The 576,716-nt window shown below is 39.6% G+C and overlaps 2 protein-coding genes across 4 annotated transcripts; one reads left to right on the top strand and one right to left on the bottom strand.

Moving 5' to 3' along the window:
- The first annotated feature begins 14,294 nt into the window (after positions 1-14,294).
- Positions 14,295-66,176, top strand: PCP4 (Purkinje cell protein 4). The gene is made up of 3 exons (XM_005229518.3): positions 14,295-14,425; positions 33,918-33,969; positions 65,376-66,176. The coding sequence occupies exons 1-3, from the start codon at positions 14,417-14,419 to the stop codon at positions 65,501-65,503; spliced, it is 189 nt and encodes a 62-aa protein (XP_005229575.2). The 5' UTR covers positions 14,295-14,416; the 3' UTR covers positions 65,504-66,176.
- A 35,750-nt stretch (positions 66,177-101,926) lies between these two features.
- DSCAM (DS cell adhesion molecule) lies at positions 101,927-572,665 on the bottom strand. Of its 3 annotated transcripts, XM_055802403.1 has the most exons (33): positions 571,959-572,650; positions 499,153-499,470; positions 494,449-494,595; positions 287,269-287,415; positions 280,686-280,964; positions 278,189-278,464; positions 275,437-275,733; positions 274,356-274,631; positions 262,051-262,329; positions 252,232-252,351; positions 248,366-248,539; positions 214,938-215,134; positions 211,776-211,872; positions 210,235-210,363; positions 204,977-205,144; positions 200,940-201,010; positions 193,755-193,995; positions 191,977-192,123; positions 190,057-190,212; positions 181,313-181,446; positions 164,296-164,449; positions 157,981-158,098; positions 156,981-157,144; positions 153,646-153,744; positions 152,898-153,086; positions 150,289-150,579; positions 144,754-144,930; positions 138,425-138,455; positions 132,655-132,770; positions 129,648-129,797; positions 125,671-125,868; positions 121,930-122,232; positions 101,927-102,874 (listed from the first exon to the last, which is right to left on the bottom strand). In XM_055802403.1, exons 1-33 carry the CDS (start codon positions 571,999-572,001, stop codon positions 102,534-102,536), a joined length of 6,027 nt encoding a protein of 2,008 aa, XP_055658378.1. In that variant the 5' UTR covers positions 572,002-572,650; the 3' UTR covers positions 101,927-102,533. The 3 variants fall into 3 exon arrangements, with proteins under 3 accessions (XP_055658378.1, XP_055658379.1, XP_055658380.1); XM_055802404.1 differs by lacking the exons at positions 101,927-102,874; positions 121,930-122,232; positions 125,671-125,868; ... (5 more) ...; positions 152,898-153,086; positions 153,646-153,744 and having other exon boundaries at positions 157,021-157,148; positions 571,959-572,658; XM_055802405.1 differs by lacking the exons at positions 101,927-102,874; positions 121,930-122,232; positions 125,671-125,868; ... (20 more) ...; positions 252,232-252,351; positions 262,051-262,329 and having other exon boundaries at positions 274,471-274,631; positions 275,444-275,733; positions 571,959-572,665.
- Positions 572,666-576,716: the final 4,051 nt, after the last annotated feature.

Genomic DNA, 576,716 nt, shown 5'->3' with positions numbered 1-576,716 from the left:
CTTCCAAGGCTGCCATATTTTACATTTTTTTTTCCAGATTAGCTGTGTGTATTAAATGTGTTTATAAGATGCATATACTAAAGAGGATGGAACATTGGGAGGTGCAAGGGCTGGAAAGTACAAGGTAAAGGAGGAGGAAGATGCTGTGGCAGCACACACATATTTCCACTGCTCTGAGCTGATACCTAATAGCTGAGGTCTTGGGAGATCTAATGAAATGGCTTAGCTTCCATATGCAATTTTGATAGCATTCTTAAGAAGCTTGTCAGCGCCCTGAGTATGCCAACAGCCTCCATAGCCATCTCTGTAATCCTCCTCTGCAGCCTCTTCCACCCCACGCATCTAAGGGTTGAGCTGCCTGTGTTTGAGGTCTGCTCAAATATGGTGATGCTGGGTAACCTTCCATCACGCTTCTGTGAAAACAGCTAAACTGTGGGAAAGAGCAGTAAGAAGCCTCATCGGGGGCCTCTGCTCGTGTACCCTGTGCCCTCTGGCTTGGGAACTCAGTTACCCACCCTGCAAGCAGGCACACTGCCCAGACCTTGCACCTCACTGGCCCTGCCCTGGCTTCACTTGGTGGCTGGAGCTTGAATCTGCCTGCTGCTACGGCCCTGTGTGGTCACCAGGACTTTTGGCTGACCTAGTGATGGTCCCTGGAGCTGCTCTGCTCTTTTCCCTGTGTCCCATGGAGATGGGTTCTCAAGGCAAGGGTCACTGTCTGCTGGAGCAGCCCCACACTGCTGCTGCCAGTGCGGTGCACTGCTGCTGGGCCCTTTCTGAGCTGCATAGAAGTTCTCAGTCTCCTGGTAAACAGCTGTAGGGATTCCTCAGGTTGTAAAAAAGATTATTTTGAGAGCAGATTTAGGAAGTTGTTTTTACAGACATCACAAACTAAGCAGCTAGTACACCTTCTGCAGTTTCCCACTGGTTGCACGTTATGCCGAGGAGCCCCTGTTCACACATTCAGGAACAGAGTTACTTCCAGATAGAAGTGCAGTCCTGCCATGAGGCAGTGAGGCACAGCGTGGCCCTTGGTCGGTCCTGCTGCTGAGGCTCTTTCTGCAATGACCACAGCACTGCCGATGCCCTGCGCCATTCCCAGGGCACAGGTCCTTTACTCAAACGGAGGAGCCAGGCAGCTGCTCACTTTGCCACATAACACGGGCACACAAAGAGTCCATCGGGTGGTCATACAGGGAAGAAGGAGACAAGCCATTTGTCCTCATTAACCTGGGCCCACTGAGCAACCTGTGTGTATTGGTACAGGAAGGCCAGAGCCACTCAGTCCTGTCGCACTGTGGTACTGCCCCTAATCTTTAGATGCCTAAAGAAAATTGCTTCTGTGTCCAGAAACCTTTCCAGTGCAACTGCTTTCCTGCTGAGTAGCTGCGGCAAAGTCACCTCTGAACTACGCATACCCAAGCTGCGCCACTGCAGCATGCTTTATTTCCCTCCAGAAAAGTTTTCATTTCCCCCTTTTTTTTGCAGATGCTTCTTTTCTCCCCCTCTGCCCTCAGTTTGTTGTCACCTCATAGCTTTACTTGTTTAATGAGGAACCCAAATGCCTCAGAGCAATTACCTTGACTCCTCAGCTGGCTGTGAAGCTCCGTGAGCAGCTGCATGGCACTGCAGAAATAATAAGGAATTCTATATCCCTTGGACCTCAGTGGCCAGACTGCTGACAAATTTTGCCCTGCATTGCAGATGTGATTCAGTTATTGCAATGAACCCAATCAGAAATAATTAATGCAGACTTTCTAATGCATATTGTTAAGATTATCCACCAAACCAGCGAGGTTTTCTTTTCTCTCTTGCTATATTGCTACCCTCAGCAGCTTCATAGCTAATAAGTTACAAAGCCTTGGTTTCCTTAATTTCAACTGCTAATCCCTTTTGATAGGGCAGAGGTAGATACAATTAATGTCAGATGATTATGAAGTCATTAATGGTGCTCTGAAATGGAAACTGTAAGAAGAGCCATGAGCTATGGTTACCAGTGTTACATTACTTAAGTCACTCCTTTGCTTGTATTTGTTAATTTTGCCACTGGGTAAGATTTGCCCAGACACCTATGTCCTTTGTGCTCTTTGCAGCTGCTTCATGATAAAAGTTCACAGTGGGCAAGTGAATGACAGTGTGTGTCATCTCTCATTTTCTGCGTGTTTATCTTCCAGGGAAGCACTGCCTTCAGACACACTCGTGGGTCATTGACCAAGTTAATTCAAAACGTCAACTGAACCGCCTGTAATTGCAACGATTTACATGTAAGTGCTAGGCTGTAGCTATACTGGTTTTCCTACCGCAGGTGCACAGTGCAGAGTATTCAGCTCACGCTGCCTGAGTTGATGTTATGCTGGAGACCTCATAGGTAAGAGTTCACTGAACTCAGTTTGCTCCATTTGCTGTGTTTTCTGCTTCGCAAACACAGTTGTCGAAGGAATGTAACTGCTTGCACAGGGTTGTTGGTTTTTCACTGTCAAGGAGCAAGAGGACTTTATGAAGGTTTAAAGATCTAACTAAAAGGTCAATTGGTATAATCAACAATTCTAGTAATAAATCTACTATCATGCTTTCATTTCATTACCAAATTAATGATTCCTTCCCCTGGGTTAGAGTTGGCATTTCAGTGTGCAGGGCATGGCGATTCTCAATAGCCAGGTACATTTTTTAATGCACTTTATGGCCAAGATCATTTATAACACAAAAACTCCAAAGGACATAATGGTTACTTTGTTCTGAAGGCATCAGTCATGACCTCCTTTTAGAAATGTGTACAATGGAACAAGGGGAATAAACATCTAATATGGAAATAGGCTTGAGTTGGGATGTTTATGTGCTTGCACATCTTTTTGCATATTAACTGAAACTAGCAGGAAATACATTCTGTCAATGCTTTTGGTCACAGTCCAAAATAGTTGTCCCTCTTTTGCAGCAGTGAGGGAGGAGGGAGAACAGGGACAGGGAGGGAAAGACACACTTCAGCAGCAGAAAGCAGAAAGAAGCTGATTCTTATGTCTTTTCTGCTGTTGTAAACCAAACCTCATTCATTTGAAATTATTTTGTTTAAAGACGCTACATTAAAGATTCTATGGAATGACTGAGACAAGATACTGGCCTGTTGTGCTAACAGCTCTCCCAAGGCTCAAGTCATACACTACTTGTTTTCCAGTTTTGTGCTAATCGTAATTGCCTTTTCCCACTGAACCCCAGGTATTGCTGATATATGGTGCATAGGTTAGGGACAGTATTTTGCCACTGCTTTTTAATACTGAATGTAAATGTAGTCTAAGCAGATAAGTAGCAAACTGTTTACAGATGCAGTACCAAGAGGGTAATTAACCATCCTGCTTAATGAGGTATTAGTGAGTATTACTCAAGAGCTTGAGGATATGCATACAATAGGCTTTCACCTACTTCTCACTCCTTGCCCTGATCAGTGCCTCATCAAACAGAGCTCTCAAGAACAAACCAACAGAAAGTCCCATTAGGAAGATAAGCATCAGAATTCATTAAAGATTCCCCAGACATCCATACAGACTAGTGCAGGACTGGCAGGGTTTTCCTCCTGCATCAGGGTAAGGAGGTCCAACATGAGGCAGCCCTTGCCCTCAGGCCTTGTATTTGGAGGTTTTCTGCCTCCCAGGAGGGCTGGGCATACCTCAAAGCCCAAGCAGTGCTGTGGCCCCTGGAGAAGCACCACCAAGAGACATGTGCAGGGGCAGATTGGCACAGCCATGTTCTGATATAACTCTACAGCCAAGTAACTACATAGGCTGGCTCTGTACCCAAGGAACAACAGCAGGAACCCTCACAGTGTGTATTAGGACTGCTGAAATATTACTGCAAATACAGAAAAAGTGGTAGAGATCGGAACTACAGCGAGTTTGTTGTACACATTGAAGCCCTCTTTACTCATCTGAAATTTGTACGAAAATAGTTTCACATATCTAATTCCTTGCTACCTGGCAACATAATAATGTATTATTGACAAAGCTAATACACACAAAACAAACAAAAAAATTCCAGACTCTTCAGAATCCCTTACACATGGTGTCCAGAAGTTTGTATCAAATGGTTACACTACATTTCCTTATGTGGGCTGTATTTCATTGCTGTTGCTGGGGCAACATAAGGATCTCACTGATCCTGGCCCTGCACTGAGCTGGGGAACCTGACAACCTCCAGAGGTCCCTCCTGACCTAAATTATTCTTTGACTCTATGAATCTGTTTGAAATATGAAGCAAGGTAGATGAATGCTCAACAAAATGGCAACATCTTCTGTAAAAGGAGCTAGAAAGTTTTTGGCCTTTCCTGGGTAAGAGCTATGTTATTTAATACCCTTCCCTTCCTCAATATCAGGTGAACTCATCTGTTTACAGTTGCATAACATCATTAAAGTTTCAGCTTCTGAAACTTTAAATACAAAGAAATGATAAACTAAATATTTAAGAGAACCTGGGTTTAGATTACACTGACCTTCAAAAAGTCCTTAGAGTATTTTATGTGAATGAACATACTTATTATTCATAAAAACAAAATGCCTGAAAAAAAGTTAATCCATGACTACTACTGAATTTTGCAGCTGAGATCAGAGCTAGTTAGTCCATTAGAGCCATAGCCAGTGCTCCATCATGCTGCCAAGGCCACTGTAGTGCCTGAACTGCTTCTAATTGGCTCCAAACCATTTTCTTTCTGATCATTTGAGGGAGTAACTTGCATTTTAAAGAGGGAAGATAAGTTGTAGAAGCACATAGTGCCAGACACTCAGCCTGTGAATTTGGAATTGGGGGATCACAAAACTTGACCTTGTTACACCACCACAACCACCACCACCACCCCACCTTGCCATCCATAGAAGACTATAATCTTTTAGGGGAAGGGTTTCTGTGCCAGCCTTTAAGGATATATCTGCAATGGCTAAAAAATAGCATCGGGTGCTTTCCCTAATCTAACAAGAAAGCTAAAGAAGAGGGAGGAGGGGAGAGAGAGAGATGCTCTGCTAGGACACAAATCAGGGTGGTCAGTTATGTCCTGAAATTCCCTCAGGGGAAACTTGTCCTTTCATGGTCCACAGAGAGAACCCTAAGAGCCCAGCCCTTCCAAGCTCACCTTCTGATGGTGGTTTGGAAATATGGCCACGGAAAACTCTGTGCTGAATAAAACAGCACTGCAGTGAGTCAGGACAGAGAACCAAGTCTCTTTTGTGTTCATGAATCTATTTTAGAGTTTTGTTGACCTTTACAAGAACCTTTACTTAATAACACCTCAATTAAAGATAATGGGTCAAAGAGGGAGCACTTTCTAGCAAGGATATAGGGTGGGCAGGGACCTCAGAAAAGTCATCAACTATTAAGCTGAAATGTCACTGTTAAACCATAGGAAATAGCTAAATGAGGTGTTATTATTTGTAACACAGACATTGTAGACGAAAGATGAAGGAAACAGAACTAAGCATTTTTTTCTGTTAAAACTGAGGTGCTTTTAATGAGGGGTCATCCATTCCCATCAGTCAGCTGAGAGCTGCTTTTATTTCCATCTCCATTTTATCATTTCTTAACAAAAAATATGCAAATAATTTCATTTTAAAAGATTCTGCCAAATTAGCCATACCTATTCATCAGCTTAGGCTCTTATATGCTGAACACAATTAGCTGGTTTTTTTCCTTGCATACTTTATGTGTCCTTTCTTTTCCATGCCTCATACTCCTCTTGGCAAACTAACCATTGCTAAAAGGAGAGATTTAACTCAGTGTCACAGAATGGGCTGTGCTAAAGTGGCTGGTTTGGGGTCTCAGCACGCCCATTACTAAGTGGGTATTTCTAGAAGCCAGCACAATCTGTCTCAGTCTGTTGTTGCGCTTCATGGCTCAGAAATTAAAAAGTGCTGATCTCATGTTTTCCTTAACAAAAGAGACCAGCTTAATTGAATTGACAAGTTCAGTTTCTGAATGTTAAGTAAATACCTTTACCTTGATAAGTAGAAGAGATCCCAGTTTGTGAATAAACTAAATGTAGGAAATAGGCCTAGAAGGGCCCTCTGGAAGTATTAGTATATATTGTGCTTCCTACGTCCAGCCAACATTGTATGTAATGCTAATTCTAACCAGCTTCATTTAAAAACCAGGTAGGTAAGAGTCAAAAGTCCCCAGAACCTGAGGCTGAGAACTCCAAAGCTTCACGGATCAATCCATAAATATATGTTAAACAAGAAATTTAGCAATAGAGACAAATCCTCCTTTTTATTGACCTTTCTGTGTGTTAGTCCTAACATTGATAAGCTTTTCCCTCTCCAGCTAACTGCTTGGTCTTGATCCATGCCCTAACTTAGTCCACCCTGCACAGCAGAGGCAGGCTTCTGCCCTCTGGGAAACTGGAGAGCCCCAACATGCATTTTCATGAGGGAAGAGCAGAGATGAAGTTTGTTCACACTGGTGTCCTCATTTTGGCAGCTGCTAATTACAGATCGCTTGACCTGGTGACTTTAACTTCCTTTTACTGGAATATGTTATGTGTAATTGCTATCAAGACAGCACTAAAAAGGTTGCTGGGGTAAATGGAAAAAAAGGGTCTGAATGTCTTAACTTTTTATTTTTTCCTGTAAAATGTCTGGCAAAATTTGGAGCGCTGTGACACAAAGATCAGAGGTTGTTTTGAAGCCTCTGCTCTGACTAAAGATGAAAAGCAAACAGGACAGAAACTCTTCTGAACTTCAGCCTTGTGCTGTTACAGAGACCAAGAAAAAAAAAATCCAGCAGCTCCAGCAGTCCCAGCAGCACTGCCAGGTGGTGCACAGTGGAAGGGCTCTTATAGCACTACCCTTTGTTTTTGGTCAAACCAGCTTTCTGCAGGTGGAGTAGGAGAGAAAACTGTGATCCCTGAGTTGCGTGCAGAGGTTAATACTGGCAGTGATGTTATCTTTGCAGTACACTTCAAGCCTTTTGAAGCCGGCAGCCTTCTAGACCTAGTCTCTGAGCTGAATAAGGGATTTAGGGAGTACACAAAGGGGAAAATGCTCCCTGACCCCTGTGCAATGGTCAAGAGCTAATGAGACTCCTAGAAGTCTTATTTCACCCTGACATATGCTACACACATACATTCATACATACATATATATATATATATGCAACACCTAATGCTCTCAGCTTGTACTGGAAAGAAATAATTTCTGTAAGATGCCACTGAGAATTTTGGGGCAAAGAGTTTGACTTTTCCTTTCTCTCATCCAAAGTACACAGAAAGAGAGGCTAGGTACAGAGAATTTAGCCTTAACCTTATTTTCCCCAAAGTCACTGCAGTAAGGGAAAGAGTATACCTTAAACTTCCTTATCTCTCCATTCTGCAAGTTATAATTGTTGTGGATCCTTTTAATCACATAAATTCCTTTGTCTATACAGAGATTGAAAATTGTTAACTGATAATTATTATGTCTCTTTACCTTTTTAGTAAAAAGTTAACTGCCATGGGTAAGTGTCAAGTAACATCTGAATACATTTTCACATCCTCTGGCTTCTGCAAAACAGAGCCAGACAAAGAGTCAAAACCCACAACATTCTTCAGGGTTTGAAAGGTTTAGGGAATTAAGCTTAAACTGAAAATGGCTCTCTACACCAAAGTTAAGGACACATCTCTGGATTACATCCTTCAAAATTCTTTGGCCAGACTGAAGAATCGACACTTATATTTGGGTGATTATTTTTTTTTAAGATAGAAGATGACTCACACTTTACAGTAAGTCATGTCATGCAACTCTCTTGAGAAAAGACTCAATTTTTCCAAATTATATTTGGTATTTTTGTGACACCAACCACAATAAGATTTTGTTGGAACCATTGACTTATTCCTCTTGCATGGGAGCAAAGGTTATTGTAAAAAAGGCCCCAAGGCCCAGATCTTCAAATGTATTTTATTGTTTAACTACCCAAAGCCATTAGCTTCTTAATTAAAAGGTAAAAGGGCATACTAATGTGAGGTAAACCTGTGGAAACTGTCTTTTTTTTACATTTTAAATTTTTTACTTGGGCAAATTAGCTGATATGCATGATATGACCAGTCATACATCATAGAGTGTCTAGGGCTATGCTGGTTAAATCAAGAAGCAAACCAAAGCCTATAATTACAGCATATTCTCTGTAATTAAGGTCATGTTGCAGATCCCCTTCTATTTTCCAGTACTCAAAGGCACACAGCCTTTCTGAAATGAAAGCTTTCTGTTTGAAATCAATGTCCTTGATTTCAGCCACAACACGGACTTTTTTTTTTCCCTGAAAGTTTCTGTGAAATTGTTCCTTCTCTTTAAAAATTCATAGAGCATAAAACTAGCAAGAGGTATAGGTTTCACTTCAGCGTACCAATCTCAAGTGCTGGGAAACTTCAGTTTTCGAAGTCACAGTCAAAATCCAAATATATTCAACCAGAGTGGCTCTGCTCTGATGTAATATGGAACCCCTTCGAAGGCACAGCCATATTTTGATTTTGTTCTTTTTGGGTTTGATATGATCTGAATCAAATTTTAACTGAAAAATATAGCAACCTAAGTATCTTCTGCACTCTGTGTTACTGTCTTTTCTGGATCGATTCTGCAGATAACCATACTTCTAATAAAACCATTTCGCTTAGTAGGCACCTTCAACTAAAGCAAGACTGTGCAGGTGTGTGCCATTGCCAATTACAATTAGCAAATTTGTTCCATATATGCAACACATGGTTCTTCAGTTATGGATCCGTCAGTCTTCAGAGAAGAGCCATCGTTAGTCCCCTTACACAGGTGAAACTCCTCGCAAGCCTGTGAGCCTTTCTGTTTTGAGATCCAGCTCAGATGCTCTCTGCTGAGTCTTTCAGGTAAGTGGGAGTAAAATTGCAGTCATATGCTAGCAGACAAGATTGAACACATAGCGCGGTGCAGACATAATGAACAAGAAGGTGGTATTTTAATAGTCAATTTTCAGAATATAATGGCACTTGAAAACAGATTACCTTAGAACATTTTCTCTATTTAGAAGTGTCACTACTTATCTGTGCACTTAAGTAAAAGCTGATCTTTGGGGCACCTTTAAATTACAGGGTTGCCATAGGTTAGAAAAGCTGCCAGCGAAAGGATACCTCAAAACTAAAACCTGGTGCCATCAGACAGCGTAAATGACAGACTATAAATAAAACAAATATTACAGTTATTTTTATTCTAAGATCCTTCTGAAAAGTTCAAGTTGCTGCTGCATTTCCAGAACTCAAGATATGTCAAACTAAGCTGGCTCACAGATGAAAATATCAGAGCTCAAGCTGCATCCAAGATTAGGGGGTATCTGTGCGCCTGTACGTTCAAGAGTTTCTAAGTGCAGCAGGTCCACACTGAGAAGTAGGAAATGCACATAGCATTTCATCCCACAGTTTATGTTTAGATTTCTTTGGCTGGCAATGGAAGTTTTCTCCACTGCACACTATGCAAACCTGGGAGGCAGGGAACAAGATTTGTTCAGAGGGAGAGAGAACAGGTGCATCTCTGTGGTCATGGGCTTTCACTGGGGAGAGGGGAGTCTTGTGCTCATTCAGGAACCTGTCTGAGGGCAGCTTCTGCATCTTATGCTGTGACTACGTGCTACAAAATATGCAGGTTGTCCTCAGAGCAGAGAGTCATTGCGTGAAGGGCAGTGCTATTGCCATCAGCTTCATTGCTCTAGAAGAAGAGACCATGCCCAATGCTGTATTTGAAAAGAGCGGCACCTGGCTGTGAACGCAAATCTAATACAGGGCCCCAAGAAGGGAGGGTTTTCCACCCACTTCTACTTCTTCCACTAGCTAATCCAGGCAGCTCATTCCTCAAAATGCCGGCTCACATCAATCCTGCCCACAGGTACTGAGCTGGGACCACAGGGATGTCCTGCAGTGGGTGGAGCTGAGTACCATGGGACCTCTGGGCTTCCCCAGACACAGCTTGGTGTGCTCTCCAGTGTGCCTCTCTTGGAAGCTGTGAACTCCACAAAGCAGGTCAGAAAACAAAAACGTCGCATATTCCCCTGCTGAATCTAGTGCAAAGAGCCTTCTCTGCTAACATGTTTCTCTGTGCACAGCAGAGTGCACAGCCTGAATTATCACCATGAGATTTTCTACTTGAATTTCACATGTTTAATTTGCTGATGAAGAAGAGAGACCAATATGACTCCTATCAGTGTCAATGGGAACTGAAAAGATTTTCTCTCAGCGGTCTGTATCACTTACCATTGACTGTGAGCCCTTTGTTCAGAAATACTCCTTTAATAGTTTGTGTTAGCATTGTGCCTTGTACCCATTAACTGAAAGACCAGTGCCACTCCTGTCAGAATACAAATAACACAACGTACGCACAATTACTTTTCACTGGAAAATGTTGTCACATAGTACATAGCTTGTTCAGGGGTAAACTTCATTGTATTTACTTTAGGTCCTTATACCATATTTACAGTCCTGAAGCTACTCATGTCATCAACTCTCACCATGCTTATTGCCTGCTTGGTCCACTCACAACAAAAGCTAGAACAATTACCAATTTTTGAAAAATGCCAAATGCCCATGGAGGTCCTGGGAATAATAGTACAATGAAAAAGGACCAAAGATGATGTCTTCCCCCTCATATATTATCACTAGTTACCTGAAGAAGCCTAAAAAAAAAAAAAAGAAAAAAAAAGAGGGGAACCCTTGTTTAGGATTCAAATTCATAAAGAGTCCCTGCAGTGTTGAGGTCCCCAATGGTGAATGGCAGGTTTCATACTTAAGCTATATCTATTATTCATACAGCCATACAATCAATGCATTTGGTGATTCTTCTTCAACCAGCTCATGCTGTGAACTCTTTTTTTAAAGAAACTATTCACATCTGCAAACATGGCACTGGCTCAGGTTAAAGAAGATCAAAGACTAGTCGGATAATGTCATAAACTGCAAATATGCCAATGTGTTTAATAGGGCAAAAGAAAGTCCTGCTACTGCTGGATCAGCCTGCCTGGGCTCACATAATGCTGCCATATCCCTACTTCCCTGGAAGACCTCAGATATCCTCACTCCAAATCAAGACTGTGAAAGTTCCGGTGGCTGGCTTAGGCTAGTAATCACATCAGTGTCTGAGAAGTGGCTATTACCTTGTCAGGAGCCAGCAGGTTTCTCCAAACAAGGGATAAATCACAATTTAGCATTTTATTCCTGCCCAGAAGTCAGGGCAGCAAGTTTCTGAGCTGATACAGTAACATGTTTATCAGTCCAAGTAAATGTATATTAACAGATTTACAAAGATAGGTAGGTTGGGTCTTTCCAACCCAGAAGCCCAAGCGAAATAAAAGGCAGTGCTCTTCTTTCTTCTTCAAAGACAAGTCATCTCCTGCAACTGAGGTCCCCAGTGCCTGTTTTCAACTCGTGCCCTCAGCTTCCTCTGCTTCCCTAGCACCCTGAAGGAAGCAGGAGGCAAACCATGCACCTTCTACCCTCCCTTTATCAACCCTTGCCCCAGCCTGTGCCCCTACATATTTTTCCTCCTTCTGCCTCATACCCCACATCCACAGCCCTGCGCAGGCCCTGGTAAAGTCTCTCTGCATCTTATAAGCCTCTTTCAATATGTTGAAAAGCTGCAATAAGGTCTCCCCTGAGCCTTCTCTTGGCTGAAAAGCCCCAACTTTTTCGGACTTTCTTTACAGGAAAGGTGTTCCATACCTCTGATCATATTCATGGACCTCCTCTAACAGGTTCATGTCTCTCTTGTACTGGGGACCTTAAAGCTCGATGCAGTACTCCAGGTGGGGTCTCATCAGAGTGGAGTAGAGGGGCGGAATTACCTCCCTGAGCCTGCTGACCACATTCTTTTGATGCAGCCCAGAATATGGCTGGCTTTCTGGGCTGCAAGCACATGTTGCCAGCTCACGTCCAATTTTTTATGTGCCAGTATCCCCAAGTCCTTCTCCACAGGGCTGCTCTCAATCTCTTCAAGTGTATTGATACTGGGGACTGCCCTGACACAGGTGCAGGACCTTGCACTTGGCTTTGTTGAACCTGATGAGGTTCATATAAGCCCACTCCTCAAGCCTGTCAAGGTCCCTCTGGATGGCACCCCTTCCCTCTGCTGAATCAACGGCACCACTCAGCTTGATGTCATCTGCAAACTTGCTGAATGCACATTCAATCCCCCTGTCTGTGTCGTTAATGAAGATTTTAAATAGTATTGGTCCCAGTACAGACCCCTGAGGGTCATTACTCCTTGCTGGTTTCCACCCGCACGTTGAGCTGTTGACTGTTACTCTTCAGACATGGCCATCCATCCCTTATCTAACAGTCCATCCATCAAACCCACGTTTCTCTGATTTAGCAGCAAGAATATTGACCATATCAAAGGCCTTACCTAAGTCCAGGTAGATGACATCCATAGCTCTTCCCTTGTCCACTGATGCAGCCACTCCACTGCAGAAGGACACTAGATCAGCCAGGCATGATTTGCCCTTGGTGAAGCCATGTTGACTGTCTCTAATCACCTCCATGCCTTTATATTTCAACATGTCTTCCAGGAGGACCTGTTCCATAATCTTACCAGGTACAAAGGTGAGAGTGACCGGTCAGTAGTTCCCAGGATCCTCCTTTTTACCCTTTTGAAAAATGGGTGTGATGTTTCTCTTCCTCCAGTTACCAGGGACTTTGCCTGACTGCCATGCCTTTTCAAATATGATGGAGAGTGTCTTGGCAACTACATCAGCCAGTTCCCTCAGGACCCTGGGGTGCATCTTGTCAGGTCCCATGGACTTGTGTATGTTCAGGTTCTTCAGGTGGTCTTCAACCTGGTCTTTACTTTCAGTGGGAGGGACTTCATTCCTGCAGTCCCTGCCTTGAGGTTCAGGGGCTTGACAGATGTGGAAAGAGAGATTAACACTGAAAACTGAGGCAAAAAAATGTGTTGAGTACCTCAGCCTTTTCTCCATGTCAGTTGTCACCAGCTTTCCCATTTTATTTACCAGGAGGGTAAACTTTATTTTCCTTTCCTGGCCAACAAACCTATATAAGCACTTATTATTCTTTGCATCCCTTGCCAAATTCAGCTCCAGCTATGCCTTAGCTTTCCTGATCCCATCCCTAACATCAGGGCAGCATCCCTACATTCTTCCCATGATCCACATCCCCAGTTCCACTGCCTGTGGAGTCTTTTCATCTCGCCTGCTGGGGAGGAGTGCTGGTAAGAGCACAGGGCCAGGCAGGGGCCGGGCGGGCGTTCAGGCAGGAGCAGACTGAAAGCTGTGGTGGTGGTCACTGCAGCTGGGGTGCTCCCTGTGCCCCCCCATCACTGCGCGTCTGCTGACGGGTGGCACAGCAAAGGGACACTGGTGCCTGTGCCTCTGCAGCTCAGAGGGGAAAGGTCGTTTCCAGAAAGGTCTTGCAAAATTTATTAAGACTGGCCCCGAACATAGGTTTTGATGAAGAGAAGAGGCTGCTGCAAGGTAGTCTTTGGAAGTGGAGAGGTTTGGCAGGCTTCTTGGGCTCTCCAAAATAATGTGTTAACTTTTATATTGATTTGAGAAAAATTTGAGGGAGTTAAATGCATTCCCAGAGCAAATTGAACCTATATTTCTTCACAGATACATGAGTCAGAGCATCTGAAATGCGTATTGCCAAATACAGTAATTGCGCTCCATCAGAAGATGGATGCTGGAGACAGCAGCACCCTTTCCAAAGTGTTATTTTAAGTATTCCTCCAGAGAAATTATCAGAAGGGCTGTTTTGCCTACACCCGCGAAAGCAGCTCGGTGAGGAAATGCTGTGTATTTTGTCAGAAATGGCCGTGAGGCTCTAGTCTTGCTGCCCGCCAGTGCCGAGGAGCGGGGCCGGGTGCCGAAGGCGGCGGTGGAACTTCGTTTCCCCGACCCGCCCGCACCAGCCCGCAGCCCCAGGCGGCCCGGCCCGCACTGCGGAAGGGCAAGGGCAGCTCCCCGCCCGAGCCGGCGGCCGGGCCTGTCCCCAGCTCCCCCGCCGCCTGCCCCGGTGACGGCCCCTTCCCTCAGCCGGGCGCCCCGGGGCCACCCCAACGGGAGCGTGTCTTGTGCCGGGTGTTTGGGGACAGCAGCGGTCCCGGTGCCTGTGACCGCTCTTTCCCGAGGACGAGCGTGCGGCGCGGCTCCAGCCTCAGCACCTCCGCGCTGCCCGCTCGGCCGAGGCGGCGGGGGCCGCCGGTTGTGCGGGACGGCACCCCGGGGCCCGGGCACCGGCTGCCAGGCGGGAGCCACCGCCGCCGCCAGGGGGCGCCGCGCCCTCTCGGATGGGGGCGCGGGGGGTCGGCGCGGGCGCGGCGCTCATTGGCTGGCTGGGGCCGGGCCGGGCGCGGGGCGCCGCTTCTTAACGGGCGGCGCGGGGCGGCGGGGAGCGCTGTGCCGGGGGGTGCCGCGAGCTGCGCTGCCGCGAGCCGGGCTGCCGCGCGCCATGAGCGAGGTGAGCGGGGGCGGGGGGGGAGCGCCGCAGCCCCCGAAAGTGCCCCGGGAGGCCGGAGCGTGGGGAGCGCTTGGCGGGGGTGTCACCGTCCCTTTGGGGAGGGCAGGGTGCTTCTCGGGCCGGGAACCGGTGGGGCCGGCTGTCTGCCCGGCGGAGCTGGCGCTCCTGGGGGGCGTCTGCTGGGTGCGGAGTCTGAAATGCGTGCAGCTTCTCTAGACCCTGCCTTCTGGCAGAGAGAGCCTCCCAGGGCCGTGTGCGCCTTCAGAGCCTGAACTGGGGCAGTGCTTTGCCCTTGGAAGGACTGTGCACCAGTGGAGCATCATTTGTTAAAAAAACCCCAACTAATAACTTAAAGATGTATTTAATGCTTTTCTATGCAGAAGGGAGGGTTTGGTAAGTTGTTTGAAAGTTACTTGCTGGAGCTCATGGAAAAAAAAAATGCCCTGTTTGTCGTTGGATGCTGATGTAAACTTTATAAATAGTGTCCTGGGAAAGATTATAATTAAGGAGAAATGTAAATAGTGCCAAGCATGTAAGGGTCACTTGCATCCTTTAGCTATAAGCCAAACATTTTCACTTGTGTCTTTTTTGCAGTGGAAAAGTTCTCAGGGGCAAAGCAGTATTCTTGTTAGAAGTGTCGTCAGGCATGTTGACAGTGTAGTCAGTCAAAACCCTGGCAGATCCCATGTTCTCCAGTGCAACTCTTTCTCTGGGAATCAGCAGAGATACCTGTACGATGCCTTACCCAGCATCTCTTTTTGGAGGCTGTTTCCTGTTACGAAAGACCTGCTGCTTCACTAGCAAACGGGTGTTTCTTTCTTAGAGGCAAGAGTAAAATTAAGAGTGACCACAAGTAAGTCTAGGCTAGTTGTGCAGGTGTGACACTCGGCTGTGGTTTTAGATGGGTTGTAAATCTGAGACAAAAAGCGGTGTAGTAGCATGGTCTCAGGTGCAGGGGTTTATGAGGAGAAGCTTACATCTTTGCTCGGAAATGGGGAAAGCAGAGGAAATCCTCTTGTGCTTTGCTGCTGCTTGAAGGGATCGTCCAGGTGTAATGCACCAGGCTCTGTCACCTCTCCTAGGCTGCTGCCTGTGTTTGTATCGACTGAGTAGAGTTCATAGTGTGGGGTTTTTTTGCAGTCACTGTCCCTTTGCCCCCAAGGCTAGCTGAAGTGTTCTTGATGCAACACTGCTATTCCACTCATTAAAGACAGCAATTTTTTTTGGGGAAAAAAGTCTTCTAGTGAGGAGTAATGATTGGGTGATACTGTACAAGGCGCTTTCTTGTTATAGCCCTGTGCTAGGTTGTATTTGTTCAGTAATTACCCCTTCACAGTTTGAACTGCTTGCCTTCGGGATTTTAAAAGTCCAGATGAATGTCAAGATCATCTCTAATGCCAGCACAGGGGTTCTCTATTCATATACATTTCCTTGTGTCTCATAGAACAGTATTCCTAGCAAATCCTCAGAGCTGAAAGATGTCTCTTTCTCGGGTGCCAGCACTTAGCCTTGTACATATGAGACTTAGTGCCATGCTCAGTGTCTTCCGTCATACTGTCATTCAACTGACAATATTGGGGAGCATCACTAACAGCTCCAATGAAGAAAAGCTTCCTTGCTGTTAGTTGCCTGTCAGCCATTAATCAAAAGTTGATACCTTTTCCAAAAGGCAGATGAAAGCCAATGGACTACCTAAAACCACATCACTGCAAAAGACTGTTTTGAGGCGAAAAACCCCACCACCAGCCAGAAAGCAAGCTCCTTAGACATGTTTGCTATATTTGGATGGGGGTTTGATGGATTTCACTTGTAATGCTGTAACTGAAAAATATTTTTATTTTCTTTGTTTTAATCTGCTAGAAAATCTGAGGACAGGGTGATTAAAAAGAGGCTCAGCTAGAGCCATCAAAAGATTATCCCAAACAGAATGGTGTTGGGAGGGTGGTAAGGTTTTTTGCTTTATGTTAACAATTGTCAGGACATGCATGGAGCTTGAAATACGCTTGCAGAAATCTCTGAAGAGCGCTTTCATATCCCTCAAGTTATTTGCTGATACTTTCATGGATTCTTATTTTGCTGCTTCAAGCAAAATTAACTTCTTTGCTGTTCATGGGCAGTGATTACGAGTTGCCTGGTGGAGAAAGCTGAACAGGAAGCAGCCATTCATCTGACTATACTACTTTTCTGTTTTCTAGCTTATTTTTTTTTCAGGAAGGATAAAGAACTTTTCTACAGAAAACCCCTGCACTTATTTCTCTGCAATACTTGGCTGAAAATATGTTTAAGATGCTCAGTCTGCTGGGCAGGAGTCAGGTCCTGTGACTAGTTACAGGGAATTTGAGGTTTAAGAGTTTACCTAGTAGCATTACTAAACATGGTTAGTGCTGCCTGCTGCTTGGTTTTGGTGGCAGATAAATCACTTAGCTGTATGGGGAACTTCTCAGGCATGTTACTCTATATGAAAATGCATTTTTAGGTGTTGAAGCAGCTTTTGAAAATCTGTCCTCAAATAACTGAGTAGCCTTTTCTTTAGGTCTGTAGAAGTTGTCTGTTATTTTTAATAAGCCTAGAGAGAAGAGCCATCCTGGAAAATATCAGCTGCTGTCAGTGAGCACCCATGAGATGCAGCCCTTCTTCCATTACAGATCTCTGGTCACACAGGACGAACTGGGGGAGGTAATCTTGGGTAATGGGCTTATAGACCAATGCCAAATTGCTGTTCAGCCAGTAGTTTTACCAGTGAGCCTCTAGACTCACAACTGGCATGAACTTGATTAACCACGGGGAATCCTGTGATCTTACCAGTCGCTTAGCTATCTGACACGCTGCAGATTATGTTGGGTCACGGTGATATTATTCCCCTGGCCAGAAGGTTCACAAGAAACATTTAATCACACAAACGTTTCTGACAGTCACTGCCACTTTTCCTCCTATGTTGAATGATTTAGGTTGTCATCAGGAAGTGGGTCTGGACTTGTAAACTTAAACAATATGGTGTTACAGCCCTGGATGCTGGTTCTAGTGGTTCAGGGACGAAGCACAGGTGTAAGGAGCTGGAGCTTAAAATAGCATTAGTGGAGATTGCCTTTTTAGAGGCATTTATTTCTTCTTGGTATTTAAGGTCAGAGTGGTATTGCTGGTGTAAGGGAGGAATTTGACTTTATTATGTGTTACTCAAGTGTCTGACTTTGGGAGAGCCGTTCAGGAAACATACCTAATCAGCCCAGGCCTGAAGAACTTTCATTGGAAAAGCCCTCGCTGAGAGTCAAGTGCTGTGCTGACTGCCAGGGTGCTCATGTGCACTACCCAAGGCAGTGTCTGAGCCAGCAGCTTTATGGATTTGAGGAGCAGCCTAGCTACCAGACCGGAGGAGGAATTTCTAGCTTTCCTTTTAAAGCAGGCAACAAGCAACCTGGCACATGAAACTCGTACAACAGGAGGGAGCTGTTAGAGGCTTGATTCCAGAGTGCTTAGGTCTCTTAGTTGGGGAGGCTAAGAGCTGGAGACTTGATCTCTGCATAAAAATAGGGGTTTGTGTTAGGTTTTGAATACAAAGAACACCAGGTCCTGTTTCTTTGAGCTATGGCAAGCTCTTTCTCTTTGCTTATGATGCCTCTAGGCCCTTGAATCCTGCAGCAACTGCTGTGGGGTGTCCACCTTCAAAAGGATCATGAAGGGTGCTTGTGTGCCCCGTAACAGGGGTGTGCAGGGCATTCACGGGGGTTGAACTGTCACGTGGGGTATGCTCATCCAGATAGCTCTCCTCTGCAACCTGGAGTACTGAACCTTTGTTCTGGAGCTCAGGTCATCTTCAGTGGGAGGTACCCAGGCTGCCAACTCTGCAAAGATGGAGGCTTCATTGGAAAGTTGACATAGTCTAGTACTGGGGTCAAAGGTATTTTTATGCAAATTGAGCTTGATCAGTCCTCAAGGTGTAAGACTCTAATCACCAAGGCAGTTCCTGCTGTGGCTGTTTTAAAAACTAGTAGTACCACATGATTTGGTGGTTTGGGCATGTCCCTAAGCTGGCCAAGTAACAGAGGGTGTCCTCTTACGTCCAGGTTAAGGGAGAACCTGGAACGTGTCTCTATCACTTTGGACAGGTGTATTCACCAGGAGGCTGTTGGAGAGGGAAAGGGATATGTCCAAGTGTGAAACACTAGGCATACCTGGAGGCTTGTTGGAAACTGTAGCTGCTTCAGGTAGTTAAATGGGAAAACTGGAGTTCTTTCATGGGTTGGTCTCCTGAATTCAGTTGAAACCATTCCACTGAAATTGTATTTAGGGTCTTAGAACCAGATGTATTTAAACACTGAAGTGAGGATTGTACACCAATAATCCTGATGGGACTAAATCAAAGAACTGGTATTTGTAGGGGGAAAACATACCATGTTTGTTTAGAGGAGCTCCTGTTTTCTTGCATGCTGCTTGAAGTCCTGGGGGTGTCTGGGCCAGCCAGTTGTCTTAGGGGGGCCCTTCTGGATGCATTTTTTGGGTACTGCTGTGACCCTCAACTGTTAATTATTGGCCTCATTGTGGTTATAACCACAGTAGGTACAAAACTGTATGGATCTAAAAAGTGCAGCAAGAACATGGCAGAGTGGAGGAGGAAATTCTGCAGCTGTTGCAGGATGGGGGTGGAACAGATAAGGTACGTGAACATCAGTTTTTTAATTTTAACTCACATCTATTTATTAGCTGAGTGGTAAATTGCAGCTCAAAAGAGGAGGAAGGAGGGAGAACAATATGTTTTAGATCTGTCACTTTGCCTACTCCTTCCATCAGTGTGGTTTCAGTGGGATCAAGCATCTTCTAAAATAGCACTTACAAGTGGTGTTGGAAATTGATATTAATTTGGTGAAACTGGCAGACATGCTTTTTAGAAAGAAGCACACTGTTATTTTTTGCAATATATAGAAGGCCAAAAGATTCAAACAACGCACCACTTTATTAAAGAACAGTTAGCTTTAACAATATGCTTCAGATAACGTGGTTCCCTGTAAAAGAGTAACTTGAAGAAAAAACCTCCTGCATTCATAAACCAGGAAGACTCCAACCTTCATACTGCAGTACTTGATAATAGAATATCATTGCAGGTTGCAAAGGCTAATGTTGGTTTCCAGTCCAATATCACTAAATTTATAAAGCATTGGCAAGTTTGTAGGAGTCGCTATCCAACAGTTTCCACATCAACTAGATCATGTGCAATGATGAAGTGTAGCATACAGTAGCAGTTAACTTCAACAGGAACAGTGGTGGCCTTTTCATCAAGGGTTTCTGGGTGTTTGTTTATTAATTTGAATAAAATTTTGGATTTTTAGGCCACTATTTGCTATTGTTGACTTGGAAAATGTCTCTGTGTTTACACGTTTTGCCTCTTCTCTGTAACTTTGCTACAGAAGAACTTGTAGTAGAATGGCTAGGCCTAGACACTGGTGTGTAAATCATGAGACGTGCTTCTTGGCTGAAGAGGGTTGGGAGAAGGCTGCATGCATCTGAGGAAAGCTATGTCTGTCTTCAGCCTGTCAGTTGCAACAGAGCCTTCAATTCACTGAGCTGTGTAATGCTTTCTTCTCTGCAAGGCGTAGGATATTCTAATGAAGACGAATAAAATATTTTCCCCCTTTCTAAGAAAAGGTGTTCTGTTTCTTCAGTTGTTTGGACATTGGTTTTCTAAATAAAGATATTGTAGGTAAGTGGAAACTAGGTCAAATCATAACTAACAAATCCTTTTCCCCCTTCTTCCTCTACTTTTAATTAAGAAAATTAGTCTTTCTTTCTCTTACAGAAAGATGGAAGAGACAGACCATACAGGCTACCTTTCTCTTAAGAGGAAGATAAATAGCAACCCTGATGGAATAAACTTAGAGCAGTTGCAATTGTAAAACTTACTATTGACAGAATTTGAGGTCACAATTTATCCTCACTCTCCGTGTCTGCTCCCTCTGATACCAGACTAGTCTACTTACAGGTAAATTGGGCAAGTGTCACATAGGCCAGGTCTTTGGCTGGTGCTCTCATCTGATCGATTCATAGCAAGTAGGATATAGCCTTAATTATGTACCATCATGGAATTTGGAGGAAGAAGCAAAAGTTTAGCCAGAGAAGAAATAGCAATTGCCTGCCTACATGCCTTGAATATTAATTAGGGCTGAACTGTTTTTCCTCTTAAAAAGTATTTTACAGACACTGAATGTTCTTCCATTATTGCTTTAGTATATAGTGCGTGAAACATGACCTTAACCAGTGATGCAGCTGATACTGTGAGTACTGTGACAGTAGACAGAACAATGTTAGAGATCTCCTTTTGTTAAAGCTGAAAGTAAGAAACAAAAGAGAAAAAAAAACCCGCCAAACCTGTGAAAGGTAGTGTCCTTCTGTCTGACTCTGGAGACTTCAGAGACTCCTGGACTGAGACAGCAAGCTGGTGAGAAGGGTGGCACCAGATACGAGGGTTTCAGCTTCTAGTGTGTGGAGACACAACTCTAACTATGGCAAAACATATGCGATTGTATTTTTAGTTTCTTTAACACAGTCTTAGTGTCCAAATGCCTGACAGAAAGGTCTGAACTGTTCTGTCACCAGCCTTACTTGCTGTTCTTTGGCTGGCAAGTTTAATTCTAGCAGTACTGTGGAGCCAGTTGTACTGGTAATGCCAGAAGGACTAGAAAGCTGCAATAGTAGAACCAGAGAAACCTGAACCAAATGTTCAGGTTATAATGGCTTCAACTTGGAAGGGGTATGCACTACTGTTGAAGGTCATGTTGGATCACAGCACAAGTCTCCTAAAAGTGAAGAAGAGGGGATAACTGTAGGAATCTTGGCTGGCTGTACACACTGGTGTAGATGTATTTGTAGGGATTTTGTGTACCTCTTCTGGGAATGATGGAGCACAGGTCAAAAATGCCCAAGCTAGAACTGACTAGGGCTATCCCTGGAAACAGGACAACTCCATGTTATGCTAAAGCTTGACAAGCGTTAGCAGGCTTTTCTGGAGTGAATCGGTGAGACAGCTGGAAAAGTCCTGTCAAGTCTGCATCTCCCCTAGGAACTGGTAGAATTGCACATGAGAAGCAGTTTTTCACAGAAAGTGCCTTAGTTTTTGGTTTTTGTTTTGTTGTTTTTTGGTGTTGTTTTTTTTTTGGGGGGGGGGGGGGGAGAGGAGGAGAACTTTAAGAAAACTAGGGATTTTCACAGCTTCAAAATCACTGGGCAGAGAGCTGGAAAGCAGACTGTACCCGTTATGAATGCCTGGGGCTGATTTCCATCTCTGTGTCTTCTGTGCCCTACAAAATAAACCTTGCTACCCACCAGGTACCACTAGTCCAGGTGCCTGGCTGTCAATCTGTCTTGGTGATGCTTTGTTTGCTATGAATATAACACTAGAGGGATAGCCAGGTATTGAAATGGTTGTTGGCAGCATTCTGACTACAGAAGATAGATTTCAAAGAAAAGGCTATCAAGAGCATAACTCCTGAATTGGTGCAAGTGTGCAAATAAGCAGATGAGGCAAAAATTAATAGATCTGAGGAATCTTTGATTTCTTGAGGATTTTGGTGATATTAAACCTTTTCCTAGTGACAGTCAGGATGTCAAGGAAGACCAGTGAGAATGTTTTTTTAGACGTAACACATTCCCGCAGGAAGTTTGACTTCAGTGAATTGCTGTTTCTGATCCAGACTTACTCAACCGATCCATCCCTGATGGTTGCTACTACCCACATACTACTGTACCTTTGCATCTATACTAAGAAGCTGTGTGTGTTTTAGCAAAGCCCTCAACAGGCAGTAGGGTGGGGTCGGCTTGATCAGGTGAGTGCCCTAGTCCACTAGAGAATGGGGGAGTTAGGCTTGGATGCCCAAGGTGGGCTTTTCTTTTAAAGGGACCAAACAAGGTGAATTCAGACTTCAGCAGACAGATGCAACATAATCTGGTGAAGAGGAGAAGCCTGCCCAAGATGAACCAGAGCATAATGCGTAGGCTGGTGAGAAAACAAATTTGAACATGCTGAAGTCCCAGGTTGTGTGGGGCAGTAGGTAAGAGGTACAGAAGCAGAAAAATAGTTCTCATAAAAATCACAAGCATGTCTTTAATTTGAATTGTAGGGCTTTTCATTCTGTAGCTTGAATGTTTCAAATAATGGGATTCTTGCTGTCTCTCTCGCTTTTTCTTACAGAAAACATGCTTTACTTTCAAATCCTCACGTTTAAATTGCGTTTTAAAATACTGAATAGTCTGAATGTTGACTCTTAAGCACATAATTTTAACACTAATTGGAATAGTCTGAAAAACTACTTTAATTTGAACTTTAGAGATATTATGTGGTGTTCAGGAAGACCTGAACATTCAGAAGAAACCTGAATGACATTGAAATCTGGTTCCTTGAATACCAAGCACTTATTAGTAAAATGTGAGGTAAAGGGAGACAGAAGATAAACTGCTACAGATTAGAAGGATTAACTCAATGGGGAAGGAGGAGGATGAGTGTACCTGGCAAGAAGGGGATAGCTATGCAGGCAGCTTTCTGCAGATGACATAAAAATAAGACATGTGGCTTCATAGCTGTTTCATATGTATCACTACTCCACTCAGATCTGACAGATACACACTCTCTGCTTGAAAGGGAGCAAACAGTGCTGGCTTGGCATACTTCAAAATGCATGTGCCAGCACACATGTGCTGCAGTTTAAGCAGGGCAGCCAAATGCCTAAGGCAGGCCAGCTTCATGCTAATTTTCATTTGTCAGTGAGACTTGGCTAGCTATCACTTCTTCAGCATATTTTGCAAGCTACTGGGCAGCACTAACATCCAAGCCAAGCTGAATGAGCCTCTCGAGTTAGATTACAGGAGATCCTGTTTTTGTTTTACAGGGCTTTTATTCTGAGTGCTTCTTTGTATTCTTTGCTTGGACTAATAAAAGCTTGGTGTCTTTCCATGCTGGAACTGGACTTACAGGATGCATCTGCAGATGCAGAAACATCAGTAGCAAAGGATCTAGCATTAATATTGTGAAGTGCAAAAATCAAAGTTGCAGATTATCTGAATTCTAGCAATATCTTTTGCGGTCATGCTATGTAAACCTTTAATAGATGTTTTTGTCTGACTGCAGTGTGTGGGGCAGCACACAGCTGGATCTAAATGAATGTTACCTGCTTTCTGCATGAAACTTAAGGAACCTAAACCTATTTTCTGTCTAGTCATGGGATGGGTATGTTAAAATATTAACAAAATGAATACATTACTGTTATGGAGGAGCATGTTAGGGTGCTTTTGTAATGCCTTTGCATGATAGTTTGCTGTGTTCGTGTGTGAAAATCTAGTTGGGTTCTTTTACTTGAAATGCAAGGCTTAAAATGCAGAATAGAGCCTGATGTATAAAAGGAATGATTGATGACTACTTGCAGCGGAGAAACTTCCAAGTTTTCGTTGAACTTGAATTGGAAAACCCACACTTCTGTGGAGGGAGAGTGTTTTGAACAATGTGGGGGAAGTGTGCCTGACCACACTTCCCCTGGACTTACTCCACGGCTAGGGTGCTACAGGAACCATAAAGCATTTAGTCTCAGGGCAGGTAACCTGGTGGGTCTGTCCTGGGGCCACAAACCCTGGAAACTCACTACAGCTGCTCAGTGAAAATTACTTTCTTATATTTTCTGCTACTGTTAATGAAAGTGACAGCAGCATTAATTTCACTGAGCAGCTGCAGGGTCCTGAGAGCTTTTGATTAGTGGAAATCCCTGGGTTTTTTTGGCCAGCTCTTGGACAGAGCTTGTGACCTGGCTTTTCTGCTTGCTGGCAGTTGAGTGTATTTGATTGCTGTCACTGATTTCTGGCAATCAAGGTGACCTTGTGCATCAACCTGTCCATTTTCCTTTTTAGTATGGCATGGTTGTTTCTGATAGCTTGGCTGTGGGTTAGACTCAGTACCAAGACAGCTTTGCTCAGAACTGCATCACACTTTGAACAAAGCAGCTCCCCCAGAGTCTTGGTAGGTAATTTCTGACACAAACTTCATCAATGCGGGACAAATCCTCTGTCAAAGGATGTCAATTCCGAGGCAGCTTCAGCAGCCAGTTCAGGGTTCCCCTTGCATCAATCTCCTGGTGGAACAGAGCCAGAGATAACAGGTTTGCGTCATCTCTCTGTGCAGCCCCTGGGCAGGGTATGTTGCCAAGGCTGCAGCACGCTCTCAGTCCAGTGATTCCCCTGCTACTGGAGTAGCCCTAAAGAAGTTACTGTCATAACTGCGGATGGCTGAGGGGCTGCTGGTAGTTGCTGTCTGTGACCACACTGGTTGCCTGGAGGTTTGACGAGTAGAGTAAGTGACGTGTAAACATCCTTGCTGCTTAGTCTTGCTCTTGTCTTGAAAATCTGAAGGTTTTGCCCTAGGGTGAAGGCAGAAAGTTCCTTTGCATGGCAATTTGAAACTGCCATAATTAATACCTTTTAAAAACCTGGCTGCCCAGTTACTAGTGCAGTCTAACACTTTATTAACATCTGTTCACCTTTGAAATATGTAGGGAAATAAGCAAGTGAGAAAAATTTTTTAATTGTACAACTGGAAATAAAACAAAAAACACTAAGTTTTGCAGCCTGGAAAGAAGCAGCTTGTTTTAATAATCATAGCAAATATCAAGTATGAAGCAATTTGTCAATGCAGACTTTTGCCATTAATAACCCAAGCTGTCCTTTGAATGCAGACTCTAACTCAATTACAACTGGGTTTATAGCTCAGCAAATTTCCCTAAACTTCAGAAGGGTTTGGAAGAATGAAATATTAAAAATTTTGTTACAAAACCACCGTCCATAATCGGTTATTTTATGCCTAGGCAAGGACGCTGATGCCTTAGTTGGCTTAGGGCACTCTTCCTATCTGGGGATGCTAATATTAAAACATACCCAAGATACCATCTGAATCCAGATGCTTTTCCCAGATCCCCAAGGTTCTGTTTGGCTCCTAATCAGATGCCAGTCAGTTGCCATTAACTGTCTGTATTGCCTGCACAGGTGGCCAAGCTTGTAATTTAGACTGCATGGACGGGCCCGTGTTGCTCTAAATCTTGCTTGGTTGCAGAGTGAAGAATGCTAGGAGGTAATGCAACATCACAGGGGAACGCAGTTTGCTGTGTGTTGTGGTATGAAGTCCTGACTTGCTCTGGTTTTCAGTTCCCAAAACAAAATTGCAATGCCTCATTCCTCCCTGTGGTACTGTCTGTTGCCTGTTCTGTTGCCCTGGTACAACTGTTTGTGGATTAGAGACATTGACTACATTACTGAAATGATCAACGGAAACAATTAAGCGATGTTTTTGGGTTTTTTTTTAGCTGGATCATTTTAAGTTGTTTTCAGCATAGCTCTGCTGAAGGGTTATTTTTAACTTGAACAATTGTAGTGCTCCTATTTTTCTGTATGGCCTTGCAAACAATTGTATCCAAAGAAACAAGGCCTTGGGGATGGGAAGGTGTGGCTGGATTGGGCTGGACTGGGAAGTAGGAGTTCTTAAGGCAGGTTTCCTGCCCAACCATGCCCTTTCTGGAACTCTAGTGCCGGCTCTGATGCAACCATTAGATAAGAAATAATAGGAGAAAACTAGAAGAGACCACCTTGAGAACCTTGGTCACTTTTTCATTTATGCCACCTAGCTTAACTGATTTTTATGTAATTGAAATATTTTTCTTGGGTCACTTTGTTTCCTCTTCATCAGTTTTCCAGTGTAACTGGGATTCGGGCGGTATCACCCATGTCCAAATGAGAGCTGAGGTAATTTTTTTGGCAAGTGGTGTAAGAAGTCTTATTCTGTAGTTAACTCTACCCTCTTTGCCCTTTGCTAAACAAAACCTAACATGCAGTTTAGAGAAGTTCCACTGTACCACGCTGGGGTTCCAACTCTGTTCCTGTGAGTAATTCTGCTGAATTGAAGACAACTACTTGTCCACATATGAGCTACCCCTGTAAATAAGCCTTGCAGGATCAAATCCTCCATTTCCTGCAGAAAAGAGGGATCGCTTCTCATGGCTGGCATGGTAATTAACAGGATTTGGGAAATACTTTTTAAAGCAGCTGCAAGAATGTAACTTCAAAGATTCCATTAATCTTTGCCTCAGAAAAAAAGTGATTACAATGTCTTTGGAGAAATATCTGCTTAATAATGTTTTAATGCAAAATATGCTAATAACATAAATATTAAGCAAGCTATGGTTTGTGCTAATTATGCTGATCACATTTGGTGGTGGTGTACATATTCTGTTTAGGACACTGTATTGAACCCGAATACAAAATCTGCAGGTTCTCACTGTGCAGATTTATAAATTACAGCCCAGCCGTGGCAAAAGTGGGCATAGTGAAAGTTCTTCTCTGAGATATTAGAATACATAAAACCAGCACTGTAAGTGGGTTCTGATATCTCAGACAGTGATTCTGCCCATTTACCTCAGGTGCCTCCTTATTTAACCTGAAACTGTGCTGCATGCTGGAGCTGTATTGTTTATATACACTCAGAGGTGCCTGTTCTGAGGACTTGCCTCAAGCCAAGAGCTCTATGTAGACAGAAGTGAACAAATCACGCCTCGTAAATTGAGGCAAATGTTATAACTATGTGAGCAACCCTGTGATTAAGGCACTCTGACTATTGAGTGGAGTATGCATTTTGCATAGATGTGTAAATAAAATGTTTGACATGGACAATGACCCCATCGCAAATAAAATAACCCAGAAGCAGGGACTGCAACTCTCCTTCAGCTACCTGAGAAGCTCCACCATCAAGGTTGTCTCTTCAGTTCCTATTGCTTTTTCTGTACCTGACTGTCCAGTGGACCAAGAGGAGGGCCAGGGCCTTCCACCAGCACGTCTCCCTGTATTCTCTCATGGGAGTTGTGGGTTCATCCTGAGTAAACTACCTAAACCTGCATGTACTCCTTTCTGAGGAAATGCAACAACCAGTATGTGAGCAGTCAATGTGGTAAATTGCCTGCTTTTCACACAGGCTCTAGCTTTATGGACAGCTATACCTTGAATATAGTGCTTTCCTTTTGTGTTTGAGGTGTAATTTGCACCAGTGTAAGTAACCATCAAAGATGCAAGGATATGAATGCTGAGGTCCAGGTTGTGTCCTTTCTATAAAAATGAAAGGAAATTGCGAAGATTGTATCTTGACTAATATTGCAATAGCAAGAGCCAGGCAGTGGTCCATGTCTGGAAGGAAAATCGTAAGTAGTTATCCACAGCCTTGTTAATTTCTGACAAATGTTACTGTGGTTTCTAGAGTGACCATGTCCATGTGTGTGCATGCGCATGTACCTTCAATGACTACAAAAGCCGTAGAAAACCCATGCTGGTTACTGCCAACTTTTAGCCACTGCAGTTTGAATCCCATCAGTTCATCTCAGCTTACCTGTGGAGTTTTAATTTATTGAAATAGTAATAGGAGAGCCTTAATGAAGTTAAGGACAATCAAAAGCTAGTCAAGTAGAACACTTCTTGATCCATGAAGATGATGACAGAAATTGTCAGAGTGCCAGGGATTGTTCAGTTTTGACAGCCAGTATTGAGAGATGGTTTCTGACACTTGTGCTCTGGCAGTATTAGATTGCCCTGGCAATGCAAGACAGGCAGAAAACTGGCTGTAGAAAACCTCCCTTTGTGTAAAAGTGCTTGCAGAGATGGTGCTACGTAGGTGAGAGTAGAGGCCATATCCTATAGTGAGAGCAGCCAAAGGGAAGTGGTAGTCTCCAGAAAGCTCCTTCTACCAGAAATGTAAGCTTGGCCATAACCAGGAGTGGAGTCCTTTGTACTCAAGTGTGAGTTGATAAATTTTTCCTTTCTGTCAGGTGCCTAGAAATGTGGCCTGTGATTTCTTACAATGATGTGTAAGACAGAAGTAACTGATGTTACCAGATTTACCCATCATTCAGATAAAATACTGGCTAGATGTTCTGTAGCTGATGCAGTCACCTTAATGTGGGTTTTTAAGGACAGTTTCACATCACAAATACAGTACCATGTTTATAAAAATTTCGGAGACAAGTGGAGGAACTTGTAAAGGAGGCACAAATAGACCAGTGAGGAAAGTTTGTATAGCTTCTAATGCAATTTTCATTAATCTATTCAAACTTCTGTCTGGGATTCTTCAGATCATTCTGCAGATGGTCTTTAGGTGACTAGCTGTTACTGATGCGAATGAACCTGAATGTCACAGAAGTTGGTTTAGGATTTGCCATCTGGCTGTATTGCAGACCAGTTTTGAGAAGATTTACAATAGGAGAGAACTTGTGCATGGCTCTCCAGCAGGACACTTCATTTCTCCCAGCTGTTTATCTTCATGCTTTTTGGTATATAATTCCAAAAAATACAGGGGTACTAAAATTCTATTCCCATTACTTAGAGGCCAGATATTCCTTGCAGCTTCAGTAAACAGATCTTTCTGTCACAGCAGCATTTTTCCTGCTCTTAACTTTTTATCTTAACCACAGTAATATCTTTTGTCCTTGTTACAAAATGATTTTGTTGTGGTTAAGAGTAATGTTTTTCCACACTTTAATGTGTGAAATGCTGAGTGCTATAGTTTCAAGTCAATACATAACAGTAGAAAGAGATTGTCAAACATAGTGAAACAGAAATCTCCAGTAAAGAGTTTAACCTAATTAATCACATTGAACCCCCAAATTCTAGAGTATATCCACTCATCCCAGGTCATAGCTGCTTGGTTCTTGTTCCTGCTTACATTTTGGGTTCATTTAGTTTCTGATATTTAGTTTCTAGCTTGTGTTCTTTGCTAGAGTGTGAAAGAAAGACAATTGCAAAATTGATTTCAGTCTGCTCAGGATATCACCTCATCACAAAATTATTTTGAAGTGGCATGTGTGCATAATGTGTTGATTTACCAGAAATAGCTGATGTTTCCCTTGATCCCCACTGCTTGTTTTTAAAGTGAATACGTTAGCTTTCTGGTTTTGTTTTTTTAATAGCAAGCTTATACCTGGTGTTAAAAAGCATGGAAAACTCTAGTTTTTTAACACCAGGAGAGCTGCATATAATATGCCTGGAAAGGAGGTACATCGAAAAGAAGACTGTTGCTGTATGTAGAGCCCACATTTGATAGTCTTCTGCTCTGTGTTTTTAATCCAGATTTCTCTAACTCATTCTTTAGTTTGTTGGAAGCGTGCATGCTAATGCAACATCGTCAAAATTCCACCTAGGGGAAACTAAAAAAATGTGCTATGAACTTGCAGGCAGTAATGGTTACATAGCAAGGATGCTTTGGGATCTAACCTGTGCCTATAGTCTAATAACCTCAGGTGGGGCTTACTTCACTAGTCAGACTCTCCAGTATCTTCAAAGATCAGCCAGCACTAAGTAAAGATCAGCCTGTAAGAACTTTCTTACATTGTTCCTGGATAAAGTCAAGGCTAATTGGCCTAATTTGAGGACCTGTACAGGAAGTATTTAGTCCTGAAAAACAGCAGGTAGAAGTTGCTGTATCTCCTGATTGTTCTGCTGTTGACTAGGAAGCTTACCTTTCTTGGAAAACATGGAAAGTCCTTAAGCAGACATTTTTCTGCAAATAAAAATGTCACTAAGTTATAAACTTCATAAAATTGTAAAATGTATTTTACAGTTCTTTATGGCTAAAGCAGCTGAAGTCTTTAATTAAAGCAGAAGGCTGTGGGAAAAAGAGGTGCTTATGAAATAGTTTAGTTTGATTCAATTTATCTCTTGCAGAGAAAATATGGAGAACAGATGGTAGTGTTGAATAAGGGCTTGCTTGGCAAACAGCTGGCTGACCTGCAGCCGTTTTTGTGCTGCGTAGGACCAACATGTACTTCTGTCACACATGTAATGCCTTTTGTTAGGGGGGGACCTGGTAGCGAAACAAGACTTAAGCTTACATATACACAGACTTCCCTGCTGTTCCTCTTGTCAATGAATACAGAGCATCCTAATAACACTTAGTGTGTATTAATGAAATTATTTTTTTGTCCTGAGTCAAGTCTACACTGACTCTACTATTCACTTAACAAATAATTTCCACCATTGCTATTCTCTTAATTCTACCTTTGGATGCCCTTTTATTTGATGTAGAAAAAAAAATACTTCTAAAAAATCTGCAGCCACTGCTTTACTGGGATACAGCCCACTGTACCTTGTTGGCCCTGCATGGAGTTGAAGCAGAAGAATATTATTACTGTAAGGGCCTATTTGTCAAAAACTTTCTGGCAGTTTCGTGTCCCTGATCTTGGGCTTTCTGTGGCTCATCAAAAAACAAACCACCCTTCTGCCCCCAAAAATTTTGTAATCAACACCTGGCTACAATCCCTAACACTGAGGTGCTAATTGGAAGCATAACTGAAAAGGTCAGGCTGTTTCAAGACCAGAACAGAATATAAGATTAAAGGCAAAAATTAAGCTTGGGGGTGCAGGAGGGGCTAGAAGAGTAAGTAGAAAAGCTGTTGCAGTAATTTAACAAGATTCAAAGTCCTCTGGGCTGAAAATTCACTTTTGACCTTAGTTTGTACACCTAGAGGACTAATTTAGTACAGTTTTTCGTACCACATTTCGTACCATATACACTAGCTGCTGTGTATAGCACTGAGAATTTAACAGGAAAGTAAACCTGTTCTTTTCTTACTGGGACTTTTGGCATACAGCAGTAGTGCTTTTTCCTTCCTCTTCTGACAAATTGGGAGTGACTTAGATTTTTGGAGACATTTTTAATGACGCACCTTTGATGTTCTGTAAAACCACCAAGTTAAAAATTAATATAGCCCCAAGCAGTCATAAACTGTGTTTCCTCCTACACAACATAGCAACAAAACTGTTTATCCTGTTTTACTGTAGAATAATTAGTTTTGTGCTTATGTTCATTTTGGCTCTGTTTCTTTAATGCCTAGTGGAAACTTCTTCTGTCCTGGTGCTTGCCTTAAATGCTAGGGAATTTTAGAAGCAGCCTTTGAGTGAAGGAAGCTGGCCACAAGTTATAGGAAACAAAGGATTAGACTGCTTTTATGTTTTAAAATATGGCCAACCACTTGGGGATTTTTTTGTTTAAAAACAAACCCCAGACATTAATTTTTCTGGTATTTCTTTTTTTATTATTTTGATTTCATTTGATTTATTGCATCTGAAGACAATATCTGTTTTATCAGCTTTTGGAGAGCTTTCATGTATTGCTGCTTGAAAATACATCTAGTAACTCTTCCTCGTATTTAGTCCTCTTATGCTCTAAAGGACGTTAAAAAGCTAGGCTTTGTTTTGCAGCCTGTGGTAGCACCATGAAAGGTGATGAAAGAAGCAAGAAGCTCCAGCTGCTAATAATACCAGCATCTTGAAAATGTTAAAAGCCCACTGAATGTATTGAAACAAAAGGCTAAAGGCTTTGCAGATGAATGATCACATGGTATATAGATTTTTTTATAAGTTTCAATGCCATGTTAATAAGAAATTTATTTTCACTTTCAAATCCATTGCACTCATTTGAAGACAGCACAGTGCTTATAGATCAAAATATGTATGTAACTGAAGGAAAGGCTATCAGAAGCTTGTTTGACAAACTTTCAGGCTTCATTCTGTATGTGTCCAGTGGTCACCAACCAAATGAATGGCTGGAGAATACTTAGACTGATTTCAGATAATCTTGTCCTCATGAATAGAAAAACCTTAATCGACCAAAGCCAAGGTTTTTATTTGCTTTCTCTGACAACTTTCCCATTTCCTTGAGAGGAAATCCTGAGATACAAAATGTGTGGATCTGTATTCTGGTATAGCCTAGGGAGGAAAGAGAAGCTTTCATAAAGGCTAAATAGCACAGCCTGAAACACTCATGAAATAAGACTGCTTCAAGAAGCATTTGAAAATAAACAGGGAAGGGAAAATCAACATAGCTACCATTTTATAGATAGGAAAAATCTAGTATTTTGGTTTTTTTGGCAGGTCCCAGTAAATTAACACTAAAATCTAGTTTCAAATGTGAATTGAAATTGAAATATGGAATATCAACCAAACTCTAAAGGCATAAAGGTTAGTATCTTTAGCAGAATTGGTTGTTGCATATTGATTTCTGGCTGTTGGTAGGTAACTTATGCTTTTGTAAAAAATGTTTATCCCTTTAGAATCCCGTTCTTTGATGTTATCAGCCATGTCTTCTCCCCTGTCTTAGATCTGAGGCTCCAGGGAGAAAGAAATGTATTTTCATTGTATGGGGAGACTGTAGCTGTGGTTACAGACTCAGTTGTTTTCTCTGGGATTGCTCTGTCTCGCTGCGTGGGGTGAGAGGTGAGGCAGAGCCAGTAAAGCAGAGATAAATGCACTGAAGTCTGCCACAAAGGTGAGAAACCCCCCCACTGGCAGGTGGATGCACGATAGACCATATGTCGCCCTTTCGTATTCTCCTAAAGGGTTTGAAGAGCTTTCTTCCCCCCTCTGACTTCTATAGTAAGTGCTGAGTACACGTGAAGGTTTTGTTCATGATTAGCTCCATATACACAGAATACCCTGAGCACCCCACTGCTGTAGGAGATGGACAGAAACTAGAGCATAGAGAAGGCTTTAACCAGATATTCTGGAGTAAATACCTTCAGATAAGTATGCCCATATTTTTTGTAAGAGAATTGATATGACTGTCCTTATTTTGGTGCAAGCCAAATGGTTTGCAATGCTGCTATAGCTGTTAACATTCCTGATGCATGAGGATGTGCTGCCTCTGACTGAATGGAGTTGGATTTACTCACGGAACTTAATAGTCCTCATTTTTTATGTGTACAACCCTAGAGAATGAATTTGTCTGTTTCAGTAATACACACAAGTATGAATAACTCCAAGTCAGAAATGCAAGCTTTGCTATGCTAGCTGAAGTACCTTAATTCTACCTGTGAGAAGCTTTCCCTGGGGGATGCAGTGTAATTTTCATAGTGACCATTCCTAAACTAGAAAGTTGCCTGATAGTGTAACCATATTGATGTAACCCTGCCACTGTGAATATTTATTTGGACTGCATTGGTGTTTGCCACGTGTTACGTAGTAGAGTGACTTAAATTGGTTTGTTTCATGGAAGGTCACGAGGCTGCTCTTTGGACAGAGTGAACTGAAGTGGAAAGTTCCATCTCTGCTTGTGGCCAAAGTGGAAAGATAAGTCTTCTGGTAAAAGTCAGGTCGGAAGAATCATGGAAATGGAGGTATAGCAGGGACCTGAACAGGTGTCAGACTGTGGCTTATACCCTTGCACTGCTGGAAACTTGATTACCCATATCCCATCACTAGCGTATCATAACTATATAAAGTTGCACACATAGTTACACAGCTCTACCTAAATGGTACTAAGCATTCATGTTCTGAAATGGTAGTGTTTCAAAACAACACTGCATGACTGTGTGTGACTATCCAAGGTATTGGAGAAATCAGGCTGTAATTGCTAGTAATTTTAAGGGGGAAATGTGCATTCGAATTTGTTCTGACCGCTTGTTCTGTTCCCCGCCCCACCCCCCCCACCCCTCCCCAACAGAGACAAGGAACCGGATCTGCAAATGGCAAAGACAAGACATCTGGCGAGAATGGTAAGGGTTGACTATTTCTTGATGGAGAATATTGCGTCAAATTGAGCCAAAATATTTTTTTTTACTGTAATGATAGATGTCAAGTAGCAATGGCCTTGGTTTCATGTATTATCTTTTCAATGTGTTTTAAGAACTGGAAGGGCTTCAATGGGATGGTTTTCTTTATATTTGTATGTTGAAATCTACTTTATGTACCATGGTAAGCCAAAGGACTCTGTGGGAGTCAGTACAGATACAAATGAGGCTAGAACAAGACAATGTTAAGTATGTGTGAAAAGGACACAAAGAGACTAGGTTAAGCATTATGGGCCGCTACTATATGAATGGGGAAGGTGAGCAATAGTAAGCTAATTGCGAAGGACTTGCTCATACACATATTTTCTGTGGTCTGATTAATCCCACCTAATTTTAGGCTCATAACTAAGATACCAAAGCTAAAAATCACATGCATAAAGCCCATCTGAGTGTTGCTGGAGATAGGCTATGGATGGAGCAGCTCATGTGGAAGGATTATATGGCAAATAGGTTCCGAACTTTGGCACTCTACATGAGTGGATGTGCACTCATCCTCCACTGCTTTAAGGGGAAAGTTATGTTTTTTTCAGACTTTAACAAAGGAGATGGCAGAAACCAATTACTTCCCTTTAAGTGGCACAAACAATTGTAATTATCCCCCACCCCTGAAGAAAATAAAACTGCATTTTCAGTGAAAATGGCAATTGCGTTATAGCTGAAATCTCTGTTTTGTTGCCTACAGGAGGCAGAAATGCTTTACACACAAATGATCACCTGATTGGAAAGTATTTCTGATGGTAACTGGATTTTAAAGGAAAATATTTTAAGCAGCTTTATTATATACCCAGCTGAATATGAGGCAACATCAGCTTGTAGACTTTCATGAACAGCATGATGATTGAACTATATAAATATGCTGTCTGCTGCTTTTTGATCATCCAGTTTTAATTAAAAGAATATGTTCTGGTAGTCCATCCCAGCTACTGAAAAGCAGGAAGAATGTAAGTCTCCTCTGAAGAGCCAAGGGTTTTCTGAGATGGAATTTTCTGAGCAGTTATTTTGGATATGCATTTTCGCCTTTACGTGTTGGTCTGAACAGAAATTTTGGGCCCTTTGAGGGAACATGTCTTAAAACATTAAGAGGCTTCTTTATGCTTAGTTTTCCTATTACAGAGAGGTGACTTTCCCATAAGGGCTGTTTGCATAATGTTACAGTAAATGAAATCTGTAGATGATGTTCCCAGTATGATAGAACACAAATTAGAGTGGAAAAGAAAGAAATAAATACTTTGGCTTGTTATAGTGTCTTGAATTAGTGGGAACAAATGTACCCTGACAGCAAAGCCATTTGCATTCTCAAGTTAGCAGGAAAGGAAAGCAAGCAAAATTATGTCAGCCATTCGGGCAGCATAGGAAACATGTTTTTCTCTTTGCTGTTGGAGCACGTTATGAACTGAGCTCATTTGCCTTAAATTTCTTCCCAAATAAAGTTGTCCTGTTGTCAAATTTAGGCTTAGATTTACTGATCCTGCAGCCTTCTTAATAGCAAGTCCTTTTTTTCCTCAAAGGGAATTTTGAGTGAGAAAAGACTGTGTCATTAATTCACAAATACATGATTCTAGGTTGTAGCATAGTTTTAGGTATGTAAACAGGCAGATGCACAGTTAATCTTGGATTAATAGATACCAATTATTTTTTGTAGTGAAATTGTAACAAAAGACTGTCACCTATGTAAAATAGAGGAGCTGCAGTGAAGATGAAATATTCCTCTGATCTCCCCAATCCACATGCTTGCATGAAAATAAAGCAGAATCAGAACTTTGAACCTGAGACCGATTTCTAAATCAAAGAAGCAGAAATGTATAGCTCTTTGTCCTTATTAGCTCTGTGTAGTTAAAACTCAAGCAGAAGTCATTTATTCCTCTGAAAATTGGGATGTGCTGTAAACCTACATACACAATATAATCCCTGTTACATGTTTTTTGGCCAGAAGTCTGCTACATGTCCATGTCTTAAATTTTCATTGTGGCTGTTTTTACCAGCCTCTCTAGATGTTTGCTTCCCTGTCAAAAATAAACTTTCCCTCTTGTTGAAAAAGGGGAAAAACAAAATACCCTTTCATCTTCATGTTAAACATTTTCATAGCATGACTTTTTTTATAAAGGCAAACTAGCCTTGCTCTTGATTACAAGGTAAGTGTTTCCAGCAGCTTTTCCTTATGACAAAGATGCTTAGCTTTTTTTCAGCGTTTTTGGTGCACACAATGGAGACACTGCTCAGAGTCAAATTTTGTTTGTGCATTGCTTATAGAAAATTAATTTTGGGCCCATCTCTAGGCTGGCTTAAAACTGGACAAAATAAAATTGATGACCATGGCAATCACCATTCTCCCTCTTTGAAGCATTATATGGGGTTGCTGTCACTGTAAAGCATTCAAGCAAATTCAGTCTCTGAAGATTCCTTTTATAGTAGTGGTAGTTTTGGTAGACGCAAATTCATGTTCTCATTTGACCTTCGTTAGACAGCGACATTGTATCTGTAGTTGTACTTAGTGCCTACCGCCGCAGCAGTGATCTCTTATCTAGCCTTCCTGCCAGTGGGGGATTGTATCACACACAAAATGCAGGCTCAGCCCCAATGCATTGAACTGGCAACGGCTCATTCTAGCAGCCTTGTTTTTTGGCTCAGGACGTTGGGAAGACTGAGCTTCAGAAAAGCCAGTGATGTAGAGCAGTGGTACTCAACAGTACAAGTTTGACAATGGGAGAATAAAATCCCATACACAAACTTTACCAGTTGTTAGACTGATGAAGGGACTGTTGTACCTACATGAGACCTTCATTCATCAGCAGTTATCTTCTCTCAGCTGCCTTCTTGAATAGTCTTCCAGACTGCTAGGTGGTAAGTTATGGGGGACGAAGCTCCCTCTTTCCTCTTTCAGAACCCTGGTCATTAGCAGACAGGATTCCCTTCCACTGTATTTGGTACGATGTATACTACCATATCTTCTTGGGTTTTATGTTGCCACAAGCCTGGTGATTCTTGAAGCTCTATCAGAATGATAAATACTGGATAATCACTTGTTTTGAAGTAACTTTTTCTCACAGTGAGAGTATTGCAGTTAACATTCAATGACCTTACTGGTTGCTGGTCAAGCCCCAGGTGACATTTGTCTATCTTGAACTTTTAAGCAAGTTATAGTTCATGCTTTTACAGGTTATGATTAAAATCAGATGGTAATTCATGTCTTCCTAAGGGAGAGTGACTACTGCATTACAATCTGCTGTCATGGTATATCAGTTGCTAGTGAGGTTAATGGAAAAGCTCCTGATAGCTTCAGTGTGTGCTGTATAATGCTGAGTGCCTTTCCATCCAAAACATACTATACTGCTGTCAGAAGTCTGTGTAATTTCATTCTCTTGTCAGAGTTGGAAGAACAAAAATATTGTTGGGAGTAAATTACATAAACTAGTTTTTCTGGGTGTGAACTGCTCAAAGGACCAGTCTAGAGTGGTGTTCCTTTAGACCACCTAGTTTAATAATTAGCAGTAATACTATGCATACAGGAGCGCTTGTATAAAAACAGCTTGTTGTACATAGGAGCCATGTAACTGTAGCTGTCTTAATCTCATTGGGTCTTGAAGGATTTCAGCCTACCTGAAAGAAAAGGCGTACTTAATTGTGTATGGCATTACAGACTTGTAAACTGTTACATAATGCTGTTCTCTAGGTTAGAAAATCCAAAGGGAAGACAGCAGTACTATTCTCATGCACCTCCTCCTATATGAATCTGACTTGTTCTAATAGAGTCAGTGTGGGGTAAGAAACTATAACTTCCTTTTTGCTCACCTAGTTTGATTAATCAGGCCTATCGTGTTTACAGATGCATCCTAAATGAAAACAGGATGTTCCTACCTTATTATTTTTACTATCTCGTCAATGTCACAAAGTTCTTTTTTAGGTTAACGCTTGTCAATTCTCATTCTGTTTCCTGTTGCCCTTTTTTTTTTTAATTTGTAAGCTGGTATCATACAACTTGCTCTTTAAGCCTAGCACAACTGGCAGGGAAAGAATTGCATCAGAACCAATTACTTCTATGTTCAAATTTATTAATAGGAAAAAGTGATTCTAGATCTCACTCTTAGTTCTGAAAGTACATAAGGCATGTGACTATTAATTGTTACTTGTTAATTATTTTCTTGAAACATCAGCTTTATCATTCAGCAATATGAATATTTATAGCAAAATATGTACTTTCACGTGATGAATGCTATAACTTCCTGGTTCTTAGTGAAATGAACATGATTAAGTTTTGCATGAACTTACATGTTGTGGTGGATTAGCCTACACAATCATGGCAAGATGGTCAGTTGTACTGAAATTGGAAGCCCTTTTCAGTTTCTACTCATTCTCAAGCACTTGTCTTGTCAGTGTATGATCTCTGCTTTGGGGTGGTCAGAAAATTGTAAATGAATAAATGCTCTGCATTTCCTCCTTTTCATACAGTACACCATAGGAAGCCTCTACATAAAGAAACAGTAGAATTAATAAAGTAAATTTTTATCTTTTACATTTAAACTCACTTAAATTTGATGGCTTCTAGAAAACATTAACAGGAATGGCAGTCAGGAATAAAGGATCTGTCTAGGTTCAAAAGAGTGAACAGTCATCTTCATAGTTATTTACACAGTGTTTAGCTTAATAGAGCTTTAATTCCTGGCCAGAGGCCAGGATCATTATTATAGTATGGTCTAATATAAATAACTTTTTAAGAACTTGAAATTTTCCACTAATATTCTCCAATTGCTATGTAAAAACATGCTGTTCCCTTAAACAGTCCTGCAAATAAACTTAATTGTGGAAAAAAGATTTTGAAGAGGGAGGGGACACATGAGGTTACCTTGTATAAATATTCAAAGAATCTCATGGAGCATGGTTTGCTGTATCTGCCCAGGTCTAGAGGTCACATTCTTTAGTCGCAGCAAAGGACAGTGACTGAGCTGTAGCATTGCAATGCCTTGTGCATTTTCTTTCCCATAAACCGTTGCTTGTGTGGCAAAAGATGAAACAGTTCTTGCAAGGAACTGCTGTATCGATGTAAAAAAGCAAATCCCAACAACAAAACAAACACAACTCTTTCAGATTGTGATATTTCACCCCCACAGCACTAATCGGAAGTTAGAATGGGGAATATTGTATGAACTAATTAATATTGAGTTCTCCTGGGTATTAGGTTGAGTGTTGGGAGGAAAATTATCATGCACACCTGTCTTTCACTATGGTGTTCTGCTAAAATTCTCTTGTCCCTTGAAAGTGGTGCTTCACAGAATATTATCTCCCAGTCAGTAACTCAGTCTCTCTCTTCTCCTTCTTTCGGTCTGTGTCCAGAGCCAATTTCTGTCCTATCTTATACAGCCTAGCTGGTACTAGCAGGGATTTAGGAAGCGAGATGAGAAATATTTGCTATATCTCATCCCCCATCTTTTAAAATAGGAAGTCTGTGTCTCAGCAACATCTCTAAACATGTATGTAACCCTCAAACGTAACACATTGACAAAGCCGAAATACAAAGGGTGTTTGAACCCTCAGCATAGCTATGTAAGTGGTATTTGGCCATGTATAGATGGCTTGGGCTCAGAGGAAGATGTAAAAATCCTGTGTGAACTCAACACCATGATCTGGAGCTGAGAGTTTCAGATGTGAGTTAGGAGAAAAATTCAAAGTGAACTGTTCAAAAGGAATCCCATCGCAAGGCATAGCTATGCATGGCAAAAACACTGCAGGCAACCTTATCTGCTGAGTTTCATTTCAGGAACTTTCTTGGGGACAGCTGTGCATAAAGTTTACCCAGAACCAAACCAAATATGTCTCGGGTCCTCTCCTGGCCTGTATCTCTTCCCATGCCTAGACTGGTCTGTTTATCAAGAGTCCATTCATCTCTTCAGGCAGCCAACATGTCTCAGCTAAAGACAGATTGAGCCTTTAATAACAAGGCGCTCAGATTGTTCACAGATCTCCCTAGAGAGGATGCTAAAAGGAAGAGAAGGGAATTATACATGAACTTCATTTCCTCTCCTTGGTGGATTTCTGTTTCTTGAGGCCAAGGATAAGTATAAATCCTCTCCAGAGGAAGACTGTGTACTTGTTTATTTGGGGCAATGATGACAATGGAGGATCGTTCACAAATTTTGTATCAACAACTTTTGATGTTTATCTAGTAACAAAAATTTTAAAAGCAATTATTTTTATATATGTTTGAGATAAGGTAGATGCCTTCTGTACTGAAATGTCACCTGCCCTCACACGTGTCCATGCACATGATGCACATGCAGTGGTCATCTGATTTTTGGGGAGAGGATCCTCTGGAGGTTAAAATAACGACCATACCCAATCTAAACTTAAGTAATGCTTGTAAGAGCAGATACTGTTCTTACTCTTCTGTTATCTGACAAGTTGGGTTTGATACTGTTTGTTACTACTGCGCTTTATCTGCTAATAAGAAGCTTTTGGTTTTAAATGTTTAAGGAGAAGCATCTTTACAAACAATATTTGTTTGTCTTTTTTAAAGTTTCATCCATTAGCAGAGCCAGCAGTGCTCATAGAGTCTGGCTAATGTCCTGTCTCTGGAATTCCCTGTAATTTTGTGTATCATGTATAATGACTGTCATGACTACCAAGTAAGTCTATTTACTGACACAGCGGATATAGCATTATGCACGTGAAAGGTGTCTGTGTGTATGTTGATGTATCATCTTAATTATGCAGCTTTTTCTTGCACGTTGTTTTGGGGCGTTTCTCTTCCCTGGGACTGTACTGCAGAGGAAAAGAATGCTTTCCTATCTGATGAAAGAGTACCAGGAGAGCAAATTGAATGCAGAAGTCCCATAGGAAAAACCCCAGAACAACAGAGCAGAAACAGTACAACCATAGAAGAGTTATTCTAGCTTTTTAAACTCACTTTTTAAGGACTTATATTTCAAAATTTCATTTTTTTCCTCCCCTTAGAGAAGGTCCCAGCTAGCTAGCACATATGAGATAGAAAACCCTTACACTTAACGCTCCTGCTACAAATGAATCTTTCTAGGTACTTATATGGTCCTCACCACCATAGTAACTGAGTATCTTCCAAGTATTTAAAAATAGAGATAACAATAACAATTTTTGCCCCAGTCTATCTTTCTTTCCAGCTTGCTACAAGAATAACTTGATTAATTTATGGGATCTTTGTTTTGCACACAGTGCTTGTATGCAACCTGGAAAACTTGTGTGCCTGCTTAATGTGATGCTCTCAAGCTGAGTGTATCCAAAAATTCAGCTGCATTTCTAAAAACATGATAAATGAACACTTGTATATAAGTATATATACTTACTTATGGTCACTCATACGATCTGCTCCTTTGCACATTTGAAGGAGGTTGAAATGAGCAGAACTGCAGCATTCCTGCAGTGTTGACATTAGAAGCAGCCCAAGGAAATAATTTTGAATTATGCTCACTTGTAACTTAGTTTCAGTAGAGGATCGCAGCCTTGTTGTGTTAGATGGTGTGCACACCCCTACAAAAGCTTACTGTGTTTTCAGGACCGCCAGTTTTAGTGAGAAAATGGAGAAGCAGTGAAATTGCCTGAAAGAATGGAGTCGGTAAAACTAAAGATAGAAAGAGCACTGTTCAAGTCTGAAACCCAGGCCTCTTCAGGGTACCAAGGAGGATCTTGACATGCTTCTTTGTCCTTGTGCTTTTTTTTTAATTTGCGTTGACACTGGCCTGTTGCACTCTTGGTTTGGCCTTCGAGTCCTAGTTTCTGACCTTAGCTGACAGCCACTAATTCCCCATTTGGTAACATTTTTGTCTCTGTTTCTTTGTCCTTTAAACAAGGACAATGTTACTTGGATCCAGCTTCCTGCAGAACTGGGATCCTGGCACTTAGGAGGCATCTAATTCAGTAGGCATTTGAGCACCTGAAAGGTGGTAGGAGCTCCAATCCCTTTTGAGAAGCTGGTCTGTAAGGATCAGGCTTACTCACTAAGAAAAAGTCAGTTGTAAATTAAGGAAAAAACCTAATAGTAAAGATTTCATGATGCTGGTGAGTTTTGCCTTTTAGATGACTTGTAAATATGCTGGAGCTTCTGTCAAGTGTTTAATGAGGAAAAGCAGAACTGAAATTATGCCTTTGACAAGTGCCATATTTCTTTTGGAAATCAGTCTGTAATTATCACTGTGCTGCCTGACTATGCACCAGGGAGAATGAGACTTATTTCCATGACTGGCACGTAGCTGACATGCACTGGCTTACTTCCAGAAATGTGCGCTCACTTGGAATTGTGCTGTCATCAATACTCTGAGAAACATTTAGTTCTGCTTTGCTGCTGGTGGGAACCTAAATGAACTACACGGGTCAAGCCAGTCCACGGCTAACACTAGTAAACCCAATTATGTTACCTCTGAAATGAATCTGTCCTTACATCATCAGGGATGGTTTGGGGCTGTATCAGGGCTAGAATCAATGGCATATGTACATAAGCTGGCATATTTACACTGGAAATCCATGGAGCTGGACTGACTTGAGCAAGTTACATATCTATCTCTACATGTTACCCAGACACTAACAACGGATTAATAAAATGTGGATTTAACGCAGCAGTGTGGTTTTTAATTTAGTGGAAGTGAAAAAATGAAACAGGAACACAATCAATGCACAACAGTGGTTACCAGCATTTACTGTTGTGGAAATATCACTCTTTTTGACTGTACACAGTATCTGTCTTACTTCAGTAGGCTTTTGTTTTCTTCTGTTATTTTCTTTTTTTCCAGAAGACTGTTTTCTAAATGAAATGAAAATGCTTTTCCACTTAGGAGTTCCTTGTCTGTTAGTAATTTATTAAATGGTTAATATTTTTTTTCTGAAGGTTTTTGAGATTTTAATTTACAGCACACAGCTGTCTTAATGCACTTAGCTCGATGCTCCAAAATTAGCTTGTAATTTCATGTTATCAAGCTCCCTTGTGTAAGGAGGCACTGTAACAGTGGGAGTGTTAAAGACTTGATTAAAACTTGGTCCTTAGCTGAACTACTGACCAGAACAAAGAGCAGTTAAGGCTGCAAAAAGAACTTAGATGCTACATGAACCAGTGCAACATTTCACCTTTAGTCCCTGTGCTCAAGAGCAGATTTCAGGACCTTATGAAAAGTTGCCCATACAACATAAGAGAAGGGTGTCTCGCAGCAGGACTTCAGCCCACATCTGTCTTGGGTTTCTATACCAAGCAGGAGCTGTTAGGATTAATAATAATAAACTGTCACCCTTTCTAGATTAGGGGTTAAATTCCTCTTGCCTCTCTGTATTGGCGTACATATGTGTGAGAGACCTGAAGCTCCAGAGAAATGTATTCCTTCGTGACATGATGATTATCAGAATGAGCCTCTCTGTAGAGCTTGGTGTTTATAGGTCCTAATCTGATTTAGGTATAAAACTGCTTCTGATTTGCTCAGCTCTATCAAGGCTGAGGAATTTGTGGGCAATACTAAAATAAGTGTAGGGCTTGTGTACCTCTGGAGTTAAGTGGATGCTCAACAGGGATTTTTCAGAATGTCAGGTTTGGACCTGGGCATTTAATTTCTTCTTAATCCCATTTCAAGCAATTCCATCCTTATTTAGGTCTGGCTGATCTTGGCCACCTCATGTCAGCTCTTCCAGACATTTTCTCTATGGAAATCCATATGTAAAAAACATCCAAATGTTTCCTGGCTTGAGGTCTTTGTTAGCTAAGCTACTGGATCTGACGAAGGATTTCTTTGGTCAAGCACACTTGCTATTGGTTCATTTTTTCCCTAGACCAGAGTGGGTTATGAATAGGAAGCGCTGCAAAAAAAAAAAAAAAAAAAAAGATTTTCCATGGAGGCATTAACAAGAGAAGAAACTTGGATAACACCAGAGATGGAAAAGGCATTTCAAGACTCACAGTGGAAAATAGGGCAGGATGCTCTGGGTAGCTCCTGGGAGATACTGTGGGCACTCCAGAGACCGGAACTGAGCTCTCAGCATTTCTCTAGGGTCTCATAATAATAGTATTTCATCACAATTGATGAATGAGTACTCTAACTGTATTTTTAATATCTCATCTTCCATTCTAATTTATACCTAAACCCTTCTGAGACTGCTGGTCGACTGTAGGTGGGGAAAGCATTATTGTTAGGTTTTAGTGAAACACTGGCATTCCACAGTGACCAATTCACTAGCTCCTCTAAAAGCTGCCAATAAAAAATGGATGTGTACAAATTTATTCATTAGCACAAACTAATTAAAATCCAGGCTAATTGCCAGGAAAACAATACGTTATTGTAGGATTTCGGAATTCATTATGCCTCTCTACTAACCCAATAGTAACTATTCTGGCTCCACAGTTTCTAATCTAAGTTACAGATCTCATAGTGATAGCCAGGTAGTTAACATTTAGATTTTTGGATTGCTAATGGCTTTTTTTACTCAGTCATTTCTAATTGTATAGGTTCTCCAGAAGTGCTCCTTCCTGAGCATGTGTTGCAACAACTCTCCCTCAAAGACAATGTGTAGGACAGAGTCCTTCACGTGAACATCCTTAGTTTTATTACACAGTGGTGCAATTAATTTCCAATACATTGAGACTTTGATATTCTGTAGTTTGAAGCTTCGACTAGCCTTGATGGCTCCTTTCCTTTATTTTTGTAGGTTTAAGGCTTGTTTTGTTCATTCTACTTGCTTTATGTAGGCACTGTTTACTCCAGCTAAATAGTGCTGCACTATTGTATGTAAATTATTTTTGCTAATAATTTTCTATTTTGGTGTTCATAAAATAACTTAATTCTCATTAAAATTGGTAGCACCTTAAGAGTTTTGGGCTGCGGTGCCTCTAGACACTGCAGAGTTTCTGACAGGAAGCAAGAGTTGGAGAAAATTCCGGGCAGGATTCTGTCATTTGTGGCAGATGTAGTATAGCTAAACAGAAGGGTAGGAGGGCAGAGATTAAAAAAAAAAAGCTTGAAGATTTGTTTGCTTTTCTGGCCTTAGACTGATTTCACCAAGTCAAATGTAGGTTATCAGGTGTGGAACCTTTGAGAAGATGTGGATGCACACGTAATACCAGACCTCCAGTTATGTTTGGGCCCCATCTTGGGGTGTGGTATGCACCCATCCTGGCTTATACACATACAGCACATATACACATATGTTCATACAGCACAGATGAGAATCAGTTCCCCCCGCCTCTTCATCTCAAATAACCAGGGGCAGAACTCATGTAGGGAAGAATGTCTAGACAGAGCTGAGGCAGCTGGATTCAAGGCTATTTGGCATCCTGAATCAGCTACCTCTTGGTGTAGCAGCCAGCAGACTAATTACTAGCAGACAGTGCAAGGCACAGGTGTATTATGATCTCATCTAATGATTTTTTTCATAAAGCAGACAGCTGTATTTTTCACTAGCAAAAATTCTTGGTGACCTTTACAACAAATCTATTCATAACTAAACTGTATCTCTTATGAGGGCTGCCTCTGGGAGACAAAGACATGTTGTGCTGCCTAGGGGAAGCTGGAAAAAAGCATTCCTGGCTTCTTTTAGCCAAGAAGGTAAGACAACAAATGGAAGACCTGTGGGTTTAGACTTTTTTTATCAATGGGTGATAGTATCTGTCAGCAGAGGGCACAGATACAGGCTTTGCCAGTCAGTCATGAGTCATCATCTTGTCCATCAGTGCCACTTTGTCTCATTTCAGACAAGCTTAAGCCTTTGGCTTAAGTTCCTTTCTCTGTAAATTCAAGAGAAAGAAATACCTCTGTTAGACTCCAGTATAAAGAAATCTGGATATTAAGATCCATAACGATACTGTATATGCTTAGCATACCAGCAGACAGGCCCATGTTATGTGCCCAGTGGGACCAAGTGCAAGCCTTGGAGCTGTTCTGCCTGTGTTTAGGAGGCTTGATTGACCTAGTCTGGTGTGACTGTGGGACCTCTTTGAAACTGTGGCCTTATGCCAGAGAAAAACATCACAATGGTTGTTTAAGTATTTATGGGTTGTAAATGAGGGTCCACATAAATAAAAAGCAAGAGACCGAGTCATGAGACGGCATCCTCTGGAGGTCTCTCAGCTAGGAACCATTCCGTTATGGAAGAACATCAAGCAGAAACTAACTTTTGGCTATTCCCTCCACTCCTCCCATGCCACAGGCAGACCTTGTGATCAATGCAATCTAGGGGCTGTTCTCAGATGCAGCAGTATTAATGTAGGGGTTTGGTCTTTATTCATCTTAGTAAGAAGATTACCGCTGCTAACTTTAGTGTTTTCTTTATTACATGGTGGACTGGCTGAGGTCCAGAATGAGTTGGAATTAGAATACTTATTTTTTCTTTTTATTAGTTCTTTTTCTTCTTGCAGTAGAAGATGCTGCATATAAAGAAATCTGTGAAGAAAGCTGGGTCAAGGGGTACTAGTGTGTCTTTGTAGTTGTGTCCCCCCCTCCCTGCCCCCATTTTGTTTGTGTGAGCTTGTAACTCCCACTCTATTTGGTTCTAAGTTTCAGGTTTTAATGAACCTAAATGTAAGCACATCCACAGCTGCCATTGTTTCTGGAGTGGGTAGTATGCAAGATAACCAAGAAGCTGCTGGTTTCCTCTCTGAAGTATAAATAGATACAAATTTACTTGAAACCTGGCACGGGAAGGTGTTGTAACTACAATAAATCTGACCGTAGTTTCAAGCTTCACAAACTCTTAGGACATCACAGTAATTTTCTATGCTTGTAAGTAATTTTCTCCAGGATTATGTAGTACTGCAAACGTATTTAGGGCCGGATCTGATCTCTTGATTGAATTTGCAGAGTAGAAACTAGCATCTAATTAACCTGAGCTGAGATGGAGAGAAGCTGCTTCTATTCTTCTGTGTCTTTGTAAGGTTTCTGGCCTAGCAGCAAAAGGCTGAGTACAGCTTCCTATTTCATTCATTACAACTTAACAATTCAGTATAATTGCTTGACATAGTGAGTGATCCAGCCTAAAGCAGCCAGCCTCCTCTTCCAGTGTTACGGATACCTTTTGTTGTTGTAAAAGGTGCTGTCTAGATGTGACAAAACAGTTGATAAGCTTGACCAAGTTTATCAGAAAACAAAACAAAAAGCAGTGTAGACTTTCTGTTTGGGCAGTTAAAAAAAAAAAAAAAAAAAAAAAAAAAAAAAAAAAAAAAAAGATGTTCTGTCTTCCCAGTGGCTTGTTTCAGGAGAAAGTCTGATCGATTCAGTTACAAAAAATAAAAAAGACTTGTTCTGGTTCTTGCTAGTCAGAAAAGGTTGCACAAATTGAGGGAAGCAGCAGCAAACAGACTCAGATCCTCAGCTGGTGCAAATTGCCGTAGCTATTCTAACTGATTTCTGCTGGGTTGTGCAAGTCCCAAGAGTCATTCACAATACTGAAGCTTTTAACCAGTCGTTGTCTTGCGTAAGCAGATAGGTTTCTACATTCTCACAGGCAACAAGTGAATGTGCCCATGAGGGAGGGACGAAGCATGTGATGCAGTGGGATCCTGTGGGGTGATTCCAAGCTACTGGTCCTTTCTGGCAGGCAGGCCAGGCTGCTACGATGGGTCAAGTTAGTTATTCCTTTCTTCCCATCTTCATCCTGAAGTTTTCCTTTCATCTTTTCCACAAGCAGTTTCTTTTCTGTCTTCCTTTCTTACTGTTTCCCTCATACTGTGTTTCTGTCTTACTCGTTCTTTCTCCTCCCCCAGAGAATTTCATGTCTCTTCAGCACAGCTAGCTCAAGTACTACTTTTCCTTCTAACTGCCTAATTTCCCCTCCTCTTATTTTCCTAGGCAAAGTTCTGGTCTGGGACTTTGGGTGAATGTATATACTTTACTAAAGAAGGTCACTGACTATTGCTCTAATATTAGAGTGATGGCCGACTGACCCTCACCCAAAGTTTCTCATTTCTCTCCAGTCTCAAAAAACATTTCATTTTCCAGATTAGATTTAAGCAAGGGCCTGGTGAGTAGACAGCAAAGAAACATCTGGAAGAAGAGCACCATGTTTAAGAAAGAGATAAAGCAGTCTGTAAAAATAGCGGGATTGGAAACAAGAAGGTTTTTAATTGTTCTGTCTGCCTTATAGCTTGGGAAGGAAGAAGTAAATTTTAGGTTTCCTGAGCAAAAGAGAAGAAAAAAATATTTAATTTACACCTGTTTACATTCAGGTCTAAAGTTGGAGGAGTGAAGAAAATTAGTTGGGTTTTAGTGCAACAGTGTCTAGTTCTGGGGTGTGCTGTATACTGTGCTTTCTGCATATGCATGGAGTCAGTTAAGGATTAAAGTTAGGACTTAAATTGCACTAACCCAGCTGTGTTTTCTGAAACAGGAAATTCATGAAATGTCTAGTCCTTCTAGATGCTAACCTTCTGAGTTCATGGAACTTGTAATCCTTGAAAATAGGGGAAGGAAAAATGCATCTATATAGATCAGAACACATGGGCTGGAGAAATAATCTGAGATTGGTCATCCAAGTGTGTCAACTAAGGTACTGTTTCTGATCAGCATTATTGACAATCTGACATGTATCTAAATCCCAACAGAACATTAAAAGTGCGTGTTAAAACTTAAATTCACGCAGGGGGTAACTGTTTTGTGGAGAAGTTTTAAATGAGTAACAGAGTGCTAGATCTTCAAACATAGAATGTGTAAGGGAGAACTTTGATTAATTTTTTACTTCCATGTAAGTTTTCAGTGACTCAACTATTTCCCTTTTTTTGTCCCCCCCTTAAGTTGACATTTCAAGAAATCATAGGCAACTCTCAAAAGTTACCAGCACAGCAACATGCACAATCTGATTTTGACCCCTTTTAAAGATTTCCCAGCTATCCATAACTTTTATTTTTCTTTCACTTAGTTTACATTCTTTTCCTCATATTATATACACTTAGTTTGTTTATTACAATCTGGACTGGTGGCAAGGCCAGAGCTGCTAAACTCTGCTGGTTAAAAGCTCCCTTTTCAGTTGTACACAGCCTTGCCAAAATCCAATTACTTAGGCTGAAATTTGTCATGTTGATTGCTTGCCTTAGGCAGAATTATTTTGGAAGGGTTCAGCAAAGTCATTCCAGTTGTTTCAAAAAATGAGGCCTGAACAAAATGCTAGCATGCCTAGCAATTAAAAACAATTTCTGGTGGCCTCTTTGACTGTTTTGAGCCTTTGTAATTTTGAACAGAAATGTAAGATTTGCCATCTGGGATGTGACTTTTCTATCTTCAAAATTGGCCAAGTTATAAATGTTTATAAAGACAAGTCTTAAGTCTGCATGTGTTCAGTGAAACAGTTATTTTTTAAAAAATGAAAATGCTGCATCACTGAGCCAGATAGTAAGCACTAAAACATCTAAACCAACACTGTCTTTGCAAGTATTAAGGAAATTATAGGTTTCCTTGATTGCTGCTACATGTTTCTGTACACTATGCTTTGGCTGGGAACTGAAACAGAGAGCATAGCGGTGACCCTTCTGTGTTCCCAAGACACCACAGTTGCTTAAGAGGAACTGTAATGCCTTCCTTGGAACCAAATAGTCACAGAAGCTGGAGCAGGGAGGTCAAAGGATGGAATGACAAAGGGGTCCAGTAAATCTCATCGGGAAACTAGAACCCCAGAGTATTTGGGAGTGTCTGATACTTCTGAATGGAAACTGGGACTGGGAGGAAGGAATTTGAATTGGGATGTGAAAACTGGAGAGGGCAGAGAGCCAGCTAGTGTGGGAAGGGACTGGGTTGGAATACTGAGGTTGGGGGATGCCCTGGTACAGTTTGGGGGACTAGGACTAGCCAAATAAATTAACAGCTTGTTGAGGTCTACTGGGAACCATGATGAGGATCTAGGCTGGGTAAGAGATGAGTCTAGCCTTGAGTTTATACAGATGAGGTGGAACAGAAATAGCCACCACTCTGAAGGCATCAATAAGCAATGAATTTCTTGAGCCTGAAGCCCATACCTTCCATGGTCTCACTGTTCCTTTTCTGTCAGCAGTATGAAAACCACTGACAAAATATGCAACTCATGGAATTTACTGCTGATTCAAGTAGAGGAAAACAGCCTACTATCAGTTATTTCATTAAAACAAGATATATGTGGTGGATCTAACAGTTCCAAGCAGCCATGCTGAGGAACCATGTGGGTGCCCATATGTTGTAGCAGAATACAATTTTTTTTTTGTTTCCATCTAGGAAACACAGCGAGTACGCTGTGTACAACTTTCATGTACAACTATGAAAGTTTCAGTCTCAAGAATTTGAAACAGGATTTTCTGGAATTAAAGTTGTCTATGCAAAATTAACAATTAATTGCATGATGGTATCAGTGTAATTTGTCATTTACTCTTGCATGTCCAATTTTGCAACCTTAATATTCTGTTAAGATAGCTTTATGTGTGCAATAAACATACAACTGAAACAGGAGGGAAACCTTTATTCCCTGGTCTCAGTTAGATTTTCATGCCAATTAGACTATCTGGGACTGGGTTTAATAACTCTTTAATTGCAACTGCAGCACTTGGCTAAATCAGTGCCCACCCTTCCTGATAAAACTGTTTTTAAATAGCTGTTGTTAAAAGGCACTAGGTGAAAACTTAGTGAGGTGAAAGCAAAGATAGAATGAGTAAAACCCCTTCTTTTCTTCCAGACAATCTCACTTCAGTAAAGCTTGTTTTTTGTTTGGTTTAAAATTTGTTTTGCATTTCTTATATTTAAAACATTTTATATTTAAACTAAACCATTTCCAACACTTCTGGGTTTCAGGGAGACATTTTCCAGAAGTTTACAGCAAATAATTTCTTTTTGAATGTTGCTGAGGTTTAATGTGCTAGCACTTCACTAGCACATTGAATTACAATAGTAGTTCAATGCCTGGAAGTTTTGTGGTGGTTTGTTGTGTTGGGTTTTTTTTGGTTTGGGTTTGGGTTTTTTTTGTGTGTAGTGGAGATGAAGGATCAACACCTACTCCTAATTATTTTAAATAAAAAAAATCACTAAAACAACAAAAAACAAATGAATGAACATCTGTAGTAACCACCTGTACCGCTTAATGCCATTTCTGTCGGTTTCACTGTCTCTGTAAGTCTTTTCAGGACCAGGCAGAGATCTACAGGGGGACAGTCTCAGATATGCAGGGGAATGTTGCGTACAGTTCACTTGCTCTCTCACTCCTCCATTCTGAGGCCATGTATGTTGTAAAGGTGAATGGGGCTGCACTAAGTGTGAACCCTGTTAGGTGGGATTGCCAAGCAAAAGGAGGTGCTGCTGGACCAGGATGGAAGGGAGAAAAGGGAGAACAGTCTCTTCCAGAGGAGTCGGAGGCAGGGAATGCTCTGGGTGACAAAAGTAATTCGTTACAGCGCTGGGGGCTGGAAGACAGCTTGGGTGGTGGTCCAGTGTGGTACTTCACAGCTGCTTTCACAGGTAGCTCAGAAATGCACTGCGCTTCAAGGATGTACAAACTTTGTGCCTTCAGTACTGTGTGGGTTTAATGGCATCATCTGTCAGGATAATGAGACCATTTTCCCTTCCCTGCTCCATAACCTCATGATGTAGATAAAGAACTAGGAATATCGGCCTACCTTCTTTCACTGGAACTTTGTTGGAAAAGCATGCTTGCTTTTACCAACATTATTTTTTTTAAAAAAAAAAAAAGGTATGTAGGTGTGACTAATCAATACTTAAGCTATAAAAAGGTGGATGCTGTTTCTCCTTGCTACACACCTGAGAATAAGTCCACTGCAACCCAGCCTTAATGATCTGTACTTTAGTCAGATGTTTGTCAGAACCTATAACTGAATTCTTATGGGAGAAAACCCTTCCATCCTTTACCTGAAATAGCATCAGGTTCAAAACGGGATGTTGCTGAGTCAGTGCCTGGGACCTAGAAGGTTTGGAATTTTATTTTTTTATGAGATGGGGAAAAGGCGGGGTGGGGGGGGCGGGCGGGAAGTAGAAGGAGGATTTGAAGTACTGTCCAGTGCCTTTGGTGCTTGACCTTGCTCATTAATCTCTGCTACTTTGAAAAGGCTTGGAAAATTACATTACCTTATACCATCAGTCTGCACTCAATAAATACAGACACTAAAGTCAGGGATGAGAAATTCCACAGAGCTTTGGTATTGACTTGTTAGAATTCCAGGCTTTAGCCTCACAATACAGTAATGGTCTATAAGTAATGAACAAGCTGCTGAGAAGGACAACTTGCCCTTCTGGATTCATTCCCCACTCTTTTAGAGAATGGCCATTTTTTTTACTCCCTTATGCTAAACAGTAAATTGTCCTATGTGCCAATAAGGTTTTTTTCTGTTACTGGAACAGCAGAGCTATGCTCACGTTCTGTCTCGGGGCCAATAGTCATATAAATCTGAGCATCACTTTCTACAGTAGGGGAAGGGAAAGAAAAAAGGCAGAGGAAGAAGACTACAAGGATGTATAGGGGTTTGCATTTCTTCTGTTACGGAATGATGAAGCAGTAACTTGTGTGGTTTGGCATTTAAAGAATGTGTGTGTTTATTAGTCTCATAAAATCAGAATTCTCTATTGAGTGTACATCAGCTAAGATTTCAGTGAAGAAGCCACACTGCCTCCTTACCCACAGGTGCTGTACAGGAATCAGGAAGGAAGGAGAGGGTACTCTTGTTGGGGAACTGTCCTAGGTGGTGGTCACTATGGTTTTCTGTGTACTTCATGCAAGCTATGATTTCATGTCAGTGGAGGCCTTCCTTGGCTTGGATCAGCAATGAGAAGCATGGCCAGCAATACCTTTTAAAAGGTACTTGTAGTCTTCAACATATTCAGTACATCTGACTCGCCTATTTTATTTCTTCTCTATGTTGTCTCAGTCCTGCCGTCAAATTATGGCTGCCTTTGACACATGCTAGGTGCAGCAAAGTTCCTTTGAGCATCTCTACTCTGCAGCAGAATGGCAGCAGCCATCACCTGGCTCATTATTAGTTAAATAGCAGAGCAGAGGTATGGTATTTGCAGTAGCTTGCAAATTCAATTGTAGTTCTCACAGCAACTGTCATTTGGCTGCTTGTTCATATGAGGTATTTGATATTGCTTGTGGTGTTAACTGTAATCCCCTATTAGGGTAATATAAGAAATCTTACTGGTGTATACTTTAGAAAAACAAAGGCTTTTGAGCATGAAGTAGTATCCTCTTAGCATGCAGGCACAGATGCATGCGGAAAAATTCACTATCCTTGAAATAAATTGAAAGGATAGCAAGAGGTCCTGATATTTTTTTTGTCTGTTCAGCTATATATCTCTGTAAAAAGATAAAGGTATGTGGACTGTTCAGTCAGCTCCTGAGGGAACATGAGAGGATCCAGATCAGCTGCACAACTGGCAGCTTCACTGGCAATCTCAGCAGAGTGAACAAATGTTCATTTTTACCCTCTATTGAAGGTGAGCTGTTCTCTGCTTGCTAACATTGGGATGGAAGCACACAGATGGAGTAGTGTGAGAAGGTATGCCTCCTCTTAGCTGCTACAGTTTCGGTGTAGTACCTTTCATAATGGCTAAATAATTTATTTGATGAGAAAGAACGTCACATGAAATTGCAGATAAATGTGTTCATATGAAATTCTACAACGTGTGTAGTTCGGGCACCACTCAGGCTCAGCGAGCATTATTATCTATATCTACATCTGCACTAGTCACCCTGAGTTCCCTTTATAGCTAATAGAGAACTAGCCAATATACGAAGGGGATTCAAGGGTGAGTATTCATGCTATCCTAAAACGTCTGCCTGAAGTAGATCAGATGAATTGTTCCTCTGGAGTGCCTACTTTTCTCCATTGGTTTCTTTGTAAGGTGAACTGCCGATGAGCTCCAATGGAAACACCTGCATGTTTAGGGGTTTTTTTCACAGTTGGACTTGATGGTCTTAAAGATCTTTTCTAACCTAAATGATTATGTGATTCTATGATTCCAAGTCAGATGAGGTGTTTGTTTTTGGTTTTGGGTTTTTTTTTTTTCCTCAGGAATTGGACAGAGCTTTTTATTTAGAATCCAGTTTTTAAATGGTTGGCCTAATGAGCTTCTGTACAACATGTAACATGGCTTTCCAAATGGCTGTTGGGCAAAACAACCTGGAATACACTGACAACACCATTCAGCATATAATTCCTTCTCATCCTCTTTCAGAGCCATAATGCCCCAGGATCATCATTTTTCTCCCATTACTGCTATTTCAGTGCTATCATGCATTCTCCTGAGGTGCCCCTCTCTTCCTAGGAAGTTAAGCAAATCAGCCTTCAGGGGAAATAAAAGTATAATGTGGCTTTTTGTGTTCAATGGAGATGTGGTAAATTCAAACTAATGATTCTGATAGAATAAGCCCAACCAAAAGAAAACAGTGGAAGTTTTAGACACACACACACACACCCCGCAACAGAATTTCTCTGCTTTCTGGTGGAAAACTACAGCTGCGTAACTGCTTTCAGGAGTCAGAGACATTAAAATTCTGTACCTTTTGTGAGAGAATTTTGTTATACAGAACAGCTCAGTAAGACTACTGGCCAGACTACCTCAATCCAGTTCTGCATCTGGATGTGCTTGTGGGTGCTGGAGCAGAAGTTGCAAAGCCAATTGATGCAGGAGCATGTAAGATCTACTGGCAGGCCAAGTGTCATGGTAAATCGATGTCTTATCAGAATATGCTGGTCTTTGCTCAGACTGTGACTGGACTACCTTAGAGCTGTTCCAGAAGCCTAGGTTTTATATCCATCCATTGCATGTCTGGCGCTCTACTCATGGGATGCGTTTGGTTTTATGGAGGGGTGACAAACTTTGTTTTGCCAAATACACTCACAAAAGAATCCCTTAGAGCATAATTGTTCAGCTCAGCCTGTGGGCTGTATCAGGTACCCTGTGACAATTCTGTTCTGCCTACAAAGGGCACCAGATGCTTCCTTGGGCATTTCTAACCTTACAAGCTCCACTTCTCTCTGCAAGACTTTGAAAATGGCCCAACTGCCTCCACAAGCACCCCCAAGCTGGCATATGCAGTGCAAGATGTAAAAAACCCATGGTACATACCTGTATTAAAGTAGTGGCTTTTTCATGGTGGGATCGTGCTGAAGTAATTGTTCTATTACTAGCACAGAACAGTGCCCATGTTCATGCAAATAAAAGTTGCAATGTTTGGACACAATTTAAGTTGTTTCTTGCATTTAATCTATGCAGTAAAGTCAATGTGTCTCACAGATAATCTTACTTACAAGGCATTTTTTGATACCATGTGATAAGGCAAGGAATATACTGAAATAACTCCTTTGCTTAAGAGTGTAATGTTGAATGGCAAAGCTTCAGTTCCTATATTTTATGCTGTCCACTGCTGAGTGTGTGGTTAAATACTTTGTAATTAAAACCTGGTGATAGGTTATACAAGAGGAGAATATCTTCTGGCTGTGACTTTCCAGGCTCTCGTGTAACAGTTTTTATTAAAGTTACTGTGAAAACTTAAAATAGCACTCTCATTAGTTGCTAACAGAGATCTGCTGGTATACAATGAAGCCTAGAAGCCGCCTGTATTTTCCACTTTGAAGATGAGCAGGGCAAAATCTCACTCTTTTTCTTTGTGTGAAGAGAAACACCTTCTGACTCTGTGCTACGGTTCTTTTGATTGACTCCTTTCCTTTTTCTGTTTGACAGGTTTTCCTCTGTAACCCATGCTATCTTCCCCAGCTCATCTCACTTCAGCAGTGCATGAATTTGAGCCCCTTTTTCTGCTGCTTCTGAATGGCACATTGTGATCACGGCCATTTCTCTGAGCATATTCCCTAGCTACACTATTAAACTGCAAAGATGGGGGGTGGGGGGGGGGTGGGGGGTGGGGAAGCACTCTGGGAGATCGAGGCCGTTATGTGACACCAGGGAGGCAGTACCACGCCAGAAGATGAACACTTCTCTTTTGCCTTTTCATTGCGAGGGCTTTCAGGTACTGTTGGTCATCACACAATTGATAGCAGGTGCCAACTCATTTTGTGTCAGTTCCTTGGCAATCTAGAGCTACAAAGTGTTTTAAAGTGCTGGAGGCTACATCTTTATTAGAAAATAAAATGGGCTAGAGCCTTTTCTCCGACTTTGATGCAAATTGGCTCAGCATTGCTTGAATCGATAGGGCTAAACTCTTTTTCCCTCAAAAACCCAGGGTGTTCTCATCCGCCCTGCCTGCAAGGTAGGGGCCCTGGCCATGCTGTGTGACCACAGCAGCCAGGCAATGCCTGGCACAGGGCTAGCTGGAACACTCTTAGCCATGCCGGTGTCTTCACTGACTATTCCATGCTCTAGAGAAGCTGTGGAGTACCTGAGCCGTACTGTGACCATGGGTAGCGTGCTGGGGTAGCCATAGCTTAGGAGGTAGCCTTGAGGAAGTTCTCCTGTTGTTACTTTAAACTTTATTGCTGAAGATGCTTTTGCAAAGGTCATAGTACTGAGGGGTGGCGGACGGGGGAGAATTTATTGTTCTGCGTTTGTAACCACATTAGGGTTCCCAGCTATGAGTTGGAGCGCCTGAATGCTACCATAATAGGAAAGTAACTGATCATATATGAATCAAGCAGTTGACTAGTGAGTCAAGAGGGCGGCTTGCTTCACGCACTGCTGAAATGCAGCTCTTTCCACAGTCAAACAGCAAGGTTGTTTAAAGGCACATTGTTTACCGAGGAAGTGAGAACTGGAAATTGCACAGGAAATTAAAAACACATCCTAATGATTCTCATTTAAAACTTGGCTGGGACATTGGGGATCACATGCATGCAGCTGCAGAAAGAGACTCCCATAACTTTGGACTGAATTTGTGAGGAGGATCATGGCATTCTCTTGGAGGAGAGGACTTAGGGCTAAGTGTATTATCCCTGCTGGTGGGGTATCATTCTGCAGTGACAGAGGTACCTGACTGTGCCAGGACTTGATCCCCAGCACCATTTCCTTTTAGCTGCCAGAGGCTTCCATTGAATTTACCGGTCAGCCTAGCACTCCTCAGAGGCAGCTTTAGCTAGTAAGAGATGATTTTATACAGCTAAGATGGCCATTTCAATTTGCTGTGTGCCTAGTTTAACTTCCGCAAAGTTTGGTCTTCATTTGGGGATGTGAATTATTGTTTCTAGTTTCATGCTCAGAATACCTTGTAGATCCCCATTAACACTTAGGTACCTATCTATGCATCAGTTATGCATTTGTAAGCCATTTAAAAAGTCTGTGCGTGACACATTAATTATGTTGAAGATGAGAAATGATTGGTTAAATAACATTAGCATTAAAAGAAAAACAGTATTTGTCTCTGCATTAATTGTTGAGCAAAATCAATTCATCTGTAGTTGGTTATGAATTAGTTGAAAACACAATTTTTGTAAACTGAATTTCATTACTAGTCCTTTCTGTTTCATTATGTTATCCCAGTATACATAATTTTGTGCTACTTCATTTATCTTATGTCAGAAATAGTATTGCTGCTCTCAAATATTATTACAACCAGGAAAAAAAGATTAATCAGACACTTCAAAAGCCTCATGCTGAAATAACATTTTTAAAATCATAAAGGAATAACCACTATTTTCTACAGCAAAATTAATTTTTCAAATTTTAGATAACAACACTGAATTATGAAAGTAAAGGTTAATTTTGAAGAAGAAAGGATTCTGGTTGCCTAATGAAGTGGTCTTTATAACAAATTGTAATTTACAGTTGAATCAAAAGATGTTCTTTTCTGGCTTGCTTTGAGTGATGTTAAGGGGCCAGTTGGTGTGTTTCAGATAAAAATAGCTGTTATCTGTAATCTGATCACTAATGATAACCTTTATTTCCCTTCATACTGTTCTTTTGAAGTCACAGGAGACTGCTGAGCACTAGGGTTTGCTCTTCTGTTTGGGAGATGGTTGCTGTGTGGACATTATACTTCCCCAGTGCCTACCACCTTCAAATAACTGACCGTGGAAAATGAATACCCTTGTATAAACCCATAATCTCCCCCCCCCCCCTCAAGTGCCTACCTACTGACACTAGAACAGAACAGGCAGCCTTTGACTTTAGAAGGTGGCCCTTGAATGTCTGAGTTCATTATGGAGTGAAGAAACAAGAACAAATGTGGTCATGTAGTCCTTGTCACAAAATGAGTGTCTCACCCCAGAGCATTTTTAATGAGTAGGAAGAAAAATTATCGTGTTATTCCTAAAATAATTAGAGACAATTTTTGTCCTTAAAAATGAAGTAGCTGAACGTTTGAGTTAGATTATCTGTATAACAGTTAGATGGTGATACTCCATTGTGCAGATATGGATAGGAAAGGGAAGAAGACAGAATTTCTGACTTGCATAATCCCATGGTCACTGCTCAGAGGGCTGAAGGGATGGTGCCTCCGGTGTCTGAGGAAGTGATGGGACCACAGAACTGTCACACTGAAGTAATTCCACAAAGGCCTAGTACTGCATTACCATTATGCTAGCATGTTGATAAAGCAATTACAAGGCTCCCAGAGATTCAGGTCATTTGCAGATGGCCACCAAACTGGAGATTAGCCAAGAACCAATGGCTTTACATTACTCTATCAATCTGGGAAAGTTAGAAAAATTTATTAGTTTTGTGCTGTTACATCAGGAACATGCATGAGAAAAAAGTAATCTCCCAGAGGTTTGTGCCTAGACAGGAGGCAGACAGAGCTATGGAGGTCAGTCCCTCAACATGCATAGGTACAATGCTAATGAGCTTTCATCAGTCCACTGCACTATAATAGGCTCCTCATACAAATAATTCTCTTTGGATCATCCCATCATGGGAGAGGTGCTAAGGCAAAGTCCTCCCAGCAGACTGTCTCCCCAGACCACAGCTGCAAGCTGTATGCACTAAGCTAGTGAGGTTGCAAAGCAAGTGCAATGCTCAAAGCTCTGGGAGATGTTTCTTCCAGGTATCACAGAAAGCAACAAACTGTAGTTGTGAGCTGGCCATCTCAGAGAGGCCTCTACTTGGCATTTTATTCAGCAAAAAGAAGTCTAAGAAATAAAAGGAGGCAAGGTCAGATTAAGGCTCTCTTCTATGTGCCAATGTGACCTTTTTTCTTCTCTTGGGTTTGGGCAATGTCCACTCCCCCAGCATTGCCGTCTTTTCAGCTGACTTGCAAAGTGAGTATGCAGGGCAGCAGCAGGGTGACCAAAACAAAGGCTCAGAGCCAGCCTGCTGGGTAATGTGACCCTGGCACCAACTGGAGAGTTTTTGTTGAGAAGTAAACTGTCGCCTTGCTTCAGCCATAAGGTCAGTTTTAGTGTTATTTTTGTCATCTTCCACAGAAGCAAAAGGCTAGATTGACTCCCCTAGAAGATGAGACCTGTCTTTTACTTCCTCACCCCTTAACTAAATGTAGAGGGGGAAGAATGGCCACATCAACTCGGTTTTCAAAACTGGTACTTGTAAGGACTTAAATCTGGCCTCCATACATCTAAGGGCCCATATGTTTTCTCTAGCTGGCTGGTTGCTTTGCGGACTGTAGTCAGATAAAATTTCTATTCCCATCGCATAAAGATAAAGATAATGCACCACATGAATGTCAACATCCGTGAGATTCCTGCCCATTTTGGTCCTCTTTAATTAGGGACTGTTCTGCCTCATTGGACAGACTGGTGTAATAGCTTGGGATCAGAGAAGCATAAAGATTGTCACAGCTTGAATAATCTTTTGAGCAGTGGGAGGTAATGATCCTGCCTGAGGCAAAATACCGCTTCTGGCATGTTATGGGGCACTGTGATTCTGTCCCACACTTCATTTAGTCTTTTTCCAAATGCTGCAGTTTAGCACCTGAAAAATGCAGTATTTTAATGAGTATGTTGTATCTTGGGTACACTCCTATAGTTCCTGTTGGATGTGGGCTGGGTGAGCACGGGTGGAAGACAGCACTGAAGATGTGAAATGCCAGTTAGAGGCTCCAGCCTATGCAGTTTTTCATGCTGAATGTTTTTCCAGAAGGTGACAGGCCATCTCTGTTTCATCTGGAGGATGGAGGAATTCTGAGAATAGCAAGTCCATCCCACTAGCTTTTGCCCTTCCATGAACACTTTTAGGAAAGACTGGTCTGTTTAGCATGTGTTTAGACTGCTTTAGGCTTTTGGCCCAAATGGAATAAGCAGGGTTTTCTTTTTCCAGTGTTGTCACAATTTCCTCTACTTTATAGTTGAAAAGTAAATGAAAGAAATAGCTGAAGGCATATTTATGAATAATTACACTTGCACACGTTTCTTGAGAGTTTGCTGGGTAGATTTGTGTGTAAGTTTTGATTGTTTTCCGTGTTACAGGCAGCTTCGTTATCCATCCAGTGTTTGCAATGGATTATAAGGCACTGTAGCAGATTACAGAGACAGCATTCTAATGTTTCATCTGGAAATGGAATAAATAGATCTTTTACAATTGCAACGATGTGAAATGACTTTTCAGGATGTTGGATTTGGAAAGCAGCTAATTAGGTGCTGTTTCAGGCTGTCCTGCTGGGATGGCTATTGCATATACTGAAGTAAAATCTGCACCCTGCAAGTTGTCTCAGTCTTTAGTCCTGCAAAAGTCTGTAGTACCAGACTGGTGCTGGGGCATGGGGTGCTCCTTAATGATGGGACTCATCAAGCAGTCGATGTTGTGCTGCTCCAAGAAGTTTGTTCCACCACAACTCAGATATGCCTGAATTGACACATGGCCAGAGTTGGTCCACATTAAACACATGATTTTGAAAAACTCAGCAAATACTAGGATTAGATACCATGACTGCTGGTGTGGGCTTGTTTTGTTCATCTCCCCTCTTGGTGGTGATCAGAACCCAGAAGGGACATGTACTGACTGCCCCAGATTGTCATGGCATGTTCAGAAGAAGTGTAGGAGTCACTATCTAGGAGAGGGAATTTGGACTGAGTATGAAGAAATCTTTCAGGGAAAGCCTTGAAATAGCTGAGTGTAGTGAGAAGGGTTAGGGTTTGGTTTTTTTTATGGCGCTAATGAAGCCGAATCCCCTCCGAAAGCAGAAAGTGCAGACTGGTGCTTATCAACCCTTTTGGATTTCTGAATCCTTCAAAATCACAAGTACTTCTGGATTAAAGTCTACTGACAACAGTCTTGTTCCTCCTAGTTTCCTCATGTGGGCCTGTGGTAGTCCAGGGAGCCTCAGATATTCATGTGGAAGAAATCTGCACATAGTCTTGAAAGTGTAGATATCAACAGATGTTTGTGTGTGTGACCGAGGATGTGAAGGGAATCCAGATCTACCTTTATTGCTACATAAAGGTAGCTTGGAAAAAAGTGGCTTGTGATCAGACAGAATCATTGGCCCCCATCAGCAGGAATGAAAAAAGCAAGTCCAAAAATAAAGCTATGCTCAGGCCTGCTGGGAGTAAAAATTTCCTGGGTTTTCAGACTACTTCCAAGCTAGTGGAATGAATGAATAAAAGAGGGACATTTGTATGGACTTGCTTTCCATTCTCTGCATAAATTTAATGATTTGAGCATTCAAACTTCATGGCCTGCATGTTTGAGATATTATGAACAACTACTGACAGGTAAAAACCAGTGTGGCATAGGTGCGTGCATATATAGTAGGAAGGATGCAACACAGGCTTTCAGTCGCTCATGTTGGTGCAGTGAGGTCATCTCTAGTCTGTGCAGGTCCCAAGCACAGGCTGGGTTTTCGCTGCAATTAAGTGGGTCAGTTCTTTATTCATAGAATCATGGGATGGTGTGGGTTGGAAAGGACCTTGAAGATCACCCTGTTCCAAACCTCCTGCCATGAGGAGTTGAAACTCATGCTTTTAACTCTTAACTAACCAGTAAAGCAAAACCAGTGTAATGAGTAGGGTGTGATATATTTTAAATTGTTGGGCTACTTTTAGTAAAGCAACTCAAGGTAAGAGCTAAAATATGTATCCCGTAGCATAGACAAAGACACTGTCACTGTGTTGGAACAGTCAATGTAAAATGTTTTGGGGAGAACTCCAAAAAAATCCATTCCCAAAATTTAGGAAATACCCCATCCAGCTCTTTCCAGTTTAACACAGGACGTACAACTCTTTAAGCAAATATGTCTGTGTATTTCTATATATATTCATATGTATTGTTTATATATTCAAATGCAGAGATACCATACATGTAGATAGAAAAAGAAAGATGGGCATAGGGAGAAAGAAAAACACAGGTATGTCATATACATTATATATAGATGTTATACATGTTGTTTTATAATACACATTATGCACATATATATGTAATCATTATATATGTATATATTTCTATACCATCTGTAAGCTAGCAGTGAATTTCTTCATTACCCATATAAATGTCTTGGCACTTTTGAACACTTCTAATTTCTTAATTAAGTCATGGCTGAAAAGTACTCATCCTACCATTTCCCCTTAGTGATGGGAAAAAGAGAAATACAAGTAGTGTTCATAAGGAATTTTGGTTTTGCTTTCAACAAGAATGGGTCAAAAAATAAAAGTAAGTCAGATTCTAAGATACTGTAAATTATTGTAGGTCTTCAGATGTGGTAAATTATTGTAGTACAAGTGATTTTAAGGCAGTGATGATGGTTCACATCAAGCAAAGATTAACTGGCCTGGAAATTCTAGAGAAAAATTACACTAAATACTTTTTTTTCTTAAGTCTGTATAATCTTAACATAAGACTGCTGAATCACTACTGCAAGTTAACATGTTGCTAAGACTTGGCTGCAACAGGAAATGAGTTGTGCAAGCCAGATTTCATCAAGAGGTATGAAACCAATTGTGTCTGCTCATCCATCCATCTGGCTTTCCCTATTGACAGTTCCAAGGGACAGTAATTTATATACTGAAAAGCTAAAATTGATGCATAAACTCCACTTCTGTTTTCTACTGTGAAGACTGACAGCTGTGTCTAGTAAGTGGCTAGGGAGGAACCTAAAATTCAGAACATTACAACAAAAATGAAAATCATCAAGCAATGAGAAGACATTAGTCTCATCAGTTTCAAAACTGATTAAATGCTTATTACATTACAAGTATAAACATTTTGATAAAATATTTCTGCATAAAAAATAAGAGTATTTCTCCATAGGTTATCCTCTTCTATTGAGAATGTTAGTAGGACCCTGTTAATTGAGTTTCTGACATATGGACAAGTAAACCAGTTTTTATTGTCTTATTACTGATATCACAAAGTGGTTGCTGTTAGAGCTAGCTGATCAGGCTGTTGATTTTTTATTCACTCAAAAATTTCAAATGAAAAGTCTATATTTACATGTTCTGACTGAAAAGTCAGGTTTCTACAGACAGATTTAAAGTCCTTTTTTGGTTTGTTTCCATATAAAATATTGTGATTGCTTGTCTTAGTACCCTTTAACCCATAAACACCAAATCTAAACCAAGCCCCCAAAATACCAAGAAAATGATACTATGTCATTGTGAAAATGATAATTCCTTTTGAAATTTGATTTTTTTTTTAAATCTTTGTTTCTCTGCTGTGTACACAGTAATGTGGAGAAGATGGTATCTGGCAATAGGAAAATTTTCACCAAGTAGTATAGTGTTATAGTTGTTAGTTTAGGATTTTCTATTTCTTTAACAAGTTTCTGTATATAACATGGCTTTAATGGGAGAGCTCAGTTATCTCACTAACTGTGTTAAGAATTTATGAGCATAAGGAAGTCAATTCAGACCTTCACCTCCCTTTCCCCATGAAAAATAAGGGAATAATTGTATTTTTGTGCTTAAGGTGGTTGTGTTGCTTGAACAGTTACACTAAACTGGTCAGATTCTTGGATTTAATGGCTATGGAAGTGTGACATAATGTTAATATGATTAATTTTCTTCCATAAAATCTTTATTTTGATAACCTAACTTTTCATTATACTGTATAATCAAAGTTTTGGTAATCTCTCAAGCTATTCTTCCCCTCCAGACTTTCTTCTTACATTTTCATCTTTCTTCTTAAATGTTCTAAGTAAAACAAAATATTAAGTGAACATTTCTTTTATGTTAACAAAGCTGCATTTATTTTGTTATTGTCGTTAAAATCAGTATGGAATATGCCAAAATCTTCCCTTTAAATACCTATGAATATTATATGAATATTATATATATGAATATGCCCAGTTTAGAGTGGATTCTGGTCATGGAACATGAGTTCCGAATAAGAACAAGAAGTAAAGGCAAGAAATACTGCAAGACTGATGCTAAAATAATGAAATGGTATCCCTCTTTTCTAGTGGGAAGTAGAGAGAGAGATATTGGGAAATAATTTGCTTTCCATTTTAATAATACATTGGAAATGTTTCCCTTGATTTGCATTAACAGTACTTGGGGGTGAACATCCCAGAGGTATTAATCTCAAGAATAAAAAGCAAAGTGGTTCCAAATGGGTGAATTCCCAGAGCTGTTTTAAGTAGAGCTGTCTGCAGACTCCAGGCATGACGTTCACTGCAGGACTGGGATACAACAGTTATGTAACTGAGTTTAACAAACAAGTTTATAGATGTGAAGAGAAACTCAGTGGTATGATGAGGTTAGTGGAGTGAATGTGTGTTCTCACTTTGTTAGTCCAGGCAGATTAGGGTTATCTTTGCAATGAGGGCGGGATTTTTCCCAGGGCTGCACTTTTATCACGTAGGTGTATGAAGCAAAATTCAGCAAAGTCAGCTGGGTTGCCCACGTGGAGGCCCAAAATGCAGCTGAACAAAAAGCTGAGGCCTGGGAATAAAGTGGGGCAAAGAGCCAAGGATTGAGGATGAAAGGCAGCAACGGAGCCCAGAGAGAAGTGAGGGAAGCAGTACAGTGGCAGAGCATTTGAACATAAATGATTCAAAGAGGAAGAGTGGTATGTGTTGAAAAAGATGAGGTGGCAGGAAACAAGTGAAAAGGATGGAAATTTGCCTTAGGAAGTATTTCTCTTCCTCTAATGTAGGAGGTGTGATAGGAATAGGGTCTTAATCCCTACTTTAAAATATTTTAAGGTGCCTTTGTTTTAGAGTAAGCATAGGGATATGAGTAATTTCTGCCTGCAGGGTGGCACAGGAGGGTCCGTCTGCCCCTCACTGTTAAATCCCCAGGCAGGAGAGGACTTGTGCAGACATCGGGGTGATGCTCAGTGACTGCTGAGCACCATTTGGATGTCACTTCTCAATGCCTAGCTACCAATGGGCCGTCACAGACTCTTCCATTGGGAGGGAGAGGGGGATTTGATCAGCTGTGTTTGCCGAAACAGGTCCCAGGTTTTTTTTCCTGAATATGCTCCCCATCATCACGGCGGTGTCTATGAAGGAGAGAGGGGCAGGGCTTTTCATCTGTGCTGTCCAGTCATTATCACCATTTGAAAAAACTGTTGACATTTTGTTTTGTTTTCTTTGAGCAGATGGGCAGAAGAAGGTTCAAGAGGAATTTGACATAGACATGGATGCGCCAGAAACAGAGCGGGCGGCTGTGGCGATACAGTCCCAGTTCAGAAAGTTCCAGAAGAAAAAAGCGGGGTCCCAGTCTTAGTAGCTACCTCACAGCTTACAACAAAGTAATCCTGAAATGATTTATCAAGATCAGAAATAACACAAAGATGCATGTACAGAAATTATCAGTATTTAAAACCCCATTGGCAGATAACAAACCATGAGCTTGTGTGTGACTTCATCCCAGATGTTTCACGCCCATTATCCTCTGTAACTCACCATTCTACGCGATGTTGTAATAAAAAGTTAGGGTGAAGTAATTAAAGTGTCTGCCTTCATCTGTCTTTTCATATTAATCCAGCAACCACAGCGTTACAAATGTACCCAGCCCAGATGCCTGTTTTCCTCTTCACGTAAAGCTTGCAGACATAACAGCACCGTATGTTACAAAGTTTTTGCTGAGGGATCAGAGCATGCATCTCAGCACTGCTTACCTCATTTGGAGAATTCCAACTGCCAGCCAAATGTAACAATAAAATTACTTTCTCATAATGAGCTGGAAGTAAAAAGTTGCAGACAGAAGCTGGCATGAGGGGGAGAGGTGTAGGAAACAGTGAGCAGTTTATTTTTGTCCTGCAATTATGCCAGTGAAGTGGCTTAACTGAGGAAATTGTCCCTGTCCTTCCTCTTTGCATGATAATGCTCAGAATTACCAGATTGGACCACATTGACTTTTTGTTACATGGAAAAAATAAGAAATCAGACGCAAAATACAAAACCCAATTCCAGAAACCTTTGGAAAGTTGGTTTTTCTCCCCACTTGTGAAAATAGAAACTGACCCTTTAAACACTCTTTTTGAGGCAGCTTTTCATTCTTTTCATAATTAGTAACTATTTCTATTCCATGTTTCTCTTTTCATGTTATTTTCAGTATTTGATGAGTAAATCGTAACAGACTCCCTGTCTCCATTTGCACTGTTCTGTATGCAACTTCATATGAGCCCCTACTTTTATCAATGTACATAGCTTTTATCACAGCTTTTGATTAACAAAAAGCAGCCACAACAACGTCTCTCTTAAATTGGGAAGTATTTCTATTTTCTGCCTGTTTTAAAACAATAACAGACCAGTTTCAGGCTGGATCTAAGTAAGGATTTTGCCTGGCTTCAGACCTGATCAGGAACTGGCAGTCCATGTGGTGCACAGGGAAGGTTCAGAAAAGGTTTAAAGTACCTTGTACTCAGAAAAAGCAGCTATTTTAGGTGGAGCAAGTGGGACATGCACTACACAGAGACATGTAAAAAACCCCTCATCTTCTTCTTGGCTTTGTGAGCAGGTTTAGAGGTTAGATTCCGTTAGGCATCTTTGTCTCTTGGGAAATCAGAGGCAGAAGCGTTTTCTGAAGGACTTGTGTTTGCAGTGGTTCTCCAAGAAGGCAGCGTGAGCCTCACCTCCAGGCTGACAGAGGCAAGTGTGCTGAGAGGTGACAATAACTGAACAACCTGGAGTTGGGACTCCTTCAGGTGTGAGACATCCAGGTATAATTCCCAGCTCTGCCTGTATGGGTTCATTTCTTCCTTGCCTGCCTTCCACAGGAGTATTCTGATCGCCAGGCCAAAGGGCGCATACATCATTAGTCCCCTCACATCAACAGAAAGCTACAACCAAGGGGTAGGAATAGAAGGAAAGGAAGGATTTCATGCTGGTGGGCAGTCACTTCCCGTGAGAGCCCAGCACAGCAGCAATACTGAAGGGGTGCAACACTGTGCCTGAAAGGTGGGCTGTGGGACTGCAAAGGTAAGACCCTCAGCCTTATGCAGAGCAAGTTAAGGCACTTGTGCTGCTGGGCAACAATTTAGTGAGGAGCCCAAACCTGATGGTGAGTGATAGGAGCTCTGGGACTGTGCTGTTTAGGAGGACCCCTCAGAGATTCTGAGTAGAAGAAGCCTTATGGATCCTGTGGGCAATGCAAAAGGCACATGCAGAGATGACATATGCGGTGCTTAATAAGCACAGCAAGACTGGGTGGGAATGGACGATTTTTTAGATCTTAGTTTGGGCACAAACGTCTACATGCTGCCCAAATCCTGCCTTAGGCACCTCTGTCTGGGTCAAGTCCAGGCTTTACACATGACTTACCCATACATCATCTGCAAAGTCAGTTCTCCAAGCTGCAGCTCAGTGCTTTCACGCTAGGATCATATTTTAGCAGCACTGTTTCTTTGCATTTAGGAATTTCACAAATAAACCTCAAATAACACTGCTGCTGTGCTCAAAGTGAGGTTTGTGGAGGCCATGGATTTCTCACTTGTCTGTCAGAGAAACTGCTCACCATATAATAATGACCTTAGCATAATTAAAAAAATTGTAATGGGTTTGGATTGTGTTGGTGCCATTTTGTTTAGATGAACATATATCTGTAATAAAGGACTGCATTTGTGTTGTGCATTATGTCATTTGGAATAGCATGAGCTCTGTAGTGGCTACTCAATTGAATAAAAACTATGGGTAAGCACTAGGTTTTTGTATTTGATCTGACATTCCTTGGACTTAAATTTCCTATGCAACAGGAATAATCATATGGTTGGGACACAGAAAAAATTATTACATTATTGAAGCACAGCAACAAGGGCTATTAGTAAATGAATTATGGCTCTTTCAGCAGCAGGGCTATTTGATGTGAAGTTCTGAGTGCATCTCACAAATACAGTCTTAATATACAGTGAAACATAATGAGGAAATAGTGAACTGGCATGAAATTTTGATTAATTGTGGCTGCTCTGTCAGACAGTTTCCTTTTTATGAAAAGGAAAGGCCTATCTGGATATTGCTGAGGTGAGGAAAAGAGTGTGATTCAACCAGGAACTTCACTAAGATGGGTGGAAGAGGACACTTAAACATTCCAACTATTACATGGGTCTTCCAACTTCAAGACACTCACTGAGCTTTGTAGTTAACTGGCACTACCTATCTGGGACTAACCAAGTCATGGAAAGAAAAATTTCAATTAGGTGGATATGTGTGCTGATAAACCAAGAAGTTCCCATAGGTAATATGAAAGATTATTCAGAGCAGTAGATTTTGTAGGAAACAGGGTTATCACTCCCACCACATACACCCACACCCTCCCCAGACAGACACATCCATGCTGGTTCTGCTTGGAATTACTGCCAGATTATCCCAAAAGAAATTAACCTACAATGGAATGATCAGAACAATTGCCTGAACCTTAGAAATGCTTTGTTCACATTGTTGCCTGGACCATAAAATAACCTGTAGAAGTAAACAGCAAGGGAGATGATTAAAAGTAAAGAAACACCATCAGGAAGCACAAGAGTGCCCAAATGAGGAAAGCGGTAAAGGATGGGAATTCTATCAAGTTAAAACACAAAAAGGCAAGCCAAAGCCAACCTGTGTCTTGCTGATGAAACTTTTTTCAAACATTTCTCAGATGGGCAGCCTACTGGAGAGCTGTGGGGATGTAGGGAAGTAGAAGTCTTGCAGAAAAGTAGAAATTAATCATGCGTTAACACTCAGAGCAGAGGCTCCCACAGCAGGGGTCTTGTTTGCAATACATCAGCCTGAGGAATTCATCATCAAACTGAAATGTCAGTAGAAGAGAGTTTGGAGTAACCTGGCAGAATTAGTAACAACAGATTGCCAGGACTGGATGAGGTTCACCCACGTCTTGCAGAGGAGCTCAGATATGTAGGGGTCACCTTATTCAGCCCATTGCTCATGCTGGCCTCAATTCCAGGGGAATAGGTGGTGACAAATCAGTAACAGATTTTAGAAAGGGCTCTAGGAGTATTCAGTTTTACAAAGATTGTTTTCATTAGGTAGCTCAAGAGAAACTATATGATGTAATACAACCATAATACATCAATGCCAGCCTGACAACAGCTGTTGTGATTCACAGATCTGCTAGCAGTCACTGATGGAGTAACCCAGGTGCACCTGCATTTTCAAGAAGTTTTGACAGAACTCTTCTGAATGTCTTTTAGAGAGGTTAAGTGGTCTGGAAACAAATGGCCAGATCCTTTCGCAGAAAAACAAGTGGCTAAAAGACAGGAGCTGAAAGGGTGGGATGGCATGTCCGGTTCTCATGGGAGCAGGCTGCTGCCAGTGGGACTCCACCAGCATATGTGTTGTGCAGCATTCTTAAAAATCATCTGAAAAGAGGGAGGATGAAAAGTGAAGTGACAAATTGTTATACCGGTGCTTTCTACATGAAGAATCCTGTTCTTTGCTCCTTAATTTTAAAGTAGGCTCCTTGAGACCTACAAGGAGAGGAAGGTCATGAGGGGCCCCACAGCCCTGCCTGTCCCTGCCCACCCCTCCCCTACTCTGCCCAGGGCCGAGGCCCCACGTCACCTTCCCAGGGCCTTCAGCCCTTGCCACAGCGATGCCACAGCAAGGCCAATCTCCAGCTCCCTCCACAGCCTTGCCCTGTCCAGCCACGCCACACCAAGCCAGGCCCATGTCCCGGTCCTGGCCCATCCAGGGGAGGTGTTGGATGCTTGGGGCTGGAGCTGCCCTGGTCCCCCTGGCTGCCCTGCTGCTGGTTGTAGTTCCCACAGCCTTGGCTCCTGGGAGCTGCCAGCCCCACTGTGCCCTGCAGTCTCCCTGTCAGTATTAGGGGTCTGTCCCTCCACATATCCCAGTGACCCCCCAAGGAGAAGAGAGGGAGGTAGCTTTTAATCATAGGCATGAAGGTCACAGGCCCCATGGAAACAAGTGACATTTCCCTCCCCTGGCTTATTTGCCCTCAGCCACCCAAGCTGCAGCACAAGGCAGCTCAAGGCTGTGCTTTGAGCACAAGAAATCAGCCAGACCCCCCAGGCAGGACCAGGGTGGGTGCAGCAGGGTCCCTGCAGGGGTTCCCGGATGCTCACCAAAATGGGTGTCAGCAGCAGCTCTGTCATCTCCTCCAGCCCTGCCGCAACACCTCAGCTTGCAGCCTGCTGGAAATATTTGCTTCAAAGTACATCAGCCAAGCACAGCAGCCTAAATATGTCAGTGAAGGCATCTGCAGGAGTACACAAGGGAGGCAGACAGGTGGAAGGGAATCCTCTGCGTAAAAGAGGAGCACAGCTGGGAAGGGAAAGCACTGCCGAAATTTACTGAGCCACCCAAAGATGACTTCTCTTCAGCTTGGGTAACCGACTCCTCATGTGTGGCCTGTTTCAGGGTTCACACCTCAAAGGGGCACAGGCTCTCCAGCATGAAGCTGGCCACTGCCAGGAGGCCTTTGTGCCTTTGTGCAGCCCAGAAAATCCTCCCTGCCACCCAGCTCTTCCCAGGCGCCAGCCAGAAACCCACTGGATCCCAAGGGCGTGGGGCGGGGGGGGGGGCTCCCACACAAGACAGCGAGCGTTGCTGATGGCCACGGTTCCTGCTCTTGTACCTCAGAAAACCAGCTGGAGCATGTCACTGTCTTTCCTTCATGAAAACCAAGGCTTGAGCACAGTGTGGGAGAGAGAGGATGTGACATGCACCCAAGGGGCTATAACAGCCCGCATTTGGGACATGGCTGTGGTGCACATCTAGCCCTCTGTGGTGGTGCTCACGTGTAGGCATAACCAGAGGCCTCTGCATCTGAGAGATGTCTTAGGTGCCCTCTGCCATCCTCAGTCATTACCTGCCAGCTCCTGTTTTAGACCTGGCAGCTGACTGTGGAAACTTCCAAAATAAAGTCCCAGTGGTTCAGCTGAATCACCATTGAAGGCCGTTTTGGCCAGGTTGCTTAACGTTTCCTTGAGACCCACAAGTTAGCAGATGCCTTGCAGCAAGCAGAAGCTTCCTAAACTGCCTCCTGACAGTCAGATGTTCTCTGTGAGGCTGCAAGAGATGCTTGAACTCTGGTGCCATCTCAGTGCCATAACTGTATGGCAATGCAAAGACACCTTTATATCCATTACTGACCATTTACCACTCATCTAATTTTTGACTTGATCTGAAATATTTTGAATGTGGTTATCAAAAGCCCCAGGTCACTGGACAGGCCTGGGCTAGACTGTTATTTACTTGCAATAGTAAGGGATATGACAAACCTCTGGATTTTAATTATGGTTTAACCTAAATTATTATTATTTTTTTTAATACCAGCTCTATACACTTGTTGAAATCCTGATGGGAAAAAAGGAGAGTGTGTTATTGATAAACATATTTAGACATGTCTCCTGTAAATATTTAAATGCAGATATCTTTCCCAATCTGAAATCAGCAGGATTTACTTGTGTTTATGTAATCAAGAACATCTTCACAGTGAAAAATTCTAGGAACTTCCCGAAGAAGAGAAGCCATGCCACTTCTACTTCATGAAAGTCGAGTCACGAATGGGTTATTTAACTCAACCCAAATTGTGGCAGTGCTTTTTTTTTTTTCTCTCTCTCCTTTTTTTTTTTTTTTAAATCCTTAAACTCTCCCTGACAGATGGTCTCCTGCCTTTCAGTATCTCTAGTGATGGTGAGGCTAAAACCTTCCTTGGCTGCTTGTTCCATCACTGAACTTTTCTTAAAGCTATAAAGGTTGGTTTGTACTTAACCTAAATCCTCCCTCCTGCCATTTAGATTAATTTGCTCCAGAACCAGCTATACCCAGTTTCCCTAATCTTATCTTATAGAGCTCTTTTTCCAACTCTTTTCATCATTTTTGTTATTCTCCTTTGAACTCTGCCAATTTATCTGTGTGCCTGAACAGAAATGCAGCCAGCCAAATGAAACGTAACCAGTGCCAAGCACAGCAGCATAATTATCTTGACTATTTTACAAGTGACGATCCCCTTACCACAAATCTACGTGGCTTTTGGTATTTTTTGTGACAGCATTATTTTGCTGGCTTACAGTCAGAACATAATTTCCTGTGAATATGGAGCCTCTGTGGTCTTTCTGTCTAGTCAGGATTTTCTCCTTTTTTTCTACAAGAGACTATATTGGCTGTAAAACACCTATCTTAATTTTATAGTCCCACTGCACCTCGGCAATACCAGGATGATAGAGAAATACAGGTAAATGTCTTTATCTGCAGTTCCTTGGCATCCAAACTGGGCAGGAAGCGTAATTGGTTCAGACTTCTTTTGTGCTTTCCCCTTTCCTATTACTAAAATTACTACAGTCAAGTGCAGAGGCTTCAGTGATCTCTAAATCAACAATTTTTTTACAGCTCAGAAAAGTTTTCAATGATTTGCTATTTTATTCTCAAAACTTGTCTCGCCTTTGGTTGTGATGACTAATTATTTGATAAGAAAACTCTGAATATCCATATCTAAAACCAGGTCTTGAAATAGGCCTGAGGACTCTTGCACCATCTCAGTGCAGTGTGATTTAATGGTCTTTCACAAAGGCCAAAACACTTTTATTACTCACATTAAGTAGTAGTTTCTACCATAAATAGTCCCACTGAAGTCTTCAGGACTAATGTGACAGAGGGAGGGTGCGTGAGGGGATGATCTGTTGGCCTTATCAAGTACACAAAGTATAGTGACTTTCTGTACTTAGTTTGCAGCTTTTGGCAAAATGATATCACTGTTTTTCTTTAACCATTGTCATTTCTTCTTGGGAGCCAAGTCCACATTTAATATAGTGAATGATATAAAAAAATAACCACAAGATGATGGCAATGATTAAAAACAATAAAAAAAACAATGACTACAACAAGGGGAAAACTGACACATCCGCAGAAGAATGGCATCTCTCCAAAGCACATTTGATTTGATTCAGATCACACACACAAGCCACAGTGACACATTCCTTTGTGTGGCATGGGTTTACCTATAATCCTCCTCCTGGTGTGGCCAAACACTACTACTATTGTGGTAGCAGCAAATTGGCTTCTCCAAGCAGCAGGGACCTTGCTGGTCACGTGTGTCCCTGCTTTGCTGTGTCCCTGCCCAGGGCTGGTGCCATCCCACTTTCCCCACTTCGGCACAGGTGATGCAGTGCTGCCCACAAGTCAGACGTGGGAAATGTGCCTGGTTCCTACTTTAGTATCACATGGAGGTACGTGGGTCCTCTTTGTAGGACTATGTGTTGTTAGTTGTAAATCTCTGATTATCAGATATATAGACAAAACTCAGTCTGGTCCTGTACAGCCTTGAGGTGGGGCTTACTTGCAGGGTAATTCGTTAGCTGATGGGAACACACATCTGCCTGCCTGGATGGGCAGCTGGCTGACCTGAACAGGTAAGCCTCATTGCCAAAACAGCAGGCAGGCCAAAAATAAGCATCTGCATTAGACCTTTTAGCTGGTCAGACCTTTTGGCTGTGCAGTCCGCACACTCCCCTAAAGCCCAGAGGGATCCCAACACCAGACACCGCTTGTTGGGCCCCGGCAACTGGTAAAGAGGGCAAAGTGGACACACTGGTGGGAGATGGCAGCAAAGCATGGAATCAGGGGTGAGTGAAGGTGATTGCTGTAGTGGAAAGGGAAGAGTTATTGGAAAGGTGAAGCGGACATATGTAATGGCAGTGCATTAAGGAGGAGGCATAGGGTGTGGGTAGAGAATCACAGCAGGAATGGTGGGTAGAAGGGGAACAGTGGCAGGGAAGGGAGGTGAATGCCTAATGTTGAAGAGCTGGAGCATTTCATTTCTCACTCATTCATTTGCTGATATAATGAATTACTTAGGTATTTCCCATTCAGTTATGTAAAACTGAACAGTATAGTGTTGTCTTTTGGGGACACCTGGGCAACATTGCAAGTGCTGAGGCATTACAATGTGTTCAAGTTATGCAAAGCAATTGGCAGGCATTTAGGGATCACAGCTGTGCTGTGTAAATTCTGTCTTAGAGTTAAAAATATAAATCTCAGTATTTGATCTGTCATTCTGTAGTTTGCCCTCTAGACTTTCCTCTGACATATGGTACTTACAGTCTCTGGAGAATGCCCAAAACATCTCTTGCATCTAGGGCTTACAAAGTATACTGGGAGACAACGTAGCTGGAGAAAATAAAATCATTGTTCAGAGGGAAAGCAATTTTTTTCCACTAGGATTCTTCTGCCATCGATATTCCCCTGATCATAGAAGCTTTTTCTTTACAAAGGATGTTAAGGCAATCAATTGTTTTTATCTGGTAAATGAAAATGGATGAAATACAATTTAGAAGTAGGCAAACACAGAAGTAATTTTCCATTCAGCATTAGTTCACATCTCAAAAGACATTAGACCTGTGTTTATTGAAAGACAGGTTATTGCCTGGGACATTGGGATTTTAACAGAATGGAACACAAACTCCAGTTTATTGACATTTGCTGCATGGCAAAAAGATTGATGATTAGCTCCTCTATTTCTGCTCTTTTTCAGTATTGCTATGTGCATGCACGCAAGGGAAAAGCATGCATTATGCATCACATTCTATATACTTTCATACAAAAGAAGTAAATGGTTGTTTCATAGTTAAAGAAGCACTTTCCATTAATTTAAGTTTTTCTTGGCATTAGAGAGCTGCCTGCATTTGCTCTGTTCTTACATATGTGCACGTTAGTGCCCATCATCAAAATTAAAAGTCCATTATCTTGATTCTGCGCTGCACATGGAAATTTTAATCCTGCAAGCTTTGTAGGTAATAAGAATAATTTAAATAAGGAAGTTTCAATAGTGTTTAAATAGTGCCAAAGTTTCAAGGTTAGGACTAGCAACAAAGAAAAAAGTAAGAAAGTAAAAAAAGTAAAGGAAATCCTGAAAGTACCCAGTGAGAAGAGGAATTCTCTTGACATTTTTTGCCTGCATAGAAGCAGATGATTCTCCTTTGAGGAAACAAACGCAAAATGATAAACATGCCTTTTTCATCTGCCCAGCGTTCCTTCAGTGCCAATGCACAGAGTTCTGGCTCAAATGTGCACCAGTGATGCGCAGCTGCTACACAGGAAAGCAGGCACTAAAGAACAGCCCTGGGTACACCAGCACGACTTGCACTTTGTTTCTGTCCTTGAATTTTATTTGCATCGTGTGTCACCTCACTGCACAATCAGCCCAGCAGCATGGAGCAGGGGGCTGGGCTGCAGGACTGCAGCACAAGTGAGGATGTGCTGTGTAAAGGTGAGAGAAAACTCTTGGACCTGCTTTGCCACTGCAAGTACTGAAAGTTATCACTCCATGTCTGTCTGAGAATGTTCTAAAACTTGGCTTCCCCACAGCCTGCTCTTACTGGTGTATGCAGCATGCTGGCAGACACGGGTGGGCAGCCCTGGGTGGCTTTGGTGAAGTGCATTGTATTCCCACACAGCAAGATCTAAGCGACAACAAAACAGGTCACAAACTGTGTGTGGAGGGGGAAGGGACTGCTTCATTCAAAAGGATATTAATCAGAAAACCCTGAAGATGTCACCCAGTGCCCTTTGCAACTCACAAACCTGCAGAGCAGCAGCCTGCTTGCCGGTTCTGGAATGTCTTTCAAACTCTGCCTTGGAAATAGCTGACAATATGTAGGTGATGTATCGAAGACTTACAAAATGCCACTGAAAAATGTTTTGCGTCTCAGGAATACAAAGCCACATGGCCAAGGAAAACACATTTACACAGAAAGTTGATTTCTCAGCTGCTGCCAGTCTTCCAGGGAGTGCCTTAGCTATTGCAGCATGAACAGGCACACACTTGCATTGCTTTTTCTTTGTCCTAGCAACCAAATTTCACTCTCTTGATTTTCCTGCTGCTTCTTGCTAAAACATTCCCAGATTAATAGCTTTTCTGTTGCTACACTACAGACAAGGCTTGACTGTGTTGCTGGAGTCAACATTATTTTTAGACAATAGGCCGAGGCCTCTGATACAAATCAACTTTAAAAGGTTACTTTTGTTTGTGTGCTTTAGGCTATGTTATTCCCTCTAGTGAATCCATTTTCATGTGCTCTGTCAGCAGCAGTATTCTTTAGGTGAGATAATTAGTCAAGGCCAGTTAATTCCTTTTGTTTGTCCTTCTCTGACATAAACTAACCTGTTGATTTCCACTGAAAAACTTGTTATGTGTTGGCATTTAATAACACTTGTATTAGTAAGCCTAGCAGTTAAGTATTATTATAAAGACCACTTTCCAGCCTGATCATTTCTGAAAAAGACCAGTATTTTTTATTTCCTCCTTACAGGATCAGTCAAATTAAAACAAAAACAAGACTTGCCAAGCTTATGTAAAGCTGGATGGCACTTCAGATTGTATTTTTGTGCATTATTAAGTTTGCTGAAATCTCAGGGGATGAAATTTACAAAAGCAAGTACCATTTAAAGTCATTGGCACTTATGCACTTTAATCTCCTGGGTGCTTTTGCAAATCTTTCACAGACTGTGTAAATGTGCTGTGATGGATGAGGTTTCTGCCAAGCAGGAGGTTTAGCACTGCCTCTGTTCGTAGTGCATTTCAATGTTATTAGCAAGCTCTCACCTAAGCAAAATAAATCTTACTTAATTTGCACCAGCTTCCAGTTATGAGCCATCCATTTATAAACATAGCTGCAGTGACATCTGATTATTTTTTTTTACATGTCTATTGCATCAAAAATAAAAATAAATTCCGTCTTGTAGTATATCTGCATCTATTAGCAGTTGTGCAAGGTTTGCCTGCAAAGACAGTTTTGAGAAAGAGCCAATATTATGGAATGGATATTTTCCTCACTGCTTTTTGAATTAGGCTGAAACCAGTTCCGTGTCTTGAAAGCTCAGAGCAGTGGTGCCTGTAATTCCTGGCAGGTACAATAGTTAAGTTACAGCTACTACAGACAGCTTTCTGGGACTGCGAAGTGCAAGATGAATGTGAAGTGTCTGCATTCATCAGGGTAAGAGTACAGCAGCCTGGTATTCTTCATGCCTTTGAACGTGCTCCCGTGAGCTCCTTGCTGCTATCTCTGCTGTATTAGAAATGGCTGAGCTCAACAAGGGAATGCATCCTTCTCAGCTTCTGCGGTTGCGCTGGGCACATCTGCTCAGTAGAGACCAGCTTTAAAGCTGTACTCTAGAGGAATGGGACCTTTCCCTGCACTGAAATTCCCTTTTCTGGAGGGCTAACCAAACTGCCCTGTTCCCCATTTAGGTCCTGCCACAGGCTTCAGTGGCTGCAGCAAGCTGCCTTCCAACACAGCCTTGAAAATATCCAGCCTCTTTCTCTAGCAAGGAACTCACCTTGGTTTGGTTCTATGGAAAGAGCTCCTGCCCGAGATAGAGGAGTTTATCCCATTTCCAGATGGAGTTGATCCAATCCATTACTCCTTCATTATTTATATAGCATCTACATTCACTACAGCAGTGCTTATGTTAGAAATGCTTACGTGATAACAGATGTAAATAGTTAATAGACTGGAAAGTCAGTTAAGGGAGACTTGGAAACACATCTAATAAATCCCTCAATAACAGAGGCCAGGCGCTGGAGGTGGACTACTTGCAAATTTTTCACCAAACTTGGAAAAAATGAGAAATTAGTATATGATACTGAAGGCATCACTTTTAATGAGGATATGAGTCTGTTGTTATATAACCCAGGATATTTATGACTTCATGGCAATTTAGGGATTTTCATTCTAGTCAAAAATCAGTTGGAACTCATCAGTGAGAAATTGGTAATTTTTACAGAACCTTTCTTCCTCTAACCTGAAAAGAAAGAAGGAAAAAGAGCTCATTACTACAGCCTGACACTGTGCTTTTCTGATTAACCAGGACCAAATACTTGAGAGAAATCTGTTTCTTGCCTACATAAAATCAACCAAATTAGTTGATCTAAGAGAGATTTCTTTCCAAATAGCCTGTTCAGCAGAATAAACATATTATTTTCCCACTTAGTGCAACATGAGAGGCTCTGTGTTCAGCTGAAGTTTTAGAAAAGCATACTGCATCTCTGCTACCTACTTTGGTAACAGCTGCATTGCTAAAATAAGAAGCAAGTCTCTGGGGTTAAAAGTCCTTTTTTCTTTTTTTCTTCCTGTCTTTTTTAGTGAATTTTCCAGAGTCATACAGAAAGCCTGTTTCTCTTGGAAAAAAAATGAGGAACCACCTTTTAAAACTTTGTTGACATTTTGATGGATGATTGTCTTTGTACTACAGTAATGGAACAATTCAAGTAGTTGGGATTTTTTCTGGGCACCGAGCTATAACCCTTTTCTTTCACCTTGGAGCTGTTACATTTAGTGAAGTCAGAGCAAGGAGAAAAACAGGGGTAATACCTTTTCTTAGCTATGGTATTTAACTTCAGACCTTACAGGATTATCTGGTTAAGTTAATTAACTAAACTGTCAGTTCAAAGAACAGGTTATTTTCAGCTGTCTTCTGTGGACAATCAATCAGTTTTAAAAGATGTTAGATGTGAGATGTTTAGATATGAGGTGGGTTTCTGGCCACTGCATCCAACCATTGTGTTTAGCTACACACATGGCCCATGCAGGTACAAACATGTACATTTTAAAAATTCTGGAAGACAAATGCATTTAGATTTGATACTTTGATGTATACAAAATCTGCATTTCATGCAAAAGCTCTAATAATTCCTCATGCACAGGTGTTCAGTTCTTTTGAAAGTCCTTGCATGAGCTTTAAAATAAAATTATTCTCTAACGAACCCTCCTGAGCGGGTGTTTTTCTGCTTTACAAATGAAGCTTAGTTCAAGGTCCGGGGGAAGCTAATGGGAAGTACATTCACCAAGCAGTTGTTTAATTGAATTCCTGGAGAGGGATAGCTAGAGGAACTGGTGGCTGCTCTGTTTGCCTTGGCATCTGGCTAAGGTGAAATGAATGACAGAGATTTTTTGTAAGATCCGTTCTGCCTTTCTTTGCTGAAAACAAGGGACAACATCCCCAACAATAAGGGGATCCTTTGGAGAAGTATGCTTCCCTTAGCATGCCAGGATTTATTTTTTTCCTGAATTTTCCTACGGCTCTGAAAAAAAATTCGGTTGTTATAAATTTTACTTCGTCTAAAATATTATGTAAGTTCAGTGTAACTAACGCATATTTGTATTTCATAATCATTTCTTGAAATTTCTCTGCATGTGTGAGTGAAGCCTAAGCCTTAAGGGATTTAATATTTAGCATATTTCTGCAATCTGGCAAGGTTGTCTTTCTGCTGATATATTTGAGTTAGGAATTTACACAGCAAATGCCATAATTAAGTGTGAGAGAAAGCTAGAATTCTGAAAACTTAATATGTTTGAAAATAGAACCTGACCTTCTCTAATACAGAATTCCTGATGCCCTTCCCAACATATATACACCCTTTACTTAATATTTCAGTTCCCATGATACATAGCACAAACAAACATGCTTCAATCAGTTTACCCCTTTTGCAAATGTCTCCAGTTTTCAAAGTCACATTTTTCCTTCCTTCAGAAAATGTCATTTAAACAGTGAATAAAAATTTTCCTCTCAGAAATTGAAATGTGAATTCAGCTATTTGAGAACAAATGTGCAGCAGTGAATTAAATAGTTTTGGATATTTTTTTTAGAGAAGAATTAGTCTTATGAACAAGTAATCTGTCATCTGTTCTCTGTTGTAATTTAACCTTGGGCTAATGCGTTATGTCAAATTTCAGCACATACAGGATGAGATCGTTCTATTAAGATTGTCATAGTCGTATTAAAAAAGCAGCATTCACCCATCTGCATCTTTACTATCTTTAAGAGGCTTAAGAATTACAACTTAGCTAATATAAACTAATATTAAAAAGTCATTTGTTATATCTGCGAACATTTTCAGTTTCTTTGTGCTTTCCTGTACAGAGCTGAGTACTCTGCACAGGAAGTTTTGAGCTGTGCCTCAAAAATTCCCAGTTGTCAAGGCTGACATGAACAATGCGCTAGCAGAGAGGGAAATGTGATGAAAACATACTGTCCTATAGGCTTTTGAGTTAAACTGATGTCTTAGAGAGAGCATACAGCATACTTGCTGTTTCTGCGGTGTATGAGCTAAACAAGCATTCAGTAATTCCCTTTTCCATTACTCTGAAAGCAGTGATCTCTTCAGAAGTTAACTTCAGTGTTACCAGCTGCACATCGTATGTTGTCCAACTAGTTTTATAGTAATATACTGTTTATATTTACAAACACTGCCAATGATTCACTTAAATCTTGAAAATATTTATGCAGACCTGTTCCCCTTCCAACTAATTGTATACCAAGAGATGAACTTCAGAAACATTTTGATACTGCTTTAGCTTGAGTCATCAGTGGCCACAGAAAAACAAGCTTCACTCTTTTGACCAAGTCTTTGCTTACTTCATTAGCTGAAAAAGGAGCTGATATATTGCTGATAATGCATGAAAAGCACTTGCTGTTAAGGTCTATCTTTTTAATGTGTGAGAAGTCTTGAAACACAACCTTTTGTCATTGCCTAATTACTGGTGACAGCAAACATGGTCTACACCATGCTGTATTTTTATACTATGGCAGTCACATTACCTTCCGTATTCCCACATTTCTACGCAACAAAAATGGTTTTCAAATTGCTCTCACAAGCTATGCTAGTTCTATATTGATGAACTGCTCCGCAGGCTGCCTTGCAATTAGCCCCTATGGTTCAGTACCATGCCAAGGAACTGGAAATGGCTTCAGCTGAAGCTCTACTAAATCTCATGGCCATTTCTCTCCTCTGCCATACAAAATCATCCATGTACTCATTGCAGGAAATGCAATGCCTTTTCTTCTTTTCGGAGGTGCAATTTGCCTTATTGACGGACCATTACCACTGCAGTTAATTTTATAGTCACAGAGCATGAAAGGATGTAGTTTGACCAGCTGACTCAAATAAATCCTAGCTTCAAAATTAGACCATGGTTGTGCTGACTATGCTGCCTCCCTTGTGTGTTGGACTAACAAATGGCTCCAGATGCTTTGCCACATACAGCTAGTATTTATTGTCTGGAAAAAAATTAATGGAATAAACTGATCATCAAACACTAAGCTACAGTAAAATACCAGAGCAGTCTTAGCCTAGTGTGCCAGGATAAAGCTAGCAGGTGTTTAAGTAAACTGCAGTCTTATGGAACAGAATTAAGATTTTTGCTCCTTGGAGTTGCAGTTTTTGTGGTGGCTGAGGGCACATTTATATAAACGACATGAAAAACTAAAGACCCTTGGTGGTAAAGAGTAAGCTTTTTGTGATAACATCTTAGGATTTGCTCTCAAGCAATGACATCATTTGAGGGAAACAAAGCAGCATGTAGCAGTCAGCTCAGCCACTCAGAAAGTGGTGGCAGGCAGGGAAAGTTCTCACCATCATTCTCTGGATAGTCCCAGGCCTCTGCCCTTCTCTGGCTGGTCTTCCAGTCCTCATCAGTTACAGCCTCAGCAGTAGAGTATGGCAGAGGCCCCAGCAGCTTGGCCTCTGCTCTTCAAGGTAGTGGAGCCTGGATGGCAGTCTGTGAAGCTCTGGACTGGAGCTTTGCTGAGGACCACACCAGAAGAATGACACTGTGGGTGAAAACCTAGGGTTTGGCACATAGCATAGGTGAAACTCTTGCAGCAGGGAGTTCATGGTTGATTTGGCTCCTTGCCCCTTGCTCAGATTGCATATGAGTAAAAGGTGGTCCTTTAAAGCAAGGTGGGTGTAGTCACTCCATTCAGTGCTTGTGGAAAGGATTCAGATGTTAATTACCCTCCTCCCCCCCCCCCCCCCCCCCCCATGTGCCACCCACAGGCAACAGAGAGCCATAGACACCATGACCCCTGTCACCTGCTCCCTTCTGGTAGAGAATTTCTTGTCAGAGGCAAACTTACTCCCTGTTCAGCTGAAATCAAATCCAGGGCAGGAAATCTGCTTCAATCAGGGCAGAAGGAAGCTCCCTTGCTTCATTGCCCCAGTCGGGCACTCCAACACATGAATGCTGAGGGAGTGTATAGTTCATCTGTTTAAATAACTCCATTTTGAGCTTTTATCCTGCTACAATACTTCTTTAGTCCCAATACTTGAAGCAACCCATGTTCCTCGAAGAGGGGAAAAAAAAAAAGATAATTAATAGAAAATGGTAGCAATTCAACACAGTTTGGACTTCCAGAAAGCTGAGAATTTTCTTTTTCCCACTCTTCTATCCCTCATCAGACCTCAGCTCAGCTTTTGGTACCATTTTGTCCTACCAGAGCAGCCCCTCTGTCACTTCTGTGCCTGATGCCAGCTCCGCAACATCCCTTTCCTTCCTGTGTCACTCAATGAAGTTATGGCATCAATCACTGGGTGAAATCATGTTTCCCTCCATGATGAATCATTTCTAGAAGAACCAGTTTCAATCAGTACCAAATAGTCTTCCATGGGGAGGGCTCTGGGTGCTCAGCACTTCTGAAAGTGTAACCACTTGCATCCCTGCCTGTCTGCGGCTCTAGGAAAACAGCCAGAGGCAGTGGTTAAAATCATGCTTCAGCTGTATTTTTTATATGCAGCCCCAGGTACTTAAAAACATTTTTCCTTCCAGCAGTAGTGCAAATAGTAGGACGACATGGGAAAACATAGGTACCTCTTCTAAATTTCACCAGAAATCCTAACAGAGATTGTCTTGTTCCCTACAGCCTGTGTTTCACATGAGCTGTTTGTTGAAGGACAACCAGAAGGAAAAACCTTTAATCACAATCTACACAGGCTGGTTTTCAGTCAGCAACCCTCCGTCACTCCAGTTGGTAACCTAGGAGGGAGAGCTACTACATCCCAAGCTATCCAGCTATTCCTTCCATCAGCTTATTCAAAGCAAGTTTTCTTTGAAGTTCATAACCTATTTTACCTTCCTTTGTTCTACTTCCCACCTTTAGTCCTCTCTTGGAAAGCAAGATACTTTATGACTGTGGCTAAGGTTCTTAAAACCCTGTCAGAAAAGGCAAATGATGGTGTCTGATGCGAGGAAGCGGCAATCAGCCTTCAGCCATCAGATGCCCTTCTGTCCACATAAGCAGGAAACTTTTCACAATTCAAGTTTGTTTATTGCTTGAGCTAGCTAAAGGCCATGAAATGCTAATGTTAATGCTACGAGCACATTACTGCCTCTTTAATTTATTTCAGCTAACTTCTGGTGATGGCATTTGGGTAAGCTAAACTGCCAGTTGAACTGAATTTGTTGTGCAGCTCGACGTTAAAACCATGCTGGAAATAGATCTGTATTCAGAAGCATCTAATTAGGAGAACATCATGATAGTCAACGCAAATGTTTTCCAAGGCACTACATCTGTGCACCATGCATCAATTGCATACTGAGATTGCAATATCCATTTTCCAAGCCATAAAAGCCGTCTAATGAGAAAGCATGCACTTTCAGTCTGCCTATGCGAAAGAAAGAGCAAATCTTAGGTTTTGGCACTTAAGCCTCTGTGTGTACATTTCCTCAGTGAAATAAAATAAGAAAGAAAATTTGCAACAGAAATCTATGCAATATTAATTTGCTGAGAGCCATGGTTTAGAAATACCTGCTTCTATAACATTAGGCTGCATTCAAACACTGTTTGATATCAAGGTATCAACCCCAAAAAAATTTTTTTTGCAGGCCCTAATACTATGAACTATTCTAAGTATGCTAACCTATGCTCCCCTCTTTCTTCTCTTGTTTTAACAAGTGTTTATGTATTGTAGTACATATGCACATGTGTATATATACACATGTATATGTACATACATATATATACCTACACCAGAAAAGTTCTCCTTGAGCAGTATGCAGGAATCAAAAGCTTGGGTTTCATTTTTTAGACAGAGCAAAACTAAGACCAAAAACGGATAAGGCTCTCCATCAGTTACACTAACACAGTCTTTCCCACAAACCCATGGTGCACCCATATTATTTTTTTTCCTTCTTTGACTTCACTATGGAGAAAAATGAAGGCATTTGCTTCACTGGGCATGTTTCCAGATGTGAGATCAGCTTCTTCGTGATCTGATCTCTTAGACCTGGTGTGAGTTCATGTGGATTAGGCTGAACATGTTAGTACTATGAGGGAGAGTCTCTCCTATATATAAAATTACTTAGTCTGTTCTACATCTTGCTACTGAAGGGAATAAAATTTCTACAAAAGATGCAAAAAATTATTAGGAACGTCATTAGCCGTTAAAAGCCTTATTGGAAAATAAACTAAATTTTTTTTTTCAAAATTACTCTTTTTTTCCTTCTATATGCCAAAATTGATAGCTACTGACATAAAAGAAAAAATGGCTAGACTAATTTGTAGTGTATTGCAGTGAAGCACCAGATTTTGGTTAAAATAGAAAAAAAAAATCAGTAACAGGGCTAAAATACAAGTGTTAATATTTTTCCATGTATAACATTGTTTCTTGGTGAGATTTTGTGGAATTTTTTGTTAAAACATTTAAAATACTTTGAAAACACAAGAGATGCAGTAAAGTGTTTTTCCTATGCTTCTAAAGCGTTATAAAAATCCTCAAGGAGCTGCGCAAACTCTCTCTAAAAAAAAAAAACCACACTCAAACGCTTCTAGTGACTAAACCTGACTAAAAATAACTAGTCCATCAAACTCAAAAGAACAAGCAATTTTATTCAAGTTCATTTGAGGATTTGATTATTCTTTTGAAAATGGTAAAGAACGGCAATCCTGAAAACCCAGGCAGAAAAACAGATTGATCTCTTAGGTCTGTTTAGTTGTTGTTCATCAAGACAACAGATACCTCCTGTTTTCTTAGAGTAAGCATATAATTTCTGGCCTCTCACATCTGTAGAAAACTGCTTTTCAGGAAGAACTTATTCAAAAAGTCACTACAGTTCTATTTGTAGAACAAATAGGCCTTTAATGATTCACAGTCTTATTTCAATATTCATGCTAATATGCATTTTTTTCCATTTAGGAAATAATCATGTGGCAATCCAGCACTCTAACTGTAAAATGCATTTCTTTTAGGAAACTAGTTTAAACTGATTCTTGATTAGATTGAGGAAACTACCATGTTTGTTAGGGAAATTAAAAACACTGTATGTTTGCATTTACCTGTCCTAGCTCTAGTATATACAGCATATCGTTTACAGCTGTAGTGCTTTCCAAAGAGCTTCCTGCTTATAAATGTTAAAAATCCTTACTGGCCATCGTTCTTTAGAAATGAACATACAAGCAAAGTAGTCACTGCAGGTCCCGTTACTTAATGCTATACAAAATACTGTTAAGGTGTAAGAAAAACTGAGGAAGAAATGAAAATGGAGAATTTAAGCAGGTATTCTCATCTCACTCAACTGGTATGAAGTGTCACGATTCACACAAATGCAGCACCTTTTTCATGAGTACATTTACTGAAGTCGAGAGTTCACATTACAGAAGGATGTTCTCACTGATATCCTTTGTTACAGACACATGGACACAGGCCCGACAAGCACCTTGTTTTGCGGCCTCCTGAAGCTCTTTTAAAACAAATTGACCAGTAATCTCATGTGCCCAAATTCTGCAATTAAAGAGGTCACCCTAGTGCTCCACAGACTTTTTTGGACTGTCCTACTCTAATTAAAAAAAAGTTTAACAAATGTTTGTGGTAATAGTTTTTGACAAAGTCCTTTAAATCTTTAATCAGGTATGAACTGATTATGGTTCTTTGCATATTGTACTTATTTCCTAAAAGTACCAGTAATGCAAAACATATTGGAACTGTCTTCAGGGTCTCCATTTTTAAATTTTGTCTTGAACTGTTTAGTTTTGAAGTATATTTACAGATTTCTTTTCTCCAATTAATTGTTTTAAAGACAGCTATCACTTGCTGTCATATGTTAAAGAAGGAAAAGAATGAAAAAAGGAACCTCAAAGCATTTGTACATCATTATCCTTTTAATAAAGCACTTAGAAGTGTGTGCTACTCATACATTTTTATGTGAGATCCATTACAAGAAGTACAGGCCATACTGAATTAACAGGAGCTTTGCCTTGGAGACTGAACTTCACAGCCTGGGCTTTAGGCATGCTCTCATTTTGCTTGATGATCTGGGGCTTGCTGTTGCAAAAAACCTAGAAGTTAAAAGCCTTGCTGACATAGCTAATAAGGCTGTGAGAAATTGAATTACACTGCATTGCACAGAGGAACAATTGGAGAAAATAAAAATTCTGTTAGAAGAACTGAGAAAAATTGGTGCAACATTTGCAGGACTGGTATGTTACCTTCTTCTGCCTTTCTTTGCTGCCTCCTCATATTTTCATCTATTGCCTTTTTAGCTTACTACACAAAGAAAACAACTGTATGTTTCCCTTAGTCTTTAATGAAACAATTACTTAATGATCAAAATCACTAAGTTATTGAACTTTTTTATCCTGAAACCTGTGAACAATGTGCTTGATTGTTTCCAGCAGCTGTATACTAGCCCAAGCAAGAGGTGCAGCTGACATGCCTGAGGGAAGGAATGCCATCCAGAGGGACCTGGATAAGCTTGAGAAGTGGGTCCATATGAACTTCATGAGGTTCAACAAAGCCAAGTGCGAGGTCCTGCACCTGGGTTGGGGCAACCCCTGGTATCAATACAGGCTGGGGATGAAAGGATTGAGAGCAGGCCTGTGGAGAACAACTTGGTGGCATTGGAAAAAAACTGGACATGAGCCAGCAATGTGCATTTGCAGCCCATGGGCTGCATCTAAAGAAGCATGGCCAGCAGTCTGAGGGAGGTGATTTTCCCCCTCTGTTCTGGTCTGGTGAAACCAAACCTGAAGTACTACATTCAGCTCTTGAGTCCCCAACACAGGAAAGACACAGACCCGTTGGAGCAGGTCCAGAAGTCCACAAACATGATGGGAGGTGTGGAACACCTCTTCTATGAGGACAGGCTGAGGGAGTTGGGGTTGTTCAGTCTGGAGAAGAGAATGCTTCAAGGACACCTTATTGGGGCCTTCCAGTACTTAAAAGGGACTTAAGAAAGATAGGGACAGACTTTCTAGCAGGGCTGTTGTAATTGAGTTACATTGGTCAAGAAATAACACAACACAAACACTAGTCCCCAACTGCTCACCTCTCCCAGTGTCTGTTATGTGATCCAGATTGCAGGCTCTCCCCACCTGCCTCAGCTACATTGGGCACTGCCATCATCACTCATTACCCACAGTCTCATATAAAAAAAAAAAATAATGTCCAAATCATTTTGCCTCACACAGGGCACCAATTGTTGTGATCCAGTTACAGCAGTCAGGAAATAATGCAACACAAACAAAAGAGCAAGCAGCAAAAAGCTTTACCCTTGGTCAAACTCTATTGTCCATGCTGTTTCCTCTATCCTCCAGAGACCAGAACACACTCCTTGTCTCTACTTCGTCCAAATTTTTTCCCCCCCACTCCTCAGAGCTATTTAACCACTTTGCTGTAGGATCACAGCTGCACATAGTCAAAGCAAGGCCACAGCTGCATATTATCAGTGTCAATCAACCTACTGTCTTCATTCCCCTGCACAGGGCCTGCTGCAATAAGATAAGTGGTAATGGTTTTAAACTAAAAGAGCATTGATTTAGACTAGATATAAGGAATACATTTTTTACAATGTAGGTGGTGAAACACTGGAACAGGTTGCCCAGTGAGGTAGTAGATGCCCCATCCCTGCAAACATTCAAGGTCAGGTTGGAGGGGACTCTAAGCAACCTGATCTAGTTGACAATGTCCTTGCTAATTCAGGGAGGTTGGACTAGATGACCTTTAAAGGTCCCTTCTAACCCAAACTATTCTGTGATCCTATGAACTCTACCATGCATGTTATTGCACAGTCAACTCTTAAGACAGATGGTGAAATATCACTCATTAAAATACTGACCAGGATGGAAGAGGGGCAAAGGAGAAGGGTGAGTCACCTCTCCTGACTCTGCAGTGCAGACATGACCTATGACAGTTGGGTATACACACATACCTATATTGTCACGTACGTACATTTTTATCTTACATGTCAAACATATTCATGATCCCAGATGCAGACCCTTATGTCTCACAGATATCGGTATATTACAGGACTGTTCAGAACACATTTTTCTTTATTGAGCCACTTAAAACTGTAGCATTGCAATTTTTTTTTTGCACCAGGAGCTCCCATTTAATTGTGTTCCATCTCCAAAGCTCATTTTACTCTGTGTTAGGTTTCCTCAAGCAGATATTTCTGCTGACAAACTCACATTTTTGTCCTCTAATAGGACACTTAGGGAAGTCAATAAGATTTGGGAAACTACTTTGCCCTGTCTGTACTGAAGCCAAATCACAAAGATGTCAAATGAACTCCTTTTAATAATTCATTGCAGCAGAATCTGGTTTACTTTTAGATAGCTCTTACAGAAGAAAGAAAGGCGTTTGGCTTCTAAGCTTCATCTTGCAGAACTGATGAATTGCTCCCAGGCTGCAGTCCAGATGGTCCTCCAGACTGGGCTGCCAGAGAAAATCCCCCACATCTCTCCCCTTTTCCTCCCAACACCCAGAGTACAGTACCTCCATACCTTGTGCCAGCAGCACTGACAGAGGAGGTGATAAATTGAAAAGGCAATAATTACCTGTGTATCTTCCTATTATAAAAAAAAAAAGGGAACCCTTTCACCTACTGATGGACAGATGTAATTAAGCCTTCCCACCTCAGTCACCACAGACAGTAGCAGATCTCAAGCTCCCATGTACTCACTGAACAGAGGAGCTGTGTTATGCATTGCAGCATTTGGGATCATGGCAGAACAAACAACTCAAACACAACTCAGAAAAATAACAGTGGTTTTCCACAGAAAGGAAACGGGGACTGTTTCAGGCTTGGGCAGCACATGTCCATGAGAAAGCTTTGAGAAAGCAGCGGTGTTTGTTCAGCTAACAGCCCTGTCGTAGCTGTGATGGGCTAAGGTTACTTAGGTGAAGCAAGCAGGGAAGGATACAGTTATTTGTTAGCACAGCTGGTATAAAAAAGGGAAGAAAGACAAGTCTGATGTACATGAGCCCTGAAAATGACATGAAAAAGAGCTCATCTGCCTGAAAGTTTGTCTGTTTTTCCAGCCTTTGGTCTAACAAAAGTTATTCCCCATACACTTTATCTCAATTATGTTTATGTCTAAAGTAATATATTACCTAATACCTGTATTTGAATTGATGACATGCTGGTTATATTACAAGCATACCTTAATTTAAATGTGTGTGCACACGTAAGTGCCTGTAACTTAAACAGTATGTGTTATACTAGTGATGCAAAACTACACAGACAGCTTCTCCCCTAAAAAAAAAAAAAGAAAAAAAAAAAAGAAAAAAAGAGGAAACCAGTTTTATTAGTAGTGTAATTGAATATAGTGTCATCAGCTGCAAAAGGAGTGGTATTCGATTTCACTAGCTTACGATGTGGCCTGTATCATGAGTTCCCATTATTTCCATTATATGGGATGCAGGGAAGGGAAGCAGGGCTCTCTCTCACAGGAGCTGTTCGGTGAAATCCTTCTTGCAGAAGCTGTAGCTTCTTTGGAGGTCACCTTTAGGACAGAAAAGCTTTGAATAGCTCCCCCAGAGTATAATGACAATTAAAAAAGGTTTCATAAAACACGTAAATTAGTGTCAGTTGCGATTCATCTCATGGCATATTCTTTCATGATATATGATCAAATGGCTTTAAAAGCTGTACCTAACACCCTTACTTTTACAGTCCTACTGGTCTTCTGTTTTTCAGTCAGGAGCTGACAGATGCTGTCTGGGTTGAATGGGGTCGAATTAAAGGTGTTTACCATCTTTGTTGGTGACATGGACAGTAGGATCGAATGTACTCTCATCAAGTTTGCTGACGACACCAAGCTATGTAGTGTAGTCAACACGCTGGAGGGAAGGGATGCCTTAAAGTGTTCAAGTGGATGGGCCTTTGAGCAACTTAGTCTGGTGGAAGGTGCCCCTGCCCATGGCAGTGAGGTTGGAACTAGATAATCTTTAATGTCCCTTCCAACCTAAACCATTCCATGATTCTATGAAATTCAGCTTTCAGAAGTGCTTATGAGCAGCTGCATTGAACGCTACCCAGGTCTCAGAAGTAGTCAAGAAAAGAAAACAGAGGACTTCAGTAAACAGTTATTTGGATTACACTTTGGCTTCAATTTGTCAGCTGCACCACCGCCAGTAGGAAGAGAAATGGAAATGTCACAAAAGATTGTAACCTTTAATATATGTGCATTAAAAAACCCACAAACACCCAAAGCTCCACATAAAAGCATGTGCATGTACCAGCCTGCAGCAGTGTTTTCAGCCCTCAATGACTTCATCATCACAGCCCACAGTCCTGCTGCTCTGTGGTGGTACCTGACCTTGGGAGCCTCTGCATGCATGCTGACATCCATCACTGCTCCTGGAACGTCCCCAGAAGGGATCAGTGGATGCCATCAGGAGCAGGTTTGCCCTTGCTACCATCTCTGAAGCACTGTACACAGGAAAACATATCACAGCCCAACCCAAACCTGCCAGCTAACGGCGTGGCCACACCGTAATTCTTAACAATAGAAATGCACTGTAAATACAGTTTTGCCTTTGTAACTGGAAGGCATTTTGGCTGTATGTGTCAAAGAAATTTCTGTGTTTGTCCTTTGAATCCTTTTTTAGGGGAATTGTTCAGCTGTTTGAAGAATTAAGGTTAGTCCTGACATCTTCCAAATGGCAAATACTCTCCGTGAAAATCCTGGGATGTTTTCTGCATATGTGAAAGTGTTATTTTGAGAATGAAGAGTGTTGGAACACTCTAAAGGTATCTTGGAGTAAAAACCTACCAACATACTGGAAATATTCAGACAACATAAGCATAAAAGAAAGCTTTTGCTAAAAGTATAGGAGATACTTGATTTTTTTAGAAATCGGTCAACTTTGCAAGTTTTTCTCCAGAGTAACATACTTTGTTGTAAGTATTGTCTTTTTAATTTTCTTTTTTTTTTTTTTTTTTTTTTAAAGAATTTATATATATCTATTGATTCAGGACATATTTTCAAGCAGTCTGGGGAATGCTGAGATGTAATTGACATCCTCCATTGTTTTTTAAAATTGACACTTCTTCAGACAGAACATATTTACATTTGGACCCAAGAGTACCCTGCTGGTTGAAAAAATGAGCTATAAAAGTTATCTGAAAGTCATTAAAACACCACAGATGCTCTTTTCAAATAAGGTCATTGGTTAGCAAAACATCAGAAAGTTTCTGCACACAATGAATCACATCAAAAATAACTAGGTTGCAAACCAAACCATCTGAAGTTGAGAAATGCCAGAATTAGATACCCCTGCAGTATTAATGGTACTTGCTCTTCTGTGATGAAATGTGTTATGACATAGCTTTTGATTCATAAGCTTATATCCCCTTCCCTTCCCCAGCCCACTCCTATTTCTATGAATGGGAAATTACTCCTTATTTTCTTTTATACCACCTCTATTTTATTTAGAATTCACTGTTTAGAGGCTGAACTGAACATAACATTATTCTTTGGCTCCCTGGAGATTTTGTGATTCTAATTTCATTTTATGAATGGTGTTGCCAATGTCCAAGTGGCACTGGACATTTCTGAGTTGCCTTACAAGAGGGTATGGTTAGATGAAGCAGCAGTTGCCTGCACCCTTTAGCACAAAGAAGTAAGGTATAGGGGGATGAAGGACAAACTTTCCCCTGATTTTTGGGACCCCACGTTATGATTGTATTTGGAAAATATTTATAGCATTATATATATCCAAAGCTGAGGTGAAACTTGGTAGGTGGCTGGATAGTAGCATGTTAAACCTAAAGCCAGAAGTTTCTCCATGACCCCCAGAAAGGTGTGCAACTGAAGAACCAGGGAAAAAGGATATTTTTTTTTTGAAACATAGAAGCATTTATCTCCTTCCCAAAGGTCAGGAGAGAAGAAACTTCAGTGTTTTGCTATCAACAACAAGAACAAAAGCAGGTCCTTACAACTGAGGCACTCCAAGTGCAATTCTGCTGTTGGGAAATTCAGTTTTGAAATCACAGAATAATCTAGTCCAGAGGAGACATCAGGGATCATCCCTCCCCTGGCCAGCATAGCTCAGATGACTCAGGGCTTGTCCACTTGAATCTGGAGTACCTTCAAGGATGGAAACCCCACAACTTTGGGCAACCTGCCACGGAGGTTGGTTGAGCAGAATCCATCCCTGTGTGAAAACCAAAAGGCTGAAGTCTTGTGTCTACAGAATGACCTCGAAGAAAGGTCCTGATCCCAGCAGCCTTCCCTTCCTCATAGGTATGATGGGGTGTGTATAAAGCATTCAGGCTTCTGAGTTATTTGGTTACACTCCTGACATGTGCTGTAGAGTTGCCTATGAAAGACTACAACAGCAGCTTTCCCCCTACGAGATATACAGCTCCCGAGTATTTAGTAATAGAAATGTTGCTGTATCCTATTCAGAGGGGGGAGTCCTAACTTCTCAGCGTGAATAAGATTAAATGAAGAACTCAGATATGTCTGACCTTAATATTCTGACATCTTTGAGGCAACATCATGTCACTGTCACAGCCACAATAGTATTTGGCACTGCTACTATTACTAAATGCTGAAGTTTTCAGTTTTGATTAAAACTGCAAAAGGTAGAAACTGTACTGTCAGGCATTATCTTGATAAAGAGATCAGCTGTGCATAACTTTGTCTACGTGGCAAGACCTGGTGCATTTAAAGTTGTGGCAAATTTTACCAAGGTCTTAGCATTTGGTCTCTGTCATTTTTTCTTATGCAAGCAGACCACTTACTTTTCTTATTGCACACTTACCTGCCTGCTTCTTTTATCCTAAATCCCTACTAGAGTCTTTGAGACTTGAGTGACTGTAAAAGTAGGAAAGTTTTTGTTCTGTCAGACCTAGTCAGACCTAGGTGTGTATTTTACTGGGACTATGGAGACTTTGGAGATGAGTTTCTGTTATCAAACCCTATAAGAAACAAGTCAAAATATTGCTAGGTAAATGGGAAAGACTTGCTATTTTCTCATGTGGTCCAGACTAATGTTCATCACTGAGATCTAAAGATTGCTCCAGAGCTTACGTGTCAAAAACTGTTTCATTCGCATACAGGTAACATGCTATTTTCTTTCAGGAGCTGTGTTTTTTGTTAGTGTGTTTGGAAGTTGCCCTGGGGGCTGGGATATACCCTGATTTCTACAGATCTTGAGCTTTCTGGTAAGTTCAAACAGGTCAGCACCAGCCCATTGCTTTGCTGGTTCAGCTGCCTGGTCAGTTGAGCAATCGCTAACTTGCATGACAAAATTTCAGGCCTCTGGGAACCCTCACAGAAGCACTAGGCAAGTTGCTCTTACCCTGGGCTCGGTATTGGCTAAATTCAGCAAGCCTGCTGAGATCCAGTCCTTGTCCAGCCTTGTTCTGGCTGCTGCATTTTTCAGACAATGCAGCATGGAGAAAACATGTCAATGTGATAATCATTGGATGTGGCTAAACCCACTCTCTGCTCTTCAGATATTGTGTGTGTTGCAAATGCTTTTGTTTGTCTCCCAGGGCAGAGAAGGGTAATGTCTGTCTTATCAGGAGAATAGAAGTTCTGAAGGTTGCCTTTCTTTTTGTAAGTTTAAAAAATTTAAATCCAAATGTTTTCTTTCTGTTTCCAGCATGTTGTGGCTGTAGATGGTGGCTGGGACTGCTTCCAGGCAATTGAGGGAAGCTGCCAAGGTCAGCCAAAGGGTGGGGATCTGCCCTGGTGTTGGGAAGTGACCCTCGAAGCTCCCACCTAGGAGCTGAATCCTCACAAACCTCTGCTGGACCCTGAATCCAGGAGAAAGAAGCTACCAGCAGGCAGATGCTGTGGGGTGCCTAGGCCTGATTTAGTGGATGGTTTGTGGGCTCAGAGCCTCAGACTCAGGTTACTCTCATTTATCTAGGGCCAACTGATTGAACTGGCAGGAGACCAGGCTGTTTTTATGCTGGATGTTACTGAAAATGAGAGACTGTCATGAAAATTTTGGGTCCCCGAGTGGTCTTTTCCAGTGACAACCCTAATCATCAGGCTATGCTGAAACAAGTCTATTGAGAATAATCGTAATTAATAGCAGCAGGATTTTGAACAAACATATTTTTCATGGCATTTTCAGCTTTGGCATAAAGCTTTCAGCATGTTCCTGAGGAAGCAAACACTGACCGTCTCCATATCTGCTCTGGGTGCCACCTATAGAAATGCACGTGGTTTTGCTGCGCTATGTTAGGAGGGGATGGGACTGCACTCGGTACAGATCCCAGGGACCTCCTGTGTACATGAATGCCTGAAAAGTAGTTCACAGCTGTAAAGAGGGAGTCACGGCTTTGCTGTACTTTCAAGGTCGATGCAGAGCACATTTTAGCACTCAGACTTTATCCAATTCTTTTTCTTTTCTTCTAGTCCTTAGTGTAAATGACAACTTTCACCTTGACTTGAGCATTTGCCTTGAGTCTCTGGCTTGTATTCCTGTCCTGAATGGGTTAAGACGCTCAACTTCTTTACTGTGAGAAGTAAAGAATAAAATATGAGGTTATAAAAATAACCAGGACTCGTTTCCTGGATAGAACAATGTTTGGTAAAGGATGGGCCATATAGAGTTAAGATCTGCCTATGCACCCGTGCACAGCTAAGACAAACACTTGAGAGTGACGTGTGACTGGAACTGGCTGATTGCCGTGGTTTCGTGGCGCTGTAGCATCTTTCCCTGCTCCCTTCCACCAAGTGCAATGCAGTGGTAGTGAAAGGGTTGTGATGGTAGCTTTCATGTTGATCTTGGCATTCCCTGTGCAGGTGACAAAGAGTGTGTGTGCACGTATGGGTACACGCATGCACCCATATTATGCAGACATTATGGTCTGCACACCATAATCACAGAAAAGCTACTCATGGTGCAGGTGACAGCTGGCCCTGTAATGTCAGATTGACCAGAAATAACCTGCAATCCCACCCGTTCCCAGTGCATCAAGTCCCTCTGGTCTGGGCAAACCATGTTCAGCTATGCTGTACTCCTGCCCTGGGACAGCAAAGAGCAGTGTAAATCTCAAAACCCCCTGCATGCTGCAAGCCACCCATGGGAGAAAATGTGCAATTGGATGGTCACATCTACTGGTTTTTAGCTGCTAAATCCCAAGTCATCCTCAAATGAAGTCTGCCCTGAAACTAGCTTCACCCTCTCTCGATCGTTTTGTCTTGGCTCTCTTTGAATTGATGGGAAAGCTGCAGTTATTTTTAACAGCACCTCATCAATTCTGTGTCGCCTATTGCTTTGGTTCACAGCTCTTCCACCTGAGGTGATTCTGCTTATAAATACTGTAAAGGGTTCACCTTCAAGGACGACGATTTAATTAGAACTGCAAAGAGCTATGGCCCAACATGTCAGAGACTAATGAATGAGCTTTTGTGGTTGGTGGATAGCAGCCTGCCAAGGTATCCATTCATTTCTGTACATGTAAGATGAAATGCAGCTGAAGCTGTGGCCATTTTAAAACAAATCTCTTATTAGAGTCCAGGCAATGAGAGCAGAATAAAATAAATGGGGTTTTGGTACTTTATCTGTTTGTATGTAGGTTCAGGTGTGATTATGTAGTCTGCTATCAACTTTAATTAAGCTTTCCCTTTGCTCCTGACCTTGGAGCTTAAATATAATTTGTTCTGTAGGAAAGACAGGTGGTACAAGCTCAGTGTTTTAAAGTTCAAATTGATTTAGGTTACATTTAATTTAAATTTCCTTATGGAAGCATATAATTTTACTATTACTAATGTTGGAGCAATTACACAGAGGTGAAGAAACTGGTACAGAGCAAAGCCTTACAGTCCTCTAATGATTTTCTTCATGAACAAAAGTATATCTGCCTCGTGCTTTTGGTGTAATGTTATTTAAATACAACAGAGCTCCCACTTCCCTGCCAGACTGGCTGCCCAGACAGACAGGAGGTGACAGTCAGACATCAGCCACCATCACACAGGTGTGCAAAGGGACAGACAGGCTCCAGCAGACTTGCTCCCACCTGGGAACAGAGGTGAGGTCCTTAATGCTACCAGACTATTTGTCCTCTCCAGCATAACAGGAGCTCTTTTCTTGGCACGGGAGTGATGTAAACCCCCAGGGAGGGCTGGGAGCTGCAGCCCTTGGTAAGGCAGGCATGCTGGGCACCACAGGCAGGACAGACATTTGATTTCAAGGCTCTGGACTGAGCTTTATCCATTGGAGCTGAGCTCTCCATCCTTGAGGCTCTGAGATGTTTGAGAATGGTGCGCACTGGGACTTGCGTTGGACGCAAGGGTGCCCCTGGTCTGACTTTTCTGGTTTTACAGAAGCAGGGTGGTGGCCACCCTGGGAAGGGGCACATGCCACAGGGGTGCAACAGCTGAGCGTGGGGCAGCAGTGGTGGCCGGAGCAGCATGAGAGCTGGGGCATGAGCAGCATGAGAGCTGTGGCATGAGAGACTAGGAGATGCTGGGGATGCTGCCGACAGAGATGGAAGGAAGATGTTCCCTAGGATCCAGAGGCAGCCACACTGAGTTCCTGCAACCTTGAAAATTGAGGGCAGGACAGGATGGGAAGAAAGGATGAAGCCTCCAAGGGGATGGGAGGAGAGAAGTTTTTCAAGCCTTTTGTGAACCTGGTGTGCTCTCTTTAAGGAAAAGCTGCAGGATCAATCATAGCCAGATTCTAGCTGGTGGAAGATCTATCACAATACATGTTTCAGTGCATGCTTGGTATTTCTGAGCCCCTGGCTACAATGCTCCCTTCCCTCCCCATGTCACCCAAGGCCTCCATTGCACTACAAATAGCACTGGAACCATTGATTTCTCTATCAAACTGTTGAATCAGGTTAGTTTTGTTATCCCACCAGGACTGGAATGTTAAAGAAAGCATTCTGGAAAAACTTCAGGTGCAGAGCTTAACGAAACTTGGGCGATATTCCAAAATCATATTACTGCATGTTACAGGTCTGATGACGTTTCCTTAATGATGACATTTCTCCAGGTTTTCCACCTTGTTTTCCAGTTGTGTTGTGGATTTCTCTATTACCTCACCATTATGTGATGTCCTTTTATGAAACACCTATCTTACTAGCTTTCAATTAAAGAGACAAAAGGTTTGAACTGTGGGTTTGGGGTTTTTTTATTCTTTCTGACAGACTTGGAGAATGAAAACTTTGCAGTTTCAATGTAAAACCAGTAACTTCCACAGTTTATCTCAAAGCAAATTGTTTTGTTTCAGTACTCTGAGAAATTGGTTTTGGCATTACTCCTCCATGGTCAAGGGTAGGGATCCAGTTTCTTTCACACTCAGTCCCAGAGATTTTGACATTTTTATGTGTGTATATATCTCCCATTAAAAAAAAAAAATAAAGTCACTGGCTAGAAATTCTGTGTGTATGTTTTCAGTCCAGCAGCATCAGAACAAATACCTGCAGCAGCCTTCCTCCTGACAACACATTGCAGAGACACAGGTCATCATTTTAGGTTCAAACAACTGCTCCGACAGGCAGGAAAGCTGCTGCCTCTTGCTGTGGCTTTGTCCAGCCAGCTCCATGCTCAGGGTCATCCCTGACGCTTGTCCCCTCACCTACCGTCAGGCCTGAAAAGCACCAACCACCTTCAGTGGGTGCCCGTGAAGGGGAAAGCCATTCACCTCAGAGGGCAGAGGCACTTAAAGCAGAGCCAGGAGGAGGTTGGGGCAGGGTGGGGAGCTGTTGTACCAAATGCTCCCAATACTGAAGATCTGCTGGGAAGCATACAGGGCTCTTGTCAGCCCTGAAAATAGTTACAGATCTTTTCTGTGTCAATTCTAACACCTTTCTGCCCTGAAATCCTGAATCAAAGGAGCATAACATTCATTGTGAAAAAAAGGAAGAATAGTTCAGAAAGTACAAATAAAAACCCAGGGAAGTGCACTGCATGACCCCCGGCAGCGTTCGCAGTGTGCGCTGGGCTGGTGCACTTCCCGCAGAGGCATTTTCTTTCTGGGAAGGTGGTCAGGTTTCCCCTTGGGAGGCTCAGGCAAGTTTAGAGAAAATTAATGGTGAAAAGCACTCTCTTTTCCCTGCTGGAATGTCTCATAGTCAGCCATGAGAGCCCATTAAGCAACTGCTGTGACCTAAAATAACCTGACTAACACTAAAACTATGAACGGGCTGTCCAAACTGTACGCTTTTATTTCTTCCTTTTACCGTTCCTTTCTTTTAAAAGTGAGCTCCCTTCTCTGAGAGAGTTTTTCAGCCCACTCAGGAAAATAAAGTGCTGGCGGAGTTTGCCTTCCCAGCTGCCCCCTTTATCCCACCTCTTCACTGTTCATGTCTTCAGAAAAAAAACCAAACCAACACCTCCCCCCCCAAAAAAATCCCCAGGCCCAACCAAGCAAAAAAACCCTCTTCATACATGCCTAGCTGTGCAGGTAAAGGATGTTGGGCATCAAAGTCTGAAGACATTTACTCCAAATTACTTTATGCACAGAATTAGGTAAAGACCTATTGCTATTCACCCACCTGCAAGCCAGGGATGGGTATCATCCCCCCAGCTGCCTGGGCAAGTGGGAAACCTGGCTGCACAAAAGCTCCTCTGGACTCTCCATTTGTCCCAAACAGTAGCCCAGAGTTGCTTTAATTTGTTTTTCAACTATGTTATTTGGTGTAATAATACCTTCCTTATAACTCCAAACTCTTAGCTACGGTAACATTGCTATGGAGATCACCTGGTTAAAAAAATGATCGACAAATAGACAAACTTTTAAACAGTCAAAATGTCTTTGGTTCTGAATAGGAAAAGCAAGCTCCAACCTAAAAACAAGGGGAGGGAAAAACTGTACTGAGTTTAACGTAATTGTGTTAATTATACAATTTAAGCGACACAGTAATGGAATAAAGAAGGATAAAAAGGTTCTTAGAAAAGGCAGGAGTGAGGGAGTTGCTAACTCATTTGAGACAAAAAGAGAGTTAATTACTATCTGTGAATCATTAAAGGGTTAGCTGAGGTTGAGGCATGGGGAAAAGTATAATGTGAAAAAGAATGAGTCTCTCTAAGGAGGTGTGATTTTTAGCAGACAAGACAGGGAAGAATTTTAGCTCTTAAATTCATTGTTTGAAGTGTCTCATCACCCTCAAGACTAAGATGGAGTTGCCATTTTGTGCAAGATGTGCCTGCACTGATACCTTGATGTTATGGTACTTTAGGGCTTGTCTTTTGAGACCTCATGCTGATGCCAACTATTTTCACTTTCACAAATATTTTCCAAGGTGGCATTTGGTGCAATGGGGGAACTATAACACATGCCAAGATGCAGATATATAGGATCCTTGGATTTTGATGGTTCTTTTACAGGGAAGTTTTTAAAATGGTGCTGGTAGAGACACATCAGCACATTTTCTCTCATCTTGGTCCTGTGAACCAGTGTATCCTGGGGGGACTTGACTGCTCCCAGCTGTATTGATCTGAGAACCTTGACTAGAGGAGAGTAGGACAGGCGCTTGTTTAAAGCTTTTGTTACATGTTTAACTAGCTCTACCGCTCCAGTGCTCTTTGGAGATTCAAAAGCCGATAAAACGCTCAAGCTGGGGGGACCATACACATTTATAGTTATGCGTACTGAAGAGCTGGCTGGATCCAGGGCACAAAGCCAGACACCCTGCAGGTCTGAGCCTCCACGTCTTAAAAAACAGCCCAGTTCCACTCTGATTTTAATCAGCAGGAGACTTGCCATGAAATTCTTTGAATATGGGGGCCCCAAAGGCATCTTCACATGATAAGGAGGATAAATATTACCAGGCATATTGAATACAAATGAAGAGTCTTGGTAAGTCACGACAGTTGGCACCTTCCAGATTGTCAGCTGAACACAGATTTAGGGAGATATTGGAATATTTCCAGTCACCACATTAAAATGTATGTATGTCCTCCCTCCATTGCACACTCATTCTTGCCTGTCACTGAAAGTAAGTTTTGGTGGGGATCGCAGCCACAGGACCCACCGTCCCTATGCTTGAGGGCAGCCAAGAGCCACAGGAACAAATGGATCAAACCTCAATTTTTCCCAAAAGCTTTTCACCTTTTTTCAGACAATGAGAAAGAAGCTTGAATGGAAGATGAAAGTGGCCTGAGACTCAAAATTCCTGAATGTTAGTCAGAAAATAAATTTTTATGTGCAAATGCAGTACTAATGCCTCATCTAGCTCAAGCTGAGCACAGCAGAAAGACTCTTGTGGGAACCAAAAAGAACTTAATTGCCCCAAAATGAAATCTTCAACAAAAGTTTAGTTTTCTGTAGAGTTTTTCAATGGGAAATAGTAATTTCTTTCTGTATGTTTAAATTAGGTTCTTATTAGCAAAATATTTCTCTATTGAGAAAAACCAACACAACAAACCAAAGCAAATGAGTAAATTGTTTTTCAACATATAGTTTTTACATTCTATTTGAAAATACTTCATGGGTAATTTTTTAATTTTTTTTTTTTTTTAATGGTGGTAAAAGGTTGGGTGTTGGTTCTTTTGTTCAGGGTTTTTTTTGGTGGTGTCTTTTTTTTAATGTGCTTTATCACCATATTGGTCAAACAGGCAGACTAGGTAAGAAATGGCTCCTTGTCCGAGTGACGTATCAGCACTCCTCTGCAGGTCTTTAAGAAGCTCATACCTCCAGGATGTCTTCATTTGGCTGCTTCTGTAGGACTTTGCAGAACTTTAGCACTTAGGCTTGACAGAGCTAAGGATGCAAGTACAACTTGATTCATTTCAAGACACTTAAGTACTTTGCTAACTTAGTGCCCTTATGAAAGCATAATTACATTAATAATAGTTATGAAACAATTATACATAACTGCATTTTTTCTATTTTAAAACAACTTGAATTGAGCACGGCACAGAAATACTTGAATTAGCAGTGCCCACACTGTCACCAGCCAGCGAAATTGCAGGAGGTTCTCAGCCTGCTCAAGTGTACTGAATTTTATTGCTTTCAGTTAATATTTCCAGCCAGTGCTGAACAGGGTGTTCATGTTAGCGCTAATCTGGGATGCTCTGCACCATATTCTCTTGGTCAGGGCACATGAAGGTAGCCAGAACACACACAAGGAGGCACTTAGCAAGGCAGCTCAAACGTTGTTACATTAAACCCACCAACTGTAGTATTCAATCATTTATGCTTTGTATAAACCAAGCAATATTGCTTCTCATGTAATCAAAAGATGCAACAAAGTAATATGAGCTGACAGCTCCGCTGTAAAAAGGTATTTTTTCTCTAAAGAAATCCACATTGATCTTAGACCAGGGATAACTTTTTCCTCCCCTTTCTCCCATTATGGGAAAAGCTGTTTTTCCCCCCCAATCCTTACGTAGGTGACTAACTTTTGTGAATACTGCTCCCAAACGGACTAAAGGTCCATTCCTAAGGAATAAGTAAAGTAACATCAACACATTTCTTCTGATCCAAAAAATACTGAAGCTGATCAAAAGCCTCCTGGTTGCAGATAAAGTGAATGCAGAGAGTCCCAGGTGAGTTTGATCCAGAGCACTCGGGACTTGTGTCGTTCTGGGTCTTTGCCCCATGGTAGTAAAAAAAGGTGTAGGTAAGTGAACCCCAGTTTTTTTCTAAAGGTATGACCCTCCTTTCCTTTTCTGCCCAAGGTACAAGAAGACATTGTTCAGAGTGCTGTTTTGACATGGCTATTACACTTACGGAAAACCAAGTACAGCAGAAGGCAATGGAAGCAGACGTCACAAATAAAGGCAGAAGACCCTTTTATTTCGCATAGACAAAATGCAAAGAGTGTCTCATTAAATTAATATTAAAAAAAAAACCCAAACAAATCAACCCCCTCACTCCATTGACATCACTCATCCTAACTGACAACAAAAAACGATTAAGGACCCATTTTCTAATTTTAAAAAAAAAGTGCAAACATGACAAGACTTTTTGTTTTTTCCAAATCAATGCTCCTGCTGAACTCACAAATAGGGTGATTTTTTTTTTGTGATTTTTTCCCTTTTGATTCTTGTCTGATGGAACATCCAGTTAAAATGTTTTAGTTAAGTCTCCATGCACTTCGTAGAAAATCAGTAAAAACAAACGCTTGTGAAGATCAGAAAACTGGACTCTTTTACCCAAAAATTCAGATGTCCAGTCAGATGAAGCTCACACTCAGACAGAAAAAAAGCAAGAGAGTCTTTGCACTGTCTGTTGTTCATATTATTATTTTTTTTTGTCAAATATTTTGGCAATCTTCTTCTTTAATTATAAATATTGGAATTCAATAAAAAAAAGGTAGCTTTCATTGGATTTTTTTTTCAGTGTAAATATTTACAGCCACTGTCCAGCCATGCTCTTTTTGTTATACCAGGGTGTAAGATTTTGCGTAGGGATTGTTTCCTTTCAAGTGGCCCCGGGAGTCCAGCAGGGATTCTTGGGAGCTGCTCATTTTTGCTGCCTGTCCTAGCTCAGCTCCTTCTCGCTGAGGTAACGTTGCCACAGCACCAGGTTGCCATGACTGTACTTCTCTTGTGGAGGATGTCTCCATGGGTATCGGCTCCAGGACAGTGGGACGCTTCAAGGTTCGGCTTTTCTGCGGCTCCAAGCAGGCTTGCCCCAAACCCAGGTCTCTGCTCGTGCCCTGCACACCACGGTTCAATAAAAAATCCATCCTAAGGTAGGGTGGCAAATGCATGAGATCACCTGCAGAGGCAAAAGTGAAAAATAAGTCCTTACTTACGGTCATGTGCTGTGTTATGTTCACCTACTGGCTGGGGGAGTCAAGGTGCTGGATTTGGCCACCAAAGAGGAGTATCTGTAATCAATCCAGCTGCAGCACTTGTAGTTGATATATTGTTGGTCAGCCATTTACTATGCCATGATCTTACAGAGTCAAGAGTCAACAACCTCCTTCTGGGCAGACCCATAAGAATTCACTATTGATATTTGTTTTTATAATAGAATGACTATAATAAGAAGTGCTATGTCTTTTACAAGCACTCACAGCATGAAGAAGACAAAATGAAAAGACTAGGACGTTTTTCACAAAATCTTAACAGAAAAGGTCTCAGTTTTCATTTGTAAAAATGTGGAAAATGTGGAGGTGGTAGATTTCCTTTTCTTCTTTTCCATTTTAAATGAAACCCTTCACAATTGCAATTGATGACCCCCAGTCTAGAGTAGAATAACCAAATCATTTAAAATGGATGCATCAGTGGTTAGGCTATAGTTTTGAAGAGATTTCTGAATAAAACACAAGAAGATTCTTGTCCTAATATAGTGGCATTTACCTGCCATTGTGTTTAAATTAGTAATGATTTGTTTCCACTATGGCCATCAATATGCCACTGTTTTGAGCTAGAAAATGCATGGGGGCTGGCACCCTAGCTCTTGCATCAACCCTCCGTTCTGTTCTGTATTGTCAAGGAAACCCCTTACTCATTATTTCCCCTGATTCCTGGGCATTTCTATGTGAGCCTGATGATGGCAGCCTACTCAGTCCAGAGGATTTGCCTTTGCAAAGCTACTGAATTCAAACAGGTGTCTTGGACCTTCTGCCTGGAAATAGGCAGGGGTGAATGTTACCTTTCATTTATCTTCACATGTATTAGACCTGCTACAGAAATTAGATTGGCTTATTTATTCTAGGCCTGCCTGTTAGGCATTCATAAAGGTACTTCAAGGAAATGAGAGGCAATCAGGGACATAATGACATTCCCTGCTGAAAGTATTTGATGGTGTAACCTCACATATATATGAAAAAAAAAAAGCACTGTTATGAGTGCACTGAAGAACAGTATTCCCCCCCCCTTTACAGGCCTCTGCAGGTATATAGCTTCCTTTTCATGGCTCATATCAAAACCATAGTCTCTTCTATAGACAGTCATCTACACATGGGATGCATCCTGAATGTTTAAAATAGAAGACTCTTGCCACTACTACACCTCTGTCTACGTGAGCTATTTACAGCAGCAGAAATTAAGGCTGACCTGTGCCAGTGGCATAAACAATAGAACAGGAAAGCATTTCTTCATAATAAAACAATGTATAGCAATTTTGTTTTTCCTAACCAAGCTAAAAGCTGTCCAATGCTCTAAAATAAAACAGGTCCTTTGATTTCTCATGTAAATCAAGCCACTGCAAATCTTACCTAAAAGACTAACAGCATCTGCTCTATCCATAATTTCAGGTCACAGGGAGAGAATTGCCGAGAAGCTCCATTTGGACAGAATGACTGCTTTTTCCTACAGAAATCCCCCAGACACTGTCTGACACCATATGTTTTATTCTAGCTACATCTCCAACAGAGATGCATGGTACATAGTATTTAACCCCCACAGAATAAGATGTACGTATCTCAAGATGACATGCAATGCGGCAACATTTATGTAAGGTTGGAGAGAGAGGGGAGGTTTGTGCTTATAATCATACTGATTGCCACTTGAAAAATTAATTGTGGTAACGACAATTTGTTTTACTCATTTACCTTATTTTTCTACAGTACCTTTCATGCCAAACGCATTCTGTGTATGAGACCTATTTCAGCTGAGACAGCAGCGTACCTGCTGCTGGAGTAAAGTACATCAGGATACGGACACATGAACTGGCAGGCACAGGCAGGCACCCACTCGCTCCACTTAACTACAGGCATTGAACTGAGATGCCCATGGGTACGTCTATGCTGCCCAACAGCTTTGCTGACCCCTTGGTGCCCAGATTCCAATGCCCTGGACGCCCACACTGCATCCCATTACTTTGCTGCTGGGTTCCCTTTTGGACCAAGTCCTTCCAAAATGCAGTTGTGGGGGCAGTTTTCTTCAAAGACCATTCCCTGCACGCTGCAGGGAGGATACAGCCTGGATGGGAAACGCTTGTATCACTTGCTCCCTGTGGCTGTATCTTTTGCAGCATTGCAGTATCCTAAATAAGGAGCTTTATCGCTACCCACTCCTCCCCATGGGGCAGAGACAAGAGTGTAGGAGCAAATGATGCTGCCCCCACATACCTGTCTCTGCCCGCTAACGAAGGTGGTGAGGGCCTTCGTTTGGCTGCCTCAGGTGTAGGTTATTACTGTCAGGGCCCCAGCGAAGGCGGGCAGTGAAGCACACTTCTGAGATTGCAAGAGTAGGCGTGAAAACTTTATGACTAACTATAATACCTAAGTATTATATTTCCCTCTTGTCAGAGGTGGGGAGAGATTGCTGGGGACAGAAGGCAGTTCCTCTCATGCTCCCACAGTTGCCCCCCATGTGAAATAGGGGTCCCTCAGCCCCAGCAGAAGAGGACCAGTTTTCTGCACTGCACCCCCATTCCTACTTCCCGCAAGAACAGGCCTTCTCCTGAAGATGTCTGTCACCCTTAACACCGGCAATGACAGCCTGCTGCCAGGTGGCACAATGCCCACTGCTTTATTAAGACCAGCCAGGTCATTTCACATGCCTTCTCTCTTACTACTGCATTTTCTGGTCGACTTTCCAGGAAGGAGCCGGTGTGGAGCAGAAGCTGGAGCATGGCTCATTGGCAGTCCCCCATGGTTGCCTCAGAGAGCCACTTCTGTATCTCAACACATTGCTACTTCTTGAGAGTGATGGACATGCATGAACTATAAAAAATACGAGTGTTGAACCTTATAGAGATGAAGCTGCTGTCTAGACATTTCTCATGTGTATTTAAGACCTTCAGTCTATGTAAAAAAATGCCTTTTTTTCCTCCCTAAATCTACATAAGAAAGCATAGTCAATAATCTGTGTAAACAATATGCAGTCATTTTACTGCAATTTTCTAAATGTCTGGGGGCGAAGTTCCAACAGGATTGCGGTAATGAGAAACCAGAGAGTGTAACTTGTTCTCCAAAGCTGGATACACAATGCACAATCTCTGACATGGCTTACACAGAGCACTCTATTTGATATGATGTACACATTTTCCTATCATAGAAAGTGCCACTGCTCCTTCTTATCTGCAAGAAGCATCTTTCCCTGCAACTGTTTATAAAACAAAGCAGATTATTAAAATAACTGGAAAAGAAAAATGTTGAGAATGGAACTTTTTCTTCTTTACTAGGATTGAAACAGTCTCATAGGATGAAAAAAGTCTTTCATTTATAAGCACTAATGTGTTTCTGACTTGAAAACACAGGCTTTGAAATGTAACCACAGGGGTTCACTTTGGCCTTTCCTACATCAGTTCTGAAGGTATTTATGAGAAGATTAAAAGCCTCTTGCCATAAATATAGAGCTACCTGGAAAGACTTTTGTTCTCATCCTTCTGGATACAACTGTGCAGACATTTTTTTTTGTTTCTTCCTATTCAGCTGAATGATGATCTTTTTCAGGCAAAGCATTATGAAGTTTCAGGATGGTTCATTGCCTTTGATGCTCTAATTACCTCTTTTCAGCTGTGTATGTGCCTTATAAGTAATGAAAGCAAACCTTTCAAGTGCATGAACATGGCAAATGAGCATGTTAAATAATTCATGCATTCATGCAAAACTATAGTTTTCTGATGCATTTTTTAAAAAGAGAAATTTGCTGTATTTAGGAACATTGAGTTTGTACACAAACAATAAACATCCAGTCAAATCTGAATGCAGCAATTTAAGCCAGAGCTACCTCAGTCTTTTTTTTCTGAGTGGCCAACCCTCTAATGAATTATTTAGTACAGTAAATTTAAGAAAATATTAGCGTCAATAAATATTTGTAAACAAGTGCTAAAAGTAACTTACTCTGATATTTACCATAAGCAACACATTCTACCAAAAAGGGAGCATTTATTTTTATTTATTATGATAGCCGTATACATTTTCTCATGAATCATAACTTCCACTAAAGCAAAAGCAATTTGCCTTCACAACACTCCAACACAGATACCCTCAATGATGATGATTTTCAAGTTTCAGTTCCCACGTGAAGGAAGCTCCATGCTATTTGAGACCTCATGTTAGAAAAGGTTATAAAGTAGGATTGGTGACTATGACAGGACATTTTATTTAACAAAGGTAGGATAAGACTGGGTGAACAAGGCATTTGCACAGCTTACTTCAACAGGCGAGTGGGTAAAAAAGTGCTTAAGGATGCACTTGGGATCAGAGATCATGCCAGAATTGAATTGTACCACTTTGTTAGCACAGGTAAGGTGCCTAGCTGATGTAGTTATGTTGATTTGGGACCTTAGTATAAAACTCTTCATGACATTGTGCAGTGCTGGAGGGTGTTCAAGGGCCGGCAAAGACCACTATGCTGGGCATCTCTTGTCTTGTCCTGAATTTGGAAGGGGAAGCATTGATGGGATGTTGTGCTTTCCTTTGAAAGGAACCAAGGGTGACAGAGCTGCTGACAGATTTAAGTTCAGGTTTATGCTGATCAAAAAGTTTAGTGGGGTTTTCCAGCTCACTAGCGCAGTAAATACATCAGTGAAGCCTTTGCCTATACAGGCTTCTTTTTAGGAAACAGACTTCCTTTATGAAAAGCTTATGTTAGAAAAAAAGAAAGGGTAGAGGATTTGCAAGGCTAAGGTGAGAGGTCTGATGAAAAAAAGAGCACAAGTGATGTTCAGAGGTCTTTGTCACTTCCAAAACTGACACACCATTAAAAGCTAGCAGGCAAAGCTTTCTTAGCAGCAGCTTGATCTATAGCCAGACTGATAGCAGCAATAACATTTCTTACAATTTCTGCTGTCAGTGTTTGAAACCCTCTGGTGCTCCCTCACTGTCCATGTGTCCTGCACAGAACCTGCAGAGCAGTCTGCACTGTGCTGCAATCATTCCCACCCCAGCAGGCTAAGAGTCAGACCTTCAAGGCTTGCAGCACACTGTAACATCAGTTATACATACACTTAATGAGCAATAACACCAACTCTTTGGTTACCTTGATCCTGTGTCCTGCTCAGCCAAGCAGGGAGGTAAAGAGGATCAGTCCTGCACCTCCTTGCTTGGCTGATACAGGTCTCAGCGTTGTGGTGCCTCAGTGAAGAGCTCAGAACCGGCTCTGCCCTCCTGCCTGGTTAGCCAGGAAAAGTGACTGGCTGCAAATGGGAGCAAGGGGATCCTTTCCAGATGCAGAGTCATTCCTGCCCCAAAGTGGGGAGAGGAGCAGCTGGTGCCTCCCTTGACTCAGCACCCAGTTGAAGGGTTAGGTGGATACTTCTTGGAAACTTGGAGGATCATGGAATGAAGAGAATGAAAGCAGTAGGCGGGCTTTAGTTTATGCCTGTGTTTGTTACGATTTCCACTCCCCCAGGATATGTTCAGTGTGGAACTGCCTTTCCAATCTTCTTTGTTTTATAATTATTATTTTCTTGTAAATGTTGCATTAAAATGCCACAACTGAACAATAAAAAAATTCTGAAGGATGGTTTGAATAACAGGGCTCCAGTCTCCACAGCCAGCATTGATGGGTAATGGAAATGGAGGTGAAATTTCCCCACACAGATTACTGACTGCTGAAATGAATGGGAGCCGCACCTCACTCAGTCAACAGGAGCACACCATTAGCAAGTTCAGGAGCTCACAGGTTACTTCTAAGCCCACTTTTCCCACACAAAAACTAGATTTAATAATTCTGTAAGGTGATCCAGAATAAAAGGCAAAAGTTCCACGCACTCCCTTAGATTATGGTCTTGGTGAGCAGCCGAGCGGCAGAAGGGCAAAGGAAGGCGGGAGCATGCAGGGCACAGCTTTCTCCTTAACGAAGAAGCTGCTGGGAGAGCAGGCTCATGCTCTCACAGAGTAGCTTCAACCTCTACTTGGCTGCTCAAGAAAAATGATCGACGTGCTCAGCATTTGGGGGACACTTTTAAACCTGCTGAACGCAAAATGTAAACAAGGCCAAGGACGAGCCTGGATGCATTTCAGCTCCTAACCTGCCCTTCGTGGCTTTGTTTCATGCCATTACATCTTTTAGGCTTCTCACGGTGTTTCAGCAGATGACATAAAAGCATGTCTTTGCAGTTTATGTTTGTGATCACATAGATGGGAAACAGCTGAAACACTTTGGAAAAATATGCCAAGCTTCCCATTTCTACACAGAGAAATCAAAATTCCCTATCATCCCTGCAGGGCTGTGCTTTGTAACTGGTAAGTTTCAGTTTTCTTTCTCCATGAAAACTGCACCCTCATAGATAATTTGAGGACCTATAACACCTAGTTAAATGTTGCATGTTGTGGTCTGTTAAAACTGGCATTTTCATAAAAGCATTAAAAATACCAGATATGTTTCATGCAACAAAACAAAAGCAACAGCTGCTGTTGCCTACAATCATTGGAATTCTCTCTTAAGAAACACCAGAGTATCAGCAAAACTGTAGTTCAGGAGCCAAAATTGCTACTGGTATAAATCAGGGTAGCTATATTGACTTCAGGAAGACTATAAATTGATTTATACTTCCTGGAGATTAAGTTTAAGTGACTGAAAATGAGGATTCCAACTAATGTGGATCATTTTTCTGAACAGTGATTAATTTTTTTATTTAGATTTAAGCCTTCTAATTCCAAGAAAAAGTCCTTAATCAATGTGTCTTAATGCAAAAGCATGACTGCTATAGTTTAACCGAGATCATACATCTGTACTACATCAACATAACACACTGCGCATCTGTCTAACTGAATGCCAGGAGACTTGATTATCGCATTATTACCTCCTCCTGAAAGGTCTAACAAAAGAGGAACTGAAGCATCTTTTTGATTTGTATTTCTCTAAGCAAAATTTTGGTCTCTCATATACTGCTGCACTATTAAAAGACCTGTCAGATGCTTTGTATCTTTCAGAAGTAACTTTAAGGAGAACTGACATATTTTTAAGGGCCTCTGTGCTGCTGAGCTGGTGGTATAAGGAAGGAAAAACTGATTAATGCCAGGGGCCGAATAGATTTAGACCCTGTGGAGATGACAAGTGGATGTTAGCCTCAAGGGCCAGTGCACCTGCAGAACCGAGGCCTTTCTGTTAGGATTTAATGCAACTTCTAAGTTATAAAATCTTGTAAGAGGCCTCACCGTGTAAATCAATATGCACTCCAAAACTAAAGTCAGAAAAATTGTTAATAAATAATGAAATGATGATAGAAAAGTAAAGTGCGGGAGCTCTGCCTTTCCGTCACTTTGTCACGCAAGCTGCTTCATACATTTTTAAGGATGCCCTGAGACAGCCCTCTCCTGCCCACTGGCTGAGCTAGGAGAGCCGCACAGCAGCTCTCGCTCAGGTGCCTCCAGTCAGCAATGCTGGCGTTTTAAGACTTGTTTGCCAATCCTGGGTGCAGTGAACAGAAACTGTTCAATTATACATCACTTCAGTTGAGGGGTAACTCCGTTGTGACTCCATGGAAATTGGCATCCTTCACAGGTTTATTCCTGGGACATCTTGGGAGCCTAGCTTCAGCACAGAGGCGGGAGAGGTGAGGAGTTCAAACCATACTTGTGGTTCAGTGAAATCAGTGGAGGCCACTCTGTCAACCTCAACAGGCTCTGCACCATACCCGTGAACTCACAGCTAAATCTGACTGTGTCAAAGTGATGGGTGAGCGTGACACTAACAGTTACCGGGAGGCCAGGCTTCAACAAGGAAACCAATGTAAGTGCAGCTGCTGCGCTGCTACTCTGCTGAAGTTCTATTCATGGATGAGTTACTGTAACTCGGTCTCCACATGTCCATCAGTTTGAATCACCTGAGTGATGCTGATGAGGTGCACTGTTGCATTTTTGTTAATTAATCCACTAGGACCAGAAGTTCAGCTCTCACATTTAAATAAGGCATGCTGGCACGAAAAGTTGAACAATACTGAAATACTTCCGCGTGTACGTACAGCTGTGCTTTAAAGGCCAGCATATAAAGAAGCCTTTACATGGATGGCAAAGACTATCACTATGGTCAGATTAAGAATGTACTGTTAAAACAAAAGTTTGTTTCTCTAGTGATACCCATTTCTACTTTGCTTTCAAAAGATAGCACAAGTGTGGCCTTTCTTGCAAGTAAGGTTTGGTTTACATTTTCCGATGCCATAGTCTCTCTGTTCTCCTACAGATCTCCGATTACATTCAGGTCCTCTTGGCACAGAGGAAGCCAGCAGAGCCTGCTGTATGAGAAGTCCGTTAAAGCACTAACAGCTGTAGATGACCTCAAGGACCTTAAAGCAAGGCTAGATCAGTTCTTGCCTATATGGAAACAACTGCTTCTGGTTACCCTGGGCAGACATGCAAAAATCACATAAACTGTTTCTCAACACTATTAAGGTGAAATGCTTCGACATTTTCAAAATTAAAATGGCATGAGCACGCAAAACCTAATTTTTGTAGAAGTGAGGTTTAAGATAGGGATTCTTAACTGCTCTACAAATCTATTATTTTAATTGAAGTGGACACAGCATCTTTGGTTTGATTTGGAACATTTGCTGGTAGTTTTAGAAATTTAATATTGCATTTATGACTGTAAGCGCATAAAAGCAGCTGAAAATTTACTGATAAATGTAATCCTTGCTTTAGGCATAAAACTCTCCACTAACTACAGTTGAATACATTGCCTCCAAACCTACAGAAAACATGGGTAGTCTATTTTAATAGTTGCATCTTATGAAAAAAAAATAACAACAAAAAACCACAAAGCAAATAATCAGCTTTAGAAAAACAAAATTAAATTCAATTTTTTCAAAAATATCACTTTTAGTAAGAAAGACTTTGTAATAAGAAGATAGGAAATACGCATTCTTGAAAGGGTGTTTCCCTTAACATGCAATTTTTAATCTAGAAGAAAGGAAAAAAGCACCAATAGTATTTATCACAAACCAGCACAGTTTTAGACACTGTACTTTTCCAAAGCCAATGTTAATTTTCAAATAAAAAAAGCAAATAAATTAGCAACGGGAAAAGATAATTATGCTGCCATACACTCCTTACAGAGTTCTTAAGGAACTGGTGCCAGTTATTTCTTCTAATTAAAAACAAAACAAAACAAAACCAAAAACAACCAAAAACAAAACAAAAAACAAAACCCCAAAAATCTTCCTAACACCACTGATCCATAGATGATAGTTGTAAAAAAAATTAAATTACTTTTATCATCAATTAATCTTCCAGACATCTTATACACTACCTAAGATGGAATCTTCACATTAAATTTGCACAGAAACTTTGTATTTGTGATCAAACAGCTGCCCAGCTTAACGTCATGATTCACACAAATGATAGTTTTCCTTTCTGATCTCAGAGTATTTTAGCTTCTGACATGAGCCTGTTTCTAGGTTCATTTTTGTTGTACTGGCAAGTTAAAAAACTTGCAATATGAACCTTCCTCTCTGTAAATCCACCAGAAAAATAATGCAAGCCAGTGATTTCAAGTATGTGGTCACGTCAAATTACATGCGGAATTAAATGTATTTCATCCCTGTAGAACATTCAGCTTTTCACAGCAGCAGAAGAAAAAGCTCCTGATTCTCCACAGAAATAAACCCTGAGACAGGATAAAGGCAATTTACTTTCATCACCAATGTGCCTTTTCTATGATAAGAAGCCAATGGCACAGTCTGTCTCTTTGTGATCTGTTCCTAGTTTTCCGACAGAGCAATAGAAAATAAAAAGAAGGTGTTCCAGGCACAGGAGTATTTAATATGGAAATAGTAAAGACGCTCATCTAGGGGAGCAATTTCAGAATATGTCACATATGTTTAAGTAAGTATACATACAAGTAAGTTAACATACATTTTAAGAGTATTTACTACAGTTAAGAACATGGAAAAGAAGGGTTTTTTCCCACTTACGACTGTTCTGCCTGTCTTGCTGTTTTCCCACCAGCCTGTTATTTGTGCCTGGTCTCCAGCTATGGAGTCAGGATGGCAACTTCTTTGTTCTACATACACTCTACATATGCAGTATGTATACACATATATATTTATATATGTTTATTCTATTGTATTTGAAACCAGATAGTGCAAGTGTAGAACTAAAAAAAGAAAATGATCCCTATGTTAGCCTTTTCGTAATTTGCTGTGGCATTTCTGAACAAAACAAGGTCAAGCATAGATTCCCCCGTATATTCAAGAAATTCAGTTTTGGTTCTGGAAACTGTGGAACTGTACAATTCCATTTTCAGTCAATGCAGATTAATACAATTGGCATGGGAAAAGGAGGCAAAAGGTGAACTTGACGCTCTAAGTCAAGAGTCCCAGCCATTACTGAATCCCCAGTGGCCAAATTTCTATTGGATTCAGTTACTGCTACAGCTTACAGAGCGCTGTCAGCAACTTTTCAATACAAATAGACTATCTAAATAGACTCCATCACTATGTTGCACTTGTCTGCATCGAGTAAAGGAGGGAAATAACTCCTACAACCTTCAACTCATAGATCAGTAGAAAAGAGTTCACAACTCCTCATCTCGGGTTACAGGGCTGACATTGCAAATACACTGTGCTTTCTATTAGTGCATGGTTAGTATTTTTCTTACCACGCTAAGCAGCTTATTTTTAGCTGTGGTGACTGAATACTGGAAAAGAAGAGTTGTTTCTTGACATGGGTATTTAAAATAATGTTTATGCACTGCAGATAATATCCAGACTTATTTTAAGGGACCTTTGTAAATAGTTAGTTGATAAAGTACTTGCATTCTGTAGATTAAGTCTTGTCTACAAGCTAAGACTTTGCCGTTCAAGTCAGCAGGATTAGTCAAAGCAGCAAGAAATTTGTAAATTGGGTCAAGAATGCTAATTAAAGCATCCTGAATACTGAAAGAACTTGCTCATTCAGCAAAGCTGGAGAGGTTAGACCAGTGTTCTTTTCTAGTAAATATGCGGTAGGCTTGGTGCTAGACTCAGGCTGCTTGACTCAGGTGCCTGACACAGACCAAAGAAGTACCCATACTTGCTTACTGAGAGCTTGACTGACAGTAGGCCTGTCCTGTCCTCAGGATGCTTCCAGAAGGCGGTGGTGGCTGGCCACATCTCCTCCTTTGGGACACAGAGGTCAAGCAGGAAGGCTGGCAGACAGAGGATGGAGCTCTGCCCTTGCACATCAACCAAAAGCCCAAGGGCAGCAGGAGGAAAATGCTTCCAGTGGAGCGAGGGCTTAGAAAACTGGTGCTCCTGTTTTGTGCCAGCATAAGGACCAAGGAAAGCACTCAGATTCCCTGTGGAGGAATGGGATGTTCTTGCCATCTTTGTGGCTGTGAAGTCAGTATCTGGAAGATCTTTTTCTCAGAGTCTGCCTGGCTGCGACTGCCTTTTCTCCCCACCCACATGCAGGTTTCTTTCCAAGCTGTTTTTTTTTTTTCATCAGCTGGGAGTTTGTAGAGGAGGTTCTGAGACACAAAATCTTGTGATGTTTTAAATGCATTTCAAAACCTCCTAGTCTGATATACCCAGTGAATGATATCTCTTCTCTGGAAGTGTACCTAAGATGCACTGAGTCCTTCTGGGTTTATATATTAATGTGATCTCCAAACAAGCTAGGAAGCGGGACTGTCAAAATGAGCCTGCACTGTTTTATGACATCAGGCAGACAAGTTTCTACCTGGTCCGGGTCAAGATAACCCTTAAGGATAATGTCATATATTTGAAGAAGTTCTTTTTAGGGCTAATTATCATCAGAGAAAAATATAATATGGGGTCTGAGTTTGGCAGTTCCCCTACGAAAAGGAGGTTTCTGCAAATAGCAAGAGACCTGATGAAAACTTTCTAGGTATCCCTGTTCAAGCACTGGTCAGATATTACTTCTTCCAAGAATAAATTACATTGCCAGAGGACACAAGTAAGTGGTATGTCCACAAAAAAGACATAATAGCACTTGGAAAGCACAGAAATATCAAAATATTTCCCAGTTAATAGCTGTTCTTTTCTCAAGCATAATAATTTAGGAGTAAAGAGAGGAAAAAAAAACCAAGAGGCTTCTTGGCTGAGGTTATTAGCAAGATTTAAAATTATAATAACAGGAATATATTTTTAAACTGCTACTGCAATGTTTATTGCAGTTAAGAATAATTGTTATGATAACCTAATTTGTGGTTAACATTTTTCAAACAGAGAAGATAAAGATTATTATAAAACTTTCCCAACCTCTACAATTGTCTTCCACTTTTTTACGTTACAGTCTCTTTGATGGCACAGTGGGAGGTAGAAAGAGAGTATATTTCTTCCCAGTTTCTGTCCCACCCAGTTTCTGAATGCAAGATTTGAATGACAACTTTGGAGGATGAAGGACTGAGTCATTTGTCAACCTCTCAGGAAAACTTTGGGAAATTTCTGAATATTAATATGAAAAAGTGCCTCAGTTTTGATCTGGAAGAACCTAGTATACTGTTGAGATGATTGCCCAGTATGCCTATTCCTTGAGGCCCTGATCTCACTAACCAAACTTGCAGTTAGTGACAGATGCGGGGAGGAGAACAGCAATCATAATCCCAAACTTCTGGGAGTTTTGCTGTTGGGGAAGATGCAATGCTAACGATGTACTGACATCACTTTTATACCATGAAGAATATTAACACTGCACAGCGATTAGGAAATGAAGGCCCACTTTTCTAAAGGATGTGACTTACCCCACATGTTTAAATTACTGCTGTGATATGTCTATTGGTTCCATTTTCTCTTGCCTCCTGGGACACATTACTATTCTGATGGCTTACTGAGAAATGTCACCATCTGCAGTGGGGCAGCTTGAAAGCCAGGGAGGGTTAGGTTTGCCAGCTCTGTGAAGTCCACCAAAACCCATGTGGACTCTGCATCCAGTCTTTCATTTGTTTGGAACCTGTGCAGAAGCTGTTGTTAAGCAGCAATTTTAGTTTGTTTTGTGGTTTAGAATATGTTATTGTAAAAGGAAATATAATGATGTTACTGTTGATGCTGAAGTAAAATCTACAAATAATCTCATCTTCTTCCAAAAATCTGTCTATGGATTTGTAAAGATCAGAATGCAAGGATGCATAAGACAGGCTTTGAAAACACTGAATGTAGGAATTAACTAAAAAAAATAATCTTACTTTCCTGTTCCATTTCCTGTAGCTATGTCTTTTTAGAAGTTTAAGAAAAATGTGATTCCTTAAATCATTTTTATTGAAGACTCTTTAATAACACTTTCTCTATATATTTGGAAGTTTTGGCCTGGTATCAGGACAACGATGCAGAAAACATTTACAGATGCTTGTACAGACAACTAGAAGTAGCTTCATGTCTAAGAAAAATGACTGATATTCAAGGATCATCTCCAAGCTCAATGAGTAGAAATTCAGGCTAAAATGCCAGGAGGCCTGTGTGGATGAACGAGTTGCTCCTGTCAAAACTCAGACGCAAAGAGGAAGTACACAGAGGGTGGAAGCAGGCACAGGTAACCTGGAGGGAATACAGAGACACTGTCCCAGCGTGCAGAAATGTGGTTAGGAAAGTCATAGCCCAACTAGAATTGAATCTGTCCAGGGATGTCAAAGACAATGAGAAAGGCTTCTGTAAGTATCCAGGTGACAGAAGAAAGGCCAGGAAAATGTGGCCCCACCGGTGAATGAAGCAGGGAACCTAGTGACACAGGACATGGAATAGGCTGAGGTACTGAATGCCTTATTTATCTCAGTCTTTACCAGCAAGACCAGCCTTCAGGAATCCCAGGTACAAGAAATCAGTGGAAGAGTATGCAGCAAGGAAGACTTACCCTTGGTGGACAAGGATCAGGCCAGGGAATACTTAAGCAAACTGGACATAATGGAAGTCCATAGGCTTTGATGGAATCCTGTAAGTGTTTGGGAACTGGCAGATGTCATTGTGAGGCCACTCTCAAAAATCTCTGATTTATCATGGTGATTGGGAGAAAAGCCTGAAGACTGGAATAAATCAGATGTCACTCCTATCTTCAAGAAAGTAAAGAACGAGGACCCAGGAAGCTATAAGCCATTCAACCTCATCTCCATCCCTGGAAAAAGGTGATGGAGCAGCTAATCCTGGAAACCATTTCCAGGCACAGGAAGAACAAAAAGGTGACCAGGAGCAGTCAGCATGGATTCACCAAGGGGAAGTCATGCTTGACCAACCTGATAACCTTCTGTGATGAAATTACTGGCTTGGTAGATGAGTGGAAGTCAGTGGATATTGTCTACCTTGACTTCAATAAGGCTTTTGACATCGTCTCCTGTAAGATCCTCATGGAAAAGCTGATGAATTACAGGCTGGAAAAGCAGACAGTGAGGGGGATTGAAAACCAGCTAACAGCCAGGTCTAGGAGATAGTGATTAGGGAAACAAAGTTTAGGTGAAGGTCAGTAACTAGTGGTTTACCCCAGGGGTCAATACTAGGTCCGATCCTGTTTAAGACCTTCAGTATTGATCTGGATGATGAGACAGAGTGCATCTTCAGCAAGTTTGCTGATAACATAGAGCTGGGAGATGTGGATGATACACCAGTGTCATGCTGCCATCCAGAGGAGCCTTCCTAGGCTGGAGAAACGGGACAACACAAGCCTCGTGCAGATCAACAAGAGGAAACGCAAAGTCCTGCACCTGTGGATGAACAACCCAACAGCAGTACATGCTGGGGATCCCCCACCTTGAAAACAGATTTTCAGAAAAGGCCCTGGGCGTCTGGTGGACATCAAGTTGAACATGAAGCAGCGATGTGCCATTATGACAAATAAGGCCAGCTGTTAACCTGGCTTGCCATAGGAGTGTTGACAGCAGGTCAAGGGAGGTGATGCTTCCCTCAGCACTGGTGAGGCCCCACATGGAGTCCTGTGTCCAGATCTGGGCTCACCAGTACAACAGAGATGTGGAGCTACTGGAAAGAGCCCAGCTAAGGGCCACTAAGATGATTAAGGGACTGGAGCATCTCTCCTATGAGAAAGGCTGAGAGATCTGGAACTGTTCAGCCTGGAGAAGTGAAGGCTCAGGCGGGATCTCATCAATGTATGTTAATACCTGAAGAGAGAGTGCAAAGACAGAGGTAAGACTTTTCAGTGGTGCTCAGTGACAGAACCAGAGGCAATGGGCACAAACTGAGGCTCACAGGAGGCTCTGTCTGAACATTAGGAGACATTTATTTACTGTGAGGGTGACTGAGCTCTGGCACCCAGCATGGTTGTGGAGTTTGGATCCTTGGAGACACTCAAACCCCTACTGGACATGGTCCTGGACAACCTTCTATAGGTGGCCCTGCTTGAGTAGGTGGGGTTAGACCAAATGACCAAGGGACCTTCCAACCTCAAACATTCTGTGATTCTGTGATGGAATAACTTCAGCTGAAATGTACAGATGTCTACAACAGTGTAATACATTTGGCAGTATGAATGGTGAAAGAATAACCATGCCAAATATCCAGATCATTCTGAAGTCCTGGTGCATGCCTCAGATGCAGTATGCCAAAATCACTTTATTTCCTTATTTACTATTTTCTGTGACGTTATGTAAGATTATGATTGCTCTATTTTTGTTTAAAAAAAAAATCATTATTCTTTCATGGCCAAATCCTTGCATTTTTAGCTCCCATGTCTGAGCTGACTTCATGAAACTGTTTCTTGTTTCTGTAAACTAAATGCCAGGAAAAAGTTGTAGAAATCCAGTAGACAGAGGCAGTTCTGACTGCTGACCTGAGTGTTTATCTGCAGCACCAGCTGACTGGAAGGGAAAAGGTCTATCAGAAGACTTAGAAGGCTAGAAAATAAGGCAATCAACTATCATGCATTACTAATTGCAGAGTTAAGAGTTGTATGTAATGTGTAGAAGTTCTGAAAAGACAGTTCTAATTCATAGTTATAGTGCTAGAAATGACCAATTACTAAGCTTGCCTAGACATCTGATGAGCCATCTAAATATAATTCAAGTTGATGAAGTGATCAAATGTTTTGGTTCAATTTCTGAATGGAAAGGGTGTAGAAGTTGGGAATGTCACAGCAGGTTGATGTCAGCCCCCAGGGTACAAGTCACTGAATCCTGATTACCCTTTTTCCTCCTCCACCAAAAAAGAATTCAGGTTCCCTACTCCTAATCATTAACTATCTCAATTCGGAGCAACCTGAGGTCTCAAATGCTGCGTGCTGGACAAAGCAGGTGGCTGGATCAGCAGGCTTGACTATACAGGTACAAAAGAATCCTATGAGATGCTCAGGAAAAGCAAGGGAACAGTGGCATGAGTTGGGATGCCCTCAGAAACTCACAGGAAGGTCTTCTGAAGCAAAGCCTCATGTGGTCTAACATTTTGCTTGCTCATACCAAACACTTATGGTAGCATGAAGCTAAGAAATAAGTGTGGTAATAGCTCAGTCAGTTATGACTGACAAAGTCTTCACCAGTAAATTCCATCATTACTTTTCTTGAATAAAGTTGCAGCTTTGCCATGGGGTAGATTAGTTTCAGAATATCCCATTTATAAAAATAACTTGTTCTTACAGTCTTTCTGAGACTGTCTTGTAATTGCTGGGGATTATTTTGAAAAACAAATACTACATATTACAGACTCTAAACCTTTTATTGCATACAGGCAGCTTGAAAAGTGAGATCAGAAATTAGGAAGGAGAGGGCATAAGTTCTGGAAAGTGACATTGCACAAGAAAGAGACTGTGTTAGGGAAGAAGAAAAGCAAAGCACATGAAACCAGGTAAAAGTTACCTTGAATGGAAAGACCGACTTCAAGGAAGAATAAAGATGTGCTAAAGAAGCACAGCCAGTGTTTCATCTCAGATGTTCTCATCTACTTAATCTAAACACCTTAACTTTTTAATTCTTTCTCCATTTCCCAAATGCAGAATTACTTTGATTAATTGTATTTGAGTTATTAATTACTTCTGCAGAGCTTCTGAAGTGGTGGGTGAAAGAAGGGTGATGGCCAGTAAGTCCTTCCTCACTGATGTGAGCACTAAAAATATTAGTCCGTCTGTTCTACCCATATGTTTTGTTTAAAGCCCTTCATAAAGTAACCTTTAATAACACATCATTCAATATTTATGGGCCAACATTCAAGTTGCTCTACTGAAACACTCATCTATTTTCAAGGTGCTGAAACTAATTATTAATTTCATAATATATTTAATTTCCTTACTGCAAAGGAAAGCTAAAGCTAATCAAGAAAAGCAGGTAAAAATTCAAGCCATTTAAACAGAGCTAAAGATGGCTAGAAGTCTGTAATTTACTAGAGGGGCTCTGATGATGTTCCAGCCTCAAAAGCTTTTAACTCAAGTAGAAGGACCAAATTTTGGTGCTGTATGCCCTCAAGAAAATCGTCTTTGTATGGAATATATTAGAATATTTCCAAATACTAAATATGCATAAATAATGTATTTGGAACATGAAAGGAAGAGAGAAAGCTATTTGTTAAAGAAATGATAAAAAATGTTTGTTGACTGACTGGAAGGAGAGGGCTCCAATTTTGACTTAGTTGTGAATCCAGATGCTTCCCTTTAGCAGAGCAAGGACAAATATTTATCTTGCTTTTTTGGTTTAGAAATTAAAAGTATTCCTATTTTTATCTATTTCTACAGCTCCTGGGTTTATGGTTCTACTCTGTGACTACGCAGAAATTAGTAATTTCTTTCATTATTTTGTTTCCTACTTCGTTTCCCTCTTATCTGTCTGTATGACACACTAATTTCCTGCCTTGTGTGTTATAACTTTCTACCTTCTGCTTGGTCTTTTTCTTCCCATGTTATTCTTTTAGCTTTCTCTAGCATAATCTATGCTTTCTTTTCAGTGCCAGCTCCTGCTTTTGAGTGACCTTCCTGATACCACTGTCTATCTCCCATTCCTTTGTCCTCACAACAACTGTTTTTCCATTTATGGTGTATATTGAGCAAAAGACCACAGTTTATTCATTATTCATTTTACATATATGAGACTATTGACTGTTCTCTGTATATATAAAGTGGCCCCACCCACACTGGCAGATGTATATACTACATAAAAATAAAATAAAATAAATCATGTTATTAGAAAGCACACAAATATGTCTTTTTCCCATTCCAATCCTCCTCCACGATGTCACATCATGTATTCTGTAACGAAGACAGACAAATCTTCCGAGAAGATTTTATAACGTGTTTGATCTCAGAGTACCACAAATAAACTACCTATGCAATTGTGTACTAGAGTAGCACTAGGAACAGCTTTTTTTCTGAACTGGAAATTTGGTTGAGTCCCATAGATTGACGTCCCTCAGGCACCTTCACTCCATAAGAAGTTGGAGTGGGTTTAACTTTGTCTGAAGGTAGAAGGCTCCATATCCCTTAAGCTATTGCACTGTCTTCATTTTTTCCATTTTTTATTCTCCCCTCTTTAGATAATCCTAGTTTGATTTTAGGAGATGTCATAGAGAGAGTATAACAGCTCCAGAACACTACCAAAGGGTTATTACACCTTTGACAAGCTTCAAGGCAGAAGGGATAGCACGTCTTCTACAATCTATCTTTATGAACTGTTCTGATAGCAAACCTTTGCTCTCAAGCACAAAGTATTGCTGGAAGACACGTTTTGTTAGTGGGTGGTTTGAGTTGGAGATAGGCATACGCATCCCCATATGGTTTTATTTATCCCAGAAGGGTCTATTGCCTGATGGCTGCAGCTGTAGAAGAGTGGACTTGATGGTCTAGACAGTCCCTTTCTGTTCCTAAATTTTGAAGTTCCTAATTTTTCTGTATAATGGAAAACATATTCAAATGTTGTATTAGCTGGGACAAAAAACAATTCTATCTGTAAGTAGTTACAGGATATATTGTGCATTTTCTTTCTTCCTTGTGATATACCCTTTTCTGTTAAGCAGCCCAGGCATGGGGTGAAATGCTCACCCAAAAGACCAAAATGTTACCTGTAATGTCTCACCTGGCCGATGTGCCTTTGGAACTGCCATGTTCATCACTCGCCCTCCATCCTGAGGTTTGGGGGGGGATGCGGTAAACCTGCAAATCCCCGACTCTGATGGCGTGCTTGAGGTCAGGCTGTCTGTGTAGTCATTAGTCCCTGCCGTGAGCTGCTCCGATGATGTGTCTGATATGAAGCATTCTGTAATTGTGAACTTGGCATGTCTCAGTTGCTCTTCCATTTTTGCATGCTCATATGCTCTTGCTAGCTCTTCATATGTTGAGGAGGCACTTTCTGTGGAAACCATGCTGCTTCTCGCTCGATCTAAACATCAGAAATAGAAATAATGGTAGAAGGGAAAACATCTGCATAATCCTTGGGAAAAATGCTATGAATGCGATAATATTTCCTAATAAAATGCCTCTAGAGCCCTTGAAATTATCAAGGTGATTTAAAAGAGTCTCCTTCACTACAGATGTCTGCACAATTTTTAGTTTTGTGAGTTACTTGATAATTACAGATAATCTAAGGTGAAGTCTTATTCTGCTAGCAGAATTACATGGCTTAGCATTAAATTTGTGGTTTGGAAGAAGTAACCTTTAATAAATGCAAAAAGTTACTTTTTTTTTTTTACAGAAAACATTTTCTCTAAATGTTAAATGCCTTATAAATGTTAGAAACCCACAAAATCGATTTAGCAAAATGAGAAACAGCTTCTTTGTATTATCGTTTTAATGTACCTCAGAAATATTTCTGTGAGGTGATGTCTAGGTGAGAAAGTATAGTCTTGCCGTAACTGTTTCAATCTTTTATCTTTTTTTGAGAAAGCCCTGAGGACAAAGGTCAAATATAAAGGCAGTGCCCCTCAGACATTGTCTCTCTAGACATCAGGTAAAATACTAACTCTTCATATGAAACAAAGGTCTTAAGAAAGCAATTATTCTTTGATAGCTACCAGCCTGCAGTCATTCAGGTGTTTTTTTTTAAATGACGCTGAAGCTTCATGGGGGCTTCATATTGACACACAGGCTAATATGACCTACAAGCTATTCTCTCCTGCTGATGAGTTTCTAAGAATATAAATATTTCTTAAACAGCACTACTATTGAAGATGTAATGGCTACTGATACATTGAAAGGCATTCTGGAAATGCAGTGCTCATTTCTATGGGGACAAATCCCTAGTCTGTTGTACCCATTGCACTTCTACTTTAGTGGGCTGGAAGATCAGAGGATGCCCAAAAGTTCCTTGGGCAGAAGTCATGTTTCATCACAAGATTTGTACAATTTCAGACATTGCTGGTGATGTTCAATAAACAGGCACAATGTAATAGCTAATTCGTAAAAATGGGTCTCCTATAGCAGCCAGAGGCAATTGTGTTGTTATTGCAAATCTTTATCTTTTTTATTGTGTGCTAAGATACTTGCATCAGTTTTCATTGTGCACAAAAAACAACACTCCTGCCACTTGTAAATAGGATCATACATTATTTAAAATGACAATTACTTCAACAATATGCTGTAACTTGGTTAAGATTTTGAGCTGGCCAGAACTTAAACAAAGCTTCTTTTTATTTATTCATTTCCCCTACACACACACACACAGAGGAAACATCATTATGTTTTTCACATTTGATTTGTAAATCAGACCAAAATAATGTCTTTTCAAATTTCCGATCAACTGGAATGTCCTGGAAGGCTGCAGTTGCCCAGTGCCATAGAGCAGTGTCTGTAAATATGGTGGTCATGCAAAGGTCCCAGTTTGGTCCATGAAACTCAGGGCCTGCAGCTTCCCATATCCCATGCCCTGGGGACACTATTCCAGGAAGAATCTGCTTTGCCTAAAGAACACCTACTTTAGATTTGATGAAAGTTCATCCAAGCCCAGGGTGAACTTCATGAAACCTAAGTCATCAGAAAATTTCTAATGGCCTCTAGTTAGAGCATTTAAACTTCGTTACGGCTATGAACTGCTGCAATACATTTTTCCTAGTCTTAAAAGCTACTGCTTTGTAAACCTGGAATTGTTTTGATAAGAAGTGCTAAATTCTGCCAGCTATCAACTGCATCAACTAGATTCAGAAATCTGAACTCCATATTGGAAAAGTGATCAAATGGGCACATTTGTTCAATTGCTTCTTGAACACATAATTTGGCTACATCTATTATATTGTTTATTTGGAAATTTTAACTTCTGAGGTACTTTAAACTGGCTCTGTTCTTTTCCTAGAAACCAACTGTCGTAAGAGAACTACATTTTGTCACAAGAAAACCTTTCTTGAGCATGATCTAAAGCTTGCTATCACATAAATCACTGTGTGTTCAAGTGTAGGCACAGAGCAGGAAAGTAACCATGTTAAAACATAGATTATGAAGTCTGTTTACAAAATTGCAGGTAGTTTGTCTATTAAACCACACAGCAAATTGAATTACCTGCCCTTTGCCATGCGCCTTGGAAAATATCCCTGGGTGACAAAATGTTGGAGCACATGCAAGTGCACCTGCAATCTGGAATATCTACAAAAAGGATTTCTGAGATAGCATTTGCTGTTTGTATTTGAATCTCAAATAGCTATTGGAAGTAATCCTTAAAGCCTTATGGCAATTCTACCTGAAGAAATCAGGATGAAGTTTATCAGCTGGCCAGAGGTATCTGTTGAGTGCCATTACCCTACACAGACAAGATAAGGGTCTGCAACTTTAAGAGGATGAATTGTGGAAAGACGGATGTAAGGGAAGTCAAGTGCTTGTTCTTACAGAAAGAATAAAACCAGCCATACTGGTTTTCATAGTGAAAGGCCACTCACACCAACTGCATTGTAGCTCTAACACATAGCTTTCTCACGTAACAAACTTTCCCTTAGAATTAGGATAGAAAGTAGGCAATTCTTCCAAGGACACCACAGTAAGCCTGACTTCACTTCTGTCAGGCATATGTTTGAATAGTATTGTACCTTTCTTCATATTTAATCTTTATTCGATTTTCTTTATGATTATTCTTCTGTTTAATCATTTGTCCATTTATTTGCCTTTATTTTTTTCCCCAATTTTTCATTGTAGGGCAGAGAAGAAAGCCTTTATTTTCAGTTACAATTGCATTTACAATGTGAAGACATCAAGAAGAGATGAAGACTGCAGGCAGAATATGTATTCAGTGTCTCCCCACTTATTATCTAGAGAAATAAAACCTATGTTATTTCTGAGGAAAATCAGAGCTAGCTGCTTCAGTATTTAGTGATACAAATGGATTTTGACTTGGACTTCAATTCCATATTTTTTCCCTCTCATTTTTTCCACTTAGAATAAACCCTATGGACATATTACATGAATAGGAAAAGGAAAACACTAACCTCAGCGTAGCTCAAGTCTGATAACCATCCCACCTATGACTCAGGCATATTCTCAGTTGCTAACACTGCCCTTTCCTGGTCAATGACCTTTCATGCAGCAAATTCTCCTACTTTTTCCTTCAGATACAGGAAGTACAGTGCTCCAGCTACAGGAAAAATTACCACCCTGTCTTTCAAAGGACTCCGGTATGCGTGCATGGCATGAAGAAACATGGGCACAATATTTGTTATCATTAGCACCATATGCATTTGTGGCACCATTTAGGAATAGCCTACAGAAAAAACACCCTAGCAAGGAAAAAAAAAAAAAAAAAAGAGATACCAAAGCACAAAATGAAATACAAGGACCAAGAAGGTTACTGCAGCTACTGCTGTCCCATCTTCACAGCGCAGCCTGATGGAGAGCCCTGTACCTGTGTCCTGCGAGGGGCTGACGCTGTAGCTGTCACTTTCCTTGTCCACTGATCCTGCTGGCCTGGGGGTGGGCAGCCTCCAGTCTGTGGTGAGGGTATGAGCTGATATGGTGGGGTGAGGTCTGTTGAGGGTCCACTGACTAGCGTAGCGGTTGCGAGCTGTGGGTCCGGTTTTGGCACTCCTCCTTGTGGTAGGATCTGTGACGGGACAGAGAGGGTCTTTGCCACTAGGCTCTTGATAAGGAAGCAAGTCCTGTCAGAAGGGGATGGCCACTGAATTCATGTTGGTTAAAAAAACTCACAAAACATTCTTTGTGGGGAAAAAACCAACAGTGAAAGGGCTGTTTATTACCAAACCACTAAAGCTTTTTTTGAAATACCCTCTTTCTAATGAAACCATACAGTTGAAAAAGGGTGCAACTGAAGAGCTCAGAGCCCCACCAGTCTCCCATTGACACATTCATTATCCCTTTACTCCAATGTAAGTAGTTGTCCAGTACCAAAACTACTTTGACATGTGAAAGAGCACAAGGCAAGTAGATCTGGGCGAGGATTTCACAACACATTTCAAGCAAACTCTAAGGTAAATTATCAGCATAGATGTGCCCTCAGAAACACCCTACACCAGGTACCTGCTCCTAGTTTGTAAAACCTTGTGCTCAGAAATGTGGTGATATAATTTCCTGCTCTGGACATCTTACTAATACTTTTACTATATTATGGAATTTATCAACTAAAGATTCCCTATTTTTTTTAACAAGTAGCCAAGATATAAAACATATAGTTTTGATATGTTTGATAGTAATAGCACTATCAGACTTTTCAGTAGGAACAGGTTTATAAAGATTTGACTGTTTAAAAAAGTTAGTAAATTTCTTAAACTTTAAAAATCACCTGTTATTTTTTTAAGATCAGCAATGTTTTATTTTTTATTATCCTAGAGATAATAGGGTGATCAAGAGAGAAAACATGAACTATCTGCCAAAACTGACCTGCTTAATTTTGTTAATCAATAGTTGTTCTGTAAAAGCGAGTCCTGTACTCCCTAACAAAGCAAGTGGAACAGAAAAATCATTATGTGGCAAACAGAAAGTGACTAAATCAGCACTGAAGTATTTCTCTTCAAAGCTTCTGAAAGGATATTGCTAACAATAGAGAAAGGGAATTAGAAATGAAAAATTCAAATCTATTCAAATGTTCTTTGACATTCAAATGGTGAAGTTGTCAGTGTTTGAGGTAAGAGACTTTAGCAAAAGCAATTTAAGGAAAGAACCAATACTCAGATAATAACTCTGAGCATTGCTTCTGCCTAAGCATTCCCAGTAAGAATTTGCATTCTGCTGCTTCAAAGAAACACGGTATTTATCTACAAATACCTGCTATGATCTGATCCTTCTCCTATTTCACATATTCCCCCTACATCAGTGGAAAAATATGGATGTTGTCTCATTGATAATGGATGCTCCTGGTGGTGCAGCTACCTAACTGCCTCACATGGATAATACCCAAAAACGCACTTGGCATGACATGATCAGCCTGTCAGTATAAACCACCACTTGTGCCAGCTGTGCGAAGTTGGCACATGGCTGTTGAGTAGCCAGAAGTGAGCCTCATGCCTGCTTCAAGGGAAGACATGAAGGACAGAAGGTGAGAGCTGGTGGGAGAGCTCTCAGCACAGTACTCAGGCTGCCTGATCTGGAGGAGTATCAGGCATATCAGTATCAGGCATATCTCATCAACACATATGAATACCTGAAGGGAAAGCGCAGAGGGGACAGAGCCAGGCTCTTTTTGGTGGTGCCCAGTGACAGGACTGGAGACAATGGCCACAAGGTGAAACATGGGAGCTTCCCTCTGAGCATCAGGAAACACTTCACTGTGAGGGTGGCTGAGCACTGACACAGGTTGCCCAGAGAGGTGCTGGAGTCTCCATCCTTGAAGATATTTAAAAGTCATCTGGGTATGGACCTGGGCAACCGGCTCTAGCTGATCTTGCTTAAACAGCGGGGCTGGACTAGCCAGTGCCCAGAGGTCCCTTCCAACCTCAACTGTTCTCTGATCCCATGACCCAGTAGGCTTTTGTTGGCAAATTGAAGGAGGCAGGAGAGCCTGTTGCCAGCACGCAGGAGGTCAGTGCTCGTCCTGCTGAGCATGTGCCGAGCAGGAGCTCTGCACCAGCTGTGCTGCACCTGCATAAGGGGCTCTGTGGCACAGACACAGCCTCCAGAGCTGCCTGTGTGATGGAGAACAGCCCGCATCTGGTGCCCCGGTTGCTAAGCCAGCTCTGCTGTCATGTGCTGAAGCATAACTGTAGAGAGCTGAAGTGAGCAAAGCAAAGGTTCACGGAGCATACCTCTTTTATAAATAAATACAAAAGAACTAGAGAAGAATTTTAAAAGTGCTGTGAGGGAATATTTACCAATGAGCAAGTGTGTGTGTGTGTGCTCAGATGAGAGGATCCATAACCTCTGAGCTATCCATCTGGGCACTGCCCCCCTCTTCACAGAGATGGCTGTGGATCTAGACAAAATCTCATAGCCCAGCCTCTATAAAAGTTGTATCAGAGTCTTAAATCCAGAAAATGCTACCTGAAAGTTTTTGACCCAGCCTTGTGCACGGTTACAATCAGATTTTTACTGCATGATAAAAATGATAGTGGATTGCTATTTCCAAAGCTGGGTGGCCCACAGATCATACTTTTACAAATTAATTAAAACCAAGTTTAATTTGAAGGAAGTATCTCCCTGACTCCAGTGGAATGAAGCACATAACTGCACACAAAAAAAAGCATTAGGTATGGAAGGTGCTGGTGCTATAAAATGCTCTGGTATGATACACGCATAAAAATGTGGGGGTGGTGCCTCTTTCCTTATTAAAAAAGGCATAGTCAGAAAACAATGGAGACTCCATTGTTTACTCAGACAGTCTTGATCTTCCAACATGATAAAAATTACATGATGATATTTTTGCTCTTAGTGAGCAGGATAGACAGCATGTACATGAACTAAAGGAGCGAGACAAGAGTGGTACCAGAAAGAAAGTAAATACTGTATCTTGACTCTCCATAAATGAAAAATGGTGGTACTAATCTAGTCCTCAAGAAATAAATAACCATATCTTAAAAGTTAAGAGTTGTTAAAGTTAGAAAAGCAGCAAGGTCAGGACTAGAACAGCTGTTATTTATAAGGACTGAGGTTAAAATTGAGATGAAGGTTTTACAAATAATCTGCATTCTAGCAACTGAGCTTTCAGCATTTATGTTCACCAAACTCACCAAGTAAACAAATTCTGGAAAGGTCAGGGAATAGAAATAATCCAAGATATTTCAGAAATTGCACACTGCTAGTGAACTACACTTTGGTAATATTCCTAACTCATAAGTATTCCTTTGATCTAGTGATTTACATAGATATGGAACACATTCATGAGAGAAATAAGAATGGATTGCAGCAGTATATTAATTCATGATAGTATTTTAATCACTATAAGAATAAATCAGTATAAATATAAATGGGAAAAGTAATTTACCAAAATAATTAGAACTGGAAATACAACCTTTTAGGAAAAGCAATAATGAGAAATGTATTTCCTGCGTGATAGAGAGGTAAGGAAGGAAAATGTATTTTGAAATACAATAAAGATTGATCACCAAGAAAAAAAAAATATTAGTCGCTAAAAGCCATTATCCTAATTTACCCAATAAATTCTAGAAATTAAAATCTAACATGCATTTGGTTTAATGAAAGCCAGGTATGAATTATTCCAAATTACACCTACATTTTGATGCATGTGCCATTTTTACCATATCAAATCACTAAATGCAATTGTATAAGAAAAGTTCTCTGCCAACCTAAATAGATTTCTCTCCATTTTCAGATTGAAGAAAAAAACACCATGAGGATGGAAATGCAAGAGCACAGTATTCCTTTTCTCATAACTTCCTCCTCTCCAGATAACATATTCTCTTATATGCTTACTTGTTCCTGGCCGGGCATCAGAAACATCCACCAATGGTCCTGTAGCTTGTGACACTGACTGGTAATGTACCGTGTGGGTGACAGTGAGTGACTTCTGCTTAGACGTCTCTCCAAAGTCAGCATCAGTGAGCAGAACAGTCGATCTGTCATCTATAAGTAAAAAAACCCGTCAGATAATGAGTATGTGAATTTTGGGTTTGCCGTCAGAAGAGCTTTACAGAAAGTCCCCAGACTTATTTTCAGCTGGGTGCCACCACTGACAGAAGCAGCTCCCGCTTCCCTGCAGGACTGAAAGTGACTTTAGAAATTGCACACTGCTAGTGAACTACACTTTGGTAATATTCCTAACTCATAAATATTCCTTTGATCTAGTGATTTACATAGATATGGAACACATTCATGAGAGAAATAAGAAGAATGGAGTACCAAGTGCATACCACAGCTTGGAAGCCTCTGGGTTTATACTCAAAGTTCATACAAAACTAAAGAATAAGTGTAATTTTCACGTCTACCTGATTTCACCTTAGAGATGTGCAACTGAGACAGGACGTTAAGCATCCTTCCAAAAAGCAGATTTATGTGTCATTATTTTTGCCCCCAATTCCTTCTTTCCCATCTTTTGAACACTGTCTTCTTCCCCTTCATTTTCAGAGAGCTCAGCTGCACTTTTTGATAACATATTGAATTAATTTCTTTTTATTAACATAATTAGTAATTCAGTGAAATCACCTATGCCTTTCCAAAAAAAGGTAGTTGGGTAACATTGCTAACTAACCCTCTAAAAAAGTCAGCTTTTTCTCCAGAGACAGAACACTACAGAAGGGATGCCCATGACCCAAGACTGTTCTTAGGGAGCTGCTTATTTTTAAACACGAGTACCGCAGTGGAGACAATGGAAATACACTTGCAGGGCAGCTCAGCATCCTTAAGTCCAGTATTTTGCTGTTCTGGAAGCAAAGGGCTAAGTCCTACCAGCTCTCTCTGCACCAAACCTCACTGCTGTAGGTTTGAAAAAGCAGCTTTGGGGAGCTTTATACAAATCATGCGGGTTTCTCTCAACACAGTCAGTCCAGCTGACTCTGGGCTTACCTGCAGCTGCAAAGAAAGGTGAGAGGTGATGCTTGACCTTGGGAAGCACTGGAAGAAAAAGGTGTGCCCTGACCTTTGCTGTATGGTTCTGCTGTCTATTGCTTCCCTATGGGGTAGGATATATTCATCAGATTTCTACACAGACCTTGGTCCCTGCAGAAAGCGAGTGCTACACAGCACTTACTTTTTTTTTTTTTTTTAATTGTGATCTCTGTATTGTATTTCTTTTGCTCTAAAGAGGCATCTGGTCCACCTAATCATGGAAAGTTTAAAGCAATAAATCTTCCACTGACTTTGTTCTTGCAGAACCACACCTTGCATGCTTTCAGACCTTCTTTTGCATTCTCTACTATCTTTTTATCCATTCATAATAGTAATAAAAGCCACAAGTTCCTGCTATGCTATGCTACATACCTTTGTAATGTATTTTTAAGAGGACTGGCGGCAGTGGGGCTTCCATGCATTTACTAGTCAGCAGAGGTTGATCTGACTCTTCTAAGCATTCCCAGTTTTTAGGTTTTTAAACTTGACAAGACACCATTAAGGTGAACGGTTCTGCACAATAACACAACTAGCATTTTTTACCCAAAGAAGGCCATAAATAGAACGAGCATTATGAAATCAAATTACTCTGTCTCTGGCAAAAGATGAGCTCTTATTCAGGTTGGGAATAAAGCCTCTTGGCAGTAAACTATGTCAAAGACTGCCAAAGTGCCTGCTTATTCTGAGTGCTGTGTGGAGAGCTGGCTATTACCAAGGCATTGATGACCCTGCTACAGTTAAAGCACTAACAGTATTTCCACTATAACCCCTATTGCTCAGCAACTGTAACTCAAAAGTAAAAACTGTCTTTAGGATGAAGCCTGGCACAGAAGACTGCCTCACAGAGCAAATTTTGGGAAGGCCAAATCAGGATTTTAAAAAGTCTGTATTTCAGGTGAAGCACAGGTCTCCTCTTCAAATCTGCAGCACAGACTGTGAAATATCCCTTGAGCTCACCCCCATGCCAGACTAACAGCAAGTGTGCAGGGTGTGGAGCTAAAGCAGCTTGTTCCTCCCCAGTGTGGGCATGGACAGGAGATGCAGAGATGCTGCTCCCAGCTTGTGGAACTTTCTTCTCTGGCCACACCACCCCTGGGATCCTGTTATGTTCTCAGCCATTGCAGGCTTCTTTTACACAGATTTTGATCCAAAAAAGTTAGAAGTCTAGTAAGATTCATCATTCTGGAAGGTATTTGCACACTGTATACCCATACCATCATGAGATCAAGTTGTATTTTTATTCTGTTGAGATTTCAGGCATCTTGTGTTTAAATTATTTGGAAAAATCCCCAACACCAAACAATTCTGTTTTTCATGACAGTTAGCTATGTGCCAGCCACATGAGAAATCTTGTTTTGTGTGGCGTGAAACAGCTTAATTTGAATTTTGCATAGATACACAAAAGCTGAAAACTGATCAAAATGTTGAAATATCATTTGCTATGGGCAGGTGGATACAATGTGTAAAGTTTAAGTTTCAGAAGTTGGCTTTTGTAAGTCTTCAAATACTAATATTGTAGATTCAGAATTTCATTTTCCTTGTAAGTAATGCCAGTGATCAAACTGCCTAGTGAGAGCCAAAAGAGAAGTCAAAATGAAAATCATTAAAACTGCCAGTCTTCATTTACATTTTCTTCAAGTAAGCTTCATTTTCCTAATGTCCTGCATTATTTTAAATACTGTACTGAGACTACTTAAAAGTAGAAAATGATTCAAAGGGGAGAAAAAAAAAATCAGTTCAGTTTTCAAATGTGGCAGATTACTTTGTCGCTGTTTTTTCTTGATGTGTGCAGTGGGGAAAAGGCACAGGGTAAAGGAAGTCTACCTAAAAGTGCCTGCTACATTAACCAGTGAAAACAAACCCAACAGGAGTTTACCAATAGTCTCCATCGTGTCCCTCTCCTCAATCAGAAGCTGTGCTCTGGGAATGTCTATGTGCATCCTCAGTGTTTGCTGCTGCTTATTAAGTGTATCTGATGTCCTGGTGTTCTTGCTAAAAATAAGAAGAGAACACATTAACATTCAGCCTAAATGAAAAGGTATTTGCAAATTTCCTCATTTTAAATATGTCCTGCTAAACAAAAAAGTATATAACCATAATCAGCAAAAACACTCATACATATTATTTTCCCCCTCTTCAGAACAAGTGCATGGTATTACTGACAAGCCGTTAGATGAATGCACAGTGTTGAAGGATTTGGTCTATTCTTTATTAGTAGAAATCTCCTGAAAATATTATCGTTTTCTTCAAGTGTTGTCATATAATGAAATTAGAAAAAATACTTTGCAAGATGGAACTTTTCTTTCATTCCTCATGAATATGAATAAACACATAGCTAATCAAACAGGTCGGTAGGAGAATGATGTCTTGAGTAATTTCTAATTATTTTTTTTTTACTTTTCCATATTTTTCATTAGATAAAGTCCATATATCACTAGATTTGATAAATAAAAACAAATCAATAACTAGGGAATCCATTAATAAATTGCATTAAATGAATAAAGGTATTAGTCCCATTGATGTTCCAAGACTAAAACTGAAAATCTTGTTTACATTTATGGATTATTTCTAATTGATTGATGCAATATTCTAAAAGAGAGCATAAACCAATTATTCTATCGTTGTGCAAATTGAAACAATTTCATTTCAAAGTCTGTGTACCAGAAAATGACTTCTTAAATGAGCTGTCTACTGAAAGTAAATGAAAAAGGATAGCAGAACTGAGTGCTACAATAATTTCTAGTACAGAGCTTGCATCAAGAAACCTTTAGACTGCATTAAAAACCCAGGAACTTTTCAGCCTTTCAGATGTAATTACTCTTTGCAGGACAGGAGATATTTGCAAATACTTCTTTACGCAGGGAGGCTGAGGAAAGTTAAGACAAATCAGCCAGTAGTGTGATCCAAGTGCTTGCACTTCAAAGAGCTTTAAAATCCAAGTGGAGGCTCATTTCCTAGTGTAAAATAGCTGTAGATCACTTGGTTTAATTCTCCTTTGGCAATGAATTATTGTTGCTAATGGAATCAGCAGAGGACTATTAAGCTGCTTGATGATAAGCTCACTTCTTTCCTGAGTGTGAGCTTCTATACAGGAGATTAACGCATGTGTGATGAGCCCACATCTCCAGACAACTTGCCTTAACTTCCTGCTGTGTCTCCATGTCACCAAGACCTAACTACTGCAGGTTTGGAGGTTCTCCTACAGTCCTTTTTAAGAGGAATTTCCTCATCATGTGGTCCATAATCCTGCTCCAAATCCAAGCGTGAGGTCTGCAAGGCACACAGGTACACCTGTCTGGCTGATTGTCACCTTTTGGCTTTCCCTGCTCTTGTGGCCCCCAGCATTAACACCATCTATGCATCTCAAATTTTAATGTCTCTGTCTTTACCTGGGTGGTTAGGTGGTACTGTTGCCATCATATACAGTTGGATAGTTGAAATGAATTCAAACAGCCTACAACTGGTGCCTTATTTAATCATGGTGGAAGCAAAATATCAAGAGAGCTACCCAAGGGTGGCCAGACTTTTCTGTCTATAATCAGGGAAGCACAGTAGTTACAGTATCTTATTAAGCACATAAATTTTCAAAGACATTTAGAATCCTAAAATGCAGATAAATTCCACACTGACATTCTTGAAGTCTCTGCAAAGTCTCTGCATTGATTAAATGCCACTCTCCTATTGGTTTCCACTCAAGTTGCTGAAATGTTAAGAGAATCAGAGACTTACATATTATCTGCAATGCCAAATGTGCTTGAATACATGCCCTTGAAAAGTCACACTAATTTGGTCTTGTCCAAGATCATAGAGGAAACCTGTGATCTGTTAGAAAACTGAATTTCTGAGGTCCAATTTCAATTAATAATCAATAATCGAACAGTTACAGGACACACACAATCAGATACATGCAGAATCTGTGCAATACATTACTGAGTCTAATAAATGCATCATTGCACCCTTCCTTTGCTCACCAGGGATGCAGGAGACACAGGGATCAAATCAAACATCTTCCTCAGAGAACGCAGACCCCAGAACCACAGTGAGACCTAGAAGCTCTTCTGCAGTACGAATGCTCTATATCCCTACTATTGCAAAGTACTCAACTGCACAAAAAGTATTGTTTGGACCACAAGGAGCAGGAGGACGGTTCCCCAGGTTTGCAGTTACATTGCTCACCTGCCACAAAATAATTCTGAATCCCATTCTTGGCTCCAGGGATAGCTTTATGCAAAATACATGGAAGGTCCTTCAAGCCAGAACTGGATTCCAGGCATCTCTATATTCAGGAAAATTCCCTACTATGCTCAAGGTTGTGCATTGTTTTGTGTGATCTCTCTCCTCCTCCTTACTGGTCTAATTAATTCTCTTGTATACAGTGGTACAGTGACATGAAGTGTCCAAACACAGAACAGGCAATTGGCAGTAGCAAGAGGGTTGCTGCCAATTAGCATGCTATCTCTTTCTGGCTCGGGGAATTCTGAATTACTTTCTGCAGATTATAAAAACTTAAGGTGCCAACAGCAATTAATTGCCTCTAGGGATTGGCAGCGAGGCAGATTTTTAGGACTGCAGTTCTGAAGTTTGGTGCCCAAGTATTTCCTAACCTAGGAAAATTCAGGCATCAAAGTATTGTAACAGTCTGGTGCGTGAGGAGTCCAATGATTAATTCTTTAAAGGGAGGAAACATATCTACCTAGATTTTCCTTAAGGTACAGATACACAATTCCCAAACTTAAACATGAGCTATGGTTATTCCTTACCTGTCAGACCTTGTAAGGATCTGTGTATAATACAATTAATTCCCTCTGTTTCAATGAATCCCTGAGCTCCAAATTGTTAAGAGACTGGGAGCCTGTCTGGAGAACAAGTCCATACGCATTTACTGTAGTCTTTTACTCTACCAAGGTGTCTGTTTTTGGCCACTAAGACAGACAGATACTTGGGTACATAGGCCTTTGGGTCTGATTGAACACAGCTTTTATGTACAGTCTGTGGATAAACGGGCCTCCTTCCAGAGGTAGTAAAATGTATAAGGTATTTTGAAAGAGTGTGCATAGTTAGAAGAACACCCCTTTTTACACAGTCTTTCTGGACATTTAACAAAAAAATACTTACTTGACTGACTGAAAATACCTGTATGCACAGGAGAGGGTTAAACCCATCAGGCTAGTTATGTAAAGGGATTAAATATGGTGATCTGTAAAGCCAATGTTATTCTCGGTCTTTGGCAGAGATTCAAGCCACCTCACAGTTTCCTGATGTCTAAGCTGGTTGTTGTAAAAACACACAGAAAACTAAATCTTGTAAGTAATTGGCCTGGAAGAGGAATATTTGAGAAAAGATTCCTCAGCTTGTCTTCAATATTAGAAAGCTCAATTAATTGCTATCCTGATTCACAGTGAAGTGTTACAAAGAAGTTGGCTGAACCACTGCTTTCACCCAAAAAAGACATAAAATACCTGTGATTGTACAGCAGCAGGGATTTTTATTTGTGAGTTTAAGGTATCAGCAACAAGTTGTGCTGCTCGTGTCTAAACTGCTAACTTCTGGGGCTTATCCTGCTCCCAAAACATCTGACTTACACAGCCAAAGCCAACAAATTTCAAAGCAAAGACTAAAGCTCCTTTCTTAATCTGCTTTACATATGCTCATAAGAATCTCCTCAAATGGAAAGAGACACAAAGCTCTCTCCATGCCTCACACCTTCCTACCAAGCCGGCATTCACCTTTTCTGTTCTCCGTCCAATACTTAAACAGCAAAGCACAACCCACGGCATATCCTCTTTCTTGATATTGGTATCATAGATTTTGGTGAAATCTAAAAGACATAAAATATCAGGAGCTTTATGATGTGTGCCTATTGCTTTGGAGAGGGCCTATTATCCTTTGATTATTAACATGCTAAATCTTCAGGAACATCTAGTGATGGTGGGTAGCTCCGGTTTTGGTTGGAGGTATTTCACAGATTTATCACAAGTGACAGAGAACTTAGCCTGTAGAAAGCAGGCTCCCCAAAACAGCATCGCTTTGGGAGCTCCAGGTTATGACACATCTGCAAATGTAGGCTTATAGCCCCTGCTTTCTTTAAAGTCCTGTTTTAATAATGATTTGCCTTTGTTCACACTTTCAGAAGAGAAATACAAAACATGACTATTTATTAAAACCAAGCTTGTTTTTTAATGAAATGGGAGAAACTGACTTGATGACCATATTTCAATGCTAGTGAAAAGAAAAGCAAAAAGGAAAGGGTAGCAGATGAGTTACCCAGAAAACCAGCTCTGAACTAAAGGCTGGGAAGGGACCTGACTGCTCTCTGAGTACATCAGGCAGGGAGGGCAAAAGGACTTCTTTAATTTGAAGGTCAACACCAGCAGAAGAAATACTGGGTCAAAACTTATTTTGGCAGTTTGATAAAGTTTTCTAAGTATCAGAGGAGTGAGGCTCTGACATGCCCTTGCAGAAGTGGTGACAAGACTAGTGAAGCTCACCAGGGTTAAGGCAGAGGTTTACCAGTTTTGCAGAGGTGTTATGTGTAGCTGTCACTGGGACTGAATATCTTCATCCAGGAGTTTCAGCCAGTTTGTATTGTGTTTCTTTAGGGAACAGACTTGTTGCATATGCTAATCTCTGCTGTTTTCTGTGACACCAGAAAATATCTGAGTGTATCTTCTTGAAGTTGCTTAACCCTGCAATCCACTGCTAGCAGAGGTTTCTAACTGGCAGATAGGAGGGGTATGACCTGATCTGCATGATGAGTCTTGTTAACATCAGTGGGACTATTCAGATGTATTCACAGACTGATGGCGTAGAGCTGAGTTTACACTAAAATCATCCATGATGTATATTCTTACAGTAGCAGGGTGAAGATTACCATGGGTGAGGAAGCTTAGAGTACGGTAAGTTTTGTAAAATATCTGTGACATTCTCAAATTTGTTGCTTAAAAACAAAAAGACTAAATCTCATTTGAACTTAAAAATAATCTTTTGGTGATCCCATTTTCAACTATATGCAGCAGTTTTAAAGTTCAGTATGTTCCCCAGACAAAACAATAAACATTGAATAAATGAAATTTCCATCTTTGAAAGAACTGTGGCGCCAGAGTAGTCATTCTGTTGCAATTTAGCTACTGAATGAGATTTCTGGTTGTTGAGCTGTTGGAACAGAACTGAAAAATAATAAATGGATTTACCTGTGCTTCTATACCTTTGGGTATAAGCTGCTAGCAATAGTGAATTACGTAAGTATAACTGTAAAGTTTAGAGATACTTGCATCCAGGCACTTACTGCCTTCAGTCAGATGACCTCTGAAGAGTAATTACTTTGGCACATATTATGAAAATGTTTTTCTGAATAGGAAAAATGTCCAAATGGACCTACATAGCTTCCATAATTTAATCTACTAACACAAGAGTGTTCAGTTTTTTACCAATGTATTCCCTCACAGATACTGTCCACAATTTGACTTTTTTCTCCCATTTGCTACCAACAATGTGTCCTAGTTCTTAATACACAGTCAAACAGTGAATTTCAAAAAGGATTTAGGAATAGAAGGTTTACTTCTCTGTTTGTCCCCATAATAATTTTTAAACATGATGCCATAATTGACAGACATTTTTCAATTTAAAAACATTAAAACTATTCTTACCTCATAAGCATTTCAGCCAAACTCTTTGCATCTAGAAGAAAATAGAAGAAATGTCATCACAAATTAAAATGTATTTGATAGATTGATTATTAGGAAGTAAGCAGTTTGAATCAGCCATGTGTAAGATCATCAGATCAGTAATAAAATAACCTCTAAAAGTCCCTACTTTTGCTGAAACTGCATTTCTGCTGCAGACAGCCCCATTTAGTTCCTCAGTAGCACCAAAGATGCTTAGAGGTGTACAAGATAGGTGTACAGGAGGTGGCTTATACCTGCATGGATCAGTCCTGCAAAATGAGGTGCTGCTGAAGGAGAAATATTCCTCCTGTTGTTGCAATTGCTGATATTATTAGCATAAAATTCTTTGGAGATACAATTATTCTGATACTGATCAGATCAAATCACACAGATTAAGGTTGGTTCACCCAGTGTTCTTCAGGTAGCTTTCTGTAAAACTTTATCAACATAATATAATGATTTCTGTAGTATTATTCAGCAAAAGTAGACAGCAATGCTTTGTTTTGCTACAGTCTGCCACTAAACAAACTCACTTAAAAATGCTGACTTGAGAGTCCTTAAGTATATCACACAGCAACAAAGCAGCCTTTTGTGCAACCAAGTGAAGCAAATCTGAGAAGAAAACAATTCCAAGTTCTAAGTCTTCAAACAACTCTCCTATTATGTAAAACTTTAAATTTCTTCTTTAATCTGCTGCTCGTAAGTCTACCAGCACCTGCCAAGACATTTACTAAATTTGTCTTTGTTTTCTCCATCTCACCTTTTTTATTCCTTAATCACCTTCTAGCTCTCCTACACCTACTACAACTTCCTTGCTTGTGATCCTATTAAATATCCTGCTTTTAACATTCAAAGGATGCAAGCAGAAACAAACCACCATCTTAATGCATTGATCTGGCTACGTTTGTATTCGTTATCAAAAGGAATGGACAAAAGGCTTTTTTTATTCATAAAAAAAACTCAGCCAAACCCCATCCATCCACTTTGCACATTCTGTTCCTCTGACACTGTGCCAGTTTGCCTGTCTTTAGATTTATTCTTCACCTATTACTGGAGAAGCTGAAATTCTCTGCTTCCTCTAGGCCTGTTTGCTCCACTCCTTTATTTTTAACATTCCTCTACACCTTTTCAGCACAAATCATGGCAAATTCCTGATGGAGGGAAGGACTCTTCATCTGAGATGTCCCATCTAATCCAAATGGTGCTCCATTTAGGCACTCGGACTTTCTATTTTTCACTTTATTTGGGATTGCCTTTTGCTGTTAACACTCTTACAAAAGTGGCACTACACAGTAGGTGGCAATGTCTCTATCAACCAGAATCTGTATCTATAAACCAAAATACCACTGCTGCTGCTCCCGAATGATAGCAGAAATAGTTTTTCTACTGACTTTTAAGGACCAGGAAGGGACACAGTTTTTCGAAGAATACAAGGGGAAAAAAAAAAAAAAAAAAAAAAAAAAAAAGCTCTGGTTCAAAATCATGGTTCTTTTCAGAAAACTTTATGAGGCTTCTTGTCATTCTAACAGCAAAAGGATCACGAAGAGACTATGCATACATTCTCCCCCTGGCACACATAAGAAGAGTGATTTAATATGCAAAAATATTTTTATTCAGGTAGCAGCTTTTGTGAAGCAATTGCTGCCTCCTTAAGTGAAGACTATGGATACTTGTGCAAGAATTCACAACTCAAGAAAAGCTGAAGGGACAAAGTTGAAGGTCGCTTGTTGCAATGCCATTCAGTTTGCTTTTTAGATTTGTTTGCCAGGATTACATGACAAACAACTTCCCTTAGATGTTCTCAGGTGCTGCACAGCATATAGCTGTATTCCATGATACCTCTGGAAAAAAAATTGCGTTTTCACCATTAAATGTATGTGGCATATATTCAGATGCTCATCAACATATATGCATTCTTGGTCAAAGAGATACAAAGAAGATTGTGCATCTTCAATCAAAAATAACATGAGGCATCATTCAAGATCCTGTTACATGTCAAAAGCTAAATGAAGAAGCACTGTGGACACACAGACACCCCCCCACCCCCCCCTCCATCAGTGGGCTTTAAATGTATTAGTTATTCCAGCAGATTGTTACAACGGTCAGTAGCATTGCTGCAATTAATGATGGCTGCACTGGGCATACAAGCTAATGTAGGACTGGAACAAAACAAATGTCCCAAGGAGATAAAGGATCTTATGTATCTGTTCAAAGCAAAACCCAGAAGCTTAAAAGCAACTGAATATGAACAGTGTGTCCATAACATCAGCTACAGGAGAAATGCCAGTTTCACAAATCAATGAATATAGACTATAGATTGTAATGTGTATTTCCTACATTACACTGTTGATCAGCAAATTGAGAATACTTCATAAAGTGAGTCAGTATCCCTGCCAGTGTCATATCTCCCAGCTTTCAGGTGTGGAAAAGAGGGCTTGGGGAGACCATGAATGACAGAGCAAAGGGAGTAATCGCCTGTGCCAGTCAAGCATCACCCCACACCTTAGTGAAAAAGACAAACCGCTCCTTACTGTGGGTTTGACACATGACTGTGCTGACAGGAACTAACCTGGCGACAGCCCTCACTTCTATCTGCTGGGGAAGCTGCCTTTAAAATTCTTAACACATCTGCCTTGGCCCCTGGGAAATCAGGGACTGTGATACAGTTTTAAATTGCATGCTGCCACTTCTGAACTATCATGCCACATTGATACTTTCTGCTTGGATTAAGGTGAATTGGATTTAAAAAGAAAGGGAAAGCTATTACAGTAGTAGTGGAGCTAGGTTAAGGTTAATAGTAAGGAGAAAGAATGGTAAGTTATCAGTTTTCTCGGTTATAATATGGGCTGACCTACTGAATGGCTGCATGAACTCCAGCAGACAGTGGACCTATTTGTGACCTGACCTGTGGAACATAGGGAAAATCAGGGGTTTGCTGAAAACTACTCTTTCTTTCTAAACAGAGTGCTCCTGAGGAAATAGATAATGCTGGGTGTGACACAGGCAGAATATAGAGGTTTATCTGTCCCTATATGCTAAAACAAGGAGTAAAAGGATTAAGAATGGAGAGATTGCTGGTTTTAGGCTACATTTACCCCACAGAAACTGGAACCACAAGCCCATTTTCTATAAGCACAGATACAAATGTTTGCATGCAGAGTGTACTGCAAATAAATCTGCAATTTCCACTCCTCTCTGTCAAGCAGGTTCAAAGAAAACACATCTCCTGGAGCCACAAAGGCAAGAATTACATCTGTAACTTGTATAAATTCTTTTAAAAGGTTCCACTGTGGAAACTATTATTTCTGATGTAGACTGGAGGAAACTTGATGGAATCATGATTTAGGAAAAATGAGTCCTGTGCCTCAGAGAAATTCCACCAGGTGATACAGATCAAGTGATAATGACAGGATTTGAATTTCAAAACTAATTCAGATAACAGCTGAACACAACAACTACTAGAGCAAAACATTTTTATTTTTTTTGGTTAGGAGATCAGAAAAACTTGCACACAGTACTTTTTAAAAGAACATACTAAGGAGTCCTGTAAAACAGCAATACTGATTGTCAGTAAGACTTAGAAGATGAAGTAATCTCCAGAAGAGCAGAAAATGGCTAACATGGGATCAGTCTTGAAAAAGAATGAATATAAAAAATCTGAGCTGCTGAAGTCCTATCAATCTGATCTTGGCAATGAGTAAGATGACTAAAAAAATGGAATAAAGCTTGATGAAATGAATTAAAGGAGATGGAATAATTGAGGCTCATCAATAAAGACTTGTGGTCCATCAGCCATATCCAAGAAAGTTTATTTTTCAAAAACGAGATAAAAATTCGCTGAGAATTGATGACACTGAAAATACTCCCGCTGAGTTATGATTAAATAACATTGAAGTATTATATTTTTCCAGAGCAAAGTTTTGGTACCTCAAAAAGTTTTAATAACAAAGTAGCATGATGCAAAAAACCTAACACAGCAGCCATTTTACATGGGTTTCAACATATTCAAAATACAATCTTAAGCAGAGAATCATTGTTTAGTATTTATTGTCATCATGCGCCATGGGACATCATGCCGTTGGTACTTTTATCACCTGCCAGGAGTTAATGAAATAATATCTGAAAAAAGTTTTAAAATTATAGAAGAATTAGGTATCTAAAATATAAGAAGATGCCAGGTCACTAAACTGTAACAATCTGGATCATCAGGTAGGTTGTATCTATATTAGTATAAGGTCATATATCAAGAATACAAGCCATAGCTACACAATGTTATTCTGTTGCACTGTAATCAGAGAATTGTCAGATGATCTCAATGCATAAGATGTTAAACACAAACCCTTAAAAGAATGCTATACCAAAAAAAGTGATCCTTGGAGATGTAGACGGAAGACCATAAAGGGAAAGAAGAAAGGCTGTTAGCTTTCTATCTGATACTGGTAATGTCTGTTGCTGGAATACTGTGTTAATTTCTAGCTTACACAGATGAGGAAAGCTACATAAAGATTGCAAAGGGACCAGATAAAAGCCTCGAAATTAATAAATGATGGGAAAACTACAGAGAGAAATTAAAGAATATTTATCTGTTTCATTTATCAATGAAAACATGAAGAAATTACTTGGTCACCACCATGTAAAAGGAATATCCTCAGAGGCTGAAAATATGACACAAAAACATTCAGCCTGTGTACGGCACAGAGAAGTATAAGAGGACAAGATGGCTGGGATGTCAAGCTGTAGCTTGATAAATTCAGATAAGAAATGAGACACAACTTGTACAGAAATGGTAGTTAAGTGCTGATGACATCCAAAGTACTGATGAATTCTTTGTCACTGCCTATGTTTAAGTGAAGTTCAGATATTTTTCTAAATTTCTATATTCTGAGAGGAAATAAATCAGACAAGTTTTACGTTATGCAAAAGCCAAACTGGCCATGATCATCAGCCTTCCTTAAGGGACTGTAACTCAAGAATCTATGAATATTTGTAAATTAACCATGGAAAACTAAATATGCACAGCCATCATTTCCTGGAGCCATGGAGCTCAAAATATCCTGCTCATTACTGGATGGGATTCCACAGTATTTCTGAGAAGATAACACTTCCTTTACCCTTAATCCACCACTCTTTTTGATGAAAAAAACTGCACAGAGGTAAATGACTTAAAAGGTTTTGAATGAGAAACTTATTATACAAGCTAAAGCATCCAGATGCCCTGATTTCCAGAGCTGTGTATGAACCATAAGGCTAGTTATCCTCTTTGATGTATGACTTTGCCCGTGGCCAAGAGCCCTGTATCTCTGTCTTTTTTTGCAAAAACGTCCAAGATATTGTTACAAAGACAAAATGAGACCTAAAAGAGAGAGGAGTAGATGCTAAGGTGAGGTGGAACACGCAGGGTTGGTCCTGGTTTTAGTACATGTCATGATCATATTTTGGTTAAAATACAAATAACTAAACAATTTGGTTGCTCTTAGAAATCATTAAACTTACCTGTACAGAAAATAAATCACTTTACTATTTATTCAGTGTGTGATTTGTAAGGCTTTTTCCCAAATACCTTTAGTGTAAAGTCTGCTGTTGTGCACTAGTGGAAAACCTAGTGCAGAAGTGGCAGACTGCAAGGGTCAAAAACCTGGCTGTGTCTCAGCCAGGGGTATTTACTAAAGCGCTGATAAAGCTGGCTTAATTCACAGATCTAAAAATGATTCACACAGCAAACACCTGAACTGAATAAGCGTTAGAGAAATGTGCAGGTCAGTGACAACAAAAGGTCAGTGAACAATGAAGTGCTGTTGTAATAGTGCTGTTATAACACATCATAGGGAAAAAGACGTGGTAACAAAGCTGAGAATATCTGATGGTGTTTTCTAGCCTACTAACATCTGGCTACTTTCACTTTATAATTTGGGATTCATGGTTTGCATCTGCTGGAATAATGAAATCCCCTCATCTTTAGAACATCTAAATTCACCCTTGGAAAAAAATACAGTTTTAGGTTAATAAGACCATTCACAAGGGAAACAACAACAGAAAAAGGAAAATAAGCAAACACCAACATATGAGGATTATTTTCCTTTCCCCCACGCAAAATAACAATGGATACATGACCTATTTTTTAGAAACTTACTACCAAATGAAAAAGAAGGAATTTCTGTAGAAAACCCACATGCTTTGTTGCCCATGTCTGTTATGTATTGCAGGAAAATGATACCAACGGGGGACTGAACATTTTGGTCATGTGCAGCCCCGCTTGTACTCCCATGTTCAGGCAGCATGCATATGTAGAAGTGCCACAGCTCTCATCTTACCTCGCAGCCTCTTCAGTCTCTGCTCCCTCCTCCTCCTCCGCACGATCAGCAGCATCACAAAGAGCAGCAAGACCCCAACCAAGATACAGGAAATGGTCACCAGCATCTTTAGCCCTTCGTTGGTTGCCAGCCCTTCCTCACTTTGCACAACTGACTTAATGAGTGGAGGGATTGTACCTGGAAACAGTTTCATGATATTAGATGCCTATTAATGAAGACAAAAGATTGAGTTCTCAGGGAATATGGCACGTTATATGCTTCAGCTGCATGCAGAACATTAAGAAGGATTTGTCATGTTCAGAGTGGATGCTGTTTGCATGTGTAATGGCCACACACATGTAACCAGTCACACTAGTAACAAGGTACTGACTGCAGAGACTCAGAGATTACCAGAAATCAAGAAGTGCATTCATTGATGAAAGAAACCATGTACATTATACAGTCAAGTGCTATGATTAATTTTAAGTCATATCTAATCAGTACAAAGCCATAAGAGATCTCAGAATTACTGTCTACATCTACTACACCTTACTGTGGGAAAATAGCACTCAACATACTCATACTTCCTGCTGGACTCCTCTTTGTTAGGAACATATTTGACAAAGTTCATTTTGTGCTACACACATCAGGTGAATCCTTTGCAAAGAAACATTCTTCTATCACGTCTTAGGGATGCAGCAGTGATATTGATCTGAAATTCAGATAGCCAACCTGATGGTAATTTGCTAAAGAGTGTCTGACATTATACTCATCAGTAAAACAGGAGAGTAACGCTGGATAGAAACAATCAGATCTGGAGAGTGAAATGAGGGAAATGAATCTATAAACTACTGGCATCGGCAGGCAGCTCACTTTTTCATTTTGGGACATATTTGCATTTTGAATATACCTGGCTTCCTGGTATAATACTTGAACATTTCAATTCTTTTTTCTTTACTTCTAAAGGATGTGAGAAGAATGCAGCACTTTCTTCGGAAGGCTGTTTAGTCATGGAAGACTTCCCACTCACTTCCTGATTACTATTAAACTGCTGAATGCAACCAGAAATGAGGCTATAAAATGCAGATTTGTTTGAAATGAGTAGAAACACACAAGTATTGTGAACTGTGATGACTTTCGATAGAAGCTATTTAAATTTAACCGGTCACTGAAACATAAAAGCAGCTACTTGCTAAAAGGATAGGAGGGCGAGATAGCAAAACAGGTATATCCTTTTTTACATTTTAATTGTTGCATTGAGTGATATAGTTATATCTCATTATGTACCATACAGTATCAGGGGAAAAAAAATAGTGATATGATGCAGTACAATGTGAGTGCCATAACCACAGTCAAAATGTAGAATTCTAAGTCATGTTTTTTTCAGAAGAGCTATCTGAGTTACATATAATGAGAAAGGTAGTTCCCTAAAGGAATGAAGATAAACAGAAAAGCTACAACCATCCAAACCTGTATCAGGTACTTCAGTGAATTTATTTTCTTACAAATTCGTTTGGAATATTTTTCTACTGGTACATTGCAGCTCTTCCCCATAACTTCCCTTCTTTTTCTAATTTTCCATTTCTTGGAATAAACACACAGCAGGATTTTTTCATCTTGTCTTAACTGACATGCAGTTTTTGCACTACTCTAAAGGCAAACAAAATGATTAGATGAAGAAATGGAAAGAATTTCAAGCCCCTGAAGGTAATACTAATAACTGTCTCTAAATCCTTCTAAGCCCTCCTGAAGATTAAAGGGCCAAATTTTGCTCTGAATTAAAGTCACATGGACCATTGGCTAAAGACAGTTGGGTTCAGGACTACCTAAAATTCTGTCTTGCTCTCCTTAATACTTTGATGAAAATCAAATTATGAATGGCCTTAATTCCAATTAAATCTTAAGTGTTTAGGTAAGTGATTATAATTTTCCATGCCTCTTCCAAGTAAAGTGTAAACCTCATAACTCTATATACAGGCATTACAAGCTTACTTAAAAAAACATACTGCAAGCTTAAAAATCCTTCCCATTACCCATCTGTGGATATTCAGCAGTTGTATGAGAAGTTACCAAAAAATAAACCTGCTATCCATTGAGAAAACACCATTTCAACATTTGTTGTCATTCTAGGCGTTGCCTAGGAGTAGAACAGTCAAAGCTTTTCTCAGAACGAAGTCCCAGACAAATTGGGAGGTTGCTTTTTCTTTTTTCTGGGTTTTTTTGGGGTTTTGGTTTTGGTTTTTTTTTTTCCAGGTCAATACACCATCACCCTTTCTCAGCCTGCTTTACTGGGGCTTCATAGAAGTTGTAACTTGAATGTTTCTAACCTCATTTTCCCTATGCTGCAGCCCTTCCTCCATCTCCCTTTGTACCTTGTGACTTTAGGACTACCAAGTGTTTTCCTGTGTCCTAACTGTTCTTCATGGTAGGAAGTCCCTTGGTGGGCTAGAATCAATTAGCATAGTTTAGAGCACCTACCAAGCTGACCTGATTTAATGCAGGACTACTGAGTAGCTGATCTCTGAGGCGGGAAGCTTCTTTGCAGTGCTACACACTACAGCTGCACATTGCTAAAAATATCTCCTTAAGTATTGACTGCAAATGTTCTGAAAAACAAGGGGCAGGAAGGTCATAAAATCTATAAGCTGAAAATGGTTAGCTGCAATATCTATGAACAGAAAGCAGAAAGTTGCACGTAGATGTGTTATTAACCTTTTGACCTAAATCATGATGAAGAGATTTAAGGTAAAGGATACTTTGCCACGGTATTTCTCAGGAGCACTATCACAGATAACAAGCAGCTACTGCAGTCCAAACAAAATGACTGAAAGACCATGTAACTTAAGGATTTCTACAAAGTTTACAAAGGCTTTACCTTAAGACTGCTAAAGTTCCTAAGCTTGTTCTTAACATTTGGTATCCTAGAACTTTCATACATGTATTATCTAATCTTCAAAGTACTATCCCTGTACCCATTTTATCCTAAGGGCAGCTGCAACCCCTAGAAGCTGAAAGGGACTAATCTCACATCACAAGATGGATCGGTGGTAGAGGTAGGGTTAGCACTCAGAAGTGGAGCTGGCCAGGCAGTTTCCACTGGCACGCTTTCTGTAAATGAAAAATTCACTCTGTGTGAGAGCAAAAACTTCTGCATGAGTACTGATAGAAAATGGTGATTTCTAATAAGACACTATTTTCCAGCTCTGAAGAACCTTAAAGCCTACACAGCTGACCAAGGAACAGATGAATGGGGACCTAGGACCCTGTAGGGACAATAGGGACAATTTTTGCTTTAGAAGCACTGAAATATTTCTTCTATGAAATCTCTTATGTGGGAATAGACTATCTTAATTTTCAATAGATAATAATAATAATTTTACCATTTTAGTTCTGCATCAAATGTAACAAATTCAGAAAATTTGAAAAATGAGATTTGCTTTCCTCTCTTAACATTGCAGTCAGTATTTGAGATCGTGCTGGCTCTCTAAGGCAAAATATAATCCTGGCAAAGCATGCTTGACAAACAAAACCATCAATGCCATAAATGAGAAATTTTCTAGCTGACCAGAAGCAGTGGCCCAGGAAATTTAGCACTACAAATATTTTTATTGTTTCATTTTCTCACTTTTAAAGTTGTCATACAGCAACACACAAAATCAAACGGCATGCAGGTCACAGTATGTGAAACCAAGGTAAGTATCATCACCTAACCTAGAAGTAGAGTCTGACAACATTTCAAATCAGTTCACTCTAAGAATACATCTGATTTCAGTGCTATCAGTGGGAATTTAGGGCTCTGGACCTGAATTTCCATATACTCTGATTTTAAGGAGTGGCTTAAAACTGTTTGCCCTAGACATATGTATGTAACAATAACTGCAGATGAAAAAAAATGATCACTGAAAGTTGGATGCTCCCTCTAGAAAGACACTAGAAAGAAAAGAGGATAAGCTAAGTAAAGTGGCAAGAAATTAACACATAATACTTGAAATGGCTATTGTCGACAACATCTATACTGCTCAGTAAAACAGGTCCTAAGTCTACCTGGCAAGACCTGGCAGCATTTGTATAATAACTGCTCAGATCTTGGTTTTCTGTAGGCCTCTAAAGTGCTGAGATAAAACATTTATCTGATTTTTTTTGACTGTCGGAAATGACATAAAGACCGTGTGGCTGCCTACCAAAATGATATTTTCTCAGAAAAACATGAGGGGATGTGCTGTTTGCAAAAGGCTGAGCCATGAGGGCATGTATCATTAATTATCTGCAAGAACTGATGAGCACCTGGTGCAAAGACTGGGATAGTATTAGAGGATGTGTAAGATGCTGAGGCTTAAAACTCTGCTGGATGGATATCACACACTTCTGACCGGGAATGGTCCCTGTTGCTTGCTCTTCCCTGAGCCATACATGGGTACTGACCTGGAGAGTGCTGGCGTGTGTGGGGCAAAACTGTGCCAGGAAGATGTGTTACAAACTCAGAGTTATGAATGATTAGCAATTTTGTGCTGTCGCTGGACAGTTACCAGTTCTTGTTTGAACTTTCCTACTAGTCCTGTTTAATTTAATTGTACAGACATCGCCAAGTGGTTGCACAACACAGTGCAATATCCCTGGCAACACAACAACATTTTACACTGGATGTCTCCAGAAAAGCTTTGGCAATTCACAATAGAGCAATACAAGAGATTGCCATCTGGAGCCATCTGTACTGCCTTTTTGCCAGAAATACATCCATTTCCCACTACAGAGCCAGCAGAAGCACACATGCACAGCCATCACTTCCAATAAACACACCAGGATGGGAGCTGGAGTGACTGACAAATTGGCATGTTTGCCCTTGCCCTCTTGCTCTGGCTTTTGCAGGGTGGGCAGTAACCCCTGGCAGAAGAGCAGGATGCAACAATTCCTTCATCCCCTCTGTCCTGCTGCTGGGCATGACAGAGCCATCTGTCACGGTCATTAGTTTCACTCTCCCGTGTCTGTAAATAGGGATAAGAGCATTGCCATTGCTTTGCCCTTGGAGGATGTTGTCTGGAGGCTTTCCTGGAAGACAAGCTAGTTAGCTGCTCCGTTGTGTCACATAATGGGTTTTGAGCTGTGTCACAAGGACATTGCATGGAATAGCAATGAAGCCAGTCACCGCTGTGAATGGCTGCAGGAACCAACTGTATGGGAGACAAAAATTTCATGGAAGAGATGCATGAAATACCAGCAAGTGCTTCTGTGACCACTGGAACTAGTGACACCTAGTGTCCCACGGTTACACGTCTCATGGTTGATTGACTGGTGCTGGAACTTTTCCTCAGTGAGGACAAAAGAACAATTCCTCTTTTCTGCTTGGCAGCCTATTGTCATGAAATCCGTAGGCATTTTATGTCTTTGAGACTGTTACCCCTCTGTCAGCATGGCCAGCAGATCCAAAAAGGGGGAACTAAAATATGTGGGACTCAAAAATGGCGGGGGGAGGGGGAGGGGAGACAGGCCAAAAAAATCACGTAAGAAACTAGAGTAAAAAACAGTATTTCAAACATGTAAATTAAAATATATACTTACTGCCATCATAATTGAGTGTTGCAAATTTGGCTTGTTTCTCCGCACAGCCAGCACTGTTGCACACTCTCATTTGCAGTTCATACCAGGTTGCCTCCTGGAGGTCATACAGAATGTAGGACTTTGACAGGGATGTCCGCTGAGCGGTTGTCCAGACTGTTGTCCCAAACGGCCGGTACTCGAGGGTGAAGGAGGTGATGGGGCAGCCACCATCATTCCAACCTATTAGGTTCAGCCTCACTCTGGTGGTGTTGATACTAGCAAAGAGCTCCTGTTCCTTTGAAAACTGTGGCTCTAGAAGCAATGATATATTTCAAGGGAAATGCCTAAGTATTACAGATATGGGACTTTCAAAAATATAAAATTAAGAGAAAAATTTCCAGGACAACCTTAACTTCATCTTATTATCTATATATTCAGCACCTCCTTTCCCCCTTCTTAAATGTTTTTTCACGCTTTGTGACAGACTCAAAAACCTAGATTTTCAAATCTGTATGTGAAAAAAATATCCATACATCTCTGCAAGGATCTGACTTGCTGGTTCACACAGACTGGTATGACTCAACTTGCAAATCTAATGTAGAAACGTCGTATCAGTAAATGCCCCCTCTTGCTATGCAAAAAAGAAAGGGTTCAGGACACCACACAGAAATACTATTGATGGCAAATACACTTGAAGCTTATCCACTGGTGCTCCAGTCGTCTTTTGAAGTGGAATTCAACACATTTTTTTTGAGAGTACAGTGGCTGTCATCTATGGAAAATGACAATTTTGAAGAACTTGCAAGCAAAAATAAATTTTCTAAAAATATTGGTATGTTGAAATTGCACGTTATGTTTGAAAATAATATATACTTTAGCTTTTGTATTTCTGACTTAGAATGTTTCCATTCAGACAGGGGTTGACATTTCCATTTACTTGTCCTGCTTTGGGATCAAATGTTGGTTTTGTTGATACATACACCGAAATTTTTTTGACAGTTCTACATAATATAGGAGTAATGGCAGTAAAAGTGGCACCTTAGAATTGAAATAATGACAGTAGGTGGATCAAACAGGTCATCAACAAATGTTAATTTAGATTAAATACTACTGTATTGTACTTAACAGTATTATTGCTAACTGCTTAGCAGCAACAGTACTTTTACTATCGAAAGTTACACCTAATGTGATGAAAATTATCTATAATATGCTATTTTAATCTATATAATGAAGCATAACTTATTCAATGGGGGTCTTTTTGCCATTCCTGTGCTTTGATGAGATGTACTGAAATGTACTCTTTTCTAAATTCTGCAGGAATCTAAACAAAACTGTGATTCCTGCCATGTGTTATGAACTATTTCAATTGACTCTGTTAACTGCTTTGGATAGAGATGCTTCTGGATCTCTGACATCAGTGAGAATAATCTCAGCATTCTAAATCACACAGTACCTGGTTCAGTCTGTAAATGGAACACAGGTAGTTTCCAGGCATATATATCAAGTCCCAGAGAAACTCAGAAGTTTGGGAGATCTGCTTTCTCATGAACCATTTAGATATTATTTGAAGCACGTATAAACCTTGCATTTCATGCAATGAAAATAAGAACACTCCGCTTCTACTTTTCTAAATGTCCCTTTCTTTAAGGACAGTAGACCATTCTCCCTGACCACCAATAACCTCAGCGTGTACGCAGCTGACCTGCAGTCTCCCCTGAGCTTCAGCATGTCATACCATTCACATCTACTGTACACCCGGTCTTCCCTGTGTCAAATGAAATGTCTACCCTGCTGTGATGCTTGGGAGATCTGCAACAGCACAGGTGTGATGAAAAGCATAGAGGCAGGCATACCTATCAAAAGTAAACTATCATTATTATGAAACTGCTCCCAAATTAAGAGTATTTCTTACAACTGGTAAAGAGATGCAAGATTAGGTAATCTTTACAGCATTATGCAAAAACTACTGCACTCTGTTGACTTCGGGATAAGTCTCTTTAAGTGGGTCTGGTGCAATATTTGCTCATAATTCTGACAGATATTTACAATGTGGAACTGTCCTCAGCACCAGGATCAATGGACCCATTGCTGAGTTAACTAAGAATTCAACAATTTTTCATTCTTTGGCTTTGCAGAGTTTTCTGCAAACTTTTACTTTGCTTTTGACACTTGCCCTGTTCAAAGGGTGCTACTTGCATGGCTCCTGCAATACCAGTCTGGAGCAGAAATAAGACGTTGGCACCATTTCCTCTACACGTAAACATACTCCCCATCTTCCTTCAACATCCAGACAAATAAATGCCTGAATCTTTACAAAAGAAGAAACTATTTCCTCATGTAAATAGCAGTACTTGGAATTTCTATAGCCTACAACAGTGGAGGCATCCCCTTCCAAAATATGTACCAACCCATCTCAGAAAAAAAATATTAAAGAAAATAAGGATATAATATCAGCTGGTAAGTGCTTCAAGTCCCACAGTGACAGGCGCTTCTGTCACACCAAGGACACGATTGGAAAAGTTTCCAAAGCCAATAATTGTAAAATATCCAAGCCTGTCTTCCTATCAAACCAAGATCTACAGCAAAGTGCAAGAGCTTTAGGTAAGCAATGGGGACGGAAATCGACATACCTTTTCCAAGTGTTTTGGCCTCAATGATCTCGCTGATGCGTCCTGGCCCCACTCCATTCTGAGCAGTTAAAGTAAACTTGTACCAAGTACCACACTTCAATGTCTCTAAACGGTAGGATCTCTCACTAGGGCTAATGGGAAAACTACCCCACTGCTCACTGTTATCTTCTGAGTACTGCAAAATATAACCTGGAGGAAAAGCACAGATGGCAACAATAAGCCAGACAAACCACAAATTCTGCAGGTAATATGACAAGCAATTTTAAAGATCTAATAGAACTAGAAAAATCCCATGCACAGAAAGACATACAGCTCTCCCCTGACTAAAAGATACTAGGCAATACATTTTGCCTACCCTTACAACAGCTTAAATACCATTTTTATGATCAAAGAGAAAAGAAATGGATAGACATTTCTAAATACCCTTCAATCAGCAACAAAGACCAGAAGATGAACCTGGACCGTCAAAAATGAATGGTTAGAGATTACATGTCTGGAAAACCACAGAGAGTAACTGTCATAACAGCTGAGGGTACGCTGGAAGAAAGTGATTAAATCTGTGATTAAACCACCTCAAAGAGAAACTGCAATTTACTGAAAGCTGTTATCATGATGATAGTGCACATTAAGCACTGACAGTAATACAGATTGCTTTGTTTTTCTTTTTGTAGCCATTCATAATTATATACTAATACTATCAACATATGATAATTTAGTAAGAAGTTGCAATTAACCTGAATTATATTACCTCTGATAGAACTTCCACCATTGTCTCCAGGTATCCAGGAAAGAGTGATAGAGGAAGATGTAGTTTTGGATACAGTGAGTCTTGGCTGGTCTGGTGGAACTAGATGGGAAATAGTTAAAAATAGAAAATAGATTCAAATTATTAGATGTGATCTTAATCCTTTTTAACAGTCATTTATCATATAACTGTTTTGAGTTATAAAAAATGCAAATTATTTCTGTCAAAGTGTCTGTTTAGCTGACAACCTTGGTGAAGACAAGAGCAGACAAGCTCCCATTTTTATACTTAATTTTCTACATAATTTTGTCTTTCAGTTCTTAACCCTTGCTTTTCTCTGATTTTTTTGTAGCTGTCCTGTCAAACCTTAATGGCATATGAGCTACTCAGCCCTTATTTTTCATTATTTTACATGTCTGTTTTAGGGAGAAGCTGATATTTTAGTGGCAGGAAAAAGATATCTAGTTGAAAATGATGCCCCACTCATGCATGTGTTTGCAGGCCATTATGGCAAAATTTTTTACAAAGTGCATAAAAAGAGTTTCTGCCAGCGTAACTGTGAGTGCTAACTAGGTAGCACAGGTAGATCTGTGGTTGGAGGCAGATCCATATCTCCTCCAGATCACACCATTTATTCACTGAGGCTATTGGTATAAAGAAGACACAAGACTATCAGCAAAGGCTGAACAAACCTGGAAACACTTCAGTTCTGCTGCTCCCCATAAACATTATGGCTGTGTCTAAATGGTGGGACATAAGAACCGCATGGTTCCCAGAACCATCTCCTGGCAGGAGTGCAGGAGTAAGACCGAGGTCTCATCTCCCATCCTCTGCCCAATGTCCAGTTTCCTTCAGAGGAAAATCCAGTGTGAAAAGGCAGAGAAGGAGTCATGCTACATCCCAACAAGTTACCCAGGGTAGGGAGAACTGGGCCTGGGAATTGGGACTGGAGAAGGGACCGGGAACTGGGACAGTTTAAGTTGGGGCTAAGTAACCCCAAATTGCACCAGTGTATAGTGCCTGCGTTCCCAGAGCTCAGCGCTCATGGGCAGAAAGTGGCAGAGCATCCAGCTTTCTTTTCACCCTGACAAATCTAACATGAGCCAATATGACCGTATGCCAGTGATAGTCTGGCAAGGTCATGTTTGACCTCTGCCTGAATCATTCCGCTAGTCCCGTTGTACAAGTGAGGTAACCAGCACCACAGCACAAAAGCAGTCAGGCCGTGGAGGGTAGTGTTTGCTGAAATAGAGAAGAATGGCAGGTGAAACTTCAAAGAGCTACTCAAATATTTATTAGAGCCCTGAAGGGTAAATATTTACTAACGCTTCACCCAAGTGTTTTTCATCTGCAATTGTAAGTTCAGAAGTTGAAGGAGGGAGAAAGAGAAGTTCCTATTTCACATCCTTTGCCCTGCTCTGGTCATACACAGCAGCATGGGGTCTGGCTCATTCTATGGTTTGTTTTTTAAACAAGTGTTACTAGAGGTCTCCAAGCTCCTCAGAAACATAGAAAAAATTGAGCTTTGCTGCCTCAAGAACAAGGAGGCATGGACAGTGTTCATCATGGGAAGGGGTCTGGGAAGTAGTGGCAAAGCTGGGATGGAAAGCCACGGAGGAGAGACAACAGGGCAGTCACACCTTTCTGGTCACTGCCACTGCAACTGTGGGAAGGCGGTGGTGGGGGTGGCGATTGCCGCTGGCAGGAGCTGCCTTTTCACTGCCGTAGTTACTGCTCAACAGATGCCAACCCATAAGCAAGGCAGGACAGAAGTCACAAATGCTCTGTCATCTCCAGCAGTCTGCTGCCAGAGGACATCGCCTGCTTTGCCTATGTTTAAGGGGTAGCTCTGCCTGCAGAGTGAAACTCCAGGAAAAGGTCCCCACTGCAGTTCACCTTCAAGTCATCACATTGCAAAATAATGAGTCCTGATATTAAGTGGAAGCTGCTGGTTTACAGCTATGGACTAGTTCAAAGAAAAAATGATTTTACTGGTCTCACAGGGCTAAACAGTGCTGAAGAAAACAAAAAAAAAAAAGGCAGTTTATACTCTAAAGGAAAATTCCCTGTGAAATGGATTTGTTCCATTATTCTGACTGACTTGGCTGATTCCATGGAAGGAGACTCCACACACTACACTGTGAAAGGTTTATTGTAAAACCTTTCATCACATCTTCACTCTATCTAAAAAAGATGGTGGTCCCACATATTTGATTCCAGTCTTTCTCTGTCCCTCAGGGAAGTAATATTGATTTGCTTTTAATTACTGCAGTTCAATAACAGCAAGGATATGCCATTACGGAAGTACTTAGTGAAATATAAGGTTTCCATTTGGTAGTGTTTAGTCTCCCTACTTCCTGTTGTGGTCATGCTTCAAACATTGCAGAAAAGCACCTTAGGCTCTGTTGGATTGTAGGTACACAATAGCACTTTTTTCAGGACTTAGTGGAATAGTTTACTCAGAGAAAGTTGGACTGCAGTTGAAACAATCTCTTTCTGTGTTCTCATATGTCTGCAGAAGAAGTTGAGATTGCATATCAAGGGACAGGAGAGTGACTGACCACAGCATGGCCTATATTCCCAACTCAGTTATTTGCTTCTCTCTGGTACAACAATTTGCAGCCAACTGAAGCACTCTTAGGATCTAATTTAGTGTATGTGAGCTAGGAAATCTGCATGATAAATTCTTGGTATGTGAATACACGGTCAATGTGTATTCCTGTATTGTTATTGCTTTTATACATATCAACACAATGATGCATTATGTACATTTCAACTAGCATACAAAAAGTAGCTGGTAATATGTGCTGGTTGAAGGTGTACTGATGCTTCATTTTAAATGCTTCCTCATATTCACCATCAATAAAATTCTGCTCTTGCATAATGAAGTTTTTGTCCAAGGTCTCAGTACAGAGGTAAATTTCTGTGGATAGCTTTTCAGAAGCTAAAGTAAAGGCCTTCAGCTCTTTCTGAATTTTGAAGTATTTAAATGACACATGTAATATTTGTAAGGAGAATGCATAAGCTGTTATTTTCTGTGTGAAGAACTAGAAGATAACTGAATGCAAACCGTTGTCAGTCCTACGAAAGCTTACACAGAGACTTACTGTAATCATTCCACCAAAAGCAAAACCTCTGCTATATCATAAAATGTTGATGTCTGAGTCATAGTGACATGCATAATATTATATTTATAAATTTGCAAAAAATACATTTGTATTTATACATTTTATTACTATTTTTTTGCATCCACTTGCAAACAGACATACCTATGCATTACCAGCACATGGCAGTTCATAAATGTGATAACAATTATGAGATAAATCTCATAGTCTTACCTTGTACCTGCAAATTCAGAATTATTTCATCTGATCCCCAGTTGTTACTGGCCACGCAACTGTAGTATCCAGAGTCTTCTGCTTTCACAGTACGGATGACAAAGCTGCCATTGCTAAAGATGCTTCTTCGCCCATCAATCATCACTAGACTGGGTGTCCCGTTACTACCTCACAGGAAACAAAGTGCATACATTAAAGAAGTTACAATCAAAATTACTCAGAATTGGGTTTTTTTTTAAGCAACGAACTATTGAAAGAAAGAAAAAGAAGAGGGAGGGTGGTGTCCTTTTTGATAAAGACAGCAAAGTAATATTTTCTGTTGAGAAACACCTGCCATATGCTGAAAGAACACACATATCCTGGCCCCAATTTGATTGAAAATGGAAATTCACTCCTTCCTTAATTATTGTATATTTCATAAAAGTGCCAAAATCAGAATAAAAGGCAACTCCTGGCTACAAAGTTCATCTTTATAAAATAATAGCTATTTGCAGCAACGCACAAGATGGTTTCATAGCATTGCAGTATCGCTGCTTACACAGCGCTCAGAGGAAAATTATCGTCCATGTGTATTTCCAAGTGACTCTGTCAAACTGTGAAACTAAAGATCAAAATGGAGTAACAGAAAACAAGATACGTGCAAGACATGTACACTGCACTCCACAGCACAATTCAACACATCAGACATATCACTTTCTCAGACTGAAACTATTCAGTGTGCCTGAAGTTAAAACAGAAGAGACTCCTAGGTTTTATGTTTTGAATGTTTACCTTTACCCCTTCTTTGTAACTTTTCCTCCCTTTTGATACCTTCCAATCACCACAGCCAATCAGTTTTAGTTCAAGGAATTTCTGAACTCCTTTTCTACCGTAACTGTGTGCAGTCCCTGCAAACGGTCCTTCTCCTCCTCACACAGTCATCCAGGATCATCTGCATTGCAACCCTCAGGATTTTAAACAAATGGGATTTATTTGAGCTATACATTTAGTTGCTGGTTACCTATCCTTCATCCATTTGACTGTTGGAGCTGGGTCTCCCACAGCTTTGCAAGGGAGGACAATGTCCTTCATCCAAGGAGTTGTCACCGTGCCGCTGAATGTCAAAATCCTGGCAGGAGCTGAGCGAGACAGCAAAAAAGACTGAAATTAGTTGGTCATTCATACAGCCCTTGGAAGGGAAATAGACACATCAAGAATTAAGTGTGGAAAACCAAACCAATCTGCTTCAAGTTGTACTTTTAGGAAACTAATTCCTTTTAACTCATAATTTCAGCTATTTATTCAAGCACAAATGCTATAATTTTAGTATCTGGAAGAAAAGCAATTATGAGAGAGATGAGGCAGAGGACTGGAAGAGCCCTTGTGGGGAAAAAACAGAAAAAAACTAGTTATTGATCATCCTTACTAATTTTTATTTACTTCATAGTAGAAATTATGGACAAAAATTATGTCCAAGGGATGCTTCTCTCTAAACCTCCAGGAAGAAGTGTCCACAGTAGACAGCATTGTACACAAGCTCTGTTATTTGCACATCACCATTACAACAGCTATGGTATTAAGCAAAATAAACTTTCATGGATGTACATGTTAGTACATTGCAGAGTCTATCTGAAGTCCACAAATATGAACAAACTCTTAAGTCAGTTTAATTTGTGTCAGCTCTCATATTACCTAAATATATCAACACAAATATCATACCTGTAGTTTCAGTTTACAATATACAGGAACACTAGGTTTGTGTTAGAGCTTCTTCATACTTTATTACTCAAGAATAACCCTTGATAGAAATAAATTTCTTGTTGGCCTCTAAATACACATTTCAAAGGCATATACTGAATGCAGGTACACAAAATACTGTATTTTTAATCCTTATCTACTTCAGCCATGTGCACTGATCAGAATTTATACTTAATCATCCATTTTGCACCAATTAGAAAAACATGAAAATGAGCATTAGCATTAAATATAACCAGGATAGTTCATCTCAAAAAAAAAAAAAAATCATGCATAAAAGAACAAGCCTTGAAGAATTCAGGGAAATAATTTAGATTTAGTAGGCTGCAGTGGGACTTGAAAGATTAATAAAAATAAAAGATTTCATAGATTACATTATCAGTTTGGACTGTGTTGCCTATGTTATCTTCAAGCATTGTTGAACACAAAGCTTGTGGAGAGACTTCTCTCTGGTCAAAATTCTAACTGAAAACACAAGAAGGAGCTGTTTACAGCTTTAGGGTACCAGGCAATGGGAAGGTTAGGTAATGGGAAAACATTACGTTCCTGACAGCCAAGCACCAAGACGTCCTGTCCAGGCCAAACAGCATCTGCAGACCACTGGCTCCCTGCTGGCAGCTCTGATGCTTAGCCCGGGCAGGAGGGTGCTGCAGCGGGTGCTGCCCTGAGGAGGTCGTACACCAGAATGATACAGAGACACTGGTCAGTCAGTAAGTCTCATGGCACAGCCTTCTTTTCCACTGTGGCACTCCTAAGGCCCTGTCTTCTACAAGATTTACACAGGCCGATACTGGCACAAGCCATGGATTAATTAACCAAGCTAACTGCAACAGAAAAATGCTTTCTACCCAGACACATGGCATGAAATGCTGACTCCACTGAAATTACTGTTAGAATGCTTGTTTGTCTTCAGTGATGCCAGGTTTTTGTTGGAGGGGATGCCTGATGGTACCCATACCATCTTTCAAAAGCAGCAGGAGGTGCTGCCAGCTGTGACTATCTGCAAAATACATCTGTAAGCGTCTGGACTGCTCCTAGTAGCTGCAGTGCACTCTGAGCAACAGTGGTTAGAAACTTGAATTCCTGTTCCATGCACAATTCCCTCTGTAAAATGAAGCCTGAAAACTCATTTAAAATGAACTATTAATCCTTTTCTCCCTGGCTTTTCCACTTCTCCAGTGTTTCTCAAAATATCCAGCTATTTCCAGCTGCTGCCAGTTACTTTATGACAAAGCATACGTAGTGCAGGAATCCTGCTGAAGGCTTCAGCATGACTTGGCACCACTTAGCAACCTTTCTGTGATATCCCTTTATTTTTGATAGTTATTTCTTTATGAATTCTTCCTTAAATCATAGGTTATCAGGATTTCAGAGTTTTAAAGCACTAAATTTATGTTGTAGGTCCTGGTTTTCAATATCCTGTGTGTCCCACTTTACTGTGATGTGTGGAAGTAACGCGAAGCTCACAGAAGCCTAATCCAGCAGTAAGATCACACACCGTAACTCGGAAGTGTACATTACAAAAGCATGCTGTGCTATTTCTGTGAAAGTACCCCCAGCTTTCTATAGATTACTTTATTCCTTTCATGTGCTGAGTGCTTATAAAAGAGATGGTAAAACAGCATGAAAACTCTTAAGTCCAATTTTCTTTATAGCTTAAACTTCTAATAACGTTCTGAAACTGCTAACAGGTACACAAACAAAAGAAAACTAGAAACAAAATAAAAGTCTAGTGAAATTCATCTGAAAGCAATAGGTTTGAAATGCTAACGGGCATTCATGAGGTTAAAATACCTTGGATCTCACAGACCTCTCCCTTTGGAGCCAAGGGAGCTCTATGCAGCATGCGGGCAACTCAGCTGCAGGGCTCATCTCTTTGTTGTCGAAGCTACCCACACGCCTGCCACTACCCACTAGCCTTCTGTTAGATGACACGGCACTGGATTAGAACTGTGTCTGTTCCTACTTTTTGCAGATTACCCCATCATTAATTGAAGATAAAGAGATGCCTTCACAGAATAGTGCACTCCCATGTTCATGTGGTTTTCTGCATGTTTGTTTGAATTTTTAATCCAATGACCTACACTTACTGTCACAAAATAAGAAATGGGCAGAAATTCTTTGCAAGAGGCCATAACACACTTCTGTTATTTTTTCAATTAAAAAAATTGAATTTTAAAGGCAAACTGTATAGGGAAACTGAACAAGAATTTTGACAGTTCACTTAAGCTCAGCTTAATCCAGATAGAAGAGCCATCAGCGGACACCCTGGGTCAGGAGTTCCTTTCTCACAGAAGAATAGCCTGTGTATTCCAGCGTGATGAGCCATTAAAGAGAGACCAGTGGGGTGTGTGTACTATCATATGAGTCCCATATGTTCTTAAAAAACTTAAAACACAAAAAGCAACAGAGACTAGGAGGCAAACCTGTTCAACATTAACGCTCAGGTAGTCTACAAGAGCAGGTGAGACTCAACATTAAAGTCAGAGAGCTCTTCCCAGAGGATCACATTGCCATGGGTCTAGATCTGTTATCGTCGTGTTGCTGGCAAATGCCATTCTCCATGACCATGACAAGGTACATGCAAGATTTTCTGTCTTTTAGATTGTCCTGGTTTCAGCTGGGATGGAGTTAATTTTCTTCTTAGTAGCTGGTGCAGTGCTGTGTTTGGGATCTGGTGTGAGAACAGTGTTGATAGCACACTGATGTTTTTAGTTGTTGCAAGGCAATGTTTATGCTGTATCAAGGACTTTTTAGTTTCTCGGGCCTTGCCAGCCAGAGGGCTGGAGAGGCACAAGAAATTGGGAGGGGATGCAGCCAAGACAGTTGACTTGAACTAGCCAGAGGGGTATTCTATACAATGGGGTGTTATGCTCGGTGTGTAAACTGGGGGTGGGTGTTGGCTGGGGCCTGCAGATCACTGCTGGGGGACCGGCTGGGCATCGGTCAGTGGGTGGTGAGCAGTTGTGTTGTGCATCACTTGCTGTTTTTTCTCCCTTGTCTTTGGATTTCATTCCTCTCCCCCTCTCCCTGCTTTTCACTATAACCATTACTGTCACTGTTATTATTGCTGTTTCATTTTCATTTTATTTCAGTTATTAAATTGTTCTTAACTCTTGAGTCTTACATTCCTTTCCGATTCTCCTTCCCATCCCTCTGGGTGAGGGGGGAGTGAGCAAGCAGCTGTGTGGTGCTTCATTACTGGCTGGGGTTAAACCATGGCATAGATATATTTGACAGGCTAAACCCACAACTTTCAAGTCAGTAATGAAGCAGTTTGATGGGCAGGGGCATAGCCTGCTTACATAGAGACTGAACTTCCATTGCAATGCTTATTTTCTGTTTGTTGGGGGTTTTTGCTTATTTTTGTCAGTTAATTACAGAGAGTAACAATCTGTTCTGAGAAACGGAGATGCTAAAGAATGTTAACTTGAATTAAGCTTTCATTTAAATTGGACTATCCATTTCACATCAAACCCCTATCTAGACATTCTCATTGTTCTCAGAGGAGTTCTTAAAGGGGTTATAATTAAGTTGACATAATTCAATTCAAAGTTAACTCGCATTAGCTGTCATGATGGTATCATTACTTGGACAGTTACTGTGAAATAAGTGGAGAAAAAAAGGAAGCAAACAACTTCACAATAATGGCCCATAGGATGTTCTTTCACTGGAGACTTGTGGCAAAATCTGGCTATAACTGCTTCTAACCCTGTGATGTGTTACTTGACTCAGATGTACTGGGGGGCAAGAAAGGTCTTCAAGGCTATTAGCTTTGCTCGTTCTTTTTTATTGTGCATCCAACTGCCCTTACCACTGATCACCAATTTCTCCCAGCTCTCTAAAAGGCCCAGTGATGCATAGTGATGCATTTGTACAGGAAATCTGGTACATGATACAGTAATTTCTAACCTGACTAACATCCAAAGTTCATAAAATTGCTGTCTATCAGTACTCCTAATGTCCATCACAACCTGCAGCAATGGGTTATTCATCACATTTTCAGTCCTAAGTGCATGTGAGAGGGTTGTCCTGAGCATCGTGTAGTGTAGACTTTATACTGGAGAATAATGTTGACTAATGTTGACTGGATGCTTTATACTGTCCTTCTAAAGAAAGAAGCAGAGAGTGAAGGTGGCTCTTCTCAGCTGACAGAAAAACCCCTGTAAGCAATGGTATGGGGAGCACGTATTTCCCTGCTTGTTCCAACTGAGGCCTCTTCACCTTGCTAGACTCTCCCTGTTTTTACACTGATAAATCTTCCATGGTGACCTACAGTAGTAACATAGTAGTTACTAGAGGCTTCTCACAGTAATGTTGAAAAATATCCATCTCATATGATGAAAACTTTAGTCTAGAGAAGGGGCAAAGAAAAGGCATGAAAGCTCCCATCACAAACCTGAGAAACCCTATGTGCAACTTCTAAGCTATGTCATGTGTTGAAATAGTACTCTCCAAACACCATCACTGCCATCCATGACAATAGCTCTGATTGTTAATCTACCATCATCAAACTGGTTATCAACCACCTAGATAGGCAGGAATAGCAAGCTTTCCTACAGTGATGGTATATGCTCTTCCATGCAGAAAGTAATGTCATGTTGGTGGCATTTGGCTGAGGTTCTGCAAAGCTTTTTTTAGAAAATATCTGTCACCATGAAGCACTGGACACTTTATTTTACATTACTACATCATTAGCCACATGACTGAATAATTAGCAGGTTTCTAAAACTTTAAAGTCAATTAAATGCATCTAACTTTGCAACTTTAGGGACATGTTCAATACTCTGTTCATACTGGCACATACTGTGATGTTACCAATTTTGAGTGGGGAAAAAAACCAACATCAGTCTGAAGACCCCATGCAAAGACTGAATACTGATGGGGCTCTTCTCACTTTGCTGTCTGAAATGTTAGGTCTCTATTTCCAAGCTAAAGTGCTACAGTGTTGTAAACATCACATCTCACAGTACAGGTAAAGCAGAATTAATGGGCCCAAGCAAAATCTTTTAATAGAACAACTAATACAGCTAGAAAAAAATATGCAAGATTTGAGGCACATTATCCCTTCTTCATATCTGAAATAGAAGCAGCAAACTTCAAAGCTAATGCAAGTTGAGAACAATTGTTCAGAGTTATTAGATATGTTAATCAGACCATTTTATACAGAAGACAGCATTTGTGGAGTAAACAAGAAATATTAGTAAGGAGAGGAATGATAAATAAGTTATCTTGTATGGCAAGAAAAGAAAGGAAGACGCATTCAAAGGGGAAGGGGATCATTTGCAAACCCTCTGTACCCAACAAAAGAAGATAAAAATTGCTACAAAAAGCAATTTATTTCCTTCTAAGGTAGGTGGGATGAATTACCCCCTAGAGAAGCACATCATTCTCTGCTGACTACAGCAAAAGCTTAGGTGATTAGCTGAGAGTTGTCACCCAACTTTTGGAGAGAATTAAAGTTATTCCTGACAACCCCCACTCTCAATAAGTAATGAGGCATAAAGAAGCCACGTGCCAATTATAACAGTAATTAGCATTGTAAAGTTCTGGATTGCTTTTAAAAGTGCTGTCACTGTACCTTTAGCTAGCGGTTCCACAGTGATAATCTCACTGCTGTTGCCTCTTCCTGCAGCAGTCACTGCTACCACCCAGACGCTGTACTGGCGATTCCGGCTCAGGTTGGGGATTCTGTAGGAAAATGAGTCGGGAGAGGCTTCAAACTCGCTGATTACCTGTGTTGGGAGACACAAATATTTCCAGATTGAAATAAACAGCATTTGGAGAAAGTCTACTAAGCTGAGTGCTACAAAGCCAGTTACTTCAGGGTACTTCGAGTGGCTCCAAACAGATGGCAGATGGCAATAAACAGAGCAGACACAGTAACTTGTTTGAATCAATTTATATTCAGTGAATTTGGGCCTAGATCTTGTTTACAAATTGGTTTTGTTCAGATTATGAATTTTATCTGTCTGTTTGTTTTTGCAGGGTTGGATAAACAATTTAAGTGAACATATTTGACAAATTTTTACCATCAATAGTTCTGACAAACCAATTTTGGTTTAACACAAAACCTTTCCAACATAGGGTGCAGTCCTGCATCTGCTGTGAAATCTGGAGTTTACTCCTCAAGGTATGCCTTTGGTCACCTAGAACTGTTGCGCTGGTGTTCCTTATCCTTGGGTTTGGTGGCTTATTCCTTCAGTAATGGAGAGAATCAAGAAATAAAACTGTGTTCTGTAATAGGCTGTTCAAACTTCCCCCAAGTCTAGCTTTGTTTAATCACAAAATTACTTGCATTCAAATTTTCCCAGCAGAAGGTCATCTCAGCTATTTAGCTGCATTAGCAGCGAAGGACAAATGCTGGAAGAAATGCCAGTTCCGTCTGTTCTTGCACTGTCACTCAAGTGCCTTGGCCGTGGGCTGCAGTGAAGCCGACCAGCTGCTATGCAGCACTGGCTTATCAGTGCTACATTCTGCTGTTTGCTCGAAGCAACCTGTGCAAGGAATGGTTCAGAGGATTATATAGATTCCTCCAGGGGATGTGGGCTTTGTGCACCTCAGCACATCCTCCACAGGCAGCTCCACTTCTTGGTGGGGAAAAGAAACTCATCAGCCCTTAACACTATTACAATATTCAATATAGGCAGTTTTATTTCTAACATGGGCTTTGTGATTCTTGTATGTAAAAATAGAGGGGTAATGAACCACTAGAATGAATACTACTCACTTCCCTGTGCAATATTGAGCATGGTAATGGCTAACTAACACTAGGCTAAAAATAATGAAATGTTAATGACGTAGAAAAGAAGATTTTACTAGGAATCAGCATTAAAAATAATGAATCAGTGTCATCTAAACTTGATTGAGACTGACAGAAAATGTGCAAGGAATGTCTTTGATATACAAATATCTGCTGGTGATAAAGGCCAATTTCATCTGATTAGCATTTCAAAAGGCAGGTTGACCTGAAAGCATTGGAATATGTAGTCCTTCAAAGTGAATTCCAAGTAAATAAGGGATGTTTCTGAGATACCATTAAACACCTCTCCAGTGTGAACTGGTAGCTAGTTTCAGCTGCCGAATGGGTCACTGCATTTCTCTACTTTTGAGCTGGCATATCCTATAGCCAGGGGAAGAGGAGAGTTCATCTCATCTCATTTTTGAATTCTAGAGTGAAAACACCTGTACTTAAGCCAGTCACCTTGACTCCCTTCAGAGATGACACAAAGAAAAGGTAACTTCTAAGGCAAGGTTCTTCTGCCCTCTTTGACACACATACATTGCAGTGGGCCCATAGGACATACCTATGTTTCCCCACCAGCTACAGAAGTGTCCATATGACTAGCCCAGTTATAGTTGTCTGTGCTGAAGGCATCGGAAGTTAATGTGCTTCTTACTAAAATACTTAACTCCTTGGCATTATACAAATGCATGCCTCTACTTGCTTCTACAAGAATATATTCTGTTTCCTCCATGGAGACTAACTTTTCTGGGGCGACTGGTTGGCTTTAGCTAGCAGTTATCTAGGCTCAACATAAGGGATCTTTCTGTACTTTCTAGCCAATCTCATTGCTCCTGTGAAAATGCCAAGTCAGTTTGTCCCATTTAGCAAGCATTTGCCTGGGTTTCCACTTCTGATATGAAGAGGTCAGTGCAGGCAGACACCTCTATTACTATGTGAAATATTAAAGCAGGTTTTGAGAACCATCTATCTTGACATTTACACAAGAATATTGGACAAATGCCCATAACTTGACAGGCTGGATCTTTGTGAGGTCGTACATAAAAAATAATGTATTGGTCATGGCACAGGAGGCTGAATTTTAATATTCATGAGGCAGCATTTCCTAGGGTTAATTTGAAAGTCAAACAGACTAGGCTGTCTCTGGCACTTAGGCTCCACTCATTAATGCAGCTATCTAGCACAAGTTACTTCTAAACCACCTATTAACATGGAATGTTGATACAGCATTTAGGAACAGCTAAACATTACAGACTTCCTTATTGCTAAACTTTCACAGCAGTTCAGTTAAATTTACACCGTTTTTTTCAGTGACTGCCATGGTTTATGAAAGGGACATATGGCTGCGTTTGGAAGACACTCCTAATACTGCAGATCTCCTGCTTGAAATGCCACTGCTCTGTTCCCCTCTGCAATGGCAGAGACTGGGACAGTCAGACAGACGTGCACCCATATAAGAATGCTAAACACAGCTCAGAGAAATCTGGTTTGAGATTTTATGTTTGGGATAAGGTGAGCAGCTAAGCAGAAAAGGAAAACCTCAGCCTTGAAGCTAGAGCACTGGCACTGAGCACCCCTGCTCTGAAGATCAAAGTCAAAAACAAAACTGAAAAAAACAATCAACCCTCCAAAATCTCCCTGGTTGCAATGCAGTCAGCTAGAAGAGCAGGCAAAATTGTCTCAAAACAGAGAAACTCTCTCTCAAACTCCAAAGATGGAATAATCACATAATTAGCTTCTCTAATGCCTTTTAAAATGCCTTGTCTTCAATTTCTTTTATTCACTCACAGAGAACCAGCATCATTCACACATCTACAACTGTAGCTATTCTGAATATAAATTCAATTATTCATGGAATGAATCTATTAATTGAATCCGATAAATGAAACTTCACTAAATTAATCCTTCCTGTTTTCTTAAAACAAACAACAATAGCAAAAGATTTTGGTTTCTAACTGGTTAACATACACCTGTTTCCTCAACTCACATTCCATTTTAAACACTTGGGGATGCTCCGGTGAAAATGAATTGATTTTACTTGTTACTTTTGCCTGTCATTTCAAATAGACTAACATGCCAGAGACTTTCATTACACAAGAAGAAAAAGGGAGCTTTGTCAGCAGAGAGAAGATTAAACAATTGAAATAAGAAATATTTTAAAGGAATGTCACCCTGTCACATATTGGCCTTTGCATCTGCCAGTATGAAATATATACAGCTGTTTTATCCCAAAAGCAGTAACATGCTTGCTCAAAGGATTTCTTTTTTCTAACTGCTTTTTAAACTCAGATTATAGATGATGTGTTAATTTTTCTTCTGTCTTCAGCTCACTAAGAAGCACAGACAGGGTCAACTCTCTAAAAAGCCAGGAAGGGCTGTGAAGAATAAAATGAAATCTAAGTCCCTTATCAGGGTGCAGTTAATCTACTTCCCAACCAAGTAACAGACAGAGATGCTGAGGAACAGCCAGCCACTGCAGAGAGCATCATTTTCCTCTGATGCAACTTCAGCTCTATCGGTGTATACTGCTTTGCATGCTTTGAAGCAGTGTGCCATCTCCTGGAATTTCTGATTCCTTTAGAAAGCAGTTAGATAGGTAATAATCAAAAACTCCGCACCTTCTGGCTGCTTTTTTATTTGCTTGTTGTGTTTTTTAACTGTGCCTGGGAAAACTTCAAAAGGGTGCTTTAGAAGGAAAATACATTTGTAACAGTTTTCCAAGTGATCAGCGAGTTCCCCAGGCAGGGAGTTAAGGTAACGAGTAGCATTTACTGTGGATTGGAAGATTATTCAGTCCAAGCAAGCCTGCACCTTGCCTACAACCGCATCTACACAACTTCTGATGTAAGACGGATGCACAGAAGATCTCTATCTCCTTGTTCTCTGCAAGTTGCAGGAAACTTGGAGGTGAACTGAGAAAGCCATATGAAGAGACTAAGGACAAGAGAGAAAAGCAAGAAACATCACAGGTTTGTGGTGTGTGTTGTGAAGTAAGAATGTGTCTAAGTTGGCTACCTGTATATTGACTGCCTCATCTTGAAAATTATATATATATATATATTTATATATATACACACTACCTAGAGTGGCATTTGTTATTTTGCTGTGAATTTAGGTATGAAATATGTCCATAACATTATCTAAAAACAGGGCTGGAAGTACCCTGAGAGTTCACTCAAGTCTATCCTTCTTCTTTAAACCATGCTCAATTATATCTGCACCATTTCAGACAGATGTTTTTCCAACCTGATTTTGAAGACTTAAATAAATGGAGATTTTGCAACTCCCTAGGTTACAAGACCTATAGCATTGCTTAACTAATCTTACTACTACAAAGCTTTCTTGAAATCTAGCTTGAGCTTCCTGCTGCAGTTTAAGCCCATAGCTTCTTTTCCAGTCTATTAGGAACATGGAGAATAGATTATTACCTTCATATTTGTACCACTCCTTAATCTACATGAAGTTTTATCATTCCTTTCCCCACCAGTACCCTTATCTTTTTACAACTTAATAACCCCGATGCTTTCAACATTGTCCAGAAGTCACATTTTCTCTAAGTTTCTCTAATAATATCTGCTGTTATCTTTTGGACTGTCTAACGATGGTCCATAGCCTTCTCAAATACAGTTTCCAAACCTGTATTCAACAATCTTAGGGTATGGCATTTGGCTTTTCACAACAGGATTATAAAGATAGCTAATGTTCATCTTGGGATGCACAATAACATCAAAATCCTCTTCTGAAGAATCTAGCCAATTGCTCTCTACCCAGCAGTTTCATAGTACCCATTTTCTTGCACTTACCCATACTAAATTTTATCTAACTTTTTTCCAGACCAATTTCCCAGTTCATCAAGATCTGTCTAAATTCCAGTTCTGTCTCCAGTGTACTTGCAATTCCTCCCAGCCTTATATCTCCTGCAAATTTAATAGGCACTCTCGCTATTTCATTATCCAAGTCACTAATGGAACCACTGAACAAAAGTGGACTCGGGAGAGATACTTATACTGCTCCCTCCTGCCCACAACAACCAACCACTGGTTTCATAGCCTCCCACAGAAAAGAAATCAGTTTTCTATCTAGCCTGAGCTGTCTCAATGGAACCGTGTTTGCCTAGCTAGGTTTCTCTCAATAAACATGCATCCTCTGAGACTAACTCCACTGCTAAATGGGAGACAGCCAGGGAGTGTGTTGAGTTCTCCACCCTGATGATGCCCACTGATTTTTAACTTGATCTCTAGCTCAGTTTTGTACTATTCTAAACAGCTTTCTTCAAAACAGATCTGGTTTAGAGGGGGTGCTGCTAAGCAGTGTAGACACACGTCAGTGTCATATACCCTTGGAGCCAGGTGCTGCTCCTTGGCCCTTGTTTAATCAGCAGTACAGATGAGGCCTACAATGAGCACTGGGTCTCATGAGTAATTAAAGTAAAATTTTAGTTCTACGTGGTTAAAACACAAAGATGTCCATCTCTCTGCACAACACAGAGTTGTCTACCCCGCTCTACCTCAGGCCTTCATTGCTCCTGGAAATGAGGATTTAGAGTCTCTTGGACTGACAAGTTACCTAGGGGTACTTGGGCTATGACATGTTGTTTCTACCTGGAAGCAAACTGCATTAATATGAAATCAATACATTACTGTATTTATAGAGAATGAACTTTGAGTTAAATGCATCCCTGGAACAGAGCAGGCGTGCCCTCTGAGTGAACACCCTAAAGGTGTGAAACTCTGCCTGAGGTCATGGACTGGCACTGCTCTCCAGGATGGCTGGCTTTTGCCTTGCTACCTTTCACAGATGGACAGGCTGTCAGAGCTGCAAATAACCACCAGACCTGGACGACAGTTTTCAGTAATGGATACCACTTTGGTCGTATAATGGCTTCTGTTCAAGTCTTGCTATTTTGGCTCATATTTTGAAACATGGCATCTGTTTTTCATTCAGCATTATTGAATATAACTATTACAAACAGAATCTGTGCACAAAACAGAATGCAGCTTCCACATTTTTTTTTTCTTAAATATGGAACTGAAATGTTAGAAAGTGCAAGAATATTTTGGAAACAGCAGAGGCAGCTCCCTGCCTTCCCACTTGATAGAAAATCTCGTAAACCAATTTCCAGGAATTATGCCTGGAAGACAGCCTGCTGCCTGAACTTCCAGGTAGCTCATGCAGTCAAGGAGTCTGTTGCTTGGAGCCACCACAGTACACCACCTGCTTGCTCCTTTGCAGCAACTCACAGAGAGTCCATCAGCCTCTTGGGGCTCATGATCAGGGAAGCAGCATGTTGTGTCACAGGAAGGTCAGGAGACCACCTTCTGCACCGCCAGGAGTTCTGCTGCCTCCTTTGGTAGCACCAAGAAAACAACAGGTTTATTCAGAGCATTTCAGTCAACTCACAATTTGTATGACACCATCTAGTCCCAAGTGCTCTGTCCCCTATATGACACAGAAGGGAATGGGAGGAATTCAAACCTGCTGAAATCCACTCCAACCAACAGCAAGGACCTACTGTTAGACTATATTGATATACCTGTATGTGAGACTAGGTAGTGAGACAAGACCAGAGTTTCATGAAAAAATCAATATCAAATTTGTTTTAGCGGAGCTTTGCAAGGAGACCTTTTAAAATCATCTAAAACAGCACATCATCAGAATTTATTTATATTCTGTCACATCTCTCCTGAGATGCACTTTATGACAAAAATAAGATCAGCAAAAAATGTAAAATTGACAAAGCAATTAAAAGAATGAATGTACTATGTTTGGGAGCTGGTACCAAAGCTGTGAAATAACTATGAAAAAGCTGTAAACAGTACATGTGGTATATTAAAAAAAGACATATTTTAAATACCATTCAAAATAATTTCTAAAAAAACCCCAAATTATACACGAGTTCTATGCTATATAAAGAACAGGAATTAATAAACATAAATAAGAACAGGAATTAATAAACATAAATATCTTCATGTTGTAAAAAGTACTGTATAGACACAGTGATAAATACTGCTTGTAGTACACAAATCAGTGAATGCATCTTTTAAACTCAACCTTACAGATTCTAAATGAGCTTCTGTTCAACAGTAACTTTGTCAGCCAGATTCTGCCAGCTACATCTCCCCTCTGTTAAAGAGACTTTCAGCCTCTACAGTGTTCAACAACAAATCACTTCTGGATTATAATTGCTTTAGTTCTGTTTTCCATGCCTTTTATTCAAGGCATGCAAGGAACTGAGGGCCAGGAAGTATGATGCAAAGCTGCCTCACATTGAGTTAGGATTTGGACAGATCCTATACACAATCAGCACAAGATTTGTGTCTGTCTGAAAGAATTGTGTGGAAGATACCTGGGTGCTGGGAATTTATATAAACGAATTCTGGTTCTTTAAAGGTATAGTTTAAGAAAATTGTATATACTTTCATATCATGTAGTTTAAGATGCACATCATCTGGTTTAAGATAACCACGTGTACTTTCTCTAGAGTAAATAAAGAGAAGGGAAGCTTTTGGAAGAAGATTCATTCAGCTTCTCCCAGACATCTAGCTTCTTTTCTTTAATGAAAGTCTTGATGACCCCAGAATCAGCATAGATATCTCTCGTCAACGTGTCTGAAGTCAGGTGAACTGAATCCCACCCCGAGCCTACAAATTACAGAGACAGAGCATAAGTAACTCACAGAGCAACCCCCAGAGTCTCCTGTGTATGCTTTTGATAGGATATCAGTAATACATTGCAAAGAATATTCTCCAGCTGTTTTCTGGAAGATTCTGCATGTGTTTGTGTTGGGGAATATATCTCAAACATATAGGACTTCCTAAGAAACCAAGATATTTGGCGTAAGTATTTTCCATTAGAAACTTTTAAAAACTATGTGACCAGAGTTGGGAGGCTGCAATCTATGCATTTGTGGAAAAGGAAGAAAACCTGGAGAAAGAATCTGATTCATGCTGCTTTTTCTACTGAACAGAAAAAACCCCACTGTAATACACCATAACTCGGAAATCTGACTACAGTTTTTCCTTCTGCTCTACAGATTGACAGAAAAAGGTGCATAGAGATGTGACAAACAGATAATAGTCTAGTCACTACTGCTGCTACTGCTGGTGGTGGTGGTGGTTATCCTATCACAGGACTGAGCAGACAGAATGTACATGGAAACAGTGTCTTGCACAGACATCATATGCCTGTAGTTTAATTTGACAGCAGGTTAAAGCATGTAAATTTTTTCTTTCCTTTTAGTGGGTTTAAACCAAATGCAAATAAATGAAACAAATACAGAAGTCTAACAGGCTTAAAAGTATGTTTCTTACAGGAAAACAAGTATACCGAAAAGATCAGTAACCTTCTGCCCCAAACAGTCCCAGATGTTGGTCAGTTTCCAATATCAATTACATTTTCAAGTCAATTGACTTGGGTTTTGGCCAAATATAAGATCGTTTCCTTCTCCATCATTGCTTCACATCTGTTTATCTCTCCAGTCTTCCAAGCCCAAATGTTTCACAGAAATATTTTCAGGCCAGGATGATTCTTTGCTAGGCTTTCAGCTTTTGTGTCTTTTTAAATCCTTTGGAGAAGTCCAGTATTGAAGATTACAGTTTTCAAAGATTCTTTCAGACATAGGTCACTGCCAGGTACCAGGGGCTGACTGTAGGGTTTGCACTAGAGAGAACCCCTATTTCAGCATTGGGGTCTGCTGTGTGTTCTCTTAGCCTGACAGCATCACCCGGGATCTTTGTAGGAACAATCTCACTCCATTCATCTGGTTCAACAGCATCTTGCTCTGCAATTTCTTGTCCTTCCAGTCCTCAGGCTTCTGGTCATTTGGGGACCTCAGTCAAGGTGGGTTTAAGGCAGAAATCATATCTCTTAGCAGAATCCTGCAACTAGCAACAGTTTGATCAAATAGCATTTCAAAACTATTGCCAGGATTCAAGCCAGAGAATAACCCGGTTCTTCTTTTCAGAAAAGTAGGTTTTAAAATTTGTACCTGGATGCTTTGCAAGCTTCTTGTCATATTTGACAGTCTTTGGATACTTGTCCTAGAAAGTGAAACGCAATCTGAAGTCTTCCTCAAATAGAGTTTTGGAGTTGATCACAGTTTGATTCAGGTGCTTTGGGGAGCAGCTTCACAGAGGTACCACTGCTTCATGGAAATTCACGTCATACTGTCCAGTAAGAGATTTGGTGTCAAACAGTAAGAGCTTTAAAAGTCTGGTAGAGATATGATTACCGAGCACTCAGAAAACTAAGATGGATATGAAGCATTTAATCAAAGGCAAGGGAATTCACATTTAAGAATCACAATCCCTCCTGTGATGTGCTGAACAGTTATTGGTTTGGTATTAACAACATGTTTATCGAACATCATGCCCAAGAGAATCCAGTAATAACTTTGTGCACCACAGACAGCTTTTCAGAAGAAAGCAGTAATGATTAAAGTTTGGGTAATGCAGCTTTTCTGATGGAAAAGCCATACACTGCACACATACATAGAGCTAAACAGATATACACACCTTTGCAAAATGTAGAACACTGTCAGCTGTGGAGAAGCCAGTTCACTCGGCTTAGACAGGAACACACTGCATCAGTGAAAGTGTCCCCCAGGGCAGTGGATGCCTGTGTCACCCTTCCCTTTGCTGTGGGGGTGGTGTGGAGGATGTAGCAACAACAGGGCTCACAAGCTAACTGATGAGTGCTTGGATGGGGAAAGCTTCAGTGGTCTCATAGTTTTGCAAGAAGGGACCCATTCAGGGGAAGGCAGAGCGCCGCTGACTGGTTGCCACACCAGTTATCACAGCAGCTATGCAGGGGGCCCCAGCAACTCTACTCAAAACTGCATGTGGTGATGAGAACCCAAATCACACAACTCAAAAGAAGGAAGGACAGCAGGAGAACATGTCCAGGCAGGTAAGGGAAGGTGGCAGTCAGGATATTAGAAGGTTGGAAGTTTGATTTCTGACTACAGGAAAGACTCCTGCTCCACTTGCAGACCTGCAAATTCAGAATATGTATAAAGCCCTGGGGACTGGTGAGGATGAACAAGATCTATGAGAGGATTCATCAGAGCCATCTGAGCCTTAACCTTGCGTCTGCACAAAAGGAAAAACTCATGTGATAGTTATTGGAGACTTCATCCTGCAGGGAATGGAGGCACTGATCTGCCAACCTGACCTAGTATCATGGGAACTTTTTGCTTGGCAGGCTTCAAGATTAGAGATGTGTGGAGATACTGCCAAGGCTCATCCAGCCCTTCGACTCTTTTCCTTTGCTGCTTTTCCATGTGGGCACCAACACTGGCAGGGGCAATGTGAACCATGTCAAGAGTCACAACAGATATTGGAAGATGAAAGTGAAGAGCAGGGGTGCCCAGGTGGTGTCTCCTCAAACCTTCTGATGAGGGAGAAGGCTCGAGCAGGAGTTGATTGATGTTGCAGGGTTGATCTAGCAGTCAGGCTTTATCTTCTATGACTGCAGGACCTTAAGGAATGAAAGCTACAGAGCAGGGATGGGGTATATCTGGCAAAGTGCAGCATGAACATCTTTGCAAAGAAGCTTGCTAAGCTAGTGGTGAGGGCTTTAAACTAGGTGTGGTTGAGGAGAGCTACCATAATAGAGAAGCAAGGACACAAAGGGGCAAAACAGATGGGTCTAGGAGGCAACATTACAGAAGAGGATCTCACTTTTCCCTTGTAACAGCAGCACAGTTTAGGATCCATCTCAAATGCCTACACACCAATACACCAATTACAGAACAGTAATTGGAAGTCTGTGTGTAGCTGCAGAGCTACAGCCTCATTGGGATTATGGTAACATGATAGGATAGCACTCAGGAGTGGTGTTCTGCATGGAGGGATGCAGCCTCTTCAAGAAAGATATGTAGGAAGGTATGAAAGTGTGCTTTCATTTTGTGTAGAGTTTCTTGAATGCATGAAGTGCTGCCTTGGGGCAGGTGACAAACCAGGAGAAAGTCTGCGCATAAGGACCGGAGGACTGACCAGTAATCATAGTGTTGTAGTAGTTGTCTGGTACATGTCTGATCTTCTGATCAAAAGGAGGAGCCAGATGAATCTGGTATTAAGCAGCTGAAGAAAGCCTCACAGGTGTACATCGTAGCACTCATGGGTGACTTTTACCACACTGACAACTGCTAGAAGGGCAATAAGACTGGAAGCAAGCAATCTAGGAGATTTCTGGAAGTACTGACAACCATTTCTTGATGACGGTGATCAATAGACTGACTAGTGGAAATGATCTATCGAACCTGTTGCTCACAAACAAGGAAAAACTGGTTGAAGATGTGAAGGTCTGTGATGACTTTGGCTGTTGTGACTGTGACAATAAGACTAGACTTCAAGATCCTGAGAGAAGCGATACCATGGGAAACTGTTCTGAAGGGCAAAAGAACTCAGAACAGCTGGCTAATCTTCAAGGACAACCTCCTCAGAGCACAAGAATGGTCTTTTGCAATGTACGGAATGTTGAGCAAGCATGACAGAAGGCCACCATGAATGAACATATAGATCCTGACTGAACTAAACCACAAATTTTTATGGTGTAGGACAAAAGCAAGAAGGGTTTCTTTAAGTACACAAGCTACAAAAGGAAGGCTAAAGAGAGTCTGGGCACATTGCTCAGTGATGCAGAGTACTTAGTGAAATGGAATTTGGAAAGAGCTAAGGTACTCAATGCTTTTTTTGCCCCACTTTTCACTGGTAAGCTTTGCTGTCAGGTCTCCAGGTCTCTGAAGCTTCTTGAAGAGTATTTTGGAGTGAAGCTGTATTCACAGTAGATGGAGATTGAATTAGAGGGCACTTAAGAATCAATTAGTCATACAGAAACCCATGGTACCAAAAGGTAAATAATGCTTGACCAACCTGATCGGTTTCTATGACAAGGTGACTGGCACTGTGGACAAGGGGAGGGGAGGGCAGTGGATGTTGCTCACCTTAGCTTTAGCAAAGCCTTTGACCCACTCTTCCACAGTCTTGTTATCACCAGATTTGTGAAATACTGGCTAAATAAGTGAACAATAAAATGGATGGAAAAAAAGCCTGCACTGCTGCGCCCAAACTTGTGATCAGCAGTGCAAGATTCAGTGGCAAGCCAATAATTAGTGGTATCCCTCAGGGATCATCTTGTGGGACCAATACTGTTTAATGTCTTCATTAATGGTCTGAGAGACAGAACAAGAGTGCAATGTCAGCAGGTTTGTGAATAGCCTGAAACTGAGGTAACAGTTTGTATGCTGGAGAGCAGGGTTGTTGTTCAGGGGGACCTCAACATGGTTGTTGAAGAAATGGGGTGAACAGAATGTCACGAAGTCCAAAAAGAAAAAACAAAAACATGAAGTCCTGCATCTGGGATAGAGTAACTCCATGCACTAGTACAGCCGGAGGGCCAACTGCCCAAGGGGCAGCTCTGCAGCAAGGCAGGTCTGGTATTATCAACTCTGGATTTGTAACAGCGTAGCCAGGAGGTCCGGGGCGGGGGGAAGGAGGGAGGCGATCCTTCCCCTCTGCTCTACATTTGTGAGGTTGCATCTACGTACTCTGCCCAGTCTCGGACTCTTCAGTACAAAACACCCATGGACATACTGGAGCAGGTACAGGACATCTTAATAGGAGCAGAACAAAGAAAAGAACCAACTGACAATGTCCTGAAAAGAAAAATCACCAAAAAGGAAAGCAAGGTCCATTTATTATCTTTTTATAGTGCAGTTGTACTTACATTACTCCTTTCCATTAATCTCCAGGTATCCTATGGAGAAAGCATGAGACTGATGCACAATTTAATAACCTGCTTTGCTGGAAACAGCAGGATAAGCCTGTTTAATACGTTTGCTCCTGTTGGTGAATGGCTGACCAACAGATCACTCCCAACAAAACCCCAACTGCAACAACAACAGTAATGACTGCATTTTCTAATCAACAAAGCAAAATAAGATTTTAATGTGTATTTCTGATTGAGTGATGTCATACTGTTCGTTGACACCCAAATGATATAGTTGGTCTTCATTTTCTCAGCTCAACCTCTCTCTGCTTTCCCTGTCAGTTCTAACACTTTCTCAGCCCTTGCCATATGAGAAAATCCTGCTTCTTAACATTCCTGCTCTTGCTTTCAGCACACACCATGCTTCTGTGTTGCTTTTTACCTGTTCTGAGATTACAGTTTCTGAGGTTAGCCAGCCACTGCATGCTTTATGTTTACAATGACATTTTCAGGACACTTTCTGCCACCTAAATTTTATTTAATCTACACCCATTGACTCCTCCTTATGTAGTGTACTGACCTGAATGCAATAGGAGGTTGTTGTTGGTTTGTTTTCGGTTTTTTGGTGTTTTTTTTTTTTTTCCAGAAATCACTTAAATCTCATTTTCTGTTGCCCTTTTAAAAGCCCAGGCAATACACATCTATAAAGCAAGGCACCAGGTGCTGGAGTAGCCACCAGAGGCAGCTGCCCCGCAGGGCCAGGTAGGAGCTGAACCACCCTAGCTTCTTTGCTAGGATTCAAACCATGTGCAATGTCTATGGCACCACTAGGAATACCTGCACTGACAGGATGGGATGGCAGCCTGCGCTGCAGATGAAGCCCTGCTTGTTGCTTCCCTGAGGCCTGGAAAGAATGAGTGTCATGAGTGTCCTGCCAGTACACCAGGGATAAACACATCTAGAAGGAAGATGGCCAACATGGGACCATTATAGGTGGTCTTGAGAAGCCAGCTCGTACAAGGAGTTGGACATGGATGTGGAGTCAAGAACTGTAGGAGTGTGATATGAGTTATCATAGAGGATGATTATTTTAACTTAAATTCTGGCATGCTCTGTTTCTTATATTTGAAGAATGAAGGACCCAGTAAGTCACATTTCTGTATTTTTCCCTATATTTGCAGAATAAAAAAAGAGAAAGTTCTGCCTAATAATGCCTATCCAGTAATATGGGCACAACAATTAAAAATCGTGACATTGGATCCTTGCTTGACCTTTTTCTTGGCTAGAGAACAGACTGCAATGGAGAATCATTTTTATGTTTCACACATGAATCGTATTTGTGGTTTGAAACATCCCAGGCAAATGCTGTCCTTAGGACCCAAAATATTTAAAAAGGAAATGTTTGCATCCTTCTGCACAGGGCAGCTGAAGTTTTACCAGCTTCTGCCCTTGCAAAGCAAACTGAACTGTGCAAGAGGTAGCAAAACTTTATCTTATGATATGTTAGGGTCATATGAGGGTTATGTTTTGTAATAAAAATGTGCACAATATGACTGAGCTCATTAGCTCTTCTGTTGGTAACTTAAACACCAAAGCAGTGTAGTTGTGTAAAGGACCGTCTTGTCAGCCTAAGTGTCTGTATTGACTTGTTCTCAGCAAACACATACTGCTTGTAAAATACAATCTGCAAAGAATATATAGCCTTCCCATAAGTTTACCACTGTACTTTTTCTTCTCACCGATGCTCAAAAACTTAGTTTGCCTTTCTGCTTAAATAGCAGAATTTTAGCAAAGTTATTTTGCAGCCAGGGCTTTGACTGAAGGAAGAAGTCTGTTCAGGAAGTTTTTATGGCTCTATACCTCCAGTTACAGCACTGGCTACTTATGATGGCAGCAGAAATTATAAAGACACAGGTCTTCTACTTATTCCCTTCCTCATCCTAATTGAAGACCTCTTCCTCTGACAACTACTTGTCCTTCCCAACAGTGAATCATACAAAAACTCCTTTGGGATATAAAGACCATATCTGCATGGGAGTGTTAGCATTCAAGCACCTCTGCAGCAGGCTTGTTTCACTGCAAAGCTAGCTCTGAATAAAACAACTTTTATTTCAGAATCCCTTTAAGAATAACAGTTAAAAAAAAAGTTAGAAATAAGGCTGGGGAAGCGTGTTCTATATTAAATGCATCCTGAGGTCTTGCACTTATGTAAAAATATCCAGAAACTGACCAGTGAGTGTGATTGCTGCCTCACCACACAGGACTGATACAGAAGACCTGCTGTGTAAGACACTACTCATGCTAATCTGCAAAACGCTAGTGAGAAGTGGTACAGGGACTTGCCTCACACATACATATTGTACATATATATGCATATGTGTATGTACATATATATTTTTATATGTACATACACCCCCCACCTCCCACCCTTCATGCACTCAGCTAACAGGATAAATATACACGTACACGTTAACAATTTACAGAAAACACAAACATCTTCAAGTGCCTCTACCCTGAAGTACGGTGTACAGTGACACCCCCACATCATGCCATAATGAACACCACAAAATATACCAGTAAAATTCAGTATAGGCCAAGACCAGCAAAAAGAGTAACTATTCTTGTCATTGTACATCACTGAGGTACGCCAAAAGGTAACCACACAATAAAAAAATATTTTTCTGTATGACAGAACTGCATGTTAGAGAAAAAACATTTAGCTGAAGATGTTTATTTTCCTGGTGATGTAAACATACAAAAAATTGGCTGGCAAAGCCTCAGGAAGGAACACTGCAGCTTTGTGCATGGTAAGTAACTAGCAAGAGCCAGCAGCACCACCTGCTGTTGTCTGCAACCCCCAGAGAAGTGCAGGGGCTCTGCTCAGACCACAGCCCCAGCAGCAAGGTTCAGTTCTGTCAACTCCGACCTCTTTAAACCACCGTGTGCCATCGAAATATGAACCACGACAAAAAACTCTCTTGCTAGTTTACATTTCAACAGTATGCTCATGATTTGCATGGCTACAATTATTTAATTAATGGGGTTAGGAGTCAGTAGTTCCAAAACATAAATGAAGCAAACTTCTCCAACCCTTAGATTTGGATATGACTAATAAATCCTGCTTATAGTAGGATGTATCTGTTTAAGCATAGCCATCAACGGACATGTATGTTTTGCCCCCGCTCCCCTTGAATACCTGCAGAAGTAGTTCACTTGCTGGAAGAGTGGGTTGCATGAGGCTGTGTCTGCCTGCAGGGTCCCATTCAGACATACCCTTGGGCCTTCCTCTCTCTCAGCCAGCTTTGAAAATAAGCCTGAAGCACTTTTGGAAATCTCCCTGTCAAACTCCTCCTACTTCTGCAACAATATTTTCCTTTTCTGATAAACTAAGATTGCATTTTTCGTCTTGCAATGCTAACTTTGATGGGAAGTCCTGCTTACATACTAAATCAAAACCTTGAATAAAAACTAAATAAGTAGCTTTTTCAATGTACAATAAAATAAATATGCATGGGTATTTATAACAAGCAATTGGCCTTTGTGTTTAAAGATAGGTGGGTTCCTTTGTGACTCAGAGATATTCAACTCAATTTTTCTCTTGTCACTTTCTCAGTAAGTAATAGCATGTAGACCGAGTGGGCAAATACTCCAGGCATACATAAGCTTATTCACATGCAAATATGTCTGTTCATAAGTCATTATGTTCCTTCACACATGAACACTCAAGCCAAAAAGGCAGGAACTTAAATGAAAACACATCTAAGTATGGGTGTATAAATACATGCCTCCAGCTACAACAGTGCTCTTGCAGCTGGTCCTGTAAAAGGTAACTGAACACATTCTAAAAAAAACCCAGAAAACAAGCACCTTAAAAGATACTCAACTTCAATTGTGAGTTTTGAAATTATTTGTAAATCAGCGCTCTGCAATGAGTTTTAAACAGTGCAGAAGTCTGATAGGTGAGAAAAATTAAAACCAACTCTCAGTCACCCCTGCAGCCACAGGATCGCCCTTCACCCTCGCTTAGGGTGAACAAACGGCAAGGATGTGGCAAGGAGAACACCAAGCACTGAGTATGTGCAAACACACTGTTTCAGCCCCATGAATCAGTGCTGCCCATCTGCAGTCGCTCTGTGGGACTTACGGTGGGGTAGGGGTGTGAGCAGAAGACAGTGTATTTCCGAATGATGCCGTTCAGCTTCAGGGGAGGGAGCCAGGAGACGAAGACAGTAGAGGCTGAAGCTGCAGCTGCTTTAACACCAGCTGGAGGACCTGGAACTGGAAAATCAAGATGTGTTATAGTGGCCCATGGCAGGTACTTGGTCACCCTAGTGTAACAGAGGAGTAAAAACGAAGAGAGGAGTGTGTTGGTTTGGTAACCGTGCGCCTGTGGACCGAGATGGACACTGTGTGTTAGGAAGCAGCCTCCACACTGCCCGCTCCAGGGTAGAGGGTTTGGAGGGCGGTGTCACCATCCATAAGAGGTGAGAGGCTCCCTCAGAGGCCCCCAAAGCAGAAGTTGCCACTGATGGATAAACTTCTGTGAAGTACCACCCCAAGCCTGCATGCATGAAAATATGTTGGCTGTGGCCACTAACATTGCCAAACAACCTATTATAAACTGTTTATTATGAACAGTTTAATGGATATACACCATAGACCTGTGAATTTATTGAAGTGGAGAGTAGATGAGCTGTAATCCCATGCAGTCAGCACTGCCTGACGTGACCCTGGTCTAGCTAGTGGCATGGTATGTGAGCAGACATGTGGCCACACAGTATCCTCATCCTCAGCCTTGCCCTCAACAGCTCAAACCTCTACCTGGCACTGCAGCATGTCAACACCTATCTATTTCTCTAATTACAGCAGCTATCCATATAAGCCATCAAAATCTGTTGCAGAGAAAGAGAAAAAAAACACCTCCTCTCTAAAACCACATGGAAAAAACTTCAGCCAGAAAACACTAAAATCTTGGTACATAATCTTAACTATATCTCTTCTCATGCTTGCCTTTTGAGAAAGGCTTTAATTTCATGAGCATTTGTTATTTTTCAAACACACGTTACACTGTACAATGTTCTCCAACTTTGGAAGCACTCTTATGCTAATGTGAAAAAATTCCTCATGCTAGAATATCACATTGCACACAAGCTTGTACTTAAAACAAAATAGCAAGGGCTACATTTAACATCAGAATGCATTACTTTAAAGTTTCCTGAAAAAAAACACCTTTTGTCAACAAGAAAATATTTAGAAATATTTTTAAAACCATCAAAATAAAGAATTTGAAACATTTTAATACTGTGTGTGGTGAATATTCATGTTAAACTACTGAAATAGACACACTGTGTTGGAAATTACTACATATGGTATTAAAGAAAAAATACTCTGATTGACTCTGTTCTCTACAGAACTTTTAGTTTATGAGGAATCTAATATTTTTGTCTAATTTCAAGCAAAACAACCAAATTGTTAGAATTTGCGGTAAAATTACCATTGCAGTGCTTGATCAGCTTTCTTTCCTTTCACAGGAAAGAGTTATTGTTCAATACAGATAAAAACCCCCTTGTCCAGCAATCTGATCATTGTAGATGGATCCTTAATCTTTTTTCTACTTCATTTAAGGAAGTGGGTGTTATGGTGGTACAAAATTTTGCCTATTAAGAGAAGCCAGAGAACCTGGGGTCTAAATTTGCTTAGCTTTGTGGCTAGCTACTTCAGGTTGTAAAAAACATAGGAGGTTCAATATTATATCTGCACAGGTACTACTGGCAAATGTGAGAAAATTGGTAGATAGGCACCACTCAGCGCAACATTTCTGAATTTGCATTTTCCATTTATAGTGTGTTGAGAAAGCTAATAAAACATCAACTGAGAATGTCATGATCGTAACTGCATGCAAACCCAGCCCCTCGCTGCAAAGGGGCTAATTCAGTTAGCAGTTCTATCCAACACAGAGTAAATATTGATGCTTGAGAGCATTCAACTTGTTATTTATGCCCAGTTCATTAGAAGTGCCATTTGCTCCCACTGCTGAGGAGTGAAAGCTAGCTCTCCAGGGTAATTACTTAACCCACAGGAGGATTCCTTTACGGTTAGTTATGCTTTCTGGAAATCACTGCAGATAGATGTATGAGGTTAAAGTAATTTATTGTTAAATTAGGGTGTGATCTATAGGGACAGGTTCTGACGGTAATTGGTCATGGCTGTCAACTGTTGAGAGACTAACTTGGAATTCATCTAGCATTTTCCTATCAATGGACATACGTGGAAAACACTACTTGTCATTGCACTGCTGTATTACTGTCTGGTATACAGAGCAGCAGAAAGAGGGGCTGGAGAGTCGGGAAGCCATATAGTCAAATTGCTAATCCAAGGATCCCTCCACCTTGTTGCAGAGAGGCTGGAATCAGGCAACAAGTTTTGCAGTGGTGCCAAAATTATTCTGAATGTTCATTTGTTACGCCTCTTTTTGCTACCTTGTTTGCTGGGTTGTGCATGCGGACAGGACTGTGTGTGGGGAAGTGTTTACATTTGGTTAGCAAGAACTCTGCAGACTGTCATCTGATGCCTCACAGACCACCTCTGTCCTGTGCCCAGAGGGTAAAGTCCTCGTTCAAACTCATTCCCTGGGAACCAGCTCAGCCTTAACTGAAACACTTGTTACTAAACATGGGTTGCTTGAGCATCTTGAAGGAAGTTATCTTGGAAAGACCCCAGCCTTGCTATGCTAACTTCAGATATTTCCTCCCACTGCCATTGCACCCTGTAGCCTTACTAGCTTCACTCATTATGGGACAGCAGTATCAGGAGGCCTGGGTTCTCTTACTGAGCTTTCCATGGATCTTTATTTAGCACACTGATTCCCACAGATCCCAGCAAAGCTAAGCTAAACTTGCACAACACCATTGGGTTTTTTTGCCATGGTCACCAGGGGTAAAATAACAGTTAAGAAGCTGGAGGACAACCAGGGCTGAGCACAGAGAAGCCAAGGACTGCTTCTAGCCAACATCGCAACCTTCCGGGGAGCAGATTTGGCAAATTTAAGATCAAAGATGGCCTCATTCTCCAGCTAGCAAGGCTTTGAAAGACACGGAAATAGCATGCTGCTTTCATGTGAAGGAGAACACTTTGTATTCTTGACAGTGCAAGTGAAATGCTAACACAGAGAAGGCAATTATACTGATACGACTAGCCTGGGAAACAGCATTAGATGTGCCAGATAATGGGGAGGAGCTCCAGGAACTTTCTCATTCCCTTTTTCATAAGCAGGGAGATTATCACCATTTTTCTTCACAGTACTGAACAGCAGGGAGGCAAATGCACAGAGCACAGTGCATTTAAGAGCCATGTCACCAATTTATCGGAAAACTGAACCCTGCTTTGTAACAGGTTTTTAATCCTACACTACAGAGGACTATCCTATTGACAGTTACATTCATGAGAAACAAACCAAAATAAACTCCTGACTGCTGCCAGTTGTGCCTTTATCCATGTAGATATCCCAATTACAGTTTAGACCTATGCTAGCCAAATGCATTCACATGTGCTGTGCACCCCTCGTTCACTCTGAACTGGCCTTGTTAATTACACCATTTCTATCAAGTCCTGCCAATTTCACATTTATTATTCTGAACCTTTTTTGTTAGTCAATTTATTATTCTGTACCTTTTTTGTTAGTCAGAAAGGCAAAATTGGAGATCTCTGACAATAGGAAAAGAAATGCATTAAGGGATCATTAAGGGCAATTTTCCATCACAACACCCAGGTGATGAACTGCACAGCCATCCTCATCAGCTGAACGAGCCCAAGCAGAGCTCCGAAAAGTACTGAACATGAACTTGATTGGATTGATGCTTATTAATTTTAGAGTAAGTATAAAGCTGCATCAGATGGTATCTTGGTATCTGATGAATATTCAGCTTGAAGAAGAGAAGACTCCAGGGAGACCTTACAGCAGCCTTTCAGTACTGCAGTGGAGGTTATAGGAAAGATGGGGGCAGACTTTTTAGCAGGGCCTGTAGCTAAATGCAATAATGCTTTTAAAATGAAAAAGGGCAGATTTAGATTAGTTATTAGGAATAAACTCTTTACTATGAGGGTGGTGAGACACTGGAACAGGTTGGCCAGGGCAGCTGTGGGTGCCCCATCCCTGGCAGTGTTCAAGGCCAAGCTGGATGGGGCTTGGAGCAACTTGGTGTAGTGGGAGGTGTCCTGCCCATGGCAGGGGAGGTGGAACTAGGTGATCTTTAAGGTCCCTTCCAACCCAAACCATTCTGTGGTTCTATGATCTGTACATCCATCTCTCTCATGTCAGTTGCCAGGAAGATTAGTGTCCAGAAAGAGAAATCTCTCTGGATTCAGGCAAAGTCTTACAACGAGGCTGGCAAAGGGGTTTAATGTTACTCCTCCTTCCTTCCTGCAGCTGGTCCCTGTCGCTTCTTTGCTGCAGATTTCCCTTTGCTCTGAACACTGACCTCTCTGGCAGAGGAGAGCTGGATGGACAGCACTGCTACACCAAGCAGCGTCTTCTATGAGATACAAACAGCTTTGTGTGCATTAGAATGCATTTTCTCCAAAGAAACTGATACAAGAGAGAAACAAAGATCCTCCTGCATCACAGAAACCCCAGAAGCAACCTCTGCCAGACACTCAGTAAAAAGCAGCCACACTAGGCCCAGCTGTCAACTGCAGAAAGCTTTAGGGACGTGGTTTAGTGGTGGATTTGGCAGCACTAGGTTGATGGCTGGACTCGATCTCAAAGGTCTTTTCCAACCTACACGATGCTATAAGCCTATGATCCCCCAGGAGGGGCCCTGCGGGCTGCATCCCTGCTGGCTGCATCCCTGCTGGCCAGTTCTGCCCAAGGTCAGAGGCGCTGCCGCTGCCAAGATGTTGCATAATATGTCGGGCTTGTATGGGGGGCAAATTCATTGCCTCAGCTGTAGCTTTCTCATACCACATTAGCAGTGCAGAAACAGAGAGGGAATCTGTCACCCTCTCCATTGCTAAAACATGGGTTAGCTTTTGAAAGTGTACTTTGAATACAGGGGGGAAGATAATTTGAAGAACTATTTTAAATCTTCATGATTTACTAAAGTCCTCTGGTGAAGAGGAGAAGCAGCTCATTAGAAACTGTTAAGTGGAAAGGGTAGGGGATGAAACCACAATGAATTCTTAAAAATTGAACTTTTGTACTTGGCTTATTTTTCTGACAAGAGGAACTTGTAGAAAAGCACCTTCTTTTTCTGAAGGATAACAAGGGCGAAAAAGCTAGACAAACACCATAAATATGATCACACTGAAAGGAAAGTTTATTTTCTGTTGTTAGAACTGTTCCCACTTACTAAGTTGATCAGCAGCACTGTCTGACCTCTGGTGTCTAAAATCAGTATCAAACATTACAAGAAACCAAAGTGTCAACTCATTTCATCCAGGCTGACTGCTTCACTCCCTAGGTTACTCTTATTTTGCCACATTGGAGATTTCAAACCTGCTAAAGATATTTTGGCCTGATGTTTCTAGTTGAACACCAACGAAGAAGTCACTGGAGGCCACAATCTGCCTTTCCACAACAACAGTGAAAGATGCTGCACCACTGGTCTTTACAAAGAAAAGTTTCCCCTCATGTAAAAGAAATGAAAAAAGAAAAAGGTGTTAATGGTGTGATACAGCCTCATAGTAATCACAATGTGGAGGGCTTGGCAGCCACTTAAAAATATCTCAGATTTGCAGATTTTATTGGAGGAGGGTGGAATATCTGATATCATAATTTTAGCCAGACAAGGTCTCGGATCAGAGATCTAAGGTTTCCAGATCTAAGCTCTCTTAAGGTTGCAATTATTTTCATTTCACATGCCGAGAGTGTTTAACTTTAGGGCAGGATCTTTTAGGTGCACTGAGATTGTTCTACTGAATAATTCTCTACAGAAGACTTTTCCTTAGAAAATTATAGAAGAAATGTCTGTTCTTCTGAGGAAGAGGCACCTGTTTAATGCTTATAGTTTGGCAATGTGAATTCTCTTTTCCCATTTAATTTCCACAGCCTTAGGGATGTTTAGACCCAGGACTTTGGTTTTGGCTTACATTTAACTGCAAGCCTTTATATATTCCACTCCAAACCTTTTACTGCCCTTAATAAAAAGTTGTGTAGCTGAAGCAAAACATGAAATCATTGTATCTTCTGGAACACCTCTCAGTTTACTTTTCTGGAGAAAAGATTTAATGGAACCACTGCAAAGCATCAGAAAAACATCTGAAAAGATTAGTCATGCTGCCTTGGGGTGAATTATTGCTGAGTTGCCAGGAGGATTAAAGATCAGAGATGTGCCTTTGCACAGCAGCCAAACAAGGTCTGTGTGCTACCCCCATTTTGGGGCCTGTCTGATCTCAGAAAGGGAGAGCAAAAAAACCACCAAGAATTAGGGAAGAGCAAACTAGGAAGAGGTGGGTTAAGGAAAAAAAATAATATTGGGGGCTTCCAACGTTTCAGAACTGCTGCAAGCTGCAGGCAGGTCACAGGCCATGCACAGATGTGTGTGTCAGGGGAGGGAGCAACAGGCACAGTAACCCTTCAGATAGGAAATACTGTTATAAAGCAGCAAGTTCTCCATCAGTCTCCCTGGCCAGCAGGATGGAGGGAAGTACTCAGCCTACTCTGCAGCAAAAGAAATTGCATTATGGTGGATCCTTAACTGGTACAGAACACTTATGGAAGCTATGAAGTCCTCATCACTTCAAATTTTGGAGAAAAGGTTAGTAAACATCAGCAATGGCTGAGGTGCATCCAATCCTCTTTAAAGATGGAGAACAGTCTTGGCGAGGTGTCAGAAAAATTTCAGGAGCAGTACACTATGTTTTTATTGTCCCCAATGAGAGACAGTGGTACTGCTGGAAGCACTGCTGCCATCTGATCAAATCCAAAAGCTGAAGGAACCTCACACAGACAAGATATTCTCTGCACCCAGGGAAGTTTTGGTAGCTTGGAGCTTTTAACTCAACAGAAACCAGTGTGTGGCATTCCCAATCAGCTGTCACGACTTCTCCAGCCTATGCGCCACAAAGTGCAGACCCAGGAGCCAGGGGCTGTCTACAGGCTGGCTTTTCAGGGATTTCTGGAAGAATGCTTCTTATTGTCCCCCACAACTGGACTGGCTGTCCAATTTGACACAAGGCAGCAGGCTTGACAAAAAGTAACTTCAAAATGCAGCAGGTGGTCTTAGAGTTCTCTTATTTTTCAGACTTATCTTTGAAATAAAACCACCTACCTCCAAGCACTGGATGTCTCAAAAGCATCTGACTTGGGACTTAGGTGTTCCACAGCAGTTGTTAAAGGACTTTAGGGTGGGATCAGAACAACCTAACATTAAGTGTTTAAGACACACAAGTCTATAGCTGAGAAAATTGTCCTTGACAATTTCAGAGTAGGTGTGGTACCTTGAGACAGTTTTAAACAGAGCCTCTGCTGCAAGCTAATGCAGGATCTCAGTGATAACTACAAACAAGACCACGAAGTAGACCTACATAAACCAACATTGTTATATGCCTGAATTTCCTCATATTTTTCAGCTGTAAGACAGTAACTTACTTGTTTTGCTATTATTTCAACTTTGATCAAAGTAATGAAAAGTATTAAGCACATGAAAATAGAACAAGGAACAAATAACTTGTTTGATAATGTAAAAAAAATGTTAAAAGTCCAATTTTAATTTATACTGCATCCCCTGGATACAGCTACAGTTGGGGCCAGGTGACCTTGCATTGTATGTAAATTTTAGAAAGACTCTCTCACTATTTTATTGGAAAAAAATAATAAAATTTATCAAGTAATATTTTATTGGCAAAAAAATGCCAAACGTTCATCAAGCCAGTTAATTTACTGAACCTACTCTCTTGGCACTTTTGTAAATCTCATTACAAATAAAAAAATTGACAAATACATTCATATATGCATGAATGACCAGTGAACTGGATAAGTAATAACGAAAAAATCCATTGACTAATTTCCTTGAAAACACATTGCATAACTCAGGAGAATTCACCAATCAAACATTATTCAGGTAACTTCATTGCTAAGCTTCTGTGCATTTTTATTTCTGCCAAAAAATAGATTTTCAAAAGTATTTAGGGGTCTAGAGACATATTTGTGCATCTCATGGGGTTTTCAAGGCATTAAAAAGGTTAGGGAAAAAACTATCCCTGAATTTGAAATTCTAGACCTTGAGAAATAGATCAGTATGTGGCATCCTACTGATACCACCTGAAGTGATTTCCATAAAGTTACAAGAAAGTGATTATGAAATCTCATGTGTGCATGTGTGTGTGTCTGTGTGTGATTAAAAGTTTCTTAAACTTTCATCATTAAGACTTAAATTTTCCATGCTGTGGTCTACGAACAAAGGCAAGAAATTTTTGTTCTTCATTTTGCTTTGAAGGAAGAGGTGCTTGGAGGAATTTTTTTATATATATACTGAAAAAAAACCTTCTTAGAAGCATCTAAGTTATATAAGATTGTCGCAGAATAGTCTCACATCCTTTCCCCATTTTCAATCACTTTGACAGAATTAACTCAAACCTTCTCAAAATTTTCAAATAAGATCCTGAAGTATTTCAGAGAAAAAAATATAAAAAATAATTAAAAAAAAAGAAGACAAACTTGCTCAGACCATTAATGTTGCCTACAAACTTCTGGCTCACCTGAACTATAGTCTTGCAGTGAGATGTTTTTCAAAGCTGTGTGCATATATTCCTCTCCTTGTGCTCCTAACTCAAGAACACCAGATAGAAATCTCACTCTGCATGTTTGTGTGCAATATTTGCACTATTTTGAATGTCTGAGACATACCAACATTTTGTGGAAGTGGGAATGGAAAATGTTTTACTGCTTACCATCTTCTTTAGTGCGGGTGAAAATTTGTTCACTTCTCACTCCATCTCCAGCTCGTGTAAAAGCCAACACCTGAATGCTGTAGTTGGTGTATTTTTCCAGGCCATCAAGCTCCAGTGATGGCTGTGTAGTAGTGACATTCTTTATCTCTCCCAGCTCTACAGAATAAAAAGGAAATTGAGTTATTGCCAAGTTCAGTCTTCTCCCAGCTACTGATACTGTGGAAATCCTGAGGATTAAAGAGTGTACCAGAAAAGTATTGCTTCATTATTATAAAACAGCAATGAATTATAATAAATTAAAATAAATTCATTTGTGTCCTGAATTCCTACTATTCAAAGCAGACCTAGTTTTCATTTTCAAACTATTTTTTGCATTTTTTTAAATACAGGGAAGAAAACTGAAGATATCTACAAGTAGTAAGATTTTTCATAAAGAATAGATAACAAGAAGAGATTATTGCAAAACATTCCCTAAAGCAAAAATGAAAAAGTCAATTATCTTCATAAAGATTTACTGGCTTTGAGAAAGACCATTTCCCATAAGGAAAACCAAGAAAAAGTCCCCTTTTTCTTAAAATATGTAGCAAGTACTGCTGCAAAGCACTTGATGGCAGTAATACTAGCTAACAATAGATTTAAACACAGTAAAATCAGATTTATTTGCTGAAAGATGACGCACTTCATATGAATCTTGTTTGCAGCAAGCTAAGAAGTACAACCCATATGGCAAAAAAGCTTTAAACATATTTAGGGCAGAAAATAAAGCTGAATAAATGAAGAAAATCCAGTTTTAAGCACTGTATGAACATCATCTTTTTTCATCATCTTTCAGGACATCACATAGAAGCTTAGACGTGCACTGGTAATATTCACATAGGATCTGATCCAAAGAAGGCATCACTGAAAACATTAAATTTTATATCTGTCATGTCTACATTTTATGTATGCTTCTCATACATTTTTATTTTTTATTTTTAAATGTACAAAAGAATTGGTGGTTTATTTCCAAATATTTTTGACTCTTAACATTACCAGCAGTAACAGTGGGCCTCTGGATTACATTCCACTCCAAGTTCCCCTTGCTACACTAATAGAGGTCAGAATTTGCAAGACAGTTGCATAATAGAGTGAACTATGAGCCTGATGGATGAAAGCAAAGACGGGAGATAGTTCATAGCCCAAGAGCTGTGAAAATTCAGCAGGGCAAATAAGAATAAAGGCATGCACAACTCAAACTTACTAGTATTTAATCTACAAGAAAGGACTATACGTAGAATTACCATCATGTGACAAATTGAAGATCAGTAAAGTATCCCATTTCTCCTTTGATCATTTCCCTTATTGTCTACTCAGGAGTCTATTTCCCTAGGAATTAGGCTAAGAGTACAAAACATAAGCACAACAGAAGAGTCTGGCAAGAAAACATGCCTTTTCTGAAAATATTTCCTTCTTTTACCCTCAGCTATGGAGACGAAATGCATCCTGTCAAAAAAAAAAAAAAAAAAAAAAAAGCAATAACCACTCAGGTAGGCAACTAGCTAAGCAAACAGATAACCAATCGAGCTAAAATCAGATGCAGGTTTGGGCAGGTATGTTCTAGGTTCATGTCATCATTCTTTAGAAAAGAAACCTGCTGGCCTTTGCAACTGAGATGAAACTTGCTTGGGCCATTTTGGGTACTATGGCAGGTCTAAGGAGCACTGCAAACCCATGGTGGAAGCTTTCCCCGAGGGCATCTGCAGGCAGCTTTGCAATGCCTGCTACCTTCTTACAGCTCTGTGGAGAACGGCTTCCTTCAAAGGTAGATGAGGCTTTCTCTAAACCAAAGAGAAAAGGCAGCACAATGCCTTCACAGCAGAGGGCAAACCATACAATGGCCACATATGGCTTGCTACTCAGTAATAGCTTGATTTCTCTCACCTCCGTCCAAGAGGTTGGCCCAGTAGATAACCCTGAATCCTTGCAGAATCCCATTCAGGGTTTCTTTTGCCAATGTTGACCAAGAAATAGAGATGGTTTCTGGTGATGTGGCAGTGGCTTGCACGTTCCCAGGAGGGCAACTGGGGACTGGAATAAGAGATTCACCATTTTTAACTCGAAGAATACAACTCAGTATTTCTCCTTCAGCTACCCTTTCAATTTTCTCTGCCATCCCACCACCCATTATTTAATTAGCAGTTACACGCTGTCAACAATGCAAAACTTCACTACAATCCACATGTTTCTGCTCTGATTTCCCTGGAAATACTTTTGATATACTGCTTCCCCACTTGCTAACTAGTATTTTAATAGGGTTTTTTGTCACTTCTTTTGAAAGAGAAATGTGTCCTAGTGCTGAAATATGCAGAATATTCTGTAAGCACTTTATATATATGTATATATACATATTAAAGTTCGCAGCCAAATTGCCATCTCTCTGGACAAATCTAATGTCCCTTTAAAATTGGTAGTGGGGCAAAGCAGGTGCATCTTTAAAAAATATTGGAAAAAAAAAAGTCCATAAAATTTTTCACTGACATTTAGACAAATTGGAAAAAGTCAGCCAAATCTGAGGCATTTTCTGTTGGCTGTTTATTGTCAAAGCAATACAGCTGTATTAGTATCTGGCATTGCTTTTAAAGCTCATGACATCTTTAATTCTGAGAGGGACCCAAATTCTGAGTATCACAAAAAAAAAAGTCGCCAGGAAAAGTAAGCATGGTGGATTCCGAAGAAAAAAAGTACCATTATTATAATACAAAGTATATCCATGAGTGATTATACTGCCTTCCGAGGTCTTGCAGTGATCTGTCCAGGCCTAGAAGCATTTAGAGTAAATGAAAACCACCAGCCTTCCATGAAGCATATGCTTCATAATCTGTAGTTCTTGAGAATTTTAGACATATGTAACTCCATCTCCTTCATGTAAAAAGTCAGATTCCCAGCTGGCACTGACTTTAGTAGACCAATGCCAAATTATAGTAGCTGAAAATCAGACTTACACTATCCTTTAGGACTGTTCTTCAATTTTTACTCTAAAATATTGTGCCTCTTTTTGGATTTGGAATAATTCTCTTTTTCCACTAGAGGACTCCCTCTCATTGTTTGAGAAGTCTGCGCAATTTGAAAAAAAAAAAATCCAAATTGTTAGACAGGTTGAATTTTGTCTGAAATAACAATGATTTTTCTTTCATTAGTTTGGATATCCTTGAAAAACTCACACGTCTCTCCTTAGGCTGACAAGTGATTGTGCAGTACAAGAGCTCTAGGTTTCACAGCAGACATTTGAAAACAAAAGAAAGCCAACAAAATTAAAAGTATTGCTTCACCTTTCAGAGTTATACTTCTTAGCATCTCAAAACTACGATGAGATCACTACGAAGCTACGACGAGATCACAAAATTTGCAAATATCTAAACACTAGAGCAATAGGCTTCTTAATGAAAGCTATAGCTTTAGTCAATCTTGCTCACAGCAGGATATATCACATTAGTAGAGTTATATTTATTTACCTCTATAATTCTGTATCACTTGCAATGAGAATTGTACCTCGTTGTTGGCCAGTCTCTTCTGCCTGTCTGCTTACTGTATCTAACAACTGAAAGTCTGATCTTATATTATCCACATAACAATCACTAAGCAAGCAATAAATGTAGGAAGGCAAAAATAAATAAAGAAATAATACTATGTCCCATGATAGCTGTTTGTCAAGGACTTACCATCCTCAAGAGTAGTGGTAATGATTTCCTGAGAAGAAGGTCCTATTCCAGCCCGGTTACAAGCCTGGACTACCATGCCATACTGGGTGAATTTTTTCAGGTTATTCAGTGTATAAACTTCACTGTCTCCAGTGGTATCGATACTGATGATGTTGAACTGGAAATTTCCCCCTGCACTGTACTCCCGATAACCTATCTGGTATCCACGAATAATTCCATTTTGCAAGTGCTTCTTTGGAGCCTAAAGAGAAAATGAAAGATTACACATTAAGTACATGTCTCCAAAGTCAAAGTGTTCTCCAGAAAGTTTTTGAAATATTCACAAAGTTGACATTTTTTTCCTACCAAATGCAAGTCTGTTTCTAGGTACCAATTCAAAACACTCTCTGCACATGAAGTAGTAACTTTTTACCATGATATATAAATTTCAGATGCAGTTTGTTCTAATTTGTGCATTCCTCTGCTAAAAGAAAGACCTTTAAGTGGGTCATACATAGAAAAATCTGATAAGGAGATATTCTTGAGTTATAATTCAAAAGTATAATGATTTGCTCTCTTATCAGGTGAATCAACCAAAGTTGAGTTGATGAGGTATATTTGCATTACAGGCCTACCATTCACCAGTAATTGTGTTCTGGCCAGAAGCCCCTACCATTCACTTGCTAAATCTTTTGTAAGGCACTTATTGATCTGTTGAAGGCAGTCACATAAGTTTGTTCAGCTAAACGCATTAGGAAAATTTTATGCTGTGCTTTGAAATATGCTTCTGTTCATTCAGTGTGTAGTGTGGAAAGATGATTAGATAATGAGTGCTGAAGGTAAAAATGAATTGGGAAGCAGGGATTTGCATACTGAATAGCTACTAAAACAAGGTGTACAATATCTGGCATTCAAGAATATGAATAGTACCAAATGGTTGGCCATAATTATGTACTGTATTTCTCAGTCACAGTGCAAGATTCCCTATACCTGACTAGTGGAAATAATTTCTGTACTCTGCAATATAAAATGTAGTTTAGAGTAAAATAAAGATTGGCAGTGCAGGGAAAAAGCCCATTATTGACAGAAATAAATATTAAAATTCCATTTAAATAGTATTGGGCTAATTTCAATACGTGATAATTTTCCTGTCTGATTTTCTACATGTATGAGGTATAATTAGTATAAACATTTTAAGGCACAGTTTATAATCCACAGACAAAAAGCTCTTTCAAATCCTCCAAACCTCTTTCAAATTCCCACCTGATGCCCACAAGCTCATCTGTTCCACTGACTCATAAAAAAGGTCTTTGTGACACAGTTTATCAGCAAGGAGTTAAACCAGCGCAGTCAGCAACTTATGTTGTTTCTATATCCCATTAAATCTACTGAGGAACATTCTCAAGATTACTCTTTTCTGCCACATGAGCTGTCTGTTTCAGTGAGCTTATAGTCCACTGGAGTAAAGTCTCACTGGAGCTAATAAAACCAGTGTGGGACTTGCCTTTCATCAACTACCAATAAATCATTGCTCTGCAAAAGCCAGCACCCTCTCTGTATTTAAAATGTGTCACGGGATGGATCTGACTGAATTTTCTCCTTTGATGCTTTATTTTTTTCTCCCTCCTGCCTTCAGAAACAGAAACAAAACTTGAAGCAAAGTATATAGTTTCCACTGTGCTGCTTCAGTTCCTCTGGCAAGCTCTCTGCAAGCGTGGTGCCGTCCGCCCCACTGCAGGTGACTGGACTGGGAGATTCAGGTCTTGAGCACCTGGTGAGGCAGGCTGCGGGGATCAGAACTGTGGGTTTGGAATCTAAGCGTATAATCATTTCCTGTTGGAAAGTTTCTGTGCTTTGCTGTCAAAAAACCCCCACCCAACTTCTTTAGAAACATATAGGACTTTTATTGTCAAAACACTTTTTTTTTTGCAAGTGTGTTACCTATTCTGACCAACTCCATGGCTTCATGATCTTTAAATGACTGCAAAAGGTTTTTTTTTTAAGCTGGACTGTGGGATGGAAACTAAGGTCAGATTGTTTTTTGTCTTACATTCAGATATCATCATGAAATAAAGTTGTTTCATTCCCTCTGAGAAGAAAATAACTTTACCACATTTAAATAATTAAATATTTCAGGGTGAACTGTTACGTTAGTTGAAGGATTTCAAATTCTGCAAATTTCAAATGGCATTTTGCATAGCTTATACATTTTTATAGGCGTTGTCAGTGTTGATGAGAAGGGGCAAAAAGACTAAACTAACACAATTTAAACATTTCAAATTGACTAAAGGACAAACAGTTTGGACAAAGCAGCAGAGAACCCAAGTGTTACTACAGGGAGGACTGCTTTCAGACAACGTTGCAGGTCACTGTCTCTTTTGTAAATATGTATCAGTGCGGAGGTACCAGTGTAAGCAATGCCAGGACACCAGTTCTCGCCATCAATGTTGGATTCCATCACAGCTTGGCAAATCTTTCACAGTGTGAGTGGAGAAGATTCCTTGTCTCAAACATTAACATGCTCACTGTTGCACATCTCAAGACCTAAAGTCTCTCCTACTTAAAGGCTGTGGCTGGAACATTCCCATGAGTTACCATGGGTGGCTTTTCAACAGAAGTTGTCGCCACAAACACACAATGCACACTAAATCACAAGCAACCTGTATAAAACACATACACCATATAATATAGTGCATTTATTGTTTTGTGAGTGGTCTGCACTGCCTACTGCCACATACAGCACAAATTAAGATGCTGTATGTACATACACTATATATCGTAAGGTACACACTGTATACCAAGAAAAAGTGAGCATAGGCCTTGTAGATAATAGATTACAGAAGCATATAGCACATATATTGGAACATATATATAATACTGTAAAACAGGTAATGATAAAACTGAATCATACATTTGCTATGCATTGAAGTGTTCTCAGAGCAGGACTGTAGCCAGAATAGACTCTTCTCTGGGAATTCTGCAATTATATACTTTCTCATTTTGAATTAGAATAAAAAGGCAAACTTTGCATTTTTCATGAAACATCACTGTAATTGTTTTAGCTCAAGGGATTTTTTCTTTAAATAAAATATTAAAGTTTTGCTTTTTTTTTCCACTTTGAAACATTACACAATATAAACCAAGCTCAAAGTCACTTTAGAAAAATGCATTGAAATGTTCTGCTCCACAGAATTTCAAAGGTTCCTTGTTAGTACTATCTAAATGCCTAATTTTGGATTTACTTTTTGCACAAATAATATACTTGATATATACACTTTCTCACGTATAGACACATTTTTGGTAGAAAATTCACTGAAGCAATGTTTTTCCATGACTAAGTGTTTGTGGGGAAAAATACTGTTAACCTTGTCAGTAGTCATGAAACATGACAAAAAAGTAAGTTTTACTCCATGATCTTACTGCTTATTTCATAAAATCTGATATTTGTAAAATAGGATATCAATGACCTTTGTAAAGTATGACATTTATAGTTGTGTGCCTGTGTATATGCATAAAGAGGAGAGAAATATTTCCCATGCCTAAATGTAATGGGTTCATTTACCCTGTAAAGTACTACAAGAAAAAAATAATTAATATATTCATGCTCTTCTCTAAATGAGAATTCCTGTTGAATTCCCATTCTCTCTGCACCATTTTAAACTACCCAAAAGTGCTGATTATTATTTAAAAATTCAATCTGAAACCAAATGTTCTGTGTGGACACATAGAAATAGGATTAAATAGATCACAGACCTATAATACTTTGCTTAACTAGAATTTTTTAGAAGTCAGCTAAAAGAAACTTTAAAGGAAGATAAACAACTGTAGCAAGCTGCAGAAATAGAACTTAATAGAAAGATGAAAATTGATGTGTTCTTCTCTGCTCCTTTCACCGCTACTGACACTGTCTGTATTTAAAAGAGGTTTTCTAACTTTAAATATAACTATGGTTCTCAACACACTCCCTTTTGTATAATGTGATTGTAGGTTTCACATGCCTCCAAAATAAAAATGACCAGGTTATTACTGACTCTATTTTCTTCCTTTTTTGTCTCCATGACAATACAGGATTGATCTCATGGGGTATTTCTTTATTCTTAAGCAATCTGTATTGCACAATGCAATGAGTGCCTTCTGCACAGCAGTGATTTGTAGGGACCTACCCAAAAGTCAGGATTCATCATGGGACCAAACTATGTTGAATCTGTGGGACCATCTTAAAGTACTTTTTGAGTAAAGGGCTAAAACTGCTCTGGCCAGGAGAGAAATGCAGTAATTCAAGGGAAGTAAACGGTTCACTCCTGCTTAGGGACTTCTTAATTAGGGGAACTTCTTAATCAGCTGTTACAAATTGTCATTCAGGAAATAATTTTTCTAGTAATGGTAGGGCTATGCAAGCACAAACCTTTCAGGAGGGCAGCTAAGTCACTTCACCTTTGTCTGCAAAGGAGCTTCAAGGTCAAGGAAAACAATTAGGTTTCAGCTGTGTCTAGCACCACAGAGAAACTTAGCACCCACCGGAGGAGCTAACCTACCAGCAGATAAAGCAACGACTGCAAATCAAGGCAAAGAGTTTCCAAGCTCAGCACACAGGAGCTTGACAGCATGAAGATCACAATGAGCAGAATTTCAGTCAAGTGCCAGTGGTGCCTTTTTCTGCCCATCTTTTCATACGCAGACCTCCAGAGTTTCTGCTGCTTGCAAAACAGCACCTCACTGGGTCTTGTGGCTAAAGCCAGCAACACTTCCCTAGAACTTTGCTAGAGGGCATTGCTACAGTGCCTCTCATGCTGCTTGACCACATCAGATACTGCTGGTCAATAAATTAAAGGAATTAACAGATTTAACAGAGTCTGAGTCTATAGGAATGATATCTCAAAGGTTCATAGGAGACTGGCTATTCACTGGAGACTGGGCGTGCAGTCTTGCAGCACAATCCACAGCAAACTCCAAATGTCTAGCCAGCATCTGCATGGTGCATGGCACCAGGTTCACATGGTGGTGCACAGTTCTGGGAGCATGGACCCACCTTTCCTGATCTGGATATATGCAGCATGGTTACAAGCAGGCATTTCCAAGGTCACAGGAAGCTCACACCTTAAGCTCACTCAAGTTGTGAAAATCCATCTTTACGCTCAGCTCATGAAACTTGCCAGGGCAATGGAGTATATATTCAATTCATAGCTCATCTCTGTGATTATTTTGTTATATTAGATACTGATCACTACTTGAGAGGTATTCACAAATCAAATTCCAAACACGATCTTGAGAATAAAACTCCAGCTGCTCCAGCTTCTACTCCCCAGACAATACCTGGAGATCAAGACACTAATTTGCACTTATGTCCTGGATGTACAAGCTGAACCATATTTTAGACAATGTTACTGAAATGTAGGTGTGGGAATTTTGTGTGTCCTATAGCTGCCTGCACACATTTGCATCTATAAAATTTAATGGCAAATCTTCAGAATCACAAATGGCATCTATAAACTCCAGCAGTGAGCCAATGGTGCCTATCTTTGCTTGTTGCTTTAGAAAATATCCCCCAAAGTGAACTTTAAAAAAGCAAGCAAAGCCTTTCAATCTGCCTACCCATACACCCATAAAAACAAGTTCATGCACAGAAGCTTGAAGGTTATAGTTCACTAGATCTGATGGCTGTCACACTTCTTGAGTGCTTTAAAAAGAAACAACCCATTAAGCATTTATTTCAGTTGTTGAGAATCACTGTACACTCCACTTTGCTTCAATAGCTGCTTCCTTTGCTCTGCTGACTGTGTGTTGCATTTAATTCCATGCTTCATGTATGCCTTTTATAAGTACATTGCTGTGTTTCACTTCAACCACCAGGTAAGCCTGTGGCTAGTGACCATATGCATTTCATTTTTGGAAACCATTTGATGAAAACCAACACTTGATATAAATTTAATATGTGGATGAGATCCAAGAATCACCGCTGTATTTGTGACCTGTGCAAGGGGTCTGACAAAGACTACTGCTTTTGAAGCTTGACACTGAAATGCTGCATCAGAACAGAATTTTTAATGCACCCTTTTCAAAACACCATTGAACTACTCAAAAAAGCTGGAGACCTGAGGTCCCTGTGTACTAGCTGGACATCTCAGTAGTTACATGTCCACCTGCACTGTACAGCAATTGTGCACTGTAGTAACCTGTGTTTTCAGGAACCAACTCAAAACTAACACAGGGTCGTGCTGGTTATTTACTGGATTAATGATGATGATGATAATGATAATAATAATAATAATAATAAAGCCCACTGTTATTTGTATGGTTAATAAGCAGCAGCTCACTGTTACTACCCTGACTTTCTGGATGGTCCATATCTTGGGGCAAAATATACATTACCCACATTTGCAGGAGTAATTAACATCACTATAGAAATTAATGACTATTATGCCACCATCCCACTCTAGCACGTAATACCGCATATTTCAGAATCTTAAATATACGGAATTATCAATACAACTTTGAAACTGCCATTCATATTGAGATTACACTTTGTAATTAGATAGCTTTATTCTGTCTGCTACAATGTGCAAGCAGTATATAGCACAAAATCATTTAAAACATGGCTTAAGTACCTCTGATATCATACTGAAAGCATTTAAAACATTCTGTGCTTGTCAAAACATTGGGCAAAATCTAGAAAAAACTGAGTCACAAGACATGCTAGATGTTTAAATCATATCAGGTGCTGATATTTTAAAATCAATTGCTCTGATTCATCAGTTCTCATGGACTATACCGAGACATTATATTGCTGTCTCTGTGCAGACATGCCTTCAGCAAGGCTCTGTCCCAAAGTCCATTGCAATGGGAAAAACTCCCATTGGCTCCAATGGTTTGGGGAATTTTTCCCACAAACCACACTGAAATTCTGTGTGTGCTCATTTTTCAAGCATATAGCCTTATCTCTGAAATCAGAAGGCAGTAGGAAATGTTATTGTCAGCAGTACAAGCAAGCAGCTACTGTTGTTACTCTCTGATGAAAGGATCCTTCTTTACATAGTGCACCAGTCTTAATGGCCAATGTAAGATCTGTCAACAAAGGTATCTGCAAGGTCTCTCCTTACATAACTCCTTAAAGTAACTGAGCCACAGTTGTAACACTCCCATCAATGGGGCATCTTTGAATGCACCAAAATACTGCCAGAGTCTATATTCTTGGCTGTGTGTACTTACCTTCCAGGTGACCCTAATGCTTTGTGAAGATATAGGCTCAAGTTGGACATCTTGAGGTGGACCATCAGGAGCTGCCAACGGAAAAGAGAGGTAGATCAAAACTGGCCTTCACAACACACAGAATTCAGCACTTCATATTGTTTGTCACCAACTTCACACACCAGCATCACAAAGATTTGGACTGAGTCCATGTCATATGAAGTCAATCAACTGAAGATACCACCTCATCACACAAAACCAGAACCTAGCATCTTCCTTATTCAGGTGCCATCTCTGGCCAACAGTGAAATACAACACATGCCAACACATACCAGCCTGGCAAATAAAGGAAGAGCGAATAATAGTGACTTTTCTCATTGAGTGATATGTACACAATGCTCTTTCTGTTTTGTAAACAGGCAAGACATACTTTCAGCAGTCAGAATATTAGAAAGGCAGCAGAACTCATTTGAAAGCAGGTGAGACAGGAACTCCTCAGCCAGCCTTCATCATGTCACACACTTTCCAGTGCAATCCCCTTTGTTCACTAGAGACTGAGCACATTTAGTCAAATATAAAATATTTTATACACAAAAACCTGCACATTTTACTTTCTCCCCCTCCGCAGTGTAAGTATCCAGCTTGGAAATCAGATTAAAAATAACTGCCAGATGAAAAAAAGCATGCTGCAGCTCCTGTCTGTATCAGGAGGAGTTTCGTTTATTATCAATATGCTGCCAAGCACGTGCATGATGCTTTAAACACAAATGAAAAAAGAAGGCCCTGAGTATAGGGGAACCAACTTGTCAGCTGAGCAGCTACAGAGCAGATCAAGAATTGACTGGGACTGAACAGAGAGATGTGAAGTAAATTGCTTGCTCAGCGAGGTAAATCATTATAAAAGAAAGATCTGAAGAAAGGAATGGAGTAATCTCAAGCTGCTGTAGAGGGTTCCCTTGATGCAGAATATGGCCTCAGTAAAAGGTATTAAATTAAGTTTAATAGCATGACAAAGGAAGTAAAGCAATAAAAAGGGTGAGATGGGGCTGTTAGAGGTGGAGCAGCAGTAAATGACAGCTGTAGTGAAGGGAAGCAGAACATTTTGCTTTAACTGATGAAAGCAGAGAGACCCAGAATACAGCCTATAATATGTTTAAGTTATTAAAGATGCCCTATTCTGTGCCATTCTTGACTGTCCTTCATATGGGAAATTTCCAAAGGTTGAAAGAACTTTATTTCCATTCCCCTTGCATTAATGCATAGGAAAGAGAAGAGGAAAAAGCCCACTGGCAAAAAATGAGATCTCTCTGAATTTTTTGAAACCTGTCCTTGATTCTGCCCCCCTGCTGACAAACACAAATGCCATTTCTCTGAGTACATTATAATGTAGTGGAATTTCAGTAAAGCATTTGATCCTAAAAGTGGTTTTAAAAGGTGCCTCTTAAAGTCTTGACTTTTTCTTGAATACCTCAAAAGATTTTACAGACTGGAGTAGTAAACTGTTCCCAGCATACCATGTTGAAATGTTAAATAAGAAGTCATTTATTTTTCATACTTATATCATGCAGAATTTGTGACAGAGACATAAAGCAACCCTAGATATGCCAGCTTCCTCTATTGATTTCACTGTTAAATAACAGCCGTAATGCTTTTGGTTTTTCTGACAAGTGTTACTGCAAGTGTGTACTTGCCATCTGTTTTCCAACACAGGAGTTAACTGTGGTTGTATGGAGGGAAAGGGTGGCCTGCAGGGTTTGAAATCATGCCATGCTTCACTATCCTTTTGCCACAGAGAGCCTTTACAGTTTTATTTCTAATAGCTAGTGCTGGGTGACTCAGGTCACCGTCACATGTGATACACAATTTGTATGCCCTTGCTAATAACATGGTTTGAGTTGTTCAGTTTTTATATTGTCTTTCTTGGACCTTTATTTTGCTCCATTCTTATTACCTTCTCTCTCATTCCCTGCACCCATGCTGTTCTCCCTTTCCTATTGTAAAAGCAGAGAACAGAAATAAACAGTGATCAAAAAATGTTGCTCTTGCACATCGCACACCACCTGAAATCAAAACCCAGGAGACAAACATCACATACTCTGCCTAAGCCTGACCTTCTCTTTTCCAATTGTCCCCTAGGTACATCAGTGACTTTTGAATACAGTTCCACACTGCTGGTCTTTTTTCTCCAAACAGACAGCTTCTTAAAAGACAGCAACAAAAGGATCAATTGCTCTGAAACCTGGTTACAAAGAACTGAATAAAACGTGATGTTAAGGTTCCACCCTGTTCACGGGGAAGCTGGGTTTTTTTATTTCAAGGCCAGCTGCTGATCCTGACAACTTAATTATCAGCCAGGAAAAACTTGGCAAGTAAGAAATATTCCAACCATGGTTGAATAAGAGAGAATGAGCAAGTGGATCCAAGACCCACCCCTCTACTTTGATGTATATGCAACGAGGAAGGATGGGCATTTTGGGGATACAGATGATGATGGCTGGAAGAATGAATATCTGTTTTATCTAGTGATTTCACATTTTCATGGAAAAAAGGAAGAGAAAAACCCTGATCAAATGAGAAATACTTTGCAAACAAACCATTCACCGTTAATAAAGCTGTTCATGGAAGGCTTTCCTTCCACTAGGATGAAAAAAGATACCCGGTGAAAAAAGAAATGCAGCTTATATTGTCTCCCATTTATTCTGCGTTGCACTGTGAGCCCTCCTTGTGTCCTGTTCTTATTCAGAAAGTCCCTTGGAGCCTAAACCACGTTTTCCTGACAAGGGGTATATTTTCACCCTGTGAAATATAGTAAATATAGAATATAGTAAAATTCACCCACAGAGAAAATGAGTGGGAATTACACAATTGTATTCATATGAGCTGAACTAGAGATTGGTCACCAAGTGTTCAAAGCCTAGACCAACATGAACCTTGAAAAAGAAGCACGGTTTTCACTGCCAGGACACTGCCACCCAGATACTTGCATTACGGTTTTCTCTCAAAACCCCCAAAGAAGGAAGCACAGCTGACTTGTCGTAAGGTAACAGGAAAAATAAAATTAGCAAGATAAAAATGTGTTTTCAAATACAAAGGAGCAAGCTCCTTTCTGGTCAAGGCTTTCCAGAGTAACACCATCCAGTTTCAGTGGACTAAGGGTGTTGAAGTTGCTTGGGGTACTCCTGACACCTTTATATATATTGTATCATTGTATATCATTGCAATATATGCCTGGCAGAGTTACTTTAGGGCCATTGAGCATTTTCGCTCCTAATTCCTGAAACAGAGAGCTGTAGCCCTCCACTTTTCACCTGTTAAGTCTTTTTCAGTGTCACATTTAACATGTAGGACTGGGGATGTGGTAGCATGCACAAGGCTATGCTGTCCTTATCCATCTGCCACTTCTGCTAGCCCTGAGAAACAAAAATAAGATGGCACTGGATGGCAGCAATTCAAGCATACACAAGAGTGACTCTGGCCACCAAGGTGAAAATGCCTGCATAGCCCTCCTGGTACAGAAACCTGCAGCGATGTAGCAGAATACAAGGGAACAAAGAACAGTGGGATGATATTAACTAATGACAGCCAACAGCCTTACACAGTGATCAGAGAACTAAATGGTGAGTGGGTTGGGGGATGGAATAGTCAAAAAAGATTTGATTCATATAGAACAATGTTCTCAAATGGGGGTAGCTTAAATCAGTTACCCATACTAATATGTGAGCATCTAAGGAAAGCCACAAACCCACAGGGGAGGAACCACCGCTAAAAATAGGATGTTGTAGAGTGAGTTGCCTAACTAGATATAGGCGTGCCGTTTCCAGTACCCCAAGGCTGAAAATTTCGAGCACAATGTCTTCTTTGACCACTAGATGCCACTGAATGGCTTTAATTATAGGCCTGCATGATGAAGTTGCAAAAGTCACAATGTTTTATGGGAACAATTCAGTATTTCTTTCAATGCAGCTGCAGCAACATAAGCAGCATTTCACGCTAAGATTACTCATGTCAAAGAGCAATAATTCCCAGCACAACTGAGACGCTACAAACCCAAAGCATACCTGCTTCATCGGTAGTGATGGTGAGCTCATTGCTGGCCTCACTCTTGCCGATGCGATTCTTGGCATACATGCGAATGTTGTAAGTTGAGGAAGGGTGGAGGTCAATGATAGTGGCTTGGTTTAGCTGAGGGGAAACATCTTTGGTTCTCTGAACAGAATCCCAAGAGTCTATTCAATAAGAGGTTAAAATAAAACAGACAAAAGATGATGTTAACGTCGCTAATACAAGCATGCAGCTAAACTGTCTTGCAGAGCGGGATACTGCCATTGCTGAACTAACCCAGAAAATACCTGCTGCTACAAGTAAATTGAGTGACTATCTTCCCTGACAGCACTCCCAACTGCTCTGAGTCTGGTGCGGTGAGCAATGGGATCTTGACCCTGGGTCATCAGCAAATCTGAGGAAATAGCTACTCCTTTGTCTTTTTTTGAGGATGTGGTAAGAGCAGCAAAGATTCCCCAGTTTTGTGTGTGCATTTGCATACTGGTTTTTTTACCGTTGCTACATTGGAACAACTGTGAAAAAGATGGGAGCTGCTGCCCCAAAGGGATCTTCACTCAGCAAGAAGGTTGGTTGTGCTCCAAAATGGGAGGAAAGGGACTTAAACAGCAATGGAGGGCTCTTAGACTAGCAGAGGTCAGGCAGAAAGTTTGATCTCAAATTCCAGGAGCTCAGACCACAGGCGAACAGTGAGCACAAGCTTGGAATACTTAGACATGGGCCCAGCACCCTCCAGGACTGATGCTCTTTCCCTTACTTGTGTAAAGATGCAGAAACAGTTTACTACAAGGGGAATGTAGAACCCTCTTAGCTGTTCGTATGTATCTGTAAAAGGAGGAGCACGTTGTTATTATTTATGCTTACTCTTCATCTGCCTGTTATGTTTTTCATAAATTCTCCAGACTTATAATAGGAAAAAGAATGGAAATTGGCTAAACGCAGTAACACCTCCTATTCATCCAAGTATTCAATTGCTGCAAACAAAATAATAGAATTTATCCATTAAAGCATCTTGATGTCTTTTATGAGTTGCCATCCTCCATTTCTTTCTTACTGCAGGCAATGTTCCTCCTTCAACCTCTGCAGCGTCCTATGGGGGATGTCACTGGAGGCTCTACAGGAACGGTTTACAGTATGGGTCACTGTGGGCGGATCGCTGGAAGCTCATCAGATAAGGAAGACTAGTTTAAAAATAGAAAGCTCACTCAGATACAAAATATTTGCACATACTGTGTAAATTCTTTTATATAAACTTGCTAAAAGATGCACAAGCTGTCACAATGACATCTGCAGTTTGGCTGACTACAGGGCCTGTTTGCTTGCCCATGTGACTTCATTTACCCAGAAAATATTCAGGAATCAGACATTTAAGTGCTAACCAAATTCACGTGAATGTATTTTTCCTTGGTAACTGAGTTTGTCACAGCTTCTTCTGTAGGATACTTTCAGAAGCTCTAAAGGGCTTACCTGCAGGCAGAGCTGCTACAACTTCCTTTCAGTTTGCTACAACTTCTCAGAATTTCTTAAACTTTACAGAATTTTAACCAGCAGTTACACTCCATTGTGTTAAATGTTATACAAGCACAGAAGGAGACTCTGTCTGTTCCAGTATGCTATGCCAACAGAAAAGGAATTTAAAAAAAAGACCTCCTCAGTATGGAGAACGTGTTAAATTTCTGTTGAGGATGATGAGAATTTCTTTTAATACAGTCTGTATATTATCAAATCACCTGAGTTATTTGAAATACTGACCCCTGAGTGGCAGCCATCTGCAGTACATATATAGCTGCTGAAATCACATAAACGAATTTGAAAAATTCTGGTGATTCTTAGTTGGTTAAGTAATGACACACCATGGAGAAAGAGAGAGATGAAAACTCACATCTTCTGTACTTCTAAACGTAAGTTTCCAGAGTTTATTTACAACTAATGCATTGAATTCAGGAGTGTATTTTGATACATGTATTCCCTTCTTGAAGGAAAAATAAACCAACAAAAGCAATCATTCCAAACTGAGCCAGTCCTGAAAAAAATTAATAATTTTTGTTCTAAAACTGTTTGCAGTTTTGAGAAAAATGTTACTAAGAAAAAAAATAAATCATTTATTTCTTCTGGAAAACTGTAAAAATATTTGTTCGTGTCCATGTGGTAAGTAATTGAATGAGGTATTAAGATTGACTATTGGCTCTTCTGGTTTTTATTGTTTGTTTCGGAGAGCTCTAAAATCTATTTACCTAGAGACATAGAAAAAGCACAGAAAACAAGCAGCAATGGGCTAGCAAACAAACAAACAAACAAACAACTTATAAAAAAAACAAAAAAGAATGAGTGGAATTTTCAATGTAATCTTTATTCCACTCATAAAATGTGACACCCAGGCATTTCTCAGTATTCTACAAAATGCACGCTGACACTATGATCTATGAAAAAATGGGATTTCATGAAATCTAGCAGCTTCCCCCCCGTTCCTGAAGTCTGATGCTTTGGGATGACTGTGCGGAAGACAACGAGGGCCCGTTTGCGGCGCTGCGGGACGCGACTGCGGGACGCGGCTGCCGCTCCCGGGCCCGGCCGGCGCTGCCATCTGGCGGCCGCTACCGGTACTGCACCCGCCCAGCCGCCCCGCCGCTGCCTCAGCAGGGATGGGGGGAGCTCCCCAGCTCTGCGAAGGCATCTGAATACTGAAGGATGCTCAGGATTCACACGTGTGCACACGAAAGCACAATGCACAGTCCTTTCCCTTCCGATCAGGACTTAAGCTGGACTGATACTCGGTTTGCCCCTCAGTTTTGCCTAATGACATAAAAAAGGATGAGGAGAGAGGCACAAGAAGAAACCCACATACCTGTTCCTATCTTCAAACGTTTTTGGACACCTCTGATGGAAAAGTCTGATGGCTACACAACAGTGGTTTCAACGAAGGACCAGGCCTGAGTGCCACAGGTACATTTCTGTGCAGACAGTCATCATATCTAAGTACTGAAACAGCCTGAAAAGCTGAGCTCCCACTATTCATATTGATCCTACATGGCAACTGGACCCTACAGATGCCCCCTACCAATGTAACAGGCAACTCCATGCTCCTTCTGGAGGGTAACTAATGTGTCTTTTTTGTCTGATGGCATGGCAGAGACAGATAGGATACCTGAGGGCAGCACCATGCAGTGAAGTCCATATGTGGTCACCTGCACGTTCTCTGAAACTGAAAAATTCTGCAGTTTTCCTTCCTGAGGAGCCTAGAAGATGTACCCTGCTGTAAACCCATGTCTGAGTCCTTATGGTAAGCAACATAGGTGGAAAATTCTCACTAAACACAACTGTGCAGTTTACAGCTTTACTCTGACCTTGGCAGGATATTCCCTGACCTTGCCATCTGGACTGTGAATGTTTTCCCTAAGTTTTCTTCTGTCCCTTTGATATCTGGAAACCATAAGAAGTTTTCTTAATTCCCTCTTCTTTGTTCTAACTTCCCTCCACTACCATGTGCGAGTTCTTCAGTAATCATCTCTGCCATTTCACCTTCTTGATGATTTAATTAATGACAAAAATGTGCAAGAATTAAACCCCCTGATCCTAGTTTCTCCAAAAATTCAGCCTCAGTTTCTAAAAAATGATGTTTCTGTTGTTTGCAGTGAAATGAAGATAACCTGCTCTTTTTACGTCATGGCCTCCTCATATACAAAGAAATATTTTCTCCAACACTCATTCTGCCACCCACTATTTTTAATTTCTTTCAGTGTTTTAACTCTTACCACTATGTTGTGTCTTGATGTTTTCATCCAAAATGATAGCGCTTCATTTGCTGTCTTGCTATTGATTCATCATGCCATATTATAGACATAATTTTGCAATGCAAGTTCAAGCAATTACCATTTAATCTTTGCCTGCATTCTGCATTATCACCTGAAAACATTCAACTAAATCTAACAAAGTTATTCTAGAGCTCTGAAGTCCCTTCCCAGCGCTGCTTCAATCAAGGGAAAGTAGCTCCATCTTCCTAGATTGTGTTATGCTGAGTTACATCATTTAGAAATACAAGTGATTTTTTAGGGTGTATCAGGCAAGAATTCCAAAAGCTGTCCTGGAGCAGGTGGGTGGTTGGAAAGAAATGAAAAGAATCAAAAAGAAAACAAAGCCCAAAAACTTTTATGTATGCATGTCCCTTGAATGCATCCTTGCCTAGTCTACATCTCCAAAGCTGTAATCCCTGGCCACATCCTCAGTGGGTAATCTTTCAGGTACCATGCTCACCTGTACAATATCAATTATATTTACAAAGCCAATGTAAAAATGGTGACTGATGATTTAACATTTCAGAAAATAGTAAAGAAAGCATCATGACATTTTTGCCTAAGTAAAGCACAAAGGAAATACACAATGTAGACAAATGAAGAATAGTAAAGATGGGTATTAGAATAATTAAAAAAAATTGGCAGACTTAAAAATTTTATGTACATTTTTATATCTCAGAGGAGATGTAAAACTGAAGGGAGAAGACTATAAATGTACTATAGCTGCTTTGATAAACAGCAGCTATGTTTGATAAGAACACCCAGAACATTTCTGTTAGTGGACTGAGTCTCAGAGTATTTCCAGCATGCTACTGAAAACTCTGCATGGTGCTTCAGCAGACTACTACATAGCTAAATTCTCATAACTACCCTTTTTCACTGCTGACTTTCCAGGGAAGATGCCATGTACTCATATCTACATATCTATATTCATATATATCTCTATTTCAGTTGGACTTCATGATCTCAAAGGTCTTTCCAACCTAAATGATTCTATGACTCTATAATCTATAGAAAATAACTTCTAAAAATCAGTACTACAGGAAAAGATAATTTGTAAAGGCAGGTATTTTCTCTTTAGGGAAAACCAGAAAACTAAAAGAAAAAAAATCCAAATGGAGAAAAGATAAGAACAGAGACCAAGAATCAGCTGGCAAAATCATCATACCAGCTATCACTTAGAATGGCTAGTTTTAAAATTTGTTCCCTCTACGTGTAGATTTCTCTGGTAAAAGGGAAAAGCAGCAATCGCTAAACTTAATGTCCGTACCTCAAAAAAAAAGAAGAAAAAAAAAAAAAAAAAGAAAAAGACAACAAATGAAGATAAATCTTACCGTGGAATATTAAATAAACCATGTTAAAAATTTCCATCAGGCAGTTTCAATTTATGAGTTATCTTTTATGATACAAATTCAGTGATGAATGACTAGCAATGAAGATTACTTCAGAGGAAGATGATTTCTTACCTGATTTGTTCTTGCACTCGATGTCGTAGCCGGTGATTGGGCTGTTTCCATCAAACCCCATGGTCCATCTGAGGGCAATACTGCGTGCCCTCACCTCTCGGATTTCTATTTCAGGAGGGTCAGGGGGCTCTGAGTAAACACACACAGTTTTAGTCAGAAGAAAACCTGTACTCTTAACAAGATAATATTAATGACCGTGGCACTGGTATAGCTTACTGCTGGTTAGCTGTCACAGCACTTTCTCTGGTCACTCAGTACCCTGAGCCAGTTAGTCACCTGCTGAAGAATACTTGACAGAGGGAGAAAGAATCACTTTTCAGCTAGGAGTCACTGATTGCTGACTTCTGTTGAACCTTCTTATATGCAACATAGATTTGCATTTCCTTAAAAGCACTCCAGATTGGACTACTCATGCTAGAAAAGATTTTTGCCTTGAACACTATGTTACACTGATACAGTTTTTACACAGAAGGTGATGGTAGAAATATGCAGACCAAATTAAAAGTGCCAGATTTGGTGGGAGGAGGGAGTGAAATTTCTATCTCTTTGAGTATGTTTAAAAGTCTGTCTTTAATTACAGAATAATTTGATAACAATATAACATTACGCTGAAACCTCTTTCTGCCTTTGAAGTTAAGGTTGTAAATAAACAGCATTTATACCCATTCTAATGGCCTTTTAAGTTGTCATGGCAGTTTAAATGAGCAGTGGTGTAACTGAGAACCTGTCCCCAAACTCCACCTGAATTTTTCAACAGGGCTGCCTTAGGCGTTCACTGAAATCTGCTGTTACTTGAAATTAAGAGTGGGGAGAAAGAAATTTGCAAGTTCTAGAAATTTGTTGTGTGTGTGCTCAAAGGCATACAAACACAGGAACAAGCATTGCACAGAAATAAGCAGTGGCCAGTGGCTGTCCTGCCTGTGCTCTGCATCTCAGATACTGTCAACCCAGCCACCCCAGGACTTGCTGCTGCCTGAGTGAAACCTTGCGGGAGGGGAACCCCAGCCCCAGGCAACATCGGTTCCTGGAGTGTGTATTGTGCAAACTGATTACAATTCACTTTGACTGATTAAACTTGAAATATTTTGTTTAAAGATCCACAGTAGGTTTAACATTTCTCTAGAGATAAAGTCAGATCACTTTTGCTTTATTTCAGACTTGGGTTTTAAGCACATTTGTTCCTTAAAAACAAATGCAACTCTCTCCCCTCAAAAAGCAAGCCCCTCATACCCACTGCCCCTGCTGAAGATGATAGTTTTAAGTATCTTTAGTAGATTGTCAGCTAGTGTATTTAAGAAAAATTCTCCTTATTAATGTGTACAAATCTAGGAAGACTTGAGCTTATTCTTTATTTTGATTTAATCTGTGATGCTGGAAAATGAAAGACTGAGCATCTTAATGTGGCTCCTCATTTCTTTGACAATGAGGAATACATTTAATTAGGAATCAGAGCCTCCCTCCCCCAACAGATTTCTGAGGATGGCATCCAGTTACTGTACTACAATAGCTGTGGTTTTTTCCTTGTGTTGTCCTCTTCCTACCTTGCACAGTAAGCTGAATTATTCCACGATCCTCCCCGTAAGAATTGATGGCATGGCAGGAAAAGAAGCCAGAATCTTCACGCACAGTTGGCAAAATCTATAGGTGGTTTGAAAAGAAGTGATTGATTGAACAGCACGCAGAGAAAATAAACCGACAGATTTTCTGTATGGTGCAAGAAAAACTGTACAGACTGTTTTACTTGACAGTAATAGATAGTGCATGTTATACACATACATACATATGCACACTAAAACATTCAAAATACTGGGACTTATCAAAACTAGCAACACCTGGGCTGAGGAAACAGGCTACCAGCTCTGTGTGTAACCAGGAGTTGGAGCACCACCTATTCCTGTAGCTTCTCGTTAGGAGTCTTGTTTCCAGTTACTCCTAAGTTTGCCAAGTGTTTAACAGTTGGCTGAAATTTTCCATACAACATGGTGCCTCCTGCTGCCTCCATTTTTTTCTACTTATTTCTGAAAATAACTCAAGTGGCTGAAGTCTGTGTGGAGGAAATAAAGGTTCAAACACTGGTGGTGAACCCTGCAGTATTCAGCATGGTGCCTCATAGTAAAATTTTGGGTGGTCTTTCTTTTCAATTTGTTATTTAATAACATGGGAAGTTATACATAATCTGTATGTACATGATCATAATGATATTTTTCTACAGGACCACTGCTTCATTCAATGTACAATAGGGAGAGGATCTTTTTAAAATGAGCAGATATTCTAAATGCCGTTTTCTTCTCATTGCTCAGTGTGCTGCTCCACACTTTATTTACTGCACACAGTTCAAACTGTGCCCTGAAGACAGATTTATTCATTTTCTCATAGCTTTTTCTGTGGATTCACCTATGCAATACCCATTTCAGAAACATGAGTGAATTTATTTTCATAAACCCTGACATCACGAAGAGTGTTCCCAGCATTTTGTATGGGGAATTAAGGAACCAGACATATGATAATGTTTGTGGCTTCTTGACAAGTTGCCACATATTAGCTGAGCCGTGGTAACTCCACGTGCTCTTTATTCCTCAGCAAAGCCAAGGTAATATGAGCACAACTCTCATTCACTGTTTGTTAAGATGAATGGATTAATTTCCCACTCACTACGAGGATATTGGGGAGTTATCATCTGAGATGTGGTAACTTGTCAAGCTGTGTTAAGTTGCACATTTGGCTGAGCTTTAAGACAGGAAAGCAAAATTTTTCAGAGCCCGATTTGATACATCTAGGGCCTTCTTTTCCCCCCTCAGAGTCCTTAGCAATAAATAGTGTTTAATGTGTTCGTAACAGTTTCCATTGAGTTAAGCTGCAGCTATGAGGGCTTAGTAGTTCTGCAAATCAGACCCCAAGGGCTCAAGGCAAGTACCTAGAAAACAAAGAACACACAATTATTGGCCACCTGTGAAAAGTTTTGTTTCAATGATCAGCCTTGCATCACACAGTGTCTTTCATTACTCAACCCTAATTCAACTCCAGAGAAAATCCAAGTCATGCCTGACTGAGGCAGGGGTCCTGCAGAAAAAATAAAAGCTGAGTATACAACTGAAGATCACATCATCATGCACACATGCAAAAGCAGAGTTAAAAGCTTCAGAGACAACCTTAATCCTGGTATTTTCTGGTTTTGGGGCATTTTATCTCTCAGAAGTCAAAGGTTTTGTATGTAACATACATATGTGGATGTAGAACACCACTACTGTACGCAACTGCTTCAGAAGTGAACTCTCCAGGCAGGTCTCCAGCCTTCCAAAAACCAACATTGCTGTGCATCCAGGCATTATCTTATTAAAGTCAATAAGATAAATGAGGGAAGAGAGGTCTAGGGGTCTATCCTATAATTAAATATTATTTATAGCAGAAATACACTAATATGAACAAAGTTACACATAGAACTTAATCTTCCTCATAGAAATCAATGACAAAGCTCCCTCACAGAAAGCAAAACCAGATTTTTACTGGATCTCATACAACACAACTTTTGGATAGTAAGGAAAGAGATATACCTTCAGAGTTACATTAGAATACAGGCAATCACTAGAGAGCTAGGGAATTATTTCCTTGAGCCCAGTAAAAATGTTTTTAAGAATGTGACTGAAAAATGGAAAATCAAGATTTTTCACTGAAAATCTATATGACTTCTTTTAAAAAAAATTTAGATTTCAAAAAGGCATATGCAAAAATATGAACGATTGGGCTGTTCACATTAGTAAATCTCAAATTTGAGTGGAAAAAGCTGTATCCTGGTGTTCTGAGAGCAACATCATAGCCCCACTCATTGTAGGTGACACCAGAACCGCAGCACAGTCCTGTGCTTCTATGGCCTCTTTGGGAAACATAAGTCTCCAAAACAGCAGTGCCACTCAGGTAACCCCTTCAATCTAACGCAGGTCGGCCACTTAGGAGTTCATGGAGTCCCACATGCTGGTTTGTCAGGCAAGTTTAGCTGCATGGCTCCCACCCACCAGACAGCTGCCTGTCACAGAAGCAGAAGTGAAGATGCAGACTGTGACTGTTTGCTAGTCAGTTGTTGACTTCTTGGTGACTTCTGCTGTGTACAGTAAGTGCCAAATACTACTGGAAGCAATAAATACACTACCTATATATTTACATGTGCCTTTTCCTTCCACCTCACTTTGAATCTGATGACTAACCTGGCTTTGTAAAATGGTCTCACAAGCCCCGCAAAGTGAAAGGGAGGGAGAAAAATAGTTGAAAAAGACAGAATTTTTATCTCAAAACAGCTTAATAATTTTGGTGGAGGTAAGCCTGACGCACATCAGAGTTAGGGTTCAGATATTCACTCAGCGCTTATCAGCAGTGTACTCAAAAGTGAGCTGTGCCACCCCAGGAAGGGCCAGCTAAGGTATGAGCCATGTTGCTGCTGAGACAGAAAGGATGGGGGGGGCTGCAAGCCAGACTCACTTTGTTGATGCCTCTAGAGCATGGGAAGATGGAGACTAATTTTTCTCGGGGGTGGGATGCAGAGGCTTCCTCTACCTCCTCTTGCTACCAGCTTTCAAGGGTTGCACCATAGGTAGAGTGAGTGGTGGGGCTTTCACCTTGCAGGGCAGAGGTAGCTGTGCATCCCCATCAGAACCAGATCAATCAACACTCTCACACATGTAGACAAGTCACGGGTCACTTTGTTTTCTTACCTGTAGAGTAGAGATCACTTCATCTCCAACTTCCTTGGTGGAAACAAGGTAACGGGACATTTCAGGGTTAATGATTCGGTCTTCTTTTTCCCAGCGGACTATGATGGGTTTCTCTCCATGCGCTGTGCAACTCATCTCCTTCTTTTGACCTTGCGTTGCCAAGGTGGTATTTGGGTAGGAAGTTATCATAGCTGGAACTAAAAACAGACAAAACAAAACAAAAAAAATTGCTCTTCAGCAAAATGACTACTCTGATGACACAGGGTTGGCCCTTCAATCTGGGTCTCATTCAGCTTGTCCATATTCGACCAGATGGCCAAAAATGTGAGAAATTATTTTACTTTAATTCCTGTGTAAGATAATTTTCTTAAGATTGAAGATAAGCCTTAGAGGGAACTTAGCAGAAAGGAGCTGGGACTGGACAGTGGGGCTGCAGAGAAGATGCAAATCCAGAGGAAGTCTGGCTCCATTTGTTTTGCTTCTCATAGGACAACTTGTAACATAATTAAAATATTCACAGTACATACAGGTACTGTAAGTAGTAAGCATCCAGGTACAGGGCCAATAAAGAACTGATACAGATTTCTTATTCCTTTTAAGCTACTATTTTATTTGCTGACAGATATATGCTCTACCATTTTGTACGACAGTAATGACCTATCAAAATGAGGGCTCAATTAAACCAGGAGCTGTACAAAATTAAAATAAAAGCTCTGCACCAAAAAGCTTACAGTCCATGTTATGTGCCGAGTGCATAGTTAAACTGTACTGAACTGAAAGTATAATTAAACTGACAATAAACCTAGCTAGATTTGAGCTTTTATTGTATTCAGAAGGTATTTGCAGAACAGTTTAGACATAATTGTCAACTTCTTTAATCATTCAGGACTTTAAAAAATATTAATATTGAAAAATGTACTCTCCTACTAGCAAGAAAAGGCTTAAATCTCAAGTATTTTCACATTTTGGAATAAAAATTTTCTAGAAAAAGGAAGAAAAAATCCTCAGAGTTTTTTTCTGCAAACCTCTAAAAACATGACAATTTTGAAACTAGATGATCTCTTTGAAGACCTTAGTAGCCTGTTCTTTCCTTCCCATATGATTTGTCCACCAATGAATAGCATCTGGGCATTTGTGAGTAGGAAGAATTAAAGCTCATGAATCTGTCTTTCAGTTCTGGCCCTTTTCCTGCCTGGCAGAAGCTGGAAAGCCCTGGACAGCACACAGAACTGCTCTCTTCTGAATGAATCTGTCCCACTCCTTTCAAAGCGTATGAGGTGGCAGCAAGTCCCTTCTCTACACTCTTGAACTCCAGGGCTGACTCCTGCAATAGCCCCCCTCTCCTTGTTTTTATGCATGGACACTTGCCTCTTCTTATCAGAACAACTCACTTTTTCCATCTGAACTTCTCTGGGCCTGTATTTTAACAAGATTACATTGGCACAGGACCTGATTTGAGGCCTTCCTGGTCTAAAAAAAAAAATAAATCCTTATTTAAATAAATTATTATAACTGCTATTCTGTAATGTTAATGCTTGGTGGCATGACCTTTTCCCGTGCCAGAGCTGTCGATGCTTGGATATGACAATATGTCAGGATGCAGCTTTCTCTGTTCAAAGGCTTCCTGAACCAAAACACACCAATTTGAAAATTAACAGGGCTGTGGAGCTGTGGGTTAAGGGATCTAATTACAGGAAGAACTCTTAGAAAGGTCTTATGTGAGACATAAGACTCTTCCAAAATGCATTAGTGATGAAGTAAGCCTTGTTTCACTGTTTGGATACTAGGTACCAATTAGTTTTGTCAAAGAGGATCATTCAAAGAGAAGAAATGATGAATAATCAGAAGAGAAAACTAGGACAAGTCTGATTCTGTCTTCCAGAGAATGAAAATAGCTTCAGTTTTATGTGGCATCTGTCCAAGTACTAGTACCCACAAGGAGGTTGCTTTCAGAAAGTCACATTTTTGTGGCCATGGGCTTGTTGCTTCCAAACACAGAAGCTAGTCTACCAGGTCTAGGCAGCTGCAGGCCTGTGGGTCCTCTATGTGCAGGTATGTGCACTTGAACATATCTGCCCTCACCTGCAACACCTGAAATAGACCAATATAGCCTTCTATGCCTTTTGTTCATCAATAAGAGACCCAAGTCAAATGAGTGGCAGGCTGTTAAGGAGTCCACATTACCATCATTAGCTTGTGCCATCACTTTTCTTCCTTCCATAATCTCCCAAGCCTCCCACATGTCCCTTACTTCTTCATTAGGCATACCTTTCCACATCTCCCTCTTTTCCCTCAATGCAACACTATCCAGTCCCCTTCACCTCTCCCTCTCCTCTTCCTGCTGCAGCCTCCTCCGGCTCTCACATGTTCCCAAACCCCTACAACAACGTTTTCCTCCTCCAACCTCATTTCCCATCCTTAATTAAACCACGCCAGCCTCCCAAGTTGCCTAAGTGATTTCCTCTACAGCTGCAGTCCTCCTTCCCAGCAGTATCTCCTGCTTTGAGTTTCTCTGGTGATGAAGGGCACATGCACCTTGACCGCTCAGGAGCTTTCCCATAAGGTACCTGAGCTCCTGGGGTACCCATGTCCCAGGCAGGAGGGTTCAGCTTCACAGGCAGGAGCACAAAATGTGCTTCACCCACAGAAACCAGGACATTTGCATCTGGATTTAAATCCCATGGACCTCGAGGAGCCTGTATCAGGAACTCCTTCTCCACTTTCAGGTCTCCTAAACAGTTATCTACAAAGAGTCCCTTTGGCAGTGCAAACCAAACACTGTGACTATCTTGCTTGCTTTTTAAAAAAACAGAGGCTAACTTATGAAGCTCATTTTTTCCCCCAACAAACTTTCTTAATAAGAGCAGCATAAAAACATGTAAAGAAAGATGACTTTATTCCTCAGATACAGCTTTATCCCTGCTTATCCTTCCCTTCCTCTCACATAATCTTCCACACACATTCCTTATTGCCATAGCAATGCCTCACAGCTAAATATTTCCCCTTCCTCCAAAGCTGATTTTTTACTCTTCACAATTTATCTCCAATGATCCTAAACCATAAGCTCTTCTTTTTATCTTCCTCTATGTCAAAAGATTTCTGGTAACAAAGCCGTGTTCCCAAGGATATTTTAGGCAACATATTTCTTCATCCTCCAATTATCTTTAATCAAATTACCGATGCAAATAACTAAGATAAATATGCTGGCTCTTTACTGACAAAATAATCCAGAAAACTGTAAATAAGCAAACTAAATCTGTACTACATATGCATGAGATATTCTCTCAGGGTGTCTTAAAAAAAAAAAGTGAAGGCATTTAGAAATATATCAAGATGATTCAGGTGCCATATTAAGATTGTGTATCACTTGTATCTCTTGAAATATACATTATATACACTCACATATAAAGATATGTATTTTTATGAGAGTTTTGGAAGGGATGGGCATGTTGCTGTGCATGTTCAAGAAATGCATTAAGTCATGTTCTAGGATTTCGGTGTAAGCTTCCCTATGTGACAAATCAATCCAATTCTCTCTCATCTGAGGTTCTCACATCTTCCTCTGAAGCACACCATGTGGTGCTGGGCATTGTTAAAGGTCTATGGGTCAAAATTGGACAAAACAGAAGCTACACTTTATAGATTATAGCAATTTCCATTTTCAAGATACACATATCACTGCCAGCAGCATTAATATAGTAGGTTTCTCTGTTTAAAGTTGAGCTTCCATTTGGAAATCTGGTTAGTTTTTTCCTTTTCCCAAGTCAGCCCAGTGTTTTCCCCTTTCTTCATGGCAATCCAAGAAGAAGTAATTCCATTATTAAAAACTGAAGTGCAAAATTCAGTAGTTGAAGTTACTCATAAGAATCATGGAACTGGTTCAGACAAAGCAAGAACCTTTTGTGCCACTCTTTGAGAAAACTGAACCTGGACCTTTCCTGAGAATCAGTAAAAATTACTTGATTTGATTCTCTTTCCTCTGCTACTGCTGAGTGCTTCATCAGGAACTGAATACAAATAAAAATGAAAAGATTTAGTTACCTTGACAAAAACTAGTCTCATTATTTAGAGTAAGGAGGCTATAGTAAGTTAGGTGAAGCTTAAGCAAGGTAACAGGAACTTTTGAATCCTTTTAGAACAAACCTTGATGAATTACTAGAAACCCAAAATTCACATTAATTTTAAAAATTATGTAGGGAGCATGTGTGTGTGTGTGGCAATATCAATTTTCTCTCTTTTTCAGTTCATAGATGGAAATAGCCATGTGGGAAGAAAGCAAATTAAAAGGCTCCCTATCTTTTAATTTGTGATTATACACTAAATATCCTTGTAGTACCCATAAATGATTCTAAGACTGAGTGAAGTTCTGAGTATGTTTAAGAAGTACCACTATCTGTAGTATCCAAACAGTATTTTTCTAGCAACCTGGCTCTGGTGAGAAGAGAGGAATACAACTCCGCCAACACCACAATCAATGGAGCAATGCCCTGTGACACTGTGCAATGTGTTTTGAGATTTATTGAAAGTTAGATTGCTGATCATAGCCAAACATTAATGCAGATTCAAATTGTGCTTGAGAAAGAGGATGGAAAAGATGCAGCAGATAAACAGATCCAGTGATCTGGAGATAACTGAACACAGTGAGAATTTGAGAGTGTGCCTGGTAACAGGCATGTCCTGGACTCTGTCAGCAATGTGACTCCCAGCACATCAACACGTCTCACCGTGTCTCCACTTTTCTTGGTCTGAAGATCTCTGCCCTGGCAGAGTACCCACACACACAACTTGGCCCCTTCTCTGCAGTATGCTCGAACTGGCCACTTGGGGAAAATGTCTGTCACCATAGTGAGATTCATCATGCAAGCATCTATGCCAAGCTAGGCATTGTAGGCTTCCTCAACAGAAAGAAATGTACTTAAGAGTGCTATTCATCCAACCTGATGAACTGTGCCCTTATAAGCCTCTTCTTAACACTGATCATTCAGGAACCTGCAATGCCTTGCTCAGCTGCAGAGATATGCACACTAGTGCTGTAACAAGGGAAGATGAATGCCATCTGTTTTTCTTGTACAGCTTCTAGAAAAGAGGACTATGGACCTCTGATGCTATTTAAAACAATCTTGGGTGAAAATAACATTGTGCATGAGGATAGAAGTTGTGATAAGAGAAAACGGCATGAAAGTTGAAATGAATATATATTGAAAAACGAATTAAAATTCCAGTTTAACATTTAAGCCAAATTCAACATGTTCTCTCACACTGGTCAGCCACAGTGAGAATACTCCTCTGTCCATGACAAATGAGATTTTTCTACCTCAAAAACAAATTCCCTCTTTCTCAATCCACTTCTGCTCAGGCAAAAAAAGCCCATGCAAATACATTACTTACATTTAATGGAGACTAGCTCTCACACTATAATTAGTTGATCACCATTTGTTAACCGATGTTCAAATCTAGTACACTTCCAGGAGTCGGTGAGTGTGTTGCTAAAATTCCTCTTTTAACTTTGGTTTTCCCTTTCTGATAAGTGACATTTTTGCTTGCATAAGTAGCATCTCTCCAGAATTCAAATGGTGTCCTGAATCTAGCAGAGAATTTTAAATCAACAGGACTGCTGAAATACTTCAACTTAAACACACAGTTCCTTGGTAAAATTGTGATCTCGCCAGCAGATGAAACTAATGCTCTTAGTCCTCATCCTCAAGAGATGTCCAAGATTAGAAAACAAACTGAATGTCTCAAAGGTTGAAAAAAATGTGCAGAAAAATAAGCATTCAGTTTTTATGAATACAAGTTATTTTGCAAAAATTATGGATATATAATTAATGACAAGTATTTTCTAACAATATTCACTGATTTTGAAAATTAACTCCATGTTTGTGACGTACTCATGTTCATCTGTTGTGAACTTTCTCAAAGACATGTTATTTTACAATAAATATTTTTAAAATTCAATATAAAATGGTTAAATATTTCAGTAAATAAATTTTGAATGCAATATTTTACTATATTGCTTGGAATTAATAAATAATTTGTTCTGTAAGCAATGTAACTCTCAAATAAAAACAATACTGAGTGAATTACATATCTAAACACATTGGCGTGAAATTCAAATTCAAAAAGCAAATATTTTGAAATGACCACAGACGTTCCAGACTAGGAAAAACAATTTCAAACATGTCAACCTGAGAAATTTGAGGAGAGAAGTAAAATTTGATGAATTAATATGACAGACTGAATTACTTACCCAGCTTTAGTTTCAGGAGCCTACAGTATACAAAATAAATTCAGAAAATCTGTTGATAAAAATATTCCTGAAAATATTTTTAAAACAAATTAAATTAACTTCTACCCCCAACCTGACCTAAAGGAAGGCTAGTAGCATTTTGTACACTTCCATTCATAATTTTTAGATGAATGGATTTCTGGTTGATAGGTAAGAGCTTCATTAGCTGTTCTATTAACAAAATAATGTTATGATAGAACAGTACAAAAAATGGTACTGCCATGGAAAAAGAGACCATGCCCAGCAGAAACTGCATCTTTATGTTTCTATTTAGAGAAGAATGATGTCCATGGGAATTATAATATAAAGATAATAGAGAGAAATTAAACACAGACATGACCAGTCCACATCCCAGCTAAGTCTGCATTATAAATCCCATATCAAAACAAGAGACTCAGTAGTATGTAAAAACTGCATTATTAGGATATTAGGACATCTATACAAGGTAATCTTTGAAAAAAATTCTAAAAAGAAAATCACTGAGTGGGAATGAATAAGGATTCTGTACACCCTAAAGTACCACTTCAGCTAGCTATTCCACTGATATAAATGAAGTTACTTGGATTGTAAGTATTATTCAAACATGTGTTTCCAAGCTAGAATAGGCCTTGTTTGATGCTAAGCTTTAATAAGAATGACAATGATGTCTTGAGTACTTGGCAGCTTCACCAGCGCCTCATGATCTGATTGAATATGTCAGGGCAAAGGCTGTGAACATTTAGGGCTCATATCTTATTCACTCAGAAGTGGTTTCAGGTCACATTATAGGAAAAGAAGTTGATTTATTTTGCATGACAACTATGAATTTTAACCAAAAGACACATTAACGAAATAAAAAAGGTCTTTTCTCTCAAATCACAAAGGCAATTCTTTCCTCTTCCTGAGGTCTTCACTTGCATTAGTTTTATGTTTGTACAGTGCGAACTGCTGTCTTCAGATGATACACGTGAGACCAGCAGCTGCTTATATTTCTCTGTCTTTCCTTTGACTTTGACATGGTTCTGAAATGAATGTGGCTTTCTTTTGCTTTGCCACGCAGCTTCAATTCCCATTTTGTCTAACTGCAATTCCTAATAACCAACAGAAAGAAAATGGGAAATGATAAGCTGACAGCTTTGTTCCCTGCAGTCAGTTATAGTAAAAGCCTGTGGAAATTTTTGAAAAACCACGGTAGCCCACATGAGGCACTGAAAAATCGGTTTCATCAGAGCTTGGCTAACAGTCAAAATAAGTGATCAAAGATCTATTAAAAAAAAATAAGCAATTATATAATTGTGATTTAGACACAGACCATCTTCCTACACAATAAATTAATGGACAATGTTAGTGTTACCATCATTGCCATTGTTGAAAAGTATGGATGCCTAAAAATTAGTATGAGAACTATGTCTCCATTAAGTATAAATTTCTTGGGCCACCTTCTATTCCAAGTCAGTTATGATCTTTTCATCACCCTGTATAAAAGGCTGGAAAGAGCAGGAATATTAAATAGTTAAAACTAGCAATATATAATTTTAGATAACTTCTCCATTGCTTTGATCTTAAATTGAATTTGGTCTGCCATCAAGATGGCATCAAGTTTAGTGTTAAATGAGAGGGTTACTGCTATCATAATTGTCAAGTACAGTGCTCTAATTTTTTGTGACTTACTGAATGCAAATCAGTAAAATACAGACTGTAGAATCCCATGGGAGAGTGCTCATTTTCTTACAAGTTGTTATGCTTTAAACTTTTAATTTGTGCCCTTTCATTAAAAATACCCAAACAGTTTTCAAGTTTAAAAGAAAAAAAAAAAAAAAAGGCAGAAAGTCACTGGAAACACAAGCTTTAATCAGGATATATTTTATGACCCAGCAGTTCCCATGAGTCTTTTAGATTTTGGAAGCTATGAAGTGACATGTGTAAATGTCCCTCCCAGGGGAAGAGAAGTAAGCACTAATTGAGGTATTGACAGGTTTAAATGAAGCAGAAACACACTAAGAAATTCTGGCTACAACAAAAATGAGTATTGGTGAGCAGTGCATGCTGGGACATTAATGGTTTTCATTCACTGCTCATTCATGCAAGTAAGTATACTTTTAAGCACGGTGACTTGGGTCCATAACAGCTCAGTTCTGAGCTAAAAAGCCATGAAATACTATCTGCTGATGTATAAGAAAGAGAGTTCTGGTAGAACTACTCTCATCTAGATTTTCAGAGCGAGTTATATTTTTATTGTCTAGATAGATGCGGATAGACCAATAGCATCTGATACTCTGGTGATAGGAACAGAGCTCAAATATATTAAAATCAGCAAGGTACAAGTGTCTACATTTATATAAGCATTCTGTATGTACATACATTAACAGAATTATTAAATAGTTAAAACTAGCAATATATAATTTTAGATAACTTCCCCATTGCTTTGATCTTAAATTGAATTTGGTCTGCCATCAAGATGGCATCAAGTTTTAATGTTAAATGGGAGGGTTACTGCTATCATAATTGTCAAGTACAGTGCTCTAATTCTTTGTGACTTACTGAATGCAAATCAGTAAAATACAGACTATATTATTAATAATTCTGCATATTAATATTATCAGAAGGGTGTTGTTTCATTGTACGTACACACAAAAGCATTCACCTGACATGGAGGTAGAGTGCATTCATAGAACCGAGCAGGGACATTCATGTTAACCTAACTTTAGATGGCTTAAAAGTAGTCATCCAAGCCTTTGGCTAATCAGATGAGGACTTCTGTAACAGTCCTTGGAGGGAACGAAGACCTTCCAGAGGGCCATTCATCTTGCCTTAAAGATGATGAATGGCTTCTTATGGATGATAAAAGGACCTCAGGGTGAGCTGCTTAGGCTTTTGCAACCAGCCTGTAGAAGTCCAGCTTAAAGTTGGGGAAATCCAGTGCTAAAAGTCTAATCTTAAAGTCTACATTCTTTTAACTAAGGAGATTTAGGATGTCAATAAATGTTACTGTCTCAGGAAAGACAGGAAAGGAGATTCAACTGGGGAGAATAAGATCCTAATAAAAAGCTCTGAAGATATTTATTTTAATGGACATCTGTCTGTTTCTCCAGTTGAAATTCTAATTGTGCCCCTTGTCACAGGGACCATCTGGGGATGGTTTTGGAATGGCCTGACCATCTATGGGGTATCAACTCTTTTTGTTGCTAATAAAAACCAGACTTGATTCCTAATCTATGATATAATTTATTTTACACTATGAGGTCTATTTTCTACTTCGGTTGCTCAGCATACCAGCAGCTTCTAGAGGGAAGACAGATCTCTTGGTCAGTAAAAGGAGAAAATTTCCAGAGTGTGGAACCATCTTAAAGGCTGCGCAGTCTAAGAAAAGCTGATAGGTAACAATTTTTTTAATATATGTCTTATGGAAAGAGGGAAATACTAGTGAAGAAAAACAAACAAGGCTTAGACTAACACAATATTTCTAAAGAAAATATATTCAGTATAATACTTTTGTAAGTTACATTTAGTCATAAATAAGCAGCAGCTCTTACAGCAGAAAATCAGAAAGGAAAATTCTCACTTTGACTAAATCCAAAATTAGGACCTTCCTTGGGGATTTTTTTGTGCCTTTTACATTGATTGTCATCATGCCTTTGGTGTGTTTTATCAAATCTAAACCTAGGCCTTTCTACGGAGTATTCTGAGACTATTACACTTGAACAATTAATAAAGCTTCCAGACAAAAGCAATGGCTGACAATACAGCTCCAGTACCCAAATGCCTAAGGCCAGAGGAAGTGGGCTCTAATTTACACTAGGGTTATATTTATTTTGGCTTATTCAAAGCAGCCAATATGCTCATCCAGCTGTGAGCCAGAGAACAGCTGAAAAGGAATTCTGAAGTCAAATTCTACACTGCTGTTCCAGATGTTGGCAGTGTCCTGCTATATAACTGGGGTCCTCCTGTATAACTGAGGTCAAGGGGTGTACATCTGTGAGCTTGCATGAGTGCATATGCACAAGCGTGTGAGTGAGTGAGAGGGGAAAAAATAGTAAATGTTTTCCATGGAGTCAAATAAGGAGAACAGAAAATAAGACAAAGCAACCTTCATTGCCTTCCTCCCTTGACCTTCATTTGTCCTGTGTATTTCTGTTTTCAATATGCTTTAAAAAAAAAAAATGTTTCTATTTCTCTGGAGACCATTTTTACCCCTTAGCCAAGGAAAGGCATCATAAATACTAGTGTTTCAGGCAGGAGTAAATTATAGCCATCCATCTCATGAACAAAGCGCATGGTACAGGGCTGCAGGTCATTTTCCTCCACAGTACCTTCCCACAGCATGAATGTTATAAGGGGTTCAAAGGACTTTGTTTGCTTTTTTCCTTTAAATTGTGTTTCAAAGGAATAGGAACTCCCATTCCCTCTTCCACATACAGAAAGAACACACAAATGCAGATGCCAAAATCGCAGTGGTGATAATGTAACCACCAGCAAATAAGAGGAAAGTCATGCTTCTAAGCATGGTTTGACATACTATATATGATGGATGTTGAATATGATAAATGAAGCAGCTAGTTACAGGGGCAATATGAAAATAATCCTTTGATTTTTGTAACCAGATTGTCAAATGTTTTATTTTTAATCGCATCCTTGAAACACACACACACAGAGTCTGAACTTAGATCTAAACTTGCTACCTAATATATTAAATTGTCTTCATACAAAGAATTTGGCCTTAGGAAATCCAGGAGGTTTAAGTATTGATTTGGTGATTCCAGGTTTTGTTTTTATTTTTTAAAATTATATTCCATTATAAAAGGAAAATCATCCCCAACGGAATAGTGTGGATTTATGCACTACATAACTACCTTATTAGTCACATACACAGGGAGGTCTTATGTTCAGGTTTTATTGGCGTGGTCTTGCCCTTTCTATGATGCATTTGAGAGTTTCTTGTTAGTGGTAAGAAGCTTTTCAGAACCATTCCTGTTGGGACTTTGGACTGTCATCTTTTTGTCAGAGAACAAAAATTGATTTCTTCAACCCAAAACTTTTTATGAGAATGTAGTTTCTGACAAAAAGAATTGTTGAAAAGGGTTATCAGCTCAACATTCAATTACTCATCAAAAGATGGGAAAAAGAGACTATAAACACCCAAGAGTAAGTGATATAATCAATGATCACAGCCGATGTGAGGACACGACCTTGAACCTAAATGCCTCAGCCTCTCCTTCCCCATTTTCTGTTTTTCTATCATGACAGACATTTCACTGTATATACAGGCTTGGGTAAGGTCAACAACACAAAGCAAAATATGACAGACTAGAAGTATTAGTGCGTTATCTTCCATTATTTCAATAAATATTTGATTTTATTTGCAAAATGAAGTATTTCCTATTGCAGAGACTGAGAACTTACCCACTATAGCCTATAATTTGACTGCAAGGACATCAAGATACAAGAATGGCCAAGCAAGGCTTTGAAATTAATTTCTCTGCATCACATCTAACCACTATTTCTTGAGATACCCTCTTGCTTTTTATGACTACACAGAAATAAAGGGTTTGTTGGACCCTGGTTATAGCACAGTGCTGCCCAGTAGGCAGGGTGGGTGGCTCAGGCTTGGAGAGGAGGGATCAGGGCTTTCATTTCCCAGCTGTGAAAGTAGGATGCCCTACATTCCTTCGGCTCCAAACCAGGTAATCTGAAAATGGTGAAAATTCTGACGGAAATGAGGGTCTCTGGATTTCCCAGCCCTCTGTGATGAAGCTGAGGACCCTGAGTGTGCCTGTGGTTTGACACCATGGGCAGGATCAAGCTCTGAGCGCCACGGCTCCTGGTTCAGCTTTTACTACCATCTTCCTGAAATGTCTGGGAGCATTTGTAGTCAGTTATGGCTGGTCTGGTCCCTCAGAGCTTGGTTCCTGGGCAATAATTTATGTGTGAAATGTACTGGTAGGGAGCTGATGGATGGAACTTTCAGAATATTTCTAAGCATTTCTTTTCAACTCTTGTTTGTGCAAATACCTAACATTTTATTTTTCTGTCCACAAAAAGCATTGGAAATTATACAGAGAAATGAAACCATAATTTTCAGCAAGCCATCATTCATAATTACCATTTCCCTTTAATATGGAACTCTTCTGTTTATTCTATTCATAAACAAATGCAAGAGCCATCAGCTGCTGTGCAAGCTTCTCTTCTTGTTAATCTGTCTCTGTTACGAAACTGGATTCAGAGCACCAAACACTTTTTAGACAGTAATGCTACTTCATTCACCATAAATCCGGGCAGATTTCAAATACTAAGAGGCAAAAGACACTGCTTCCATTATCAGTTTCACAGGCTCTTCAATTCCTTGCGTGACCTGACTAATTAAGACACATGGCCAATGGCTTAACCAATTAGATCTTTTTTTTTAATTGTAGAAACCCTTTATTAAGCAACAGCTAGAGCTACTTATAAAGACTAGGACATAAGCACAGAAATGGTAACAGTTTCTTTTAAAACTTGCTACTGCTGTTTCAACCACTCTAGGAACCTTCATCAAATGAGACATCCTAGCCTGAGGTGATATAAAACACTGAAAGCAGAAGACAAAAAAATGTAGATTATAGTTCCACACTTGTTCAAAAATCAGACCAACACACTTACCAAAATCTTCAAAATGCAAATTCTGACAGAAAAGGAAAAAAAAAAATGAAAATTTATGAAAATTCTCAAAACTGAATCTTTTTTTCACCAAACAATACTAGTAAAATTCTCAAATTCATGAAGCTAAAATCATTCTAACGGACATGGATTTCCTGGAGGTCATCTGAGAATACATTCCTGACTTTAAGTCTATGAAGAACTGAAAGAACAGTTTTGCAAAATAAAATACAATGCACAAGTTTATGGTATTATTGAATCAGAGATAAAGTATCTCTTATTTACCATGAAGTAAAGTTATCATTAATTTCTAGTCAGCTTCTGGTCAGCTGCTTCTTTAATAAATTTCCCCATGGATGAATGCTTCTAGGTTTCTTGCTAAAAAAAAGGCTGCAAGACTGATGCGCAGGACACAATCTAGTGTTGTACACCCATGGTACTTCTCTGCAAATAACTACTCAGATCCAGCTTTTGGGTTTTTTTTTCTTGGTAGCTGCTTGTAATGAAAGATTTATCATATTATCCAGGATCTGGTAAAAATATTGTGAGATTTTACCTTGAGAAGCTCTTGCACTTTTGCTCTCTGTTATCTGATGGAAAATCTGACTGTTCTTTCAAATTTGGCATAAAAATTCCCTTGTTAAAGAAGTGCTACACCTTTGTCCCATAGTATTTCACTGAGAATTCACACTTGAACGATTCCAAAAAATGACATGACTTTTTAACTTTCCTTACTAGTAAGATAAATTAAATTAATAACAATATCAGGAGGATGCCAAAGTAATAACTGAATATGAATGCTCTAAAAAGGTAGGTACTGCCACCAGCAAAACAGCTGCAACTGCAACTCTAAACTGGGGAAAAAACCCACCAGATTCCCACATCATCTCAACTACTTATGCAAGGAAGAGGGTAATAAAAGCAGATTGCTTCTCCACCCTGATTTATTTTCTTTTTTTTCCCTCTAGTAAGTGGGTCACTGATCATATTGGACACCTTCAGGATATCCTGCGGACAACAGTTTTTTCCCTCAATTCCTAGGAAAGAAAACTGGGGACTATTCAACCAGGCTGTTTTTTCCAAGTCTCCATATCTGGCCATTGGCTCAAAGAGTTTGTTTCATCTTCCTTTACTACTGAATCCTGCAACTTGAATGACAGATGTCTATTTTGAAGACTAAGCATTCAGACTCTACTGGTGGCAGACTTAAAAAATATGTAAGTAATAAAGGTATATGTAGAAGATATCCTTTCTGGATTAATGTTATATGGATTAAGAAAGAAACATATTTTAAATGGTACATTCAAGCGCCCAAAATTTCAATAAACAAGATAACTGCAACTTTCAAATAGTGTCCTATTTTGTTTGATGGTACAGCAAACTTAATTACACAAACATTGCTTTCCCACATGATAAGGTTCCCTTTAGTACAGGGGGTATACAGTGCTCAGAGTTATGCAGTTAGCGAACGATGCTACTTCTCCTATTTCTGCCTTGGTTTTGATCATGCACTTGGTTAGATAACATGAAATTAAGCAAGGAAGAAGACTGGTCTTTTGGCTAGGCTTGCTGAATGCCACATAGGATACTTTTTTTACTCTATTTTCTGTGGCAAAATTAAGGTTTCCTAGAATGTTACTTCCCCCCTTCTTTGACAGATGTTGTAATGTTCCTTCCTTTATTTCTAGGCATTCAAGTTGCTTTTCAAAATTGCTGAACATCTCTGAATGCAACTGAAGTCCCCCTAGAAATACGCCCTGATTATCTAGACAGTGAATTATTTCTACAGATAATATGTGGCATATGTTTGCTGTCTTTTGAGGTAGGTACACACCTAGAAAAAAAAGATCCAAAGTCATATTTCATAAAGGTTTTCCAAGGATAACTTGGAAACTTCTTAAAGTTGTGTGGTTCCTGAAATGTTCCTGTATTTATGCTGTATACTTGAGTCAGCTGTTCTGTATGAGCTGCATCAACCAATAGACAGAATGCCAAGAACTACACTTACAAGGAACAGCTCATTAAGAAGCTGAACCCTAGTTAACTGTGAAAGAAAATATAAATGCAATCATATCTGCAGCACCAAAGAAAGGAAAAGCTTTCTCAGCCCTGTGTCAGTTAAATAAATTTTTAACACTGCTTCCAACAAATAATCTTTTGATTTTCTTTCCAAAACTTGCAAAGTTGCTGGCAGCTCCAGTAACTCTTCCAGTTTCCACTGTCAGCTCTGACAGTCTCTCATAAATCCCACTAGTCTCTTGCACTCTCCAGATCTCATGTTCCTTGCCTCAGATTTTGCCAGAATAAATCCCTGTAATGTCACACAGGTTTTTTCCCCACCTAAGTCTATCCTCCTGTCTGAGCAGGCCCCTATTGTGTTTTTTAATTAGATGGTGTCCTTTGCAGAGAATAGGACTTTGAGGCAAAGAGGTGAAAAAAGGGTCGCTGGTAATTTATTGCACGTATTGGGGCTGAGCTAGCTGGTAACTGCAAGACTGTAAACCCGAAGAATTTGTTTTGTAGGGAACACTGGAAGATTTGGTAGTTCAGTTTAGGTGAAAACAGGAATCTGAAGCATTATCTTAGTCTTACTGAAACCTCTCAGGAAGTATAAACACAGGTCGTCTGTCAGTAATTTCCATGTCATTAGTACTGGTAAGGAAAGACAGGATTCAAGAGCAGCCTCTAGGATGGTTTTCCCTTTCTGTTTTGGGATCACCTAGAACCACAAAGTACAAAACCATAAACTAAGATGCTGCTTTAGAGACTAGTCTTTCAACTTTAAATTTTCTAAAATGTTGGCATGTTGGCGATCTTGGGCTTGCTTTAGGGAGGCTGGCTGGCTTGTATGTATTTTTCATAGGAAGTAGCATCAGCATCAGGAGCACACACTTTTTGAAATTCAGTGGTTTGGGAAAGACAATGGAGGAACAAAGTCTGGGCAACACCCTTTGCATTATTACTGATGGTTATTGCATGACAAAAGCAGTATTATTGTTATCATCAGAGCATCTAAAGATACAATCTTGTGGATTAAAAAAAGCACAGGTCTGGAAGTTGATGATATTGACAGCTTTCTAGGAAGGCATTTGTAAGCAGGTCCCACATAAGCCTACAGAGGAGGCAGCATTAGAAGAGGAAACTTCCTGTAACAAACAGCTTTTGCAGCCCCGGGAAAAACTGTTCAACCTTTCTGTGCCTGGTGAACCCATGGCTCTTGGCAATTCTGCACAGCTTTCTTCCAGAAGGAGAACAATCATGTTTCTCAGTTCAGTTAAAAAACAAAACAAAACAAAACAGGAAAACTAAAAAATATATAGCTCAATAAATTGTCACTTTCATAGTTCAGAAAGAAAACTTCAGAATATGGTAACGCTGCCAAAACCCACAGGTAACAAGAAGGAATTCAATCATTCTTATTGAACTGGGCTGTACCGAGACAAAGCCAGGAAGGGTTTAGTGGTGAAGTGCTGTGGGACCCACTGGCCCTGCTGCCTCAGGCCATGGGAGCAGCTCTGTTCCTGTGACTGTCAACAGCAAAACCCATGCGCCGATCACGGGCTTAAAATTGTTGCTGTATCATGGCAAGGGTGTGAGATTGCTCACACTTCTAGGGCTCAATAGGCCGTATGGGTGAAATTTTGATCCTGTAGAAGTCCAGAGGACCTCAGACACTGACTTTTGCTTGACCAGGATTTTATTTGCTAAAATAAGAGCTGCACTGGCAACTGTCCTACAATCTTACTATCCAGTCTCATACAAGTTGAAAGGAGGTGCTAAAAGAGAACTGTAGAATATTAAAAAAAAAAATTACTTCCTGTTTATGTTTAATAAAACCAAGAAAACAATCTCCCAAGGTTCTTAATATTGCCTATTACTAATCATATCCTCAATTCATGACTAATGCATTTTAATTCAGTCACAGAGTATGCTTTAAAAAATTCAGTGCTGCATTATGTGCTGTACTTGAGATATTCAAGATCTTAATTGTTTGTTCTCTTCAGTATCCCTCACCCAAGAAACTAATGAAAAATTCAGTCGTGATGATACTGTTTATGACATACATAGCTGTGACACATGATAATTTCACAATCATTTTAAGACACCATGTGGTTTCTTTTGACATTTTGTGACAGACTGTGTTATCAAGCACAATTGTTTGCATGGGAAACAACTGTAACACGTGGTCCTTGCAACATTATGTTATCTCCTGATAACGATGTCATTAACATGTGTATACTATAATTAATGACTACAAAAGCAATTCATTTGAGTAAGGCTTATGAATCCATTTCATCTAAAAAGGGAAAGAAAACCTATAATCATTTGGGCTCAGATCCTGAAAGCTACTTACAACCTGCTGCAGCTACACTGGGTGACCCATTAATTGAGGCATATTAACCAAGAAACTTTCCTTTCTCAGTTATATTACAGAAGCTTGGGTTAGAATCATTATCATAATGATTGTTCTCATAGAGATCAATGAGAGAAACAGAAACCTAGCAGTGCTCCAAACCCCTTTGTCACCCTCTCCTACCAATGGTAGCCAGGAAACAATTACAGTTCATCAGTCTGCATAGCTAACATAACGAAGCTGAAGACATGCAGACAGCAAATGCACTGCAGTTAATGCCATCCCCTCATTCTCCTGTAAGACAGGAAAACACTTCCTACATCCCTCTGGCATGCCGCTTACAAAGTTAGCTGTCTAAAGGCAGTTTGGTGAAGCTTTCTTATATAAGCTTAAAAGTTTCTATCCCTCACTATTATAATGAGCATCCTCTTGACCAGGTAAAATATAATCTATTTTTCCCATCGTGTTTTTGCCAATATATTTGACAGTTCAATGTCCTGATGTCAGTGTTACCATTGTTTTAGTATAGTCTGTTGTGGGTTCACTAGAAACCCCATTCTGCTTTTCACTGCTTATAGCTGCCTAAAAAAAATGGATATATTTAGACTCCCAGAGTTTTTCAAGCCTGATAATCCACTCTTCTCCCTTAAGGCTAGCAAAATCCCACAAAGACATTTTTTATTTGGATTTTCAGAAGGCTGTGTTTGGGCACACAAAATATTTTCATGGAGATATTTGCATACAGAAACAACCACACAAAAATAGCTGGGAGAGAACAAAAGTTCCAACCTGCCACAGATACAGTCCTCAGGAAAATTGCCTACAATGTGTCTAAAGAGATTAGAATGAGACTGGATCTCTGTGAAGAAGTTTGAAAACAGACTGCTCACAGAAGCTACAACTGATGAAGGCTGGATCATGCTGAATCCTCCAGACAGATTAAAACAGGACAGGAGAGAAACAGAAAACTGTGAGCTGACTTGCTCCTCCTAGCAGCCCCCAAAGCACAAATTTTGAAGGGGGTTCAAAGACGCACGAAGCACTTAGCTAGGCCTTTCCAAAACATGGGTGGTGGGATATGTTCCTGCAAAATAAAATCAACAAATTGTGTTTTTTAGAGATACCACAGCCTCCTGTTGGTTCCTTCTCTCTTCTCATGGCACTGGAGGAGAGCAATTTGGGAGACTCAGGCATGCCTCTCCTGTCTGGCTGCTTCAAAACTATACAAGGTCAATCTCTTTGACATTTCTGTTGCCTCTTTTATATTGTTCCTATAGAGTAAGCATGTGGATTATATGAGTATATTGCATAAGCAACGATTTATATGCATTGTTAACTTTGCTCTGAGGCTTGAAATATTAAATATGTACATATGTAGTAGCTCTTCTTACTCTGTAACTCTGGAATAATTATCACTGAAATTGAAACAGGGTAGATTTACATTAAGTATTAGGAATAAACTCTTTACTATGAAGGTGGTGAGAGCCTGGAACAGGTTGCCCAGAGCAGCTGTGGGTGCCCCATCCCTGGAGGTGTCCAAGGCCAGGCTGGATGGGGCTTGGAGCAGCCTGGTCTGGTGGCAGGTGTCCCTGCCCATGGCAGGGGGATTGGGACTAGACGATCTTTAAGGTCCCTTCCACAATAATTCTATGACCACTGTATCTACTTCAGTGTGCACTATACTTTTTGAAGTTAGAGTGAATAAAACAACATGTATTTTCATGATGCAAGCTACAAAATATTTTAAAAGTCAAGAAAGGCAAAATCAGAATTTCTGGAACAGTAAATTAGAGCACTATTAACACCAGTTGACATGGGAGACATAATAAAGGAGTTAACATTCAGAAATCATTCTCCTCATCTCATAAAGTTGTTATATCTGTATTTGTACATGGATGTTCCATGCCTGTACTGTTGTCTTTCAAAAATTTTGTTGTGATTACATTAAAAATAAGCCAAGTTTGATTGTTCCTTCTAAACAAATCTCCTGATTCAGAAGCAAATGTGCTTTTTCTTCCATGCAAATTGTAAGAATTGCAGAGTTCTCATTCTTGGTCTACAGGAATCTTTTATGAATCAAAGTCTACAATTCACATCTTATTAATTTATTTTTTTAATTGTAGTAATTTTTACAATCATTGATTATAATATCCTTTACGACAACATATTAGAAGAAAATGCTTACAAAAGGAGAAATAAAATCTATATACCCATACAAAATCTGTGGAGCTGTAGAAGCAATCAAGGAATTCTATTGCAAGTAGATGACAGGATTAATGCCAGAAAAGTGAAAGCAAATGAAAACTTTTCACATAGTCAAAACAGGGGTGTCAGAGTTTACTGTAAATTTAGGACCCTGGTTTGACTCAACACTTTGAGACAAACACGCTGATAAAAGATTATTCCCAGCACGTAAGATCTAGACTTTTAAAATGCTATGCAGATTGGTTTAGCATTTAATACTGCACAACATTTAGCTGGAAAATGTATTTTTACTGAAAATACTCAATGAAAATAATTTTTCAAGTGGTACTATGAAGTTACTTTTGTATTCATTATTCATATTTGTGTATATGCATGCTTATGCACTAAGAGAATGCATGTATGCATATGACTACAAGAGATAGCCACATTTTAAAACGTGTGCATCCTCATACTTTGAGTAATCATGTTGGCATTTTCCAATCAAAGTCCTCTGTGGATTTACAAATGTGGATGTTTTCTCCCTTGGCTTCCTCAGGGACATAAAAGTGGGTTTCCAGTGTATTAAGAAATAAAACAAAATAAAATAGAATAATAAAAGGCCTTTAATGGAATCATATGAATAAATCAGATTTTAAGCAAACAGGCAATTTTTTCTGGAAAAACATCACACAGTATGCACCGAGCATGACAGACTTAAAAGCCGTTACATGACTTGCACAAAGGCTCTGAAACGTTCTCACTCTGTCTTGCTGAAACATACAATGATGCAAATTAGATAGATACAGAGTCCATATCTTAAACTTCTTTGGAGTACAAAAATTAAAGCAGCAACTCCTTCCAGATCATTACCTCAGCAATGATAAATGTGTCTGCCTAGTTATCCAACGGTACTTGGGGAACTACACCCCTCCTCTCCCCCACCCCCAGCTTTATGGGGAGAGACAAAAAAGAGCACAGACCTGCCCTGACTTAAACCAGTTAGAGGGTTTATATATACTTCATATAGTATGACTCTCTCTTTTCCCTTTTCTGGGCATGAAAGCAAGTTGCTCTGGTGTAAGAGTATCTTACACCTTGAGATCTCTGACATTTCAGCATATATGTAATGTTCGCTGGGTTAGCTTACATCACAGTGCACGAGAAACAGGAAATTCAACCTCTGTAATTGTTGAGTAATTACTTTGCCTACTCCCAGTGCTAGGCAGATACATGGACACCTACCAGAGCTCAGCAGACGCCAAGTCACTGGCCCATCCATACTCACTGGATTGCACATTTGAGCTTCCTCTTCCAGAGGGGAGGCTGATTTGTTCTGCTACTATACCTTAACTTGTGAAATAACTAGACAGCAATGGCTAAAAGCACACAACCAAGGAAGAAGCCCTAGTCATCCTAGCCAAGCTAAATAGTGGGTAGTACCAGCCTTACTCCTTGTGGCCAGGTTCCTTCCCCCTTCACTCAGATTTTGAATACCTCTTAAAGTGTTTTGGGAGGTCTACCAGTTTCATGCTGAAAAGGCTTAAGACCAAAAGGGAGATATAATAACTCTGTACAATGAGTTATGCTGCTGGTAATGCCAAGACAAAGTAGATGCAGAAAAACAAGGGTTGCTATAAGCATCCAAAACTCAGAAGTCCTTGTTCACATCTGTCTCTTCATTGCTGAGTTCCCAAAAATACGTCTGGGAACAGACATGTGCTACAGGGAGTCAGCAAAATTCCTGAGGACACCCAGTACTGCTATGCACCCCTGTAATGGTCTTACTCACCATTTAGGTGCATGCTTACTTTCCATAAAAGCTAGGCACTTCATTTAACTATTATTTAAATCTTAGACATGGGCATTTAGCGAACAGTAATTGCATTTTCAACAACAATATGCAACCACTTATGAAAAGTCTGTTCTCCCCTATTTTAGCTTGGCAAGTCATCATTTAAAAATCTGATAGCAGGAGATTTTCCTTGCTGAAAAGTATGGGTTTAGGGCTCTAAGTGCATGGCACAGAGCCAACTTGTACCAGTTGTAAATGCAACAGTTATGCTGCACTGCAAAGTAAGACAAAAATAGAAGAGTACTGCTTACAGAGCACTTACAGTAATAGGAGCTCATTAAAAAAGCCAGTTTTGAGGTAAGACCACAGAAGTGAAATCCTGCTGCACTATTGTGTATGTACATATGTGCAATTACCAAAATCAATGACTAGTAATTAAGTCAGGAAAAAATAACCCTCTAACTGATGCTCCTTCTACTGCTCTGAAGATTTGCAACGACATGTACTCATGTAATAGCTCTATCGAGGTATTCTTTTTTTCTGTCTCTCTCTCATTTATGGTCACAAGTTTGTATTATCTAACTTTCAGAAAAGGCATTTGATCCTTTGAAAACTTTCGCACTTTGTGAGGAAAGAGATGGAAGTAAGAGAACATGATTGGTTTTCAGGTATTTATCTCTCAATATGACACGTCGATTAGTAGAAAAACGTTCTTGTTAGGTCACTGACAATATGATTTAGGAGTTTATTTTAACTAATACAGGAAAAGTTCAGAATGGGGACATGGAACTGCGAGAACTTGCAGTGCTGAATGAGAGCCAGACTACTACAGCAGTTGCTGCTTTACTATTCATTTCCCAAGTCTTTGAACATTTGCTGGAGCTTGATTACATACACTTAGAGAGCACGGCATACAATACATATGCACAGACTTTTTCTTTGAATTTTAAGCCAAGCTTTAAAACAACCACAACAAAACCCCAAGCCCAAACCAACTCCTAGCAACATATGCTTACATTCCTAAATAGCAATATGCTTTACTGAGCATCCTTCAGCATGTCACTGATTACATGAAAGACAATTGTATACACACTACTTTTATCAGTTAGGATTCTGCTTTAGGAATGAAGAAATGGCTTTAGAAATATAATATTTAGGATGTGTTTTTTTGGAGAATGTTTCTTTAGAGATTAATTTAATGCAAAAAAATCAACATGAAGGTCACAGACAAAAATAATTGTTTAATGAAGGCAGGATCCCCATCATAGCTCTTTTTTTTTTTTTTTCCCTGCTAAAAAACCTAGATGTGTAATTGTTTCTTGCTGCAAAGATTTGAAGTCAGTCATCTCCACCTGATCAGTCAAAGATCAATCATTTCACATGTGTCTCTGAAAGCTGCATTACAGCTAAGTAAACAGCAAAAGAAACACATTCAGGAAATCTTTATACTATCTGACCATATCTGGATGGGTTTTGTTCCTTCTTGAAATCTTTTAGGTGAACATCAAACAACAAGTTTATGTGAGTGTCCGTGTGTTCATGCACACGGGCACACAGAGATACTGGTAACTGAGGCCATTAACTTACATAGATCAAACAGAAAGAGATCTCAATGGACTTTTATAAATTAATGACATCACATGGCATTGTGCAAAATGAGGTACAGAAACTTTCAGCAGAAGTTTCAGTATAAAAGCAGGGAATTTAAAAAACATCTTTGCCAATACCTGCCCACACTGGGCTGCTTCCTTTATCACCTGACAACATACCAGCTTGCATTGTGGAATATGCCAGGGTGCAGACTCACAGCTACCACAGCTAAAACAATTTCACAATAGCAAACATATACATTACTTGTACCTGCACAGACAGCTCTGTTCCAATGTTTTCATAAATGCATACAGTGGCCAACTTTCATCGACATCTACATTCTTAATGGATACTGTTGCTTGCTCTTCTCCAAAGTCAGCAGGAGGGTTTGCACATTTCTAAACCAGGCAACATTTTTAATGGAAAATACTGATTCACAAGTCAAGAACTGTAGTTGGAACTATAGCATTTATTCCCTTCCTTGAAGAATCTTTTCTCTTTTCTGAATTTGGTCATGTGTTCACCTACATTCATACAGCTGCACAACACTGCTTTCCCACGAACTACCAGGAATTTTCCAGGTGGAAGCTAAGCACTAAATAAATTATGGTAGCGCAGGTAAAATTAATGTCATAAAGATGTGCATGCTGCCTGAACAACACAATTCCTACATGATCAAATATGCTAACGCAGTATGGAAAAGAAAACAAAAAGTGAATGTAAGACTAATTATTCTGTGGCCTGATGGAGACAGTTAAAAAAAAAAAAAAAAGATTAGGTTAGATTAATCGTAAGTAATTAGGCCAACAGTAAGAGCTCATTCTTTCATTATCTCCTGGTTTGACAGACCAAATCGATTCATTCCTTAACCCTGCAGGATCCTAATAAGATTTATCTAAAAACAGAGCCATGCTTCTTTAGTCATCTATACCATGAAGACACTCAGAAATCAATTGTTGTGGCCATAAGGGGACACTTTCTTTTTTTTCCAAGAAACATAAAAGTGACAGATTAAGATATGTTTAAGCATCACATACCAAACAAGTATCTGAACAAACAGTGTGGATGGGAGCTTACATGCTGATGCAGAAGTTGAATCTTAATGGTCAGGAACATAACCTAGGGTGAAGGAAACCTGTTTCCCACCAAATTCAACTAGATTGCTGAAAGAAAATCTGCATTTGCAAATCCTTTCTTCTGCTTATACCTGACATGCACAGCAGTAAGGGATGTAAGAAGTAATTCTTAAAATTCTCCTGTATACAGTGTCTTTAGCTTGTAGGCAGCTCTTCTTCCTACCTTGCATTTTCTGCTCCTTTTGTATACCTCCCAGATGTAAATTTAATTTTTATTTTTATGTTGATTATCACAGAAGCTATACACAGTATTTATACTGCGTGCCACTGTAGGATTTTCACAGAGGGATATGAACAAAGCTACCATGCAATTCTTGAAAACTATTTTGAAGAGAAAACGGAAGTACTATTAAAAAAACGACACTTTCTTTACTTTTGAAGACAAAATTGCTTGCTCTACAAAAAGCTTAGAATTGCACTAATATAAGCTGTTGTAAAAGATTGTCTTTGGCTAATAGCAACAATTGATGTTGTATTTAAAAAGAAATAAACCCTTATCCAAAGCATAACATATTTGCATATAAAGTACCTTTTACATTTTTCTTTTACTGCAAGAGAATTATACAGAAAAATGTATTTAAATGTTTTGGAGTCTGTGTCACTTGCTACTCAAATGTAGTTTATATCCTACATATTTTGTAAGATAATGCAAAATATAATTCTTGTAATTATAACTCATTGTCTCTTTCCTTTTTTATGCAGACTTTAGTTTTTAACATCAAATTGAAGATAGCAATAAACATTCAGCCTTAAAAAATAAGCAAAAAAATTAAAAATTATAAAGAATCATCATGCAGGTCCTATGACAGCATTCAATAATAAAAACCAGTGAATAACCTTATGAAGCATAGGTCTTGTGCTGAAAAATATTATAACTAGGTCATTCAAAGTGCAGAAGAATCCCTGGTAAGTAAGAAGAAATATTGTAGTTTAAGATACTGTCTACTATTTTTGCTTTTCAGACAGCATTCTGCAAATCCTAAACTCATATGAGAATAATAATGGAGAGCTCTGAAATGGATAGATAAAAGAATGGACGTGGGATGGAAAAGGATTTCTAAAAAAGCAGGAACTGATGGCAGAGATGTGACGTTTGCAGAACGGTGACAGCAAGAAAGAGGAAGAAGCACCAGTGGGTGTGAAGGGAAAATTATGTTAGTCACGAAAATACCATCCTTTTTGAGCCTGAGGCTTTGTCCTGCTGGAAAACGGTCACTTTGTAAATGAGATGTACCTTTAAGCTGGCATGATTAGACACAGAGAAAAGAGATGGGTGGAAAGGAAGAGAGAAAGGAAATAGGAAAGGGAAAAAGATGGCATAACAGCTAGCTTTTCTGAAGTGGAAATAGAGATGTACTGCACATACTCACTAAATTAATTTACATCCCACTATTGCTTTACAATACTCTCTTGATTTAAGTTTATTGTAGCAAGATGTGGGCCCAGTTCTTGATGACATTGCAAATATAAAAATAAGCAACAATAGATCATGTATGCACTTCCTACACTAGAAGCCCACATTAAATGTAGCAAACACACTGCATAGAGCCCCCACCCCACAAATGAAACTAATATATTCACAGCAGCATCTATATTTTTAAATGTTCCTGAGGAAAATTATTTGGCTTAATGAAACAGAAGCACGAAAATCCAGAGAATTGTATACACTGTAAGCATTAAATGCCCCTTAAGGTAAACATTCAAGAAAAAAAGAGACTGTGTACCTATATACATGCTGCATTTGAAATCAGTTTAACTCTAGACAAGCCAGTAAACGTCACTACTGAATTATGGGTATCCTTAGCGTTTAGTCATTACTCCTCTACCATATGGACTAAAGGAAACCAAACTGAACACTGTCCTAATACTATTTGATTCAGTCTTTTTTTTTGTGTAGTTGACTTTAAAATATTTTTTTCTGATGTTTTCTTAAAATTATGAAGTGGTTCTAAATTTCAAAGAATATTGTTTAAAAGTGGTGTGTTCTGATGAGAATTTCTGAGATAAGTGTTCAAATTTAATTACTGTGTCTACTCATTTCTCTCTCTGTCTTCCAGTTGATATGGTATCACATGACAGATGTCACCACAGCCTCTAAATACCATCACAACGAACTCCAACCACTTAGCACTCCACTGCTGGTCTTCTGAATACGATGCTCTGAGCATGCCCTGCAAAGCTGTTCCACCCAAAGGATCTGGCTGAGCTGCTATGGGTTGAGCAGCAGTTTGCACCCTCAGATGGTCTCTGCCCACTCTCCTGAATGAGGCTGAGAGGTGGTGTGGAGCCCAGGTGGGCCACGGTGACAGAGCTAGGAGCAGGGCACTCAACCTTTTTGCACATGGAAGTGGAAAGAAAGACAACAAACATCAGAGATTAGAGGATGTTCCACCTGTCCTACCAAACTAGGAGGAGGCATGATGTTCACTAAACTAAACCTGGTAGATGAGTTATGAGTAACTCCAAGAGGAGCAAGCCTGAAATTCTGGCTGTCAATGGTCCTATGCTTACTGGCGTATATTTTTCTTAAATGGTTGTTGAGACATACTGTGTTCCAGAAAGTTATTAATTCACATTTCACGTGAAGGCAAGCCTAAATCTGAATAGCTATATTATAAATTCTCTTCCAAGAAAACAACCTTCCAAATTATCAGTAAGAAAAATTTCCAGAATACTTCCTCCCAGGTAAGAGCCTTTCAGGATTACTATTTATTTTATTCTGGCACAGCAGGGTTTGCAGTATTGTGCCATTCACAATACACTGAAATTTGTAAGCTTACTTTCTTAATGGACGTTATTATGAATGGATTATCTACCTAGCTTGTATCAATCACTGTGACAGCACCATCTCAACTGGAGGAGGACAACAGAGCAGACATTATTTTCAAGTCTTGTTTCAGCAGTGTTCAGAGACATAGGGGCTATAATCCTTGAATGATCCTGAAATGATCTCCACTGCTCAGAGTCTACTGACCACAGCTGGCCAAACCTGGACACAAAGTTCATTGTAATCTGAGAGCCATGTAAAACCTTCTCTGAATAAACCAGTAATTTAACAGGACACAAGACATATTAAGATTGAGAAAGGAAGACATGCGGTTAAAATATCTGTGGTTTGGCTGTGTTTAAGTATTACTAATGTGTTCAGTAAAGGGAGAAAATAAAACAGCAGCTAGACTACATATCTTGTGAATCCTATTCCTTACGAGGTGTTCTAAGAAAAGTAAAGATGTGAAGGTATTCAAAAGATGAAATCATCACAACTTTGTTAAACTGGTTGTTTTGCAGGGAAGTCTCAATAATCTGTATCCACTATGAAAATTTCAATAGAAAGAAAACTGAAAACAAACCTCACCCATGCTTCCTTTTGAATGTTGCTACTTGGGCAATATAAAGCTGAGAGAGACAACTGTACTGAAAAAAACGATAAATATGATGCTGTTGATACAAATGGAAAAGATACAGGAGAGCCTAGGTGCATTTTCTAGCTAGCTAGCTGAAGAGAAATCTTTCACCTTCCTGCTAAGAAGCATTGTTGTGCAACCAGCCTTGAAGAAAATAAAAAGGGCTGCTATAATCTTTTTCTCCTTGCACCCAATTAGAAAAATATTTTTTTAGAAGAAGAGAAATCCTTACCTTCCCTCTTTTTCTTAAATGAGAGTATTGCAAAGATTTGCATACAAAAGCACTTAAGTATTTGTACTGCAGTACATCTGGCAATTATCTTACAAGAGAAAGCACTCATTTTAGCCAACTGCCACAGGCTCAGCATTACTAAAAGTAGAAAGCATTTGAATGTACAGAAAAGGGATATTCCAGCTTTCTACCAGCTACCTTGAACATACTTCACGTTTAATTTCACCCTGTTGCTACAGGCACTGTGCTGTTATGACAGCTGATCTGCCATTGAATAGCTGTAAAGGAAAATCAACAAAGGATCGCTTCAGTGATTTTCAGTGCAATTTATTGGAGCTTGTATCTTGCGGCTGCTGCCGCCTGTCGGGGTAATGACACATGATGGGTGATTAAAGCGCAAGTCCCTAAATCAAAGCTGTGCCAATGGTCTGAAGAGTCAGAAAACAGCATTCAGACCCTGTTCATTTCTCATAATGGGAGGACCTCATTAGGAAAAAATGGGCTGTTTTACTAACAAAAGAAAGTACTTTTGACTAGGGAGAATTTCATGTTTCCAAGATTTATCGTAGCTTTCTTACAACATCTTTTAGATTGTGCATTTAATGAAAATAAATAATTAAAACAGATAGAGAGTTTTACAATCCATCACTGCTGACTTGGAATTTAAACTGAGCTGTACTGTAGTTCGTCCAAATCCTCATATTTAACACAGTTTTTGCCTTTGCCAAGAAATAGGTGGTAAAAGAGAAAGCTGCCTGTCATGAGGGTAGGGGCAAAGGTAGGCAAGGGCAGCTCGCCAGCTCTTGAGAAAGGACATGTTGGGATAGAAGAGTAGTTTCAGTTCACTGAAATTACTTTTCATTTTCTTTCCCTTTACCTTAGTCTTTCCTTCTGAGGGCATATGCAAATAATCCAGCTAGAGATTTTTACCAATTTTGACCGAATTTGTCTGTTGGACAAAAATGTACTCTACTCAAGAAAATTGCAAAATAACTATGAAGAAGCAAATAAATGAAAATGTTCTTTGTTTAAAGATGGCAGAAATGGCAGAAGAAGAACACAGACAGAGTACACAATCAGACCAGAGGAGTTTGAGGTTTTTTTTTGCCACAGAAAACACTATTTACAGACCATGGGACTATGAAAAAATGGAGCACAGACAGATTAAGGAATAGGAAAGTAACTGGGACTCAGGTGAATTTGACACAGTATGATCGTGGTTCTTCCTATAAGCATTTTTCTAAATGTGTCAAGAGATGGTGATTTTTCTCTTCCTTTACAACATATTATGGATAATATATCTTGGCAAATGCAGAACAGGCAATGCCACCCTTACTGACATCTTGTGGGATATATGTATTTTTAATGAAAAATTGGACATAAACAAAAGGCTAGCATCCATGATAAATGCTTCTTTTCATACACAAGGAAAAGCAGCAATTGGACAGATCTCTACATTCCTATATTCTCAACAATGAATTATTTTCCCAAAGACAAAAATGAGCATTTATAAGGCACCCTGGCGAGCAGAGCACAGCCAATTCTCCATCACAGCTTGCTGGCTTTACTGCAGGTGTTGCAGCAAAGCAAACTCATTTCACTGGCCACATGGGAAATCCTGCTTAGATAAAGTTTCACAGAAGAAAGGCATAGAGTTCTATCCATTTTAATAAACAAATGCTGCAGTGCTTTAGCCATACGGTGCAACAACTGTTTGCTAGCAGTGGAGGTAACAGCTTCTCTAGATTCATAATCTCCCTTCATAAGCATCTTTTGCATTTATTTGTGTTTATAACTACTATTAAATATTTTTATTTCTTTTGCAGAAGTAGCTAATTATGTGATCAGAGCCTCTATTCCATGTGTTGTCTGAAGATGGAAAGAAACAGATCTTGCCTGGAAGAGGTTGTGGACAACATGGACAAGAAATAATATGACAGAGGTAGAGGAAGCAGAGGCATAGGGTAGTGAATTATCATAGCCAAGATGCAGGGTAACTGCAGGAACAGGGCAATCAAATCACTTTTACACTGTGAACAGGCTCCCTTTCCCATACAGCCTTTTCTTCTGTTATTCTACCAGCTCTTGTCATATATAACAATTTTAAATTATAAAAAAGAAAAAATGTTTAAGTGGTGAAACTTAGCATTGGAAGTATTAGCTGGGATTAGTAAGTTCCTGCTGGAAGGAGGTATGGGTCTGACTGACAGCTTTAGGTTTATGTATTAAACACATATAATGCAAATAGTTAAGAAGCATATTTGAGAGGAAATTGAACAAAGCAATTCTGTTTTCTTGGTAGACAGGATTTGTTGGAAATGTTTTTGTGATGAGATTAAAACTGCTCAGGCTCCCCACTGACATGAGAATAAGTGATAAATTTAAGAAGGGGCAGGGCTAATATGACTACCTCCAACAGATGATTTACATAGTAACATACATACCTTAATGAAAGCTTGCTTTTCAGGAGGGACTTTTTTCACAATATCATTCTATCATGTCATAGATAGCCCCTAAAGTGGAATTAGGAAGTGTGACATTTATTCAGATGAAGGCAGGCAGGTAGTCCATTTTAAGCAGACATCTCTTCCCTTGTGACTCCCAGGCAACCTTTAAATAATTTTAGTTCCTCCTTCATGTTAAAGGCTCATTACCCTTTATAGAAATTCTTTAGAAGTCTTCTCATCCCAAGCACCAGGAGTCATTTCTCCAGACAGCACTAGATTCCTTATTCCAGATCTTTCTCATAATTTTCTAATATTGTATGTCTTAGTGAATAAGGAATTTGAGAACTACTTATCCTTGGTTCAGAAGAAGAGAAAGAATCACTGATCATGATTTTTATGGGTGTTTCTTGAAAAGAAAGGGAGGAAGATAATACCTTCAAAGTGAAGATTCTCTGCCTTCACAGCTGCCGTTCTAGCCCTGTGGTTCCTGATCCAGCACTGACTCCAGGCAGCTCTTTCTTTCCGCATTTCTGTTAGTATTCCTGAAGTCTCTTTATCTTCCTCTCATTTTTTTTTTTGCACACCCTCCTCATAGAATTTCCCTTCAACCAGGAAGTTGGACCACCTTCTCTGACATGAGGGTGTCACACAACAAACGCTGAGGCACTAAATAGATGTGTATCTGGAATTACTACCTTTTCCTTCCTAGCATTTAGAGTCTTGTTAAGTTGGTTTATAGCTTGAGCTGTCTTTTCACTAAGAAAAAGACAGTCAGTTTTAGAGGCAGCAAGTCATGAAAGCACATTGCATCAATGTTTATTCTGTCCTCTCCTGAACTACTAAATCAAAAATTTGCCTACCATCTTTGACATCAAAGGTCAATAATTTTTCTGTTTAGATACAGGTGACACTGGAAATTCTGGAAGAGTAAAACATCCAGTTTCATTTAAGAGATTTGTCACAGGATCTATGAAAGGCAAAAATTTATCCAGCAATGTTACTAACAGTAGGTAGAAACTTTTGTCAAACATGGAGGAGAAGAATCATCTGTGCATAAGAGTTTCGTGTTTAAGTTCACAGTGATGCTATCAATGGTTAGCATCTGCATACATGAGATGCCTGTGGTACAAGTGACAGCTAAGAATTGAAGGAGGAGGCTGTGAAGGGACGGCTGCCACGTCTGTCTTTCTGACAGGCAGCCTAGTTTCATGATCAGTAACTAAATCCATCTAAGCCACTCTACTGTTTTATCAGGTGATTTGAGCTACTGTTCATGGACAACACACATACAGACTGAAGGAAGGCGGGAAGCCAATTTGTCACAAGGAAGCCACAACAAAATGTGTTGATGCTAATCTCTGTTTATGTTTTGGAAGGCTGTTTCTTACCAACTTTGTCAGCCAGAAATGACTGCCTGGGCCAGGTCTCGCCTTCTGCCTCTGAGTAAAGAAGGCATTTGTGGAGCAGGATCAACTAATGAAAAACATTGTGAGTTTCAGGAAGGAAGCCCAAGGCTATTACCTAGTATTAAGGCTATACACCTGAGGACTAGGGTCCAGAAACAGGCTTGTGGGGGAGAGAGAAAAGGAGCTAGAATAACCACAGAGAAAAAGAAAACCATGAATTACAAAACACAGTACAAGGCAGGTCCAGGCCTTCACTTTGGAGTTGCTCCACCTGACCAGGTCCAAGTACTATGTGCCATAACCATGCCACCAGAACAGGGGATCCACCTATGCCTGAACCCCACCACGGCACACTTCCCCAGAGCAGCTTGTCCTTAATGTGTGCTTGATTAAAACTAAAGCTGTGCCTCTTCTACGCACACACCACCACGCTAACGACATTTTCTCTAACCAGCCGTGCTGGGAGCAGTACGTGTGTTAGTGTGGATGTGTGAGGGTGTACAGACGTGCTTGCCTGCTATCTCAGAGCTGGAGGGGTTTTCATTAGATTCAAACAGCAACTGACCCTCCAGGGAAGCTCCTGCTCTTATTTGATAAGGGATGCTCTTTTATCACACATGAAACTGCATGCAATGATCAGACAGGCAGTGTGCATAGCTGCCAACCAGAAGAAAGCTGTTTTTCTGTAGCATATTACAGCAGTGCATTGCTACTGCAGTTGAAGATTGGCCCCAAAATGGCCAGTTATGGAAATCACAGAAGCTGGAACTTCTACTGATCCACAGAAAAAGCATGCAATTAATATACTTGCTTGAGGGTTGGAATATCATGTTATTTTTCAGAAGATGAAGCTACTGTGGTAAATCTGACTGGAGAGGACATCTGAGGTACTGGGACTTGCAAATCTAACAAAGTCAACACTTCCTTTCAAAGAACTTAGTTATTCATTCTATGACGTTACAACAAATACTCCTAAACCTAAACATTAATGGTCTAAAGTAGAGCTCTCCAATGGAGAATGCTGGATTTTCCTTCCTTTTGGGGAGGGAGAGGGAAGTCTCTTTACTTTCAAGAGCAAACCTTTTTCAAGCTAACTGACATCTCAGGACTTCAAAGAGCTCGGCCAGTCTTCAAAAATCCTACAAACATGAAAGTGCTTGGCTTGGTGACCTCCTTCAATACTGGTCTAATAGGTCATTCAGGAACACACGGCATGCTGAAGTGTCAATAGTATCTTTCTTCTTTAGGGAGAAATTATATTATCTCTACAGTTTTGGGTGGTTGTTTCCCTTCCACCCCCCTGCGCCCCTTAACATTTCCTCTGTATTCTCAGCTATGTAAATGTTTGAAGGAGTTACAGCTAACATGCACCTAACAACTGGATTGTCTCTTATGCCTACAAAGTACAGATAGTTTGTGTAAGCACTTCAGATCCAATAGAATTAGATGCATTCTCTGGAAGTTACCTGCCAGTGGCTAAGTCAAAACAACTGCTGTGGTTGTATCTATAATATCTTATAGTAAGTTGTAGCATCTTGCGATATCTACTGTAACTGCACTGATAGTATCTATGCTATCTTGCAAATCTTTTAATCCATATTTTCTTCAACTTCTGATATTTTTAACGTCACTGTGGGTACTTCTTCTTTGTTATTGGTTTTTTACCCTTGACCAAATAATTTTCTTACTTCCCATTTATTACTCCGATGTAGCTCATAGACATGATAAAAAATTTTGAAATGAGATGTTAATCCTTTTTATCTTCAAGTCCCCTTTCTCCTGATACTAAATAATGTTTTTTATTAACCATACTAACTTCCAGATGCTCCCACATGCAGCTGAATACCAACATTAAATTAAAACAAACAAACCCAGCCTCTCACCTCCCTCCCCACTTCCCCTCCCTGCAAACTAAGGATGCAGTAGACAAGCCTTTTTCACTCAATGGTAATATCTGAATCACAAAGAATTGGTTTGGTTCTTACTTTTAACAGTGAGGTACATGGACTTGCTGACGTCTGCTCCCACATCATTGCTGACCTTGCAGAGGTAGTATCCACTGTCTTCTTCCAGCACATGTTTAATCAGCAAGGAGCCATTTGTGAGAAGCTGGATACGACCATTCAATGCGATTGGCTGGAACTGAGGAACCCCGGCACCTAAAGCAAGACCCCCACAGAAATAGGTTAGTTAGGAAGGAAAGCTTCTCAGTTTTTTAGAATATGGCAGAAACTATAGCTCCCTGCTCTTAAACGCTCAATTCAATCAAAACACAAATGGCTTCTGACATCATCAGAACAAACAGAATGGTTTGCCAAAACTGAATTTATTAAATGGAGAAAAAAAAAGAAAACAAAAAGGAAAAAAAAAAAAGAAAAAAAAGGAAAAAAAAAAGAAAGGCTTTTGTAGCTTTTTTAATGCAATAGTGGCAATAATTTGCCCGTGTTAAAGGTAAAGGGGTAAAAGGAGCATGAAGCAGGAGTGGAAGAACCAGAAAGGGGGAGAGAGAAAATGAAGATTTTCAGACCGCTCATGGGTAAAAAGGCACATTTGTTGTACATTTAGAGGCTGATAAATTATTGATAATTACAGCTGAACAGTCATGCAAGTATGTATCCCTAATGCATACACCAAATGAATTTCTTATGACTAAGAGGGATGTCTGTTGTAGTAAACATGGCATACTCAAGGGATCTCTAGGACCTTGTTTATGAAACTGCGTAATGTGGAAAACCACATCGTTGACTGTGTTCCTTGTTTCCTCCTACAGCCAACTGACTGATGACATATAAAAATCTCTATTCTGCCATGTTTGTAGCCAGTATTTATTTGGAACGTTAACAAAAAAATACAAAGAAAGAAACAAAAAGCTCAGATCACTAATCAGGCATGAGGTGCTATGTTTGGTGGTAATTTAAAAGTGGAAGGTCCATAAAAAGACAGGAAGACAAAGATTTCTGTATCAACTTTTGTTTTAAGAAGGAATCTACTTTTCCCTGGAAGTGAGATACGGGGTAATTTAGGGAATAGGGAACAGGAGACTGCCATACTGTTAGCATGCCATACTGTCCAGAGGCCCACCACAAGTTCGGGCTCCTCCAGTACTAGGAACTCTCTCTGTATATATTAAGATACAGTTCTTTTAGCCTTACAGCCTGCTTTGGCAGCAGGAGACAAGATTTTTCAGGGAAATCGTAAGGCAGTCTTCTTCAATAGAATTCTCTGACAACACTTTCTTGTACACAAAGTTGTTACCTGTCAGCTTTAATTACTACATGCAGTTGCCTGAGTCAGCCCAGGAGGAAATATGATGAATAAATATTATGGGCAATGGTTTAGCATAAAATACGAGCTATAACAATCTATGAATACAACATCTAGAATACCAAAAAAGTCCAGACATATTCTAAAAATCCTTCTAGTCCTAGAAGAGTCTGCTTTGGGGACTTACAATTACACTGAAGGTCTGGTGGCTGATACCATGAACTTAAAAATGTTAAAGGGATAACGTTTTCACAAAAATCAGTTGCCATTGTTGATTTTTCAACTATTTTAGTCACATGCATATCCCACTTCCTCACCCTTTGTCTATTTTTTTCTTTAATAAGCCATTTTTCCTGTCATTTAGTTGAAAGGCACATTTATGCTTCACTAACTTTACCTGTCTGCAATTGATTGCCCAAGTAGATAGATGCAAGCACTCACTTCTTGTACTTCTTCACATGAAAAATTCTGGGGACAATTTGGAGTTCACAGAAGTGAAAGAGCTGATACTCCTAAGGACAGCTACAACTGGGCAAAATTTTGCATAACAGTTTGCAAAGGTTTCTTACTCTTCACAGACACACTATTACAGCCAAAGACCTTCCTGAGCAGTGACAGCAGCTTATCACACACAGCTGTATGGATGAATCTGCAAGAGGACTACATGCTCATGAATCACAGAATCACAGACTGGTTGAGGTTGGAAGGGACCTCAGGAGGTCATTTGGTCCAACCCTTTTGCTCAAGCAGGGCCACCTATAGCTGGTTGCCCAGGACCATGTCCAGATGGGTGTCGAATATTTCCAGAGATGAGACTCCATAGACTCTCTGGGTAACCTGTGCCAGTGCTCAGTCACCCTCACAGTGAAAAACTGTTTTCTTCTACTCAAATGGAACACTCCTTTGTTTCAGTGTGTGCCTGTTGCCTCTTTAAGCCTGAAGGACTTAACAGATTCTTCCTCATTATGGGGTGTTTGTATTGATCACTGTCATTACTCTTTAGAGACAGGAAGTTCATTTCTATTACCTGTCTATCCTGATGTACAAAAAAAATAGCCCTCTTTGTCCATTTTACACTGACAGAAAAAGCCAATGACAGTAACTTACCTGCAGATGCCCTTTCTACTCTTATGGAACCAACAGATGAGCTATGATCTGATTGTTTTACTCCTGCTGGCCTCACCTCACCAATTACTTCAGAATTTGGCATTAACCTTGCTCATGAACCAATTATACAATGTTATATTTTCTAAAACAAGGTATAGCATCTATCCTATAGAGCTGTACAGCACCCTAGTCAGATTAGATTTTGAAATTGTAGTCATCCATTAGCAAAATACAGGCTTTTGGAAAAATACTTATCTTTTCACCTAGAATTATTATGGCAAAAAAAAATGAAACTGCAGTTTGATGGCTTTGCCTATGTCACATATCTACTAAAATCTTCTTTGAATTCAAAACTTCAGAGCTGTTAATGGAAAACCTTAAAAACACTTGATGGTAGAGTGTCACTAAGGTCAAACCAGTACCCCTTTCTCTTTTATTAAGATGGGCTGCTTATCTCTTCACAGTCAATTACAACTCAACTAGCTTGGCTTGGCCTCCTTCTTCAGCATGCAAACACAACAAAACAGAATTACTTCTTTGTGACCTATATTCTTAATTAAAATCCCATATACCATTGACATTATTGGCATTTGGAGCTCTGTCCCCTTCCTGCCACAACCCAAAATTTATCAATAAAAGCAAAAATAGTCTTTAACATGAACATTTTTCTTCTCTCACCTTTTTTCTTCAAATATAATTTGGACTTAGATCCTAAGGAAATCAAAAATGACATGAAGCATTACACAAGGATTTCTCCCCAAGAGCACCTACTCTTACTTTTTAAAGAGTTAACACATTTAGATGAGATAGAGCTTGGAGAGTTTGTTTTCTTGCTAAAACCTGCCAGATGACAACTGCCCATAAGACAACTGGCCAAGACGCAATCTAGCAGGCAGCACATTTTAATTAAAAATCAGTCAATTTCCTACGGTTACTGAAGGTCAAGTGGGGCCAGTTTTAATGCTCTGTTACATGAGAAGAAAATGTTAAAGCATTATGTAAAGCGCATACTGAATTACTGCTTATGCTAATGCTACCTGACCTTTATTCTTTGCTGAAAAGATATGATTGGCCATCTTATCATGAATTTTGAAGGGGGGGGGGGGGGGGGGGAATCAGCCAAATGCTGCTGGTGAACCTTGTTCTCAGGTTGTTTCAATTAAAGCAGTATCTCTTTTCTCTGAGCTGTCCATTTCATCACTTGCCCGCTGAGGCCATAGCTAACACAGGCACACATTCACAGCTCCAGGATGTCTCTAAGGCAGATCAAAAGTCCATATAGCTCAGCCTTGTGTCTATGATAATGGCCAGCAAGACATGCTTAGGGAAATTCTATAAAAAACGTATAAAGATGACTGATACTTCCCTTCTTGCACCCTGCCAGCCTCTGACAACATGATGAAACCAGTAACTTACAGGTGACTAACCCATTACTAAACCAGCATTAATCTGTCCCCAGTGATCCCCAGAGGAATCCTACCTTTTGAGTATTTCCAGACAATGGTAGGAACAGGATAACCCTCTGCAGAGCAGTTGAGAATTACGGCTTTTCCATAGATCCCATCCTGGTCGCTGGGCTGAACCACAAACCTCGGGGGCACTGCGGGAGGAAGCAAGTGCAACTTAACAGGCTGCTCAAAGTGGCAGACCGGTCAAATAAGGAGACATAACATTTCATAGCAGAAAGCAAAAATTTAAACCAGCTTTTTGATGATCCAGTGACACAGTAAATTTGTGTCTGCACGCAATCTCAATGTATTTCTTGCAAGGCACAATAAATGCACCAGTCTGCATAGGATACAAAAGTAAGTTAATGAAAATCTTTCCATAGGAGAGGTTATAAAATGGAGTAACAGGTAAATCATATTGTTGTGGTTAGAAAAGAAAGGTTTTCTAACATATGTTTGGCAGATGTCTAAGAACAAATGAAATTTCCTGTATAGTTTCTTTTCGTAACAGTGAAATAGTAGTAAGCTTTAGAAAAATAGTTATGTAGCATAATACCATTTTTAATAGCAATCAAATCACTTAATGTTAAAATGACAGCATTTAAAACACAATTCCTGATAGGACTTTTCTTTCCAAACAGGTCTAGAAAGGTTCAACACAATTTGCTTGCATTAAGTTGAAGAGATGTCTTACTGGTATAGATGTAAGTGCATCAATGCATATGTATTATCTAAAGCAGCATAAAACCACTGCAGTGAGTCTTCCAGACATAAGCAAGTAAGTATAACAGCTGCTTATCTCAAGGAAAAGCTTTACATGTTCCAAATACAGATACACAGTGAAGAAAACAACTTGTGACAATGTTAGACCTACAGTTTACCATGAAAGCCTAATACCAAATGTCAAAGTCTCAATAAAACCTGCAGATTAGACAAAATTTTGAAAGAAAAGCTGAAAACTGTAAAGAATGCTGAAAACCCCACAAACTTTTAGTGAATATTAAAAATGCTTAATGGTTGTATTAAAGTCAGTTTAAATCACAGATTTTGGCTGACCTCCTGTTTTCTCGTTCAGAACACAAAGGAAATACCTGAGGAAAAAAAGTAAATTATTTGTGTCCTTATCCAGTGTTACTCTTTTTGTCATTTTTTACAGTGCTACAGACAAAGCCTGTAACAGGTGTTTTTTCCTCTCAAATCAAGTACAGCAACACACTCATATCTGATGCATTAACGGAGAAATCCTAACAGTTCCTTGCTTTCCTCTCCCCACTGCAGCATATGCACATGGGGGCACATACACAGCGGATTCACGGATTCACAGCTTCACAGGTCCAGCCAGTGCTGACTTTGTCTGAAAGTTGGGGGAGACAGAAGAAAGGGCCCAACCATCCCTCCTTGTTCTGACCCAAAACCCCATCAGACCCCACCACCTGCCTCAACAGAAGTGCCAGAAATTAAGAAAGGAAGTATGGGAGAAGGCTGTAGCATTAGGATAGGTAAAGCAGCACAGAAGAGGATCATCAGTACAGTGACTATTTGCCCTGGGACCTGAAACGGCTCTTAATGGCCATAAATACAGTACTAGTTATCCATCAGAAACCCTGTGTGGCAGAAGCACAGTAGAAGCTGCAATGCTATAATATTTGACTTTAAAGTTTTTTCAGTGTAAACACTCTCATATTTAACGTAGATAGCACCTCCTATTATACCAGAGTCCCAGGATTTCCTTAAGGAGAAACTTCAGCTGCCAGTGTTGGTATGGACAGGACTGCTAAAAGTTGGAGGTATCTAGACATACTCTTTCCAGGATCAGAGAACCCTCCTCACAACAGCTCGAGTCTTCCTCCCTGTGCCTCCATCTTCCAGACTTCCCTCTATCTTTCTCTTTCCACCTTCATAGATACAATTGTTTTTTAAAAAGAGAAGAACAATCTTCTGGAGAGCTAACAATCCCTTTAACTGGGGATAAAGGGATAACAAACCCTTTCACTATCCTGTAGCTATAATGCTAAGATGTTTATTGCCTAACTACAGACAAAGAAGATCCACTGCTGTTTGGAATGTTGCTAGAAGAAATGGAAGGAACTAACAGTGATAGAGACAAGAGACATCTTTGTACTAGATGATACATTTACTGCTGTCACACATTTCAGCTTTCCAAATGGCTACCACACTGACAAACATATCTCATACGTTAATTCATGACAGGTAAGCATCAAACATGAAATCCCAGCAACAGCAGCTCTGGGCAATCACCCACCCTGTTCTAATTATCTACTCAGAAAAGACATTTGCTTCAGTAAATCTTTTCTCACTGCTCTGTGTTCATTTTATTACCAAACACAAAAGGATTCCTAAGCACTTATTTTCCAAAGCAGGTGAAAAGTACAAATAGTTGCACAAATAGATTTGATATTGTATAAGTCAGCGTGGTGGCATCAGCTTGTTTCACCTGGATAACTGTTAGTTAATTTGTATTCACGAACTGATTCTGAAAAATCAATTACAAGCTGATTATCCATAAAGAAGCTAGACCAGAAAATCCCCACCACAAAACACAAAAACACTTCAGCTGTATTAGTCTTACAGTTGAATGATTACAAATGATGTGATAGAGTGACTGATAATTATTGGCCTCCTCTACCACTGAAAAGTGTGAAGAGTGTAATATCTTTTGAAATCTCTCTAATAATATGAAAATTCTTTGGTTTATTTCCCTTCTCTTTGAAAAACATTTTCTTTATATTCTTCATTTGCTATGGAAGACACTGGCCAGAAGTGCTAATTTTTCAGGAAATAATTTATGTTATTAAACAGGTAGGCATATGCAGGAAGTTCTGGAAATGTTAAGCAAGCTTGCCTAGTATGGAATAAAGGCAATTGGCCTTTAAAATACTATTTGCATTAAAGTTATCTGTTAAAATATTTTTTTTCTCTAATCCTTTTGGGCGTATAAAGAGAAAAATGGATGGATGACGAATGTAAGTGTTAAGAGCATTTCTATGGAAATGCATCCTTCCACATCTTTAATGAACTCACGTAGATGTTCTTTATGTGTTGTGCCTTTAACACTGACAAGCTCTGAACTGGGCTTTTTATCATATTGATTTTACTGTATTTTGTGTGTACATAAAACATAAGTTTTTGCTCAGATTTTCTTGGTGTCCTCATTTTTTTTTAATCATTACTTTCAATACAGAATGACACCAGAATGGCAACTGTGGAAATTAAATTTTGCCATATAAGCTCCAGAACCAGGTGTATGATTAGCAATCATACGGTTTCCTTGTACTGCTCTGTAAACAAAGCATGTTTCAAGCTTGCTTGGCAAAAACTGCCCACACCCAGTAATAGAAACAATTTCTATATTCAGTAAAGCTTTGGCCTTCTTTAGGACTACTTATAAAAATGCCAACTGCTGCTCTGATTCTGAAGACGTGAACCCTTGACACTTAGTCTTAAGATTGCCAATAGAAATCAGAAGAGATGCTACAGGAAAACAAAATTACTCATTCAATGACCTTTCAATTGTTTCTGTATTACTGTCTAGGTAAAACCACAGGATTTTTCTTATAAAATGATTAAAAAGTAAACAGAGGAAACCTTTACATTTGCCTTCCTCATTGATAGTTTGCTTCTCAATTTTATTTCAAATTACTAACTTGTTCAGTGCTATGTGCTACCATATTTTGGAAGACAATGCAGTTAACTGCTTGATCTAGATTTTGATACTTAGCTTTAGATTATAAAACTACATTCAACTTTTCATTGTCTTTCAGGATTTCATTATAAATTTAATTCAAGAAAATTTGCTTACTAAGAAGTTAGTGAAGTTAATTTGTCTGATATGCTTAAGTAGAATTAATGGGGAAAAGAAAACAAGTAATTCTCCTCCTCTCTCTTTAGTTGTAAAGGTGTAGGCCTCCTCTACCCCTTTAGAAGTTAAACACTTTGAAATAGCTCACGAATATGACTGAACAGTTGTACTTTTATTATCACCTTTATTTCAGCAGCACAGTCCCTTGAGCCTGTAAAGGAGGGCATTTAAAATTGTTTTAACAATGAGTTTCTGTTAGGCTCTCTCATTTAATGCAGCCCATGGACCTGTGATGAGAATGAGCTGTTGAGTTGTTTAGTGTAAGAACAATAAGTTGACAGATGTGAACTATTTAATGGCTGAACTCAAAGGACTTAAAAAAGGTGTTTTCAGTCAATATTATGACTAGCAGTCTCAGGCTTTCACAAAGGGAAAATAAAGGATGAGTGTAACCAGAATAAGACGGTGAATGTCATAGCACTGTTTTAAGAGAAGGAAAATTCTTTTATTATCTCCTTGTGTGAAATAATCCTGATAAAACAATACATGCGTTGGTACCCTAAGATACTGCTTACCAGTGTCTTTTGACGCTGAACTGCTCTCAATGATGGACTTTACAAGCTGCTAACAATCAATTTATAAGCGCATACTAACATTCCCTGATTTAATTTTGTGTTAACTGAAGAATCCTTCCTAATTGTGCTTTATGCCAGAGATCAGATGACAAATACAACTACTTCCTGGACTTCAAATCTATGCAAGCGCTTCTGGCTCCCAAGTACAGCGATTAGTACATCACACTGGAGAGAAACTCTGAAGGCTCCTAACACAAGCTCCTCTGGTGGGCTACTGGAGTGAGTTAAGAAATAATCTATGACATCGGCCCAGAATATGATGTTTCATTTTTATATGTAATATTTGTACTTTACATTTAGATCATACTGTCAAAATGATGGAAGAAATTTAATCAGCCAAAGCAACCATTGATGTATTAATGAATGAGATCATTAAACACTGTACTTTAGCAAAGATGAACAGTTATTAAATTTGGTCATTGGACCTAAGGGGTCGATTTAGCTGGTTTAGTGAAACCATTTGCTGTGCAGTTCAAGAAAAAAGATGTACTTTTGTAAAATGAGACAGTGCCTAGTCATCGTGTTGATCAGGTTTGTCTAATGAGAACATTAAATAGGAAGTGAATCTTTCAAGAGTAATCTTCAAAGCCACAGCGTAAACACCAGCAAAGAAAGTAAATGAGTTTCAACACCAGCTGCAACCATGAATCTCTTCCCCCTGCTTTTCTACCACAAACTGCATTTGCTGCATCACACCATCAGCACCACCAAACATCAGAAAAAAGACAGATACTCACTTCCTACCTGGAAGATTCAAGGCTCAGGGCCTCCTCATTGGGTGCCTAACTATCTAATGATATTTGACATTCCTGGCAAGCACAAAATGAAAAAACATTTACACTTAATGCACTAAATGCATTAAGGGGGGTTATTAGGTATTTAAAGACCTTATCTCAAGTTTAACTTATAATGTGTTCACTAACAGGAATTGTAAAATCATTATTTATGCACCCACTGCTGTCTTTGAATTCTCTCTTCTGGCAGTATCTGAAAAATTTTGAACTCATAATACATTTATGAGCTTTTTCTTTTTTCTTACCAATTAAAATCTTTTTCACTGCTTTTTATTTCATAATTACTTCATTCTCATTTTAGGAAACCCGTCAAAAATGAGTAACACATGATAAAGTGTATATAGATTTTTAATCACTCTTCAGAAGACAGCCTTAATGAGTAAAGCCTTAATTAATTCCACATGATGATATAAGTAGTTAACAGAGAAGATATTTTCCTAATTTCTATGGACGACTTTCATGATAGGATCCTACTCTTTCCTTTTTCTTAATAGCATGCCTTGCAAACCAAGAGTGCGGCAAGAAATAAAAGAATTAAAATAATAATGATTTATGAGTATTTGAGAAACCCTTCTATCTTGCAGATTTGTGATGCATTTCCAGAGGGTCTGCAGGCCAGGATCTGGTGGAGCACGAGATTTTGAGAAGGAAAGCCCTATTTTCACTCACCTGGACTGCCAACCTGCAGTCCCTATACGCAGTGAAGGATGGTAGGCTCCTTCCAGTGGCTAATTAATGAGCTTTAAAAAGATACTCCATAAATATTAGAGGAAATCAAGCCTGCTTTTCTGTGGATTTGTATCTCGTCTTTGAGTACAGACTCCAGTTGGAACATTCCTTGTGTTTCCAGAAAAGGGTCACCTGAGTAGATTCTCTGGTGTCTAGTTTACACTCAGTAGAGGTATTTCTAATCAATCAACTCTTTTCATTAAGTGTTTAGGCTTTCAGCTCCACCGGGTGCATTTTCCCCTCTTCCAATCTGTCTGAAACTGGCCAATAAATTGTGGAGAGAAACACCAACAGATCCGTGTCCACAGTGTGCGACTGTCTCATTTCCAGGTCCTCACCAAGAAACCCGTGGCAGAGAGAACTGAGATTGCCCTAAGATCTTCCTTACCCAGGGCTGCACAGCTGCCCCGAGGCTTTCTCCTCTCACTTTCTTTCTCTCAGCAGGCACTTTCCATCTCTTATGTGATGTAAGGAAGCTCTGTGGAAGCTGGTCATAGTCCTCTGGTATTTAAGGCAGGGAAAATACAGCCTCGCTGGCCAGGGGTTTTTAAGGCTCCTTATGGCCACTTGGTTGTTTTTATAGAGCACAAAATAATGGCAACAGCAGTGAAGACTTACCTTTAGGTGTCTACAGATTTTGAGAGACCAGTACTTGTATTTGTTTTGACATTTAATACTCCTGGCAAAATAGTAGAGCAGCTTAGATATGAAAAAAAATAATTTGTGGGAAGAATATAGGAAATCTATTTAACAGACTTACAACTTATCAGAAAAATCTGAATGCTAAAACCAGCAGATATGCACGATCTGACATTAAAAATATGGAGAAAAAAAATCTCAAGTTGTAAAGCTGAAGAAATTTTGTGGCTGTATGAATTCTGCAGAAGTTTGTGTACTCACTAGTAGTTCAAATGAGCCACTTTCTTTGTTCATTTTAAGAATGGACAGGATTTAGATTCCACTAAGTCTACCCATAAACTGTAGAACTGTATGGACTCCCACTTATTTTTGAAACATGACAGCCTTCATTGGTTTTAAGTCTACTTTTAAAGCAAATACAAGGAGAGAAAGAGAATAGAATAGATAAAGAAAAAGGAACTTTGTGGGGAACAGTCATATTTCCCTTTACTTTCCTCTGCCATTCACTGTCTACTCATATCAAAAAGCACAAAATTCACATAAATAAGATATTCCCAGAACACTTCTGTCATTTAGAAAAGCCAACATTTAAGTTTAAAGCACACTGCTGAGAAATGGTCACACAACACAGATTAGAAACAAGAGGAGTTAAAGCACCATTTTTTCTCCATTTATTTGGAGAAATTCCACTTTGTTTAGAAAAAATATTATGTTTCCGTTATATAGATCCTATGAACAAAAATATGAGGAGGGATCAGAAAGCTTGGAGAAGAAACAGTCAGCAGGAAAGCAAGTCTTAAATGTGTATAGATCAGGTTGGATGCAGACGTGTAGTGACCGACAGTGACGACTTCTGACCCATGTGGAATGAGACACTGCTGAAGCAGTTCAGTATGAGGGAAAGTCAGTCCAGGGTTTTGGCAGAAAATTCAGGTCAAACACCATATATTTTTCCCTTTCCCTATGAGTGAGAACTATTATCCCAGGCGCATATGTAAAACTGATTAAGACATTACCATTTAAATTGGCAGAGAGAGGGGAGGGGAGGGAGGCTTAAAGGAGGCTACTGCAGAGCACTAGCTGGGCAGAAAGATAAGCAAGAGTGGAAAAATGAAGTAGCCCTCATAAATGCCTAAAATGTTGCAGGACTAGACTCCAGAAGACTTCTCCTTTCACCCCAAAACAGAGTGAAAAGTCACCCTCTACCATGTCCGTGGGTTTATAAGGACACCCTTCAGGCACACCTTTGCCAAGTTACCTAGGGATTATGCCTTGTGATATATTTTCAAACTTGCTGTGCAAACCATTGACAAAAACAAATTGCTTCCTTTTCTTTCTGGATGTTTTTCAAAGAGTTTTAAATTTTCACTGTTAAAAAATAGGAGTGTTACACTTTTCCCACTTTGCCATCTTCTACCAAGCCATTAGAATCCTCAGAGAAAGAGGGCACATACCATAATCCTGGAAGTAACCCTATTTATTTCTGCCTGTTGCAGATCCCTACATTTTATATTATCTTCTGTAAGTTTACCAAGATAATTCTTAAAGCCACTTAGGGCCTTTTGTCCTCTTTTTTCAGGCTTTCTTTTCCCCCTCAAAAACTCATTTGAAGCAAAGTCTTCTGAACAGATCTTCCTTTTTGAGTCAAATCTTCCCACTGTCCTAGGACTATCCTTAATGGACTGTTCCCTAGTTTTCCCCTTAAATAATGTGTGTGCTTATGGTTTTTATGCTAGTATTCCCAAAACTCAGTAGTGAGTAGGTCCATTGCTTTTCCACTAGTTTTGATATAAATATTACTGTCATGATTTTTTTTTGTAATTTCACTGCTTTTAAGCTTGTTTCAATATTCTTTAGTACAGATGTCTATTACTTTCCCTATCTATCTTGCAGTTCTAAAATAGTCTAATTAACTAAACACATTTAGTTATTCTTTTCCTAAGCTGTTTTTTTAGCTTTTAACTCTATTCATCATTCTAGTAAGAGATTTTCCCCACCTTCTCTTTTGCTGGGAAGTTGACAACCTCCCATCACAACAAACAGTCCACTGGCTGTGTCTGCTTGACACAGACGTGCTACATCTAATAACACCTGAGACAGTACCTGATTTGCAGTTATACTCAGTGCTTTAATTGACAGGAATGAATTGCTGTAGCAACTCTGTATGGTTTCCTATAGGCATTTCATCACAGCAGGGATGGTAGAATGATCTAGGTTGTACAACTGAAAACTCTCTCTGCAAATGCTGTCTATCCTTTTTTCAGCATCAAGACCCATGAGGCTGTAACAGCTCAAGTGAGCCCATGTGCAGGGTTTTCTGCTCTGTGCCCCACTTACCAGGGCAAGCCCTGCCTTTTCCCTAACTTCTCCCTGCCTTGCTTCAGCTGCAGTTTCCCTGCCTCCTGCTCTCAGCAGGCAATTCCTCTTCTGGCAAGCCTTGTGCTGGCCTGACCTCTGTTCCCTGGACACATCCGCTTCTTCCTGTCCTTTCTGGCATTAATTAGTTTTCCATCCTTCTGCAGGGAAGGAGGTCTGGGGAGTCTGCTCTTGCACCTCTCTCCCACCACTGACACAAACACCTCCATTTTCCCCTTGTATGCTGCTGCTGTAATTGCACTTCTGCCCCAGTGGTGGGATGGCAGCTGTTGAAGGCGAGGTATCTCTCTGAAAGGTCTTTTCCACATACAGTGTTTCCTTACTGAAACTATATTCGCATCTACTTCAAGGCAAAATGTTGTGAAGTCAGTATAAGCAAATTAATCATGCTCATTGCTTACTAAACACAAATAAGGAGAAGAACAACACGGAAACAGGAGAGAGCCTTTTCCTGATGAAGTCAACATCAATGCTTTGCTTCTTTACTGACATAATGTTATACGAGAGACTGATCTAAATAAAAAATGGGGATCATCAGACTAAAACAATAACAGAGAGGAATTTGATACAATTTCAAAGGCTTGATCCCAATGAACTGGTTTGTGCCTCACAAAATTTTCCAGGAAGTCAGTCTTGGGGCTCCCCCATCCACCCTGTGCGGGCCAGGGGTTTTGATTAGTTTCAAGACTTTTAGATAGAAACGTTGTATTAGTTTCTGTGCTTCATTGCTCTCTGTTATAAAGAGAGGAATTACCATATTTTCCTCTTTTTTTATACTTCCCATCAAACAGATGTCATTGCAAAATACTGATGAATTCCGCTTAATTGGTGCCCTTCAAACTAATTACATCTACTTACCTCTCACGATTAATTGGCTTTGGTGCTCCACAGCTGCTGCATCATTTCTAGCTATACAGGTATAATTCCCATTGTGCATCAGCGAAAGATTAGAAATCCTTAAGGAGCTGGTGAAGTCGATGTTGTCAATCGTCACCCCAAGGCTGGCTGGGATCGGCCTGCCGTCCTTCTGCCAGGTGATTGTGATGGGCAAATCCCCAGAGACCACCACGCAGGGAATGAAGACCCGCTGCCCGATGGAGAACCGTGGGAACTCAAAAGGCTGAATAAAAGGCGGAACTGAAACAAAAGGGGAAAGAGGAGCTATTGCAGTTACAATCTCATTTCTGAAAAGAACATAATGGAACAGATGTGCAGTGCTGAATATATAAAATCAACACCTTCAATAGCCATAGAGCATTGTATAGCTAAAAAAATCAAATCTTTGGCAAATACCTTTTTTTTCCTTGACTACCCAATGCATAAGCAGAGATCACAACAGTGAAATCCCTGGTTTCTAGAGACACCAGACACCACTGGCAGATTGCAGCAAGATTACTGAGCACCTCCACAAGAAATCACACTGCTAATTTGTGACCGGCCAGGTCTTTCAGCAGCAACACTGCCTGGACAGTCCACGAAGAACTCAGCAGCTTTCAAGATCTAGTGTGAGAGGCATAAACATTCAAGCTGGTGTTTAATCTCTTCTAAGCATATTTTGCTTGGCAAACACTTTTTTTTCTTTCTTTCTTTTTTTAATTATTATTCTGCAGCTGAACTGGAAAACATGAAAGACATGCTCTTGTTTTCTATCATAAGAAAGTATTCGATTTCTTAAAAAAACAAACAAACCAGTTTGGTTTTAGGTACTTTTAATAAAAGCAAAAGAAACAGTGGATTCAATTCAATGAAGAAAGCAAGAATTAATGCAGATGCTTCACTTTCTCCAAGTTGTTGTTGGAACATTTACTAACAATTTGGTAAATTGAGACTCAAATACCAGCCCAAATGAAGGAACCGAAATCTTCTATCCTTCTCAAGGGAGGAATCTAACAGCCAGGGCACTGATCTAAGATAGGTTTCTATCAATCACTCCTGAAAAGACTGTAAAACCAACTTTGCAGGAAGTACTCAAATACTCATTTATTAAAAGAGAAGGTTCCTAGAGGTTATGTACCTTAGATATAGGAGTGCGTTCTCCTATTTTTGCCTGAAAGATTACTTATACATACTCTGTAGTACATTTTAACATCTTTAACAGAACAGATTGAAGGAAACTTACAGCAGAATATTTCTACTGCTGTATATTAGCTAGCCTCAGAAGAAAATGGAGTTGGTGGCTTTATCCAACTGTATTTCTTTTCTCCTTTCTCCCTTTAGCAAATCTAAGGCTGTGTTTTTGCCATACCTGAAACAGAAAAGAATCAGGAAAACTGTTCAAAGTGGCTGCAATGTATGCTAGCCCACTGACTTCCCCAGCAGTATTCTTACTCCTCTGCCAGTGTCCTATTTCTAGGATGCAGGGGTGGCTATTTGTAACCATTATTATGTTAGCTCAATGCATTTCTTCTGTTCGTTGCATATGCCCGCTGCTCCTCCACTAGGAGTAAGAAAGTTTATCACTAAGGAAGTGACACCAAATCCCCTGAAGGGCTAAGGCGCTGTTCAAAGTCATGTTCAAACGCTTGTGTACATGCACATTGTGGTGCAAGAGGTTGGTGCAAATCATATATTAACTCCACCGTTTCTGGCATAGCAGTGATGCCATTTGATGAGAAGTTATGATCATGCATAGGTGCCACAGAGAGGTAACATCAGGTGCAGGGTACCACAGCTCATCCTTTCAGGCTTTGCCTGACGTCTTCCAAGAGCAGCTCACTGTCTCCAGTTGTAAGAAGTGCCACTGCAATCTATTTTTCTCTCACACTGTAATGCCTTTTCCCGACTGCCATCTCTCAAATTGCTAAAACCTGTTGTGTTTTGAAAAACTGGTCAATCAAGCATACAGAAAAAAGAAACTTAGTATAAATGACTGTGTTTATTGGAATTTAGAGTGCTGAAAATTAACTGCTTTTTCACTTGTGGATCTAGTGTCACAAAGCAAGGCAAAATGTCTGCCTGCGTCTTCTAATTGCCTTAGCGCAGCTAATGCATTCACATGAGAGATTTCAGATTCTTTGTACTTTGGCAGAAAAAGGCCAAATTTCTCTTAGCATTTATTGACAAGCAGTTTACAATATAAGTGGGGATAAGAAACTTTTAGAATGAGACTGTCAAAAGGTTCTGACATATCCTTTCACCTTGATGAATGCAAATATCTGCTAAATGCCAAGTGCTCCCCTTACTGTGGTAGCTAGCACATTTCTGCCCAAACCCTTCTCATAGTCTCAGGCATCATTACGGAAAGATAGGCTAAAATTCATAACAGGGTGGCAAATTGCTTCTGTATTTTCTGGTGAGTGTGTAACAAATCTGAACCAATCTTTCATGGACAAAATGATATCAAAAGGCAGACAACATACTGCTCAAGGATTATGTGCATCTTCACTCTCCATCTCCATGATGAAGAAAACAGGGAGCAAGATCATTAGGTCACACTGAAGTATTTTTCAGAAAATAATGATTTGCAGGGCTGCATTTACCAATTCTAAAATTTAAAGTAGCAGCCTGCAGAGAATTTCAGAAATGGGCTAAAATATTTATAGACAGTGCATTTTCCCTCTACCCAGGTTTTTAAGATACAGAGGAAACCAACATTTATTTCTGCTTCATGAAATATAATATATATTCAGCATGCAGCAGCTTGCAATCCTGACAAGGAGCTTATTTTTAAAAACAGTGTGTAATTTAAAATCTGTACTTAAAAAAAGCAAATAGTCTAGTGATAACTTTGAAGTACTGAATAATGCTTTTCAGCTACAGTATTTATCAGTTTGGGCTGATAAAGGCAGTTCCTGATGACCTAACATAGCAGATAAATTTTTTCCTGCTAGTTCAAAGACAGAAACAATCACAAAAAATCACTTACTAAAAACACAGAATAAAATATGTCTGAAGTCAGGCAAATAATTTCTGAAATACAAAAGTTGCCATACATGTGTCTGTATATATATATGTCTGCATAGATCTATATCTCTCTCTGTATATATATATCTTTGCAGGAATAAGTTGACATATATCCTTGACAGAAGAAAATATCAAGCTTGATTAATCAGCATGTGCGCCGATTTTTTTGTAAACTAAAGCTGCGTCATTGCCGAACAGCACTAAAAATGTGAGAGGGATGTATACTACTTTAGCTCTGAGAGAGAAAAGTTACAGTAGGACAGATGTATCTAAAATGTGTTTAACATACTTCAAGGCATGTTGAAGTATTTTCCTTCCCTATAAGTAGCTTTAACCATACTTCAGAGTATTTGATTTTCTTGTTAAATTATGATATTTTATATATAAGATATTACATGTTAACTATACAGAGCACTGTATGTGTATGTGTGCTTGTGTACATAGAGGGGATGTTTCCTCCTCTACCTACAACAGGCAAAAGAGTGAAAAACTCTGCTTCATGCAATGAAGTGCAATGTCTTGGGAATGCTTTATTGATGAGCGCTTGAATTAAGTGTCTGTTTAAGAAGAGGAGCATGGGCCAGCCTCATTAGTGCTAATGCAGGAAGATTTAAATTATATTTTTGTGCCCTAGCAATGTCTTCTGTACCTCTGGGAGCTTACTGTAAAGGAGGACAAAGGGCTTCCACACTGCTTTCCATTAGCAGAGGAACATGCTTAATTTCTTGCCCTCTGTTCCATGGGAGTTACTCTGGAATAAACTGTTGAGATGATTCACTAAAACAGAGTATCCTGAGTGTCCTGCAGATAGCCTGTCTCCTGCAGCAGCCTTCTGAACATGGTGTTCCTCTCCTGTGGCTCTGTAGAGTAAAATGAAAGTTGTCCTCTGCTTTATTGTTATAAACAGTTTCCTAATGGATTTTTTCACACCACCACTGTTGCAGGAGCTGTACCCATAATATAAAATACTTTCAGCAATGAATATTCACAATACAGGTCTATTGGCTGATGCAAAGTAATAGACACCAAACTATGTAGCCTCTTAAGGCAGCCATGACACTCTAGATTTCATGCACTGGGAATGGAAAAGCCAAAACTGTTTTCTCTTTGCACAAACCATGGCCACAGTCTAGTCATTTGTAAGTTTTCTCAGCCATTGATTGTTTCTTCTAAACAACCTCATCCCATCTGGGTGATGGACTGAGCAATTGCACACAGTCCTGAAGCACTGGATTTTTCTGCTCCTTTCTTGTATGTACTGAGCCTTATCAGCAGGGCATGTCATTCGCTGAACTATGCTAATGGCATTTCTTGAGCTAAGCCTGATGCCCTGCTCCCTCATTGTGTGCTAATGTGTCCTGTCTTGAAAAGAAGGAAAGCCGTTATATTCTTCAGGCCTTTCTAAGTGTATGCATTGGGGGAAAAAAAGAAAAGAAAAAAGGAAAAAAACAAGAACCAAACTAATCCCTGTAATGCCTCTGCTGTTGCATAGCATTTCCCTCTATTTGTAGGTTTATTAGTTACCAAAATCAACTCTCCATCCAAACATCTTCAAAATCTTATCACAACAAGCTGTGATATTTTATGAAAAATTGTCACTGAGCGTGGCAGAGCAAATGCTGTGGTGTGTGTTTCCCAGGGGAACTTACAAGAGACTTCACCCTTCATCTTAGTCCCCTTCCCTGCAATGCAACACCGGTAGCTCACAGGCTCCCTGGTGCTGTTTTGGGAGCTCCTCCAAAATAAAAGGATGTAAAATGCTGTGTAGAAACCAAGAGTGCTTTTATGTCAAGTCTCATCCATCTATCGAACCACCTCCTTTCAGCCTTCATTGTGAGGGGAAAAGTGCATGCCCTTATCATAGGAAGCACCCTGCAAACCTAGGATGGTGGGAAGCTCAGTTCCCTGCCCAAGGTGGTGCATTTCCTATTTATTTTTTAAAAGAGAAAACCTACGTGATTTGAAGATAAGGTAGCAGCTCCAAGAGTATATTAATACAACAAGCAGTTACCTTCATTGTTAAAGTGCTACCCGATAAAAAGCCTCACTTGTGGCTATGTGTCCAGAAGCACTTAACAGTCATTTTTACTATGCTTTTGGAACCTGGTCCAGAGCTTTTGCCCTTGTTTAGCACCTGCATGATCTAAAGTGATCTTTGTCCTCAGGTCACACTATAAAAAGTTGAAACCAACTAAATTACTACAGCCAAAAGTTCTAGATTTAGATGAGGGAGGACTTTAACAGAATGATCTCTTTCTCTGAAAATCATTCCCATGACTTGAATGGCAAAACATTTACACCAACCTGTCAAGTTTCAGGTACTGAATACAAGACTGGTTTAGTCTTTTATTCAGGTAGTTCTACAGGTTAGATGTTTGGGTTGTCACATGGGAGATACCATTATCAAAATGCATGTTCCCTCAAATCATACTGCTGCCACTGCTTGCTCCCCACAACGGGTCCCTATGCCCATTATGTGACCTGAGAATGATGGTTACGTGGATTTTTGCAGGATCTTCTGCATGACCTTTTGCACAACTGGACATTCTCATCCATTCTCATCACAGGGCCATTGTGTGATTCCTGCATAGGACAACTTCAGTCACCTTAAGAGATCAGAATATTTCTTTCTGAAGAAGTTGCAACAAGTTTGGAGGGATCCAAAAAGATGTGGCATGTGAGAGTGAAAGAAAGGCAGAAAGTGATATAATGAAAGAAGTATCTGAAGGACATCAAGGCCAGAAGTTTTTTCTGACTCAAATTATTGTCATGGTTCAGTCAGTAGGACAGATAAAAGTCATGCTTTAGATATGTGCATGAAACTGAATTCACAGTTGCCATGATCTATGCTGCAGAAAGATAAACAGATTAGCTGATCGTTTGATGACAGCGTGCACCATGGTCCCAAGAACCCTTGAAAGATTTCCACTGATGTTTTTTCCCTTTCGTGCCTACATATTTTTCGCTATCTAAACCAGCCCTCCCTGAACTGATCTGCAATGCAAATCTAACAATAACATTTTATATATTAGAAGAAGGTAGATACTTTTCAGGAAAGATGAGGAGAATCTATTCAAATAGTTGCAACATGAACTTATTTAGAAGTAGCCCCTGTTTGGTTTGCTTGTATTCTGAAAAGAAACAGGCTAATACAATTCTTTTACGCAGTTCACAACCGATGAAGTGCTATCACTTTGGCATAAGGCTGTGAGAAGCCTTCTAAATCAATGAGATATATAAGCTCTTCAAGATCAGAAACAGTCCTTTTGAACACCACAGTTTTTATTTTAATGATGCTGCACCCTTTCCACTTAGGGGCTTCTTTTTCAATTAATTTCTGTTGGAGAAGTGTGAATAGCAGCTGGCTCTTTGCATGAGAAGTGTGTCCCATGAGACTGATGAAAAGAAAATCATCACTTACTACTGATGGCTTTTACTGTAGCTGAGAAAACTATTACTACAAATTACATAATAAAAAAATGGAGGTAATGACTCACTCCTGTTTTTAAAATGCTTTGAGATATACTAAAATGCTGGGGAAGAGATGCTGCTATTATTATTTTACCATCTTGCCACTTGAAGGGTTGTTTTTCAATGGAAATCTGAAATGTACAGATGGGGTGGGTAATATAACCTCTTTCTCTATTTGCCAACACTTCTCATTATAAGACTGTTTTTGTTTGCTTGTAGTTTGACTTTTTGTTTGATAGGCTTTTTCCAGGCCAGGTGCCTACCTCAGGCTGAGTTATTTCAGCTGGAAAGTTTCAGCTACAACTATTCAGCCATTTCCAAGAGTAAGGTGGAAGTGTGGAAAAATAGGGATGCAGTATATATTGATCCTACCATAAAAAAACAAAACCAAAAACCAACAACAAAAAAAAAAGGCATTGTGAGAATCTGAGAAGTCCCATGGTTAGCAGCATGGATTTCAAGTTTGGCAGGCAATGGCCCTAGCATCAGATATTCTTGCTGTCCCTGTGAAAAGTCATCATGAGGGTGCTGAAATTTTGCAGCCTGAGCAAAACCCAGTCAATATATAGACAAAACCCACACAGTTATCACTTCCTGAGAAAACATTTTCCAGTGACTAACAGCTATGAGCCCCCAGGGTTCGAGCAGCACTGAACACACCCTAGTACTGCCTTCAGTGGCTGAATCAGTTCTAGCCATGTGGGGTAGGTGCAGTCTGGTGGCACGTCAGAAATCAAAGCAGACAGATCTGTTTTCCTAGTGCTTGTACAGCTGCCTGTGCTGGGCCCAGGATGCATGAAAAAAAAAAACATTACTTCAATCCAGAGAGAAAGGAAGAGAATGTGGGGGCCAAGGGGTGAGAGTGGCAAACCAGCCTGTATTGCAGCAAGATAGCAGCAGCAAGCAGTGGAGCAGAAGCTCAAAGCAGCATCCAGGACAACAAAGGGGAATTACAGAACTGTATTTAGGGGCAGTGGGGGAAAGTCAGAAGCTGGGAGCAGGCTTCTGGTGGGATTTCAGAGGTGATGTGAGTTGGTAAAATGGAGTTGGGAAACTGGATGGGGATACGAAACTGGGACAAGGAAGCAATGAGGTGAGGTACAGCACTGACAGTGAATAAAGACCCACGTGAAGGACAGACCGAGTGAAACTCAGTGGAGACGGAGGAAGTGAAGACTGGCAGAAAAAGAGGACTGTAGCCAGAGGCTGGGAGGAAGCGTGGGAGCTCTGAAGGGGAAGACTAGTTTTGAGTCATGAGAACAAGGTGCTGAGGATATGAGGACTGAGATGGGAAAGATGTGGAGGACAGACTGGTTTTGGAACCCAGAGCAGAACAGCCAGGACTTGGGCAAGGATGCACTGGAGAAGACTGAGGAGGACAGGTCATACTTGGGAGGAATGAACACAAACCCCTGCATCTACAGAACAGTCTTCTCCTTAGGATGTCTGACTTCAATAGTCCTCTGCCATCTGCAGATGTATATGAGCCCCACTGGCAAACCAGTAGAACTGGAGCAAATGCAGAGTAAGAAACTAGTGCAGCTAAGAATAATTCCGAGCATGGCAAGGACCTATGCAGTATCCTTAGCAAGGCTAACCTCAGTGATTCCTTTTCACAATGTCAGTAACTGCTGTTTCCATTTTGGAGGAGGGGGAGGAAACGGGCTTCAGTTTACTTCACAAAAAAGCTAAAAAGAAAATTGCATTCAACACAGGCCAAAGCAAAACATATTGAAAGGGTATTATTACAGTTGTAAAGGCAAGTAGTCAATAGGTATAAAACACCATAAATTAAGTACGTAAGTAGAGTTGGAGTCTCTCCCCCGATACGTATACATTAAAGGGTGGGTAGTTTTCATGGCTTTTTGTCAGAACTCAGAACTGGCCAATTTGTTTGTCTAAATGAAAAACAATAATGCCAAGATGGCTTGATTTCCAAAAAGCTCTGTTAAGACTCGGCCAGTTCCAAGACAGCTATGTCTGCCAAGCAGAGATGTGAGTATTTTCCTCTGAGCTTATCCACTCAGCTCCTAGCAGCCAGCTTATGGGACTGCTAGCTTCCGAGAACCAGATTTTGGGACAGAGACAAGGGACGGGCAAGGGATGGTGGGGGCTGGCATGCCACGTCTCTGTGGGACAGAGTTATTTGTAGCCTGCAGACCTCTGGCATAGGTGGCTATGCAGACAAGGGCACCAGTTATTCCTAAAAAAATGGGACATCTGATTTCATGTGGTGTCTAATTGATTCTTCTGATCAGCAATGCAAAGAAGTAGCCGGCCCAAGGTCTAATAGCACATAAGTGTTCAGTTCCCAAGCTTCTGGCTTCCTGACAGCCTGTCAGGTGGGAAGCTACACAGCAAGGCTCTATAAGCCCCACTCTTGAGATCTCTGGCAGCCAGGATTTAATTGTGAAGTTATTGTCAAGAAACTTTCTGTTCTCCTATCTGAGATCTTACAGTTATTTCTGAAGAACATTCTCAAGATTTTGCTTTTATTGGGATGTTTGTAAATCTCAAAATACTCTGCAGAATGGGCAGCCCTCTTGTGTTTGATTACATGCTCATGATTTTGAGTATCTTTATTTAGATGCTGCTTTTAGCAAGTCCTTATTCAAGATATCAAGAATGAGGATGCTTCATGTATGGGGAGTTTGGAAAGTGGGCAGTAAACGTGGCAAAGGAATGCAGACAAGAAAGGCCATTGGTATTCATAATGAAGATAAATGTTGCCCTGTAGAGCCAAACTCTGAATTCACCTTTGCCACAGATCTCTTAGATAATGCTAATTAAGTTACTTAAATCTGTCTTTCCCAGGGGGCTCCTAAGCTAGATGATGTGACTGATCTGAAGAAGGAAAAAGAACTTGCAAAAGCAACTTCATTTCAATGGGAGCAGAGCTTTGAACATATAAATATCATATAACAGCAGGTAAACTGGAAAAATCAAGCTGTAGGCTTCTGAAATTGAACAGACAAAAATTTGTGGATACTTCTAAGTTCAGTCTGTGCCTCAGTTGCCATCTGCCAAAGCACTCCTGATCACCCAGGTGGGTTTTGAAAATGAATGCTTTGTTTCGGAAGCAGTTCGATACCACAGAGATTATAATCTCAGAAAAACTCATGAGGAAATTCATAATTATGTCTTCAGAACAGAACATAGAGGAAACAAAATACCAAGTAACAGCTCATTAAGTGTCATCTATTCTAAATTACCCTTCAGATGACTGGTTTGAGGTCACGCAGGATGCTTGTAGCAGAAATGAGAATAAACCAAAGGACCCATGATGCTGAAGATGGGCAGTAATTCTCCCTCTGTTTCTCTGGAGAAGAAATAAGTATACTGGTGGTATGAGAAGCTGAACTACAAATAAGGATATTTGGGTACTGATATTAACTCCCTTTATAATGCCATATTTCAGAGTACATTTAAGCTCCGATATGCAAGCTGGGCCATATTTCGTATTTCTTGGAATCAAAAGTAAGTGCCTGAAATCTCATTGTATCAACTTTGGAATCTATAAAATGAAAAGGCAACACAAACATTAATAGTATTTTAAACAACAGGCCACTTTCGACTCTCCACTAACATGTTAGATGAAATCACTACGTAGTTATGGAAGAAAACAATACACAGCCATCTAAAAAACCCTCTGTGGCAATGCTGACCTCCAGGTACAACAGCAGAACCTTGAGAATTGTTCAGGTCTGACATACAAAGCTCACCTTTGACATTTTGGGCTTAGCATATAAGGACAGGTTATTAACCCTTCTCTAAATAACAGTGCCCTGTCAATGCATGATAAAATAGATAGGGCACTTTGTAGCCAACTTTGACAATTCCAGATCAATAGTTATGAACCATGCTGACACGTTTGCTTTGCGTGTGCCATGAGTTTTTTTTCACGCTGCAACTTGCACTGCTCTGACATGTCTGCCTTAAGGAGCATATGCAGGATGTGGTTGTATCACAGGTGCAGCAGTAGCTCAGCCCACCAGCACTCTTCAAATGTGCCACATGTTTATGCAAGTTATTCAGAGGATATTCAGTCACTGTTTGAGGTTTCTGACCAGCCAACAGCCCTGGCAGCTGAATATCCAGAAGTAGAGGAGAAGACTTTCAAGGAAGTCAAATCATTGACAAAACCTACAGTTCAATCAAAATTGGCAGAATTGGCAATCTACTTTCTGGGAGAGGAATTTTCAAGTTTGAAATTGCAAACTAATAGAAGGAAAAATAGCACTGCACCTGAGGTACCAAGCAGCATTCTCAGTGATTAGTAATGTTTTGATATAAATACTGGAGCTGTAAATTCTCTGGGATTTTTTTTTTTGGGGGGGTTGGTCCGGCTACAAAAAAACTGCTGGGTTTTGTTTGTTTTGGTTTTGATTTTTGTTGTGGTTTTTTTGTTTGTGGTTTTTTGTTGGTTTGGGGTTTTGTGGGTTTTGTTTGGTTTTGGGTTTTTTTGTCTGTCTACATTGATTTTGATAGTCATTTGAAGAATGGTATTCTTTAACTGGAAACATTCCTTATCAGATTTACCATGGTGAATGGTCAGTGCAGCAGCACCACAGCTACTAATTTGGCATTCAGTTCCTAAACTGTATCAACAGATCTGTGATATTGTAATGTCAAGCAAGGTACCATATAAATCAAAAGTAATGGTGACATTAGCTTTTTATGCCACAGCATGTAACCAGTGCCCCTGACAGTCTCAGGTGTGTGAGATGACATGCCTTTCAGAGTTCAAATTGCTACTGGCTTAAAGATAATCCCCTAACTTCCTGAAATAATTAGCAATTACATCACTCCAGACTGAAAAAAATGAAGGACTAAACAAACAGAACAGAAAGAAGTTACAAGATCAGATGTCTGTAACAAAGTCATTTTACTGTACCGTTCTCTGCATCTTATCTGAAAACAGATATAGGAATCAACCTTCCTGCCTCTTCCCTCCCCTGAAAAAGTGCCGAGGAAAGGTTTTTTAAGAACTTCAGGAACAGTAAAATTATACCTCAATTCTTCCTACAAGTTCATATGAAGTGCACTGTTTAGTGGCCCCATCACTCAGACCTAGATGCTACTGCAATCAGGTTTTCTGTCTTTTGTGTCCTTGTGAATAGGTCTGAACATTGCCAATATCAGAACAGTCAGAACACAATACTAAAAAATTCCTATTCTCTTCTATTGCTAAAGTCTCTCAGGGCCATCCTAACATCCTTGTTCAGGACTATTAGAATAGATTTTAGGCATTCTATTAGAATTTCAAGTCACATTTATTTACAATGCTACCTTTCTAGGCATGAGGACACTCAGAAAAGCACACTTAATAAGAGGAAAGCAAGGTTAAAGCTTTTAGCTCCTGTCTCTGCTTATTGGCAGAAAAACACATACATTAAAATTCTTATCGTATTCTTTAAAAACTGGAAAGTCACTGGCTAATGAAAATGTGAACTTTGTCATCCAGCACAGAAACATTCACCAGTGAAACTTAGGTGACAAACAATCTACTGAATTAGTTGTAGTGAAAACTGCTCACAGAAAGCTTGCTTCTGCAAGGCTTCCACTTAGAAAGCAGTACTTTGCTAGTTGAATGAAGGAGGGTAAAAAAGAGAGAACAAGACACAGTGACTGATTAGCATCTATGTCATCATTAAAAATAAACACAAATCTGGATTAACCTTCTTAAGTGCTCATTATCTAACTGTCAGGACAATCCCATGTGTGCAATTCTGCCTTTCTATAAACAGCACAGCCATTAGCTTGGCTCTAGTTTTCCGAGTTAACCTCACCTTTTACTGTCACGTGCACACTCTGGCTGGTGGACAGCTGGGGCTGAACAAGGACATTGCACGTGTATTCACCCTCATCTACTTCCTTCTGCACATCTGAAAGCTTCAGTGTCCCGTTGTTCTCAAACGCCACTTGGCGATGGTTAAATGGTAGCAGGTTAGAATTCTTGTACCACTTGATCGAGTAATACGGGTAGCCGATCACACGGCAGTGGATGTAGGTGTCCCGCCCAGCTATTGCTGTGATGTTCTTCATCGGTCGAATGCTTGCTGGCCCTAGAAAGGTAAAAAGAAACTCTTGAAAACAATTTAAAGGCACATGTGCTTGAGGAAACATGCATATAATTTTTCTGAATATACAAACGTTAACAACATTTACAGATGTGGCTTGCAGAACACTTCTTAGCATTTGACAGTTTTTCCTTTCAAGAGCTACTTAAGCAGTTTCCCTAATCTTTATATGCTCTACTTTTTCCTCACCCTGCAGCATACATACTAATTATGTGGGGGTATATGTCTGCATTATCCAGCACTTCCTTGATATAATCTTTGCTGCATTACAAATTAAAAGGCTGAGGATGATTTAATTAATGTGAAATACTAAAACTGATACAAAGCTGGAATCCTGTTACACATGAGAACACTGACAAAGTTAGCTTTTCTTTTGACGTATATGAAGTATAATACCATGAGGATGGGTATTATGCCATGTAGGGCTAGAAATGCAAGCTAAAGTACTGTATACACAAGTAAATACAATGAATGTTGGACAAGTAAAAGAAAAGAAGAAAAAAAAAATCCATGCATAGCACGACAAAAGTAAAGAAACGGAACAAACAGAGATGAGTATAGGAAAAAGATTATAGAACACAAGCCATAGGGTTCTGCCAACATTTAACCATACCATACACTTTCTAGATGGGGCTGGAGAGGCAGGGTGGGAAAAGAGAGCGGGGAAGAAAAGGAGAGGAAAAACAGTAAGTTGGTTTTGGCATTCCAAGACTCATTTAATCACATGCAACAATCTTCTCCACTACAATGAGTTATGTGTGTTTTTTTGAGGAGCTGATTTGACAAGCACCTCTTACGTTTATTCGAGCCTGGTACAGGACGACTCCAGCAGAGTTGTTGGCAGTACAGCGATAAACTCCACCATCTCGGACCTGAGTGTTAGAGATATTCAGGTAACTGACCACATTGCCTTCGGAGGTGATAATCTGGCTGATACGATGACTGCCATCCTTCACAATGGGATCTTCATCCAGTGTCCAAGTGATAGTAGGCAGAGGAGTCCCCTTCACGTTGCACATAAGGGATACTGGCTCTCCCGGACTGACCACTTTCTCACTGAAGGCAGAAATGATTTTGGGAGTTCCATCTGCCAGGGGAAAAAAGAACAGGAGAATAGTACTTACAGGGTGTAAAGCTTATTCCCTCTATTGTGGGGCCTATCACATGAACCAAGATCTTATTTAGAAGCACTGTAAACAATTATGTTTCAGGATGTAACTTGTAACTATGGAGAGAAGGAAACAAATTTTGGTAGCAGAGTACTTAAATGATCCTTTGCTTACTACAGGTTGATTTTTTTTGTACTGGCTGTGCTGAAGGAAAAGCACTCGAATAGATGGACCGGGGCTCTGCACAGCTATATGAAGTGCCAGGTACTTGCAGAAAAGCGTTAAAGCCATGCACAGTCCGTCACAAAAGACATACAGCAAGACTGCAACACATTTGGAATTTTTCTTCTCCTGGTAGACTTCAGCTCCTTGGAAAGCTAAGGATGAATCCTGTTGGCAAGAGCCAGGCACAACCTGCACTGGCTAATTTCACACAGCTGTGCCAATGCAGTTTAGTCCTGACCCACAATACCCCATTCAGAAAAGTATTAAATTAAGCTTCTCTGAATACAGATTGCCAGTAACAGCAGTGATGCCAATTCCGTTCTGTGGTCATTTTGTGCTACAGATAAATATTCCTCTGAAATGGGAGCATTCAAATGCTTTCTTTTGTGATCTGTGTCACCATTTACTCAGCCTCTACCAAGCAAGTGAACAAAGAGAGTGGATGGAGACAGAAACTTTGAGATTGTAAGTAGTGGGCAGGATTAAATAACCACCTATCCAGAGAGTTCAGCCGGGTAACATTTATGAGTGTCAACATTCGGCTATTAGGAAGTCCTTTCTGGGATCCTGCAATGCATGTTTGTTCTCCTTTGAAAATCATACTTTCAAAGCTGTATCTAAGAAGGCATTTCTGTGTAATTGGGAGCAAAAGGCCACACACCAGGAGCAGTATGCAGAGCACAGGAAGCCATCCAGTCCAAAGTTTAGACAACAGTGTTGCAGGCTACTGTCTGGTTTTAAATAGCCAAGCAGCAAGTCAGCTAACTTCAGTGTTCCTACAGTATTAGTGCCTCCAAGAAATAGAAGGAAAAGGTGCCTTATTACCTAGAGAGGGGCCAAAGACACTTGAAAACTCATCTTGTACATGAAGAGTTTCAAGAACAACTCCTTTCAGTTTTGCACAGGACAGAGGATGCCAGGACAGGACTGAGAAGTCTCATGATCTGTGATACACCATTTGACTGGCACATTATGTACTGTCCCTTCATGTACACTCTCTTACATATTACTTCTATGTTTGGGAGGCTTGAACCGTGATTACCCTAGAAATCACAATTCTTGCATTGCAATTTCAGTGCAACATCACGCAGGAAACTGAGGGAAACTGGCACAATGTGTACAAGACTCCCCACAAAACAGAATTAAAAACAGGGCTGCAAAATTCCCTTGCTTGCCACATAGTAAAAAACATAAGGCACTGTCACTCTCAGGCTGCTGAAAGACATCAACATCCCCAGCGGAGCATTTGATTTTATTTGATTTCATAATTTTCTCCTCTTCCCCCCTCTCTCTTTCATTTCTGTCCCATTGGCTATGTGACAGAGTTCTAATTTATTTATTTATTTTCATCTGACTCTTTTCCTTTCCTTTACTGTGTATTAGATACTGTCACCCCCCAGAAAACAAAATAGCAGCAGAAAAATAAAGCTTTTTATCCTGAAAGCTGACACAGGACCAATAAATCTGTGAGTGTGCACACTATGTACCTCTGCCAATCCTCCTCCTCTTCTTTTTTTTATTTTTTTTTATTTGTTAATTCAAGTGACAGGCTTTTTTTGGAGATGAAAGCAGACATTATTTTCCCAGTAAAACCCGAGTGTCTTTGAAATCCTTCCTGCTGTTGCTCTCTGATAACCTGCACTCTCTCAACATCATGATAGATTATCAATATGCTCTTTAGGCTTTCTTAGTCACGGGAGATGGTTGCCGAGGTAACTCAGTCCAGGCCGGTAATCTCTTCTTTCTCTAGATAGACTCTAAAAATAGTGCCCATGACACAACTGCACTACAGCCTCATTAGTGAACCAACTCTGTAAAAACTGATAACTTTCGTCACTTGATTATCATGCAGAACATTGTGTCAGTTAATTAAGATTATTTCCATGCCCTCAGCCAATACACCCAACCAGGAAAGCCATGCCCAGAAGATGTTTGGAGTTGAACAGAGACCTCTTCTCTCATGTCTTGCTGAAAAGCTGATATAAAATCCACCCCACCAAAAGAAAAACAGTAAAATTGACTATAAGGACTGCCCAGGAGGGATTTTTGTTTTCAAATTAATTTTTTCATTGTGTTAGTTTTTGCTCAGTGGGGCACAATAAACCCTTTTGTTTTTCAGAGTCCACTATCTCTCATTATACAGTGATAGCACCAAAGACCATATATATTATTATGAAGACCAGAACTGCTAAACAGCTAGTGACTGACCTTCCAGTACCACCTGAACATAGTCTTGAGCAGACATCTTGTCCTTGCGCACAAAGCACTGGTAAGCTCCGCCATCACTCTTGGCCATGCCATCCATAATAAGGTTCTCCCGATTGACGCCCGTGATCCGGACATTGTTACCAGGGTTGATGATTTCACCATTACGATACCAGGAGAGCTCCTGGTCCTCAGTTCCCGTCACACTGCAGGACAAGGACACTTGACTACCAACACTGCTTTTTACCTTCCGTGGACTGATAGTGGCTTTTAGTGGTTCTGAAGATTTAAATCAAAATAAAGGATAGGGAAAGGGAAATAGAAAACAGTAAGTATACATGTGAATTATGTGCAAGTAACAAATTAACTCTCAGTTAAGGACAACAACAAAAATCACAGCCATACCCTTCCGAAAAAAATCCCTAAACAACAGATAAATGTGTTTGTTCTAAAACTGTATTTTTTCCATCTACAACCATGACACAAAACATAGATCTATTGGGATAACCTATTCAACACATGATATAAGCCCATGCCTAAATGAACACTAGCAGCAGATCTACTGAGTAACGCCATTGGTGCTGAGGGCCTAACAAGGGCCCTACACATGTTTTGGGAGGGCAGGACCTTACTTCACATTAGTTCAGCATGGACGTTTGAACTGGTACATTAAATGCATTCCTGAAATGCATCTTCTGGTTTAATTTCCTGCAAAAGGAAACCAGTTCATGTGTTCCAAACCTACTCCCTGATGCGAACAAGTGCTGTAAATGCCAATGTCCAGGAGATTTGCTTTTAAGGGTGGAAGATTCATGCTAAAATGTTAACATAGATACATCCATAGGTATCCATCAGATCAGTCCTCACAGAAGTGTTTTTGCATGTGGGCCCACAAGATTTTCTGTTTCAATACGGGAGGACTACAGTATTTTCAAGTCAGCCTTAAGAAACAGTAGGACATAGGTACTGAAGTTTTATATCTTAAAAAAAGAAGATTAACCATGCTGAAGAAAAGTCATAAATGTAAACGCAAGGGAAAAAATCTTTATCCTGACACCTAACAGTTATCAGCATTACTGATTGTAGACCTCATCTCATGCTTTGCATATACTGGTTTGACTACTATCACCACTGGTATCATCTTTGATACTAAATACATACCGTTCTATTTATTTTTTTACCAGTTTTTATACATGCATACAAACACATGTATACACACACTTATGATAATTTCCTCAGCTACCTCATTCACTTTACTGAACATTTTATAACACACAGGCTGGAATAAATCTTTAGTGGCCCAATGGAAACAGACGGCTGGAAAAAACCCACACAGTTCAGTGGCCTTAGTCATTTTGGATCACAGACACATCTGTAACAGACCTTTCCTCTACAGTGGCCCAGAGCAACAGTTAATCTGTGCTCATATGCATGTTACAAGTCACTGAGTATCTGTTTCCTATGCAAAAGACCACAAAGGCTCAAAACTGTCAATGACATATGAAACAAAACAGACATGCTCAAGTGCACCACTAACATCCCAGAGCCATGATGATGCAAGAAAGTAAACCACATCCTCCATTGCAGAGCAAGGTGAAATGCCTTTGCCCAACTATTGCTTCCCGGCCAACCTGATCCAGAAGATATCTACTGGCTGTTTGACCACTGAGTAAGTAAAACTATCATCGGGCACTGGGGATACTCTTGGTATCACTAGCAACACGATTACATCATGTCTCTGGAAGTTTTGACTTTGTAACATACAAGGCAAACTGAATTAAACTAATTTTAAGAATACATTTAGATGTAAAGCTCCTCTGTTAACAATTCATGAATTACTGATCTTTCATCTCCGTTTTACTTTGACCAAATACATTATGTATGATTATTTGGGAAGACATTTTTACGGCCTATACTGCTTGCAAACTTCTCCCTTTTCAGTTTGCTAGTCATGCTGTATAGGTGGGGAATGTTAGTTCACAAAGCATTACTTCTATTCCAGGAAAGATATTTATTTATTTATTTTAACAATAGAAGAATAACACTTTTCCAGTGCAATGCTTCTGAGCAATAATTATCTCTCTAGAATCTGTGAAACATTCAGAATATTCACACATGAATACTCAGCTGAGGAGAGGTATGAGTATTCAATATTACTGAACAGCATGAGTCATGGCAATGAGAGTTTGGCAGCTTTATTCATGAGAACATTTGCAATTTCTTTTTAAGCATCCAATTCAAGCTTCTAAATTACGTATCCTCCATGTGATAAATTATGTAGCTGCATTAGAAATTGCATCTATTTGCACTTCTGATTGCTCAGTTGTCCAACTAACTCATCTCCACAGAGCCTACCTTCTGTTGTTCCCCAACTTTGAGAAGTTTAAGCATTGCTAAGATAAAGTAACAAAACAGAAGGTACAGCAAGACAAGGCATCATCTTCCCCGATGCAAACACCCAGACAAGTGGCCTGAGATCTTCACTCACTCCAGGACTTACGTTTTACATACAGTCGTCCTATCATCTCAGCAGTCCCATAGTTGTTCCACACCTCGCAGACATAGTTGCCTGAGTCCGAGGGACGCGTGTTCTCAATCAGCAGACCTGTAACCGTCTGACGAAACCTGTTATCAGGCTCCCAGGGAATGTTGTCCTTCAGCCAACGATACTTTGGTGCGGGGTGCCCTGATGCTTTGCAAGGCAGCTCCACTCGCTGTCCTGCCATGGCTTTACGGTGGTCAAAACCATCTAGAATAGATGGAGCTGAATTCGCTGGATCTGAAAGAACAAACAGCAATTTTCAATGGGAGCATTAAAATTATTTCATTCAATAAGAAATATGCTAATATTTTCCCTTCTGCATTTCTTGACTCACTAGCCCAGTGTTTTATGTACTACTGTTTGCTGCTTTGACCCAGCCATCAGTCTGTAATATCTCCGTAGTGGTGGCTGGGATCCAGCAGCATGTACTACTGAAGCATCTCATGACTACTTGGAAATCCTCTCAATGGATTTTTTCCAGGTGGCAACCATTTCTCTGCTCATCTTTCATGTTCCTTATCAAAGGATTGGTGAGCCAGGAATGTGTTGCCTTAACAATTATTAGTTATTCCTGCACTACTCGACTAGAATGAAGCCAACACATTCTCCGTGTTTCTCAGTGGTTTTAAGATTTTGAATTAAAGGAGTGATTTATTCCCTTGTCAGGAGAGAAATGTGCAAAGATACAGGGATTTCTATCTCCAGTCTAACTGACAGACAAGCCTTTTCTTCTTCCCTGGAAAAAGGACTTAATGTGACAAGTCCACCTTACAGCTCAATACTGCAACTTTCTGTGCCCAACTTACTTAGAAAAACAGCTCTCAGACCAACACACTTGTGTAGCACCTCACATATATTTATGTATCTCACAGAACTCTGACAGAATACCTTCATCAGAGGTGCATGTACCCCACCAGAAAGAGTAATCTGTTTGTGACTTCTACTTTTTAGGTTCGAAAACTTTTGGAGGAGGGGGTTGATTTGATGTACAGTTTTGTGCAGCACGATGGAAGCCTACCCTGGAGCTATTGCAACACAAATACTGAACAATAAATCAACAAATACTCATTTAAGTATTTTCTCATCAGATGCATCCACTTTGCCAAGACTTGTCTCACAAAGAAACTCCACACGCTGATCAACAACTTCTATCTGACACACTGGTCTCTTTTAGGGTATATCTACATCATTGTTGCTTGGGTGTAGGTGTAATTGCAGCCATTTTGACATTTTCAAGTGTCAAAACTTGACTTAGCTAGCTCAGGTACTGCTCACAGGGCAGCTGCAGCAGGTTGCTGTTAGAAGCTGGAAAGATTAAAGGAGCAGTTCATGCTGAATTCAAACTACTCAAGCAATAGTGAAATCAGCACCTGAGCTAGTTAGTTCAAAACTAGCTTAGATATATCTTCATGAACTGCAGTCACACCTGGGAGGGCACACTTGAGAGCAAATAGCTAGAGGCACTATGTAAGTTATACTATAAATCTAGAAACTAGAACTATGATGGTAAATAAACAGGCTGAGTAAATTTTATCTAAATATCTAGGTAAAACTCTAAATGTCAAGTTCAATGAAAGATGACTACAGAGGTTTTGCTGCTCTCTATGTGCCAGCAAAAAGTTGAGCCACTGAAGGCAAAAATACATTCAGTTTACAGCAACTTACTGTCTGTCTCATTAGAAATGTGTCAGCCAGTAGTAAACAATTTTTTTATGCATGCATTTGTAGCCTCAAGGTCCATATTTGGTATCAAAATAGGTTATATTTTTGAGCTTGCCGTGCTGTTTATGTCTGGCTTAGTGAAAGTACAATTTTCCAGGATGTTATTGGGAAGACCAATGTTCATTTGAATAATTGATTATCCAGCTCCTTTCTAACCTTTTGGATCATCAGGCATCTATGCTTTCAGTGCATAGATTCTTTTGTTCAGCCTGAGGAATTAACTCAGTAAAAATGTAAGTGTGCAAGAAATTACAGCTTTGCCTCTTAGGAAGGTTACAGGTACAAGAAATCAATTTCTTCAACTGAAAGTAATAATTAAATAATAAAAGAACTGACTTTTAAAGGCATTGTCTGTGCATTCCTACTCAAAACTCACAGTAGTTTCATATCTTCTCCATACACTTTTAACTTCACAAGACTTTATGAAGGGTATACGTGGCCCCATTTGCAAACCTTCAAGTATAAAAGTACAAAGTACTGCATGGACTTAGAAACAGGATGCGGGCCAGCAGGGGAGGAATGAAAGTAATGGTAAGGAAAAGAGATTAATAAATATCACACTCCAACATCCTCCTAGTTTGCTGCAGAGAACTACATATGCTTCAATGCTGGGCCCAGGCAAAGTGCAAAGCCACCTCAGACAACAAGCTGGTAGTGACAGCAAAGCAGCTGCTGCCCTCCTGCTCCCATGCCTATGCAGAAGCTTGGGTAGCCCAGGAGCTGGCAACTACAGCAGCAGATGCCAGGGGAGGCACAGTCCCCTTTTGCAGCTACCATTTCTCGCTCTTCAAGAGCAGCACGCCACTGCCTGTGTCCTCTAACCCAGGTTCATTTCACAGAATCACATAATGGTCAGGGTTGGAAGGGACCTCTGGAGATCATCTAATACAACCCCCTGTTAAAGCAGGTTCACCTACAGCAGGCTGCACAGGATCATGTCCAAGTGGGTTTAGGATGTCTCCAGAGGAGACTCCGCAGCCTCTCTGGGCAGCCTGTGCCAGTGCTCCATCACCCTCAGAGTAAAGAAGTTTTTCCTCATATCCAGATGCAACCTCCTGTGTTTCAGTTTGTGCCCATTTACAGTCCCTCGTCCTGTTGCTGGGCACCACTGAAAAGAGCCTGGCCCCATCCCTTGACACTTGCCCTTAAGATATTTGTAGACATTGATAAGATCCCCTCTTAGTCTTCTCCAGGCTGAACAGGCCCAGCTCCCTCAGCCTTTCCTCATAAGGGAGATGCTCCAGTCCCCTCATCATTGTCATAGCCCTCCCCTGGACCCTCTCCAGCAGTTCCCTGTCGCTCTTGAACTGGGGAGCCCAACGCTGGACACAGCACTCCAGATGGGGCCTCACCAGGGCAGAGCAGAGGGGCAGGATCACCTCCCTCAACCGGCTGGCCATGCTCCTCCTGATGCACCCCAGGATCCCACTGGCCTTCTTGGCCCCAAGGGCCCACCGCTGGCTCAGGGGCAACCCACTGTCCACCAGAACTCCCAGGTCCTTCTTTGCCGAGCTGCCTTCCAGCAGGTCAACCCCCAGCCTGTACTGGTGTGTGGGGTTATTCCTTCCTGGTGCAGCACCTCACACTTGCATTTGCTGAACTTGAGCAGAAGTTCCTCTCTGCTCGACTTTGCTTAACTTTTTCCCGTCTCAAACTGACCCTTGGCAGGGGCAGCCCGGCGTGGAGTCCCATCCACAGAACAGCTAACCTGGGATTCACATTGAGAAGCCTTGAGCTGGTTCTTAAAAGGGAGGTATTTAAAATATATTCAGGGATGTGCAAAATATTATTCCAGTGACCTGCTTTCTTGCACTCTGTACTTAAAATGGATGGTAAAAACATCTCTTTAGGATGTCCCTGGAATGGACTCCTACTTAAAGCTCCTACATTGTGTATATTCCAGCATAAAAAAAAAAAAAAAAAAAGACAAAAGAAATCCCAGGCTTCATTTACAATCACCTGCAATGAGGCAAATAGCAAAGTAACATAACCGAATTCCAATATGTGGTATGGACTCTTTTGAATAATTATTTTACTGTGCTTTATCAATCAGCTGCAAATGACTTCTAGCAAGGACAATGCTGGAAAAATTGAGGCAAAGTACTGTTCTAAAATATTCTGCTTTGGATCTTTGAATGACAGATCAAGAAACTCATTATGCTTTCAAAATCACAAGTATTTTTTTAGAGGGTGGGAATTAAAAAACAGTAAAGATTTTGGTATCTGGGATTCATGGCTGGCCAAAATTATTTTTGGAAAAGTATAATGGGTATTAAAGGCATATTCTATAGCACGTTAATGGTCTTGGGTTTAGTTTTACCTAGAAAGGCCACATGTTTTCAAGGAAATGTTCTTACTCCAAATGATGTTTGAAACTTAGCTTTGGTCATAGGCATACTAATTATTCACGTGTCTATTTGCTATTATATATACATTACTTTTCTCACTCTTTCAAACAATAATGAAACTTAACTTCTATTAAAAATGTGGTTGAGAAGCTACGATCGATATCCACCACAATTGCATTCTCAAATAAGCAAGGAATATTTATGCATGTAAAGAAAGGCAGGCAAAATTGTATGTCTCAATCAAGCAGACCTTTCATAACTATGTTCAGGGATTCTCTGGTCTTAGTTCTTGAAGGACTCGCTATTTGAAAATACAAATTCCAGTAAAGAAGAAAGAAAACATTACAGACAAATATAAAGAGACAAACTCTGACCATGATTGCTGCACTTGTTCATTGGACTAACAGGACTGGAAATCAGAGCCCACTATAGTTGTGATAAAGAATTACCCCCATGGAATTTAAAAAAGCCAGCTATTACCTACTGCACACAGGTTAAACTTCCTATTTTGATTTGGTCAGTGGAGGAGAATAGAGAAGGGAACTCCAGACAGAGCACATCTTTTAGGGCGCTTGTCCTGAATTACAAAAAAGACAGAGCTTTCATTTTCCCCCTTTTGTTCAGTGAAATAACTAGAAATTTCCCTGTGGTAACCAAGATACAAGTCTGATTTTATTTATGTTACCACTGGCTCAGCCTTAGCATGATTTCATACGGAAGCAGACCATATTATGGAGCCAGCTAGAAGGACAGAACCCTGCCTATCCTTGTAAAACCAAAGCAGGAAGATTATTGTGCAGGAAAACTACTTCTTTATCTGGCTGGGAAAAGCAGAAGCAAGAGTTTTACTCACAGGGGACACATACCAAAGGAAGAAACTCCTGGATCTGACCGGTAAGTGATTCTAACCTGAACAATCACACAATTTTTCTATCATCAGTATATTTAAGTACTGGCTTGTGTGTTCAGAGGGCTCCAGAATCCTTCAGCAATTACTGTTTTGAGGGAGGGCAAGAAGTATATTACCAATGCAAAACTTTATGCCCACCTCTGTCTCTCTTAAGGCTCTCAAACAGAAGGTGGAAAGCTGAGACCTAATCAGTAGATTTATTTTTTTTCTCTGACAAAAAGAGCAAAATACAAGATGACAAGGTCAAAATGAGAATGACTCCACCAACTGTTAGATTGTGAAGGTTACCATACCTTGACTGATCTTTAGGGTTAGGAACTTTAGGACAACTCAGTAACAGTGAAAAGGAGAAAAAGCTCTGTGGGGCTTTCAGTGGGATGGTGGGCATGTCTTCTGTAAGGCAAGGATAGAAGCAGAAAGAAGAGTCTCAGACACAGTCTTGGTGAACTCTATGGATGTGGGAATACAACTGCAGATTTGCTCACATGCAAACACAAGGTGCGGTTACAGGCACCCAGCAAATGAAGGAGAGGCAGGGGAGAAGGAGAAGAGCTAATCCTATACAGAGAGATATTTGAGAGCAAGTCCCAAACCCAGGCCTGGGGTCTGCTCCTCCTCATCTCACCCACAACTGGCACCTCCTCTCACTGAGACAAAGTGGGGAGAAGGTGGGATTGGAACAGCACTATACTGACAGTCCTAAGTGTTTGGAGTGTGTGTGTGTGTGTGAGAACCCAACAGTCCATCACACACACACACACACCAGTCAGGAGATAATTTTCAATTACAAGGAAAAGTTAAAATACCCCATCCACCTTCTCATTTCCCTACCTGCTGCACAAGGCCATTTTGCCTGGGGACTCTTAGCCCATGGACAAGGCACCAGCTAACCGTCCTATCTGCTTGCAGCACCCTGTGTGGACTGGAACAGGTCACATACCCTTCTGGCTGGAGATCACTCCTGGAAGCAGGGGAATACACTGTTTTCCCCAGGGAAGGAATGTGATGAATGAAAAGGAAGGCTGAAACTCACTTCAGCTAACCAGCGACTCCTGCAGTGGAAATACCTACAGCTGAGCTAAATGTGCTGAGCTCCTGATCTGGTTAACAGAGAGAAACAGGCACCATGGGGCAACTAATCTCACTCCAAAGTGGGCAGCTGAAATAGGTCAGATACACTAATACTAGAAGAGTTCCTCTCCTTTGGTTACAAAAGGAAGCTGACTAGATAATTTCACTGCTCAAGTCTACTTTTAATGGGATGAATCCCATCCACAGTCCTTTTATAAAGTATTCTAAACCTACTAAAAATTGCTGTATGAAATGCCAGTGCACCCTACAGACTCTCTGGGAGTATCTAATGGGAAAAACAGGAGGAAAAAAAAAAGGGGGGGGATTTTAGAATGGGATATTTTATTTTGCAGCAGCAGCTAACCAATTCTATCTTCCATTTGATAGATGACTTGGTGGTTAGTGCATGTGTGCACAGGAACCTGCCTTGCCAGCTTAGCACACTAAAGAGAGGCATATACAATACTTAACATGATACATAAAGGAGCACCTGATACAAAAAGTCTTGCGCTGTTGCTTTGTCGTGTTTCTCCAGTGTATCTGTGCCTTGTGATACATCGGTAGTTGTACAGTCCATCTTCATTCTGTACGTCTAAAATATACAAGGCTCCCGTGGATGTGATGAGAAATCTAGGTCCTGAAAGACACAAGAATTTGCAGTGTTTAAAATATCTGCAGGTTGGTACTGTGCTCTGCTTGCTCACACTGAGGGATGGATGACACAGGCTGGAGGGTCCTGAAGGATTTTTTGCCAGAGTGTAGAAGCTGCCAGTTGTAAGTTTACTAAGTACTCACTGCAAATGCATATAAAGATATTAATGCATGTGCACTTCTTGTAAAAAAAAAGGTAGGAATCTGTAAGGAAAATGTGAGGAAAGAAGGAAAGAAACTTGCCACTGTCTGTATCACAATCAACAAACATCCAAGAGACATCTGAAATAAAACACAGTAAAGAACCAAAGTGGAATTTAATCCAGTTTATTTCAATATTAATATGATGGCAATTCACCAGCAGAGCTGTATGTGTTAGAAAGACAATCTGGGATGGCATGCATAATTAAACAATATTAGCCAAAATGGCAGTTGTTGTCCAGGTACACCAGAAAATTGAGGGGAAAAAAGATCATAAAAAGTAAACCTAAAGGGTTCAGTGAAAGCAAGAGAAACTCACAAAAGGAGAAACTTTTTACTCCAAGAATATGGAATGTATTTGCTAAAGGATGCCAGCCATAAAAGCCACATACTGCACAGCCCTGCTCCACAGCCTGCTTCAGGTGTGATGGGAAAAAAAGGACAGCAAAACCAGCTTTGCTGATGTCGCCTACCCTGCTGACCCCAGTGAAGCTGTACACACCCACGCTAGCTGCAAGCTGGACAGCACGAGTGTCAGCAACAGTCTCACCCTACCCTGTCCACGTTCCCAGTGGCTTAATGCACTCCAGGCCTCATCAGGACAGGCTGAGCTCTCTGCAGCTCAATGCTTCCACAGCCAAGCCACTAGCAGAAGATGAGTTAATACATTACCCGATCTGCTGTGGAGGTTTAGGGTTTTTTTCAAATCATATTGCAGTCTGTGATTAGGGAAGTACAATGGAAGCAGGTAGACAGACTGTGTCTAAAAGAAGCATTTAAATAAACAGCACAGAATGTGATATTTAAAATCCAAAGGTTATTTTCTTTTATTTTTAATTCTACACAGACAAGTTGATTTCTGGAAGAAAATGAAGTCCATTGAAGTGACTGCCCCCTAAAACTGAACAAGACTGACAGGCTCATGGTCAGCATTTCTCCTAGTGTTCATTTACATTGAAAATAATATAGTTGAAATTCTCTTCAAACATGTATTTTTTGTTACTAACTCAAGAATATCTGGAAAATGTAATGGTACATATGTACACAGGTGCAGTTTTGATCATTTGACACCTGCACAAATGCCTCTGTTGTGTTGTAAATGCATGTTCTAAAAGCAAGGACATGAGCTAACATCTACATGGTACATGTTTACTCTAAAGCTTTTCCCATATTACGATAAATGGAAGCAATGTGGTTAGAATGCATTGCAGACTTGGGCCTCACCTGACCACTCTTTCCATTTTAAAAATACTGCAGTCTAAGCTATGCATGCTCTTCTAAAACTTTTACACTGGAGAAAATTTCTTTTTTATATCTGCTATTTTTTCTGTAGTAACTGGTAGGTCTTACGATGTCCATGCCTGTACCTATGTATTATAAAATATACGTGGCTTCAAAATTAGGGAAGAGAATAAACAAAGATGAAACCCATTATGAAATAATACTAAGTAATATGCAGTAAAGAATATTTCTTTTTCTTCAGAGGTCTATTTGAGCAATGACTTTTTAATAATTAAGTGTAGTCAGGGTGCTTGCTCATAAATGTATTGGTGGGAAACCAGTCCAGCAGAGAAAAGACAGAAAGGAAACCATAACATTACAGAGGGCAATCTCCTTTAAACCATGATCTAAACCAAATGGAAAAAAAAACAAAACCCTTAACAACCATTTAATGTCACAGGACAGGACCAACTGTTAGAACAGAGACTATTGAATAAAACAACATAAGCCCACCTCTCTCATCCTTGTATACGTACTTAATTATAAAATAACCACACTGGTGACTTATCTTGGCTGATACTGTTCTCCTGAAAGTCAATGCACAAGCATGAAAGCAGTTAGACCTTTGGAAAAGCATAAACCACACTGCACATATCCTTCTCAAGTGCCTTGTTTGTTCAAATACCATGTGCCATTACGAAGAACTAAATTAACAAAATAAATCTCCAGAACCGAGGCACAGAAGATGTTGAGCCACTTGCCTGCTACTGAAGGAGAAGAGCTAGGCAAGGGAAGGTGTGAAGGAGGAGGGAGGACTGGATGGCAAGAGCACTCTCCTCAGCAGTGAGCAACACTATATTCCAGACTGGGGGGAGGGGGTTACAGGAGAGGGAGGTTCATTCTTACACAGAGGCCATACTGACTTCATATGCCTCTGAAAAATTAATTGCTTGCATACAGGAAGCTTGTGTTTCAACACAAGTTAGTTCTAAACAAACTTACTGATGAGTGCAGTAGGAAAAGCACCTGAAAAGGTAATATTTCAGTGTCACAGCTAGGTGTCCAAAATATGGTATTGAAAAGGTTGCACGAAAAAAGAAAAGCTATATCGCATCTTATACTTTTAACAGGTTAGTTGTAATGTTTGGAGGAAATTATATAGACAGTTAATAAGAAGAAGTTAAACCAACAGAATGTGTTTTACCTAGCTTCTCCATTACTAAGTTATTTATTTACTAGTCACAAAATACCTTGGCTTCACCAAACATGCTAATGAGGTTTTCTACAAATACCAGTCAGCTAACAGCTACCTAATAGCAACCAGAAAGCATAGCCTGCAAGTGCGCCAGCAGTCACTTAGTGAACCCCAGGAACAATCACAAGATTGTTCTTTACCTGCTGTCAGTCTTATAGCCTAGCTCCAAAGCCACAGCAAGAGGAATCCCACCACCTCTTAGGGAGGCAGGCTCATAATGATTCACACAAGAGCACTGCTTCCTGTTGGTCACAGAACACTTTTTGTTGTTGATGATTCTCACACTGTGACTTCTAGATATAATGTAACATCCTATGCTGAGTATTTCTTCATTTCCCTTTCACAGTCCCCAAATACTCAGACATAAACACTTGTCCCATTCCTCTGTGTCCTCATCACACATAGCTACTCCACATCTGTACCCTTTAACAACATTTACCTTTACCCCTAACTCTAGGTGAGAAGGGTGTTTAGAATTGTGGTGTGAAAACCATGGGCTGTTTGACATCTGTGTCACATGCAGATTCTGCACTACTGCAACATTCATAAAGCAAATCTATCTTTGCCAAGAAATATGTTATAAGGACTATAGGTAATTAAAGCACCGTTGTTTCTCTTAGTCTGTAGACAGTGTAAAATGACAGCTTCAGGAGATGGGAATCACATTTAAGGACTTTACTTGGGGTTAATGATGGTAAGCAGCAAAGGCAATCTCTTCTTGCTTCTGTTTCCAGCTGCGTGAGCATTAACCAGCTCTGTACTTCAGACAGCACAGCCAGTTCAGACGTGTGCTTGCCCACAGCAATGCTACTCAGCTGGCAGGGATGCCTGGCTGCTGAACCAGTGCTGCGCATACCATGCAGACATGTCCTCTGCAGCCTGATCAAGACTTAGATCATATTTTTCAAGCTGGGATGTAATTCTGTTACCAAACTGTGCTGGGGTAGATGTCAGTGAAGAGGCTGCTCAGCTGCCATCACATCACAGGATCATGAACACATAAAATGGTGCTCCAGTAAATCCACACATGCTCCGCATTTGTGTCAAGCAAGTGGAACCTAAACACCTAAGAGGCAGAAATGTGCTCCTTGTACAATGGCTTCACATAGCTTTCTTTTTCTGGGATCCAATTTCACCTCTGCTAAATAGATAATCCCATTTTTACAGAGTCTCACCTATGGAGACTACCAGTATGCAGAAGTTTAAGATCACACAAACACATCCGAAGTTTAACAATTAATTCTTTCCTCTATGCTTCTCTAAAGCTCTCACTGTTTTCAGATTCTCTGCACAATTTTGAGACACGGTCTATACAGGCCATTGTTAATAATTAAATGTGCCTCTTTTATTAGGGTAAGCATGAATCAACTTTCACAGAAATTAAGTTAGATCAAATTCAGAGCTTTCCTTAAAACTGCTGAAAGCTCACTTCCTCAGGATTTCTACCTTGTACATGTTACTGCTGCTAAAGCTTCCTGTGGAATCGGAACTGGGAAAACATGGGGAACAGCTACTGCCAGGTTAAATAAGATGTGTACGTTTGTGGGCTCTTCCCAGACCCCATAGTACTGACTTGTATTTGCAAGTGAAGCCTTCCCTTCTCAGTCCTGGAAGCAAGTTTCCTCAGGTGCAATTATACATCTGGGTCAATGATAGCGGGTACAGTTATTAAAAGCCTGCCACATAATAAAGGGGTTTGTGAAAGCTGTGCAGAGCCAATAAATTGTTCAGTGTTATCTTGCTATATTTTCTAGAGAAGTTATGAACATATTTGAGCTATCTAAGACTGCTTAGATCATCTTCCTGTTGGAAATTACTCAGGCAATTATATAATAAAACCTTCACTTAAAGGATCATCTAGAGATTTTTGCCTCACCCACTTTAAAGATAAGTAAAAGCAAATAGTTATTGCCACACATCAGACGTTACCCACAGTATACATTTCTCACCAACACACATTGTGTATAATTGCAGGGCTAAATCTTTTCCTTTTCCTCTCTTCTTAATAAATTTTGCATACTTATGTAATGCTTTAATAACCAATCCTCCCTTCTACTGAAAAAATGCAAGACAGAAAAGATGACAAAAAAATAAAATGGGAAATGCATGTAATTTCTGTCATCTTCTAAACAGAAAGCATTTTCATTAAAACTGACAGGCTGTCAGCTGTGACAAAGCCGAAGTGTTGAGTGTTCTGCCTTCTGTACTTCAAAAAGTGTTTAGAAATGCACCAGGATGGAGATCAACAAGCTCTTATTGCCCTGTTGATCTAGAGGAGTGCTTTCTTCTTGAGGCACATTTAATTTAATTGCTCTCGCTTTGCTGTAACAAAGTCTACATTTTTTGACTCACCTACTTAATATGCCAAATAAAGATTTTTTTAAATGGAACATCCTTTGAGACAAACTGAAGGTTTTTGTTTGTTTGGCTGTTACCAGGCTTCAAGGAAGGCAGGCAGAGAAGCCTCCTTCACAACTCTAATAAGAACACTGTCAAAATATAGCTCATAATTCCAATTTATTATTCCTCCTCAGTAGTGTTTGTATTAATCCCTTGAAAACTTGATTATAATAATTTCAGCATCTGATTTTCAGAGAGGTTGAAAGCTTACATCTTTTTTGGCTTTCAGTGTTTGGTACCTTTGAAAACCTGGTCCAACGTCTGTAGTATGCATTTCATTCAGAGTTCAAAGGATGTGAGGAAACCTTACTACCTATTGCCTTGGTAAGGTGGGCAACCGTAGTAACATATTACTATTTAAAATTTAAATGTTTTACAGAGAAGATTACTGAGATACATGGATCGATGTACACAAGTCAGTGGAAAAGGAATGGAACCCATAATCCTTTCTCCCACATCCCATCTGTCATTAATACATAACTTTGCCTCACTGTGGGACTGAAAAAAAAATTTATAGATCCAAGGACTAGAAACACCATTAAAGTCATTTATTCTCACCTTTCGTGTTTCACCCATTAACTTCTGCACCAAGTCCATACCTGGAAGTTAAGCTATAGCTTTTTTAAAAAGACATTAGTCATGATTAAAGATTTCTTGTAAGCAGAGAGCATGTGATACCCCGGGGCAAATTATTCCAATGGTTAATTATTCTCACTTTTGAAAGTTAGCCTATTGTTTGTGGTCTATCTGGCTTTGACCCCAGCTATTGGATCTTACTGTGCCTTCATTAAAGATTTCCTCTGCAGTCAGAAATCTTCTGCCCATTTAAGTACTTTACAGAATATGAGGAAATTACCTCTTAAACCATCTTTCACCTTAATTAATTATACAGATTGAACTTCCTAAATCATTTACTGGGAATTATTCATATCTTGAAATATTCCGGTAGGTTATGCCTAACACCTTAACAACTTTTTGCAGTTCTTTTTCACATTTGGATCATGCACCTAAGTTCAGTAATGGTTCTGGCAATAGTGAGTATCACCACTCTCCTCTATACAAATCTTCCTTCCATTTATGCGTTCAGGAATTACACTAGTCTTCTTCTCAATGGTAACTTGCTTCAGTTATTCATTGAAAACTGTGATGCCTTTTCAGAGTCATGGATTTAGAGAACAGATTTCCCCTGCTCTGCAGATGCAACCTATTGTCTGTCTTGACACTAAAATTGGCTGTAGGAAAAACTACGTGTTCAAACCAGACCTCTTTATCACACAAGCCCTATGCAACACACCAAGCCATGTCATCATTTGCCATTACACCGTTTGCACAGTTTGCATACTTCATCAACATGTCTTTCCTTAACTAAGTTTCATTCATTACTTGAAACTTTAAATTTATGTCTTCATCTGAAATATTACAAAACCACTTGATGTGGAGATACCTATTTCAAAGTAGTTAGACATTGAAGAGAACAAAGAGGGAGGAGAGGGAGGAAACTGCAATGTAGCTAGGCTTGACCAACCTGAATTAAGGGCCCCAAATCCCATGGCATTTTAGAAAAACACCCCTCATTTTACTACCTGCTGACTAGTGCCCTAAATAACCTAATGACTTCTTTAAAGTTAGGCTGCATTAGCAAATCATGCCTTCATTTCTCTAAGTGATGAGGTCACATTAACAATTATGAAATTGCTCTTATGTAAGGTTTTAATGCTTTCAATTAGACTGTATAACATCAGAGATTAAAATAAAATTTTACAGGTCTGAGCAATAAGTTAAAATAATTCTGTTTAGGTTTCCTATGTGAAATTGTTCTCATGTATAATTCATAAGAAAATGTGAACACCTTCCCGTCAAATTAGCACATAATATTCTTGTATGAAAATGAGCATATTTAAAAACTGTAACATTAATTATTCTTTTCTCATGTCCTTTTCCCCCAGCATGCTGGTAGTCTTTAAATAGGGGTAATATTATCCTCAAGATGGCTTAAAAAAATCATATTTGGTTTTCACTTGGTTGGAAACATCTAATGGCATTATGTTATTGCAGTCTAAACTGGGTTGATAGAAATTAAGAGAACAGATGGCTGTTCTAATCATGTGCCAAATGATAATATAGAACAAATAAACTTTTATCAGCTGTACTTGTCACCTCTGCTGGATAGAACTGCTTCTGCTAAGCAAGTTTCTAGCCTGACCTGTGCACACAAGGGGAGAAACCTCCCCACAAAGCCAAAGCAGAGAGTAACCTATAACTCAGTTTTATAGCACTGCTACAACATTATTCTCAAAGCAAAACAATCTGCTGCTCTGGGCACAGAAAACGGGCTAGAAGCAGCCATGCTTAAACTGTGCCCTGAAGTCACAGTCCTGTAAATGCTTTTGATACACAAACCAAAGATTAGATGAGGAAGGAGCGGCACATAGGGAAAGAAGGAGGTAAGGATCTCACTTTTCTAAGGACTACTCACATAATGTGCACAACCTACACGAGACACCTGGGGTGTTGCTCACAGTAGGTGATGCAGATGGTCAGAACATGACTACCCTCCTGTGAGCAGCACAACCTCCCCCTCGGGGATGTAGCCAAGCTTGCAGGTCCTGCTAGCAGACCTTACAGAAGATAAAGCTAATTTTTTTTAGCTCCTCATATATTCATCAGCTCTGGGGTTTAAAACAGTACCTTTGGAGTGTGTTGCCCCTCTCCCTGTCTGGGACACAACCTGCAGCTGACTTCCAGGAAAACTGGAGCAGGAGGAAAGCCACAGGCTGCCCTCCAGCCCAAGGGCAATGAACTTCCTTACTCAATTAGAATTAAATTAGCCCCCCTCCGTGTTACCACCTCCAGCCTTCAGGCACACCTGCTGAAGAACCAAATGCCTATTTGCATTACAGGGCCTGGTCTTTGTCTCTCACAGACCTGAGTTTTGATAACTAGAGAGGCCACCATGAGTGTGACTCAGTTTCTGGGATAAAAATTCAGTGTCAAAGCTTCTCAAGTGTTACCATAGTACAACATGGAATTAAGATATTCCATCTTCCCGTCCTGACACAAAGAAAGAAATAAGCATAAAAACCATAGGACATGGTTGTCTGAGGCAAAGTGGGTTGCTGCCATATTTGATTATTTTTCCAGGCTCCTCAAAGCTCACAGAAATGCAACTCTATCATAAGACTGAGCATGCAGCTCTGAAGTTCTCTTCAGTTCCAAAGCAGCTTGTTTTCCCTTCTGTTTGGTTCCATATGTGTCGTCACACACACACACCCCCACTCCCACCCCCCACCCCCCTCACAGACAGACACAGACACACAGCCCTTTTTTTTTTAACTTTTTTTTCCCAGGAATTAAATTTGAGAATTTATAAAACTAGTCAGCAGCCTCACATGAGTGTGAGTTAAGGACACATAAACATTTCCAGTCCTATGGCCTGACATGGTTCCAATTGTAACATAGGTCGAGTCTTAACATTGCAAAATTTATGTAGCACCGATAGCTCAAAACTAAGACAGATTTTTTTCTTACACCATCGTTCTTTACCCTCCTCTCCCTTAGTCAAGTCCCGCCTCAAGGAACATCTATTTTGGTGGCATTTCAGTCTGAATAAGGGTGTACAAGTAAGTCTGTTACTGATTAGTCACCCTGCCCCTCAGCCAATGGAGGTCAGAGCTGCTCAGTGTGTCCAATTCAACCATCATCAGCATGTCTCTAAAACGTCAGGGGAAGAATGGAGCAAGGTCATGCAGTATTTTCCACTTGACAGTTGAAAGTAGAAGACCTCAAAGAGGAAAACAGTTAATATAGAATTGCTATTATTTTGGTACCTATATCTCTAAAGGAGTATTAGGGACGAACCATGTCTTTGTGCATCTCTCCAAAGAAAATGGATTTAGAAAAATCTAGATGCTGTGATGTTTACTTTTCCATTCCAAAATGGCTTACTGTCCCTTGTAACTTGAGATTTTGTCATAGCTATAGTTTCCAGATTTCCCTTAATGTTTTGCATGCCAAATTACTAGCTAAGACAAAAAAACCTGCCTATTTCTTGCATTTAGAACCATAAGGTGAGTAAAATGGAGACAGAAAGGCAGAAAGAAACAAAGAGAAAGCAAAAAGAACATTAAAAAAAAAAAAAAAAAAAAGCAAAAAAACCCCCAACCAAACCAAGACAGAAAGAAGATGGTGGGAGGGAAGGAAATGAAACTCCATTTTGGGGTTTATAAATGGAGCTGAGAGATTATCTGCTGAGTCAGTTACAGCTCTATGATAGGAACAAGAGTTGTGGTACTGTGTTGGGTTCACATTCAGACAGCATGAAGCCTGAACTCAATGCTTAGAAATGAAGCAGGTCCTGAATACTGGTGATAATTTTCATGTTTTTAACTGCTTTAAAATCAACTGTAAAATGAGTTTATTTCTGTTTCTGTAATCACAGAATAAGGAAAGACATACAAGCATTAGTGCTATTATATGTGTAGTGCTATCATCTTCTGAGTAAGTTTGGATACTGGGATAATGGCAATTCTGCAAGACTGATTGTTAAGACAAATTATTCAAATCAGAACACATTTTATTGCCCCCTCCATGTTTCTGAGACAGCAAAAATATATTTCATGCCAATTGTCCATACCAATTCCACTTATATTACATATGCAGTATTCAAGTTATATAAAGGAAGAATAAACATGCTCTTTTTTTTAAAAAAAAAAGCATAAATAGATGCAGGAGTTGTATTTTTGTGTACACAGGCTATATTATGTTAATTGTTACTACTTTACGATTGGATCATATAAATGTGACCAATCACATAATGTTTACATTTAATTGTTCACCCTCTTAATCTTCTATAAATATATTAGGCATGAGCAGCTACAGTTCTCTACCCACTGTTGTCTGTTGTTAACTGTCAGTCCTCCAGGATATTAATAAAACTGCCATAATCTTTAATACTGCAGTTTTAGATTATTTGAGTCCTTGCACACGTTGCTGTAGAAGCTGCTTTCCCTGTTTCAGCTAGAAAGCCAGCAGATAATTTTAAATCACTAGCTAGTTTTAGGGACTCTGATTAAAGAGGATTCAGTTTTGCCCATGATATATAGAGCTGTCTGGAGGATTAAAATATCTTCCCTCAGGCTTTTGATGGTGCATCCCAAATAAATAAATAGCCTGGAGCTGACCAGTGGCTTAGCACAAATAAACTTATGCTTTACTCTTTCCACATCAAGAAACATAACTCATCTCTCCTTCTATCTGCATGCAAATTTAAACACAAGCTTGTTAAGTAAAGGGAGAACCTCCACCTGCTCTGGCCTGAAAGCAGTTGGTTTATGTCACCACCATCAAATGTGTACCTTAATAGTTTATAGCTTTGAATTTATTGTATATGCAGAATATGTACTGTTACAGGCAATGCGATCAGGATAAATCACACCAGCAGCACAATTATTTTGACTAACTGCAAATAATCAATATTGTGCTACATTAATTAGAGCAGCTGCAGTTCTGGAGCCCACATGTTTAACCACATTTATTCTGCAGGTAACTGTGAAAGTAATAAAGCATCTCACCCTGACGGAACAATTTTATGAGAAATTTAGAACAGTACTCAGTTCCCTTTATGAAAAAATCTATTCAACAATTCACAGGACATCTGAGTGTTCAGAATTTTTATTTAAGGTATACGCAGTACCTAACAAAGACTCATATGGTACATTCTAGCATAGCATTTTCACCTAATGACTTATTTGAGAGTGTAAAATCAGGGAAACCTAAACAGGTTAATTTGGTTTTAGGGTAATGACTTGGAAAGGGGTTATTATCTTCCTCACTCAATTTGAAAAAGTAAACCTATGTTGTTTGGATAAAAAAAACCCTCAAAATATTCACTGCAGGAAGAAGTAGCTTCACTTGGAATTAGAGCTAAAATAAATAATTTCCCCTGGAGACTCTTGGCCGGTCCCCTGGGGAAAGAGTCCAGTGATCAGTGAAAAAAAAATTAAAGGAAGAAAAAAGCAAATAATCATGTACATTTCTATCTTTTTGAACAAGACAACAGTGTTAAAGTCTGTGGAGTCACCTTTCAACAGCTCTTTAAAAATCAAATTATTTTAAAAAATTTCCCTTGCAATTAGCTTTACACTACTTTTCCTCTAGAAACTTGCCCTCTCTCATGCACACTGATTTCCACTCTGAACATACCCAGCCATGGGAACCTATGGGAACCTACTTCTGTCACTGGTTTACCCTTCCACACAACGCAAGTGAGGCACAGAGCTCCATTTCACACCTTTTGTGTTTTTAACTTCTTTCAGCTCTGACTACCACTCATTCACTTACCATTTTTTTAAAATAGCCACCTGATAAGCTAATCCCATCCTTTAGGAATCCATATACATTTTTTTCAGTATAGAAACATACAGAACCTTCATTGGGTTCCTATACAGCACAGCATCAGAACAATTGATGGAGCAGTGTTTTGAACAGAAGAGACAGAACATCAGGATGACAGTAGTAAGAGCAGAAGTATGTAAAGACTGTTCTGTGCTGTATAATGAAACAAAAGAACTCCTGCGGACCCTGATCCAATGAAACTACCCCATAAAGGAATATTACAAAAATAGCAACTAAGTATTATACAAGATGTCACATGTATAATCAGCTTTGCTGGAAGAAAAAAAAACCACAAACCCACAACCCAACCCACACTTATTTTAAATTGAAATAACTGTAAGCAATTCCTGAGAATTTGACTGCAGACAGTATTGCATCAGCATATGGGGATTTAGCACAGCATGCATGCAGACCTCACTTTTTTTGTAAGTTACAAAGTTTTACAATTCTTACAACATTGCAATAATCAGAAACACTTTGAATGTGAATTTTATTGTAATATTGTAAGTAGAATGGTTATCATGCTATTAATTTCCTGTGCTTTGTCAATTAGGTTCTTTGCTGACATCTTTGGCAAACTAACTTTTTAACAATAGCAGTGGTTCAGTAAATACAACTTTTCAGCATGGATTAAATTCACAGCATGATTTATACTAAGCATGAAGATTATGGGATATTTCAACCCAAGTTAATTTCAAAGATATATGTTAGATAAAACTATGAAGGATGTCTAGTTCCAGACCTTCTTGTAAAGATTACTTTGATTCTATACTATTACTTTCCTGGCGCACAAAGGAAAATATCATTATAAGCACACCAAGTATCATTCCTTCAGAATAAGTGTAAGTATTTTAGGATTTTTTTATTGTCTTCTCTGAACTGCTTAGAGAATCATGACTTGGAAGCCTGTCTAGATATAAGGAACATTATGCAAATATGTCCAAATACATTTCTCAGGTAATTTTCATCATTTGCCTATTTTTATTTTATTAGGAAATTAAGGCACAGTAAAGCTAATTGATTTGCCTAACCTTATCTTGCATGTTTGTAGCAGATTTGGGAATCCTGTATTGCAGTCCTGGGCTTTTTGCATAAAAGCATCTTTTCTTACTCCTCATTTTACATGCTGTGCCTGAAGACCTGCCCGATACTATTCAACCCTTTATGTAGGTACACAAGGACACAGTTTGAATACGTAAAGCTCTGTGTATGAGCTAAATGTTACTAATATTCTACTCTTTCAATTGTCAGTGTTCGCACGCAGCTGTACCTGTTTTGTTTGCACTGTTGCTCGTTTTGTATGAAGGCCTTGGAATAAATTATTTTGAAAGTACAGCCTTTGGCCAAACTAATGTTTCAGACAAGCCTGTGTTAAACATTCTTCTGCTTTTCCTGAGCCTTTCCTCCACTTAAAGATACAATTAGTTTCTGTTTTGTTAACCCTTCCAGGTCTGTTTTAGGGTTGCATGGCACTATTTGTTAAGATAAGGGAGCCACTGTAATGTGTTTTCTTGTATCTTTTAAATGATGAATGTTAAGAAAACAGAGGTGTTTTAGAATGAACCACTTGCCAACTAATATTCTAAATATTAGACTTCAGGCTGAAATTCATGCAAAACATTTTTTTTTTCACTTCTAAAACTTATTTTTGAAGAAGCATAGCATCAGATTAAAAAACAAAACCCAACAAAATAAAAATGTCAAAGCAGGTGTACACTGGACCCTAGGCAGTCTTCCTGTGCAGTCATTCTCTCTTTCTTTATCTCCGCAAGCCATTAAAGAACATGCTGGGTCACAGAGTGACCTCGCTTGTCAGCATCATATGACATTAGTTCAGATGGCCTTGACCATACTAATAACACTTACACATGATGATCTATATAATTGACATTTCTTGCATTCCCAGAAAATGCAAGCAGCGTAAATTTGTCTAAACAGGATTGACCTGTCAGACATGCCTTCACATACACAACACATTCAGCTCATCCAAGACGTGCCGAATCTAAAGTGCATATTTTGCATTGGTGACCAGTGCAGTACAACTGTTATGGAGTGCACAGTATATATCAGACACATCCATGACCTCCTGAACGACTGTAGTGCAGAACAACAATGGCCAACTGCATGCATCGAATTTGTCTTTAAAGGATTAGCATATGGGAATAAAACACACTTTTAAGTAGAGGAGCATTATGAAACCTGTAAACCATATATGTGTGTCTCATTTAAGCCATCAGAACATGGCTTAAATTGGATTTAAAATCATGTACTAGTGCTCTATTCTTCTTGTGTGTGCACAACAGTTGCCAGACAAGAGGTATAACTCTCTGTACACAGTGCTTTAAATGCATGTCTAAAAGCACTCTTTTTTGGACATGTTCATCTAAAGTATGGATATTTACCCGATTTGTTTCAATGTACAGAAAACACAGTGCAGTTTTGGGGACTTGACATTTTACGTGAGCATTCAAAAAATCCTAGCATCACTTAGATAAGAACATTTTAAAATAATTATTCTTGTTTTTCAAAACCAGGCAGCTAAAAAGTAATGAAGAAAAAGCTCTGAACTAAAACTATTTTAATTCTCTTTTCTTGATATTCAACTTTAATCTGGGTATACTCTTTTATACAGCTAATGGCTTAGGGATGTGAACAGCTATAAATGAATCTTATAAAAAGAAAATTAATGTAGCAAAATCTGACAGCTGTATGGCATTTATTCTAAGCAAATTCTGCACTGGTTCAATCTCTTGAGCAACTGTTATTTAGGTCAACATTATTGCTTTCATAGTTCACAGTCTTTATCTCCCAGAAGAAAGCCAATTTTTTTTTACTCCAATCCTCTTAGGTAGAGCCCCATGAGTTTGTATCACTGACCCTAGCATTTGCATTCTACACCATGTCCACAGTCGAGCCACAGTGTCTCCCTCCCTAGAGCATTTTCATTAAAAAGGTGGAACATATATGCGATCCCTATAAATTAAGCCTTGTTGACTTTACGTTCTTGCTGGAGCAGAGGGAGAATTTTACAAAGCACAGCACATTGCAGAGCGAAGAACACAGAAGATAGGATAAAAATTAAATAAATAATATCTAAAAGATCCAAAAGTCAATATACCGTGTTTCATTTCTTTTTATTTCTGACAGAAGCACTGGCCTCAGAGTCTAGTAAGGAGCAGTTCAATAATAACGATCTAAGGCTGGTATTCAATAGAGACTCAACAGCTGACAGCTCTTCTGTTCAAATTGACAAGAGCACAAAGAAAGGTTTGAATAATTAATTGTAAATGGGTGGATTTGATCTGAGTGTGTGACCAACCTGTTACATTGACTTGTGTCCTGGTTTCAGCTGGGATAGAGTTAATTTTCTTCCTAGTAGCTGGTACAGTGCTGTGCTTTGGATATAGTACCAGGATAATGTAGATAACACACTGATGGTTTAGCTGTTGGTAAGTTGAGCTTACCATTAAGTCAAGGACTGTTCAGTCTCTCCTGCTCTGCCAGAGGGTAGGTGCACAACAAGCTGGGAGGGAGCAGAGCCTCCTGTCCTGCTGTCAGAGCAGCTGTCCTGGCTGATCTGAACTAGCCAAAGGGATATTCCATACCATAGAACATCATGCTCATTATATAAACTGGGAGGAGCTGGCCAGGAGGGGTCAGTTGCTGCTGGGGGACTGGCTGGGCATCCATCAGTGGGTGGTGAGCAATTGTATTGTGCATCACTTGTTTTTTCTTGGGGTTTTGTCCTCTCTTTTTGTTATCTCCCTTTTTGTTACTACTAGTAGTATTATATTTTACTTTATTTCCATTGTTAGACTGTTCTTACATAAACCCATGGGTTTCGCCTTTTTCCAATTCTCCTCCTCATCCCACTGCTGGGGAGGTGGGGTGGGTGGGGGTGGGTGGGCAGTGAGTGAGAAGTGAGTGAGAAGCTGTGTGGTACTTGGTTGCTGGCTGGGGTTAAAACGCGGCAATTTGCTTTGACCTAATCTTTCAAAATGAGATATTAAAGATGAAACTCTTCTACACTTTTTTCCTATTACCTGGATAGCTCTTCTTCTGTGGCATAGTCTGTAGAGTTGATGATAGGTGCCAAAGGAGAGACATGATTTCACTTGGGTGGCTAGGATTCTGTACTGCAAGCCTGTCTGGTCTCTATAAAAAGTACTTTTAAATTCTACTATATAGATACATTCATTAAAAAACCAAACCAAAACAAAAACCAAACAAAAAAAACCCAAACCACAAAACACAAACCAACAAAAACAACAGGGATGTGGAAAGAAAGTGGCATTACCAAAAGTAACAGCTATTCACTAATTAGTTTCTTTCTACCTTAAAAAAAAAACTTATATGAAAAGCTACCCTTTCTCACTTAATTTCTGATATACTTTTAAACTAACTTTTCCTAGAATGATTTCCCATTTAAATAGAAGATGCAAACACCTGAACATTCAGAAGCAAGCCATGTGATTAACACCATTTCAAACATGATCTGCATGATTTATTTTTTTTTTTTAGGCACATAGTATGTTAAAATGCATGACTTCAGCTTAGCTCAGATGCTGCTTTTTCTGCCTCAGCAAGCCTCAAGTACTGGTGGCACAACAAACCTTTGTTTAACCACATTCACCATATTTGCATGACAGAAATAGCAGATAGCCTATAATCTCTAGTTGCTAAAGTTCATATAGATCTTTTAATATGAGAAGGAAAGATTGCTTTTTTAGGCTGCTCAGGGTCTGTGAATTTGTAGTTAAATGCTGATTCATTGTTTTGAAGGAGGATTTGCTACCGTTAACTGGTAAATACTTGCTACATTGTACCTTAGGAAACTGAGATTTTTCCAGTGATGTATAACAAGTATTTTCTGTGAGACCCAGGCTTCTCTCTCCCCTCATTCAGACAAAATTCTCAGCGTTTTACTGCGTATGGGAATGCTGACTGACTAAGGATGCATGTTTTAAAGTTTGTTTGATAGCTTGTCTTCTGAACAATAGCGCCACTTACACGAAATATATGATTGTTCAGGACTCTGCCTCACTGTGTTCTGGTCCTAGGTTAACGGTGCACCACAGCACATACTGTATAGAATTGATATAGTCTCCGTTGTTAAATTATAAAAATAAAATCCTGTCTTTTTTAAAAATATGACTTATGTTTAAGGCCAATACTAGCTCTTAAAAGACAGTAAGTTTTGAAGAAGAAATTGGAATACACAGAAGTAGAACATACCTTTAGTAAGATAATAAGATGTTAAATTATCTCAATTCTTCCTCAGATTTAAAATAATATTCTGTGGAGAGGCATCACCTGTCTCTTACCACACTGCACCCTGTGTTACATATTAGTGTTGCTGAAAAAAATATTTTCCAAAAATTTTAGCAGCAATATTTGCTTAGACTCAGTTAAATATTTATACATTAATCTTTAGTTTTATGTAAGAATGTATCCTATATATGCATGTGTGCACATGCATGTCCTCATGCAGGTGATAAATAATAGAAGATCCCTCTTTAGGATAAATTATAGATGAGATGTATAATGTATGAACTAAAGTTAACAACGGGAAAAATCATTCACACACGAGAAGATGGGGGGCAGAATTCAGTGAAGTCCCACTACCTGCTGGAGAGAGGTGGTGAACAATTAAAACCTTAGTTCAGAAAAAATAGATCTGAAGATTTTGTAACTGTGCAGCTTTCTCTGCTCTGTTTATGGTAGCATTTTTTGTCAAAGCAACTGGAAAAAAAGAAATATCAAAAAAAAAAATCTCACTTCACTGAATAATGTTGAAAATTTGGCAGGATTCAGGGAAGAGCTGCAAGAGTGATTCAAGAGCTGGAAGCCCAGTTTTACAGTGGTAGCCTTAAGAGCCATAGACCTTAGGTTATGAGAAAGGAGCTTATAAAGAGTCATGAAAACAGCCTGAGGGATGAGAGGGAAGACTTTTAAATTAGCAGGTCAAGACATAACAGCATACCCTATCAGAAGGTGAAAACTAAATTGACTGAGAATAGACGGAAGATGGAAAATTTAAGCAATAGGGCATTCACAAAAAATATCTCTGTTCATGCAGAAATTATAAAGTGGGTATAGGAACTCTATGGTAAATTCAAGGCAGAAACATGAAAGGTCAAAACAATTTAAAAGATTGATTAGAAAAAAAACAGAACATTTGTCTTTCCTATGAGAATTTGCAGATGTGTAGGAATTAAGACACTTTGCTGTAACAGAATTACAGTGAACTACTACTGGAACTGTGTCCCCATCATCTCCCTCTGCGCAGCCTGGGGAGCACAGCATTACAGGGGGCTTCCTTCAGAGGCACCCAATGCTGCATATGAAGCCAGCCAATAATTTGAAGATGCTTGCCTTAGGTTTCTAATGTGAATTAATCAAAATTTTATAATGGAATTACCTCTCTGCACATTGCTGGACACATCTGTCCCCTTCTGTGCTGAAAAACCTCCAAGTAAAGAAATTCCTAGAATGCATGGGCAACTGTTTCTCTAATTTTACTGTTACTTCTGGGTTCCTGACCAGATCAAATGTATTGCATTCACACAGGAGTATCAGAACAACCTATGCTAAAATAAAGAAGTAGGAGCTTGAAAGCAGCAACACCTTTCAAGCAATGAAGGGCAAATACAAAAAATACACACAGTGGCAAAGTTGCTTGCACAGAACAAAAATTGGTCTGAACAGTTGCTGATAGCCTGATCCAAGCATAATGTGAACCAGCCATCAGCCAAGTTTCTTCTGAGACTTGGAGCGGTGAGGGTGAAAAATATATGTTAATTTTAGATCCAGATGTTCTTCATAGTCTTCCTTCTAATTTCTGTAATTCCTGGTTTCAGTCTGTATTAAGACCTAATGTATGTTAGAAAATTAATAGAGGTACTTATAACTTCCTACTACTCATTCTTTCAGAATTATGAAAGCATAGATTTTCTTCTCTTTTTCAACTTAGATGTAATTTTCATGTTAACATAGAAGCTATAGTTCTCTCATTTTTTCACATTGGTCCACATATTTATGGAGTAGTCACAGATCACTTTAAGAATCTGTGCAAAAACACAGTAAAAAAATACTTTGTGCTTCATTTCTTTTCTCAAAAAAACATCCTTGATGTTTGCTGTGAATATTAATTCCTAGCATTGGCCCTGGATCTGGGAAGGCTTTATTTTGAAACTGTTTCATTCTTGTTATTGTATAATAAACCTGAGAATGAAAACATTTTGGAATACAGTGTCCAGCCCAGGATTTTTCTATGCTCCCAAAGATTATAACTACACTGAAATTAAGAACTGAACATGTGGGCATTCAGATGCACTCTTTGAGCTTGAAGTAATTTCTGTTAAATCTAGGGAAGCCAGGAATGGGATCAGTTCTCATTAATAATGCCAGGTATGCACACTGCAATGTTGTGCCCATAGTATCTGCTTAATAAAAATCTCATAATCTCACATGGGAGGCATAAATGGGCTACTATCTTTCTCAAATTTACTTACAAAGGCTGGTAAGAGAATACACTACCTGAACCCACCCTCCTCCACCTTGTATGTGTTCCTTCCCCTTGGTTTTAAGAGCTGTTCTGTTCAATTTGAGGAGAAAAAGAACATTATTGAGGAAAACAAAGAGAAAGCTGAAAGTGGAGCAGGTAAATAACTCTACAATGACCATTATTTTGAAATAGGATGGAGTTCCATCAATTTAAAGGGATCGAGAAAGAGGAACATGGAGGTATTGATGGATAGGATAACTGTGAGTTACCAGTGAGACACAGCCATGAAAGAACATAATAGGATTCTAAGATTAAACAGGTAAGGAGTTTTGGCAGACACAGGGAAGCCATAGTACCATTGGATAAGATGCAGGCAAGAGCTCATTTAGGGTATCATCTGTAATCCAAGTTGATTTTGTTCACAACGGACATCTCAAATAAGAATAAAAGACAACCATGTAAGTGCTTAGGGAAAAAGAGAACCTACTTTTTTAGAAGGGACTTTTAAAAGTTGGTTTATTTATGCTACTAAAATAAAGGTAGTAATAAATGTGTCAATAACAATATTACAGTAATTAAAAAAAAATATGTTTGGGTATACCCAGGAAAGAGGGAGAAGAATTATTCAATTTAAAGAGCATTATTGGAATGAGATTTAATGGTTTTGAATTATCCATTAATAAAACTTAGTCTAGACATTTGAAGAAGATTAGAAGAAGATTGGGGAAGATGGAGATCCTCCCAAACAGAGCAGTAGGAAAATCTACTTGTTTCAAGATGAAGCCTGAGACAGAGATGGAAGTGACTGTGTAACATGATAAGGGAGTTTGGAAAGCTTGTGAAGTAAAGCTTTGGGCATTACATTAAAGCAAAAACCCTGATATTTGTTAATGTTTCTCAGCACATAGCGTTTCATATTTGGTTGATTCTGTGACTCGGATCTGATCATTAATTGTAGGAGTCAGGAAGATTTCTTCCCCCAGACTCTTTGATGTATCTATTGTCTTCTCAACACACACCTTCACAGCAAGGTGATGGGCAGAAAACAACATTCTAAAGGGAATGACTTAGAAAACCTAGAGTACCTAGTTGGCATCTGTTGTTTGCATGCTCAGGATTAAAGACAGTCTCCTAATCTGGGAAAAATAAAGAATTATGATATCAACAGGACTGGCAGGGTCCTCTGGGCTCTTTACTTTTCCCTGCCACTGGAGGGTTGCAGGATATCACTTTTTCATCCCTCCTCTTGACTGTGTCATAATGTTTTGGGTTGGATTTTTGTTTATTTGTTTTGTTTAGTAAATTTAGATTCTGTACACCAGAAGCTATATGATCATTTCAGGGAGCGCTTTTTGGTTTGTGTTTTTTTGTGGGAGGTTAAGAACAGATGTTCTGTGAACTATTCAATACTATGTATTTATGTTCATGGAGCTCAACTTGATGACCCAGATCATTCTTTTCCTAAATTCTAATGGAAGCCACAATTAGTTTTTGCTTTTATGTCCCCATTTCAGCTGAGTTTCTAACCATGGAAGGTTTCACAGCTGATAATAAAGCAAAAGATCAATTTTCTTGTTAGATTTTTTTCCATCTTTCCAGTTCTGTGCAAGGAATTACAAGGAGAAAACCCTTTAAGAACTTGGTTGAGGAGATTCACTTTCTAACAGAAAAACTGAATGTCTAATTTGACGTAGTTCTTGCATTTATTTGCAGTAGGTTAACATTGATGCACCCTTAAAACAGAAAATTAAACCATCTGATACTTCTTGCAATTAAGTATACGACCTTCACATGAAGTTGATACTATGAGGTGTATGCACAAGGAGGATTACAATGAATATCTCTCTCCATGCGTTATGTCACACTTTCCAAAACTACAGGGTTTGTCAAGCCACCAAAAGAGCCTGTACACAGTGAAAACCTTTGTTTTCTTTTACAATTTACAGCTTGGATGCTGTGGCTATTTTTGTCACAGTGTCACTGAAAAAAAAAATAGCTACCGGAATATTCCCACTGGACAGATATTAGGCTCACTGTACTTAGCACAGTTGTCTTGATTTCCTGATGCCTTTAAGGAGCAGTTCAAATAAAGCATACTAAACACAAGTTATGCATATGTAAAGGAGACTAAGATGCAGGACTGCCCTTTAAGAAATATAATCAACAGACAAGTAAAACCATTTGCTCTACAAACTTTTCCCAAAATAGAAATTTCAATGGTAATTTTATACCTACCAGTAACAACATCAGCAAAACCACCAATAAGCTAATGTAAATTTCCCAATTTTGAAGACCAAAGTCACATAAAATGAATATGGTGGGCTTACTGTTGTAAGGGACAATGAAGAAATGCAGAAAACCAAGAATGTACTAAATTTTTTTGTATCACAGAGTAGGAGGGAAATTCTGGGCAAGTAGGGAGCAGCTAAATTCCCAGGAGGCAGTAATAACATAGTGTAATATAGTGTAGATCTTAGGCATATGATGGTGTAAGAACAACTTAAATGAGCTGAAGATCTGCCTTTAGGGTAACAGGGAATAATTTAGTGAATGGTTATTTGTACAAGCTTGGTCAACAAGAAAACTCTAATGGTTCTTCCTTCTCTGATTTTCATTAAAGTTCTCCCTGTATAAAACACCTCAACGGAAAACAGAAAACACTGGCACAATGTCCACAATAATCTGCTCATGACCATAAGACCCTATGCTTCAGGCTATTAAAAAATAAAAATAACAGAAAAGAAAACCAGTATTGATTTTTAAAAATCACCTTTAACACCAGAGAATGTTAAAACCTATTTTCAGTCTATTCACAACCCTTCTATTAACACCTGTTACTTAGTAATAACTAATACCACTGCATCTACTGGAAATGCAAGTGAACATGAGATGAAGCAGAAATCAATGCATCTCATCAGCAACATGTAAATGCGAACCTTAGGAAATACAAATACAACAAAGCAGAGGCTTGTTCAAGTTTTCTTGGAGCTGCAGAGACATCAGGTATGTGTAAAGACTGTAAAATAGCATATTTATCGAGCCAAACCAGTAACACAAAGTATTGGCATGGGTGATTCTGAAGTTTCCTAAGGGATTCTTGGACAACATTCATTGGTTTTTTTTCTCACACTCCAAAAAAAATTCACATTCAATTTCCTGAAAACTGAATTCTACAGTGAACCTTCCCTATTTAGATTTTGAGGAAAAAAGCAATCTACTTGGGGCCTTTCCTTTGGATGAAGACACTCTGCCACTCTCCGAATCATCAGAATAAAGCTGTAAACTATGCAAAATGGATGACCATAAAAAGGTTTAAATACTATGAGGTGCTACTCAAAATTAGTATGTAATGTCCCAGCAATCCATCACCTAAATATGTTGGGGACAATAACAACTCACAAAGCTAGGTATCTCCTGCTGATTTTTAAAGGAAGAAAATGGGCTTAATAGTTCACAGGTGAGTAAACTACCTCATTCAATGGCAAAACTCCAGTTTGTTTATAACTACTACTTGGAAAATTCTTTACCTTCTATACATCAGAAATGAAAATGTTATTACATGTTGCATGTAATACCATAGCTCATTTGTGCTGAAAGCCTTACAGTACTGATTCCCCAAACCACTCCCTAAAGGTGCCTACAAGTCTCTCTAATCTTGCTCTTGGCAACAGGGAACTTAGAAAGTTCCAACTAAGACTGTGAAAGCAAAGCATGCCATGAAATAGTCATAATGCATACAATTAAGCTGATCTCCAGTTGAGCATTATAACTTCTGAAAATCTTGTTTTGAGTGTTACAAGTTGTCTTGAAGTGGAGGCATTCAGAAATCATTAATATTTTAAATATTCTTGACCTTGGATCTTCTGGAGAAGTCACTGACCTAGTTTGGTTTGGTTTTTCAGCTACTCCAGTAAGTTTTGCTCAGAATGTAACTGAATGGAAAAAGAGAAAAAGCTCTTCCTAGATTTCATGAGAGAGAATAGAGAGGCTATGGATCACACTGTTAAGGGGTTATGGCCATCCGCGAGCTCTACCACTTGCCCCTAGAGGAGAAGGACATGAAAAATCTTACAAACTTTTCATCCACAGACAGGAAACAGAAACTGGCATCTATTTCACAACACCCTTCTGCTGTGTAATACTGTCTTGATTGCATCTTCCTTAATATTGGTCATGAATGAGGATTTAGCAGGTTTTAAGGCTTACCTCAATGGAACTAAAAAAAGAACTGGATCCAAGAAGAATCCATAAGTAGCATCCAAATCTCAAGTGAAAACTACAATTATTCCTTTTCTGTATCAAGCTTATTCCTTAAATCTGACTTTTTGTTTGTTTTTCTTCTGGACATTATGGTTGTCTTGACTAAGCATGCAATTCCGTGATTTCATTTGATTATTATTACTTTTTTTAATGCTTTGAACTTACTGGGAGGGGAAAAGAATATTGGCATCTACAAAGTGATTGACTGTGCAGCCTGATCATTTGCTAAGCATTATTAAAAGCTCCCTGAAATCACCCCAGTGCATTGCCCTTTACAAGCCATCAGCCATCAATTCTGACCGTCAAATGTGATTACCAGTGCTCTTCCTGAAGCTACTTCCAAGCCATTAGTCTGATCGAAAAGCTGTGTCTTTTTTTTCCCAAGAGCATGTAAATCTACCATACCAGTGCTTCTGTGTTTATGTGGTAATTCATTACACTTCTGAATAGCATTTATGGTGTTAAATCTCCAAGACAAGTCAGAATTTGTTAAATTTACAGAAATCAACCTTATTTAAGGAAACTTTTTCAAAAGTAAGCTCACATGTACATCTCTCTTCTATGTGCACCTATCCATTATGTATTTCTAACGTACTTGTTCTGCTAGTATGTGCAAAAGAGATTTAGTGGCAGTTGCTTGGAAAAGCAGAATTAGAGTGGAATCAAACTGTGCTACCGGTATCTACCAAATGTCCTTCTTTTATGGAATATATTGTGACTACTTTTGCACTTCTGTCTGACCAGGAGTGGATGACTCCCAAGCAACATTTATCCAGGGTTATACAAATTTTTTTGTAGAGAAGGGTAAACACATTATATTTGCCACACATTGATTCTGGGAAATCAAACTCGGCACGTGTATGATTTTCTGCACAGAATTATAATTGAACATAGACACTGACTCTACTTCCAGCCCAGCCTTCACTCCAAGAACACACAAAATTGCAAACATGAACAAGTCACACAGGAATATCAACAAGTATTGAGCTGAGGTGTTTAAGACTGGGCACCAAACATAAAACGTGTCTTCTGGTTTCTTCCTTACCAAGTGAGTTACTCACTGGAACAGTCTCACTAGGGACATGGTAGAATCCCTGTCACTGGGGATTTTCAAGATGCAATTGGACAGGGTCCTATGTAATCTCAACTAGGCTCCCTTTCCTGCAAAATGTTAGACCAGATCATTTTTTGACGTCCTTTAAAACTTGAACTATTCTATGAAGCAACCCCAACACGCTGAGATTTCTCATCACAAACCATTTTGAGTGTGCTAGGAGAAAAAAAAAATAGAGAAGGACAGGTTGTCTTTATGTGGTCCTCCCTCTTTAAGAGTGGTAATGAAACACCACATCTATGCTTCTCCCTCTCACAGTTCTTTGGAATCAAAATGGCCATTGTCAGCACGCTTCAGGGCAAATCAGAACACTCTATTCTTCAAAAAGCATATTTCATTTAATCACATCATTTACAGTCATATTTACGAGCTTGTTAGAAGCTTGTGTTTCTTCATCATCTTGTATCAAACATGACCAATGAGCAATGTACCCACAATCAATGCTCAGAAAGGTGATCCTTGGCATCATCACCTTGACCTGTGTGCTGCTATCTAGATGCTGACATATGAATACAAGACTTTGAAGAGTGGAGTATTACAATTACCATGGAAACTGTTTCAGCCCATTGCTTCTAAAGTCATAGAAGTATGGATTTAGGTGCCTGACTTGGCTACCCAGGCTTGTAAATGCCACTTGTGAACTTGTAAATGTTCACAAAACGGGCAGGAGGTAGAAATCTGAACAATCCCCACTTGCTTAGTTTCCTTTTGACTGAAAACATAGGAAACAACTTTTCACGAATATACTTATAGAAATCCTGCTCTCAGCCATGTTATCATCTCCTCCTATTGTACAACTGAGCGAATGACCAACTTTTCATTTATTTGTGTGGTCAATGTCTTTCATGAGGTTTTCCACTTTATAATTGGAACATATTATGCCAAGATAATTTATCTTCACCTGATTGAGAAACCAGAGCAAATCCTTACAAATGAAGAGGTCCTGTAGCAACAACAGCTGAAGAAATCATTATAAATGCAAGACAGCAAGACAGACAGGTAACTAGAAGATGCACCATTCCCTCCAAATAATTTATAACAAATGATTTATTTATCCAATTTCACTGTTTTTTTCTGCTCACAATGCATTAGCAAGTTCCCACAGTCCTAGAACTGACTCTTTACTTGAAATTATTCATGATTTTTCCCCTTTAAAGATAAAAAGGTTTCCCTTCTCCTTTATTTTTCAAAAAGTTTTTTACCAGGTTTGAAAATTATGTAGAATTTGATTTAAACTAGGCAACTTCATCTGAGCTTTAGAATGCTGAAAACTTACCCATATCACAATTTTAATTTTTAATTACTCTTAACTTATTTTTTAAGGATACTTTTCCAAGCTACATGCTTCAGTAATCCTATGTAAGTATTTAAGATATATTCCACTCTGATATTAAACAAATCGGCTAAGTAGCACATATCTCTAACTCATGGTAAAAGTATTCAGCAGTGGGTATCTTCTGTATTTGTCTCTCAATTTAAAGTTCTTCTTTTATTCTTCTCCTCTCTACTCAGAAGTTTACACTTTACCACAGAGCAGACGCTATGCACCTGCGGGCACAGTGGGTCACTTACAGAGCAATCTCTGCCTTCGCTTCCAGGCATGGCTTCCCCTGGGCTGGCTGAGCCCTAGCTCTGGGTTACCAGCAGAATCTTCTTCCAGCTTGGTCAAAGGTGTCTGTTAGCGCACCCTCAGCTTTTAACAACACTCAAATAAATAATCTCACTCAAACATGATGCTGAATGTCAGAGGCATTTTCCGTGTTACTGAGGCCTTTTGCATCTGTTTTGACCAGAAGCTCCTCTTCTTTACAGAATTCTCTTTCCACTGAGAATAATCATTGCTTCTGCATGTGAACTTTTCCTTGCACAAAGGAATGCCTCTGAGACACCCAACAAGCGGGGTGTCTTATGTTCTGTTCTACAGCACAGACCTTTCCCTAAAATGCAGTATTTCAAATAATCATGAATTGCTTTGGGGATCTTTTGGAAGGACTTATGGACATCAGCTGTAGGGAGTGCCGTTCTATGCCGCTATTCTGACATTGTGACATTGTGTCATATTTGGGCAGTATATCACAGATGTCTAAGTCAGGCAGGAGACCTATTCCTCTTCAGCTGACTGTGCAGAGAGCCACATCTCACCAGCAATGTGTTGGTAACTTTTTCCAGCTGCTCAGTGTCAGTATTAACTTACATGCTAGTAGTAACAACACCTGAATTAGGCGGGGGCATAAGGCAGTATGAATATGGAATCCTAAAATTCAGTATTTAAGAACTCACTTATATAAACACAGCCCTTTCTGTAAGCAGTTATCACAGCTGGACAGTGTCATGGAGCACAAAACAGGCAATGCAGAGCCTGAAACAAAAGGATCCTATGCTCCAAAGATTATCTTGAGGGTTACACAGCAAAAAATGACAAGGGCTGAGAACCTTCAGCAAACGCTTAATCAGTAATTTCTTCTGTGAAGTAGTGTTAAAAGTTGTTGCAATATTAATATTTCTAGTTCCCCAACAATAGAATATCTTTAGTCATACCTGTGGCACAAAATACTACTTTTAACATTTTGATTTTCTATCACTATTAGAATACATATTAAATGACTTAAAATTCATTACATATTGCAATATATATAAAGGGCACAAACCCATACATATCAGCCATCTTGTCCATTCAGATAACAGCATATTCAGAATGTTTTCTTACATGGTTTTTCATTTTTTCAATCTACCCTCAATATTTCCCTTTTTCTACTTACATATACTAAGCTACCTAAATTTTACAAAATACGTATTTGCCAGATATGTCTTCTCCTCAGAAATACTGTTCATAAAACGAATATGCATGAGGCACATATTAAATTGACATATGCTACCAAAGGGAAAAAGAACAGGAAAACCAGCAGGTCTTCTGTATTTTTAGTCCTCCGTAATTTTTTCAGTTACTAGGTAGCAAGATGATACAGGTTTATAAATAAACTAGCCATGGCTATGACAATTAAAATACACAAGGACCATATTTTTTTAGAACTGGGACCCAAAAATCACTTACTTTTGTGTCATCAAAGGACTGACAACTGTTTTAAAGACTGCATCCCAAAAAGCAGCACCAAAGAAATGGAACATGACTTGCTTTTATGTCCTTCTGCCAAAAATACTATCCTATTCCAAGTAAACTAACTTGCAGCCAGAGACAAAAAATCTCAGAAAAAAAATGACAGTCTCAGCACTGCAAATAGTTAAGCAGGAATATCTACGAAAAGTGATACTGTGGGAATTTTGGAAGTTTAGTATTTTAATTAGAGAACACTGAATTTTTGGCACAAATATTTCTAAAGCCACTGCATTAGTAGGAAGACTGAAGTATTAACTAGGCACAACTAGACAACCAATTTTGCTATTGAGACTAAATATAAATGAGTTAATTGATTATATTTTGCAAAAGGATCAAGCCAATATTTATAATGTTTTAATACTACATCTCCATAGCAATGTCATATTTCCATCCGTGTAAGAATTTATGGGAAAATGGAAGAATTTGCCATTTCAGTGCTTAACAGCTGGAGTGATCTTCCTGTGGTTTTAAAACCACATATATATATATTTAGCCTACAGTATTTCAAAACTTTACATCTTTTCTACCATTTTGATAAATGTTAGCTGATACTTTCTTCCATAGTGAGTCTTCAAACTACTAGTATAGTTCTGAAATGTTATTAAAACAAAATTTTCTTTTATACAGAAGGTTTTATACCACAGGACACCTCAAGCTATGCTGAGAAGATGTGGTAGGGGCATGCTATTTTACACTTCAAGGCCCTAATCAAGCTTCTTTTCCAAGGAAAGACCCCTGGGGGCAAGTGGAAGGTGACAATTACAGGCACTTGGGTATCACCTTCATTTGGAGTTAGTGCTACCAGGGCATGCACCTGGGCACAGGAGCTCAGAAAAACTCACGTCATTACACAGTTAGACATAACCTGAGAGTGTTTTCAAAAGCCCACACAATACAGATAACTGAATTTCACTGTAATAAACTAGTCCCTGTGTGAGCCACAGACTGGAAGAGCTATCTTCTTTGTGCCTGCACACGGCTGTGAGTCTTGGTGCAATGCAGATGAGATGTCTGTTCAAAGACGCTACTGAAGCATTTCATTTCTACATAAACCTAATCAGTCATTTACCTTTCAAAACTTTGGCCATCTTAAGAAAAGTCTTTCTTTCTAAGCCCAACTTTGGCATTGTAAGGAAATGTCAGAAAAATTTGAGATGTGTGAGATGCATAAAACATAAATCCACAGAACAGTCCTATAGCAGAGCCCACCAATACATGGAGACAGTACCGTTCAGCCCAGAGCTGCCTAAAAAGTGAGGTGATGGGGAAAAAAGTTTCACAGGAGCTCAGATGCAGTAATGGGAAGGCATCATGCTGTGTATGTGTCTTCTAAGGGAAAACACAGAGACTCTAAGGATTCTATAAGGGCAAGAGCAGCATTCGTCCACAGCTGTACGGTGGTGTGAAAGTGGCTCTGGTTGTTATGTTTTGGTAAAGGGTTCAAATGCCTGAACCAAGCGTAAGATCTCAGACTCTAACTGAAGATCCTGAGAGTCAGGAGAAATATGGGAACCAGACTCACTGCTGTGAAATGGAAGGTAACTCTAGACATGTACACAATGAAATTTAGATATTTAGAGAACTTTATGGGTGAAAATTTAGGGATCTTGAACAGGTAATGTAACTACAAAATCAGTCAAAGAAATTTTGTTCTACTTTCTTTTTAGTCATCAAAATGTCTAAAACAAAATTGGGATGGCAAGCGTTTGGGGGTGGGACATTTTTTAAATTTTGTCTAATGCCTTGACAAAACCACAACTTTCTGGCTTGAAATACAGATGTATAAGTTGCAGGCTTCACATGTAAGTGACACCAGAGGTATGTTTCAGAGCTGGGTCTGAAACAGCAGCCAGCTAAACAATTTCAGAAGTAACATTCTCGCAGTCCATCTGCCTAGTGCATTGCACATAAAAGTATTATGTATATGCTAAGATATCTGGACTTCCTTTGAACTAGTAGCTGCATAATTTTGCTGAGCCTGGAGATGAAATGATGCTGAATGGTTAAGCATTTTAAATTAGACTCAGCATATATGAAGACAGTAGGTGGTTAGCTTGTATACAAGAGCTCAATAGCATGCTGCCCAAAGCACAGGAAAAGCAAACTCTGGACTACAGGCATGCCAGTTTAGGCAAACATATGTACATGTGTGTGTGTGCACATGCATGCCTTTTCTCCGGTGTCAGTTCTACCAGAGAGAGGGCTTTGGGATTCACTTGTTTGAAATTAAGTCATTCATTGTGTTGCAAGATACCCTAAAGAGGGTTGCTTTATTAGGCTATTTATACTGTCTGAGTGTGTAAAGCTGCATAGCTTTCTTTCTTGCATAACACATTTTTTACAAACTTTTAAATTCATACCACATTTCTATGATAAAAACAAGTCCCCTAAGCATGTACAAGGCTACATAAGACTGTGTCTACTTAAACGTTACACTGTACATGGCATTCCCTGTAATCTCATTCATAATTCTATCTGACATAACCAGTGTTCCTAGGTTGATGTATTTCTGATTAATGAGGCATTAGTTCTATATCAGGTAGCAATTTCAGAATAGTCTATTTCCAATGAGTTATGAATATGACTTGATTATTACCGTTTGACCTACTCTTGATGTTGAGATGATTGGTGGCTGCATTTTCCCAGAGGACTGACCAAATGTCATTGCCTTGAAATACCACTGTTATGTTCCAGTAATTAAATGAAGATTTTAAAAAATTGCATGGTAGACATGGATTCTGTGCATGGTATTCAGCAATCTGAAATATTTGTACACTTACTTACAAGAGAATTTCCTTAACAGGAATGAAAATGAGCTACATAAAAATTCTGCAAGTGTTGACCTAATACCAAATACAGCTGCTTCTATCTTCAAGACATTTGAAAACATCATGTACTGTCCCTTACTCCATTTACACCAGCCTCACGGCATTTAAAGAATGATGCAGTCATCAGGCATAGTCAACATCACCAAGGGAAAGTCCTGTTTAACTAATTTGATATCTTTCTATGTATGATAAGATCACCCACCTACTGGATGTAGTTTTTCTGGATTTTAGTAAGGCTTTTGATAGTGTCCCTCACAACATCCTTCTGAACAAGTTGTCCAATCGTGGGATAAGCAGGGTCACACTGTGCTGCGTGAAGAACAGACTGAAGGACAGAGCTTAAAGTGCTGCAGTGAATGGGGCTACAACTGGCTGGCAACCGGTCACCACTGGTATTCCTCAGGGTTCAGTTCTAGGGCCAGTTCTGTTCAAAGTATTTATCAGTGACCTGGATGCAGGAGTTGAATGCACCATTAACAAGTTTGCTGATGATAGCAAACTGGGTGGTGCTGTTGACTCTGCTGAAGGACAAGAAGCTTTGCAGAGGGATCTGGATAAATTGGAACATCGGGCTGTGGTTAGGGGATGAAATTTAACAAGGCCAAATGCCAGATTCTGCACCTAAGACAGTAACGCTGGGCACAAATACAAGGTGGGAGGGAGGGGCTGGGGGCAGCCCCGCAGGGAGGGATCTGGGGGTGCTGGTCAGCAGCAGGCGCAGGGTGAGCCAGCAGCGTGCCCCGGCACCAGGAGGGCAAACGGCACCCCGGGGTGCCCTAAACACGGCATAACCAGCCGGTCAGGGAGGCGATTATCCCTGTGTTCAGCATTGATGCGGCCTCACTTTGAATACTGTGTACAGCTCTGGACCCCACAATTTAAGAATGATGTGAAGGTCTTTGAATGCTTCCAGAGGACAGTAACAAAGCTGATGAAAGGGGTGGAAGGCATGTCCTATGGGAATGGCTAAGGGCTTTGGGCTTGCCTAGCTTGGTGAAAAGGAGCCTGAGGGGCAACCCCATTGCTCTCTACAGCTTCCTGAGGGGGGGAAGCAGAGAAGAAGATCCTGATCTCTTCTCCCTGGTATCCAGTGACAGGATGCATGAGAATGGTTCAAAGCTGCACCAAGGGAGGTTTAGACTGTACATTAGGAAGCATTGCTTTACCGAGAGGATGGTCAAACACTGGAACAGGCTTCTTAGAGAGGTGGTTGATGCCCCAAACCTGTCAGTTTTTAAGAGATACTCGGACAATGCCCTTAACAACATGCTTTAACTGTTGGTCAGCCCTGAACTGGTCAGGCAGTTGGACTAGATGATCTTTGTAGGTCTCTTCCAACTGAAACAGTCGATCCTATTCTAAGTCTATGAAATGACCAAACCATAACACAAATTTAAAAAAAAAACCAACATAACCTTTTAACCTTTAAACGGCGATCAGACACAGATAATTTATCATTCAGAGGCCAATTAAACACTTTCCAATTGTCCCAAACTATAATTTTGCTAAAAGGTCTCTGATAAAGGTTGAAATGAGCAAAGATGCTCTTATCTACACCCTGGGAAGGAGTTCTTTTGACAATTATCACTTCGTGCTAGCTGTGACATAACCTAGTTGCCATGATTTTGGATTTATGTTCATCCTTTTTATTCATCCTTCTTATTATTCTCTATTATTTCTGATGATAAGGTGAATGGATTTGTTATTATTTATTTATTATATAACAACAAAATGAACAATATTAATCCTTAAGCAGATATTCAGAATTATATAGGCTCGAAAGCACAGAAATAGAAGTCTTGCATGATTGGGTGAATTAATGAGATGACCAAGCAATAATACTAATAGCAATCTTGATTTTTTTGTATAATGTCAAGGTGATAACATTGTGAAAAATAGTACTTGCACATATATTTTCATATGACATCTGTAAAAGAGAAGTAATTCTCCTTGTAAAAACAACGACAGAAATGGACATCCTTATTTAAAATTCTCTTTGCCCTGTCACTTGCAGTGTAACTCCTCACACTTTATTCAGACTCATCTTTTTCAAAACAGTGTCAGAATCTGACTGCTAACTTGGATGCTACTTAACTACCCTTTGCCCCCAGTTTATTTACCCCACAACAAAAGGCCATCCTTTTCTAAAGGCTTCTTCTATTCAGCACTTTGTTTGCTGAAGCAGAAGGGGATGAAACTAAAAACTTCTATCCCAACTTTGGGAAAAATCAAAAAGTAAAACCTGTGAGCGAGAAAGAAACAATTGTATCAAATACCACTAGACAGAGCAGGAAAACCATAATGTCAATTTAAATTCAAAAGTCTGCAGGGGCAGAGCACTTCTTTTCAAATTTGTGTGTGATCTGTGAGTAGAGGTTCTTGACGCCCTGCAAATCACTGCCTTCACTGCTTAGGACTTGCCAGTCCTTAGCAGACTGAGGAGAGCTCTGTGCAGTTAGAAGCTGATGGTGGAAAATCATACAGATGATGCTGTCCTGCAGGTCAACAGCAGGGAGTAGCTTGCATCCTCTGGATTTCCAGCCTAAATTTTTCTTCCTTATGTGATTTTCTGTAGTTATGTGGCTGCACTTGTATAAAGTCTTTTGTTAAGCCTGGAACTTCAAGTAATGTGACAAGAAGATAACTGCTGCATGTACTCTCCAATAAATGCAGCTAACTTTCAGTTAGGCTACTTTCCACAAACGTAAACAAGTACTTTTTGTAGCAAGGACTGTACAGTTTCACATGCATTTAACAGTTTTGCTTCATGTGCTCTGAATGTCTGGCTCTAATTTTTTTCATATATAGTAAAATACAGTAACCAAATGCAGCTTGCTACATATCACCTGCACTGTCTTTGACCTAAGCTAAATGTCAGCTTTGGGATGGGGAGCGTGCCCTGAGGGCAGCCAAGCACACCACCAAAACTAGGGAAATGGGGAAAGTGATAAGCTTCAGCATGAGACAAGGCAATGAGTAAGGAGCGCTGTCATTTAATAAGGTCTGTTCTCAGTAATTACAGCGACACAATTTGATCAGCAAGGACTAAGTATCTTCATCTGAAAGGGATCGGATGAAATTAGTGCTGATGTAATAAGTACCATTTGTCACCATTAGGGAAAGAGGTGTTGACAGGTCCCTGCCGTTGCTGTGGTAACACAGCAGCACTGTTTCTCCTGCCATGGGCTTCAACTCCAGCAAGTTACACAAGTCTGGGAGGCACAGGATGCTCCACCACGGTAACCCAGTTACCCTCTTCCCCAACTTGGGTCATGCAGGATTGCCTGACACTACCAGCACTGGGATTCCTGGGGTTCAGTTTGGGATGGTGGTCTGCACAGTGATGGTCAGCTGAGGGGTGCCATTCCCCAGCCTCAAGCCTGTTATCACTGAACTTGAACCTGCATCCTTGGGGATGCTCTCTCTGGATCACACTGGCTCTGGTACCTTGCCACCAGTCCTTTTGCAGCTGGCTTCCACACAGGCCTTGTGGCAGGGGGGAACTGCCTGTGTTTTATGGCTATTTTGACAGCATCCCTACACGCTTGCTGGGTTGGCCACCTTCTGCCACACAACCTTATTGCAAGATTTAGAAGCACTGAAGGCTTTCTGTTAGCCGAACTAGACTGAAAGGTGTCCTTTCCAGGTGACTGCTTTCCACCAGGCAGCCCCATAAAGGAAATTTTCATTTGAAGCAGAAGCACAGCTCTCTGACAGTAAAACTCCAGTCACATGCAGTGAGGATATTCATAGGTAGATTACATATTGTTACAATATTTTCCACTGATGCATTCCATGATGTTAAATAACAAGGCAAGGTTTTCTGCCAGCATACTAAAATACTAAGTGTGAAATGCCACATGAAAGAAAAAGAGAAATTCTCTTGATCAGATACTCATAATCAATGCACATAGCCAAAACACCATCTTAATTACTGCCAGTGGGTGGAAGTTTCCTGAATGTTAAATTACCTGCAGCAATTACAAACTACTGAGTAACCTGTTTACAGCTTCCTGAAATTATCATCACATAATTTGGCAATCTGCCATATTTTATTTCATTAAAAACTTAATGTACCATAACATAATAGCCATAATAAAGCTGTCAAGGGCCACTCATTGCTATTTACTTAGGTATCGTCTGTTTATTATCTCTCAAAAACAACAACCAAACAGAAAAGAAACCTGAGACTAACAGGTCACATGAGAAACAGGGAATATAAAGAGCTCCCTCTTTCTGCTGTACAGCCCCAGAATTCATATCTATCCCACTTGTCTCACAGTCAAAACCATGCACAGGAAATACATAATAACCTGTTTTGAAGACCATCACTGCTTGCTAAGTATGATGCATTTAGATGGGACAAAACATAACTTGCCAGAACCCGGTAATAATTACTAATAGTTTACACTATCTATAACATTAACAATGCCAATGGATTCTATCATGATTTTCAAGCTATCACCTGGAAGAAGTGTTTCTTCTGCCAGGATACCTTTTAAATTAAACATTGAAGCATTTGAAGAAGTTGCAGTACCTGGAATTGATGCAAAATAAAAAAAAATTAGTTGACAATCACAAAACACAAAGCTATTAGATGATTAGTGAATCTTTTCAATTACAGCCCCACAACACCAGACAAAATGGGGTGAGCTTGTAGCTGTGCTTTTAGCTGGCGCTGCTCTCTCTGAGGTTTCATCATTCAGATAGAGTGTAAGTTTAAAAATACAAGAATGTAAGAGTAATCTATAAACCCAACTGCTCTACTTAGAGCAGAAGTGTGCATTTTCTTCAACAGCTACCTGCTCAAGCACTGACATGCACCACGCCTGCCTAAGTTTTGAAGCAGATGAAGTGGTAAGATGCAGGCTTTTGGAGGAAACAAGTGGGTATTGCTACAGCAGGTGTAGGTGGAACAACAGTACCAATAGCAGTACTAGTTGTGAGTAGTAAGACAACAGCACTAACAAAGCTGAGATACTAGCAAAAAACCCACACTCTAGTGCTTAGTGAATTTAATGCACTAATCCCTGTGTTACTGATGAATGCTGAAGTAGTTTAACATACGTATATAAAAATATACTGAGTAGCACATTAGTTAGTATATTTTGTCCACTTGGGGTTTTTTTTTGGCTTATATATCAAGAAAATAGATAAAATTATGTTATGTTTTTGTGCATTGCTAAGTTATTGAAATCACAATGACAGAGCATCTTATTTGGAAAACATTCAATGACAATTTCACAAATGGGGCAAATAAACCAAGACACAACGCATTAAGTTTTCAAGTAGTGAGGGATAAATTAACACTGTTTCAGTGCTCATAGACAGCTAAAAGAAGCATTAGTTGATATTGTTTAGGTAATTCACAGTTTTAATCTTCAAGCTTTCAAGTAAGAGAAGAACTGTTGGATATACTCTATTTAAAAGCAGTATTTCTCTGAGTTTTAGATTAATGCATCAAATAGAAGACAATCAACACATATATAAGTACTGAAGAAATCTGAAGGGAACCTGTAGTAAAATAAAACCCTTGCAGGAAAAAAAAAAAAGCACTTTTCATTAAAACAATTTTTCTGACATCATTTTACTCCCGGGTTGGACATCAACCATAAGTGTGATTTACAATAAGCATTTCTTCTGCTTACAAGTGCTGCATAGCTACACTAGCACACATTTCCATGGGTAAGCAGGCAAACTAGTACATTTTCCTCAGTTTCGAGCTAGGAACAACAGCTTATGCCATATTTAACAAGGAATATTAGCTAAAAATGAAAAGCAAATACTAATTTGACTTTCAAATTCATATCCAGATATATCCTCTCAGACAAAAACTGTTAGAACAGTTATACTAAAACCTTCATGCTATTTCATATACACTATCAGATCCACACCAGTCATTATTTGGAACATGTGTGCAGGTTTTCCCACTTTGCCTCCAAGTGCAACTGGAAAGTGCAAAAGAAGGGGAAAGAGCAGAGGCTCTTCTTCTCTATCTCAAGCACCCCACAGAGAGACTACACGACTAGCAGCAGCAAAAAGCAAGACTTCTAAGCCCTACACCTGAACTAGGGAACAAAATCTGAAAAGTAAAGTTCATATTTTATGCTACTCTAAGACATAGGATAAAATAAGGGTACAGGGGACCTTAGATCCCAGTTCTCAACCGGAGTCACTGACTTTATTGGAATAACCCCAGTCCAGTCAAATGGGTTGGAAGTAAGAAAAATTGTCTAGTTACACTAGTGGGAATTAGGCAATGATGATGCTTTATCACAACTGAATCTACTTACTAGGTTACAGGTTTGACCTAAAACGCATGATGTCAAACCTGAAACTTAACTGACTCATATTAGAGGTTTGCATTCTCTCAATACTTTTATCTTACTCACTCTTCTGCCTAAATGGACCCACTGTGGTCAATCTGTTACTGCATCTATAAAACATACCTTTACCTGGTCTCTACATCTGGTGAAAAAGATTTTCTGTTTTCTGAGTGTGTCTGCACAGCTCAGTATTCTGCCATGTACCTGAAGTCATCTGGATGTTAGAAAGAGTACTGAGCAAAAGAAGGATGGTAAATTAGTGCCGGCCAAGTGACAAGCTCAGCAGGCTGTAACACTTCCAGTATCTGGAGAAGCTCACCATCCCCATACCACTGAACTGTGCAATTGTAGTCTCCCTCTTACAAGCTGTTATATTAGCAGGTTTACCAGTGGCAGATTATCCAGAGAGCTGGTACCACACTCCATGTGTTCTTCCTGTGTCATCCACTACATCCATCAAAGGTCTTCGTGAAAGACGATTTAGTAGCTGTGTGGGAAGGCATGCAAGCCTGCAAATGCCCAGGTGCCATTAGATATGCCTGGTAATTGCTGCTCCAACCTTAATTTCTCTGCTTTTTATTTGTTACGGTGCTGATGCCATGAATAACTGTACTCCTTGATAGGCTTTTCACAACAATTTTTCAGGATTTGTTTTATTATTTTCAGCTAACATTGTTTTTTAACACATGATTTGTAACCAACTGATTAAAATGCATCCTCAGGGACAGTTCAGGAATGATTACATCATTCTGTCCTTCATGCTGCTATCATTAGAAGGGATGTGCTATCATTACTGCCTGAAATTTCTGAAAGGGCTTTAGGAAAAAAAACACCACAAAAGCACATCAACACTTATGAACATGCTTTGGCAATAATTTCAGCTTTTACAAAGGCTTAATTTAATCTGAAACTTGTACTTAAAGGGAAAAGGCTCAAAATAGTAGCTGCTCACAGCAGAGCAGATGGTCCAGACAATAAAAATGGCAGAACTATTTGAGGAACATGAGTTGTTCACTGGTAGATATACAACCAGTTAGCAAGTGCAGTGAAATTGTATTTTCACTGGAATAAACTAATTTGTAAAACAAATTTTGAAAACTTGATATGGATTAATCTTTACCTGTTTTTCCTCCTTTAAAAAGATGTTCTGAACTTGTCCAAATGGCCCATTTTTAAACACAAAGTTGTGTTTCAAAATGCTATTTCATTTAAAAATCTAAGATAATTGTAGTAATTTATTTAAATATGGGGTGGGAGGGGATGGGAGGACACACACCCAAACCAACCCAGTGTAGATTGAGATGTGTATCCTAGAGGTATCTTATTACACGATGAGAGAAGAAACTTTAAAGTGTAGTTTTTCTAGGACATAACAATTATTTCCTATTTAAAATTAATGTTTCTTGTAGCTCAGGAAAGGGGGAAAATAATCATGACAAACAGCAAAATAACTAATTGGAAAATCATAGTCAAATATTGGAGTTAACCGATTAATTTTTGGGGGAGAGTTTAACATAATCCATGTCAGTAAGTCCTTTAGAAAGCCACCTCAAAATGGAAACATTTAAAGTCAGATATTAAATTTGCAATAGCTGTAGAGTTTACTTATTAAATAATGATATAATCTACACATATCAAGTTTCCAACTCCATTACTTTAACTAGTAATTTCTCTCTTGAACATTTATCATGTTCTCTCTTGCAGTTAAAAAGAAGAAAATGTGTTATTTAACCTGAAATACCTTTGGTCATCTTACAGTACACTTTCATTCAGTTCACACAATAACTTTTTAAAGATTATTTAGTAGGCAAACAAAACATATAATCTTTTTTATAGACCAAAGAAGCACCATACAGATCCCTTTCACATCTATACTGTTTTCTCTTGGAAGGCAGTTTCTGAACTTTGGTTCTGCTGATGCCTCGAAGCCTTCTTCCAGTTTTCAGGCTAAAGGGGTTTGGGATCAATTTATGTTAGCTTATACAGCTTTGCACCCTCCCTGATGTTTTCACATTACCCTTCTTAGAGAAGGAAATTGTATTTCCCCCTTCCCTGGCATATTTATTCTAGTTAATTAAACCAGCCACACTTTTTTTAGCAGTTTTCTAAGAGATTTTCTTCATTCCTAAATCCTGTCACTAGGCGTTCTTTATACTTATTCCAATGTGAATTTATCTCTGTTGATGACCAGAAAACTACTCCTAATGAAATTGTACATTGCTTTGCATAACAATACTAATGCTTCCATTTCTCTTTTGGAAATACAACCTCTGCTTCTCTATGCTTTGGATGATACTCTACTGACTTTCTGGATGTCTAGCAACCTACGCTATCTGATGTCTGGAAGTCACGGTATTTCTGGAGTTAAAAAAAATAAATCAATTTTTACTGGAACATTATCCCTTATGGAGTTGAATGGCCTTGTCCCATCAGAAGCCTAGAAATTGTCTTCGCTTCTCCTCTCTAATGACTACCTGTTAGTCACTGAAAAGCACTTTTACTCCTTCTATAGGTCCAAGCCCTGTGACACAGAAATCACGAATTTCCATGACTTCAAAGGAAATTTCAGTGTTCCAGAGTTCCCAAGCTTTGGCTAGCAGTTAAAACACACAATAATTCTTGCTACTAATGAGAAAGCAATCACAGGGACAAAGAATTTAAGTGCTTCCACATTAACAGTTACCATTATATGCTAATCACATTTTAATTGCTAACCAGCCGATATCAAAAAAGAACAGACTGCAAAAGCAGAAGATAAAATTCATGAAGCAGAAGTTTCAGTTTATCTCTTCTTTCATGTTTAACTTCCATTAGTTACTATCTGACCTGCATCTGTGTGAAATACATTAGGTTACAGAAGGCTCAGAGCCCTTGGGTCAGGTAATTCTATAAAAAATTAATCTGAGAAATATTTCATTTTTCAGTGAGTCTAGGCCAAAGGTTTGGATTTTCACACCCCCAATCAGGTTTGGGGTGGGTTCAAAAATTTGTCTTCCCTATTGCTCTCAGCTTAAGTTTTAGTTTAAAACTCAGTTTTAAGTTTTAAACTTAATCTCAGTTTAAGTTGCCTGTGTCCAACCTGTGCTTGTTATTGCAGCTACACCACCAAGTCAGGGCCACTGCTTATCTCCCAGAACTGAGCCAGTGTGGTGAAGAGGCTTTTTAGCTCTGGCACAGTACCAGTGCAACTCACTCAGCCGTGCAATTTCCAGAAGTAAGGTAGGGATCAGAAATTCACCTCTCTGTTCTTTGGAAAGCCAGCGAAACCCCCTCTTCCCAAGTAATCCTACAGAGGAAAGGAGTTTTCAAGAGAACAAAGTAAAACAAACAAAAAAACCCCAGCAACCCTGTCCTTTCTACCCAGTTGCGAATAATTTCTACCCAAATGAAGATTATATATATTATATCTGAGCAGCTGAAAGCTCCTCTGGCCCACAGAAGGCCTTGGAAAGGTTTTTCGTTTCATGCACATCCATCCTGTTAGCAAGCTCAAAAACCTTCTTTCTGTTTAAGTGCTGAGCAAGAAATGGTGGAGAACGGCAATTAGTGGAGAGGCATGTGGGGAGCAAAGTCCCCCTGGAGAAAGAAAAAGCACTTCAGGGCAAAGAAGCCTGCACGAGGAGGTTCAGGGAAGGTGTGGAGGGCAGAGGTTAACCTCGAAGGTACCAGGGGTACATGGCCTGTGGGCTTCTCACTGCCAAGTCTCTTAAAGCTAAGGGTCATAGAATAACTCAGATATTCTACATGAAACAGGAACAGACTCGTAAAAGGCAATCCAAATCAGTACATTTCTCTACCTCTGACTGTTAATTTTGTACTTCATTATGTGCATCTAGCACGTGTTCTTCCAACAGAGATATTTTCTATGTCTCATCGCTTTAGTCAATACTGATTGAAAGACCTCACACTAAGTGTGGGTTTTTATTTCAAATTTAAAGAATTTCCAAATCTAACTGCTGTAACAGTTAGTAGTGCTAAAAATCACTTTCAAAGATATTTGTGTGGGGAGAGACAGCAATTGAGCTATGAGCTTCTACAACCTTTCAAAATACACCTTGGTAGAAAAACTGAAACTAAGTCAATAGGAGGAATACCAAAACCTGATTTTGATATAAAAGCACAGCCTAACTAGCAGCAATGGTAATTCTTAAATAATGGCTCTAGGAAGCATAGATACACCACCTGTACCTTGTAACCTTTCCCTGGCAATTGTCAGCAAATGGACAACCCACTCATTAATTAGGTAGGGTCTGAGTAAGTTTTTTAACTTCTACGAAAGAAAAAGGAATTTTTACTCTGATCAACAACGGGCACATTATGACCAAGCAACAAAACTACAGAAAACAATTTATCACACATGACTAGGCGAGAAACACGTACTATCAGTTATCAGGAGTCAAGCCAGAGCCTAGGAGAGTATGGTCCGTTCACTTTTCATCGACAAGGTGGTGTTTGCAAAAACAGTCTCACATTTGTATCTACATGTTACATTTCTATGGCATTTCCACGTTCAGTTGTGCTGGAAGAGGACATAAACAATTATCTCAGTCCTACATTAAAGAACTATTTTTTACATATCATTTGCAAGCTGTCCATCCCTCTCTCTGATTCTTACTGGCATCTAGTGGTACAGTACTGTTTTTGTTAAAAATACACGTTCTTTACTGGACAAAACACAAATTGCCCAGAAATATAATGGAGATACTGGACTCTAGAGGGTTAAGAGAACTGGAGTTAAGCCTGAGTTTATAGGTCTGATGGTGTCACTAGGCAACAAGTAACTTGCTGCAGCCAGCTCTTTTCAACCTCCTTGCTTCCTAATGAAGCCTGGTCTGCAGGCTGGTTTAGATAATAGTAACAGAAAGCATGTTTATTCCCTTTTCTTCTCTCTCCCCTCTCAAAACCTAAAACAAATCAAAACCCTAAAATCCCGGAGTGATGCTGCAATTGCAGATGCACCATGCTGGATGCGATTAAAACCAGAGAGGTTTGTAAGGCGGAGACAATTGTGGAGCTCCTACGTTTTAGCCATGTTTCAAGAAAAGGGCTGTAGCTGTAAGTCCAACAGAAAAAGAGAAGGGGAAAAAATATATGCCATCTAACTACCTTTTCCAAAGACCCCTTAAAATACAATTCAAAGCACTTCATGTCTTTTTAAATTGGAAATGTAGTTGTTATGTTTCTGTGTCTTGACTGATTGTGCCTTACATTCTTACCTGTTCTAAGGGGTTAAAGCATGAGCCTGATTTAAACAGCTAATTCTGTACAGTTGTCTTGTAGACATTATATTATTTTCAGTAACACAGAAATGTTAAAGACATTGTGATGAACTAAAGAAAATCTCATGATAGATTGTTTTGCAAACCATTTGTTTAACTACACAAAACTTCCTACAAACAAGAATAAATGACCCTTAAATTGCACAGGAATTTTGCAGAATTTGAACACAATACAATGAAAATAGATCAGTGCTATGCAATCATCGAGGCATACTCTGTTTTCTGCATTCAAACAAAATAATATCACGTGTCTTTTATTCATGTGGTCCAAGAGATTACATGTTCTTGCATTTCATAAATCTGAATTCTGCTCTCATAAATTCTATACACCAGCATCTATACAACCCTACCATTTTTGACAAGCTAAAATATTTATTTGATTTGAAGATAGGTCCTTTTACATTTGGTAAATGTAGTATCTCACAGCAAGTACAAAACTATGAGCATATTGTATTACTTTCTCAGAACAGCAGCCCGGTGTAGTTATGAATACACACAAGATGACCTGTGCCCTACTAGCTTGCAATTGCAGCACATTTTCCCCAGAGGTAAAATTTGGACACGCTAAACCAAATTTCATACTCCATATCAAACTAGTCACTCTGTTGTCCTGGCTAAAATACAGCATGATACTTTTTGGTTCTTACAAAGCATATTACAGATTTAATTAATATGGTCACTCTCAGAATAGAGATTGAAAGCTATTTCCACTGAGGTCCTAATTTTGCACTCTGATCAGCGTTTCCTGAAGGTTTTGCATTTCAGAGTAAGCTCAGAACTGCTGGGTCTTTACTGCAGGACGTTTTCATTTTTGCAGACAATAAGCTTTATTTCCTTCTTTGAAATAACTTTTTAGCCAGTCTACTTTCATGCACACTGTCTTTCAGGTTTAAAGCTCTCCTTTCTTAAGCTGCACAAGCAGCAAGTTTTTAATCTTCATCTGCTCCATATAACAATAGGTGCCCATGCACTCACTACAGCCTAGAAAAGCCACAACAAAGCTGTAACAAAGGAGTAAGGAAGCAGCTGCCACGTTCAGCAACTAGGTCCTGTGTTTGTCGAGCTGAAATTAATTTCAGTCACAAAGAAACACGTATTCCCAGATTGGTGATCTCTCTTTACAGCCAGAAAACAAGTAATCAGGTTCACAGAGAATGAATAATTACGCTAATTTAGTAATAAGGAGGTTACGCATGGCTCTTCAGTCTCCTTTTAAGATCAAGGGAGAACAGCAAATCAAATCAGCAGGTTCTAGATCAGTTATCCACCTAAAATTCTTGGATAATTCCTTGAGTGCCATCTAGAAAAGAAATCTGACCACCTTGGAGGTTCAGTTCGTAGTCAAGGCCGCTTGCCTCACTCAGGAGGCAGGCCACTGGTTTTCAGAGCAGCAGAAAACCTCTCAGTGGCCAACAATAAATGTATGCCCAAGGAGAGAATATTGTAAGAAAACATTACAGTACAGTTACAATATCATAAGCTGGGAGGTGCTAAAGCTGTGCTTTGCCAAGGAATGGTGACAACATCCCACATGCCCATGCTGGATAGAAAGGTACTTGCTCTAGCAAGGACTGCATTGGAGACCACGGACTCCCACTGCGTTTCAGTCTCAGCTGGTTCCCCTCAACCTGGACCTCCGGTTCAGATAGCCATTAGGAAATCACAGAGCTAGCTTCAGGGTAATTTACAGTAAAAACAACATCACCATGTCAACAGCTCTCAGTTTTCCTCATAACATTCACCAACCCCATGAGAAGGAGAGGTGCAACCCCTCACACCTCATGCGCTGACTGTACACAGCATGCAAAAACTGTCCTGCTTTGAGGAAGTATGGGTCAGAGGGAGTGTGTCACAGGCCATTTCATTTTCCTCCCCAGCTCAGTTAGGAAACAACTGTCTTCTCTTCTCAGCATGCTCCTTTTATTTTGTCTTGCTCCTGAATGTTATACCTCCCACGCCCCTTCCCTTTCCCACTTCAGCACGGGCTCTGAATGCTGATGAGACACTGCATGTCACCCCAGGTAGTTACCTAGGTACTTCAGGTATGAAGATTACCTGACCGACACACACTCACAGACCAGTCAGTCCTGTCACTTGAAACAGCCCCAGGCATTACGTTGGTGCTGCCTGAATCACAACAAAAAAATCTACACACATGTACACAAACAAGTACAACCCTTGTGCAGATGGTGAGGAGGAACAAAAACAAAACCAGTTTTTAATAGAACAAAGACTAAGGAAAGATACTTGCTTTTGAAGTGCAACATCTCTTGCTTGCTTCTCAGAGACCTACAGTAATTAAGGATAAATAGCAACTTAAATGTATTTTATTTCCAACACTGAAAAGTTCAATTTTCTTTCATTAGAGGGGGAACAATGTATTTCTTTCCTGTAAGAAGAAAGTTGTTCTGTGATTATAATGACATCATGCTGCCTCTCCTGGATTGTTGCAAGTCTAAGAACTTGAGAAAGAGGAAGGGCACGTGAAGTACAGTGCAGCCTTTCAGCTGCTTAAGTAAAAATTCCCATACATATGCATGTACAAAAAGTAAACAGTAAATGAAGGGTTTTTATTTGACTCTGAACTCTCCCTTAGCCAAAACACTTATAAAAATTGGGACTGGAAGATATTTATATGATATTAGTTTGATTTTCCTCTGTAAAGTAGCAATAAGCCAAATCAAGAATCCAAATGTCTTTGGAGGAAAATGCCAATCATAACAATGTTCAAAATTTATCATGTAATTTCATCACCAAATTATTTCACATTTTATACTAAAAAGTATTTCATTGCTTACATGCAAGTTATGTTATAATGAGTGAGAACTGTTTCCATGTCACTTGTAGAACTAAAGTACTAAAGTGACAAAGCATGAATTTGTTTCCAACAATTTGACTCTGTATCATGGAAAATAAGAATCATATTCATCTATGCTTCATGGTTGAGCAATAATATTAGTAAAGTCTGTTTACATTTTAGGGTCTTTAGGACCAAGACCATAATATTCATATATTTTGGGTCCTCTTTAGAATTATTGCAAAGTACTATCTATTCATAATGTATGCTAAAGAATAATTGCTGGTTGGTGCCAATCATCATGTTGGGGCATGCAGGGAGACTATCTGCCAGGAGACTATTTGCGGGGATACCACAGCAGTGCACCGAGCCTCCTTGTTCCTGCCTCCTCCCCTGCTGCAGCAAGGCCTGTTTCAGGACACTCTGAGGTCATCTGCCCCTTCCTTCTACCACTAGTCACTTCTTGTGATTCACGTCCCTCATCTTTAGGGCAGCATAATTCAAATCTGCTTGCTTTACTGACATGCCTAAAGCTTCCTCCAAGCTATGCCAATACACAAAGGAGTGACTGCTTTGAGCTCTTTTTCCTGGGAGTCTAGCAGTCTTGTTGTCATTCTCAAACTTGAAGCATAAAACTCCCTTACAAAAGACTGAAGCAAAGCCTCAGCCACCAAGGAATTGCTGGATATCATTACTCAAAACAACACCGCAGAAATCAGTGCATCACTTCTTTGCATACCGCTGTTATTTGGGAAATGCTTTTATTACAAGAAATGGAGTAATACATATGTATTTCATGAAACTCTACTTATGCAGCACCAAAAAGGTCACTTTCATGTCTGAAGTTTTAACATTTGTAAGAAAAAGAGTTTTGTCAGGTACTAGTCAAAATATTGGCCTAACACTTGTGGCTAAAGGAAAATAGATCCACGCAGATTCCCCAGAAGATGGTAAGGTTATTATTGGCCAAAAAGTGAATTTACAGGATTCATAATGCAAAGACATACTATGTACTTTAATTCTGATTTCCATCACAAGTTTTACTACTGCACAGATTGTTCTAGTAAAGAATCCCAGACGTGCTGTAAGGTATCTCACCTCACCTTCATTTTCTAGCTTCCCCTTGTCCAAATTCAGAAATCTGCCAAGGAAAATCTGAGCTTTATAATTTGCAATGCCAATATACTAGTCTAATGTTCAAACAATGAGGGAAGCTGAGGGGTAGTCACTGATAACATCCCATCACCCGTTTGTATCACTTCATATTCAAGAGCCTTGCACAATTCAGTAAATCACAACTGAACTGGTATTACCAGGAGGGAGCAGTAACCCCTCAAATCACCAAGAAACAAACGATTAAGCTGTGATGCATAAGAAACCATACCATCCAGAAACAGATTGGGACTGACACAAAAACTGGAAAACCTGTCACTGCATTTTCCCTACCTGGTAAATCACCAGGCAAGCAGGAAACTCTGCCTCTGGCAGCCATTTGAGATCCCAAGTCCTGATCAAGCGAAGTACAATATCCAAGTCCTGAGGCAGCTGAGACTTCGATTAGCACAGAAAAGCTGCGTTAGGAGAGAAAGTTGGACCATTCTCACCAGGTGTAGGTGTGAGTACACTGGTCAGGCTGCATCTGCAACTGGTTCTTATACGAACAGCCTAGGCTATAATCAAACACTGAACCTGCAAATATAGCACTCAAAAGTGCTGTTGGGCTTCTGCACAGAAGTTTGCAAATACCTTTTCAGTACTGATTCTGGCTGCCATGGCTGTTGGGGCTGTCTGATTTAGTGCTTAGTTTGCTCATCTTTCAAGGGCAAATTTTCACTGAATTCATAGTGATGGAAAACAGGATTTATTCAGCACCTGCTCTAAGGACCTGACGAAAATGAACAAGGAGAGACATCGTTTGAATATGTGAACTCATTACAGGCACTAATGCAAGTACATATTTTTAAGTGGTATTTCTGCAATCTCTCCTACAGATATCCATATTCAGAGCATGGCCATCTGCAAAGAGTATAATGAAAAATTCTTGGAACATTTTCTTGATGATCCTGAGAGGCATGAAATTCCATAATAAACCAGAGAGAACATACCTGTGGACAATCAAACTAATAAAACATACCAGCTTTTCTGTTCACTGTTGCCAGCACAGGAAAAAAAAAAAAATCCCCTTGAGAAGATATTCCTGGCTATCACTACCACCAATCTTTTCTCATCTGCAGCTCAGACTATAGTATCCAATGGACTGCGATCAATCAGTCCACTGAGATTTGCCTTCAGGATCCCAGAACATCTATTTATGAAATCAAATCTTTAAAAGCAGACCCAGCCTTCTCTGACTTCTTTGCTGCACCATTGCTGAATAATTTCAATTTGGTGCAAATTTTTAAAAACACTATGGCTTTTCTGTTTCCCCAGACTGTACCACTGATTTCAGAATAAACAAAACCTATATTGAAATGCAGATACTAAAAAGAAAATGCAGGAAAACAAAACACGTTTTAAAAACTGTATCTAGCCAAGCCTAGTTAAAATAAGGCAAATTACTTCCCAAATTCACTATATTTCTGTTTTTCATTATAATCTACCATACCAAAGTTTAGATTCTAATCAAGATCATAAAACATACTCCCTTTAAAGCCTGGAAATTATTTACTGCATGTGCAAAGGGTTCTTTTTTTGGTGTTTTATTAAAGCTCCCATAGTCAGTTTGCTGTAATTACAGGATGAATAAGGATAAACATGCAGGAAGGCACCCCTCCTTGCAAATCTGCTGGAAGCCAGTTGTTATGATTTAAAAACATTTCCATGCTTCTGCTCTGGCAATGTTTAAGCATTAGTAAACACTAAAATCCTATGTGGAAAGGGAAGTGATAGCAGATACAGGAAACAGAGAATGACAATTTCAATCAAAGAACTAGTGAAAAGAAGTTGGAGGTCGGACTAAATAATCTTTAAAGGTTTCTTCCAACCCAAACCATTCTATGGCTATATAAAAATGGCATGACTGTACATTTAAGAGAGATCCGTGGAAATTTTTGACTATTTACACTTTTAGCTGTGGTTATAAGTAGGTCATCATAACTTGGTAGATTAAAAACTGAATGCATTCTTCAGCTCTTCTCACAAAAAGGGTGTTTTTTGATAAAAAAAAAAAAATATTCCAACAGTATTTTCAAAATAAACCAATGCTATATACAATTAATAAATTGACCTAATACTGAATGTGATAATTCTATGTGTTTTACTAGTTATTGTCTCTCTATTTATATTAACAGTTCCTGAGCTTCAATTTTCTCCTCCAGCATCAAGATCATATGAGCCTCAAGTTTTAATTAGGACATATATCATCAGAGAATTTTTCAAACAATCAAAACACAAAACAAGTAGAATTAAAGAAAAGTTAAATTACATGTCAGCATTACTGTATTTTTGTTGTTATTTTACCCCCATCACTGGATCAGTCAGGGCCACTGAGGTACAGAGACTACGTCCAGCTCCTCAAAGAACCTAACACCCTGTCTGAGGGAACAGTTCCTACAACCCTTCCTTTGATTGTCTACAGCTTAATGATGGTGATGATAGGGCTGAGTGTTTATGGGTAAGAATCAGGAGGAAGGCCAACAGGGCAGGTATCATGGTGGCAGTCTGTTATAGACCACCCTCTGTTACAGACCATCCCAACCAGGATGAAGAGGCAGATGAAATATTGTATAAGCAGCAAGTAATATTCTATAAGAAACTGGGAGAAGTCTCACAATCACTAGTCCTTGTTCTCATGGGAGATTTCACCTTACCAGATGTCTGCTGGAAATACAATACAGTGGAGAGGAAACAGCCTAGGAGGTTCCTGGAGTGTGTGGAAGAGAAACTTACTGACACAGCTGGTGAGTCAGCCAGCTAGGGAAGGCGCCCCGCTGGACATGTTCTTTGTGAACAGAGAAGGACTTCTGGGTGAAGTGATGGTTGGAGGCTGTCTTGGGCATAGCGATCATGAAATGATGGAGTTTTCGATTCTTGGAGAAGTAAGGAGGGAGGTCAGCAGAACTGCGGCCTTGGACTTCTGGAGGGCTGACCTTGGCCTGTTGAGGAGACTGGTTGACAAGAGTCTCTTGGGAGGCAGGCCTGGAGGGCAAAGGAGCCCAGGTAGGCTGTGCGTTCTTCAAGAAGGAAATCTTAAAGGCTCAGAAGCTGGCCCTCCCCATGTGCCAAAAGACAAGCCGGTGGGGAAGACTGGCCTGGCTGAACAGAGAGCTTTGTCTAGAACTCAGGAAAAGAAGCAGTGTTTATGGCCTTTGGAAGAAGGGGCAGACAACTCAGGAGGACTACAAGGATCTCGCAAGGTTATACAGGGAGAAAATTAGAAGGTGCAAATCTGGCTACTGCCATAAAAGACAACAAAAAATGTTTCTATAAATGCCTTAGCAGCAAAAGGAGGGCTCTCTTATTGGATGCAGGGAGAAACCAAGTGACAAAGGATGAGGAAAAGGCTGAGGCACTTAATGCCTTCCTTGCCTCAGTCTTTAACAGTAAGGACAGTGTTTCTCTGAGCTGGAAGACAGTCCCTGAGCTGGAAGACAGGGACAAGGAGCAGAAAGAAGCCTCCACAATCCAAGGGGAAATGGTCACAGACCTGCTACACTAGTTAAACACAGTCTATGGGGCCGGATGGGATCAGCCCAAAGGGTGCTGAGGGAGCTGGTAGAAGTGCTCACGAAGCCACTTTCAACCTTCTATCAGCAGTCCTGGCTAACTGGGAGGGTCTCAGCTGACTGGCGGTTAGCCAGTGTGATGCCCATCTACAGGAAGGACTGGAAGGAGGATAGCAGGGAGCTACAGGCCTGTCAGCCCGACCTCGGTGCTGGAGCAGATCATCCTGAGTGCCATCACACAGCATGTACAGGATAACCAGGAGATCAGGCCCAGTGAGCACGGGTTTATGAAAGGCAGGTCCTGCTTGATGAACTGCATCTCCTTCTATGATGAGATGATCCGCTTAGTGGATGAGGGAAAGGCTGTGGATATTGTTTAACTGGACTTTAGTAAAGCCTTTGACACCATTTCCCACTGTGTTCTCCTGGAGAAACTGGCTGCTCATGGGTTGGACAGGTGTGCTCTTCACTGGGTCAAAAACTAGCTGGATGGCTGAGCCCAAAGAGCGGTGGTGAATGGAGTTACATCCAGCTGGTGGCTGGTCACAAGTTGTGTTCCTCAGGGCTCAGTACTGGGGCCAGTTCTGTTTAATATCTTTATCAATGATCTGGACAAGGGGATCAAGTGCACCCTCAGTAAGTTTGCAGATGACACCAAGCTGGGTGGGAGTGTTGGTCTGCTTGAGGGCAGGAAGGCTCTGCAGAGGGATCTGGACAGGCCGGATCGATGGGTTGAGGCCAGTTCTGTGAGGTTCAACAAGGAGAAGTGCTGGGTCCTGCACGTGGGTCACAACCACCCCATGCAATGCTGCAGGCTTGGGGAAGAGTGGCTGGGAAGCTGCCCAGTGGAAAAGGACCTGGGTGTGTTGGTTGACGGCTGCCTGGATATGAGCCAGCAGTGTGCCCAGGTGGTCAAGAAAGCCAAGAGCATCCTCGCTTGTATCCAAAAGAGTGTGGCCAACAGGACAGGAACATCCCCCTGTACTTGGCACTGGTGAAGCTGTGAGTCAAATACTGTGTTCAGTTTTGGGCCCCTCGCTACAAGAAAGCGATTGAGGAGCTGGAGGCAACGAAGCTGGTGAAGGGTCTGGAGAGCAAGTCTTATGAGGAGCAGTTAAGAGAACTGGGGTTGTTTAGCCTACAGAAAAAGAGGCTCGGGGGAGACCTTATTGCTCTTTACAACTATGTGAAAGGAGGTTGTAGTGAGGTGGGTGTTGGTCTCTTCTCCCAAGGAACAAGTGATAGGACAAGAGGAAATGGCCTCAAGTTGTGCCAGGGGAGGTTTAGATTTGGTATTAGGAAAAATTTTTTCACCAAAATGGTGGTCAAGCACTGGGGAAGGCTGCCCAGCGAAGTGATTGGGTCACCATCCCTGAAGCTATTAAGACCTGTAGATGTGGTGCTTAGGGGCATGGTTTAGTGGTGGACTTGGTGATCTTAAAGGTCATTTCCAACCTAGGAGACTCTATTATTCTATGATTCTAACGACATTATTTTTGAAGGCATTTAAGGAATATGGACTTGAGTTCTGTCATAGCTTAACCCCAGCTGCCAACTAAGTACAGCTGCTCACTCACTCTCCCCCTCCCTTGCTGGCACTGGGGGTAAAACCCATGGGTTGAGATAAGAATAGTTTAATAACTGAAATAAAGTAAAATCTACTACTACTACTAATAAGAACAACAACAATAGTAATGAAAAGGGACATAATAAAAACAGAGAGGAATAAAACTCAAGAAGAACAAGTGATGCACAATACAATTGCTTGCCACTCACTGATGGATGCCCAGCCAGTTCCTCAGCAGCAATCAGGAGTCCCCAGCCAGCTCTTCCCATTTTATACACTTATATACCATTATATAGCATGATGTTCTGTGGTATGGAATATCCCTTCGGCTAGTTCAGGTCAGCTGTCCTGGCTCTGCTCCCTCCCAGTTTCTTGTGCACCTCCTCACTGGCAGAGCATGGGACACTGAACAGTCCCAGACTTAGGGCAAGCACTACTGAGCAACAACTAAACCATCAGTGTGTTACCAACATTGTTCTCATACTAAATCCAAAGCACAGCACTGTACCAGCTACTAGGAAGATTAACTCTATCCCAGCTGAAACCAGGAGAAATTTGAACCTTCCAGAGAAAAGATTAAGGTCCAGATTTGCAGTAAGAATTTCCTGTTAGTAATCTAAATTATCTGAGAATCTGGCCTTTCTGGCTTTAATGGAGGAAAAGAAAAGTATGTCATACATGAAGTAGAAAATATACCCTGTTCCAGAGCTGCCAGATTTTCTTACTTGTGTTGGCTTCCCTGTTGCATAAGAGAGAATTACTATTGACTGAAGCTCTTCTCACCATTGGGGTCTTCATAGCAACCATCTACCACTGAGATCCTTGGGAGTCTAATGAGATTTGAACCCATGGTGTATTCTTCCCCTCAGAAGAAACACTGGGAATGGCTTCTGCCCCAGTTTGGTTTTCCCCAAAACTTGTAGGGATGTATAGCATTCCTGGTGTAATTTGTATTTGTCAAATGTAGCAGACTCTATTGGTCAACAGGTTCAAAAGCTGCTGCTGGGCCTAGGAGACAGAGCTAAAAGGAATTTGGCTCAGATGGAAATACCATCAGCAAGATCAGATAGCTCTTGTTTTCTTTGAAAACTAATCTTTGAAAGTATTCCTTTCTTTCTTGCATGGACTGGGCTAAGTTTTCTTCTTGGTGAGAAAAACTAATTTAATAGTACAAGTTAAGTTTAGAAAAGAGTAGCAAACTATATTAAGTATGCTATTTCTTCTGTACCTGTTTATATTCAGGCATTTGACAACATAAATATAATGCGCATCTGTGCATGAGTTATGAAATACTTTTACACAAATTAAAGAACTAGTCATAATGTGGTATTGTAATCATGGATAAAAATGACCATCTGCCTGTTAAATTTGGAACAGGAAAAATCTATTATAACTTTACTCATTTAAACTGTGTTCTGCTGCACATTTACACTGAGGTGAATAACATGAAAAATTAAGTAGTAAATCAAAGATCACTTCATGTCATAGTTTCACTCTTACTGTTTGAAATACAACAACAAAAAGATCTGAAAAATCATTAAAGGGAATTCTTACACTCTGTGTATCTATAATCTATCCAGTGCCAATAGTGGGACATACGAAAGCTGATTTCCACATTTTATGATAAAGTTAACCATACTGTGTGTGTCTGAAAATGGAACTGTTATTTACACAATGTCCTTATCTGTTCTTACAGTCACCAGCTGCAAACTGGAGCTGGAATGGGGCATTTTCATTTGGTTTGCATTTGTTAGATGTACAGTGATAACTGCATGAAGTATCTGAGTGACATTCCAAACCAGTGCTGACATTTCAGGTTTGTACTTGTCACCTAATGTTAAAGCACCACAACAGTTTTGCCCATTTATTTCAATTTTATAGTGTTTCTTTCTTAAAAAAGATTCTAATACACAATCTGTTTTGCCGCGTGACACTTCTCTTTAGAGTGGTCATTGAATTATCAAGCAATGAATATACTATACCTTCATCTTCTTTAGAATGCAAACACTTTTGAGAAGGTGAAGGGAAAACATTAGAAAAGCTTCACTCTGTCCTGTCATGTTGTCTTAGTGTGACATGAAATTCTGTGACATATGACATTAAAAAAGGTCACTTTGACAACCTGACTACTAGAATGCCAGCCTATCTTTCACTACTGGCAAATGAATGGCAAATTGTACAATGTCTGCAACTAACAAATTTTTTTTATTTTTTTTGCATTGTATTTGGATTTATGACCTTGTGGAGCTTTAAAATGTTATGGAGCTTCCTCAGCTTATCTCCAGCTTTCTTATTTCTTCCATGTAGAATTTTCTTAGTTGCAATGAGGTTTGTTATGTTTATTTTTAAGGGTTCTATTTAAAGTGTTAATGATTTCCCTATTCCTTCCTACTACATTGGATAGAAATAGAAGAAAAAATGCATTTTTAGTACTACGTTTCAAATTTAAAAGAGGAAGAAATCCAAGAAAGAGACATAAGACAGACCCAGATCTTGCCTTTGAAGAATGATCAGCATTTTTGTGTATAAGCTGGGAGCCTCCAGGTTCATTCTAATATGACAGAGGCTCTAACTGATACCACAGCAGTCAAATCCCTTTAAGTTTTAGCAATTAAAAAAGATGGACATTCATAAAGACTGAAGTCACAGTTCTTAACCTACACCTAAAACCCATGGTGGAGATGGAACAGAGGGCAAACCTTATGAAGTTTTGTTGGAGAGCAAAAATGGCATCTTTTTTTTCTTTTTTTACATAAGGTCCATTGCTTAATAATGTATGATTATTTTTTTTAAAAGGGGGGTGGGGGTGGGGGGAAGGGGGCTATGGTTCATATTTATACTCTGGTTTATACTCTTGATTTCCTTGTACTAATCAATGACACCTACCAGATCATTGTAGTATGTGTTCTATCAGCTTTTTAAATTTTAAGTGTTGTTCTCATGGGTGTATTACCTATCTGTTCTATTATACTTCACGCAGTCAGGTTGCTGGGGTTCTGAAATGTCTTTTCAGTCTCCCAAGTGCTGCTTAAAAGAGAAAGGCAAAAAAATGCGGGTTTCGAATGTTCTTCTCTTATAAACCAAAAGATTGAATTTGGAAAAATGAGAGTTTGCAATTGAATGAAACGAGACACAGACTGGCTTCCATCAATACTGTAAAAATGAAAAAACAAGCTATTTTTTTTCCTTGTTTTCCCCTGTTTTTTTGGAGCTTAATGATATAGCTCAGGTGTTCTGTAAATATGGTGGGTCACTCTTTAGTCAGAGACTACCAATATGAAGCACTCATATACAGATGGTGTTTGTTTACTGAGTTGGCTATTGATGTGCATTTCCAGATGGTGATCTATCAGGACTTTCCTTAAGAGCATAGGTAGATCTTGCAAAAATGTGTCTGTTTAAATTGTATCGATTTCTTGGAAGACCCTTTTCTTCACAACAGTTAAAACTCATGTCTCTAGAGCACTGGGCAAGTGTTTTTTACACACGTAGAAAAGATTCAAACTTTTAACAGAGGCTGTAATGCTGTGTCGTTTAAATCTGTTTTGATTTAGAACTGTTCAGATGGAGGAAGTTTTAAAAAATATATAGAAAGGTAAGTCTTTTGGAGTCAAAGACAAGGGATGACTTTTTGTTGGTTTCGGGGGGGGGGGGGGGGGGAGGGGAGGGTATGGAACTGGGCTTTTTCCTTTATGGAACTGGACCTTTGAATTACTTTCTTGATTCCACTAGGTCTACATGTGTCATATTACATACAGAGATTTCATAATCACAGTTGTTAACTCACTCTGAAGGACTATGACACACTGTGTAGTATATACTAAAACATCAGAAAATCCAAGATTCAGTAGTATGAAAGCATACATTAAGTATTTTGTAAAGCTAAACACTGGAAAAACACTGTTCTCTTCTAATGCCATTAAAAGAGCTTCTACAGATCTATACTCCCAGCTTGATCTTGAAAGATGGAGAATAGCTGATAATGAATTCCCTTAGCACGTGGCAGGAAGTATTGTGTGTTTTAACATTACATTCCAGTTCTGGGAGTCACCTTATATATGTGGGTCCTACACCCCACAGAAGCAATCTGTTGACATGACCAAGGAGAAGGCCAAGGATCTGCTAATTAACAGGACAGCAGAAAACAGGCTGGGCTGAAACTAGTGCATAGCTCTATGCCCATCAATGGTGGAGCTCAAGGGAAAAAAGGACAGTATGAAGTGGGCAATGGGAACAATCCAATACCATCTTTGCAGACAACTTACTTTCAGTAAAGCCAAAAGCCAGGAAATAAGTTAGCTATCAACATAGAACTGCAAGATGTTGCAGTACCTTGTTCTAACTTCTTAACTTCTAACATGATAATCTTAACCACAAAATCAGGGCCACATGCTCATCCTTCTTGATCCCACAGCTCTCTCAAAATCAGTCACTCTTACTCCTCTCCCTGTAATGCTGCCTTTCTTCAATTCCATGGCTTCCAGATCTCCTCCACTTTCAGCCTTTCTAGTTTCTTTTTCAGTGTGTCCTCCCACGATGCTCCTCTTCACCCAAATTCCCAAATTCTGGGTTCCCATAATTTCATATAATAATTACTACATTTTTTGGCCTTGGCAAACATAAGTTTGCCTTTCTCATGCCTATCCAGAGTGCTACTGGGAGAAAGCTTTCCCTTGTCTGCTGCTTTGGCTGTGTCGCTTTTCTCTTCCACCAGCTTCCCCTTTCCCAATCATATCAAACGGAAGTTGCTTGTCATACCCATCAAGGCGCTTTATTTCCCATCCACATGTTCCCCATCACTTCTGACTCTACCTCAGAAGGGTGATTTTGGTATCCACTTGCCCTGTGGTGCCAGCTTGCTGCACCTCTTGCAGACTCACACCTGGGAGGATTTCCTCAGCCTTCTTCAAAGACCAGCCTCCTTCAACCTTCTTCCTAAGGATCCCTTCTTCTCTGATGCCCTTTGAAACTTAACAGCAGGTAGCTTCTGCTGCGCACTGTACCTACCTGACCAGCACCATCTCACTGCTTCCTTGTTCCCCCCATTTACCTGCAACCGTCTGCTCTGCCTTGTCTTATGTGGCCTTCATGCTGCTCTGTGTTTGCACAGAGCGTCAGAGAAGCAAGGATTTTAAGAAGAAGTAATATCTCTTATTAGATCAGCTGAAAAAAATGGAAGAAAGACAAACTTTTGGGTACTTCTTCAGGTCTGCCATTTTTTTTTTCATTTGGTCAAAAAAAAAACCTCTTTTTCTCTTTACAAATATTGCCTCTCTTCTACCCTTAAAGACAGACAGATGAAACACTTCCACTCGAACAGTATAGGGGTATACAGCAAGTGAATACTCCCTTAGGTCGCAAATGCCACACAGTCAACAAAAACTAAGTGTTCATATCTGGAAAAAAAAATGTCAAGTTTGGCTCTAAGGAAAAAGTAGGGGTTGGGGTGGAGTGGTAATTACTGGCCATTTTTTATATTCTTATTTAGAGCAACACCTATTATATGCAAGGTCATCTGCTACCTCCAGTTTCTGAACAGTTAACATTATTAGAGAGGATGAACTTGGACCCTGAAACAGGACACAACAGTAACAGCTTATCCACAAAGGTAAGTCAGGATAGTTTCAGCAGCTGGTACTCATGCCTTAGGCTCTATGTTGCTGCTGATTGTAGTGAACATTTGAGCATGGGACAAGTGTAATGACTGCAGAGGAATTTGCTTCAAAGTTATGGAGTTGCCAGCAAAGTATTTTTACAAACAGCAATCAATTTACTGTGACATACAAAATGTGTTATCTTAGAATATGTATGAATTATCGAAGAGTTAACAAATAAAGAGACTTGAACAGCTTAGATGACATTAGTAGCACTGAAACTAACCTTGTAGCCATGGCTCACTACTTGCTCTTTGGGACTGGAAGTCAATTAGAATATGCAATCACCAAACAGTTACTATACAAAATGAAAAATGCCTTTAGTATTTTTATTTTTCTCATAATGGCAATAATTTCTCTGTATCCTACCTAAAGTCTATGCCATTCTTGCTTCTTTACTACCTACAAGTTGTGTTGTTTGAGAGTTACATAAACACTTTAATTATACTATTGTAATCTTTCCATCAGGAAAAAAATGTGTTACTTAACTATACCCACAGATGGTGCGCAAGAGAAGATATAAACCCAAAGAAACTCTTCCTGCACAAGGGCAAATAAGATCTACAGATTTTCAAGGGGGAAAGTGGTTATTAGCACTTTGCTTAGTGGGTTCTGGGTTGTTATATTATTCCATTCTTTGAACAGTCAGTGACAATAAAGTAAGAGCACAAATGCAGAGTTGCACCTCTCCTACGAAGAAAGGCACAGAAGGGTTGGGGTTGTTCAGCCTGGAGAAGCAAAGGCTCTGGAGAGACCTTATTGCAGCCTTTCAGTATATAAAGGGAGCTTATTAGAAAGATGGGGAGAGACTTTTTACTAAGGCCTGTAGTGACGGAACAAGGGGTAGAAGTTTTAAACTGAAAGAGGGTACACTTAGATTGGACATAGGGAAGAAATGTTCTATGATAAGGGTGGTGAGACACTGGAGCTGGTTGCCCAGAGAAGCTGTGGATGCCCCATCTCTGAAAGTGTTCAAGGAGGGGGCTTTGAGCAACCTGGTCTAGTGAAATATGTCCCTGCCCATGGCAGAGGGGTTGCACTAGGTAATCCTTGAAGATCCCTTCCAAACCATTCTGTGATTCTATAACTGGCATTGTAGTTTTACAATGAACTTTACTGGAAGATCATAAAACCCAAAAGATGTAGGGTCAGGCTGAACAATAACTGTGCGGTTTTCACACCACAAACATATCTTAAAGCTGTGCACAAGCTGATTATCAGATACTAGGACAAATGAAGGGTTGCATAATGTTTGACATGCTCAAAATCAAAGTACCATAATTTTTTATACAGTTATTAAATAACTGATTTTTCAGATATGTAAAACTGAGAAAAACACTGATGCTCAGCTACCATTCTAGCCAATGAATGTTACAATTCCACTGCATCCCTTGTGTTCAAAAAGCAAGCTGAGTGAGGAGTTTGTAGTGAGTTACCTCCTGGAAGGGACATTTCTGAAAGAATTAAGCCAAATGGAAATGCAAGCCCCAAAAGGAAAAAGCTTACTGAATTCCATAATCTGTGTCTCATGTTTATATTCAGCTCAATGCACCGGTGCATTTTTTCCCATTCCTTAGAATTTCACCAAGACAATTTATAATTGTTAACATAACTGCCTAAAGCCTTTTAGGTGTAAATCTGTAAGCAATGAAGTGAGGTGGAAAAGTAGCTTCCCTGTGACAGATGTGTGCTTGAAAATGAGGTGATAATAGGTAAAATGGTATTAAGAAGACTAATGACATACAATAACAAGCCTGTCTAATTGTAAGGATTTAATTAAAGCAGAGCTGCTGTGATGCTGATGCAATTATTAAGAGAGTATCTGGCTTTCTGTGTCAGATCAAGATGCTGTTTCAAAATAATATAATACAAACCTTTAAAAAGGTCTAGATCCTAGCATGTCATATAAATATTTTAATCTACTTAATTACTTTGGGTTAAGATTATATTAATGGAGCTAAGCAAAAAAAATATATTCTTAAAATGCTTCAGAAGCACATTATATATGAAGTCCTTGCCATTCTGCCACACACTTAGTGCCTGAAATTTTTAGAAACAAGACTGCATGAATGACAAAAAAGCTGGATGAATGACAAACTGCAAAACATACAATATTTTATTATAAGGTTAGGTAGCTTGTGACAACTCTAAAGTTGCTTTCAGCTCTTTCCCACTGAATTATATTTGCAACTGTAACTAGCAGCACATGCTATTTGGGATTTGCTAGTATGTGTTAGACAGCAGATCCCGAATTCCAGTAGATTAATGTATGAAGCAGATCTGCTTAGACTCCTTGTACCATCCATGAAAATCCCTTCAGTTAATAATTCAGAGCAGGGGCCCATCTTATCTTAAGAAACCCTGATCTATAAACTTAAATAGATGGTAAGAATTCCTCATTGTTCCTCCTTTCAGTCTAGTCCCAATGTCCAATCTTCCCTGGGAGGCTCAAATACAAGGCATGAGTTTGGAAGGATACATACATGGCTGGCCTCAATCCCCAGATTTTTTTTTGCTTTGAAAATTGTTAGCCAATTCAAATGAAGCATTTTTCTTGTATCTGCTGTCACCTCAATACATGCTGTCCTGTATGCCTACTTCAGCACTTGCACTTTCTCTTATTTATTCCCTTTCCAATATCCATTTACTGCCTTGGTTTCCACTTCATGGTGACCTTAATAACTGCTATGCCTAAGAAACTCTGCCAGCATCTCTCTTTTTAAAGTATTAAAATGTGCAGGATCTACTTGTTGTAACACGACTCAGAAGTCCTAACATGACCCTTTCCTTTCCCTCCACTGATTTCCTTATTCATAAGGAGCACATTTTTGCACCCTGTCTAACCCCTTCAATACCTTTATGCCATAGGTGTTTTGACTGTCGATTAAATGCAGGTTTAAGATTGTTCTTATGTAGTGTCTTATCATAGGTCTAAAAATCTCAAGTCATCTGGACAGATTAGTGGTGGAAAAGCAAACATACTTCAGTGCAGCCCACCAAATATTTTTCCCTGTTTAATACTTTTAAAAATTATATGCTTACCTTGAGGTTGCTCTACAGATGGGCTAGCAGCCCACAATATGGAAAGAAAGCAGAATCACTGGAAACAATGTGTCTGTGCCCACACTCAAGCCTGCTACTCACTTTGTAAGGCAGGGATATCTTTGTCTTACTTTGCAATATTGCCATTGGCTCAAAGGCTTTAAGGACAAAATAGGGCTTTACAAAAGCATTTCAGATAGACTGATCTAAAATGTCTCAAATGCAACTACTTGAGAGCTAATATAAATTCTATCATTGTCTAATTCAAATTAAGGAAAAATCACCAGTGGAGGGAAAGTTTCTTTCCCCTTGTCCCTGTACAAAGCAATAACAAAAATTAACAGCAGATGGTATATGAACTATTGGTCATTTGTATAGACATTCAAAGTCTATTTTAATCCTTTTACATGAGATTTTAATTCTTTTTATTTCCAATCACAGTTATTTCTTTCTTCATTATTTTAGCATTTCCCATTCCAGCTAATAACCAGAAATGAACATAGAGCTGTGATCCTGGATTTTACAGAAGGTTTGGTTCAGATTTCATGCTATGAGTATCATAATATTTATAGCCAATGAGGGAAAGGGACAAAACCATCATTTCACATAGGCCAGACAAATAATTTAGAAGTGATTTTCTATCTTTAGAGTTACAGGCTTGAGATGGTAGCCTACAGGCAATGGATTCATTCCCCCTACCCACCAGATCATCCAGTGATTCCACCCCAACAAATCGTTTTGATAGTTTGTTTACTCTGGGTTTTGGATTAATCGATCCAATACATTAGAAAGAACACCCCCCCAAGGTTTCCTACATTTTCAACTTGTCAAACATTATTCTGATTTCATGCACTGTCTTTTAGACATATTCTCCTCACCCTTTCAACACTCTACATAGGACCTGTACATCCCAATTTATTCTAGCACTGTATTATGTTAAGACATCTTGTTTTCAGCATCAGCATCAGTAAAAGATAGCTCCAAGGAGAGCATGATCTAAAGGGCTGTGCCTAAGCATGAAAAGATTGCACAGATTAAGTTTCCTGAGTCTCAGAAAAAATGGAAAGTCTTCTTTATTATTTACAGAAGTAGTTTGCAATAGTTGAATTAAACAGAAATAACAAAAAAGGAGTCTTTAATTGCTCATGTTTTACAAAAATCTTACTCTTGCACTGCTTAGTGTCTTTTAAACATGTACACTCTAAAGTTGAATGAAATCTCAATCTATTCTGCCCCAGCCTGTCTGTCTCCACCTTGCTTTCCTCCTTCCTAGCTCACTTGTTCTTACTTCTGAAGACAGATCTGAGAGGCTTTGCTCTCAGTACGTCTGTCTTTTTAAAAAACTCATTCCAATTCTTCCTAGCTTACTAAAGTCATGCAAAAAATCTGGTTGTGGTGGCCTTAGAGCTATAGCGATGGTCTTATTTGTTCCATTCATATTGGGCCACATTAAATGCCACCACAACTGATAGGGCACACTTGTTTGTGGAATGCGCAAAAGATTAGGAACCAACATTGACAAAGAACTTCCTGTGACAAACCGGCTTGATATGTCCTAGTTTAGGAAGGAATGAAAATTGTTGAGTAAAGATGAGCAGAATTATGATGTTCTGAAACTTTTGAAAAGCTAGACAACACGGACTGAGGGCAGTTCCTGTTTCCTGGTGGTTCTGTCATTGGCATAAGATGGGATACCAAAGATTTGCTCTAACACTGTCCTAGGGTACTTGACACAGGTGGAGTACCAGGGTAGGAGAGAAGGAGAAGTAGCTGTTTGCTTTCCCGTAGTTTAGCTGATGAAGGAATGTGCTTTGTAGTTTAAACTAAATACCAATTTCTTCTCTTAAGTACTTCTCTGCTGATCAAAACCAGAAGGCATATTCTTTCCAGATCAAAGATATGGTTGAAGATGTTGGAAGTTATCAAAATTCCCAGAAGACATCACTAGTAAACTGCAGAGCCACAAGGGATATGTGGATTCATGAAGACTTTACAACTCATTTGATGTCAGAAGGCATCACAAATTCCAGGATATCTGTAACAGGAGGCTTTTTTTTTTTTTTTTTCTCCCTTAGGAGTTGAGGAGGAGAGTTGGTCATGACTTACTTAAGCAAAAGTCAGAGGGACAACTCTTAGAAAACCCCTGGGTTTACTTCTCTTGTTTTTGCAAAAGGAGGATGTCTTTTAAAAAAGTATTTCTCCTTCTGGGTAAAATCACAATGGAATTTAAAATTTCAGAAAGAAATTAGAATGAAAAAATAACTTTCTGTTTCAGAATACTGAAAAAAAGATTCCTGTCACTTTACGTCTCTCTTCCAAATGTAACTAGTTGTGTTACAAGGAAAAGATAGGAAGGAATCACTTCCATACAGTCTGCAAGTCCCCCCACCCCAAAAGCTAATAAAGAAAGCAGAACAGCTATATAGGATAACCGCATGATGAAACAACTCTCAGGCTCAGTTGCAATTTAAATAAGTTTCTCCGTAAATCTAGACATCCTGTCCATGTCAGGCAACACTTTCACACAGAAAATGGAAAGACAGAATTAGGGAGATGGAAATAAATCTGGACACAGAAAAGAAAATGAGAGAATCAAAATAAGCTAACGGAGAAACTGCAGTTTTCTTTCCTTCTTTTTTTTTTTTTTTTTTTTTTTTTTTTTTTTTTTTTTTTTGTTAAGCGCAGCAAACTGCTTGGTTTTACCAGAGGATGACTTGCCCAAACACAGCTTTTGTTATGTGTGATACCAAATTTGTTCCACTGCATTCTTCATCTGTAAAACAAGTGACATAAACAGGATGTGCTTGTACTGGCAATGACTTCTATTTGCAAGGCAGAAATAACACCTCATTGACATAAATGACAAAACTCCCAATAAATTTAAAAGGACAAGGCTTCATCCAAAGTCTTACTGTTCCTCACTATTCAGCTATAGTTGTTAATAGCTTGATCCCACAAATTTTTATGTGGATGAGTGACTATACTCATATTTGTTCCATTCATACTGTGCCACGTTAAATGTCACCACAATGATAGTGCATGCGAGATCTCTCACAGCTAAGTAACAGCGCTATGTAGTGTTAGGAAACAAGTAGGGAAATGTCAGCTTGGGGTCGCACTGCTATGATAGCAGACCATCCTGCTCCTTGTGAGCTCTGCAATCTTAATGCACGAACTGACGTTGGGCCTGGAAGAATGCTCTGATCCAAAAAGTAACCCTAGAGGGATCTTGTGTAAAACCACTGTTATTGTGTTTACAAAATGCAATGGAGGAGAGAAATCTTTGCATACATTCACAGCTTTCAATTATGTCTCCAGGACTAAGAGTCAGTTGGGATCTTTGCCAAGTGGACAATCGAAGGCAAATTTCAAATCTGGATTCCTGTCAAACACCTTGGAGAATGCTGGGTACTGTTTAATTGGACCATGTTAGACATAGCTCATGAAATTACTGCTGTCTACAGTGCACTGGCCTTTTACTTGTATGTAACGCAAATACTTCAGGTTTCTCTTCCTTTTTCCAGCCCTATGGTGAATCATCTCTTTTATTCACAAGATATGATTAAATTAAAATTTATGGTTCTCACAGTTTATCAATAAATTAAACTTCAGACCAGTCTTGATTCCAGGCATCTAGTACTAATTTCTGCACATTTTTAAAGGACTAGAGTCAGAACAGAGACTGCAAAAGTAAAAAAAAAATGTACCTACTAAGATATCAGATGCATTAAAGAAAGAGTTTACACAAGGTCTAATTTTCTTCCACAGTTGTTTTATGTACTGGTGACTACACTCTACGTTACTGAATTAAGTCCAGTTAATGGAAAGAAAATAATTTATTGCCAACTATAAAACACTCTTAGAAGTCCAGAAACTCAAACTCTTACTTTTAGGAGGTGAAATTACTTCTTTACATTACTCTAAAGACAGCTGTGCTCTAGACTCCTGACCATCCTGGTTGCCTTCCGCTGGAGGGTTTCCAGCTTCTCCACATACATCTCCACAGCTGTGTTCCAGATGTGACCTCACCACCACCAGCCAGAGGAGGACAGTAACTTCCCTCATTTTGCTGGCCTTGTTCCTCGTAATATAACTCAGTATTTGCCTGACTATTTATAGTCAAAGTTTGATTTGGAGTTCAAGGGTTTTTTGTTACAAAAGAATGCATTTCATTATATCCACCTCAGTAAATCCTCATAGTTAAAAAGTTATATAGGATTAAACTTTTTTCATACTTCCTTTTCATTAATTTATTATTATTGGAGATGATTTAGAAACCTAATTGTTGGTAATGGTAGTGCCACTCTGGTACAGAGCCACTGTTGTGTACCATTACTCTGCTTTAATAGCCCCTGTGCAAACACTGAATAGAAAACAGTGTCCATAAAAGGATTTGCTTGAACTTCAGGATTCTGCTTCATTGTGCTAATCTTTTGGTCTAAATTACTTTGTATCTCTAACAGGACTATTCTGCTGTGGGTTTGGCACAGCTAACATGAAACCATGAAAAACTGCAGTAATTTCCACATCTGGAAGAATAACTCAGCAGCATAGTTTTTTCATAGTCATTGCTGCAAACAATACAGTTGCCCTGCACTACCCTGTTAGTAACTTTCTTCTTTTTTCCCTAGTGCCCAACCTGAACCTCCCAAGGTGAAACTTGTGGCTCTTGTCCCTTGCTAGGGGCGAATTTATCACCTTTGTAGCTACCCTTCAAGCTGTATGTTGCTATTAGATCACCCCTTAACTTCAGAAAGTTACCCAGATGAGGTCTAACAACCACTCAGAAGAGAGGAATAGTCACTTCCCTCAGCCTGCTGGCTGCTTCTGCTCATACACTCAAGATGCCGCTGGCCCTCTTCGCTGCGAGGGCATACTGTGGCTTCATGTCCAGCTTGCTGCTCATCCCACCTCCAAGGCCCTTCCTGCAGAGCTGCTCCCCAGCCAAGTAGTCCCCAGCCTGCGCCCTGCCAGAAGGCTGGTCCATTGCAGGGGCAGGACTTCACACTGGTCCTTGTTGAATTTCATACGGTGCCTGATGACCCATCCCTGCAGCCTGTCTATGTCTCCTTATACGGCAGCCCTGCCCTTGATCCCAGTTTGGTGTCATCTGCAGTCAGGGTGAAAGTGCACTCCATTGCCCCTTCCAGGTCACTGATAAAAATGTTAAACTGGACAGGTCCCAGCACAGACTCCTGCGATACTCCATTTTTACCAGCCTTCAATTAGACTACAAACCATTAATTAACTATGCCTGAGCCCAGACATCCAACCTGTTGCAATCCATGCAGTTGTGCATGCATGCATCCAGATTACAATGTCCTGACTTGGATACAAGAACATTTTCTCAAACATTGCTGAAAACCTTAATAAAGTTGAAGGTGAATGATGTTCAACACTCTCTCCTCACCCACAAATCTAGCCATTTTATCACAGAAGGCAATCAGACTGGCCATGAAAGTCTGGACTGACCAGGTGTCAATCCACGCTGGCCACTCTCAATGACCTTCTCACTTCTTGTGTCCAGATGTGTGTTCTAAGAGAATTCACTGATTTTCTGTAATTTAATGAACTTAGACCATACAACATTAGGTTTAACATAAGCTCTTTCCTTTTAGACACAAAATTTATAGTGTCAGTTCATTTGTACCACTAGGAGTTCACTGACTTCAGTGAAGTTACTCCTCATTAATGAAAAAATATTTAATAACAGAGTAATGCAGCACTGGACCAGGTTGCCCAAGAAGTTTATAAAATCCCAACATTCAATTATCAGCCATTTATAGATGTATTCCTTTGGAAAAATATCCTTAGGATTCTTTGTGATAAGCACAATAAAAATAATTTCAGTTTTCCTATAGGTCTGTGCAATTTCCTTTTATGGCATAGAAAATCTCAACGTTTAAGAATCATTTTGTAGAGAAGTCATTTGCAAGTATAATTTATCCCCATATTGCCATACAAGATTGCACTTAGAAAGACAAACAGAACAAAATGAACGATAAATTTCCCTGCTCATTATATATGATCAGGATCCTGTAAAGGCATTATGTCTGATATAAATATGTGAAATGCGGTCTTTCACTCATGAATTTACTTAAGTTTGACTTAATAATAAGTGAAATGAAAAACTCTTTGTGATCATGGAAGGAAGTTCTCAAGTCTTGCTGTGAGAGATAAAATGGCCAGGGGTGGGTGGGTGTGTGTGTGTGTGTGTGTGTGTGTGAGAGAGAGAGCAACAGCAGCACTTCTTGAGAGGTATTGCTAACCACTTTGAGCCCTGAATGGATCAGAAGCAAGCCATAAAAGACAAATATATTTCACACTTGTTTTAATTTCTGCCTTTCTTCTTTTTACCTCCCCAAATGAAGGGAAATAAAACATGCTACAAGAGCATTTACATTAACAAAACATAATTATAGCCTCTAAAACATTTTTAAATTGAAGTAATTGCTTTGTATGACCTGCTTCTACCTATGATTCTGCTCATGTTTTGCTGATTTTTTTTCCTCAAAATATTTTGCTACTCCCATTATGGGGTTTTTTTTTGGTTCAACAAACATGTCAAAAAATTGAAGCAGTGTTATTTTATAAATATTGCAGCCTGCAGCCTGACAAAATTAATGTAACATTTTGTACTACTGGATTTAAAATTTCTTCTGTAGTATATTATTTCCTATTATTAGTGTTCCATCCCTGGCTTCATTATACCATTTTGAAAGCTCTGTTCACCTGAAAAGGAAATAAAACTTCTCCTTTTCTGTAATTTAATGGACCTACATGCTGATCTGTCAGCTTTAACATAAATTTTTGCTTTTAGATAATGAAGACAACATTTGCAGTGCTAGTTCTCTAGCCGTTTATACTTCTACAACTCCACTGACTGCAGGGAAGTCACTCTTGATTTACAGAACCGTAAATAAGAAAATCACGTTACACACTACAGCATTATGCTATTGATCAAAGTACTAAAGTTTCTTGTGCAAAGGGACAACCCAGAGTACAACACTGCAGAACTCGGAAGAAATGTTGTATGAATGTAATGTATAGTTTATGTTTTGAAGTTTCCAGCTTTACTTCTCAAAGTGAGACTTTTCCATGGCTGCTTTGCCAATCAGTCACTGGGCTGGAGCACTGTCATAATCAATACAAATACACATGCTATTACTGCAGCAGAGCTAGACCACCTGTACAACACTTTGCTTATTCAGTGTTATAAACTTAATGATTAATATAGCAGCTTATCTCACCATTGTTACTGAAGTAAGAATAACAAATTGTTTTATCCCATCTTTACGTGAAAATAAAAGCTGAGCAATTCCCATCCCCTTCCTTTGCAAAAGGATATGCTGGCAATGTTCTTTTCAAGAAGGAGTCTCTGAGGTTCATGTATATCAATTTAACAAGAACATCCCTTTAGACAAGCATTCTACAAATGTCTTTGAAAACATAACCTTTTCTTTATAAGTGTTTTAAAGATATGTTAGTCTGAGATATCCACATATTCTAGCCAAAACTACTGGGATTTTTTTTGCTAGTGGTAACAGAAAGGACAATAACCCCTTCTGCACAACAATTTTGTCATTGCTGTTTGAAAAAAACATTTGACTTTCCTATCTCTTCCAAATATCCCATCTGAAGATTGAGCTGTTGTACAAGTACAGTCCTAGCTTGACTGAAACCTAGGCAAGGGGGGTTTGCTACCTATACCAAGGTAGCCAGGATTTCATTGTTTGGCAATTAGACAATAAGAATAAATTATGAAGAAGAATTAAAAGAATGCAAAAGGCTGCAGAACTTTATGCTACATAGGGTGTTAGGAGGCTTTATTAGCCCCAGGCTTTCATATACCTGCACATGCATCAAGTGATGCAAGAGAGCATGCCATGACCTTTACGTTTGCCACATGCCATTTTCTCTCTTCTCCTACTTCGACATCATTAACCTTGGGCCACAAGAAAACTTTATTTTCTCCTTATTTTTACTATGTTCAGTACAATTGCACTGTAGCAGATTTTTTCAGGGGAAAAAAAAATCAGTTCACACTTGTTTTTGTAAATGCTAAAACCATAAGAAAACAGAAAATGAGTATTTATAACAGGATAGCTCCTAGGCATCGCAGTAGATAAGCAGGAAACCGTTACCATCCATGTTGTATAAATACATACACAGTCCATCACAGAACCTTCTTCAGTAAGTTTAAATGGACAATTTAAATGGACAAGACAAAGAGGGAAATGGAGAGAAAACTGAATTACACAGAAGACAACTTGTCCAAGGTCACACTACAGCTGTCTAAAGTCACTATGTTGACACAATGGAGCAACTACTGGCAGCAGTACTAAAAATTCCCATATATTTTAAGCTTTATCCATGGAACCATGCTGCTAGTCAACTTCCAAATGCATTGGCAGTAGCAACATAGGGTTGGTTAGTCACTGGAAGAGAAGATAGGCGGTCTCCTGCAATTTAAGTATTATTACTCCAGTTTGACAAGCTACCAAGCAAACAGAAGAAGCAGCAAGCACCTAGGTATTAAAATGTACCCTGCCAGTACTGAGATTTACAAATTAATTTATTTCAAGAAGTAAGAAGAGTCTCCTGGAGTTGCTGTCAACATTAACCAAGTCTTATTAATGGCCGTCTTATTCCTTATTGCACCTCCATTCACAACTGCTCTGAAGAAAGATGCAAAGGAATGGAAAGGGTAAGAATAAGGGAAAAGTAGTGGAAATATTTCTGTCTCCAATACCTAATGGTCAAAACAGTGAAGTATGCAAAACATCTCAATATGCTGCAAGAAAGCTGATAGCAATGCAACATGAAAGCAAGGTGTAGGAATGATTAACATTGTTTATTGTTCTATTATTATAATCATCAAATAAGAGATTCAGAGCCCTGAAAAAAAGATTGAACGTAATTTCTGGAAAAAATACTATTTCAAAAATGTGTTGAAATTACTACAATAATATGATATCAAATTCAGGACAATTAAATGGGAAAAGAACTAGAAATTCTTTGCTACAACAATAAAAAAGTTACTTCAAAGTAATTGCTTACAATATTCTACTATTTATCTAAAGAAAAAGATAGAAGTGCGGATTATAAAATACAATTTGTTCACTAAAGTCTATAGAAGTAAGAGGAAACAAAATCGTCAGCCCTGTGATTTTAGATAACACCATGCAATACACGCATGGGAAGCATTAATGGATTGAGAAAGGAAAAAGAATTTTATCTGCTGTCTGGAAAAATTACTGCAAACATAAAGATTCACATACATAACAGCAACAATAGCTTTAAAAACATTTTTTTTGGTTACAGATCAACAGAATGAGCAGGGAGGGAAAACCATTTTATGGAAGGTAATAGATAAGGTTCATATATGTATGTTAGTTTAAGATGAACACACGCTCTTAACGAAAAGAGTGTTCTGCCTGATACAATTAATTTATAATAAATGTAGCATATGCTTTGGAATACCTGAATCATAAATATTATCACTTCAGTTTCTGAGAAAGCTTCAAGAATCCCATCTCTCTATCTGAGTTCAAATCTACCATGTTTCTTTTCTACATACTACAATGTGAAGTCCAGTTTTGCATGAAAAGAGAAAGCAGTATATTAGAAAGAGAATTTATGTTCATAATTATTTGCATTTCTTTAAGATACAGAAACAGCAGTTTAAGCCAATTGTTATATATGATTTTAAGAATTAATTAGAACTCAAAAATGTCCTTTCACATAAAAAGTTGTATTTGTAAATCACAGATAATCCAGAAGTTGTAGTCAACAGCTGTTGTTTTCTAAAGAGACATCCTTTTTCCTTGAGAGAGCAGCAGCCCTGAATGAAGAAATGCAAAGACCCTGAAGATGCAATGCAGAGGTAGAGGTAACCATTTCATCAACATATTAGAGTAAGGTGCTGGAAAATCACTAGTTAAAAGGAGTTAATTTCAAACATATAATGCATATGGATATGGGAATAAAAGTCAAGGCCAGCAATTAATAAGACAGGGTTGGAAGTCTAATGTGCCTCTGGCAAAACATAATGTCTAATTTGACACCTACTCTTCCACCATAACCCAGGAAATGAGGCATTTTGGGGTTTAGGTGGTTATTTTCCCCTTTGGAACTGTGGACTAGTACTAGGGTACTCAGTTCATTGCCCTTTATATGGCTGGTCATTAGTTTCTTGCTGATACCCCTAAAATATGTTCAATGAGGGAGCCACACATCCCAAAGTTCCTATAGTGTAAGTCCATTGCATGTGACAGTTGCGTGCCTTTGTTTCCTTTCCTTCATTTTCCCTTCCCCACCTTCCTCTCTCAGGAGAAATAACTTTTCAGATGGGTATGGATAGATCTAAGCCTGTATGTCCATGTTTCCATCAGGCTGGAGCAGAATCAGGTACAGTTTGGGGAACGTCTATCTGTGTTAAGTGGAGAACCATGTTGAAAATAACTTGTCTTCCCTTTCAATAGAGCTTATTGCCCAGCTATAAAGATAAACCATCATGGTTACACAACTTATGACTTAGGTCTGGCTTGTGTGTAGCCTGTTCAGACCACAGACTGAAAAGCTCACCTTTGCTCTCACCCCCATAGACCTGCCTTTGGGCTCAGCTATACTGTCTCTCCTGTGCTGATCTGTTAACACATTTCACATAACTGCGTTGGCTTAGGACATGACACGTGTTGGAAAATAATGTAATTTAAAAACATGTACTTAAATAAACAAAAGGTTCTGGTTTCAAAACCTGATAGTGACTTTCAATACAGATCTCTAGCATTTTATCTAGTCTCAATATAAAAGGAAAGCAGACTTAAAAGATGAAGCTGTGTCAAAGGACTGCTTTGAAAAAACATCTCTGCAGCTGGTAAAAGGCACAGTGCCCAAACCTAGGCAAACTACAGAGCTTCTCAACAGCTCAAGAATTTACAGCAGCAAAGAATTTAGTCCATCTAGGTGTATGTAAATACTAGGAATTGTCAAACTTACTCTTAATTTGTATTTCTTTGACTGTGGAGGGGTTTGTAACCTGCCTGAAAATCAAGGTACTTCCAACAACCATGATTCTGAATATCAGAAAGTATTTAATTAGAGCCACACAGAATAAATTTAGCTACAGTAACTTTGGTGTATGGCAGAATATCCTCTATTATTTACTACTCTGTTCCATTAAATGGTCATTCCAAGACCATAATATTGTTCCTACCATTCATAGAGCAATACCACACAGAAAATACTAGATGGTGTCCAAAAATTTCTTATGCAGGTATGTCACCTTCTCAGTAGCAAATATCTGCAGTACATCTCTATTAAGATAAGATCTTAAGTATTGCTTATCAGGAAATATTGATTTTGCTTCTTAATCCTATGACCATATGTAAAAGCCACGTCTTCCAAACAGAAATTAGATTACCTGTTTTCTCTTAATCCTCTTTCTAAAATAGCCCAATGACTTGTTTGCAATGTTCACTACTGCTGTGTGCTGTCTTGGTTGTTCCAATTACTTCTCTACAATAATCAACACTTCTTTCCTCATCAGTGTACTGGATGATTGGTGGTTTTCCCAGACTAATTATTTTACATATTTCTATAGAACACTGTATTTGCCATCTGTTGACCCAATTACCTAAATGATCCAAATCCTCTTCAGTCTGGTTGCAGTTTCTCATGATTTGCTTTAACTGCCATTTCAGTAACATACATAAGCCATGAGGGCTTATTTTCCATTTGACACCCATGTATGAGTAGATCTTAAGACTGCAATCTAGAGTGTCAGGTCCCACTGAAGAACATTCTCAATCTTATGCACTGGACAATTATTTCTTCAAATGGTATAAAAGATGATAGTAGCGTGTGTGTGTGTGCGCTTGTGTGTGTATTTATATGTTATATATATGACGTTTCTGGCTTACTTGCAAGTTTCGGTCCGAATACTCATTCATCTGCTCAGCCTATTCCTCACTTTTAAGGATTTCAGAGATATTTTTGAAGTATGTAGCTATCACTGCAGACTTAAATCATTTCCTTCTCAGCTTTGCCAGCTTTGTCTAACACTAACTAACTACTAACAGAAAGAAGGCCAAAACACAACGGGCTGATCGTGTCCTCAGGTGCTCCTGACAAAGTAAGTTGCTTTACTGATATCCTGCAAGGATTAAACACTGCACTTTCTACAGAGGAAAGTGGGTTTCTGAAGTATATCATACATTTCATATGAGAATGGCTGTGATACCAATTCAAGACACTACTGTAAACTTCAGTAAGCAGTAGCGGCTTTGAATTTTGCAAGAGAAGACGATACTAATACAGTTTCTTTGTGAGAAGTAGTGGGATGGAAAAGAATGTCTCAGAGAGCAAAAAAGCTTTTTCTCACTGTGATTTTTAAATAAGTGGGAGAAATCAGAAGGGAATGGTATATGCACAGAGAGAGTTAAAAGGCTGGAGGGTTTTTAGGGCGAGGGATTTGCAGTTTGCTCTAATTGCCTGCTTATTCCTTCATTATGGTTGAAGGGTTCTGGTAATTCACCATTATTAAATATTCAAGGACTGGTCTGGAGGAAGCATTCTTCAGGGACTGCTCTCATCACTCCAGTGTGAGTTGAAAATCCTGCTTTGTGCCTGTTCATGTGTGCAAATAAAGCTTTACTTTTCCCTTTTTATTGACTTCCCTTACTTAAAAGGCTTCAAGCATTGTGGTAATGTGAGATTATTTAGGAAATTAACACTTGTGCATCTTTCATAGGTCTTTCCTTACATTAACATGAACAGTGTGTTTACTTTTCAGAAGCAGAGAGTAAAAACGTTCCTCCCTCTGAGCACAGCCTTTATATGTCAACACTTCCTCCACTCCCACGATGCTAATATTCTCACCTACATGCACTTTCCTCACCTAAAGACCTCATAGCATGAAGAGTCGGTTCTCTTACTTCCTTGTCAAGTTGGACTGGTATAAAAGAAACAATCGTAATTTATACAGTACTTTCAAATCACTTGAAGAACAAATTGTCAGCTATGCTAGGGAAACATTGCATTACTGGAAAGGCTCCATCAATACCAGGGCCCTATCCTAATAGGGAGTATGTGCACATACAGTAATTGAGCATCCTTTCTCCAAGTCTTCAAAATGAAGAGGCACAAAATACCTTATTTTACTGTTTAGACGCAAAAAGCACCTACAAAAGCTAAGAGTGCTTGGCCGTGGCATACTCCACCATCGTAGAGGTTAGTCTCATTTCTATGTAAATTTCACTGAGGTCTGACTTCTGCGGAGGGAGTAACAGTGAAAGCTTTTCAGATCGCACCGCAGGATCACAACTGTTACATTCTAAAAATTAGTTGTCACAAGCAAGCATCTTGTAAGAAGGCTTGAGAGCTACCCTTGGAATTACCATGAGGTGATGTTTGCACTTCAATGTCCAGCTCTGTACCTAAGTGTGCACTTTAGTCTACAAGTTTCTAATGAGCATATAAAATAATTTCAAATCCAAATATTATGGGTTGCTACACAGAAAATTACAGAGAAATGCTGTCCTTTCTCAGTAGATCCTTGTGTATGATTCAATATTAAACTTAATTTGGCAGGGAATAATGCTGGACTCTGCTGGATTTTGTTTTGGCTAACATTGGCGATTCAAGCAGCTATGTCCCTTGTCCTAGATTATGCTGAGATCTGTTAATCAAAAATCACGTTTAATTTATTCACTTGAAGCCAAATTCTGCTTTCATTTTTATTTTGATAACCTAAGGCACAATCTGATGAAAATGAAGTTGCAAAACCTTGCATTGATCATACACAAACCAACCAAAAAACCCCTTAACAACCTCATGACATCCAAACCATGAAATCAGTATTACAAGTGGTAACATATAATTCTGAGGATTACTTACTCCTCTTGTTTACAACTTTGAAAGTTTTAGACACTAGGGAAATTTTCTGTGTCATTACTACAACTCTACCAGAATTTGTTTTGGAATTCCTGATAGAAATGGGTAAAACTTAAGTTCGCTCTCTAATCCTAATAAAATAAGTAAGATTCTTTCTTCCTGAAACCACTGGATAAGAAAATTCCAAATAGATCTAGGCAAGGATTTCCTGAAAATGGTGTATCTACCAAAAAAAAAAAAACCAAAACAACAACAACAACAAACAAACTAAACAACCTACCAAAAAAACAATTTAGTCAGACTCAAGGTAGTTGCAAATTTGGCTGAAATTCACCAAAGATTTTCAACTAAGTGAAAGAAATGTTAAAGGCTGATTTTCACAAAATTATGGTTTAGTGGTTTGAACACTTCAGTACACAGATGATCAATTTCTTCTCTGACTGAAGAAGCTCAAAACGCCAATCTTCCCCTCCTTGGAGAGTATCCTGAATAGCAGCCTGTTAAGTGTATTTGAATTTTTTTCTCTACTTTGCATAACTGCTTAAATGAAGGTGGTAATTCTTCCACATCTACAATAAGCATCCTATCCATTGTTGCTGGGTTTTGTTGTTTGCTTATTTTTAAGGTGGCTCTTTCTTTACAGTAGTCTTGAAAAATTAAAGTAGAAGTATTAAATTGAAGCAGAGAGGAGGAGAGGAAGGGAGTGATTTTCTGGCCTGATGGTTTCAAAAATCATTTAGAAGGGTTTAATGGTTCTGGAATTTGCACTGCTGAACATTAAGTTATTTACATAACATGAAACTGTCAACAGGAAAGACTGAGAATGCACTTTACCTTCTTCTGTACCTAAATAATCTATAGGTACACGACTACGGTGTTCCTCCCAAACAGGTAGACAATATGGATTTGATTACCTTCTGACAGGGAATGATCTGGACCCATATCTCCTTTCTGTTTTATATCTGATCTACTGCATAAAGGGGCATCTTTTTTCAAAAATTTTGGGAAAAAAAAATAAATCATAAGACAGACTTTTCATTAAAAAAATAAAAGCCAGCCAGACTGGATCAGACCATCCAAACTCTGATGGCAAATGGTAGCAGATGGCCTAACAAAGACGGTAAGAACAGGGAAAGCATATACTGATCTATCAGCAGAATACTTTGTAACTTAGGGACCTCCCTAAGATTTTGATGACGTCTTTGTATTTAATAGTCCCCGATGGGATGTTTTCTGAATTTGTCCAACCACTTTTTAAATCCATGTAAATTTGTAGTAAATGCGACATCCTGTGCAATAAGTTTCTCAGAACAATTATGTGAAGTGTGAGGATGTACATCCCGTTGCTCATTCAAAGCTACCACCAGATAATTCAATCTGATAGCTTGTTCTTAGAGGGGAGAGAAGAGGCAGGGGAGAGAGAAAGAGAATAATCATTCACCACCATTATCTTTTATGGTGCCTGGGATTTTGCAGTCTTCTATCATATGCCCCCTCAGCTGTCTTATTCCTAGACTGAAGTCTTACACCATATAGTAGTCCTGTGTGCACAATAAGATCCATACCAACCAACTCTGTCACCTTTCTCTGAATCTGTCCTGAATCCACTGCCTCTGTCCTAGGGTGGAATTGAACCCACAGCATTCAGGTACAGCATGGATTGATATACACATGCACTGTGGATTTACAGAACAGTGTAGTAACAGTTGCTTTGGAGCCTGCCCCTTCCTCAGCTCCTAAAACGTAGCTCATTTCTGACCTGAAAGAATGCTGACCCGAGAGCTACCGTAACTTCAGACCTCACAACTGAATGTTAACAATTAGCTCATGGCCTGCTACACCGCGTGTACATATGCTGCTTTCCATTTATATTACTGAGCTTTGCCTGGCCTGTTTTTTTGTCACACAGATAATTTACTTCTCAGTCAGCCCTCATTTGTGTTACTTGGAAAAAACTGCATACTGTCAGCAGCCTCTGTCACCTCATCCTTCACACCCTTTCACACTCATGCTGGTGACTTCCCAAAAAAGTGTCTTAAAACTGTGACCCGCTTTTTACACAGTTTTTATACAGGTGAAGAACTCTTCTTCCTCAACAGTTTTGGCTTTCCCTTGGTGCTTTTTTTGGCACTTCTTACGTTACCTTGGGGGGTTGGGGGGTTGATATTTGAGTGCTTGTGAGTGGATGGTACTAGCAATTTGCTAACATTCATTTTATCTTTTTGTTCCATAGGCCTCCTCTGTGGCAACTGATCCTTTATGGTTCTTTTGCTACAGTCTTATCTTCTCTTAGCAGTCCTTTCACACATTCCTCATCTATTGGCCCTCTGCACACTCTGGCAGAATTTCTGTTTCTGTTGTGTCTCTAAGTTGATGTATTCTTTTCTCAATACCTTTTGAAGTTGCTGCTAAAAGTCTTTGTAGCTTGACATGTTACGTTTCTACACAATAAAAACTGCCAGAGGTTAAATTATTTCCTATTTTCCTCTTTTGGACATAACATTAAATTTCTGAAGCATGCCTTCCTTCTGTTATTTTCTTCTGTTATCCTCTCTTACCACCTTGTTTGACCACGGCGGCTTTTGGACAATCTTTCCATAGCCTTTTAAACAGATGACATTGTCTCCAACATGCGGTCTTTCAGCAGTGGCCATGACACCTGCAAAGGTTTTGTGCTTTCAGCTACCCTTTTAATTTCCCTTTCTTAAGGTGCTTCCTCATTTTTCTCGGAGGTCCCTTTTTGCCATCAGGTATATGCAAAGTGAATGCTGACCCCTGTCACTCCTGCAAGAACACATGGAAGGGCCACACAGTCACTGCAAGGGAGCACCTCCATGTCCCCAGCATTCTGGACACTGTTTGTGCATGCTTCAGGCCCCAGTCAAGGCTGACATTTCCTCCCCTGCATTTCCCTTCATGAAATTAGTTCTCTGCGGCAGTACAGTTACATTAGAGCTCAGTTTGTTGGATTTTTTTTCCTCATCCATTTTCAAGTTTGCAGCCAAGCCAAGAGACAACTATTCCTCAGCCATAATTTCAGCAGTTTTCACAGAAGAAACACCAAAAATTTTCCTCATTTTAGTGTTTTTCCAGTTGACTGTTATTTATTGCTGTAAGTTAGATTTCAGTATATTTGCATATCTGCATGTCACAGCTTAGGAAATGTAAATTAAAAGTTAATTACACTGAAATATGAGGGGAAATATAATTATTATCTCAACATTAATAGTGTCAAGGAAACATATTTTAATACTGGAGTTAACCGTGTAGTTATCGAGATCTGCATTAAATTACATGGTTTATGCTATCTGAACTAGATTATCATTTATTCTTTCTGCTTTTACTATTTCTGAAAATACACAGTTCTCTGACATATCATAATATCTTACTGCTTTTTCTTCTTTTTTTTTTTTTTTTTCCTTTCTCTGTCTTTTTTGGCCCTAAAGACTTAACATCAGAACATCACTAACTTACTACAGCAAGTTATTTTGACTTGATCTACCTCTGCTTTACTGCAGATGTAGCAGCCTTGGCTGGGACTGTAACTTTGACAGGCAAATTCCAGTTACTTTAGTCATCAACCATTCTGAATTACCAAAGGAGAGCTATTAACAAATTTCTGACATGAAAATACTGCCTCTTGTCACTCTCATGCAATAACTAGAATAAGCAAGTAAGCAAGTGCTCATTTTCTCATTCAGCTGACATGTCTTCAGTCTTACCCACCTGAGCTTTGATACTTAGTGTGTCACATACCTACAAGAACGATGAAATTTAAAACAGAAAACTTTCCCAAAGAAAGTTCCAGTTCTGCTTAAAACGCTGTCATGTTCTATACCTTGCAGAAATAGCATTTGGATGCTGCAAGTACCTAAAAGGTGAAAGCTGTAGGACAAGGAACTTTTTTTGGTTGAACCTCCTCTCCCTTACTTACAGCTCTAAAGCCTGAAGCAAGTCAAAGCTTAAGACATTGCAAAGCTTGAGACACCACAATTAAAATAAAAACAATGTTAGCAGAAGAGCTTCCTCAGTAACTTTTGCCCAGCTACATTGAAGTAGCTCTGTATTTGCCTACGTTTACATATGTAGATAGCATCACGGATGTCTGCTTTAAAAGAACAAACTCTTCTTCAGCCTAATTGAAGGATTTTGTCTCACTTTGGGTGAATATCTAAATTAGTGAAGGGAAAGAAAGGCAGATACTTATTTTTAGTATTATGGGGATAGTCTGTCTGTTTTTCACTATCTTTTTCAAATCTCCTCATCCCTAATTTCCAAAAGGTGCCTCATTCATCCAGCTACAAACTAGAAGCATTTTCATATTACAGAAGAACCGTTTCTCTGTTATGCCCATGATGAATGCAATAGCAACAAGTTCTATCTGTATGCACAGGGATTCCCTGAATATTGTTACTAGTGATAGAGCTGATGTGGTGGTAACCTTGGTTGGATATTTTTATATCATCTGTCAACTCTAAGACATCTGGAAAGAGGCCACAGTTTTCCTGTTCTCATTATTTTGTCAATACACTTTTAGAGTGATATTCGTTGGTGATAAGTGCAAATCTGAGTATATAACAGCAGTGATTGAATCATTCAGCATCCTTTCTGAAATGACCTCTTCAAAAGAAGAAAAATCACATCATCATTGAACAAAAAAGTATTGTTTCACTGGCATGTTTTTAGTATCTTTAAAACTAGGTAGATGGTTTTGAGTACAATCAGCAAGTCAAACCCCTTAGAAACCTTTGAAAATGTTGAACTGCAATTAAAGTTCCCATGTTGTGTTGTGGAGATTTCATCTCTTCCATCAGGCAATTTGGGAACAAAAGTTAGATTTTTAAAAGTTGCTTACTGTTACAGTACTTTGCATAAATCCTTTGGGCTGAGAAAAATAGTAGCTGTTTCCCAAATCTGCTAATGAATTTCACACTAAATACTTCGTAATCTTTAGAAACAAGGGACTTAACCTAAATTGCTTTTCCATCCTTTTGGAAATATGGCAGTCTTCCCAATGGTAACGTCTACTTTTTTTTTACTGGTGCTCTAATTCACAACCGTAAAATCTGACTATAATAGCATTGCCCTGGTTGAGTTTCCTTCATTTCATACCTCCTTATAATAATCAGAGTACCCTACGCTGATAAGCAACCAGGCTAAAGCACAGATGGTGGTCAGAGAGTAACTTTCAGTTTCGAGTACTCCAATTAAACTATTCCCCTGGGACTTCCACTCACAAAATAAGGTCACTTGGGGCCTGCACAGTGACAGTGACAAACAGTGCTTCTAATTAAAGAAACCCAAAACACTGTTAGTGTATTTGCAGTTTTTCAGGGACCAGTAAGAAAAATATTTTAGCCTTACACTTTGCTGACTACTATGAAATAAACGTATATTTGTAATTAATGATGATAGGCAATAATAAACATTTGACCTTAATTTCATTCATATGCATGGTGACATAAAATCATATAAATTAAGAGTACTGGTGATAGTCTCTCACAATGAGCAGAAACAACCACACCCAGTGGACTTGTGCTGCCACGAAGCATCTTTACAGGCTGTTGGAGAAACATTCATTACAATGTACCACGCTCATGTTTCATTAATACATAACCAACGTATAGAATTGCTCCATTAATCTTAAAGATGAATGACTACTGTCAGGGCTTTGTTACAGACTTATCTCTACCACCAACACTTGGGCACTGAGACAGTAATAGCAACGTTGCATTTGGTCTTGAGCAAAGGGAAAAAGAATGAATATTGCAAGTAATTAAAGATACTCAGTTTAGACAGCTGATCTTATTTTCCAAGAGCCGGGACTGTATGTTTCACTAATGAGTCATTGCAAGTACCAAACCCCACTGCTAACCTACAAATTTTTAACCTGCAGGAAAAGCAATTAACGATTTTATGTGACTGTGGGCTTTTCACCAGTTCTTTAGCTTGTTTCTTTCAGCCAGAAAAAAATCTACATAAACTTCATGAGATAAAAAGGTCAAAGGTCAAGAAAGATTCAGCTGTAATTAACTTTTGAATGTATTGCTTTGTAGAGAACTTGGCTTAATGACCATGTTCATATGCTTAGACTTTTGTTTGTTTGGGTTTTTTTAGTTTGATTCCTGCTCAGGTCAGACTAACTTGCACCTAAAATGATGGCTTTTGCAAAGCAGCAAAAAGCAAAAGGTAAGTTTTGCAGACTGCCTTTGAATTTTTGTGATTGTCTTATCACATACTTGTCTGTTTTAGTCTCCATGAGCGATGTGTCAAAGTTTAGGATGGGCTGGGCAAACATCTACATGGGCTACACTGAACTACATAGAAAGCAAGTTCACTTACGCCCCATGCTGTCTCTGCTAACACCTTGGGACTGCAGGCAACTGAAAGCTTCAGGGAACACAACGTTTCAGTCTACACAACCAGTCTTGCTTCACAGTGCTCAAAAATTATGAACATCTCATAGAGTGTTATATAATAGAGCAAAGTTTAATATGGGTTGTGTGTCCACATCACACTAATGTGGTGACCAACTTGTTAAACCAAGCACTTGGGAAATCTGTGGAACTGGGTGCAAGAAAGGCAGACTGCACTATTTTAGTCACAAATTACTGAGGTACGTATTTTAGAGAAGTGACCTTTTCATTTTTCCCACAGTCAAAAAGAGTAGAAAAAACAGATTCCAAATAGAAACTATTTCATTCTGTTATGAAAATGATGACGATATCGGAAAGTGTATTGAATAGAAACATAACATTAAATCGCTAACAGAAACAGTTTTATTCCTATAAAGCCAATATGTTACCACAATTACTTTTTCAATACCTAAAAAAAGTTTGCTTTCTGTTAACAGTGAATGCTGTAGTTCAATATGTTCTATTTCATCTTTCCTATGACGATTCTTTCTATGTTTAAATTAAACTGTGTTCTTGACTGTTTTGGGAAATGTGCATCAACATAATGATTTTGCTATGATTATTTTATTAGAAGCCATGGGAAAAATATGGTATGTAAGTTTCACAACAACTAGGCTATTCCTGCAAAACAATATTCAACTTCAAAAGAAATAGCAGTCAAAACTAATTGTTTTCTGAGGGGAAATAAGAAGGTTGCTGGAGAGTAGACTATAGAACACCAAATATGTGTGGATCCTAAGATGAACGTACTTAAATTTGCTATTTGGGTTTATTAAGGCAAACATATTTAAGTTTGCTGTTTGGGTTTATTTCTTAAGTTAATGGCATCTTTGCTGGGGCAGTTGTTCTTCATGGAGCAAGCTCCTACTTCTATATCTGTCCATTCTGTGTATCTTATGTCTAACTTCTCATCACCTGGCACAAAATTATATTCTCATTTACTGCTAAATGTATCTCATTACCCACCACTTAAGTCTCATTTCTAATCTATGAATTCCATTAAAACAATTTACATGTTTTAGAGTACACTGATTTGGGATATTTATTTTCTTGTCTGTATTTGGACAAGACAGAACAGCATAGCGGCAGAGAAGAAAGGAGAGAAAAATGGCTTTGAAAAGTTGTGAGATAAAGATTAGAGAAATTCAGACAGACATTCAGCCTCAAAGATGATGGGATCTGAAGCCTAGGGAGGGAGGATGAGGTTACAGCCTTTAAGCCATGCTATGCAGGAAGATCCACAAGAAAATCTAGGTCAGTCTCCCACTATAGATTGCAAACTGCTCAGTAGTAGCCGCAATCTGTGTTTGGTATTCGTATGAGGGAGAGGCAGGAGATGATCCTCACTTGACCTCAAGCACAATACCAGACAAGAGGTGGTGGTGTGAGAACGTGTGTGGGCATAGTTGCAGGGGCTAAAGCTCCATTAGGTGTCCCACTTCCAAGTAGTCCAGATGTGAACTCCTTCCTGTTGGTTTTCCCTTCATTTATTTCCTATTACTGGTAAATACAGGGTGCTCTTTTTTTTTTTTTTTTTTCTTTTTTTAATGCATTTTAACATCAGCAGTTGACTACCATTTTGCAGTGCTCAAATATTTATAAAGAAAATTAATCATCTCCAGCACAGTCTATGGCTCACCTCTACTTCTCAGAGCACTGGAAAGCTAAATACCAGTACTCAAAATACTATTGCTAAATAGGATATAAAAATTCCTATGGAAAAAAGGAAAGAGACAGGTTGAAAAATATGGAGGTGCTGGTTTTGCAGAAGCCGAAAGGGAGGCTGTAATATTTCTGAGTACCCTATAGAATTCAAGTTGCTTCTGCTTGATGATTGAGGTATCCACACTTTACTTGACAAGGTTGTTTTTTCTCAGAATGACCAGAGGCGCAGCACATTGTCCTTCCTAATGAAAATGAGGTGAATGAATGGCCCTACTGTTTTCACTGTTATTCTTCTTTCTGCGTTTTAATGGTGCATTACTGTGTGAACTGCCTTCTCCGACTTTCTCCAGTATTTACAGATGCCATTAAAAGCAGCCAGGTTGCACTGATGTGTGCTCTAATGGCCGACGGTAGCATCTAATGGTGTGAACAAGATGGGAAATACCTGATGTTCCTTTAAATGACAGAAGAGTGGTGCATTACAGGTCATGGAAGTAACACAGACTGCCATCAATAAGGATCCCCTGGAAATGTTTATGCCTTCTTTGCATATTAGTCTCACATGCCGTGTTTGTGGATTTGATAAAAGCTAATCGTCCTTGCCTAATGTGGAGAGCATTCCAGGACCATCTGTGTGGTTGCCCACTAGGTGTCATACTAGAAGGCCTGTGTTTTATGCACACTTGTGAGTCACCTCATGTTCAGATAAAGGGTACATCATACACCTTCTGCAACAGAGGCCACAAATAAAATAAAATTAAATAAAATATTTTAAAAAATATGGTCACTGTACACATTAGCTCTTACAAAATAAGCACACTAGTATTCCTGGATGTATTCCCAAGGCATATGTGAGAAAAGTTTCAAAAGCACTATTCCCAAAGAAATACATTAACCAAAATATATTCAGGTACAGAAGATTCCCCACAGAATCTGATCATGTTTAGGTGGCAATATTTGCCATTTCATCTTCAAACATCAAAGTGGGGTTCCTACTGTTGGCTGTGTTCTAGATAAAAGCTAAAATATAAACAAATTGGCCAGAAGTAAACAAAAATATATTAATCATTATTATGTATGAAAAATTACATTGTCAAAAGCATCAGACACTACCAAAAATTAGCGAGCAGTTCAACAGTTAAGGTGAAAATCACACAGTGAATACATTGCTGTACTAACCATCACTTGTAGTGGTTTAAATATACTGTACAATATTGTAATATCATCCACCAGCAGTGATGAATACATAAAAAAGAAAAATAACATGGAGCTACATTTTTTATGCTTGTGTGTAAACAATCTTTTCTCCTGCAGCTCTAGAGTATTTCAGTGCTTCAATGTAGCCTTTTAACTACACGAACATGCTCATGGTGGGCATGCTTAGTTTACAATGGCAGCTCAGGATGATGTATAAGTCTACTAACATGGGCAGAGAGGTTTTAAAGTCCTGATTCCAACATAACGTAAATCAGCCTGCTTTGTGGGCCTAAATCTAACTTCTACCCAAATCTAAGTAATCTGGCAGGTCAGCTACCTCCTGAAGCACTAAGCCACCAGCAAACTCAACTGGCTGGCAGGTCTGCAGATCTTTGGAGATAAATGAAGGCAAAAATCTCTCAAGAAAATACTGCCATTAATTTAAATTACTTGCTTCACAAATTTAAATTAGAAAGAGTGTAACCACTTTCCTTCAGGAATCCTTTTACTTCTGCTTAGGTTTAAATGGTCCTGCCCACTTCTCCAGCAGGAGTTGATTTTCAGTACACCGCAGTCACTTTCCCAAGACTACCATTAAAAACACATCACACCAACTCCATATTGATGATGGCCAATTTGCACGGGTTTCTAAAAAAACAGCTCAGGATTGTCTGTCTCAGTTTTAATTAAGTTAATCAGTTATAATTACAGGTCTAAACACTACTTATGCACATGCCAAAAAAAGCCTTAATTTTTTTTCTTACTGCCTCATGTCAAATACTCCTATGAAGTGCTCATACACCACCTACCTCACATTGAGATCTGCTCAATACAGGTAACAGTGATACCAATTTTAGTATCATGTGGTAATATCCGATTACTGATAGAACTTCAGCATGAAACAGTTGTAAATGTAATAATCTTATGTCTCACTCAGAAAATACCACTAGAAAGCCCAAGTCTGACAAAGAGAAACTGATCTACTTCCATTAGAATTCAGCTCAAGTAGCTGCCTAGTTTTGTCACTGTAACTTCCAAAAATGCTAATTAATTCTTAATCAGAATGTATGTAATTATAATAGTTTTCTGCCGGAAAATAAATTACCTGATGCCTTTGGGGTGAACGAGACAGAAGATCTTTCATATTCCTTTCAACACCACAAACATTTTACCTTTTAGACCATGAATAACGTGCCAACCATAAACATCCCTTTTTTCCCCTTCAGAAATGTTTAGAAAAACTGTTTTCTTCCTCTTAGCATGAAGACACTAAACGAGTTGACAGTCTGCTTGCCAGTCAGTTTAATCTCACTCTCTCTGTGGGTTTGTGGGAAAACTGTGGCATGCCAAGTTATTTTTGGCCAAATGTTAACAGTATAAAGAGCCTTCAGGAGCTTTCATTTAGTGAGTGGACTAACTGGCAGCTGTTGTACCTGCAGAATGTGAATTGATGTTGCCATGGAAATAGAATAACTTTTTTTTGTTGTTCTGTCTTTTCATATTTGGATTTGCCCTAGTACAGAAGTCAGTTTGGGAGGAATCTTCAAGAACTGTGAAAGACAAGAAGGCCTCTTGGAAAGAGTTATTTGCATCTATTTCATATAATGGTCATTTATGAACAAACTACTTGTGTTTCTCTTCCTAAATGGGAAGTGGGTGCAAAATAAAAATCCACATTTCATGCTTGTCTATTGTTGACTGCCATATTTTCCATTGCATTTTTCATACTGACCAAACTTCACAAAAATGTGCCTCTTTCAAAAGGTAGTGGGGACAGTTCTGCTTGAATTCCTTAACACAGTATATATTATAAAAGTATGTAATAAATTCACATAAGGTTTATGAATTTGTAATAAAGGAATTCATACTTTTGCATATCATCCAGACCTACAGTGCTATGCAAAAGACAGTCTCCAGCTGCATGGCAGCAGTAGCCTGAAATTTATGTGCCTCAAGATGATGCAGTTCCAAGAGAGACCTCCCCACCCCAGCCTGTCTCCATCTTTAAAAAAAGTCAAGGAGACCTTTCCATCCAGTCATAAAATCATTCTTGTTTTATCAGACAATATGTTAACCTTGAACTCTTCAAATTGTCTAAGTATGAAGTCACTGAAAGTGTTGTAAATCATGTTTTCACAGAGGGAGGATTTCACAAAAGGGAAGTATTATTGACCAGTCGGTAATGTTTATTTCCTGTACTAGTTTAAAGACTCTGGCAAAAAGCAAAGAAGCTGTAAACCTCAGAATTCATCTCAGTTTGACAAAAAGCCAAGAACTCATCATGTCTGTACAGTATGACCACACTCATTGCAGACAGACAAACCACAATAAGAAGTTAAAATTGCATGTGGTAAATACACGTGGGTACCATATGATTTCTGCACCAAGAGGACTATGGCCCATGTACATTTCTCTGGAGGTGGGGATGCTGGTGAGAGACAAATCCACAACAGGTTGGGATTTTCATCTAAACAGATTAGAAGCACAAGTCTTAGCAGAAGCCAGCAGGGCTTGTGTGCCCTTCGTCTAAGAACTTAAAAACTGATAAGCACTTTGTGGCACAGTGTATAGGATTTGTTTGGGGTTTTTTTCAGTCTGGTTTTTTTTTGGGTTGTGTTTTTTTTTTTAGTGTAGTTGATATCCCACTGTTTTTCCTATTGTGGTAATTTTATCTCCTGCCCAAATCTAAGGGGAGAGATCTTCCAATATACTGGCTTCAGGATCTTCCAATATACAGGCTGTTAGCACTTTAACAGCTACAGAATGATCAAGCAAAGAAAATGAGGCTTTTCTTGTTGCTGAGATATTCTCTAGATATAGATAAATCTAAACACTGTTGCCCCTCCAGGTCTTCACATTTTCTTTATTCTTTATTTAGTTCCACATCTACCTTAATAAATATTTAACTACGAACACTAGCACTTCCCATTTACACTCTCCTTAGCTTAAAGATTAATGTAGATATCTGAAGAAACATCTTACCTTAAAACCATGGGAAAATAATTTTGCTCATATATGCATTTAGGCACAACCATGTTTACCTGATTTGCTTCATGGGACAGATTTCACAACTGCCTATTAGCCTCGGAGTCTGAAAATATTGAAAGAAAGATGGCGAAAGGATATTTCTCTGAGAAAACTTTCTTATGGACTCATTTATATCATGATTGAAATCTTGTCACACTGGAATTAACAGGAAAACTGCCATGGCCTCCAGCAGGACAAGAATTCCATTCCTGTTTTGGTTGTTGCTTTTATTTTTCCCCATAAATGAGCATACCTGCTGAGTTCCATAATTTTGTTTTATATTCCCAGTGCAGAGAATGAAACCACAGTCCAATGTACAAATGGGGCCTAAATTTTCTATCAGACACATTAGGGACAAAGAAAACACTGTACACACATTGACTATGTGCACAGACTAAAGCATGACTGCAGCATGCCTGAGCATCCTTCGTACAGCTGTAACCTGACTGGTTGGGAGCACTGGCATCCATGAAATCCTAGCAGAATGCACAAACCTGTCTGAGACCTGCAATACTTAAGAATGAAGCTGTACATTTAGTCCCTGAGTAACTGAAGTCAGCTCAGGTGTACCACTAATTTAATTCAATTTATTTATTGAACTGGAGGTGGGTGTGTCTGGGAGTTATATGCTGGTAGATACAAGCGCCATGATTATTCACAGTTTAGGTTTCAAATCTATGCAAGTTATCTGCATGTGGAACTAGTTAGAAACAATCTTTCTAAAGCTATGAGTTTGGGTTTGTGTTTTTTATTCTAATCTAATACTGCGACTAAAGGGTTTTGCTCTCTGAAAAGCTAGGAGGCATATTTGTAACTTATTGCCAATCAGAACTTCCAGGATCATGGGCCATTTCAGCATGGTGTGTATAACAAGAAATTGCATTTATCACAGCTATGTAATATTCAGATTCTTTCAGGCCCTGACAGGAGCTATACTATCTCAGATTATTTATCAACAAGGTCACTCTTTCCCCAGATCAGCATAAATGTTTTTGCTTCAGTTCTAGAATTGTGACCTGTAAACTCAAGCTGGCATTTATCAACACCCCTTGTTGCTTTCGACTGACTCAGGGCCAAAGTAATCGAATGGTAAATTCATCAGCTTTAGTGGAGTTCCATAGTGAAGAACTTGAATCCAGCCTCCTGTTTTTAATACGGTTTTAACATGAAGGACTAGTGAATAGCAAGAAATCTCTAAGAGTAAACTGTATTTCAAATTTCCTACTTGTATTTAATGAGTTCTAGCACTGCATTTTAAAAGGGCACTATATTTAGGCTGTGGTATTGCATCCATAAATACAATGTAGTGCCAATAAATATTTCTCTGTTGACATGCAATGCAGAATTCTCACCGCAACCATACATCATGCTTTTTGTCAACCTATCAGTCTGTCTGACTACAAGCTAATACATGTGTTTCTGCTTGCATTTTTAACCTTAGAAAACTTGGGCTTTTCTTATTCTGCAGGAAATCTCTGGATCTTTCTGAAAATTTTCACAAATAAAACTTTAGAGTATCTGTTAGCTATTGATATTTAATATATGCAAATTGAAAACAAACAGTAACTCCGATTACACCTTTTTTTCTTCTTTCTTCTCAGTTTAACAACTCCCCATCTCATTCTCCCACACCATTTTGTTGTTAGTTCACCTACATCCACCAACCATGCTATGTCAAATGCCTCAACTCCTGTTGTGAAAAGAACAAGAGCTGCCTCGGATTAAAGCAAACCAAGTTGCAAATCTTCCTCATATATTGCAAAGGAAACAGGGGAAGAAGGAAAAAGAACACAAACATCCATTATTTAGCTCCTTAAGAAACATTTAGAAACTTTGGACCAGTAACAAAGGAAGGTAGGTTTGCAAAAGCAGGCTGTAACCATAAGGAAGGACAGTCACTCCTACAGCTGTGAGCACATCTGCACCTGCATACTCTGCTAATGGGACTTCAGTGTGCATAAACCTCCCTTGTCAGAAAAGCACAAAGACACAGCAACGCAGCAAATGACCTTGTCATTTCAAAAACCCTCACCAAACTTCACTGATTTTCATACCCTTCATCTAGCAGTTAATATCAAATAATGTTTTACCCACCCTCATGAGGATAATTCTCCAATCCCATATAGTCTCACTAACACTAGATGCAGTCCCCTTAAATATAGCTAAATAGACAGTATTTATGAATCACAGATCCTTGAAAATTATTCCTTTTTGCTTAAAAAAAGGGAAAACTCTCAAAAAATTCAGAAAAAAAATGTGAAAATGGCAATATTTTGGACTCATTTCTTAACTGCTGTTCTTCCAAAAGCATTTCTTCCTTTAGGAAGGATATGCCATGCAATACTTAAAGGGTATTCCTTTTTTGACTCAGAAAGACTCTTCCCAAACCTCCTTGAATGCAATTTTCCAACTAGCTTTCCCACCTAGTAGGGAATATCACCATTCCACAGGCCTGATTCAAGTTCAGTGAAGTCAATACACAGACGGTTTCTAATGACCAGAGGCACCTCTCTTTTGCAAGCACTTAATTGTACAAGAAACTATGCAGATAGGGAGAATTATAAAGCAATCATCTCCTGCTGAGACTAGACCAGATTCCAAACTGCAGTCTTTTAAGTTTTTTTGTGGCTGTGTGCAGGCTTTGTAGATGAAATGCCAAAAGCAGAGAATCTGATTGCAGTGACCTCATTATTGCTATGAAGATCCTTCAGTGGACAGCAAATGTGATGAGCTGCTAAATAATTGATTATTTCAGGAACTTAATGCTGAGTGCTTTTCACGCATCAGTACAACATATTATTTTATAGGTGTTGGTGTGTCAGCAAAACTCTGAACCACTCACCTACAGTTCTCGCTGAGTAGAAAAAAAAAAGAAAAGTGGGAGTTGGAGGCAGTTCCCTTGAAAACTGAAAAGCATGGTCTGCCATCAGCTTCTTCAAAACCCAATTGAAGTAAAGTTTTGATTTAGTTCTTTGCACTTAAATGCAAAATTCTAATATCAGTATTGCTGAGGAGGAGATGTTATTCGTTTATGGCAATAAAGCAGCAAATTCTCACATGCTTGGAAGCTTTTAATGGAAATTTTCCAGCAGGTAGAAATCTTTATTCCACCCACACAAAGCATATTGCTGTGTGGCAACAGCTATTGCTCCCAGCCATGCACAACATACAATGCAAGTGTCTAAAGTTTCTTTTTCTCAGAGGATCTTGTCGCTTGCCAGATAAATGAAGGTCAAGAGAGGTGCCCAGAGTGTTAGGGAACAGGGCAGAAAGGTTCCATAGTAGGAAATCAGAAATGGAAATCCTCCATTTAGATAAGCACTTCTTAGATCCTTAGAGCTGTGCCCAGCTTTGCACTCCCCAGTACCAGAATGATACTAACATACTGGAGTGAGCCCAGTGGAGGTCAAGGGGCTGGAGACCATGGTGCTGAGAAGAGGCTGAAAGAATTGGGCCCATTCACCTTCGAGAAGAGGTGAGAGGGAGATCTTACTGCTGTCTGGACCTCTCTGATCAGAGAATACAAAGGCACTGGAGCTACATGTTTTTGGATGTGCAGTGGTAAGGGTTTTTCCATGAGGATGGTTAAACACAGGAACAGAGGCCCAGAGAAGTTGTGGGACCTCAGTCCTCTGAGGTGTTCAAGATTTGACTACTCATGGCCCTGAGAATTAGACGTTTTCTGAACAGGGGGCTGAATTGGATTAGCTTCTGGAGGACCCCTTCAACATAATTTATGATTTTGTGAGACATGAGAAGGAGGGAAAGACTTGGCGTCTCTAATGTCATTTCCAAATGAATATAAAATACTACCCATTTAAAATACATGCACTATGTCACTAAAAATAACCCTTCTGGTTCAAATTTCAAAGTTGTTATGAACATTAGCATTCCTAATAGGGACTTAAACATAGAACTATCTTGAAGACTTAAACCAAATGAACAGAAATTCAAGTAAAATCTGAATAGAGAATAGGGAATAAATAAGTAATTGACCTATTTGTTTTTTCTCCCCCTCACCTTGGCCACGTTTACTTGGACCAGATCTAAGGGAATTGTTCCCCTCCTCTGGAATAAGCTTCATTTTTCCTAAAATTCCATCATATCTGGAAGGCATTCAAAAACAAGCTTGACATTTTGAAACCATATGTATTCACAAGTGAAAGAGAAACAAATAATAGTGACAACCAAGCTGTGAATAGCTATTAACATCTTCGGAGATTGTGATCTATCTACAGACAAGTCAGAAGGAGAATACATTTTGTGTTTCAGTTGTTTAGTTGTTCTCAATTTACCACAATTCTGGCAGTGTTTCATCCAAGTGATATCACTTGACTGAATAAACTAAAAGTTGTCATTTTTGCCTATAGGAAAATCTATTGGTTTGGGCTCCCATTAAAATATAACATTTAGAACAAAAATCAGAGCTAAACTACATGCATAAGGATATCCATTTAGAGTCTAATAAAAGTGTTTTAGAGATCAAGGCGCAAAACTCAACCTTGGTGCAAATTAATTATCAAAGTTTACATGACAGATTTACTGATATGAATCATTTGCTTTTTTAATGCTCCCTCATGTCTAGTTTCTTTGACTCTCCTTCACTTGACATCCTTATTTATTTAATACAACTGGGTGGCCCAAAATGATAGTTACTTTGACAACCAAAGAAAATTAGAACAGCATGACATCAACAAGAACAGAATGCAGGAATAAAGAGTCTAAAATGGAAGAACACAAGATTTGGTCCAACTTATTTTCTCTTCTTCTCTGACTCTCTCTTATTTCTGCACGATAATACATGCCTCTCACATATTCTTTTCATAAATTCTGAAGGAGTAGATAACCCCAAGAAGACTGGTCATCTTTGTATATGCAACAAGAAAGCAAGCAAATATTCTGCAGTCTTGTGGGTTGTTTTTCTAATCTTTCTGTGTGCAGTATATATGTCCTTACCAATACACAAACAAGTATGTAGCATCAGTGCCACAAGGAAACAAAAAGATTGTTTTAGGATGTTGAAACACAACGATAGTTTCTCTCTAAATAGGAAAATTCACCGTGAAACAAAAAATATTTTGCAATACAGTTAATTCTAGATTATTATTTACAATTATCCCTTTGTCACCAAAAATAAATGTTTGCTATTCTGTACTTAAACCAAAATAGAGGTATCTATGGTCAACAGAAGTTAGGGGCAAAAGCCTCCAGTACTCACTCTGTACTGGTGTTCTGTAATGTGGGGGCAAACACAGCAATTCATATGACTGCTCCTCCGGTGTCAGCAGGTCAGATAGAGACCCCATCATCTGTGTAACTCATAGTCCTATCTGCTTCCATCCTGGCGATGTGGAAGTAAAGAGAAAAACAGCTGACCTGGTTACAGAGGTCTGAAGAACAGAAGGACTCATAGCAGGTGGACCATGTAAAGGGCACAAGCAACAAGAAAAAGGAAAAAATGCAGCAAACCAGAAAAGAAACAGGGATGGAAAAGGTCTGTAACCGGTGCAGAAAGGTCTTTCTCTGAAATTGAATGTATCTTGGGATTCCTCTCTGAAATCACTGGTATATAGAGTTTTCCTAATGTCCAGCTAGTTGCTGAAGCCCTGTAAAGAAAAATAACCTTTTGCTGCCAGCTTTTCCTGCAGAAGTCCTTCAAGGACAATGTTGTTGTGCAGCTAATTGTCCAAAACCCAACTGATAACTCATACGCAACCTAAAGTGCTGCATATGATAAAGATATTATTTAAGCATTCTTTCATGTGTATGAAAATGCATTATAAAATTTATATGAATATTTTATTTGGGTTACAAAAGCAAGCAGGCAACCAGAAATTGGGCAATGCCACAGATTAAATAGCTGGTGTAATCTTTCCCTTTTCCTCACATCTTCAAGTTCTTCATCACCATTAAATGCTGCTATGCTTACAGCCTGCTGTTGCTTTATCTCCTTTTCATGCAGGAATGGCACCAGCAGCTCTAGGCAAGATTGCAAGCAGATATGACTGGATCTAGGAAGCATTAGCTGAAAAGCAATAGGGCACGTATTATTATGTCTTGGAAGGATGGTTGCCAAAATTGTAGGAACACCAGACATAATGAAAAAGCAAAAACTGGGGACAATCTATAGCCAATTTGGGGCCATGCTTTATTACAACCATATCAGTGATTTGCTCTGACACCTCTGACAGGTTGCAGGGAAACACCTGAGAGCACTGTCATGGCAAAGGCTTAGTGTGGTTGAGGCATGCTCAGTGCTAACAGAAGGTTCTCCATTTCTTAACAGCAAAGACCTAACAAGCTCTGTGGAGTATAACATCTAGTGCAAATGTCAAGTTTCACAGATTACAGCTCAGCCAATTTTGAGCAGCCTTTCTTTAAGGCTTCAGAAGCATCCTCTCTGATTTCAGCATTATCTCCTTGCCCTGCTACAAATGTGAAGACATCCCAAATATTCAGAACACAATTAGATCTTTGTATACAAGTATAAACAGAAGTTAGGCTACCTTGCAACCCACTGGCATTTTCCCAGAGACCGTATAAACAGGTAACTGAACTGTACACCGTGGTATTTCCAGGAAATGACTGGGCAACACATTTCGCAGAGCCATAAAAGCTCTTCAATACTCAGTAATATTCATGAATCTCACTCCACCACCTCCTATTTTCTGTAGATGTTAGTGGCATCGCACATTTGGAAGAAGCTGTTCTGTGGGTCCTGAGAATGTATGCCTCATTTAAATGCAAAAAAAAAGATGTTCTATGGGCTTTTTTTTTCTTTTGTGTTAATTGCACTGATTGATATGACAGCAGTCTTCAAGCTTTGTACTTCTTTTTATTATCTCCTATAACCAGTGGAACTCCATTTAAAAAAGTCCTGAGGTAAGACCACAGTAACACTGTAGAGAACAAAAAATCTGCAAATATCCTAGCTCTGGGGAAAAGTTGGTGCGAGTTTTTTATTTCAGTGCAACTGCTTGTTCGGTCTAGTTCAGTCATTCCTTATAGTAATGATTATTCTGCTGTATTCCATGTCTTGTCAATGTGAAGCATAAACAGGTTGACTCTCATCTTTATGCAGAAGTCCTGGATATTAGATAAAGCCAATAACTTTATTACTATTAAGAATATTATTAGATATTATCAATAAGATGAAATAACAAACAACATTTGAAAATATTTTTTCCAGAAACACATTTCATGTCCCTCTTATTTTATATATGAACTTACATATATATGTAATGCATGTCTAGAACTCTTTTATTTGATGGGTTCACTGAAAACTCAGGTGATCTCTGGCAAAGATCCAGAAAATCAGGAACCAATATACACACTTATGTGAGATTGTATACAACATTTTGCTATCACAAAAGATTCTTTAATGCCTTTAAAATACATTTTGTATTGCTCTCTTTCCATACTCTTTATTACTTAAGTTTGTTGTTTAAATGTTCTACATTTTTATCATTTGACAGAATCACAGCATCACAGAATGGCCAGGGTTGTAAGGGACCTCTGGAAATCATCAGGTCCAACCCCCTGCTAAAGCAGGTTCACCTACAGCAGGTTGCACAGGATCATGTCCAGGTGGGTTTTGGATGTCTCCAGGGAAGGAGACTCCACAACCTCTCTGGGAATCCTGTTCCAATGCTCTGTCATCCTCAAGGTAAAGAAGTTTTTCTTCATATTCAGAGGAACCTCCTGTGTTTCCATTTGTGCCCATTCATCGCCCCTTGTCCTGTCGCTTGGCACCACCAAAAGGAGCCTGGCCCCATCCCTTGACACTCACCCTTAAGATATTTGTAGACATTGATAAGATGCCCTATCAGTTTTCTCCAGGCTGAACAGGCCCAGCTCCCTCAGCCTTTCCTCATAAGGGAGATGCTCCAGTCCCTTAATCACTTTTGTAGCGCTCTGCTTGACCCTCTCCAGTAGTTTCCTGTCTCTCTTGAACTGGGGAGCCCAGAACTGGAAACAGCACTACAGATGCAGCCTCACCAAGGCAGAGTAGAGGGGAGGATCACCTCCCTCAGCTTGCTGCCCGTGCTCCTCCTAATGCACCCCAGATACCACTGGCTTTCTTGACCACGAGCCAGCAGTGTGCCCTTGTGGCCAGCTTGCTGTCCACCAGGACTCCAAGGTCCTTTGAAGAACTGTTTTTCAGCAGGTCAGCCCCCAGCCTGTACTGGTGCATGGGGTGCATGGGATTATTCCTCCTTAGGTGCAGGACCCTACACTTGCCTTTGTTGAACTTGGTTAAGTTCCTCTCTGCCCAACTCTCCAGCCTGTCCAGGTCTTGCTGAATGGTAGAGCAGACTTCTGGTGAATCAGCCACTCCTTCCTGTTTTGTATCATCAGCAAACTTGTCCTTTCATCCCAGTCACTGATGAATAAGTTGGCCAGGACTGGACCCAGTAGTGACCCTGGGGAACACCACTAGCTACAGGCCTCCAGCTAGACTGCACTGCTGATGACTGAACCCTCTGAGCTCTGCCATTCGCCAGTTCTCCATCCGCCTCACTGTCCACCCACCTAACCCACACTTCCTGAGCCTATGTATGAGGGTGTTATGGGACAGTGTCAAAAGCCTTGCTGAGGTCAGGGTAGACAACATCCACTGCATTTCATTTTATCTTGTGTTGCAGTCTAAGAGATCTTGAAATTCTAATTCCAACCCTTTTAAATAATCAGTATGTACAATTTAGTCAGTCTTTTTGAAGACCAACAGGTATGTGTTTTCCAGTTGACTATATAGGCAAACGCTCTGAGTGTCAAATACTTTAGTCTGAATGAGAAGGAACAACAATCCCAAAAAAGAAGCTATGAAAATTTAACAGGAAAAGTCCTAATCCCTCTCAAAAAATAGCTGAGAACTAATCAGATTACTACTGTACTCCAGCAGCCCTTTGGAACAATGAAGACCTTTTTGCTCCTGAATGTCTCCTCTATGCTGCTGTGGCAAGTACTGAAATTCCATTACCAGGTAATGTGTGGAAATGCCAAGAATCAAATTATATCTAGAACTGCAGAAGTTTAGGGACAAGGTCAAAGGTCCATCAGGCTACTGTAATACAGGTATAACAATATCTGCAGTCATTCATACATAAAGAGAAACTTTTTCAAACAGAGTTTAAAATAAGCATGAAATAAATGGTAATGACAAGTTGCAGATCTCTCAGAGTCAGAAATACAAACAGGCAGAATTCCATCAACCCACAAAGAAATTTGAAAAAACAGCATATATAGTCTCATGCCTTCAATAGCCTCCTGGGATCAAATGAGTTTATGGATTTAGTATAGCAGGCTTTTAAAAAAGGCAGGAAGTCAGAAGTGATGAAAGAATATATTTGCTACTGTATAAAAACAAACAAGCAAACAAAAAACCCCCAAAAAACTCAAAAAACCCAAGCAGAACCTACAGTAAAAAAGCTGATGACAGATATTTGGAAGTGAAAGAGAGTGTTTTACTTCCTAAAGTGTCAAGGTCTCTTCTTTTACTGCCTTTTCATTCAAAAAGGAACATTTGACTTTAAAGTACAAACTAGGAAATGAAAAGACATTAAAATACTTGTCCTTTTTTGTTTATTTGAGTTTTCCTGACTGGATGCTGTAATGCCGCCTGCAGAGAATCACCCTACAAGAGAATTATTTGGTATATATAAGGTATTACAAATCAAAGAGTAATGGCTCTTAGAACCAAATTTTCAAACGCAGGCATCTACACTGGGCACATAAAATGTTTCTGCACCCCGATTTAATAGGAATACTTTAGATACTATTTAAAAATATGATCCCAGCTGAAAACTAGATGAAAAGCTGGCTCTATGATCTGATAGTAGCAAATGTTTTCAGTTGCCACACCCGTGAGAAACTCCAATGCAGGACTGCTGCTTTGAAAGCTAATGGCCCAAAACCTATTTAACTAGATGGGAGACTTTTCAGTGACTCTATTACATTATTGGATTGGACTCAAAAAGCTTAATTTAAGGTCCTTCAAGACAGAATTTCACTCTAGTAATAGCATTATCCCAAATTCTGTTGTTCCCCAAACCAGCAACCCAATATTCATCTGAGTTGATGTTAACTGCTACAAACTTCAACTCTAGAATATAGGGATCGTCCCACCTGACAAATGCTGATTATTATATTATTCTCACCCCCAAAGAAAAGCTATATATATAAAAAGGCAAAACAATTATTTTCACAGGTTTTTGAGTCGCAGTAATTACATTTCATGTGTGAAATACTTCATATGTAATTGAGCATGTGAACAATTATGTACACCATGCCAATTATTGGTTAGCATGTGCATCTGTTAGTATGTGCTCCTGATGTATCACAGTTAATAAAGACATATTTAGAATGACAAAAATGAAATTAACAAAAAGTAGCCCACTTCTAACAAAAAGAAAATTACTGAACTTCCAGCTCATCAAAAATTATCACATTTCAGCATCTGTTATTGTTGTATAGGGGCTGAAAGCTGAAGCATCAATCAATATTCTTCATTGAACAGGTATTATGGAAAAAAAGCTCCAGATTTTGAAATGGATCACTTTAAGGTCTTAATCAAAATGAAACATTTCAGTATTCCCCAAACTTTCTTTTTTGTTCTTGAAATGACACTCAACTCTTGTTTTCTGTCAGTCAAAAAAATAAAAAAAAGGTATTATGGAAGTTGAGGTTTGGATCCTCATTCTCACCTAAAGACCAATTTCTTGAAGATTTGCACTTCCCTGTGCTAATGTAGCTATCGTTCTAGCAGGGTCCACATGTTGCCTTGTGGGAACTGAAATTTGAGAGGTGAATGGCATTATTATTTCCTGTGCAGTTTTCTAATCCAGCTGTATCTGCTGTAATCAGACAGCTGTAATTGGACAGCTGACCAAAACAAATCTCTGCTGTCTTCTGAGAAATACTGTTGTCGAACAAGCCTGGCCTATGGGGAAGCATCCAAGCTGTAACTCAAATAAGGCAGTGCAGAGCTAGGGACCTGTGTTTCATTTAACTGCTTTAAAACACAGTATTTCTGAGAAAATAACAGAATTTAACTGAAAATTATTTTAGTAGAACCAGCCTCAAAAGTCAAAACTGCACACAGAGGACTGGGGGGCAGGGGGAAATCCTGAGATTTGCTGACATGCCATATCCATGATTTAGTCCAACAGTTAGGGCCATAATCATACCTCCAGGCTGTGGCAGAACGTGCTGTGCAGCTGAGAAATGCAAAAAATGAGAGAAAGCTCATCTTTATGTTTCCTTTCCTTGGGCTAGTTTGCCAGTGTAAGTTAGATCATTCTCTGATGACAGACGGCTGTAACCCCTGGAGGGCCAAGAACCCCAGCCAAAAGGTCATGAAAGTCCACACGAGGGTTTGCCCTGAGATCACATGCTTTTGGTTTGGGCAGCTAAAGACTGGAGAGACACAGAAGGCGAAAGACTTTGAAAGTAGCTTGAAGGAGTTCTAGGTTGCAAACCTGCCTTCTTTAGTAGATAGGCAAAGCACTTACCCTGCCTCCCAAAATCCAGCTTAACATGAGCTCTGGCAATTCTGAAGAATTACAGGGAACAATGAAAGAGGACGATGGCCAAAGGAGAATGTACTTATTTCTATAGACTACTGATTGCCAACCCGCAATCAAGTCTAGACCTACACATCAACTGAATCTAAAATATGTCTAAGTCTGGTATCTTACCAGGAGATGCTCTTTCCACCCTGTGTTCCGCATCCTGTTCAGCTGAGTTAGCAGTTTACAATATCAGTGATTAAAAGTAGGAGAAATTAATGGTTTGGGGTAGCAGAAGCAGATTGCCTAGATTTGTGACACACCTATCACAAAATATAAAACGTCTGTAAGTAGGATTCATGTTGAATACTTAGACAGTACATTGTTTCTGAAGGCTGTAGTAATCTGATTGTTACTGTTTCTAGAAATTTTATCCAGTGGCAGTACTTCTAATAACACTGGCACATTTACATCTGGCAACGCTGCCTGGCCAAAGTCAACATCCACACAGAAATACCCCTCTAAAGTAAACAGTTACAGTGATGTATGGCAAAAATACCACTGCAGACAGGCAAGTAGGAAATACCTACAGTAATCACTTGGATCAACTATTTCTCATGAGTGTCTTGCAACTGTATACACCAGCTATACTATACAGGCCAATAAATAGATGATGCTGAAAGGAACTTTTTTAAAACCTTTAAAAGAAGAAAAAAATATATCTTTTCATGATTTTAAAAGATACATATATCAAAAGCAGTAGCTCAACAGAATATGCCATGTAAACCCAATAAAAGAAAATCTCCTGATGTTGAACACTCAGTGCAACACTGATACAATTCTCATCAGTTTTTTAATATCATACACTCATGTAAACACAGCATGTTCTCAGCCAAGTACAGAAGTATGTTGAGAATAAAAGTACATCTGATTCTTAATAAATCAGAAGAATAAGGAACTCCTTTAGGAAAAAAAAAAAATCAACAGAAAAAAGACCTTGCAGTCACTCTTATATGTCAAATACTATTAAATACAACTTTGTCTGTTGCTAGAGAAGATAAAAGCTGTATTTAAAAGCCTTGCCAAAAATGTCCTTTTCAGTACTAATTAGCATCAATGGTCAAAGCCACTACAGCAAAAGAAGAACAGAGAGAGGGAGGACAAGAGAAATAAGTACCATCACTGACATTAACAGGATTTTTTTAAGCTTTGTCTCATGATACATTAAAGGGTATTTTTCTTTTAATATAATATCTTAAGCTTACATGTGCTATGAGCAGATGCCCTTCTTAATCTGCTCTAAAATCAAGTCGAGTAGCACAAAAAGAAAAGCCACAGCAGAAACTGCCTCTTCCTAGAGTTTTCCCAGACAAGAAATTAGCAGTTCTATAGCACAAAATGAAGCAGAAACTTCCTGGTCATGTTTGAGAGCACTTCTGGTTCCTACTTCAGGACTGTTCAGCACACGACCCAGATCACAGGGAAAAGATTAAAGTATGGTTAAGAACCTTCGAAAGAGAATGAGTCCACATGGCTGTGTGTTTTCTGTCTTCACACTTTTTACATTCACATGAATTTTATAGATTCACAAAACGGGAAATCTTACTATTGCAGAAGTCAAATTCATTGGGACTTGCAACAGATGTATTTTTGTGTGCTTGCTTATTCCAGCTGTGACTGTGCAAAACAGACTGTTGCTAACAAGTGAAAGCATTAGAGGTCAAGAGATGCAGGTGTTTCTCATGTTTCAGAGTGGAAAGCAGGTTATCAGGTCTGTTCTACCATGATGCCAAAACCAACTTGATCTTATCTTTTGGAAGTGCCAGCAGCCAACCTGTGCACTTGTCTTCCTTTACCCTGCTACCTTCAATGCACCTGGCACAGCTTAAAAAAAAAACCCAAACAACAACCCCAAAACAATACAAAAAATCAAAATACCACACCAAAATATAATACAACCTTATAGCCTGTGTTTCATTTTCATTCCTTTCCACAGTTTCTTTCGAAAATACAGTGCCTGCTAACTTCTCATTCACACAATTAAGTCTGGAGCAATTGTGGAAGTGGTGCAGTTATATGAGTATAATAAGATGAGAATTCCTATATTTCATAATTAAGCTAACTCAAAATATGGGTCAGACCCTAAAAACTGATTAGCCCTTTCAGCTTTTCATGTCTCTTCTTGTCATGAGTGGCATGACAGGGGAAGAAGAATAAACAAGCCTTCCCCCTCACCCTCAGCATACAGGCAGCCTAGGGCACTGAAACCCTCTATGCATAGACTAGAAACAGCATTGGCATGGTAGCTACATCAGCTTTCCAAATCTAACCTGTAGTTACGTTCCAGTTCTTTTTATGAGGGGATCCTTTTGAGCATTCCTTTCAGATTGACTTCATGCCCCAAATTCTCTGAATTGGTGCTAAATGTTTAAACCAAACTTCCACAGATGAACGCCTAGTTTATCATCAGCACACTGCCAGTGTGTATGTTTATTGCTGGAACAATCATCAAGAGTAGAAGCCATGTAGTAGACTTGAGATATAGGCATCCTGTCATTATGGACAGGATCTCTGTATGATCATTTTAGATTACTCATCCTTATCCAGTACTAAACAGATGGAAATAGTTTTACTCCCTACCAGTCTTGTACGATAATCAATGACTTAATGATGAATGATCAGCATCATTGTTCAACTACTGAGTCAGGCTGTGTTTGGTATTTCAGCTGCATGGATGTTCACGCAAATAAAAAAGTGGTTTTCCTTGTATTCTGAAACAGGGTGTTTCAAAGGTCCAAGGGTCTGTTTTGAGGAAATTACCTCCAGTGTATGCGGTGCAATAAAGCCAGTCTCTTTCCATGTAACAAAGGCTACAAGTGACCAACTTCAGCATTTCCATGGCAGACAAGCACAGTGAGGCACAGCATGTGCATGGGCTCAAGTTTGCTAGGATGTATCCAAAATAATGTGTCGTCTAGACTCAGTCATCTAGTAAGCCACCATTTGGACAGCTCAGGTCTATACTGAAATCTGTACAATAACTTACAGATAGGATACATTCCACAATAATGGTGACAATCCTGAGTAATTCTGTGGCTTTGCAGGCTAATTTCTAGAATAACCACTAGGCTATCTTTCATGAAGAGAAGACTTAAGAAAGCCTTGCGTTTTACCACATCTGTACATTCATTCAAAGGAAAACAAAATGACCTGAAAGTGTAAGCACTCCTACATTTTTTTTCCATTTCTGAACGACAAGTAGAACACTTGTCCAGGATATTGAAATGTTACATTGAAATATGTTTCTGAAGAGTTTGATGTGTCCTCACACGCACATACTACACATACTAATTAAATCTTCTACTCGACACCAGATATGAAAATGCTGAGAAAGAAAATCAGGCTGGTTTTGTTAAGACAGAAAAAGTGATTTTTACCTCAAAACAAAAAACTGCCACTTGAACAAATGTTTATGGTATTCTTTATTTAATTTATATTAAGTAATTGAGCTCTGCAACTGGTATTCTTTATTTAATTTATATTAAGTAATTGAGCTCTGCAACTGGTATGACGGGAAATTATACTATTGCTTGATGTTCATTTTCTCTTAGCTATTAATATCATTCCATTGGGCATCCCCCCTCCTTGCCCCAGGAGGCATAGCTATAAGGAATTCAAACTGCTGTTAAGCAAAGTGAAAGCCCCATCCAGATCCCCATGGAAATCAAGTTGGCTCATACCCCTCTATGGGAACTAGAGCCTCGAATTGCTGAAGATTAGTTTGTATAAGCAAGTCCAACCCACATGGGATGAGAATATGAAGGTCAGCAAAGAATATCCAGTTCTTTCTCTGTAAAAGTTGTGACTAGGAAGGGCTTGATGCAACACAAGAGGAAGAAATAGGAAGGCAACATGAGATTTTTCTTTCCAGCATGTTTCATGCAGTCTCAGAAATGCTTTTTGACAGCTCCTCATGTGTTGAAGAGGAATTCTTCAATGTGCAATCAGCAAGGGGGTCTCTGTAGATGCAGGTTGGCATATGGTATCTCAAATTTCTCGGTGACAAGTGGCATGTTAGCAGAGCAACAGAGTAGCAGGGAAAAAGACGTTTTGCTAATCACTCCCTGTTGCCCACACCCTCAGGCAGAATCATATTGCTTTATGCAGATGAGCTCATAACAGTTTCTTCAATTTAGCTTTTATATAAAAAAGTGCCAGCTCCTAACGCTATGTCAACAGGCACCCGAGGGCCTTCCACTTTACATTGCAAGTGTATTACTATTTAAAGATGAGCTTTTAGCTTAACATCATTGCTTGCCTTCAGAGTTTAATTACCGCCCTCCCCATGAGGCCCAATGAGCCATCCACTCCTCCCACGGGAGTTCTGCCTGGCAATGATCTTTAACTAAATAAGTAAATGCCAAATAAGCACTTCTTAAAGATGCAGAGTCTTGTTTTCTGCCTGGCTTTGAAGCTTGCAGAAGTCAGCCTCTGATTTGTATCTCACTGGCAGCAAGCCATGCTGAATTCAGATATACTCACTGATTTTAAAGATTTTAGAAGAGTATTAACAAAATTCCTTGTATTTCAATGCTGCAAGTTAATAAAACCAAGTAAATTCTCATCAAAAAGTCCCTTAAATTTTGATATTCGAGCATTAAAGAATCGTATCTTCAATAAACTTGCTGCCTTTAGCAAAAAAAAAACCTCACAATTTTGCTCCATCAGAAAAGACAGCCTTTAACACCTCTACTAAAGGGCAAGCATATGTTTCACTGAAAAAAATTTTTTGAACATGAGAATTAATCTAGCATTGGCCCAAGCAAAATACAAGGAAGTTGCATCGAACATATATGCAATGTGTATGCAATGGCTTACTAACACAGCTGACACAAAAGCTCTCATCTTGCTAAGAGCTACAGAGGGCTTAGGGGTCAACACAGAAGCTGTGACTGACAGTCAATGGTTGCTGTAAAATATAACCCCATCAGTCAGAAATTACACTGTGATTACTCACATATCTTTTAAAATGATCTGGCATGATATCCTCCCTGTTTATATAGTTATTTCATCAGGGACAGAAGCTACTTCTACCAAATATTCAACTCTGGAATAATCTTCTGTTAGGAAAAAGCTGGCATATTCTGCTAATTAAAAGTTCCTACATGTTATTGTAGCAATAGTTCAACTAGCAGCTGAAAAATTAAATATTCACAGAGCATGGTAAGGTCCAACATGAATAAAAATCTAGGAATCTGGTTGGACCCTCATTTATTCCATTTCTCCTCCCTTCTAATTTTAGACACCTAACATTGGGAATCACTGCCTGCAAGCATTATCAAAAAGGTCACCAAAGCTACATCCAAACTTCAGGTCATGTCTTAGGTGGAGTGATTTCCTTCTGAAAATGCTGTTCTCCCTCTACCAGCTTCGTTCCCAATAAAGGCCAAGGTAAGAGCATTCATCTAAAGAGGGTGCAGCGGGACAGGACTGTCTACAGTTAGAGGAGCAGATAGTTAGGGAGTGGGTTTCTTTTAGCAGCTTAAAATGTCTATCCTAGAGACTCATGGCAAAGGTGATATTTCAAACCTATAAGGAGTTTGCATCCAGCTGTCATACAGTTAGAAGTATTACCCAGCCTCAAGACTTAGACATTTGCTCGTATCTATGTTTTAAAAACAGAAAGATAGAAATTCTTAAAAAGATGTTAGCAAATAAATCATTCTGGGAGTCTTCAGCTATTTTCTCCACATTAAATAATTATACTGAAGAGTTTCCCACATGTTCCCCAATTCCTTGACAGTGTTATTCCAATTGTAAAATCTAACGTCCTCTGTGTTATAAGACCCTTCCTGCACAGTCAAATGAAAGCAGCAAGTTATGTCACAAAGACACATACTGAAGAGCTGGATGCTGTTATACAGCCTTCTTACAGATTTACTCCTTCACTAAATATGGTAATGGTGTTATTTTATATACATGCTGTAATCACTGAAATATGTCAGCTATCTGTAAACAAGCATTAAAGATCAGATGAAAACAGATTTCTGATGTTTCAGACATGGATTACTGCTAAAATCCAACCCGGAAATTGAAGCAACCCTAAGCATCTTTTTTTTTTTTTTTTTTTTTTTTTTTTTATCAGCATTACAGCTCCAAACCATCTGTACTTAATTGTAAGACAACAAATTGTCTAAAAACCAGTGAGGATTAAGAGGACAAAGCTTCTTATGGACAGTTATATTAGAGAAATTTAAAGACTGCTAAGATCACAGCACTTCTTCTGTACTTGTTTTATTTGAGTCAAGTCCCTGTTTATTTTCTTCTAAAATGGAAATATATACAGCAAGTTGATCATTGCCACAGCATCAGTAAGAGGTTTATCAGGGTCTTAAACTTTGATGATAACTGCTAGCTTAGGAGCTTGCTGACATTTACTCCTAAAGTTCATGCTGGGCAAGACCAACTGCTGACCTCCAGTGCTCCACTGACTCCTAGAACTGGAGAAACCGGGCCAGTAGAGTAGGATGGGAGGCATTTTGCATACCGTGCTTCATGTATAGCAAAGCAAATAATTTCATTTATGCACAATAAGGAACACAGATTTGGTTACAGCTGGGTGGAAAGGGAGAAATGGAGATACCAGACACCAAATGGGTCTTCGGCTTGAATGGCATTATGCCAATCTCCTCCTGATGAATACCTGCAATACACTGAGCTGCTCCAAAAATGTTTCGTGTCATGCCCACTCAGCTATGGCTGCATTCTTTTTAGTTTATTCTATTTGTTAGCCATTATTTCTATTCAATCACTGGATAGTAAGTTATATTATTCAATTAAATAACAATTCACAAGATTAATAACTAGCAGCTACCAGTCAGAGTCAGCCATTTGCCCACATGCCAACTACAGTACTCTTCATTAAAACATGACTTGGAATATATACCACAGAAATCTACATTTGCGGAAGCAAAAAAAACATACATCTGCCAACAGCAACTTCCTTTTGGGGCTCTTTCTTCTTGTCTTTAATCTTGTCTTCTAATTTTTTTATTCTTTCAGACCTCTGTTTTTTCTCTTTACAAGCAGTGCTCCTTCCTTCTTCAGATCCAACTACCGCAGCTGACCATGGTACTTATCAACCCTCGCTGCTGCTTACCTTCTCTCCACCCATTCTTTAATATTTTATGTAATTGTCTTCATAAAAAAGAAATGCTGTAAAACTGAGGAAGACAGCAGGAAATGCACTGCAACAATCCAGACCTTTACAGAACCCTCCAAAGTTATTTCAAAAAAACATTGTTTTGGAAAGAAAAGAAAATTCTTAGGAAAAAAGGAAATTCAAGCATTCTATAAAATACATCAAAAACTCTGAAAAAGCTTTACTTGACATGTCTCCTGGGATCTCCTATGCAGTAAATGAAATGAATTTCAAAAATAACCGGTAAAATATTTAAAGATGAGTAAGATGTTACAACTAAATTATCTACTACTTAAAATAAACATGTGTATTTTTTAACACAATAGTAAATAATTGTTTGCCTGGCTTACAGGCTACTCTGAATACTTTTCCAGTCTTAGAAAAGCTGTATACTATTGGCTGAGTCCAGAATACAACTTTGTCTTAATACATTTTCTTTTACGTGGTTTTTTTTGTTTGTTTTTGGTTTTTTTTACTTTTAAGTCAAAAACGTCAAATATCATCTGGGACAGACAGTAAGCAACACCCTTTCTACATTTTCACAGTTAAGAGTTATGTTTAACATTGCTTTATTTGATACTCACGCAAATGGTAGATGAGAAGCCTTTAAGCAAATGGCTTTTTCCTCCTCCTTAAAGACTTTCATTACCCAGCTGTTACTAATTTTCATTTTAGTTACATGCCTTTCAACAAATTAGCAATGGTTTCTAGAACAGAGATGAACAATTTATTCTAACTTTTTTTTTAAGCAAAGATAGCTCTACAAGCTTAAATCTACATACAATTCTGTTTTACTTCTAATTTGAAAAGATGACAAAAGGAAGAGTTACAGTGATGAAGTTTCAGGTATAGTAGCATAATTCCCTGTGTACTAAGATGGAGATTATTTCAGAATTAGTGCTGAGATTCAGTACTCTGCTTAAGCACACTTCCTTACTGGCTTTCCCAACTCATACGTCCAAATAAGATTTCAGACTAGACTTTAAAAGCTAGAGTCAATGTGTAAACCTATAAAACAGCACATCCTCCACGGCAAATGTCTGTGGCCTCATAACACCTTTGTCTCAAAGAAAGATGTTTAATTTGATTTTTTTAATGTTCTTTTATATCTATGTACATGCCAAACTGTTCTGAGAAGTAACCTTTTTAAGGCAAATTTGTATAGATATTCTAGAAACGCGCATTGTGTCCATACCTCCTGGGAAAGACAGAGCTTCCTGAATGGGAAAGTTCAGTAGCATCTTGCTAATTTTTTTAAATGGCCACAATCCTGAATTTTTATCTTCATACTTCTAAACCATATCCTGTTCCACAATTAATATAAAAGATGAAAATTATATACCTGGTAGTATTTTCAATAAATATATTTTTTTAAATTGTGTTTCTTTAGGAAACAAAACAAAACTTCTAATGTTCTGTAGGACATTTCTTCTAATAATTAATTTCATTTTTCATACCTGTTACACATTATTACAAAATTAAACAGTGAATAAAGTGAGTAATACGAAGTAATTTTTATTGAGGTATTTTTTCAGTGCTGATTATTTGTTCTGCTGTATACCTCTAGCTGAACCTCACGGACCAATTTTAGACAAGGAAGATCTTGTCAAAATGAAGGACTTTTATTAATGTCTTAAAATATTTTTTCATAATTTTCTTACTCTTCTTTTTCATTTGGAATTATGAGAAAGACTTTATGATTCAGTGTAAAAAAAAATAAAAAGTTAGATATCTGTTTAATAAAACACAGCTCATAAATATATGCAGCTGACATAAACCCAAACAGCAACTTCACTCTTGTCCATATGCTAGGGCGTGTTCTACACAGATCATACAAACTAATGTTATAGTTCCCATATGCGTACACCACACTTCTGTCAATGTAACTGTTGCAACCCACAAGGGTAGAGGGAAAAAAAAAACCAAGGAAAAAAAGTGAGAGCCACAACGCCAAACTGAGTTTGGCTTCCAAGCCATAACTGCTGCGATTCCTCTCAGCCCTGGAGGAAAAGCAATTCAAAATACCAGTAAACTTGTATCCTGCACATATTCATCTGCTCATTTCACTTAAAATCAAGGAACTTCCAAATTTTCTAGACTACCTAAAGTGCGTCAGGAGCTCCAGGAATAACTGATAATGTCCAGCTTCTAAAATCTCTCTCAGATTCAGTGTAGCAGCTCACCACAGTGACTACTTTGAAAAATTCTCATTTATTCTAGATGAGTTAGTCTAGGGCTGCTGGACATCCCTATAATTCAGATAAACACTGACATATTATCAAAGACTACAGAGTAACACAGACTGCAAAACAGAAAACTGTCTGGGGAAAAAAACCTTCACACCTAACCCCCCCCAAAACCTCTCTTCATTGAAGCTCCTCGAAAGATTTTCTCAAATTTTCCAATGGGGTTGGGGGCGGGCGGCAAAAAAAATAAGCCCAAGCCAACTGAAATATTTAGGCTTGTGAAAGCAAGGTAGTGAATGCTTTGTTCAGGGTACGTTTGAGCTGTACTGAGACAGTTCGGGGGTTTTCATGCTTTTTACTTCCCTTCCAAGCCAGGAACTGCAGTCCTGGATACATCTCACCGGACGAGACATGCTGACTCATGGCAATGTGTTTCCTTCCTGCCTTTTAAAAAATGCCACTCAGAGAGGAAAGCTGGTCCACCAAGACAGGTGTGACACTTTGAAAGGGTTAACCTATTACAATCAAATCTTATAATAACTAAATATTGTATAATCTTATAACCTTTATAATTACTAAGTATGCCAGCCAGATCCTGTTCTGTTTTCTGCTACACAAAGACACACAGATATTCAAGGTCATAAAGTGACTGATCTCATGGGCCCAAGTAGATAAAAACACTATTTATGCATAGAAAGCCAACAGAACAAAAGTAGCAAAATCTCACAAAACTGAAGTGAGATACAAACAGTGCAGTAATATTACATAATAATGAAGGTTTTGCAGATATGGCTTATGAGCAAAATAATAAAATGAATGTTTGTTTAATGATTAACTTGCTTATACTGCATTATTTCTGACCCTACCCCTTAGTTTCTGGAATTCAATGCAATGGAGCAATCAAGCTGATCTTTATAAAAATTAAAAGATGAGAGGTCTCTTTCTATGGCTAGAAACCATTATGAAACAACAACACATACACCACCACCAAGAAAAGCAATGTAAACTGCACATCGAAACATACAACTCATTTTTTTAACAATTCTTAAGAACAACAGTTCCAATTACTTGGTTATACTGCTATCCCAATGTAAACACCACCTCCAGCAGCTGTGATTAGCTCCTAATCTGAGTTTACAATCCCTAATTACTAGCTGGGATTTTCTCATGAGTGATGACTCATTTCTGATTATCACCTCTGCCCTCACAGGAGAAAGAAAAAAAAAAAAAAAGGATTCAGATTTATAAGTGTCATCATTATCTCCTGACTGGTTTAAAACAACACAATCAGCCTCGGCATAAAACTATCAGCCAGGAGGAAGCTAGAGCCTGGACGTAATGCACCTGTTCCCCGCTCTCTAAATTGGCTCCCTACTGGATATCGTGTCAAGTACAAGAGTTCAGTTTGAACTTCAAGCTGCTTAACTATCAGCAACTAGGATCCCCAAAAGACCGCCAAAAGCTCGAGGACTGCCTTTGCCTACTCTAACATCCTGGCACTAAGGAGAATTGGACACATCCACACTAGGGCTCTTGTCTAGGGAAGTCTTAATAGCATTTTGTCAAGACAAAATTCTACAATGCATGCAATGTTAATACAGATTTCAAGTTATTGTAAAATGTTGACATTAACTGCTCTATCAAATTAGAAAGTCTCCTTTTAATTCCATTCATTTATCCTTTCCATTTATTATGTGTTTTGGTGAGCCTTCCCTCCTGTTTCAAGAGATATTTTACCCTTAGGTTAGTTTCTCCTTAATTCAGGAACTGATAGCATTATCTATCAACTCTCATTTCCCCGAAGGTGTTTCTCCTCCTTAAAACTGTTCTTTCCCTCAGTGGCCCATTCTCATTTTACTTACATCAGATTCTGTTCTCCCAGTTTTCTGTTTTTCCCAAATAATCTTTTTGCATTCCTTTTCAACTCATCTACCACCACTCCTTTCTCCCCCCCATTACTGCATTTTCTTTCAAGGCACTGAATTCCCTCCCCCATACACTCACAGTTCTGCTCCCAATAACTCTCTCTGTTTCTCCCTGACCCTGTCACATCTGTCAGACAAATTACATCATATTCTTTAAATAGGATAAAGACCTCTGTGCAGGGGACTGGTGTCGACCCATTCTCCTCAAGAGTTGCTTGTTACTGAGGTAGGGAAACAGAGAGATAGCTGTTCTTCCCCATTGCTTTCCATCCACCTGCTGGGGAATTCAAGTAACCAAAGGGATTGTTAATTTTTCTACCCAAAATGGAAGAAGAGGCAGCCTACTTAACTGACCTACACAATACTGAGGAGTGCTAGGGCACAGACTGAATGATGGGAAACTCCGTTTGCTTACCCTGCCAGCAGACCAAGGGCAACAAAAAAATGACTACAGGAACTGAGCCAGCTGAACATCCCAAGGAAGAGACCAGACCAACTGGCCAAAATTCCTGGGAAATGGCTGACTCATCAGTGCCAGTCTAGGACCACATTGCAGACCTGTAAAACACCAGTGAAGTGGTTCAGACCAAAGCGTTCCAATTGCATTCCTGCGTGCAGTGATACCAGAGAACCACCTCCAAAACAGGCAAATCTAGAATGAGATTCACCTTGCCCAACTCCGGCAGTTTGAGATGGTCAGCTGGGTACCCTCTAAACAACAGAGAGTGTAGAGCCTTTCCAAAGGGAAATGTATGCTGTTCTAAGGAAAAAGCCTTAGATCAGGGAGGTGAAATTACTCACCTATCTCTATAGCTCATTGGACAGAGGAGACCAAGAAGGCTAGTTTTGGTTAGATCACTGGAGAAGACAGACTCCCTTCCACAACAGCTAGTGTGCTACTTCCTGCTCTGAAACACTACCCCGGCACAGCAAGCACTCCTGCCTTCCAATGTTTCCAAGTGAAGCAGTAAGTGGTTATCTAGGGTGGGAAGATCCACTGCAGAAAGCATTAAAAGAAGTTTGTATGTTGCTTGGCAATGACATTGAGGACTCTCTAAGCTCAATTTAAACTGAGAAGAATCCTATAAGACAATGAACTTGTAGGGAGTCAGCCCTATCTGGCCACAATTTAACTGCATCCTTAAAAAACATTGTGTTCTGAGTTGGAGCAATACAGTTTTATGGAATCTGAATTGACACATTACTTAGAAAACTGATTTAGCAGCAGTCATAACTGCTCCAGGAAAGTAGTTTCTCTGCTGCAATAAACCAGGTTTATTGAGTAGTTGTCTAGTAATCAGTCTGCAAGATTATTATTATTATTTACTGTCACCTGACTTCACTCTTCATTTAGTAATGGCTGACAGATTATCAAAATTGCCAAAAGACTTTCATCTGTCTTTCACGGTGAAAATATTTTCTAAAATATTTTGAAAAGCATCGAATTTTCATACACACACACACATTTATTTATATACCTATGCACAGACACACAATTTTAAATATTATTTCAGAAGGCATCACAGCAAAGGCTTAGATGCTAAGTCTGCTTTGGTTTAAGAGCCACTGTTCCAGTAGCTCTTTGTTAATTCTGATGCCTACAGTTGTTTGTTTCATAATTCACCATGTGAGTGCCTGCTGGAAGTGATTTTAATACCTGATTGCTCTTGGCTTCAAGTAAAGGAACGTCCTTCATCAGGGACAACAAGATGGGGTTGGTGAGAATTTATGAGCCAATGGCTAGATGTGACTATGGGTAGAAATCACTTTTATTGTCTGCATAAAATGGTATTTGGATTAAAGGACAACTACATTTCTCAAGATGACAGCCAATCCAACACCTTAGACAAGAGAAGAATGCCTGTAGTTTGGTGCTTGATTTTAGTGACTTTTATGTAGGTTTTCACTTTGACTTGACTAAGAATGTAAGGGATAACTGAAAAACAATGACTATTTAGATTTTATGTTTCATAAAAAGGCAAATGTAACAAAAATATTTTCTGTGAAAAAAACATTGAAACCTACTTAAGATAGTGAAGATAAGACTTAAAGATAAGTTTAGAGGCATGAATTGCAGAAGTTTTCTTGATTACTTCAATCATATTTCTGAGAGTAACGAAGGTGGTCTCAAAGGTGTTATTATTCAGGTTTTAATAAAGATAACCAATATTTTCTACCACAATGTGTACTTGTAGCAATTAACAGACCTTGCCATTGCCTTAAAGGTATGGTTTGAGACATCAGAATCTGATGGATGTAACCTAAAGTAACTCTTTTAACTATTATAATTCTAGCACACATTGCTATATGGACAACCTTAGTCACAAGGGTTTTCCTTTAATTATTCTATGATAATATTGTAAAGAATAGAGAGGAAAATAACAATGAAGACTCACCACAAAATAACTTTTACAAAGAGAAGGGATTTGGGGAGATTTTAAGGAAAAACACAAATTCACTCAGCAATAAGGGAGAAACAAGAGATGACCTGGAAGCTTGAAATGTTGCTCCCACCTTCCTCCCACACATGTCAAGTGCCATTTTTACATTACAGTTCATCTGTTGGTAGATCCAGTTTAGAAGATTCTCTCTATCAGACAGTTTTATGCTCTCCCTGCCATGTCCATGACAGGTTCTTCTGACTATGATATCCCAAAGCAAACTAATACCAAAGCAAGCCTTTTTTATATCATTCCTTAAAAGGGAACGTTTCATATGCAGAGTCTTGTCATGCAAAGCTGATCGCACAACAGAGCTCGCCGTATCTTCCTGCAAGTGGAAGGTGTGATCAGCTGAGAGAAGAAACCCAATCTGGAAGTACCACTCTAGATATTTTAAGTCATTTTACTATTCAGATCTTAGCAATCACACAGGACAAACAAAGTGGTGGACAATCTCCTGCGGAGGGGAGAAGGAACAACAAGTCACTTGGGGAGAGTGGGAAGAAGGTTGAATGGGAAACTCCTCTGGCCAGATCTGCCATTGGAGGATTAGTAACTACATGGAAAATGAGAATAAGAACTGCAATGAGCAGGGACAATTGATTTTGTAAGGCAGAACCAGTTCCTGCCCCAGTGCCCAATGCTTGGACAGTTAATCCCGCTGCAGAGTGGTTCTGCTGTAGCCTGCTACAACGCACAGCCTCATGCACTGAGCTAAACCAGCTGAGACAACCTGCAGTGGGGCAGGAAACTCAGAGGGACCCAAGTAGACACCTAGAGCTGGAACTCCCTTGCTGGTGAACTAGAGCCCTCAACTACGCTGACCTGAGTGAGTGAGTGCAGCTGCACTGCAAAATGACACTCCACTAACAAGAAGTGATTTGTTTAGCAGGCATGATGGCAGGATTAGCATTTGATGATCTGTGGTCACCTGGAGCTTTTCTGTTCTTTATTACTAGCTTTGTTGAGCAGCCTTTCATCACATAGCAAATAGCCTCCTTTTCCTAAAGCACCCAGCTATTCAAAAGAAATAATTTGTGTCAGGTGGAATCTAACTGTGGGCAAATTTGAAGTGTAGCTTGAACCCAAATATTTATTGAGGGCAAGAACAATAAAGTGGAGACGTATTCTGAGAAGATTAGATTTGCGGCAATTGTTTCATAGTCCTATCAATGAGTGCTTTCCCTTCACATATAGCTCTGTTTTTCACCCTTCTCTGAACAGTTGAAGGACCATACAAAAGAATTATTTTTTTTTGGAAGAAAAATCACTATTGTCTGCTCAACGCATCCACCTGAAAACTAACAGTCTGTGCTTAGGAAACAACTGGCAACAGAGGGAAGCAGAAGAAAGTGCCGTATTTGTAGAGGTATTGAGATATCAAAGATACAGTTGAGTAAGACAGAGTTAAGTGTTTCTGAAAATTCTCTACGAAAAAACTATGCTCAAGGTATCTACGCAGCCACGCAAATCTCTTCTATGGTCTCATTGGTACTAAGATTTCATTTGAGAACATTGTTTATATCACAGCTGCACAATCCTCCCACCACAAGGGTATCTAATATGTGTTTTACAACAGGCAGAAAGGTTGTGATATGACTAAGAGGTATCTGATGGTATTTTAAAGTTTATGGACTTCCTCGTCTTCTCATTGCTGCTCTTTGTGAACAGCTTCAAAGAAAGAAATAAAATTAGTCCAGTGTAAAAAGTAACATATCAGGGAGAATAAATTATGCCATCTGGTCTTTGCCTTATGTTCTTCTGCTATTAGACCTGAAGTTTTTTAAACCAAAAAATCATACCATAATTATTCAGTTGTGGTCTTGAAACAGATTTTGTGCTGATTCTATTTAGACACAGTCAAGACAACATTCCTTGACTGCTTTTTTTTCAGCTTTCATAAGAAAGCCATCTCACAATTTATTTTCCTCAGATTTTTTTGCAACAAATACATTTTACTATATAAGTCTCCTCATCATAGGTAAACAGACACCTTCTGCTCCAATAGGAGGTACTACAATTTCTTCCCTTGCTATTACTGTTTCCCTCCTAGACTTTATTTCCCAGGAGTTTAGATATCATTTAACTGCTGGCCTCTTAACTTAGTACTGCTATTTCTGTCTGATTAAATGAGACCGTAGTTGAACATTAATATTATTATACATTTCCCTTCTTCCTCCAGTCAATAATCCATCACAGGTTAAGTGCTTCAGACAGGAAATTTGCTGTAGATTTCAAGGAAAACTTTCCTTGGAAGTTCCAAAGATGCCAAGTGATAGGATTTCTAGTTCTCCTACACAACTTTTTCTCCCTTCAGCAGATATTTTGCTTTGGAAACACAAAGAACATGGAAAGGTTGAATATAGTGAGGACATGTATAACATTGGATTTACATTCCTTGCTGATTCTCGACAGGTAACACAAAGTAAACTGATGAAATCTGACCAGGAAGCTGACGCTGTACGGTAGTTCATCAGAAGGGCAAAACTTCAGTTAAACCTCTAATGGATTTGCTATTCAAGATGGAAAATAACCCAGTCAGTAACTGTAAGGACTTAAAGATTTAAAGTTAGCACACAGTAGATTGCAGAGGACATTTAAGTTCAAGCTTTGCTTTGGCTTCTACCTGATGGTAAAGGTATAAAACAAAGTCGGAACAGAACTGTGTATTAGACAAAAAGGCTAACAACATCACTTGAGTCCATTCATTTGATAGGAAAGGGTGGTAAACCTCTGTCTAATTAATGGAAAATTTGTTGTAACATACCTCAGTGTTTAAATTCATGCCATTTCAATGACGGCTCAAAAATTATATTAAGATTTATTTAATTAAGGTTGCACAATTTCTTAAAAACTGTTCAGTCACTAATTTTTTAACTCCTACCAAAATTCCTTGTATGAAATACCCTGTTATCTCTACATCTTTCCTCTTTATCCACATTACTCATATCTCATGCTAGGTCTCTGACTACCTGGAACACTTCTTTGAAAGTTTGTTAACAAAAAACCAGCTTAGGTTTATATAGTATACTTTCCCCTGACACATACATAGAATGACAAGCCTTAACAAGAGTAATACCCTGCATTTATTCTTCTAGAATAATAACCATATGCTGAAGTACCTGTCTGTTCACCAGCATTCAGTAAACAAAAAAATTACATGAGAGTAACTAAACTAATTTACTCATTCTTTTATCAACTTCAAATCATGCCGAACTGTATCTCATCAGTATTTTTGAAAATGAGACATCATAAAAAATTCAAAAGAAAACACACCATTTAAAAAAAAAGTCTAAGGATGCATATGTACATTGCTCCTGTGAGAGTATCAGCTATTAAACTTTGACTTAAATCCCCTAAGATTAATTTGTTCAGCAAGTGTATCAAAGTTATTAATAAAAGAGCAGTTCTGTGAAGCAAACATTTTTTAATTCTACTTTTACAGCTCTATTCATTGTTAAACAGGTCTCAGCATCTCTACCATTTTTTAAGCTATGTCCAATCTATCTCTGCTGAATGTGAGGAGACTGCAATAATCCTGCATTTTTTGTTATCTAATGTATGCTGTTGAAGCTTTATTGAGCATGTAACACAAAGAAAAGCTATATGTATCTTAATGTTACAATGCACCTAGTAGTAATAATGCAGCAAACAGGAATTGTCCCTGCTGCTTATTTGACCAGTGTGGCACAGTTTTAATTCTCTGGCTTCACAGTGTACTAGTAATGCTGAGTTAGATTTTGTCAAAGCAATGAAGAACTTGGGAATGTGTTCCTGCAAGGACATTGGATTACCTAACCTTACCTAGCAAGTGGAGAAGAGAATAGCAATGTGTCACTACCACAAAACAGACATTGTCTTTTTCAGTTTTGCATAACCTTAGAACAAAACACTAAACACACTTAATTCACTCTGGTATGTATCCCATATTACTCCACGTGAAGACACTTCTTGAAGTGCTTAATTAGCTTAAAGATCTAAAACTACGAATATTTTACCTCTTTCATTTGTTAATTAAACTATTTTCAGTTTAGTCCTTATTTTTGCTCTAGCATGCTTGCTAATATGATGCAACTGATTTTTATTCTGTAGGATATACTTCTGTATTTATAGGTTTCTAGAATATGGTGACTTTTCTTTGATCTTTTTTTTTTCCTTTTTGATCTTATTCCCCCACCAGTAGTTGTTCTTTTATACTTTTTCCCACATAAGACTTCAAAATCATCCCTTTCTGTTTTGTTTTCACCACATCTCTTTATTTCTTGCTTGCTTGATCTTCTTATTTCACAACAGCACTTCATTACTCACTGTTTTCTGAATTTCTCTTTTGTAGTAACACCAGTGACTAAACTGTAGAGTGCCCTAGGTTGCTGTAACATTTGCTTTCTTTCCACTACATCCCACATGCTCCCTATACTCATTCACCTCTGCCTATTCAAATTCTTGAAAGCATATACTATGCTGCTGTGGTACTGTATTCCGTCTTGCTTAGCACATTGCATTTAATAAACTTAGGGTGACTGTCATTAAAATTTTACATTTCTAAATAAATGTTCTATTAATAATTTGCAGGTCCAAGACAGTTCCTCCCCTCTGCTTGAAATCTCTGTTGTTTGGGTCATGTTATAATCCCTCTGTAAGCCTAAAGGAAGATCTTTATTTAATTTCCCACATTTAAGACATCCAGCAAGTGGCCATGCATTATAAGGTTCTCTATGGCTCCCAACCTGAGCACTTGAAACTCTATATTAATTTTAAAACTGTAGAAATAATGTTTCCCCACATTTTTATCTATATCACTTTCCACATTTTTTTTTCTTCTATCACTAGTTATGCTCAAGGTGATTATTTTCAAGAGGCATTTAAAGGAAGAAGATGGGAGGAGCACAGGATACTTCAGGTAGGAAGGGACCTCAGCAAGTCTCTAGTCCAACCTCATGCTCAAAGCAAGGTCAGCTCTGAGGCAGGTTACTCCATCTGAGTCTTGAAAACCTTCAAGGACAGAGATGGCACAACCTCTCTGAGCAACGTACTCCAGGGCCCAGCTGTTCTCATGGGGAAAAAGTTTTTCCTCACACTTAGGCTGAGGCTCTCATTTCTTGTTGTCGCTCATCCTCCTGCTGTGCACCTAAAAGTGGTCTGCTGTAGGTCCCTCCTGCCAGCAGGACATGCTGTGGTCTTCTGTCCGGCTCAGTGCCCCAGCCCCCAGGGTTTTTCCCACAGAGCTGCCCCCCAGCCAGGCAGTCCCCAGCCTGTGCCCCGGAAGGTGGGTTCATGCTGTATGGGAATGGGGAAGCACTCAGTAGGGCACACTCCTACTTGAGATAGCAGAACTGTATAGATTCTATGCATACAGATGAGGCAGTGAATCTGAAGTTTGCCCCCTACACACACACACTTTTATTTATTATAAGTTTCAATTAAAATAATTTGGAAAATATTAAAAAAAAACCCAAAACAACCAGGTGTTTCTATTTCTGAGTTTGCAGCTTCCATTCTTAAAGAAAAAAATAGGGACAGAAGAGATCCCCGAATGTGGCATCTTTAGGATTCGCCACTGAGCTCCAGTCCCATGCTGAGGCAGACTGAAGCTCACTAATCATGGTGTTTTCCAGCCAAGAATAGCACTGTTATCAGCCACATGCAGGCTTTGACCCCCAAAGGCTGCCTATTGTGCAGCAGGCCAGCAGCATCTTGGGCCGCCAGCAAGGACAATAGATTGACCTGCTCAGCCTTTGCAAATTGAAGCTGCCGGAAAAAAAAAAAAAAACCAAACAGTTTTAATACCATTAGCTAGCTGAGAAAAAAAAAAAAAAAACAAACCACAAAAAGATCAGGGATCTTCAACTGTCACTGGCAGAGGCAGATACCTGCAATGAATCTGATCTAAAGAGCAAAAAGTAGTGTTTCAGGACAGAACAACTGAATGTATTTAGCCAATTAAGAATGCTGCAGGTTTAGATCACATACTTTTTTTTCAAATAAATAGAAAGATGAGACAATAAACTGCAGAAACACTGGAATGATACAGAGGTACTGCAATGAATATGCAGCAAAATGCAAAAACAAGAGAAAAACTAAGTCACAACTTAGCCTTTTTAAGGCTACCAGTAAAAAAAGAAAGAAAAAGGGAAAAAAAAAAAAAAAAAAGCAACCAGAAAGCATTGATCATAAGCAGATCCACTTTGCACAAGGACATTTTGCTTGCAGAGACAGTATGGCTTTCTGGAATGTTCTAACTGCTACATAGGTTAAAAGATTAGTGACACTAAGAAAACAAATTTTCAACAATACAGAAGCTAAATGTTTTCCACTGGGCTATGAATTCTGTCCATGTTGAATTTGCAATAAGGTGTCGGTTTATACTTTCCTAACACATGAAAAAACCATTAATGGCAACTATACATATACAGAGAGCAGACTACAGAAAGAGCATAAGCTAAGAGCACTAATTTCTACCCAGCAAGAGTTTCAAAGGCACATTAAGCCTCCCACTTTTCATATTTAATTATACATTACATTATACTGACAAACTGGTATTTAAGCCTTATTAAATTAATCAGTAAATATTTTTTTTTAAAAAATCATTCCTGTGTAGAGGTGAATTCATCCCTGCGCAAGGAAAACTACGGCCAACTTCAGTGCTTTTTTGTCCAGTGCCTCCTGAATGCAATTTTCTGCACTTTGTAGGCTTTGAAGACTGGAGAACTCAACTGAAAGGTCTTAGCAGAAAAACACTTATTTAGGGGACTAGTCCATGAGATGCAAATGTAGGGATATTAATCATTAACAATGCTTAGTAAATGACAGCAAATACCATTTGGTTCTTAATTATTCTTCTCTATGTATTTAAAGTGGCCTGACACAGGGTTGCAGTTGAAGAGAAACCTTTCTAGCCTTGACATACATATGTAATTTCTTTACCATCTTTTCTTACACTAACTACAGGTAAGTATCTTGACTAATTAGAGCAAGATCCTCACAACAAAGTATATAATTCTTTTCTCAAATTAAAACAGCACATCCCACAGACTTCAGGGTAATAGAAAGAAATATGTCCAATACCACAGCCCAAAACAGTTTTTCAGGTAAAAATCAGCACCTGTCAAAATTCACAATCATTTCCAGGCTCTTTATCACACAGCTATTGACTTCAGAGAAATGGCGAGTCATGCCATACCTAAAATGTAGCCAAACCTGTGACTTGCATTCAAATCATCCTTTCTAAACCTCTTGTGAAGTTTTTGCAGTTAACAGAAAAAAATCTCTATGTAATAACTGTATTCCTGATATTGCAAAATCAACTTTCAAAAGCCCTAATACTTTCATTTAAGCAATATCATACATTGCAGATTTCAAAGTTACACAGCATGTTATTGCTCATTCAAATGGAAAGGTGATCTTTGCTGTAGAACTTAAAATCCAGTTCACTATTCTATCACAAAAACATTAAAAAAAAAAAAAACCCAAAAAAACCCAAAAAGGGGTGTGTGAGGGGGTGTGTGTGGGAAGCAGAGTTCAGGTTGTTATACTTTGTACTGGTTATTACTTGATTCTGTATACTAGAATTTACTATTGTACATTTATCTTCCTTTCTGGGACTCACCTGGGTAATTACATTAGAAAGTAGTCACTGTGGTTTCAGAATAAGATGAGGATCAATTTTTGACAGGTCACCATTGGAGACTATTAAAAGCAGCTGCTTCTAGCAGTTGGGGTTACACCAGTATGCTAGTTTAATGCAAACTATATAATCAATCCATAATGTAAATATCTTTTGAGGACTGAATTAATGTTTGATAGAACAAACCAAGGCATTTTACAAGTCAGAGTAAGCAAAGTACTTAGAGTTATCAGACAAACATTAATTTAAATAACAGCAAGGACATGAGTACAAAAGCTGAAATCAAGTGGGTAGCTGGTAACAAAGGGTGGCATGGAGATCTTCAGCTCACATCGAATTTCCCTTTTTACAGGAAAAGCCACACACAGTAGATGGTAGCAGGAGGCATAGCAGTGCATGGCCACCCAGAGCACAGTTCCCAACGGCAACACGTCCCAGCCTGACAGGGACATGAAGCCTGGGCAGCCACCAAGCTGCCACCCGTGCCCGGCTACCCACAGCCAGCTCTTGGGCCGTGCTCCCGGGACCCTGCCAGACCTGGGACTGGCTGAAAGGCTGAAACAAAGCTGGGGTCACAGATCTGTCTACCAGGCTGTAGGGAAAGGCGTTTTCTCCCCATGTCCCAGCACAGCTCCCTGGCCTCCCTGTGCTCCCTTTGACCAGTGCACCAGGAGCAGGGAGCAAGAAGGAAAAGACCATGTAAGGACACCTGTGGCACTGCCTGGAGTGGGGTGCAGGGAATGGCTCACCTCCCCCATACACACTTGGGGCTACCTCCTCCCCTGCGTAAGTGAAATCCAGTAAAACCATTGCAACACAATCCAGAAAATGCCTCAAAATGCACAGATTAAAAATCAAAGGGTCTTTTTTCCAGCTACTGATCCTGGTTCACATCTTTGTGTTTACCGTGCTACAAAATCCATGGAAGTGAATAAAAAAAATCAGGTTCATGATATAGTAAAAAAATGCAAACACAAAACATGATAATTGAACTGAAATGGAAACAGTACATTCTACTTCACACAACACAGTGAAAAAAATAACACTGCACTCCCCAACCTGATCTTCCACCATACCAAACTCTTGGTATTGCTAACTGGCAAGATGCCTAGATTATTGCCTGGCCCTCAATTCTTAGGTTTAAAATAGTATACGGCAAGATATATGTGGGATGTTGGTATACAAGGTTTCGGCTTATATTTCACAAACATGATGCCTCTGGTGTAAAATCTAACAGGCTGACTACAATTTTGGGACCTTAATACCAGGATTTGAATCATGGCACTGATGTGCCACCTTTGAGAACTGAAATCTTTTAATTAAACACATAGAAGAGAAAATGCTAAAAGGTTAAACTTAAAAATAAGAGCTGACAATTTGGTTTCATGACTGAGGCATACCAAGCATGTGTTCCCCAAAGACAGGCTTGCAGAAATAATTTCTGAAGGCAGACAGATCTGCCAGAGTTAAACATGACACATAGTTGTCATAGCAGAGGCCTACTTTGTATCAATCTATCTCAAGAACAAAACACCTTTTTTCTATAGAGCTCTTCGGGAGAGGGGGCTAGTTACAACAGCAAACCAGCTTTTTTTCTGGCTGGACCTGTGCACATCTTACGTAGGAAGTATGTGATGGAGTCACTAGATCCAGACAAAGACGCTACCTGCCCCTGAAGGTCCATTGTCTCAAACCACAAATAAAGAAAAATATATCCATACTTGGCAGATGTGATCAAAAGGGCCTGTTAGGAAAGCACATGAGCCTAGAAAATACTTCACTGTGGTGAGATCAAGAAGTCAGACCATATGTCCTGCGAGCTGAGCATCCCCCACTGCAGCCACTTCTCTAGGAGACTTGCAGCAAGCATTGCTGGGCACGTGCAGACCTTGGACTTGCTCATAGCCCGGTTCAGCAGGGAAAAACCTCTTTTAGACAGAGACAGTTTCAACCATCCAAGGGCCACAGTTTGCCCTAAAACCCCATATATCAGAAAACTCCTTAGCTAAACGCCAGCCCCCAGTCTGCTTCCCCAGTCTTAAACACCTGGGCTGGTAACACTGACTGATCTTTCAGAGGATGGGAGGAGTAAGGGCACAGCTGAAAAGCAATACACATTCATACTAACGTTTCACCACTTCGCTAAGGCAGCTGTGATGTAGTAAAAAATCAGATTTGGTCTCTACCTCTCAAATTTGTAGTGCTGGAATGCATTTTATTTTAATCCAAGCTATATCACATAGCCCTAATAAAGGATTTATATTTTTAAGAAGGAGACTGTGCAATGATTTAGGCAGAGCTGGATGTAGGCTAACATGTTAATCTGTTGTCTCTATCAGGTACACTTGGATTTACCTGTAATATGACCCCTTTTTCATCTAGTAGGGAAAGATACAAGACAGCAGGCCATTCAGATTCAAACTATCGCATATAGTTTTGTGAACAAAATTAACTAGCTCTGGCATTTTATGCAAATGAATCCATTTTATTGTCCAAAAATGATGCAGAAAAAGTAAAAAATACATTTTCACACTAGTGCTGAGCACCTGATTCCAGAAGTATCCAGCTAGAGGCATAAGAGATCCTGCAAAAAATGCCAGTGTCACAAACGCCCTTTCATGCAGCTCTTGCTTATCAAAGCCTCAATCCTCATATTCCTGAAGGAAATGAGACAGCATAAGAGAGAAGGAAAAAAAGTCTTATTTGCAGAAGAAAACTTAATTTTCATACACAATAACTGAAAAATTATTTCCACCAGGTACCACAGCAAATCTGAGATGAGTATGGGGTGGAAGGGGCACCTTAGTGGAAATATATTTGTATCACTAAGTGTTATTGCACATGTAGTTTGGACAAAATGTAAGCATGTTAGAGTTATTGCAAAATCAGTTTAGACATATGAAACTACTGAATTTCTAAATCAGTATTTTGCCAGTGATCCACCTTACTGGCAGACAATCCTGGAAGATGGACTTCTTTGAATGAAGACATGGAGGCAGAAAGTCATCTTTCTGTCTTATACCTACTGGTGTGTGCTTATACTTGGGGTTGATTTCATGAAACATACAGGGAGATTTAAGTACCCTGATTCATGCATCATCCTTGGCCCGAGACTAACAGCAAGTGTTTGCAGCCTGTGTTCCAGCAACTCGACAAGTGAATGTAATCAGAAAATGTGGGGGAGGGAGGAAAGCAACAAGAAAACCCAGCCTCAGTAATATGAAAAGCATGTACAGATATACAAGGTGCATTATTCACTTGTTACTGACTGTTACATCTTAAGTAAGGTGTTGGTGAGCACAATTTGAATGGAAAAATAAAATAAGATTTGTTCCTACTGTGACTCCAAAGGATTTGTCAACAAAAAAAAAAGTGTTAAATGTTCAGTACCACTAAAACCAAAATTCCTTCTGAATTTCAAGTATTAATAGTTATATATTTATGTTAAAAAGAAAGTAATAACAAGAAAAAAGGGATAATTTAGTGGCCTGTACTGCATTACTATGTTAAAATGCTCCTGCGTCATACAGGATTAATGGCTACAGCCCTCTCAGGAGAAAGCAAAACTTCCATCCAAAAATCCCTTTTGTGCAAATTTTGGGAGTGGGGTTTCATTGTGTTTTACATGTAGTATATGACCACCTGCTCTAAGCACTAGCAGTTTTTCAGAGCCGTATTTATTTTCAGGCTGTTTGCAAAAGCTGGCTGTCCAACCCCAAAAGCAAAAGCATCACTTTAGTCAGATTCCCTTCTATGGATACATTATAGAAGTCTTCCAGTTACAGCGTATTTTAAAATCCTCCATTCATCCCCCTGATTCAGTGCTTAAGGGGTCTCTTATACAGGAGTCTACTGTATGTTTCGTTTAAATTCTAGTGCCGTCATGTAGGCCAAGAATCTAAGCTTTGGGATTCTTTGCCCGTCACCTTCAATATGCGTTACTATGGGTACTGGAAAGCCTATTACTGTACACAGAGGAGAGGCACAAGAAAGAAAAGGCACATAGATTTGTAGCACTAACAAAAAACCCCAAACCAAACGGAAAAAAAAAAAAAAAAGGGGGGGGTAGAAAATTCACAGCCACTAGTACGATATAATTTTATACAATATCTTTCTCTTTAGAAAAGCTGAAAACCTTAATATTGTTAGAACCAAAGAAAAACTGAAGGAGAGATCAGTGTTTCCTACCCCATAGCGCCACATATATATATTGCACACTGTGTCTTTCCTATACTTCTTATCTCTGTTGGAATACTACAGGAAGTAAATATCATTCACATAAGAGCAGCACTCTGTCAACAAGTCTTTTTTACCACTGAAATAATCAATGGAGAAACAGCAATCTGCCCTGCAGCCTTCTGCACTCTCTAACATCTACAATAAGATTTCTACATGTTGGCAGTCAATACAGTTAAATTAATGTTTAATTCATGTTTTCTTCCTGAAGCAAGATGAAAAGACAGAACATTTATCAATAGCAGAACTACAGCAAAAACAAACACTTTTTGTTCCAATATTACCATCTTTTTGAGATGCAAGGCACTCTATCTGAGAACAGCCAAAATGTCATCTGTCATTTATTTTCCAGAGCTCGATTAAGTTCTGCAGATGATTAAATAAAGTATTAGCATAAAAATATATGGTGAAGGGAATTCTTCAGCAAATGCAGGAGCCAAACTGAAGCAGAAAATAGCCATTTTTGTATTTTAAGTGAAGATATTCTGGAAATTATACACAATCCCATAATATTTAAGTGCACATCAAATAAAAACTCGGTCTTAGTAAAAATCTTCTCTTTTCTGGCCCGCTTGTTTCTGATTATCGGCTACATTGCTGGTCATCGAAGTGAATGCTGACTGCTCCTAAGAGGCTAGCAAAGAACTCCCTGCTGAACTGCCATGATCCCTCTGTCAACAGCAAGCATCTGTCTTGCTGAAGATACAAAGTGTTTTATCTCCATGGCAGGCTTGACTCAAACACCGAAGCTCTAAAAATAAGAGTTTAAAATCTAATTCATGTCTACAGCCCACCTAATCACCCAGCAGGCTTCAGTGAATGTTTTTTTTCATTGTTTCCTTTTCAGCTTCCTCTGCTTAACCAGCAGATACAGTTATTCACAGTGCAGTTACATGTTAACCTCTTAGACCCCAACACGAATCTAAGCCATTCTCCAGGAAAAATGGGTGAAGAGAGAGTGCGAGTCAAGCAGGGCTATCTTATATAATGAACATCTTCAATATTTTGATCAGCTCTGATAGTTTAGTGTAAAATATGCTGTGCCTATTATCTTGAAACTTCTTACATCAAAACGTTGGAGATTTCAAAGAAGCAGAATGAAAAATGCCTTGTATTAGCTGTTGGACTAGCGGGAATGACAGAAGAAAGGCAGGCGACGTATTTACACACATCTCAAGAGTACCAGACAAAGTATTTTACATAGAGTTTATAATTCTGTACTGAAGACACAGTCTACAGCACATGCCAAGAGACCAAAATGCTGCTAACCAAAGGTGGATTAGAGCAGGAGGTACCACGTGAGGTCCTGCTTGGTTACCGTCAACCTAGAAAGAAAATGGTTGTATAGCAGCATAGCAGCAGCAGTTCTGTGCTGAGACATGCAAGCACAAGCAACAGCAGCCAGAAACTTTCATGCCGGGGTTTGGAAATCGCACCAGAGTCAAGTGTAGACATCAATAAGTACACTGGTCTTTTTCGTCTTTTCCTGAAGAACATATCTAAATTTGGGCATGTATCATGAAAATTTATCAGCAAAATGCTGAGAGCACTGACCTGGATCAACAAGTAACTGATATATCAAGCAGGACATGATATTCTGGATGAAACTAATGAAAACATCAGGTCTAGAAAACAGGACACAGGAAGAAAACCTGAAGGAGGGAACGTTGTTTAGTCTGAGTAAGAAAATACTTTGAAAGAAAAAATAACAGTCTTCAAACACACCAACTGCGTAAAAGTCTGGTAGAAAGTGGAAGAAGTAAAAGTTTTCTTATATCTACAATCCTAAAATCTATCAATAGAACAGAAAACATTGAGGGAAATAGCCGTATGTGTAAAAAGCGTGATCGTATATGACTGTTTTACCAGAGGTCAGTCATATGCCTAAGAAACTTGTTCCCTGAGGAATGGGGTAGAAGACTATGCATCAGCCTTTCACATGCAAAAGGATAAACCTGGCATGTCTGGCCACACGTTGAAGGACACAGCCATAATACTTGCTTGGCTCTCCCAATCCTTAGCCTACCAGATGGTTTTGGGAGACAGGATGAATAGGATTACAGCCAAGTGTGTTTTAAAAACAATCCCATTCCAAGGAGAATGATTGAAAAGATATATACTTTTTTTTTTTTTTTAAATACAACCTATGTGCATAAAGGTAGCAATGGCTAGAACAGCACTATCTCCAGACCACACAGCAAACGGTATGGGACAGCTCTCATCTGGAGGGAAAAGACTGGCCAGACTCAAATTAAAAACTGCTAAGAAAACGCCCATCTAGGCAGCTGCAAAACTGAGAGTTCAATAAGGCTGTAAATGATACTTCTCCACATCAGGTGATGGATTTTGATTCTTTCACTTTTATCAGATTATGCTGAGTACATGAGAAAATAAAAGCAGAAAGGATGTTTCTTGTCTCATAAGCACAGTTCAGATAAGGATAAGAAGGAAAGTTGTGCTTCCTTTTCAAAAAGCAGTGGACTGAGGAGGTATTGTTATTCAGCTGCCAAGAGCTCTCTCCCTTATGTATAGACATCAGTGTTTTCTCTGAAATATTGTCTGATATCTTAATTGGAGGCTACCTTTCACATATGCCCATAGAGAAGTGAGGCACTGATTCACTTTCTTGCAGGGAGAAAGACTGCCATAGGCCCTAGCAGAGCTGATACCATCTGGAAGGCGGTGCCACAGCGTTAATACACACAGCCTCATATGCTGATGGGCTGTGCTTCAAAGCCCAGTGCAACTTCCAGCTTGGGATTTCCTAGATCAGAAGGCCTTCCACAAGCTGAAGGAGTCAAACCTGCCAAAATGATGAGAGAATAAAACAAACCACAAAGAACCCCACTGAACTGTGAGCAGGCCAGTAGGTCTAGTAACTCCCTAGCAAAGCATCACATGGAAAAAAAAGAGAAGGGTCCTGTACACACCTACTGTGAAAGTGGTCACTGCAGTTGTTTTTTTTTTGATGTTGTATCTACAATCCTAAAACTATTCAGCTCTACTTATGGCAAAATTAAAGGATTTTGTATTAACTGTGAACATGGCATCTTCAACTTCCTCTCTAACCCCATCATTTTGATTTTGCCTTTCTGCAGACTTTTTTATAAAGATACTAAAAAAGAAAAAACAACAAACAAACAAACAAAAAAAACCCCAAAAACCCACCTAAATTTTTTACAGCTCATCTGTACAGGAAACTTTCAATGAAAATTGGTGGCGTTTGGTGTGAGATGAAGCCACATATGATTTAGATTATTTCATCTACCTTTGTCCATACCTATACATATTAAAACTGTGAACTGGGCACCTTATAGCATCAGTCAGCTGAAATTATTCAAACGTTTGGTTTATAGAAGTACTGTGAGATCCTCTTACTCAAGATGAAAACACCCATCATAAATCTCACTTCCACCTTGATAAGCAGCTATACAAGCCAATGTGCATTTAAAGGAATAGTGTTAGCATGGGATTCACTTGATAAATCAAAATTCTGATAAATACTCAAGTCAATAGTTCTGTAGCAGTATTTAGGTAAATATATTTAGGTAAATAAATTTAGGTAAACCTACCAGCATCCAACATTTTGCCATATCACTTCTCTTTAAATTGATTAATTACAAAGTTTAGAGTAGTTATTCCTGTGTCTTTGTCTGTCTGTTTTTTTTCCCTGAAGGGTGCAAAATCACATTTATATGTGCTGCAGATGGAGAATGAGAGGGGGAAAATTGCTACAGAAAAGATGATCAAGAAAAAAAATTGCTGGTTTCTTTCATTTTTAATAAAACGAAATAATTCTATTTGCCTTCAATCTTGACCAACCGAATGGCTGTTAAACACCTGCTAGGTAAAATGCTTTTTCCCTTCATAAGGCAAGTATTTCAACACTTAACTCACCAATTCAGCTAATGTTTTATTCATTTCCTTGTCTGCTAGCTAGATTAAAAGAAAGAACATTTGTCAACAGGAGGGAGGCAGAAAAAATCCAGCTTTCCACTCCAATCCTAATTTACAAGAGTACTAAGTTCCAATTTCTAGATAAAAGATGTCTTAGGAGGGAGGCCGAAGTTGAGATTGCAAACCATAAAGAAACTACTGGGACACAGACATCACTGATGATAAATCCTTTAGGCAAAGTCAAATTTATGATCTAGTTAAAATGGAATATCCTGGCATCTAATGTCATCACAGCACTAATGGGACAGATCTGTTGCAACAAACTGCCTTCTCCGGTAAAATACATTATTTTCTTTATTTCCTTTTTCTCATCTTGCCTCTAGTTTTATGCTAGGCAGGAGCACTAGCTGAGCATACTGCAGGTGAGGGTTTTTTTTCCCCCAGGTGCTTTGCAGTGTTTCTGCATTTACTACCACTGTAAAACACTACCTGTATTCAGTAACAGAAAACACAGTACTGACAAAAAATGCAGACTTACATGTTCTGCAAAGACCTAAAGAGACACAGGAAGTGTAGAGGAAAAAGCCTTTTATTTTTCAGGCATTTGCACTTCTTTTTGGGCCATGAGAAAAGCAGAGATTAATCATAGCCAGATGTCATGGAACAAGACACACAGTGTGATGTCTATGTGAAAGGTAGACATTATCAGTAGAATCACAAATCCCACCTTTCCTAATTGGAGATCTCCTTCGTCCAAAATGGAGAGTATACTGAATACACTCATTTTAAGATCCATGACTTCTATCGTAATAATTCAGAGTTTTGACAGCACTATAAGAAGCTGAGAATCCCCAGATTCTGGTTTATTCCTCATATGTCTACCCTTTCCAAAAATACATTGATTTTTATAGGTATGACAAGCTGGTTCAATTCATCTCTATGTGAAGCAATCTTTCATATCTGTACATGAATACCAGAAGATATTTTGAGCACACCAGAAAGGGTAACAAATGCAAACTGCTGTAGGCTCACATATCTGGCAGGATGACATCTAGAAAACTGTAGAACTGCTGCAATTTCTACAATATAATGACACTGCATCAGATAATATACTACCTGATGGAAACTGCTAAAAACATATAAAGGAAGCATAAGGAGAGAGAAAAAAATCCAAATGCGTGCAGGAATAAATACAACTACGGACTTCTGTCTGTTTTCCTCTATTCCCCCCATCCTAGCTGCTTTGATTTTAGCGTAGTGTAGTCTTTGTTGATATTGCAGCATGAAAATGAAAGGGGGACAGAGAATTAACCCTAAAAGAAAGAGAAACCTTTGCAGATTTCATTTATTCCTAGTTCTTCAAACTAATCCATTTGCAAGTCAATCTTATCAAAAAGGAGATAGGTTCCTTATTGCAGTGTTCCAGGGGAAAGAAAAAAACCCAAACCAGCTCACATTGAGCAGTCTCTATAGTCAGAGGAATTAAAATCCAGTTTTTTCTCTTTGCATCCCCCACAGCAGAGTTACTGGTTGCAGCCTGTGCACCACACATTTCCAAAAGAACCTTTTGATTCAACTAAACACTAAACGTTTGAGCACTAAAGGAAAAAAAAAAAAAAAGACGCCTGTGCATACACCAAGGTTCATCCCGTAACAGAAGTACGGAAGACAAATAAAGGAGTTCTTTTTCATCTCTGGATTATATATCTCTTTCTACACCTCTATGCTTCCTAAAAATTAAGGATGAGCTCAAAAACGTTGTATGTTCTGACCCCACACTTGCAGAATTTGTTGCTGAATCTTTCCCCTACAGCTGTACTGTCTCTAAAGCTAAAGCTTCATTATTTAATTATTTTCTAGTCTGTGAACACAGCCTTAAAAATGAAATGTGAATATCAACTCAGGCAGTGTCATTTCTGAGACTACAGCAGAATTTAGAAACAAAGCCACAGCATTGCAGCTAATACAAAAAAAAAAAAATCACAAAATTGTGAAGTCTGTATGCTAATGTGAATCTCAGTCTTCTCAGCTTTGTATTGCATTAATATGAATAGCCATATGACTATTTATTCACTTCACTGAGATGCTACATCTAAACAGGAAAGAGCTTTGCTAGAGCATCACTGATAACCTGTTTTCACAAAAGCACAGGTAATGTGCTTATTCAGGTCATCTCCACTATTGAAAGCCCTAACTTCCCTATCTCCAGATTTTTCTCTTGGTTTTATAGAAGTCAGCTATGCATTCTCAACAGACAAACCATCAGAGTGTTGAGACTTGGAATTATGAAATCATAATACCAAGACTGGAACCGAACACACAGGGTATCTCATGGGACTGTGCGCAAGACGCTGCTGCTCATTTTCCTATACAGTTACCCTCCACCCTCCATTTTATTTAAAGTAAAACAAACTGCTGGCAAAATTCCACAGCTGAAAACCACATGACACAAACATGTTTATGCAGGTCTTAGGTCCAGCTCACGGTGTGCCAGAGAAACTGTTTTCTCTCCTTTCCTGTCAGGATACAACAGCATTAAAAACAATGGCTAATGGGGCTGATATTCCACTGCCATCCAAGCAGATCTTAATTGCTGCAAGGGCAGTTTCTGCCAGTTTTTCAAAACTAGGGCTTTTTCTGCCAACTTCATTAAGCTGATTTTTATAGTTTATCAATCCCCTGTTTACCATCAGCTCCTCCTGTAATAAAATGCCCACCCAAATATTGGCTTATCAAAGAACATTAAGGGGTATCCATAAGCTGAATTTCATGGTATTGCCAATTGTTCTGAAAACATCAGGAGGTGTTTGTGATTCACTCAAAGAGGCTTTTCTGTTGGATTTAATTCTAGCTCTTTCTTTTTCTTATTCAGGAGACGGTGATCGATATTTAAAAAAAAATGCGTTAATAAATAAAACTGAGGAGGAAAAACTGAGCATCCAACTGATTTACTGCCAATGCTGTGAAATGGTAGCGAACTGTGGGTAACTTTTCCTGTCTAAGCTCAGGTTTTTTCTTGTATTTTGTAAGCACCTACCTTGTGCCACTTTGAATGATAGTTCTTTTTGTCTCTTTTTCCCTCCAATTTAAGACCTGTCACAACCATCACACAATGGAGAGCCTTCTCATAGGTTTTAGTTAACCCACTGATCCATGAAAAAGCAGAATCTGGAGCCTGCAGAAGTGTTTGCTTACTAAAACCTACATTCGCTTATAGATTGCCTGTAAAAACCTATGCTTGTTTATATTTTGAATCCTTTACTTGCTTTACCTTTTGACGAAGAAAGCAGTGAAGTACAAGCTCAGCTAAGGTAGTGGGTTAACAACATCTAAATTTTAATGGTGTTGAGTGATAAAAAATCCCTGGAGATTTGAGAGGGGGGGAGGGAAGCCTCAAAAGCATATCAAATTAAACATCTTCAAGTCCTCAGGGGCAGAGTCAGAGGGGGAAGGGAAAAGCTGTCATCTCATTTCTCCAGTCAGTACTGTTTGCAGATGCAGGTTAGGAAGCAGGCCTTCTGAGGAGAACAGGCATTTGTTCAAATGCTTTTCCCTCCATATTCATCTCCCCTCTCTTTCTTAGTGTTCTTTGTCAGCACTTTTTCCATTTTTATAATATGACTACTGTTTTGTGGTTGTTTTTTTTAAAAAAAAAACTAAGTCCTCTGAAATAGTCATTCAAATGCTTCAAAAAAAACCCCTAAACCAACCCTGAATAACAGGCTTAATTAAGGAAAGCTCTTTTTATGTGTCTTTTTTTTTTTTCAAATAAACCATTTCATTTCACCAAAAATTAACTAAAAAATTAAATTTTAAAAAATAAAAGCAACGGAGGCATCAGAATATATCAATAATTAATTAAGAAATTAAACTGATCAGCCAGGGGTAGTACACATGACAGCATAGGTGTCCTACACTGGTGATTTGTCACACACTCTGATAGCTCACATCATGTGTTGGAAGGTCCGAAGGTTGAAATGTAAGGGGTTTGCTCCCAATTATGGGTCTGCAGGAAAGCTACAGGCTATAGATTGGCTGGTTGTTAATTAAGTGGCAAAATGCAATTTCTGCCTCTTCCCACCTTTGTACTGGATGACCTTCCTTTTTCCTCAGTCTTTGGAAAATAAAATTAGTTCCCCTGGCAAGTGACACTGTTCACCTCCTCTAGGTTCTTCCCATCAACTTGATGTAACACTTTCTGCTACAGTATGACCACCATCCGTAACTTTCAGTAAAGAAATAATGACACAAATGATTTATTTTTTTAAAGACACAGAATGCAACGAAGTTTTCAGATTTTTTCAGTGCTATAAGCTGCATTACTATCACCATCAACAACAGTAACACACCCTACCAAGCCATGATCTCCCTGTCTGTAACCCTTCCTAGGGGTGTGCAAAATGCACCACTACAGCTCTCTTCCAGCCTTCTCCGAGTACCCGACAGGCTTACAGATAACACACTGGGAACCATGGCATTCCTAGAGAGCCCAGCTTTGTCACAAGAAGCACTAAGTACCACTGGGAAAAAGGAAAAGGCAGATGAAATTAACATTGCTTAATGGCTGCTCTGTCGCAGGGTCTCTGACCAAGCCCTCAGCAGCTTGCCACATTGCTCTGGCATAGCATGGAGCCGGAGCGCTCACCTGCTGTGCTCACTGCAGCCGAGGGACTGTGACCCAGTCATGTTGGGGGTGGTGGTTCTGGTAGCAGCGCTGAGTAGAAGAGACAGACAGAGGGGAGGGCAAGAGCTGAAGGAGTTTTGGGTAGTCCTCAGAGGGAAGCTTCAGAGGTTGGATTTCTGATTTTTCCTATTGTGATTCTGGACCAGTGCCGGGTGACGAGTCGGTGTTTGTCACTAATGGGGTTCTGTAACGGGGAAATCTACAGTGGTGTGACAGCTTGTCATCATCAGCAAAGTAAGATGGCACTGCACAGTTAATAAGCCAGGGAGGCTGTAAACACACAAAGAAACTAGAAATAAAGAGAGTAAGGAGGAACATGAAGCAATAAACAACAAAATACACAGGACCCATGCACAAAAATAGCATTTCTGCACACAGAACTGGGTTTGTTTTTTGGGTTTTTTTCCAAACTTTGCAACTCTATATTCGAGGAAAGCAGATTCAAATTGCTCTCAGCCACCCAAAAAACTTAAATATAGCCACACATGTAGACCAATGGCACAATGTAGTCACTCCTGTCTATGCCAACACTCAGACATACAAAGTATTTTCTGCGGTCTGCTATCAGCATGGGCCATCCTACATGCTGGCTTTCTCTTGCCCAGGGATGAAAAGTCTCCTGCATTGACAGTGACACCCTTGCAGTGTGCCTGTAGGCCATCTGGAAAAGGTACAGGTACTGTTTGGCTCACAGCGCATCGGAGAAGGGCACTCTTGGCTGGCTGCTAGGTGAGCTGGCCAAAGAGTGAACAAAACCAGCTCTAAAAGCAGAAAGCTTCAGAAGAAAGCTGGTGTTCTCCTCTTCATAAGTAAGCTGGTACAGTTATGGATGAGAGAAGACAGATCATGTGAAGGTCAGTGTTGCAGGGTCTTGCATAAGGACATTACAGGAAGAGAGAAATGAGGAAGCTGGCTTTGGTAAGAGGTGGAAAGTGGGACCTGTCCTGACAACCTCGATTTTCTTTGGCTACTTGCTCTGTTGAGCTGCGCATCCCTGATGTACATCACAGACACAAAGTGACATTAACCACATCACGTGCTGCCAATACTCAGTACTTATCCCAGCTCAGAGGTCTGCTCCCTTAGGTAGCATGGGCCTTCAGAGCCTTCCTCAGCTCTCCCAGAAGCACAGTGAATATCACATGCTGTGCTCCTGTAATCTGTAATAGCAGAGTCCGTCATGTTCTTGGCAGGGCATCACCGTTTCATTATTGGTCTGCTTACTGCACAGAACTAGAAAAATGTAAAAAGTGGTGGAACATGGCAAATACTGAAAAGAGAACTGTCTGTAATTTCAAACATTTTTTGCCAGCACTATGTGCCTATTTAAGGGTTGTAAAAAGCTTCTATTTAATGAGTAAATCAGAATGCATCTTTTGGCACTTAGCAAAAAGAGACAGTTTGGATGCTTAGCCTATGTGGTATCAGTTTCCCGCTGATCCCTCTGCAAGTAAATGCACACAGATGCAGCATCTCTTCCCTCCCTTCATTCCCCAAACTCGGCTTTTAACCTAGTAACCTCTTTTTTTCTTACTCTGACTGGCTCCACAGCTGGATCCTTTTTAATTTGGGACACACCCAAGTGTGAGGGATGTCCAGAAAAAAATAGCCAATTAAGTCATTCAAAGCCCTGAGCATAGTAAACATTCATTTACAGCATGAAAAGAGCAGAACACCTTCCTGGTGCTTGCCAATTACGTGATATTTCAGCCAAATGTATTCGAACATGCCAGAATGAAAATTCCAAAGTGTGCATTATGTTCATTTCTAAACCCCGTTAACTTAATTAACTCTCAGTTAAATGTGCACTGATCTGAGATCTAAAACATGTTTGATGCGGTATTTTTCATTAGGCAAAAGAAAGAATTTGAAATGTGCAAACCATTTGTAACAAGAGAGAAGACTTCCTAAAATTGTATACAACACACACACAATTCACGGTCAACGAAGGTTTATATTCTATTTGTACATTGTTATGTTCTTGTCAGTTCTACTTGGATCACAAAACATCATTTGAGCAATACAATCCACCAAATATGGAAGATAATATTCTGCATTGTCAGTACCATTTAAAATGCAAGACCAAGTAATACGAAAAATTACTAAGCCAGTTGTATTTAACCTGTGTTGTCACTGCTAAATTCACACACCGAGTGGCTGGTTGGTGAAATTATTAGATGCACAAGTCCAGACACTCAGATCCTGTAACCAGTGGGCATACAGCCATTTCTAAAAAGAAAGAAAGAAAAGCAAGGAAGGGGCTTATCATACTTAGCAGAGCTATAGCATTTTTTAATGAAGCCAGGTTCACACCAGAAATAACTAGAAGCTGGGGCACTTTACTAGCTGTTAATCACTTTTGTTGCTTGCAAATTGATTATAATCTCAGAATGCTTTGCCCTTTTTTTCCAGAAAAAAAAATCTCATACCTGGATGTGACACACACTAAGGCAGAGGTTACAACTGGCAACAGGAAAATAAACTGGATACCTCCCAGAGCAGGTGCCATAAAAACAAATTGTTATTACCAGAAGAGAGAGGCATGCCTGGTTGTCAGAACAGCTAGTTAAATGGGATAACGACTCTCTGCTCTGTCCTAGAACTGAGGCTGCAGAAAGTTCATTCCCTGCAGCATCCTGTGCGTTTTAAGAGGCATCTTCTAAAAATCACTGGATGAGTCTGTCCTCCTTTCTCTACACGAAGTGAATTATTAAGCGTATTCTAGGCCAGCTGAAACAGCAAAACACTGTATTAAACTGATGTCACCCACATTGTGCATCACTCATATATTGCTTCCAAATAAGACACAAGTGAATAGCACTGCCATATAGGCACACAGAACATTATACTGACATACTGAAACATATGCATACAGGGCACTCTGTAGCCATTCCGCTGTCACTAGGTACGTTAAAGCACAAGAGACAGATACCATGATGGGTCCAAAAATAACTTCACTGAGTTAAACAGAGTTATGGTCTGTGACTGTGGGCTATATTTCACGTGCCCAGTCAGCTTCTAGCACAGGAAGATTTCCCAGCTTTCCTGAATGTTAAACTGAAAGGAAATACTTCTATACTCTCAGAATAGAAACAGTCAGACTCCAGAAGGCTATACCATCTCTGCCTTTCAGTGTCAGCGGGTCCAGAAAAGCTCCAAAGAGCTTTTTGATTTCTGTTTCTTCTTTGTGATTTAAGAGGTAGGCAGAGTGATGCATAAGCTTCTGTGCTTATTTCTGCTGCAGCTTCCTCTAATGTACAGTTTTCTCCATCCTATCCCTGACTCCATCTCCACATTCTCTGCTCATGAAGCCTCTGGACACTTAGGATTTCCCATGGCCTGAATGACCACGGCAGGTTTATGCGGCACTTTCTGAATACTGAGCTACTTCCACCACGCAAGCTGAAAGTGCTACCTCTGCTGCTCATCTTAATTCTGCTCCTTTTTCTAACGCTCTCTAGCTTTCAACATTCCTGGTATAGTTACTTCATAGATATATTAGACTATTTTTAATCAACATCTGATTATCTTCTTAGAAATTACTCTTATTTGCTTCTTAATAAAATATACCAACATATCCTACCTTGTCTGCAACTTGGCACCAGCAGATGTTTGCTCTTTATGCACCCATTACAATTTCCATTCATATAATACACACTACTTCAAAGTAACCCTTTGAACCTGAATAGGACCACAACCCTCATACATACAACTTAATTTTGCCTACTAGAAGATGCTTGGTTTAGCATGAAGTCAATTTGCATACTGATTGATCTCTTCTCCTTCCAGTCACAATGTAAAAAGTTAATGCATTGCTATAATAATTCACTGTACATCAAATCTAATTTCTTTTGATGCATTCAGCCACGTACTGTCACTTTAATGCATTTTCCTGGCACAGGCACACACAGTGTTTCATGTGAAAACATTTACATTGGCACTCAATTCAATTAATTTTTTCCTCAAAGTTGAAAAATTCAAACTGAGGTGTATCCATCTCTTCAAAAGAATCAACATTTTTAAGCTAGGGAAAGGGAGAAAGAGGAACAATTCCATTTCGCCAGTATTTGAGTCAGCAATAGTTTAACACTGAAGCTGTGAAATTCATCAGTCGTTTCTTTATTTATCTTGTGTTAGCATCTACTCAACATGGGGAAAAGCACACGGCTCCTCAAAGTTTACCATAGAAAGAGTAAGACCAAGAGAAAGAAATGAAAAGGTGTGGGAAGTACATAGGCCATTTACCAGAGCAAGGTAACTGCTCATTCGCTCCTAATAGGGAAACTATGAGAATACGGAGCCAGAAAGAAAAGAAAGCGCTGGGAGAAAAAAAAATCGTACACAAGTGCATGAAGTTAATACGTTGCATTTTCCAGTCTCGTAGCCAATAAGCCACTACCATTATTTTCTTTAGGAAGTTTATATGCATCAAAACACCTATTTAACTTCTTACAAAGGTATGTTCTCATCTTTCTGGCATTTAACAGGTTAATTTGCCAATGCAATTCTCACAGAAAGTACTTGGTGTGTTTGCTTGCTATTAAGTGCTGTGCTTACAGTACCATCATTCGGACTGTGTTTACAGTCTGCCATTTAACTGCTTGCAGTTCCTCAATATCCCCAATACTATCTGATGACTTCTTGGCACTAGCCATGCTTTGCTGTACAGGTGCACCAAACTTCTCACAGTTATGGCTCACATAAAGGCTATTTGTAACAGGGACCTTTTCAAAAAGATGCCTGTGTATATGATGTAGGAGTCTTTCCACTCTGCAACTCCCTGAATATACACGTGTGCTATATACATACATGTACAATATGATCTTCCAAATCACTTGCATGGCAAGAAAAACCAACAAAAGCAAAAACAACACACGGAAAACCCCATAAAAATGAGAAAAAAAGAGGAAAGGAGTAAGATGTTGAGGATGCTGCTACTTAATTTCACTGATCCTTCAAGGTATTAAGCAGAGAGGCTGTTGTCCTTTTACAAAGCTTCTGAGACTGTACAGCCAGATAAACTAGCGCTGAGAATTTTGTTTACCCAGATCTGTTTCCAGTGACTGCAGAACATGGGAAAAGAGTTGGCAAAGATACAACATGCTCCTTCCAATTTTGTCTCCCTACTGGTGTTATCATTAAGGCTGAACCTGCGAGTAGAGAACATCATCCATGCTAGCAGTGCTCAGAGGTCCGTCAGATTTGCTGTCACTGACTCACTGATTGATTTTGTTTCTCCCATTTCTGGGTCAGTGAATTCTTACACGTGGCTATTTTCCAGCCAAGGATTAAATGCAGCAGAACACTGACTATTAATCCAGTGTACTTCAGCTTGTTAAATAAAAATAATGAAAAAAAACCAACAGAATTTGGTACAGAATCTTTGTCATTAGCATATATGTGTGCACATGCACATGTACTCAACTTCCAAAATTTCACCTTGGAGGAGAACACCTTCCCTTGGAGACAGAAAGGGTTAGGAAATACAAAATATCTCCTCATTGTACTACTGACAGGGTTCTGGCCTTGAGCTCTATTATTTCAGATAAGTATTTTCTATGAGTCTGAAAGGCAGAAGTAAACTAAGCACACAACGTATTTGTGTGTGAAAAGAATATGTGAAAATAGAGTTCAAAATCAGGATTGTCCCAGGATTTAACATGTTAATTAACAGAACATCTTTCCCAACAGAAAAAGACTCCATGGGATAGTGAAATTGCATCAGATTCCTTGATTCACTGTTTTAGTTTATTTCTTCTGGGATTTCTTTGGGGGCCTTTTTAACATTTTAAATGAGGTATTTGAGCTTCACTACTTGTCAAAAACCATGAATTTAGACAAGACTTCATATGTCTTCAAAGACTAATCAGAGGTATAATCACACTTTCGTTAAGTTACTTCTGTGACTAAAAAAGGGGCAGCAACTCCACTGCTTAGTGCTCCATTGGTTGCTCAATTCTGCTGTTTACAGAAATGGTATATTTTGCCTTTTTGCTTTAGTGCTGTTTTCTGTAAGAGCGACTTCAGATGGAAAAAAGGCCCAAACTGAGGGAAAAATATTCAAGTTGCTAGAAGACAGATATCAACAGCACGTTGCAACTAAAGAACATGGTAAACTGACTAAAGGTGACTCCTTTGAGTCAAGTTGTTCTCCCCAAAGACATATTTGTTTAGACTTCCATCCTTCCTCTAGTTCTTATCTGGCAAGGAATGACTCCATGAGGAAATAAAGTGAGAACAACGCTGAACAAACACAAATATGCTATTTGCCTGTCTGCCTCTGTGAACTGGTAGAGGCATCTCTATCAAAACACCAACAGGAAAGCAAAGTCTGTGAATTTTACAGTGCTGGACTAATACACTTACAGAGCTGCATCACTGCTGTGCTTCAGGCAAGTGGAATAAACAGCCCTTTTTCAGGCAGCATGAGCAACCAAGCACACTATGCTCCTGCAGGACTCAAATGCTAGCCTTGTATCACATGTTACATACTAGGTAACGTGTAGTAGGGTCCAGTTGCATGAGGGAAAGCTGCCTTTAAGAAAGCAAACTACACACTCCCTGCAACAGCACAATCTTGCCCCTCCATTAGGATCATCAGCTGCCAGTGCACAACCCACCCAGTAACAGTCAGAGGGATATTTCAAGAATCACTCTATGAAGGGCAAACTGAGCCAAGGATCATGGAATAAGCCAGAACACACAAGCCTCACTCTGTCACAGCCCCAGCTATTGGCCAGTGGGCTAGAAAACAATCTATTCTGAGCACAGAATCACAGACAAATGACAGAACATGAAATCCAGCATTCACATACAAAGAGAGGAAAAGCCTGCCTCCCTTCAAGCCTCTGGACAGCTCCAGTATTAGAAACTCAGCACTGCTGGTATGTTTATTCAGTCAGCAGCACACGGGCTGGTAAAGTTCACGAAGCAAACTACTGCTATGCTGCCCACCAGCAGTGTTCCACCTGTCCTGGTGGCCATATCAAAACATGCTTCCTATCAAAAGAACACAGGAATTATGTAATTTTTTTCAGCAACCTTTTTCCGTAATCTGCATTACTATTTAGGTAATAAATGACAAATAGGATTCAGTGAAACACATGTAAAATGGGATTTCTCCTGTAACTTCTGAGTAGCACCTGAGGTCCACCAGTCCCGATGCCATCCGCACACAAGTGATGACAGGGTTAAGATGGCAGCAGCCATCCCTGGTGCAGTCTTGTCCATACTATTGCTTGGGAAGTACATGGTCTCCTCTGAGCACCGCAGGCCATAGTATCTGGCTGGCACTGGCAAAAATCATGGCCAAGAGCCTGCTCACAGCTAGGCAGTGTTTGCACAATCAGGACTGGACAGGCACTCCAGCTGACTCCCTACTCTTGTTTTATTTATCAGTAGAGATGCAGCCACCGAGCCCTACCTAACAACCCTTTAAGTTGGCTACAATCATTCTGTTCACTCTAACGCAGTTTTGGTTACTTTAAGCACACTGGGGAAAGGCCAGGTGGAGTAAGAAACATTCTCAGCCTTTTTTAAAGAAAGAGTTTAATCAAGAACATTTCTCAGGAACATTATCAACATCTAACCTTATCCCTCCTATCACAGGGCACAGAAATTTTGCCTCAGTGATTTCAGCAGTGTCTTCACTACCTCTTAGTTGTACCAAACTTACCTTTCAGAAGCCTAGCCAAGGAGTGGACTGGAAGACAACAGAGTAGGGAAATGACCACAACACATAACAATCTGTTCAAATGATTATACCACCCAAGGTTACCTTTGAGCTAGGAGATACTCTAAAATCTAACAAATGTAAACGCTCTAACATTCGAGTCCAGTTTCCAAATTTTATTACCCTTTCAGGAAATCAGCAGAGTTCCCCCCTGAGTGTATACTTATATCATGATAAAATCATTCCTGAAAGGTAAACGTTGTCTTTGATAAGCAAAATAGATGCTGCTCTTCAAATTATTCACAGTAAGGGGGCTTTTCAGGATGTCGGTTTATTTGGGAGGTTTTTTTAGAAATTTTATCTGAGCTATAATTTGCAACATCCTTTTTAGCATAGAGACTGAGTGAGGAGGCACAATTTCAGCCATGATCTCACCAGTGCTGCTTGTAGACTACTGCTGTTTGGTATACCTAGGAACAATCCAAGAACAACAGCAGTTCCTTCTGTTACAGGTTTGCAACAGAAATGCAGACATCATATAGATCAAGAAAACCTTTTTACTGAAGAATAAATTAGTAGAGAGACTTACAGAGTCCCCTGAGGGAGGTAATTCTGCCTCTCTATTCCACTCTGGTGAGACCTCACCTGGAGTACTGCATCCAGCTCTGGAGTCCTCAGTACAAGAAAGACATGGACCCATTGGAATGGGTCCAGAGGAGGGCCACAAAAATGATCAGAAGGATGGAGCACCTCTCCCTATGAGAAAAGGCTGAGAGAATTTGGGTTGTTCAGCCTGGAGAAGAGAAGGCTCCAGGCAGACCTTCTTGCAGCCTTTCCCTACTTAAAAGCAGCTTTTAAGAAAGATGGGGACAGAGTTTTTTAATAGGGCCTGTGGTGATAGGACAAATGGTAATGGTTTTAAACTAGAAGAAGGCAGATTCAGACTAGACAGATACAAGCACAAATTTTTCTTACAATGAGTGTGATGAAACACTGGGACAGGTTGCTCAGAGAGGTTGCAGATGCCCCATATCTGGAAACATTCAAGGTCAAGTTGAATGGAGCTCTAAGCAATCTGATCTAGTTGAAGATGTCCCTGCTTGTTGCAACAGCATTGGACTAGATGACTTTTAAAGGTCCCTTCTAACTAAAACCATTCTATGATTCTATGATTCAGAGTCTGAGAATGACAACAAAAGTCCTCTGTTAAATCACCATTATGCACTCTGTCATCTGATTCCTCATCTCCTCCTGAGCACTCAGAGCTTTGCAGCCTGTGACATTCAGGCCTTCTGGGGGCTGCAGGTGTATTGCTGATCATGCCACCTTCCAGCTTCTTAGCAGTCAGAGCAGCTAACTTTTCCTTACACTCCTCCTCCCACCCTCCCTCCCTTCCTCTGTTGGTTAACACACACACTTGAAACTCTACTTAGCATTCCCATTGTATTTCCAAGCCACAGCACATATTCATAAACGTTCCTTGGTGTTTGTAACCTGATCAGACACATCACAATTTTCCGTTGTCAGAACAAAAACGACAGTAGTTTAAACAAAAACAAGATAACATGGCCTTACCCCATCCCTAATTCCAATGGGAAATGCACAGCATTTCCTGCATATTTCAAACAGTGAAGAGAATAAACATGATGAAGTAGCAGTAGTACAAAAATCTAAAAAGAAATAATAACAAAGAACTAGATCATGAGCACTGTTTGGCCTTGGAATACAGTGGTCCATTCATTGTATATTGGATGAGCTGATTTCCAAAGCTAATGAACCCCTCTGCTTTCAAGTGCTGGTTCACAACTTCTTTCCAGTGTGGGTATTACCCGGTGCATGCAACACAGAGAGAGATTTTCTCTTGGGTCATTAATCCCATCTCAGGATCAAATACTTCCCCTTACACTCATGACACACCTGTTGCAAGAAAAGCAACTGTTTATATGGAAAAATAACATAAGAATTATTATATATATATTAAAATATATTATTATATTTTACGTGCTTAATGAGACATAGCAACAGAGAGAAAAGCTTGCAACATGGGGCCAAATCTCTATGCAGACCACCAAGCATTCAAAGGACTCAACGGTCTAAAAAGAAATACAGGGAAATGAGACTTGACAGCTGATGAAAGGGAAAAAATATTAATTATGAAAGTGATGCTTCAGTCTCTGAAAGGTGAAAGAGTACAAACAGTTCTACAAACAGCTCAAAACATGATAGTTATGCCATGTATTTTTTAAAAGTACACCCATCAGATGAATTGGTAAACTATCCTGGTTTGACATAAATATTCAGGAAAGTAGTTATTAAAACTGAACATTCATTTGGGGGGGGGGGGGTTTGCTTTTTTTTGTTTTGTTTTGGTTTTATATGAGAGTTAACCTAGAAACTGTGTTAATCATAAGATGATGAGTAATACATTGGACTAGATAGATGGTTACCCACAGCATAAAAGAATAGGTAGCGTTTTCAGCATAAGTATTTCAGAGATTTTGAGAGACATTTCAGTGACTACCAAGGGTTAAACAGAATCTAAAAAAGATACCACTGTCTTAAAATACTAAGGAAATTATTATGGAATAAACAATTATTAAATAATTATTTCAAGATCAATACCAATTTGGTAGAACTAAATTACTAGCAACCATATGTAGGGTTAGTTTGAGTGATTTCTATCTTGTATTTGATGCCTTCACATTTCCCTCTTACCTACTGACAAATACAGCAGCTGTCTAAAGCACTTACCATTGTTTGCACACAAAACTCATATCCACTTTGCCTCCTTTACATATCTCTCATGAAGCTAATCACAGGAATAAGTGTCTTCAGTGAAAAGACAGAAAGCAAACCTTCCATTTCAAAATCATCACCAATACAGACTTCCAGTACTTCAATAGAAGTGCAGGTTATACACAACACACAGGACTGAGTCTGTCCATTTGATGAATAATTGCCTTTTCCATATACTGGGGAGGTAATTTCCCGCTAATCATTGGCCAAAGCAGTCCGGTAAAACATGGCACATTACCCCACCAGTCTGCCAAACAGACCCATTCAAACATGCATCATCTTTCTATAGGTGCGAGTTATATAGCGGCGAGAGCTCTCACTTCAAAAGTCAAATTTGCATTCCATCCAAGAACGGAATACAGTCATTTGCAGAGATTTGGAATCAGATAACAAGATGCTTTTCTCTGCTATCCTCTCATCATTGAGAGGATAAACTATAAAGGCTGACTGGCAAAAAGCTATTCACTAGCTCAAAAGATTAATCCTAAATTTTTGTAAATGCTTTAAAATACAACTCCTGAGATCAAGAAGTTATATGCTGTCAAATTAAGGAAAACTCTACTATCTAGAGATGCCAGAAGTTCAGAAATAAAAACCCTCCCTCAGAAACAACAGTGTTTTTCCTTATTCTGTTCATACATTTATATCTAATTAACTATAGGAGTGTCCTAGAAGAAAACAGACCTTAATTATTTTCAGAAGAAAAAGAATAAACAACAGGACAGAAACTAGCAATATTCTTCTGTGAAATATAGTCATTTTCCAGTGACAAATATTGATTTTTTACATCAAAATGCTCTGGGATTGCATCAATCAGGCTAGATTTTCCTCAAATTAAATAATAAATAAACAGTCAATTTTAAGAGTGTAAAAATTTTAATGAGTCATTATTACTTAAAGACTTTAAGATCTTATAGATTAAAGAAATGAAACATTAAACTCTGTTGCTTGCTATACCTTTTCAAGAATTGAAAACAATGTTTTATTTTCTAACTGGCTTTGTTTCAATTTTGCAATGAAATAGAATTGAACAAGCACTTGTTTAACGAGCTTTAAGAGTGACCCTCCGTCTTTTCCAAGGTCAGATACCTACTATTCATAGAATTAGGTTGAGAAAAGAAAGATTTGCCAGCCCTGCTTTGAGCAGGGAGTTGGACCAGAACTCTAAAGGTCCTTTACAACTTTAATGATTCTGGAAGTCTATGAATAAAACTCCTGCCTCTTCAGAAATTGTTCCCAGCTATCTTAGGTGGGCATATGGTATCAATTACCATAATATCCCAGTTCTTTGCAATCTTTAATATATTTATCTTCACAGTCCTTTTGAGAGGCAAGAAAGTCTATTATCCTTATTTTATAGATAGAGGACTCAGGTACTGAAATTTAAATGGTTTCTGTTAAATACTTCTATTCTATTACTCATGCTCAAGGCTCCGTGGATGTTGCATATATGTGGACATTTATGCACCAAATATTGAAAATATCCTGAAGTCTTTCTGGGTAATTTCATTTTCATAATTTCATACCTGATAACTTCAATAACTTCACAACACTAGAATGCTTCAGTTTGGGCATTTCAATTTAACCTGAAAAAACTTAAAATTCATGTCAAGACAGCATCTTCTGACTTGATAACCTACCCTAGACAACGTCAAAGCCAAGCACTTAAATAAGTAGAATGATCATTTGAATGGCCTGGTAAATACATAGTCAAGGTAGTAGATTATATTTCTTAGGCACCACAGGGGTGTAAAAGCTTGCTACTAACACTAGCATCATATTGATATAAAATACAGGTTAGCAACTCTACTCAGAGAGAGGAAAGGAACTACGAGTGTCCTTAGCCAGGGAATCAAAGGCAAATTACAACACAGCAGTTAAAACTGTTCCTTTAAAACTGTTTGCGAATTTCCATTCACAAGGATCATTTAAATATTTCAAGGATGGCTCCTCAGGTCTGTGATCACAAAAGGATATTAGCAGGTTACTAAAAACAAAACAATAAAAACAACAGAACGAAAGAAAAAAAAACATCTTAAAACTTTACCAAACCAAAAATTTGATCCACACTTCAATGCAACAGCCTCCTCCTAAAACTGTGATTCAAGAGAGATCCAAAACCAATAAAGTCCATGACATTTAATTTTAACTACACAGGTATTTTGCATAGTTCTAGTAATTCATATGTAGAAGCACATGTTTCACTCTAATATTTACAATGTCTCAAACTTACGGCTAACACATCATAAAATAATAAAAAAAATTGAAATAGTAAATATGGATACATTAGTGGGACATAATATCTGCATTGAGTCTATGGAAGCTCAGCAATATTTTCTTGTCTGGACTTACTGAAATCTTAATCACAACCCCTCACTATGTTTATATCCCCGGAAGCCATATTCTTTTGCTTTAGCATATGCTGCTCTCTTTGTGGCAGATTGTTTTTAAAATATTTTAAAGGAGACACTCAGCATGCAGCTAAGACTCTTTGTATCAAAGGTTGAACAACTGAGCTCTCCATAGAAAGCGTTCACTCCATTTCGTGTTCAATCTCCTGAGTAGTGTGAATTTATTAACCACTTTGAAGTGGTAAAAATGTGATGTGTGTGTGTACAGATGATCCAAACAGTACAAAAACCAGCCAGGAAATCAATAAAGCAGCTTTTTAACAAATGCATTTCCAACCGATCAAAAGAATAGCCTAACGGCTACATACGGCTGATCTAACACTCATTACATTATCATTTCAAGGAAACATCTTTTGCAACTGAAAGGTGAAGTCTTTGTGTAATGAGCTCCTTCTGAGTCAGCAGCAAGACCCTTTTTTATATTGCTGAGACAAAATAAATATGTGGCAAACACCGGGGAGGAATTATTCTCTGCAAACAAATGTTTTCCTGCATGCAAGGGCTCTTGCTTTGAATTGGTTTGCTGCTTAAAAGCAAGGAAATACAGAGAAGAGGGGGTCTTTAATGTAGGACCTTTTCATTAAAAGAGGAAAAACGTAACTCATCAATGGTTGCCTCTGAGGGACAGGTAAGAGGGGGAAAATGTATTCTGTCTGGCATTAGCAGATTCAAATATATGCTGAATGCAGAATGGGATTTGAGCTGGCCCAGGAGAGGTTTTCTGATGTTTTCCAAAGGTCTCACACTTGGAGGAATGTTTCCCTTACTAACAGTATCAAAGCCGAATATATTTTTCAAATTAAGGAGATGTTAAATCTGAAATAAACGGCTTTGTTTAGATTTTAAGAGACTATAAAAGGTGCAGGTCACATCTTCAGAGAGCATGAATTACCAAAGGTCTGCTGAGCCATATATTACACAGATTGACAGGTTGACACTAAGTGTACTAGCACAACTTTCTGTTTGTGTGCTGCTTTGTTTACAATAACTGGTAGGGAAGTAAGAAGCAAAAGTGGTTCATTTCTGTAGTAGTGTTTAACTGGTTGACCCAGAAATGACTGACAGATCGGGACATCCCTTTTCGCCCTTCCTTTACTAAAAAGATTATCTTACAAATAAAACCATGTCCTAAAAATTACTGTTAAGGAAACAAAGAGCTGTTTTGAATAAACACAACATATTAAAAATCTTGGAGGAATTGGATTATTTATTTTTTTTAAAAGTAATGATAGCAGCTAGGGGTCCCCACATCGTCCCACGGTTTGTACTGAAGTAGCAAGGAAATTCAATATTCTTAAAATGTCTTTGTATTACACAATCAAATTAGACTTTCAAAGGAAAGTGCTGCCTCACAAAGTATCACTGTTTCTACTCTCTTCAGTTAAAATCACCATTATTGAAACCTCTGCAATCAGGCTACCCTTGTGCATCTCCAAGCAAGAGTGCAGTATAGGAGACAAAATATTTTTCCACGGCATCCATTAGGGGACTACTGATAAAGCAAGTTATTGATGTAACACCAGGCAGGCTGAGGCTGACTATTTTCCACAGTGCCTTGTTTGTCTGGAGTAATGTAGTTTACCACATAAATCTTACTGGCATGAGTGCACAGGAGGGTTCCCACAGGGACCGGAAAGAGAATCAAAAATTCTTGCCCCTTTATCTGCCCTCACAACACTTCAAGGAGAGTCAGGAGATCCCTTCTTCATGTGGTAGTCATGACCCCTCAGAATTAAATGCAAAAATAGGATTAATCTCCTCTAACATTACACGTCTTTGCTGTTGATGTCTATATCTGAAGCTCTTCAGTCCAGGCTTGTTTGAAACCAAATGGATAAAAGCAGATGCTTTTAGGGCATGATTTCTCTAACCAAACAGGAATGTCTAACTCTTGAAAAGATAAATCACGCCCTAGAAATGTCAGTTTCTCTTGTCTTTTAATAAGAAGATAAGATGACTAGCTCAGAGATAGGCATTTACACTGTAGATGTTTGTATGTGACGAGCTAAATCCCACACTGACAGCCCAGAGAGGTATCCTGCTTTGCAGATTGCTGCATTTTGGTGACGTGACATCTGTGCACCAGCTCATGCAATTCTCTGTGGAATCTAAGAGTTTCAAAAAGAAAATAGCACCCTTCTCATGGAACTCACAAATCAGGAAGGAAAAAGAAATCTCTTTAAATCTGTGGGTTTTTTCCTCCCTTGTCTCTCTGAAAACTGGCTTTTTGCTTCATGTGGCATGTGTCTGGGTTTGCACAAATGCACACTTCTCTGTATGAAACTTCCCATCAGCTTCCAGTAGGAACTGGATAGCTTTTTCTGCTCTCATAGTATTAGCCTTCATGCTTTTATTGACAATTTGACACAGCAGGCCAGCTTATGGGTTTATTTTTTTTCTCATCATCCCTTTCAAAACTTTCTTACACACTCCTTTTTCTTGTTTCTCATTTCCTTTTTACCAGCAGCCTTCAGTTGCTTTAAAGTGTTTCAGAGGATGCTGGAGGAAGAAAGCAGTAGAAAAAAATATGGAGAGAGGCAGAGGGAGGAGAAAAAAAGTGGCAGTTTTATACTGTTGCTGTCCCTAAAGCACAAGGCTGCCTACTGCAAAAATAAAGCAAAGGAACCAAGTGAGTGGTTGGAAATTTCCTCACTCTCATAACAGAAAATTAATGTTGGGGTCACAAATTGTGCATGGAGTTTGCTGAGGATCACAAGGAACAGAGGAAGATCCTTTGGCCACCAGGTGTTTTGTTGCAAATTAGAAACATTCTTTCCATGGTCACAAGGCAAAAAGCATTCACAAGCAGAGGAGCGATCACTAAGGTGATGCAGGCCCTGCACTTTTCTTCCATACTTTATTTCTTTTTTGAACTTTTTGATAGAGAAATACGTCCCCCTCCCAAAACCCCAGTTCAGTTATTCTAAATGAGGTTACACATCAGTACTGAAACTTGCAATTTAAGCACTGCAGCCTGCGCAGCTTGTAACTTTTCCTTAAAGTGGATGACATTTCTACTATTCTCCTTGCTTGCAATATGAGCTGCTGAAGTAGACTTTTTTTTTCATTTTCACATTTCATACTCTTACGCATTGCATTCATACTACTCTTGCCTCACTACAAAGAAGATTGCACCTTTTAATATTTTGTAATTTATAGTGTGGTCTTGCAATGGCTAAATATTTATTATGTTTTTACTCTTGACCTGTCACTGAGGCATTTACATATGCCTCAACAGGAATATTTACACTCTCATTTTCTGCTGCAAATGGTAGCTAATGTTAAAATGTTAACAACTGAGTGAAATAACCAAAACCTTTATAGTTTGACCCTCCAATTCCACCCTTCCCAAAAGGATAGCTAATTTATATGATAATTATAAGGAAATTGGAAAATTTTAAGTTTCCTGAAAGAATCTCTAAGATGAAAATAGTAGCTTATAGAATTTTTGCAAGGATTGGAACCATAAGTCATCTATTTTAATATATCTTGTTTAGGTTGCATTAGTGCTTTCTGTGGTCTTATTAACCTAAAATATATGAATGTGTTAAAATATTCAATGTACATCAATAACATCTACAATACTAAAGAATTCTCAATATACAGATTCAGCTGCATGATTTGAAGGGTAAAACAAGTCAGTGATAAATACTGACTGACTTCTAAACAAAAATATAAGAGCAGTATGAAAGAAATAGATCATTAATAAAGAAAACTGTGTCCTCAGTGTGGCTTTCCTCCTACTATGCTGGTTTTTGCAAGGTGGACTTTTTTTTTTATTCAATGTTACAAATCAATAGTCACACAATAAGTCTCATGTCTTCCCTTCCAGTCCAAGTTTTCAAGACTGAAGCGTGCAGAGCACATCTGCTGTTGATGAACATCAGGGAAAGTAAAGCAAACACAACTGAAAGGCCCTAGCTGCTGCTCCTGTTGCTAAGAGTATTTGTTCTTCCCTCACTGATCACCTGCCATCTTACTTTATGCAGATGGCATCCCAGCTGCTATGACCATACAAAAAAGGTCAGTTTACACACAGCTCAACAGGTAACATATTATCAGCATAGTAGAAAATACATCTTCTCCTCCAGCTTTATAAATAATGTCCTCAAACTGGCTCAATACAAACTGCACAATGAACTCTTACTTTAAAACCTCTTCTGTCAAGTCAACATAAATTTGCCAGGCCACCAAGTTTTCTGTGTTATCCTGCATTTTCATCCTATACTAATTTCCCATTTATTACCTTAATAAAGTATTTAAACTGCATGTTAAAATTCTTATTGGCTTGCATGCACCCTCCACGTGATTTCTATATTATTATCCCACATGCAGCTGGCACAGGCAGCTGGGGGGCAAAACCATTATATCTGATGGTTGATAGTGCAACACTGATGATCAATGTATTATCAAATTCAGTCACAGCAAACACAGGAGAGCAGAGAAAGGGCAGAACACTGTCAAATTTTCCCTTTGTGTTTGCAGGGGGCACTCCCAAGCACATTTCAGTCTTTCTGATACATGTTGATCCTGGACTACAGAGGCAGCATTGACACATGCCCTCCTTAAAGCAGAGTACTGGAGGTGTGTAAATACGGCCTGGTTGTGGGGGATTTCTTGGCTTTGACTCCTTGACAGTTAAAGTCAGGAATGACCGTGGACCCTGAAGAACTCAGGAAGTGTGGGTCAGTGGTTCCTCCAAGGGGCCAAGCTCCTGGGTGGCTCTTGGGTCAGAAAGGGAAGGTGACTCCAGCAACGCTCACCTGGCAACACTGAACTATTGGGGAACTCTGGGCAATCCAGGCAGGTCAGCCCTCCTGGCCTAGTATGATTTATTTAACAGCAGTGCAGTGCAACATTACTTTTTTCTTTCTTTTTTAAGGGGCATGAGCACTGGCACCAGCTGAAAATACATATAGGGAGATTGCACCACACTGCTTGTGTTTCTCTTGCTCCACTGCTAGCTGCACCTGGGGTAACTAACTAAACCAACAAATATGAGGAAATATATAATGAGATCACGTCTTTATTTTGCAGTGTTGACAGAATCTCAGACCAACAGTAAAATTAATACAGAATTTGAATGTTAAGAGAAAGACCATCTCTCACATACTGTGTTCCAAGACTGCAATTAGAAAGACAAAGACACTTCTGTCTTCATAAAATCCCTGCCTAATTTTAGGTTTTTCCATTAAAAGAAGAAAAAATCGGGTGTGATATCGAGAACTGGTATTTCAAAATACCATTTTGTCTTAACACATGAAATTTGGTCTTTACTACAATAATTTTCTATTTTACATAGCAACAATGAGAAAATAGGCCCTGAAGGTGTTTCTAGGTAGAAACCACTTACAGTTAATCAGAACAAATACTGAATATGAGAGTGTGTTTTTCAACAGTAAGAGATGCCTAGAGATTTAGAGAAACATAAACAAGAAAAGTTGCAAAGTACAGATATTGTAAAGAGTTTGCTAGAAGATAACATTTTCTTCTCCATTTATTTACTAGTTAAAGCAGTTAATAAAGGTTCATGTTTATGTATTGTATATATTTCATAATTCTTTGTGTTACTTTGAAATAAAATGAATGCTCCAAGTTTCTAGAAATCTGATTTGAACAAAGAAAAAATTAGTAGAGGCTTCATCTACAACAAATGAATCATCTCCTCCATGGAAATTTCAAAGGGTGCTAGACAGAAGCCAAACTATAAAAATAACATTCTCTGAATCAAAGACATTCAATCTTGATTCCATCTAGGACTCTAAAAAGTAAATACCACCAAACATGACCTCAAAATGCTTCCAGGTTGTTCCAAGTCAAGCTCTCATTTGTGCATGAGTGGTGTTGCTCCCACCAACACCTGCTCACACCCTTTTCCAATATTAACCTCCAAGTGTATGAATTACCTAAGGTAAATATGCAGTCCCCACTACTTCTAAATGAGTTTTGTGCAAGTACACTCTGTCTCCAGTACACATAAGTGCTTGATAAATAGACACGCAGGTGTCAGCAGGCGCTAACTTTGGGTGTACAAACAGACTATTTTTTGAGTATTCAACATTCACCTAAGCAACCAATGTAACACACCTCTGAAGATGACAACACCTAAAGCTGCCATCATCACTGTGACTCTGAATTATGTACCATATGATGCTCATTTAATGTTACGCTTTACCCTCAGGCTTGCAGCTGCCAAAGCAAGAGACCGCTCATGGGATAAGGTAAGTAAGTCTTCTGAAGCATCAGCTGTATATTCAGTGGTTTCTGCCATCAGTTGGGGGCCTTAGGTACTGAAGCTTTATGGTGCTGAGCTGGGGGGAATTCAGACACAGAATTATGTTCTGTAATTTCATAGTAACCATGCCACCCTTGGCCGGTATTTCTGCTGTATCCCCATAACTCAGGGTTTTTAGGTGAGTGTATCAGAGATGTTTTCAACAGTGGCTCCATTATTCTGGAGAAATTTTGGGCAGAATGACTTATTGTCCCATTATGTGTGACAAGAAAAGGACCATTTATCAGCACTCTTCCAGTAAGGATGACAATGGGGAGGAGGAAGGTGGCAACATCCTCTGCTTATGACAGAATAACAACTGCACAAGGTGCACAAATCAGGCAAGGTTATAATTTCAGGTGACTCTCCCCACCAGCTGGGCTGAATGGCAGCCACCAAGAATATTTTCTTGTCAACAGAATGGTCCCCCTCTGGCATACAGAGAGATCTATTGTTTTCTCAACTATGATCCAATAACCTATGTATGGCCATTTAATTCATATACAAGCAACAAGGCTCGATGGTGGAAGAAAGAGTAAAACATCTACTTTATGTTCAAACACTTAATACCAAGTAAATTATTTCCTTAAACTAAAAGAAAGTAAAAATAAACCTAAGAACTCATCTTCTCTTTCCTTCCTCCAACCGGCTTCTCAAACTATGGTCAGGTAGGAATTACTGATTTTGCCATGCTGCTTCCGATCAGTATGTAAAAAAGCCTAACAGGCAGACTTTCAAAAGGATTAGCTCTGCATATACCATCAATTCTGCTCTGCAATAAAAGACTGATTAAAACAGTAGGCATAGAAGACTGTACAAAGATGCTTATTACTCAACTGTTTTAAAACCTCTGACACAACAGTACACCATAATGGCTTGGCACTATTCGTTTAATTCTTTTGCTCTGGGTCCCTGCTGGGCGTACACTCATTTTGTTGGATGCTGCTCCTTAGTTCATATGCCCTACATAGCATATGCAGCAGCTACTTATCTGCAGCAATCAAGCTCAGAGTTTTTCTGGATTTCATGACAGCGCTGCTTCAGATTAACTGCTCTCTATTTTTCTATGAGCCAGTTAATCACTGTACTGCTTGTTCTATTACTGGGTAATCAAAAAATTAAGAGCAATCATCCTATAATGGCAATTCTGTGGCATTACATTAGTCAACTTCCTCTGTCCCAAGCTGCTCTTACACAAATTACTTCTTTTTTAATAATTTAATCTATTTTTTTATACTCTAAAATATCTTTCACATTTTGATCCTGACCTATAATGGTTAGTTCAGGTAAATTATTTTCATAGCTATTCACATTACAAAAAAAAAAAAATCTTCTCATATCTGCAGTGGTTTCTCCTACCTAGACAATTTGATTCTCATTAAAACTTTGTTTTGGGTACCCAGGTACTTTTTTGGTAACTGATTTTTAGTAATGAAGCATATGTGCTTTCCCCAAAATAACCTCAAGCACTCTTAAACCAGTGGTATGGAGGTTACCGTTGTAAAGCTTGTTGTGCGCACAGTTAACTTGTCAACAACAAACTTGCCATAGCAGACAAGAGACTTTACATCAGTATTTCTGAAAAGTTGCAGCTCATTATATGACAAGGGTCCAGTTAGAACAATACAGTGACCTTCTGTATATATGAGTAGATGTTCACAGACCTAGAACTTAATTGCAACAAAAGTTAAAGCAGCCTGATGACACAAGACCTTTCTCCCCTTATGATACAGGCACACTCCATCTCAGGGTGTCTCAAACAAATTCTATGCATGACATACTGCTGATACCCATCTTTAAATCTTTGTCCAAGCCACCAACTAAAGTCTTATGTTATGCTGATAACAGGGTCACATAAATTTTCTGTAGACACCGCTGAATGGAGCAGATCTTTCATCGGTGGCTCCAGACTCTTCCATAGCACACATGAACAAAAAGGTCATGGTTGGTTTTCCCACCATCAGACAAACAATCAAAATCCAGGAGTCCAATAGCTGATGTGGTGATGCTGAAGCACTATGAAAGTCCCCTGTATCAGATTAGTATGAGTACTTATGGGTCTCTTTGCACTGACATACGTAAATGGCCAAAGGGAACAGAGCAACTCCTGAACACTGTGTATAGGGAGTTTCAGAACATAATAGAAACAGAGGTGGAAAACTCTGCCTGCAACAGCACAAGAGTCAGAAACTTAGGACACCAGGAAGGATGGACCCAAGACATACCCTTTTCCACCAAAACCCCATTAGTTCCCACGTGGTATTAAAACTTGAAGATAAAAAATCACTCTGGTTTTGAAACTCTACGCTCTGCAAATGATCAGCCAAGCCAGGGGAACCTAGGACTGGCAGGTTTCCAGCAGACAGAATAGCAGCACCATGTGTAGGACAGGTTTCAGAACCTCACAGCAGTTGAGAGTTATCCTGCTACCAGGGCTTGGCTTGTGCAAGCAATGGCCTCCACACTCCAAGAGCAGAACCAGAACCATGCTGAGGGTAGAAGGCTTTGCAGTGTAGCATCCCTCAGAAACCAGTGCTGAAAAAACAGACCTGGAGGTTTACCCCACAGGCAGTGCTGAATCTCTCCATACTGCCAGCAGTCATCACATGCCTGGTTCAAAATTTGTCTGCTCTCTTCAAGCTTTTTCTGTTAGGTAAGCCAGTAGCAATCTGTATTCACCAAATACCCAGAATAAGCACTCATCGGACTGGTTGGATATGGCCAGCAAGCATCCACAGAGCACAGGAAATAGGGAATGTCATGTTTTCCACCAGACACCAGAAAACAACCTAATACCTTAAACATGTACGTATGAACATCCTGTTCTTGATGCTCCTGCCATTGTAAAAGGAAGGAATGGGGCTGTTGCACATCAACAGGCAATTTAAATTCAGCTGTAACATTAAGATGTACCCCAAATAAAGGGATTGCAGCATACACTAAAATCGGATGTCAAGGGTGCAACTAAATAGTCAAAATCTCTGCTAATCAGCCCTCTAAAAATGCAAATCAATACTTCCACAACAGAAGATACTGAAAGGTAGCAATGGTTATTCTCCTCTGCCGTTTTGTCTTGTTTAGAAAGGTATATGGTGTGTTTATTGTTCAAAACATTAATTGCATTGTGGTATGTATTCTATCTTTTTCACTATGAGAATTAAGCAATTGAAGTATCCAGCCAACATGAAGTTGATTTGCTTCTAACTCTCACTCAGTGTTCATGTCTCTATTACCAGAAACAGTACAGTTGTTTAGCATGATATAGTAATGTGATCCGGTATTTTAAGATAGACACACCTTGGAAATTTGGGGAAAAGAAGGAACATCAAGAAAAACTCTTCTGTGCTGTTCATTTTCATCATGAGTAACATTAAACCACCATAAACCGAAGCAAATATTCTTTAATTCTTGACAAAAACGCTTGCTTTACTGCTCAGAGTTTCTTATTAAAGATGCAGAGTAGATGAAAGTATTTACAATCGTTCATAAAAGTGAAGGTGAATAAAGAATGAATGCTTCAGTGCAGAAAGGCATTTAAGCATGTACTTAGTGGTCTGCAGTGGCTAAGGCCGATTCCCTTAATCTGATTCTACATCTTGAAAAGCTGCACTTTTTTTTTTTTTTTTTCTACTGAAAGGTATAACTATTCTGTGTAGACAGAGAGAATGCAGATACTGGTGTATACCTGACAGCCATTTCTAAATTGCATTTAATGATGTGACAAGTGGTGTGTAGTATCTGTGAGAATCATTTTAAGGATTTGCTTAGTACTGCCATTATCTTGATTAGGGTTCTGTGATATGCATCTTTTAAAAATCTTATTTGCTTCTGGGTTTTCCTTTGTAGTTTCATTGCTCTCACTTATTCTGAATTGAATTGCATGCATGATCTTTCTGCCACAGCCTCCTACTTTATTCTGGTAATTTTGAATGTTATTGTCCCCTTGCCATCCCCAGATGTGTACTTGCACATTTCACTGCCTTATATGCTTTCCCCCAGATCATTGTTGCACAAGGACAGATTCACTGCAGCAATAAAATGGACACATTCTAGCTCTTCCCAGTCTAAAAAAAATTATATGGTTTGTCTATGGTCAAGTGCAAAATTACAATTAAGAGGTATACTTCTAGTTTTAACTCTCTAAGGACAGGTTCAATCCTTCCTTCTTAAACCCCCATGGTAAGGCGTAGTCTCTACTTTTGTTGTAACCAGGTAATGCATAGCCACATACCATTGCGGACCACATTTCTGAGAAATCGTGAAATCACACAGGAGCTTGAGAGAGCTTACAAGCCTGCCTCTAAAGGATCCTGACAGGAGCAGGTACATGCAAAAAAAAAAAAAATAGTGACAGAAAAAAATGGAGTTTTAGCACAGAAGTTATTTCAGCAAGATGGTCAGCAGTGCCTCTGTAAGAGCACTGTGACCTGGTGTCCCGGTTTCAGCTGGGATGGAGTTAATTTTCTTCTTAGTAGCTGGTACAGTGCTGTGCTTTGGATTTGGTGTGAGATTTGCTTGAAATCACACAAATGGTTTTAGCCATTGCAAGGTAAGGTTTATACTAAGGCAAGGACTTTTTGAGTTCTTGGGCCCTGCCAGCCAGAGGGCTGGAGGGGCATGGGAAACTGGGAGGGGACACAGCCAGGGCAGGTGACCTAAACTAGCCAAATGGATATTCCATACCATGTGATGTCATGCTTGATCTATAAGCTAGGGGAAGAAGGAAGGGGGGGGACATTTAGCATTATGGTGTTTGTCTTCCTGAGTAACTGTATACGCGTGATGGAGCCTGGCTTTCCTGGGAATGGCCGAACACCTGCCTGCCCATGGGAAGCAGTGAATTAATCCCTTATTTGGCTTTCTTTGCGTGTGTGGCTTTTGCTTTAACTATTAAATTCTTCTTATCTCAACCCTTGAGTTTTACATTCCTTTCCAACTCCCCTCCCCACCCACCTCTGAGTGAGGGGGGAGTGAGCGAGCGGCTGCGTGGTACTTAGTTACTAGCTGGTGTTAAACCACGACACCTGGAAAGGGACGTGACCGCCTACCTGCTGAGTGCACCACGGATGGGATAACTGTCTTACAATTGGACAGGCACACGTCTGTGAGCACAACTACCCTCCACTCGTGGCACTTTTCTCACTCTAAGGAAAGGGGGGAAAAAACAGACACACTATTTCAAAATTACTGGCAAAACAGGCCAAGGGTTCCTGAACCCTGTTTCACAATTACAAAGGAGATCCACATTCCTATCCTTGAATTTTGTCTATATCTTGGGTATCAACATTAGCTCCAGAAGGCAGGACCCATAGCAGTGATTGGCACTAGTGAACTGCTGTAGTGACCAGGGTGGGGAACAGAGGAAGAACAAAAATATCAACTTACAACAACTGGTGGAAGTGTACCACAGGACTTTTGAAAGACAGCAAATAACTCCTCCAACAAAGCATCATGCATGAGGACCCTGAGAGCAAGCATTCAGACTTCTTCTGAGGACACATGCACATGTTGGTGGCCATGCCCAGGACTACAAGGTATGAATGGCAGTTCTTAGAAGAAACATGAAAGGGGGGTGGGGGGGGGGGGGTGGGAATAAATCACCACAGGGAACAGTCCCAGAAACTCAGGCTGCCATACATGTCTGTGCTTATGTAAGATGTCATAGATGATGTAACTTTGACTTGCATACAGAAAGCAAACCCTTGACAACTTCTTAACTACCTAAATGGCTAGTTGTGTGATTTTATCTTAGTTACCGAGACACTAAAATGTGGTGAAGACATGGAAATGCCAGCATAACTCTCTGAGAATAACCAGTTGCAACAGAGATTCAGTCACTGTGGAACATGGACAAGGTTTTCATCTGTTCTGCTGAAAGCAAAGAATACCAACTCTTTGGAATAAAAGTGATTTGTTACATGGGGTCCAGGTGGGCATTTTTCAGTGCTAAGCTCTTCGGGGAAATTTAGTTTATAGGATTCAGTTTTCAGGGGGGACCACTACATGCTTTACAATATTAGTTGCTTTTGAAATTAAGTTTACTGATAGTGGAAAAGTTTGAAAGAAAAGCAAAATTTTAAAAATCACCTGCAGATCTACTGATGCCAAAGTAGTGTGCCCTGAAAATCCCACTCTTTCTGATGTGCATCTATGACCACACAGCCTCAAAGATCTCAGAAAGATGCTGTTTCTAAGTTACACACAACTTCCCAAGAGTGGTTTACATTACAGCCAAGTCAGCAGCTGAGATGAGGATGACCTTTTGACTATAACCACTGCTCCCCTCACAAGTAATTTCTCCAGAGCTATATTTCTCTGCTTTATCTTAGCAGATGATACTATTGCTGCTGCCAATGCTACTCTAAAATTCCTTTTATCTATTTTTGAGCTGTTATGTGCCTAATAATTATAATGTAAATGTGCTTTCATAGCTACTGGGCAATTCTTGTTTTTTCTCTCTTTGTAATAAATTACTCATATTAAATTACAAACAGCAGCCTGAGGATATAGATTCGATACCCAGAGGCTATTAAAAAGTTTCAACCTCATGTCTGACAACTGGGGAGTTAAACAAACATCCTCACATATGTTATAGTTACAATAAAAGTCAGAGTTATCTTTGTATTATAAAGGACGTTAACTATCCAGCAAATTTATTTTTCTTAGAATTTTATGAGGACACAAAGCTACATTTTATAGGTTTTATTACTGTTTTCCGTACTGTATGGTTTGTACATCTCAAAAGCCTAAAATTAACTCTTTTTTTTAGATTTTTGTTTTAGTTCTTTACATTGGCAAAGAAATATTCATTGTCTCTAAATTCCTCACTCTTCCTCAGTCTCCAATAGTGCTGGAAGCACTACTATAGTTGTTTTCAAGGTTTGCTTCTTAGTGGATGATACCATCATAGAATTATACTATAATTTTTATTTTTATTATTTCACACTGGTTTATTTAAATCAATGTAAGGAATGTGAGGTTGCATACAAGTTTAAATCAGATTCATTTTGTTTTCAAAGTGATCAAGAATCATCTCGTTAGAACAAAAATAGACACATTTCAATTGGTCTTAAACATCAGACAAGACAATTGGCATAAAGATGCTTAATGTTAAGATAAATGCAACTTTCTTAGGCAAACAAAACTGTAGCCTATAAACAGATTAACCCTGGTAAATCAAGTGGGTGCAAGAAAGCTGTAGAGCTTATGATGTAGCTCCTGAAAGCAAGAAAGGGCTATTCCAATGGAGATAAATAAGACAACTGTTTCATGCTTCCAAGTACTTTCTCGGCAATGCCTGACCTGCTCCTCTGTGCACAAATGCCACATGCCATCTACACCAGCTCCAGCTTTCCATTTAAATGTTTGTGGCTGCAAAGCCACAAGATATGAAATGCATTTAATTTGTGAAAGTACAACGGTTTTAAGTAAATCTATTCTGATGGCAAATTATACTTTATAAATGGCCAAATCAGCTTTAGTCACTTGGAAAAGTCTTTTTAAAGCAATGAATTTAACAGCTATTAAAGAGCTGTTTAATTTGGAACATACAGAGATGACTACAAAGCATCTACCAGCCTTTTTTATTCTTATTTTCATGGAAATATGCAAATGTAATGCCACAACATAATGTTCAAGAGCACCACAGTTTAAAGTGAAGGTGTTCTGTGGAAAGCTGTGCACAATATTTTGTCTTTATTTATCCATAATGCAGTCTTATCAATGCACCAGAAAAGGATTTTAATTCCTTTTTATTAAAAAAAAAAATCTGAGTACAACACAGGTTTTGATTTTGTACTGGATATTTATACTGCAGTACTGGACATTTATACTGTAAATATTGGATATCTACATTGCAAGCACAAAAATAGGCCCTAAATATTAGAAAATGTGTTGTGGTTGGGGTTTTATTCTTTTCTGGAAGAACAGCTGTTCTCTAGCTCTGACCCAAAACTACACAGGGATCTGAGTATCTCAGAGAAAAATATTGCTCCTCTGTGACTTAATTTTCCATCTCAGTTGCTGGGAGCAAGGGGGGGGGGGGGGGGGGGGAGAGACAAAAGAGCACAGAATGATGTTTGAGAGAGACAGCAAAAATAAAGGCCTTTATACAAACAGTTCTTTATGAAATTACACTATCTAAATATAGTGAAGATTACATATCTGCATAATGTTCACACAGTCCTGTCTTTCTTCCTGAGATTTGGCAGAGGCATGGATATTCTTTTCTAGGTAAATCACAAATAGTTCAGCAAAGAACAAAAGGTCATATATACTGAGTGGAAAAGAAACAGTATTTGGAAGCATAATACCTATGGTAAAATAAGTTGCTATGAGCTCATTTTGCAGAAAAACTTAATCTTTCCCTGTTGTTCTGCAGGAGGATAATGAACCTACAGTATTTAAAATAGGAGCTATTCTTATGAAATAAAATGTTCTTGAAATGGGTATAAAGCAGTTTAAATCTGTTAGACCAAGAGAGGAAAGTCAAAATGCATATGGTCAGAAGGAAAAGGGGGTATTTTTCCCCTTAATATTTCCCTAATAGATTATTCCAAACATGTTAAGCTGCTTTCAAGAAATCTAGGTGACTCTAGAAAGATTATGCAAATAATTATTTCATTTCTGCTCTTTTTTCAGTGAAGTATCTCCACCATTTTTAACATAGCAAAGTCCCAGCAGCCCCTATCTCTACCACACAGCTGGCAAGCATATCTAAAGGATTATGCATAATATGCACGTGAGCCCATGAAGCAAATGCATTTATTCAGAACTGAAAAGAAGTAGGAAAGCTTCAGTTCTCTAGCCAGAGAGAAAAACACTTAGATACATTTTTATTTTTCTTCCATCCTTTTCCTCAAATCCCAAACTCTTGCCATCTGCACCTCCCTTCTAATGGCAAGGTTAAAGCACCAGCAAAACCACCCTGCTCCCTGCCAAAACAGTACATACTTGAAAAGCGTTGGGGTTCTTTTTGTGGTTTCTGGATGCTTTTTTTTCTTAAAACTAGATGGATGTAGAGAATCTTTTCTTTCCTCCTCCTTAGGTAAGCATTTGTCACTGACACTTGTGAGAGCTACAAACACCCATCAAGACAAGGCTGCTGTGCATTCACATCTGCTAGTATCCAAAAGAGTAATTCATTCTTCTCAACCTTATTCCTTCCCAACACACAAAAAAACGTGTAAATGTTATTCCAAATCCAGAAGCTACAGCTAAAGAAAAAAAAAAAAAAAGGCAAAAAAAAAAAAAGCTGCTGACTTTCCAATGACTGCTTATCCCAAGCAATTAATACTTTGCATCATTCATCAATTTCAAAATCTATTACCATAGCTAGGACATTCCCTTAAATATACTGCCCAAACTACAACTTGTATGATGTGCAGTGTCACTTAAGTACTTCACTCCATTGTCAAAAGTCCTCAATGAATGTGAATGTGGGTGGGCACTTCCCCTCTTCAAACCCTCTTTTGGAAATTCTAGTTTTGAAAGTTCAGGACTGAAAACTCTACAAGGAATTCCATATTAAGGCACGACAGCTGGCTGGATTTTTATCATATTTCATACTGTTTGGATTCCCCAGAAAGTTTATCTTGTGCCTTGTACACCAGCAATAACACTAACTAGATTTAAAAAATATTATTTTATGTGCAAATTGGAACAGAATGCTTTAAACTGAGTTTATTGGTTTGTGTGCCAATAGCAATCAGGTCAAGCAGATGCGAAGCCTACACACAGACTCAACTTCCAAAAGGGATTTTGTCATCTGCACTGAAGTCTCTGCTGCCACAACTAGGATATCACTGATGTCCAAGAGGGCTAGGGACATCCTTACTACTCTGCAGTTATGGGCAGTCCACTCAGAGGCACTGCTGGTAGGACTGAGTGCTGAGCTTCTGAAGTGGGAGTTTTCCCCACATAAACCGTACCATCACAGAACTCACAGAGAGAAATGAAAGTTACTGTTACACTTTGCATCAGATTTTTCTAGTGTTTTATTTCATAATTTGCACGTGTAGCTTCATCCTGCTACCCAATACGAACACACAAGACAGCAAGTGGCTAAAAGGTTTGCTACAAGAGCCTAGCCCACCAGTTTCAATCTTTGCCCATTTGTGAGCCCCTAAACATCAGACAGAAAAAGTGTGGATCCAATGTTCTGAATCTCAGTCTACTGGCTGGTAAGTCTGCCTTGTTTTGCTGTCCTGCTCAGATCCCTCTAAGGTGTGATCCCAGAAATTGCTAGGTTGACAACTCTGTTGTTCATCTCTTTAAGTCTTCCTCTTCTCATACCATATTTTCTACCATTATTCACATCTAATAATGGTTATCTCCAGGCTTTTGAAATGAACAAACTGGGTTTGTTGTCCATCCTTCACCTCTCACACTGAACTGCCCACAAAGAGGGTAAGTCAGTCCTCATGGACTTCAAAGCCCTGTGGTGGGATGGATTCTGACACCTGACAGAGGCAGAGATGGCACATGATTGTATGGCCACATCCCTGTCACCACAGGCTGGCTCTAACAGAGTTAGCCTAGGGAGAGCAAATGAAGATGGCTCAGCTATCTGAGTGCTAAAGAGCAGACTGAAGCATAGACATACCCTCATCTGACACACTTTGAGATAATCAGATGAAGAAAAAGAAGCACAAAGTGAAGCAAGTATTACTAACTCACGGCTATCGTAACCTTTGCTTCCTCATTGGAATTACTTCCCTTGACCTACCACCCATTTCAGAGCGTTCTTTAATCTTCTCTGAATTAGAAATTAAAATGTAGGCTTGAAAAAGAAGGAGAAATAAAAAAGGAAAGACAGAAGTGATAATTCCACTGAGCCACATATCTTCAGCTGATATAACTAGATGTTGATTTCTGTCAGCCAAGGATCTGACCTGTGAGGCCAAAACTGAAAAGATGCTCTTACCAGAGGGGTTAATTTAGACAACTCTTTTAAAATGCAAATTTTCTGCTTTTTGCTTTTCTTGATTTCAAGCACAGCAAAGCAGGGGCTGTAATTAGAGAATGGTTAGTCGGCACTGTTCACCAGTTGCGTGTAAGCTTTAAACTAATAACTCAGCAATTAGAAGAAAAATGAGCAGTAATTACACACATTTTACTCACTGCTAGACAGATGGAACATTTTCTGCTCGTTATTGGCAAACTGTCACTGCGTTTATTTCATTTTTAGTGTTTACTGTTTGTTGTAGTTTGATTAGGAATAATTACAGGCTAGGAAAAGTATGAAAGAAATGAACAGCCTTTTCATTTTTACATCTTTAAAGCAATACAACAATTTCTTCCCCCAGTTTCTCTGAGATGAACATACCCTCTTTTTAAACCTTCATTGAAGTCAGGCTGCGCCTTGTGGAGCTGGGTGAGAAAGCAGGTAAGACAACACAGGAAAGGCCACCTTCTCCAGAACGGCTGGCTCAAACACCAATCGGCTCACAGTCAGCCTCCCTAGTGGGCACTGCTCCATATTGCTAAGCTATTGTGCAAATTGGTTGATATTTATTGCAGCTACTAGGCTTTAGTCAAAAGCAGCATCTGAGCCAGATCACAGCCCACAGGGTAGGAGCTGCAGAGAACCATCAGTGCTGTTACTCCAGTTAAGCAGGTATGGAAAACACAAGAGGCTGGAGGCAAGACCTTCTGCATGCCAAGTTGCTGGAGCTTGCTACCCTGTCCCCTCCTATTTAATTGTGCATTTCTGAGCCTTTATATTGCACAAATCATGCCTTACTCCCAACATTTGGGGACAGTGTAGGGGAAGGGAGTGGGTGGGTGTCATCTGAGTTGCAAAATGTGGAAATTGGGCACTTGGAGAGATTTCCAAGTATTGTTTTCCCTGGTGCAAAGTTTCAACTTCCTATTGTAATTCTGTTTATGAGGAAATTTTCTAATTTAACTGAAACACATACATAAACACACACTGAAGTGTTCAGGTCACAGCTCACCTGCTTTGTCACACAGTTCCAGCATCACGGAGATGCTTGCATGGCCCTTACCTGCCCCCCACCAGACTCTCCTGGATATCACTAATAATGACGGGGTTTTATAGAGCAGTAGGTAGGAAAAAAGGGAATACAAATGTTCATATCAATATATCCTTCTGACATTATAGACTTAATACATCTTGTAACAAGGTACTAGGGAGTATGAAGTAGATCAAGCCTGCTTTGCCTCAGGAATGCATTCAGTAATTTAATAGGTCTAAAGGCCAAGGTCCAAACAACTACTTACAAGAAGACAGCCTCTGTTTCTCTTCAAGTATTTCCAGCACAATTTTCTTCATCAACCCTCTAACCACCCCCTCCTTCTTTAACCTTTTTGTTGTTGTTTTTTTAAAAAAAAAAAACCAAAAAAACCCCAAAAAAACCAACAGAAGGTCAAAGCAGCAAACCTGGAAAGCAAGCTGATGAATTTCCCAGAGATTAGCATGCGATTTGAATGTTGCGGGTGCGGATGAAGGGCATCACTGATAAATTAATTTAAATTCACTGGTACTGACACATATTACCCCATACCAGTCGAAATAATTACAATACTGATGAAGTCCTACGAAAATCTGAACTAGTCCTGTTATAAAATATGGCTGCTAACTTTACATTAAACAGCAGAGGACAACCTCCCATTTACCTTAGATATGTAATGTTTTAGAAAAGTTTCCTCTCTTTATGGTACCATCTTTAAAGCAATGCAATTTCAGCATGACTAGTAAATCCCATATTAGCCAGGTGGCATGGACAACCTCATAGCTGGGAAGGTTTTCCTACTGCCAGCCCTTTTGTCTGGTACAAAGCTGCTAGGCACTGTATCTACCTCTCCTTTTCATAATTTACAGCCAGTGTTTTTCTCAGCAGCTGAGGAGGTAAATGGGTTCTCCATCATGCCACGGGAATAAAATGAACATGAAAATGAGCATGCGGTATCACATGAAGCAGCATCTTCAACGCCTGAAACATACAGTCACCAGTCACCTACAGGTTTTCCCCAAAAAATTAAGATTAGCTCTCCATGTATATGACTTTTTAAAGTCTTTTCTCTTCTGAGCACCCATCAATTATATCAAGTCCTTCTCCGGAGTAACGAGCACTCAATACTTACCTTCTTCTATACTGCCAGTTGAAAGACCAAGCAGAGACTCTCCAAACCCTAGAGGCAGAGATGGTAAGGAAAAAAGCCAACACTACAAAATTTGTAATCATTTCAGCAGCAAGGCAGAGCCATAGCTTGCTGCGGCAGGAGAAAGCAACAAAATAGTAATGATGAAGAAACGGAAAGCATGAAAAATGGCTGAAAGAGCAAAGCCTGTGCAATAACAGAGGACTTCAAATGATGTAGCAAGATCATAACTGCAAGGCACTGGTACCTTCGTTCATTAGGCAAGTGCTACACATGCAGCTGTTACGGAAACTTTCTAAAAAAAGGAGAAAGGTGTAGCATCAAGGTTATATTTATTCAGTCTTATGATGGGAAGCTATTTTAACCAGGTGGGGAACTGGAAGCTAACTGTCCATTATTTCTGCAGGTGGAACCAATGTGATCAAACAGAGCTGAGATACTACTCAAGTCAAGCTTCTGCCCAGCAAACAGAAACTGGAAATTGTCCTTGCAATATTATTCAGTACCTGAACACTTGGGAGCACACTTCTGCCAACCACAAGGTGTAATGCCAAGGTCGGGCATTATATTTTTGTATACTAAATTCATAATAACTGCAGTTGATATTTCACTTCAGCTGTGCTCTAAAAAGGAATAAAATAAAACTGCTAGCAGTTTCACTTTTCTCATTTCAATACAATTTGAAAAAGGCATTTTCTTCATAGTAACAGAAGGAAAAGAATTTCTGTCTAGTTGTAAAGCTGCGCTCTTAATGATATTTAATTACACACGCTTAATTACACCTGGCACTCTCCATCTTTGGCTCGTAAGGATTTTCCTAGTCAGATGATTAACGTGCATATAAGCGTGGAAAATTTCAAAGCTAGGGCTTTGAGAGTTGCTTAACCTTGGTACTAATGTACGGCAAACTCAAGCATCTGTACATATATACCTGGGCTTCATTTTTTGCTGTACTGTATCAGTACAAATATATGCTGATAACACATATATCATTACACAGAGTGGTAAAGAGTTCTAATTACTTTTGTGCCCTGTGACATTTGCTTCAAGTTTTTATTTTTTCCCCCTAATTAAGGTTTTGCACCAAGACTCCAAGCTGAAGCACAGATTTCAGACACTGTTCATTTGATCTACACAGGGATAGTTCAATAAAAATAGTTCTATATTTTATATATATATAAAATATTACTATAATAATTGAATGCTATATATATAAAAATAGCATTCAATAATCCTCAATAAACCTCAAGTAAGTATGAGAAACTTCTTGTTACTTGGCAGACCCCAAACGCACCACTCTTATCTATGTTTTCAGATTATAACCCTCTAATTTCTATTCTGCTCCAATATGTAGTAGTTTAGTCAACAGAGGTGCTCAAAGCCTCAGAATTGTGTTTGCACAGGAGCCTGCATTATTAATTACATGCTATAACGTTTGAGTAGTATTCCGGAATGGCTTTCAGAGCAGTTTTTAGAATATCCCATTTATGTCCTAGAGGATAAACGTGAATATTAGAAGCCCATAAGGAGTGACCTGTTTTGACCAGAGGTCTTTTTGTTTTAAAGGTAGTACTAGCAGAATGGAAAAGTTGATTTATACAAAAGGAAAAGAGAAGAAGACAGTCCTAGTAAAAGAATGTGCAGCAATAGCACTAGGCCATGTAAGAGGAAGTTGAAATTTTATTCTAGAGTGAGGATTTTGAGTTATGTGAGATTTGTGATGCTCAATTCTTGCATCTGGGTTGCATAAGATATAATTAAATTTACATTCTAGTATTGCAGTTCACCAGATAACACACTATGTCTTTACAGAGACAATTTTATATATGTCTTGAAACAAAAAGGTATCTAAAACTACTTTGTTCTACTTCCATCCCATCTAAACCTGTAGCAGTAGTCACAGAATACCACTGGCTGGGTAGGGGGAGATGTACAAATAAAGAGACCCAAGCCCAGCTGACAATCTATTTGATAAATAAACTACCTGGGAAATAAGCAGCTACAATCCCATTCCTTCACAAGAATTTCAACTACCTACAATATATTTCAGCTTACAAAAGTGAAAAACCTCTCACTTTCATTACAAAAGTTAGAGATGCAGTTTATAGCCACACCACTACAAACAGTGCTATAAGTCAAACTTTTGAGAAATCAAAATTTTTCCTTGGCAAATAGATTGCAAGTCATGGCACACAAAATGAAACTTTAGGTTATCATGCAAAGCAAGTTTGGTGTTTTGGTGGTGTTGGTGGTTTTTTATTATTATTTTAAGCACAAGAAATGCAAAACCAAAGCTAATGCATGGATAAATTATGAATGAGAATACACAGTTAAAAACTTTGTTTACAATAAAATAGGATCCTTTGCTAGGTGTTTAATGACAGCTGCTTAAGAGACCATTTTAAGATAGTTTAGTTCACCTTTTCTGATTGAAACATTTATAGATACAGCATTTATAAAGCTTAAATCCAGCCAACCTAACCCAACCTATCAAAATGTGACTGCTTATCTCAACTCCAAATATGTGAAAAAGTGCTTTAAATAACATGAAATCTTGAACAAATAGCAGTTTATTAGGAGAAAAGCTGGACCAGAGAAAACAGGAGGTCACCAATCAAGTAACATTTACAAATAAGGTTTACTTCAGCAGAAGCACAGCAGGGTTAAATTTCCCTTTACTTTTCTAAGCAAAACTCAAGCGGGCTCAACAAACATTTATGAACTGCTTATTGCTGACTGTGCTAGAACACCAACTTCTTTGCTGAGCAAACTAAACAAATTGTTGCTTCAATATTAAAGCATATATTCCCTTCCCCAGTTCTGACTCAGCTTTGAGCGAAATAATTTTTCCAGTGATTAAAGAGATAGATGACCAATGTCATTTCACTGCCAACTTCTCTTCCCTCAAATATTGATCCAAGGTAACACCATTAATGGTTTGGTTTATTCATGTGCTTTGTCAACTTTAATTATTAACCAGTATCTATGAAGACTGTGTCCTAAGGGTATTCAAGTTAAATTGTATTCAAAGTTTTCCTCTTAAAATTAAAATTAAGTGAATGAGAGGAAATCATCCCACAGTTTCTTGTGCATTCAGTAAATGAAGGTGATTATTACTGGATCTATCAAAAGTTTTTAAATTCAAACTCAACTCCCCCTCACAACTTTCCTGGGTGCCAAGATAACTCTGGTTGGTGGGTTTTGCTTAGCTTCATTTACATAACCTTGGATACTGGTGGATGAAAAATTGGACATGAGTTAGCAATGTGCGTTTCCAGCCCAGAAAGCAAAATGTATCCTGGGTTACACAAAAGAAGCATGGCCAGCAGGTCATGGGAGGCGATTCTCCCCCTCTGTCCTACCAGGGCCTACAGTAACAGGACAAGAGGCAATGATTTTTAAATGAAAGAGGGTAGACAGATTGGTCATAAAGAAAAATGTTTTTACAATAAGGGTGGTGAGGCACTGGAACAGGTTGAGGTTGCCCAGAGAAGTTACAGATGTCCCATCACTGGGAGTGTTCAAGGCCAGGCTGGATGGCGCTTTGAGCAACCTGATCTAGTGAAAGATGTCCCTACCCATGGCAGAGGGGTTTGGACTACGTGATCTTTAAATTTCCCTTCCAACCCAACAACTTTATTACCAACAACTCTTAGTTACCAACAAGATAGAAGTGTAGAAAACCTTTTTGAAAAAAATCATATACTCCTCAAAGATCTGGATTATGCCCTGGTATGATTTATGGGTTGAGGAGACTGTCATTCTTTTATATTTGTTTCTTCCATTTTATGCTGAGGGATTAAAAAAGGATCTTTCCTCTACAAACCTGTACTTAATTGCTAGTGCTACAAAGATCTATTCAGCTTTGCTTTACAGACAAAATAGGGTCAATTACTGCTAGTCTTAACTTTCAAATTCTATTGATCATCCTAAATAAAAGCCCTAGCTCTAAATATTTCAACGTGTGGTTTAGAAGGTGGTTTGTAAAGGTTTTCAACAGCTTGAAGTTCAGACTATGCTGTACATGTGTCTGCAGCAGTTCCTGCAGTAACATAACCAAGTACATCTCTTGTATGTAAAGAGTGGTTAACATCAGCAACACAGTTTTCTGGAAGCTGAAGTGGATTGACAACTGAGCCGAATCCGGTTTGCCACTCCAGGTGGACATATCTTTTTTCTTTTTTCCACAAGGAAGCCAACAGTTGAAGTGTATGTATAAACGAAGGGCACTATCAGCACAGAGAGTTTCTAGGGTTCAAGTTTAAGTGACCTCCTTGTGAATCAATAGCAGTGTTTAACTAACAAAAATAGGATGGAGTTATGTCCCTACTGAAGTCAAATGACATTTAGAACTCGCTTCCATCTCCACTCTGAGAAAGAACAGGCACTCACTTGTCCTACTGAGCTGATACAACTTCTTTTCCCTCATACCTACTCAAAATTTTTCTCTCTTACACTACACAGAGCAACACTATGGTTTGACTGTTCCCATGGTCCCTTCCTTTGAGCATTGCAGACTTTCACTCCAGCAGAAGAAAGAGCATGAAAGGATATTTCTAACTCCTTACACTCACTTGCTGTGTGACTAGTCATACTGAGTCCAGGTCAATTATCTAGCACAGCCTCATCAGTGGGCCTCAGTTTTTATTACCAACAGGAAACAAAGGAAAATTTTACCAGCCTGTTCTACAGCTTCTTTAGAAAATGCACATTTAGAAATGCAGAGAGTGAAATGAAGCCAAGGGAAAAACAAACAACAAAAAATTTTTTACAGAGACTATGTTACCACTGGGGGAGAGGGAAGGTTAGAAAAGGAAAGCTGCCTTTTTAACTCAAATTATTTTAATATGAGAAGAGTCTCTGTCAGAGTTGACAAATGTAAAACAGATGTTCTCCAAGTATAACTACTTAATGTTTTTTCCTTCATAAAGAATTGATCTGCTTGCTTCCCTTGCCTTTTTTAACATTTTCTCCCTTTTTGTCTTCCACCTAGAGCTTTGGTAATGACAAAGAACAGAGAGGTGCTAAACAATGGCTAAGACAGCAGCAAATGTGTTTGCTTTTATGACCTGAAAAAACTGTGTGTATGTCAATTTTGAAACAGGTACAGGTTATACTAATAGGTGTCACACAAAAAGAATAGGGAGCAAGAAACATTACTTTAAAAAAATACAAAAGAAAAAGAGAATTTTACCAGCAAGACAACTGGATGAAAGTGAACATTAAATTGAACAGATGCTGCCTTGCCAACTGACTCTTGTAATAGCTGCTCTAAACCAGACACCAGTATAACAGCTAATATAAAGTTACTGATGTTACTAATTGTACTGTGTCACATATTGTGTCATTGTTCTGTCAGGTTTCTGAAGAAATTTCTGACAAATACAGTACTTACTTTTCAGCCAGCTAGTAGCATTTTAACATGCCATTCTGTGGAAAAATTGTCAAAATCTGAGGTATCTTGAAAAACTTGCTTCATTATGAACTAGTCCACCATCACACACAAGAGCATTTCATTACCCTGTCTGCTATCAGAAGAGGAAAAAGAAATAATTAGATGTAGGAATTAAATGTATAACAGAAGCATTTTTTCTTTCCACTTAGTAGCTAGCACATGCAAGACAGGAACAGACAGAAATCCCAGAGAGAAATCAGCCACATGGTGGTGGCCAACACTTTCAGAAACATTACCCTATTTTGCAGCTAAAGACACAGGCTGGCACCCAGCAAGGTTTTCAAAATAGCTGGAGGGCAGTTAGGTACTTGTGTCCCATTTATTTAACTGCCTACCTAAGGGTCATAAAGATGACCAATGGAAAAGTTGGGAACTGAACTCAGATCTTCTGAACCAGATGATGACTTTGTAAGTTTTTACTGTGATCAGCATTTCACACTATTCACTGCTATGAAATATAGCTGAGTATTAAAGGTTTTTGTTGTTGTTGTTGTTTTGGGAGGGGGCTGGTGGGATTATAAGTAGAAGTGTTCTTAGGTAAAGAAAACCAACTAGCTACTTTTGCCCTGAGGTACAAAGAGCAACCTGAAAAGAGAGATTTCCAGCATCATTAAATCAAATAAGGTCCTTTGACAAACATGCAGCACCTATACCAGGAAGATCTGAAGAAAGTTTCTGCTGATTCACTTGCTGCCTATCAAGACTGAATTATGAGCCCTGTCTCAGAAAAGCAAAAGAAATTATCATCAGATGTTTTTTCATGGAAATTTTTCATGAAGATATATATTTTTTTGGCTCATTTGCTCTTCAAGGTTAAAACAGAATAATTATGGATGAACATACATTTCCTCTGGCAAGTACAAACAGAATTTTACTCACACTTTCTGTGCAAAAGAGTTGGAAGGCAAAGTCAGAGTCATGCTCAAATTAAGATTTAATCTTTGGTTTCATAGTGTCCTCCTCAAAATAAGAATGCATTAGAAATGCTTTTGTTGGCTGGCTTCACAGGCTTGTTGTCAAAACTCAGCCATTCAAGCACCTTACCACTGACCGACTGTCACAGAAGAGCTTGTTTGGAGGGCAAGGAGGAAAAGAGGGAAGATGCTTCTACATAGGTTTTTTTGTTTGCAATTGATTTGGTAAGGTTGCAGTGGGGAAAAAATAATTTATGGCAACAAAGTGTGGTAGCACAGACCAGATCTAAAACAAATAAAAGAACTGAGATTTCACACCTTTTTTAGACCTTAAAAGAAGAACGAAAGCAGTGTGGTATTCTTGAGACAGCAAAGCCACACAATAGCTATTTAACGGATATTTCTGAATGACTCCTAGCTTTGTCTGTCCAGTGTTTGGAAACTGGTATGTTAAAGCCTTACCTGTGAATATTGCATGTCTGGTCATAAGCTGGTGTCATATTAATTAGGGTAAATACAAATACATGCATGAAGAAACATAGATAGCCAAGCTAAACAAAGTCCATTTTAAAAGGCAAAGTGTACTCCATAATTTACACAGGGCTGTGGATAAGCGGAAGGGTTAATACTAGATAAAGATGCAAAAATGGGGAAAGATTCTTAGCTTCAAAGGCAATGGGTGTCTGTGAAATTGAATGCAGAGACTGGATTATACAGATGAAGACTCAGCTGAGCAGTCCATAGAATTGGAAAATTGTCTTTCTTTTGATTACTGATGTACATCGCTGATTTAATAAAAAGAATCTGGATGATGCATAGAATTGGAGCCTCCATGTACTCCCTACCTAGTACTGAATAAATCAGCTTTCAAATATACTTCATATGGAAAGAGTTGAGTAAGACAGACAAGGTTAACTGGGGGGGAGGGGGGGGGAAGGCCGACTATCAGGTAAATAATGTGCACTGACTGATGGTAAAAAATAAGAGTGTTGTGGATTTATGGGTGGATTTATGTAAGTATTTTTCAGCAAGAGATAATCTCGTTGACTTCCCAGAAATACCAAAGTACAAATAGGCGATATGTTAAACTAGTCTACTAACACTAATATTCCGTCAGGGACAATTATTCGTGATACCGTTATCCTAGGCACAGAGAAAGGAAAAATAGAAAGGACCTAGTACCACATGTGTATATATAGGGACAGACAAGCCACGATCTCTATATGACCTTCCAAATTTTTATCCGAGTCAGGTCTCTCTGCACCATCCTGACATTTCTTCCCAAGAGTTCCAAACCACACTCTTCACCCAGTGCACCTTATCCCCTTTCCATTGCACACCTGCAGTCCCAGGACCCTCCTTCCCATCTGGACATTCTATCTCCTAGTACCAAAGACCCCTGTCCTACCTCCCTTGGATCTCCTTTGCCATCTTAGAATCACCTCAGTGCCAGTCCCCCAACAGCAGCAGAGGGGGGAGCATATGCTAACCACTGCCCTACATCTCAGTGGTCCATGAGCCATTGCCCCCAGCCCGGCCCAGCTCGGGGTGTTTGGCATAATACAATTCTCCCTGGCACCAATGACAAAGCTCATTGTCTTGGATGATAAAGAACCAACCTAAGGAAGCTCAACTACCATTAACAGCTCAGCATACATCAGCATATGTCTAGAAGGGTGCAGGCATTTATTCCCTATAATAAACTCTGAGGAAAGTAAAGTATACCTAAAGCAACTATAAATACTGAAAATTCTTCATCTCCCTCATGGCAGATGCTACATCTTCAAACAGTGGCATTTTATCCAGGCAATTGCTTTTATGCAAGCTTTTTCAAGACCATCAGACCTTTTCTACCAGCATTACATATTACCAAGAATGCCATAAGACATCAGATGGAGTTATGGATGCAGTGGTGGCCATCTGAAGAACAGGTAGAGTTGTCATTTAAGCCTCTCAATTAAGTGCTGATGAACCCCTACCAGCACACTTGAACATCCAGCCTTGGTTTTATACTTGTATTTAAGCTCTTACATGAGAATGTATGCAGGCAATTCAGGGACAAAAGTTTAAATGCTGTTCTATGAGCAAATCTAAAGCTCGTATCACTTCAGTGACCTCATGTAATTGGTAATGCAATGACAAAACAGCTTGGCATAGCGCATATAAACTATCATTTCCATATCCATTTTATTTAGAGACTGTGCAGCCTTTGCAGATTTTTAGAGAGTAATTATCCATTCCTAACACCAAGCAGTGCAAAACATTATCAATTTCAAACTCCATGTCAATGTGTTGAGAATGTGTCAGAGTGGAGGTACAGTCAGGAATGAACTGAAAGGAAAACTGCTTTTTGCTGCCTGATCAGAGGTACTGCAAAATGTCTATAAAAGCTCTCTAGTCCTATCCATATAGCTTTCAAATGCATTGGAAAATTCCACAAGAATAAGTTCTGCTTTTGGTCTGTGAGGTATTCCCACCCAGCCTAAGTCTTATTTTTAGAAAAGCTAAGTTGACTCCACACTATATCAAGCCTGCTCACCCAACTCTTCCATTTTGATGGATGTATTTAGGTCTGTGTGACTAAACTTTGCCTTCTCCATCCAAGGAAGAAAGAAAATAACATCACTTACGTACCTGAGGTGACACAAACTGTCACATTCACATATCAAGTCCTGTAGTAGAACTCAGTGCACATTTGCATGCTAAAGTTTAATAAATATCATGAAAGCTGGAAAGCTCTGGACCTAAATTAGCTCATTGGCCTAAATGGTTAGCCTGAACAACAAAATCCCTTGAAATAATTTAATCAAAATTCTAGCAGTGCAATTTGCAGCCATCATTTTTAAATTTAGTTCCCTATTCTTTTCTGGTAAAGTAGCTGTTTTCTTTAAACCCTCACCCAGAAGAAAAAAAAAAAAAAAAAAACATATCTGCAACATATGGAAAATATCTTCATTAAGCTGTAGGTTCATAAGATCAGCAGCTATGAAGTCAGCCTCTCTATTTATTTTACTCCTGTTCTGAACTGCATCCACAACTGACTGTCTAAATCAGTTATCAAAACTGTCTAAATCTTATGCTGTTAGTTATCTGCAACCAAAAACCATTGTTATTTTTTGTTTGAATTATTCTGCCTTCATTGTTCACAGGTTTAATTGTACTTGTCCCATTTATGTCCCAGTGATACTACCAGTCCCTTCAGCTCCCCAACCCACTTGATATCACTGCATTTTTATTTTCACAAAGTTTCTAGGCACTCCCTGCTGTGCATGGAGCAAAAAGCTGTTGTCACTTGCTCTATCAGTCACTGGGCTGTCAGACAAGCTGCAGGTACATTATTTTTTTAATATCTCCTCAAGCTGACAAGATTGAACTAAATTGCATTATTATGTACTTCAGTGCAAAAAGATGGCCTGAACAATTCCTGCAGTTTCCCACACACTTTCAGAGAACAGGACAGTTCTTTTTCACAATATCACTACTATCAATTACCTGTATCTTTCTTTCAGCACGATTGCTTCAGGAAAGCTAATTGTGATATTAAATATGGTCTTTCTGCCTTTCCATCCTCAGGATAAAGAAAAGTCAAGAATGAAGCACTGTATAACAATCAAGCCTCACAAACCAACAGAGCATGACCTTCTCTGGACTCTCAGTTATTGGACTTCCCAAGAGAAAGAGAGGTAGAAAAGTTAAAAGGCAAATATAAACAGTATTGAATCTGCTTGACGTACGATCACAGCTCAGCAAAAGAACTTTTTCTCACAATTTTTTCTAAAAAGAACAAAATTATTACTTTCCCAAGAAGGCAAGGCAAATTAGTTGCAGTACTACAGAAAGCTGTAACATTCTGCAGAGCTCATTCTGTGTTCCAGTTTCCATGCAGAAATTACTGTCTGAAAATTATTTTTCTTCAGGTAGGCAGTACTTCTGAAATCCAGTTTAGAATTTACCTTTGGAGGAGTAGAATGAGTGGAAGAGTCTCAGCTCCACCCTTCCAGAACACTAGTGCACATCAGAAAAAGAACTATTTTTAATATAGCGTGACAGACTGGATGATCCGTTCTCTAGAAAGCTTTCTTTTCAGCTGACACAGATAATATATCAAAAACAGCCCCTGAGAAATTGTTCACTCTAGGACAGAAATAAGGTTATTATTTTGAAATTAATTTTTTGCACAATTTATGCGTCTTTCTATGCTTGGCCAATGAATAGATAAATGGTTACACAGAAGCAAATAACCCAACCCATGAAGGAAGATGGCAAGGCAGGGGGGTGTGGGGTGCCTCACCATAAACAAAACGTTCACAGAGGAAAATATAATCACCCATTGGAGGGTGATATAATTATCATTATTTCCCTTTTTAAATGTGCGTTTCTCCTGTATTAAACTGACGTTGTATTTTAGGTTTTTGAACATTTTCCTATTGCGTGACACAATTGGCTCTAGTGTTCAGTACCCTGGACAGCGCACCCGTAACACCAAATTTCTTTTTTTTTTTTTTTTCGTTTTGTTTTAAAGAGAGAGAACCATTATTCTGAAGAACAGAAATAATAATCTGTGCCAGCAGAGCTCATAGCTTTACCCCAATGAATCAAGCTCATCATTTCTGGTTGTGCTACAGCACATCTTTCTGCAAGTCATTCTACCTTGAGATAAATGCAAATTGTTAAATAATTGTTTTCATTGTGAAAACCTTGTATTTATTCCTACCGTCATCGTAACTAGCTTCTGCTTTTGCATTTTGTCATCACAGCCCTTCTAGCCATTGGCAATATGTACCAGCTGTGAATAACTAAGTTCTGCCTAGATAATCAGCAGGAAGCTGAAGAGTAAGATCCTTCAGTCTCTCATTTTTGGGACAGTTTTTCCAGAACCCGGACCATTTTCTAAACTCTCTCTGACATTTCATCATTCAGAATACATAATTCATCTACATGTTTCACCAAAGCTAAAAGCAAAAATATTATAGTCTCCTCAGTTCCATTTAATATTCACTTAATCAAATGCCAACTTAATTGTTTCACCACACCAGTGTAGTGTAGGCTGCATACATACCACGCCCCCAGAGCACCTTCCAACTGAGACCCCATACCAGCTTATATGCTTGACACACGTCCTTTGTTCCTAACAGCATGATCTTGTGTTATGTTAAAGCAGCCAAAACATTCAAAGAAGCCTGTTTTATTGAGATTAACTTAGTTATTCTACATAATTTGGATCACCATTGGTGTTCTTTCTTCCAAACATGGTCAGTTCAATGGCTGGTAGCATGGCAAATCCTCACTAGCTTCCATTCATTGGGCTATCCTAAGACATGGAGAAGGAATCAGACACCTAAGTTCTGCCCCTGACTAGCTGACCCTTAAGGTTGTCCTCGCAGATGGAGGAATATTGCAATACCTGTTAATCCTAATTTGAAGCTAGTGCTTGCTTTCATTTAGGGTAATGCTTGTGCACAGCATGTCCTATGTTACCAAGTGCCACCTTGTCAGGACAAGATTTCCCTTCTTCACTGCCTAGCACACAGGCCCTCATGCTGCCTGAGCAATGTGCCAAGAACTATGTCATGTTTTCTTCTAGGTGATAGATAAAAATATTGGCAGGCACTAAGCCAAGAAGAAACCCACAGAACATATTACTTTTGTAGTATGTTATGTGGCCTGTGGGCTGTTTTCTAATCTATTTAATAAGAGTTCTGTGAAGATTCGGTATGCTGATAAATGTTTTTAATTACTTATATGGCAGTAAATCAATTACTTAATGTTACAGTCCATCATCACAGTACTCCTTTTCTAGCATATTTTTGAATCGTAAAAAACTAAAGGAAAAGAAAATCAAACTCAAGATCAAGTTTTCCAATGAGACCTAGTTTCCATAAAACTGAAAATAATGTTGCCATCTTTCACGGTTTGGTTTGGTTTTGGGGGTTTTCTTTAAACCCAGATCAGCCTTTCTGTGATTTGGAATGGAATTCACACTTGGCTAATACATTTTGAAATAGCATGAAATTAATATTTCGTACTATACTTTCAGGGAATAAGTAAATCTGATTAGTGTGAGACCTCTCTATTGTACACTGCAATTGCACTTTGCTGAAAGTTAGAACCACATCTGGAATATAAACTAGCTGAAATTTATGAAAGTGATCAGCAAGTTATGCAGAACTATATATAATTATCTGTTAACTAGTTACAGCAATATTTTCAGACAGAATTATTATTAAAGGGGAAAAAAAGAAGGTTGCCTCAAGCATGGGAAAGGTTGCCTATTTGTACTCTAGTTAACCTTGGAGAGTTGAAAGCAATTGCTGAAATTGAAATTTTGATGTCACCAAGTTTATCTGGAAAAGCAAAATAAAAAGAAATTTATACACAGCAATGCATACCTGGATTTTAAAAATGTAACAATATTCCTTCACTTTTACATTATAGAATATTTTGAGAATATTTCTCGACCTCTTTGTTCTTTTTTTCTACACTTTCATTGAAAGCTTGGTAGAGAGAAAACAACTTTTTTCTTATGTCAACACAACACCAAAGCAGATTTTTGCTTGGGGTTTGGTTCTTTCCTCTTTAGAGGATAAATTTATGCTCAACATATTCAGAAATGTCCCAGGACCTGAATGAGGAATCTCACTTTCAGTAAAACAAATAGAACTGGCCTTTGGTCACAGAAGTAATTTGCTTTATAAAAGCTTAAATGCCATTTATAATACATAGTCCAGGTTTCAGCCAACTTTAACACAAGGATCATTTTCCAAAGAATCAAGTATTGCAAAGCCCTAATTTTCAAGTCAGAACTTTAAATAATCACTAATACATTACAAGGAGTGTAAATTGCAAAGCAAACCGTTATAAAGGTAAAGGAATAGAGCAAAGAACAATGATAATCCTATATTTTCTCATTATCAGGAGTCCAGCAAGACCACTGTTGGAACTCAGAGGTCTTCACCCAACCTTAAGTACTGTGTCCAGTTTGCTTAGATTTATTTCTACTTATTCTTATGCTGCAGTCAATGAACTAATAACCACTGCACCACACCGAAAACAGAATCATTTTTACAAACATACTTTTAAGTTTTCTATTATTATCAGTATACGCATGACACTACTGCTTAAAAGCAAGCTGAGGTTGGTGTCCTTTGTACTGTATGCTGTACACATATGTAATAAAAGGTGGTGCCTGCTCTGAAAACCTTACACTCTTTAAAAAGAAAAAAAAATAGAGGGGAAGTGGGGAAACAGCAAGGTAGAACCAAGGCCAAAGGCAAATAGACAAAAAGGGCCTCTCCCCAAAACAAACACACAGAAAGCCAATGATAGTCCTAAAAATACAATCAGGTCCCCAAACTTCCAGTCAATGGCTTTGTTCAGTAAACTATACTATCTACTATTACATGTTTTATTAAATTCCAAACTCATGATAAATTCACAAATAAAATGACTAACATTTTCATCAACCCTTTTTCCCCCTTCTCCCCTAGCAAACTTGTCTCCCAACTCTCCAGCGAACCACCACTGCAGTCCATCTACCTAGGTTTAAGAATAAAAACAAAAATTAGCAAGTACGTACTCTACATTTCTTAAGAATCAATATGGTATTGCAATTTAGCAAAAGTGACATGATGATGGGTTACAGGGAGATGAGATAAAATCCTATTGCTAAACCTAACTGTAGGACACCGTGGGAATACTACATGAATCTTCATATTCATGAAGTTTAATTATAGCAAAATAGCCAATCTGTAAAATACAGCTACATTCAAGTACTGATTTCAATACTAAAACATGAACAAAGAGAAGATGTTTCCCAGGAGATGCCTCTACAACATGTACAGAGGCACAAATGTAAGCAAAAATCAAATAAGACAGATCAACAGATACTATAACATGGAAGAACTAGAGCAGCAGCTGAGGATAAAATTAACATACATTGGGGAATTAGAAGAGCTTAAAATATAGTATAACTGTATGGCGTAAAAGGTCTACAGCAGCTGCACTGCATGTTATCTGGCTACCACAAAAACACCAAGTAAAGCACAAAACAGAAAGACTGCAAAGTGTTAGGTGTCAAAGAATATGTGTGTGTTTGCCAGGAATAACAGCAAGTAGGCATATGTTTCTCATAAGTCAAATTTTCTAGAACACTGGTCAAACAGTGCATATTATGTCATTCCTGGCAATTCATCAGTTTTTGCCACTGCTTCAGATGCTGCCAAAGTTAACCAGGACATAGAAATGAATATGAAAGGGGACAATATGAGAGTCCCAGGCTGGGTTCATCATTTCAGTCTGAAGACAGAACAATTAAACCAAGCGTGCAGATACATTCAGTATATATTATGGGAAGGTGGGAACAGACAGTTTATGACATTCATTTGCCACTGAAGACCTTGGAAAGGCAGCAAAGCATAGGTTGGAGACTCACTAGGGAACAGCTTCACAGTAACACACTCTGATATGAACCTGCAATTGTGATGGGCAGAAAGCTCAGTCCAGGATTGAGGATCTGAAGTAAATAACACAATGAAACAGATAGCTGAGACTAAGTAGTGACATGAGCTAAATCAGTGTGACCAAAGGTGGTCAAACATTGGTGGTATTGAAAAGTATTTGAACACCTACATTTAACCTGTGAAAAATTCAATGGATGAAGACAGACAATAACCAAATGTTGTGAAGAGTAGCTGCAGGAAGAAGTCAGGGGTAAGGGGGCAGAGGAGGGAGTGAGTAGATCCATGAGGCTTCTTCCTTTGACCCACTTCTAGATGATGGCCTAGGAGGTTGCCAAGAAAGAGTATTCCCCTGGCAGCACTCTCTCTCAGGTGGAGCAGAAGAACACTGTTACCATACAAGCGATTTCAAGAAAAAGTCACTTGGAGAGGATGTACAGTTATCTGCAAGGTCTGGCAACTGGCCCATAGTCCAAAAGGTTTAGGCTCAATTTCTCAACAGTAACCAGTAAAAATGTTATATCCAATCCTAACTGCATGACTTATATTTCTCTGGACAACAAATGCTTTTAAGTCGCAAATATCTAAATTATCTCTTTGAGGCACTTCAGGTCCTACAAAGGGACAGGAACTGTAAGATTTGAATCTGTATTTCATTAACCTCTGGTTAACATACTGAATGTGTTGTTCCCCTAAAGGACTATTTCCACCTTACTTGTTCTGAAACGTGCCAGCCTTTACCCACCTTCACAAGCAAATCCTTCAGGCAGATCAACATAAAAAGTGATTGACTGTACAAAACCTATTTAGAATTGCTTTTCTATTCCTATGAATATCACTCAAACCTTCTCATTTAGAATGTAACTAACAAACTATTCCCTACATTATTACAGATAAGGCAATTTCAGAAAAAAATTACATACCAGATCACACCTCTGAATGAACAAAAAAATCCCAACAAATGCCTACACATCAGAGACATGACTTGCAAGTACTAGCCATAAATCCTATAATTTCAGAAGGCACTAAGTCCAGCAAGATTTAGCTGCTGGCAAGGTGTCTGTGAGGTTCATCCTTGCACTCTCCTAATGAAAAAGCACATCAACAGGAACAAGAGAATAGAAGATTAGTGCGGGGGGGGGGAATGCAGAAGACAATGGATCTTTCCTTGGGGATTATTCATTCTACAAGTTTAAAAGGCAAAACACACACCATGTTATCAGTAATTCTTAAAATATAATGGTAGCAGTGCAAGGGAGGAAAATTACGGGTTTTGTCTCAGTGTTAGCTCTAGCAGGAGTGGAATAATGGTTCCACAAGGCAAAATGAGGGATCACAATCTTCAGTCCTCTACAGAGCACTGAGCTTTTTCATAAACCTTGCTTTCTATTGTGCATGATGAATTTTTCTCCTAATGTACCGTAGTTCCTTTCAGCTTTCCTACACACATACACACCAAAAAAAAAAGTTACTCCCTAGCTCCAGACAGCTTTTGTGGCACAAGGAGCTTAAGCACTTCCTTCACTAAAAATTCAGAGGTATAAAAGTTCAAATGTGTTCACATATTGCTTTGTTTATGTTTGCACTTACTAGTAAACATAAGCCAGGAGTAATACCTGTTTCCATGAACATTTGTGAAGATACAATTTTAATTTGTAGGAACAACCCTCAGAAAAGTCTGTCAAATTTAAGTCTGTAAGCACACTCCTTAGTGTCTGCACCTGTACACTTTTTTTTGCCACTTTCTCCATTAAAACAAACAAAACTAATATGATTTGGCATCAGCATTTTGTTTTAAAAGGAGGCCTGCCTTAAGGCCAGCTGCATATTAACCTCTTCACATCTATTTTACTGTGGTGATCCTACCATAGCAGTACGTTTACTCCATAATGCTATAATCCTGACCAGAGAAGCAAGAATTTCTTACGTCAGAAATGAGGGATCAACTAATTACCTTTAACTGCTGCAACGTAGAAGGGGTGTACAAGGCATAGAAAACATTGAATTCTGTGAAGGTAATGAAAACTTTTTTCTTTTTTTTTCTTTTTTTTCTTTTTTTTTTTTCTTTTTTTTTTTTTTTTTTAATGTTGAATGCACTAAAATATCCACCCTCTGCTCATCCACTCTGTCTGGGAGCACAAGCTCACCTTTTAAAACAATCATTAATTACTTGTAGCCCCTTCACACCACCTACCACTTTACTAAACTACAACTCAGTCTCTCCATCTGGAGACTTTCATCCCAAAGCTCTCCAAATGCATTGTTTACAGTCATGGCTGGAGTTTCCCCTCTTTCTGTCCTCACCCCAGATACTCTCCCTGTTACCTTCTCACCTTGCATCCAACCCAACCTTGCTCTGACCAACGTACAGCAACACCTTTCATTCAAAGCTCGGAGCTAATTTTTCTGCTTCAGCTTTCTTTCCTTAAAATATACCTTCAAGTCAAACACCATGCTCACCTTTGCAAGAGTCTTGTCCTCCCTCAGGCTTTACAATCCTTTTTGGCCTAATCCCTGCTTCCATGGGTCCTTCAGAGACTCCTCCTCAGTCTGACACACACAGGTGTTCACACAAAAGTCTGTTTAGGGAGATGATTTGCACTTCTTTTGAAACCTAGGCTGCAACTGCAACACTTGGACTGACTTACTAAAGGCAAGGTGGTATCAGGTGCTCACACAGTGCTAAAGCTGATCCATGGTTTGAGGAAAGATAGTCCTTCCAACCTAATACCTGTTGCAATCCAGTGTCTCCAAACGCTACCCTTAGTCAGAGGGAACCAGGACTGCTCCAGCGTGCCAAGCATACACCCGCACAGCTAGGAGATTTGTGAAGTTCAGGGACCTTTTTTGGGTCCTGGAGGTTCCAGCTTTTACTTTCACTACTGAAACAAAACTCTGAGTTGCCACTGTCATGGTAAGTAGTTGTGCATTTGTAACAGCATAACAGCACAGCTTAAATATGAAGCACCACTAAGCTTTTATATATTTATTACAAGTACACTAAATACTGCAGTTTTTTAGTTCATAGAAGAGTAGCTAGGTATTAGTAGCTTGCAAACTACTTTTGGTTAAGTAAGTAACACAAATCAGAAAAATATTTGCCCTTGGAAATGAGATCTTTTTAATTTATTCAAAAGCTCTCCAATTTCTAATGTCCAGCCTCATGTCTTTCTTAGGACTGATGTAGAATTTGCAGGTTTCTAAGTAGTAAGTGGGATTTTGCTTGTAAGTAATCTAATTTAGTCCATGATGTATTACTTGGGGCTAAATTTTATTTACAATTATATGACCTCTCCAATGGCATATCTTTATGTTTTCTACTTTTTTTTTTCAGCTGGAGGGTTTTTATCCTCACTCATGGATAAATGTATTGTTTTTTTAAAGTCCTCCAAAACCAACTATCAACAACCCCACAAACACCTTTATTCCTCTATTTAATTCAGCATCAAGTTTTAACACTTTTGTTACATCCTTAGCAATGCAAAAGCTGTACTTTCAGCAGCTTAAACCTGAAAGTGAAAAAATGTGAACTATATGTATTTTGAAACACATCGTGTTAGGAAAACCATTCTTCTTTCACAAAATATGAGTCACAAAGCCTATGACTTCATTACCTACATGAAGTAGTAAAGTTTTTGGATGCTTCCAATATCTGTTTTCTAACCTTCAAGATTTAATTTTGTAACTTTAGACATTGGAAAAAAGGAAACCCCAGCTTCCCAAGCAGCAACACCTGTTATTGAAATGCTAATTTTCATTTGAATATAAAAGAAATAATAACATTTGCATTTAAACTGCAGCGATTAAGCTCTGAAGGGCCAGAAATTAAGTTACTTATCTTTTGGGGGGATTTTATAAAACCCTGTCTCAGTAGCAAGTGCTGAATAGAAACAAAAAAGACTAGCTCTGGTCTTTGCTTATAATTTTTACATCTGCAAAATAGGAGACCATAATATTTACGATTATAAAACTGTTCCCATAGCAGACAGTGCTAGATACTTGCTACCACACAAATGGCAAAGTATGACTTGTTCCATCAGTGCTATAAAAAACGGGGGTGGGTGTGTGAGAGAAAGACAGACATCTGCCCAAGGAGCTTGCCACCTAGTGCAGAGAAACCAGGCTAGATGTATGGCTGAAAACAGCGTTGGGTTTCGAAATGGGCCTCAGGCAAAAGAAGTGCAGTTCTGGAGAGCATAATACACAGTAATACATTCTGTGTCTTAGATACCAAGATTGACCAGCTGTGTTCAATTTTAATCCTTTGTAGTTTATTGTTTTAACTAAAAATATGCTGATAGGGCAAACAAAGGTTTTCCTTCAGTGTGATAAATACTTCATGATTCTCACAGGAAGCATTCTACCTTTTCTATTCCCCCAGCCAGGGGAAAAATTGGAAAAAGCCAATTTTGATTCATATTGTTAAAAAACCCAGTATTATTTGTTTATTTGTCTTTGTAGCCAAACTGAACAAAAATCTAATTATTCATGCAGCTGCAATAAAAGCCCTAGTTATAGACTTGTTTTACCTATTACTGAAGAACCAAATTAGTCATTGCCATAGCCAGTTCTATTAAATCTGTAAGTAAAAACTTGTATTTGCCCTTTCCACCAAGACACAGAAAACAAATTGTAGCTTTAAAAAAATGAGCTATCTTTAAACAAGATTTTCAAAAATGCATCTGTCATGAGCTAGACAGGTTTTGGCACTGAAGGTTTTAGATTCAGAAGAAAATTTTCCACTTATATATGCAGACATGCTCTTACAGCTAAAATTCAATAATGAAATCTCTCTTAAAACCAAGGACATCCATTTCTGATGCAATCTCCTACAAAACTGAACACAATAGATTTTTCATGCTAGCAGCCCCTTGCCCTGATATGAACTGTCCACAGAGAAGTTACACGCAAGCTGTCTGCTCACACTGCACACTTGATGCTATCTCTAACTATATGTCATCATGCAGGAAAAATTTCTTCTTGATTTCAGTAGTACCAATTGGTATATCCAGGAGAAAGATTTCTGATACTCCCTTGCCTATACAGCATAGGCACTCTGGACGGTAACATGGAAAGCACAGAACTCTTCCAGAGTGTCAATTGCAAATTTCTTGGGTTTCAGTATGACACATGCCTCTTTAGCAATGCCTAATGAATACAAAAAATTAAATGTTTCACGTGTTTCTACTTTTTCTTTCAATCCACAAAGACAGCAAGAGCTGGACCAGTGGCAATATTCTGAATTGAACAGACCTCTCACTTCCCCTTACCAGAAAGGCTGCTGGATGAGTGAAGCTGGTTAACTTTTGCCGATGGAGCACGCAACACCATGGCTGCCCAACAGTGTGCTGTGCTGAAGCCGCAGCTCTGCACAAGGTACATATTCTTTTCTGGTGGCTCCACAAATAAAGTGGTGGCTGTTTCTTCTAGTCTTCTCCTGCCCTTGAGATGGGTAGTGGCTAGTCTTTTTGGGTCCTGACCCTCACAGATGTTAGGGTTAGGGCTACAGAGCTTGGTTTTAACCATTGGGAATAACTACTGTAACTCTAATCCATAACAAGCAGGTTCTCCAGTGGCAGAACCATTTTATTTTTATTAATAATTCATGTCATCTTAAAAGCAAAGCAAAAAAAAAAACCTACACACCACCACTTCCCATTTTCTTCTTTTGAAGGATCAATTTCTTTCTGCTGTTCATCTTCATAAAAATAACTTCCCCTCATGTATTTTCTTTCTCTCACATCTTTAATCCCAACAGTAAATCTACTTCAATTTTCCTGAAAGACTTATTTCAGATTTTATACACAGAAATAAAACTTAATACTTCAAGTTTAATAATTGAAAAAATACAAAATTTGGAATCTTTACATTAAGAACTCCACTCATATATATTCATCGTGTATCAGAGTTTGAAAGTGATATAAGACAAGCTTTAGATATTACAATAAAGACACCTCTTTATTTATCCAAATTCCAGTTACTTACACTTGTACCACAACAACTTGACCAACTCTATGGTCACCAAAGGGACCATATAGACAAGTATGAATCTATAATCAAAAAAGGATGAAAGTAAGTTATCAGCTGCTTTTCATAAACTAAACACTTTCACTTCCCAGAAGGCTGCTTTCAAACAAGGTACACAAAGCAAGCTGCAATAAGCAACTCCATAAAATACATCAGGAGCATTCAAAGAGGTTTAGATATAAAACCAGAAAGACTCTTCCTCATTTGAAGAGAAAAGAAAACACAACCCAGGCAACAAGCAACTTGCTTGGTGTCAAAAGACAACTTTAAAAGGCATGTAACTAACAATCTGAAAAATGTCATAATGTAGCACATTACTTGAATGTTTTGTTAAGGAAAAATAAAAAGGGGGTAAAAAAAACCCAAACAAAACAAACAAAGAAAAAGACTATTCAGTATCCATTTTCCATTTAAAAAAATTTAGAAATCTGTATGAATTGACTGCATAGCTAATATCAGAAGGCTAGATAACAATATATTTTAGTAACGCACAATACTATTTAAGAACTATGAACTATTTTTTCATTCCCAATGATTCTTATTTTCATTGGGATTAGGAAAATGATGTTATTGTGAATTAAAGAGTAATATAGTAGCAACTATACATCATAAGCAAGCTAGACTGCTATTCTGACCCATGTTCAAAACTAGGGGAGCACTGTCAATATCTTTAAGTGGGTTTTATCTTTTATCTTAAAGGGGTTTTATCTTTTAGGGTATTTTTTTAATATTAATGAGAAGGAACTTCTTCCTTAAAGAATCCTTTGCAACGTGAAGCTAGAATAATACTTAAAATAATGTTCAGACACTCTTAATGTTCAAATTATTCTAATATTATCCTTTTGGAAGTGTTACAGGTTCAGCTTTGTGTATAGGATCCACAAACAGTGCACAGTAAACACAATTAAAAGTGATGGGGGGCAGGGGGACGCACACGGGACAAATCACCACCAGAAAAAAACCCAGCAACTTCAGCTCCTGCATTTTGATAAAACAGTCTGCTATCTTTCCTCTCCTCCCTCCCCCTCCCAAAACAGACATGTCAGACTTGAATATCTCTTGCTTTAGGCAACAGACTGATGGATGGTATAACCAGATGTCCTTTGCTTATCATTAGATGAGACACACATTTCTCTGACCTCCACATTGAAATATGCTCCAAATTTTGCTTGCTTTTTTTAAAAGCAAAATTCAAAGGTAACTGTGTTATACGAAGCCACCGTCCACCTTTGTATATGTTCTGTCTACATAAAAACAGCCAACATCTCTTTTTTAAATATGGATACATGAGAGATTTTCCATTTTTAGACAATTGCTTGGAAGGCACAACCTTCTGCTTACAAGCAGAACATGCTAGTGACAGTAAACCACAGCCAGAAGGCAATAATCCATTTACAAAGGGCAACATAAAGACCATACTGTCCCCATTCATATTCTGGTGCAGTCACCTATTGCTGAAGCATCTCTGCAAGTGGACTTTTTTTCAGCAAGAAGGAGCAGGAGCAATTAATGGGAACTCTCCCCCATTCATCTTTCTCTCCTTTACCTTCCCTTTACCTAGATCTGTATACACACACACACACATGCATGCACAGGTCGCAGTCCCATGGTACTCAATCTTTAGTAAGGGACACTAGGTAATTTTTCTCAAGGTCTGCTCAGTAGAGAGCAATACAACAGCTCCCTTCCCGAAGGGCAGGCAGTTGAGCTGAGAGATGGAGCAGCATGCTGTGTTTGCTCCTTAGAGGCAGGACAAAGGAATACAGGATTCCTAGAGGAACTGCAGGAGATAACACACCTGAGACCTTGGCAGAGTCCACAGAAATGTCTTTTATGGTCCTGATCCAGACCATCCTGTCATGCAGCCACATTTCAAGTGATCATTGTTACATTGCACAATAAAACACAAAAGTGTGCATGGCAGATCCCTGGTGCTAGACAGGACAGTGGAATGAAAACTGTTGTTAACCCCTTCCAAGACTCACCTATGCTGTGGAAAAACAGGGAGTGTGGCCAAGGACGCTTAGGCCCTTCTGGCAGACTGCCCTAGGCAGTTGCCTCATTTGCTGGAGCCTAGAGACTAACTTGTCTCATCAGGATACTGTGGTGAATAATAATACATGTCCCCATGCTTACTACAGGAAGAAAATACTGCTGAAGTTATTTTCATTACACAACAAAATTATTGAGAAGCTTTGAAAAATGAGGTCACTAATCATTTTCACTCTGATGAATAACCATGGGTTTAACACAAATGTTAAGCACCTGAGGAGGTTTTATAATACATCTTTTTAGATGAAATAGAATAAAACCAAAATAAGTAACCTGACTTTTACACAGGAAAAAATGTTTGACATCTCCAGTAAGAAGGGGGCTACACGGGGTTCATAGCCAAGGTTATATATTAGCATGACATTGCACCCAGACAAGTCAGGTACTTGTCTGCTGCAAGGTTCAGTATACGTAATCCTATTGTTCTTTTCTGCCTTCCTCTCCCCTCTTGTATGCAACTAATGTGAATTTTCCTATCAATGTGAAGTCTGGTTGTGCACAAAATAGAGCACACACTGTAAAAAGGGAGGAATGCACACACAGAAGTAGTAGCAGCTCTAAATCTGGGTGATTCAGTCTTTCCAACACAAAATTGTTATGGAGGTCAAGTGTATCCTTTCCTTTTAAAATAGAAATTACCCATCCTTTGAGGCAAAAGAAAAGAACTATACCTTTGCATAAAATAGTACCTCTACAATAACTGCTTTAGTTCACAATAGGAAAGTCAGCTAGCATATTGTGCAACAGCTACAGCATTTTTCCAAACTTTCATCATTTGAATTTTTTTTAACTATCACTCCTCAGAACAAATCATATTTTTGAAATGTATAATAACTGAACACATAATAGAGCAGTCAGTGATAACAGTCCAATGAAAAGAGGATTCCATTAAAGAGCAACTGGCTTTTCAAAACATCCATAGATAACAGAGAATCTTGCTGCTTTACAACAGCAGTCATGAACACACTTTTTCATTGACTTCTGACACATAACTAGAGCACTTACTTTCCTCTGTTTTCAGCCTTCGTAGCTCTGTCAACAGGTAGTATATTACAGTGCTTTTTTTAATCCTGTCTAGTCACGATGTTTTCAGAAATTAGGTGTGAAATCAAGATAACTAAATCTATTAGATTAGGAACACTATAGATAAAGATGTCAGGTTCCCTAAATGAGATCAGAAGAGTTTCTCTAAAAGCTTTGCCAAACAATGGCAACACAAAGCCTAAAGTTAAGCAAACACAGTGCCATTTATGACTTCCCATGTGCATGAACTGGCGGTATTACTTGAAGAATAAACTGCCTATCACTAAGTTGAGACCCACTTTTCTGAATGTGTCTTTCTCTCTCCTATTCTGCATCTTCTTTTTTGTAAGGAAACAGTATTCTTTCCTAAGAAAGCAGAACCCTTTTTGGGGGGGGACTATCATCCAGACAGACAACTTAGAACAAAGTACATAAAGAGTAAAGTTGAACTCAACCAGACAATTTTCTTCACCATACCTTCCTGGCCTAGGTGCTTTCCACTTGAAAGAGATGAGACAGGTTTCAGAATTTCCCTTCACAGAAGTCAAATTCACCTGTCATCACTGGAATTTTTGAGGAAGGGACTTGAACTTGTCTACAGTGACACATTCTGACCACAGTTACACAAGTATCCCCCAAAGGCTCCCTGTTCTTCACTGAAGACACATGCTGCTTTTACTCAGATTGGCAAGTAAACTGAAAAAAAGGAGCCATATACCCCAAAGCGAGCAGCTGTGTCATCCATTTAGAATAGGAGGGCCAATACCAAACAGCTATAGCAGTAAAAATTGCCATTTGTTGATCTATGCACTGCTAGGTCATCAGCCTGTAGCCAGGATAGCTCTATACAGGATGTTTACCAGGTGGAAGACTAGTAAAAAGATCTGATTCATTGTCTTTATTTACAGACTAAGGCCTTTCCAAAAGCACGGGCATTTATAGTTTAATAATTTCAGCTACACTGTATGCCACTATCTGTGTCATCTGCAATGTCTGGAAATATGAAACACCATTTATAAAAACAAAGAAAAATCCATCAACATTAGATGCTTGCCAACTTGCAAAAAGTGTAAATCATAGCTTTCTGCTTCTGCTGCAGCTCTTTCAATTATTATTGTAAAGGGTTTGTTTTTATAAGTGCAAGTCATTTAAGCCCCTTAAATCATGGGTGTCTGTGGTCTTCCACATGTCCTCTTTCTCTAAATCATAGATAATCAATCCAAAAGGTCAGCATTGATTAAAAAAAAATAATTATATATAGGGTCATTTGTTAGACTGAAAGTTACTCTTTTATGTCTTCTGATACAACAACTCTCTTGTTTATTTTGGGTACTATGAGTATTTTAAAAAAATACTGAAAATGTGTAAGGAGGAGCTTCCTGTCAGAAGCCCAATTTCAAACACTTTAGAAGGCTTCAAGCTGGCTCTATCAGGTTTTAGGCTACAGCCAAATAGAGCTATCAGAAACAAGTGGGTTTTCATCTTTAAAGAGTACAGTCCTGACAAAACATAAAAGTTACCCTTTGCCTCAAAGAGCTGAGGATTTTTCTACAGTGTTCAGAAAATCTTGAAATGCAGATTTAAGTTTGACATTTTCCAAGTCAAATGAGAAGATTAGTATACCTTCATTTTTTCCTTAATTTGCCACTCCCTCCTCCCCTTAGTTAAGTTTCTGTTTTATAATTCTTTGCTTTGCTTGTATTGCATTTTGCAATGTTTAGGTAGATCGATAAATATTAGAAGAATTCATAGGTTGGAGCAAATGAGTAGAAACATAAAACAGGTATTTTCTTACTTTTTCATGCCTTCAAGTATTCAAACTAAAATTCCAAAAGAGCCAAAATCAGGAGAGCTCCATAGTATCGAACTTAAAACACAAACTTAGTGAGAGAAACATTTTGCACGTGACCTATAGTTTGTACAATAAGGGTCTAGATGATGCCTACATACCCACCTTTAAATCTAGCAAAAGCTTTGAAGCAGATTTGATGTCTGCCCCATGCTCGTGCGGCATCTGATTCTGTAGGCGTGAAACGGAGATAGTGCTTACTGAATTACTACTTACTGCATAAGAAGAGATTTATATAGGAAAAGTGTAAAGCCTTATGTGAGAGATAAATATCATTAATTGTTCACTGCAGTACAGCAATATTCTGACTCTCCTAATTCCTAGAAATAATTACCTATTTTCTCTCTAGTTTGCAAAGTGTATCCTCAAAGATAGGAATAAAGAATGAGAATGCCGATTTGCTTCACTGTGACATTTTAATATCCTTTGAGCCACTGAAATACGCTTGTGATTTATCAAGACAACATTTTCATGTTTCTGCAAATTCAACATTTCATACATTTAAGGAGTTATCTGCACTGGTGCCCAAGAAGGAGGGGGAAGAGGACCAACTGCTTTTTATCTTTTTTAAGCATTCTAAGATATACTTTACAACTACCCATTTAATTGCAGCAGATCAAATGTAAAATGATTTTAGAATTTTAAAACTTATTTTTAGAAAAACAGTCATGCCCACTGCTATTACACAGGAGCCCAAGAGTGGAGGCATCTGGGACAGTTCACTCAACATGAAAGCAGCACCAGAGTCTGTGGCCCCATAGTTACTCTGGAACTTGACAAGAGCCCAAGAAAAACAGGCAATGGAGCTCACGTTTTAGCAAATGCAGGCCACTTCATAGCCGTGTTAGTTGTTGCTTTATTAAGCTACAGCTGGTCCATTGCAGGGCTCTTCAGCCAACTGGACCTTCTATCATTAGCACTGGTAAACCTCTTTGTTGAAATTTAGTCTATTGCTTTGCTGTCCATATGACAGAGGTACTCCCCAAAGTTTGGACAGATGTTCAGAGCTGCAGGCTTCAACTGAACCCATCAGTAAAAAATCAGTGAAAAGGATTCCTTTGAAACAACATAGTATTTTATAGATATAACTCTGTCTCACAGTGGGGTAAGAAAAAGTAATAGGGCAGGATAGCAGGAGGCAAGTAGCCAGTTGCAACAGATGCTGAACTGCATCTAGCTGTGCCTGCCTTTTCCAGCCCTGCCCATAGTTGTTAGATGAGCTCTGGAGGGGCTGTGTCCCAGGTAAACACTCCTCCAAGGGTGTTGCACCCTTCCCAAGACTGCAGAATAAATGCCATATTGCCATTGATAAATCACCCCTATATTCAAGTTCAACACTCCTCACATAGCCACCATCCTAGATGGCAAATTGGAATGCAAAGCCTGTATTTTATCACATGCTACGTCTATAGAGACAGCAGGCCATAAACTTTCCCAGGGTGAGTTCTCCGCAGTCACTTCAGCTCCCTGCCTGCAAGAGCCAGAATTTGCCCGAGTAAAGAAACAAATTGGAAAACAGATCTGCAGACAGCCTGAGTCCTATGTACTCCTTGCAGCCATGTGGTTTCTGCTCAAGAGTCCTGAGCACAACATTTCTAAAGGGCCAAACCTGCAGCTGCCAGGAGCCTTTTGAAGAGCAAGTGGAGACACTCCTGTGTCCTTTCTGAACCTTTTGGGAGCACCCAGTAGAGCATGTACACGGTGGAGCAATAGTTCGAACCTGTTTTTATCACACTGCTGGTTCTTGGTTTACAGTGATCAATATGTAGAGTTTCACATGAGTATCTGGAACATTTCTTATATTTAACAACATTAAACACCTTTTATCCTAAATGCTAATGATGATTTCTAACATCTGGCTAACTAGAACCCTATGAATAGCAGTAACAGTGTTACCAACTCCGTCCAAGTGATGAGTCGTAATGACCAGAGGAAGATCAAACCAGTATGCTTTATCAGTTTGACCCCTATTGATGAAATACGTTGATCAACAGAGCAGCTAGTAACAAAGCTTTGAGTCAGCTTTTCTAAGTGCTTTAACACAGCTCATGATAATTTCTTGAGTCTATGCTGTTTAAGCAATGCACTATTTTGAGGGGATGTACTAGTTTCAGCATTTAACTGGATTTTATTATTTTAAGAACTGTTAAATAGGTGCATGTTGGTCACTTTGGGTGAAAAGTTGCCAAAAAACAAATGTGACGAACTCATGTTTAGCTCCTTTTACATCTCATGCTGATTGGAGATGGCATCCTAATCGCTTTGCCTAGGAATTCTAACATAGGTGTGGAAGTAAAAGACTTCCAAATTAATTAAACCCAGAAACACAAACTGACACCATCAAGAAACAGCACAGGGCTACAAAACTTCAGTTAAGGAAATAATTCACAGGAAGCTTTCCTTAGCCCCTATCCAGCGTTGTTCTCCACTCTCTCTCCCACAGCCAAACCACACACCTAAAGGGGGAGATAATTTGGATAACATGATTTTGTCTCAACTTTCCCCTCCAGCTTTCAGTTAGTGAATGCAACAGAATACATATGCAGTTTCTTCTTCCCACCCCTTCTCCCTCACAACTTCTCTCTTTTCATTTGCAAACATTATGCAATTTCTTAAAAATTCCTCAGTTAGGATGTGTGGGGTGTGGGTGTTGTTACAACAAGTATCTCAGCATAAAAGTCTGAATTTAAACAAACAAAGGTGAATGACACTGTGGGAGAGGAAAGGAAAAGGAACTAGGGAATGTTTTTTTTTAAAGTGTGAAAATGTGAAATGTTAAACATTAAAGTTTTCAATGAAAGTGTTTTAACTGAAAAACAACTCTATTTGAATCCCCTGCTTCTCAGAGCCCCAAACACTCACAGTTTGACCTCTCCCCTGGTGTTTTGTAAGTGGTGAGAAACATTCCTTCTTCTTTTGGGAACAGATGGACACATTTGGACTGTGTCAGAGGCAGCTGGTTACGCGGAGACCTGGCCTAATCACTTTCTCCTCAGTGTCTTCCCAGTGCTTCTAGGGTGACATTACAGAAAACTAATGAGATACCTACTGCAGTGTGAGAAGCATAGAGTCACTTTATTTTTGCTGGCAATATATTGGCTTGTGTCTCTTCTACACATTTTGCTTGCTTGCGCTATTCCTTGATCTAAAAAGCCACTTCCCAAATCAGAATAATTCTAAATCATGTTTTCTCCCCCTGCTCTTCTACTAGTTTCCCACTCCATTCTATTCACATAGTATATGCTCATACAGCCAGACTTTCCTAGACTGCTTTTCAGTTCATATCCATATCAACTTTAAAGCCAGTAGATCTTCAATGACCTAACAGGTGGTTCAGCATTCAAATTAAAATAATTTGGAGCCAAGTTTCAACCCAGAGTTTATTTTTTATGGGCATCTATGAATTCTGGAAGCCAAGAATTCTGAACAGAAGCATTAAAGTTGCTCCATAATAACTGTTAAGCAGGCAAAGAGATACCGGGTGCAGTATTAAGGAGGAAAGGGCTTAAACTATTCTCTAGATCAGAACCTCAATATAACAGAGTGCATCAACGAAGCACTTCTGAACGCAGTAACCAAGCCACCCAGACACAGGATCATGTACTTCAATGCTCCTCATTAAAACACTGGATTGAATCCAGTACTGACTTGCCCCTGCGATGTGTCTGAGGTTAAAAATGCCTGTGTACTTAGCTTAATAGGTTCCCATTAGGGAAATGCAAAAATAGCATTGATTTTATTTAAGAAAAGTATCTCAGATAAATTGTGCAGTTAAATGGCTACACTCAAAATTTTTCTGAAATCTGGCAATTTTGTTTCACAGAAAGTATCCTATGTGGATTTTGTGGAGTAGTGTGTTAGTACCCTTATGTTAATTAACTCAAAATATTCACTACCCTTTTTCCAAAACCAGGAATTCATGAAAGTGAAAAATAAGCAGCACATTAAAAAAACACAACACACTGCTAAGACTGTTAATGAAACCAAGCAACTAACCAAAAATCATGCAGCTTTTTTTCCCTATTACTTTTTTTACCTATAAGAATATATGGGTAGTTTTCAAATAGTTGTTACTTTGATATGAAAAAAAGGAAAATATTTAGTTCTGAAAATACTAAAAGGGAAAAGTTTTGGCTTTTTCTGCATTCCTTACAGACTTCTTTCTTTCTTTTTTTTGGCTGAAATATGACTTTTTCAATAGGAAGACAAATTTTGGCCAGTGCAAGTACACATTCTTCCTGAAAAAGTAATTGACAGAAAAAATGCCCAACTCACTCAGGTACACCTTAAGTTCCACAAGTCTCCTGCTGCAAAGGGCATCAATCATGAGAGAGGAAAAAAAAAAAAAAATCATCTTTGAGACAGAAAGAAGGAAGAGATCTCAGATTTTAAACACAATTAATTTTCATTGATTAAAACCACACAAAGTTGTTCTTTTTTTCGTTTAGTTTGGTGTGGTTTTTTTGCTTGATTTTGTTTTTAAGCAAATTTAGGACATTCATATTTATGGTCCTACATTCCTGTGTTTTCCTTCCAACTATTTATTATTAAGTATCACATGCAGCAAGAAAATAAATCTAAATGAAAGTGACACAGCAAAGGCAAAACATTTCAATCTTCTTTTAGCTTACTACAATTATAAAGTAATGCTTTCCAAACCCACCTCTCCCACTGAGCTTCACCTCCTTCATCCTCACAAAGGGAGCTGCAGGCCAAGGCACCAAGAGCTCCATAAACAGAAATCTGAAGCACTGAGTACATGCAGTATAGAGTTTAATAATAAGGAAATAAAACATCTCCGTCAAATTATCAAGGGTTCCTAAACCTCCTCCACACTTAATCTATGCCTTTTCCTAATCCAGCACTTGAGAAGAAACAGAAAACATGGATCCAGGTAAAGGACTACATATTAGGAGATCCTGCCTGAGTGTTTGCAGAAGCCTCAATGAGAAACAGAAACAATCTCATAGCTTTTTTTCAGTTCCCCTCTATGTAAGACAAGGGTAATAATTCTACATAAGGGAAAAAGAGATGTCTAAATAGACAGAAATAAAGGTTTCCCTGATTTTCTACAGATTTTGTGATATCTAATTTCTTTAGCACTTAAAAAGTCAGCTCTAGAAACTGCTATGAATAGCCATTGATAAGGATACAAAGAATATATATATAAATAAATAGAGCTCATGCAAGAAAGGGGAGACATATGAAAGAAAAGGAAAGCAAAATCCAATGAATAACTTCTTTTTCTTAAATCCCTTTTGAAAATGCACACAGCATCTCACAAAATCTTGTTGGGCCACTGACATTTAGAGGGGTTCTCTTTTTCTCACTTGTTCTGTAAAAGTGCTAAATGGATGCTGTGACACAGCACACGTTATCCTATCACTTCTTATTTATGGGTGCATTTTTGCTTCCCAACCCTGAAATTGCTTTTCAGCAACTTACAAACATCCACTCTGAAAAGAAAATCAGTTTTGCTTCTGTTGTTCTAACTGAATTTTTCCGAATTTTCTTGTTTTCAGAAAAAACAATTTCAAGATAACCAGTATGTTTATGAATTCAATAAACATTTCAACAGAGCAAAAGGGATTACATAGATTGATTAATCCCCTTATTTCTCTGGATTCTTCCATAAGATTTCCACATTGAAATACAATACAATGTTAGTATTTGTTCTTTCCTGGTTTTTTCCACTATTTTCTTTTCCTTAACCTTTCCTCTCACATCAGCAGCTGTTCCGTATATTACAATTCAGAATGAATTGCAAAAGATTTCAGAGAAATATATTATAAGCTCAAAATATTTTAAATTATGATGTGCATACATGGAAAAATCATTAACCTTGTAGAGACTCTTGCACTCACAAAATTTCTTATCAACAATTTATTTTACAGAAATGTTTTGTTCTCAGAACACACTGAGTATTTTTCTGTACAGAATATAACTATATAGTTTTTATTAATTTTTGTAAATCCACATACTATTTTGTACATTTAAAGGATCGGTTTTATTTATACTATAGTTGTATATTTCCATATAGTGAAATATCTTTAGCATTTCAGTTGGTGCCATTTTTTCTATTTCATCTTAGAAATAGTCTTTAGTTTTTAAACAAATGCCTTTCTTATCGGTCTTGTGTGAAAACCAGTTACAAATCAGAAGGGAAAATGGAGTACACTGTAGGATTCTCAGTCCTCAGCACAGACTAAACACTCTTACAAGCACAGAACAAATGTAAGGCTGAAAAACAGTAAAATATTTTTTTCTATCATTATTGCTCAGGTATTGCCTAGAGGATCAGTTGCAAGAAAAATACCAGGAGAAAAAAAAGATGTTACTTTTGTGTGGGTTATATCTTTTCAGAGAGTAAAATGTGGATTTTCTAAACAATGGTATTTAACTAGATGCAGTTAGACAGGATGTTTTACAAAGGGAAGACAGTAAAAAAATTATCTGCCCCTAGGAAATTATAGCCTATTTGTCTCTTTGTTAATTCAAAAATTAAAAAAAAAATCTCCACAGCTGAACCCAAATTTTTTTCTGAATGTGTCAGGAATTTGGTTCTCTGTTTTAATGGAGAAGGGGGGAAAACATAAAAAAAAAATAATTCTGTAGGCATGCAACTGAAAAACAAGAGTGCTATATGTCAGCTCTGTTTTCCCTGCTGGAATACATAATCCCTGAACAGAGCTTGCCCTGACTTTTCACAAGTAGCAGGGTAATTGTTCTCAGGGATTTTATGAATATCAGTATCTATTTTGCAAAGAAAGCCATGGATAAAAGAGGAAAATGAATTTGAATGTGCAATGAAAGTGAGCATCTAGTACTGGGCTGTTCCCCAGCTGGAAGAGAGCCAGACTCGATCCCGGTGCAGAGAGCCAAGGAGACATCCTTGCCCTGGTACAGGACCAAGTTCTGCAGCTGGAGAGTTAAGGTGGCACAGAGGAGGGACTTCTGCATCATCTTCACAGCAGATGAAAATTTATAAAGACTGGGGCATTAATTTTACCATCTTTCCTCTCTTACCAGACCCAGTATCTGGGCAGCAGTAAAACACTCAGGTTTTGCATGAGGAAGCTGTACAGAACAATCCCTCCAGGGCACCCTAGCAACGGGTAAATCCTTCTGAGGAGGAGGAGAGAACAAAACCAAAGCATAGAGCTGAAACCACAAAGATATACACAGGACGCATCTCTCAATTCATAATTCCTCACAGCCCTCTCAAGCATGTCTGTAGTGTCAAACTACTCCCTCCTGAGCTGCCCTTCTGCTTCCCCACGGTTGCATCCAGATTGCTGTCCAGCTTCACAGAGCCGGTGTGAAACAACCCCTCTGGGTAGTGATGTTTATTGACCACTGTCTGCCTTGGAGGCAGAGGTGGGAATCAGCCCCGAGAAGGAGGATCTGGCCTAGGTTGGAGGGGGGACGTTTAACGCTATCCAGGTCAGGGCTCATCCCCCAGCTATGCTGCTGCAGAAGGCTCAACAAGGACAGCCGCTCACCTGAGATGTCAGCAGCGCCGGCATGAATTTTTAACTCCTCTGTTCACCGAAGCAGCAGTCGCTTTTGGTGCAATTCACTGCACAAGATGTGCAATCTTAGTTTTATGCAGAGATGAAATTCCTGTATTAATTCGTATTGAGTGCGCACAACAGTCAGTGAGAAAAGTGGCAGTGCAGAACATGAGAGGGATCTCTGTGACCTGTATCAAATTAGCTGCTTTAAAATTAATTGTGAGTATTCCATGAAGGTATCCAAATGACAGAGCCGTTCAGATGATGGTAGGGGAAAGAAAACTCGCAGGTGTAGAAAAGAAAAGGACATAAAGAGGTAAGAAAGAGTAAGTTGCCATAGATATATACCTATATCCTTCATTGCATGCACCCATAATTCTCTCTGGCAGCTGCATGATTAATTCAAAGATTTATCGATTTTTTTTTTTTCTTGTTCAATCCTGCTGACCTGCTTTTGTTGACAGGTCTGTGTGGATCACAATCCTTCGCCAGCTGAAAGCATGGCATCATGTCGGTCTCTGTGGCCTGCAGTAAACATTTCTACTCATTCAACACCAACAGTGTTCAAGTGCATGGTAAAAACATACAGAGCTTATTTCAAACCAAGCAAACATGAAACAACAAACTGGTAGGCTACTCCTGTTGTGAAAAATATGTATAATTGCAATTATAATGTAATTTTGATGGTGGGAGAGAACATCTAAAGCCTTTAATTTTTCTTCTTCTGTACTCTCACTCTTAGAAGAAATTCACTAGCTCTTAAGTTTGCTAGCAAAACCAAAGGCATTTTGGTACAGCAACTACTTACAACACAAGAAATTTAGCCTCTGCATCTGCCACCCTTCTGCAACAGGACAGTGTCTGCCCCTGTGCAGTTACACAGTTTAAGCTCATATGTCAGATCACAGGCTTTCAAAATTCACTTGATTCTAACTGAAAGATCACCTGGCCCTAGTTGCAACCTTCCTCCAGAGAGAAAACATATATGCTATTAAAATATGCCTTTACAGTTTAGCAACCCAGGTGAATCAACCAAGACATGACACTGATGTCACAGCAAGTGAAACAAAGCTCTACCAGGTAGGTACTTCCAATTCTTTCCAATAAGTCATTCTTCTAATGAGCCTTTCTGTTAAAACTGGACTGTTGATAGGGAAGACAAACCAAATGAGCATCTGTATGGCCATCCACAGCCCAAAAAATTTGCAGGTTTAGCTACTTAATAGCACTGTACTCCACAATGATGTTTTAACTGAAATCAGTTACCTGGTACAACAAACAACACTGGAAAATTCTGTTTATGTTTCATTCAGATGTCACCTGTAGGTAACTTCTTGATGTATTAAAAATAACAACAACAAAAAAAAAAATCACAGCTGGTGGCAGTTTTGACATTCTACTCCTCTCACAGTACAGCTAAACCATGTACAAAGGCAAAAGCTGTATGGTATAAAGCATTCTGGGTAATAAAGCACACACTCATTAAAATTAATCTCATGCATAAATTTCATCCCCTCATATCAAAACTGTCAGAGCTCATTGATTGTTTTCTCAGGTTAGGCAGAGATTTGATGGGAAACCTCAAGCATACAGTGCTTAACGTGGTCATCTACTTATCCACTGACATTCAGAAAGGTGACAAGATTACAAGCCACTAGCAAAGCAGATTTATAAGGAAGAAAACAATACTACAATCACTATTTCAAAAAGTAAAAATGCAAATAAATAGAATCAGACTTAAAATCAGCACACTGATTCACCAAAGTCTGTTCCTGCTCCTAGTCCTTTGATATCAAATCTGATAGCACTAAGCCTTGCTATCTACAAATCCGATCCCCAAAGATCCTGCATATTAAACCAAAGCATTAAATATATTGGTTCAAATTTTCAATTCTAGAAAAAGTACATGAACCAGAAACTGTCTAAAGAATTATAAAACAAAGAGCAAGGACCAAATAGAAAAACCACCTATGAAGGTTAGCAGTCAGCCTGCTTATTTCACCTTTAATAAATATCTGGTAAACATCAAGTTAATTAAAATGCAGGCCATATTTACCTGACTCTTTTACAAACCCCACAGAGAAATAATATTACAGGAACTGAGGGGACTAGAAAAAGCTGTCCAGATGACAAAATGGGATTCACCCCAGGAAAATGAAAAAAATTTCAAGTACATCTGGAACGAAAATAATGTGACACATATTTCCAGTGAAAGACTAACTGTGCCACTGAATTCAGCCATGCCGAAAGAAACCTCTTCATGACTGGCAACATCAATAACAAGGTGGTAAAACAGAACAGTTAGGGCATCAGGTTGGATAACATTATGCATGGTCCAACAGACCCTCAAGTCCACAGAGAGACGTGATAGCTGCCAATGTATATGTACGTAGAGAAACATGATAGCTGACGATGTATATGTATGTGTGTGTATATATATTTGCATACATGTTTCTTTATACATGCACTCATAGATACAGAGAGAAAAAGACAGAGGAAGGCATATATTAAAAAAAATTAGAAGAAAATCCAAATATCTGAAGCTTTAACACAGAACGTAGAGTTACAACCTCTGTCCCTCTCTTAATTCATGAGTGCAAGAAGCAGTTCTGAAGGGGGCCTGAATCCAACCAAGTTTTTCCACACATTTTAACTGTGTAAGTAGAAAGAAAAAAAAATTAAAGTGTTGAGGGAATAAAAAAAAAGAAAGATAAAAAAAGGATTGGGGAGTTATTGGGGTTTTCTTTGTTTGGTTTTAAAGTGAGTAAAGGGAAAGGATCCCTTCAGCTGATGGAAATGGAGGGCTGTCCAAAACAGAACAGCAACAGAGGGAAGAAAAAATTACCAAACCCTTGTCTCCTAGACACACTTCATTACTGAAATGCCAGAACCACTGCTACTATTTGTGAACCCTGTTAGTATTAAAATTGCTTCATGTAGTGAGACAGAGCAAATTTTGGCTTTCTGCACTTTAAGCACCAAGACACCCCAGTCAAATACATTTCTCTCCTCCGTCCCTCACAGCCATCAATGTTCTATGCCCTCAGATCAGCCAAAATGTCCAGTCATGCTGAGGAAAATCTGTAAGTTCCCTCTGCAGGAAAACAAGTGTGTCTCTAATATTAACACCTCCATTGCACGTTCATGCTTCCCTGCGCTGCTTAAATGATCAGAAACGACTCCTTTGCCTACAATTGTATCACTCACTCTCTTCTGTGCTATCAAAATGTGATTCTTTGACATGTAGATCAGATGCTTTCCATCTTCATCCTTTCAAGTCATTCTAAACACCTGCCTCCCGCAAATCTGTTGAAATCCCTGCATCCAATCCTACCAATCCCACAGCCAAAATTTTAGAATGATTGACCTGATCAAAATACTCTAGTGTAACAGAACAGAGAGCAAACTGGCTACCCAGCAGCCTTATGCTCTGAGGAAAGGTCCTCCAATGAGCAGTTCTAAGTACGTTGCCTTGCTCAGACAGAGTTTTAGTTTACGAGTCAAAGGAGAGTGTGAAAAATGTTTGCATAAGCAGGAAGCATTAAGTTTTTACCACCTCCACTTTCTAGGATTCTAAGACACTCTCCTCTTACAAAGGCAGTGCTCTCAAGAAAAATGCAGATAACTAGACATTCCTTAAATAATGTAGTAAATGACTTTCCCAGGTCCCTTAGGAAAATAACCGTGCTGAAAGAGAAAGTGAGGAAGCAATATATTGTCTTTAGAGATGGGCAAGTGCACTTTAAATGTCTTCAAGAAACTTAGAGAACACATTACTGTAACAGCAAACCTACAGCCTGACCTGAACATTGCTGAACACTACCCACATTTACCTTCCCAGGGCACCAAGGAAGTTTAGCAGATGTAGGGGTTTCACTGCTTTACTTTGTGTGTCCCATCACGACTTTCAATAGTGGAATTAAATCTCACATGTTTCTGGTAGAAGGTAGTTAACATTCATAATTTTATCTTATATATGTCACTAATATTTAAGCATAAAAAAAAAATTGTACTTTTCATCCCACTCCACCTGGAGGTGGAGAAAATCTTGCATCCAGAGTATTCAGTGGCATAGGTTAAGAGCCTGCTGAATGCTTGCTGGTTAGCAACTATGATTAAGCCCTGACATCAAACCAGAACAAGAAAGATCATAGCTCTTCTCTACTAGACACAGCCTCAATCAAATGGCTGGACTTAATCCCTGTGATCATCAGCAATAATCTAATTCTGAACACAGGACTCTGCCCACAGGACCACTCTCCATAAAGAGAGCTCTATTCCCCCCACCCCCACCTATGTACTCATGGCTGCAAAAACAGCGATTGCTCTGTGTAAACTGAACCACTGCTGTAATCTCCAAACCCCAGCACAAACAAAAACTGCAGTGCTGTATTTTAGATGCCACCACGTGATAACTACTGGCAAACATTGACTGCTTACAGTCAACCACAGCAGTTCTGAAAAGCCCTTTGTGCAGTAAGAGATCCAAGAGCCCCTGAGCCTTTTAAAGGCAAGACTTGAGGAACTGTGTGTAAATAAATAATGCAATTCATTACATCAAATGTAGGTCATTGTACATCAGTGACACTTCTCAAGCTGTGGTCCAGTGTGTCTAATTTCTGGCTGAAAGGCTCATCGGCTGTCATCTGCATGTCAATCACAGCCCTTCAGGGAACCGCATTCCATCCATGCTTACACACCTTTCCCTCAAAGCAGCTATTCTTTCAGTGCAGATTTAAATATGCCATCATGCACAGTCGTTATTATCCGTCTCCCTCCCTTTCTACCTTTTTTAAGCAGTCACACTTTATGTATAAACCAGACAAATTCTCGCATGGTATGCCATTAGACAGGAAAATGGGAATTCAGAAAGGTCAGGGCATGAACCTATTCACGATCCTGCTCTTGGCACTAAGCTATCAGACACACAATAAAAAAAATCGAAAACCCTCGTAGTTACCAGCATCAGGATAGGAGGCATTCATTACAGAAGTACAGTACATAGTGACAGACCAAATTTAATTTTCAGCCCTTCTCTTTGTTTCCATCTACTCTTCATTTTCCTCCTTTCTGTCTCTTTGCTGATCCCTTATACTGACCTTTATTTTTAATAATCCCTTTCTGCCCTCCTTCCCCTATAACCACACCCATCCTTTGCTCTCTCCGGGACTAATTAACACATCAACAGATTCGAGTTGCTCTTTGCTTTCACCTAGACAGAGCAGAATCAGCAGTTACTTTGTCTTTACCTCCCTTTCTAGCCCAGCTTCGCTGTTCTGCATGTGAAGAAGAAATACTACGAGCCAAGCACTAGTCTCCCGTCTGCCTCGCAGATGCTCAGCAGGAGCAGAGGCACAGCCTGTACTGTGCCACTTTTGTATACTACTGTTCCTTGGGTTTATGGCTGTTTTTGCAAAAACACACTTTGCTGCACTCTGGTTCTGCAGGGCCTAGGCTGTTTTCAATGGTTAGAAGGTCAACACAAAGCTGATTCCAACAGTCTCTTTCTTTGGGAATGGTTTGTGAAGGAAAGCAGTAAGGAGGAAACGACCTTTGAGCAAGATGTATGCAGCTACCAGTAATACAACATTCTAGGATCATTTAAGCTTTTATGTTTAGCATCATCTAATGTAAATGCATAAGAGCTGGTTACTGATACAAGAGAAAACTGCACATCATTACACTACTTAATATAATTCCAGAAAATTTCAGACTCAATTTCAAGTCAACTGGCAGTATACCATGCCTCAGAAAAGAAGGATCTTCAGAAGAGACATTCTGAAGTTATAGCTGCAGAGCTTGGTACAGCATTGACTTGCGCTTTACGAATCCCTTAAGACTTCTCACAGTTACCACCGGTCCTTCTTTTTTGCCAGCATCTCAGAGTTTCTTAGGCAAGACACACAACACTGGAAAGTCTGATTGCTTTTACTAGAAGACACAGGTGGGCAAATAAGATATACTTTATGTATTTGTAGCAGATTGACAACTGCAGAGGTCTGTCCTTGTCTATCATGAGAGTTTGTAACACAGCTGTATCCAGTGGAGGTGCATGAATACCTCATCTAACAACTGTTATTCAAGATGGATCTTTCCAGTATGAAAAGATTTCTGTGTATTTGTTGCTGGAAGTTGGGGTTTTGTATTTTTCCTCAGAATAGATTCATTCAAGTAACTGGTTTTGCCTTCCTTTAAAAAGGTTTTTCCTGCTACCTTGGCCCCTAGAGGACACCCTGAAAAAGCTTTTTGGCCTCAGATTTGCTGTTACATTGAAAGACAATGTGTAGGAGCAAATTGTCAATTATTTAGCTGTTCCCCTGAAAGGCAAGCACATGCACACCTTTTCAGTTCACAACTGTCCTTGCACATGGAAACTTCTATGAAGTCAGTATTTCTGGCTCCAAACACAGCACCTTCCCCTTTATTGAACAGGGCATCTGACCCATCTGGACACTCCTTGGTAATGCTCTAGCAATATGTCTTAGTATGTTTCAGCTCCCAATTACTTTACAATAAGCTGGAGGCATGACAAAATTGCAGCCAGGAAACAGAAGATGCTTTTACCCAGCTACATTTATTACATGCTTTGATTACTACGGACATCACTGTGCTCTCCAAGAGCTAAGCATACAGACAAAAGCAGATATGTCCAGGATAATACACTGTTACAGAAGCAAACAAATCTCACCATCTTAAGCAAGGAACACCTCAAACACTTTCTAGAAAGCTAGTTTTGGGGTTTTTTTACATTATGAAAGTAAAAACACTTCACTTTTTTTTTAAAATGTTACGTTTACATAAAAAGAGAATATATATATCAGTAGGCAGCAGCTGAAATAAAGGATTCTGGTTCATCTACAGTTCTCACTATCCTAGTAGTCAGAATGAGATATAGACAGGTACATGACATATTTACTCTGAATTGTACTTGGAAGTATTGCATTGGTGTTTAAGCCTTTCAGGAAAAAAAACCAACAAAAACAACAAAAAAGCTTCTCTGTTGGACCACTTGCATTAAGAGCTTCCTCACTGAAAAGCTGCCCTGCTTCCTGTCATAGGGGGTCTCTGATTCCCACCTGTAGTGTAAGTTTCTTGGCCTACTTGTATCTTCTATTTAAAACAGATATATCATGTCAGTGAAAGTGTTCTTCTCATCCTTCTCCTCTCTCTCTTCCCCCTTTCCTTCTCCTCTTTTCTTTCTTTCCAAATAAACACTATCTAGTTTTCCCACAAAAGCCTTGTCCACCTCAAACCATGATAATCATCGCTCTGTGAGTGTATATCTTTTTATATTCTTGCTCTTTCACAGTAGAAGTTTCACTTCAAGATGGCTCTCAGTTTTGCTGATGTTAGTGTGTAGCCAATAAATTGGTTATATTAATAAACTAGAACAAAACAAATCAGAACTCCATGTTTTCCAATATTAAATGGTGAGATAAAAAGCATACCAATGAATCTGGACTCGTACACAGAAAAAATCCCATGCTAGCTGTGGCTGTATAAGCAAGCGTATGCATTTCCTCAGAATATTGATCATTAGTGGAAAACAGCTCAATAGCTGTGTTATGTCTTGCAACCTATTCATCGGCACTGGCATTCTAAGAGGACAGGCTTGATCAATATCTACCATTTGAGTTCATGGGCACATTATTGCAAAATTGATTATGGGTAAAACTCAAGGCAATTGTTTTATGAAACACGTGTGGGTTCTGGTTTTTAAATGCTCTCACTATTAAGCTGCAGTTAAAGAGTATAAATGGTGAACAAACAAATCTTGCAATCACTGTGGTTAAACTGGAGCAATGTTTTCCTGCCTTACTTTTGCCGTTGCATGACAGATAGCATTGACCTGTAATCTAACTTGGGATTCTGTCTCTGAAACGAAGTCTTTTCTGTGATGCCATCAAATGCAATAAACTGATATTTGTAATAGTATCAGTTTTAATGAATTATATTTTACTTCCATGTAGATTTCTAACTGTTGAATTAAGGGATTACCAGATAATTAGAAACTGGGTTGTAAGTGTTGAAATTTGCAATAGATTTTTAATGATTTAGCCTAGTAAACCACAGTCAAAAGTTGCACTAAAGGAAAAAAAAAAATAAATTCAGGTCCATATAGTTAAATGTTATTAAACGCATTTTTCCAAAAAACGTTTGGGGTTAAAATCAATATAGACTAACGAGAATGAAACTACCTTAAAATAGCAGCCATGATGGTCTGTAGAAATGCCACACTTTCTTCCCTAAAATAAGGTTTAGAGACCTGTGTGCCCTATTCCTGATTCCAGGGTGAAGGGCAGCATTGAGCCACTCAAAGATACCACACAGCTACTAAGTACTAATGCTCAAGTCAAAAAAATCAGATTGAGAGGATGCAATTCATGTTGACAGAGAAAATAGCCATGTTTTCTTATAATACAGAATGAATAAACTTATTAAAAAAAATAAGACAGTTGACCATGCGGGTATACACATTCTTTTCCTCCAGCCAATACTCACACATACAGACATACATGCATCATGTAGTAGCCTACTTTAAGATGAAGAAAAGTAAACACATCCATGCACTATTGCATTAGATAATTTAAGCATAGTTCTGCATCATTATAAAGAGGTCAATGGAAAGTGTATTTGTGTATTTAAATACAACACCGTCCTGACTATAATGGCTGAAGTGTTGTTGAGTTCTACAACTCAGGTATTACAGACCTCTTCATGGAAACATACTCAGTTTCAGTTGCTCAATGACAAAAATAATATGCCATATCAAAGTATAAAAAGGAAGTGAATTTACCAAGCTTAAACAGTGCACCAGTAGTACAGGACAACTGATCATGAATTAGATGGTACTTAAATATCTACTAAATCCTTAGAAAGCTACTTGAAATAGATTTAAAAAAAAAAAATAATAAAAAGATGGAAAAAAACCCCTTACGTAAGGAATCAATAAAACACAGAGAAATAAAATCTATGAGTCATATAAAAACAGACATTTCCATCAATGCCACATTTTTCAGGAAAGAAATTATTAATATACTAAGAAGCACAAAAGCATTTCTACAAATTGTAGAACCATTAACACAAACACATTCTTAAGCATACTCTGCAGCTACATTTAACTCAAGCTACTTTTTTCCATTCTGCATTACCCTGGAACAATATATTTCAAATTTCTGCATGCATAAATCATTTGTATGTGTAACAGCTGCGCTGCATGTAATATAAAACTTAGATATGTACTATGCTTTACAATGTTGGATATTCTTTGCTTGAATTCTCTGCACTTCCTGAACAATGCCTCACATTTCCTCTCTTTGTCAGTATTAATGCATATAACTGTTTTAGAATAGATTGTTTCACTTCAGTATGTTTGGCTTACAGCACAGTTTACCATGTGCCTAATCCTCCAGTGTTATAAAATCATAGAATGGTTTGCGACGAAAAGGACCATAAAGATCCTCTAGCTCCAACCCCTTCATCTAAACATAATCGAACAAGTTTAGACTCAGGATTTCTAATCCATACTTAACATTACTGCTGAAAAACAATTACAAGCCAACACACACTTTATGACACATTATGACAATTTCTTTGGTACGTAAGAGTTCCTTATCAAAGTTAAAATGTGAATCCATTGCCACAGCACCAGGAGGCTGGTTTTATGTCTGGTATAAAACAAAAAACATGTTATTTTCCCCTCAAGCATGCTAGAAAAAGCAGGGCTGTCTAAAACCTTCATGTCACATATAGTCATAAGGATGCAGCAATGCTAACATGAAATACGTTACTAGAAGGATGACATACCATTCAGCTATAACTGACTTAAAGTAAACATCAGGCATTTGGGGGGGTGGGGGGTGGGGGTGGAACCCAGGAATCATAGCTGCCATTGCCAATTGGAAAAGAAAGCCATAACAGCCTACCTGAGACAAGCGAGACTGTGTCTTTCTCCCATGAGACAACAGTGATGTATGCCTCCACAGAGGAGGGGATAATGCACTTGAACACTGCTACATTGCCTCTCATGGCTTTCTGGTCCTCCACACGGACTGTATAGGGTTCCCGTAAAACTGAAGACAGAAGAAGATGTTTCATTAAACAACTCATAATCACACATCTCACCCACTTCCTCAGTTAGCCTTGCAAAGTTGCCCCAAGAAGGTTACTCAGGTTGTGAATTATTTTGCAAAGTAATATGAAAGAAATCCCACATCTTTTCATTTCCTCAAAATCTGCATTTCACCATATTTCTGTGTTCTTCCCCTACCTAATTCTAAGGGCAAGGAGAAAGGCTTCTGTAAGAATTGAATATTTATATGGGTAGATGGTGTTATGTCTCCTGTTACTTGTCTTGTTTCTCATGCCACGTTTCCCGTCGCAAATTGTTTTCTGCTCTATCAGAGGGTACAAAGTACATACAAGTACTGCGTGCAAATTAGACATCCAGAGGGTAGAAGAGAAGGTCAGTGTCATTTAGGATTTTGAAGAAGTGAGAACCAAAGGAGAAAAATCGATGGAGGTGACAGCCAGAGAAAAAGCAAGGTGTCTCAGAAACACAGAGAAATGATAGCAGGTAAGGTAAGAGCTACATCCAATTGACCAGCACCACAAGAAATAGATTAATGGTAAGAAACCAGAAACTATAAATCAGAGTTGTATTAAAAAACAGCATGGGGGCACTTAGACCCACAATATGATTTGTGTAGCATCTGGAAGAAATAATTTAATGGACAAAGAGGAAAAAGAACAGCTGCAGAAACCTTTCACATCAAACTAATATTGCTGGGATGAAATGAAGTTGCATTGGGTAGGAGAAGGGAAATAAGGAAGCTCCTGGCTCTGAAAAAACTCAATGAAGAATGAGGGGTGAAAAATCCTATGAGCAACAATTAATGGAGAAGGTGGTAGAGCAGAGAAGAAACAGATTTTGTCTACTACAGCCAGTAAGTGGGTAAGACAAGAAGGACAAGCAGCAACATAGACTTTTCACAGAACCATAAGGTCAAGGGGCAAAATAAGAAATCAACTCAGGCAACAGTTACATATCTTGAGGTGGTGAGCAAAGTTATACATCTTGAAGAGACAAACAGTTTCAATGAAGAGAGGGATGAATGCATTGGAAAATGGCATGTGTGTCTGAGGCATGTATATGCCTGAGGGTAAAAGTTATTGGGCAGAACAACCCCAGTGCAGCAGTGTAACCAAGCCAGCAATGCTGAATTGCCACATTACGGTGACATTTCCTGCCTGCATATCCTGCCCACAAACATACACCAAGCTTTAATAAATACGTCTAACCACACTGATTCTAGACTGAAGAATCAGTAAATCCTTTGCATAGTTTACAAAAGTATTTTTGTACACCAGAAGCACTGGAATTTCTAAATGTCAGCCCCGCTTCCAGTGTATTTCAAGAAAAAGAAAGGCAGAGTACTGGAACGTAACTGTAGTTTTCACAAATGCAAACAGCATCGGGTTTTCAGGTCCAGTGCTACCATTGCAAAAAGGAAGACTGAGGTTCAGCATCCCAAACAAGACTGCAGCAATGTAACATCAGGAACCCAAACCAAAAGTAAATAAATTAATTATAAATTAAGTATTTTTTTAAAAATCAAAACAAATCAATTTTCTATAAGATAGACATTGCTAGTTTTTTAAAAAGTCAATAATTTATTTTTAATCAAAGGTTAAGCTTCTTAACCCCTATTATAAGTGCTGAACTGGTATGACAAGCAACTTTAAAGCAGCAGCTTTACAACACTAGCTGCCCTGTGATGAAGCAGCCCCCTAATCTTATTCTACACTGGAGGGAATGGAACATAGATCATCTTAATGAGGCTGACTTTTGTCTAATGCTCATGCTTCAGCCATTACTTACAGAAAAGGCTTGTTAGCAGCAATATCCTAGCACGCTATTAAGACTATTTCTATTTTTACAGAACCATTGACAGTTTTGAAAATCTGCCCTGTTGATCATTTCCATAAAAGCAAACACATGTGGGGCACAACAACTGGAAAGAGGTTTATTCATTTCCTTGCTTAAAAAGTTTACATTATTGTGATTTCAGAAGCCCCTCAGTTTTTTCTAGATCATAGATAATTTTAATTTATTTTTTTTTTAATCCCAGGTCCCTGCATCATGAATTTATATGAGAATTTCAGCCTTTGCTAAAAAGATATATTCTTCCCTGCTGAGATTGCACAGGAAAGCTTGAAGATGAAATGGAGATATTGGGACCAGCCTGGAAGAGGATTGTGTTTGAGTGTCTAGGTGTGGGGGTTATAGTTTTTTGTAGGTTGGGGATGTGTGTTGCATTAGGTGCAAAATTACAGGCATAACCACAATTACAATCATCTGTGAGCTGGAATCCTTGTATCTGCTACCCATAACCTCGGTGAAGTAGGTATATGAGCTTCAGACTTCCTCAAGCCAACTGTGAGAATAGGTAGAGCGATATTATTCTTTATATAACTGTACTATGATCTGATGCTCCATTGATTGCTTCTATATTCCTAGGAAATCCTATTGCTATTGGAGAGCACTGGAAGGAGGAGGAGATGGAGAAGAAAAGAGACTAGAAAAGCCTCCTCCCAAAATTGTGCTAATTAGGCCCAATCTGAAACTGTGTACAGATTTCACATGAACAGAAACGTAATTGAAAGTTACACACAAAGTTTATCGCTTTGTATTTGAGCAACAAAGGTTTTATCATCCGAATGTAAAATACACTTACTGCTATACACAGAAGACTGTCAAAAACTGTATTTTCCTATGATTGGAGGACTACACAGGCCTTTGGAAAAAATACTAACAGCTATTGTCTGCCATTGGGCACAGTGATAGCTCTGACATACAATACCAGTTCATATGAAGGAAGGGGATTTGCTTAACTTGTTAACCAAACCTCATATTAACTGAGAGATTGAATCATATGGAACAATGAATGAATCGGGGGCAAAAGGCTAAAAAGGGAAGGAAAAAAGGAGAAAGGGACATTTCTGACTTGGCTGAAAAGAGTCATCAGTTTATGAGTCAAGCAGATACAGCCACCTACTGCAAAGCCTTTTTTTTTCAGGTCTTTCTTTGATTTGTGAAGTTCATTTCTCAAGCAGAGAAGGACTTCTTTTGGGTTTCCATGGATAAAAGGGTCAATGCTGAGCAACAGACCCAGCTTCATTCTGTCATCCACATCATATGCTTTTACAACTAAATGAACACCAGTTCAGAGCCTTAGCTAGCAACGTTGCAAGTTTTAACCTCCCCTACACTACCATATCAGTTTATCTAATAAACAAGAAAACTGGAAACTAATACTGCAAATATGCTGATCAAAAGATGGTCGAAATTGAGATACATTAACAAATCCACAAAGGACAATAATATTGTGTCCTCTCCAAATACAATTCTGCCAGACAACTTGTCCACAAATCCATTAAAGTAAAACCAAAAGCACAAAACCCAGAACGGAGTTCAAAACATCAAGTCGGTTACTATGCATTCTTATGAATCTTTGGTATGCAAATTTTTTTGATTTGTGGACAACTAAACATTTGCAGAAGCAGTATGCACCATTATTGAAAATCCACGTACACATAACGTGAACTTTCTTCTACTAGTCACTTCTTACGCAAAAAAGAAAACCCATTTTTCCAGACTAAAATTTTAGTAAGACACATGAATTTCATGGAAACCTGTATTTTATTCATCTTCTAATTGTCTACAAACTACAGATCTCTATGCTAATTTATCATTAAGAAAAGAATACATTCTCTTATTTAAAGAGAGTTGTGGACAAATTACTTGCCAATTGTTCAGTTTTCCCTACGTAACTCCTGAGAAGGCATATCTCCAAAAGGAAAGATACGAAAAGACTAGCATAGTTCCAACAACAACAAAGAGGTTATGAGGATTTGCATTAGCCAAGGGTCAGCTCCCAGACTAGCTTTTGTTTGTTTGTTTGAATATTTTAATTAACTGAAGAGGATAGACAAGACCTTCAAAAACTATGCAATCATGTGTTTATGTGTTGTAACAAAAGGCCTGATTTTGATCCCACTCTAATTCTCCACTGGCTGACCAAAACTGCACACAGTCAGTATAGAAAACAGATGCAAAACCATTATGCTCATTTGCATCTTTTAGCTTAAAATGAAAGCATTGCGTATGGACCAACATCAGTTGCTGAATCGTTACACAGGAGACAAGTTTCTCTCTCAAAACAAAGCACAAATGAATACAAGCAAATCAGAAAGGATGCGATTAGGCAAGCATTCCTCTTTTCTTCCAGCCCCTACACAAAATCTAAACACTGCATCTTTTTCTCTCCCAGCTCTTTAATAAGTAAGTATGGTCTGATTAATGATTTCATTATTAGTTCCTTTTTCCTTATATTTGTGCAGAAGTTCAACTTATTATGATCTTTGGAAAAATTAACTTTTCAGCACCAAAATAATCCAAATCGGGGGGGGAGAGGGAAGAATCCCCTATTTTATTTAATATTGTGAAGAGTTCAGAGGTTACACCTCTGGCCCATCTTTGATTCAAAGCTGCTGCTACTATTCGTCTGAAACACCCAAGCTTCCTCCCTCCTCAAGCCTGTTTGAACCCAATAAAAGGCTATACTTACCGGCCTTAATGTGAACATCCTGACTTCTGATTTTCCCTGAAGGATTTTCAGCTGTGCAATAGTAAGTGTTATCATGGATTAAGTTATTAAAGCTTGAAGGAGGGAAGGGGAAAATTTGGAGAGTGCCATTGGGGTGGACGTGGCGGATCCCTGGGACATCGTAGATCTCCTCGCCCGTTGCTAGGTACCATCTGAGCGTCACAGGGGGGATCCCTGCTGCTGGACAGGGTACCAATGTCCCTGTGGTGCTAGCAAACACTACCTCTTGCAGAGATGCATTGACAAAATATAGACTGGCGTGTAGATCTTCACTGAAAACTGTAAGACAAAAAAGAAAAAGAACAGACCTTGAAAACTTAAGAAATTGCAGCTACACAAACCAATTTGACTGTTATTTGCCACAAGATCAAACACAATGCCTAGGGAAGGTAATCAAAACATCAGGATGCTAACGCAATCTCTAATAAAATGTTTCTCATTTTAGAAGAAAACATCACCAGATTAAACACACTAAGTGGTCTACATCCAAAAGTAAAATGGGAAATCCCTTTCTTTGCAAACTGAAACAGATCTGATAGTTATTGCATTTGCTGATGCAGCATTCTTTGTAAGGCCAGCAAAAATCCAGCAGTAATCTACTTCCATGAAATCTCTAGCAACTAAATTTCCACCTGGAACACAGGCAGTTTCTGTTAGCGTTTATAAATGTATTTTTACAGTCTTTCCATGGCGAAATGATTTATAAAGTAATAAAAGAACTGAACAACCAATGAAAAAAATCCCCATAATTCCTTAATAATAATACGTATCCATACTTAATACAGATATAACTTAACAAATACATTAGATACTTTGTTCAGGTCTTTCTAACAAAGACCTATAAACCCAGGCACAAAGCATGCTTATGGTGATCTTGGTTCTTCCATCCATGTGACTATAGTCCCACTCCCAACCTTTAACCCCAGATTCCGTAACATTGGAAAAAAAAGTCAGTATTGGTCAGAGCACAAGATGAGCTCTCGTTCTTCTGAACACTTCTGCCCTAGGCTATTCAGCTATCACCCCGAGGGCTTGAAGGCTCCAGGTGGCTTGAAGGTTCCCCAATGTTTCATCCAAAATACCTTCCTAACCCACTCTGTCTGAGGGTATATCAGCATAAAGCATACTTTTTACTTTCCAGTGAACAGTAGGAGACATTACCAATACCACCACTCTGCTGCGCATTTGCCTATACTGCTGACTTGTAAAAAATCCTGCCAATTGTGCTTGACACAAACACAGAAACGCATATTTCACTGCATCCTGAATACAGTAGATGCTGACACGATTTTCTAAAGCAAGTCCGGTAAGGAGTAAGTTTTTGAAAAGGTAACCATAGGGCAGCAAGCCCAAATGAGCATCATTCAGACAGATTTCAAGATTAACTTTCATTTGCACGAGGTGGATGCTATTATCCTGAAGAAATAACTTGCAATCCCAACGTTAAGTCATGAAGTGCCTTGTCTACCTCTGCCACTTAGTCTTATGGCAGCTTGGAGTACAAAATGGATTAATTTTTTCCTTCTCTCTTTTGACATCTTGAGAAGATATAAGCTGGAAAGATAATATCTTCTCAATATTATCTTGGCACTGACCATCAGGATAGACCAGATGAGCAGAACTGGCTCTGGGAATCCCTAAAAAGAAAAATATAAAAAGAAAGCCCCTCCTAAAGCAACAGGGAAAGATGTCTGGCATGCAAGAGGCAGCCAGAAATATGGGCATCACAGAGCAGGATGAAAGGCACTTGGAGATTCTGAAAGAAGACATTTCAGCACTGAAGCTGATAAGACCCCACTTATAAATGAGACAGGTGCTAGTACAGAATAAAGTCCTTCAGAAGAAACAAATTCTTCCTAGTTGGCACAACCCTAGGAGAAACTTGGATATCTGGAAAGAAAAAATAGGCATAATAGGACTAAGCACAGGAAGAAGCAGGGCTGAATAAGATGGTGCCACTTTTACATAATTGCATTTCTAATTATAGTTGTACTTTGAAGCAAGAGATCAGTATTGTTGGTAGCATAATAGAGAACTAAAAAAAATTTTGGCATTGTTCATCTGCTGTACAAGCTGTTCTCTAAAAATACAAGTGAAACAATTAACAGGGCATTTTAATTTCCATTGGCCAACAAGACATTCACATAGAAGTAATAAATACAGCTCACATTTGCCAACTTTTATTGTGCTATACTGCTTCTTAACAGACATTCACATAAAACTAGTAGGTTTGCTGGCTGAGAATAAAGAGGTGAATACCAAATTGCAAATGCCATAAAAATAGAGAATATCGGGAACCATGTTTGACACTACCATAGAATCTAACTTCCTAATCAAAATGCAGCGCAGCTGAACTAGAGACTCATACCAGCAGCACATAACAATGAATTTTTCCAGCTGCTTTGTATCCCCTGTAGAAGCTTTCACTACTTTTGACAAACTTTCTATCCATCAGCCTATACAATGGTGCTTCATTTTAAAACAGCATCTGGTACACATTCATCTTAATGGCAGACACAAACACACTAAGAGCCCTGGAAAATAATTTTAGTGCTATAATACACACAGATATACACAGTACTGACAATCCAGATGCATTTTGTGGTGGAAAACAGTGTGTAAGCTACTTGGATACATTCAACAACAAAAATGGGATTTCAGAATCTTTAATTAAAAAGATATTTCTCTTCAGCATTCCATGGGAAGAAAGTGATTAGTCGAGTAACAGAACAAGCAATATATCAAAACCTAACTGAAACTGAGACAAGTCAAAGACAGTATGTAATTATATATTACTTAATGTTAAAATATGATCCAACTAAACACCATATTTTACAGTAAACAGAAGCAACCTCAGACTAAAAGTTGCAAGGGACAGCAGTAGCGAAAGCTGAGGAGAGCTGTATGTAAGTAACAGTGAAAGAAATACCTGAAGAACCACGGGGGGTGATGGGGGCTAAAAGGTAAGAAAAGAAGGGGAGGGGGGGGGGGCAGGAAAATCACACAGGTTGTTCTACCAACTGCCTCAGTGTTGCTCTGAAACAAGGTTTTTGAAGTATTTTGTCTCCAGAGCAATGGCTAAAACCGTGAGGGCCCAAGCAAAGAGGCACAGGCCTACCGCCGCAGCCTGCTGTGCAAGAGCGGCCTCCGTGGCACCTCCAGGCCAGAGCTGAGGTGCCCTGCGGCTGAGTGACTGCCCTTGGCCTGGACAGAGGTGACATCAGCATTTCCAAAGAGATGATGTCAGTTAGCATTTCAAGGGAATGAAAGTCAAAGACTCCTCCTGAATAAGATTTATTTATTTCTGAAACCAATAATACCCGAGGGAAACAGGAAGAGGTTGGCACCCCAGCAGCACTCAGTGGACTCCGCAACTGAAATGAGAAGGGGACAAATCCTCTGCACCTGCAAGCACCTCAGGGCAATGAGGGGAAGACCTGCGCCCTTAACCATGGGGTTAAAGGAGCACATAAACAGCTTATCAGATCAATAGACACAGGACAACAGACACTGAATCTCAGGTTAGATAGATACCATTGTCTTATGCATACACTTACAATGGGAGGGAGGGAGAAACATTTTTTGCAAGTTTAGTCAAAATTCCCTAGATTCAAGCATATGAAGTGATAAGATGGACTGATAAAGTATAAGAGGTTCCTGCATTTCAGGGGAGACAGTGCAGCCGCATTGTGCCTAGCAAAGTGCTGAATATGTCAGCCAGATAGAAAATTTCTTTTAGCACTTAAGAAATCTATCAAGTAAACTGGTTTATCTCATGACAAGCTGGTGGGTGAGGCTGCAAGTTGATCACACTCAGAAAGTGAGAATGAGCACTGTCTAGGCAGTCCAGGTAGATGTAACCAGACTGGACAGAGACCGGTATAAAGAGCTAGGCTGGGCTTTGCATTTGCTATACCTCTACCTGTTGGCATAGTTTTTTGGATTGGGCTTGTTTTTTTGGATTGTACAGAGGTGACCTTTACTCTCTTCTGGCATGTTACACCTTCCTCCACATCTTCAGGGTGCTGTAGTTCCTACATATATACAGATTGTGGACTTGAAGGTCTTCTATAACAGCCTAGCAAATAACATTCCTGATATTTCTCCCTTTAAGGCTGTTATTTGTTAAGTCCTCATTGTATGTTACACAAGACAGAACAGGCTGAAACTGCTGCTTCACAATGCTACTTTTTACTGGGCAGAAAGAGATGTCACAAAGTCGTAAGAGAAAAGATGCTACATTAACTACCATACTGGATCAGGCTCGGGCTTGCTCTGCGTAGGATCTTGTGTCCTGAAGGATCAGCATCAGCTGCAACAAAGGTGAAAGATGACATGCAAAAGTGAATTGTGAAACTATCTGTCAAAGGGAGATCCTCTTCTTCCCTTCCTCCACTGTTACCTACACCCCACTTCAGACTGCTTCACCTTTAAGAAGCTTTACCATAATGACACCAAAAGTGAAAACTTTCATGGAGCTTGCATGTAACATTAGAAAAATCTGTATCTGTACAACTGTGCCAGAATGCAACGCAGAGGCTTGGTGTTGTACATTTCCTTTTCATCATGTTCTCTTTCATGTTTTAGTAAGTTTAAGGAACATACTTGTTATTTTTGAAGCTGGCTTTTTGTGCCGTGCACTCTTACAAAGCCCGTTTTCCATATTGTGATTGACCGCTTAAAAACCCAGGTTTTCTCTGCAGTTTTTGAAAGAACTGAAGAAACTTTGGGCAATAGACAACTCAACGTATAGAAAAATATTAATAAAATGTCTCTGAACAATGAATTGATACTTACATTTCAACTACCTTCCCTGTCCTTTCCAAAGGCTAAATAATACTCCTGTAATGCTTATGCAAGGGGAAAGTTTGGTCCTAAATGAGTAACAATTTCAAAACAAAGGGAAAATTATTTCTCATCCCTTTGATTAATCAAATCCAGCATGAAATATTTATATAGATAAAATAAAAGATATTAATCAAAGTGAAAGTCTGGAGCAATGAGACCACCGAGATTATTTAGATAAAGTCAAAGTAGAAAAAATAAATTATGTAATTAAGCATTGACTACTCTCCTGCACCACAGCAGGTTTATAGCAATAGCCGTAACTATCTTACAGTGAAACATCAGGTTTGACACAGCCCTGGACATTAATATTTCATGACCTTATCTCCTCAGTGACATTGTGGACATGAACTAGGAACAATCAAGTAGTTTATTTAGATTTAATAGAACATACAAGTTGTCATCTTAAAATTTAAAAATTGGTCATTGTTAAATACCAGCAAGATAAACACAAGAAACCTAGAAGCAAACCCAAGGAATTTAATAAAAACATAAAAATTGAAATTAAAAAAGAATACTATAAAGTCTAAACTTTCCCTCTGTCAGAAATCAGTTATCCAAGAACACTGATTTTTCAGAAAGCTCCCTCCTGGTGCTGACTCTTGCAGTCTGCACTTGGAATTGTAGACACCTGGGATCACTTTGTACCATGACATGACAACACACTCCAGCAGAAGCTGACAGTTGGGAAAATTCACTGCAGGCATCTTTTCACCCACACAAAGCAGGTGCAAAGCAGGATGAGACACATTCCCCTCATCAGTGAAGTGACTAGGATCCCAGGTAGTCTCATCAATGCATCAAGCTTCAAACACATTTTAAGAAAAAAAAAAAAAAAAATCAACAGCCTGCACGCCTTCTGGAGGATGCCTTTTCCTGCGACACCCAAGGCACTGTGCCTAGGTTAGGAGAGCAGCTTTTTTGAGCCTCCTGCACAGCTAACATAAGATGACAAACACAGCTTAGATGCAGTTTAGACATCAATTATCTGGGGCAAATCACTCACTTCACTTGGTCCTCCATCTCTACCACTTAAAGAGATATTAGGACAACTCTCTCAAGGACCTCAGTTAACTGAAGAAGGCTAGCACAGCTACCCCAATAATTTTAGCTTCTGGGTGGATGCTTGCTGTCTACAGTTGCAGGTCCAGGCTTTTTGGCACACGCATTAGTCTAAAAGCATCATATCCTTTGCTAGCCCTCACACTAGCAATTCCACAATACATCTCCCCATTTCAGAAAATTTTAAAACAAGGCTTTTTTTGTGGTTTCGATTTTGCTTTGGTGGGGGACACAGCACATAACAAGCAATAGTAGACTAACAGCAAAGACAATCAAGATGTTTCCCTTCACCCCCAAAAAGGCGTGGGAGAAGAAGAGAGAGGCAGAAAAGACATTATCTGCTAAAGCGGAAGGAAAAGGAAGAAAATGCTGGCAAGACTCATAGCTGGAGTCCAACTCAGCTTGCCTCACACAGGGCACCAATTGTTGCAAAACAAAAAAACAAGTAGACTACAACAAGGTTTTTACCTTCAGTCAGATTCTACTGTCCATACTGTTTCTCCTTCCTCCAGAGGCGAGGCCAGGCCACACCACTCCTCTCCATCCAACCACCCAACCCACAATCCTCAGAGATATTTAACCACTTAGCAGGAAGGAGCTACAGCTGCACATCATCCATGTCAATCAACCCACTGTCTTTGAGGCAAGGCCACAGCTGCATATTATCAATGTTCATCAGCCCACTGCCTTCATTCCTCTATAAAGACTGGCGGAAGTCAGAATGATGCTAAGATTCAAGGAGGCATTTTTAAAGAACCTCCTCAGGATCCCATATCTCATGAGATGTGGTATCAGTGAGACAGCTCCTTTTTCACCAGCCTACAACCAGAATGGGAAGCAAGCAAGGAAACATCATCTTGATCATAACCCTTAAAAGCATACAGCTATTAGGTAGAGTTTCTCCTTGTTTTGAATGCCTTTACAACTTGTTTTATTTAAAGCTATGAAAAAAATTATGCATATCTACAGGAGAATATTCCACTTGACATTGCTAAAATATACATTTGCTTTTTAGAGGTTGAACTTCTCTGTGACATTTTGGGACTCAAATATAACAAAACAATTGAGAAATTTAAAGAACAGAATTTAAGCCCCAATTTCCATATGGCCAGTGAAAAATACTGAAATGCTCGTTACCGGAGGAAAATAAAGTATTGATTATTCATTGTAAGATAAAAGACAAATATTTTGTAAGACAAGTTAATGGAATTCATTAAAACACAATAAAAATAATAAACCCAAAACATTTGTAAGAAAATGGCTGAAGATATCTAAGCAATAAATTACGTTTAAGGAAACTAAATTAACAGAATCACACTACAGGTTTATTACCTCGTCGACATCCAAATAATATAGTATGCTATGATAATCTTTTTTGTACAAACACACACAGAGAACTAATAAATGAAACATTTCAGAGTGCATTTCTGTGTCTTTCAAACAAGTAGCAGAAGCACTACAAATGCAATCACATATATGCAGATTACTCAGTGCAGAACACAGCCAGAGAAAGACAGCCTGGGTCAGTGTTAGGGTGCAATGCCAGCAAGTTTTGTCACTGTCTAGGATGAATCTATTTTTTTCCCCCAAGATTCCACAATGTATCACCATGACAGAAATTTGGGGGGGGGGAGGGGGGAAGCTAGCTAGGTCTTTTCTCCTTTCCTCCATCTCCCCCTGCCAAATTTTAAATCAAAATAATAATAAAAAGGTCTTTATTTTAAAAGAAGAAAAAAGTGATTAGACACATACAAACAATAACATTGTTATCACTACTCAATTATCAAGTAACAGGCTATGCCAAGTGACCTAGAGAAATTACTTCAGCTATTGTGAAAAGATCAGAGTGATGAGGCATTACAATAATCCATCTGTGATCATGTCTCCCTCTAGGGGTTTTATCTAATGATTAACATATAAGGTTGATAAATATTATAAATTTTATAAAAGGTAAGATGAATGCCCTTCTACAATTTTGGCTTTGATTCTGACTCCAGACAGGAATTTCACATGCCCCTCTAAATTGTTAAGGATTGAATATTTCTCTCTCTTTGAGGGAAGGAAGGGTAAAACACAACTCACACAAGGAATGTGTTTCAGGTGGAGGCAAGATAGGTATCTTCAAGAACAGGGAACAGGAAAACAGCGCTAGATAAATATGCTCTGACCAGACACCAAAGTAAGTCTTACCAAAAGGAACTAAAAGAAGGGAAAAAAGAGAAAACAACACTAAAGAGAAATTATAAGAGAATGCTAAAATCAACACAAAATAGCTTTAATATGGAAAACAAAATAAAATCAATTGCACAAACTGATTTGAGATTACAAATATAATTAACAAAAAGATGAGTAAATTAAACTGTTACACTAGTAAAAATAAAAGTACCAATTAAACACCACCACCCACAACAGTTTTAAGTCAGCAATGGAGTCAACGGAAAAACATTTGTTTTCTATCAACCGGTTTGACCCCCTCGATCATTACTTTCTTGTAAACTGCTCAGTAAAGCAGAAAAAAAAATCCCAGCTTTTTGTCTGCAGTTGTTGACATCTACAAAAAGGAAGATGACTCTTCACTCATCAGATCACAGTTGTTCATTAGAACAATAAGCAGAAAAACCTCTTTCCCCCCACACTCCACCCAGAAAAATATATCTTCCAGCAGCAAATGCTGAAGCATCCATTGCTCTGACAAGGCAAATTTTTTGATACTTCTTACAGAGGCCTCCTAAACAGTGAACAAGAAGGAGTGTTAGGAATCTTTTTCACCACTGAAAACACCAACTTGTCCAAACATGGGCTTTGCATGGGTGAGCTGCTCATCGTCCTTCACAGGCTGGGCTTGGTGTGAGCCTCAGCCTCAGTCGGGGAAGGGCACAGACTCAGTGCACCTGAGAGTGGCACTTTGAAACCCAAGCTCTCTGTATTTGACCTAAACCCTCCTTGCTTTCTCTTTGTGGTGGCTGTCAGAGACCCTGATGAAGCCAGATGACAAAATGAATCCCAATTGTTCCCTGCCAGGCATTCCTCCCAGACTTGACATTCAGGTGTAGGGGCAGAGAGGCAATGGGGAAGATGGCATCCAGGAGTAAGGAGATGAGGGGCAGTTGCAGGCAGGGGCCTTCCCTCTGCCCCTGGACCTCCTCCTCCTCCCACCTCCTGATAGGGGAGCTTAAGAGAACAAGAAAGAGTTGGCAATATAGCTGGTATGGAGAGCTTGAAGGAATCCCAGGACAGGCCCATTATCATTTATTTATGTCTTCCTCATACAAAGGCTCTGAGGGAATCAGGAGAGTGTCGATTTGAAAAGTGTAACATCCCAAAGTTGTCCTGTACAAAGAAATTGAGTTATTCTCCAATTTCACTCTAACAGGTGCCTACTTGGAATAGTCATCCCAGAGACTTGGCTTAATGTGGAAAAATAAAAATGTTAAATAAAAGGCATTTCTTGGATGTATGACTTTTTAATGTTGAAGCAATCTTTTAGATTGTTATGATTGCTACTGCATTACAAAGCAATGGAAAAAAAAAAAAAACAAAATAAGAGTATGGTCTACAGCAAGTATGGATGAACTGGTTCATTTTTGCAGTTTTAATGCATGTGACTGAATAATTGGCATAACTCAGAAAGCCAAAATTCTTTCCACAGTATATGATCCCCCAATGCAGAACTGCTTCCCATGTAGGGTGTTGTGTAATGATAGCCAGTATTTTAGGGCTAAAGAGCATAAAATTACATGTCCACCAAAAGGAACAAAAAAATAAATTATGCTTTTTCAAATTATTACTCTGATTCAATGTGCCAGTGCTCAACCTTTTATGCCAAAGGGATATTCATTTGAATCAGTTTCAAAATCAGAACCACTAATGAGGATAATTAAGTATGCAATTGTTTTTGCCTACAAAAAATTATCACTACAGAAAAAAGAGCATGCAGTGCTACATTATCATTCTCACAGGACAGAAACTTCCATTAAATCAAAGCAGGCTTCCACAATTAAAAGAAAAGGTCCGCAGGTGAAACCATAAAAAGAAGCAGAACCCACAAATGAGTTGCATCTCTGGAAGGGGGAGAAGTGTAGGTTTTGGTGGAGTGCACTATAGAGACCTCAGCCCACAGACAAATGCTGAGTGGCAAATGCAATAGATGCAAGAGATGGGAGTCCTTAATCAGCTAAAAAGGAATAATCTGTTAGTGATTTAAATGCTCACTTTTAATTATGTGTTCAATAATGGATTGAATGAAAAGGTAGATATCCTTGTGGGATAGGCATTCCAGTTTTGGCTATGAACTACCAGAGTAAGATGTGTAGGTGAGGTTCTTTTTCCTTATTTAAGCAAACAAAGAGAAACTGGAAAACAAGACAATTAAATAATTGTAAACTTGGGGGCAAAAAATGTGCATCTTTGCTTCTTGAAGCAAGACCCAATGCATACACTCAGCTCCACTGATTCTATGATAAAGAACATATTGTGAGAACACCAAAAGCAACCAGAGAGAAATGAGAGAAGAGCCTTGGGCTTTTTTTTTCCCTTACAGAAATACCTTATGAGCAAGAGCAGCAAAGATAATTAGCTGTGTCACAGAGTTCTGAAAAATTGAATTAATTCAATATTTGTATAGATCTGCTTTCGACTGATTTACAAAATTATCACTTTTTCCTTAAACAGAGTCATTACTTCGAAGGATTCATTGGCTGAGACCTAACAGCTTTCAGTCTGGGGCTTGTCTGCAAATGCTGCAGCTGACCTAATGCTTTCTTCTAGTGTCCTGCTAGCCACCTTCATCATGTCCTAACAGGACAGTAGTTTTACAACTAAACAACAGCAAAGGCTAGCATACTTCTCATTGGACCTGTGCAGGAAGGATTCAAAATTTCCAAAAATATCTCTTCCATACAAGGATAAAAGTAAAACAGAACAAAATTTTCAGTTAAAGTAATTAAGTGGCATGATGCTTCACAAAATTGTATGAAGGTATATTTTAGACCAGAGCAGTCAGCTACTTTATAAGCCCCATGGTATGGTCACTGCTCTGTCACCTTTCTCACATCCCAGATGAAAGCTCTAACACTCACTTCAAGCCAGAGCCTGCAAAATCTTTCATCTGGATGCACAAAACAGCCAGGACACCCTTTTAGGATGGATTGTTATTCTCTGATTTTTCATGTAGGTGACCTCTACTTCTGGTGAGTGAGTGAGCTTTACTGCCAGAGCTAAGCCTCCCACCAGACCAAGCAAGCCTTCCAAACACTATGCTATAAGAAACTAAAGGGAAAAAAACCCTGAAATGTCAAGAGATTTGTAAACCTCAACCTCTCAGTTCTGTTATTCCACATCATGGTTATTACTGAGTATCCTCAAAACTGGCCCACAAAAGTGAAGGCAGCTAATTCCTGTCATGCCTTCAAGAAGCCTTCAGGAGCTCTCAGTAGTAATGATTACAAGTTCAGTGGGCTCCTGCATCCAGACCCTAGAAGCAATCTTTGTTATCATAGCTGAAAGCTGACTCTGTTAACAGGATTGAACATGTACCACAGAAAGCTCTATCCCAAAACTATGACAGCTGAGAAAGAAGAAGGAAAACAGAGGGAAAGATCTGGATGATGCCCAGTTGTATTCTGCTCTCCCTCCATGCTCAGCCACTTGGGCCAAAAGGTATATTCTCCTTGGATGGACTCAGCATTGGGAGAAACAATATTGCCTGGAAAGAAAGATAAGAATGGAGGGCTGGGGCTGGACTGAGCCTACAGAGCTTCTACCCAGACACTATCAGTGATCTCATCTAGTAAGTAGAAGCATGAGGATCTGAAACACATGCTGACAGGCATCAGCATATAAAGCACAGGCTTTTGCTGTAGTAAGACACATAGAAACATTGCCAAATATCTTGGTGTTAAAAGAAAATGCAGAAAGAACTAGGTCAAAGCTTTGGTGGTACTCTATTTCCAATACAGACACTGTTTTGCTCACTTGTTAGTCCCTGCTAAAGGGAAATGCCGTATCTGCTCACCAGGGCTATGGAGATAAGCAGAACACGAGGACAAGCAGAGCAATTTCTGCAACGCTGCCTTGAAAAACAGAGTTCTTCCAGACACTACTAAAGAGATTAGTAGTACTGAATGCCATGGTTTCCTAATTAGGAAATCTTGAACAAAACCTGCAGTCTTAACGGTCTCAAGTCACCACTAGCACATCAAGGACAAAACGTAGTATCAGTATGGTGCATCATCCATCATATAATATTGTAGCGTAAGTGTATTTCCATTTGGGAAGCATAGGTTTACTGACCCCTACCTCCTCTCCATGATTCTTCCTCTTTCATCTCAAACTTAACTGCAAGGGATTTAACCAAGAAAGACTCCCTATCCCACAAGGAGAACAAGACAAGGCACCGGAAAATGCAGGAATGGAAAAAATTCCTAAGTCAAGGGCAAAACAGTGCATACCCTGGGGAATGACTCAGACGGGAGCAAACCCCCAGTGCTAGAAATGGCTCTGTGGAGCAAACCCTTACCTGTGTTAGAAACCCTTTCAGTGCAGGGCCACTTTGCATTTGGATTTCCTGGACTGCTGTCCATTTTCAAACCACTGTAGAACATGCAGCACATCTTAAGCATTTTGCAGCACTAATGCTACTTCACAACTGTGCTAGATTTTTCTGCCCATGGGGGCAGTTTCTCCATTTGACTGTATTCTTTCTGACAGTTTGCCTGTCATATTAGACAATGCTGGCTTGGGCTGAGTCACAGCAACAGTCCAACCGCAGAACAAGAGCAGCCCTTCCACACACACCGTACCGTACACAGCACCAGCAGAGGAACATGGAGTGAAGAAGGCACAGCTCCCTGTCTTGTTCAATGGATGGCTCCCAAGTAATGCAAAGTTCAAAAAAAGTGGTGGGAAACCCACAAAAAAACACATAGCAATTACTTCTGGTCAGCACAAACAGCCAGTACCAATAGATCTAAGCAGACAGTCTCACTTCTGCAAAGCAAACAGAAGTTGTACACAATACTGACTATTTTAATAATGAAATTACTGAAAGGTTCCTGAGGTGATTTGGCCCTAGTAAGCATCAAAATAAAACTAGTACTTATGTAGGCACTAAGTAGCTCAAATACTACAACACAACAAGGCATAATGAAGAAAAGAAGCATCATTAGCATTTGGTTATTGCTTCCATTTTTCTTAAACTGCTTCTGAGATCACCATGATGTACTAATTTTTGTATCAGATCTCATTAAATGAAAAGAAGGCAAATGTGCTGGCATTCATGGCTATTGCTATAGAAGATTAGAGCTATGACAAATTACTGCAACCTTAATTAAAAAACCACCAAAACCAAAACAAGGGTTTCACTCTACCTATCACTTGGGGGAGGGGGGGCGCGAGGGGAGGGGAAGGCGAATCTCAAACAAGTTCTAAAATTTTAATTTTGCTTCTTAACAAAACCAAACAAACTCTAGCTTATGGAATGCTCAGTACTTGAACTGCATTCTAGTACTCTCTTTGTCATAAGTTTACTACATAATTCGTATAATGTAGCATGCACAGAAAATATTAGTATTTCAAAATACACATAAGCCATGAGATTTCTTTTACTGGATGAGAGGTAAAGTCTCAGGAAGTTGGGTTTTGCTGAAGGAGGAAAGGTTTTAAGAAGAAACTAAATATATCTAAAATAAAATAAAATGCCAACATCTCTCAAATTTTATGTATCATCTGAAATGGAGAAGAGACACTACCAATATAAAAATAATTCCTTTAAGAGTATTTTAACATTCCGAATGCTCCCAAGATAACATTTGGAGATTGGAAATGGCAAGTTTAGCACACTAATCAGTTGAGGAATAGAAATATATATTAAAATATTATGAAGATGGCTACAGAATAAGCATATAACACACATCTACATTTTAGATACTCTTGACAAAATACAAGATTAGTTTGCCTTGAAGGCCTCTTTGTTTACCTGAAAAATAAGCACATGAAATGCTGAGCTGTGACTGAGAAATTCTTTGGCTCTGTTTCAATCCCCCTATCAGGCTTCCTTTATCACATCAAGGCAATCATGAGTCTCAAAGCCCAACAGCAGCAAACCCCAGCTTTCTCTGAACTTAGTAACATTTGAACACTTAAAACACTATGCAGTGACAATTTGTGCTTGAGCCTTTCCCGTGTTTTCCAGCCATTTAAAATATAAGTAACAATCTATCACTTCCTCACTCTAGTACAAAGATGAAAAAAGTCCTTGTACCTTCTTTGCAGCAAATCTCTCAGGTTTTATAACATCATTAGATAAAGCAATATGCACAGTAGCCAAACTTATGAATACCTACCAGTCAACTATGTAATGTTAACAGTTTTAGATTGTGGATTCAGCTTTCATATTGCTGTAGACCAATTCTCCAACTACATACACTAAAACTGGTCAACAGAAACTTGTTGATAAATGTATCCAAAGGTATAATAAGTATCCCCAATGACCTATGCTGAGGGACTGACCCAAGTGAAATACTGTGTAAAAAACTTAAACCACTAAAGTAGCTGCAATATGTGTCTCTTACTACATTGTTGTAAGTTCAATCTACACAAATCTGTTCCCTTCCAGCTTCCCTTAACAGAATATTTTACAAAGACCATGTCTTAAGAATAGCTGCACCAGCTCATTTATTTTGTTATCGCTTTTGGCAGTAGTACGACAATGTTCTACATAAATCTTAGTGAAAGGAAAAATAATTCTTAAGTCTTCACTTTCTTTAAAAAAAAGGAAAAAACAAAAAACACAGTACCATTTTTTGCATAACAGTAGAATAGGATGTTATACTAAACGTCCATATACCCATCAACTGCTCCAACAGTGGCTGATAAAGGATGTTTAGGTAAGAGTCTGTCACAATCCTTTTCTAGTGACAGCTAATTTCAAGTTCAGTATTACATAGCTAAGTAGAATTACCTTTTCTGTTTGCAATGTTCTGCACTCATTTTCTTCCCCATATGCCATTTTCTTCCCCGTTACTGCATGATCTTTCTAACTCTTTCCAGCTCCACTTATGTGCAAGCTGGGCTATCTTGAATACTGTTCCATCAGAAGACTTTAATATTTATAACCTTCTTCAGTTCATTTATGCATATGTATCACAACCTATAAACCAGTATAGATCCCTGACAGTGTTTTCTCTCCAGCATGAAAATCAGTTATATGTTTCCTATTTCTTTCTAGTCTATCATTAAACTACATGAGGACCTCTTTCTACATGGCATCTTTTTTCATACTATGACACAAATGACACTTTGATGAACTCTTTTAAAAGATCTAGTTATGTTATACTGACTGTATTGTCCTCGCCCACCTGCTTCAATTCCCCAAAAAAAAAAAACCAATACGTAATAATTTGCAAGGCATGGCTTTCCTTTGCCAAGGCTGTGCCACACTGCTTTTCCCAGTACATTGCATTTACCTATACATTCTAAAGACATTCTTTCTTAAGACCTGCTAGCCTATAGTTCTCTACCTTAGTCTTGTAAAGCAACAAGCCCGCCTGACATTAAGTACTGAAAGGTAAACAGCAATTCTAAGTCAATACCATCAAAAGGTTACAGCAGTCACTATTTCTCCAATTACACATCTATTTTTATTTATAATCTTGAAGGAATCTCATCCATGGCTGGCAATTCATTGGCATCCAATAGATTAGTTCCTTCTAGAATTACTTTCACTTGCAATGCAGCTTTGGATTGTTCTTCAGAACTGCCTTCCAAGGAGAACAACAACAGCAATGAGGTTGGCTCACTTCCCCACTGAGACATAAGGTGCACAGAGTGATCGGGTTAATCTAGTTAACCTGTACAGCAAAACCTAGCACACCTATCCTGGCAATAGACTTAAAAACTACCCCTGTGAAACCAACCCATTTGCAGGCAGGTTAGACCTTGAGAACTGCAGTCCAGAGAGATCACGTAACTCTCGTGCAGTAGGTGTGACATGTCTAGTTTTGGAGCTTCTGTACACTACATCTGGGCTGACAGACCAAACAAAGACTGACAACCCTGACCTTACAACATCTGTGCTGGTGAAAGTATCATAACTGAGAAAGTCGAGAAGGTTAGCGCAGAAAATTCATGTGGCTTTTTTGTAACAGCTTTACCTCCCTAAATACTTCCTTTGCTCCTTTATCAGGTTCACCTGATGTTTTATGCGTAAGGTGAGCTACTTTTAAAATTCTGTTTTGGTCAGCTTCGTTGTGAAGAGGCATTTCACTTGCTATGGTTTCATAACTTTTTCTCTCATGTTGAGACACAACTCACATTATGAAGGATGATTTCAATACCTCTGTGTACTCTCCTGATTAAACATTCAGGTGGGGTGTACAGGAAAGAATACATTTGATGTCTGGCCCTTTTAGAAGTTTTTAAAAATATTTTAAATTAATTTTGTATCATCAGTTCCTCAGGGATTTAGTTGCTTTATCCCAGATGTCCATTTTCAAACACTCAGTTTATTTGGGAACTTTCTAGGTTCACTATTTTTCACCTTCTCTTTGTCACCATTTGTCCAAGACTGAAGGATTGAACATGGATATTCTTAAAAATTTCAGCCCTGGAAGGCAAGTTCTCACCAATTATACGGTCTTCCACACTTGTCAAGTCTCCCTACCTTTAAGTTTCAAATAGTCTGTTTCCTTGTCCCGTTTTTTGGTTTGTATCACACTCCAACTTAGCTTTGGAGATTTCCCTTTCCACCCATAAATCTTACTCCTTCTTTTCAATGCCTTTTTTGTTTGTTTGTTTTCCCAGTTCAGTTATTGAGGCTGGGCAGATGATACAGGAGCATATAAGAAAAGGCTTAAGTAGAGAGTTCCTAATGTTCAGCCTTCTATTCAAACAATCTACTTCAAGCAAGTCCTTCCCTGTTGTTTCCTGTGTTGCTAGTACTTCTTAAAATGTTACAGCTGCAGCTCCCACCTTCTATGCCAGACCAGGGCAAACGCAGAGATGAAGCACCTTCTCTGGAAGCTTCCAACCATGGCATGTACCTTTCACCTATCAGCTTTACGGACTGCATCCAAATTGGTGCAACCAAGCTAACCCTAACAAGCTGCAAATGCACCTTTTTCATTCATCAGTCACATAAAATCACAATATTTAAGGCTTAATAAAATGACTGTATGTGGCAAAATAGCTTCTCCCACACACACTCCTGCTCCTAATCAGTGCTAATTAAGTATATGCATCATATAAATTGACAGCAATGTAGATTGGGAAGCAGAGTTTAACATGTAAATAATGATGAGATGAAAGAGATCTTTTGAGCAAAATCAAAGTATCAAGTAGTCATTATGTGTAATCACTATCACAATTTAATGACATTTTGTGCTGGAGCAGGAATATGAACAGGAGTTAAAGTGTCTGATATACTTTTCTTTTTTTTTTTTTTTTAACCATATGTTCGTCTCAACTGGTTAACAAGCCATCAGCCTTCACTTGTATCTTCAGCAGGTCAGTCTAGTCCAAAACACAGTTTCCAAGCCAACTGCAGTGGCAATGGAGATGAAATGTGAGGATATCATGTTGTGGCAAAGATTCTAATATTTATCCTTTAAAATTTGCTGTATCTGTAAGTAACAAGGTTAAGACTGGAAAGCCACAATAGGAGGCTGCTATCATCCTATCAATCAAACAAATCCACACCCAATATATATATGGGTAACCACAAGTAGATGTGATAGATGTGATGGAGTAATACACAAACCCTTCTTAAAGAGGTAAAGGGGAGGCAGATGAAGGAAGAATAAGATTCCTCTGCTCCCATAGACTTGATAAGCTGCAAATCATGACAGAGCAGAAGAAAGCAAAGAGAAATTCTACCTGCTTTTAAACTTCATATATTTATAAAGGCTTTTATTTTGTGACCATTTCAAAGGATAACTAAAAGGAGAATCCATTTTGTCCAGCATCATGGCCTTAGCCAGCTGTAGGTTTGCAACCATCATTAAGCTCATAGACTTGAATAGGTTTCTTGACAGCAAGTATTTCTGACTAGCACTTCCCAGGGGTTCAAGCAGTAGAAAGTAGTGTTACTAATATTTCAATACAGCATTGAGAAATAAGCACAAGATGAAATAAATAAATAAAAGAGAAGGACAGGAAAACTGAATGATGCAAAACACTGACCTCCAAGCTGTCATTTCACCCAAAACTTTACATGAAAGGGACAGAACACAAAGGACATGTTAATCAGAAAACACCTTACGTAATCTTTAGAAATATCAGACTTCACAGCACCACCACCTGAGTTCAGGGCATAGACTAATGCCACAGTATCCCTAGGGCTTGTTTGCATGTCCTAATACAGAGCTCTTGATGTATGAGAGCCCGTGAGTCAGTAACCTCAATTTGGAGGGTCAGTCCAGGGAATTTTTTTTCTCCCTCCCTTTCTCGCCTTTCTTCATCCAGATTTTTTAGAAATTTGTCCTTTCCCAAATATCTCAAAATGAAGGGGAGAGAAATCAGAATATCTTTTTCTACCCGCAAAAGCCATACTTCTTGAAACAGACAGACCATATCTCTATTCCACCATTCTGGGAATGGTAATGCGAATGGTGGAAAGGTATCTGGCACTTTTGGTTATGATAATCTTAAGCCATTTCCTTACATGAACTGAAAACATGGATAAGATGAACTGACTGCTAAATTAAGAAAGGAAGCAATCATAATATTGTCGCTACATGACAACAGTTGTGGAGGAAAGAGTTAAAAAACAAAATAAAGTACAAATACTTAAATTTCCTCATCAGAAAGTCCAGAATTTTTCACTTTGCTGCATCACCTACAAAGGTGTATACTCCAAACACCTGTTAAATTAAAACAGGTGAATTAATGGCCAAACGTACAACGCTTGATAACATAATTTTGCTAGATCAAACTAATGGCCCATCTGCAGTGCTACATGGATGGAGATGACAGTGCAAGAAGCCACAGTCATGCAGGTCATGCAGGTGCATAATCATCACTCCACCACAAAGGCTTTAACCCTATTTTCTTCTCTGTAGCTAAACCACAGGAAAACTGAAATTTTATATTCCCTCCATAATTTGTTTGCATTACCCACAACAACTTTGGATATTCTGGCTACCAGTATACAATCCCACTCCCTCTTTGATTGTTCTAAGGTTCCTAGCTTTAATATAAAAAAATACATTAAAATAAAATGCCACCCAACCAAATCAACCCATCCCCTTACTATATACTTCACATCCAGATTTGTCCAATTAAAAATAATCATAATTAAACATTCCCAGGTTATCTGTCAGGCACTATAGCATATAAACAGCAAGTTTGACAACCTTTTCAGCAAAATTCTGAACATTTTGGTTTGCTTTGTTATTCCATAGTGAAACTGAACACTTGGCTTAAGTCTGTGCCTATTTTTAATGGCCTGTTTTTACTCTCCCATTGATCTGTTGTCATGTTTAATCAAGACGACAAAAAAAAGGAGTAGCAAGTAGGGTAAGCTTCAAGTACTGCACATTTAATTACATGAAGGACTCAGTGGGGAGGAAGAGAATAAATTGACCTTTGTATCAGTTTTCATGAGCTTAGGTGTCCTTTTTAGCCTCCCAGAATGTTAACCCTGAAAGTGGGGAAATAAAGTGATTCTATGTTTGAATTAAACAAAAGGCCACCCCAGGGGAATGGTCTTACTTTTGCATATGATTTTCTTCAGAATATTATTATCCATTAGAAAATTAGAATAAAAAAATGAGAATATTGGAGACTACAGAAGGGTAGAACAAGAACAGTGACAAGCAGGTATTTTTAGGTTTTTCTAGTCAATGATTCACCAGCATATCACCTCCCATCCTGAACAAGACGTGCACACACACACAGGTATAAGAACTATTTTACACATTATTTAAAACAGCACCACTACAACAGTAGGATATCTCATACCATGCAGATATACTGCATATAGAAACGTGATGCTTTGATTTTTCAGTGCATATGACAATTTCAACAGGGATTTTAAAAGTGTCTTAAATTCTATATTTCTCATCCTTAAGAAGCTTGGAAATAATGTCTTTCTTCCAGATTCCAGCCCTTGTGATCTTTATTCTGTGCGTGTATCTCACTAACAAACAAACAAACATGATTGATCTGGTGAGAAAAGGGCAAGCAAATCATGCTACACACATCACAAGAACTACACCAAACTGAGTATTTTAACTGAATGATATTGTTAAAAGCATAATTAGTTTCTCTCTTTTTAAAATACACAGATATCAGATGAATACTAGAACTACTTTGGGGATGGTACGTGAGCCCCATTTTGCAGTTCCCAGCAACCTATCCCCAGATGGTATCATGCATATATATGTATCATTTAATCTGAAATGTTAAACTTGGAGAATAGATCTGGATGTAAGAAACTAAAAATGATCAGAAAGAAAAAAGCCCAAATTTCCCACTGAGGCCTGTGCAAGCAGGAAAAGCTCCTAAGTTATCTATATTGTGTTGACACGTAAGTACAGTTTTACAGTATACAATAACGATCATTGGCATTGTTTATATGGTTGAAATTTGGTTTTATCCTGACAGCAAGCACAGGTAACATTCATAACAGAAAGCAAGGGTATATCTAAACAGCTCGTGTGAATTTCAGAAAATTAATAAAACAGCAGATTTAGCAACTATGTTCTGCCAACCCTCTGCAAATGCTAGAATTTTATACAGATTTTCTGCAAAGCAAATGTGCGTTAACTTTCAATAGAATGGTAGGATGATTCATTAACCATGTAAAGGACAAGAATATATTTGGTGTTAAAACTAGGGACAAAATAAGATAGACATGTATAAAAAAGTCTTAATCTCATTTGGTTTGATATAGACTTCATTTTAAAAGAAAACATATCTATACAGAACAATTCTTTATTACAGCACGGTATTTATTACAATGGCAACTGCACATTTTAATCATATAAGAGAACTTCCCTACAGAGGGTGAAGACCTACTTAGACAACATAACTTTCTGCAGTAGACAGCAGAAAGTTCCACCACAAGAAGCAGTCTGAGAGCAACCATTTAAATGGAAATAAACTCATAAGCAACACTGTTTTCAGGTCTACATAAAGCCTCTAGAATTGGTATAAAGGCGGTGAATGAAGGCAGACAGGCAAAAACTATATGAATTGTGTGAAGATTTACTGCAAGGACTAAGGTAGCTGCAAAATCCACTACAGGCACTGCCCACACAGGTATGCGCCTCCAATCATGCAAAAGAATAAAGGGGTGCAGCTGCCCTCTTCACAGATCAGGGCAGCATCAGCCTTTGCAAAGCATGAGTAGCACAACTGTGTACCTGCACAGGCCCATGCAAAGCACAATTTAAGCCATCTCACACAGCTGGAGGAGTTTGCAGCATGTGTGCAGCACGCTTTGATGCTCAAGCAGGTTTAGCTGCTTGGAGCTCCCCTGTGCTGTAGCTACTCTGCAACCACTGAGCCATTCCACTACCAGGTAAACTACTTTAAAGTTTACTTTTCAATGCCTACACTGAATTACCTCCTAACTTCAGGTTTGCTTTGCTGCAGGAAGCTCAGCTGCTGGTGGCAACCCTTTCACTGGCTGGCCACTGGTGCCACCCTTCTGGTGGCAAAGATCTGTCTTGCTGAGCAAATGATGAAACGAGACCCTTCTCATTCTGCACCAACAAAATCACATTTTGCCTCAATACATAAATGAGGTGCTGAAGGTGAAGAATTCAAAAACGCCTCACAAAACTTGATTGCTAAGTGTGTTATATTTATTAGCATGGTCACCTAAGACATCATCTGAACTATCTTTAATCTTAAAAGCTAGACTAAGATTTTAACCATACAGTACTTAGACCTTTGTACAAAGACCATTATGCTATTGCAAGTATCACTGCAGAATGGAGTACAGGGAAGGCTCAAAATTGGGGAAGAAAGAAAAATAAAAGCAAAGACAAGCATAGCAAGAGAGGCACAAAACAAACATCCTGAAGACTAAAAATGAGAGAACATTGCAGTCAGCTTGCATCCTCAGAAACACTGGCCCAGCATTTTAGGCAGGAGGATTCTTTAGAAGCCACTTTCTAGTCTGAATTGGAGGCATATACATGAGCAAATAAATGCGGGTGCCTAGAGCTAAGGAAAAGTTCCAGATAACTTCAGGCCTCAGCAGGTAAGCATGAATATTGGTCACTCAATGAAACACTGTCAAGAACTATGTTTCCCTTAACGCCCTGCAGGCATCACCTTGGACTGCTCCCAGGGCCACACACGTACACAGGAAGAGCTCCTCAGCTCCTGCAGAAAAAGCCTTGGGGCTCAGGAGCTGCACCTGGTTACTGAGGTAACAAGCACCCACCAGAGATGCATGTGTGAAGACAGGTACTTCATACCAAACAGACATATTTTGGGGAAAATTTCCTATACAAGCAGAGTATGAAGGAACTCAGCATCTCATGTCTTTACTCACATTTAAAGACCAGAGACCTCCAAACAAATAAATACAAAGCATAATTTGGTTAATAAATAAAAATTTACAAGGTGAGATATATTTCTTTCTTTCTTTTCTTTACACCTGTCTATTTTTCCTATCCATATTTAGGTTTAGTTCTTTTTGTTGATCTTTTCTATTTCTGAGATCTTCCCAGCTAGGATGATTAGGAGATTTGCCCTCCATCCCCCCTCAGAAAACAGAGGGATTTTATAACCTCACTCCATTCTTCATTTTTGACAGAAATTTTTCAACCAGCTCTCCATCTTATAAAAACAGCTCTTCTTGGTTTGTATCTGCTCAACTCTCACTCTACAATATTTTGTGGTCATGAAATGAGCAGGCCATATACTGAGGAAAGAAGTATTTCTACTCCATTTCATTCACCTCTTCAACTAAAGAACTGTAATCATACCATCGTCTCTCCCCATCACTTGGAAGTGTCCTTTCATTTTCAACTATTTGTATTGTGTCTCTGGACTTCTAGAAATGAGGTGAACAAAACTCACTGCTCTATGATTCATGGCTTAATGAAATTAAGTGGGAGTTCTGCTGTTGATTTCACAAGTGCTAGGGTATCATTCAGCATGTACACAGTCTCATTTCTTCTTGCCATTTATTTCCCACATTCTTTTGAATATACATGCTATTTCCTCTTATGATAGCATCAAGAGCAAGCCTTCCTTCTGTTGTCAACCTCCATTTGGTCTCCTCTGCATGCAGTATGATCCTTTCTTTGTCCACACCGTGCATTTCTCTACTTGGATCCTAGTTCATTATCCTTAGCAGGAAGTTTTGTGTTGGTTCGTTGTGGGTTTTTTTCATTTCTTTTTGTCCTGGCAACACCAGTAGACTGCATGGTGGTCCGTGAGCAGAAGAGATCAGGCAAGCACTGTTGTACGTAGCACACTAAATATGGCCAGCGATCCCACCCAGTGGCACTGCCTTCTCTGAGAGCTACAGAAGGAGACCCATTCCCCAGAACAACAGTTCTGACTCCTCTTTCATTTCTCTGCTGTCCCTCAGGCTGCACTAACCTACCAGCAGTGGGAAGACAAGAAGCCCTGTGCACAGACAGCAGGTACCAACACTGTATATCTCCCAGGCAAGCTTCAGCCAGGGACAGAGAATGCATGGTGTTACGTAGGAGACAGAGACACATGCCCTCTTTTGCAGCAGGACTCCTTGCCTGACCAGCACTGGTTTACCCTGCCCTCCTCCCACAGACCATTATGGTGCTCACAACAGAGGCAGGTGAGCCCCTATCCATTGCACACCTGCCTCTGCTTGGTCATCACAGATCCATCCCACCTGTGCTAGCAGGGCAGATTGCTGTGGAGCCAAACATAGACAAGGAGCACAAGGTATCACAGGTGCCCGTGGGAGGATAGCGAGGCCACCCAGGCTGGGGACCCTAGGGCACTTAAAGATGTCAGAGATTATGTGATGTAAAACTGAGTTTTGCTGCCTGAAGCTGGAGGCCTTACCACACGTTTTGGCCACACTGCTGAGGAACCTCGAGGTTCCTCTGTAGGCCATTCTGAGAAGTTGTAACACAAACACTGTTAGCTGAAAACTAGGCAAAAGCACTACATAATTGAGAAATACCAATACATGCACAAAGAGCTGGAAGGTAAAAGGATAAGTAAAGGGTCTTTAAGCACACTAAGTTTCTGGCCTTTGAAGGCCCAGTAAACATCAGCCTAACACAAATGCAGCATTACCAGTGCGATGCATTCAAAACTCAAGCCTCAAACTCAGATTCCTTTCTGATTTTACAATGTGGAGTCAACATAAACATTGTTACTTTGAATACCTAATACTTTTAAGACTTTTTAAGCACACTTGTTTAAAAAGAAAATGCATTTTTACAAATAGGTCATTCTAAAGGATGTGCATTGTCTACACGGAACATGCATTTTGATTTGTACATAGCTGACACTTAAATGCTGTGTTATTGCTGACTTCCCTTTCTTAGTACACACAAACACACACTTTTTCCTGGTCTTAATACCTCACTGGATAGGACTTCTTCAGTCTTACTTAGCATAATGAGGAGAAAAATCTTTGAAATCAAATGAGGGGAAGAAAATAATAAGGCTACACACATTATGCTTTTACCAACTTTAACGGCAGTTAAGCAAAGAAATGATCTGCCTAGGGAGGGAATTGAGGGATTATCATTAGATATGTTAATATGATCAATGCAATATTTTAGGGACCAACACGAGAGGCAGGAGGGGAACGGGGCGGGGGGGGGGGGGGGCGGGTAATCACTAAAAAAACCCCAACCCACTCTATTTGCTCCAATTAAAGGACAGAACAAATGACCCAGGAGGTGGAGAACAGAATGCAGGCCCACAACCTAAAAATATAAAGCAGCATGTTTTTCTAGCTATAAGAAAGAAACAAATACAAAGCCAAAGAACAATAACTTTTTTAAAAACACTGAAGCTCACCTGGTATTAAAGGCAGAAAGTAGCAGCTATTTTTGTCTTTCTAAATGTCCTTAATGCATTTTCTAGTGGTTTATCTTCTAGCAGTATGCTTTTTGTGCAGTGTACTTCAAGTGACTCCACTTAAATAATAAGGTCTTTGAACTGACCTTGTAAAAGTCTTCCCTTAGAAATGCACAGATAGAAATGAACTTTAAAGGTCAGCCTTATAGGGGAGAAAAAAATCTGGTTTCCCAGCTGCAGCTTATATCTGCAGGTAAGGGGCGACTTCATTGCTTGCAAATGAGAACTACAAAATGCAAGCAGACTGATTTTCATTTTAGTTAAGGAAAATTAAACTAAAAATCCTAATAGACTTCTTACCCCTTTGCCACAAACAGACTTTCCTAGATAAATAATCCACTGGAAGTGCACTTTTCAGGCAAATTGGTCACTTCAGATTCATGTGCAGAGCCATTGCAGGCTTAATGTGAGGACAGCAAAAACACCTTCCCTCTTAAGACCTGCATCCTGTCCTACAAAACATCCCTCAAGGAGTTGCCTACAGCAATGCTTGTGCTTGGTTTTTCCATGATCAAAAGGGATCGTTGCCCTAGACCAGTGATAGCAATACACAATGCGAAAAAAGGTTTGCAGAGCAAATATACAGCTTTTTTTTCTGCTGGCCGCAGACTGGGAACAAAGGAGAGGTACAGGTGCCTTTCCTTGCCTCACAGCACAGCTGGCAGTGGGATCACCACCGGCACAGAGAGTGCCAGTGCAGTGGCTGGGGAGATAGAGGACCACTGTGGCCTCTTCGCAACTTCCCCATCCAGCACCACATCCGTCTTCCTCTCAAATGTCATTGGCCCAATTGAGGAGAAAAATAATTAGTTTCACTCTACTTCCTGCTAATTACAGAGTGTATAATCTGCCAAACGATGTACACGCTCATGTTGGCTGTGGCCTGCTGCCTCCCCCTGCTATCACAGGCATACTCACTCTGAGGCAGGCAGCGAATGGCTTACCAGTGACAGCTGGCAAACCAGCCTCTGGGAATAAAACATTTTAGCACTTCATAAATTTCTAACAAGGTTTCAAATTGCTTCAGTTTCCCTCCTCTCAGCTCTGTCAGCCTAGCAAAGCGGGGGGGGGGGGGGGGGGGGGAGAAGAAGGTGAGCCCTAATTAAATCTGCAGCAGAAAAGTACAACTAGTAAGATAGTCCATTATTTCTAATAAGTAGCAATTAGACCACAACTTCAAGGAAAGTTGAATTCTTCCTGCAATCCACTGGCAGCATGGGAAAGCCAAAATATATTCTTCTGCCTCAAATTTTTAACATAGGAACAAGTAAAGCACTTTAAAGTGTGGCTGCACGACATGTTTAAACTTAATGAAAGGTGGCACACAACACACTACGCACTTGAAGGGAACATGCAACATAGTTGGTGTTAACATTAAGGTTTCATATTACTATTCAGATAACAAATGGTTTCCAAATTCCTCCATGAAGCTGCCATCAGGATAAAAAGCTGTATTATCATTATTATTATTGATTAGACAACATACTACATTACACTGAATCTGACATCCTGTCATTCCTATTCCTACAGGAATATAGCTAGAATAAAAATAATAGGATGCAAATGGCTATTGATCATATTTATAGCACACTACCTCACAGGTGTAAGACAGCAACTCTCCTTTCAGTATGAATATAAAAAAACAGAGCGACTGATTTAGAGGCCAAATGTCCCAGAAAACCACTTATTTGTGCGTTTGACAGTACACGGAAGTTGTAAAAGGTAGAGATTTTACATGGAAAATAGGATCATAGGAAAGAGGTAAGTAGAAAGAGGTACTATGAGAAAACAGAATAAATGTGTTTAACAGGAAATAAACACCACAGTAGAATAATAGCGCCACATTGGTCCTTTAGTCAAAACTGACCCTTAGTACATGTATCCTCATTTCACTAGTAGCAGAAACAAAAATCCAGTATCTGTGAACAAATAGATTTATTTTCATTACATTCAGCACTGTGAAGTCAGAATGGTGCTGCTTTCAACTTGAGAGGAAAAAAAAAAAAAGAGCAGAAGAGGCAGAAAAGTATGAAATCTGGGCTCTGTCACACATAAGAGTCTTCCAGTACAGTTCAAAATCCTGCAGGAGGGAACTTAAGGCAACAACAACAAAAAAACCTCAACCTAAACCCAAAACGAATGTACAGCAGAGGAGATTTTTTTTTGCAAGAAAGAATTTGCCATCAGGACCACCACTTGCTGTGTCCTCTTCTCAGTGGAATCTCTAAACACAGATATCTCTTCCAGAAAAAGATACTTACTTGAAAATATGTTTGCTCTCCAAGGAAAGTTGAGTATCAACAGAAAAAGGCATGCTGTCAAGTATTTGGGCACTTTCATTAGAAAAGGCTGAGGCACTGATTGCTGCCTTCGTCTCAGTCTTCACTAGCAAGACCAGATTTCAGGAATCCCAAGCCCCAGAGACCAAAGGGAAAGATGGGAGCAAGGAAGATGTAACCTTGGTGGAAGATGATCAGGTCAGGCAATACTTAAGCAAACCAGACATACATAAATTCATGGGCCCTGATGGGGTGTACCTATGAAATGCTGCAGTGGCTGGCCAGTCCCACATTGTGAGGCCACACTTGATAATCTTTGACAGGTCATGGCAATTGGGAAACATAAACGAGGACTAGAGAAAAGCAAATGTGACTCCTATCCTTAAGAAGGGCAAGGAGGACAATGCTGGGGACTACAGGCCACTTAGCCTTACCTCCAACCCTGGTAAGGTGGTGGAGCCTGGAAATCATTTCCAGACATGGAGGACAAGGTGATGAGGATAGCCAGCATGGGTTTACTAAAGGGAAGTCACACTTGACCAGTCCGATAACCTTCTACAGTGAAATGACTGGCCAGGTAGATAAGAGGAGAACAGTGGATATAGTCTGCTTGGACTTCAGTAAAGCTTTCAACACTCTTTCCCGTAAGATCCTCATAGAGAAGCTGATGAAGTATGGGCTGGATAAGCAGACAGTGAGGTGGATTGAAAACTGGCTGAAAAACTGCACCCAGACTGGCAATCAGTGGCACAAAGGCTAGTCGGAAGCCAGTAACTAGCGGTGTACAGCAGGGATCAGTATTGGGTCCAGTCCTGTTCAAGACCTTCAGTAATGATCTGGATGGTGGGGCTGAGCATACCCTCTGCAAGTCTGCAGATGACACAACTGGATGGAGCTGCTGCTGCACCAGAGGGTCATGCTGCCATCCAGAGGGACCTTGACAGGCTGGAGAAATGGGCTGACAGGAACCTCATGCAGTTGAACAAGGGGAAGTGCAAAGTCCTGAACCCAGCGAGGGACAACCCCATGAACTAGTACATACATGCTGAGGGCCAGACAGCTGGAAAGCAGCTTTATCTAAGCTGTAAAGTGCCTTTACCACATAAAAGTGCCAGGGGCCCTTTTTGGAGGGAAGCAGATAGCAGTGGTGGGGTTCAGCTACCTTAGTTCAAATACTGCAAAGTTTTGACAGACTAAAAACTTACTACCTCATAAGTTCAAGCTGTTTGGCCCCAAGTTTAAGACAATATGCAAAATAGATTACATTATTATGTTTCGTCTGTAAATTAATTTCACCACCTTTTTCTTAACTCAGAAGCTCTTCCACAAAAACTAAAGAAACTTTTCTTCCTCGTTTCTAACATTAATTTACTATAATGTAAAGAACTCACAATTCATCCAATTTTATTCTATTGCTGCTTCATCAGAGATATATACAAGCAGGAGGGGTGCTAACAATCAGAACAGACGGGGAAGAAGGTGAAAGATATAAGAGGAAGAAAAGCAGAAAAAGAAGAGGATGAAAAAAAGGGGTGAGGGGAAGTGAAAATGAAAACAGGGCAAGATAACAGTTGTTATGAAAATGTATACAGCATTTCTATCAGATTTTAATTCTAAAAGAGATCAGAATTGCAGACTTCATTCAACTGAACTAAATCCAAAACATTTACTTCACTGCCGTTTCTCAAGCATGGACCCAGAGTCCTCAAAAAGACACCTTCTTAAAAACAAGACCGCCACCAAGAATGACCTCATTGCTTTGCTGTGAAAACGAATGGCAAATATATTTTAATCTCACTTTTGCTCTTAGTTTATCATCTTACCCAAGAAACGGCTCAATCTATAACTATGGAGACATTCAGTACTAAGTTTGATGGAGATCATCTGGCTGCTGCACCATACGTTTTCTAGCTGTAGGATTTCAAGCAAAGGAGGTGCTCATCATTTCAGACATAGTACTGAAAGTGCAAATCAGCAAAATTCAAGCAAGAAATAAATATATGTTTAAAACAAAGAAACAGAACTGAGAATAACTAGCCATTGGGACAGTGCACCAATCTGGTCACTGAACTGCTAATCACTTTGAGTCTTTAAATCAAGACTGGTTGCCTATGGAAGCTGGGCCACTAATAATCAAGCAATAGCTGTATGAAGGGGGGAAAAAAAATCTTAGGAAAAAAACAGTATTGCAAAAAATGTTCAGGAGACCTGAAGCATCTCGGGAAATAAACCTTCTGTGTTATTAAATAATGGAAGCGGCAATAACAACTTTAAATACAAATCCTTCTCCCCAGATGAGGGTGTAAAGGAAAAATTTTATTTTGCTCACAAGGAAAAAAAAAAAATCATACAAAATATTTTTATTCTGACCTAAAAACAAAAATAAAAATGAAGTTTTGTATTAATGATGGCACAATAGAACCTGCTAACTTTATTCCGAAAGCATATGTAAGAGTTCATTTGCACTCATTTTTATTGCACTTTTAAAAAGAAGCGATAAAAAAACCCAACAGTGCAACTTCACTGACTATGTCATTTAATTAGAACTGGGTTTAATGTGGAAAACTGTTTTGACAAAGTTGTGACAAGTTACACCTGAAGGAAGTCTCAATAGCAAATACAATTAAGAAAAGAAAGTGATAGTCTATCAGCGAGGGGGGAAAAAAGGACATTCTATGTTTGTGCCAATAAGGACAGGATTTTCTTTTCCCTTAAATTTTGCAGTTGCTAAACTAAAAAACCCAAACAAACTAAAAAAACCACTAAAACCACAATGACTGCCACAAACCACCTCATATCATGAAAGTGACCACACCAAGGTGCTCCTGCAAGGTTCACAACTGAGTTTTGAGGAGAGTCCGAATTCTGTCCGCTTGAGTATCACAAACCATGGGAAGGAAAACTGCAACATCAAAACTGGTAGTATGTGAGCGCGTGGAGGGAGTTCTCGTCCTTTCTTCTCATGACAGCAGTCCACGCCCTTATGCCCTCAGAAGGGATGCCCGACCCAACCACTCCACAGTCCAGCCCACCAGATGCCTGCACATACACCTGCATGTCTCCAATTTAGGATCCCTCCCCTACGCGCATCCCACATCATCACCAGCCTCGGAGCATGGAGGGTGGATACCCAGGCACCTCTCCTCAGATGCACTGCTGGCATGCCCTTGGCCAGTGCTGTGGATTCGGGCTTGGCAGATCCCATGAGGAGGCTGAAGCATCGCTGTGCACAGCATCACATTCAGCTCCCCGCACTGCCAGCTCACCAGACACTCACCCGCGTGTTACAGAGTAAGGAGCTGTCACCCCACATCACTGTGCCCTCCAGTGGGGCACATGCTCCATTTTGGGCACCTTTAACCTGATCCAAGCGCATATGCAATGGGCACTGTTACAACTTGCATTGCCTCCTCTCTGTATTAAAATGGTAACTTTTTTTTTTTCAGCCTATAACTTTTCCATTTTAAAAACAAAGAGATTTTCCTCTACGGAGTACGTCCTCTTCCCGATTACAGCAGTCTCTTTTCGCAAGTAAGAAGTCAGTAAAGACATTACAGGTTAACACCAGAAAAAGTTCACCTTTACCTAAATTCTCCTATCACCAGATAAGGTCACAATAAACTATTTCTGGGTCAGTCCAAAGGTTCTTCTTTATCCTGGAACACATGCTGCTTCTAATCCCTGGTCTCATTATAGCCAACAACACATACATAGGCTTAAATAACCTGCATTACATAATTGGAGAGATACTGTGCTAATAATTTCCTGCAGAAGCACCAAGGAAACGTACCCATTAAGAATGAGCGACACACATCATCTCATCATCAGAGCAAATTGAATAGCAGGACAAATGTGTAATTGGCAATATTTTGTGTAGCACAGCTGAAACAAAAAATATAATTGTGTCACTTGCCTAATCTTCCTAGGGCAAGCCGCAATCTTCTCTAGTTCAAGCCCCGTATGCACAAGGATGACCTGAGCCTGGCAGCGCTCCTGCAGCAAGTTTGACTTTCATCTTTGACAGGCAGCAAGGCTGAAGAGATTAATGGGTCTGTCTGCAGGCTGCCTGGTTGGTGGTGCCGCCTGCATGTGAATGCTGGCCCACAGGGGTGCCTACCCACACTGCACCCCCTCGTCAACCCTTTACCCTCCCCTCCCACATCAGTGTGTAACCGAGCCGCACGGCCGGCGCTGTCACGATGCTCAGACCAGGCACACCTCGCAGCTGAGCCCTGCCATGCCCCACCCAGCTGCTAACACCTCTGGACACATGTGTACAGCACAACGGTGTCGCTCAGCCCCACAGTCCCCCTGTGGGTGGGAAGAGGGTGGGCAAAAGGCAGCTAGCCTGGACATCTGGCACATGAGCTTACAGGCAGGTAAGGTCAGGGTGCTGTGCCACAGTGCTGCATGGGTTAGTACATCAGCTTTTGGGTTTATGTTTGTAAATTTAATTGCTCACCAGGATATGAAAATATTAGTTGAGGAAAGCAGTATGGCTGAGCAATATGTTACTAACAGTAGCACATACTACAAGTATCAGTCTGAGATCAGTTACTGCACCTACACAGCAGAAACAAAGACTGAAGGCATCTCATGCTTGCTTTATATGGAAACCAGTTTCTTTGCTGGTCCTGGCTGTTTAATGACAAAACACACATTCATTCTTCCCCTGGGTTCTTCGCCTTTCCTATGCCCTGCCCTAACAGAAATTCCTCTTCACTGCATAACATTGTATTCCATCTGGGTTTTATTGCCTATAATAATCTTTCAATTCCTTGACCTTTCCTTAACCCAATTTTTCCAGATCCCAAATCTAATTTCTTACAAATCATTAATTTAGAAAATCAGAGTACATTCCCATCAAAAATACTAACAGATGTTACTGTTAGCTGTTGAAAACACAGCAAACCCTTCTTCAGCATGAAGATTCAGGCAACAAGCTAACATTTGTAGAGAGTCTTACAAAGTTTTGCCATACTATAAAAACAAACAAACAAAAAAACCCCACCACACCCTAACATTTTCTAATATTTTTCACCAAATTAAATGCAAAGGCTTTCACCTCATTCCAACATCACCTGCAAGTTATCAGAGTAAGTAGGCAATGGAGTATATTTTCACCAGGTTGAGCTCACTTACCGGCAGCCCCCTTCTAAGGGACACATTTGCCTCATTACCCCTGCCTTTACACCTACCAAGCTTTGGCTAAAGGATAGGGACCAAAAATGTTTAAGCCCAGATGAACCATTTGTGGGTTCCATAAATTTACTATCTATGGTTTTGCCATGCCATCAAATATTAATAAATGCTTTTAGGTTATCCCAAGTGTAGAGACAATTTAGAAGTATAAACCTACTACAAGATGTTCCCTTAAAAAGCTTTCATTCCACATCTTTTATTCCACATGAATTCCTGCCACTGGGAGGGACTGGGGATTGAAATACTACATGCCTATCTAAAACATAAAACTGGGAAAACTTAAAAATATGTGCTTTATTAGTGCCTTCAAACTCCATGGGCAATCCCAGCAAAGTACAGGCCCGTGGATGAACACAGCGGATGTACAGTGACAGAAATTTGATTACCAGGGAGAAGGACACATATATAGGTCAACCAGAATCTCATATACCATCAGAAATATTCATATAGACAAAAGAAGCAACTACTTATTATGCAGTTTACATATATAGATGTCAGAAGGGATGTTAGATACCTTACTATGATTTACAAACTATTATTATACCGTTACGCTGTTGCATTACGAAGGTGAGGTGTTACATTGTGATATAATGATTTTATATTATACCTAACATCTTAATAGAGAGCTTTAAGTACATCCATTACTTTGAATGCCCAAGTTTCATTAATCTTTGAACAACAGAATTAACAGCAAAATTTATCAAAAACTTAGCTTCAGTTGAATGCAGGACATGGACAAAAATTGCTGGAGCTACAAAGTGCCAGAAAAGAATGTATGCTAGTGACTTGTCTTAAAAAGAATATTACAACTTTTAATATTAATTTAAGTAGAACTTCTATATTTGTCCTGATGTTAATGCTCAGCACTCACATTAGTTTTAGGGTACTGTATTTTACCCTGATGAACACATATATTAAAGATTGATTTTAAGGGAGATATTAACATAACATTTACTGCTATTTTAAAACTGAAGTTGAGACTCAACAGAATGGAGAAGGATGGGGGCATGTTTCCAAGATGTAAAATGATCTTAGCAGGACAGCTTTTGAGTGATAATTTTACTACATATAGTTTTAAGACATAATTTTTTGTTACCAATTTTTTGTTAGTCTTCAAGAACACTTCCACAGACCCCTGCAGCATCTGTGCCCTTTACAGGATGCAAGAAGGGAGATTCAGGCTGTTGCAGGTTCTCTCAGTGTACAACAAATAGTCATATCAGGGACAGTGAAATTACAAAACAGTTGAGGGCTGATTAGGGAACCAGTGCAGATGTAAAACTGGGAATATTTTAGGGTAAAAATCAACCGCTACCTTAACACGCACTGATGAACTGCTTATGTGATTACGATGTCAGACAATACAGCGATACAGGCAAATTTTCCACCCTATTTCCTGAGGTTATATATTCATTCCTGCATTAAAAAGGTGAGCCCCAATGCCACGATATGTGTTGTAATTATTACAAGTGCACTGATGCATAAACCAAAACAGTATATTTACATTCTACTAAGCGAAATGAGTGTTTGCCCTTGCATTTCAAACAGCTGTGTAAAAACAGGTATTAATTGTTATAAAAACAAGAGTTGATTCTTTTACAACAAATGATTGAAAGAAAGCAAAGGACAATATTTTATCAAACAACTTTCATGTGTATTTAGTATCATATACAGGAAAATTAAATCAGGTGTCAAAAGGTGCCAAGCAAATCCCATACAGAACTAAAATAAAACGGTCAATGATTCATTTTTTACTCTATGATGTTCTATGGAAGAAAATACACCTAATTTTTGATCAATTATGTTTGTATCTGATGCACAGAAGTCAATGGAGAGATAAACACTGTCCTCCTCCAAGCATAATTGTATCAGAGAGGTACACACTGAAGAAGTCAGAGAGATGTTTAAGTTGAAGCATAATACCGGTATAAGAACAAAGCTGGCTGTGAAAATAGTTGGGGTGGAAATTTAGAAAATTGTTTTAAAGCCAAAATAAAGCCAGTTCTCTCCATACAACTAAAGGGACAAACAACCCAAACAGTAAATTCAAGAGAAAGATTACATGATGATAACATGATTGCCTGCTGTCACAGAGGGCTGGAGCTGAAGAAATGGGAATTATCTCCAGTTTCATGTTCTCACAAATGTCACACAAGAATATGACACCAGTCACAAGTAAAACAACCACACAAAAGCTAACCTCTACATTTAAATCAAACTAAAGGAACCTTTATAAAACTCAGTAAGCCCAAGGAGGAAACATTTTAGGGCTAGGGATATAGTCCGTACCATACTACTCTCTGTACCAAGTAAGCTAGGTTCAGACAAACGTTTCACTACCAGAAGAACTAAACCACAAGTATGCTGACATACTTCGCTGAAGGAAAACAGAGCAAATGAACAAACAAAAGGAAATGGGCAATGAATACATTTCATCTCCAAGATCCCAGAAGGTTGATGCAGTCTGGCCTATGCTGAACCTATTTCTGAATACGCAATAGCATGCAATCAACATACAATGATCTCCTAGGCTGCAGCTAGAACCTGCACAACTGCTTGCTGGAAATCTGCCTGACGTATAACAGCCTCACATTAAAGCTGTGAATAAAATTACTCAAGAGGCATTAGGAGCTCTGTTCACTGCCTATGGAAGAGCCCCAAGCCAGAACAGCAAAAATAACTTCTCCAAGCTTTTATGCTGCCGCAAGACCTAAGGTCAAGAACAGGAGGACTAACATACCAACCTTAGGTAGTATTTAGCAGATAAACATCTATTTTTCAATGAAGCATGGAGCAGATATCTCAGCTATAATCTAGTTTTTCTCCCACACAGTAACAGAATCTGCCTTCCTATTAGCAGTCAGCTCCTCCCCTTTAGTCCAGCAGCTCCTGTGGATGCAATTAGTACAGAGAATATTCACCTTCACCCCTTAGAGAAAAGTCCAATTCAATACGATTTTACCTTATATTACCCAGAGGTCATCTTACCTCTCCATAAACAGAATGTGGTGTTAAGGGCGGGAAAAAAACTAAAACCCAAAACATAATGGGGATGGAATTTATATCAGTGATTAGAAGTCTGGGTAGAGACTTTAACAAAAGTCTCCAGTATCTCCAGGCGTTCAAGGTTTTCTATATACAATGCTTGAACTGTACTGAATAGATCCGGTGAGAAAATAAAATGGTAAAACGTACTTTTTAGTAATTTTTTTCTGAAATCTTCACATCATTCTGTTTATTCCTATACTTATCCCCAGCTTCTCAAGTGCTTTGATTTAATTTGGTCAAATCTTCATCCATTCTGATTTTATTCACCCCATTTCATGTTTGTTATAGAATTTTAGTCTGGACTACTCAGTTTGTACACTGTCCTCAGAACATTTTTGATTTGCCATCCTCACTTTGAAGTTTCTGGTTAAAATCTAGAAAATATTCACAGGACATTTTTCTGATTTCGGTCCTGATCTGCCAGTCTATCCCAGTGTAACCAGCATGCTGTTTCAGTCTGCTGGAAGATTCTCCTATGAAACTTAGCAATATCACAGTGCTCCTTATTAACAGAAAGATTTCAACATACAACTACAAATCGCTGGTTACACCCATTTTGAAAATATCCCACTTGGAGACTCACTATATTAGAACTACTTGACTAGATTTGCAAGACTGATGAACATTAGATTGTGTAAACTACACAGGCTGACTCCCATTTTGAAATAGAGCTAATCAGACATTATTCTTGAACCCAAGAGTAAACACACCAGCTCTGTAACTAGGGTGCTCACTAGGGTTGCAAACAAATTTGTAACAATTCAACTGCTACATGATTTTGTATACTATATAGGTTATTCTTCAATGAAGAGTTCTTTCTCCTGTATTTTTCCTCATTAGAAAAAAAAAAAACAAAACAAAACACAACACACCACCAACAACAACCAACCCTACCCATCACGCAATCAGAAGAATTATTATATGAGGGGAAAACTATTCCCTAGCCAGTTTATCACATAATAAAACCAGCATCACAGTGCAGGCTGTTGGTACACTGGCCCTTCAACAGATGACCTGAAGTGGTACTACCTCTCAAGAGATGCTTTTTCAGCTTTTCATGCACTAGGTAGCAATAGTGGCTTATATGATTGTCAGAGGATATATTAAAGCAACTGTTGAACTAGATAAACATACAGGGTAACTCACCATTAGTGACATTTCTTTTACTAGCCACAAAACAGAATATTTCTATCATTAATACACGATCCATGAGTCTATAATACAGTCTCGGAAAAAATGCTAAAATCTCAGACCTCAAAATAACAAAATAAGTCCTTGGAATTAAAAGCCTTAACAGATCAGATGAGAGTGGAAGGAAGCCTAACAGTAAAGAGCTTTTATTCTTTAGCACTTGTCTTCCAGTACACCTTTAGCCTCAATTTAATTTTAAAACCTTGTTCCCCCCACCCCACCCCCACTCCTTGCCTGATTCTTTTATAAGATGAAAATTAGGCTCTCCGGGTCTGCACAAAAATGTACCTGAAATGAGGAGCCAGGGGTGGGGGGGAGACAAAAAATATAATCAAAATGCTTTTCCATCGAATGCTTCATCAGAAATGCATACTCACAAGCTCTTCTCCGGAAACTCACAACAGAAGAAGGTGGAAGAGGCTTATCAAATCATTAAATGTCGATTTGCACATCTGGCCTGTTGAGCATCAAGGACTTTCATGTATCATAAAGAGACAGCATAAGACTTAATTCAAATGAAAACCAGAATATTAACATTTTTTGCATCAAGTTTCTAAAAGTTATAGCAAAATTATATAAATCCATTTTAAGAATACTAAAACTCCTCAATACATATAAACAGGTCTCACTGTTTTGTAAGGTCATAGAGGACAGAACCATTGGTCGAGGCATTCACTCTTGCTGCTAATCCAGCATCCCCAGAAAGCAGTGAGTAACTAATCTGGTAAAACACATGCAGAAGCAATGAATGTGCAATTAAAATATTTTTTTTGGAATATCGGTGACTAGTTAGTGCAAGACCTCTGGAGACCTTAGAAGGATTCTAACACCAGAGAGCAGGCTGGGAACAACCCAGGCCTTTCTCTCACCTTTATCTTTGATGAGCTGGTACCAAATGACTTCTTTTATATTAAAAGCTGTATTATTCTCAGGAAGTCTCATTTTATGATTAAGACACCAAAATCTAAGAGTCTAACTCCCTCCAAAGCCTACTGACTAGTTAATTAGCTCTCCAGTGCAGCTGACCTCCTCAGGGTGGGTGGAGGAGAGAAGGAAAGATGGGGAAAGAACTCAGCTGCCTGAAGGTCATCACCTAGTGCTCTGTAAGACACCCAACACAGAGCTGGCCAGTAAGTACAGGACCTACAGGAGGACCCATCCCTACTAGGACAGCCGCTCATGGTGAGGTGGGATATGCCACAGAACTCAAAGGAACACTAACCATCTAGGTTTAGGCAACTGAATCCCTATAGCTTGAAGTCTACCTCACGATGGGCTCAGTACCTCTCTGGTCCCCACTGGCTATAATGGCTGGCTGTCCACAGACTACAATCAGAGCTTGCCACCTAACTAACTAGCCACTGTACAGTCACATACAGACAGACAGCTAAATGTCTTTTAATTTTAATCTCAAATTAGCTATCACTCCTTCCTTACTGTTGGCTTTGTTTAATTATACCACCATATCACCATATGGTCTACGGAACCTGTTACCTAACTTTTTAAATATGTGATCTTAAATAAAAAGACATAGATGCAAGTGGCCAAATATCTACCTGCCAGTCACCCTACAGAAAACATCAGGAAATAAATGTCCACCCCTTGGGAAAGCAATAGAAAAACTATTGCCTATTTATCTGGTACTAAAATTTCTCCTGGAGTATACCTGTCCATACGCTAATCACTCACTGCCCTTAAGACAATTGTATAAATAACTTTGTGGTGTACGAGGCATGGTCTCTGCAAGGATTGTGAAGCAAAGACATTTATTGTTAGTTAGTTACAGCTTTTGTAAGTTCGTACTTTGTACGCGCGCTGCTAAAAGCTTTACTATTGGTCAAACTCTACTGTCCATATGCCCAGCCGCCGTTCACTATAGGCTACTCTGCTGTTCACACTGTCTCCTTATCTTCTAGAGGTGAGATCACATTCCTCTTTTGTTTCTGTCTCATCCAGGTTTCTTCTCATACTCCCTTAAAGTTATTTGCCTCTTTGGTGGAGGATCACAGCTGCACATAGTCAAAGCAAGGCCACAGCTGCACATTATCAATGTCGAAACAACCCACTGTCTCGGTTCCCTACATAACTTCATCTTGTTTTCCTAGGTATCACAGTGATGCATGCCTCCCTGTATCAGATGCTGCTGCTCTGATTCCATCTCTGCTAATTTTGGTCTCCTCTTGGCATTATTCCAGTGGAGTTCAAATAAAACTTTTGTTTCACGCCACATTCAATGTATCTCACTTGCAACCATCCACAGATGTAAACATATATGTATTTTGCATATGCTATAGTGATAGTTCCCAGTGAACAGGAAAATTGCATAGCAGAAGCTGAAAAACAAAACAGGAGACTATTTACTGAAAGGAAAAGCAGTAATTTGAAGCAATTAGGCCATATTTTGTGCTTGAGAAAAGAGTCATCAGCATACAGACACTACATACACGTCTTTAAACTTGAGGAAAATAAACAGAAAGGCAGAAAAACATAGATCGATGGAGAAATAAATACATTCTTAACTGCAGCACCCTTGAAATTATTAAAAGTAAGACACAGGAGTAGAGGGGGTAAAAAAATCAGCATCGAGGATATCAGCATCATGAATTACTTATAAGCAGACATATTTCCAGCATTCAAGGTCTTCCAGAACAGCCAACTGAGCTCAGGTATGTTTGGGTATTAAGAGTAATATGCAAGGTGGTACCACTGAGCAGAGGAAGCACAGGCCTGCTAGTTCTATGGCCCTTAATCTGCCCAGTTTCCACTGCATTCATCATGACTGAGTCCAACACAAACAGTTTCACAAGGTCAAAAATAAAGAGAAAAAACCCTCATCAGTAATACCAAGGAGCCAGTTAGGGCCAGAGGAAAGGAATGAATCATCTTTCGTTACTCTTGAGGAAATGGCGTATTATAATTAATGGGGAAAACTGCATCTATTTCATGCATATAACATGAATGCTAAGGGAATCAAGAAGTTTTTGACAAATTGGACATCGCACACAACATACTTATTAATTAATAAATTAAAAATACATTCTGTTACCTTATCAAAGGAAACTTTTTTTTGTTTCTGTCTCTCTCCACAAACCTTTTTTTTCTCTTATCACCAAAGTTTTTTTTTAAAAAAAGTGTTCACATTTTTGAAGGAAAATCATAAAAGACTTCACATCCATCTTAAACCATCATGCGCCTCTGCATTTCAGATTGAGTTGAAATTTCTAATTGAAATGATTTTTTCATGAGTTAAACTATAAAGGAGAAATAAGTGATACATTTAAATTATTTATTCATCTTATTTATAATTAATTAGGTTTTTCTCTGTGCACAGTCAGGCTATACTAGAGTGTTTGATTTTTTAAAACTTCTCTATCATCAGGCAACAATGGATGACTGCTTTTCTCATGTCACTCTTGTTTTAGTTTGCTCTAGAGATTCAGACAACTCCCATTCACATCCTGGTCAGCTTTAATGCATTAACCCTCTCAAGTCACAAATGACAGCTAGAACCTTTCAGGGAGAGGTGTTAGGCAGAGCTGTGTGCCAGACTGCGTGTGTACAAGCTGCTCTAGGTGTAGAGGTGAGGAAGGCAAGGTTGGGATCAATCCCAGTCAAACTTAAGCCTTTCCTCCTCATCTCCACCAAAGGACAAGAGGAGAAAGTTGTACTAAGGTGAACAGACCCCAGGACACTTCTGGGTTTGAGCAAGGTGAGCAATTTCTTCTCTTCACCTAAGGAGCGAAAATAAAGGAAAGAGGGGAAACTGCTTACAAAAAGCATGGGAGGCAATAACTTCTGAGGGAAAACGGGAACAAGCTCTTTGAGACTGTTATTCTCCCAAGACAGTGCCTGAGGGATTGCTCCATTCCACACCACACGCAATGGGAGAAGCAGCAGAACTTCCCCACGTGGAGCAGACGGGCCTGGGAGGCAGCACCGGGAGCTGCTCCTCACAGCTGCCTTTACCAGCCCACCCTCAGCACAGCCCCAGCACTAGGTACCACCTTTGCCCTACCGTATTTGTCCTAGCTGGAAGGAAATAGGGAGAAGGGGTTTTTTTTGCACACTGGTGTTGACAGAATAACTGGCGGGAGGGGCAGTTTAATCCCAGAAGGGCCACCTTGCGGGAAAAAAAACAACAACAACAATAAAACAAACAAAAAACACATTTACCTTTTGCCCCCAGATAAAAATATGAGCTTCAAAATCCTACGTTAAAAAAAAAAAGAGGAGTATTTTTACACTTAAAAACAAGAGGTCATGTTTTTAAGATTTGTTCCCTGGTCTCAAGGATTAGAAACATCCCCCCTTTTAAACAAATGATGACAAGCACATGTAATCACAGTCCTCCACACACAGGTGGGCCTTTTCAAGGAGAAGAAAAAGTATCATGCTGTACAATAAAATCCAGGGCATCTTATAAAGGCTTATTTCGTAAGAGACAAGTAAAAGGTGCTGATATTTATGGAGAAGAGAAATGTTAAGAAAAAAAACCAAAACAAACAAAAAAACACCAAAAAACTTAGGACTCTATAATTTTCACAAATGTATCATTTTTAAAGAAGGGTTTAGAAATTGTTAAACCTCATTTTCTCTCTAGGAGTCCAGTAACAGTGCAACAGAAGCTGCATTTCTCCTGCATAAATCACTGAATGTGAGGTTTCAAGAAAGTGGCAAATACTGCAAAGCTAGTAAGATACCACCACGCAGTAACACCCTAGTTTTCATATAGAAATACTTTCAGGTTTTCTACAACAATGCCATGCCTAAATTTTACAATTCACTTAAAACCAGTAAGACTTTATTTTGAAGAATAATGCAAAAGTGTATTAAAATCTGCACCATCGAAGGCAGGGAGGGGCAGGTTTTTATGATAACCATTAAAAAACAACAACAAAGATAGCCATATCTTCTAGAAGCTAAAGATTATATCTCAAGAAATACCAAGTTTTACAAAACAGCAAGAGGAGCTACAAAACAACCCAAGAGAAGAGGAACAGGAAGGGGCAGCAAAGATACGCATCTCCAGCAGTGCTCACTGGGCTGGCACCTGCTATTTCCCTCTTTGCACCGGGAGGTAAACCATGCACGTTACTGCTCTGAGGAAATATGGGAGGTAAACCATGCACGTTACTGCTCCGAGGAAATATGCCTACCAGTCATATAGGACTAACGCATGAGGTGTGATGGAAGGTACAATACACTCTGCTGCAAGCACAGGGTGAAGGGAAAGGGCTCGCCAGCAAGCACGATTGTGGTGAACAGAAGGATGGTTGGGTTGCTGCAAGGACGGAGAGAGTAGGACTGAGCTGCTTGATCCTAGATCAGCTGAGCAGAGGGGAAAGCAGCAGCAGCAGCCCTGTGAAGCAGCCTGCAGGCTGGTATCCCAGTTTAGCTGGAAGGTGTCCATCGCAGCCCCAGACAGTACACTGAGCTCTGGAGGGCAGAGCTTTACATGAGAATTGTGAAAAACGGGGTTCAGTTCAGGGGGCTCTGCTTTGTATTTGCCCAGATGGCAGCAAGCCCAGATGGACTCTGGCAGCACAAACCCAGCAAACGGCCATGATAACCTGAGCACTCCCTATATGCCATCCCTCTGATGCCCTCAAATTACTCTCCGTCCTGTGAGAAATTTGCTCCTTTTCATCTGCTGCATTCAAACAACAGCTATCCACAACATACTACTTCTGCATTGGTTCTGTAAAACCACACATCCTCAGTCCTCACCCCTGCCACAATCTGCCATCATTCCTGCAAGACCACCACGGCCCCAGGACCCGATCTAATAGGAAGCATTTCACAGCAAACCTCCTGCAGCTCTCTCTCTTGCTGCTGGCTCTGCTCCTCACCATGGCTGCAGCTCTCCAGCACGTCAGAGCTCATACACCTCCCCAGCACCAGGGATCACTAAGTCCTCCTGAGGTTTGAAGCCCTGACTGTTGCTGCCCACAAAGGCTCACTGCACCATTACCTCACACATAGTGGTATTTAAAAAAAAATAAAAAATTTACAAACCTCACCCCTCCCCAAAACACAAGAGAGAGTGCACAAGCTCAGTTATATATACCTTACCATCACCACCTCTTTAATATATCTCCCAAACACATCCTGAAAGTACAGTGAATCAGTCAAGTGTCAGGGTGCCAAAAGTCAGCAGCCAAACTAAATATAAAATGAAGGACAATGAAAATAGATCACTTCAGATCTGGGGGCCCACCTTTCCTCCACAGTGTGTGTTTTACTGGCACAGCTAGCTCAGAATTTTTAGCAACCATGAAACATGAGGGACCCAGCTCTGTGGGACACAACTAACTCTGAACCCAAGGTGAGCTATATGCCATACTGCCATACCTGAAATGCAAGAACAGTTCAATTCTTCTATAAGATAAATATGATTTTCAGCCTTTCTATGCAAAGCTGCTATATTGTACTGTTTATTTCTAATGTGAAAGTTATACAGAATTGCATGTGGTTCTTCCTCCCCTTAGGGGGGGTCTATTTCACCTTTTGATGTAATCTTGTTTGATGTTTCCCTCACCGTATTAGAAATGTTTTCAAAGCAGACAATCTCCTATTGAATCTTCCTCCTAAAATAAAGGCTTATTGCAGTTGATGCTTTATGTAGGTCAAGAATAGTTTCACATATCCTCATGTAAATAAGACTTGAAGCAAACAACCCATAGGGATTCCCGTGCCCTCAGGTACTACCATGTCTTAATTTGGTTGGTTACACAAACCCTACCTTTCCAAAAACAATTTTTGCTTTTCTTTGTTAGAAGCACAAACTTTCTTGTTCCATGGCCTAAGGGCTTCTTTTCTGTGTTTGTTTAGTTAAAAAGCTGTGGGTTTGGCAGTCTGCCTGGTGATGGTGTACAGTGCTGAAAGGATGTCAAGTGCTCTCCTATTATATGCAGGTATTTTTGTTGTCACAGATTTAGTGTTTGATTCTGAACCTCACATTCTACCAGCAGCTGCAAGAGCCACCCTGAAACACTGACGAGCACCACCCCCCTTTTTTTTTTTTTTTTTTTTTTTTGGGGGGGGGGCGGCTGTGGGGGAAGACTTACGCTTCCCTCTCTTACAGTGACTCCCTGGAAATTAGCCCTATATAGCGAATCAAGGGTTTGTATCAACTTGTACGTGATGCATGTAATCTTGTTGGCTACAAAGAGACGACTCAAGGTGATCAGCCACTCACGTTTGGCCTGAGCTTAACAAAAAAGAAAGGATGGAGGGCAGGATGGAAAGAATGCAAAAGAAGAAATTGTCTTGTGGTATTGGTACTGGGCTTCAACTTACATCACATTACGCTTCTCAGCTTTTAAAGACACTTTCAAACAGAAATAGACTAAAATAACACTGTACAACTGAGCAGTCATAAGCACTTGGAGACCCCTTGTCCAGCACCTTTCAGTGTTCAAATAGGCGGACACATCTTTGAAACTCAGAAAGCACCTGATCAAAACGTACATTAACTGCTGGGGCAAGATGAAATAGTGTCTAATGCTAATGCTAGCCTAGCAGATTGCCCTTGCAAACGTGATGAATTTTGAGGAATGACAAAACAGATAATAGCACTAACTAATAGAAGACTGTAAATCATACCAGAAAGAAAAACGTAATTTTTAACTCTGTTACGCAAGATTTATTTGACCTAGAGTTGACTTTCTAAGACTTGAAGATGATGTGTGGAATTCAGTCACTGTGTCTGAATACTGGACTCAAGAGTCTTACAGAGATAAATCTCCCTGTCAAAAAAATGTAAGAGAGAACTTTCCTTGGGTAAGGGGAGCAGGGGCAGGGGTGGAAGCCAATGTCCTTTTTGTCAGAAGAGAAAGGGGTAACAGCATCCCTAGCTTTTTTGATTATGGAACAAAATTTGCAAAACAGCCCATTGCTATTAAGCAAAAGCACCTGTAGAAAGAAAGGGACATCTCCCTCATGTCTGGACATCTTCACCAGAGAAGTTTAGAGGAAAAAGCCTTTTGGCTTGTTTGTTTGTTTTAATTAGATCATACAGTTGACCTGCAGTCAAATAGATACAGATGGGACCACAACTGGCAGATTTCAAGTCTTCTCACTGATTTTCAAGTGCTGAAAAACAGGGGATCCTTCATACTAGCTCAAATTCCATGGTTATAAGGAAAAGGGGAGGAAAGTATCGGGGAAGACAGGAATGAGATCACTCCCCAGCAAAAGTCAGTATTCCCTTCAGATCCTTCCCCGCCAGGTATATTCAAAATATCACAACACTCCTTGCAGTCATTTTCCTTACTTCTATTTAAGAGCTCAAGTCTCCATTGTTTTAAAGCCCAACAACATTTACAGCAAATCAGGAAAGTTTCCTTTGGAGAGATGATGTATTTTTGCAAGCACCTATGATGCAGTCATATTAGTGACACCTTTGGCTTCCTCAATGCCCAGTCTGGTCAAGAACCAGATTACATGGTGAAAGGAGGCATTTTTCTTATCACCAGGGGCAACTTCCCTGTTTCCCTGCTTTTAGGGTGCACCCACAAAGGCACACAACCTACAGGCTGGGTGAAGAACACAAACATGGATGCAGAACAGTGACTTCCCATCAAACAGTAACAACTTCAGGTTACTAAACAGTCACTCTTCAAAAGAATCACAGGCTCCAGAAAAACCATCCATCCCTCATCCACCATCACTTTGACGTGATACTGCCTCTACAAATCACCTAATGTATATTTAAAACATTAAACTATTCAGATATATAAAACAGAGACTATTCTTCCACTGATAAATATGTTTAGCTCATCAACATTAACAGGAGCTCCAGGCAACATAATTACAGAACATAACTAATTTGGATAGGCCAACAGAAGAGCTACTGTGAATCAAAAGTACAGTTTAGTTTTACCCCATCTTCCCCTTCTCTCTGCAGCCATCCACATACAATTTTGCTACATTTTGAGACTCAGAATCTGCTTTTACTGGTATAAACTTAAGCATATTTTGCTTTTTTAAAAAGTATAAAAACATCAGCAATTTAGAAAAAATACACAATTTTGTTAAAAGGTTATAAATACTTCAACTCATTTTTTCCAAGTCTACCAAAGCATTTGTCAGAAACAAGCATCATACACATGAACATGCCACCAGAGACAGCACATACTTTTGAAACGTTCACATTAAAACACAAGCATATTTAAAAAATGCACATAATTATTTAGATGTGTCCAAGTTAATACCAAGCAGATGAAAAGTTGGAAGAAGATGTTGCATGCAAGCAATAGCAGAGTTTTGCTGATGGCAGCCACCATTGCCATGTCCTGCCTAGCTGGGAACAGTCTCACTGTGGCTGGCATCTCAGAACAGCAGCAAGCGGGTGGCCAGCATGGCCTGCCTCCTCCCTCAGAGCACCACAAGCCTGTGTGTTGGGGCTGGATCATCACCGACCAACCTGGTAACCCCAGCCAGACTGGTCAGCAGACCGGTGGGCATGAGAGCAACTGCTTCCATGACTCCCACTTCCCAGAATGGGTATCATGTCGGTTCTACATTTGCTGCTTAGGTGACAAGCATGTGGTTGCGAATTTTATCCAGTTTGTGGGTCAGAACTGATGACAGAATCATACAGCTGTAGCTGCAGAGGAAGGCAGAGTTAAGGACACAGAACACTCTCCCGTTCTGGCCCCAGGGAGCCAGGGTCGGGGAGATTTGATGTTACACCTGGAGAGAGACGAAGACACAAACGAGGTCAAATGCTGCCACTGAGGAAAGTTTAATGGAGCACAGTGTGGATAAGAAAAGAGCAATAGGAAAAGGAAGAAAGGCTAGAAAAAAAGGAAACCTAGCAAGCAGCTGGGACAGTAGAAGAGATGGTCACCCCCATGGATCCAGCCGTGGTTCACTGGTCCATAGTTTCCTTGTCCGCCGGTGGTGGGGGTCTCTGGATCGTGTGCTTACTGTTCGATGGCACAGTCTGCTATAGGGTACTCAGGGAGCCTGTCTCCCTGACAACAGCATATGCCATATGTCTGTGTATGCTCCCCATCTCTGCACGCTGGTTCCAAGGGGCACGCACAACAGCCTTCGTCATGGACTGTGCACGCCTTGGCAGGTTGAAGTGGTTGGGCGTGTCTGGACATGTCCCCCAAAACATTGTGGCCATTTCTTGACATTGGCCAACGTCTGGGTTTGGATGGCTGTTTGCCTCTCATCTGGTCCACAGCTGCAGAGTTCCCTCCAGGTGGCCTTGCACCAATCTCAGGAGGGATGTAAGCAAGCTTCGAGTCTGCTTACAATATGGTCTCCCACATCTCCAGATCTGTGCCTCTTAAGGCTGGTGAACCATCACCTTTCACCCTCTAGACACCAAGAAGTATAACAGCTTCAAGTTAATGATGAAGCCTTTGCAATTCTAAAGACCATTTTTGCCCATTTCTATCTATATGTAAACAAAGTTTTCATCTTGTTTGATTTTTAGCTCATTCAGCAGCCTCTAATTCCACACAAGTGTCCTCAACTTCATCTCTGAGGCTTTTTTTCTCCCAGGAAGAGGGGAGGGCTCAAAAGAAAGGGAGTGCAAAGTAAGCAGAGAAGAAAAATAGTTCTTTTGGTAAAGAACAGAACTCATGAGAACACTATTTTAAAGAATAAAATCTAGTTTTATTGGAAATGTGTGTCCCCTGAAACTAAAACTTTAAGTATAATAACTGTCAATTATGCTCAATTATAATTGTTTACAACAGCTGACAAGCAAGCAAAATTAATCAGCAATAGATAAAATTGCCCAACCCTTGCATACAGTGCAGAGCACCTCAAGACTTCCGTGCAAGCAAATAAAAAATGAGGATTAGCCTTTTTTCTGTAGAGAAAACATTCCAGCAAGAAATAGATTCAGGGATTTATTCAAAAATATAATTTTCTTCTCCACTGTGTCACAGCATTCGTCTGCTTAAGTAATGCATCCAGGTACTTTCTACTCTGAAAAACAGCTTTCCCCCCTTTATTTCCCAATGTGTAAAAAGTTTTGTTAAACTGGACATGATCAGATATGTTTGGCAAAAGTACTTATTTTGCATCTCCCAAAGTCTTTGACCTTTTAAATTAAATAAACTATGGAGCTATGTTAAGGTATATCAGGGACTACTGTGCTCATAAGCTGTTGCTACTGAATTAATGGTAATAAATACACATACACATTAACTGCGCAGATTATAAGTCAGTTGGGGTAAATCTTAGTACCAGAGTTTCTGTGCGAAGGAGCATCTAGCTTCTGTAAAGAGTTTATAAACCTCAATAAATGGCACTGGCTTCAGACTTGACAGACCACCAAGCACAAGTCAACTGTGAATTCTCTCATTGTCAAATTTAATAGAATCTCAGCAATGGGAGAATCCTCGTTCTGTGCTGCAAACATTCAAAGTCACAGCCTGCTGCTCATTTCTTAATTATGTAAAAATCTATTTAACGCTTATGTTCAGTATGCCATTTTCATCCAACTAAAACTTTTAGGAAGTATTCTTAAAATGGAGGGAGAATTTTCTGATGGGAATTAATAACAACTGAAGGCTTTATTTTGCACACGCCAAAGAAAAAGTTTCTAATTAAATAAAAATAAAAAGTGCTAGACATTTTCCAAATGAGTTTCCTTTCTCTCTTTCTTCTTTTTTTTTTTTTTTTAAAGGCAAGTTCGGTGAACATTTTTGTTGAATCAAAAAGAATTTGATAGAGCCTTTCTTCCATCCTTACTTCTAGTCACACACTCCCATGTTGTGTTCAGTATAGGCAGATTCTGAAACAAAGCCAATTGTCATACAGTAATCAAGGAATAAGAATTCACTGGAACTTAATTTTTCCCTAGCTCATTAAACAACAAACCAACAGGCAAACAGAAATATATATTGTAAGTATTCTACAGAAAACCCACAAGAAGTCTTACTTAATTTTTACAATGGACAAGGCTAGTTCACCAAGTTGAGAAAGCTGTAAGCGTTAGACAGGAATCTGAGTCTTGGTATTTCATTTAATCTGTGGCTACTATACACAGCTCTCTCCCTTGCAAGCCTGAATATCACACCTGAGTAATAGCCTAACGTTCCATGTTAGCATTCGGTCTAAACACTACGGAAAGAATTTTTTTTTTTTTTCTGGCATACATTTCTACTAAATCTTGTAACAACGATACAGGTTACCCAGCGCTAGAAACTTGCTGTGCCTCATTATGCATTTTAACTCTCTCTTCTTCTCTCTTTTGATGCACAAATATCTTGTGTAGGCTTATTCTTATTTAGATGTACTATACAAAACTACAGCTTTTTTACAGAGCCATGATGCCATAAAATATTTATAAGGACAAACAAAAACAGCAAAGCTTTTTGTAAAACCATTTACTACCATCCGCTTTCTGCAGCTCCTACAGAAGTTGATTGAAAGGATCCTGTGAGTTCAGTAGTACTGAGACCAAACTAACAAGGCACATGTGTCGAACATGCTCAAATTTGAGTCAGCAGCATAACAACACGACCTCATTGTATTTTCTTCTCAAATCTCCTTACAGTCTAAAAGATATGTCTGAACAGCAGGGGCACAATGAAGAGGGAACAATCCAGCAAGATTTCCCCTAGTATCGGCATTTCCTTTGGTTCAGCTGGTAATGCCTGAGGACACCAAGGATTTAAGTTTAGTACAGGACGCGTTCAGAAACCTCAGGCTAAGCGAAGTGTGTCAGAATTGAGCAGCCCTGTGTGGAAGCTGCTAAAAGGTAACAAACACCACTCCTGTTAAAAAGAAGGGTGGAAGATAAGCCATCCCAGTGAGAGCAGGCATTTTAGACTACATATTTTCCAGAAACTTCCCATCTACGAATACTGCTGTATTAACATTCAAAGACAGGTTTTGAGCTGAGCATACAGATATGTCAGAAAACCTGGCTACTCATAAAGCTCAAGATAAAGTGTCACCACATTTAAATGTGCTCTTTCATTATTAGGAGGAAAACAAGAAAAAAAAACCCAAACAAACCTCAGCGTCCATTTTTCAGAATGAGAAGATGGGAGCACGAGGAGTAAGGAGAGTAAATCTCTTCAGCAGCTCCTACAAGGAAAAGCCCAGGTCTCTGTCTTTCCTTAGGTCAAGCTAGTGCCATTCATTTGCTTCTACCCCTGTATTCAAGAACAGCGGGACTGCAAGATTGGGGCAGGACAACAGACCTCCCAGAGTCAGGAATAAGGCAATGAAGCTGGCTGGATTCTGCAGCCATACCGCCATACCGTTGGCCCAGCCTTCCCGTAACAGCCCTGTTGTGTTCTCTTCACTCCAAGAAATTTCCCCGTCCTTCACTAGCATTGAGATCAATGGCCACAGGATCTCTCTTCTCACCTGCAGGAATGCAGGACAAGGTCCTGTGGTGGGGAGAAGCAGAGCAGGTTCTGCTTAGCCTCTGACAAGCGATCCTGGTGTTTTGTTCTCTTCTTGCATCTCACAAAATATCCTCTGGCATTCTTGGAAAAAATGGTTTCTTTCCTCCTGCTCTTGTGTTTCTGGTCTTTCACAGAAGGGAAAGGTTAGCTGGGTATGTCCATCAGGCCAGCCTAAGTCACATACATCTTAGCTAAACCTGGCACACCTCTCCAACTTGATCAGGAGACAGTTCACTACAGAAGTGACAGCCCACTCTAGGACACGTCAGGATTTTGGGAACAACCTAAACTACTATCTGTGTCTTCTGGTAGTGCATTGGTTTTGAACCACAAGTAAATGGTGCAGTAGGGACCAAAAGAAACATAACAGTTAAAAAAATTGTTTCTGTGGTTCCCCCCTCACCCATCTAAAAACTTGCTCTCTTTTTGACGGTATCTCCAAGAAACTGGCATAACATTGATAGATGGGGGGATGGAGCAAGAAGAGCAGTAGAGTTAAAAACAAAGCAAAGCCATATTTCTACATCTGTTGTTTGTTCCATATTCTCTACTTCATTTTCTTCTCCCTGGGTATGCAGGAGTTCCAGTTAGAAGACTGTAGAGCAATCAGGAGTTTAAACAAAGACGTGTGAAACTCAGGCATTTCAACACAAAGAAAGGTAAGGACAGAGCAAGTGCCAGTACCTGTAGGACATGATAGGGAACTTCAGTAGAACAAGCAAGGAAAGAGCCTATACAGACAATGCAGAGAAATGATGAAGGCTTCAAAGGCTTGTATTTAGCAAAATAGAGATAGAAAGAAATCATTTTCATTCATGAGCCAGCAGCCAGGTGGAAGCTGTCAAGAGTCATGTCAGCTTGTGTGTTGAACAAAAGCCCTTCCAAACATCTTAGATACAGAATAGAGCTCTTACTGATTGAAAATATATGAGAGGAAAAAAAAAAAATGCAAGATCTATAAACAACTGATAATAGGATCTTAGAGTTAACTTTTTTGCTAGCCCAGCTTAGGTGAGACCAGCTGCAAATGTGTGCGTGTCCTGCTGTTGAGGATGGGCTTCCACTCGCTGCCCTGTAAGCAAAGAGAAAGGACTGCATGAGCAGTTTTTCCTACATCTTTACAGGAGGTTAGCCAGGCTCCCTGCAAGGAGGCAAAGACTAAGATTTTATGTCCAAACCTACTGCAGAGCAACAACACTAGAACAAAACAAAACACCAAAGATGTTATTACCGTTTCATTAAATTTGGGCAGTATGGGGCAGGAGAGAGGAGACAATTATCTTTCTGTAACCACAAAGCTGGAAAAAAAACTGGGAATAGCAAATATAGAAAAAAGAACAACCCAAATGCACTTTACTAACTCACAGCAAAACCCCTGCATGGTACCCACTGTTTCAGCCTGGAGGCAGGTTTCTGTTTCCAGCTGCAGAGCACAAAGCAGCGGCACCCTGGGCTGAGCTGCAGCCCTTCCTTGGATACAGGCACTCAGCTTCACAGCTGAAGCTCGGTCAGTGAAGATGACACCATCCTCCCACTAACATAATGCATTGCTCACCAACAGCCTACATGGCACCAAAGCTGCCTTTAAAACGGTCTGTGTAGTGGGAGAAAGGAACAGGGCTGGGTTTTTTTCCTTTTAAAAAAGCAGGCTGCAACTACCAGCCAATTAATTATGGTTATATAGATGGCAGGGACACACGATTTGAGATTTTTCTGATAAGCATCTCAGGAAACAAATGCAGTTGCCAGTTGTCTGTGGGTCACCAAACCGTATCATCTTTAATGTCCACAATGACACTGAAATTTCATTTCCCCAACCCTCAAATATGAAATATTGTATTCTACTTGCCTTCTGGAGAAGCACAGTAATTTATTTATTTTTTCCCCTCTCTCAAATCCACTGCCTGCTGTGACTCCTTAAATATCTATTTGGCCTTTCTCTCTCCCTTGATTTTTACAGGATGGAGTCTAGGCAATCTCTGTGACTGTTAAAAAAACAGGTTTTATTAAAGAAATGAATGCATAATTCTTCCCTTCGTTCCTCTTCTACCTGCATAAAATCTAGATATCTAGTTGGTTTCAAGGGAAAAGCAAATGTTTATTTGGTGAGAATAAAGGAGAGGGAAGAAGAAAAAGCAGCTCTAGTACCAAATCTATTGTATCCCATCAGGTTGTTAATCAGCCGCACTACCAATGTATTTTCCAGTAATGTGCATGCCTGTGTGGGAAAAACAAGATAAAAAAAGCAAGTTCTGAGCATCAGTAATAATTTGCAGGTGGTTTCAAAGGAAGCAGGGTCAAATACTCCCAGGTTTAAGACTACAACACCCACGTTCTATCATTCTTAGATTTCAATACATGAGCTTGTTATCCAGTTTACTAGGAGGGCACCTTTGAAAAAAAGGTGACTTTGCCTTGATGACTACCTGTCAGTTAATTATCAGTGTGTTTCCAAGTGCCTTTTACAGTTTGCTTATCCTTTCGTTTCCAAGCAAGGAAGTACTGAAATTCTTTAGAAAGAAATATGACATCATAAGAAGGTTTTGCAGAAGCTCTCCCTGTATGTCCATTTATATTAGTCTCATCATCCATAACAAGTGTTTAAAAAGCAGAAAAACAACCATGATGCATAATGCATTGTGTCATGATGCATAATAATTAAAACCCCTCCCCCAGCTCCTGAGGTTTAAAATCTTTCCAAGTAAGCATTTCAGCATAAAGGCTTTGACAAAAACGCCATTTAGGGACTTTCAAATTTACAGCTATGCAATTTGTCATCATTTATATTAGCAAGAAGGTTTAAAATAAAACAACAATGAAAGGAAGATAATACAATGCAATTTTGCACTTGATGAATCTCCTGTTGACTAAAAACCCCTATGCCTGGCAGTCAGAAAAGTTATTAACCTGCCAAATTACAGATGGAATTGGTGTATTTTTCCCCCAGAATTCTTTAAGCAGAAGAATATAGACTATCCCATACTCAAGTATTAGCAAAGGTTACTTGCCTTTGGAATATTGATTAGCACAACCCTTGTGGGAATTATTTCACTTTTCCAAAGCAAATTAAAGATCTGAAAAGCAATTCTCAACTTAACTTCAAATGCAGTTATTTAAAAATGGATGATTAACGCAATTACTGCCTGGCACAGAGAGCACAGCTTTCCAGAGGCAGCCAGTGGAATTCACGGTTAACACTGAAATCAGATTACCTTGAAAGAGTTCCCTTGATCCAGAGAAGAAAAAATAAAATTGATACCTGGGAGCTTATTTCTCGCCTGAATAGCACATATTTCTTTCTAAACCATGAACTCTGTTGCAGTTAGATGTGCACACACTCTAGCTCAGGTTTTCCAGGTTTTTCAGACTAAAGTACATGGAAGCAATTTATTTGCTTGTATCCCTATGACTTGTTCTTCATTCACCCCCAAGGTTTCCCAAGTGCCTGCTGAACAATGCCAATGTTGTTTAAAATAAGCATTTCTGCAGGCTATTTTCTTTACTAATGATTCACTCAACAATAAATTAATTTGGTTTTCTTTTGGAATTCCATACAGCAACCACCAACATGGAGTATATTTGTCATGTCCCTGAGCACAATTATACTAACATCTTCTGAAGAAGAACACCCTCTTTATTAACGGGTGAGGAACCAGCACCAGTACAAGCCAAGTAAATTTCCCTGACATCACATCTGAAAACACACAGCAAAGCAGGGATTTGAGCTAACCACCTAACACTGCTCTTCTGCCTAGTTTTGAAGCCATTAAGATCAAATGTAATTTCAAAGTCAATGCGGAAATATTTCTGCTGAAACTTTATGTCAACTGCTACACAGTTTTAAAACACCAATGCATGCTTCTGCTAAAATAAGGATTTGATAACACTAGTAATACACATTTCAGCGGTAATTATTTCAGTCACATTTTTTCCTATTTCAGGTCCTAAAAATGTACTAGTTTTAAATCTTTACCAGATAGCATAAGTGATAATGAGCTGTAAATCCACAGAACTAAAATGTTGCTGGGAGCACTACTTATGACTTGTCAATCAGCATGTCTACAAGTATAACAGTAGTCTATAAAGTAGTGGGGGTTTTTCTTCAATCACAAAAAATTAGACTGCAGATTATGAACACAAAATTGCAAAAGCCCATATGCCTTCTGTTTTAATAGTTCCATGAAATGGTCATACATTAACTTTTTTACTTATTGACCAAATGCGATGACTCAATGATCACTTTTTTCTTTTCTGAATGAAAATAAAGGCATACTAGCAAATGTGAGCCATTGTTCAATACGATATTATGTGGTATTTCATACTCCAATTTCTTAATTAATTGGGCAACTGTGTAACAAACATAATTGTCAGCCAGACCCAAAAGCAAGGAGCTACGGTCAATTACAAGGAATTCCTTGTTACGTGTACTAGAATATTTAGGACATCTCCGTAAGTTGACAGCAGAAAATCAAGTACCTCTATTAACGTTTATTACTAAGGAAGATCTCGATAGGCTAGAATGCTGCCTCGATCTTGTTTCCTGGGTTCTGGAGCACCACAGCATTCTATGATGTGCAACAAACTATGTATTGCCCATTCCAGGCAGAAGGAATTTTGGCTTATGACTGGTCAGCACTGAGAATTCACATACAACGAGGACGTGAAAAGCATTTCCAGCTGCATTTATTGCTACGGGGGGGGGGGGGGGGGGAGGGGAGTAAAAAAAAGAAAGTCTATATAGAGAGGCCTCTTTCCAGTAGCACAAACCCATGTCCTTCAGGTGTTAATATTTGCCATTGCATCATCCAGAAAGGAGTCTTGATTTTGCCACAGTACTTCAGAGTTAATTTATAACATTCTTATTCTGGAAAAAATCCCAAAAGATCACTTACATGCAGAAAAAAAGTGTACACTAGATCACCACCAGCTGCTCGTAACCCACACATACACAGCAACGGTGTTATGCCTGAATGGCTACTGCGGAGGAGGACAGGCCTAACGGATTCTTTTAGGAGCCAATTCCTCGTGTGGTTTAGGTCATATTGTGCAGGATTTGAGGGCTAATGCAGCCACTTTTAATCAGATATAATAAACTAGCTAGGGTCTCATAAATGAAAGGATTAAAATGGTTCAGGTACACTGACAAGGAAAAATAAGTGAGATGTACACGTTCACTGTTTTGCTAATGCACTGCTGTTCACATGTCTTGTCCCTTGAGAACTTCAGCTGTAAAAGGACATATTTTCTCAAATATTTGCAGATTATGATCATGTAACAGAGCACAGCTATTTAAACACCACTTTACTAGGACCTTCACATTTGTTACAGACTATCATGATCAAAAGTAATTTCTGTTAATGGTTTTGTAGAAGTACATCCATTCATTTTGAAATTGCATGCCAGACTGTTTTTGAGGTTTTACAAAATTATTTTTTGATGATATTTTCTCAAAGAAGTTTATTTGCTAGAGTTGCCTGTAAAACATAACTGGTCCCAGATGTAAGATTTCTGGTTGATAGAATTAAATCACTTCAATTCTCTTTTCTGTGGAAATTTCATTGATCTGATCTGTGATCTCTTTCTTTGCCAGAAAGCATTTTTCTGAATATCCTTTCTAACCATTCTCCCCTATACACACCCCAAGCTGATAAAAGCAAAGGCAGAACTTGAAAGAAATATTGACTTTGTAGAAGCACATTTATTTTCATTAAGTCAGTTTTTCCAAAAGGGAATAAAAGTCACTCCAAGTGTTTGAATCCAAGCTTCTTTCTAGCAAAGCTAAAGTAAAATTTCTTATTCAGTTTTAGTTATCTCTGAGGATGTATCATCCCTGCATATTTACATTTCTGGTGTGACTGGGGAAGAGTAGAAAGGGGAATGGAAGGAGAAAAATCAGTTAAAACAGGGATAAATCGCTGTCCTAACTTTCAAATTGATTTGTTGGGACTGACAAGTGCTATTAGATGGCACCAGAGACAGCCCTGGATAGGAAAGGGGAGGACAACGGGACAAAACAGACTTTCCTTACGAGGTGAGAGCTAGTACTGCACTAGCCATTGTCAATGCAAGAGGAAAAAGCAAAAGACAGGAAAATTTACATTTCTGTGCCCTCCAGCCAAGAAAATCTTCCACACATGGGTGGTCCAGAGTTTAAGTGCATACAGTAGCTAAATAGTTTTGATTCACTAATTCCACTTTGCAAATACAGCATATGGGTTACCCAGTGTTTTTTGTTGTTTTTTTCTACTCTCCCCAGACAATCTTATTTCTGCTCTGTTTAGTTGTTGTTTCTATGCATTACTAATTGTCATTCATGGCAAATGTAGTCAGCTGCTCATGGACCCAAGTCCAAGAATTAGCTGCAGGCTTTTTTTCTTTTTTTTTTTTTGGTTAAAGAAAGTGTCCAGGTTTGTGCCAGAGACCATTTTCTCATTCTAATACTCTCCTGCTATCTCGATATATGGAGAATAGTTACTGTAGACAGCACAGAACTGCTGTTTGCAAGGTGCAGGAGATTTTCAGAGAGTAAGACTGGACAGGACTCTAACTGCATGTACTTCTTCCAGACTACATATTGACAGGAGTTGGGGGCAGTCTGAAGCTGCACCTGATACAAGCCATACTTGCAAGCAGAAACAAGGAGGGAGTTGATAATATTTTCCTAGGCCCACCACATGCCTCACTGTCCAACACACAAGTGGCAATTGTGGGGGCGGCGGGGGAAGAAGTTTTAGCAGTGATGCACACTAGATACACGGGCAGGTTGGTGAGTGGGATAAGGGTACGAAGAAGAAACTTTGGGGTGATGGTCTCCCCAGTGCTGGCATGAGCTTCAGGTCTCATTAGAAGGAAGGAGTTGCCTCAGCTTGCAAGTCTGTTCTTTCTCTTCTCCCCTTATCAGGTGCAACCACGTGCAGCCCTGACCACTCTAGCACAACTCCAGCAACTATGAAGAACAACCTGATCTGAAGCAACCAAGCTGATACTGACCTTAAATCAGCACTCTCAACTGTAATCAAATCAACCCCAAATACATTGAGAAAGTGTAAAGGTCAGGGAGAGAAACAGAGTGAGCAAAAAAAGGTTTGCGTCCATTAAAATCAGTCAAGAAAGAGTGACTGTTTCCCAGAAAGGACAATATGAGCATCAGGCGGAACACCAACAGTCAGACAAATCTGCTGGCACTAGGGGTTGTTTCTGTATATGCCTACAGCAAAGAATAAGAAAACCTTCAATGCCAGGTTTAAAAATGAAGAGAAAGTTCATCAAGTTTCTGTGAAAGACCTAGGAGACTTTAACTGAGGTCAGAACTGCATGACACCCCATGTCCCACCCCTCCTGAAGGCAGACCCTCTTCAGAATCCCTCTTTATCTGTTTGCAGCTATGTGAAGGTGGGAAGTCAGACTAACTACAGTCCAGATATATTTGAAGCAGAGGTCGGTATATTTAGGAAGAGATTATATGTCTAAAACAGCAACCACTTATATTGTAGACCTGGAAGGTGTCATCCTATCCACTGTTACCAGTTTCTATATGAAGATATCACAGGAAAACATGACTTAAGCAGATGGTGCCAGTAGCCAGAAAAGTCTTGTATTTTTGTATACAGTAGGTTTGGCGAGGTTGCCCTTCGTTCTTAGCTTTCTTTTGCTTCTCCAATGCAAAACAGTACTGACCTCTGCTGCTAGATTATCAGCATGTGTACTTACTAGGGAAAGAACAAGGACTGCACAATAACACAGAGATGGCATTTTCGAAAGGGTATTCATGCTGCAGAATATGAATTCCTCAACAACTGCAAGTTTGAAGCTCTAAGGGTATTTATATTCATCTAAAAGAGCACTTGTCAGGTGGGCATAGACAGTGTCCCTATCACACAGACAGGGAAATGAGTTAAAGACTTAAAAGGGAATCGTTTGGAGTATCTCATCCTCCACAGCCATTTTGCTAGCTTCCTACCTGGATATCCTTCCCCTACACAAAGATCATCTTTAGAAAGCTGACCTCTGTCTGCTGTGGAAGACCACACAGTGAACATTTACCATAAAGAAAAAGAGCAGGCGTACAATTAGTTCACATGGAATACCTAACATGCCTCCCACACACATTTCAGCTTATTTTGCAGTAACATCCTCAGGTCACAAGCTTAAGTAGCTTACCCAAGGCTACGCAGAGTCTGAGGACCCATCCACATGGGGATACTCAGGAAATGAATCTGAAATTAAACTTTAAAAAAGAATGAGCTAAGCAGCATCCTAAGCTAGCACTTTCATTTAGAATTAGAGCCTTAATTCAGCTTAGCCTAATTCTTTCAGTTCTAAAATGGGGATGTTGACACAAGCCTACTTCCAGATCTATTTATCTGAATCGGTTGAAGGCATTACTGCCTCCAGCTAGTCATCACTGCTTTCCAGATGAAGGTTTCTACCCCACACAACTGTGACACCAGAGTGATTCACGTGAGCAGTCCTGCTTACAGACAACTATATCAGCTGCAATTTAAAACAGGAGGTTTGCATTCATCTGGCCTCCTACAAAAGGAATCAGGGATTACTCACACAAACCACTACTCCTGCAGCAACCTGCAGGGGCAATACCCCCTCCCAGCCAGGTAACAGTTTACAGAACAAACACCTGCCCACGTTCTGGTTGGAGGGACTAAGCGAATGGCACAACTGCCTGGGATGGGATACTCACTCAACTAACCAAGGCAAAAGTGTAAACTGGTGAGCCAAGGGTGAGAGTGAGATTCATGGGGTTGGGCCCCCAGAAAACGATGAAGCTGAATTCATTGGCAAGGCATAGATTTTTTTTTAAACTATAAGCTTGATGAGATCTCAGTATTCAATCACTGCTATAGAGATGCAGTGATTTAAAGACCAATAGTATGAAGGTGCTTTTGGCCTCTATGGCTGTAATTATAGAGACTCATTTACCCCATGTTGTTTTACAGCTGGTAATAGATTGTAGCATGCCAGTCACCTCACAGGTAAAATTGTTTCCTAGACACTCCGAAAGGAGGAAAATAAGATGTTATAGGAACTCTATGAATCTCTGACAGTTTTTAAGGTAAATAAAGGGAGGGAAGAGTCAAGAGAAAACATCCTTTACATCCCTATTCCCTTGCTCTACCTCCCCACACCTGGAGTACAGAAAAGCAAAATCCCCTGAGACAGGTCTTGGCAACCCCTACATTCAATCTGTCTCGCACTTCCCCTGAGATAAATTCAGGGGGAGAGGGGTTGCTCCATGATGCATGTTTTTTGCGCTGTAGAATGGAAACAGACCAAAGGTTTTAAATTTAGCATCCTCTCTCTGAACTCAGGCTACTCATTACTATCAAATAGTCTCCAACAGAGGAAGACACTGGTGTCTACCTCCACAAAAATAGAGAAGTCAGTTAATGCATCTAGCTGTGTTAACACCTGTTTATATTTGATATTCAAAGCCAAAGTACCACCTCTTTACAAGTTTTTTTTATTGTTGTTTTTCTTTTTCTCCAACATGTAGAATCTAGTCGCGTGACATTAGATAATCTAAAAATGCAGGGCCCCAAAGACAAAGAAAGCAATACTGCAGCTAAACCTTAATCTCTTATCAGCACCAAGGTTATAAATTCAGCGTGTTCTCCATTCTACACCCTTGCTGGAGATTATCTCCTACAGATGACATGCAAAAATAAACCTGGATGAAAAGGGAGGCGAAAGCAGGTAGCAGGAGGAAAAACAATCTTCTCTCCCTCTCACACACAGAAAACAAATTGTTCTGCAAAGAAAAGTCTTCTGGACCAAAATATATTTCAGCTTTGAGAAAGTGAGAATTATTTGGGGGAAATACCACTCAGAATGGAAACAGATAGAGGATTTAGCTGTACCACAGTTTTTTGCTTTGTTAAATTGTGAATGGGATGTGAGGTGTAATTAACAGAAAAAAGCTTGGACCCTTTTTTCCCCTCTTTTTTAATCCCTAGGAACATTCAGATCATATAGGGGGAACCTATATATTTCTGGTTCTGTGCAGTAGAGTAGGAAAACAAAAGGCCCTTTCCTCTGTTTCTCAGCGTCAAAAGGAACCATAGTGGTTTTAATATGGAAAATCCATTAGGTACGGGAAAAGGCAAGAGCCTCGTATCAAGCTGCAAACAGGAACGCTTAAGCACAAGGCATTCAGGCGATGGAAATGCATTCAGAGCATTTAGCACATAGGATTAATCGAATTATAATTTAATCATCTGATCAAACACTAATTAGCATAATCACTTGAGGGGAAAAGCTGCTAGAGGAACAGATGAAGAAACACCTTGGGCATCCAGCACATTTTAATGACACAAGATCATGCACAGATATGTTTTTCTTTCTTAATAAAACACAACAGAGATTGAGGCTCATAGTGCTGAAGAAGCAGTTGAAATATTCCAGTCCTAGATCACATACTGTTCTCCAGTATGGAAGATGCTGAAGCTAGGTTTCCAAACTATAGTTTATTCAGACCTAAGGAAGAGCTGTAAAACCACAGGAACACTACACTACCCTGGTTCACCATAGGAAGACTTGAGCAGGAGCACACATTTTAGCCCACAGTGTTTCCATTATAATCATCCCTTAATGCTTCCCCCCGAGTCTCCCACATGAATGTTTAACTATAGATCGCATAGATGACCTTCAGGGATACAGCAAAGTATCAGCGTCCTTCTACAAACTGCATTTGAAGTAATTAGTCTAAATCAGCTGGGTGTTTTTGATTCGGTGTGTGGGAGAATGGGAAAGCAAGAGATATTAAGGGAGCTTTTCTGTTTCATATTGTCTAGCCTTCACGGTAAATTCATGCCACTTTTGAAAAGCAGAGATCTGGGGAGCAGAAAAATCACCCCCGATGCTCACCCATACAATAAAATGACACCTGTCTGGAGACTGGGCAGGAAGAGATGTATGGGCAGAAGGAAGACTGGAAGACTATAGGGAAAGGAGGAATGGGGGAAGCACAGTGTTGAGAGAGAGAGGATCTTAGGAGGTGTCGTTTGTCTGAATTTTTATACAAAATAATGTAAATTAATTATTCTCAATAAGTGTTTAGTTTTTCAAATGGATAATTCTTCTGGACACTGAAAACATTTAAATGTAATGAACTGCAACATTTATGGATAAGATTGGACCTGGAAAAAGTTTCCTAGACTGTTATGTAAGGAAGCAAAATGATGAGCTGCTTACCTGCATTTTAAAGACACCAGATCATACAGGCTCAACTGTGAGCTAATTTAAATTGATTACATCCCTCTTACAGAGCTATTACTAATAATCCTTTCAGCTTCTCAGAATGACTGTACATCAATAAAGTAACCAGTTACAGCACAGGGCCAGTTTAGCCCAGGATTTCTCCATACTGGGCATCCCGATATGTGCAATCAGTACACACAGTCTGGAAACTCTCTCAAGAGTAGCGTGCAGCTTTCCACTGCAGGTGATGATCTCAGAAAACATTCTGGCAACAGAAAGCTGCATATGACTTAAAGCATTGTCGTACTTTTAGTAAGAAAAGTGACTGAAAGATGAATTAATAAAAGGTAATAAATTATTTTCCACTGGCATAAAGGTAGAACCACCATACCACATGTATTCCTGGCTCAAAGTCAGATATATATACCCGCATACATGGAGTCCACAAAAGTAAAAGTAATTTCATTTAAAAGTTTCAAAGTTATGTTTTCTAAAATAGCTTGTTTAAAATATCTAGCTTTAAATTCTCGCTTGTTTCTTTCCAAGCAAAACCTTAATAGCAAAGCCAGAGGATTTTGCCTCACCTCACAAAAACAGCAGTATGGCAGAGTGGAGCAACACAGAGCTGGTAACACTAATTGAGACTGCACTATGGTCAGAGATAGGCTGGAATACAAGACAACCACCACCATCTCCACCAGACTCGTCCCTAAATCTTTATTCTCTTCCTGCCCTTAGAGAGCAGAAGTCCTGAGCCAAATGGCAGCAACTCCTACTGGTATCGGAAGTACATCTCCCCACATGTTCTACTTTCTAACCTCATAAGAGTACCAGCACTGTGCCATGGCATAATGCATCATTTTCCACTTGCTAGCTATTTAATATGTGCTACTTATTTTAAATAAAGTTATCTGAGCACAAGGCCAAATGCACATGCCTTAGGAAATGCCAGCACTAAGGTGATCAACCAACTTTAATCCCCTATGCCAATTATTGCAATGTGCGTCCACAGCGGGGACTGAAAGTAACAGACATGATGTGGGGAAGAAGAGTAACTCCATGACATAGTGGGCAAAAAAGCCTATTATCTTTGAACGTGGCAGAGACAGAAACACAACTTACTGATCCAGAAAGTTCTCAGAGCTTCTTGAAATTAAGTAGCAGTTGGACTACTATTATTTAGCTGTGAAAAATGTTTTTTAAACCCTCATTAGCCAGCATTTTTCTCTTCTATAGAAATGCATTTTGAGATGTGGTGGGAATACTGTAATTGCTTTTATCCACTAGGGACTGACCTTTGAACATAATAAACATGCACTGAACTGCTACAGCTACAGTGTCTTCAGACAGGCATTTCTTTTCCTCTGCGTTGCCTTCACATGTGCCACCAGTTAAGACACTGAAGAAGGCCTCTAGCTCTGTCACTAGTGAAACAAACGCAGCTTGAGTGCATGTAGCGCTTTAACAGGACAGTCACATCCCTCTGAAGTTGCACTGCTCCTTCTCAAGCATGAACACACTAACTAAAGGCAAAAAAACAGTGAAGAAAGGAAGGCATTTGGACATAGTTTTTACCTAGACTAGGACAGAAAAGCTAAAACCTAAACCTTCCTTTCTTCCCCAGGGGAAAAAAAATACATATCTCTATCTCCACATTCCTTACTCCAGGCTGTGTTCCTACCATACCTATACAGTCTTCCTCAGGACTTGCTAAACAACTGGCTCTCCCATTTGTTGTAGAGACAAAGAGCTGCTCTCCAGTGGAGCAGGAGCCTGGTGATTTGGAGACATCCTCATCCACCCAGAGCTGTCCCCAGGAGACCCCATCCAGAGACAGCCCCAGGAGCAAGGCTGGCCATTCAGGCACATGAACTGAGTAGACCCCATTGCACCAAACCTGCCAGTTCCAGCTCTCAACAACCGAACAGAAAATCATGACTGCCAGCGTTTCTCAGAAAACCTGACAGCTCAGCATCTTTTTCTGAGGATTAATTTTCTCCCTCCTGCCCAATAAAGGGACTCAGCTCCTTCCTTCCTCACTCAAACAAGGAACTTGCACATCCTATCATACAGCCACACTGATATGCATAGCATTGCTTTCCATCTTTAACCCCCTCACTCCCCCAAATCCATTTCTTGCCTCAGAGGAAAAGCTTTTAGGGACTGGAGAAATAGTTTTGCTATCAAAATAAATATAAGCAACTGCAAGAATAGGGTGGAGAGAGGAGGGGTTGCAGGCCTCAAATTAAGCATGTGTCACAGATGAAATGGCATGGGCAGACATGAAAGAAAAAATCTGAATACCAGCAAGTGAGGGACGATGGCAGTCGGGAGCCTGAGCTCCCCCTCGCTAGGCACAGCAGGATCCATGCAAAGCACCAGCTTCCTCCCTGGCACAGACCAGCAGCCAAGATGGAGTCACAGAGTCATGGGGACCTGCCCCAGGGAGTCCCAAAGCGACAAGCTGTTTTGTTCCCCACCCACGCCTCCTGCTCACAAGGCAACAGGCTCAGCCTTGCCTTTTCCACTGCAGACCGAAGCCAAGACTTCAGAGCCTCCTGCCGAAAGCTGTCCAGCTCAGATTCAGCCTTCAGAGACTTCTCTCCTGCTGCCCCACAGGTCTTCATGCTCTTTGAGCGCTCTTCTTATCACACCTTGCAACGCTGTCTGGATACCCATGTAGTCTCAAGCTTATCCTTTTTCCCTCTTACCTTCCCTGCTAAAAATCCTGTTCATAGCCCCTTCCCTGTCTCTCCCCTAAGCATCCATTTTTTAATATATATATTTATAAAAGCTGAGAGCAGAAAGATCCAGCTACAGCTGACATGACAAAAAACATGGCAAGCATCACCTATCACTCAGGTCCCATAGAGAGCTAAACCTTACTCTCTGTGCTTCTCTTTTCCCTTGCAATGATAAAAATCTGTTTTCTAGAACCCCTGCACAACAGGGCTGTGGAAAATGTTGTCATGGTAGAAGAGAAACCTTCAGGTCACACAACAAAACTAGGGCAAAAGGTAGAAAGGAAAGCTTCTTAAATATATACAGATAAAAGCATGAAGTGGTATAATGCAAATAATTATTCTACATATTTGGGAATCACTTTACTATGCCAAATAAAACCTCTACCTTGTCTACAGATGGATCTAGAGAACTTGTGCTTGAGTGACAATCTCCCAAATTGCCTCCTTCATATCATGACATAGCAAATGCCTCACTTTGTAACTGCAGTTGCAACTCAAACTAGGTTAACCTGTCTAGAAATAATATGTGAACTGGCTTTTAAACTGCCCCACGGAAAAGCCACCTAATGGGAGGAAGAAACTCCACTGGAGAATGTGCAGTACATGCAGGACCTTCTGGATAGTGAACCACAGGAGGCTTTTTCTGTTAAACTGAGGTCCACCTAAAGCCTGGTTTGCTTGAATGACATCTTTTCCACCAGGATCCCATTCCAGATATCAGAATGTGCTTTTCATAACAAAAAGGACTTTGTCAAGGACTTCCTCTGTCCTTAGCTCAAGCCAGAAGTGGTCTGACAGCACATCACATGCTCACCTCTTAGTTTTCAAGAGACTGACTTTATGCATTCACAATACTTTCCTGAGTCAGGGCCAAAATTCCAAAGAACAATGCTCCCGCAGAAAACCCCAAAGACTTCTGAAGGTAATACTGTAAAACAAAATCAAAAACAAAATCAAACACACACACACACACAAAATAAAAGCCAACCACATAATAATTTCTGATAGAAAAAACAATCATGCAAGAGAATTTAGCAAAAGCATGAGCTTACGTGTCATGAATCACCTTTCCACAGCCTGGGAAAAGCAACCAACCAGCATTTTGGTGCACTCAAATCCTACCACGTCATTTGTGCAGTCCAGTACGCATTGTAACAACAACATATGGATTCCTCCAAGTCTGCACATTTCAGTATCCCAGCTAGCCTCCTCTGTCAGCTCAAACAAGAGCCACACATCAAAGACTCACATGTGGTATTTGAAATCCATACCAACTACTAAACCTCTAGGAAATTCTACTGAACAACAACATATTATGATGGAGATGCTTCTAAAGAACAGAACTGAAAACAAACACTTCCATCAAGTCCTGTAATTCTGTGGCACCTACAAACTGGGGCCATGGAGGGCTGCCACTCTAAAATGCTGAGAGACAGACACCCTCAGTGTGCAGGCTTAGCATAAGCCACTCACTTGCAAAACCACATAGAATGATTTCACGCCAACAGATATTTATATAGACAGAGCAACCCTATGATCTTACCTATAGAATCACTGTGAGTAGATTACATAGATAGGCAATTATTCACAGCTACAGTGCAACATAATTATATTCTATTTGTATTGAAAGATCCCCAGCCCTTTCAAGAATTATGTTTCTGATATTCTAAAATAATGAAGGGCTCCCCAAAATTTACTCAAAAAATTACTTTAGATGACAGAAAGTTACTAAGAGTAATTTTTAGCCTAGCACAAACATAAATCTTAAGCCATAAATCTTCTGCATGGGATTACTGTGTAATTAATTGGAAGAAAATAGCATCAGAATACTTAGACAGCAAAGCAAATGCCAGATTTTCCATACACAGTAGCAATTTAAGCAATTAAAAACTATATGGATTTACACGGGGGGGGCGGGGGTAGAGGGTGTATAAATATATATAGATATTTTTTAAAATCTCAGAAGGAACTGTATCCCTGACATACTAGATTAAGAGCCACATGAGCAGGATGTTTGGTCTTCAGCTCACATGGTGCTATGCATGTAGAGGCTTTGAATGTTACCCAGGCAAAAAATTTCTCAGGTGGTCCTTGCATATGCCTTTCTATCTGCCACACCTGACATGTAGCAGGGTGCTATTTTCAGATGTACTCTGGGGCTGCCCCATGGCCCATGCTCCTGTGTTTATGAAGGGTCTGCCCTTCTGGAAGCTTCGGCAGAGAAACATCAATGATTCAGCTCGGGTCGCCAGGCTGCTCTCTCCCTCAATTACTAGGAAGCTCCAGGGAGGCTGGTGTTTAGTATGGAGGTGACTCTCTTTCTCAAAGCCTTTGCATTTAAAAATGGTTTTCTATAAATAGGATTGCTGGCTTACTCTTAAATCTAACTCCCTGCCTTCTAAGTAAAAATAGCTTAAATAGGGATGCTGGGAAGACTTGTTAATCTCTGTCATCCTGTCTGTCCATCCTTTCCTTCTTTCTTTCCTCAGTAAGGATCATAACATTTGTTGCCCACTCCACTATGAAAGGTATGTATTGATGTACCACAGTTTTCCTTTTTCTGATGGGTAAACCAATGCCCTAATTGGGGAAAAAAAATACTTATGAGGTAGTAAGAATTTTTTCATGAATGGTAGTATAAAAGGAAAAGCAATAGCAAGAAAAGCTCACAGTGCTAACAAGTGCCTGAGGAATCCCTGGCTTGTTCTTAAAGAGGTTCTCTTCTGTGCTCTAAAATATTGTGCTGTGAAAGGCTCTTATGAAATACCTCCCATTTTATGTTATTTTATTTTTGAAAATAGCAATTGTTAAATGAAATGCCTTTAAGAGACAGGGAGGTGAAGACCAAGAAGATAGGGTTTCTTCTGAAGAATAATATAATTTGAAATCTTAATTTCATTGATTTCATAACAGGTTAAAGGAAAAGGAAGTGCTGATTAAAAAGGATTGTGAAATATCTCAAACTATATTGTGAAACAAATAATTTAACTGCATACAGCTACACATTCACCTTGAAATAATTAAGTATTCTGGTCTACAGACCTGTATTGCTTGAACAGAATTTTTTAGTAGTTTTAGTTTCAATGCCTCAAAGAAGTAAACTTTTTTAAAAATCAAGTAATTGTACCTTAGAATAATTAAGTTGAATATAATGCTCTTCTTCCTTCTCCAGCTTTTAAAATGAAAGCCAGAATTAATGTCTTTCCACTGCAAATCTGAAAGAGTCCTAGACCAAGAGATTAATAAATGGCATATTCCAGCTAAAATCAAAGGCTAAATGAGTGGTATGTTCAAACAGGCCTTGAACCTATGCATGTCTTAACTTGTTAACTAGAGTAAACTTTAAGAGGAAAGGAAAGAGGTCCATCTATTTTGCTCCTCAATCCGCTACCTCCCATCCCCAACATTTCATTTCATTGCTTTTTGGGTTTTTTGTCACTTGAATGCTTATTAAACAGGTAAAGGAGATTATTTCCCCACCCTAAACAACCCACACACCTGAAACAGCAGCATATTCCTTAAGACACTCATCCAGGCAAAGACAAAAATAGTTGAGGTGCAACCTAAGCCCAGCTGCTCCTGTAACTAGAGCCTTGTACAGCTCATGAGCTGGAGGAAATTTCTGGATGACCTACTCAATGCCCACAAAATTTCCCCGAATAATTCAATTTATCAGTATATTGCATGACAAAAGTTCACTCAAAAACCAACACAATGAAAACCAAATTCTGAACTTCTCTGGATGCAGCAGCACTGAAGAGATGCCACTGAAACACACCTCGAATACTATGTTCAGTTTGGGGCCCCTCACCTCAAGAGGGACTTTGAGCTGCTGCAGCATGTTTACAGAAGGATACTGAAGCTGGTGAAGGGTCTGGACCACAAGTCTTATGAGGAGCAGCTGAAGGAACTGGAGTTGTTGAGCCTGGAGATGGGGATGCTCAGGGAAGACCTTATTGCTCTCTACAGCTGCCTGACAGGAGGCTGTAGGCAGGTGCACACTGGTCTCTTCTCCCAAGTAACTAGCAATAGGACAAGAGGAAATGGCCTCAAGTTACACCAGAGGAGGTTTAGATCGGAAATTAGGAAAAAATTCTTCACTGAAAGGGTGGTTAGGCATTGGAGCATGCTGCCCAGGGAGGTGGTGGAATCACCGACCCTGGAGGTGTTTAAACAAGCCGTTGACACGGTGCATAAGGAAGTGGTTTAGTGGTGGACTTGGCAGTCCTGGGTTAACAGTTGGACTTGGTGATCTTAAAGGTCTCCTGCAACCTAAATGACTCTATGAAACGGCAGTGCAGAGCTGTAATCAACCTAAGAGGGTTTAGGGGTTTGTTTTTACCATTCGTGGAAATAAACTTCAGTTTAAACCGTTACCAAAAATACTTTCATTCTCACACACATCTGCTATTCAGTGCTGTGGAGAAAAGGCAGCATCCACCAGTTAAAAAGTTTAGCCAGCATTGATAGAAAAACGCAGGCAAAACGCCTCCTCCGGGCGCCGTCCGCTCCCACGGCTGCTCAGACGCGCCGCCAGACCCGTGCGGTTTGCTGCCCACTAGTGTCGTGTGGCACCGGCTCCCGGCCACCGCGCAGGCTGCGCCGCGCTGCCCACGCCGGAGCCAGCGAGCCCCTCAGCCTGGGGATGGGTAGACCCCGAGCAGAGGAGAAACACTTCCTTTGAAATGGAAATAGGTATTTCCAACGTAGTCTGACTGCCCAGCTGTAACAATTTTCCTCTATTTGGCATCTGGTGATTAATTAATAGCTATTCATAACTTGAGTAACGCCAGATTGAAAACACCATCAGCTGTACTGTGCCATTCACAAACATACACCAAGCTAAACACTTTCTGCACGTGAATTAAACTTTCTAAGATAAGGATCTGGTTACACAATTCCACTCAAGCTATGCACATATTACAATATGTTTCTACAATGAGAGCCCTTTACTTTTCCTTAAACATTTCATCCCCAGCACTGAGTCTCATCATTTTCTTTGGAGAGTGTCATTAGCACCACCGTTACTTTCACTACTCATTCTCCAGCCTAACCCCTGCTCTCAGTTTAGTGTGATCCTTCTCAGTCTCCGCACATGCTGCTAAAACCCATCTTGATAGATATAGGGCAGGAGAAGGATTCAAACATAAACTAATTGTAATGGAAATTTATTTTTAGTGTCATCTGTACTGTATTGGGTGCCTCCTGATGCTCCATTGATTTCAGCAGAACATCTATGCACAACAAGCACATAGGAAACGCAGCCAGAAAGAATCATGCAAATGGGTTCTCTTAACAATACTGAAAGATACTTGTTTCTGAAAACAGCATCCAAATTCTGAAACAAACTTCTTCATAGTAATTACAATACAGAGCCAGGGTTTTGAAGGCCAGTCTCCCTTCACATGCCCCCCTACCTTCTCCGTCCAAGTGAAATGCCCCCTTACTAATTACAACCAGGCTACAGTAGACTTCTGCTGTAGATTTTACATGCTTGCTTTCAGAATATATAGGTATAGTAATGTGGAAGGTAATATAGATACAGTAACCCTGAAGGTAACTCAAAAGCATTGCTCAGGACTGTACCTGCATGACTCAGGCTTTCGAAGTGGTGAATTTAGCTGCATACTCCCACTGATGTCTATATCGTCCCATGCACTTACTAAGGCTGCAATACATTTATGGTTAACAGTTACCTGTATTTTTAAGAAACTCACAGCAATGACAGTTTTAAAGCCTTTACAAAATCTAAAAATATTCAGCCAGGTATTTGGGAAGGTTTTGTTTCAGGCTTCAGAAATACTAATTGGATGGAACAGCACATCAGTATTTCATTGTCCCCAGAAGGAAGCTATTTCACAAACATAAAGCCTACCCAGTGACACTGCTTGTATCTAATTTGACAAAAATGTATTTTTGCTGAGTGACTGTAGGGAAATATGGGGGCCAACCTTGCTAATGTTATTCAGATGGTTTCTATTATCTTCAACAGAAATTTAGCCCAAGACGACAGCTACAGGGTTAAATCCATAATGCGCAGGTTTATTTTTAAGCTATTTCTCCCCTCGAAAAGGGGAACACTCCCCCCCCCCCCCAGCAACAACAAACAAGGAACATAATCACGAACAATCTTACACATTTTAAAGTTAAAATTAGAACAAGATGTAACACGTAACTGAAAACCAGTCATACATGTGTGTGTGTGTTTTAAGTGAACGCAGTATAGTTCCATAAGGGATTCAGAAAAGGCAATGGCAGAAGTCAAGCCACCTCCAGTAGCCTGTCCCCACACACACACTCAATAGAGTCATAAAAGAATACTGCCTATCACACAACGGAGTTCAGATATAGTTATAGATAATGAAAAAATGCGTATGTGACATATCTATTTATATATGCAGTCATTTCTTTCAAAGAGACACATAACTGATATGACATTGCGTGAAAACCTGAAGTCCTTTAAAAATATTATTTTCTGACTCAACTCAGTTATGATAGTCCACATAAGCGTTACTAATAAACACAACCAATTTATTCAGCCTTAACGTGAAGGTAGGTGTCATTTTCAAAAAATTCCTTTAGGAAGATCCTAAATACATATGCATTTTGACATCAAGCACGATGCCAAAAACAAACACACTTCTTAAAGTTGCCAAGAATAACTGAACCATCCACTACATATTTCTACAATGCTTTCATCTGAAAATGTTACCACACACAAAACCATTTTGTTTTAGTAATCTGGATTCACGAACGTACAGATGTTGCTGTGTGGCAGTATAGAAACTATGCAGATGCATCTATCACTTACATATTATACTATTAAAACTAGAAAAATCTTTGGGTTACAAATTCATGTTTTACTGTGATCCAAAAACACGTGTATACTGAAAGTGAAATTGCTACTGACTTCATAGATCAAGGAATAAAAGAAAGTGGTTTTGGTAGTATTTCAGCCTCATAAAGCAAAAATTACACTGTTCTTCAAAATCCCCTGGAAGGGGGACTAACTAGCTTAGAACATAAAATTTATAGCATCAGTACAGGAGACCAAAATACATGCCTCATCTTTTTTTTAAAAGATGTAATATTTCTGAACAGAAACAGGTTTATTTCCTATGCAAATCTAGCTTTAAATGAATAGCGCCAGTAAAAGCATATACTTCAGGCTGACTCTGTCTGTCTTATTAACAGCAGATCTCTTCCTCCAAGGTATCTGGCTGAAGTGGCTAGAGAGAAACGGCACAGCACTGCCTGTCAAAAAATAAATAAAAATATTAAAAAGTAAAATAAATAAATAAATTCTTAACGTTAGAACTTGTTGCAGCTGTCTTACTGCTAGAAGAAATGTAAAATTTTAAAGTTTACAGTTTCTCAATCAATTTGCATTCTGTGGCACTCAGAAGAAGAAAATGTTTTAAAATAACCCTAAATACACACTTAAGATTCACCTCCTAATTTACGATCTATCTGGCTATTCTCAATGGACTGCCCATGCCTGTCAATGTATTTTCTCATCCAGTGTATACTTAAGAAGATGTGAAGGCACCCTCATCCAGCATTCATTCCTCACCCTCTGCTAGAGGTTCAATTATTTCTGTCTTCCAGGAAAACCTTACACTTTGCCCTATGCTTATCTCACATTCATTCAATACAAGAAACATTCTTCTATTCTACCTGCTTTGCCTATTTTGCGAATTGTGCATTTAGTTTTCCTGATTTCACTGTCAGGATGTAAAGCCTTACAGGTAATACTACATTCTCAAATCTGAGAAGGAGGCAACGTAATAGAATAGCTAGAATCCCAGACCACAGCATAATTTGTTTGCTATCCTTAAAACAGCAATGCTTATACGCATTTCAATAAAAGTTATGCAATTTAAACTGATTTTCATATATGACACAGTTTTCAATCACATATATCTAAATGTTCCAAAATACCCCCATACACTATTAAAAAAAAAAAAAAAAAACCAACCAGAAACTGCAATAAATATCTGTTAATCAAACAGCTGGCAGAACGAAAGGGGGGGGGGGGGGGGGGGGGAAAGAAAAAAAAAAAGAAAAAAAGAACAGGTTTACCTTTATTCTATCTCCACTCTTATTTCCCCTTCCTAACTTTATAATTGACTGAAAGTCTTCAACATTTTCAGATGATGTAATGCTTATCCGTGCATATTTTTACATAAATGAGCGGGGGGGGGGGGGGGGGGGGGAACCAGAGCAAGTACCTTTACAGTGAAATGATGAAAGGGAAGTAATTTTGAAATATTACTTCTTAAATACGTAAGAAAATAATCGTTAGGTGAAAGCACAGGGAGATTAAAAAACCCAAGAGGTAAAGGGAAGCAGTATCTCAACGCAAGCGCTCAGACTGAAAGCCCTTCAAATTATCCCCGTGTACTCAGCCGGATTCATACGGCACTTGGCAAAATTCTGTACTTTTCCACCTAAGAGAGAAAGGAAGAAAGAAAGAAAAAAAAAGAAAAAAGCACCCCTGCCGCTGCCCCTGCAAGCACGGTCTCATGCCGACCGAGGCAGACACACGGCAGAGTGGCCAGGTTACGGGCTGTCACTTTGCTAGGTAAGCTAGTTCCGATGATTACAGCGCAATTTCGCCCTTCCTTCTCCCCACGGCTGCCGGCAGCCGGCGCGACGCGTTAAACACAAAAGGCACAACCGCGACCCGCTCGCCGCCCGCGGAGGGGAAGGGGAAGGAGCCCCGGGCGGGGGCCGGCAGCGCTCACCATGCGAGATGCTGTGGAGCAAGGCGACGGCCAACATCCACATGCCCCCGCCGCTCCCCCGCTCCCCGCTCCGGGCTCCGGGCTCGCCCTCGCCCGCCGCGCCCACGGCCGGGCCGGAGCTGCCAGGCAGCGCGCACCGGGTCCGGCCGCCGCCTCCCTCGGCTGGTGGCTGCTCGGAGCCTGCGGGGCCGCTCGTCCGCCCAGCGAGCGCTCAGCCCCGCCTGCAGCCCCGCGGCTCCGCCGACACTCGCCGCCCGGCTCTCGGGCGGGGGAAGAGGCAGCCGGCGGCGGGGGCGGGAGGCGGGTGCGCGGCGCCCAGGTGCGTCCTCGGCTCAGGGAGGCGCCCGCAGGTCGGCGGGGGCAGGGCCACAGGTGACAAAATCCTCCGGCGCCAGCACAGGAGCATCCCCGGCAGCGGCCGGCCCCGAGCCGCGGCGAGCGGCTCCTCACACGGCTGCCCCCGGCCCGGCGGCAGGCAGGCGGGCGGGCGGGCGCATCTTCCCTCGCCGGCAGCTGTGACCGCACTGAGCCCGCTCCTGCCGCCCGGCGCGGCGCAGGGCAGCGCTAACCCCGCGCCAGCCCGCTCGCTCCCAGCCCTCTGCAGTCTTAAAGCACCACAAAGTCTCCACAGTGGAAAAAACCAAGGCCAATCGAAGAAGGCGGCAGAATACCCTGCCCCTCAATAGTTGGCTGAACCGCGTCCGTTTGGCATCAGCTGAGTTGTATATGACTAATGTGTTGACAAGCTGTGCGGGGGGACTGGAGGAGGGGGCCCTTCTAGAAGGTCACAGCCCAGACGGGCGAGCGCATCAAATAACTGACTAGGATTCTGTGCGAAAGTGAAAGAAAAAACACATCTCTCACTCTACATTTTCCCAGCGCTTACACAGCTCCAGATACTATTTGGCCTTTCTCACATTTTGTTTTCTGTGGCAATAATCTCCCCCCTCCTCCCCGTAGCAAAAGAGTAAATTACCCTCTCTCTAACTAAAACCAATTTCTGCATCTATTCTTTCTTCACACCTATGATATGAAGGTTGGTCAAAAAGGAAAAGGGAAAAAAAAAGTTTAAAGTATTAAATGAATACAGTGGGGAAAAAAATCAATATTGTGAAATACAGAACAGCATTGGGGCAACTCTGAATTTAAGCTGTGAGATGAAAAGCAAACACAACAAAGTAATAAGGAATCTCAGCCTGCAGAATCCCCAGTGTGTTACCAAACAGGATCACTTCACATCTGGGGGTCTTCACAGGACAGTATATTTATTTTAAACTGCTTTATAGCACCAGACGTTGCCACGCTGCCAACACTCTGTCTTGTGCACTGTAATGAAACCTGGGAAAAGATGTCTCCCAAAAAGACTTTGGGACGAACATGTGCAGAAAAGCTCAGCAGCACAGCTGGACAGGGAAGAACGTCTGTCTGGAGATGTTTCTAAAGCCATACAAGAACAGACCAAAACACACCCCCAAAGCACTGTATAAGGCCCTTCATTCTAATTCTGGAGAAAACCGAAGTTGCAACTGAAGCACGGTGAAAGCCATCATGCAAATGCTTAATACTCTGCATCCCCCTTTGGCTGGATATCAGCCAGGAGAGACTGAAGCCCTGAAGTGAAAGCAGGGAAGATGAGACCAATATTGAGCAGGGACTAGCTGCTCAGAGTCGCCCTTAAGAAAAAGATGTGGGTAACCAGGGAAGCTGTTCAGTGGGAAATAGCATCTGAAGCCATTACAGAAAAATTAAAGAGAGAAGTACAAATGTCTTGAGGGATTATTTAAAAAAAAAAAAAAAAGAAAAAGAAAAAAAAGGACATTTGCTTTTATTGGGAGTGAAGTTCTGTTAAAAATGACAATACTTTAATCTCTTTGTTTAGAGGAGAGCTAGTGACTAGCAGAAATGCGTAAGTATTCATTTGAGAGCTCTTTGGAGAAGTTCATGACAGATTTGTTCAGGCAGCTCTTTCAGAATTGCTTTGTTTCCCATTTTGAAGCCCAAAACATGTCTGGGGCTTAAGACTTACAGTGCTATACCACACTGGAAAAATATACCACCTTTTTATGCCTTTCTACCTCCTTTACTCGTCTACATAACTCTAGTAGCCCTTGACAAATTTCAGTTTCATTTAAAGCAGACTCAAGCAAGTTTCCGTGCACTTCAATTTATTTAAAACAACAACAGCAGCTGCAGACTGAAAGAGTAAGTCTTTAATTTGTTCTTCTGTGGCACCAAAAGGCAAGGGTCCAACTTTCAGTGGGTATATGGCCTTTTTAGCCACAGCCAGCCAACTAGGCACCGTAATCAGAGTCCTAAACTAGGTTTAAGGAAGGGAGGGGAAGGCAGGACACAATTTTGCATGAAAGCAGGGTTCATAGGTTCTGCTGTTCAGGGAATAACTTGACTAAAACCTAAATTAAACAATCTGTCAAAGCAGAGAAACAAGACTACGTAATAACTTCCACACAGAGTACATGAAATCGGTCAGAATCCTACTTTTCACATCTGAAAAATCACGCTTCAATTTTAATCAAGGCTAGTTAAGGTCATCAACGAAGAAGCATCCCCCGTTATGCTTTTTTGTTTGTTTTATTAAAATGGAATGTTCTAGATCAAGTGGCTAGATATTATTCAATTTTCCCCAAAACAAATCCAATCATTTCCCAGCAAGATATCTAATTAGAGTTTGCACATAATTATATCTTCTTGGGTCGGGGGTGGGGGGGGAGGGTGTCTTATGCCACTATTCTATTACTGTAACTGTGATTGAGGGTCAAAAATCTTAAAAGCAGCTTAAATTCAGTTCTTAAACTGGGTTTAGATGATCTACTAGTTGACTGTATTGGGTTGATCATCCTTGCTTTCTGCAGCTATCACACAAGCTCTATGAGGAAGATCTGAAGTTGACAAAGATGTGGCAACAGTACACATCTGCTGATGATCACCTTAAATGTATCTCAGACACTTAGCGTTTCAGATTACATTATACTGCAGAAAGCATGAAGAGAAGACTTCTGTATTAGGACCTCACTGAAACCCCAATGCCTTTGAGTCATCTGATTCCAATGGAGCATACAGAACATCAATATACTTTCTGAAAGTTCTGGCCACACACATTCAAGTTGCCCCCTGAGCCACCAGCATGAAGTACATATAGAAACACCACTGGCATGATCAGTCTGACAACAATCTACCCAGCCACCAGCTTTCAGTTGAGCACACACAGAAAGGGTTAAATGGCAAGGTCTGCAAACCAATTTTGCAATGCATGGACATCACATTCTCACATTGAGTGAGTGGACACACAAGAAATGACCACAGCAGACCAACACACCCAATAAAGATGGATGCAAATTGCCTTTGTGAAAATTAAGTAGGTTACAATGATCCAGCTGGCTGAATATTTCACATAACCATATTAGAAGATGATATATCTGGTCTATAAGTTCTGTAACCAGTCTTACAGGAAAATTCTTTTTTCAAAGGAAAAGATAAAATGGCCTGTCTACAATAAGTCTGCATTGATTTGGATTTTAATAAACAAAGGAATCTTCCAAGGAGAGACTGGGCTGGGAGCAGCAGCAGTAATTGGTTCTATTCAGATCATGGATGGTTTCATAGGCTTTGGGCTTTAGGGAACTCAGTCAAATATCTGCCATTGAAGCATTCAACTATTCAAACACAGCCCTTCATTGTCATTCAGAATGCAAAAATCTCATTTGCAATTTCAGCTTTGAAAATGGTTTTAAAAGTACCTGAGGGAAGAAAGAATGGGAGGGAAGCAGAGAAGAAGTAGAGAGAAAGCATGGTGAGAGAGGAAGTTCTCAACAGTAAGAAGACCTAGGGAAAAAAAAAATAAAAATAAAAAAAGAACATGCATGAAACCAGAATCTAAATGACTGATCAACCCAGTTTCTGGAAGAGATGAGACCTTGGATCAATCATCCCTCAGTTTCTAAATCATTCTGTGTCTCTTCATTTTCGACCTCTTGCCTTGACTGTAGTCATCTTGACTATGTTCTTTCAGCATAGTTGTTTGAAAGCAAAAATACTGGTTATTAGTTTATAGACTAGGTAAAGATAACTGCTAGGGGCTATCTACTAAGTAAACTAACTTGATTTGTAAATTTAGTTATGATTTTAATTTTATTAAGATTTAACAGTGTTTTCAGTTCTATGAGAAAGGAGTTGTAGTCTCAGTTAGCTTAAAAACAAAACCAAAGCAGAAGCATACCACCCTGAGATAATAACAGTAAAGAAACAAAACACGGAATATTTCAGTAAGCAATTATTTTTTCCCCCTTCTAATGAAAATAAGCAAAGAGGCATCATACAAAGGTTTTGTGAATATCTGGCTGAAATAAATACCAGTCCAAAGCATTCAGAACTCCATCTTCTGAATCAAATCTTTTAAATCATCTGTCTGACTCAAATCTGTTTTAAAGCTGAAGACGACAGGTTTGAACAACTCTTGCCCAGATTTTCAGGCAAACTAAAGCTTTGTCACTGTACTCGTGATGAAGGAAGATAAACTCAAAGAGTGATAAAGGGACCAGGGGTTAAGAAGGGAAGAGGAGCAGAAGTGGGAAAGCTTTTCGGTAGTTTCCATCAGTCTGGAAACAGAAGAATCAAAAGCCTTGTGAGAACAGGTTTTCCTCACAAGACTTCATGCCCGATTTGATACTGGAAAGATTCAGATAAATGTTGAATGCTTGTCAAAACCTATTGCTAAACCTTCTGATATTCACTGGCTACCAA

Source organism: Falco peregrinus, chromosome 4, assembly GCF_023634155.1.
Source record: "Falco peregrinus isolate bFalPer1 chromosome 4, bFalPer1.pri, whole genome shotgun sequence".
NCBI classification, from domain to species: Eukaryota; Metazoa; Chordata; class Aves; order Falconiformes; family Falconidae; genus Falco; species Falco peregrinus.
This window is presented reverse-complemented; position numbering and strand designations above follow the sequence as displayed.

Coding starts and splice junctions, on each gene's coding strand:
- PCP4 (XM_005229518.3), top strand. Junction 33,970..65,375: donor CAAGACATCTGGCGAGAATG/GTAAGGGTTGAC, acceptor TTCTTTGAGCAG/ATGGGCAGAAGAAGGTTCAA.
- DSCAM (XM_055802403.1), bottom strand. CDS start 572,001: ATGTGGATGTTGGCCGTCGCCTTGCTCCACAGCATCTCGCATG. Junction 190,213..191,976: donor GGCCAACCTCTTGGACGGAG/GTGAGAGAAATC, acceptor TTTATTCTGTAG/AGCTGGGAGAGATAAAGAAT. Junction 150,580..152,897: donor GGCCAAAACACTTGGAAAAG/GTATGTCGATTT, acceptor CATTGCTTCTAG/AGCCACAGTTTTCAAAGGAA.